The 576,716-nt window shown below is 39.1% G+C and overlaps 4 protein-coding genes across 7 annotated transcripts in view; 2 read left to right on the top strand and 2 right to left on the bottom strand.

Moving 5' to 3' along the window:
* cadpsa (Ca2+-dependent activator protein for secretion a) overlaps positions 1-79,521 on the top strand; it is a 174,366-nt gene extending 94,845 nt beyond the window's left edge. The window contains exons 12-29 of one of the 3 annotated variants that reach the window (XM_026344704.1): positions 11,510-11,646; positions 11,970-12,157; positions 21,204-21,305; positions 21,395-21,458; positions 21,637-21,760; positions 26,680-26,748; positions 30,183-30,289; positions 32,411-32,419; positions 34,426-34,582; positions 41,328-41,469; positions 45,343-45,498; positions 46,374-46,521; positions 48,219-48,293; positions 48,914-48,997; positions 49,640-49,672; positions 55,708-55,815; positions 77,190-77,294; positions 78,513-79,521. In XM_026344704.1, coding sequence (XP_026200489.1) covers positions 11,510-11,646; positions 11,970-12,157; positions 21,204-21,305; positions 21,395-21,458; positions 21,637-21,760; positions 26,680-26,748; positions 30,183-30,289; positions 32,411-32,419; positions 34,426-34,582; positions 41,328-41,469; positions 45,343-45,498; positions 46,374-46,521; positions 48,219-48,293; positions 48,914-48,997; positions 49,640-49,672; positions 55,708-55,815; positions 77,190-77,294; positions 78,513-78,686 — 1,982 coding nt within the window. In that variant the 3' untranslated portion in view covers positions 78,687-79,521. The remainder of the gene's footprint in view (positions 1-11,509; positions 11,647-11,969; positions 12,158-21,203; positions 21,306-21,394; positions 21,459-21,636; positions 21,761-26,679; positions 26,749-30,182; positions 30,290-32,410; positions 32,420-34,425; positions 34,583-41,327; positions 41,470-45,342; positions 45,499-46,373; positions 46,522-48,218; positions 48,294-48,913; positions 48,998-49,639; positions 49,673-55,707; positions 55,816-77,189; positions 77,295-78,512) is intronic. The other 2 variants (XM_026344706.1, XM_026344705.1) reach the window with 2 other exon arrangements.
* A 14,890-nt stretch (positions 79,522-94,411) lies between these two features.
* On the top strand, positions 94,412-98,895 carry fezf2 (FEZ family zinc finger 2). 2 transcript variants are annotated; one of them, XM_026344553.2, is made up of 5 exons: positions 94,412-94,578; positions 94,747-95,616; positions 95,862-95,996; positions 96,128-96,260; positions 98,118-98,895. In XM_026344553.2, exons 2-5 carry the CDS (start codon positions 94,852-94,854, stop codon positions 98,366-98,368), a joined length of 1,284 nt encoding a protein of 427 aa, XP_026200338.1. In that variant the 5' UTR covers positions 94,412-94,578; positions 94,747-94,851; the 3' UTR covers positions 98,369-98,895. The 2 variants fall into 2 exon arrangements, with proteins under 2 accessions (XP_026200338.1, XP_026200339.1); XM_026344554.1 differs by lacking the exons at positions 94,412-94,578; positions 98,118-98,895 and adding an exon at positions 96,557-96,695 and having other exon boundaries at positions 94,590-95,616.
* Positions 98,896-109,001: 10,106 nt separating this feature from the next.
* Positions 109,002-113,609, bottom strand: c5h3orf14 (chromosome 5 C3orf14 homolog). Its single transcript, XM_026344590.2, has 4 exons — positions 113,473-113,609; positions 111,016-111,139; positions 110,548-110,616; positions 109,002-110,037 (listed from the first exon to the last, which is right to left on the bottom strand). Exons 1-4 carry the CDS (start codon positions 113,607-113,609, stop codon positions 109,888-109,890), a joined length of 480 nt encoding a protein of 159 aa, XP_026200375.1. The 3' UTR covers positions 109,002-109,887.
* An 8,428-nt stretch (positions 113,610-122,037) lies between these two features.
* On the bottom strand, positions 122,038-475,479 carry LOC113151697 (receptor-type tyrosine-protein phosphatase gamma-like). Its single transcript, XM_033325969.1, has 29 exons — positions 474,969-475,479; positions 390,530-390,646; positions 273,918-274,100; positions 266,411-266,559; positions 235,803-235,898; positions 207,358-207,424; positions 189,211-189,368; positions 178,789-178,981; positions 168,930-169,114; positions 160,424-160,532; positions 159,964-160,013; positions 158,449-159,211; positions 152,339-152,492; positions 151,002-151,093; positions 147,648-147,739; positions 136,533-136,629; positions 135,780-135,862; positions 135,463-135,597; positions 135,125-135,259; positions 134,705-134,880; positions 133,642-133,798; positions 133,240-133,386; positions 132,059-132,152; positions 131,682-131,758; positions 130,970-131,098; positions 128,570-128,716; positions 125,105-125,247; positions 123,247-123,382; positions 122,038-122,990 (listed from the first exon to the last, which is right to left on the bottom strand). The coding sequence occupies exons 1-29, from the start codon at positions 475,060-475,062 to the stop codon at positions 122,841-122,843; spliced, it is 4,308 nt and encodes a 1,435-aa protein (XP_033181860.1). The 5' UTR covers positions 475,063-475,479; the 3' UTR covers positions 122,038-122,840.
* Between the last annotated feature and the right edge of the window lie 101,237 nt (positions 475,480-576,716).

The raw sequence follows: 576,716 nt of genomic DNA, 5'->3' as shown, positions 1-576,716 counted from the left end.
AGAAGAAAGTAACAATACTAAAGAATACCCTAAGATTTTTACCGGCCCCATCTGGACACCCCTATGAAAATTTTATGGGGGCGCCCACTGGGGGCCACTGTTGAATGGAGTGTTGTGTTTGATGACAAGCAAACTCTACATTCCTGCATATGAACGGTTTCCCATCTGCGAAACATGGTAGTAGCAGGATCTGTCTTTGTGCTTTGCTGTCTCTGGACTAGGATAGCTTGCTGAATCTGTCCATTAACTCAAACTTAACAGGTATATCAGACAGCAAGACAATGACAATTCACAAATTGTTCTACTAAAGAATGGATAAACGTCAGGTCATACAAATTTCTGAAGGTTCACATCAGACATACACTGGAACCATGAACATATGTAGACATAACCCAGGTGAGCTGCATGTGAGAACAGTGTATAAGTCCCAGACGTTACCCAGGTCGGTGTGTTCTCTTCTGTTTCATGTCATGCCTCTAGCACGCTGTTCACAGGCATCATTTTCATGGGTAGATGATTCTTTTCATCCATTTGTATTCAATACAAACCAATTTTAATATTACACAAAGTTACCCCAAGTTAATATTAAAGGCAGTTTAATAGAACGATTAGTTCTATAAATTTCACTTTTCATGCTTAGATCTGATTACTGCCAACCTGTTGAATCAAGAAATTACTTATATAGAAGCTAACTGACAAAGTGAAGCACACTAAAAGATCTCAGAAACACATCATGCTAAATAAATGTGAGAATTGATACGTATCAATCTGGATAGGTTACAAAGCTATTTCTAAGGCTCTAGTAAACCACAGTGAGAGCCATTATCCACAAATGGAGAAAACAACAATGGTGAACCTTCTCAGAAGTAGCTGGCCTACCAAAATTACTCAACACACAATGAAGACTCATTCAGTAAATCATAAAAGAACCCAGCACAACATCTGGCGATATTCTGGCAGCAAAACCCAGAATTTGTTATAGAGGTGGCCTGCTACTGTTGGGCACCTCACTCCAGCTTTACCAAACCCCAAGAAGAAACTAAGCCTGGTAACTTCAGTCCTGTTCAGCCCCTCTCTGCAGTTAACCCAAGACATTCTGCCACTTATTCTCCCCTTGGTGCTAGTCTTGGCTCCATTAATTGCTGTTCTCCTTCCCCTGAGCCTGAAGACCATCCAGAGACTCTCTTAGCCCTGAAGAAGCCCAAGAGATTTGGGTCTAACTAAAGGCCTAGTCAGAATTGCCACTGACTGAACCTGCGCCTCTGGCTCACCACTCCTCTCACACCCCCTTAGGGCCCAGTCTCCGCCTGTCAGCCCAGAATTTCCTGTTCCCAGGTCCTTAACACCCCCGTTAACTGAACAACCCCAAACGCTCTCCTTACCTGGGGACACGCCTTGCTCTGAAGAGACCAGCTCCAGCAAATGCCAACGTCCTGGTCGAAGACATAAAGCTCCCCAGGAAGGGATGCAGTCTCACCGGCTCCTGTCATGGCTGCGGTTCAAGCAGGAGTTCTTGCTCCAGTTGCGGCAGCAGTTCCCGCCTCACCAGATCCAGTCTCTGCTGTCACCGCAGCGACCCCTCACTTTGGTTTTTTTTTTGGCTCAGTCACATTTTGTGTCTAGTTTAGTTACTTAGTTTTTTCTTCCCTGAATAGTCAGCATTTCCCTCTACACACAATATTTTTGCAATAAACTTTTTTGTAATTTATTTGTTCCTGGCATTTTCATTGGATCCATTACTATCATAATCCTTCATGCATACCTGGGCTTCTGAGTGAAAACTGCACTGCATAGGAACAGTCCTGCGAGTCTAGTTGGATACCCAGTTTCCATGTGTTTAAATACTTATGAGTGGCTATTTATTAATTATACAAGGCAAGACAACACCCAATAAGTAAATAAATAACTGCTTCCTGTGTGCATTTCTGTAAGTGAATTTTCCTGAGTGAGGTTTTGACACAACCACTGGAGTCCCACTGAGTCCCAGCAGCTGGTAATTACGAAGATAAAAGTGCCAGGCCATGAATAATACAGTGTGGTTGCGGCACAATTAAATCAGGCAGCAATCAGCCAATGTTACCAAATAACTACTTTCCAGTTCACACCTGGATCAGCGCAATGAATAATATAACATCATGTCACCCAACCTGCCACCCCCTAACACTTCCACATACACACATACCTGACTCTCATAAAAATACATTAAATATTGTAGAAAGACAGAATGACAAATTTTGGTTTTAAGGAGCAGAGGGCTGAAATTGGTCTTCACAGTTTACTCTGCTTTCTTGTTATATTGTCAATTTGTTTGTATATGTTTTAGAGTTATAAAACAAGGCTGCAAATTTAACTACATTAAAATTTTTGTTCTGTATCTTTTCTATTTACAAATGTCCACATTGACGGATGTGAATTAATGCAATTATGAAATGGAACAGTTAGCTTCACACTTATTTTGGTAATGTAGAAGACAAGTTCAGGTTCACTTTTACTGCCATTCAAAAGCATATATGTTGAAGGGGAGATTGGCAGAATTAAATTAACTTTACTACCACATACCTACTAATTGTTTTCATATACAGTTTACTTGCCCTAGGTAATATGTGTCAGAGAAGCTCTAATGATAGCTGATTAAATGTATTTAACTAATGGCATGTTTCCACTTAAACTCATATTCAACGTTTTGACCTGTAGATCCTCAGAGTGAAGCACAGGAACCATACTAGAAAATCAAAAAAATTAAACTGCATCTGGCTCAGGATGGGTTCTGTTGTGAAATACAATGTGCTTGTTGTGTTCAAGTTGAGTTAGGACATAAATATGTGGCCCATTCAGTACATTAGACGTTTAAACCCACTACAATTGTGTTGAGTTTGAGCTGTATCATGTATGTAGAATCAGAAAATGTATCTCTGTGTATCTACCTACTGGTTTCTAGGTGAGAAACTGGGTATTTTCACACATGTAGTGAAAGATATCCCATAGTTGTTTTTGTCCATCCACAAAAACAAGCCATGTGCTCAACAGCTCTAAATGCTTTTGACCATCAAACCCAGGGCCAGCAGTGTGTCCATTGCCTCCTGGTACCTCTCCTTTGGATCTATAAATGGATAGCAGCCATCAATCATTGTCAGGGCAGTCCTTCCCCAGCCCCAACTGATGGGGGTGACTAATGTCACTGCATGTTACTGTCCAGTCCTCCCGCCTCTTCTCCCACTCACTCACATCAAACAGACCTGACAGGCCACAAGCTACAGACCAAAGGGGCACCACAATGTCACCTTTTTAGATTTTTGGGGGAGGGTGGGACTTGTTGAGGGGACACAATCAGCTCCCAGCATACCGCTCTTTGTTTTGTTTGTTGATTGACAGCTGGGGTGCCTTCATTGGGCAGTGTAGAGGATGTTGGCTGACAAATCTCTTGATTGCTGTGGAGCTCTATATAACCTTTGTTCGCATCTGTCCCAGGTTTGTCTTGAGTGATGAGACAGACTGGGTCCACCCTATCTAGTTAGTAGCAAAGTTAAAATGATGATAATCTCTATTGAAAAATAAAACCTTGTGGAGTGTTTTTTTTCATCATTGTCCGTATATTACCTGTATACTACCTAGGCCACACTCTTTATGTTGCTACTACTTTACTTCGAGAGGATGTTGGAAACAATGTATAAGGGTATTCATCAAGAGGAGGAGCTCTTAAATGAGAAAGTGTGAAAAAATGTAATGCGGTTAATAGAATACGGGCATATCCTGCTGATTTAAGGCCTTTTCTATGTTCTTTATGCCATTTAACATATTAAATGTGTGAATGTGTGAGAACACTTTTTTGCATTTACATCTCCACTCCTTTTCTGAGTATTATCACTGACCATCTTGGCAAGGCTTTATGATTGTTTCCCAGTAAGATACTAAGTTTAATTTATGTGATACATACATTATATTACATTTTGAATACTTGTACCACAAACACACATAATGCTGGATTTCTTGCAGCCATGTTTGGTTCCTGCTTGTTGTGGGCACATTTGACTTCAGTAATTACAATGCATGTTAAACTAGATTCAGGTCTGATCATTGTCTTGGCTATTGCATAACTTTCCACTTTTTTATGTCAAAGAATGAAATAGTGATTCCGGGGTCAACAAACTGCCCTAAAAACCATGAGAAAAAACTGTGACGAGTGGCTGTCTCTGGGATTAAAAAACCCTTTACAACTCTGTAAATTCCTATAGGCAGAAAGGACAAGAATCAACCTGCACCAGAATAACAGGAAGAAAATAGTTTGGAGAAAGAAAGGATGGTATAATGTGGGCTGTAGTGCTGCTAAAAGGTATTTGATGTGACTGTGATTAAAGCAGCAGGATGACTTCTCAAGTGGAAGATCTGGCTAACTAGTCAAGCTTTATTGTCATTCCAACCACATATAGCTGAAGCAGTACATAGTGAATGAGACAACGTTTCTCCAGAACCATGGTGCTACATAAGACAGTAACAAGACAGAACATGGGGCTGAGGACTGCTAAGTAGTCCTAGCCACATAAAGTGCATCCTGTGCAACCTTGTGCAAACAGTGCAAGAACACAAAGAAAAAGTGCAGACAGACATCTGAAGACAGTGCAAAAACAGTGCACAAAACACAAAACAGCAGCGACCAGTAACGGAAATGTACAATTTACATCTGAGGTACTATAAAAACTATGGTGAAAATTATGTGCAAGAACAGCAAAGTCAAATGATTTGTGCAAAATGGAAATATGTCAAATCTAGTGTGTGTGTGTGTGTGTGTGTGTGTGTGTGTCTGTGTGTGTCTGTGTGTGTGTGCTCATATCAGTTTGTTGTGTGTGTGTTGAGGAGCCTGATGGCTTGGGGGAAGAAACTGTTCAAAAGTCTGGTTGTGAGGGCCGTAATGTTCCGGAACCTCTTCCCTGATGGCAGAAGTGTGAAGATTGGGTGTGAGGGGTGGGTGGGGTCGTCCACAATGCAGCTAGCCTTGCGGATGCAGCGTGTGTTGTAAATGTCCGTGATGGAGGGGAGAGAGATTCCAATGATCTTCTCAGCTGTCATCACTATCCGCTGTAGGGCCATGCGATCTGAAACGGTGCAGTTCCCAAACCAGGCAGTGATGCAGCCGCTCAGGATGCTCTCAATGGCCCTTCTGTAAAATGTAGTCAGGATGGGGGGCGGCAGATGGGCTTTCCTCAGCTTCCTCATGAAGTAGAGACGCTGCTGGGCCTTTTTGCTGATGGAGCGGGTGTTGAGTGACCAGGTGAGGTTCTCCTCCAGATGAACACCAAGGAATTTGGTGCTCTTGACGATCTCTAGTGACGCTCCATCGATGATCAGTGGAGAGTGGTCACTCTTTGCTCTTCTAAAGTCAACAACCATCTCTTTAGTTTTCCCAATGTTCAGAGACAGGTTGTTGGCCGTGCACCATGTTGAGAGCTGATGTACCTCCTCTTTGTATCCTGACACGTCGTTCTTGCTGATGAGACCCACCACAGTCGTGTCATCAGCGAACTTGATGATCTGATTCAAGCTGTGCAGTCGTGAGTCAGCAGAGTGAACAGCAGTGGACTGAGCACACAGCCCTGAGGGGCCCCCGTGCTCAGCATGGTGGTGCTGGAGACGCTGTTCCCGATCCGGACTGACTGGGGTCTCCCAGTCAGGAAGTCCAGGATCCAGTTGCAGAGGGAGGTGCTCAGCTTCCCAGTCAGCTGCTGGGGAATGATGGTGTTGAATGCTGAGCTTAAGTCTATGAACAGCATTCGAACATATGTGTCTTTGTTGTCCAGATGGCTGAGGGCCAGGTGGAGAGTAGTGGTGATGGCATCGTCCGTTGAACAATTTGGACAATATGCAAACTGCAGAGGGTCCAGTGAGGGTAGAAGCTGAGACTTGATGTGCCTCATGACCAGCCTCTCTCTGCATCACTTCATGATGATGGATGTGAGTGCAACAGGGCGGTAGTCATTGAGGCAGGAGACAGTAGACGTCTTCGCCACCGGCACGATGGTCGTTGACTTAAGGCATGTAGGAACAACGGCGCTGCTCAGGGAGATGTTGAAGATGTCCACGAGCTGTTCTGGACATTCCCTGAGGACCCTGCCAGGAACGTTGTCTGGGCCAGCAGCCTTCCGTGGGTTGATTATGCGTAGAGTCATCCTCACGTCGGCTGTGGAGAGACAGAGCACCTGATCATTTGAGGGAGGGGTGGATTTCTTAGCTACTGTGTTATTCTTTACCTGTACCTCAAATTGGGCGTAGAAGTCGTTCAGCACGTTCGCCTGTCTGATGGCTCGGGACAGTTCAGCCCTTGCTGTTCTTAAGGCCGTCTTGTCTCCTGCTCTGAAGGCGGAGTCCCTCGACTTCAGCAGCGCATGCACCTTAGCAGTCATCCACGGTTTCTGGGTGGAGCGTGTAGTGATGGTCTTGGAGATAGTCACATCATCAACACACTTGCTGATGTAGCTGGTCTCTGATGATGTGTACTCCTCCAAGTTGTTCAGCCTCCCTGAACATGTCCCAGTCGGTGCACTCAAAGCAGTCCTGAAGAGCAGAGATGGCTCCTGCTGGCCAGGTCTTTACCTGCTTCTGAACTGGTTTGGAGCGTCGGACAAGTGGTCTGTATGCTAGAATTTGCATAACAGACATGTCCCAATTGCTAGATTCCTTGTCCAGGGATTCGGTCTTGGCCTCGGCGGACATCGGCAGCTGTTTCTCGGAGGTCTCGACTCAACGCTCGATAGTCCAGGAATGGAACAAATCTGCCTGCAATTAACTAACTGGACTCCACATTAACTTAAAGACATTAACTATTATATTGGACTGCCTGCTGCCTACATAGCATGTAATCATCCATATGAGGATGTGTTCCCTGTTGAGTCTGGTTCCTCTCAAGGTTTCTTCCTGTTGCCTTCTCAGGGAGTTTTTCCTTGCCACCGTCCCCAGGCCTGGCTCCAGGGTGGGGCCCCAGTGACGCCAATCCGGGCGACGTACCCGACCTTGATTTTTTACTCGTCATAAGGGGTTTATGAACTGCTCTTAGTCTGGCCCGTCGCCTAGGACCTGTTTGCCTTGGGAGACCCTACCAGGGGCTTAAGCCCCCGGCAACATAGCTCCTAGGGTCATTCGGGCACGCAAACCCCTCCACCACAGTAAGGTGGCAGTTCAGTGTCTTGGACACTCGGGTGAAGAGAGGGGCTGAGCTGTCAACTGATAACCACCTGGTGGTGAGTTGGATCCGGTGGCGGAAGAGGAAGCTGGATAGACTTGGCAGACCCAAACGTATTGTGAGGGTCTGTTGGGAACGTCTGGTGGAACCCTCTGTCAGAGAGGTCTTCAACTCCCACCTCCGGGAGAGCTATAACCAGGTCCCGAGGGAGCCTGGAGACATTGAGTCTGAGTGGACTATGTTTTCCACCTCCATTGTCAATGCGGCTGTTCGGAGCTGTGGCCATAGGGTCTCTGGTGCCTGTCGCGGCGGCAATCCCCGAACTCGGTGGTGGACACCGGAAGTAAGGGAAGCCGTCAAACTGAGGAAGGAGTCTTATCAGGCATGGTTGGCCTGTGGGACTCCTGACACAGCTGATGGGCATCGGCAGGCCAAACGTGCCGCAGCCCGCGCGGTCACAGAGGCAAAAACTCGGGCCTGGGAGAAGTTCGGCGAGGCCATGGAGGACTGGGGACATTGTAGGACGGTGGAAGGAATACTTTGAGGATCTCCTCAACCCCGTCGATATGCCTTCTGTTGAGGAAGCAGAGCCTGGGAACTCAGAGGCTGACTCGTCCATTTCCCTGGTCGAAGTCACAGAGGTAGTAGCACCAGGGGTGGATGAAATTCGCCCTGAGTACCTTAAGTCTCTGGATGTTGTAAGGCTGTCTTGGTTGACACGCCTTTGCAGCATTGCGTGGAGATCAGGGATAGTACCTCTGGACTGGCAGACCGGGGTGGTGGTTCCTCTTTTTAAAAAGGGGGACCGGAGGGTGTGTTCCAACTATAGGGGGATCACACTCCTGAGCCTTTCTGGGAAAGTCTATGCCAGAGTGCTGGAGAGGAGAATTAGGCCGCTAGTCGAACCTTGGATCCAGGAGGAACAATGCGGTTTTCGTCCTGGCCGTGGAACACTGGACCAGCTCCATACTCTTACCAGGGTGCTCGAGGGTTCATGGGAGTTCGCCCATCCAGTGTTTTGTGGACTTCGAGAAGGCGTTTGACCGTGTCCCTCGTGGCATCCTGTGAGAGGTACTTCGGGAATACGGGATTCGGGGCCCTTTGTTAAGGGCCGTTCGGTCCTTGTATGACCGGAGTAGGAGCTTGGTTAGCATTGCCGGCAGTAAGTCAGACTTGTTCCCAGTGCACGTTGGACTCCGACAGGGCTGCCCTTTGTCACCGATCCTGTTCATTTCTTTTATGGACAGAATTTCTAGGCGCAGCCAGGGGCCGGAGGGAATCTGATTTGGGGACCACAGGATCTCATCTCTGCTTTTTGCAGATGATGTTGTCCTGTTGGCCTCATCAAACCGGGAACTCCAGCAGGCACTGGGGCGGTTTGCAGCCGAGTGTGAAAGGGCTGGGATGAGAATCAGCACCTCCAAGTCCGAGGCCATGGTTCTCAACCGGACAAAGGTGGCTTGTACCCTCCAGGTTGGGGGGGAGATCCTCCCTCAAGTGGAGGAGTTTAAGTATCTTGGGGTGTTGTTCACGAGTGAGGGAAAAAGGGAGCGTGAGATTGACAGACGGATTGGTGCATCGGCAGCATTAATGCGGTCGGTGTACCGGTCCGTCGTGGTGAAAAAGGAGCTGAGCCGAAAGGCAAAGCTCTCGATTTACCGGTCAGTCTACGTTCCTACCCTCACCTATGGTCATGAGCTTTGGGTCATGAACGAAAGGACAAGGTCGCGGATACAAGCGGCCGAAATGAGTTTCCTCCGCAGAGTGGCTGGGCGCCCTATCACCCTTAGTGATAGGGCGAGGAGCTCAGTCACCCGGGAGGAGCTCGGAGTAGAGCCGCTGCTCCTCTGCATCAAGAGGGGCCAGTTGAGGTGGCTTGGGCATCTGTTTCGGATGCCCCGGGGACACCTCGCAGGGGAGGTTTTCCGGTCCTGTCCCACCGGGCGGAGGCCCCGGGGAAGACCCAGGACACGTTGGAGAGACTATGTCTCTCGGCTGGCCTGGGAACGCCTCAGTGTCCCCCCGGAAGAGCTGGAGGAGGTGTCTAGGGTGAGGGAAGTCTGGGCATCTCTGCTTAAGCTGCTCCCCCCGCGACCCGGCCCCGGATAAGCGGTGGAAAATGGATGGATGCATGGAGCATAACAGAGATGTGGTCTGAGTATCCGAGGTGGGGGCGGGGCTCCGCTCGGTATGCACCGGGGATGTTGGTGTAAACAAGATCCAGCGTGTTCTCCCCCCTCGTTGCAAAGTCCATATGGATGGAGTGATGCTGATGGAGTTTAGGGAGCACTATCTTGAGATTTACATGGTTGAAATCATGCAATCAGCAATGATGACCAGTCCGTCAGGTTGGGCGTTCTGCACGTCGCTGATAGCCCCATGTAGTTCACCCAACGCCTCTTTGGCATTAACGCCAGGAGGGATGTAACTCCAAAAATGAAAACAGTGGTGAATTCCCTCGGTAAATAAAAAGGTCTGCACCGAACAGTAACAAACTCCACAAGTGGTGAACAGTAGTTGGAAATCAGCACAGAGTCCTTGCTCCAATCTGTGTTAATAAAAACACACTCACACAACCGCCGTGACTCTTACCGCACAGAGCTGGGTTTCTGTCGGCTCAAAACGCGGCTAGGCCGTGTGGTAGCGATGTTTCGGTTTTGAACAATTTGTTCAATATGAACGAATCTTTTCTATGACTTGGGAGAGATTAGTTCTCTCAGTGAGTGATTCGTTCATTTCCAGTTCATTGCAGTACCTTCTCTCGCCACATGGCAGCAGCTGCATAAGCTCAGTCAGCAGGACAGGAAACAGAAATGATTCGTTCACGACTCACTCAACTGTGCGTCTATACTCAGGTGCTCGTTCTTTTGTCACGTGACAGTCAGGCCGCTCAGGCTCTGTGGCAGCAGGCACTACAGTTCTTTAATGAGTCGTTCATACGTATCATTACGGATCCTTCTTTCGTTCATTTGTCAGGTGACAGCTGTAGCTCCGCTACAGAGCTGTGGACTGAGAAACAAGGAAATGAATGATGTCTGATATCTGACGGTCATTTATTTGTCAACTGACGCCCGACAGACATCATTTATTCATGGAATCATAATTAATTAGTGGTCTTTGATTCTTGTAGATGTGTGTAGTGATTTTGTGTAAATAATGTAAATTATGTTTGTACATAAATACTTTCGAAAATTATAAACATGTTAATTGTGCTATTCTCTTCCATAAAATAATAAAATGTAACATTATTATTAACAACGACAATAACATCAATAATAATAATAATAATGATAATGTCGCGTTTTGGACACAATAAATGCACCATGTAAATATTTTCGGGAACTTGTCACTTGTTGCTTTAAAAGTCTCACTCATTATCCAAATAAGTTTAACTTTCACTCATCCTCTACCAGCCGTCACAGCTCAGGCTGTAGCAGCAGTACACTCGCTCTTGTTCATCGTTCACCGTTCATCGTTCTCGTTCACAGCTCAGTACACTCGCTCATCGTTCACCGTTCATCGTTCATCGTTCTCGTTCACAGCTCAGTACACTCTGACACACTGAGTCAGTAGCTTGATGGCGGCGTCCGGGACTCTGTCGCTGAGCCACGTCTCTGTGAAGACAAAGACGCAGCAGTCTCTGTACTCACGCCGCATAGTTCGCTGAAGTCGGAAGGCAAAACTGAAGGCATAATCATCTTTGCTTCTTTACAAATTACTTAGGTGCATACCTAGGCAGCTGGCAACAGTAAATGTTGTGATTGAACGGCAAGCTCAGTGTTTGTTCAAGGTTTTCAGAACTCTTATTTTGTGATCTTGTGCTGTGTCGCCACTGGTCATGCATAGAAGCAGCATTCCTGCAAGCCATAAAAATAGAACCTAAAAGCTATGAATACAGCTAGACCTGAATGTATGAATATGTATAAACACAACATAAACATGATCCCCAAGATACCAGATACTAACCCCAGATACTAACTTTAAATGTCAGCTCAGACCTGAAGGCCTATAAACTCTCCTGTCAACTTTACCCTACCTCAAATCAAAACTGTCAGTCCTAATGAAAACCCCACATTGGAGTCAATGCTAAACACACAACAAATTAACTTATTAACTTAATGTGTAATGTGTTAATCCTGAAGAATAATGTAAAGCATTGCTTTATCATTTGCACTTTATCAGATAATACGTTTAGATTAAATCTTTGTTATACGTTATAATTTAATTCAGTAATGAGGTGAATGTACTGTAAATATTGATTTCCTATCATGCTCTCACATTTACCCTTTGTTTCCTTCTGTCTGTTTCCTCATTGGATGGATAAATGGATGTTCACAGATGCTGATCGAGCACAAAAGCATGGCATGGACGATTTTATATCAGCCAATCCCTGTAACTTTGATCATGCCTCGCTGTTTGAGCTAGTACAGCGCCTCACCCTGGACCACAGGCTCAACGACTCTTACTCCTGCCTGGTAAGAAATAACTTGCTCCAAGCATAACCTTAATCTTCCCTTGTGGGCTTCAAACCAACTCCATTGCAAACAAATTATGGCCATCAACTATACATAGTTTGTAAACATTAGACGCTGACTACAAAAACTGTCCAGTTGCCATATTCGAATGGCAAACTTTCACTTTCTGTTCTCAGCACATTCATAACAACTTTAGTCACATTTAAAGATAAAAGATGAGTGAAACAGACTGCTTGTATTGTAGTTGTGTATGGCATTTGTAATTGTGTTTTAATATATGTTAATATACTTGACCCAACTACGTTTGTGTGTGTTGCCCACAGGGCTGGTTCAGTCCCGGCCAGGTGTTTGTCTTGGATGAGTATTGTGCTCGATATGGTGTTCGAGGCTGCCATCGGCATTTATGTTACCTGAGTGATCTGCTGGAGAGGGCGGAGAATGGAGCCATGATCGACCCCACCTTGCTTCACTACAGTTTCGCCTTCTGTGCCTCTCATGTCCATGGAAACAGGTATAAATTAAACTGGTATTGTTGTTTGTGTAATTTAGTGTTTGATTTATTGGATTTGGTTTCTATAGTCAACATCTTGAAGAACACCTTTGTGTATGACTGGGTGCTGGCTGCGTTTTATCATTTGTCTCAGCTCTTTATATGGATTCATTTAGATCATAGATCCATTTCTTCCGACGACATCAGATGACAGAGGTTGGTCCTCAATATAAATAGCTTCTTATTGACGATAGAACAACAGGTTGAGCAGCTAAAACAACCTTTGAACAAGAGATTGATACAACGTAAAAAAATGTTTTACTTGTTGAATAAGACTTTGAATTAAGTCAGGGTTGTGTCCATTCATTCATTTTTTATCTTATTGTTCTTCTTTTAGTATTTAATGAAAAATGTAAAACATTCATTCATTCAATACTGGGTTGAGCCATTAAGAAAAAAGTCTGTTAACAATGCAACAGACAAAGTTTATTGCTGCCATTTCATGTGCACTTTCCTCACAGGTAAAAAAATACAAATATTGCTGCATGCTTATGATACATGTAACCCTAACAACTTATGATTTTATGCTTTGAACTGTTTCCTCTTACATGTCTTTGATTTTTTATTTGCATGTTGTTGGCATGCTCACTTTTCCTTTTTCTTTTCTCTTTTTCCATGTCTTGTTTTAACATATTTACCCTGTTGGCTTTCACAACATGACCTCTCCTTCCTCCACTTCCACATAAACACACCTAGTCAGCGTGTGTCTGAGTTGTTAAACTGGCCAGTATCTGAGGCCGAACTCAAACAAGCTCTTTTCCCCTCTGCCCCTGAACTACCTGCCCAGACTGCTAAGAGAGAACTCAAAATCATTGATTTCATGAAGAAAATGGACTTCCGGTCCACAAATTCCATAGGAGCTAGGAGGTAAGTCATCTCATAGTCTCTGGGGTGCAGTACAACTAAGGAAGAAGATAGAAACATCTATTGGCCATGGTTTTATGGTTTTAGGGCCCTGTATGCACAACTACAAGGCAGGGTAATGGCTTTGACCTGTGCTTTTAACAAAACTATAGGCTTCTCTCTGACCTGCCTGCCTGTGCCCTCCCTTTCTGGCACAATGTTTCTTTCTTAATGTAAAGCCCACACACAAAGGCAAGTCATAGGATGACTTTATATAGTTGTCATTATATAATTTTGTAACTAACTCTTGAGAAGTATAATATTCTTAAACTTGGTTTTAGAGGATCAGTTTTCAGTCAGAGCTCAAATGGTCTCATTTCCTAATGGTGCTGTGGTATGTCATCTGTCTTTTATTCCAGTATTTACCCTGTTATCTAAGTTGCAGTTTTTACCTCTTGTCTAATGTGCTGTGATGTGATCAGACATCAAATCTGTCAACATCACAGTCAGCCGTCTGTGGATGAAGTATAACAAAGATAGACGAGGGCCACTCCAATGCTAAGGGCAAAGGTCAGGAAGGGCTGTCTGTCAGTGCCCACCACCCGCCTTCCCCCATCCATCCATCCATCCATCCATCCATCCATCCATCCATCCATCCCCCTGCGTTGCTGACAAACAATGACTGAGGACTGAGGCCTTTTCTGATCATTATGGACAGATGGACAGCAGTCGCTCCAAGAGAAAGAGAAAAAAGAAACAGGGACAAATTGAAGAAAAATATGATGAGAAAAGGACGTTTATTAAAATCTATGGAGAGAGAAATGTGGATACTTCTTTTTTATTCTAAGAAACGGTAGGTATCCATTGAGTAGTGTGGTTTGGTTTACACTCAGATATTAGGAAGTTATTTCTAGCAGTCAGAGGACAGTGTTTTGAACATTATATTATTAATATTTATAATAAATATACTTGTGTAAATTCACATCTCAATGTAGATTTTTATTTTTTTAAAAATCCAAAAATAATGAGCCCAACATATCTATGCATCCACATTCGCAGTGACCTGGTCTGCCAGTGCAGCCGTTATGCCTGGAGGTAGAGTCATGACAGGTTGACAGGTTGTCATGTGTGACAGCAGAATGTCTCCACTACCAACACTGCTGTGTGTGCCCCTATGCACACACCTCATCCAGACTACTCCATCCCTCACTCAAACAAACAAGCACAAACACTCCACCTCCAACCTTTCCTCCTAATAGCCTGCTGGCCTGGAGTTGTCAGTCCACCAAGTTGAACTCAGTTACCCCATTGCGTTCCTAAGTGTCAGGATTTGACTTGTGTCCAGCTGAATTTTGATTCCTTTTCAATTGCTGTTTCTTTTGAAATGGCTTTAAAATAAATAAAATTAGTTAATTTTATACCAAAGAAATCATAGTTAAAAGTAACATACCTATCTAGGTTTCAGCACAAGATTTATTGCATAACCAAAACCCACCAAATACTTTATTTATCTATTTTTGGAAAATAACTTTTCAAGTAAGTAAGATTTTTAAGCTGATTCAGGAACTTTTTTTAAGGCAACAAGGAACAAAGCATATAGTTATATTTAACTAATGTATATATCATGCTTATTTAAAGCAATAATTATTGAAACATGCGTCACATGATAAGGCCTATACGATGTTATGTGATTAAAAGATTATTAAATGAAGAGTATTAATTCAACATTACTTTATACATTCATTGATAGGCCGCCATATTGGCAATAGAAAGATAAACTACACAATAATGACTGCATCATGTAAAAATTTGTCCATATACAGACAAAAAATATTACATAAGAATATTAAGTTTATCAATTATCAAAATAGTTGATTAATTTTCTGACTGTCGACTGATAAATTATAACTTGTGTCAAAGTAAAATTCTGGAGATTTTACCTTGCATTGTAATCTACCTTAAAGCCTTGGTGTTGTTATTTGCTGTGTAAAAAGGGTATGTGAAAGTGTTCCTGGCTTATGGTCTGGCTAATGGTCTGTCACTGATGGCTCATTTGCTTGTTGTCGTCATTGAAGCTGTGAGGTCATCAGGTCACACAAACATGAGGATGCTGCCAAGAAACAATGTGTGGCTGGAAGGGGGCAAGAAAAGAGCCCTGCAGGACTTGATTAGTGTAAAATTTTCCTCTTTCAAATTTTGTCACAATATTGAAGTTGAAATGGCTTTTATCATGATTTTTTGTCATGATGCTACCACAAGATTTGTGCTAATGAATGATTCACAAGAACCCTAACCCTAACCCACAACAGTCTACAGTAAATTAGTAAACTTAAGCCTCAAACTCTAGTCAACACAAGGACCTCCTTCAGTATTATTCTTACAACAACCTGGTACAATTTTAAGTAAAAATAAGTATTTCTTGTTACCATTGTTACCATTTTAGTAACCTTTAATCATCTTGTTAGTACTGTTACTTATACAAATAAAAACAAATGTTGTGATTAATCAATTGTGTTTCTGACAATGCTGATGAGTAGCAATCAGATTAAGAAAATCTGAACTCTAAATAGATATGTCCCCCTCAACATAATGAATTTCAGACCTACAGGTAGCTGTGATATGCTAAACAATCTGGTTGAAACAACTGCTGATGCTAAGCAAACTGCTACCATTCAAAATCCAAGACAGCACTCATAGAGAAGTGCAGCAAGTATGCCCACACATACACACATCCACTGACACACACACACACACAAAGAGTTTCTCACTGTCCGCTGAAATGACATGTCAAATTGGGGGGTAGTGCAAGAGAGAGAGTGTCATGTCTCGTGCATCTCATCATGCTTTCATGGCCACTAGTCCAGCACCTCTTCTGTCACATGCAGTCTGCTCACACTCCACCCAGATCCAACCATATCACACTCAATAAAAACACATCTGATACACACCAACATGCCTGCATATAAAGCAATTTATTTACACTAAGTCCAAACTTATCTACTGAGGAAAATATTTAGCACGTCTGTGTATCATAACTTTTATATTTCTATTTTAATATGTTAGAGATGTGTGAGTTATAAACCAGAGAGTCTCATACTCTGCAAGTCAATATGTTTGTGCCTCCTGGTATGAGCATTCTGTGTAATTTATGCTGATCTGAGGTAAGGTATTTATCCCCTTGGATGTTTCCTTTTTTATTGACATTATAAATCAATCATGGTCAGTAAAAGTTGGAAACTTTGACAAAAAAAAAACAAAAAACAGAAAAATACCTCATTGTTTAAGCGAAAAACGTTTTCTACAAAGTAATGTCAATTAAATAAAATATGTAAGGTGAAATCAGTGTTTGCATTAATATTCACCCCCCCTTTTAAAATAATCCAACAGAGGTCCAGATATTTGGTGCTAGTAGTCCCTCAATTAGTGAAATAGGAATCACCTGGGTGCAGTGAATGTGTCTCATTTGCAGATTGCAGTATAAAGACACTTGTGTCTGGAAAGGTCCAGTAACTGAATTAATCAGTATTCCTGGCTATCATTACACCATGAGAACAAAAGAACACTCCCAGCAACTTAGAGAACAGGTCATCGAAAAGCATAAGTCAGGGAATGGGTATAAAAAAATCTCCAAGGCACTGAACATCACCCGGAGTTCTGTGAAATCCATCATCGAGAAATGGAAGGAATATGGCACATGTCTAAATGTCCACACAAACTGAGTGACTGGGAGAGGGATAGGAGAGACTGTACAGACAACAACTGTTGCACGGGTTCTTCACAAGTCAACTTTATGGGAGAGTGGCAAGGAGAAAGCCACTGTTGAAGAAAACTCATGTTAAATCACGACTTGAGTTCCCCAATAGGCATGTAAAAGGGTCCATGGTCAAGTGGAAGAGGGTTCTTTGCTCTGGTGACACCAAAATTTTGGCCATCACATACGACACTATGTTTGGCGCATAACACTGCACATGACCACAAACACACACATCCCCACTGTGAAACACAGTGGCGGCAGCATCATGCCGTGGGGATGCTTCTCAGCAGCCAGCCCTGGAAGACTCATTAAGGTAGAGGGTAAGTGGATGAATGTGGCAAAATATAGGACAATCCTGGAGGACAATTTTATTCAGTCGGCAAGAAAACTACACCTTCAGAGAAAATTTGTTTTACAGCAAGATAATGACCCAAAGCATACAGAAAAACTACACAGAAATGGTTTACTGACAAAAAGGTGAATGTTCTGGAGTGGCCGAGTCAAAGCTCAGACCTCAATCCAATAGAGAATTTATGGATGGACTTTAAAAGGGCGGTTTACACCAGATCTCCACGCAACATGACAGAGCTTGAGCAGTTTTGCAAAGTAGAATGGCATAAAATTCCAGTTTCCAGATGTGCAAGCTTAATTGAGGCCTATTCACACATACTCCATGCTGTGATTGAAGCCAAAGGTGCATCTACCAAATACTGCAGACCTGAAGTGGGTGAATATTAATGCAAATACTGATTTCACTTTACCTATTTTTATTTAAATGATATTACTATTTAGAAACCTGTTTTCATTTTGACATTAATGAAGTATTTTTCTGATTTTTTTTTTTTTTGTCAGAGTCGCTTTTATTGACCATGGTTGATTTATAATATCAATAAATTGATGAAACATCCAAGGCGGTGAATACCTTTTATATGTACTGTACATGATGGTTCTACGACAGGGTTTTGTTGTCTTGTCTAAGGACACCTTGACATGTGTCCAGGAAGAACCGGGAGTCAAACTACCTGTATGGTTTAAGTCAGAGTTGTACATGGAACTCTAGCTATCCCAAAATTCCTATAATATATTCTTAGTATAAAAAGCAACAAATGTACAGTATCATCTCCAGGACTAAAGCAAAATAGAGAGGCTGGAATTGTTTTTTGTCTGTGGAATGCTGATTATTGATGTTTATAAAGATTTGCATTATAAACATTTAAACAGTTTCAGGTCTGTGCCTTTCACACACCTGTACAGAGAAAACAGTAGGAAGAATTCAGTGCACCAATTTTAGTTTGAGCTTTACAAGATAACCGCTGATAAACAATCAAAAGTTTTTTTTCTGATTTATTCCTTTGTTATTGCTATGCCTGGGGGAGGGGGTGGCAGGGTGGGGGGGTAATTCTCAGTGTGAATTTTAAGCGAATGAGAGTGAAATTAGGGCACAGCATTAAAGGAACATTAAAGGAAAGATTTGGATATTCTGTAATGCTAATGTAGGACCAGTGGTAGGCCACAGTAGAGAGTGCAATCTTTTAGCCTAACAGTTACAAAACGCGTTACAAGGCACAAGTTACAAAACCGGTGTCACATGTTTTTTCTCTGTTCTGGCCTACAAAAGCTAGAATCTTAGGTGGGGATGAACAAGAGAAAACAAAAAATACAGTTTTTCATCATCAGTGTGACTTTCTAATTTGTTTTGATAGAAATTTTCATTAACTGTAATTTTGACAAACAAGCAAAAAATTGAGAATGATGTTCAGTACTGTGCATTCTTGTATGTAGCATTACTATTCTTTTTTACTGAAACATCAGTAAGACATATTATATTTCACACAGGGATGGTTGACATCTTAAGGATGCTAGTAATGATGTTAAAATATGCCCTTATCCAGTTCTGTATACCAAGATTCAAGATTCAAAAAACTTTATTACTTTATTTATTGTTTTGCCTCATTACCATTGTTCTCAAAACAGACAGAAAGAAAAGGAACCACAACCAGGAAAGATCCAACACCAACATAAATACACAAACATAAATACACAATAACATACCGAAAAACTCAATATATATACAGAATATGTAAATAGATCAATTAAATTGGTTCAATATATTCACAGCAAGTATATGACAGTTTCACTTCCCCCACCCCTTACAGAGGGGGAAGGAATTGTACAGATTGATTGCTCAGGTAGAAAGGATCTCCTGTGGCGCTCTGTGGAGCATTTAATGTTAATAAGTCTTTGGCTGAATGTGCTCCTCTGTCCAGCTAACACATTGTGCAGTGGGTGGGAGGGATTGTCCAAGATTGAGAGGAGTTTGGACAGCATCCTCCTTTCAGCCACAACATGTAGATCGTGCTGATCCTCATCCAAAAAAGGAATGATGAGAGAAAAGTCAGTTTGTCTTTGTCGTTTTATTCGTCACCCGGGGAGAGCTGTACACATAACGTGTGGTACATGACAACTCTGAATCTCTATGTCCACATGCTTCTTTTCTATATGTGCTTGAAGGCGTAAACAGACTTTCCTCCAATCAGATTTACTCATTTTACGCTTACTCACCCTCATCAGGAAAAGATCAACACATCATCTTAACAAGACAATGAGGTATTGTTCTCAAGTGATGCTGTCAACACTTATTTGGGTTCACTGAGCATCCTAAGTTTTCTGAACACAGTTGCATAGATAAAGAAACACATGTTTTAGAGTTCAGCTGAGCCAGCCCTAATACATCCTACAACTGCAGAGTCATCAGAGAACGTCTGAAGATGACAGGACTCTGAGTTGTACCTGAAGTCTGAGGTGTACAGGGTGAAGAGGAATGGAGACAGAACTGTCCCCTGTTGAGCACCTGTCCTACAGATCACAGTGTCAGACACACAGTTCTGCAGGCGGACATACTGTGGGCGGTTAGTGAGGTAGTCCATGATCCAGGAAATCAGGGGAGTGTTGTCCTGCATGTTTTTTAATTTTTCTCCCAGCAGTGCAGGCCAGATGGTGTTGAATGCACTGGAGAAATCAAAAAACATGATCCTCACTAAGCCCCCAGGCTTGTCCAGGTGGGTGTAGGTGCGATGGAGAAGGTGTATGATGGCGTCATCCACTCCAATATGGGGTTGATAAGCAAACTGGAGGGGATCAAGTGAGGGTTTGACCAGAGGTCGGAGGGACTCCAGGATCAGCCTCTGAAAAGCCTTCATGATGTGTGATGTCAGAGCCACTGGTCTGAAGTCATTGAGGACTCTCGGACGTGGCGTCTTATTCACAAGGCACGACTTTTTCCACCCTAGAGGAACTCTCTCCAGGTGCAGGCTGAGATTGAAGATGTGCTGGAGAACAACACATAGCTGAGGAGCACAGGCTTTCAGCACCCTTGGGCTGACTCCATCAGGGCCTGCAGCCTTTGTGGGGTGAAGCCTGTTGAGCTCTCTTCTTACCTGCTCAGCTGAGATTGTTAGGGTGGTGGCTGAGTCGTGTGGGGGAGGGACTGAGGAGCAGGTAGTGAACTGAAGTGGGCTCTGTGGCTCAGCCTGGAATCGATTGAAAAAATTATTCAATTCATTGGCTCAGTCCACAGTCCCCACATTCTCCTGGCTGCTGGACTTGTAGCCAGTGATGGTCCTCATGCCCCTCCAAACCTCCCTGGTGTTGTTCTGTTGAAGGCTATGTTCCAGTTTTCTCCTGTAAGTCTCCTTCCCCTCCCTGATCTTAACAGACCTCTTTGCTGCCTCCCTGTCTCCTGATCTGAATGCCTTGTTTTTGTTATTCAGGATGGCTTTGATGTCCTGAGTGACCCAGGGTTTATTGTTTGGGAAGCAGCAAATGGTTTTTGTGGGTACGTGGGTGTCCACACAGAAATGAATGTAGTCAGAGAGGCAGTCCGTCAGTCCATCGTAACCTACTGTGGATTAAACTTGGTGAAAGCACCATGACATATGTGCTAAATACTACCAAAGGACTCACATTATGCAATTCTAAACATGGTCTAAGCTACCATGCTTTGCTCTGTTGTTTTCCCAGAACTAGAGATTCATAGACGATTTTGTTTGTGAATATGTACAGTTGCAAGAAAAAGTATGTGAACCCTTTGGGATTACATGGAGTTTTGCATGAATTGGTCATAAAATGTGCTCTGATCTTCATCTAAGTCACAACAATCAAAAAACACAGTCTGTTTGAAATAATAGTACAAAATTATTATATGTTTTCATGTTTTTATTAAACCTAACATGTAAACATTCACAGTCCAGGGTGAATGTATATGAAACACTCACATCAAAACATATTCACCAATTTCTACTTGTATTTTGAAAGTCTCTGTTCTGTCAGTTGACATAGTATCACAGCACAGAAACAGACTGCCTGAAGAGTATACCTGTGCCATAGGTAAGCCATACTTCTGTCTTTCAGGCCTGATGGTATAGGGACGGTAACTGTAGAAGAGAAGGAGCGTTTTGAAGAGATCAAGGAGAGGCTCCGGGTGCTTCTGGAAAACCAGATCACACACTTCAGGTAGGAACCATGTACAGCAACAGCCATGTGTTGAACTCTCACTGGACTGCTGAGGGTTTAGATGAAAAACCATTCTGTCGCCTCCAAAGGTACTGCTTTCCATTTGGACGGCCAGAGGGAGCACTTAAAGCAACTTTGTCCTTACTTGAAAGGGTAAGACATTTTAACTCCTGTATAGATGTATACAATAATTTTTATTTTAACTTATGGGTTACGGCCCAGCTACACTACAATAATTATGTTGATAACATATTCACATTTCTCGATATTTGTATTGGTATCATGTATTCTGTTGTGTACTGGACTTTATCACTAGATCTTTTCTTTTTAGGTTCTGATGAAAGATATTGTTACACCAGTTCCACAAGAAGAAGTCAAGGCCGTAATATGTAAGTGTCTAGAGCAGGCAGCTGTGGTCAACTACCAACGTCTGTCAGAGTACGCCAAACTGGAAGGTGAGCTCCTTCCTTGCTGCTGCTCCTTTGTGTTTAAAGTACTATGGTAAACATGCAGCATCTGTCTTGATATGAATTAATATACCCACTCAAAATAAATTAAAATTCTACTCAATGCATTTTACTCACGTAGTGCCAAATCACATCAGAAATCATCTCAAGGCACCCAACAAATCTCACTTTAGCAAGCCATTGGAAACACTAGAGGAAAACTCTAAAGAAATGATGTATTGTGCAATTTGGATGAGGTAGTTCCACAAGTCTGACTTTTGCATTTTTCTTCACGGCTGAATAAAATGAGCTTCATGGTATGATATTTGTTTATTTTGCCTTATCCTCAGGCTATTTAACTAGTAAATGTACATCAAGTTAAATTGCATTCGGTCTATATGCTGACTTTGTCCACCATTCCTCAGCTTCTCTTTCAGCCAAATGCTATTCTGCCTCTGTCTCCCTCTTCCCTGGTACAGTAGGTGATGTGATACTTTCCCCTTTTCGCTCCCTTTCTTGCTCTTTAATGACTTCCATAGTCACTTGTCTCTTTTTCTTGTCTATTGGTTTTCCCTGCAGTGCCAAAGATATCTTTCTATAATTTATCAATTAAAACTGTGACATACCAAGAAGGTAGTCGGCCATTGACGTTGACTATAGCTAGCTTTTGCATTGTGTTCAAGTTCCATGTTCCACTTTCTGGCCAAAATAAAGTCCAAGTAAGAATAAGTGCTGGCATCGGCAGTTCTTGTACGTACTTGTGCAGATTTGTAAGGGTTTGTAGTCCTAGACAGTCTCAAGTTTCATATATATATAGATAAAAGAAAAGATCTTTGCACAGTTAATAGGCTAAACATGTACAGTAGGTACACTATACTGTACTACTGAATGCATATAGCTAAAACTAATATAACTTTTCTCTGGGTAATTCATTCATGCATGGAAAACATGTCACACTTGTTGTTTTTATTACTGTAGACTGCTGTCTTTCAGGTTAATCCCAGAAACATTTCATTTAGTTATAGAAATCCAAAGACATTAAAAAGAAGAGAGATGCAGAGATTTGTTAGAGAATTGTTTTTTTTTCTGTGTAGGCCACGTGGATTCTCTATTCTTCTATTTCTTCTCACTAAATTAAAATAGGAACATTTGAACAGTGTTGGAATAGGAAGTAAGGTCCCCTACTGGAGGTAGGCCACAGCTGGGATTCACCACTCACTTTCTCTCTCCGGCATCTTTAGGACATACTTTAGGGAAACCTGCCCACTCGCTCTTTCCTTGGAGCGATCTTATTCCTTCAAGCTCGGGTCCTCTACCAAAGGCCTGGGAGCTTGAGGGTCTTGTGCAGTATCTTAGCTTTACCTAGGACTGCACTATTCTGGACAGAGATCTCAGATGTTGTTCCTGGGATCTTCTGGAGCCACTCTCCCAGTTTGGGAGTTACAGCCCCCAGTGTTCCTATTACCTCTCTCTGTCTCTTGCCTACAGAGTGGTCTACTCCACAGCTCCATCTTATATCAGTTCAATCATTCAGGTCTACATCCCCTCCCGTCCACTGCGCTCAATCGGTGAACGAAGTCTGGTGGTACCAGCACCAAACAGTTGAGACCAAGGAAAACTCTTCAGCTCAGTTATCCCGCGATGGTGGAATGAGCTGCCTATCTCTGCACACTCAGCCACCTCACTTGCAATCTTTAAAAAACTGCTGAAAACAGAACTCTTCCGCATCTTCCTTTGCACACACACACACACACACACACAAAACTTTTCTACTCTCTTGTACTTACATCTCTTGAAACAGAAACACTTTTTTGATAGCACTTTGCTTTGATGTCTTTTTCTCCTTGACTTAGATTTTGTTTGCTTGCCTTGTTCCTCACTTGTAAGTCGCTTTGGATAAAAGCGTCTGCTAAATGACTAAATGTAAATGTAAATGTAAACTACCACCGGTACTACTTGGGCCTTCATTTTCCACATGTTTTCCATCTCTTCTTTCTGCCCTTGGTACTTCTTTGCACAGCCTGCACCTGGGGTCCTGCCTTCTACCTGGTATGGTAGATTCCAGCCTCTATCGATCTTGAACTCAGAGCCTGCTTCTGTGCTGCTAGGATCAGTGCTTCTGTGCTGTCTTTCAGTCCAGCCTTATCCAGCCACTGGTAGGATTTGTTGACATCAGCCACTTCTTCTATCTGCCGGTGGTACATACAATGCAGGGGTTTGTCCTTCCATGAGGGTTCCTCCTCTTCCTTCCCTTGCTCCTCTGGAGCCTGCTGCCTGAGGTATTCGCTAAGCACGCCATTAGTTTCCACTTTCCCATTGAGTTCTGGATAAAGGTTCTTAGAGTCCTGTTGATCTTGTACAGTTCCAAGCATTCCATGATTGATGTGTGAGGCATTGAGTCATAGGTTTTCTTGTAGTCAATCCAGGCAGTGCACAGGTTGGTATGTCTGGTCTTATAGTCTCTGGTGACTGCTTTGTCTACCAGTAGCTGGTGCTTTGCTCCCCTGGTGTTACTACCAATTCCTTTCTGGGCACTGCTCATGTATTGATCCATGTGCCTGCTCATCTTGGCTGCTATGATGCCTGACAGGAGCTTCCATATATATATACACCGACCACTTTTTACACCTAATAAAGTACATCTGAAAGTTGAGTCATGGCAACTGGACTTCCTTTAGTTAGTTGAAACGTTTTGCTTCTCATCCAAGTAGCTTCTTCAGTCTGAAGATAGTTGGTTGGAGGCCACAAATTTATGCTCCAAGACTGGTTTCACTCCACCCCTTGCCCTGAATAGGCTCGTTAGGTGAAACAAAAGATGGGGGAGATGTGAAGGATGTAATGGTCACGCCTCTGCCCACCCCCTCTTAACACCTAAATGGGTCGTTAAGTGTGTCCAACCTGGTGCAGGTGTGAACTGGTTCTGGCCTTTTTCGGGATAGATGAAAGGGCAGCATGATAAATAGAAGACAGGTTGTGTCTAAGTCCTCCACCTCTGTTAAGAGAGGGAGTGTTGATTTGCACATGCAAGGCTTCCCTCCCCCCTCTCTCAAACCACTTATCTTCTTTGTCCAATATTTGAACATCACAGTCCTTAAATGAGTGTCCTTTGTCCTTAAGATGAAGGTACACAGCTGATTCAGGACCTGAGGTGTTACTCCTCCTGTGCTGTGCCATCCTCCTGTGTAGCGGGTAGCGGCTGTTTAGTTTCTCCAATGTACAGTTCAGAACATTCTTCACTGCATTGGACCGCATACACTATATTGTTCATCTTGTATTTTGGAGTCCGGTCTTTGGGATGTACAAGTTTCTGTCTAAGTGTGTTAGTGGGTTTGAAGTAGACAGGTATGTTGTGTTTTCTGAAAATCCTAAATCCTTTATTAGGTACACCTTATTAGTACCGGGTTGGACCCCCTTTTGCCTTCAGAACTGCCTTAATCCTTTGTGGCATAGATTCAACAACGTACTGGAAACATTCCACAGAGACTTTGGTCCATATTGACATGATAGCATCCAAAGCTGGGTTAGGGTTAGCAACGCTGGTTGCTGCAGATTTGTCGGCTGCACATCCATGATGCGAATCTCCCATTCCACCAAATCCCAAAGGTGCTCTACTGGACTGAGATTTTCTCTGACCTCTGGCATCAACAAGGCAGTTGCGCCCACAGAACTGCCGCTCACTGGATATTTTCTCTTTTTTGGACCATTCTCTGGAAACCCTAGACATGGTTGTGCATAAAAATCCCAGTAGATCAGCAGTTTCTGAAATACTCAGACCAGTCTGTCTGGCATCAACAACCATGCCACGTTCAAAGTCACTTAAACCACCTTTCTTCCCCATTCTGATGCTCGGTTTGAACTGCAGCAGATCGTCTTGACCAGGTCTACGTGCCTAAATGCGTTGAGTTGCTGCCATGTGATTGGCGGATTAGAAATTGGCGTTAATGAGCAGTTGGACAGGTGTACCTAATAAAGTGGTCGGTGAGTGTGTGTGTGTATATATATATATATATATATATATATACATACATATATGTATATATATATATATATATATATATATATATATATATGCATAATACACCATCTTATCCAGGATTAGTCATTTGATCATGGATCTGTTTAGCAACAAACAGGGCTCTGGATAGCCATATGTATATGTTGCTCCAAAACATGTATATATCATTAAGCTATGACTTCAGCAATAACCATGCAGATGTACAAGTAAAATGTTGGGCTTTGAACTGATCTAACTGATCAAACCAGACAGTCTCATTCGTCTTTATGCTGTAGAATGTGGCGCCCATAAAAATAAATTCACATTTTGATTTGTTAGACCAAAGGACAGTTTTCTACTTCTCCTGAGTTTGTTTTAAACAAGCTCATGCCTAGACAATTAAAAAACAAACAAACAAATGAAGCTGTGAATCTCTCAATAAACACCAATAAAGTTTCAAGCTGAGTCAGATTATGAAGGAAGTAAAAGGTCCACTGTACAATAGGTTATATATAGGTTCGTTCACAGCATTTGTTCCAGGTCATTGATAGATCTATTAATTTGCTAAAAATACCTTTGAATTTCAATATGATACATAGTGGCCTTCGAGACAACAGATCACCCACTAATAGGGAACGTGAGCTGGGATTAGACTGTTGTGAGCGAGGTTAGTTTTACCCTACTGATGATGTGTTGTTGCAATAGTATTCCTATTGCAACAAATAGGGCTTGCAATAGTAATGCTATTGCAACATAGGATTCACCATAATAGGTAAATGCATCTATTTATGGTGTAAAATTGGTAAAATTGAACAATGTGAAATAGCAACACAGAAAGGGCAGGTAGGGAAAGCTTCATATCACAGTGACCTGTATACTCATTCTCTGACCCTGGCTTCTTGCATGCCTCGGTATCCTCCCTCTTTCTCTGTAGGGAAAAAGAGAGAGATGTATGAGCATCCTGTCTTCTGCTTGGCGTCGCAAGTGATGGATTTAACCATTCGTGAGTACCCTCCTGTGCACGCCAACTACTACAAGTAACCTCACAGTTCTGTCGTCCCTGATGTCTTTTGGTTTGTGTGTATTTATCTTTTTAGTCTCTACAGTTCACATCTTACAGTTTTTTTTATATGTTTCAAGCTCAGTTTGTATCTTAGTGATCCAAACACTAACACTTGGTGTCTATCCTGTTCTTTTTCTGTCTGTGACTTGAATGCATTTTTACTTTTACTTTGGACCCAGATTAAAGGTCACATTGTAAACTGATACATTCCAGTTCTTTTAACAGGTTCATCATTTTGATTCATTTTGTATTTTATGTCAGAGAGAACATGCTTTTGTGTTTGTTTTCTGTGTTTTTCTTTGTTTTTCTAGAGTCTCCTACAATATATCACAAAAATCCGTTTAAGAAGGAAGGGCCTCATTCACCAAGCATTCTTAAACCCACACACAGTTTACACCCAGATGTTCACCAGTTTTCTTGTTTGGGATTTATTGTTATATCAGAACAGAAGACACTCATGGAAAATAATTGATTGTTGCATTTTAATCAATTCTAAAGTTGTTATTTATATTATTATTGTTTCTCTGATTCAAGATTAGAAGTTTTTTCACTTCATTGTTCGTGCCAAGTTTTTGTCTGTTTGTTTACATCCACCACTGATGCTACTAAATATGAAGCTCATATAAACTCCAGAAGTTTTCCACACAGCCCTGCAGTCTCATGGCCTTTTATGGGTGGTGGTGGGGCGTTGATTTATGCTAAATAGTAACTAACTAGAATACGCTTTCAACTTACACAGTAGGATTTGTCAATATAATAGCAAAACTACGAGGAAATCTTTAGTTTGACAATACATGATGAATCTGATGTAGATTTTTACGGAATCTTCTAAGAACAAGCATCACTATTTAAGAAAAAAATGTATTGATGAATGAACTGCAAGAACTGCTGATATATGCTGAATGCATAGCTTTTGAATAGTCAGTCTAATCTTTACTCCTGTCTTCCATTGCTTCTGTTTTACTGCCTGTACTGAATTATGTCTCTCTCTCTCACCCTCTAACTGCCACTTTCCCACTTCTCTCTACCTTCTCTCCATCCATGACACCTGTTCTTTTTATCTTTTTATAATGTAACTCTTATTTAGTGGAAAAATCTCAGAAAAAACTGAAGGATCCAGGTGATGTTGTACTTTATGTGTAGCATCTGCTGTTAGTTCATTTCTGACCAGAAAACACCCAGCCTACCCTAAACCATACCACCATAAACCCAGTCACAAACTTCCTGACTCATTGCTCAGCAAAAACACAGAAACTTTGCTACTACAATGTTTCAGGAACATTGTGAGAGCATTAGTGTTTTCCCTACATGTGATGTTTTTCATTGCTTTGAATCTCAGGAAGATGAGACCATTGTTGAGAATGACAGTAATTAAACAAAGAAGTGAGAATTAACACAAATTCTACTCAGAAAGTGTAGTGAAACAAGGACAAGAGATATTGCATTTATTTGACTGGGCTGCAATGATGTCCATGCTTCAAAAGCAAAGGAATGTCAAAACAAAAGGTTAGCAGGAATTAATTAATGGTTGGCTAATTAATTTTTTTTTTTTATCTTGCCAGTAAAAAGCATTTTTGTTAAGTAACCCAAAGAGACAGGGTTAAGCATCAAGAAAACACTGGAAAAAACACAGTTTACATGCAGTTAAAAGAGTATATTAATTAAAGAAGTTCTTTTTAAAAACAACGTAAAAGAGATATCCATGTGTTACAGGCAACTGTGCCGAACGTGTTTATAGAGAAATTAAAGATTCTGAGTGGCTTACAGAAAAGATAAAATAAAAATAAAATTCAGCTCAACTTCTTCACAACATTAGCTAGTTCTTGTAGCTACTTCACAGAAACCTGGGATGTTAATTATCTAATAAATAATAATAATAACAAACTTTATTCATCACCTTGGGGAAATAGTTGTTGAACAGTAGATGTCATCGCTATTACAGGATTTCTGTGTCTTGTCCAAGAACACCTCAAAATGTAGCCAGGAGAATCAAACCACTGACACTGGGGTTTGTAGACGACTGCTCTACCACCTGAGCTACTGTCGCCCAATACTACACAGTAGTGAGCCCTCAAAATAGTTGTATCTGAACCTAACAACCAAGAGATGTTTGTCCTGTTTAGAGAAGACCTCCAAACTTGCAGCATATTAAATAACAAATCTGTATTGTTAATAAAATGCTGGATACATCAGTGTTCGGTAATCATCATCAAAACATGACAAGCTGTGAAGTCTCAAAGGATAAAAATATAATGAAGATGTTCACTTACTGGCCTATTAATTTGACAGCTGTCAATTATATAAAGGTAAATGTTATCTAATGTATGATACAAAAATATTCTACATTAAAAAAAAACTAAATTTCTTCATTCTAATGCCACAACTTTAAGTAAACAGACATTAAAGTCCCATTGTGTGGCTGCTGTAAGCTATGTTGGCATGAACTAAACCCCACCAGGCATCACCCATCATCCAGCTGTGCTGTCCACACTGAGCATCAAGAACTTCAGAACACAATCATTCTTTAGACTTTTCACCAGAGATCATGAGGACTTGGTTCAATAGCATATCAATCAATCAATGAATCAATCAGGCATAGCCTGGGACTAAGCAACTTCACCACCTAGAACAAGTGTATACTGCAGTAGACACTGTGGAGATCAGCACAACATAACCACTACATTACTGCATGATAAGTGTTCACACCCCTCATCACTCCTGTATTTTCTCTGGATGACGTCATCCAGCTTTCCTGTCACAGTGACAGAGATGTGACTCATTCACAATATACCACAGGCCATCAATACTTCAGCCACCCAACGCTATGCTCATTAGAATAGAGTTTATATTAGATATGCCTTTATAGTATGTAGTATACCTAGAATTACACTATAACTAGGGCTGGGCACAGCCCTATGTGTTAAATGTATGAATAAATATATTATACTGTAATTATAGCTAAAGGTTATAGTAATTTACGTCAGACACTGTGCTTCTGTGCTTAAGCTACAAATACAATTAAGTCTCTAGTCAAAAAGTATTAAGGTCTGATACCCAGCCCTAATTATAACAAGTTGATATTTTATGCTTATAAAGTATCTCAATATGACCATGAGATTGTCCCAGTGATTCAGGCTGAGGCTATAGACTGGACTAAGGATCAACAGCTATATCCAAAATTTGTGAGTGAATTTGTGAATTCTTTAGTTCCAGTGTTTGGAGGCAGGATAACATGCATGTTGTTTATTAGTGTACAATCTAAATATAAGAGCAGGAATATTCTTGTACTCTTTATGTTGCATGCATACATTATCAAGAGTCAGTGTGTGTGAGAAAGAATAGATACTGATCAGACTTTGACTTCTGTGCTCCAGAGAATGTAGGGCGATTAGTCACACCTGCCAAAAAACTGGAGGACACCATTCGCCTGGCTGAGCTGGTAATTGAAGTTCTGCAGCAGAATGAGGAACACCATTCGGAGGTCAGTGTGCTGGTATATCATGCACTGTCACTGTCTAAAAATGCAGTTTGTTGTTTTCTAACAGAAAGTGTGTTATATTATTCTTAGTTTTGTTATACATGAAATCATTGTATCATACGGACTTACTGTCAGTCTGTTGACGAACCCACTGTTACCATTAATACCAGTTTACCACTGTAAAACTACAGTCCACATTCTGGATATTCCCACAACATGACTGCATGCACACTATTAATGAGTTTATTAATTGGATTTTAACAGCTACATATTGATCAGGTCATAAATAACTAGTACAGTACACTTTGAAGCACGTGTACTTTACTTGCAGCCACTGTCAGTACATGAAATGGGTCTCTGTTTGGTTTTACACTAAATCTCTATAGTGACTTTCTGACTTTGACCTTATTGTTTTAATTATTTACTAGAAAATGTATTTAGCATTTTTTTCTTCTTTGAAGTTTTGATTGCAGATTTTCTTCTTTTAAAAAAAAATGTTTCACTGGTGTGTCAGCAACATTTGCTCCAAAGAAATATAATTCATGTTGAGTAAATTCAAAGTGAAACTAAAATTATATCATTGGTTCCTCCTTGAATTTAAGCATGAATTAAAATCTTATTTCTGAGTCACAACTTGAACAAATGTGGACTAGATTTTTTAATGTTGCCATTCATGTTATCAACAGCATCAAGTTCAATTCTGTTTTAAATACTTTGATTTCTTAGTGCAGTACTTTTTATTACTTAAAGTACAGTAAGCATGTCCTTGGTACTTGAGCTTGCGTAAGTAAAGGGGTAAAAGGGGTACCCTTTAGGACTTTTTAGGACTTGGACTTTAACTTGAGTATTGAGTTTGAATACTTTTACTGCCAGTGTGATGTTGATGCAAACCATTATTTCCTAATTTCTAATATTTAGTTGGACCACCTTTAGCTTTTATTACGGCAGGCATTCACCAGGTCATCGTTTCAATAAACCTCTGCAGTGTCACAACATTTATTCTCGTTCAGTGTTGCATTACTCTTTCACCAAGAACTTGCATTGATAATGGGAGAGTCAGACCACTGCACAAAGTCTTCTCCACCACATTGCAAAGATTCTCACTCTGGATTCTATGGTGGCCAATCCATCAATCACACTAATTGATAATTACATTATAATAATATCTGTGTTAGCTGGAAGGTACATTTTTGTTAGAGAGATGTGTAAGTTAACGTCTATTTACAATAACATTTAGATTTATTCATTTGGCAGACGTTTTTATCCAAAGCAATTTACAGTGAGGTACAAGGGCAGGGTAGGCATTAGGATAATCCACAGGTGAAATTCGAACCCCAGTCTCTCACATGGAAGGCAGCGATCTTACTACTATGCTATGCAGCTGCTATTTAATATGGAATATACTGTAAGCCACAGGGAGTGTGTTCAGGTGTTTCATAAGTTGTTGCATTAGATCTGTCTTTCAGATAAGTTTGGCGTTTGTTTGGGAAATTGACTCACTTCAGAATTCCCATTTGCAGACTTGCCACTGAATGTGTTTACTTTTTTCTCCATCAGAGTTTTTAAAATCATCTGAATCCCTACAGGGGAGTTCGAGATTATGTTCAAAAGATAAATTGAACAAGTTGTTTTGTATTCTGTCAGCCTTGGGGTCCCAAAATTTCATGTATATTCTGATTCCAGATAGTAAGTAGTTCAGCAGTGACCACCTGCTACTTTGAATCATTGTACTGTGTCTGATCTGCACAGTGGCCCACACCTGACATGAAGTACATACTCAAAATGTAGGCAAGGTTGTATCAGCAGTGGACAAATACCAGCTCGATCCTTAAATCACAACAGAGCAGTTTCTCAGTTTGCCTCGTAAACTGTAAGTTGAAAATAATAAGACCAAAAGTCATGATGGGAAAGGGGAAAGAAACACAGTAGAGAAGAAAACATGAATTTTGAGCATTTGTTTTAAAGTCAAGCTTCCTTAATATAGCCAATCTTTCTCCGCTTTTGCTGTGAATGCTGTGCAATTTACTTACATTACTGTAAATCACATTTTATCACTTTAATATTTAACCAAAACACTTATTTCCTCTCTGAATTTATTTTGTTTGCGGGGAAATGTGTGAACAGGGAAAAGAGGTATGTGATTGTCTTAGTGCCATATAGTACGCCCCCATCTCCTGCCCTCCCCTGTGCATGTGAATAATGACATGGCTATTGTTTTAAAGGATCATTATTGTTTCCCAAAATCCCTTTCAGCTTGTGATCACTGCTAATCAAGTGCTTGTGGAATGCTTGTTAGCTTAGTTTTTCCTTTGGTGATGAGAAACACAGGAAAGCACTTATAATCATAATCTCACTCTGAGACAACAAAATGCAGAGTAGTGACTTTTGATGCTGAAACATTTTTTTTCACTCTGCACCTTGTTTTCTGTGAGTCTACTCCAAATCATCTCTCACAATGCTAACCTGTCTTCTGTGTTCAGCCATGTGTCACTTATTGTAGCAAGTCCAGTAAGAAAACTAGCTGAATTGTAGTAATATATATTACATGTATGTAGGTCTAAATTAATGAGCAAGAAACCTCCATGAAATTATGCAAGCCAATTGTTGTCTGCTTGTGATGCTGCTTATTGAAGTTTAATGGAAAATGTTTTTAGTTGTCTTGCTTTGTGTGAAAATTTACTGTCGAGGTCAGTTTTCGAGCAAGAAGTTCTGCCTTTAAAGAGCGATTAAGAGCAGACGACATGAACTTATGATTGTGTCTTCACCACTATCAAACATTCTGCCAGGTGGTGAGGCTCACCAACCAACACTTAATATGCAGTGTTTCTGTACAGAATTTATGCCATGATTTTTTTCCTTATTTTCACATCAGAATTTTGGTACAGACCTAACTGTCCACTAAATTCACAGAGGTATAAAAAGCAAGCGATTGTTTGTGATTGTAATGTTTGTTCAGTTCAGATCATAAAAATGAAAAGTAGAAAGTCCTGAAATAACTTTACCTACTGTTAAGGTGCATGGATGAGGGACAGTAAACTTGCAACACTTGCAGGTTATTGATCACCTTTATGAGATAGGTAGATAGGTAGATGAGATGAGGTAGATAAAGGCCACAGGTTAACAATATGGTTGTTCAGTAATCTGAAAGTGTTGCCACTTATGAAACTAGCTCTAATTTGTACACCAAGACAGGTCAGGAAAGTCTCTAGTCATGTTTTTATAATACATTGTATGGTTTAAGAAGTACTTTTTGAAGAACTATGTTGTAGTTTTACTTCTTTTTATTTTTGGCTTATATGTGTGACTTCTCAGTCTCAAATGTAAGAATAATGATTACATGAGTGGCACTGACTGCATCTATTTTCTTGCCAACTATCCCATACCAACTATCCAATGCTTAGAGCTCCCACAGCAAGTGCATGACCCCCTTTCCCTCAGCAGTAGCACAACCAACACCACTGTGGGCCCATGGGTACATTCACATTACAGTGTTGACAGCTTGATGTGAATGAGCAAACACCATGGATCCTCAGGGGTCCCTCTTAAGAGGCCCGGCAAGAGTGGGTGTGCATGAGGAAAGCAAGTGTTTTTGATGTGCATGAAAGTAGCTCGGTCCCCAACAGTCACTCCACTGTGTCTATTTGATGGGGAGAGTGTGGCACAACTCGCTAGCTCCCTTCTTTCTGATTGACTTGCTGTAGGAGCTGCGGGTAAGTGTTTAAGTAGCTCTCTGCCATGCCGGAGCCACTTCTGTTTCCACTGTGGGCCAGAACAGAAAAGTGTGTTATTTTCCATACCCCAAGCATTTTTTATTGCTTCAACTTGTGAAGAATCCTTTTCTTGAGGTAATGCAGAAAAGTCATTGAAGCAACAACTTGATTTCATATGGTAAAAAGTAAAAGAGAGAGAGCCAAGAGCCTTTGCAAAAGATCAGTGGAGTTACATTATGTCTTTAGTGTTTATGGTAAATCCAAAATCAAACTGTAAATTCTTAAAGAAAAGCCGATTGGGTAGCACTTTTATGTAGCCTCTCTTTTTCTAATTTGTCTCCTCTCTTTCACTCTCAACATCTTGGTTTTCCTCTACTCCTTGTATTCTGTCTCCCTTCTTTCTCTGTCTTTCTTCCTGTCCATCTTAAGGCCTTTGCATGGTGGTCAGACCTGATGGTGGAGCATGCCGAGACTTTCCTTTGTCTATACTCAGCGGACATGGATGCAGCACTTGAAGTTCAGCCACCTGACAGTTGGGACAGCTTCCCCCTCTTCCAGCTGCTCAATGACTTCCTGAGGACGGACTGTAAGTGAGGAATTCTTACTGTATGAAACAGTCAGTATGGGGACTGAAGTAGCTGAACATGCCCAGGCAGGTTAGTTTAGGGGGCTTGATCCATATACAAGGGATCATAAGAGCAATAACACACAAAGCCCACATTAAAAAAACACACTATGACCACCTAGCACATACACTCTGCACCTGTGAGAAAGGAAAAAACTGGTAGTGTATTAATTATTCAAAAAGGAAAATATATTTACAAACCAGAATAAAAAGAAGTGTTCGCACACCAGGTTCAAACAACTCTAGTTCCCCACTGACACTTTATAATTACTTCTAATGGAGAATATGTCTAATAAGGTAGCCTCTCTCACGGGCAGGTCCATCTCCCAATCGGTCGAAAAGTCACTGATGGGGGCTAAACACGACAAAAACTATAGCGACAGACTGGCTGTAAGGATCCTAATTGGTAAAATAGAATGCAGTTATATCCTTGCTAACAAAATACACTGCTCAAAAAAATCTATAGAATCAAGTCAATTCAACCTTCTGGATATTGAAGTAGCAGAGGGGGTTGTTAATTGTAGCCCTCTATGGATCCTCATTTGGATAACACTAAGCCTGCTGCAAAAGGTCTTTGTGTTTGGTTTGATAGCAAACTACTACGCAATGTCACTGAGGTTGCTCAGACATATTTTTTATCTCTAAAATCTCTAAAATACATTTAATTCAATCATTTATTGATACAGAGGTGATTTTACGTGACCTCTGGTAGAGTTATTCTGTGTTTCCCTGATTTTAGAATAAAAAGCAGAGGCGAGCTTTTGCAGTTAGAGTCTCCAAGCTCTAGAAAGACTTACCTGAGGATATATCAGCAAACTCAGTAACATTTTAAATCTCTCCTTCAAACATACTTCTACCAGCGAGCCTTTAAAAAAAACTCTAATAACAGTTGTTATTAGAGTTGTCCCAATTGTTGTTATACTTGTTTATTGTTTATTGTTAGTTTTACTTGTCTTTCCCTTATATATTCCCCTCCTCCCAACCGGTCAAGGCAGATGGCCAGCTAACTTGAGTTTGGTTCTGCTGGAGGTTTCTTCCTCTATATCGTAACCTCGTGCTTGCTCAAGTAGGATTTGTTGGGTTTTCTTCTTTTCTACTCTCTATTTGCATTTTCTGTTGTCTATGCGAAGCACTCTGTAACACATAAAAGTGCTAAATGAATACATTCATTATTATTATTATTATTATTATTATTATTATTATTATTATTATTATTATTATTATTATTATTATTATTATTATTATTAATCAGTTTCAGCTGCTTTAGCAGTGATGAAAAAACAAGTGAACTAGATGGGCAACAATGAGGTGACCACAAAAACAGGAATGGTTTTACAAGTGGAGGCCATTGACATTTTCCTGTTCCCTTATTTCTATTTTTTTTTACTAGTTTTCCATTTGGCCAGGGTCAGTGTGACTCCTACTAGCATGAGGTGACACTACAGAGGTTGCACGGGTAGTCCACCTCTGCCAGAATATGTGCCATTGCCAGAAGGTTTGGTGTGTCCCCTAACACTGTCAAGAGCATGGGGGAGATTCCCGGAAACAGGCATTTGCTCTAGGAGAGCTAAACAGGGCAGTAGAAGGTCCCTAACCCACCATCTCCATTGTGCATGAGAAACAGGATTAGCACTGCCAGAGCCCTACAAAATGACCTTCAGCAGGCCACTGGTGGGGATGTCTCTGGCCTAACAATCAGAAACAGACTGCATGAGGGTGGCCTGTGGGCCCAACATTCTCTAGTGGGCCCTGTGCTTACTGCATGGCACAATGGAGCTCACTTAGCATTTGCCATAGAACACCATATTCTGATAGTATTGCTTGTGTCATGCAATAGATCCCTGTTGGCTGTGCCCACAGAGAGTGGGTTCACCCTCAGCTATGGCTGCTGAGTAGCAAGTATCACTGTAACTTAGCGAGATGTTATCTATTATGACCTGTTTAATCAGCCTCAACAGTGCCGCTTATAGGCTCTGCTAACTGTGTTCATCTTGCTACAGTGACGTAATATGTCCAAATCAGGTTATGTATTAGTATAAGTTTAATTTACTGTGTACTGCTGTTACATAACAATGGATATAATAGGTGAGAAAACAGACATAATGTTACGAGATGCATTTATTGCTAATAGGTGCTTGGCCACTCTGCAAATAGAGTTCTAGCAGGTACAGTCAGATGCATAAACAACTGAAGCACAGACATGGCTGTAATTCCATTTCAGATCTGAGACCTACAGTGACATGCAGGCTGTACAACGCTTTCATCCAGGGACAACTGGGATCAGTTCCAGCTGTATGTGTTATTCACTATAGCTGAAGGTGATCTGCCACTGTGTACAATTCTACTGAGTGGTTCATATAGTGTTTAGGGTCGACAGTGTATTGTTACCATTGCTGCGTTTCCTGCAGGAGATCGGGGTTCAGATCCCAGCTATGGCCAAGGGGTCATTAGGCACGACCTCTTTACACTTAGCCTGCGTTTGCCTTGTCCCTTGTAAGATGCTTTAGGTAAGTTTAGTTTATTCATACTGACCAAATACAATAATAACAACCAGAGCACAGACACAGCTACAGTCACTATCACCAGCGACATTCCAACCATAATCCCAGTTATAGTTTGTCTCAATCAACCTTGCTAGTGCTGTTTTATCCTCCTTTAACTGTCTCCATTTGCTGAGTTACAGTTATACAGCTGAGGGTGAACCCTCTGAGGCCACAGCCAGCAGGGGTCTACTGCATGATATAAGCTATCACAATGAATTGCTATAGACCAGAGATAACAGAAAGACTATTGCGAAAGAATGCAAAAACTATTAACTATTAAGTGGAGGGAAAGATTTAAATTCATAGAAAGGTTCGGAAGAGTTCAGTTTTTAGCAAGTTTTTGAATTGAGAGTGAGGCTGAGTGTGCAGAGGTGGGTTGGTTGCTCCACCATCATGGAACCACTGGGCTGAAAATCTTTGCTCGGGATCTTTTGAGGTGGGGTGATGGGAAGACAAACATCGTTTGCTTGCAGTGTAAAGTAGGCGGGAGGGATTCCCAGTGGATGAAGTAATTGACTGGCCCCAACTAGCCCTGACTCTCGCCTAAATCCAATAGAACACCTCTGGTACATTATGTTTTGTTCCATCCGACAACAATGTTGCACCTAAGGCTACTTGGGAGCTCAGTGATGCCCTGATCCAGATCTAGGAGTACATACCCCAGGACACCATCTGTAGTCTTATTAGGAGCATGGCTTGACATTAATCATGTATATAAGCATGTGGCTGAGATACAAACTACTGAGTTGCTGTCTTTCTATTTAGCCCAGGTTAATAATTCTTATTTACATCAAACCATCTGGCATCTTTTCATTCTAAACACATTACCCAGTCCATATTACTTTAAATGTTCAGCCTTATCTTTTCCCCATTCAGCTCTCATATAAATGCTAAATGCTTTTTTACCTAACTTTGTTCTCAAAGTAATTTTACACTGCGTCTCATTCAACAATTCGTACACAGAAATGCACAGACATGGCAGAGCTGCCATGTAGCTGTCCTGACTCACCAGGGGCAACTTGGCTTCAGTATCTTGCACAAGGACACTTCAACATGTGAGAGGAGTAGCTGGAAATCGAATCACCACCCCAAATGATGTGACAGGGCTGAGAGAACCATTCAAACCTATTTTCCAGAGTTCCAGGCGAAAGTACACAGGGAGAACATGCAAACTCCCCACAGAAAGGCACCCAGCCAACTGCTAATTCTCTGTTTTTTTAACTGCATTACTAAAATGCATTTTAATCTCAGCAGCACAAATCTTGATAGGCCTTTACAGCCTGTGAATTCATATCTCAGATCTCATGGTTAGCGGCACCAGATCTTTTTACATAAAAAGAAAACAGCATGTGATGTGAGTGAAAAATTGTATCTGCAACATTTGTCCTACATGGTTAAGTTAGTTTTAACACCAAAAGATTTTGATCAATATCTGAAATGTAGCTTCTGAGAAATAATGTCTCCTTGTCTCAAATTAATCCTTTTCTAAGCTTTGCAAGAGTCTAGACTTTTTTCTTAAACCTTTTGTCTGTAAGATGCCAACTGAAAACTGATCAAACTTTGACTTTTAAAGTTATTTGTTTTCTGATTTTGAGCTTCACAATGTTTGTAAAACATTGTAAAAAGTGACAGTAAGATCTCGGCTCAATGTCTGTGTTTAACAACTGTGAAAAATAATGTGAACTTTTGGAAATGTTCTTTGATCGCACTAAATTCTGTTGAACATTTTAGTTTTATGCACTGGCATCATGCAGAAATTAGGATGATTTATGTCAATATTTCAGTGTAAATCACCTGTCCATCTGTGTCAGTAACCAGGCCAGTCCATTCATCATCATCATCATTCAGTCATTTACCTAATCTCTAATACAAAAAACCCTGTGTCTACACGGGTGACACTGCATAAACAGTGCATTAGCCGCATTAACAAGAACAGCTGCACACATCCATGTGTTCAGGCACACCGGTGAGTGTAGGCCATGCACATTTCAGCAACATACAGGGCCCAGCACAAGACTCTGTATATTGTACTCTGTATAACAAGAAAAAAATAGGTTAAAAAAGTCTATGTTTATGTTCGTTTATATTATACAGTATGTTTATAATGTGAGCTGTAATGTGGCCCACGTAAAGGTAAAGATTAAAATGTAATGAGAAAAAAACTGAATAAAGTTTAAGGATTATTATCTGAAGGACAGATGAATTCATTCGTTTGTGTGTGTGTGTGTGTGTGTGTGTGTGTGTGTGTGTGTGTGTGTGTGTGTGTGTGTGTGTGTGTGTGTGTGTGTGTGTGTGTGTGTGAAAAGAGTCAGGACTGTGTGACTGAAGAAAATAATCAGGTCTTGATGCTGGTTGCTCCAGGGCAGTCATCTCTCTAATGAACTGCATGCACTTGCCTGCAGGAACATTGTGGAGCTGTCCATGGTCCTGTAAAGGATATACTACACTGTTCAAAGTGTAGATAATCTACAGGGTGCTAATTGTCCCTGGGGAATGCTTCCCCTTTTCAGTGTGTCAGCTGGGAGTCAAGGAGAAGGCAAAGTGTGGTCCACTCATTTAGCTGAACAGAGAGAACTGCAAATAGCTTGTTATGCTCACTTTGAGTCATCAAATTTGCCACCGTCTCATTTGCTACATGCCGTGAGTTGTTTAACAAAGGCAGTAGAAGTGCATAGCGGTGGCCATAGCTACACCAATCAGCAGTTGACAGCAGAAAGGAAATAGTACAGTGGTGTCAGTAATACAGTGAGACCTACTACAAATTCAAATTATTCTGGAATAATACACTGGAATCTTTGCAACATAGACTATTTACTTACAAATTTTTCTGTAAGTAATTTGACTGATATGAAAGATATGTTATTCAGATTTGTAATACAGTTAGACTGTATTGTGACATAGCCTCTCACATACCAGCAAAGTTCCTAATTTTTTCAACTTCAACCCTGAGTATGTAACATTATTGAGTAAGTGCTGAGTAATGGAGTTTGTGTTGCATACAAACAAAACCTTACGAAACCTTACTCTTCTTTTTTGAGATGAAGCCACTTAAAATAGCTGATGCTCCAGTTTACCTAGGTACATGCAGTTTCCTGATTGTGTAGCAGAGTTCCATCAGAGGGCCACAAAAAAAAAAAAAAAAAAAAACAGCTTTAGTGCCAATGTAAGAGCAGTTTAGACAGAAGGTCATCTGCTCTGTTGCCCCACAGCGGTGCACTTACTGTATGTAGCAGTAAATAGCCTTAGCACTAGGCAGGCGCCAAAGTCGGGTTGCCATTCGAGGAGTTAATGAGGTCTAAAGCAGTGGTAGCTGGGACACAGCGAGCCCTGTGAACACACTCCTGGACACAACACATCGAAGTGGACAGCAGCCGCTCAAGTGGCTAATTGGGAGAGTGGCAATCAGGGAACACAACAAACATTGCACCTACTGTGTATCATCGACCTTGACTCCAGTGCCAACACACACAAACACACACATGCTCAGAGGGGGAGTGAAAAACAAAGAGGGAAGGGAGAGGAAAAGCAGACACACTGCATGGAGCCGTGAGGCATCACATTAGCACACACTGGCCTCCATTTTATCTCCTGTGGTCTTTGTCAGTGTTGCCTTTTTCCCAGTTGGGAGCCGGCGGAGTCTGGGTGAAATGTGTGTGACGGGTTGGATTTAGAAATACACAGACACTCCACACCTTTTGTTCAGAGAGATTGAAAACGGGATGTGTTGTGTCATACCTGCTAATGATAGAACTTGCAAATCAACAAGCAACAAAGATGACCTAGTAATACAACCAGATCTTTACTCTATGTGGTACCTAGTGTACATAGAGTCTGCTTGCTTCTGCAACCTGATCCTACAAAACTATACAATGACATCTTTGCAGCTGGGCCTGCAAATGCCTGACACATGCCTCTTGAGTAATGAAACTCTGCCTCCCACTCTGCCTCTTGGTCATTTAGTCAGGCCACTCCAAACGAGCCAACCACTTTCCTTTCAACCTCGACCAAAACAAAAAAGCAAGAAGAACTCAGGACGGTCAGAAAGAGTTTTGCAGCAACCCTTATGTGTGCTGATGTCCAAGGTCCACAACATCCACTACAGTGTTGGAGACCATCACTTTATGTGTCACCTCTTCCGTTTCTCACCTCTACCCCTCCCTCAGACAACCTGTGCAATGGGAAGTTCCACAAACACCTGCAAGACCTGTATGCCCCTCTGGTGGTGCGATATGTGGACCTGATGGAGTCCTCCATTGCTCAGTCCATTCACAGAGGCTTTGAAAGGGAATCCTGGGAACCCGTCAAGTAAGGATGCTTACATTTACCTTCCCTTACCTTATTTGTATGTATATATATACAGTGGCAAAAAAAAACTTTGTGAACCTTTTGGAATTTCATGGTTTTCTGCATTAATTTGTCATAAAATGTGCTCTGATCTTCATATAACTCACAACAATACAAAAACACAGTCTGCTTAAAATAATAGTAAACAAACATTATATGTTTTCATGTTTTTATTGAACATAACATGTAAACATTCACAGTGAAGGGTGGAAAAAGTAAAAATCACAGTTAGGAAGAACCTACAGACATAAGGATGTGAAGATCTGGAGGACAAAAAGAGATTTATCTCTTTTTGTCCTCCAGACAGTGCCTGTCCTCCAGGCTGCAAAAAGAGATTTGCAGCTTAAACTTTCAGTTTAAGCTGCAAATCTCTTTTTCTCCTCCAGATCTTCACATCCTTATGTCTGTAGGTTCTTCCTAACTGTGCAACTAGTAACTAGTATTCACTAGTTGCTTTCAACATATATTTTCTTTGTTTATCCATTATACGGATTATTGTTGCATTGTACCCAGTTATATACACAAATGTCAAAATGTGCAGTTTGCCTCTGTGCCTCTGTTTCTTTCAGACTTTCACTAGTAAATCTATAATTGTTGATACAGTAAACTTTGTACCATGTTGGCCTATGGTGCTGACTGACCTTTTCCTCCTGTTCCTAATGTGGGGTGTGCCTTCTTTGGTGTGCAAGAGTAAGACCATCTCTTACCTGTAGCACTTTTTTATACAGAAACCACATTGTATTGGTGAGAAAGTGGCTCCTTTGCCTGTTTACACTGAACAAAAGCCACAAGCTCAATGTATCCTGCTTTTCCGAACACTACTAGAGGACTGAGTCTGGTACATATGCACATATAAGACATCACTTGTACTTAGACACAGTTGATGTGTGACAAATACAACATGAGCATAAAGGACTATGGTCTGTGATTATGCTCACAGATTTAGTTTCCTGCAGCAAAGTGTTGGCGATGAGAAGCTGCAGGACAAACTGAGACTCTGGTTCACACTACTAGATTTAAAGAATTTATATGAGTTCACAGCTGTGCTGTTGAACCCATGAGAGAAATGCCTTTTAAGCAGCGGTGAATCTCCCAGTATTGGATAACAATTACTTCTGCTACCTTCATCTCATCACTGTTGCTCAAAAAAAGCTGAATGTAACAGTTGTCATAACATACTGAACACAGTGTGTGTCAACTGTACCGGTACTTAAGTTCAAATCATGTCGTAAATGCTATTTGTTCTTCTTCTCCTCTTTCTCTTCTTGTGAAAGAGTCTACAGTTTTTTGCTTTTCACAGCTCATTTGCATCACCTTTGACAGAATCTGCCTTTTGTTTTCTGCTATTTTTTTCTGTCCACAGGACTATAACAAGCTCTCTGCCCAATGTCAACCTGCAAATGCCCAAAGTACCAAATCTAACAGTGCCAAGTGTTAACCTCCCACAAATGCCCAGCTTTTCTCCACCCAAATGGATGACATCAATTGATGATTCAGATTCAAAGTGTGTATCTAAATTGCGCAGCCTGAGACATGGACATGTGCACTTGATGTGAATTTGGCATTTAAATCATATGACCCCAAAACAGGACACATTCCAAATTACAACCCAATTACAAAAAAATGTGACACTGTGTAAAATCTACATAAACAAAGCAGAGTGCAATGATTGGTAAATATCATAAACTAACATAAATTAGAGAACATAGAAAACATTTTTCAACATCTATCTCTATCTATCTATCTCTATCTATCAATCTATCTATCTCTATTAAAGATAATGTACAAATTTAATATTATAAATATCTTTATGTTCAAGTATTCACTATTCTATTTATGCAAAATACAAAATTTCTTATACTTTATATCAGGAGCATTCGTTTTAAATTTATACTGTGCCTTTTTGTAATAGTTTTGATTATGATTTTTACATAGAGAAAAACTTCAGTTTATGGAGCCAATATTATGGACTAAGCTAACTTTATACAGCACTTTCTAACACAACAACATACACAAAAAGGGGAGGTGCAAAATCCCAAAAAGGGAATACACAATTATTATTTGGGAAATGTTAATATAATAAAATAAAATAATAAATAATAATACATTTACATTTTAACAGGCTTTTCATAATCTGCAAAGTCTTTTTGAGATTGGAAGACTGTTGATCAACCACAGCGCCCACAGTCATTTTCACAGCATTCGTGAAATCATACACCATTTTCATCTAGTATAAGCAATTAATATTATTTATTTATTTGAACAATGTGTAATAGCCTCCGATTTTAGTCAGGGTTTTCTATTAATATGTATGTGATCATGTGAGTGTTATCATTAAAGGCTCTCTGCATATCTCAATATACACCTGACACATCACACTTTAAGAACTTAAGCGAAACGTTGTCTGCACCAACAACGGGGATCAAAGGTGTAAAAGCTCCTTGTTCGCTGCAGCATCCTGCAGAGTGTGACGCTGTCACCACACCACATCATTCCTATTCCCTTATCTGGGTTTTGGATACACATTCAAAAATACCAGCTCTGAAGTTATCATTGTAAAAATAATAATGAGAAGGGTATTTTTACCTTCTATGTATCTTTACAAACTAATTCACTTACCAAAGATGCCCACCACGCCTATCAGATGTGTTTGCCTAGTGTAATAAATTCTAGACTGGGTATCCAGGTGTAACATGTAGAGGGCATGAATTAATATCAGAACAAACATAAAATGCAGATGTGCTTATCTGTTGTCAGTTTGGGGTTTCATACAGGTTCTAAGCCACGTTCATACCAACATCATGGCATGGTCCATGTGGAAGGATGGTAGAGGCAGTGATTTGAAAATGGAATCCTAACATTTTCACTCACACATACAGTATATCTTTACATGGACTGGAAAGATGCAAAAACATAACAAGGAGGCAGACTACAGACTAAAGAATTTACATCTATCTATCTATCTATCTATCTGTAATTCCATACCACTTTCTGTACCAGGTACAGAAAGCTCCATGCTTTCTCTATTGTAGTTGTGAATGTTCATCACTTACTTGATCAGGTCATTTATAGCCATCTACAAAAATATTTCCTCCTTTACTATGGTACTTCTTCAAAAAACAGAGACATGACCTCAGTGGTGGCTACTTATTGTCCTTGTTATGAACTTGCATCTTTCATATGTTTCCTTTGCAAAGCCTTTCCTCCTGTTCCTAATGTTGTCCTGTCTTGGCTCTGGCTCCATTCTCCCACTTTCCTCTAAAGATGTAGATGGTTAAGGAGAGGCCCTTTGTGTGTGAATTATTCCCTGCACTCCTGGTCCTAGCAGTCACCCAAACATGTAACCAATTTTCCCAGTGGGTTCCCACACATAGTGGAAAATCTGATGTTGTTGTCTTGAGAAATAGACACAAAGTGTCAATAATTTTCACAGAAATAGGACTGTTTTTACCAATATGCGGCTTAGATTTGAAAATATATCTTTTTTGTGATGTATTCTTCTATACTCCTTCCGTTTTGCTTTGTGTTGGGTTGTGTTTCATCTTTAGTCACAGGGTAGCATATATAAAAATTTGATCATGGCTCATACCTGCAGACTATGCTGAGGTACACACTATCTACATACTGTGCATGATGAACAAAGGTTCATTTGAGCAGAGTATTAGTAAAACATGATGTTTCAAAAATGAGATATGAGTTTATTATATTAATTAAATTTCTGGAATGTGAAATAATACATGGGATAATATGCTATTTAATCTACACCAAGACCAGAGTAGTTCAACACCTTTTTTTAAAGTGGTTGTCTTCAAATTGCTAAATTCTAACCTGCAGTAATGGCTCTGGAACATCGGAGGATCTTTTCTGGAAGCTGGATGCTCTGCAGACCTTCATCAAAGATCTCCACTGGCCCGAGGAGGAGTTTGGCAAACACCTGGAGACGCGGCTGAAGCTGATGTCCAGTGACATGATCGAGTCCTGTATAAAACGGTAAGACGATGTTGAAATGTATTGTAGCAACAGGAGTATTTCTATACTGTATGTTATAAATGTTAAATTACTTTTTTGTACACTGGGTTTCAAAGCATCAACAGTGAACTGGAAAGAAAGGCAGGATGCACCCAGCAGGAAAATAAGGTTAACAATAATGTAAAAATATGTTGTTTTAAGGAAATAATAAATGCAAATACTGGAGAAGTATTGATCAAATGTGTGGTATGTTTTTCATTGCTGACTAATAAATCAAATCACTTTCTGGATATTTTATAGTGTATTCTGAACCAACATTTTTGCCTGATTATGATGTTTTTGGCTGCCTGTCTTCAATAGCAGCTCTCCTGGATGGTGGCTGCACTAAAAAAGCACATTTTTATATGTGTCCTAATGTCTTAAAATCACCTATGTTCATCAGTACTTGATCAAGACCTTTAATGACTGATCCCTAACAAGAAACTGGAGAAACTTAATTGTCCTTAATGTTAACCCTTAGTGTCAATATCACCAAACCACGATGAAGTGGAAGAGCTTGAGTTATAGTAACCTGATCAAATGTTTTGGAGGATAATGCAATACTTGTGAACTGAGGCGTCATATAAGGCATAACACAATACATTTAGTTTAGAGAGCGTAGCCCTTATCTATTTAATCCTATTTAAATTTAATTTGGTTTGACAGATTATGGTTTCAGTGTTTGATTCCTTTAAAGGTTGTTTATAGCTTTGGGTGCTGAGACAGTTTTTAAAAGCAAAGAAAAATGAACATGTTGTATGTTAATTTCACGGCGCTGCTGGGAGTCTAGAAGTTGTTCCCTGTATGTTGTTTAAATCCAGGCTATGGTCTTATGCATTCCTTTTTCTTGTCTGAAGGACAAGGGCTGCGTTTGAGGCTAAGCTTCAGAAGAGCAGCCGTGGCACAGACTTCCGTGTGCCCCAATCTATCTGTACCATGTTCAACGTCATGGTGGATGCCAAGGCTCAGTCAGCCAAGTTGTGTGCCATGGACCTGGGACAGGAGGTAGGAGACATGGGAAATGTTATATTTACTTCATCTCAAATGTAAATGTAACCCATTGTCTTAAAATTGATGATTGAAATAATTTAAGGTCACTCAGTTTTGGTGAAGTGAAGTAAAAGAAAATTAATTGGTTGTCTTTCAGTTTGAATGGCATTAGTAGGGGTGAAAGTGTTACTTTTTGTTCTGTTATTCAAATTCATTTTCTTTATTTTTTATGTATTTATTTATTTATTTGTATTTTTTTTTTTTTTTTTTTGCCGTCTTCACATAATTTTACATGTGCCATGTCACCTCTTTCTTTCTCCTTTTCGGCTGCTTTTTTCCCCTCTTCTCTGTCTTGTGAAAGTTTGTTAGAGACTGGGTAAGTGTGGCTACGAATTCAATTGAAATCTCACCCTCCAATTCCCAAATGTATAATTAGTCATCAGTTTCCCTATCCGTCTTCCTCCACTTGAATTGTTTGGATTTTATTAGCATATGTGTAGATAGTATTGAATATACATGGGGTAGAAGTGAGAGATCTCATATTTTGCAGAATCCAAAGACTGATACCAATTACTGACAATGAATTAATTATTGCAAAGTCCTTTGCTGTTCTGTTGGTAATACAAGGCTAAACAAAAGAATTCCTCCCAGTGACACTGAGTGCCTCTGAGTTTCCATGACAGCAATTCTTGGGGCTGATAATTCCTCACTGGGCACTGATTTATAAAATATCCTCAGGGTCTTGAAAACAGCTATAAAGCCCTTAATTATTAGCAAGTAACTAAACACACAAAGAAAATTAACAATGAAAAGACTGAATAAATTAATCATGTACATTATGTAAAGTTTTGAAGATAATCTTTAGACAAAATTTTTATCACTTTAAGCCCTGTCATGTGTTACTGAAAATGTATTTAAGCAGGTCTTCCCTGAAACATGAATGAATTGGGGTATGTCCCTTCTTTATCACAAGCTACCTTTGTGTTATTTTTAGTTTTGCTTGTCAACACCCTGTCACAGTGATTTTATCATAGGATTATGAAAAAATGTTTGTTTGTTAGTTTGTTTGTTTTTGTTGATTTCGTTTTTTGTTTTTTTTTTGGTTTATGAATCAATGAGCAATTGTCATAGGACTGCATATCATGTTTTGTTCCACTGTCACAAGTTTTTATAAATCATCAATGCCTCCAGATGACACAAACAGTCACAGGTCTACTGTATCTGTAGCCTAAAACGCAAACTAAAACATATATCCTTGCATTAATTTGCACATACATGAACACACACGCCATGTCAGGAATAAGTGTATGTACAAAGTACAGGGTACTGAATTTATCAATAAACTGTGCCCTGGTGGGGTTTTCCCCAACAAAATATCTGATCTTCCAGTAAAACATCCAGTTTTGTGAAATTAAGTGTTACTAAGCTTTATATAAGATTGACACGATACCATCTTTATTATACCTTAACTTTAAACACAACCACAATATTTCTCTGAACTTAATCAAAGGGTTTTTCTTGCCTAAATCTAAGCACACATAGGACTCTAGAGGCCACTACCAGCACTGCACACTGTACACCCTCCACCTCCTTCCAATTCACTGGCTTTTATTAAATTTAGCATTTCATTCCTCAGTGTTTCCTTGAATGTGTGGTTACATGATGGTGAAGTTACTATATGAAGAGTGAGATGTTTTTTTCTTCCTCTGCAGAGACAATATCATTCCCAAATAGACAATCTAATTGAGGAGACTGTGAAGGAGATGACAACTCTGCTTGTAGCCAAGGTACAAATTTGTACAAGATGTTTATGTGCCCCCATCTTTCCTCAGTCACAGGCCCCAGGGGCCACAAATAGATGTAAAATGACCAAAACAACCCATCAACTAATTCACTTGACACTACCTACTTTAGTCAGATTTTTACTGTACTACATTCCATGTAAAATTGTTTTACTCTCAGTTACACTACGTTTCTGATAGAGTTGAAGTTATGCTGACTTGGCAAATTCAACTTTTTTAAGCTTACTTGGAGAATCGCATTACATACATAACTATTGGATAAAAATGTTGATTCTCCAAAATACAAACTTCTCAGGAATGCTAAAACTCTAAAAGCAGCCTTTTTCAGATAGGAGATTCAGTGCAATGCAGTCATTGCCTAATGAGAAAATTCTCCAGTATCTATATCCCTGTGACACCCATTAGGTAAAGGAGCCAGTAATCATTCATCTGCTCTGAGAGGATGAAAATCACACAAACACACTGATATAACACTTGTCACTAATTAAAATGTCAGATTTTTACTATTAGTACTTCTACTGTGAAGTACCATGTGCTACAACATGCTTACTTTTACCAAATGCTTATAACAGACTGTCTTTCATTTCTCCTCTACTTTTTTACAGTTTGTGGTCATTCTAGAGAGTGTGTTAGCCAAGCTCTCCAGATATGATGAGGGAACACTCTTCTCCTCCTTCTTATCTTTCACAGTAAGTAGCACACACTGTAAGGATTCAAATTTTACTCAGCTTTCCAAAAAAAAATGTTTATTCACGATTTAGCAAGGTGCTCAGTTACTTTTTCACATAGAGCCAGGCAGGATTTAGATTTAGTTTCTAATTTATCAAGATTCAAGATTTAAAAAAAAAAATTATTAATCCCAGACGGAAATGTTTTGCCTTATTACAGCCGTTCCCAACACAAACAGAAAGAAAGGAAACCACAACCAGAAAAGATCCACACCAAACAAATACACAATAACATCAATACAGAGAATATGTAAAATGAATGAAAAATAGGTCAATATTTATAGTCCAGGGTGGAATAACAGCAATTATATTTTTTCCATGTTATTGTCCTGTGTTAAATGTATTACACTTTATTACACCTTTTTCTAGTCCTAGGTCCTTAACACCAAATAGCTTAACAACTCAGCTGGTTTCCTGCTACAAAAGCCACGTTATTGAATTTGGGAGTGCAATTTTGCAGTTGAAATCACAAGTCACTGTTGCCACTTCAGCAGGCACTAAACTACAGGCTTTACAGTTTCACCACAGCAGTTTTTGTTCTGAAAAGTGGAGCCACAGCTCGTGTCTGGACAATTTTTTCACCCACTTCTCTCTCTTTTCAAGATGAAAGCTGCCTCCAAGTATGTGGATGTACCTGTAAGTGAGACTTATATTTTATGTTTTCTTTGTTTTAAGTATTTATACTATGGAGCAAATATCTATTTGTGTCTTAATAACCTTTTTAATCAACCCTCTTTTTTTTTTTCCAAGTCATTTGCTTTGTCAAAAACAAACCCCATATCCGAAGAAGTCAGATTTTTTCTAAAATGCAGTAATAACTAATATTTGTGATTTATTTATTCACATAAACATTTATTCATCTGAAAATAACACATAGTAGTATTTTAATAGTTTTCATTGAACATCTTTAGAGTTTGATCCTGCAATGCACTCAAAATAAAAAAAGAAAAAGGTTTGGACACATCATATTTACCACTGTGTTACCATTTTTTGCTTTTAATGACTCTTTTTTATTGTTTGGGAACTGACATGACACTGACATGCATGTTGCATGTAGAATATTTGCCTATTCTTGCTGGATACAAAAATTTTCTTTGTGACAGCCTATATGTCAGTAAAAGCCTAGTATACACCTGATACCATCACACATATGCAAGTCATCCAGGACACGAAACGTGGACGACTGAAGACAATTGTGATGTCTTTCATCTCACATGAAGGGTTTTAGTACAGAATTGATGTATGGCTTCCTCCTTGTGTAACAGAGTTGCAGGTTGCATTTCTGGTTTCATAAAAACTCCCCAATATGGCAATGTTCATCTTTGTAGTATGGCGGTTTCTCATTCAGTGCTGCCTGAGGGCTTAGAAATCACACACAATTAACAGTGATTAATTGGTGTGTGTGAGTTCCCTGAAGTCTCTGAATCTTTTCACAACATGGAGAAACATCTAAACTCTTTGCTACCTTGTGCTGGGAAATATTCTTTTTGAACTAACTGACAATTCTGCCACAAAGTTTTGTGTGGATGAGCCTTGGTGGATGTTCCTTTCATTACCCAGTCACGATATCCTCATCTGTTACCAGTTAAAAAGCAAATTTAGGAATCATGAATATTGGGCCTTATTCATAAATATTTTTTTAGTTGTTTTTTTTTTATTAGATTTGTTTAAGATAATTAATGAATTCCAGAATTTAAAAGTCCCACCTTTCTGTTAATGGTGTCTGTAAAACAATGATTTGATGGTTTGGCACACAGTGCACAAAGAAGTTCATGTATTTTATCTGTTAAAATTGATTTCCAGTGAGTAGGAATTAACTATGAATCTAATTGTGACAATGATACTGAACTCTCAAAGACTGCCAAACCTACCTGGAGGTGGCCTGGTCTACACTCTATACTCCTGGTCTACCGTCCACAAACATTAAGGCATTTATTTCCCTGGTGATGCATATTGTGCTTGTTTGTGTGTGTCTTGTACATGTAAAAATATTTGGCCATGCTTTCACATGTAGAACCACAGTTCAGATGGTCCTGCTTGCCGCATTTCCGCATTTAATCTCCCTGTGTTTACTTCCCTGAAATGTCCATTCATATGCATGGGGCCAGATACCGACATCTCTGTAACTGAATGCATTGTGAGGCCATGTTGTACAACACATGTCCATTCTGCTGTCAGGATGGTGTGCGTGCAAGTGTGTGTGCATCAGATTTGTATTAGCTGCCAACACTTCAGCCATATTAACATGGCACATTTCAAATTAATGCCTTGTCAGGAAATGTGACATAGCACTGTGTAGGCTGGCAGAGGTCGCAGTTTCTAGCCCAGCATGATAATTGTGTGCTTAATGTACAAAATTAGAGTTTCACTGGAAAAAAGACATTCATTTACACATTTGTAAGCATCATTGTCAATGTGTTAACTAACTTTAGTACCAATTGTAGTTTTCTGGTGCAAGTTAGAATCAGAGTAAGTTAGAAAAAAGAGAGAAACTAAGACTAAAAGGTTAAGAGCGTATTATCTTAAAACGGTAGGATGTGTTAATGTAAGAAAGAAGACCAAGGTGCTGTGAGGACAAATGCAGTGTCATCACTGAATATTTTAAATGTCAGCAAGCTTTCTAACAATCTGCTCACCCCGTCAAACCCAACCGAGTGTCTCCAGTGCCCCTGTTCATTTTGCACATGCCCAGCCTGAGAGGGTCGATTCCCAGCCAAGCTTGACTCAAAGAGAGCTGACTGAAAAACATGACTGCCCCGAAGCCCCAACTCTACATCCTTGCAAATGAAACACCTCTTTAGAAATGCAAATGTTCCTTTTCTCCAAATGATAGCTGAGGATGTTAGAAATCTATGTCAGTTTAAAAAAGATATATATAATTAATTTCCTTTAAAATTTGATTAAAGACATTTGCCATTTACAAATACTCTTAAAAGATGAAAGAACTAATGGCATGATGATGGTGGTAGGAAAAGTGAAAAGATCGATTAAATTCAATTTCAGTTCAATTCAGTTCAACCTCAGAACAATTCTTATATGTTATGAAAATGAGCAGCATTTTGTTCATTGTGTCTGACATCCATATCAATTAAAGCATGTAATGGTAGCCTCTAAGAGATACTAACAGCTTTGGAACTTTAGTCTTGTTATATACTGTGCATGGCACTGACATCTGATTTCTAATAACAAAACTTTAAAACTATATGCTGAACCTTTTAATTCAATTCAATTCAATTCATATAACAAATAACAACAGAAGTCATCTCAAGGCAATTTACAATGTAAGACCTTACAAAATATAATTGTATAAAAAATATATAGAAAACCTAACAATCCAATGTAAGCAAGCATTAGGCAACAGCGGAGTAGAAATAGTCCCTTTAGAGGGAGAAACCTCCAGCAGAACCAGGTTCAGGGTTAGGGTTAGTGGCTATCTGCCTCGACTAGTTGGGGTGAGTGGAAAGAGCAAAAAGAAAAGAAAAGCAGGTGACAAAAAACAACGACAAGCAGCAAAAACACTGGGCAGGTCAACTGGACTCTGGAGATATACAGCTCCAAGGATACCTGCCGAAATGTTTAGAGAGAGAGAGACAGAGAGGAGGAAGCACAGCTACGGGAGAAAAGAAGACACAAAGTTAATGACGTGATGGTACCATTCAATAGGTAGTGGAGAGGAGAGGATCTCAGTGTATCAGTAGAGGCCCCCCAGCAGACTAACCTACCAAAACTAAGAGATGGTTCAGAGTCCAGAGCCATCTCTAACTATAAACTTTATAAAAAAGGTAAGTTTTAAGTCTGGTCCTACATGTAGAGAGGGTGTCTGCCTCCCAAACCTGAACTGGGAGCTGGTTTTACAGGAGAGGAGCTTGATAGCTAAAGGCTCTGCCTCCCATTCTACATTTGGAAACTCTGGGAGCCACAAGTAAATGTGCACTCTGAGAATGGAGGATTCTACTGGGAAAATATGGAACTATGAGGTCTTTAAGCTAAGATGGAGCCTGATTATTAAATGTTTTATATGTGAGAAGAAGGATTTTAAATGAACTATTCTGAATTGTATAGGAAGCCAATGGAGAGAAGCTAACATAGAAAAAATATCTCTTTTGATAATTCCAGAACTCTGGCTTTAGCATTTTGGATTAACTGGAGGCTTTTTGAGCATTAATTGTAACATCCTATCAATAGTGAATTACAATACTCCAGTCTGGAAGTAACAAATGCATGGACTAGTTTTTCAGCATCACTTTGGGACAGGATGCTCATAATTTTAGCAATATTCCTTAGGTGGAAAAGTTCTATGGCAGAGGCAGTTCTAGATATATATAACTTTGTGATTTCTCACAGTGTTAAGTCATCTGTTAGTGCTAAGTCATCTAGGGTAGAAATGTGATTAGACATAGTGTCTCTGAGATTTTTAGGACCAAACAATAGAAGGAAATTGGAGGACATCCAGGCCTTTATGTCATGCTTGAAGTCTGATTAATTGATTAGTTATTCTGGTTTCATAGATAAATATAGCTGGGTATCATCTGCATAGCAATGGAAATTAAAAAAAAAAAAAAAATCTTAATAATATTGCCTAAGGGGGACATATATACTGTGGAATAAAAAGAATAGGTCCAAGCATAGAACCCTGTGGAACTCCGTAACTAACTTTTGTGTGCATGGAAGACTCATCATTAACATGCAAAAACTAGATCTAAATCTATCTGATATATATGATAAAATTATGATTAAACCAGCTTGGTGCTGTTCCTTTAACCTCAATGACATGTTCTACTCTGTATAATAAAATGTTTTGATCTCTAGTGTCGAATGCAGTACTAAGATCTAACAAGTGAGTATAGAGTGATGTACTCTGTGCAGGTCAAAGGTCACACAATTGCTTTAAAACTACCTTTTCAAGAATTTTCTGAATAAAGGACAGATTGGATCCATGGGCCATAATTTACTAAATGTTACTCCAGAGTAGGCTTTTTGAGTAGAGGTTTCACTACAGCAAACTTAAAAGCCTGTGGCACATAGCCTGTTTGTAAAGATAGATTGATCTGATCTAATATGGATGGGCTAATCAAAGGTAAGACATCTTTGAGCAGTATTGTTCGGGATGGGGTCTAAGAGACATGTTGATGGTTTAGATGAATTAATTACTGAAATTAAGGCTGCAGTATTATCAACTTGTACTGGAGTAAAGTTACCATGACTGCCCTCCTCAGTTTTTCATTGCTGTTTAAAATGACATGAATTACTTAACATCCAGTAAAGTATACTTTGGAAAAACATTCTGTACAAGCTAATTCCAGCTCTTATCTTGAATCTATATGGTTTTAACATTGAGTGAAATCTTCAAGTGCACTGACGGAACTGTTAATAATTACCCCCTTTGTGTCAGTATTTAGTAGATGCACTTTTGACTGCAATCACAGCATGTAGTCTGTGTGGATAGGTTTCAAATAGGCTTGCACATCTGGACACTGGAATTATATGCCATTCTTTGTTGTAAAACTGCTCAAGCTGTGTCAGGTTGCATTGGGATCAGGTGTGAACAGCAAATTCTCTATTCAATAGAGATATTTGACTTAGCCACTCCAGAACATTCACCTTGTTGTTGGTAAACCACTTCTCTTCTCTTTTGCTGTATGCTTCAGGTCATTGTTATGATGGAAAACAAATCACTCCCCAAATCGTAGTTGTCTTGCCGACTGAATAAGGTTGTCTTCCAGGATTGTCCTATATTTTGCCGCATTCATCTTACCCTTTATCTTAACAAGCCGTCTCATCAGATCAAAAAACCTTCTTCCACTTAACCATGGGGTCTTTCATATGCATATAGGGAAACTCAAGTCGTGATTTAACATGAGTTGTCTTCCACAGTGGCTTTCCCCTTGCCACTCTCACATAAAGCTTTAACTGGTGAAGAACACAGGCAACAGTTATATATACAGTCTGTCCTGTCTCAGTTAATGACGCTTGTATTGGTGTGTTAGTGACCTCTCTAACTAGTCTTCTTCTTGCATGGTCACTCAGTTTGTGTGGATGACCTGTTCTAGGCAGATTTAGACATGCTATTTTCCTTCCATTTCTTGATGATTGATTTCACTCAACTTCGCTGTTCAGTGCTTTGAAGATTCTTTTTATATCCATCCCCTGACTTCATTGCTTCTCAATGACCTGTTCTCTGAGTTGCTGGGAGTGTTCTTTTGTCTTCATGGTGTACTGGTAGCTAGAAATACTGATTAACCAGTTATTAGACTTTCCATATACACAAGTGTCTTTTTACTGCAATCATTTTAAAGAGGGTGAATATTACACTTTTTCAAAAATTTCACCTTACATATTTTTATTTAACTACCATTTCTTTGTATAAGTCTGTTTTCACTTTTAATTTTTTTGACTTTGTTTTCACCAACTTTTGTTGACAATGATTGATTTATAATGTCAATAAAAGGATGAAACATCCAAATGGGTGAATACCTTTTATAACCATGTAGCTAAAATGAATAAAACATTTGTAACTCTGAAGATGTTCGATTACAATCAAACTTTAGTTCATTGTGTATTAACAGTTTCATGTATGTAGCAAACATCATTTTATTGGCACTAGATTAAATCATATTTTTACATTTCATCAGTTGGCTGAGCTGCTACTTCTCTTTCTCTGTCCCTTGCAGAAGCCAGGGATGGATGTGGCTGACGGTTATGTAACCTTTGTTCGTCATTCCCAGGACATGCTGCGGGAGAAGGTGAATGAGGAGGTGTACATAGAGAGATTATTTGATGTAAGTAATATAATATATGATTTAAAGTAAAACTAAACAAAAATAAGCCACAAAGGCTATGTAACATAATTTTTAATACAAAATATGTTAGATTTTGTCCTAGAGTTTTTTCCTTCACTGTCTATGTTGTTTTTGTAACTAAGGTTTAGATTGCCAGCGTTAGCATTTTTTGGCTTCATGGAAGTTGCATCACAGTTGTAAAATTTAAAAAAAGTTGCCAAAAAAGGCATTGTTTGTTTTTTTGCTAGTTGATACCAACCTTATTGGTTGGTTATAGTGGATCTGAAAGGGAGGCTGGTAGATTCTGAACCTACCAATGCCAGTAATACATTACTGCTGTAACTCATGTCTGTCATTCTACAATCATCTCATTCATGCCTTTTTGGGTGTTTACGACTCACTTTGTGAAGCTGACTGTACTGACACACAAGTGTCCATCTCCACAGCTGATGCTATTATCAACGCAAACTGTAATCAACTTACAAAACAGCCATGACAATTTGTCTCTATTACAGGATATGAGATCAAGTGCAACCAAAGAATTTTGTAAATCTCTAAGCCCCTCAGTGGAGACCCCTTTCAGGTCAAGCTGGAAAATTTCTTCTCAAAATATGCTAAAACAATCCCCACAGCTCGATGAGTGGCATTCTGAGCCACAGCTCAGTGTGGATCCATCTCTGCTTCTCTTTTCAGTCCAGCTCTTGTATTTGTGTGCAACTGTTCTCTCTGCTTCTTGCCACCTGCACCTTTGTCGCATAGTGTTTGTGGACAGTGTGTGCTGATCTTGAGGACAGATTATCCTCAGAGGCACTCCCTCTGTCTAAGTAAGCAAACAATAGTTAATAAACTGACAAAAGAGGCACAAAAGATCACTTTGTAAGATGGCTTAGCTCCATGTTTACAGGCAGTCACCCACAACATTTTCTTTTTTGAGCTTTTTTAGAGCGACAGGAGGAAATGTGAGAAACTCTTAAATCAGTATCTTATATTTAACTAATCTTAAATATAGATTATTTTTTGTAGAGGTTGGACATAGGAGGTGTGCACAAGAAGGCCACATTGTGCCTTGCCTCATTGATATATTGGTATATTGGCTCTGGTTAGGTTTGCAGCTGGTTGGCAGCTGGTCAGACAGAATTGAGCAACAGCACACAAACATGTAATCAGATCTGTAATCCACAACAACTCCTGCTATCACTATGTCAGTGTTTTGTTTAAGTCCAGTGTTTCCTGCAGTTTGTAGATTGTCGTCTATTAATTAAATTGATCACAAGGGAGGAGGTTTCACGATCTGCCTGGATAAACCCCTGAATAAATTTCTGTTGGATACCCTATTATGTAGAAAGAATACTGTCTTTACAGTAATCTGGAACCAAAGATTACTGGGCTTAATCTTTGATCTCTACAAACATGTTTTCTCCTAACCAGAGGCCCAAATTAATTTCTTTCTAAACTGGAAAGCTCTTGAAATATGCACTTATCTCTTTTGGAATTTGTTCATCCAAGACCCAGACAGAAGTCTTTCTTTCAGATAATCCAAAACATTTCACAGTTACTGTGCTGTTTTTTTCTTGATCTATTCTTATGTTCTGTCATTCTATTGAATCTTACTTTTCAATCTATTTCAGTACATGTAATAAGGTACTTGCTAACTCGAATGCCTATATCTGGGACAGGTGGTTTGGATAAAGTCAATCCATTTTGTTACTGTTATCAGTTATTATTATCATTATTATTATTATTACTATTATTATTATCCTCCCCTCATAAACATAGGCAGCCTCTAGTAGCCACATTACTGTAATTGTGAGAAGTACTTTACATTTTTCCCACTTCAAATACTTACCAAAGTTGAGCTGTCCTGTAACATTTCAGGTGATCTCACCTTCAGTTTGACCTCCAGATAGTGTTTTAGTAGCTATTAATATGTATAAGCAGTTGGCTTCTTTACAACTTGCCTGGTCACAGACTACAGGCCAGTGTTGATAGCGACTGATTAGCTCTGTGAGTCAATATGAGCAATATCAACAAACATGGTGGTTCAAACTACAAAAAATAAACATCATCCAGATTGTGTAATATTAGACAACTGATGTGCTATTACCTCTTCATCTTGACTGTTTGTACATGTTCATGGTCTCTGCAGACTGAACAGTCTAGACGGGTATACAGTTGAATGTATCTGTCCGTGCCATTGTGTTGAATGGAGGCCTTGAGGTCTAATCTGTCTCCTCTCCTCTTCCTCTGTGTTCTCCCTGACAGAGGGTGACAGAGAGGTGTCCGGTGGTGGATGTTTGCTCTTTGTTGCTGCATCTTGACCCATTGCTTTGTCATGTATCCTCTTTTCCTACACAAAGGCATTTCTGCTGGGATTTGTCACACCCTGACTTCTCTTTGTTGTCATTCTGTATCATTTCTCCCTCTGGTGTTGCTGAGGTCGATGAAGGTGTCTCTGGCTGCTCTCTGCAGCTCTGTTGTGCTTTTCTTGTCAGTCTACTCTTTTCAATCTATGTCTCATCTTTTTCTATCTGTTAAAGTTGGTCATAGAAAAGATGGAGCAGTTGTGCATGACTCTAAATTCTGATTTTTATCATTTATCCAAAACCATTGTAGTTGCATCCCTTTAGTACTGCAGTTTGTCATCTCCAGTTTATAAAACAACATAATGCATAAAAGATACGGTACACAGTGAGTTTCACAGCTGAGAGGCACTGACCACTAAGGCCCAGTTGTTTAGTGACAAGTACACATTTTAGAACCCTAAGAATAGCTCTATCAAAGGACAGAATTGGCAAATCACCGATTGCGGTTTCAAAAGTATTACATTTTTAAATTGATTCTAAAATTAACAACTAATCTGTAAAGGTAAGCAGGAGCAGTGAGGGAATTATGGGTCTGAATTATTGGGCTACAATGGAAATTTAGAGCCTTTGTAACCATTGTGCAAGGTCACAATTTCTGTTCACACAGATAATAAACTGGTTAATGATTGTAAATCACAATTCCTAATTCTGGTCACAGTCCAAAAAAATAACTAGTTATTGTTCATTTCTCAGACACCCCTAAAAAATCTAAAAGTCACCTTCTGTGGTTGATACAGACCATTTGGCTTTAGAGCTTCCAAAATGCTTCTGACCTGCATTCTGTGTACCTCACACAAACATCAAGGGAACCAAAGACTGTCCATTACCATTATACATTTCTCAGAAATGTGACAACTCATGGAACTATGGTGGCCAAATACATTCCATTTGGAGAGGGTTAGAAAAGACCTACGCTCAATCAGATCTATCTGTTGTAGGTGTGGAAATATTCAAATAAAATGTAAAAATAAACTGCCATCAAAAGCAGATGTATTTTTGTTCTTTTATCAAGTTGTTGAATGTAGGTTATCAATAATCAGTTTACAATGAGTAAAGACATAAATAAAAACATAAACTGTAGATATGTTACACCACTGTATGTTGAAAGAAAAGTGTGTGTTGTAGGTTTGGGGGGTGTCATCCTCTTGAAATAAGGTCAGAAAGGACTCTTAATCTTTCCTTTGTTAAGTTGCCCCTGCTCTTCTTTGGTGGGCTGCAGATTTCATTTATATGTCAGTTTTGTCTGTATCCCCCAGTGTGGATTACATCCTATGACCCATACATGCTCACAAAAAGCTGGCTTTTGCATAGAAATTATGCTTTATTGGCTTTATTTGGATCTTTTCTTAAAATTGCAATTCATTACAGTGTTGGTTTAGGCATGTTTTCAGAACATTTGCAGCTAAGGATAAAAATAACAATGTTGTAGAATAAAATTTTATAATTAAGAAAAAATGAAAAAAATAAAATAAAATAAAATAAAAATAATAAACATTAATGACAACAGAGAGCTTGGAAAACAATTTTCACTTGCCTTTATGTAATCCATTTTGTTTTTGCAAGACTTTTTATGACCCATTGGGGCACATTTTTATGCTGGTTGACAAGATTAAAGTCTTTAAATTTTTGAGTGTGAGTTTAAATCTTGAGTGTTTAGAATGAGAGAACTCTACAATCACCTACTATGCCAATTGGATACTTGATAAAGAGATTACAATTCAAATCACATCAACACATCATTTAAGCATGTTTTATTTTACACAAACCTGACAAATGTGAAGATGGCCAGCAAAGTCTGTTCTGTCTGGTCACAGTGGCTTACCAGAGTAAAACATGAACTTGTCCTTATATATTTAAAGGATATAGAAAGTAAATGAAAAAACATTTTTAGTGAAGAAACACGCATGTCTTTCAAAATCATTTGATAGGAACTCTTTCCAAAGTCAATATGCCTAATGTTCTATGACATTTTATTAGATTTAATTCAATTTGATTTTATTTGTACAACGCCAAATCACAACAGAAGTAATCTCAAGGCATTTTACAGTGTAAGGTTTAACCTTACAGAGTGTAATTACATAAAAATTTACATATTAAAAAAAACAACAATCCTATTTGAGCAAGCTTTAGGCAACAGTGAAGAGGAAAAACTCCCTTCAGAGGAAAAAAAACCTCAAGCAGAACCAGGCTCATGGTGGGCAGCAATCTGCCTCGACCGGTTGGGGTGAGTGGAAAGAGGAGAGAGAAAAGAACAGCAGGCAACTAAATTCTGGAGATATTCAGCTCCAAAGCCGAGGATACCTATAGAAAATTACAGAGAGAGCAGGAGAGAGAGAGGAAGAAGCACAACTAAAGTGGTGTCTGCCTCCTGAACCTGAACTGGGAGCTGGTTCCATAGTAGATAGTAGCTTGATAGCTAAAGGCTCTGCCTCCCATTCTACATTCTAAACTCTAGGAACCACAAATAAACCTGCACTCTGAGAATGGAGAGTTCTGCTGGGAAATATGGAACAATGAGGTCTCTAAGATAAGATGGAGCTTGATTATTAAGTCATTTATATGTGAGGACAAGAATTTTAAATTCATTTCTGGATTTTACAGGAAGCCAAAGGAGAGATGCTAACGTAGGAAAAATATGATCTATCTTGTTAATTCCAGTCAGAACTCTGGCTGCAGCATTTTTCATTAACTGAAAGCTTTTTAGACAGTTATTTGGACATTCTATCAGTAGTGAATTACAATACTCCAGTCTGGAAGTAACGAATGCATCGACTTCTTCTTTTCAGCACCGCTTTGGGACTACTTTTAGCAGTATTCCTTAGGTGGAAAAAGGCAGTTCTCAAGATTTATTTTATGTATGAAGTAAAGGAGATATCCTGGTCAAAGATAACTCTGAGATTTCTCACAGTGTTACTTGAGGCCAATACTAAGTCATCTAGGGTAAGAATGTGATTAGACATAGTGTCTCTGAGATTGAGATGTATTTAAGCATGCTTGAAGTTTGATTAATTGATTAGTTATTTTGGTTTCATAGATAATTATAGCTGGGTATCATCTACATAGCAATGGAAATGTATAGTGTTTCCTAATAATATTGCATATGGAGGACATTTTAGAGTAAAAAGAATCGGTCCAAGCACAGAACTCTGTGGAACTCTGTAACTAATTTTTGTGTGCATGGAAGACTCATTAACAACATACACAAACTGGAATCTATCTGATACATATGATTTAAACCAACCTAGTTTATTTTAACCCCATGACATGTTCCAGTCTGTGTGATAAAATGTTGTGATCTATAGTGTCGAATGCAGCACTAAGATCTAACAAAATGAGTATAGAGAGAAGTCCATTGTCTGATGCTAATAGGAGATCATTAGTGACCCTTACCAGTGCCATTTCTGTACTATGATGTACTCTAAATCCTGAGACTAGAAATCTTCATACAAGTTATTCCTGTGCAGGTGGTTACATAATTGCTTAGAAACTACCTCTTCAAAAATGTTTGAGATAAGAGCCAGATCGGATATTTGTCTATAATTTACTAAAACCCCTGAGTCCAGAGTAGGCTTTTTGAGTAGAGCTTTGACTACAGCAACCTTAAAAGCCTGTGCTATGTAGCCTGTTTGTAAAGATAGATTGATCTGATTTAATATGGACGGGCTGATCAAAGGTAAGACATCCTTGAGGAGTCTAGTCGGGATGGGGTCTAAGAGACATGTTGAAGGTTAGATTAATTAATTACTAAAATTAATTCAGAATGATCTGTGGGAAGGAAGCAGTCTAAGTACGAGTGTGGTCTTACAAATAAATCTGGAGCTGTTGTACAATACGAGTCTATCCATGCTGTATGGAGGGAGAATCTGTTCAATGTTTTCTTTAATAGTTCTGATTTTATTTGTAAAAAATTTTACTTAGATTGATGATAACTAAACTTAAGTAAAAAATCTAACCTGAAAGGTAATGGCATCTAACCTGAGTCTCAATCACAGTAGCTTGTGTTTGGTACCACTTGCAGTGTTTCCAAAATATTTTTATTCACAGCACATTTTATAATGCACATACAGTAAGTTGTCAAATTTAAAGATATGTTTTGCATTTGCTTGGGTTTTTTTGAAATTGCTAGTGTTTCATTATTTTTCAGAGCACCACTGTCTGTCTAGGTAAAAGTAATAGGAGAAATTTATTTAGTCACCCTACATCCTTTCTCCCCGCCTTCCCTTACTGGTTTAGTTATCGAAAGAGTGGCTGAAGAGAGATTAAAACAGATGTGATTAAATAATACTGAAGGGGGGAGGGCTTAGTGTAACCCACCCTTGGGATCATTGATTAAAAAAAGTCATGTCTTTAGCCTGAGCCAAGTTCAACCCTGCACTGACACGCCAAACCATCCTGTCTCTTGACACTCCGCCTTAACCCAAAACAAGCAAGAAACATGCCAGCCAGGTGGGAGAAAGCAGAAAAAAAGAGAGCAGGAAGGAAGCCAGAGATGGTGCTGTAGAGCCCTTGCCATCCTGACAATCCTCTCACTCCCCCACCTCCAGGACTGCAGTTGCAAATACAGGGATTACACAGGTCAATTATACACTTAATCTGCCTTTGCCTGGAAGGGATTAGGGGTGCAGCTCATTGATTGATTTGAAGTATTTCCGTTGACCCTGGGTAGTTATCAGATTCACAGGCGTGGCAAAATTGCACTTCTGTGTGACGAAAGTTAAAGAGCTTTTTAAACCACTGTTGCTCCTCCCATCTTGCTCTACTTACCTACAGCTGGATGGATGGGCTGTGACAGAGTGGAGTAAGGGCAGGGGATTTAAGATTGTTGTCATCTCCGTTGATGTACTTTGGTCACAGAGGGTTTGTGGATGGGTGTGGTGTGGTGGTGATAGAGAATGTGAACTAGTGGGTGATGGAGGTTCCATTTGGCTGCCTGCGGATGCTTCACCACTTTGCGATCTCTGGTCACGAACTCCCAGCCATACACCCATGCCAAGTGAACAATTTAATCAAGCTTAGGCAACAGACTCCCTCAGTCTGTCAGATATGCTATTGCTTGCTTTTGTTTGATGTTGGAACAATAAATAAGTTACGTATTTTTATTTGAAGTTAAAAAAGTAAAAAGTTGAGAACTTGACATACAATTACCATACCTTCAGCATTAAGCATGTATAAAGGTTGGTGACATGGTTGAAAATGTGATATCTTTAAATTTTTGTTTTAAGTAATATTTGAAGCTAATGTAAAACAAAAACCTATTTCCCAAATTTTTGATTAGAATTTGATTTGACATACATTTTTTAAAGTTGATTTATTTTGATCTAAATAAAGAAGGTACAGTTTCAATGAAACACAGTCAGTGGTTAATAAATTAATATTAACCTGCAACAGTAAGACTATGAACCATTATAACAACAACAGCAGGATTGAGTCTTTCAGATCAGTTTAGTGTGTCTGTGAGAAACTGACTAGATGTTTGCAGTTTGACTACAAGACTGCATTGACATTTCCTTGTTCTTCATGGCAGAAATCCATTTTAGGGTGACATGAAATAACTGCAAAAGGATTACACAACAATATGAATGAAAATAATGGTTGCAAAAATAAAAAAGACCAGTCAAGCAGGATAGTTTAGATTGACTCTGTGTGACTGTCAAAACATGCTCTGAAAAGGTTTCACTTCCTTTTAATGAAGTCTGTAAGCAGCTTAGAGTTTCCCTGCCTTGTTTATTTCAGCTCTAAATCCTCTGTGAGCATTCCCATCGCCATGTTGCCAGTAGAAAACAGCTAAGGACACTAAAGCCATGATCATTCCCAGAGGAGAGAAATGTAAGTTTAATGGAGAATTCTCCATTGTCAGTCCCCGCTGGTTTATTGATGAGGGCCACCAGGATAAATTGATCAAGGACACACATGTAATCTCTCGGGTCTGTAACACCCTTTTACAGCCCCTTTCCATCGCTGTTTCCCTCCTCCTTGTTAAAAAAGGGAGGTACGGTGGCATTTGTTTGATTAACTTGTCCAACAAAAGTGACAGCTGCTCACGGGCGTATGTGGATGAGTGGCCCAGCGCCGCTCTGTCTTTGTACATCTGTCAGAGCCAGAGCAGGGCAAGCAGGGTGAAAAGAGACAAATTGGACCCAAAAAGAAGGCCATTCACCTTCCCCATACCCCCCTCTGGTGCTCCACCCCTCTATCCTATTCAGGTGCTCGGTGGGACCCTCAAGTGCTTGCTGGCTTATTCCATTTTCACTCCCCCTATAGAGTTCCTGAGCCCACAAGTGTTTTAGCCCTCTTTTTCCTTCCCTCAACCCACCCCTAAGCGACTCTTTGTAAGTAGAATGGCTCACTTTTCTCAGGGCCTGAAGCTGGCGGCTTTTTTTCTCTTTTTATTGTCCACCACAGAGCTTTTTTGGTCGCTCATTGTATGTTTACTCAATGACTGGTTGCTGACCGTAATTCCAACTGTTTAGTTCCTCACAACATGACCCCCCATCCCCATGCACCCACCGCCCCAAATATACACCCAACTGTTCTCCAAACCACTGTGTTTTTATTAAGTTGCTTCTTATTTAATCTCACTTGTACGTTGAACTGACACTTGTGGGTAGAAGGAGATGGGCATTTCATAAAAGACCAGATTGTAGGACTTGAAAAAAAACCTGGAAAGGAGATAAACATTTACCGTTCTCCTGTAATGCTTGGTTTGAGGCTGGCCGGCATCCTGTTTCTCAACACTCTTTCCTTAACCAGCTGCCTGGCTGAAATGCCCACTGAGCCCATTTTGTTGCTATCCCAGCTGTGCCCATACTGTGGTCAATGGTTTGCTGCAGTTCCCTTTTGTGTCACCAACACAATCAAAACAGTTTGAGACCTGTGAGCTTGGTGAGCCAAAAACTTTACTTTAGCCCTACTTCTAGAGCCCCTCTGCTCCTTCCTCCTCTTAACATACCCACTTCCTTGAATCAAAAGAGAGGAACACAGAAAGAGAGAGAGTCAGAGGATGACAATATCCAGTACAAGATGCTGAGCCCCATTCAGCTTCTGTGAAAAGCCCCTTTCTTGTCTGTCCACACTGAGGTAGATACATTTGACAACATGTTCATATGTCAAATGAACACTTGTGTTGCATTTAACAAAGAAAATGGTTAAAGATAATTATTTTTTTGCATACTTATCCTAATATGATATGCCCATACAGTGTGTGCATCCACGCCCTTCCTGCCTCATACACATTGCTTGTTGTTAGTTAGGCAAGCAAGCACTTATGATGTCACATGAAAATGTTCAGAGCAAAGCCTTCTTACCAATCAATGAATCATAAGGTTGTAAATTTTATAACAAATACCAGGGCTTGCTGGGTCTAGTATTTTGCTACCAGCAGTTGCATGCAGTATTAAAAAATTGATGCAACAAGCATCTGTGCAAATAAAAAGGTAAAAGTTATGGGATACACAGAATATTTGTAAATTCAATGTTGTAGCTGTTGTTGATTTGATGAATACTACATTTGGATATTATATATCCTTATATGCCTGAAAATAACTTAATTTACCCTTTTCCATCATGCAGCATGCCAGTAATCATCCACAATTCAACAACAGATATTTGTTTGTTTTTAAAAGTATACACCATGAAGTGGTATTTGTAAAAAGCTGTGGTTTTCACAGGAAATAAGATTAGAAAAAAAAGATGCATTTTCAGAATTTGCCAAATTGGTGTGGACATGGCTTCAGGAATGACATCATCTACTACAAGTTATTGAGTCCCATTAGCCTCTTGTGGAAAAAAAAAACTCAATTTGTTCTTTGAGGGTCAAGCTTAGTCCTGCTGCCAAGGTGAGCGTGGAACTGTTGATGTTGGGGGGGTCCTGACCTACTGTGTAAGTTACTATGGTAATTGAGTGTTGTCATCAATGGGCCCTGTCTGCTGAGCTAGGGAGCAAGACTAGAATAGGCCAGCGGTGGGCTCTGAAAAGCAGAGCAGGTAGGATTAGACAAGCTCTTTGTCCAAAGTGCATAATGTCTTGCAGCCAGATTTAAATCCACCCCAGCCCCACTACCCATATACTTATTTGTTTCCTTGTCTGTGTGACTGTGCATATATAGGGTATGTGTGTACACGAGTGTAAAGATGTGTTTGAAAGAAAGAGTTGTGTTGCTTTATAACACTGTGTGGCTTTCCTTCTCCTTCACAAGCAAGCCTGTCACTTGGCATTAGTGTTGCCGCACCAGCAATCATCATTCCATGCCTCCTGCTAATTGCAGACACAGCTGGGTCTCAGCAGGACATGCTCTCTCTCTCTCCATCTCTCTCACACACACACAGCTTGCATACATGGTCTTAGTGTAGCAATGACAATACAGACTTTTAATCTCCTCTGTGTAGAGTAGTAGGTTTCCCTGATTATGTGACTCTATGCAGCCTGCACAATGAAAGACGTGTGGGGGAGATGTAGCCATTTAACACATTCTGCTCAAATTGCAAGGGTTTAAAGGTAATTGGCCAGCTTCAAGTGAAACAAAATCATCATATTTAAAATGCAGAGGAAAAACTGCCTGAAGTTTCTGACTCATGTACAAGAGCACATACTTGGATTTGAATTTGCTGGTGATGTTCAACCAAGCGTCTATTGCATTACCCTGCTAGTTTCAGATTACCCTGCTACTGTCAGGTCTCACTGCATTAAGTCTGGTATTTAGTAGGCTAAGCAGATTGCAGCTTATTAGAATTACAGGTAACTGACTGGACCAGCCAAGGATTTTCTCCTTCTTCAATCTGAACAAATATTTTGGTTGCATTGATCTTATGTCTAGAATTGTGCTACTGATGGATGAAATGTTCTTAAATAAGTTTTGCATTTGGCTGAATCTGAATCATCCTGTTGTTTTTGTAACGATAAATAAATTCCAGTGAACTAGTTCTATTTGGCAACCATACATGTCTAAGCCATGTCAGAACTACTACCAAGTTTTACTGATGGTGTGGTACTCTGGGCCGTGAGCTGTTCTGTACTTGTGTGAAATGTTTTTTTTTTGTTTGTTTGTTTGTTTTTTATAGAAGCTGATTTGTGTTTTTACAGTTTTAGTGGAATCTGACTTCCATTGTGATGTTGCTATTTCAGGCCATACTTCTATAACTCAAGGAGGAATAGAGATGTTCTGGTTATATAACAGAGAGCTGTTGTGAAAACAGCTGTATGCATTTATCCTTATCATTAAGGGCATGGATTTTGGCTGATTCCTCTATTTACAGTAAAGTTAAGGATTAGCCAGGGTCCACTGTAAATTCAGTCATTAGCATACCAATAGGTAGTTCATTAACCCTTACCACAGAGATTTGGTCAGCAGCATCAGGGAAACAACAACACTGTACTTCCACTTCTATATTTTAAATGGCCGAGCCAAACCACAAGCATGACCCCACTTCAAAATTTCACTCAGCATAATAATCATTAACTGCAGGTAAGTTTATTATTCTCCTGTATGTACTCAACAGGTATAATAGCAACTTACCCAGTGCTCAAATTTAAATTTACACATAGGAGCAGCAGCAGAGGCAGAAAGAGGCAGAGTCCCAGGTTGCTTGTAATCCCTGTGTACCCCCTGTGGTGAGGCCCCTACTCAGCTCAACATTCCTGGCTCACAGCAGCACAAAGACTCCTGAGCGGCCTCACAAAGGAGGGCCTCTGACCCAACAAATCAGTGGGCTTTTTTGGGGATGTTGTGTGTGTGTGAGAGTGTCTGTGTGTGTGTGTGTGTGTGTGTGTGTGTGTGTGTGTGTGTGTGTGTGTGTGTGTGTGTAAACATACATGTCTTATTACCCTTTCACTGACATTTTGTGGCTGTGTGTTTGGCTTTATCCTAGCTTGTGGAAGTACCCATGAGTATAAAAAATGCAAATTTGTTATTCTTCTCTCTACCAAACTCTGCTCCCACATTCAAATTTAACTGCTAGGGAGTCCTGGCTTTTTAAGTTGTCCAGTTGTTGGTTTATTTAAATTAAAAAACAGCACATTCTTACATGAATTTGTCATATTTTCGCTGTATTAACCACCACCATGTTGTCACACAAAGTGGATGACATAAAGATATTAAATGGCAGAGCCCAAGTAAATAACCATCAAGCAAAGCAAACCCCCATTCCAAAAAAGTTGGGACACTGCAAAATCTACATAAAAACTAAATGCAATGATCTGCAAATCAGATAATCCCACACTTTATTCACAATAGACCACAGAAAACATTGAAACTAATAAAAATTACCATTTTTTAAAATAAAGGTAATTTTGAAATTCATGGCAGCAAGTATCTCTTGGAACAGGGACATATATAACACAGTATAGCATCCCTTCTTCATTTAACATCAATCTGTAAATGTCGGGGAACTAAGGAGGCCAGTTGCTGGAATTTTCAGAGGGAAGGTTGTCCCATTCTTGCCTGAAACAGCTTTCTAACCTCTCAACAGTCCTGGCTCCTATTTGTTATATATTGTATTTCAAGATCAATTAGCACCAATTATTTTAAGTTGGTGAAATGGCCAGATCAGCACCCAGACCCTTTAGCGCAGAGAAGGCAATGTCTCTGGATCATGTTTATATATTGCTTCTTCTTTGTAATGTTCTTACACTTTTGGATGGCATGCTGAACTGTGTTCATAGACACACATTTTTGGAAGTAAGTTAATGCAGTGATGTACGTCTTAGAATTATGGCTGTCTTTAATGCAGTGCTATCTGAGGGACTGAAGAACGCTGACCAATATTGCTTTTCGGCCCTGTCCCTTGCACAAAAGTTGTTGCAAAATGTTTTTTCAGCTCTTCTTTGTTAGGACCACTTATTTTTACATCCTTTTGTTACTTCTGTTCCACTTTTTGAGACATGTTACCTTTCTCTTAAAATTGTACTTGTTCAGATTTAAACTTTTGATACATTTTCTATGTTCTATTGAGAATAAAATATGAGTTTATGAGTTTTGCAAATTGCATTTGTTTTAATGTAAATTTTGCACAATATCCCAACATTTTTGTCATTGTGGTTCTAGTTTTGTGTATTCTGATACACATTTCTGCTCATCATTCATTCTTCAGCATGCTCGCAGAGTGAAAGTGAGAGTTGTACTGACACTGCCACATTGCTGATCTAAAGCCACAAGCGTTATCTGTTGTTTTGCCCCTTCAGATCTGACAAGGGGAGTTCCTTTTCATGACACTACACAAATATATGCAGAAGGGTCATGAGAGAGGTAAGTTGGTGGATGGGGTTGGGGAGAAAGAGAGGTGTGCAATTTTTTCCATCAATTCCTGCTGGTGGCAGCCCCCCCCTGCCAAGTGCCATGTGAAGATTCGGGTGTGAACGCTGGCTTCAAGGCGAGTTTCACGTATGAGTCGTGGTGGGTAGGGGGCTATGGTGGGATGGTGTCAGATGGGGGCAGGAGGTCGCTCTGTCTCCTAGCTCTCGCACGATGGGGGGATGGACTGGCAAATGTATATGTGTACATATGGGGCTGTGTGTGAATTGTTGGGTCTGCACTTTGCTTGTGTATAGGTAGTTTCATCAGTATGTCTTGAAGTAACAAAACCCACACAATTCCACACACAGCGATAACCCGGTTGAAGGAATGGAGACTTCAGATGGAACTCGTTACAACATCACAGATTTGATCCCTGTCGGGTTATAGCATAATGTATTCAGAGCCATGTTACGCTTGTTTTGGCTGTGAGCAAGTGCTAGCCCCCTGCTGATCCTCATGCAGCCTAAAAAAAGAAAACTTGGGTGTATTCATCTGTTCTGATGATTTTATTTTGTTAGTTCCTGCCAAGAGGAACAAAGCAAGAGGGGCCATCACTGTTTACTTGATAAGCTCATCAAGTGTCTTTCAACTTTATTAAGAGGAAGATGCCAGAGTCTCTTAGCCTGCCTTAAAGCACTGTCAACTTGTCTGAGGGTTTAAAGCGAAACAGCAGATTTTACAGCTCAGATAGTTACATGTCAGAAAAGGTGAAAGAAATTGCTTTTAACCATTTAGAGAGGAAGATATATAAAGTCAGCACAAGTCAGCAAAGAAACAACCAGTCTTCTTGTGTGGAATAAGAGCAGTCAAACAAACTTTTTGTAAGAACCCAATACGCACTCGGGGATTCAAGAGCAGGAGCCAAACAGTATAAGCAATGCCATATGAAATTTATTAACAATAACCAAAGCAAATTGCAATTCAAGTAAACAGCAGACAGGCAAAGGAAACAAAACAATGGAAAACGCTCAGTGCTGAAGGCAGGAGGAATAACTAGTAATAGAAGGAGTAGAGTTCGATCCCCGTACAGGCCACAGTTGTTTCTTGGGGCGGCAGTAGCTCAGGTGGTAGAGCAGTTGTCTACAAACCCCAGGGTGAGTGGTTCGTATTCCCGGTTCCTTGCTGAGGTGTCCTTGGATAAGACACCTAAACCCCATAGTAGCGCCGACACTGTCTAGCAGCTGTCCAACTGCAATTTCCCCAAGGGGATCAATAAAGTATACATTATTATTATTATAACTGGACCCACCCACCTTCTCGTGTTAGCTGACACGGGCTAGCCTATGTGGGCTTTGGTAAGAATATCAGCCTTTGCAGTAACACTTGAACCAGCCACAGCACTAGCATTAGCTGCTCCGGAGAAACACTGACTTCTGCACAAACACCCAAACCAGCATCAATTGCACCCCTCAAGACTGCCACAGCAGCTCTATCACTAGCCAGCAGCACTAGCATTATCTTTTTTTCAGCTAACTTGGTGCTACAAGGCCGACGCTGTTTGCCCAGTTCAAATACAGACTGTAATGTCTACTGTTCCGGTTGCCTTTCACAAGGTGTCCAATCACAATAGCAGTGGGGTGGGGAAAGAGCTCAAATTAGCTATTTCTGTCTCTAAGCCAGAGAAGCAGTTGCATAAAATGATATAAAGTTAAAAAAAAGTAAAAAATCAGTGCAGCCCCAGAATAAAATCAAGATAAAAATAAAAATAAAACCAAGTTAAGTATAATGTGGTCACTTTAAGCAAGCACATTTCCACTTTACTGTTAAGTATCTAGGCACTTTTTGTATCTGTTGTATCTGTATCTGATATCTGCAAGGCCTTTATGAATCAGTTTGGATATAGACAGTGGTGGCATATTGGTGAGAGAAAGAACTGTAGTTTATAATCCAATTGAGCTGGCCACAGGTCAGGCTGTGGTTGTACTGGGCAGCTTCAAGAAATGTCTGTACATTTTTAGAATTTGATCAGGCCATTCCTGCAAATGAGCAACTCTCCTAAGCAAATAAAAGAAAAAAAGTTGTATAAAAGAAGCATGTTGGTATCCACAGTCTACATTGATCCAAGGGTAGCCTGAATAGCCTTAATTTGGGTGGCTGGTTAGTGTAGTGGTATGATCAAATCCTAGATGTGGCCTACCTCCAGTAGGGGTCCTTAGGCTAAGACCTTTTTACACTTACCCTGCCTACCCTTGTAAGTTGCTTTGGATAAAAGCATCTACCAAATGACTAAATGTAAAGTCAACAGGACATATAGTAGATTAATGTGACAATGAATTTTAGTAACATACTCTGCTGAACCACAAGGCAAACTACAGTTCGGTTTTTATTATCTTACCCACCATGAATTACCATCAGGGATGTAACTGTAATTTTATTATGTAATGTGACGGTAACCTCAAACATACAGTCAGAATAATGAAACCAAAGGAGTCCTGTCAGAGATGGAATGACCGTTATCTTGGTATCAGCAGTCAGTCTGGGATAACATGTAGCGACCAAAGTCACGGAGAACTGTGACACTGTGAAGATAATTGATAAATAAAACTATCTATGGCCTTAAAGACACAATTACATTTCTAATACATAAATTAGACATTCTAATATAATTTTCTAATTTCAAATAACATAATAATAATTTTTGTATTTGACTGCCCAAGACAGCAACAGACACAGATGTGGTCTACTTAACATTTGAGCTAGTGCGTTCTAAATGTAATCCCACTTTGAAAGTCAGGATAGTGAAACATCCATCCTTGCTTGATCACTTGTTATTCCTCTTTATAAAATCAGTTTCTTCTCCCAACTTAGTGGAAGTGCAATATTAAATTGCTAGAGTACTAAAATAGCTTCTAACATTGTCTACTAAAAGCAGGGTCAAAACAGCAGACTGTTTGGAAACCTCTTTTGCCCCTATAGTTTATCAGCCAGAATTTTTATTCTAGCCTCTAACTTTGACCTCTTCATTTGAGACTGCATACAAGCTGCCCGTCATGATCATCATCCACAACCATCCATTGGTTGCCTAGTGGCACTAAAAAACTATGTGAACCTTTTGGAATTTCGTGGTTTTCTGCAATAATTTGTCAGAAAAATGTAAAATCTGAGCTAAGTCAAAAGTATTAACAAATATGATGTCCCTAAAATAATAACACACACACAAAAAGATCTTTTATTGAGAACAACCATAAAAACCTCATAGTGCTAGTGGAAAACATATGTGAATCCCTGGAATAATGACCTCCAAAAAGCTAATTTGAGTCAGGCATTAGCATACCTGGAAGAAAATTATTTTGAGGGTGTGGACTAGAGCTATTTTGACTGACAAAAACCACAAAAACTTTTCGAGGTTGCTCCACACAAGAAGAAAATGCTTATGTAAGCAAGAAAGAATCTTTCTGAGGATCTATGATCAAGAATTGTTGATTTACATAAAGCTGAAAAGGGTTAAAAAGTGATGCCAAAAACTATAGAAATTCACTAGTCTACAGTTAGGCAAACAATTTATAAAATGAAGACACTTGAGACTGTGCTACACCACCATAATTAAATCTGGACTTTGACTAGGCCACTCCAAAACCTTTATTTTTTATTTATTTATTTTAGAAGTGAAATCCCATGTTTTTCAAATCATGGCTATGCTCAATAATGCATGTGTGCTTGAGCTTGAGGTTACAAACTGATCGCACATTCTCATTTAGCATTTTCTGGTAGGGCGCAGAATTTATTAATCTGTTCAGTTATGGCAAGCAAGCAGCTGTCAAGCAATTAAAACAGACACAAACCATCACACTACTGAAAAGCTGTGTAGTTTTATGTTGGATGTAACAGGACATACACCTTCCAAAAAGTTCAACTTTTGTCTCATCTGTTGACATAATATTTGTCCAGCAGCCCTTGGGATAATCAAGATGTTTTTTGACAAACATTCTATGCCTTTGTGTTCTCTCCCATGGATGCCATTTTTGCCTAGTCTCTTTCTTGTTGTATCATGAACACTGACCTTAACAGATGCAAATGAGGCCTGCAGTTTTTTAGATGTTGTTCTTGGTTCTTTTATGTATGACCTCCTGTCCTCATCTCTTGGAGTAATTTTGGTAGGCCGGCCACTCTCCATTTGTGGAGAAAACGAGTGGAATGTTGCATTTTGCTTTCTTTGCTTTCTTTGCCTTAAAAATTTAGTAGACTTCCACAAATGGCACCAGTGTCGTCCTGATGTTCAAATCTTTCTGGTTTCTAGTTCATCCCGCGAACCAGAATTATGTATTCTCAACCAACCAGAACTTTCACAAACAATAAGCAAACTGGTCCTTCTACCATCTGCATAAAAGCATCTTCATGATTATTTTGATGGATTATTATTATGAACACAAATCACACATTTGTATAAAACTGTTTTACAACCCGTAGCACACAACATCCTCTATCCCAGAAGACTTGCTTTAGTTAATTGTTTTTCAGTTTTAGATGTCTGGTGAGAATGTATATCAGTCATGCACATACCATCTGATGGATTTACAATCACTTAAGTTTTAGATGTTAAAACTGGTATGACTTTCAAACTGGCATTAAAAAGATCTTAAAGCTGATGAAAATCACAGGCCTTACGTGTATGCCTAAGATGTCCCTGACAGACCTCCAAAATGCCATTTGTGGCAGCAAGAAAACTTGTGACCTAACTGTCAGTCTATTTTGTATATAAAATGAGACTAAAACACAACACAACACAAAATGGCTGCTGCAAAAATGGCTGTAGATATGAGCTGTGTGGCATGGTGCAAAGTCTAAAGAAAAGGGAGACGTGAAGAAGGGAGTGAATGATGGAAAAAGGGAGACTAGTCATTCAGTGGATCAGTCACTCCAGGCCTGGCCTCCCGGCAGGGGGTTATGCTCGGGGCGAGATCACAGGCCTGCTGCCACACTGAAGCCTTCACAGGCACACAGCGACAGATAGGAAGCTGCTGGCACCAGGTCGCCTCACTGATTCACCCCAGTACTGCCTTAGCACAGCCATCTTCTCTTTCAAGCGTGTTCCACTGACTGAGCTTGACCTACATGTATCTGCTCTGTTCTGCTTCTTATTGCCTTAGTAGGTCTGAAATAAAAGTGGGTGTATACTGAGCAGGTTTTAACCTCTGCAGTTTGGTTTGGCAATTCAAATATAAAAGAAAAAAATTAGGTGATTAATTGTTAGTGCAGATACATAAACTAATACAAATACTAATCAAAGATCTGTCATTGTAGCACTACAGAATCAGTCAAACTTGAAGCAGATTTGTTGATTAATCTGAAATTTCTCCTTCAGTAATAAAACCTTTTCCTAGTCTAATAGACATCTTTGTAAATCTAAGTACCAACAAACCCCACCACACAAACATAGGAATCTATTTGGTATCTATAAAGTATCTTATTTTCTTTCGTATACTGTATAACAAGGATCAGTGTGTTGCCGAATCTAACGTCCTCTCATAGCCCCATCCAGATTGAGTAAACACAATTCTAATTGTTGGAATTAATTAAATGTTTGAGATTTGATTTAAGATTTCAGCCTGAAAAGACAATGAAAGCAAATACTATTCTACAGTTTTTATTTTAAATAAATATTTAGCATTTTTGCTATAGGAGGCAGACAGTTTTCACCTTAAAATGTGTTTTAGATATGAAAAATTTATTCAGCAGCTACTATGAAGTATGTAACATTGCTTGTTATTTTGTGCTGAGAAGCCTCGTACGAAATTTCACATCAGAATACACACACTGCAACACCCTTCTTCCTTATTTCCTTTTCCATTATTTTCCAGCTCTCTGTATATTCGGCTTTGACCATTACTGTTTAAAGTCAGTCAGCTTCCATTAGTATCAACCCGTGCTCATTATTATACATCAATTAGAATGGCAACTGCCAGGGCCCACAGAGAAACATCTGCAGCCTTTCGGCTCTGTTTCTGTTTGGTCGTTGTGCTCTGAGCTCACTGTGCCCTGAAGTGGTGGCTGCTAACAGAAGGCTTGTCTAAATAGTAGTATGTGAACTTGAAGTTTGGTTTCTCTAACACTTTTGTAAATGATAGAAATAGTAACAGTCTTATTCTTGGTTTTGTGTAGGATAGTTATTTCTTCTCTCAGCTCTTCTGGAGAAATCTGTCCGGTCTCCAGTGTCTTACCAAGGTATCTGATTGATTAGGAGGAGGAAATTATTTCAGTTCACGGAACCCTTTTTCCAAAATTCCTCACTTTTCTGTCATAAAAACATCAATGACAGAAAGACAGCGACTGTAACAGTGAAAGGTACCCTGGAACATAATGCTAAACTAACATTTGAAAGGTCTAATGAATGAATAAGAGCTGTCTCAGAGCATATTGCTGTGTGCCAAAAGTGTCAAAAGTCCTTTTTTCATAACAAATGAATCTATCTACCAGAATCTATCCCCCAGACTTAAATGCCTCTTATACCTGTAAATGTGATTGGCCTTGACATAACAAGAGTATGAACTATTATCTAGGACAGAGTCTGTCAAAAAATGCCATAGAACAACAGTCTGCATTATAATTTATATTTGCATTTACATTTAGGTATTTGGCAGACACTTTTTATCCAAAATATCTAAGCCAAGGAGAAGAACCAAAAAATAAAGTGCTCTAGGAAGAGCTGCTTTGCATAAAACTGCAATGTGAAAGTTTTTGTTAGGGTTTTAAGTGCAGAGAAAAGTTCGAAAGAGTTCTGTTTTCAGCAAGTTTTTGAAAATTGAGAGTGAGGCAGCTGAGCATGCAGAGATGGGTAGGTCATTCCACCATTGTGGAACCACAGCGCTGAAACGTTTTGCCAGGGATCTTTTGAGGTAATGTGAGGGGACCACAAGACGTCATTCGCTTGCAGTTCAGCTAAGCCAGTGCTGTTGAGCTGACCACTTTGTAGACAAGGATCAGAGCTTTGAACTTGATGTGGGCCGCTACATTAAGCCAGTGCAGATACCTAAAAAGTGAGACGTGCCGCTGCATTTTGGATCATCTGTAGGGGTTTGATTGTGCATGCTGGTAACCCCATCTGTATGATATTGCAGTAGTGAAGATGAAATATAACCAGAGGCAAGGCATGCAGAGATGTGTAGTGAGACAGTGTAATCATCCAATGGAAAGGAAAGGAAGGGCTGTTTGTCATCAGCATAGCAATGACAGAATAAAGCCATGTGACTGGATAATGGAACCTAAGGATGTAGTATAAATAGAAAGGAGTAGAAGAAGTCAGCCCTGCGGTACGCCAGTGGAGAGGCAGTAAGACTTAGAAACCTGCCCCTGCCAAAATACCTTAAAGTTACAACCAGATGTTTCTGCAGAGTGACCAATCTTGAAGACGGATCGTTTGACATCAGAGAGGCCGTTCCCAAAAAGGAAGTCAGTCATTTGATTAAAGAACGTTCATTCAAAGGTCTTGGCCAGAAATGGAAGTTTTATGAGGCAGTGTGATCAACACAACTTGAACATCTTCATTTAACTTGACTACTGCTGAGGATTTTTCAACTTTCACCTGACACTGCAACAATGACAATGATGACTTTCTCATACACCACAAGCATGTTGCTGGATTATAGATATCAAATCCTAGGACTGAGTATTCTATGCTTTGAATGTTCAAATTGTGCTCTTTTATTTGTGTGTTCTGAAGATGAAAGGTTTTGCGTGACAGAGCGTCAATATATGACACATATTGTGTGTTTTGTGTCTGTTACAGCAATGGTACACCAGCACTATGAACCTCATAGGAACATGGCTGACGGACCGCATGGACCTCCAGCTCCATGTTTATCAGCTGAAAATTCTCATCAGGATTGTCAAGGTGAGAAACAGTTTCCTTAAAGAGCCTATATAACCCCCCCGTTTGGGGCTTAATAAACAAGTCCACAGCAGCAGGGAGTTTACATTCAACAACTTTACCCAGTAAACAAACAGTGAAAATGTCTTAGTCAAAAACAAATAAATACACAGTTTGTTCAGATCTAGAGAGGATGGGAGGAAAAGAGAGACTTCTGTGTTTGTCCATGTATCGGACAAATAAGCACTGTCCATGGCTTGTGTGCTGATGCTATCATTTGGCTGTTTTCAGAGTCAGTCTGTTGTAGTAAGAACAATGGCAGACCTCAAGTTTTCAGAGTCTCGGGAGGAGGAGTGGGAAAGAAAGCTATGTCCAATATTATTCCTTGAAACTTTAAACAGTTTTCATCAATTTTCTCTGTTGTACAGTCTTCACCAATTCTACCACTTTCTAAATATTTTGGTTTGTTTCTGGTTGTCTAACTAGACCCAACCAATCAATGATCACATTTATTGCCAAATATTACAAAAATCTAATTAATGCTAATAGTATTTCATTTATAAAAATAAATAATGTTTTTTTTCAACATGACAAAATTTGGTTGAGGACCACATGAAGCACAAAACAAATATTAGTAGGCTAGGAAGAGGCTGTTACAATTTAAAGTATATCAAGTGATTCAACACTTTCAACACTTTTATAGTATAGACCATCAAAAGTGTTGAAATTGGAATTTTGAGTGTTTTTCAGTCATTACTATTTCATGCAGTCATGTGTCGTCTACAAAAATATGGCTGTGGTGTTTAGCTTGGTATAGTCTTGGTAGACCAAATACCTAGCAATATAGTTCAGCGTCAGTGTAACTGGCCAACATGGGGATCTGATGCCTATTTTGTTTGTCACAGCAAGGAGAAAAATGTTGTAGAGGGTAAAGGCAGTAAATGAAAGACCGCTAAAAAAATCTGGAGAGTTTTGGAAAAAAATTAAGTTTGTTTAGTGATGCTTCTCAGCAAGCAAAGTGTTTTCACATCATATTTTGGTATTACCAAAGTACCAGATATTATTTACAACTTTTGCCTGATGGAAAACCAAGAAAAGCAAGTAGCGTGAGCCAATACCAAGTGGGAGAAAAGGACTGGCATGCCTGCTATATGACGACATAAGCTGCAGTACATCTTTTTTTACAATCCTGTAAAGTAATAACTTGAATGTCTTTGCCAACTGTTCTTTTGTTTGTGATAGAAAAAGTACCGTGACTTTCGCCTTCAAGGAGTACTGGACTCCACATTAAACAGTAAGATGTATGAAACTGTGCGAAACCGTCTGACCTTGGAAGAAGCTACTGCCTCAGTGAGAGAAGGAGGGATGCAAGGCATTTCCATGAAGGACAGTGATGAAGAGGACAACGATAACTAGATGACAGACAACAATCTAGCTTTTCATCGCACTGCCTGGGAACTCATGCAGCCTTTCCATGTGGGTAAAGCAGCCTGAACAAACATTCTAACTGGTTTCCTCCATTATTCACTTTGTCAGGTTTTCATCCCTGTAAAGGTTCCATGTTTCTGTCACAATACAACAAGTAAGTTTTGTGACTCTCACTTTCATGATGGCATAATTCTGATCTATCAGTACTCATCAAGCTTTAAATTAACATTTCTAGCACTACCTTAAATTAAACATTGAATGTGACCAAGTACAGTATGTTTTCAATAGCAGCACAAAGCACAAATGTGACTGGAAACACTCACCATGAAAAGTAGCCTTATAAATAAGAGAGGCAGGTTATTGCATTTGATTGATTTGTAATTCTTATAAGGCATGACAAATGATAATGTACTTATATTATGCATTTCAAAATGCCTAAAGTCTGTAAATGGGCTTTGCTGTTGTTTGTTGCTAAGATTTCACATTTTGCAAACATACAGAGCACTGTTTTTCTTAAGGCATTTGTGCTGGAAAAGAACCAGTGACACACAACAGTGAGTCAGGCCACTATACCGTGATTTCAAATGAGACACATACAGATGTCTTTTTTTAAGTGTTCCATAAAATGCCTTGTCGTCTTCTCACTGTCAGAGTCATATTGCAGTTGAACTAAATGGCACTATAACAGATGGTTTCTCTTTGGTTAAGACTGACCAGTCATAATCAACTTAGAAAATTCTAATTAAAACATAGTCAGATAGTCAAACAAGATATTTCTAAATTTATTCTCCAATGTTCTTAAGCAATATGGATTACCAATTTGTTCCCAAGCTTGTGAACGTCATACTTTATAAGTGATATGAATATGTCTTTACATTATGCTATACAAATGTGCAGTGAGTGCCGCTGTTACATTGTTGTAAAGAGTCTTTGTAATGAAGCAAACAATAAAATCTTAACACTTTTTGAAATTTTGCGTTGTGATATAATGTGACAGTGTCAGGTCTATATTCAAAACGTGCCTGATGCTTCTCTAAAAAGGTCACAAGAATACTCACAAAGCAATTTGAAATCCAATATAATATTAAGAAATTTGATTGATGACGAAATGTAGCAATTTTTGTAAGATATTACTAATAACTACTAAAACTCTCAAATGTTTACATATAAAGGGAAACTCAAATTTTGAGAAGCCCCATTGTTAGCCCCCTTACCTGGTGATCACATTCACATGTGGCTTACTTGGTAATTAAGTGAGCCAAATAGACTAATAAAAATTCAATCTAAATAGGTCTAAGCATACATCATTCATCAATTCTAAAATATCAGCGCTAGAATAGTCTTCTATGAAATACAGTAAAGTCATAACAGCACAGGCAAAAAGTGAGAGACCAGGCTCTAGTCTGTGTGTGTGGATATTTTTTATACAAAGTTGGTTGCATCTCCAGAAACACATGGAACTTGCTAAGGGCAGTAACTTTAAGTGTATCTACCACTAAAAATAAGCAGGTTCCTCTCCCACAGAGCATTTAAACAACCACTAACTGTAGGCTCATTTAGATTCAGCTTAGGTCTATGAAAAGCTGTCTTAGTTACTGATTATGATCTTCTACTTTGACTCTGTGTAAGATGACAAATAAACACTTATCAAACTGTTAAAATGTCTTAACAGTGCCTCTAACCTCCATATGGCCACGTTTTAGTTCTTTAACTTGTGCAGTGCAACTTTCTGTTGTGTATTTGCAAAACATTGTCCCAGGTACCCTATGTCACATGAATATTTCATAGATTGAAACATGTAATGAAATAAGTGCAAACTGACACACCCCTTTCTATTTTTTATTTAAGGTTTTAACAAAAGCTACTCTATATGTTTTAAATTTGGCCTGAGAATTGCAAAGCAGCAGAAATTGGTAGATAATGGGTAGATATAGTCAGCTGATATATATTTAAACCCTGAGCATGGTTTTCCTGGTTTCTTCCATAAAGGGAGTTTTTATTCCCTTACAGTTATATTTTGTAAGATCCTAAACCTTAAACACTGTAACAGTGCCTGGATATGACGTTTGTTGTGATTTGGCGCTATATAAATAACATTGAATTTAATTGAATTGAACACAGTTTTCATCTTTTTGTCTCTGTAAGCCACAACAGTCACAACAGTGGGTTTGAAATAAGACAACCTCCATGTGCTTATACTAAACAATTTGGACAAAATCATGAACTAAATTGTCAGTCAAACCCATCACCAGATGTGATGTAATGCTCTGCCAGGCCTGTACTGCATCTGTGGTGATGTCCTGCTCTTTCTTGTTGCAGTTGCCTTCGGCTGTGGTTTGATGAATTTAGCTGAAGCTGAGTATAGACTAAAAACTTCAGAAGTCATTCTACTGCTTTTGTCAGCTTTTATCGCCTGATTAAAAATACATGGAAAATAGTTCTTTTGGCAGTGATACAGCCCACACTCAATGATGACAAAGATGAGGTGGTATTCTCATTCTTATACAGCTGTGACAAGAGGTTACAAATTTGAAAAATTAACAAATTCAAACATTTATTTTATAAACCTTTACGCTCAACAAGATTATTTGCATGAGACATGAAATGGTGTACAAACTATAATAATAAAATGAATGCAAAATGTATCCAAAATGAAAAACAAATCTGTGTGTTATGGTGGTATGTGTTATGTGCAGTGATATTGCAGGACATGATCTTTAAAGAGGATGTTTTCAATTAATGTCTTCAACTAGAAAGAGCTGCAGTGATGCTGTATCACTAATTTGAGAACGGCCTACAGATAAATCAGTAATTGAGTTCAATATCAACTTAAAAACTCTAATGATTTTCTGTTTTTCTTTTAGTGAATAGTGAAAGTGAAAAAGATAGTAGATATATAGATACTTTTATCACAGTGATAACCCAGTTTTTCCACTTTTATTTCACTTTTAAAACAAATATTCTATTTTAGTCAGAGTTTAGTTTTAGTTTAGTATATTATTTAAATAAGAGTTTATTTGTCATCTATTATCTGTGTTCTTGTATGTGCCCTGTACTGGATTTCAGAATGTATGATGGGGCAAATCCACATTTTTATAATGCATGCTGGGAAGTGAAGTTTGCCTCTACATTACCTCTGTCAACTGTGCACAAAATACTGAATTGTTAGAGCTCTGTTGTCCTGTTTGCAAAGACTGCATGTCCCTAGTATTCATTCCCAGAGGTGTCTTTTCTCCACATGTGAAGTTACTGGTGGGTTCACTATGCTTCTGCCTTCTAGAACCCACTAACATCAAGAATTTAGTTTAAATAAAAGTGAATGGCAAAATATGTTTTGTGTATCAATTGGTTTTTGAAAAACATCTGCTCATTTTGACTTTTGCTTATCCGGGGCTGGGTCATCAGGGCAGCCGTCTAAGCAGAAAATAAGAAAACAGAAAATTACAAAATAAGTAATTTGTTTTAGGACATAGTGGAATGTGTTATTTTTATACTATCCAATCTAATATAACTTTTTAATTATTTGCGAATCATAGTGTGATGAATATCCATTTATTATTGACATTTTAGACAGGGTCACAGCAGTTTAGAATAGTAACACATACACACAGAGAGAGAGAGAGAGAGAGAGAGAGAGAGAGAGACAGCATTGTTTTCTTAAGAAAGATAGTCTGAGATTAATGCTATGGATTAAAGCATCAGTTATCTTGGGAGCTGATATTCATGTCCAGAAGGAGATTTAAAGAATTCATTCAATCAAATCAAAAGCCCAAGATGGAAGCTAAGACTATAATCGGGAGGATTACATATAATATAGAACTAAATTAAAGAAGACAGAATATCTTTTAATTATTTTATAGAGGGAGAGTTCAAATCCTGCTTAGAAGAATAGAGACAAACAAGGCTTTAGGTGAGGGAAAAAAGTCCAGGATTTAATTTAGCTCTAAGACTGGAAGCAGGAGGAAATGCTTGCCTAATTTCATAACAAGTGAAACCATATGCCTTTTAACAATTGCAAAGTATATGCTATTTATTCTGATTTGTTGTGCTAAACACATAGACTTACCACTGTACTTTTGTCAGACAAAAAAAAATGTTTGGATAAACTAAAAACTGCTAAATGTAAGCAGTTAAAATGTTATTGCTAAATTTTTGTAGTAAGTGTAATCATTTTACGATTATGCTGCAGTGCATAGTGTTTTGAATAAATAATACACATTTATTTACAGAGAGTCACTAGGAGGTGGTTGGAGGGGATGAAGAGTTTATAATGTGCAGGACTGATAAACCACAGACCCAAATAACAAACTCTGCTGCCAGGGTACGTTTATTGATTTGTCATTAACTTGATATTTATGTTAATAGTGAACATATTTTCATTATGTTTATAGAAAATGTAATCTGGTTTCAATTATTTCCCCCATAAAAATGTATTTGTAATTGCAGTTTAGATGTATAGAAACAACTTTTAAGAGACTGGGTTGCAAAAGTTACATTAATCGTCTGATTAAACTCTTCAAGAGACAAATGACAAGAGAACATGCCAATCCTTCCTTGCCCTAAAAGCTAGAATTGTATATCACAAAAATGGAACAAATATACAATACACAAATGCACAAATTTGCATTATATCTACAATATCGATATCTACAATATAATATAATAGAAAGTTGGAATTTGGTCTTGGAAGACTGGTTTATACTATGAAAACATATGGCATTAGTTGTTCAAAGGTATGAAGCGGAATAGAAGAGAGAAGGATAAATCAAACATGCTCCTGATTTTAATTATCTGTGCAGGGGCTCCTTTATATCATATGCATATAATAATAATCAGCAGCAAACATACAAAGCAGCCCTCCCATTTTAACATCCAATCTGCAGTGTTGGTACACTGCCTTGGAATAGCATTCATTTAATTTCCCTACGAATACACAGACTAGATTGGGTAGTTCTGTGCAAGAGGCAACACCAGGGCAGGATTAATGGGCCTGGAGATTTATGCTGACACGATTTGAGCTGCTTTGGCTTTTAAGCTCCAATCAAGTGGGGAAATGGGAAATGATAACTGTATCAAAATAAAAAGAATCTCCAACTGACCATCACAGCAAGAACTGGCCCCGAGTCTTAGCACTGACAGGCCACTGCTGTACTGTGGGGAGTCGTGCAGTAATATGAATGTGAGAACAAGCCGTACCGACACATTCAGTCCATCAAGTCGTCTCCGACATGATACGTGTGGCTAATGACAACAGGAAAATGAGAAAGTGAAGGGAGAAATCAGCCCATGTGTAGAAATTCAAGCTGTCAAATGAAATGGTCTGTGATTTGTTATAAAGAGGCAATTTATTTACAGTGCTTTTCATGGTGTCTTTTAAGGTAAACAGGATCAAAGCAGACCTAGTATAGCCCAGTAGACGTGGTTATTTTGGTACTTCTGCTTTGCGTGCCAGAAGTGTCAAAATTGCCTACCATTTGAAAGGGCAGGTAGATGTCAGATCCTTTTAATAAAAGCGGCCCCCAAATCCTCTTATGTTTGCCTCCCCATGCTCCAAAACCTTATTATCATGGTCTTAAGAGGGGACGACAATTCCCATGATTAATTTTAGATCTTTTCCATGAAAAAAGTAGCTTACAGTTTATAGGAATCCCACCCAACATTCAGGCAAGACATGGGGCCAGATTGTGTTTCAGCTCAGGGATGAATATGCAAAGGACTGTTTGTTCTGTTTCACGGTCATATACAGTAAAATCCCGTATGGGAATCAACAATATCACAGTCTTAAACTGGGACTGCTTAGGACACTGTTATCATTAGATGGATGTTGGTAGTAAATCCTTCCCCTTGCAGACTTCTTTTATTGTGCACACCACTTTATACCAGATATTTTTGCCACTCAAATGCTGTTTTACACCTTACAACTTTAAATTTAACTGTAGGCCTATTCAAGACAATGGAAACTATTTTGGAACCATTTTATCTTCCATGTTCCGATGTGCATTTACTTGCTTCTCAGAGACAAAATGCCTACAACTTTCTGATTTTACTTTTTTGTTTGTCAGATACAATTAATTATTAGGTCCTTGGACTGTTAGTCAATCAAAACAACCAAATGGAAGAAACTACTGTGGCCTTAGCAATGCTATATAAGACTAATAAGACTACTAATAGCAGCGATAATAGGATAATTTAATTAGTGGTAGCCCTACTGTCAGTAGCATACACATAACACAGGATAACAGGGATTTTCTTTCAAAATGCATTGGCAGTGTTAATTACAGTTCCCAGGTGTGCATCAAAAAAGTAAAAAAAAAAAAATATTTTTATATTATTTTATTGGATTCTCTATAAAGAAACATGCAAATGTTTCATACAAATTAAACTGGTGAACAATCTTCTGCACTGGCAATTTACAGTGAAGTCAATGTCAGAATTTAGTAATACAGTATAAGGTTTATACAGAGCAGCATAATCAAAGAATCTCATTAATACTGGCATCCAGGTGTGTTTATGATTTACATCTATGATTTATGATTTACATAAACACACCCCAAAACCAATTAGTCCTGTTGCACACAGTGAGTGTGGATTTCTCATTAATGTTCGTGGCTTCTGATGCCCACTGTGTGTTGTAGGTATTGTCATGTGACATTAGATAGGAGATAGTGATTAGCTGGGAGAAATGGCTGTGTGCTTTCTACACACAGAATTCAGGGCATTCTATTCTGTCATACACAACATACACTCTCCTTAGAAAATATGTCTATGTCTATGGATAACTGAACTGGACCCAACTGGAATCATTGGTATCTGTGGATTTCGACAGAAATTTAGAAATCATGTTCCAGTCAGTTTTAGTCACGTATGTCAAACAGGCATAACTTGTAGGCTCAATGTTTCACTTGTAGATATTTTGAAAATAGAATTAGATGAATATATGGTTGATGGAAAATGAAATACAGTACACATGTGCACTGTACACCACAACACTTTTGGACAGAAAGAATTAGTCACTTGCTAGAAAAAGTTTAACAAAAAGAAAGCACAACAAAAAGCTGCTGACAAACTGAATATATGACTGTTTACAAAGCTAAAGTATATAGTGGGCGTATGACAATGAATTTACATAAAAAATATAATTCCACTTATAGAGCTCCAAAAAGGCCTGAGCATGTCCTATCAATGGCATTTTAACATGAGTTAATGAATTTGAACAAGTTCATCATGTCTGCCCCATAACTCCTGAAGAAGGTTTCACCTGACTTACCACACAGCCACACACACACACATACACACACACACAAGCCTATGTGTGCTTGTTGGAATTGTATCATGTAAATGTAAAATAATAATAATAATAATAATAATAACACAAAATAATTCAGATTTATTATGTTTTTACTGAGAACAACCATAACCTAACTGAAAAAGTATGTGAACCCTTGTAATAATGACCTCCAAAAAGCTAATTGAAGTCAGGCATTAGCATACCTGAATAAAAAAAAATTTAAGGCATGTGGACTAGAGCTACCTTTACTGACAGAACACACTGAAACGTTTTGAGTTTGCTCTGCACAAAAAGAACATGCTTATGTGAGCCATACCTCACCAAAAGTAGCTGTCAGAGGATCTACGATCAAGAAATAATGATTTACATAAAGCTTACAAGGGTTACAAAGTGATTTTAAAGATTTTAGAAATTCACCAGTCTGCAGTTAGGCAAACAATCTACAAATGGAGACACTTTCGGATTGTGGCTACTCTATCAAGAAGTAGGAGGTCAGTCAGAATGACCCCAAGAGCACAACAAACATTTATTAATAAGGTAAAGAAGCAACCCTGAGTGACAGTCAAAGATTTGAAGGCATTATTGGAACACATCCTCGTTCATGAGTCTACAGTATGTAAAACATTGAACTAGCAGGATGTCTATAGCAGATGAAAGAAGCTGCTGCTTACCAAAAAGAACATTGACACTCCACAGCAGGATTGGCAAAATGTTTTGACCTCAAACCAATAGAGATTCTATGGAACGAAGGAAGAGAGCCATACACTAGATGTCCAAAGAATATGATCGAGCTAGCAGTTCTACCAGGAAGAATGGGCTGCATTCATTCATAAATAAATGATGTGCAGGTCTGTTCCACAGCTACAGGAAGCACCTTAACCAGGTGTAGTAGTTGTAGGTGGTTAAAGTAGGTGGTTAATGTCATCTGTGTGTCATCTTTATCTACATTTATGTAGATTAAGATGAGATACAGTTTGCATTTTTTTGTTTTCCAACAACTCCAACAATACTTTGAGTATTGAGTATTGAGTATTGAGTACTTTTGAACACCATTTTTATGGCAAAATTTTAGTTCTTCATTTTGTAATTTTCCACTGAAAAAAAACTGAACTGGTTTGTCTTTTTCTGAAGTGTAACATCATTCAGCCTTGAGTATTCAAGTTAATACAAGCATGAATTCCTGTTCAATTACATTTTCAGGATTTTTGCTGTTAAAGATAAAACACTTACCAGCGTGCACACAATTGAGCTGAGTACTGGCATCTAATAAGGTTTTAATACATGTTTTTTTTCCAACTGGACTTCCTGGATTGTATATAATTGGTCCATGAGTACATGGAATGACACACCCCCACTTACACAGCCTTTACATCAATTTAATGTAGAAAAATGTCTGTGAATGCTCCTAAAGGTACTTTCATAACAAGGACTTTCTCATTATAAATTTGACATCAGCACTTAGAGACTTAGAGGTCCCGATCCCATTTACACAAACAATGTATGAAAGAAAAATAATAATTTCCTGCCATAAAGTTAAGGTTAGAGTGAAGAAACTGATCTTGACAAATACACTAAAACAAAGTGTGTGTGTTTGTGTGTGTGGAAGGAGAAGGGAGGCAATGTGACAGGCCACATGGCAGCTGAAGGGTGGGGGTGCTGTTCAGGAGGCCAGGTGAAGACAAGACAGGCTGAAAAAAACCTCCACAGCGCTCCAGGACGGAAACCCAGGCTGACAAAAAGACTCACGCAGGAATCCAGTCAAATAGTCAAACAGTCAGTTCTGCTTCTCAGCACAAACACGCCACATTGCCTTGACATACCAGGCTTTCCTCTTTGTTTGCACTCTTGCAAAAAACTTTTCTTGTTTCTTTTTAATCCAACGAAAAAGAACGCAGACACAGACTGCTGGACATGAAGCTAGAACACATTTTGTGCTGCCACAGAACCACAATTCTGACTTGCCAATGTAATGTAATCCCTGAAAGTCTGAAAAGATAACAGTATGATAAATATAATGTAAAATTATTAAATTGCAGTAAATATTAAACCAACTGATAAATTGATCTGTTGCCAGTCCTGTTTTCACCAATTGCCCCTAAAGTTCAGAATGAGCACCTCTGTGTTCAAAGTGTAGACTTTTAGCTTTACTTATTTTAGCTTTACTTATTTACCACCATTACCAAGAATTACAGGTTAAGCAAAGTTCCTTAATTCTTTAGGGGCTCAAAACTATTTGGACAAAGTGACATAATTTTAAATATAAGCATAATTTTGCTTCACAGAGGTTTATGTGAATGAAAATGGTTAGGTTTAGTAAAAATGTTGAGATTTACTTTTCAATTGGCTTTCTTACTGTGATGCAACGCCACATATGTCACATCATTGTACTTATAATAGAAACTATAAATATTTGTTTCACACTAGGGTCAAACTCTGGTCTCATGTGGAAAAGTCCCCTTGCTTATTGACTGTCCACCTTGCCTGTCCGCAAGGTTTGTACTGTTTTTTTTACATCTCATGTTTATACATGCTAACAGATATCTATTGGTCATTTTCTGCCACTTTTACATACAAATTCTACAGTTGTATTTTACAGGAGGGCTATGCTGAGCCCCCCCCCCCTCCAAAACAAGTGAATAACCAAAGCTGAAATTATTGAAGCTGATGGCCATCCCATAATTGTGTTGTGTAATGAAAATATATAATATAAGTATTATGGTAATTTAACTTTTCAGTGTTTTCCCGTTAAAAGTTTAAAGATAAATTTGACAATAAGAAACCACAGTACTATTTGTCTGAATCATGATTTGGTTCTCCAGTTGAAATGTCAAAGCTGAAAGCATGTTATACTGCAGTAGCTAGTTTTACAGTGCAGTCATGAGGCGGCTGGAACTGTTGTTATTAAATCATGCAAAGAGATTAATTCATATAAAAGTGTGTGGTATGCTTGGACTGAAAAGACAAGTATATTTCACATGGGAAAGTCTGACAGGCTCTAGAGGTGAGACTTTCAAATGGGTCATTTGAATATAATAGAAATAACTTGTCCTATGTGAGATGATTGTTTTTTGATTGTTTAGTATAAAGCAGCTATGGTATAAGATTGAGCAAACTTTTTTTTCAGTTTCCCTTAAAGACACTGTGTTCCAGAACATTTAACTGAAATCATATGTAACACTGGTGAGATTAAATGAGCACTTTCCGTGGGAGAATTCCCTCCCTAGTCACACATTACCGTCTCATTTCCTCGGGTTTAACGTCAGTGAAAGTTGTCACCACGGGTGAAAAGTGTGAGGACAACTGTCTGTGATTTCCTGTACTGAGATGTGTGAGGCTACAGTTGGGCACATTATCAGCATGTTATTTCATCAGTGGTAGCTTGACATGGAACCCTGTTGTACTCATTGAGGAATATATGGAGATACAACGGCTAGAAAAAGTATGTGAGCCTTTCAGAATTTCATGGTTTTCCGCATTAATTTGTCATAAAATGTAACCTGATCTTCATCTAACTTGAGAGTTTTAACAAATAAAATGTGCATAAAATAATAACACAAAAGAAATTGTGATTGTTCATCAACAACCATAGAACAACCATAAAAACCTCATAGTGTTTTGAGTTTGCTCTGAGTTTGCTCTGCACAATAAGAACATGCTTATGTGAGCGATACCTCACCAAAAGAAGCTTTCAGAGGATCTATAATCAAGAAATGTTGATTAACATAAAGCTTACAAGGGTTACAAAGTGATTTTAAAGATTTTAGAAATGCACCAATCTGCAGTTAGGAAAACAATCTACAAATGGAGACACTTTGGAACTGTGGCTATCCTACCAAGAAGTAGGCGGCCAGTCAAAATGACCCCAAGAGAACAACAGCTCATCAACAGCTCATCAGTGAGGTTAAGAAACAACCCTGAGTGACAGCCAAAGATCTGTAGGCATCATTGGAACTGGCTAACATCTGTGTTCATGAGTCTAAAGTCCGTAAAACACTGTACAAGCAGGGTGTCTATGGCAGGACACCACAAAGAAAGCCGCAAAAACAAAAACATTGCTGACTGCCTGAAGTTTGCGGAAGAACAAATTGACATTCCACAGCGGTATTGGCAAAATGTTTTGTGGACTGACGAAACTAAGACTGAACTATTTCGAAAGAACCCACAACACTACATCTGGCATAAAAAGGGCACTGCATTTGACATAATTGACTACAGAGCCTTTTAGTAAAGTTGGATTGATCTGACCTAATATGGACGTCCTAATTAAAGGTAAAACATCTTTGAGCAGTCAAGTCTGAATAGGCTATAAGAGACGTGTTGATGGTTTAGATGAATTAATTATTAAAATTAACTCAGCATGATCTACGGGAATTAAACAGTCTAAGCACTAGTGAAGTCTTGCAAATTAATCTAATGCTGTTATAAATGCAAGTCTGTCCATGCCAGATGCAGGGAGGATCTGATCAATTTTCTCTCTAATAGTTATGATTTTATTTATAAGAAATTCAGGTAGTAATTCCTACTGACAGTTAAGGGGATACTAGGCTCACAGAGCTATGACTCTGTGTCAGCCAGGTTACAGTGCTAAAAAGAAGCCTGAGACAGATGTGAGGTCACAATGACCTTGACCTTCGACCACCAAAAGTAAATCTGTTTATCCTTTACGTTTGGATTTCTTTGCAAGTATGTGTATTTTTCAGTACATTTGAATGTGATTCCTTCAAGACAAAACTGAGAGATTGTGTTCACAAGAATGGAACAGACAAATCAAGTCAAGTCAAGTCAAGAAGCTTTATTGTCATTCCAACCACATATAGAGCAAGCTTTAGGCAACAGTGGAGTTTTTCCTCTCCACTGTTGCCTAAAGCTTGCTCAAATGGGATTGTTGGGTTTTCTCTATAATTTTTTGTATAAATATTTTCTGTAATGTCTTAAACCTTACACTGTAAAGTGCCTTGAGATAACTTCTGTTGTAAATTGGCGCTATACAAATAAAATTTAATTGAATTGAATTGAATATAGCTGAAGCAGTACATAGTGAAATGAGACAATGATTCTCCAGAACCATGGTGCTACATAACACGGTAACAAGACAGAACATGGGGCTGAGGACTGCTAAGTAGTCCTAGCCACATAAAGTGCATCCTGTGCACCCTAGTGCAAACAGTGCAAGAATACAAAAAAGTGCAGACAGAAATCTGAAGACAGTGCAAAAACAGAAACACAAAATACAAAACAGCAGCGACCAGTAGCAAAAATGTACAATTTACATCTGAGGTACTATAAAAACTATGGTGAAAATTATGTGCAAGAACAGCAAAGTCAAATGATTTGTGCAAAATGGAAACATGTCAAACCTAGTGAGTGTGTGTGTGCTCAGTTCAGTTTGTTGTGTGTGTGTTGAGGAGCCCTATGGCTTGGGGGAAGAAACTGTTCAAAAGTCTGGTTGTGAGGGCCCGATGCAGCTATCCTTGCGGATGCAACCCAAAAACATAACATTTAAATGAACGTAGGAGATGTTCATGCCCACACAGTCCTACACACGTCTGGTCAAGCTGTGAGTACGGCGATTTTCAAACGTAACATAAAACATTTTCCTGTGGGACATTTAGGACAAACATATTAGTATAAAACACTGTTGTCTCTGTTGCTATTCCTGTTTTCAGAATGTAATGTGATTTTATTATGTTATTTACAACTCTTGTGCTTGCATTAGATGACTGTGTGTTGCTGACTGATATTAAAAAAAGGATCTTAATCTTGACCTGTGATTTCCATGTGATTTATTTAACTAGTGTATAACGGAAATTTGAAGGGAAACTATAAAGAGACACTTTTTAATTCTGTGGTAATATGTCAATGTTTATAAACACTGACAAAAACTATACTATGGTTAATTCTGTCTGGTGAGTATTGAATATGATTAAAAAGCTAAATCACAGGGAAACACTAAACTCTAGTCAGTGGTAGTGCTAGTACATGAAGTGGGGGAATGTTGATATAGAGCAGTGAGGCATATGCTAGCATCTGAAAACACTCCCTATTTCCTATCTAGTCCACCATATTTACGCTGTGACATTATGTTCGCTTTTTCCACGCATGCATTATAATGTATATAACATGGAGCAAAATACAGTAGTGCATTATTTTGAATAGATTTAGTCTAGTTTACATGAGCTAGTTTTGTATTTCTGTAGCCTATTAGATTTAAATCCATGTTTAAGGTCATTCTCCTGATACATTATCCAACTTATACTAAGCTTCGCTTGTTTTTACTTTTTATTTCTACTTTCTACTCTAAAATTGTCATTACTCATTATTATTCACAAATGTTATTGTAAACATGGAAAAGAAAGCACCGAAAAAGAAGAAAAAGAAAGGTTTGCCACATCCAGCCAGTATTTGGTAGCTTCACATGCCTGCAGGCAAGAAGCAAGAGTTCCTTAAATCAATGCTTGAGCTAATTGCTGTCGCAGCTGAATAGAGGAACCTGGGTTACAGCAATAGGATCAATGTTTATTGTGTTGATGAGCTGGCAATTGTGCCTGAATAAACTTAAATTAGAGTATTTTTGCCCTATTTGCATATGAGTAGCACCAGGACAATAGTCATTAATCCTTCCACACTGACATGCAGGTGTAAAACAAAACTGAGTAGGGATGTTTTCTAAGGTTATTAACAGGAAAACGAGTGTTGTAGGATGGCAACATACAATGCACAGCCACAGCGCTTGAGGTACATCATCATATTTCTTCATCTATAACATGAGTAGTGGTTAGAAACAGAGGTGGATGCATTCAGTTGAGCAGTCAAAACTTATCAGTTTCAGTACAAAAATGACACATTTTTCAATGACTCTTTGACAAAAACGGTGTAAAACACTCAGCTCTACTGTAAAAGTACATTTACGAAATAATTGAATAAACTGTAATTTCCTATAATGCCTTAAAGCTAGCTTCCACATGTTTTGCTGTGAGTATGTTTGAACCCCTGAGGAAACAGTTCAAACAGTCCATCAGTGTCATTTGATGGAGAGCTACAGTCACCACAAACTTAGGTCTTGGCATCAAGGGATAAGTTAACACATTTTAAAGTTTGTTTTTAACAGTCTCTCAAACACCATGAGACATTGTGATTTATAGTGAATGGTAAATGGTCTGCCCTTATATAGTGCTTTTCTACCTATCTGGTACTCGAAGCGCTTTTAAACTGCGTCTCATTCACCCATTCGCACACACAAGCACACACACACTCGTACATCGATAGCAGGTTCTCCTCCTGATGGCTCATATTCTGTAAAACATAGATGTATTAATGAACCTAGTAGTTACTCATCTTAGAGCCTATATATTCTGTATAAATGTTTTTATTGTTTTCTCACAGAGGATTGGCTGGTTTAAATCAGGGAAGCCTTATAGAATTTACAGAATGACATCTGGATGTACAGTATACTGTATATTTCTTTTATTTTCATCTATTCAAAGACTCATAAATAAATACATAATACAATGTGACATTTAATGACAGATGTGAATAGATTATTATATAACCCCTATACCCCTATACTCGCCCTTCCCACCCCACCTTCGGTCATGCTCGGCGGCTGTTGGAGGAGCTGTGCCCCCCCCCCCCCCCCCCCTCCCTCAGGTAAAATGGCCCGCAAACGCATGAACTGAAAGCAAAGAGAGGCTGCTGCTCATTGTAACTCCCACACAACACGGTGGATTCCAGCAAACTTCCTATGTGCCTCCTTAGAAAAGAAAGAAAAAAAGCTTCTTTTTTCATTTGTCCTTGTAAACCTCTGACCAAGCTAAGTCTTTTCTTTTTCCTCTTTAATCCGTCCCTCTATTTCAGGAAAAAAAAACACAAAACCAGGTTCACGCAGTGCTTTAGTGGCTATAAGTGAAAGAGCTTGTGTTTTCACTCCTTGCGCTGAGTTGAGCCTTGAATCGCTCTGGAAAATTGATTCCTTTGAATAGAGGAAAGGAGGAGCAACGTTTAATAGGATCCAAAAAAGGAGCGTCTGCACTTAAACAGGTGGAACGTCCTGTTGGCCCAATTTATATAAATAGTAAGTAAAGCGAGTCCGCGTGAAAAAGCGGGGACCCAATTTCTAAGGATCAGCAGCTTTCTCTTGTGTTAAACGAATGAAAGCAGGGGACTTAAACAACTACTCCAAAACAATCATCTTAATATTTTCTCCTCTCTCCTTGAGGCTTTTTATATTTATGGAGAAGATGGCACAGGGTAGCCTTTGGAACCCGTGCCCCCCTGCTCCCTCATCTCTCCCTCCCTTTCTCCTCCATTTTATTTTCTTTTTATTCTGAGGGCGTGCAGGTTGATGAGGGCGTCTCCCTGTCACCCAGTTAAGAGTTTGGGTGCCCACTAATTTCAGGCGACAGTGATCCGCGCTGAGGAGGGGCGGGCGCTGCCAACATGTGACAGAGAGCAGTCTGCTGGTTTCTACATACCCATCTGACCATTAAACCCTCTAACACCGACTCCACTTGATGCTCTTGCTTTTTCCAGGAGCTCCGACTACAACGTTTTTGTCTTTTTTATCGCCCTCTCTTCTTCTACCTAACGAGCTCTGTAATGTCCTGTTAATTTTGTGTGCACTAGTTAATGAGCATTAATCCATTACACCTGGGTGCTATTGTTGCAGGGGAAATGGCCATTTGAATGCAAATACGTGGCACTGTGACAGCGAGGTGCTTATTAAACTGATGTGTCCTTCTGTCTTTTCTGCTGGGAGCTCAGGAGAGTGAAAAGAGGCTCGGACTTTACCAGGAGTTGCTTACACCAAGTTCTGCTGTGCTGCAAACAAAACGAAACAATAACATCATCATCATTAACAACCGCAAAATGGCAAGTTCTGCATCGCTGGAAACGGTGATGTCCTGCGGTAGGACCGGACCGTCCGCAACTCCAAAGACCCTGGCCTTTTCCATAGACCGAATCATGTCCAAGAGCTCGGAGTCGAAGGGGAGCGCGGAGGAGCGGTCAGAAGGGAAGAAGCTGCTAGGGCTCTGCTCCCCGATCCCTTGCATGATCCCGTTGCAGCCCTTAAGCTACGATCTCCAAGCCAAGGCGCTGATGAACTACTCTGAGCTGTGGAGAGCCAGTTTTAGGGGGACTTTTTGCGGTTCCGTAGCCACTCCATGTAAAGGGAACTGCGCCGTGTGCGGTAAAGCGGAGTCAAGCTTGAAGCAGCCGCTGCTGACATCGGGGAGCAGGGTGGTGAAACCGCAGGTCATTCACCAGGCCGTGTCTGTACCTAGCGGCGGCTCGCTTTACTATGTCAACTACCTGGACTCTGCGTACCAGCAGTCTGAGCTGCTGGCCGGACACTGGTTCTCTAGTCCGCAGGCACAGGCCTCCCTGTCGGCGCACCACCGGCTCTTGCTCCTGGAGAACGCAAAGCTTGCAGGGCTGGGGGGCGATAAGCTACCCACACCTCAGTATCCGCACAAGGAACATCTGCCGGGGCAGCTGGACCAGATAGTCAAGGAGAATCACGGCCTGAGCGCAGAGAAGAACGGTGTCAAGACGCACAGCAAACTGAGCGGCAGCGGTAGTGGCGCTGCGGACGGAAAACCTAAAAACTTCACGTGTGAAGTGTGTGGAAAGGTAAATTAAAGCGCGTACCATGGCTAAATATTTACTATATGTATTGGTCTAAGTTTAAAATAAATTCAGGACTTAGGTAAATACTAGCATCTTCACGAAAAGAAGAGAAAATAGAAGAAAAGGAGAAAAACACCCAAATGAATTTTCCAATGATCTGAATGATCCTATTTTTTACTAATAATTTCTGACTTTAACTGTCAGAATATTTCTAAATAATATCCTGTGTGTTGTGACATCCTCCGCAGGTTTTTAACGCCCATTACAACCTGACCAGACACATGCCGGTGCACACTGGGGCTCGGCCTTTCGTGTGTAAAGTTTGCGGGAAAGGATTTCGTCAGGCCAGCACGCTATGCAGACACAAGATCATCCACACGCAGGTGAGCTGCGGTCCGCACACACAGTTTCCATCACTTCACGCCGTTTGTCACTTAGAAGAAACGGCCTTTAAGGTTTCATGTATTTTTCTTTTTGTATTTCTAAGTAGTTTCTCTGTTCTTTTTCCGTAAAGGAAAAGCCTCATAAATGCAACCAGTGTGGGAAAGCGTTCAACAGAAGCTCAACGCTCAACACTCACGTCCGAATCCACGCCGGGTACAAACCTTTTGTCTGTGAGTTCTGCGGGAAAGGTTTCCACCAGAAAGGTAAACGTTTCACGTTTTCTGCCATCCTTAAACAGTTCTGCACAGGCACAGTTGGCATCTTACTTATTACACTAAACTCTTTTATGGTTTATGCTTTTCTCTTTTATTAAAATATATTTCGAAAACATGTCCAAATTATACAAAAAATAAAATAGATTTTTTTTCAAAATGCGCCTATTTATGTCGCCAAAATAGCATAGCTCCGTATTCACCATAACGAATCTAACTCCTGTGTTTTTTTTTTTTGTTTGTTTGTTTTTTTTTTGTTTTTTTTTTTTGTGCTTCTTTTTTCTCAGCTGTACTGGGGACTTTAGACAAATACAAATGTTAATAATAACAATTATTTTGGTATGCGGAAATATAATTTATTTTTCCAAGCACGGTTTTTGTGGTGATGCAATGCATCTAGTTTAGCTGAAACTCTGTGGATGGGAGATCCGTGTTTGTTGTCTGTGGAGGAATCCTCAGCTGCTGCTAGAAATATTAGCAAGGTAAAACCATCACCATATGCTGCTTCTCTCACTTATCAGTGAGAGCAATAAATGGGGTAATAATTGCAGGCAAACCAATGAGCATGAAGCGATCAGAGGAAATAGGACATGGCACTTTACACGGACTAATTCTCCCTTCAAGACGGCAGCATTTGCTCCGGGTCAGCCGTTAGACCTCGGCCAATTCGGCCAAAGAATCAGAGCTTTTTTTGTTAAGTTTCCGCTGCGCTTGATTTTGACAAAGTTTGACAACTTCTTGACTTGGCGCACAAAACCCTGATTAATGAAGGCTGGGCAGAGCGGAGGACAGAGGACCAGAGGAGCGTGAGCTTCACACTGAACTGCTGACCCTGGAGGGGGAAAATAAAAGAAGAAAAAAGACCTGTTTGATTGGCGTTACGTTGTAATATTGCAATATACAGCACAGTGTCTCACTGTCTCATCAATCTCTCCCGGCTGTGATCTCGCAGTGGAAACGGGAGATTATTTCATTCAAACCCGATGCGCGAATCAAGCAGAATGCTTCACTTTATTTCGAAATGGTTTAGTAAAAAAGTATAAAACACAATATAGGTGCAGTTAACCCGAAATATTTCAAAAAAAATTTTGAAGTATAATACGATCGTAATATATTGTGCTTCCGCATTATACAGATATATGTATTTCTGAGGACTGATCTGTTGTCTTTTTTATTAGCCCTGCTGTTTTTCAGTGCTCAGCATGTAGCCTACTGTTATTCATCCACATAAAGACATTTATTCCACTCTGTCTTGAAGAGAAAAGTAACTTCAAATTCAGTCCAGGAACATGTTCCTTTTTGGCTTTTTCACAAAATATTTTTTTTGTACTGAATTTGTTTTTCCATTTTTGCACATTTTGAAAAGTGTTAGTGCCATTATAAACTATGAGTTCAAATTTGTCTTCAAAATTCCAAGTCCAAATTCTGAGGGGGGAAAATGTTAGAATTCCAACAAAGAAGCTAGAATTCTCAGACTTATTTCTCAGGATTCAGGTGTGTCAACATTGAAGTAGAATTCTATGTAAGTCACAATTCTGAAAACAAAAAAAACAAACAAAAAAAGGCTGAATTCAAAGGGTTCTTGTTCTTGTGTTTTATAATGGCTCCAATCGTCTTCAGTAGAACCCTTTTGGGCACTGCTGCTCAGAATAAAAGGTGGAAACAAGACTTTTCCTTCAAGGAAGTCATGATAACAATGTGTTTTTTCATCTTATTGTATGAATAAAACAATCAGTGTATAATAAAAATAACTGTTACGCATGGGTGCTATTTGTAGTTCCAGTTGCATTCAAAGACATTTATGCACTTTGTGTTTCTTTTCTTCCTTTTTATTTATTTTTTTTCCAGGAAACTACAAAAACCACAAGCTGACACACAGTGGTGAGAAGCAGTACAAGTGCTCGATCTGCAACAAGGCCTTCCACCAGATCTACAACCTGACCTTCCATATGCACACGCACAATGACAAGAAGCCCTTCACCTGCACCACCTGCGGCAAGGGCTTCTGCCGCAACTTTGATCTAAAGAAACACATCAGAAAGCTGCACGACAACAGCTTCTCTGCAGCCACAGAGGCCTCCAGAGAGCTGCAGAGCTGAGCCATGGTGGCTAATTTCTCGCAGTATGTTTTAAAACTCCACCTCAGACTGGTAGGCCTCAAAAAGACTGGCTTATTCGCACTTGTAGCCATGTCGAACAGTTTTTAAAAACCTGGGCAAGAGAAGGTGGGGTACTGCAAGATCCCTTAAAAAGAACTGTGTTACACTGAAGAATCAAGTGTCAATAAAGAGCAGAGATAAGGTGCAACAAGATTCACTTAACACTGGCTCCCAAACTGAAGGAGTATTTAATCCAGGTAAAATTTATTCCTGCATCACCAGTAACAAGCACCACCTAAGGGGAGAAGTCGCCTGCCTCAACAGGGCAGGACTGTGGAGGCAGTGTAAATAATAGGTTATGGAAATTTAAAAAGAAGTTATTTAAAATGTGAACCATCTGTGGAGTCACATCGGAGTATTGTGTGTTCCACAGAAAACAATGTTAATGTGAATAAATAAGTTATAAGTTATCTTTAAAACTGAATGTTTGAGCTGTGCTGTTTCCATTTTTGAAGGCATTTGAAAATAAACCTGAATGATGAAAGTTGTATTTCATTATTAATATTTAAGTGGAAAAGGCTTGTCATACTACAACAAGAAAAAAAAAAAAAAAAAAAAAACACATGAAAACGTTTAAAAAACCCACCACATTTTTTAACAAAACAAAGAACAACAAGTTATGGCCAATGACTGAGCTTTTAGATGACGATGATGGAGATTATTTGTTTAGATTGTATGTTATCAGCTATCATGAATAGACTGTAAACTGTAGAGGTATCAGTTTTGTGGGTGTTTTATTTTTGTGTGTTGTTGGAAAATCCACATATAGACCCTACTGTATGCTCTGTAGCCACTTTGCTTTAGCTTTTATTGACAGACACGATCTTAATAATGCACCATTTACACTTGACTCCGGGGTAATGATCAGAGATAACACTGGCCCTTGAAAGCGAATTACATTAACCAGCTAAACGGCCTCGGGAGGCTTGATTGTGGAGGAGGTGGGGGTGTAGGGGTAGTCGCATCCGGAGCCGCTCATCAGAACAGGAGATAATGGAGCACTCAGGCCGCAGCTCCTCATCTGGGCCTCCGCGTTAATAGAGCACAAGTTATTCTCCGCACGGCTCCTGGAACAATATTATCCCTGCACACATTCTGTCAAGAGCCAGATCCGTGCTCCCAAATGGCGCTCTTTCTATTAACAGCCAATTAGCGCTCAGCCGGGCCGACCAGGCCTGCAGCAGCCTGGCAAGGCTCATATTGCCAGATGAATGTCTCCCTCAACTATGTCATCAGTCTACACCAGAGACACGGGCGCGGACATGTGGAAGGAAAATCTACCACAGTGGAAACTTTAATAAAATAAAGGGGGAGGTTAAAATAAAGAGAATATGTTGAGCATTAAAATAATATGTTGTTCTCTGTGTTAACAAAAAGGCCGCCGCCTGTTGTTGTAACATTGTACATTTGGGAACTCAAACGGTAATGAGATGCACGCGCTGCTGTTTGAGCTCAATTATTTATTCTGTTATTATTTATTCTCAGACACATAAACACATTTACTCAAGTACCGCATTTAAGTATAATTTTGATGTTCTTTTACTTTATCAAAGTATTACAACCAATTTATACTTTTACTCCACTACAATTCAGAGGAAGGTTTTGTAAGCTGATTTTTACTCTACTATATTTAACACCTTTAGTTACTATTTCCTTTTTGCAGCTGTCAATTGTTAGAAATATAATCAACTAATAAATTATCATAGATAAAGCAAATGTCAGCTGCCACAGTAACACACATTACAAATAATCTTATTAATTGTCATTAATAAATCAATTCACATACTTTTCACTTTTGAAGGGTTGCTGAACAAATCTGAACTGATTGAGATGTTCATGTTATCAACAGCATCAACTTCCGTGTTAAAAATCTAGTGTGTTTTTCAACGTCTAGTGAAGTTTTCTTTTTTTTCAGAATAAACCTACTCTTTTACTTGCAGTATTGAGTTTTTGTGCTGTATGCACTACCACCTGTGCATGCGTCAGGTCTCCACACGGAAACTAGAAATATCACATTTATTTCTTTTTGAAAGCCTTTTTCATGGAGCTGTTTTTCAGAAATTTTCCTGTGTGTCATCTATGCCAAAGTTAGACGCCGATTTCACTTTTATCCGAGGCAGTATGTGTGTGTGTGAACACGCATGCACCAACATGAGCCCCGGCCTGCGGGCTGCGGTAGGCGAACAACGACGCAGGAGCAGCAAAAGAGATAAAGCCAGCCAGGCAGGTTGCCCTTTTCTCTGCACTTTTTTCCCGGCCGCCCCTCCCCAGCAGCTGAGCAACCGTGTCAACATCCACAAACACGTTAATTGACGAACCGGAGCTTTAATTAAGGTGCGCGCGGACGGGGAGATTAGAGGAGAGGGTGGGGTGGGGTGTGTGGGAGCGCGAGCTGCTAGAGCGCGCGCTAATCAGCTGTCAACGACATGAGGACATCTTTCTTTGGCTCCCTGTGCCACCGGGGGATCATCGAGGATTCAGGCAATTTTCGGGCCACAAAGGCGCTCGTTTGAGACATGAAAAGAAGAAAAGCGAAAAGCGGACTTTTTGTCTGGACGATTGAATTGATTGTAAATGGGAGATTAGCGGGTGCCCGGTCGAGGAGGACGGAGAGAAAAGGACCAATTATGTCTACCAAATGTTAACTTCCATCAGTTTCCCCTCAATTTAGCCCACATAAAATTCCAATTTAAGCGTCTCTGCGCTCACAGCTTTTCTCTTCACGAGAGGATGGAGGGGTGACAGATTGTGTCACTACAACAGCCAACGTTAAACATCTTCTAACGTTACCTACAGGCTGCGCGAATGGCCATTTGGATAGCAAAAGAAACATTTCAGAGCACGATTAAAGCCTGTGCAGATTACGTCAGTGTGACCATATGACTAATACATCTGGGCTGTTAACCCATAGCTGTATTAGAAAATAGGGATTTAACAGATATGTACAAAAAAGGAAGAGGAAAAAAAAAAACAAAAAAACAAAACAAAACAAAACAAAACAAAACAAAAGAAAAGACAGGTAGAATGAATTTAGCTTCGTCGTCTAGAATCCATATAAAGAAATCCCACAGCTGCAAAACTAAAAGTAAATCAAGCTTTGGAGCTTATAATACAGTAAAAACAACAGAAATATTGGTTGACAATAATAGTTATGCCTTTTATCTTCCACACAACATAAAACAATATTTGACAGTATTTGAAATTAACAGTCTTTGGCTTTTCATGATAACGAGAGAGCCAATATAATCCAAAGATTTGGATTATATTGGCCATGGGGCATTATATATTAATTTTAACACAAGGGTGCATACATGGATTTGCTCAAAAAATAATACTTGAACATTTTGAGTGCAGAATGTTTTCAGCATGCAGTGTTTAATGTCAATGCCTGGGCCACACTTAATTTCTTTTAACTGTTACATTTTGATTAAATCTTATTCTAAATGTTCTTGCAGCAACAGCGTAAGAGTGTTGAGAGGATGTGTCCAGAGCCCAAATGTATAGATGTCCCAGCAAAAGGAGGATGCTCCAATCTGTTCATGCAGTCTTTTATTAGGAAAAAGTCCTGCTTAGAAACCTTAAAGATTTGGACTGGCCCTGATGTTAGAGAACAGAACCCTCCAATAGCCCCCACTCCACCCTACAATCACCCTGGCCATCATTAGGGCAGTACTGGTCCTTTGGCACAATGAGCCTCTGGGATCCATTGTAAAGTACTGAGGGGTTAATGAGCAGTCGCTTCTCTTCACTCTTTGCTGCTTTAAATGAGAAGCAGTTGAAAAGGATTGAGGAGGAGACACACCACAATGGAATTTAGAAACGCTGAGATCCTATGTTTAAAAACACATTTACGTTACATGTCTTATAAAGAGCCGACTGATAAAGAAAATGCTGTTATCAACCTTGGTTTGGCTTAGAAACATAACAAGGAAGCCCTGAATGTGTTGGGCTGGGCACTGAGGAATCCAGGGTGTGATGCATAGAAATGAGCCTCTCAAGACACAGCCGAACACACAGATTAAAATGAAACAGCCGCAGCATTCACTCGCACCTCATTTAGATTCTTTTACAAAGTCAACGCCAAGCCTTTCACCACCAAAACCTCATCAGAATGTCTTAAAGACACCAGCGAGCAGCTTGTCCCTGAGATGTGCCTGCCTTGGCATGTCAAGGGCACTGGTAGCCCAGGAGAAGATCCTTTGTGGCTGGGAGGAAAGTGCTGGGCTGCTGGGAACTGAGCAGGGTGGGAGCTCTCACCACCGGTCTGTTGTCGGACTCCTCTCTCTGACGTCTATCCATCTATCTATCCATCCCTACTTTTATTCCGTCTGTAGCTTCAGGGTAAGAAGCAATATTACTTAGGTGGAGAAGAAGAATAACCCAAACCTCACCCTGCCAGGTTTTGATGTTTTGAAGTAAATTTAACAAAACTGATAATGGAGTTTTTGTTGTTGTTGTTGTTGTTGTTTTATCTCAGGACCAGGAGGACCATGACATACTGTTATGCACTTCAGTGTAAGAATTATCCAGATAGAAACCTAATAATGAGATAAGAGTTTTGATGTCTTATTGATAAGCCATAATTTATTAATCACATAAGCCAAGCATTTAACAGTTTTCTCTTGCATGTGTCCTTTTTTGGACTGTCAGTCAAGCAAAATAAGCTGATTCCCTAAGAGTCTGGTAAACTTGTTAATTAGTGTTTTTCCCCAACGTTTACATTTTTAAAGATAAATAACCAATAAATAAAAAACCTGGCACAACAGACATGTATTAAACATGAAAACACCAATACATTAATGAAAACTGAAACTCGTTTTCCTAAAATTTAACTTTTTATTTTCACATAAGATATAATTTCGGTGTACATTATATGCCATTTCATTTTAAATTCCTTCAAATTTTCTTTTAAATTTTTTTTGCAATAAGTAATTTACAAATAAATATATGTATTATTATGCGTATAAGTAAACAGCCCTGTGTAATACTGTTAGAGTTCTGTAAAATTACAACTATATGTAATTATAGACCAATCTTTGAAAAAGCAGTTCCAAAAAAGTTGTGACCACATGCAGAATAACCGACATGAAGATTTCTAGTCAGGATTTAGAGTACATCATAGTACAGAAGGCACTCACGAAAGTCACCAGTTGTCTTTTGTTAGTACCAGATAACATCACAATATTTTATTAAAGAAAGTGAAACATTGAAAAACAACAGATTTTACATTGTTCGTGTTAATGATGAGTCCAAGTGAGTTTTGGAGTTCCACAGGGTATTGTGCTTGGACTAATAACTTCCCTTTGAATATGTTTTAGGCAATATCATTTAGAAACACCCATTCATTGCACAGTCTCACTGCTACCCAGATGACAACTAGCTATAAACAAAACAACAATTAGTAAAAGCTTGTAAGACATCAAGGCCTGAATGTCCTGAATTTTCTATTTCTGAATTCAGAAAAAATTTTTTATTGTGTTTGGGCCAAAAAAACTCAAACATTTTACCTTGTCATATTGTTAGATCTTCCTGACACAGCAATGGCCCCAAGTACTATTGTGAAGAATCCTGAAGATTTTAGGCCAAGATATCTCCTTTATCTCACATATAAAAAGGAATTGAGGAATATTGCTAAAATTAGGAGCCGTCTCAGGGATGCTGAAAAATAAGTCCACAGGTTTGTTTCTTCTAGACTGAGATACTGTAATTCGCTGCTAATAAGCTCCTTGTGAAGACCAGAATATAATTTCTACTCCTTATATACAAAGCACATAACAATGCAATCAAGCTCCATCATATCTCAAAGCTCTCCTAACACCCTATTATCCCAAGAAAGCAGTGCTTCCTAGAGTTTCCAAATGTAGAATGGGAGGCAGATCTATCAGGCTGCTCTCCTTTGGAACCAGCTCCTAGTTCAGGTTTGCAAGGCAGACACCATCTCTACTTTTAAGACTAGAATATAACATTTGGAAACTCAAGAAGACCTGCATTCTGAGTGTTCTACTGGGGAAATATGGAACTATGAAGTCTTTATGATTTTGGATCTTGATTATTAAGTGCTTTATATGTGAGGAGGAGGATTTTAAATTCTATTCTGGATTTTACAGGAAGCCAATGGAGAGAAGCTAATGTAGGAAAAAAAAAGAAGTAAATGTAGGAGAAAGAGTTCTACAGTCGGTTGAAGCTAGGACCTACGGGCATAATCTTTCCCAAGGTAAGCTGAACAGTTTGATACCCTGATAATTTGAGCACATCCTTCAGTCCAGGTTAATAGTTAAAATTATCCCACACATACATAACAAAATATTTCCAAATATGTAAATCTTTGTTCAGCAAATTAATGTGATCCCCTAATGTTGCAAAATGCTTTAGGTGCACTCAGCTCCTTTCTAGTTGCATTAAATCAGTGTGTGATCGTTTGGGAGAATCAGTTGATTCAGAGATGTCCGGTGCTACAGCTAATCCTTTTGACCTGACCTGGCCCTGCTGGGAAATGTCCCCTTCTCATTCACTTTAGGCCACTGTGTTATTGATGAACCATTCTTCTGGCACACACTATTAAAAGACCCCCTCTCACTGAATGAAAGTCTACATGGTGCTACACAATAAGCTGGAAAAAGTATAGGATAATCACTATCTGAAACAAATAACAACTGATTTTCTCTTGAAAATAGACAATTAATTAATGGGAAGCACAAAAAAGGAACATGACCGAAGTCCTACAACTCATTTATTTATTATTATTATTATTTAAGTTTAATTTTGGCGTGAATATGAGTTCTTGTAAGTCTTTTACCTAGTTTAATCTTACTTTTTGCTAGTGCAGTGAAGTTCAGTTTCATCTCATCTTTAAATTTACAAATTAACCACTTGACCTATAATGTTCAGATAACAGATAATGAAGAAGAACATGAAGCAGTTCTGTAAGGAAGTAATTTATGAAGGACATGAAGTTCCTCCTGACCATTGTGCAGGTCTAATCCACAGCTACAGGGAGGGCTTGCTTGAGGTTACCGTTTACAAAGATGACCTATCTGATTTACTTTTTTTATGATCACTAATGTTTTCAATAAAGACATGAAAGATCATGACTGCGTTTTATTAGCTTAGAAATGTTGTATTTGTTGATATTTGTGACTTTAGTGAAAAAAAGACCACATTTCTTGACCAATTTATTCAGAATAGTGCAAATAGTTCACTGTCCACCCAGTGACAGGTGGGCTGGATCCTTCTCAACCTCCAGAGAACAAACAAATGTCATCTAACTTCTAATTTGGCTTGACAGACAGTCCAGATACTTAGGTATTCAGTTTGAAAGTACATAGGAAAGCTGTGAATCATCACAATTGTGAAGCTGGAAGCAGATTGTCTATATTTACACAATAATACACCTATCGCCATTTTTTAACCCCATCTCCATTTTTAATGCTCAAGAAAATTTTTTTCTTAAGGTATCTGTGCATGGCAGAGAAGAAATCTCAGTGTTATAAACAACACTTTACAGTTGTGTGCTACATGCCAACCAACTACCCTCACTATAACTTTTTCTTTGATATACTACTTCTTGAAATGTCTGTTGAATCTTGGCCTAGGCTATTGTTGATATGCCATGGCATTAATACTAGTCTACAAGATTTTTCCACCAGATAAAACATAGTAGAGATATATTTTTTAATGGTGCACTTCTGCAGCAGAAAATCTCAGATGGGAGAATTATTACTTGTGTGTTTTTTTCTGAGTAAGAACCCAAAAGTATTTGCTTGGACTGGTGTGTGTAATAGTAAACTGATTACAGTGTGATAAAGGACTTCATTAAGAATAAAACAACATGCTGGTGCCATGTGTGGATCCATGCCAAAGAAGAATCAATATCAACAAAAGGCACAAGTACACAGACCCAAAATTAATACGTGTTCTTTCAGCTGCCCACTTAATCCGTCAGTCGATACGAATAGCACCGTGCATTCTGACTTTACCAGGCAATGGCAGAAAGACATCCATGGAAGCACAATCAATACAGTGACTGAAGTGGAATTCAGCAAGCACGACCCACCCTATGATCCCATACGGTGGGTCATGCTTGCTGAATTCTCTAAGAATAATGATGCTGCTCAAGTAGGGTGGATTCAGTGTTCAGAAACATAACTGTTCTGGACTGTTTTCTGTTGTAGATTTAATTTTAAGTGGATAAATGTGCAGTATTTGACCACCAAAAACTGAAATGCAATCATTTACAAACTGTTACAATGACACAATGACACAATGCAGTTTGACTGCATTGTCAATCTAAGGAAGTGTGCTGGTGGTTTAAATGTCCTCAATTTCACAATTAGGCCACTGGAAGGGATTTTATATCTTTACCCTGATCTATAGCTCCCCCACATTTTCATTAGAGAGGACAGAGTTCTTTAAACTTCAGGATTGCTTTTTATTCTGAGATGCAGTGTGAAATGTGGGCCATTACATACACACGTGTCTTTCTGAACTGTGTTGGTTCAGTTTGGAGTGGGAGGGTATCAATTCAGCTCTAAACCCATCATAAGCAAAATTAAAGTAAACAGGATGAACCTGACCACTATTTGGATAGGAATTGGATAAGTAAATTAAACATTTTGGTTTCTGATTAAAAAAAATATATAAAAAAAATATATCTAAAAACATGTTTTTCATTTGTCATTATGCATTATTAAGTGCAGCCTGATGGTGTGCACGTGAAGAGGCCTAGAGACCTGAAATTACTATATTCAAGTCTAGCTAGGGAAGTATTTTCACAACCTCAGGTTCAGAAAACAAGTTCTAGCTTTTTTATAGGAAAAAAAAACAGGAGGAAAGAGTAGTTGTATTGTGTCACTACATAACTCTTGTATAGTCACTATACAAGAGTTGTATAGTGACACCAGCGAAGTGAGAAGCTGTTAAAGAGGAACTGTTCCTGAGCCTGTGCAGTCATAGGGGAGCTGTACCACCTTAAGGCCAGTGTTAGTTCCTCTTAGTATACAACATCAAGCTTCTATTGAATGTGAGACAACATGACAACAATCAAGGCCTCTTTGAAGAAACAGACAAAGAGGTGGAAGCCTGGTGACAGGTGACATGCAATGATCAAAGGAGAAACTCAAGACTTACAAGCTTACATAGGGTCAAAGGGAAGCCTGAAACAGTGCCACCAGACACAGCATTCAGTCGCTGCTTTAATCTGTGAAATTTGAATTCAGAAACTGAGAGAAAAAAAAAACAAAAACAACAACAAGTAACCGTTAAACAATAAAATGATGTAATTTGCAATTTAAATAGCATTGGCAGTTGATACAAATCCGTGATCTCTCCAGGCTTGACATACAAACAAATGCAACAGACTCAAAGTGTGAAATAACAGGCTGCAAAAACACAGCACGCCAAAATATTTTCTCTCCCCTTCACATACCCCTGCTATACCCCCGCAGTATATCACTGAATGAAATGCAGTGTGCAATTATCCATGATCCAATCAACTGGAGTCGACACTTAACCATTTACTCAGCTTTGGGCTTAGCCAATTATCTGTCAGGGCTCTCAATGGGCTTTGAACAGCCGAACCACGTTGCATAATCTCATGGCTCCAGATTCATGCCATGCCACCAGACACTGAGGAGGGCTGGAGGAGAGCCGGGCTCCTGTCTGTGGAGTCGTTACTGCTGTCTGAGGCTGGCAGGGTGAATCGAGGTCTGGTCACTGACAGCAGTGGTGACTCAGTCTGCAGCACCCCAGGGCCTCCGCGATTAGAATACATAATGTAGGACTAGTCATTTGGAAGAACTCCAGATCGTGCTCTTCAAAATCCTTTTAGATAATTTGCTACATCACATCTTTATCAACCCCCCTTTCTTCCCCAACCATTACCTTATCCTGTCACCCATGACCACACATATCCCTAGTGCCTCCCCCATCTCTTTCTTCTTTAAATCCTGCCCTTGACCTCACAGCACCAACCACCTAACCTGCTGTTACCAAACCAGCAATCCACACCACCCCAACCCTATCAGTCCCAACTTGTCCAGGCAGTGAGCCAGTGGAGGCCAGTGGCTAGCTGAACCCCTGAGGCCTTGAGCGCTGGGTCCCAGCTGAGGAGCCAGGACAGCTGCCAACCACCGGCCACTTCAACCTTGGCTGTCCGGATGATTGCGTTTGTCAAGCTGCCACTCCGTGTCAGTGCGGCACAGGTCTGATCACTACAATTAGGGGCTAAAGCAAGCAAGGGGGGGTGCCGTCCCTGCTAGTGCAGAGAGGAGAAGAAAAAGTGAGGGGATGTGGGGGGTTCTTTTTCTATCCCAGCAGTGGAGAAGCAGTTGTCTTTTTTTGTCATTTGGTAAGGGTCTTCTTATTACTCCACTATCTGCAGCCTTTGTGCACTCTGATAAAAAAGCTGTCATAGTGCAGAGCCTCACGTGGTAAAGTCAAGGCCTTCAACAGAGGTTAGCACTTAGCTGGAGCCCCACACATCATGAAAAACTAGTGTGCTTAACCTCAATACAGCAGTTCCAGTAAAAGACATTATTATTATTATTTGTATTTAAAAAAAAATTAACCAAGCATCTTCAATGTGTCAGAGTTTAATGTCTTTAAAAAAGCAGCACAATAACAATGTAACACATAAAAATAGACTCATTAATAATGGAATCATACTGCGAAATCATTATACTGTCACTAAGTTCACTTTAAACATAATTTTGATGTTTTGCAAATATTTGAAACTGTGTTACAGTATCTAAAATATTATATAATATATATAATATGTTTATTCATAATCACAATAATAATTTCAACCTTGACAGCCCCTGTCACAGTTTATTAAACTCTGTAAAAACACTACAGGTTAGAATGTAATGTAGTTTTACATATGCAGTTCCAACTGTGTAGGCAACAGCTTTTTTTTTTTTAATATTCATATCACGGTGGCACTGAACTTTTAAGATACAGCTGTGGTGGCTGCCCCCTATATACACACACTAACCTAACTACTAAACTACCTCCTAAATCTCATTAACACATTTATTTAAATTAAAGCTGACACACAGCACTTTAAACACATCTCGATTGTTTCCTTTCAAATCCACTATGGTCGGTTTCAGAGCAAATATTATGAAGAATCTCCAAATAACTATGGGCCTGAATGTTTTTTGTTATAGGACACTGGCTCTCTCTAGTGGTTGTTATACAACATTGCAAATACACTTAAGTATGAAAAGAATGACGGCTCAGTAAAAGATCATTTTAAGTAGTACTGGAGATCAGGATGGACATGCTATCCTATATGATGTATGACTATTTTTCGTAAGTCAGTTAAATCACATTAAAATGTTGGTTAAGCTGAAGTATTTTTAACCATGAGAGAAACACCTGTTGATTGAGGCTGTGCAGCATCTCATGCTCATGAAGGTATTGATCAGTCGGCCACGGTCAGTACCATCAGCACATCTCACTTATTTGGCAGTCCTGAGTTTTGGCCGAGGAGGGAGGCCCTGATCTTTAGCTGTGCTGGGTGTATGACCTGGAGTTGGGTGTGGGGCTTTACCCAAGAGGAATTGCTCCCAAGCTGGGATGGAATCTTCCACAGATGCCCAGTATCTTGTCTGAAAGAAAGAAAAAATATAAGCCTCAGTGATGGGTCACCAAAAGTGAACATGGCTGACTACCCTGAAGGCTATTCCATCAAGTCTGAATGTGTGAATCTGTGAACACTGTAATCGCACCAAAACAACCGCACCGAGACCCCCAAAGTGAGGTGGTATTCACTAAGTAATTCTGATCACTTAGCGAAGGCCACCTAACTTGCTAACTCTGGTGCGGCCCTCCTGGTGAGAACGTGTACCGAACCAAAATGGGACCAAGCGTTTGGCTTTGGGTAGTGTGTAGACTTTGCCTCTTTGTGCTTGTACACTACTTCTTTTCACACAAAGAAAAATCCAAGTATACCACACTGCGTCAATTCAAACTCTGCAAGGACATCCTCTCTGCTTATTGGTCACCTACTCACAACTCCATGTTTCTCAGCATGTTTTGAGAGTACAATCCAAATAAATTATTATTAAATTAAAGACCAAGTCAGAAACATGACGCAGCTATGTTTAGCAAAATGTTACCTCCAGAGCCAAAAGGGTTGGGTGTGGCAGCTGTCTTCCTCTTAGCCGGTCCTCTATCTTTTGTAAATCCTGCAGTAACACAAAACAGTGGCAATTCCATCATCCCGTTAATTTTGTCCATCAAAAACACACTGCACTCTGTAATGCAAGTGAGATGACATTTCCTGTCTTAACTTAATTGACTGAACTGGACTGTTTTGAAACTGACCAGTCTATGAGATTTTGGGGAAAAATGTACATTCAGAATTGAGGTGACTGAGGTTTTTACAGTTGAAAACTCCGGATATGCTTTTCAAGGTACGCGGAGAGTTAACACTGTGACTTAAACATAATATAATTTCTGAGATTTGCAAGCTGAGGCTAGTCCACACCCACACTCCTCAACCAAACTCAAAACAGCAGTGTGCACCAAACAAAAGATGCCTCAACACAGTCAGACCTTGGGATAATGCAGCATCAGCCCTGTACCTGCAGCATTACAGCGTTCCTGTGGCGAGTAGCCTCCTGATCCTTCACCTGCTGCTTCTTAATCATTTTCAGCTGCTCCCTGCGACTCTCCATCTGCTCCAGTAGCTCTGCTCTCTGTTCTAAACTGAAAGAAAACAACCTTTAAAAACAGCCTTTAATTGGAAATTAATCAGTAGCTTTTTGATACCATGTCAATAATCTTATCATCTTAAGTAGCATTGTAAAATAATATATATATATATATATATATACATATACACACATATACAAACCCTGACCCCTCAAACATGTTTATTTCCTAAATGGCTTTAACGAAATCTTCGTCATTTTGATTTCACGTTTTTTTCCCCAATTAAACTGTCTTGCAAAAAAGGTTTTAGTCATCTAAATTTGACATACTGTATCAGTCATAATATTTTGGTTATATTCAAATTAAATGGGAAATATAAACTTATCTTACATTCAGTTAGTACTTTATTATCATCTCTACTGTACACAGGACTGTTTTTTGGAATCCAGCACGACACTATTAAGTGATACACCAACAAAGTGTCTACACAGTTGGGGGAATGTACCACACACCATGAGGCATTTTCTAACCATCACTAGTAATCACTATAAAGCTTACGTTTTAGGACATTTTTAAGGATCGTTTTTATTACATGTTTGGTCAGAAAGGTATGTCTCATCAGTGTTTGGGTTAGGAGTTAAGACGTCCATAATTAATATACAATTTTTTAAAAGGTTCAGTAGATGTTTCGGAACTGCTGGACATATGTTGTTAAATTCTCTAAAAGAACAGTTCACACTGCATTTGAGCATTGAACTCAATCTTGAAGCTCTTTCCACAAGATTTTCTATCGGACTAAGGCTTCACACTGACAAGGCCGCTCCAAGACTTAATGCTTTTCGAGCTCATCATGTGTTGCCTTGGCCGGTTGTTTGGCTCATTGTCATCGCGGAGACCCAACCACGACCCTTTCAAGTCCCTGCCTGAGGGGTGAGCGGTCTAACCAAGGGGATTTTGAGGGATTTGGTACTGTGTCGGTTATTATTATTTTTTGTTTCTCCACCAAAAGCATGCTGTCTGATTAATCGAGGACAAACATGGAGACGTGAGGAGGTGAAGTGTCTCACAGACACCAGGTCTGATGACTGAAGTAACATAAAGAACATTCAACGAGAAGACCAATCCGCGTTAACATTCATAGTGAAATCATCTCCCTACTGTCACACAAACATACAGTAGTCCAAAATACTTTACCTTCTTCCTGTATTTACTTCTTCTATTCCCGCGGCAGACACATCTGACCAATAAGCGGAGAGGACGTTCTCGCGTAGTTTGAAATGACGTGTTTTGGTTTGCTTGGATTTTTCAAACTCATCAACTAATTCGGACCATTCGAAGATCACTCAGAAAAACAACACCCTTTTCATACTAATGATAGTAAAACAGTGTTAGATATAGCAGGATATAGATTATGCAATAATATAATCTTCCAATAGTAAAGCGCTTGTTTATAGAACTTTAAGTTTAAGAGGGATTTTAAATTCACATTTCATAAAACAAATTCCCCTTTCTGTTTGGTAGTAATATGAAACCACATGGAGAATTGTTTGGTTAAGGAGGCTCCTATCAATTTAGCTTAAAGGTTCCCATTAGTACATCGAATTCTACTGTTTGTAGACCACTCTTTCAATCAATTAATTAGCTAGGATCTTTTGATGTAGTGGCATTTATTCTTCCACATAAAACTGACAAACAAAATTGGCAGCTCATGGCAGATAAACAGACTGACATGGATAAATCAGCACCGATATACCTTCCGTTTTGGACACTATAACACGACTAAAGATGGATCAATCTCTTAACAACAAATGACTTGGATTTCTTTTGATGTCTGCGGAGAAGACAAAGATGAATGTGAGCAGAACTGATTCATCTCGAACGAGTCTTACGTCTTCTGATCTGCAGCTTCCAATGCAGAAATTAAGGTGAAACGTAACTACTTGTGCAGTATCGGTGGTTCCCGAATTGGATTTGGATTGAACGCACCTGACAAGCAGAGCAGGGTGCCTGAGGACCGAGTTTGGTAACCATATGCTGTTTTCCCTGGTTATTTCCCCTGAAAGGTCAGTCCTCACTGTCTGTCTAATTCCAGCTCTTCTGAAGCTTATGTTTAATGCACATTAACAATAGCCAATCTGTGCGCAGACATGACGTAAAAGTTAAAAAAGTGGTATTTGACGGCAGTTGTGCTAACTACTGTTAGCCCACACCAGTGCAGTGTGGGGGTCCAACTTGTTGCTTTGTAAAATCTGACGCTAAGCTATGCCAGCTAACGTTAACTCTGTGAAGACGAGTGTCGCGCTTTACAGAAGAATTAAAGATGCCACTGACTCTATTATCAACTAAACGGTATAAATACTAGTTCACACTAAAAGCGACGGACTCACATTTCCTCGTGTTTGTCCATTAGCTCAGTTTCTTCCGATAAAAAGCAGACCTTGCTAAAACCCACAGCAGTTTCTCTGATCCTACGAAGTGGAGCGTTAGCATCAAACTGCTTAAATTTAGTACACACACAGGTCATCACAACAGGAAGTGGAGAAGTTTGAACTTCAAAATAGAAGCAAAGATTAATTGCTTTTATGGTATAATAATTAAGCGGCGTTCAAATTAAGAGTGTTCGTAAATAAACTACTCGTATGTTTTCAGTATTAGACAGTGTGCCTGGATTGACTGGTTTAAATTGGTCTTGAACTTTTGTACAAGCAATATGTCCTTAGGTAGGGTCGCCAGCTGGGTCATGATCAAGATATATTATGGTCATTTATATATATGATCTTTTAGACAGAAGAAAAATATTTAAAATAATCAATTGATGGAATGGTAACATGTGCTTTCTCGGACCACATTTGCTTGATTGCTTGATTCTGTTGTTAGAAGACAACTTAAAAAGATGGATTTTTTTGCTTGGCCCACTTCTAAGTTGCTTTGGGAAAAAAGCGTAAATAATGCCCGTTTATGTTCCTTCTAAGTATGTTGTTGTATGGCATATAAAGAAATCTTTGGCACTTAATTAGCTACATTTACTTTTTTTTCACAGCTACTGCTAAATTAACGTTTTTAATTTTTTTTGTCTTTTGGGTTTTTGCAGAAAACACAAAACTGGATGATACATAGTTATTAACATTTTATTATAATAATATATGTGCAATATATTGGTTTAATGTTATTCTTTTTTTATTTATTTTTGAAAATCCAGCCTTTTAAAATTGTCTTAAGAACCTATGAAATGTGAAAAGTTGTTTACGGAAGTTCTGATGCTAAATTTGGAACACTTAACAACGGCTCATTCTTTCTTTTAGTAACCATGGCAATTGTGCTGCCGCCTGCTGGTTCCATTGTAGAACGCAGTTGATGATCCATATTTCAACCGATAACAGAACAGTAAGAAACAAAATAGTTTTATTGTGGCAGTTTCACGTTTATTTTCATGTTTAAGTTAAATTTAAGTTTCTGAGGCCAAAGCCTAATGTAAAAAGGGTTACATGGAAATACAGAGTAAAAGGAAAAGTATACAAACTCAATAGTCAATATCAAATTCTTCACTCAAGTTGAAGTCCAGGTCTCTTTGACAAACCTGTTGTTGATTTTAACTGCTTACTGACAGCTGCCTAATTCATGATAACATATCACCTTTTTTCATTAAGAATTAAGATCTACATCTGCAACAAGTAACTGGTAACCAAAGCTGTAAAGTGAATGTATTTTAGTAGAAGTACAATATTTCCCTCTCTTGAAAAAGTTAAATTAACATGAAATGGAGCCCTTCCAGTAAAGTACAAGTTCCTCAAAATTATATTTGAGTATTAAGTAAATGTATTAATAGTAATAATGTCGTAATGTAAAGTAATCTTTCCTTCTGTTTTTGTCTGACTCAAGTAAGCTTTTTCAACAAGGCAATAATTACTTAAGCCTTTACCACAACAGCTTGTAAAAGGTTTACAATGTAAGAATAATCATTTAGAGTGTATGGGGAAAAAACACACGCAAGGCATCACCACACACCGTAACACCCTGATGCAGTATGAGCCTCTAACAGAGTGAAGTATGTGCAGTGTTCGTTTCTGCTCACTTTAAATGTCTGTTCAATGTCTGACATATCAGCAGATCACCAGGGGATGATCTACTGATCATTCAGAACATCACAACCAGACTTTAGAAGCCAGTGTGCAAGTCTGACTTAAAACAAAGTGCATTTGCGGATTTATAGAGAAAGAATGACTGATGTTTTCACCTCGTTTTATGAAATTGTATGTCAGTGTATGAAGTTGTACATTACATGTTTGTATTGTTTTAAGTTAATATGTTTTGTGGAAAAGATATTCAACATTAAGCAGAAACTATTTATAGGCAAAGCCTATTGTAATTCATTTATGCCTCAAAGCTGTTATATGGTGTTTTACATATAGTAGTCTTTGGTCAGTTACTTAGTATTCCCTCAATTATTTACCAAAGTAGCCATGTGATATGTTTTGTATTTGCCTGAAGCTTGATTGAAGGATTGTACATGTAACTATTAGCCCGTGAGTCTGTGTAACTGAGACAGTTGACAGTATAGGCAGTCTAGGTCGTATTGCTTATATTCACGTATCACATGCTGTTTCTGTTTTGTTTTTGTTTTTTGTTTTTTTCTTTTTTATGCTCACAACCTACAGGCAGTCATACAGAGGGATGATATCAGATTTAATTGTCCTCCTTGAGTCTTTGACTGATTGGTCTCTGGAATTCTGTTTTTGTCTGTTTTGAGCTGTGGCATATGCAGTTTGCCTTTCAGCAAGGTGCCCCGTCCTTGGAGTGTACCAGCAGCAATCAAGGGTTACTTTGTCACTTTGGGAATATTTACACTCTTGCCAAGAAAACGCTGCATAAGAAGATTGAAACCACTCTTGTATCTGTCACAGTCTGAGGCAACTATCAGCACACATACTGGGTCTCATGAATGTAAAGGAGAATTATGTAATATATTTAGTATACTAAATAGTAAAATGACCACTAAAGGTCATGAGACAAAGAAACATACTAAGTTGAACTATTAGCTTCTTAGACAACAATGCTAAAACCTGTAAATTATCTTCTCTTCATTCTGGGAATGAACGTCTGTTACTGTTTAGACCTGTGTGATGCTGCTCACCGTGCATTTGACCAGTAAAACAGGTCCATTCACAGAGTGCCAGACATGAAACTGCTACAGTTTAGTATTAAGCTTCAGCTAAGGTTAGCTAAGAAAGTACATGCTAGCCGACTGTTAGCTGTAGTCTTTTCATTGTGTTCAAGTGCAAATGCCAAATGAGGCAACGTTACAGTTGCTCTTCAATGCATGTTCCATTGCTACTGTACATACGTCGTGTATACGTCGTGGGTAAGCCTGGAATTCTGTGAATCTTCAGAGAAATCTAGCATCAAGAAAAATTATTTTAAAATGGTTTAGTTACTCTTACTCTTACTCTTACACAGTGCAGAGGGACAATCAGAGGTTAACTACTGTACAGTTTCATGCACATTAGTTAATTATAGTTCTCTCTCATCTCTCTTCAAGACACCAGCTCTGAGATCTGTTCAGAGCTTACTGCAGCAACACAAGAGTCTTTACAAGCTAAAAAAATATATCACACAAACTATTTCATAAAATTCCATCAAAACCCATGTTTTATTTTATGTATAGCAATACAATTTACATATTAAATAACACTATAATAGAGTGCTTTGATATAGATTTTAATGAAACAAACAAAAAAAAAATCCACCTTTTTGTTTTATTTTATGTTACAAAAGAGGAACAGCCGTCTTATGAGAGCATGTCAAAGGAGAGGAACCAATCTACTGACATATAATTCCATTGTACATATCTGATAACAGAATCATAAGTTATAGAGGATAAAAAACAAAATAAATCAAATGATAACACTGTGATATCACAATCACTGCCTCAATGTTTATGGGTTGTGCGAAGTTGAAATGTGAAATTGGATTATGGTTATGCCTTCCACAGAATCCACCACCAACAGAGACACTATGAGAGAGATCACATGAGAAAAATTGAAAATATTTGCAATTATACTTAATATTACAGAGTTGAGAGAGTTTTGTCACACATGTGAAGTCAAGACAAAAAAAAAAAAAAGTTTAGGTTATAAGATCATCGGGAATGAATATGTGGATGATGCCATTTCAAATTCTGGCATGACACATTTCCTCTGACACAGTCAATACATACACAGTTTCTTGAGAAGGGCTGAGAATCAAATGTATGTAAATTTTGACTGTATTGACAGTGTAGCTGAATGTGCACTTCCAAGGCAACACAAAATACATTGCTTATGGGAGGAACTGTTTTCAGATCCAGAGAGGTAAGAATGGAGAAAGAGAGAAAAAGAGAGACAGCAACAGTATTTCATTTCTTCAAACTGACCATTTTTACTTGTTGGTATTGACTGGTAAGGCCATGATACACCAAGCCGACATCAAAAAACTAGAGGAGACTGAGACCGACTGCAATGTCACCTCATGCACCTTCGAAGAAGAAGCACTATAAAGCACCTGCTTCACCACCTGCTTTGGCGGCAGTTTGTATATGTCATTAAAAAACGAAGAAGTCTTATGAATGTAGATCAGGGGTCTCAAACTCAATTTACCTGGGGGCCGCGGGAAGCAGAGTCTGGTTGAGGCAGGGCCGCATCAGGTTTTCCACAAGAAAAGTTTTGTTTAAAAATAAATCCTTTATCTTTATTTTTAATTTTTAATACAAAATAAATAAAAACATAAAACATTTATAAGAAAATAAACCAGTAATAAATAAATTAAATAATAATAATGAAAATAATAATAATTTGATTCCTCTAGTCGGTGACTATATGTGGTTTCTTCAGTCTTTTATCTGCTGTATTCAGATTCAAATGTCTGTATTAACAGTTCTTTAACCTTCTTCTGAACATGAATTGAACATTGAAGAACATCAACTGTTCTTCTGAACATGGCTTCTCTTGCCTACTCCTTGCTGCTAGAGACCTGGCAGCGCTTCCTCTCCCATTGTTGAGCCACATTTGGCTCGAGGGAGTAAGCAGCCCTCAGTATGGCTTAAAGACTATCATCAAGTCTGGACTTGGATTTATTGAAGTTCAGCTCAGGGAAGTTGGGGGTCAATTCTTTTAAAAACTGCAAATAGCGCGATGCAAATAAAAAACAATAACCCACAAATAACGGTGCGACCCTATAATTGGTCCGGGTTACCGAGGACTGTTATTGCCGATGGACAGGTGTCGCTATGTAACTGCAGACTAGGCTGCAACCCGTCGCAAACGCATCACTCTGCTTGGATTAAGCTCGGCCGATGTCCCGTCCCCGAGACCCATATACCCCCCCGTGATTGGTTGGTTCATTCAGCTCTGCACCAACACTGTAAAGTGTCAAACATATCAAACTCGCGGGCCGCACTTACATTATACTTTCATATTAAGGCGGGGGCCACAAATTATCGTCCCGCGGGCCGCGAGTTTGAGACCCCTGATGTAGATATACAAACAGTGAACAAAGCATGACTTGGTGGCATTTGCTTACTAATTTCACACCACTCCCGTTTAACATAGATGGTTTATAGCTACTTTTATTAAGAGTTTTTTTTCTTGCGCAGCGATTCGCCAAGCTAAATTGCGAATTGTCTCTCTCACCGACGAATCTGCTGGCTATTCAATCTGTTGAATTGGCTGAGAAGTCACAGACTAGCTCCAATAGTGTGGACGCATCTCAATAACTAGCTTGCGAGTTGCTCATCAATGGCCCAACAGCTGACTGTCAGCTTGGTGTTTCATGGCCTGTGGTCATTTAGTTTGGCTTCTTCAAGCACTTTATCAGGTTGATAGAATGTTAAAAGGCTTACAAATTTGACAAGGACACATACATGAATTTTGCAAAACTAAAAAAGCAGGAGAGAAAAAAGTGTCCCCAGTTTTTACATCTTCAATGCTCTTCTCTCTGTGAGCTTATGTTTTAATACATCTTTGACGTGTACCAATACTGATGCAAAGTGAGTGTGAAATGGGACTAAATCAAATAAGGACATAAGGAAACAAATGTAAATATAGTGTGTATTGGGCCGGGACTGACCAGGGTGGGAGAAATCAGCAAAATACAGAGAAAAGCTTGCCCAATGCTGCTAGAAAGTCTTTGGTAAAATTAAATACATTTGCTCCCCTTATCATTCATAACATGATCTGAGAGTGGGAAAAAAAATCACAAATTCACATTTTCAACAAGTGTTTCATTTCACACCACTGATCACAAAGGGTACACAATATCATGTGTGGTTAAATTCAAACATCCTCATGTCAATGAAATGTGAAGGTGTGTGTGAGAGGTTACTGCAGCTGAAGCACAAATTATTCTTGACTCAGGTTGTTGCCTTCAGGCCACAAAATCACTAAAAATATATTTCTGGATTGAAGCAAGTGAGTGGAAGGAAACTATGTACACAAGGCTTTGGGAGGTTGGAGCGAACGATTACATCTCTGACAACAAGCACAGATCTCGAATGGATCTCCACCTGTTCTGTTTACTCCAAAATGCAGCTAGTCTAGTCTCTTGAGTAATGCAAACACAAATTGTTAGCGAGTGCATGTTCTTCAGTTTTAGGAATGCATCACAGGACACAGGTCTGATGGTCAGAGCCCTGGGTTTTGATGACATGGTGTATGCTTCTGTGTAAATTAAAGATACCTGGATCAGGTAAGATTGATTATATTCATGGTTTGCTGTGTTTATGGTTGTTTTAATTAGAGAGGAACTGCTTGTCAGGCTACCTGATCAATGTATAACTAGGTGAAAGTTGCCAATATTTTCTGATTCAGAGGATACAACTGATATAAACTTGTAACTTGAAACAATCAAATCCAACAATGCACTGAAGCTACTATAGTAATATTAGTAAGTATTGTCTATGTCCCCAAAACATTTTCTTACAGTTAGTTCAAAACAACATGCCAAATTCTAAGTAGGAAAAGTGACTAATTTAAATAAAGAATTTCAAATTCTCTTAACACACCCTTAATTTTGTCTTGCACCTCAATGATTGATGTTCCCTTGTAGTGTACCACAGATAATTTTGGTCATGTCTTCATTGTAGTTAATAGTAGTTAAAGATTCTGTTTAATGTGCACTAATTGACCTGCATAATCTGTAATATTGTTGTAATATTTTCATCATTATATGGTTCTGTGAATGTTTGTGTTTTATTTTTTGGTGTTTGTGGGATTTAGTTTTGGAGTGGAATTTGTGACATTTTTCAGATTTTTGGAGAAGTCAATTATAAAACTGCAGAACTATTTCATACTGAAGAAAGCATGGTTAAAAACACCTGCCTTTCACCCTCTGTGCTTACCTGTATTTACCAGAAATAAATACAAAAACATTTAATTTGGTGGACAAACTAGTTAGCTTTCTTCCATGTTTCCAAAATCTATCTGTGGAGATTCTCAGTCATCCAGGTCATGATTATTCCAAAGGTGCCATTTAGTGGCAACTTGACTGACTTCTTGAAAACATTCCGCCTCTCAACTGAAGGGCTGGCTGGGAGTCCCAGGCTCTTAAACTCAAACCCTAGTCATTAAGGCGTTAACACCTTAGTGAATGCCAAAACCACCAGTGGGTTGTTGTTCCACCTGGGCATAACATAATGAAGTATTAATATGAAGAAGATTCCATCACAAGAGAGTTGCAGTGGGTGGTGGGTCGATTGAGGAGATGTGTGTGTTACAGTTTCAGTCTTGGTTTTAGATGGGTTACATCTTTAGTTATTTAGAGAACAAATACTCTTTAAACTTGACCACAACATGATAGAACTGATGAAGCCTTTTGTATGAGAGATGATGCATCTTCAACAATTTCAAGCAGGTCCAGTTGCCACCGGACAAACCTACTTTAGGGAATTATAGACTAAAATTACAACTATCACTATGAGTAGAAAGTACTGGGAGATAGATGAACCCGTGGTTTCGAAAACCACCCTTCATGTCTGAGAGTAGTAAAGCTGGGCAATTTACGTCTGGGAGGCAAAGTCAAACGCAAATCCATTTTCCATATTTGAGTATTAAGAGAAACCAAAAACATGTTAGAACAAAAACGACCTTTAGGTTTGGTGTACTTTACACTTTTTATTAACTTGTGGGGGACACACTAGTGTTAGCTAACTGGGGACATAATCACAATTTCATATCATCATATGTAACAAAGTACTGCAAAAATATTAATGTAACTGTGATGAGATGACAGGTTCCTGTATCCTGTATTAATGCTACTACATTCTGTGAAAGTTATAACCACTACCTTTTTAATGAAAAAAGGTAGTGGTAAGTAATTCAGTATTGGGTTTTGGGCTGAAAAAAACAACTGTAATGGGACTACTTAGATCGGGGCTAGACTGTTTAAAACCCTGTTTTAGATTTCTAATACATAACCAACTTGTTGCATAGAGATAGTTGTTGAGTCTGCTGTTCCCCTGCAGATAATAAATCATTGGAATGACACATGCAGGTGCTTTTAATTAAATAAAGGCTCCACATCCAGGCCTCTGAGTTCTCAATTAATGCCAGCCCAATCAAAAAAGGAAAAAGAAAATAGGGCATAAGCTTGCATCAGCTGTTATACTTTCAATCAAATGTTTTAGATGTAAAATCTCTAGTGTGCGCATCTGTGTGTGTGTTTTAGTGAGATGACATAGCAGCATACAAGACCGTAGAGGACTGAGGCAGTCCACTTCAGAATGGCTGTGAATCAGCTGTGAGGACTGCAGTGTTAAACTATTAAACACCTTGGAAATGAACTGGCCTGCAGCAGGAGGCCACAAAGAACATGTACAAAAAAAATCACAAAGTTATTATGATAAGAGTATATTTATATATGTATACATACAGCATTTCCATAAAAAAGCATAATATGAATTATACTAGGAAATAATAATAAAAGTTCACAGTAGCAGTTATTACACCACCTCTTTTCTAACATGAGTGTCACTCACTATAATACGAGGGAGAGTGACAGAAAAACAAGAAAAAAATAAAAGAAAAAGAGAGAAGAAGGTGAGTAATAAATTCATTAAAAAAAACAATAAATAAGCAAGTGCAATGTGTCTGTGGCAACAGGTTCCAAGATCTTGGTTCTTGTGTTAAATGAGTGGTAATGAGTACTACAGAAGAGCAGAGTGGAGGAGGTTACACTGAGCTGAATTAAAACAGCATTTTTCTTACTGAGGCTGAGAGTTCCTGCCTTCCTCCATCCACTGCTTCAAATTAACTGGTAGGTGGCAGGCAGAACAATGTCCTTCACAGAAGCAGCTGCTTTATTAGGGTCAAAGCTGTGGAATGTCAAAAAGAAATCCGAGCTTGAGTGGAGGAAAGCTGAGTGAGTCAGCTTTAGTATAGGCAGTAACACTGACATTATATAGTGCAAACAAGAAAAGACAAAAGTGTTTCTCGTTGCCTACTGACGCTGTTGTTGAAACTCAAAAACGTAGGTGCAAATCCTTCAGTAGGAGAACATTAAGACAAAAAATGGCAAAAAAAATAAATATCAAAAACTTTTTATCAGAGTAAAAAAGTAATCAGGTTATTCATTTTAACCAAGAGTCTGGCAAAAAAGGCCTCAAAAAGTTCTGTTCACGATAGTTCCATTTTACAAAGTGCCTCCCTTATGGGTTCAGGGACTTTGTAGAGTGTTTGGACCCGCAGGATGCCCTCAGATAATCTCTGGGGCCCCCGAAGGGCCTTTCTCAGACCAGTGACTCCACGTTCTCTGCCTGGTCAGACTGGTCAGACACAGACACGATGGTCCCGTTAATGTCCCTGGCCAGAAGACTCAAGCTATTCTCCTTGGTGCTAATGAGACTGAGCACAGCTTCGTATAGGTAATAGTACTGGTCCTGTGGACCAATCAGAGAGAGACAGAAACAAAGACAGAACGGGAGAGAATATCAGATAAGAACAAAGCATGATCATCATGACATGACACTGTCTTACCAATCATTACTTTGCTTTTCATTAGAACATGATTTCCTTAAGCACATTCTAAACTAGAAGCCCACATCTATAACCAGGGATGGTGAAGGAGGACAATATACATTGTAATCAGTGGGTGTCACCCAAGTTGCAATTTTCAGTTGCAATTTTCAGTCTCACTATGTCTGCGAAGACTCCGGGCCTCAGGAGGTTGATCATTTTAGCCACTTGGTAGATGTCCACAGCACCTTCGCTCTCCAGCTGCTGAGACAGGGTGGTGAGGGAGCACAGCATGCCAGCTGTCACTGCTCCCAACCTGACAACCATAGACATAGACACACACAGTCAGGGTCTGTTAGCATGATTCTCCACAATAATATCAGAAAAGTCTCAACTAGTTTTTATAGTGTATTTCTCCTCTAGTTACTAATTATGCCATTGATTTACAAAGCTGTTTTTACAGGTGGAGTAGGAATGGATAAAATCTTCCTGATTGTTCTTGTTACTAGAAGAAAGTGAAAATGGAAAACGACAGACCCACATCCACTGAAAATTACTCTGTGTACGGTAGGCACATTTCCGTGCTATTTATTATGTGTGCTAATCTTTCTTCTAAAGCTTCTAAAGGCCATTTTAAACTTCTGTAACAAATCTATGTCATTGGTACAGAGTAGCTGGGTACCCTAAGCAGTAGGCTCTTTCAGTTGCTCTACCACCTGAGCTACTGCCACCCCAAGAAAAAAAACATGCAAGCTCCACAAGGAAAGGCACCTGGACAACCCCTTGATTCAAATCAGGATCCTTTTTGCTGTGAGGCGACAGTCCTAACCACTACACCACCGTGCCGCCCATAATGGCAGCTTAATTAATGTTTAGGATCTGCAGCTACACACTGAGAATGAGATCAGATTAATTAATTTATTAAGTCATTCTCAAAGATTTGTTTGTGACAAAGATGTTCAGTACACACAGTCAAAATAAATACTAATAATAACTCTAAACTCTGGATACAATCTAAACTCAGCACTTTTAACTGCTGAAACTGATGTGTGATCAGCTGATGCTTATACTAGAATAGATGCTCATCAATAAAGATCAGTGAGCCTGGTCCAGAGGCAGCCATTCAAGCCCAAGCAATAACTCTACCTTCACCATGCACCATCAGTCCATCTTAAGTACAGAGCAAAAACAAAAAAAAACAATAATTTAAATCCTCTAGGTGCATGTGAAATTGCCTTTGCAGCAGCTCAGCCAACAAGTGAAGACCCTCACAGATCAAGAATGTCACCTCTGAGATTAAAGACTTATTAGCAAGTGCATCCACCTGAGGATGAAAGCTCAACCCAGGTTGCCTTCACATTGTAAAGGGTCCCCTCTACCATTAGAAACCCTGTCAGGATAGCATCCAAAACTATTGCTAACAACCCATGCATGGCTGAATAATGAGCACACAGACAATTAGTATGAGCCTCTAACTGATCTGTCGGGTACTGCTAATAATAAACATAAGCAGAGCTGCTGGGTTAGTGTGTTGTTCAAAAACACTAATGTCTGTCAATACTAAAAACACTTTCATTAAATTTAATTGGGCAGACTGGTGAAGTACCAGTTTGGAGGGGAGCCAACGCGTTGAAGGGACTGTCTATTGTTGAAATAAAGACAGCTGTTTAGAGGTAAACTATGTGCCTATGTGCCTTTTCTCACCTATTGGATAGTTATGCTGCCTGTAAATGCTTTTGTTCACACTGATTCACATACAGCAACACACTACATTCAAATCATCAGCATCACACATCACTTAACAGATTCAGCATCAAAAGAGTGAATGCTGGATGTTCTGCATTATAAATGATTTATCAATTGAACACTCGTGAGAATGGCAAATGGAAAGCGGGTGAATAAATTTGCTCCAACAAATCCAACACTGTTTAAATGTAAATAACATTAGCCAGATAACCAGTTAAAGAACATGAAGAAAAACATGAATTCTTGGTGTGATGTGGTGACAGAAGAAGGAAAAGCAAAATGTCACACTGACTCGTCATGGACAATGGCTGGTCCTTCACGGCTGGCCACATCCTCTTTAATGATGTTGATGAGCTCAAAGGTGCTGTTGATAGGTGCGTCGGGGTTCGGCCACTTGGGACACTGAAAGTGATGAACCTCTAACACATAGTCATCCTGTTTGTCAGACAAAGGGTGAGACAGGCAGACAGACAGTGAAAGAGAAAGGTAGAATTGAGCCGAAGAATGTTTGACTGAGAACGATTCAATTCTACTTAAGAGACCAACTCTTGAGGTCATGTTGTACTGCAAATGTGTTAACAGTGGTTCTTCTGTTTGCGAAAGAGGAGATAAAAGATAAGATACCATTAACAATTTTTTAAGTTAAAGGTTAATGTTTATGCACCTAAAGAAATGAGGCAAAATTAGAAATATGAATGGCTCATGAAAGGAACAATTTTAATGACCTGCAGATGAATGTACATGAACCGATGCTGAGCACTGGAGAATGACATGACATGTTTCAAAGTTCATGTTTTATAGGCTCCAACACTGGGAAGTAGCCTGGTGGTTATGATGCTAAGGTGCTGCATTCAGGTCCAACATGAAGACGCTTACTCTGCTCTCAAGTAAAATGTACACACAATGGATTGCTAATTTTGAAGTAGAATGTGGACTTCTAACCTATTTCTTTTACAGGCTTCAAACATCTATCTCACTTAGCATTTTTTAAAAGTCAAGGAATGGGAAGTTGGTCAGTTAATAGTTTTTCCCCAAAACCCTCTTTTATCTGACCATTTCTTAATTACATTTGAATTTACACTACAAAACGTTACTAAACCGAAAGATTCACTACAGTAGATGTTTCTGTGAAAATGCTGTTGACAAATGTAAGGAACTGATTTCATCTTTTATTTCAGAGCCATGTACCAACACAGAGGAAGGCAGTTATTTCAACGTTACTCCAGCACAAGTGGACTATCTTGTTAGTAGTACTGGTGCTTCACTCGGAACAATATTTGATACTGTTGCTCCTCTGAAAAAGAAGCTAGTGAATCAGAGGAAGTTAGCTCCATGATACCATTCACAAATCTGTAGCTTAAAGCAGAAATCACGTAAGCTGGAAAGGAGGTGGCGTTCCACCAATTTAGATGAATATTGCCTAGCCTGGAAAGATAGTTTAATAATGTATAAAAAAGCCCTCCGTAAAGCTAGGACCTCATATTACTCCTCATTAATAGAGGCAAATAAGAACAACCCTAGGTTTCTTTTCAGCACTGTAGCCAGGCTGACAAAGAGTCATAGCTCTGTTGAGCCTAGTATTCCGTCAACTCACAGCAGCAATGATTTTATGAATTTCTTTACAAATAAAGTTATAACTATTAGAGAAAAAATGGATCAGATCCTCCCTGCATACAGCATGGACTGTACAACAACTCTAGATTCATCTGCAAGACCATGCTCGTACTTAGACTACTTCCTCCCTGTAGATCATTCTGAATTAATTTCAGTAATTAATTCCTCTAAACCATCAACATGTCACTTAGATCCCATCCCGACTAGACTCCTCAAGGATGTCTTACCTTTGATCAGCACGTCCATATTAGATCAGATCAATCTATCTTTACAAATAGGCTACGTACCACAGGGTTTTAAGGTTTCTGTAGTCAAGCCCCTACTCAAAAAGCCTACTCTGGACTCAGGGGTCTTAGCGAATTATAGACCAATATCCAATCTGCCCTTTATCTCTAAAATTCTTGAAAAGGTAGTTTCTAAGCAATTGTACGACCACCTGCGTAGCAATAACTTGTATGAAGATTTCCAGTCAGGATTTAGAGTACATCATAGCACAGAAACAGCACTGGTAAAGGTCACTAATGATCTTCTATTAGTTTCAGACAATGGACTACTCTCTATAATCGTCATGTTAGATCCTAGTGCTGCATTCGACACTATAGATCACACAGACTGGAACATGTCATTGGGATTAAAGGAACAGCACTAGAGTGGTTTAAAGCGTATCTATCAGATAGATTTCAGTTTGTACATGTTAATGATGAATCTTCCATGCACAGCAAAGTTAGCTATGGAGTTCCACAAGGATCTATGCTTGGACCGATTCTTTTCACTTTATATATGTCCCCCTTAGGTCTCACCCTTGATGACTTAGTATTGGCCTCAAGTAATACTGTAAGAAATCTCTGAGTTACTTTATACATCAAAGATATCTCTAGAACTGCCTTTTTCACCTGAGAAACATTGCTAAAATTAGGAGCATCCTGTCCCAAAGTGATGCTGAAAAACTAGTCCATGCATTTGTTACTTCCAGACTGGACTACTGTAGTTCTTTATTAATAGGATGTCCCAATAACTCATTAAAAAGCCTCCAGTTAATCCAAAATGGTGCAGCCAGAGTTCTGACTGGAATTAGCAAGAGAGATCATATTTCTCCTACGTTAGCTTCCCTTCATTGGCTCTCTGTAAATTCCATAATTGAATTTAAAATTCTTCTCCTCACTTATAAATCCCTTAATAATCAGGCTCCATTTTATCTTAAAGACCTTATAGTTCCATATCTTCCAAGCAGAACTCTACGTTCTCAGACTGCAGGTTTACTTGTGGTTCCTAGAGTTTCCAAATGTAGAATGGGAGGCAGAGCCTTTAGCTATCAAGCCCCTCTCCTGTGGAACCAGCTCCAAGTTCAGGTTCGGGAGGCAGACACCCTCTCCACATTTAAGACTAGACTTAAAACTTTCCTTTTTTATAAAGCTTATAGTTAGAGATGGATCAGGTGACTCTGAACCATCTCTTAGTTATGCTGATATAGCTTAGTCTGCGGGGGGACCTCTACTGATAAACTGAGCTCCTCTCCTCTCTCCTTTCTCCTGTATCAATGCAAATGCCACCATTGCATGTCATTAACTTTGTGTCTTCTCTTTCCTGTAGTTGTGTTTCCACCACTCTGTCTTCCTCTCCCTGTACTTTTCTGCAGGTATCCTCGGCCTGGAGCTGTACATCTCCAGAATCCAGTTGACCTGCCCAATGTTCTTGCTGTTTGTTGTTGTCTTATTGCCTGCTGTTCTTTTCTCTCTTCTCTCTCCACCCACCCCAACTGGTGTTTCCTCATAGCCAAGATATTTGTATGTATAAAAAAAAGCCCTGAATCTGCAATAGCAGAGAAACAATGCAATTTTAGTAATATTATTAATAGCAGCCGTCACCATTGCTGCTCACTGGAGTTTGTTGATTTTTTACACACAGCAGATGTATACAGACATCTCAAGCAGAAAGTTCCACATCCAACACTGGCCAGGATGTGTGTGTGTGTGTGTATTGCATTGTTCATTTAGAATGCAATTTCAGCTTCATTTTACTGACATGCAGAATTCAGGCGTAAACGGATTTGAATGCCACAGCTACCCCAAGCATCCCCATGTCAGTGTGCTCATCCCTCACCTGGTACATCCCTTATCCCCTTACTCAAACCATAAACATAAACCTGAGTGGCTTCCAGGATAAGGTCATGGATACTAATCTGCTCCTCGTTGGACAAACAGAGCCTGTCCTTTCTGATGAGGGTGACAGTGAAAGCCTCACAGTTCATGGCCTCCTCTCGATTAGGCCAGTACACAAACTCATCCTCTGCCTATAGAAGAACACACACACACACAATTAATTAGGTTAAATCCCCAGGTCCCTGTATTGTAAAACAGATGTCTTGCTTTATTTCTTCACTGGTGCTTAGAACCTCTGAGTCTGCAGGTGGATGATTAATGCAGAATCAGTGATGAAGATCAATTTTAAGAATGCATTAAGAAACTTGTTACAGAGTGACCTGTAACATCTGTGATTGTCAGTCCTGAATCAGCACTGAATCAAACCACTGACACCTTTGTATGTTACACATGTGTGTACATGTCCTCATAAGCATTGCCGGCTCTTAGAGGCATATGCTGCAGCCTAGGGCCTTGCCAGCAGGGGGCCGCAGTGAGCCTTATAGATGTTTTTTATATTTACATTTTAAAAATGTATATTTCATCTGTGACTACATAAAAATGTAGTCACACAAAATGTATTTTAAAAATAGCTATCAAGTAGACTACACTCCTCTGTGACACCGTCACTAATCTGTGGTGGGACACAGAAATGCAAAAACTGGTTGATTAAGATAATTAAGATAATTAAGATAATTAAGGACATTGCAAAGAACTAGCGTTACTGATGACAATAACAATTAATTACCTCAAGGATCAACACCCTCGGGAGGTACAGCTAGACTCTTTGCTAACAGCAGCACAGCCCTAGTGGTTGATGCAAAATCAGCTAACATTAGCAGCACCTGCACTGCAAAAGAGAATACTGCAGAATACAAAAAGTTGCGCTAGTGGTGATAAGAAGCCAACATTAATCATCACTGCCACCAGCAACACTGAGGGGCCCACAGAGGACAGCAGGGATGATGATAAGACGATCACAGACACAGATCCTGGAATTAAAGTCACTTGTGACTTTAAATGTACATCAACAGATGTAGGTCTTTGGGCAGCTGTGACAGATGAATCATGGTCTTTATGGGTGAGCAAGGGATCAAGGGTGCTACTACTGTGTCAAAATGAAAGCCTATTAATCTCCTTTGTACACATTTACAAAAATCGACACACAACTCAAAGAACAGTGCATAGAGGAGGAAAATTATTGGCAAGAAGTTCTGAAGGGCATTGTGTCAGTTATACAGTTACTGGCATAAGGAGGTCTACCGTTTTGAGGGGATACTAAAAAATGAGAGCTTCTGAGCAAGTTTGATTTATTTGTTGCAGAACATATGAAAAAGTATGGAAACAAAGGCAGGGGAACACCATCTTATCTCTCTGCCTCATCTACCTTATCTCTAGATGCTCATTGCTCAGATGGGCCCAAAAGTACAAAAGGCCTGTCTTTTATGTATCACAGGATGGACAGATTTTTTGAATGTTTCTTAAAGTTTCTGCCCATTTTTAGCCACACAGGAGGGTCTGTTAAAATTTGTCACAGATCTTAATGATTTGAATCTGAACATTTATAACTGTAGAGGACGTAACGCCAGCAATATAGACTGGGAATGCACATTCAAGGCGTTAACCCTCTTTCTGAGTGGATTCCACGTGCTGCTCACTCACTCAATCTTGCCCGGAGTGTGTAGCGTTAATTGCTGCAGAGGTGGAAATACATTTTTTGCTCCTTTTACTGTTCAACGTTTGTTCCAGTTCTACTAAAAACTGGAAAATTGTTGAAGATGGGCTTGACCTAAACAAAAATAAACACATTAAAACTCTAAAATGCTTGTCTGTTATCAGATGGTGAGCTCATGCCCAGGCTACTAAGGCCATTTACCCGACCACAAATATTTAAAGCTGTCTAAATAAAAGAGCAGAGGAGGAAACACAGAGTACAGTAATAAGAGACGAAGTGTGCACATTGGCTAAGAAAATCAAGCAACTTGAATGTGCTTTTCTGTGTGTCTTTTGGAATACAGCCTTGCAAAGATTTGACTCAGTCAGCAAATCCCTGCAGAAAGCGGACTTAGATGTGGTTACAGCAATAGATTTATTAAGTTCCCTGAAAGATTTTGTTATTGATATCTGTGATAGGTTTGAGGAACTTGAGGTAAGGGCAAATGCAATTTCAGCAGCTAAAGAATACAGCTCTGAAATAACATGCCTTGGAAAACATCGCAACACTAGATTCCTTAACCTGGCATTGCTCATAACTCATAAAGGATATGTCAGATGCACAAGCATCTCTTTGCATCATTTATGATGATAACCGCAATGCATGTGTAACTCATAAAGGTGTGAGAGTGTGCCTCTGTGTATGATTCATAACATTTTAGCACAGTATTGTGTGTATGTGTGTTTCCTACCAGTCCATGGCTGGCAGGCAGCATAACAATAATTTGTGCATTGTGATCCCAGATCATTCTCCAGAAGTCTTTTATTGTGTGAGGCAGAGGATGCTGGGTAATGATGAATTCATTAATTCGATAGTAACCCTGTAGGGAAAAAAAAGACAATAGGAGGAGGTTAATAGGAGAATTAGACCACACCATTTACACCACTTAATTCAACTTAGTTGTCCATGTCACTTTGGAGTAAAACTGTTTGAATGCATTGAAGCCACTAGTGTAGGGATTTAAAAGTGTAGGTTGCATGATGATAAATGTGGGATCTGTTGTTTCTAAAGCTTCACCTGTGCTAATGACTGAAATTAATTCTGCTGCTTCAAGCATTTTTTTTTTTTTCATTTGTTTTTAATTTCCACAACTTCATAGAACTGTCGTGAACACTACACTGCTGCCATAGATCATTAAGAAGTTAAAGCCACTGATTTTGTTCGGGCAGTTAATAACCAAATTCCTTCTACTTAACTACTGAGTATAGTGAAAAGTGGAAATGAGCTGAGCTGAGTCAAAATATTAGTACTTACACATACACATACTCGTGTATGGAGTATTGCAACAAAATCTGAAATCACTGATGCTAACGGACAGGGTTTTACTTGACATAATCTGCTCTGAATAAAACATCAAAGAAAGAGTGGAATGAGTGATTGACAGAAGAAGTAGAACTGCTGACCATGATGTAAGAGGCGTTAATGTAATCTGTGCCTTTGATGCCATGCAAAAGTGCAAGGCCGACCCTCACTCGCTCCGCTGCTCACAGAGAGACATAAGGTGGAGGTGTAGAGAGAAAAAGAACAGCCACTTATTAGGTTAATTAAACAGACCAATCACACTTAAAAGGCACTGTGTATGCATTCATTTACTCTCTGACTGTTACTGGTTGACAGCAAACAGTTCTTCTTTGTTCTTGCCGGGTAAACTGTGGAACAGTCAATGACTACATTTTCCTTAAAATTCCAAATGTCAGCTTCTAGTAGCAGCTGTTTTTGCTGGGTGTTATTTTGAGTCATTAGAATCTGAATACGATTTTTATGTGACTCTAACACTTACATGGTACCACGGAGGAATTTCGGTTTTTTTCTTTGTTGTACTCTTTTTGAGCATTGAAGCATTCCATGAATCTGGTGTTGCATTGTGTTACCAGCTGGAACACAAAAGAAGAGAGGAGCAGTGGGGGTGGACATTAAAAAGGCGAACAAACTTATCGAATGTGGGAGGTTTTATAATTTGCCATGAATAATCTGGGATTTTCAAGTGCATGTTTTTTTAAAAACTACATAACCCAAGTTCAAGTCTTATCTGTGGTTAGGTTTAGGCAATGCACTTTCAGAAAGGTCAGTAAATAACTTTTGTCTTTGCGGATTAATAAAGCAATGTGTCTGAAGTAATTGTAGAAGTTTTTCTCTATTAGCCAGACCACAACCTTTCTCTAACCTTAGCCAGTTGCTGTGAGTGGTTTAACCTAACCATAAAAAGTAACCACAAAAACTGGATGGTATTCTGCAAGATCTGGACAACTGATATGTTCAGTATCAACACAGATAGATAGAAAAGTAATTATTTTATGATACATAACAGAAACATAGAAGTGTGCAAAATACATATGTACAGAATGGAAAGGACGTATTGGTATAATAGACTTATGCTAGCTGTTCCTCTTACATTAAAGATATATGGAATTAATTTCTTATAATCTACACACATTCTCGTTCATACACAGACTTTTACTAGATAAGAAACCTTCCCAAAATACTGTAAAAGACTTCAGTGTATGCCCCTTTAGTTGAGGATAGAAAGACAGCAATTAGTACATTAGTTTATTCAACAGTATCAGTCAACATACTGGTATCAGATTTGTCGGAAGTTTTAAGCAATGTCAGAAGAGTTCTATTAAAATGCTTGAATAGAAAGTAGCTCATGACAGAAAATCCTCAGATAAATCCATAAGCACACAGCAACCCAAACTGGCTTCAAGAAGATGGGAAACAACCGAAAAAACTGTGGAATAACCAAACGCCTACAAGCAGTGACTAAATTTAGCAGTTATAAACCTGTCACACAGCATTACAATAACAGTCCTTTGAATTGTTGCAAACATAATTCTGATTTAACTATTCTTCAAATCTATTTAAATGAAGAACCTACAAAAGGTAAATGTGGTTTCTAATAATTTATTTTAATGTATTTGAAACTTGTAAAGGTAATACCAGGTGAAAAATTAATTTGCACACCTTGAACTGTTTCTCCAGATGTGTCCAACCATTGTGTTCTGTTGTTGTGATGCTGTTGAAGTAGCTATGAAGCTGGCTGGCTGGTACTTCTGTCTCCTTTACCAAAATGGCTTCCATCAAGGCATCATGGATGAAGATGTACTGTTCCTGGATCACCCAAAAAGCAAAACTTGTGGTTTTCAGCAAAGAGGTTAATGTACCAATGTTCCTACTGTATACACAGTACAGACCACAACCATGCATTTGCACTGCAGCTGGAATTTTGCAATAAAGTGTATGTTATAGTTCATGTTAAGATTTGATGTAAACATATTCAGTTGTTATCCAGGTGAGGGAGTTACTTTACCCAACAACAGTCTCACAAAAATTTTGTTCATATTCCTACACGTAGCACATACAAACCTCAGTCTGGACTAGATAGTTGCGCTGGGTGCGCATGTGTTTGAGAAAGCCGAGAAAATTCACTGTGCTCTTGTCTTTGATCTGCTGTAGCATGCTGTCAATGATGATGTATGTCCCTGTCCGACCCACTCCAGCACGGCAACACAACACAGGAATACTGAGGATGAAGAGGACAAACCAAAGAACATCATGATATCTGAGACATAATGTATTCAGTCAGAAATCAGAAATGGAACACCTATATTTGATCCCATAACTATTGGAGTATATGCATTTGATTGGACTGAAATAGGGAAAAGAATTGTGTTTACTTTTGAAACAAAATTATATACATTTATTTCAAAAGCGTATCACTTCTCTAAACATTAATCAGTTTGCAGATGTTGTTTCATATAATTTCCCCAAGGGTCAAGAAAGTTCAATGCTGAATGGACAAGGGACAAGTGCTGAGGGCCTACATTGTGATTATGTCATGTTGTTAGCTGAAAGCTAAACTTATTTTTAATAGGTGATGTAGTTTTAGTCAATAAATGTCTGGCCACAGTTGGTCATCAATGAGTTAGTGTTTACCATATACCATTACCGCATATTTCTGTAAGTCTTAACCTTACAATGTAATGATTGTCGTGATTTGATAAATTTAATTAAAAGCAAATGATTTAAAAATTAATAAAAGCTTTTCACAACAAACTAATGATGTAATTATTGTTTCTATGTCACAGCAGGCTAAAGGAACATTTAGTCTTTTCTTCAGACTATCCAAAGATGTGCAACTAGGTCAGATGATGACTGTAAATTGTCTATAGCTGTAAATGTTAGTCTGTCTCTATATGTCAGCCCTGTCATAGACTGGTAACCTGTCCAGGGTGTACCCTGCTTATTACTCAGTGGCAGCTGGGAATGACACACTCTCAACCCAGCAACAGTATCAGCAATATAGATAATGGCTGGATGACCACAACAGATCAGTATGAACGGGGATTTGTCAGTTAGAAAATATTCTCTTTCAAGGAAGTTCAAGGAAGAAATTTAGGTTGACGTGAAAATCATTTAGAAATTTTACCTGTAGTGAACAAGCATGGGTCCCATATCTGGCATCTGGGCAGCTGAGGACCTGCGGACAAAGGTGAGAACAGGCAGGGTGTATTCTGGGACACCCATATCTGGCCATTGAGTATAATGATACTGGAACACCATGTGTTCACTCTGGGCACGTGCTTTATGGTTCCCCTTACCACCCTAGATGGAAGCAAGACATGTAGAAAGAATAACATGAGAGGAAAAAGAAGTTTACATTAAATGCTACAACCAGTGAGTTTCTATATTTTTTGTTATTGTCAACAAATGCCACTAGGAGGCTATCACTGAATTGGGTATATCATAATAGCTGTGAATTTAAATAGCTCCTTCGTCATCACATTTTGAAGCTAGAACGTAACCCTGCTTTAGACAGGACACCACACTCCTTGCGTCTTCTTCTCACCCTTTTGACTTTAGTGTTGCGCAGTGTGAAGTGGCGAACAGTGTAGCAGGCATGAACTTTGATGCTTCTCAGTGTGACAACCATATTGCTGTACTCTTCACTGTTCTCTGTTGGCCAGTACTGGTCACATTTTTTCTGTAGAACAAACATGAGCACACAAAACAGTGAATGTCAACTAATTATGGAGGGTATAAGAAGTGTCACTTTTAAGTATGAATTGAACCAGTTGTTATTTTTTTGTAGTAGATATGTAGCTAATAATATTTTCTATAATAATTTCCATAAGCAGTAGTGATTCACTACTATATTAGTGAATTTGTGTAAGTGTGAAGGCATACCCGGCCTTTCTCTACTAAGTTGGTGATCATGACGATGATGCTAGTATTTTGCTTCCACACCATCTGCCAGAAGTTCTCAAAGGTGGATTTGAGAGGTCCCCAGGCTGCGATGTATGCTTTAAGCTTATTATAACCCTAATGGATGAATGACAGAGATAGATAATTAGTGGCACGTTTACTACTGCAATCACAACTACTTAAAAGCTTATGAAAAATATATAAAATAATAACTATGGATTTGTATTTTGTGCATTTCTTCCTGCAGTCATCCTCATACACTAATCAGGCTTTGAAGACTTCTCAGTTTAAGCACTCACATCCGCATAGTTGGCATTGATGTAGTCGATGTGTTTGGAATCCTTCCCAGCCAGCGGCCTCAGCTTCACCCTGTTGTGGTCATCTGAGGAATGAGGCACAGAGCAGTAAAACAGTGAGAGAAACCACCACAGGACTTAATCTTAACCTTCACCTAACACAATACTGTCTATGTAATGTTGTCACCTTGCTGCTATGCCATGGCACCTACTCCCAACCAGGAAGCACATTAACCTTTGGGAGTGAAACAGTGGCCAAAGTGGATTGTGTAACTTTCAAAAGACAGCTAAACAGCACGGCACCTGCCCTTTCCCTTCAGCACTTTAGTCAACACAACACTGAGTTGCTTATAACCAACCAAGCTGTATGAGACGTAAAATATTCATAACAGGCTCAGAGCCTGTGTGTGATGCTTTAGTGGGCTTGTTGTATGTTTTTGCTTTAGTGGTGCTCTGTTGCTTGGTTTATGTAACCAGTAACACATGCCTGTCAGTCTATACCCAGTAACTAATAATTGCCAAGTAAAAACAAACTATAAAAAATTCTGTAAATTAAACAAATAGAAGAAATATCTCATTTACATAAAAATTCAGATCCTATGCTCGCACTACACATAATGTTCATGTTCATCGTTTTTTATAATTTTTCTTGTGATGAGTCTAGAACTTGACTAGAGTCAAAAACTGAGTGTTGATGTATGTAAGAACATAGTACAGAATTTTGGCACTATGGTGTACCATGAAGTGTGTACTCACAGGCCACTATGTTGATATATCTGTTCTTGTGCTTGTTGTCTGTGTGGTTCGAGTGCTCTGACGTGATCTTCATATCAGCAGTCCACAGCTTGACCACCTGAAGAAGAATAAGCACACACACCTCTATGCCATTCAGATGTATCTGCATTCTTTGCTTTATAAGTTGAGTGGACACTGGAAAGCACTTTATGGAAGTGCACATGAAATTTCCAGGATATTTATTGTATATGTCTGTAATCCCAAGAGGATGAATCCTTTCTAGTGACCCCATTGGATGTTTTATCCTTTTATTGACATTATAAATCAGACCTGGTCAATAAAAGTTGGCGACTTTGACAAAATAAAATCAGTGTTTGCATTAATAATCACACCCTTTAAAATGACTGACCTAATTCAATTTTGGTGCTAGTAGTCCCGCAATTAGTGAAATGGGGATCATGTGAGTGCAGTGAATGCATCTCAAGTGATTGCAGTATAAAGACACTTGTGTCTGGAAGGTCCAGTCCCTGGTTATTCAGTATTCCTGGCTACCATTACACCATGATAACAAAAGAACACTCCCAGCAACTCAGAAAACAAGTCATTGAAAAGCATAAGTCAGGGTATGGATACAAAACAATCTCCAAGGTATTCAACATCCCCTTGGAGTTCAGTGAAATCCATCATCAAGAAATGGAAGGAATTTGTCTATGTCTAAATCTGCCTAGAGCAGGCCGTCCACACTGTGACCATGCAAGAAGGAAGCTTCAGCAACTGAGATTGGAGAGACTGTACATACAACAACTGTTGCTTGGGTTCTTCACCAGTCAAAGCTTTATGGGAGAGTGGCAAGGAGAAAGTCAATGTTGAAAAAAGCTCATGTTAAATCATGACTTGAGTTCGCCAATAGGCATGTGAAAGACCCCATGGTCAAGTGGAAGAAGGTGCTTCCGTCTGATGAGACCAAAATGGTGTTTTTTGGCCAACAGACAAGACACTATGTTCTTCTAGACCCACACCACATCACCTCAAACACACCATCCCCACTGGGTACACAGTGGTAGCAGCATCATGCTGTGGGGATGCTTTTTGGCAGCTGGCCTTGGAAGGCTTGTTAAGATAGAGAGTAAGATGAATGCGGCAAAATATAGGACAATCCTGGAGGATAATCTTCTTCAGTCAGCAAGACAACTACGACTTGGGAGAAGATTTGTTTCCCAGCAAGACAATAATCCAAAGCATACAGCAAAAGCTACACAGAAATGGTTTACTGACAACAAAGTGAATGTTCTGGAGTGGCTGAGTTAAAGCCCAGACCTCAATCCAATAGAGAATTTGTGGATGGACTCGAAAAGGGCTGTTTACACCCGATCCCCACACAACCTCACAGAGCTTGAGCTGATTTGGCAAAGAAGAATATAATTCCAGTGTCCAAATTTGCAAGCCTAACTGAGACCTATACACAAAGACTCCATGCTGTGATTGCAGCCAAAGGTGCATCTACTAAATACTGACCTGAAAGGGGTGAATATTATTGCAAACACTGATTTCACCTCAGATATTTTATTTAATTGACATTGCTTTGTAGAAACCTGTTTTCACTTTGACGTTAATAGGGTATTTTTCTGAAGATTTTTTGTCAAAGTCGCCAACTTTTATTGACCATGATTGATTTATAATGTCAATAAAAGGATTAAACATCAAAGGGGGTAAAGACTTTTTAGAGGCACTGTATATGCAAGACATATCTTGACCATTTGCTGACTATGACTAAGTATGGTTTTCACTTTACACACCTTAAGTTAGAGACATTATAAGCTTTGTAGCACTGCCCTCAAGGCACAGTGTCAACTAAGTGCATGTCTCAATCTAATGCCAGACAAGAAGAAATTGTACCTTGTACATCACTTCTAAGTCACCTTGGATAAAAGCGTCTGATCAAATGTAAATGTAAATGTAAGTTTCCTCAATATATTTATGCTCTGCAGAGAGGTAATGACCCCATTTCCTACCTCTAGTGACACCTTTGTAAAATGTGATGTAGTGAATGCATTAACTCTACTTCCTGAAAACAGAACTCTTCCCATTCTTTCTCTGCATTTAAATCTTTGTCTGCACTTTACCTTTGTGCTTTATAATTCAATAACAAAAAAAAAAAATTAGTTTGTCATGTCACTGTTATTGATATCTTTTTTTTAGCACTGATCCCTGTGTGATTTTACAGTTATTTTTCAATTTTGAAATACTTTATTAGACATTGAACCTAAAAAGCATAGAAAAAGTACACTCACCGGCCACTTTATTAGGTACACCTGTCCAACTGCTCATTAACGCAACTCAATGCATTTAGGCATGTAGACATGATAAAGACGATCTGCTGCAGTTCAAACCGAGCATCAGAATGGGGAAGAAAGGTGATTTAAGTGACTTTGCACGTGGCATGGTTGTTGGTGCCAGACGGGCCGCTCTGAGTATTTTAGAAACTGCTGATCTACTGAGATTTTCACGCACAACCATCTCTAGGGTTTACAAAGAATGGTCCAAAAAAAAAAAAAGAAAATATCCAGTGAGCAGCAGTTCTGTGGGCGCAAATGCTTTGTTTATGCCAGAGGTCAGAGGAGAATGGCCAGACTGGTTCGAGCTGATAGAAATGGTTGGTATATTCTCATAATAGCATCTCTGAATGCACAACACGTCTAACCTTCAGGCAAATGGGCTACAGCAGCAAAAGACCACACCGGGTGCCACTTCTGTTAGCTAAGAACAGGAAACTGAGGCTAAAATTCACATAGGCTCACCAAAATTGGCCAATAGAAGATTGGAAAAACGTTGCCTGGTCTGATGAGTCTCGATTTCTTCTGTGACATTCGGATGGTAGGGTCAGAATTTGGTGTCAACAACATGAAAGCATGGATCTATCCTGCCTTGGATCAACGGTTCAGGCTGGTGGTGGTGGTGTAATGGTGTGGGGGATATTTTCTTGGCACACTTTGGGCCCATTAGTACCAATTGGCCACAGCCTACCTGAGTATTGTTGCCCACAGTGTACCCATCTTCTGATGGCTACTTCCAGCAGGGTAACAGGCCATGTCATAAAGCGCGAATCATCTCAGACTGGTTTCTTGAACATGACAGTGAGTTCACTGTAGTCAAATGGCCTCCACAGTCACCAGATCTCAATCCAATACAGCACCTTTGGGATGTGGTGGAACGGGAGATTCGCATCACGGATGTGCAGCCGACAAATCTGCAGCAACTGTGTGATGCTATCATGTCAATATGGACCAGAATCTCTGAAGAATGCTTCCAGTACCTTGTTGAATCTATGCCACGAAGGATTAAGGCAGTTCTGAAGGCAAAAGGGGGTCCAACCCAGTACTAGTGAGGTATACCTAATAAAGTGGCCAGTGAGTGTATATCTTGTTTAATTTGAAAACCACAAACATGTTGAATGTTTTTTATCGTTTCTTTTCTAAATGACAGAGATACACAGAGAAATACATTACTGGATACATACTATTTATTGCTATTTAATAGATGTGAGAAAGATTTATCATAACCCTACTTTTAGTTCATCTGTCAACACCATTTTGTAGATACAGAAAGTCTAAACTATTGACACAAATTGAAGTTGAGGTGATACCTCACTTGTAAGTCGCTAGGAAACACTCAAATAAATTTCCATTGCTATGCAGATGATGCCCAGCTATATTTATCTATTAAACTAGAAGAAATAAACAAACAAACAAACTAAAAAAAACGTTATGCATGCTTAAAAGACATAAAGGCCTGGATGTCCTCTAATTTTCTACCCCTAAAAACAGAGAAGACAGATATAAATAAATAAATAATACTGTGAGGAATTTATGAGTTATCTTTGACCAGGTTATCTCAATTACATCATACATAAAAGACAACTCTAGAACTGCCTTCTTTTACTTGAGGAATATTGCTAAAATTAGGAGCAACCTGTCTCACAGTGATGCTAAAAAACTAGTCCATGCATTTGTTACTTGCAGACTGGACTATTGTAATTCACTATTAATGGGATATCCCAACAACTCCTTAAAAATGCTGCAGCCAGAGTTTTGAGTGGAATTAGCTCGACTGATCATATTTCTCCCACGTTAGCTGCTCTCCACTGGCTTCCTGTAAAAAACAGAATAGAATTTCAAATCCTTCTCCTCACATATACAGTTGGAACGGCTCATTTTCGCTGATTTCAGTCGACTGTCAGTCAACTTTCAGGTGCTGATCAGTCACTTGGGGGTGGCTGTGGCTCAATAGGTAGAGCAGTTGACTGCCAATCATAGGATTGGTGGTTCGATTCCCGGCTGCCACGTCACATGCCAAAGTGTCCTTGGGCAAGACACTGAACCCCTAGTTGCCCCCGGTGAGTCAGGTCAGCTGCATAGCAGCTCTGCCATCGGTGTGTGAATGTGTGTGCTTGTGCGTGTGAATGGGTGAATGAGATGCAGTGTAAAGCGCTTTGAGTACCAGCTAGGTAGAAAATCGCTATATAAGTGCGGACCATTTACCATTTACTTATCAGTCGCCTGTCAGGCAATTGTCAGGCGCCCCCCTCCTTGTGCTCTGTAGACAAGGTGTGAGAAATGCTAATGTGCCCACTCCTATTTTTGATACCAATGATGCAGTTCCAGGGTCCAACCTAAAGGTGGAGCTTTGATCAAAAAATCTGACCTTAAAGTCAATGTCAAATACTAAGTATAGACACAGTTCTGAGAACAGAATTTAAAATTGATAATGTCATTATCACACACTGTTTGGTAAGACAGACAGACAGAGACAGACAGACAGACTGTCAGATAGACTGACAATAGTCACATGACCGCTTCAACTGAGAAAACTTTGTAAAACTTGAATTCATGTCAGCATTGAATATTGTACCAACTTTGTTTATTATAAATAAGCATAAGAATAGCAGCTCACACTGCCACAGCTGCCATGCTACCTTCTAGAGGTTTATCAGTTTCTGGGTGTGTTAGGCTGCCTTGGACTTCACAAATGTACCTAATAAAATTCACCAATTCTCATTGCATTTGGATGTAGTGTGTCTCAGTCTGCCTGTTTCAGGAGCTGTTTATCTTTAGAAAGGACTTTGAATCTTCTAATCAAGCTTAGATAAACATAACAATAGGAACCTCCATTCAGACAGAACGACCAACCATCAGCACTTGTTACAATGGTCTTACACCACCCTGCTTCTCCCTAAATTCCTGCAGTGTTGTCGCCTGATTTGATGTCACCTGAAATGTTGTTGAGAAATGTTTCTGGTCTAGAAAGCAACAACTTCACCTGAGTCAGGAGGACCAGATATATTTGAGATCCATCACCTCAAACAGCCTATTGGTTAAAGCACACACCTTCCCACCCAACTAACAAAACCTCTTTTGTTAGTTGGTGGTTTACTATAAGGAACTTATATACAGTATATTCAGAAGACATAAACGTACAGCTTTCAAGCCTAACCAAGCACAGGTGGATTATAATTACAAATTTTATAAACATCCAGTTCCGTTTGATCATTTTCTAAACCAGGTTGTCTGAAAGTTGGGTCATTGTAACTACATTCTTTTAGAGCAGAAATTCTACATGCTTCATGGGGGACTTGTTATATGGTCTTCACACCAACTCGCAGTCCTTTGTTCAACTGATGAGCCAGTTCTTTACAGGTGTTAAGTGAAGCCTATTGTAAATGGAGGATGTGTGACCTTACTCAGACTGAAGATTTCTGCACTTTTGGTAGTGTTTCTACTCTAACTATATGTAATAGCTAGGCTAATAAAATACTCAGTTACCCAGAATAAAATCACAACAGAATACATCCATTCATTGTAGAACGATTTCACCGCTCCTAGACATGAGGCAAAGAGTGCCAGTGCCTCAGCTCTGGACAAACACCAAAGCAAGGAGACCAGAATATGTGCTGTCACCTCGTCCAGTAATAAACGAAACACACGGCTGATTACATATATATGTGTTAGTGGAGTTCTGTCAGCTGATATTCTTTCGGTTCTGTTTCAGGAAACACAACTTATATTTTAACAACAAGGTAACCCTAAACAAGACGCAGCTAAAATCTGTATTTTGTTTCACTTAAAGTGGCGTTAACATCAAAGCTATAGGTTGGTTGGGTCTGAAAATTGTATGGAGGCAAACTGCATTTACATTGCTATGCATGTAAGGATAGCTGAATGAGACTTTTCAACAATGTAAAAGTTGAATTCAAGTCAGAGTTGAGTACTTGTAATTGTAACTTGAGTCATGTCAACGGATTCTATCTGGAGCAGAAACGGTAGCTTCTACAGTTTGTGTCCTTCTTGGGGGATGGTCTTCACACCTACTCAGTCTTTTGTCCACCTAACAACCCGGTTCTTTGCATTTGTGAAGTGAAGCTAAACTGGAAGATAATGTGAAGGTGAAATGTCAAAGTTATTCCCGGGTGGTTAAAAAAATGCCAGTAAATTTAGTGCTAATCAATATAAGTACAGTAGTAAGCAAGTAGTATAATTAGCACAAATTAAATATCCATGTTTACCATTTACCATGTAGGCATTTTATTCAAAACTGCTATAATTTTCTGTAACTTTGTTCTGCTGTTACAATCCATAAATATATTGCAGGTAAAGAACAAAACTCGTCAGTGTCTAAAATCTGAAGTAGTTTACAGATGGATTTAAAGTTATAAATATCCTGCAGGAGAGCATCATGCTTTATTTTAATATATAACTTAAATATAACTGGATTAAGCATCACTGCTCCACCTGGTGCATGAATGACATTGCAACTCATTCCTCAGGAAAATTTTAGGGGGCGTTAACAAGACAGTTAGGCATTAAGTACATCACAGTGGGGGGTCATGACTGGTGGAGCGTTGGTGTTTGAGTCATGCAAATGTCATGCAGGGATCAGGCAGGATTCCTGCAGGAACGAGGCAGGCTTGCACTGATATAGTGCTTTTCTACCTAGCTGGTACTCAAAGCACTTTACACTGCATCTCATTCACCCATTCACTCACTGATGGCAGAGCTGCTATGCAGATGATGTTACTCATCAGGGGCAACTTGGGGTTCAGTATCTTGTCCAAGGACACTTGGCATGTGACATGGCAGTCGGGAATTAACCCACTGATTCTACGATTGTCAGACAACTGCTCTACCTATTGAGCCACAGCCACCCCTTAAATAAAGCACTTAATAATCAAGCTCTATCTTATCTTAAAGACCTCATTGTTCCATATTTTCCCAGCAGACACTCCCGCTACATCCAAGAGGCTTAAAACTTTCCTTTTTTTATAAAGCTTATAGTTAGAGAAAGATCAGGTGACTCTCATCTCTTAGTTATGCTGCTATAGATTAGTCTGGGGGACCTCTACTCATTTTCTCTCCTTTCTCTCGTTTCTTCTAGCCATTCCAATGCCACTGCTGCATGTCATTATCTTTGTGTTTTCTCTCCTTTGTAGTTGTGCTTCCTTGTCTCTGTACTCCTCTACAGGATTCCTTGGCTGTTCTGATCAAGTGGGGTTGTTGGGTTTTTCTATATAATTTTGTGTACAGTAATATTTTGTAAGGTCTTAAACCTTGGAAACACTGTAAATTGCCCTTGAGATGACATCCATTGTGATTTGGCGCTATACAAACAAAATCGAATTGAATTCAATGTCTTGTGCTTGAAAACACCACATCACTTGCCTGGCCCATTCATGTATTTTCTTGATGGCATAACACAATATGTTAAAGAGTAACAGCTACAACGAAAAGACTACTGCTTGAGGTATTTATTCTCCTATGTGGATACTACCTTATGATTATTACTTACAGTCCTAAACATTACAGTAAATTATTATGGACTTAGCAGAATCTAAATATGTACAGTATATGTCAGTGTTTAATGTTGAGTTTCTGCCAAGCAAACAGCTGTTCAGCATAGCCAACAGGAAAGGTAGGTGCTAGATTTGGCTCTGACCCCCTAGTCTAATTTCTTCTGGAGCTTTGTAGGGTGATCTCCTTGTTTTAGCACTATTACACATGGATTCATCATACTAATTGGGGTGGGAATTTAAAGTACCGGTATTTCGAGTGTAGCAGGCTTTGCATGTCTCTGGATCAGGTTGCAGGTTGGGAAGAGATGTCATACAGGCAGGTGTTTTAATCATCAGATGTTGCACATATGTATATACGGTACAGTACAGACACTTAAACTTAGTCACATGCACAAGCGCTGATATTTGCACTGATTTTCCCTGTACACACACAGCCATTCACATAACCCTATCTCACTTGTTCCGCTATCTTTGAAAATAAGGGGTTGCATGATGTTCCTTCTACTGTGGTTGTGAATGTATGTACATAACTTGGGAGCTGGCTTGCAGTTCACTGTGGTACAGACACTGCACGTTCTCCAGTTTGAGGCTGACACAGTAGTGCAACAGTATCACATGTTAAGCGACTGAGCCTCAGGATCAGACAGGTTGCAATTTGACTATGACACTGCATGAATTTGGTTTTAAAGTACCGGTACTTTTGTTTATTTTGCCAAATAAAGAAAAGCAATGCCATTGTAATGTAGATGCTTGTAAATATTGATGAAATTTGCCCTCAGCCTCCCTGGCTCCAACTGCTCAAAATAGAACAAACTGGCAGCAGAAATGTTGAGGAGTGAGTAGCATTTCTTTATTTGACAAGGGGTGCCCTTCTTAAACCACTTTCCATTGTCAGCACAGAAGAGGTGGGAATACCCTAGTAGGGTGTAAGGGGCTCTGTTTTTCAAGTTAAGTGATGGATTTAGGGGGCCCTGCTCAGTCTACATAGAGCAATAAACAAGGAATGCAGGCACACTGGTGTAAAACAGGGAGACAACTTTGATGCAATTAAACAATTAAGAAAATGTTGTAACTACACTAAATTATCCCTCCCCCAAACTTCCCTTTTGTGTATGTTAACCACAATTATCCAATGTGGATCCTTTTTATATTCATTATCTCTTACTACATATGCTTTCAATACAGTATTATTTTATTTAGTGTTGGAGAATATTTAGTAAGTAGAAAGCCTGTAATTGCTTTCACTGCAAGATGAAAAACATACAGTATTTTTATTGACCAATTGCATATCAGCTTTATGAGTCAATAATGTTGTACTGTGAATTATATTAGTAGTAGTAAGTAGTAGTACTTTAAAATTTAGAGGGGGTTAAGGACAATGTTATACACTACCTGAGTTGATACAATCAAACCCGGTGAGTCAGGTCAGCTGCATAGCAGCTCTGCCATCGGTGTGTGAATGTGTGTGTGCTTGTGTGTGTGAATGGGTGAATGAGATGCAGTGTAAAGCGCTTTGAGTACCAGCTAGGTAGAAAAGCGCTATATAAGTGCAGACCATTTACCATTTACCATTTACAATAAACTGTGCCAGAATGTGGTAGCAAGCTGCTTCTGGACATTATTTTATGGGTTAATCATAACCTGGGTGTGTGTTCACATGCATGTGTTTCCAGTATATGTCTACATCAGGTCAAAGTATATGCTCATGCAAAAATATTGAGCTGTATCTTGCTAGTAGCTGGCTTTTGGTGAAGGGAGCCTGTTCTAAGCTCCTGTTCCACATTTTAACATCTAGTTTTATGTCTTAAGGCCATGATACAGCAAGCCAACATTAAAGAGGTAACTCAGACCAAGTGAGGAGAAGAGTTCTTGGGCAAGACACCTCAGACACTGAACCCAAAGTTGCTCCCCATGTGTAAAGTGTGTTATCAGGTAAACACATCATATACTGTACACCTACCTTCTCTCATAAGACTTAATACTGTTAGAATATTGAGACTATCCTTTAAAAAACTCTGTTGTAGGTCATTTATAACAACAGCAAAATACGATCAATCCATTGATCGTGACCATTTTCCCATAGGGGATGTCTGGTGGCAGCAGTGAATATTACATGAGGGTCAACTATTAATACTATTATATTATAATATTATATTATTAATAACATAATATTAAAGTTTGCCTGGATATAGTTGGGGACACAACAAAAAACAGGACTTTCACACGACTGGAGTTCAAGTCCAATACAAGACAATATTGTAATAATGCTCTTGTTACCAGTAATGTGACAAACATGACCAGTTGGAATGTCATGTGGCGCTAAGGACACAGTCATTTTTGATAAAGTTTATTTAGTGTCTAAACCTAACCCAGATGTCTTTAGGCCTAATCCCAACCAAATCACTATGTTTGCACGGTTGTAGTCCAGTCATGTGACGGCCTTTGAGGAAAACTTACATTTTTACTAAGCCTAACCATGTTTATTTAGTACCTAACCCAGATGTTTCATGCCTAATCTCCAACTATTTGCTTCGTTTGCACAGTTGTGCAGCTTTATTGACTGTTTTGGGTGAAAAGATGTTTCCCCCCTAATTCATCCGCGCTGTTCCTCTCTGTTTCTAGGGTTAGATAGGTTTAGGAAAATAACACAGATGTCATAACAGCCAAAGTTAGAAAGCAATTTACTTCTTAGGATAGAAAAAGAAAGATAACTGTGAACAGCATAGTTTTGTGGGTTAGCATGTTACATTAAAAAAACAGATACCAAACAGATACAATTTTCACATACCTCAAGAAATGCAAGAAAATGACAAAAAACATTACCTACCAGTAAAATGTGAAAGGGATCACTTAGCAATAAAACTCATCCTCAATTATCAGCTGAATCCACAGCTCCCCTTGTATTTATGGAGATTGCAGTGATTCTTAGATCAGTGTTAAGTGCCTGTGCAATAACTATAGTGTTTTGACCTAAAATGTTACTCTCTAGTACCTGCTCAGCAGCAAACAGCGGATAGTTACATAGATAACAACTAGTAACATTGTGGAGAAATTAGAAGCTAAAAACCCCCCTCAGTAGTTAGAGGAATCCAAACACAGAACTAGAAGAACGTTAATATAGGAGTAATTGTAAGCTAATGATGCTCTGTAACTGTTGAATGTGTGAATGAGCAATTGTTTGTTATCATGCCAACTTTAAAGGTGTGTTCACAGCTTATTTCTTTAAGTACCCTAACCTAGTTACATTATCCTGTTTGGTATGCAAAGACTTCCGACAAGACTTTATTACTTACCTCAAAATCTTCAGAGAATCCCTGTTGATTATTTGTGTACATTTCAGAGACGTGTTTAATAAACTGTTGGACTGGAATGGCTTCTATGTCATCTGCAGGTAAAAGAAAAGACCAGGGTTAAACCAGCTTCAGGGAAACAGCAGCATCCACATGAGTGAAGTCACAAACCATCGCTCAGGAGCTGGTGCAGTATAACTTTAACAGTAAACCACTGTAATTCAAACAAAGGGAGATACAAAGGGAGAAACAAAGGGAGATACAAAGGTCTGTGACTATTGCATGCCAAATCATAGACATTGTTTTGTCAAATCAATTCATCCCTTACTGAACAGTGTTCGGTTCCTGCAATATTTCCATAAACTACAACTCACAACCTCAGCTTTCACAACAAGATTCGGGTAGTGGAGAACTGACTGATCACATGTACAAACCTTGTGAGCAATTATTTAAGCTAAGGGATTTAACCAGCAGCATCAGTGTCCTATGTCACCGCAGATATATTTTGGTGATTTAGAGAAACGTAATATTTACTGAACAATACAATAGCATTCCAGTTGGAAAGTACAATTAAGGAACAATGACAGCCTAGTAAGTAGGTTGCATCAGATGTACTTTAAGGAGGCTTGAGCTAGCTAAAGTATATAATTTCTTGCAGACAGAACAATGTCAGCACTACTGTAGCAGCAGTTCCAGAGCTTTCCATTTTTTCCTTGGCAGAGCTCTAGAATAGCTATAAATCACATGTAATACATTCAAACATCTATTTTTCAAGTTGTCAACCCTAGAAACAACAGTTATAAAGATAATATCAGTGTTGTACATTTAGAAGCTAACTGTGGTGTCTTGTGTTAATTGTGCAGTTATAAATACTGATGCAGATCATTTTTATGAAAAGCAGTCTAAGGCAAGATTAGACTTTTTCTGTTAATTACACTAGACATTGTATGAATACTGTATAAAAATAGCAATGAGTAATAATGCTACACCTGGAGGAAAATGGAATCGTGTGGTAGTGGTAAATCCATTCCCTTTAATGGTCTTTGCCAAAAATAATTTAAAATTAGCAACATTTCAGTACTACTGCATTTCCACAGAGGAGCAGGCAGCAAAACTAAACTAAAAAAGAAAAAAATTGTTTGCTGTTGTGATGTTTTGTTGCTTGTGGGGGCTTTTATTGAGATGACAGGAATGAAGGGCAGGTGGACCATTTATACAGTTGTAAAGAGGAAGTCATTTTTCAGCTGCTGAAAGCATAAAGAGTAGAACCCAGATGACTTGAACCGGTTCAGTGAAAAGGACGCAGAAAACATTACATGCAGCTAAACTCTCTTGCGGCTCCCTTCAGTTTAGTCTTTATCAAATATTAACAAGTGAATATACTCACTTGTTCTCACTGTGTTTCTTATGAGACATACATTAGCAAATCTTTAAAATTAATTCCTGTGTCAGTAAACACATCAGGAAGTGTGAGGCAGGTCTAGAAAAAACTATTATTGTGGAGAACTAATTAAACCTCATTTTATTGCTTTTACATATTTTACAGACAGTAAAACCCTGGCATGAGCTGTATTATATATATTTTGGTGAAACAAAACCGTATTAGACTTTATTATACCACGGATTCTCATATTAAAATTCTGTTATAATAATTGGACACATACCAAATATAAATGTTTCATTATTTTTGTAATAACAACATGATGAGGCAAAGTGATATTTTTTTATGTACACACAATTATGCACAAAATTGACATGCTCAATAATTGTGCCGTATCTAAGCTATATGATTCACTTTGGTGCAACACTGCCATTATTTAGAGCCATATTAATGTAATGTCAGTGTTTTACTATATATTTGAAAAATACAATTAGAATTACAATATCAAGTTAACTTTTGTCTTCTCAAACTGTTCTACAAATGTTTTTTTTCTAGGGCTTATGTAAAGAGATTTCTAAACATGCTGTCCTCCAGAGCAGCTCTGGAGCTCCACTGTCTGTAAAGTCACACAGCTCATGCTAAATACACATTTTTATTCAGCATGAAACACTCTTAACTCCTGTTAATGTTTCAAGGTTCACAAAGTGATGTGATCAGTTTTGCCTTTGCTCTCACTCTCTGTCTTGACTCACTAAATGCAAACGTCACTTCAAGTTGTACAGCTCAATTAATTCGTACATTTGAGTTTTTAGGAGAATTTTTGGTTATAGATTTAAGGCCAAGGTCACTGCAGTGCTTGCATGCATCACATTCTTGACAAAGCCATAACTTAGAAAGTTTTGGAGGAAGTTTAATTATATATGGCACAAATATTCACTTGAATTTATTCAAGAGCTGATTAGAATATTTTAGAACAGACATACGTGTATGTTGTAAGTGGCTGCTGCCTGTAGGTTTTAAATCAAGCAGAATGTGTTGAACAGAATTATGGGATGTGCCAGTCTCTGTCAGAATTTTTAAGACAATTAACACTACCAACATAAAGTCAAACACCACTGTCTGCTGCAGTGGACTCTGATGGCCACAGAGTGCAGTTCTCTCTAAGTAAAATCTGTACATTTTTTGACTGCACAATGACATCCCAGCAGTCACCTAAAAAGAAACATATCAGAGAAGTGAAATGAATAGTACATTTAAAACTGGAGCCACAGTCTGCTTCTTCTAGGAGGATGGGGCAGACACTCAGTGGCAGACCCTTTTTTTATGCTAGACACACTGGCCCTGGTGTAAATGGGGGCCTTTGAACTGAGCCAAACCCATTGTAAAGTGGCCCCAAAAGCTTTTATTTGATTTGATAGGTTTGGATCCAAATCATGGAGCTGAGGACTAGAGCTGGAGCAACCACACAGCTTTTTCAAGCCCTGCAGAGGTTTAATGTGTGTTTTGTAATTGGTGATATGGACATGGTCTGTTTCTGCCTCTCACTTTCTCTCTCTCTCTCTCTCTCTCACACACAAACAGACACACACACACATACACACTGAGCCTATTGAGACTCACACAAATACAATTGTGTGTGGTGTTATGCAATCAAGTGTTCAGGCCAGTTGTGATTAATGTCGTGTCTACCGGCTGTTTGGCCACTGGAAGGTGAGACCAGTAGGCTTGCTTGTGACTTTAGACCTCAGAGTGAAGAAACACTCTTAACACTGTGCACTGAACACTGCACCTAAATACAGTGGAGTAACTGAAATGAGGTTACACAATTCAGAATTCATACTATTGCTGAGGGTTTAGTGGTTTGGTCAGGCCTTATCAACAGCAAATTTAAACAGAAAGTATCAGTAAGTAAACAAAAGGACAACTAGACCAGCAGTTTAGCATAGCAATTATATGTATGGGGTATGGGTTGTTACCTAGGATGGGGGTGACAGGGATAGTCTCATTGGGCACCACCCTGGATGAATTTCTGTCTTCCACATAGAAATGGGCTGTCTGGAAACAGCGTCTGACAGAGAGAGGGAGAGAGAGAGAGAGACAGAGATTATATTCCTGTGACTAAGTCATGCTCTGGCACTGTTGTAGAAAACACTGACTAGACAGCCAAAACATGAATATACAGTACTGTGCAAAAGTTGTAGGCAGGTGTGAAAAAATGCTGTAAACAAAGAATGCTCTCAGAAATTGAAGTGTAAAACATTTATTTTTTTTTCATAAAAGAACTAAATGCAGTGAATGAACAAAAGAGAACTCTAAATCCAATCACTATTTGGTGTGACCATCCTTTGCCTTCAAAACAGCAGCAATTCTTCACTTGCACACAGTTTTTGAAGGAACTTGGCTGGTAGATTGCTCCAAACATCTTGGAGAACTAACCACAGATCTTCTGTGGATGTAGGCTTTCTCACATCCTTCGTCCAATTGTTCAAGGAACCTTCACCATGCTTCACTGTTTCCTGCAGATACTCATTATTGTACCGCTCTTCAGCCCTTCGGCGAACAAACTGCCTTCTGCTACAGCCAAATATTTCAAATTTGGACTCATCGGGCCAGAGCACCTGCTGCCTGCACCCCAATTCGTATGTTTTGTGCATACTTGAGTCGCTTGGCCTTATTCCCACGTCGGAGGTATGGCTTTTTGGCTGCAACTCTTCCATGAATACCACTTCTCTCCAGACTTCTGTCTTTCATCTGCTGCACTAAGTTTCCTTACGACCACTGCGTCTACGATCCTCAACGTTGCCTGTTTCTTTGTGCTTCTGCAAAAGAGCTTGAACTCTCTGGCAGAGACCTTGTTTATGCAGTATAACTACCTTGTGTCTTGTTGCTGTGCTCAATCTTGCCATGACATGAAACTGTCTTTCACAACCTCACTTTGGTAGCAGAGTTTGGCTGTTCCTCACCCAATTTTAAGCCTCCTACATAGCTGTTTCTGTTTCAGTTCATGCTATACAAGTGAGTATAACAAGCGACCACTGAAAAATTATTCTATATTATATCACAGTAGATCACTTTTAAATCCCAGTTGAATCTAGCCAACCTCCTTATTTCGGTCAATCCTCTCACTAGGAAATGTGAGAGCTCTGAATTTACCCTGTCTTCCAGAATAAAGCTTTTATGTCCAGTGGACTTTTTGCATTGTAAGTAAAAGCTGCATCAAACACATAGCCAGTCGTGCACCTGCTATTCCTAGGTAGGATACCATCAACTCAAAGGTAGTTGACAATTGTTTGTATTTTTATACTGTACCTACCTCCAGTAGATGAGCACAGCCAGCAGGATGACGAGACAGAGGAAGGTCAGACCTGAGACCACCACTAGAGGTACCAGCCACTCCACATGGCCTAGCCCTGCCACAGACATTGGCCTTGTCTGGTGGGTCACGTTGGTCACTGCATTTGGGCGATCTAAAAAAAAGGCAGAGAAATCAATGAGGAATGCACTCCACAGGTATTCTGTGTTGACGGAGATGTGACTGGGTAGGAGGCAAAAATCACCCGCAATTCTTAGTCTATGTTGACATCAGGATGGATTAGAATGAGAGCAACTAAGCATGCAATAGCATGAAACATTGAGAAAGCTGACCCCATATGTTTAACTGGCAATTCAACAAAGTTCTAGCTCAGTATGTTTATATAAAATTGTCATATTTACAATACAAAATGTTAATGTTGAAAAACCTGCAAAAAATATGTTTTTCAAAGATTTCAGATATCATATGCATACTGACATTTTTACTTGCATTTAGGAAATGATGAGGAACACACACCGGTGGAAAACAAACAAATAGTTGTGAGATCTTAAAAGAAAAAGGTTTGAGAGCTTTGCCTTCTCTGCTCCGCTTTCTTCTATTTTTAGATTCCAAATTTTATCTTGGCCACCATGATTCAAAGTTTAATTTTTTGACATTTGTTGAAACAATTCTTGACATGTCAAGTTTATTAGAATGTATGTATAGTGTGGATTTGGGACACAGTTTATTTGCTAAGCTAGCACAGACACACGCCTCATGCTTCATCTAACTGAAAAACATAAGATGCTGCAAAAACCATCAAGCGAATCAAAATAAATCAGATCAACATAGCCTGTCAAGCCAGTTCCTGGCCGCTGTCCTCGCTGTCCTGAGCTCTGCACGCTAAGCACACTGCTTAAGGAATTGCATCCAGATAACTTAATCAAAACAGCAAACAGTTTTGCATAACTTGAATCATTTGTTAAATTCTGTAAAATGCTTTTCAGTCCCTTAATAATCACCACCACCTACCCAGTTCAGCTGCTGTAGCCGTGATGTTGCTGGAGCTGACGGTGGCCCCCATGGCCTTCAATCTGCAGCTCTACCTGGAGCCGAATGCTACATCAGGCTGGGCCCCTGCGCTTCACCACAGCTGGCTTGCATTGCCATGCAAAGGCTTGCATTGCCACCTCCCCATCTCCTCCCTTTCATCCACATGCACACAGACATGCACACAGAGAGACCCAGAGATGCTGCCTGCCTCAGTTCCCTTCCCTTCGCCTTCTGCCTTTCTCTTACGTTTACGGCACTCTGCCAAAAATAAATAAATAAACACTGTGTATGCAAGCAGTACACAAAACCATAACATGCACTCGCAGCCAGTCACTAATGTGTAGTGAGATACAAACAGGCACAAACATACCTAACACACACATACACATCTAAATGGAGCAGAGGCTTTTTCTCCCCTACAGTCTAGCCTCCAAGCTTCATCGCCTTTTGCCATGTCTGAAAGTAGGCCAGTACTCAGATCACAGAAAGAAGAGAAAGGGGGTGGGGTGTGGGGCGGTAGAGGACAAAGAGGAAGGGATGGAGTGGTGAGAATAAGAAAAGAGAGGCCTGAAAGAAAAGATGGAAAGAGAAAAGTAGAAAATGAAAAGTAAGGATAACAAAGGGCAAAGTTTGAACAGCTCAGAAATGGAGGGATAAAGGAGCAGGAGAGAAAAGAGGACAGAACGTGTGGAGGTAAAAACAAGAGTCCAAGCTTTCCTGTTTTAAATTTCTAATTGTATTACTGTAGTTTGACAACCCACTATAACTAGCGGCTGAAACCCGGCCTGTGGCTGTCTTCTACACTACAGTTGAAATGTTTAGAATTGACTAGACACCCACAATCGAGGCAGACAAAGCTGTTAGATACTTAGTTTTAATCCCTGGGTGAAATGGGATTTGTAGTTGTTTGTAGTTTATATATAATAATGTCTAGTCTTAGACTGTGTTTCAAAGCACTTGAAATTGTATTCATATCCCATAGTGTTTGCTTGGCTAATGCAGTGCCCTGCTGAATGTCTTGGCCAGGGGATGACGAGGAGAGGGAGGAAGAGGAGGAGAAAAGCATTAGGTCTGCTTTTATGTAATGCTAGAATTCTGGTAACACTTTATTTTACATCACTGCAATTCATCACCTCTTATTACATTAAGACCTTTGGATATAAAGGACTTTATGCAAACGTCTAGAACCTCTCTCTACTTTGCAAACAACACCCTGAACTCTATAATCAAACTACAATTAGTTTAAAGCAAGGTGAAAAAGCTTTTTTACTATTCTACACAGATAAACTATGATACTGTTGACTTTTGATGATAAATGTCATGGTTATTTAATTTACCACTGATGATTAATCCACCCCATACAAAACCCATAATGTTCTCGGTAAGTAGTCAGTGGAGTAGTCTGTCACTCTCTTACTGTTGCTTCAAAATATTGTATTAATAGTTAATTTGAGCTTATTTTCAGTTTAGAAAAAGAAAGTTGAACCTTATGATGCTATAATTAAACAAAGTGCTATTTAGTTTTCCAGAATCAGCTGATACATTAGATTCTTTCATTATCACTATCTGTAGAACAATTGATGTCACATGTCTAGGAGATAATAGTGGAGATAATTAAATTATAACCAAAGCAGGCAGTCTTTTCTGTAATCTTCCAATAGAATGAAATAAACAGGCAGGTAGATCAAAACACAAATAAAGAGATCTGTTACTCTCTGTCACATCAATATTATTGATAGACAACTGATTCCCTGATTCCTAACCACATGCTGAAGTGTCCCTGAACAAGATACGGAACCCCTAATGTTCGTCCCTCAATAAAGCAGTCTGTCAACAAAGAATTACCCCAAGGGGATAATAAAAGCATCAATTATATATAGTTATGGTGACTTGGAGATACTTCGAGAATCTATGTCCTACCACACTGCAGTTTATAAAGGTCTATTGATAATTTTAATACATCTCAGAAATATTAGATGGACTATATATATATATATATATATATATATATATATATATATATATATATATATATATATATATATATGTGTGTGTGTGTCAAATATACTTGTTTAAAACTTGTTTATATATATATAAATATACCAAAATGACCAAAAAGTGTTTCTGTATAATATTGGCACTTCTTAATGGCAAATATACTTGTTTATATATATATAGATTTTCAAGATTAAAGATTCAAAAAAATGCAGTAATTATATGACTGAAATTGTCAGTTCCCCCACCCCTTACAGAGTGGTGTGGAATTGTAAAGATTGATGGCCACAGGTTGAAAGGACCTCCCGTGATGCTCTGTGCACTTGATGTTAATCAGTATTTGGCTGAACGTGCTCCTCGGTTCAGCCAACACACTGTGTAGTGGGTGGGAGGGATTGTCCAGGATTGAGAGGAATTTGGATCCTTCTTAGCAACCTCTAGCTCCATCCCCAGAACAGAGCCTCCTTCCCCTCCCTGATCCTGACTGACAGCAGTCTCTGGACCCTCCTAGCTGCCTCCCTGTCTCCTGACCTAAACGCCTTCTTTTTTTGATACTGATGAAACCATAGTATCCTTTGATGTCACTTCCCTCTTTGGACAAAGAGGACAAGTGGTTACAGAGAGGGGTGATTTGCCTTGCATGTGCAAATCAACACCCCCTCTCTCAACAGAGGTGAAGGACTTGTCTTCTATTTATCATGTTTATGACCCATTTTAGGTGTTAAGAGGGGTTGGCAGAGGTGTGACTATTACATCTTTCACATCCTCCCCTTCCCTTATTTCACCTAACGAGTCTATTCAGGCCAAGGGGTGGAGTGAAACCAAACCTGGAGTACAGATTTGTGGGCTCCAACCAACTATCTTCAGACTGATGAAGCTGCTTGGATGACAAGCAAAACGTTTCAACCTAGCAAGAAGAAAGTCCAGTTGCCATGACTCAACTACCAGATTTTCTTTTATATGACTCTAGGGCACATGTAGACACAGACCAAGTATAATAGAAGTGTACTGTAAATGGGGTGGCTGTGGCTCAATAGGTAGAGCAGTTGACTGCCAATCACAGGATTGGTGGTTTGATTCCCGGTTGCCACGTCACATGCCAAAGTGTCCTTGGGCAAGATGCTGAACCCCTAGTTGCCCCTGGTGAGTCAGGTCAGCTGCATAGCAGCTTTGCCATCGGTGTGTGAATGGGTGAATGAGATGCAGTGTAAAGCGCTTTGAGTACCAGCTAGGTAGAAAAGCGCTATATAAGTGCAGACCATTTACTCAGTCCTTTTTTTAAATTTAAATTTTCTGGTTTTGTAGAAACCAGTCCCCAAGAGGTCCATTCAAAGTTTGTTGATTCTCAGGGACCCAATTCCTGTTCAGGCTCAGTCCAAACACCATGACAATTTCAACTAAACACTTGAAGTCCGACTTTGGTTTTCTCGGAAAAGCAGACTCACTTTGAAAACAGCGGCAGCAGAGTGCAAAGAACAACCACTGCTCTTTTGAATTTATGGACATACTCAGAAGTTTTTCTTCTTCCTCCATCCTCCTATGATCTGAATAAACTCTGGATTTATTTATTTTTGACTGAGCGGTCCAGTCAAATGTATGCTAAGTTCCAACCAGTTTGTGGATGCTGGATTTATTTCAGCAAAACTGGTCGTCGAGGGTCTGTTCACACACATTTTTAATCTTACTGTTACTATAATTCTACTTTTCAGCATTACAGTGTACATGCACATTTTGGGGACTTCAAGGACCAGTTTCTAAAGCCCAAAAGGGACACTTTAAAATACATAAAGGCCAGGATGGAATTTCTAGTTAATATCAGACAAAACACCCAAAATGCCCAAACACAGAATGCCATCTGACCATATCTTCACTCTAGATCAGAGGTGTCAAACTCAGGCCCGTTGTTGAGCGCAGCAACTCCAAGCTGTTTATTTTTCACAGGAACGTTATTGTCGGCTCTGTACATGGGTCACAACAGTCACACCCGTGTAATTATATTTGGTCCGCGAGATCATATCAAATGTTTAAAATGTGTATTAGAGCTGACACAGTTGTCATCTTTCCTCCCCAACACTCTGACCCACCTCCGTGCCGAAGATTTCAGGATTTCCTCAGCTCAGAGCCTAACCCCAGACGTTGATATACTTGCATCTAAGAAGAGATGCCAGGTATCTCACTTGAACCAATGTGCATAAGAGTAATTCGGAGTGTAGCAAACTGAGCTTGAATGAATGCTGTCTTTATGCTCTTCTTCTACTCCATGGCATGGACTGTTAATAGTTGAATGTTTCCTTTTTTATTGAAGTAAATTAGTATTATTTTTGTAGTTGTTTTGTGGCTGGCCTGTGAGAAAAGGCTTTTTATTAAAAAGGAACTCGAAAGACTACAGATAGAGACATAATAATTTATTTTAATTCATTTAAATAAGAAACAAATACCACAGATTTTTTTGACTGTTTTATTTCAAATTTCTCATTTGTTTATAATATTAAGCTTTGCTTGCTCCAGATTCAATGTTTATGCAAATCTAAAGCTTGTTTCTTTCTATGAAAAGGTTCAACACTACATATCTGGAGAGATGGGAAAATATCCACAATTGCAGTTAATTTTTCAAAAAAGATTGAGTTTGGCCCATAACTTTGTTCCAGTTCTTAATTTTGCTCCCCAGCATGCAGGTCTACTTTTGGTTGCCTGAATTTTCAAAAATAGAATGGGAGGTAGAACTTTTAGTTATTGAGATTGTCTCTTGTGAAAATTGCTTCTACTTCGAATTGAGGAGGCAGAAACCCTCTCTACATTACTGGACAAAACTTAAAACTTTTCTTTTTGAAAAAGTTTACAGTCACATTGTTTTGTATGTGCTTCTCTTCACTCTTATCTTTCCACTCACCCCAGCTGGTCGAGGCAGATGGCCGCCAACCCTTAGCCTGGTTTTGCTTACTTAAGGAGGATTTGTTGGGTCATTCTCTATAGAGTTGTCTTTTGGTTGTCTTGACCATACTGTGTAAAGTTCTTTGAAATTATTGACAGAGTATAAATAAATTACGTTAACATGAGGTACATCAGTACATCAGTTAACTCACCAGTATGGATGGGGAAAAGCCAGTGCTTCTTGTCTTTTCCTGGGCTTGGCCTGTGTGTTTCTGTGGGGCCCTTTATAGCAGGGAATGTTGCAGTTTTATTAGCTTCCTCGGTAGTGACAGTGGCATTAGCATTAAGTGGGTTGCTTGTGTACACCACCAGATGATCTGCACCAGGTGGTATGTGAGTGGGATCTGGTTCAGTGTGTTTTTTCTCCTTTGCAGTGGATTCCGTTGTCTTGCTGCGTTGCTCATTCACCAATGTACTGTTGTCTTTTATCCATGCTTTGCCCATATTTCCTGATTCTTTCTTCTCTTTCTTCTCCTCCTCTTTTTTTTCTTCCTCCTCCTCGTCTTTTTCCTCTCCTTCCTTCTCTCCATCATCTCCTTGGCCCTTGTTGGCTTCCCTTTCTTCACCCACAGCTTCATGGTTATCTATGGCTGCAGCTGTCATCACAGCAGAGGCAGAGGTGGTGGCTTCTTTAGTGGGTTCAGTGGTCTGGCGTGTGGTGGTGGGATTATGGGTCGGTGCTCTGCCTGGCCAAATGGAGCTGGGGAAGGACGAGATGACACCGCCACTGAAGCCTAGTCCAGCTAGTAAAGTGCTGGTCACCACAGATGCCACTGTTGCCTGACTACCACTGGAGGATGGGCCAATGCCTGTCGCCATGGACACAAAGGAGAAGGGGATGCCTGAGGAGGTCCAGGTTGAGGAGCCAGAGGATATAGGAGCCATGTCAGCTGAAGAGGCTGGAGAGACTGTAGGCTAAAAGCAAAACAATTTACTGATTAGACTTTAAAATTATTTATCTCTTTTCCTCAGTAAGGACCAACATTATTGACTAAGCTGCTTAACATCTTAATGCATGTTTAAAGGATCACTTTACTCAGTTTGCATGAAGTAATGTTACATACTACATACATAAATAAAGACAGATGTGATTAAGTAATGGATATGAGTGCACCGATGATTAAACATTTAAAATGTAAAACCATACAATACATTATTGTCTCTGACTTCAGCTTGCATCCCAAAAAAAAAACTAAATAATTGGGCCTTTTTGTGAATTCTCAAACACTTTTTGTTTTTGTTGGAAAAACTGTTTCAATTCATATCTGTAGAGTCAGAGTGAGTGAAGTAGATACAGACATGGCAAAAATATTGTTGGTATCCCTCTGTTATGAAACAAAAACCCACAAAGATCAATTAAATAAAACTGCCAAAAGTTTTTTAATTGTCCTTGGGCATTTTTAATTAAAAAAATTTAAGGAGCGGGCATGATAGCTAAACTACACATTAATTGCATACCTTCCCTGTTGAAATGCCAGAACTGGGTCACATTATACCAAACATTCAGACCAATTTTTATCAGTCTGTCTTCCAACATGGAATGAGATATAAAGCAAATGGATTTGAATGCTAATAGACCAAATACAAATGTGAGGCAATATAGACACTGCTCTCTGCTGGATAAAATGTAAAAGACAATGATAGTAATTTATCTCTGCTTCGCTTACCATTCCAGTTTTCACAATTCTCGTCCCTTCAAAGATCCTAGTGGTGTTTGCTGAAGCACAGAGAAGAAAAAAGGCATAAATCATAGTGAAATATAAGAGAGACAATCAGGCAACAATTCACTTGAAGGGGGTGACTGTAAGCACATTATTCACAACATCACACATCATACAATATATGCAAATGTTGGAATACTTAATGGGGCAGCCAATAAACTGATTGCATTTTAGTCTGCTCTTGCTTTATTTCTTTCCTTTAGGCTGCAGCTATTGATAAGGCTCACCTAAATAACTTGGATATTAAGGATTTTGTAATGTTATGATCAAAAGCACTGCACTGTCAGATTATACTATTACATTGTGCATAACCAGAGGGAGCTGTGTACATTACAGAGTCTTGTAATAATGCTCATGTTGATAACATAATGATGGCATCAGTTATGTATGTTGGTGTCTGCATTACCTCTGAATAGCATGCTCTGACTGAAGTCACTGCGCATGTCGTGCATGCATACAGCCTGGACTCTAAACAGGTACAGCACATCAGTGGAGACCGGAGAAATGATGGCTTCCTGGACAACAAATACAAAACACATGCTGCTTTAAACGCACAGGTGAACTAATCGATCATATGAAGGAACAGAATGATATTGGGGAATCATAATCTTCTTGTTATGTGACAATATGAGTTGAAAAGTCCAAATTTGAACTGCAGCTCAGCTTCTTCCTTGGCAGATGGGGGTGGCTGATCGTGGTTATGTGACCGCTGACAGAGCAGTCACATTAGAATATATATATTTTTTTTTTGTCTCTGCTGTCCTATGCATGGTTATATTGCCCGTCATCATCATCCAGTGTCTTTTTTCTTAGAAGTTAGCAGTTTAATCAAATTTCAAAGGAATGAGCCTGGATCCACCTGGATTCACCTCCAGGTCATAGGTGTCAAACTCACAGCCCGGGCCACATCCAGCCCGGCGTACAATTATATCTGGTGCTCGAGATTATATAGATATATTATTATTATTATTAATGGCCCGGCGATATGAAGCGATGATAACACACAAAATATAGATTCCATAATGCAGCGCAACAGCTGCCAAACGATAGGTTACCTGAGAACACTCCCGTGTCAATCAAGTCAAGCATCTGTTGCTGTAAACAACCCCTAACAATGTCGAGAAGCTACAGTACAAGTAGAAGAGTTAAAGAAGAATCGGACCACTCAGTAGACATTCTTCACCAGAGCGAAATCACAAGTACTGACATGACAGATACTGCACAGCTATCCATCTTCATCCTTGGAGTGGACTCCAATTTGTGCGTTACAGAGGAAATATTAGACATTAAATCGATGCACGGGACAACGATAGGAAAATACATTTTTGAAAACGTATGCCAAAGTGGAACCGACATGAAACTACCTTGGGACAAACCCATTCCACTTACAACAGATGGCGCACCAGCGATGTGCAGTGAAAAGGTGGGCTAGTGGGGAGGATGCAGGAAAAATTGCACAAGGAGAACTGTACTGGTGTGTTGTCATCAGGAAACGCTGTGTAGTGAAGCCTTAAAAATTGAACATTTAATGAGCACTGTGCCGCAAACCGTAAACATTATCCGAGCTAAAGGTTTAAATCACTCTATGTTTTTATTAATATTCATGTTCAAAAAACATTTAGTTTTAGCGTGTTCAGTACATATTTATCCTGTTCGGCCCGCAACTTAAAGTGTGCTTTGAGTTTTGGCCCTCTGTGCAATTGAGTTTGACACCTCTGCTTTAGACGCACACCACATAACCTCAAACACATCACCTCCACTAGAAAAACACAGTGGTGACAGCATCATGCTGTGGGGATGCTTTTTGGCAGCCAGCCATGAAAGGCTTGTTAAGGTAGAGGGTAAGATGAATGCGGCAAAATATAGGACAATCCTGGAGGACAATCTTATTCAGTTGGCAAGACAACTACGGCTTGGAATTAGTTTTCCAGCAAGACAATGACCCAAAGCATACAGCGAGTGCTACACAGAAATGTTTTACTGAAAAGTTAGGTAAATGGGTAGGTAAAAGTAGGTAAATGGTCTGGAGTGGCCGAGTCAAAGCCCCCTGAAGGGGGTGAATATTCTTGCAAACACTGATTTCACTTTACATATTTTTATTGAATTGACATTACGTTGTAGAAACCTGTTTCACTTTGACATTAATTAGGTATTTTTCTGAAATTGTATTGTCAGAGTCACCAACTTTTATTGACCATGACTGATTTCTAATGTCAATCAAAAGAAGAAACATCCAAGGGGGTGAATACTTTTTTATTGGCACTGTATATACAGTATACAATTTTTTAGGCCTATCAAACCTGTTATTTGGACAGGACTGAGGATGCTGCATGCAATCACCGTCCCATAATTATTATCAATAAGAGACTGTTTGGTTCTACAGGAGACTCGAAGGAGCCCAGTAACATCTTAAAATTGCCAGGTAAATTCTGGAATCTTGGTTTCTATGTTTTCTATATAAAGGATCCCCTTACCCCACTATCCTTTTTTATATACTGTACTGTTGTACACTTTTGTATCAATACTTTTATACATTGTGCCCTGTAGAATTCAGTTAAAAATATATTTCCCTTATTTGCTCCACATTCTTTATAAATGGTATGGGCCTGTAAAATAGTCTGCAAGTGAATTATTACATGGGGATTTGCCATTGATTGTGATGAGGAAACATCTGAGGGGGACTTGAAGGTGATGTAAGTCCCGCTTGTGACATAGGTAGAGGCATCAAGGGAGGATATGAGGAATATGAGCAGAATCACAGGGCTGACACAAAGAATGAGGGAAAAAGCAGGTGTGGGAAGGGGAATTTGCAGGCCCCATCCTTTTAGATTCTGAAAGTGGGCGCTACTTTCACAGCCAGGGGGCGCTCTGAGCCCTTTGTTGCAGCTTATCCTGATTTCCCACAGAGCAACTGGCCCAAGGTCATGCCTTTTTGCACAGGCTGACAGTCCTGCATCCCCTCCAGCTTAGCATTAGTATTCTGCTAGTCGACTGACAGACCACAATGTAAGGGAGTGAAACCTCCTGTCTGCTCCACAGCTCATTTTGGCTCCTGATGAGACCATTTGTAATGAAATTGATAGAGGATACTGCTTTGTGCGTCCATATTGGTTCAGCATGTGTATGTATGTTTGTGTTTAAAAAGATTTGTCCCCATACAAATTCATAACTACTTTATTAAAAACCTCCACTGACCCATTTTTCCAAATATTTTGCCAAACCTGTATGTGTACCTTAGTTAAACAAAAAGTTATTTTTATTAATGCAGTCAGTGCTGATTGGATCATTAAATTTTGTTCCAAAACAAGTTGTTTGTGTTTGTTTAATTTTTCAACAAGTTTGCTGCTATATTTCTGATGATGTAAAACCTTTTGTATGTTTGATTTAACGCTGTCCATAATATATATTTATATATGTCCCTGTATAGAGCATCAAGAAAGTTCACCTGGACGACTAAGAATCTTCACCGACATTAAGAAAGTATTTACAAACTTTTTCTCTATTTTGTTGTTACAGTCTAATTCCAAAATGAATAAAATTCATTATTTTAAAATAAAAAATGAAAAAATCACATGTACATAAGTATTCACAGCCTTTGACGTGACACTCAAATTTGTGCTCTGGTGCATTTTGTTTCAACTGATCATCCTTGAGATGTTTCTACAATGAATTTGGAGTCCAACTGTGGTCAATTCAGTCAGTAAACTTCACTTGGAAAGGCATACATTTTTCTGTATATGGTCACACAGTTAACAGTGCATATCACAGCACAAACCAAGCCATGAAGTCCAAGGAAATGTCTGTAGACCTCTGAGATAAGATGTATAGAGGCACAGATCTGGGGGCAGATAGTTTTCTGTAACATTAAAGGTTCTAATGAGCACAATTGCCTCCATCATCTGTAAATGGAATACAGACTATAAACTATGACCAGGGCTGTGCATGAAAGATTATAAAAAAGGAAGAAAGCAAAGACAGAAAGGAGTCAAGGATAGAAGACAGAAAAGAATTAAAAGAGAACCTGAAGGTCAATAAGAAAAAAGTAGCTCAGCTATTTAACTGAGCCAGGGGTTATGAGAGAAATGGTCTATATTTAGAATTGCCCCCTTTTATTTGTTTGAAGCAGCTTTGATTTGATACTGTGCTGTGAAAAAAATATTGGAGCCCAAAGTGATTGTTTTTTGTGTTTTTCAGAATTAACTGTTTCAGATCAGTATAAAAATTTAGCATACAACAAAGACAACCTCAGCAAACATTAAATCCAAGTTTATAATCATCATTGTAGCATTCAGGTCCAGACTTTGACTGGGCTGCTTCAAAATGTATTTTATTCCCTTTGAGTCATTCAGAGGTCGACTTTCTCTAATGTTTGCGATCATTATCTTGCTGCATAACCTAGTTGTGATTTAGCTTCAACTTACAGGAAGAAACCAGTGCAGTAGTAACTCTATATAAATGTATTTATGAAAAAAGACAGATATTTAACAACCTGTACTAAGAGCAACTATTGCCATCTCAGTTTAGTGACAAAGCGGTATGAGACATGCTTTTAAAAACGTTCTATTAATAACAGCAGCAATATGTCAGGGAGCTGTTTTATTATAAATAATTTGTTGTTAGCAACAGAAATCACCAAATCAACAGAAGACAAAACAAAAGAATTAAAACAAACTAGAATTTAAAAAGATTTGGACAGAAAGTGTTAAACCAAGACAGTGGTAAGGATAATATTGGTCTCATATGATAGCACATAAATACATTAAATTTAAGTATTGTTATGCCTCTCTTTGCAATGGTTTGGTTTAATAGAGATCAGCTGCTAAATTATTTCCTACACATTTTACAAAATTGACAAATTTAAGGACGTTTTTTTTTTCGTCAAAAAGTGTCCAAAAGTCAAAATCAAGCACTTCTTTCACAGGAACTCCGTCACTCCTTCACTCCACTTCACTATCCACATTGCATTTATTATTCAGCCGTGGTGGCTTCTGCTTAATTTCAGTGTTAAAAAGTCTGTACTCTGACATAGCTGAACTAAAAAAAGAAAAACGCCAAACACTGAAACTAACTTCACACACAGAATTCCTTACATAGCCTAAAACACATCGCTGTGATAAGGTACACACAGCTGTGGACATAAAGATCAATTGAAAGTGTTCATTGTTCTCTTGTATCTTTGTGGAATACTTGGTAGTACAAACATAGCTACTGACAGCTACGAGTCAGAAACTTCTGAAAGAGATTTTTTTTGCTTAAAAAAACAAGCCAAAAAAGCACATCAGAAAAAGTGTGTAAGCAACAGTAAAAGAAGGATTTTAAGCCCTAGACTTGAATTGGATGATTCATCCTTTTATTGACATTATAAATCAATCCTGATCAATAAAAGTTGGCGACTTTGACAAAGAAAATTCAGAAAAGTACCTCATTAATGTCAAAGTGAAAACAGGTTTCTACAAAGTTATGTCAATTAAATAAAAATATGTAAGGTAAAATCAGTGTTTCCATTATTTTCACCCACTTCATGTCAGTATTCAGTAAATACACATTTGGCTGCAATCACAGCATGGAGTCTGTGTGTATAGGTCTCAGTTAGGCTTGCAAATTTGGACACTGGAATTTTATGCCATTCTTCTTTGCAAAACTGCTCAAGCTCTGTGAGGTTGTGTGGGGATCGGGTGTGAACAGCCCTTTTCAAGTCCATCCACAAATTCTCTATTGGACTGAGGTCTGGGCTTTGACTTGGCCAGAACATTCACTTTGTTGTTGGTAAACCATTTCTATGTATGCTTGGGTCATTGTCTTGCTGGAAAACAAATCTTTTTCCATGTCGTAGTTGTCTTGCTAACTGAATAAGATTGTCCACCAGGATTGTCCTATAATTTGCCGCATTCATCTTACCCTCTACCTTAACAAGACTTCCAGCGCTGGCTGCTGAGAAGCATCTCCACAGCATGATGCTGCCACCTCTGTGTTTCACAATGGGGATGGTGTGTCTGTGGTGATGTGCAGTGTTATGCGCCAAACATAGCACCTAGTCATATTTTTTTGTATCCATTCCCTGACTTATGCTTTTCAATGGCCTGTTCTCTGAATTGCTGGGAGTGTTCTTTTGTCTTTGTGGTGTAATGGTAGCCAGGAATACTGATTAACCAGTAACTGGACCGTCCAGACACAAGTGTCTTTATACTGCAATCACTTGAGACACATTCACTGCACTCACGTGATCCCCAGACTACTAGCACCAAATATCTGGACCTCTGTTGGATTAGGTCAGTTTATTATTTATTGGCTTATTCATTCTATTGTGAATATAAATGTGTTAATCAATTGCGGTAGATGCAGACATGTTTTGGACACTGTGTGTAGATTACTGAACTGTTTGCTTGGCAAGAGGGATTCAAGCTCTGCCTTTCATTCGCAGTGCATATTATTCACAGATGTAAATTTTTGTTCCTTATTTCTCCTAGTAAATATGTGTTTATTCCACTAATTTGACTTGACATTTAATAGCTGTCTGGATTATAATTAAATTACTATATGGCACAGAAACGACTGTGAGAAAGTCAGTGCATAAGAATGGATGGATGAGGTCAATTTATCTCGTGTTTGGGTTAGTCATGGATTAATTAGTAAATGTATTTACTAATTTTAAAAGAGAAAATAATTGACAAAGATGTAATATAGTCTCTCATTTATTTACTCAATTTGTGGTTGAAATGTTTTAATGTGAATTTTTATCATAACAAAGCAACAAAGCCAAACTCAAATATCCAAGTTCTTTAATATCAGTATATGTCGGTACTGAGTTGGGGTAGCATGCTAAATTTTTAAATTTCTTGTGTTCTGAGGTCTGTTAACTCATCTGTTAGCCAGACACTTGCCCAAGGTTCACAATGACCAGGTTCATGTTTCAAACTGATTTTTCCTACTTATTGACAAACCAGCTAAGAAACCCACTCTGATAATTGGACCCCCTCCCAATCTAACCAGTGACAACATGATTAGCCGCATGTCGTCATTTAATCGCTGTCTGTCTAAGTGGTGTCCTGCAAACAATGTGGGCTACATAGACTATTGGAAAACCTTTTGGAGAAAACCTGGGCTGATTAGAAGAGGCGGCATCCATCCCACTTTAGGTGGTGTGTTTATACTATCTAGAAATGTGGCTGAGTTTTTAGATTACTTAAACCCTGACATCTTAGAGTGGGGCCCAGTATGCAGAGACACAGTCTTATACACGTCTCTGCAGTTTCCTTACAGCCGTCACCACCCCCAAAACTACCAGAACCCTATACAGTGTCTGCTCCTCGAAGACCTAAATTATTTATATCAAAAACCAACCCAAGAGGAGTGATTCATAAGAACCTAATGAAAATAAAGACTCTCAGAACAAAATAAAAAAGAAAACAATCAATAAAAATAAATATGAGATCTCTCTCGTCTAAATCCCTGCTAGTGAATGATTTGATAAGTGACTATCAAATAGACTTATTTTGTCTTACTGAAACCTGGCTGCAGCACAATAAATATGTCTGTCTGAATGAGAATGAAAATCTCTTACTTGAGTTTTTAACTAAATTCTCAGACTTCATATCTGATTTAGTTCTTAGTGCAGTTAAAGTCTTTATAGTGGGTGACTTTAATATCCATGTAGATGTTGATAATAACTGCCTCAACACCGCATTTAATTCACTATTAGACTCCATTGGTTTTACCCAAAATGTAAATAAACCCACTCACTGTTTTAAACACACCCTTGAACTAATTTTGACATACCATCTTGAAATTGATCATTTAATAGTCCCCCCCCCCCCAAACCCTCTTTTATCTGACCATTTTTAAATAACATTTGAATTTACAGGGCCAAACTTTACTTCACCTAAGAATAAGATGTACTACAGTAGATGTTTATCTGCAAATGCTGTTAACAAATTTAAGGAATTGATTCCATCTTTTATTTCATTCCCATGTACCAACACAGAGGAGGGCATCCTCGAGCACAAGTTGACTATCTTGTTGATAATACTGCAGTCTCACTCCAAACCATATTCGATACAACAATACTATTTCTCCTCTGAAATAGAAGCTAGTAAATCAAAGGAAGCTAGCTCCATGGTACAATTCACAAATCTGTAACTTAAAGCAGACATCACATAAGCTGGAAAGGAAGTGGCATTTCACAAATATAGATGAATCTTGCCTAGTCTGGAAAGATAGTTTAATAAAAAAAGGCCTCCATAAAGCTAGAACCACATATTACTCCTCATTATTAGAGGCAAATAAGAACAACCCCAAGTTTCTTTTCAGCACAATAGCGAGGCTGTAAAAGACTCATAGCTCTGTTGAGCCAAGTATTCCCTTAACTCTCAGCAGCAATAATTTCATGAATTTCTATTGATCAGATCCTCCCTGCATACGACATGGATAGTCTTGTATGTACAGTTGCTCTAGATTCATTTGTAAGACCACACATTTCTTCCTCTAAAGGGAATTTTTCCTCTCCACTGTTACCTAAAGCTTGCTCAAATGGGATTGTTGGGTTTTCTATACCATTATACAATTATACTCTGTAAGGTCTTAAACCTTACACTGTAAAGTGTCTTGAGATGACTTCTGTTTTGATTTGGTGCTATACAAATAAAACAGAAATTTGAATTGATTACGGACTGCAATAGTCAGCACTTGCTAAAAATGGCAAGCTAGCTGAAAACAATTGTCACTGTCTATGTCTGAACCCAGAGCCACTCAGTAGTGCCAAATAAATAAGAGTAGCACTGCAACACAAGCAGGCTAAAATGGACAAGTATATATTTAAATATTAAAATAAAAATAAATATTATAATAATAAATAATAAATTTGTTAATTGATAATCACATGTCGTGTGAAAATACCCCTCCCAGACCAGGCTCACCAATTTGTGTTTGGCGTCAGTGAGGTGCGTCTCTTCATAGCTGTCATCATGGGTTGTCCAGCTGTATGACACCAAGAAGTGGAGGATGGGCGGGTGGTAGGTGACCTCTGGATGCGCCCAGGTGACCACCAGAGTGCTGCCATTCACATGCTGTACCTTCATGTTAATTGGAGCACTGCTGCACACTGGAAAAAGGAGGAAGGGAGAAACAACACGTCTCCATTTTTGTCCTCAATTAATCAGACAGCATGTTTTTGGTGGACAAACGAAAGAAATGGATCTTAACACTACCCAAAGCCCTCATAGCGTTTGGTCCCGTTTTGGTTCGGTTCGGTTTCTCCCTAGGAGGACCGCACCAGAGTTCGCCAAGTGATTCAGATCACCTCATTTTGGGGTCTCTCGGTGTGGTTGTTTTGTTGCGTACTCGAGTGCAATTACCGTGTTAGCACCAGACAAAACGAACCGCACCGAGACGGAAAATTAACTTAAGTCAAATTTAATCAAACTAAATCCTGTAGGTGTGAAAGCAACCTGAGTCATTCAGTTACACACACACGCACACATTACACAACACAATCTAATCTGCACAAGACTGTGTAATGACTGGACTTTCCTATTTTACACACAAACACTGGCTTTGTCTATAGGTTCCAGCAACACACACATTCATATGGAGTTGCCGACAGGTAAAATGTAGCCAACCTACTGTGAAAGTGGAAGATGTCAAGACAGACACCTAAACAGTGTATTTGTATTGTATATTTCTGTAACTCACCATTCATTCTAATTGAACCACTGCACTGACTACTGCTGACCACTAAATAATAATAATAATAATAATAATAATAATAATAATAATAATAATACATTTATTTATAGACCACCTTTCTAAACATAAGTTACAAAGTGTTTCACAAAAGAGACAAAAAAAAAAACAAAAAAAAAAACATGTAGCCAAACAAGATCAACTTGAGCAAGCACTGGGCTAACAGTGGAGAGGAAAAACTCCCCTTAGGGCAGAAACCTCCAGCAGAACCAGGCTCAAGTTAAATGGCCATCTGCCTCGACCGGTTGGGGTGCAGGAAACAGTAATACAACAAAACAATAATACAAACACAACTCACAACACTGCCGCATCAGTCCTTGGGAACTCCAACGTAAAGACATAGTAATCTAATGGAGAGTCTTCCCAAGGACAGATATTTTAATTTACAGGCTCGCTTGTAGAGTTATGTGTTATGTATGTTACTGAATCAGCTAATCTTATTTCCTCGGGTAAGCTGTTCCAGAGTTTAGGGGCTCTAACTGAAAAGGCTCTGTCACCTCTAGTAATCATTCTGACATCAGGGACATAAAGATTTCTACCAGAGGATCTCAGGCTACGTGCAGGCTCATAAGGCTTTAAAAGCTGGGATAAATAGCTGGGGGAAAGACCATGCAGAGCTTTAAAAGTTATTAATAAAATCTTAAAACCTATCCTAAAACATACTGGCAGCCAGTGCAAGGAAGCTAAGACAGGAGTGACGTGATCGTATTTTCTTTTTCTAGTTAAGAGTCTTGCAGCTGAATTCTGAACATACTGGAGCCGATTAATAGATTTCTGGCTGAGACAGTTGAACAGACTGTTGCAATAGTCAAGGCGTGAGGAAATAAATGCATGTAGGATTACTTCAGTGTCATGAAATGATAGAATTGAACGTATTTTGGAGATATTTCTAGGATGATAAAAACATGCCTGAACAAGCTTTGTGACATGATGCTGAAGTTGAGTTTACTATCAAACCAATCACCAAGACTTTTTGCAGTGGGCTTAGAAATATCTAAGAGAGAATCTGTGCAGGGCAAAATGTGTTTGGTTATATGTTGTGGACTGATAACCACTATTTCTGTTTTGTCAGAATTTAGCTGCAGGACATCCAGCTTTTTATCTCATTTATACACTCATGTAAGGAAATCAGTCCCCTGTGGTCTGATATCTTAAAGGGACAGTACAGCTGATTGTCATCAGCATAGCAATGAAAAGAAACACCATGTTTGCGAATAATTTAATTAATAATAATAATTTCCCAAAGGAAGCATATATAAAGAGAACAAGATTGGCCCCAGCACTGAACCTTGTGGGACTCCGTACTTTACAGGAGAAAAAGACGACTTGTAGTTATTAACGGTAACACAAAACGATCTTTTGGACAGGTAAGAATAGAACCAGTCCAGTGCAGTGCCTTCTATTCCAGCCCAGTGCTTTAGCCGGTCTAACAAAATTTGGTGGTCTACTGTATCAAAAGCAGCACTAAGATCAAGGAGGACAAGAATAGAGCTGTGCTGTGGTGTTTGCGAAAACCACATTGCAATTCGTCAAAAATGTTAGAGTTGTCTGCAGCTAGAAATAAGTGTTTAGACACGTACTTTTCTAAATGAATGGGATGAGGGATCTAGACCAGGTTTTTTCAAAAGAGCTTGCACACATGCAATTTTAAAATAATCTGGCATGATTCCAGTGGACAGAGAACTATTGAAGATAATCAGGAGAGAGGGAGCAAGCAAATCAATGATCGAGACTAAGAACTTAGTTGGGATGAGATCAACTGGGCTGGAAGATGGTTTCATTGTAGATATAGTTTGTAGTAGCTCAACTAAGGTCATGGGAGGAAACTGGCTTAAAGTGCATTCTCTAAATGGGTGTGAAACTATGACTAGTGAGGAGTTGGGGATAACAGAAGCCCTGATTGATTCTATTTTATCATTAAAATAGGTTAAGAACTTCTCACACTCTGCATCACTTTCAGCTGAGATGCTAGCTTCATAATGCACTTGAAGTCCAGTTTTCTTCCATATCCGCTCAGCTTTCCTAGACTCAGCTTTACAACTACGAATGTCGACATCTATCCAAGGCTGTTTGTTGGTGTCTTTACGGGACACATTTGCAGTTTTTAAGGAAGCAGCAGCCTCTAGCACAGAGGCACAAATATTATTGAAAAGGCGGACTGTATAGTCAACATGTGATGGGGGGGGACGATGAGTAGCAGGCGGTTCCACCGACTCTGAGCTCGGGAGTCCTCCGGAGCATCTGAGCACGGCCTCCTTCAGGACCCTCCGGCGTGCAGACCTTGTCGAAGCCCGCGAGCGTGCCAACCAAGTGCTGGTGGCGTTCCGGGGCCCGCAGTCGTTACAGTCGGCGGGCGGTAAAAGTACATTTTTGACATCAAAAGTCTTTAAGCTGCTTAAACATCATCAGGTCTTTCTCAGTGCTGGCCACCCTTCAGCATGGGATTATCAGACATTGTTTGAATATACATTTTTATGAGAAGTTACAGTATTGGGTATAATAGTAGTAGTCTGGTTATGTTTTTCTCAAGTGTGTTTAGACTTCCTGTCATGTTTTTGGACAAACATTCTTTGATTTTTTCCTATTGACATCTAAGCAGAAACATGGGTGAAATATTTTGTGTCCACATACTTTGGCCAGCATATCTGTAGTTTAACTGCATTAAGCAGCAATTTGTTACACAATTTACTGTTAAGAAAAGGAGAGTAAAATATTACTATCTAACAATGCCCGTAATGATTATTCCAAACACTGTATCATATTAGGCAAATGCGTAAGGTAATTCGTTAATGAACATGGGTTGTCTGAGAATTCAGCTCATGTGCCTAGTGAAACCAAATTAATTAGCTCGCTCATAAAGATCTGCAGGGTAGTTTTTCTATCCATAACCAGTTGAGCCCTGTGTGGCTTAGTATTGTTAAAGCCATTAGTCACACACTCTCACACAGAGAGAGAGAGAGAGAGAGAGCACACGTTTATAAAACAGAACACACACATGCACCTACAGAGACATGATTTTAAAGTCTCTAAGCAGAAAAGGTGTATTTAACTGATTTTATTAACCTGGGCCCAGTCATCCATGCCCCTGTGTATGCATGTGAGGACTACTATAATTTACTGTAGCATGTTAATACAAGTATAGCTGCAGCACTAAAGGCATGAACATGCACAATGCACAAGAAAGTATGAACTTAGAGGAGTATACAGTAACCTGTATATATAAATATTAAAATACATCAGACTATGTGATGACCTGTATCATTTAAAGCAGAATGCCACTGCTCCACATTGTTGCTAAAGTGTGTCTCACTGTCAACATATCAATCGCCCCAGTCCTTAAAATAAAGCAAAATTACACAATTGAATAAATTGTTGTTGCTGTTGCTGAAGTAAATGTACTGTGTGTGTGTCTTGTCCAAAGACACCTTGACATGTAACCAGGGGGAACTAGGAGTCGAACCACTGACCCGGGGGTTCATAGATGAGCAATTGAGGGTTTCTTTGACATATTGGTATCAGTAATCTACCTGAAGGCATAATTGAGCTAATCTCACATCAACTGCACCGTCTCCATCAGCATACCTGTGAGCTGATATTGTCCACAGTCTGAGACAAAGTTGGTGTTGCCCACATGGCTCATTCAAGTCCTTCTAAAGAGCAAGCAAAAACAAGTATTTATGTGTGTGTATGTGTGTGTTTTCCCCTGTGTGGGACACATCTAAAAGGGTTTTGTAGCTCTGTGTGTCTGTCTGGATGATGAAGCGATCCTCCTAAAGGTTTCACATACACACACTCTCTCACAGGGAAGAGGTCTGGATGGCAGTGAGTGATGGAGAACAGGCCATTTGCACAGAATAGAACATGGAGGAGGGGGTTGCAGGTAAAGCCCTGCGGACAACCCACTCTCTTACTCTGTCATAACTGTCTGGGAGACCGTTTGGAGGAGGAAATGATAATGACATTCAAAGAAGAAGCTGGGCTTCAAACTGCGTGTAACAGTGTTGTTGCCTCTCAAAGTGTTAACAGTATCACAAGAAAAATGTCATTATAAACAACAGGACTAAGAGCAAAGCTATGAAAAAAGAACTAGACTAAAGAAAGATCCATCTAACCTTTAAGAATGAGTTGTGTCCAGAGTAAGTGATTAGTGATGCGCACACTGAACGCGACATTTACAGTACATTACTGCTGACATTTACAGTAGTTGACATGTCAACTTTCTTGAGTATGACCACCATGGAATTGTATGATAATGGCATGAGTTTTTATACTGATTTCAACTTGTATGTGGCATGAAAATGGCATTTGTTAATGGGAAAAATGTCAGTGCAGCTCTGTGCAAAATATATTTTTATTTGCCGTTTAGCTCTCCGCAGCATAGCTCATCTCTTAACATCTGCTGTACGACACTGTGCGTCACTGTTTTATAACAGGCAAGTACTTAGTGGTGTGAAGGACAGTAAATTGAGTAGCACTTAGACTGGCACTTGCTTGTTTAGGTCAAGCAATTCAAATCTAAATTAATTATTTGAAAAGAATTCTGTATATGTGATCCAGAACAACAATCAAACCAGACATATCCTCAATGAATCTTCTGGCCAGGTCCAACAAGTTATCCAACCTAAATGAAATTATGTTGTAGCTCGTTTGTCCCTTCCTCATATGACCCACAGAAGAAACTGTTGTGTGTCCCGATGGCAGCAGACATCTGTTGCAAATGCACCCCTTTTGCACCAGGCTAAATGGTGGCTGGCATTAGAACCTTTTCATGCATTACGACATAGTTAACATAGTGATTTTGTTGGAATGCTGAAAATGTATTAATATTTTGGCTACTTGTTTCATGACATGAAGCATACTTCAGAATTAAAATCTCAAATGGAGTTTATCACTAAGTAGGTTTTCACGTATAAAGACATCATTTGTCTTAGTGGGTTGGTGCAGAAAAAATTGAACTTTCATTAGTGAGAGTTGGATGAGGGCAAACAAAGTGTAAAACTACATTTTGTGAACTAGTAGAATGTGAAGTGCACTGTGGCTCAATAGGTAGAGCAATTGTCTGCCAATTATAGGATTGGTGGTTTAATTCCCGGCTGCCATGTCACATGCCAAAGTGTCCTTGGGCAAGATGCTGAACCCCAAATTGCAGCTCTGCCATCGGTGTGTGTGCGCGAATGGGTGAATGAGATACGCGTTGAGTACCAGTTAAGTAGAAAAGAGCTATATAAGTGCAGACCATTTACCATTTTACTGAGATATTTTGTTTTACTTCAGATCAGCAGATTAGTTTCCAGACCTTCTGCTATAAAAACTAGCTGCTGGCTTCAACTTCATATTTAAAAGAAGGCATATTTCTGAAACTGACAAAATATTCCTTTATTAATTCCATGATTTAATCCATTCAAATGCTACCATTGCATGTTATTAACTTTGTGTCTTCTCTCTCCTTTAGTTGTACCTCCTCTCTGTCTCTCACTCTCTCTGTACTTTTCGGCAGGTGTCCTTGGCCTTGGAGCTGTATATCTCCAGAACCCAGTTGGGGTGGCTGTGGCTCAATAGGTAGAGCAGTTGTCTACCAATCACAGGATTGGTTGTTCAATTACTGGGTGCTACGTCACATGCCAAAGTGTCCTTGTGCAAGATACTGAACCCCAAGTTGCCCCTGGTAAGTCAGGTCAGCTGCATAGCAGCTCTGCCATCTGTGTGTGAATGGGTGAATGAGATGCAGTGTAAGGTAGAAAAGCGCTATATAAGTGCAGACCATTTACCTGCCCAATGTTTTTACTGCTTGTTGTTGTTTTTTGTTGCCTGCTGTTATTTTCTCTCTTCTCTTTCACTCACCCAACCTGTTGAGGCACATGGCCGCCCACCATGAGCCTGGTTCTGCTGGAGGCTTCTTCCTCTAAAGAGAGTTTTTCCTCTCCACTACTTCCTAAAGTATGCTCAAATGGGATTGTTGAGTTTTCTATGTAATTATTTGTAAAATTAGGTCTTAAACCTTACACTGTAAAGTGCCTTAAGATGACTTCTGTTGTAATTTGGCACTATACAAATAAAACTAAATTGAATTAATGCAGAATATCTATTTATTATATTATATATCTAGTATTCATACAAAACTGAAGAAAAAACACATGCTATTTTGAATGAAATCTGTTTTGTTTTAACAAGCAGTGGGGGCTTATTTGCAGTCCAGAATAAAGGTTCAGCAATAAACACAATACGTTTTTTTGATATAACAATATGTATTCCAATAAGCCATGTTTCCATATGGATGCATGGAATCTCTTTGACCCCATAGATACAATAGAGTAGAATAGCATATGCCATATAACCATATACTCACAGTGCATCACTGTATAAGCCCACAGGCTTCAGACTGAATCTGTATGGTTTTACGATCATGGTGGGAACACATAATGCTTATTGATGCATTATATCACTACTCATAAACTGTATAAATCTGTGCTATAAAATGTAAGTGTAACCATAATATGAGGTTAAACTCATAATAATATGAAGTATTTGCAGTGTTACTTGACATGTTACCTAAGATCAATAAACATAACTTGTGCCCTCATCTTACTTTTGGCTCCATTAGAGGTTGTGTAATGTCATTACATAATTTATGATGATGTATAACTTATTTATTTCACTTATTTCACACAGCTTACTTAACTAACTTGTCACTTTGACACCAGCACCTAAGATACTTGAAAAATGGAAACAGGCCTGTAGATTGCTTCTTAATATTGCTTTTCTTATAATCTCTAATAGCCATAAACATTATTAGATTGGTTTTGTACTAATATATGATTAAATGCACATGCTCATGTTGCCCATGTGGCCTTACAATGCATTATAGCTATCTATTGCATCACAACCAAACATCTGTGTTTTGTTTTTTTCATGTTTTGTGTTCTCCCTGCTTGTAGTATGTACCAGAAAATGTATATCATAGATCAGATAGCCAGCAGGAACTCGAGAAGAGGCAGAGTTAATCTCGGCTTAACTTTTCCAATCTATTCATCTGCTTGCAAAAAGGATTCTTTAAAAAATCAAATGTACTCCAATACTCTTTGTGACTAAAAGTTTAAAAGCCCAGAACCTGGAAGAAATTCATTGCTTCCTTTTTCTGCCATTGCGTTTGGCTTGGTTAGTTTCAACTAATTGTTTTAAATGAGAAATGAATCCCATTACTGCTGACATTGAATGTGTTTTCTGTCCGAGTGGTGCATGCACGTCCTTGATTATTTGTTAATACTGTAAAAGTGTTTTCTGTTAACTGGACACATGAATTGGTCTATTGTACCACCTTTGTCTGATAAAAAGAAATGATGAATGCAGCATAAAACAACATAAACTGCACATTTCACATTAGCATTAAAATTTTCTTTTGTGATTATCAGCTTTTTCGTAATGTTGCCTTTGAATTTGATTGTTATTTTTTATTATTATTTAAAAACAGATTGCCATTGTGTATGAAAAATTAATACCCAAATTTAACAAAGTATCCTACAGGATAATGTCAGGGTGGCTGCCTGCAAGCTGAAGCTAATACGTTGGGTGATGTAGTAGAACAATGACCCTAAATAACTACTACGTATATCTAAATACATGCATCTATTTGTCATTTAAGTTCACTAAAAATGAGGCTGCCAGTCATTCAGGGACTCAACAGTAAATGAACCATCATGGTATGATGGTAAACAGTCACTAGCAGGAGGAAGGTGTTAAGGCTGAGCCACAGTAAAATGGAAAAACTTAGCAAAGGGAGGGGGGAACTGGTAGGAAAATGATTTATGTAATACAGCAAAGCTTTTATTTTCAGGAGTTCACTCTAAAACACCACCTGAGTGTTGCATTTTGCTGTGAAGTGGGAAAGTGGAGAGGGGTTATAGGCCACATGAATGCGCACATACATACAGTAAAAGAAGTACTGTCCATTCTTAAACCACTTAGCTGCAGCTAGAGTAACATATTGCAGAGGATGTGTAGGAGGCCTCTGTATATCTTTTACGTCTGTCTGTTGTTTTTCAGCTCTAATTCTCCTTTTTGCCTTTTTCCCTGCTTTTCTCCTCCTCCTCATTTGCATTTCCTCTGCCAGCCTTAGAGATGTGCTTACAGCACACATGTCCCACTGCTGTGCTCAAGGACATACTGCATGAGATTGCAGCACCCTGTGCCAGGTCAACACACACACATATACGGTACATGTGTATGAGTGATTTGTGTATGTGTGTGTGTACATCTAGGTGATGCACCTCTCTCTTTGCCGTCCATATGGAAATGTGCATGAAGGAAAGGGGGCGGACCAACCCCTGCTAGGACAGTTGACACAGCACAGATGCTGGGCCACACATGAGCATTTGCAAATGGACTGTGATACATGTGCCCATACACACAGAGAGGCATAATCACAGACACATACACACACATTGCACAATGTGTAGTGTTGTTTGAGTGGTCATGAAGCAGGAATGGGAGGACTGGTGGTGTGCCTCCCACTGCCTTATGCTAGGGGAGTTTCCCAGCTCGCTAATGAAATGACAGAGACTAGCCCAAACCACACACACACTAATTTTCTTCTCGGCATTTCAACAACACTCATTTATTAACATTAGGAAATGTCACCATCCTAGAATAATGTGAAAATAGTTTATGGACTGGAGAAAAGAAAATGCAATGATGTGATACAGTAGAACAGTGGATATAAAACACTCTCCTAGGGCTTTAAATACTGTAAGACAGGAATAAAATGGCAAGATGAAAAACTAAGTAGTAAGTGAAGGAAAAATTAGTTATTTGGAATATTTTTGACATAACAGAAAATACTCTTCCTTTCTTTAGAGCCTCCTTCATAATACTAAATACAGATGCATTTCATATTAAGAACAATTATTTAGCCATTTATCAATTTAACTACCCAATTGTGAATAATTGAGTTTTGCTGCAGTTTGAAAGCTATTTCAAAGGTGTTCCATACAGACTGTCTGGCATATTCATGATGATATAGGAAATGTATACGTCTACCTTTGGAAGCATCAGTACCAGATGGCCCACTGCTACTGTCAGTCAGGTCGGGCAGCCAGGCATCTTTGATTGCTGATTTGAAAACATGGCGGTTATCCAAGCTCTGGATGGGCCTGAAGTTGCTGCGCAGATACTCCACCGACTTAACATGGTCCTGCTGCTCCGTGGTGAAGATTGAGTAGAATGCCTCCAACTAGTTCCGGCACGGACAGCAAGCATGGTGGAGACAAAGATTAAAGACGAGAGGTCAGTGCCAGACAACTCTCATATCCAGCTGTAATCTTCATACAGCAGTAGGAAGTCACTTTCACTCTCTCCAAAAATACACAATAAAAATTAAACATAGACATCTGGACTAATTGAAATACAAATTAAGAAAATTTTATTGATGCCCCTGAGGAAACTGGGTCAGTCCTGCAGCAAAACAAAGTTTTCACATAAGCAGACTAGAAAACTGCAAATATAGTGCAGTGAAGGGATTGGATATTTTTCCCCAATGCCAACACAGTCAGCATATCTTTTGACTGTTAAAAAGGATTTTATTGCGCTTTTTCTTTTTTTACTTATTTTATTTCAGTTTGGCTCTGTATAGCCACCTTTACCTTCTTTATACATGACGGTAACAGGATTTAAAAAGCAAACATATCAATTACTCATGATGCTGAGGTAAACACAATCCCAGAGGTTTTAGGGTAGGTGATAAGTGTTATTAGATGGTGCCCTCTATTTTTGTGCTAAGCACCAAGCCACTAATGAGACGTTTTAACAGAAACAGACACAGAAACAGACACTGCTTTACTGCTAATGTGAGAAACAATATGTTCAAAGTTAAAAGCAACGAGTGTGTTCTCTTTATGTGGGAGTGGCAGCGCGGTTTTATTTTGTAACCAGAGACTGTACTAATCTTTTATTTTTATAATGTCTTCGTTTTAGATTATTGGAGATTGGATAGATAAATTAAAGCACAACACAAGCATGTTCATTCTGCTGCTTGCATCTAAAAAGATTACATACAGTCCAATGAATTTGAGGTAGTGGAAACCATTGTGTTAAAGAGATGTTGTAATGTCCATTGGTATAGTTTTGTTACAGTGTGCATTGAAACCATGAACAGAAAAGGAAAAAAGCCAAGTAAATTTTCCTCTTTTTATAGTTATTTTGTGTTGTTTTATAATCATTCTGTCTATCTTTGATGACATTTTGCATCTCAAGCATTTGTGGTTGTTTTGCATTGTTGGTTTCTCTTTGAGACTTTACATATTATCTTTGTAGATGTTCTGTGGTTGGTTTGCATCTTTTGAGGTTATGTAAATGTTTTAAAAACAAGTAATATCACAAGAAAGACATGCTTGACTTCAGTGATATTACCAAACAAATGAACTAATAAAAGATATATATATATTTGTGTATTTGTATTTGTATGTTTTCTATGTTCTATTGTGAATAAATTATGAGTTTTTGAGATTGGGGTTGTAAAAATGGTCAAGAAATGTAGCAAACTATAAAATAGTATAGTGGAGTAAATTTATAACATCATTAGATTTATAATATCATAAAAATATCATAAGTAAAAGCCAATATACAGTATGCTCAAGTAGATAACAGTACATGCACCTCAAAATGTTTGCTGTTAAGCTTCAATGTTACTTTCCTATCTATGTTTCTTCCATAGCAACAATCCAGACATGTAGTAATGAGGGGTTTTTAATCTAAAAGGTCTCTCATCAGAGGAGATATTTGAGGCTTTCAACTGCCAACCCCTGCCCATCTCTTATCCTCAGACCTGTAGGAATAGTTTCTTCAAAATCTGCAATGTGTGAGGGTCCTTGTGGCCAGTATATCTGAAGTTTTGTCCCTGAGGACACATTAAGTGCAGTTTTGGAGTTCTGCTTGCATATTCATGTTGTATCTGAGAAAAAGCCACTATAAACACACTAGAAACAGTAGAGTTGGCCAAGTCAGTGTTGCAATGAATAAAGTAATGTCACGTTATTTGCATAAACTCCACCTGAAAAAGCCTGTGCTAAGACCAGAAAGGCTGAACCCACTAGCCACAAGTCACATAATAAATAATGAATTATCCAGAGGTTTGATTCTGAGGGCCAACTGTGGCTCAACTACGTCAAGTGCTGCTAAAAAGGATTGGCTCTCAGATGAAATTGGCCCCAATATGCAAGCTCCTAATGTAGCAGGCATGAAGACTCTGGGTCTTGTCTTGGGCTTGGAAAACTAGGAGGCACTTCTGGAAGTTTGGAGGTGCCATCCATACCATTAGTCTGAGGTGCTATTATCGCTAAAACTAAACGTATCACTTATTTACACTGTGCTCTAGTTAGACTTTAACTGCTATGCAATCAAGCTGTAAACAACTTGCACTGCTTTGCCTTGATGTTGAAGTTGTTCTCTTCCTTCATGTTGCCATTTGTCAAACCAGTACCGGATGGCAAGACGTGCAACCAGACATGGATTTGCACTGTGCGAATGAAGTGTCATCTTTCTGTCTGTGCTGGCAGATGGATACTCTGTACAGTGCTTTTGGAAGCAATGCACACAGACAAACAGCTTGTGTGCAAGTGAGTGTTGAAAAAAAAGAGAAAGGGGGTGGGGGGTTGTGAGAGGCAGATTTATTATCATGAAGATAAAGTGAGGAAATGTCTGAGGACACCAAATCTTCATGTGACTGTAAACTACAGCAAAACAAGGTGTCTATCTGGAAGTCTGACTATAAATTACAGTGAAGCGATTGTCCTTAACATATTATTGTGAGAAAATTCTTATTATTATTAGTATACACATGCATGCGCATAAGTGTAAAAACTGTGTTAGTAATGCTGGTTTTAATATGTTTTTTTTTATATTCTAATTAATGAATTTAAGGGATAAACGCATTTGGTGAGAAACACTTAATTACTTAAACATTACTGTTTACAGCCCTGGGGAAGAAGCTATCCCTCTGTTTGGAGGTTCAAGTTCTTATGGACCCGAACCTCCTTCCTGAGGGCAGAGACACAAAGAATTTGTTTCCCGGGTGGGTTGGATCTGCAGCTATGCTGGAGGCTCTTTTCTGGCTACGTCCAGCAAAAACAGAGTCCAAATCTGGTAAAGGACAATCAAGGACAATCCCAGTGCTGTTTTAACCACCAAGGACAGGTTCCTCCTGTCTTGTGTTTTGCAGCTGCCGTAACAGACGAACATATTGAGACTAAGAATGCTCTCTATGATGGTTCTGTATATGTTTGTTAGCAGCAGAGAGTGAAGTCTAGCCTAGTCTAGTCCCAAGTTGTGGAGCTTCCAAATCAGTTTGTAAGGAATTACTGTAGTGAATGCCAAGCTGGAATCAATAAATAGCATCCTAGTGTATGTTTTGGGATTGGGATGCTCCAAGTGGGACAGGGCTGAGTGGAGTGCAGTTAGCGTGGAAGAAATGTGCATTAAATATTAAATATTTTTAAATTTAAAGTATTTATACATTTATACTAAATGACATTGTTTGATTCCCTGTTTGATTCCCAGTTTCTCCTGGTTACATGTCAAGTTGTCCTCAGACAAGACCCCTAAAGCCTGTTATAGTGAAGACATGTGACAGTCTGGCAGCTGTCCAACAATGATTTTCCTAAGCGGGTCAATAAGGTATCAAACATTTTCAATTGCAGACTGTAAGCACAAAAGCACAAATCCCAAGCCCCCCTACTGTATCTGTTGCATGACAAACGTCCATAAAACATCAGCCTGTCAGCTTTAGGAGTGACTTTCTGGAATGATTAAAGTCAAATGTGACTGTAAATTAAGCCTTTAGAGGTCTGTGCATGACTCCATGGATATGCCTCAGATCATCACTGGCCCACCACTCAACCAGTTCTGAATAACATTAAAGGCAGCATACTATTCTTCACAGCTTCTCTGGACCCTTTCACATCTGTGCTCAGTGTGAACCTGCTCTCATCTGTGAAAACCAGAGTGCCAGAGGCAGACTAGCAATTCTAGTGTTCTATGGCAAATGCCAATGACGTTGGGTCCTCAGGTCACCCTCATGAAATCTGTTTCTGATTGTTTGGTCAAAGACATTTACACCGGTGGCCTGTTGGGCTCTGGGAGTACTCATCTGGTTCTTCCTTGCACAACAGAGCAGATTCCGGTCCTGCTAATGGGTTGAGGACCATCTTCAGCCCTGTCGAGCTCTTATAGAGTAACTGCCTGTCTCCTGGAATCTCCTCCATGCTTTTTGAGACTGTGCTGGAAGACACAGCAAACGTTCTGGCAATGAAATGTATTGATGTGCAATCTTGGAGAGACTGTTTTGGGGGTTGTTGCATCCTTTCCTAGTCCACCTGTTGTTACTTTCACTAACACCAAGCAGCTGGAATTGATTAACAACCCCTCTGCTGCTTAACTGACCAGATCAAGATCTGAGAAGTTTAATTGACTTAATATTTGGGGCAGTACAAATAAAATAAATAGCTTGTGTTTTGTTTGTTTTCCTTCCAGAACCAAACACATACTGAACTCACACAATTTAGATATGGACTAAATGGTGGATTTTGTATGTAAGTATAGTTACACACCATTTTATGTTAATGATCTCCAGTGTTATAATAGCAATCCAATGGCTAAATCTATGTGTAATAGTAGGATATGCTACATATTAAAATAATCAAATTGCTCAACATTTCATTGTATCCTAGACTATAAAACTCCTTTCTACCTAAATCTTTTAAGACTACAAAGAGAAAAATACACTCATATGGCAGCATTTAGGTTTCTTTTTGTAAATTTTGGCAAACTTGCACACAATCCCAGGTGGGAAAATATAAAAGACTCCAACATTCTCACTTGGAATTGCTACTAGGAGACTGATCTCTGAACAGTACTTCCCAGTTGGCAGCTTATATTTGGAGTGACTGTGATGTGAGACAATCATGGCATATGACCATCAAAGATGGGCAACACCTGAGACACAGGTTCCCTATTTCCCATGGACTAACGTAGGCAGAAAAGTACATGAGTAGCAAGTCCACATAATGCTTGAAATGTAAGCATTTTAGGTGAGTTGTTGTGTAAAAACCTGAGCATTGATCCACATTAAAAGCAGGCCCAAATCAGTGGCTGTCACTCCCGTTGGCCTACTTCAACAACATCATCCAAAACAAAAGACAAAGAGGCAGATAGATACGTGGATTCATGCATCCCACTGTAAACCTTTTCCACATGATGCCTTCACTACAACGATGGCTGGGGACTGAGAGAAGAATATGCTGGACGTGTCATCGGAATGATAATAACCGGTTATTATGTAAAGCAGACAACAAAATCATCAAGGACAGAACAGCAGATACTACACATCTGCATCCATTGTCACAGCAAGGGACGAGACCATGAAATCAGAGGGAAGACAATATATCACCATCTCACAAAGGAGAAGTCTATTAGACAGAAAAAACAACTATTTGATAACACTGACTGGGAATCATGGGTCAAGATATTCCTGTATGTAAAAATACTAATTAGAGATAACTCAAGTAGAGCTGGATGATATTTCAGAATGGGCCCCTGAAAACCCTTACAGTGAAAGTTACTAAAATGAATGAATTATTTTGTGTGACACTTGGTGTCAAAGGGGGAGAATGTAGTAAAAACGTTTTCTTAGATACTATAGATTAGGTCAAGAGACAAGAAAGAAACTCACCTAAGGAAAGAAAAGTTACAGAAAGGACACTCTTTGATCAAGTATCCTCAAAAAGCCATCTGTGTGTTCATGACCCTAAAGAATATAAGGGATGATCAGGGACCTGGGACACCAGGTCTTCAGGACATTTGGTAAGAATCTGTATTTGTGTGGGGGTTTTCCTTTGTGCCTATAAAAGTGGAACTGTGGAAGACAGAGTCAGCGAACACTGGCGATGTCTTCTCTCCATGCTGCATGCTGCTTTCACACCTACAGCCTTTAGTTTGATTAAATCGATCAAGTCTGCTGTAAATTAAAATAAAATTAAAAAACAACACAGAGTTTCCTGTAGATATCTAAGTAAGTCACTTTTCACTCTGCATTTCTTTAATTTAGACTAGGGGTGGGCAATTATTTTTTTCATGGGGCCACACGAGAAACAAAAAATATTGTGGAGGGCTGGACCAAAAGGCTGAACTCAATTCTGCATAATAATAATTGTATTTCTTTATGAAAAGTGGCAAATGACATTGTTCTGACAAACTGGTAAGCTTGGTAAAAGTAGATGTTATGATTAAGTAAAGAAAAGGTTAAGTCTCACTTCCATCAGTGAGAGAGGATCTATACCTGGACTTCATCACCGAGTAGTAGGTTGAGCCTAACTTCTGATTATGTCTTCTCATGTTTGGAAAGTTCTCTTCTTTTAGAGAAGAGTAAAAATCCAGCAGTGATCCTGACTTAAAGTGCTCTGCCAGTATAGCATCAGACTGCAGGTCAGTTAGTTCCAGCTGAACATCACTGGGTGCATTATCCACACTGCAGGTAAAAGGAGAGGAATGCATCTCATCCTCGATTTTTCTGAGATCTTCAAATCGCCTTGAAAACTCACCATGCAGTGCTGTTAAAATGGATGAGTACCTGCGGAGATGATCAGCTGATGGTGTGATTTCTTTCAGGGTTTGCATGTGAGTGAGAGTGTGGCTCTCAAGTTGGCTTGAAAGAAACTGCAACTTTCTCATGAAAGCCTTCACCAGAGTGTGCATTTCATGAACAAAAAGGCCCTTGCCTTGCAGTTTGGTGTTCAGTTCATTCATCAGTGTAGTCACATCAACAGCAAATGCAAAATCTTCCATCCAATCTCTGGGATGCCTTTGTCTTTCTTCTCGCAAAACTCTCGAATCAGTGCATTCAGATCTCAAACTCTTTTTAGCACTTTGATCAGGCTTAGCCATCTAACAGCTGTGTGGTAGCCAATGCCACTATATTCAGTCTAATGCTCCTCCAAAAGTGCAACAAACTGTTTGTGATTAAATGCTTGTGTTCTGATGATGGTACCTATTTCAGTCACATCATCAATAACATGGTTAATTTTTAGCACTGACTTGCACAACACATGCTGATGTATAATACAATGCAAAATTACTAATTTCTGATCTGCGTCAATTTCAGTCTCTTCATCTTGTATACATTTTAAAAGTCTGAGGAGGTGACTGACAGCGCTGTCAGAGACAGACACAGCGACAGCTCTCACAGAGCTCTGTCTGTCTGAATTAAAGGAATGCATAGTGAAAACATAATTATTTAGATGTCTACAAAAAACTGTTATTTTAATTTCTGGTGGACTTGATTTAAAAACAAGATCGCGTCGCTCCATACAATGATGCTAACTGTGAGCTGCCTTTGTTAGGCACATGCGCTTTTGCAGAAAGACAACTGTAACCTGGTTATTTGAGTGCATGTAAACGTACCGATTCAGAAGGAGTAATGTTAACGTTATTTTTATTCTGTTCGTCAAGAGCCTCAGCAGCCCTGTGCTACTGATTTCGCCATTCTCCCGATCCACTAAACGCGCAAAAATATTCTTCTGATTGGCTGGTGGTTGTTACCCTCATTGGTTTTCAAATGTGTTTGTGATATTTGTGAACCATGAATGAGGTTAGGAAAAAAAACAGAGCCATGAGTTACAAAGACACACCATTCACTGCCATAAAAATAGTTATCCATGTTTTGGGCACTGTTGCTACTTTTTTTCTGTTTTCATGGCGAGTCTGCTGTAGCCAGGTAAAATGTTGGACTTGGAATGGGAAGTGGATCCCCACAGTAATTTTTAGCACAAACTTGGAATAGACAATTTAATGAACAGAAAACAGAAAATGTTGGCTTTACTCTCTGTGTACAGAACAACAAGCCATGCAGACTTACTTTAACTCTTCTGAGACTGAGCATGTGCAACACATCTACAGAACACCTTTTTGTGAAAACTGAGAAATTGCGAGCTCCACTCCTCAACATGCTTGTCAGCAGGAAGTTTTAAAATGGACAACAGAAAGATGGAAGCAGTCCGGGCCTAGCCATCCCCTGAGAATTCGCAACTTCTATCAAGGCTTTATTCAAGGCTACAAGTCCATCGCCACTCTTCTACAACAACTCACTGACTGCAAACAGCGGTTCCAGTAGACTGAATTAATCAAAAAGGCTTTCAATTCATTGAAAGACCACTACACTTGGCTGTCTGACTCCAGCAGAAATTTTGCTTCATGACATCACAGAGTTTGTGTCAGACTTAGTTATGCTTCAAATAGACTGCCTAGCTGCACTCCTGCAGCATGTCAGTAGGTTGAACAGAAGGTGTGGCCGTCCACTGTTCCACTGCCATCCTTCCCCTCCCCTTTGTTAAAAATAAAAAAAGCATCTTTCCAGTCTCTTTCTGGGTTCCTAAAAAAAAAAAAAATCCCGGCCCGTAATTATGAACATGTCATGTCCATAATTAAATCACGGCTGTTTTTCTGTTTTTTTATTTAAATCAGTCAGTCATATATAGTTTTATGTCCCACCACCATTTAAGAAATCCAAAGATTGCCACAAGCAGATTTGCACATCAGATTTGTGCCAAGCCTTCATGTAAGATTTAATTTTTGGCGAACTTGATGTGCAAATTTGCAGTGTTGACCCACAGCACACCCTCTTACCAGTGTTAAACCCTAAGTGAACATTGAGAACCACACAGTCTAGAACAAAAGAAGTTATATTAGTAGTTGGACACCATATAATATAAAATTCTCCTGTGCATGGATACCAACTCATGAGTTAATCTTATTTTTTGTAAGTTTGAGATTTCCTGCGCTTACACCTTACAACAGCAATAAAAAATACCAGAGAATGTTAATGAGAATCTGCTGCTGCCAACTCCTAGAACAAAACTAATTACCTAGTCAAAACAAACAAGTCAGACAAACTTAGATATCTACACATTTAACACAACATTAAATAGGTGCAGTGATAGACAGCTTTGTTAACAGTGATTTAAACATAGGAAAGACAATTGCCTGAAGTCAGCTGGAAGTAAGTGCATACTGATCTGTCAGCCAATGTAGTATGTTGGGTCATCACAAAAAAAAATAAACCTAAATATTTCTCATAGCTATTTAGAGTTTGAGTAAATTCTCACTCCAAGGGCATCAGATACTGACACTTTGTCACATCAACTGGGTTTTATGTTAAGACTAACAGTACGCTTAGCATTGGTATAATATGCATGTGAATGTCAATTAGTAAATGGACATTCACATGCATAGGTGTGAATGTCTGTGTCTATGTGTGAGACATGTGACACATGGTAGTTGTAACAAAACAGTTCCAGGAAGTACTCACTTTGTCTTTTAAGTTAATCCTGGTTTAACCCTGTTCTCAGTCATTTATGATTGCTGTCATCAAGAGAGTTCTGAAAGGCAGCTGCCATCATTCCAATGGCATAAAGGAATGATGCAAGCAGTGTGTCAAATAGTGACTTAAAAAGGTACAATTTGCATTGGTATGAGATGCCAATTGGGATTCATCATTGTGTGATGCTTTGCAAAGAGATTGTGTTGGTCTTGATCTACAGTATATGTGTCTTGGCTAACCATAGTCAGCTTTGGTGGATTCTGCATATTCAATCCCCATATCAACACTAGCAACACAAAACAGCACTGCACTACTGTATTTACAGTCCATCTTTTTCTACAGTCTGCAGTAGCAAAAACACTTCAAAATGCATGAACTGTGCATGATTCATCCCTCTTCAAAAAGAGCTCTCATGCAGTTCAAGCTGTGAGGGCAAAGTTTCAACCTAGTGCTTCTCAGATTAACACAGGGTTTAGGGAGAACACATAGCTTGGATGCACAAAGCACACAGGATGACAGTCTGCTTTGTGACAATGTCAATTGTAAAAAGTGCTCTGCAAATAAAATTGAATTGAATTGAACATAGTAGGTGTTTGTTTAAGAGTCATTAAATGCTTAAAAAATAGTCTGATGTGAAAAAGAAAACAAAGAACACAGAACTCCATTTATTTTTTACTTACTGTGAAAATAAAGCTTTTTTATGTAGCTTTTGTAATTGTAGGTAGTCAGTGTGAATAAAATTTGGAATGACTACAGAAGCAGAGACAATTTGTCATCATTATTTTGAGATAAGTTTTAATCATCTGATAACAATAAACTGTGCTTTCCTTAGGGCAAATCCATGATCTCATAAATTCTAAATAATGTCAAGCAATGGTTTTGCTCTTAGAAAATTAAATATGAACACCTGTGACCCTGAAAAAAAAACTTTAATCTCAAGATAATTAGAAATGTTTGGTAACAAGATAACAGGGTAACAGTTACAATCTTAAGATAATGATCAAAGGGCATTATTGTGCAGTGCTGAAGTTAAATGATTTTTTTATTAATACAGCCAATACATGTTGTTTTTATGTTACAGTATGAGTGTTTTTCACCTGTTTGTATGACACGTAGATAGGTCTGCTGAAGATGATCCACTCCACCACCTTACTGCAGGGTGGAGTGGTCAGAGAGCCGGTGTAGCGATAGTAACTTCCTAATGAGGATGGCAGCAAGTCCTTCAGCACAAATGACTCCAGGAAAGTCTCCTTTTCTGTATTAGAGACACATAGTGTTCAGATCAATACATCATTTACAAACACCGCTTATTCCACCACAAACTAAAGTGACCAGGCTTACTGGAACAGATCCAAGTGTTACTGTTTTAAATGGTCTAAGTTTAAGTTATTGATTTCATTTACATTATGTTTGCCTCATTCAGTGCCACACTATTGACAGACATAATTGCACTGAACACCTATAATTATACTTGTCTTGTACTCACCAATTTAATCAGTGTTGCAACTTCTCATCTCAAAGGCCAAATGTTGACACAATGATGTTTATTTCGTAGACTAATGGTGTGTACTCCTACCAAAAATGAAACGCTGTGGTTTGGAACAAAAAAATAAAAAAGAGGTTTCAAGCAGGAAACCCTGTTTATTAAATACTTTTATCTTTAAGATATTGGTAGAGAACAGGTTTGGGCTTACACTAAATGTGGTTATATTGTAGTTGTTGCCAAGCATTTGACAATAACATTATTTAGATACCCAGAAAACTGAAAAAAAAAGATAAATAAATAAACAAAAAAAACCTACAGTAAGACTAGAGGGGATGTTCATCATAACAGATGTGTTAACAAATGTGTTAATTAAAATGTAATGGTAATAAAATGGTGGTGCTAGGACATCAACTTCAAACCTGCATTTCATTTTTGTTCAGGTAATAAAGCTGAAATAATGTGAAGTCATGTTTCTATCCAAGAGAGAAATAAAGTAATCACTCATGATCCATAGTTCCCAGTGTGACCAATGACGACATGTTTAGCCGCATGTCGTCATTTTAAAAACTTGGAAAACTTTTTGGAGAAAACCTGGGCTAATTAGAAGAGACAGCATCCATCCCACTTTAGATGGTGGGTCTCTACTATATAGAAATATGTTTATTAGGCAACTTCAGCTTCCTTATAGCTGTCACTCCCCCCAAAACTACCAATCCCGCATAGAGACAGTGTCTGCTCCCCGACTGCTCTCTCTCTCATCTAAATCCCTGTAAGTAAATGATTTTAAGTGACTATCAAATAGACTTATTTTGTCTTACTGAAACCTGGCTGCAGCAGGATATGTCCGTCTGAATGAGTCACCCCCCCAAGTCATGTTAATTAGTGTGTTCCTAGAAGCAAAAATCTGGGGGGCGGAGTAGCAGCAATCTTCCACTTAAGTTTATTAATCAACCCCAGACCTAAACATGGTTTTAATTCATTTGAGTGTCTCAATTTTAGCCTCTGTGATCGAAACTGGAAAAGTCAAAAACCTGTCCCTCACTTTTTAGTGAGGGTAGTTAGACAGGTAGTTTTTAATTGAATTCTCAGACTTCATATCTGATTTAGTTTGTATTGAAAATAAAGTAATTATAGTGGGTGGCTTTAACATCCATGTAGATGTTGATGATAACTGCCTCAACACTGCATTTAATTCACTATTAGACTCCATAGGTTTTACCCAAAATGTAAATAAACCCACTCACTGTTTTAATCACACCCTTGATCTTGTTCTGACATACGGTGTTGAAATTGATTATTTAATAGTTTTTCCCCAAAACTCTCTTTTATCTGACCATTTTAATAACATTTGAATTTACAGTACCAAACTTTACTTCACTTAAGAAAAAAAATCACTATCTGAAATTGCTGTTGACAAATTTAAGGAACTGATTCCATCTTTTATTTCAGAGCCATGTACCAACACAGAGGTGGGCAGTCATCCTAACATTACTCCAGGACAAGTTGATTATCTTGTTGATAATACTGCAGTCTCACTTTGAACAATACTTGATACTGTTGCTCCTCTGAAAAAAAGGTAGTGATTCAGTGGAAGCTAGCTCCATGGTACAATTCACAAATCCGTAAATTAAAGCAGACATCAGGTAAGCTGGAAAGAAGGTGGCGCTCCACTAATTTAGATAAATCAGATCAATCTATCTTTACAAACAGGCTATGTACCACAGGCTTGTAATGTTGCTGTAAGCAAACCCCTAGTTAAAAAGCCTACTCTGAGTCAGAGGAAGTTAACTCCATGGTACAATTCACAAATCCGTAGCTTAAAGCAGAAATCACGTAAGTTGGAAAGGAGGTGGCGTTCCACCAATTTAGATGAATATTGCCTAGCCTGGAAAGATAGTTTAATAATATATAAAAAAGCCCTGCGTAAAGCTAGAACTTCATATTACTCCTCATTAATAGAGGCAAATAAGAACAACCCTAGGTTTCTTTTCAGCACTGTAGCCAGGCTGATAAAGAGTCGTAGCTCGGTAGAGCCTAGTATTCCCTCAACTCTCAGCAGCAATGACTTCATGAATTTCTTTACAAATAAAATCATAACTAGTAGAGAAAAAATTTATCAGATTGTCCCTGCATATAGCATGGATTGTACAACAACTCTAGATCCACGCTCGTACTTAGACTGCTTCCTCCCCGTAGATCATTCTGAATTAATTTCAGTAATTAATTCCTCTAAACCATCAACATGTCTCTTAGATCCCATCCCGACTAGACTCCTCAAGGATGTCTTACCTTTGATCAGCACGTCCATATTAGATCAGATCAATCTGTCTTTACAAATAGGCTATGTACCACAGGCTTTTAAGGTTGCTGTAGTCAAGCCCCTACTCAAAAAGCCTACTCTGGACTCAGGGGTCTTACACAACATTTTATTACACAGACTGGAACATGTCATTGGAATCAAAGGAACAGCACTAGAGTGGTTTAAATCGTATCTATCGGATAGATTTCAGTTTGTACACGTTAATGATGAGTCTTCCATGCACAGCAAAGTCAGCTATGGAGTTCCACAGGGATCTGTGCTTCGACCGATTCTTTTCACTTTATATATGTCCCCTTTAGGCAATATTATTAGGAAACACTCTATAAATTTCCATTGTTATGCAGATGATACCCAGCTATATTTATCTATGAAACCAGGAGAAACTAATCAATTAGTCAAACTTCAAGAATGCTTAAAAGACTTAAAGACCTGGTTGTCCTCCAATTTCCTTCTCCTAAATCCAGACAAGACAGAGGTTATACTGTTTGGGCCTAAAAATCTCAGAGACACTATGTCTAAACACATTCTCACCATTGCTGACTTAGTTCTGGCCTCAAGTAATACTGTACGAAATCTCGGAGTTATCTTTGATCAGGATATCTCCTTCACTTCATACATCAAAGAAATCTCTAGAACTGCCTTTTTTCACCTAAGAAACATTGCTAAAATTAGGAGCATCCTGTCCCAAAGTGATGCTGAAAAACTAGTCCATGCATTTGTTACTTCCAGACTGGACTATTGTAATTCATTATTAATGGGATGTCCCAATAACTCATTAAAGAGCCTCCAGTTAATCCAAAAGGCTGCAGACAGAGTTCTGACTGGAATTAGCAAGAGAGATCATATTTCTCCAACGTTAGCTTCTCTCCATTGGCTCCCTGTCAAATCCAGAATTGAATTTAAAATTCTTCTCCTCACTTATAAATCCCTTAATAATCAGGCTCCATCTTATCTTAAAGACCTCATAGTTCCATATCTTCCAAGCAGAACTCTCCGTTCTCAGACTGCAGGTTTACTTGTGGTTCCTAGAGTTTCCAAATGTAGAATGGGAGGCAGAGCCTTTAGCTACCAAGCCCCTCTCCTGTGGAACCGGCTCCCAGTTCAGGTTCGGGAGGCAGACAAGCTCTCTACATTTAAGACTAGACTTAAAACTTTCCTTTTTTATAAAGCTTATAGTTAGAGATGGATCAGGTGACTCTGAACCATCTCTTAGTTATGCTGATATAGCTTAGTCAGCTGGGGGACCTCTACTGATAAACTGAGCTCCTCTCCTCTCTCCTTTCTCTTGTATCAATGCAAATGCCACCATTGCATGTCATTAACTTTGTGTCTTCTCTCTCTTTTAGTTGTGTTTCTTCCTCTCTGTCTCCCTCTCTCTGTACTTTTCTGCAGGTATCCTCGGCCTGGAGCTGCACATCTCCAGAATCCATTTCATCTGCCCAATGTTCTTGATGCTTGTTGTTGTCTTTATTGCCTGCTGTTCTTTTCTCTCTTCTCTTTCCACTCACCCCAACCGGTCGAGGCAGATGGCCGCCCACTATGAGCCTGGTTCTGCTGGAGGTTTCTTCCTCTAAAGGGAGTTTTTCCTCTCGACTGTTGCCTAAAGCTTGCTCAAATGGGATTGTTGGGTTTTCTCTATAATTTTTTGTATAAATATTTTCTGTAAGGTCTTAAACCTTACACTGTAAAGTGCCTTGAGATAACTTCAGTTGTAAATTGGCGCTATACAAATAAATTTAATTGAATTGAACTCTGGACTCCAATCTGCCCTTTATCTCTAAAATACTTGAAAAGGCAGTTTCTAAGCAATTATGTAACCACCTGCACAGAAATAACTTATATGAAGATTTCTAGTCAGGTTTTATGGTACATCACAGTAAAGAAACACCACCAGTAAAGGCCACTAACAATCTTCTATTAGCATCAGACGATAGACTCGAATTTACTTCAATGAAAATGCAATCTTTCAACTTTTACCAGTCCATGCCTTGGAGTAGAAAAAGTGCATAAAGACAGCATTCCTTCAAGCTCGGTTTGCTACACTCTGATTTACTCTGATGCACATTGGTTCAAGCCAGATACATGGCATCTCTTCTTTGATGCAAGTGCAACAATGTCTATGGTTAGGCTCTGAGCTGAGAATATCCTCAAAATTGAGTGAAGGTGTTTATCAGTGAGAGGACTCCTGAGTGGTGTTTTGTTCATCTTCATCAACATAAATGTGTCGTGCTGAACATAGAGAGCATTTTAGCAGCTTGGGCATGGAGGTAGGGCAGCGTGTCAGGGAAGAAACATGGAAACTGTGCAGCACCCACAGAGTCATACTTTGACTCCAGCGTGTCACTGGAGTTCAGTCAGCTCCCTTTTGGTTGGTTGGTGTACTTTCCATGTCAATCTTTAAAACAGGGTTACTGAGCAGTTCAAATCTGCATTTCTGGGTTTCAAAGTCGGCAACTTGCTGGGTAAACTGGGAAAACGTTGTACACAGCCCTTTTTATCAAACTGTGCACTTGGCGTCTTTCATTTGGCCATTTTTGGGGAGGGGTGGATTAAGTTTGTCCCAGGTGACTTGTTGCATGGATGCTAATGATTGTGAAAAGAAAAGGAGGAAGTTTTTCTTCTCCACTGTTGCCTAAAGCTTGCTCAAATGGGATTGTTGGGTTTTCTATATCATTTTTTATACAATTATACTATGTAAGGTCTTAAACCTTACACTGTGAAGTGCCTTGAGATGGCTTCTGTTATGATCTGGCGCTATACAAATAAAACTGAATGATTCATTTTTTCCAGCTCTTTAGCATGTAAATGTTCTACTGTGGTAACCAAGCTTGTGTCCTGCTTTGTTGCTTAGTGCTCAGCATACAGTCAGTCCTAACAAGGTGGGGTGCCAGTTATATTTAGTATTTTTCACTCCTGTAATTGAGACTTGCAAATGATACTTTGCATTCCACAATGTAATGACCAGTACACAAAAAAGGGTGCAAACAATAGAACACAACAAATGAAAATTATATTATACAACCACTGCACTAAGCAATCACCCAGCTCAAAGTCCTCCTCAGAGTTCCTTTATCAGTCAACTATGATATTCTTATAACCAGTTGGAAATAATGTCTAGACAAGTAAATCTGTCAGAATAATCTAGATTTACGTACTTTACTTTACCAGTCATAAGCAACAACATGCTTGTGTTGTGTAACTTTTTATAATGTGGTCACATTTAAAATTTCCAACAAGTTCAGTTTTCAGAAAATGGGTAGTGCAATAACTCTGCAGAATCCTATAATTATATGGAAAGAAGATAATATATAGTTCATATGCCTTGAAACACTGGCAGTGGAAAAAAAGGCTTAAATAAGGAGAGATGGATGAAGAGAAAAAGGAAAATGTGTGACAACATAGGATGTAAATCGTGAAGCACATAGAGTGGTGGGAATCGAGATGCTGAAATAAAGTAACAAACCAGTACTAAAACGATAGTAAGAGATGAGAGGAAGGGGAGGAGGAGAAGATGTTCAATCCACTGCTCCAATGAAAACATGTGAGAAGAGAGGTTGACATGAATGGGAATAAAAGGTGAGTGAGTCTACACAGCAGTCTGCATATAGTGGGGTCACCTGACAGGGATGGCGACGGGTGGAGTGGGAGATGCCTTTATTGGTTCTTCCAGCAACTCCCCCACCTTCCTTTCTTCCTCTTTCTCTTCAACCTCCTACTGACAAGCCCCATGTCCCACTGTCACACTAATGGCAAATTCTAAGATGTATTTTCCACTCTGTTGAATTCATTCAAAAGAGTCATCCAGAGACAGAAGAAGAGTTGAAGATAGGCAGGGGAAAAGGGTATTGTACTGAATGGAAACTGAACAAACACGCCCTCTGAATTGAATCTGGTGTAACATTAGCTGGAGCAGCATTAGACTGTTATCACACAGTGAGTATTTTAAACTCTAACCCTCCTGAGAAGCATCAGAACAGCTGTCCTCTCAGCTAGTTGCTCATCAGCAGCCGCAGTTAGTCACATAAGTTTTAATATTTCATTGCACAGCCATTTTTAAATCTCACACACTTAGCATTAAGTCATTTTTGGGAGACAAGAACTGAGTGTGCATTGCTGAGTTTGATCTAACACTGTGGTATGATACTATTCCAGCCAACTGTGAAACATCTGTGAAAAAACTTTTTAGATGAATATAAAGCCAACTCCCAAATTTAACGAGGAACACCATTTTCCCTGAACACATATAGTTTGGTCCATAAACTGAACTTAGATAAGATAAGGTTTATTAATTGCCAATGGAAATTTAGGTAGTCTTGTAGATTGAATGACAGTAAAAGTAGTGGGTAATCATCTGTCATTGACGGCTAGGGTGTTGTAGAGCCTGATGGCAGTGGGGATGAAGGATCTCTTATACCTTTTGAACTCACACTTTCAAAAATGTACTACCATCTCCTTGGTTTCAGAGGTGTTCAGTAGTAGGCAGTTTTTGTGACTCCTGAAGGATTTTATTAGGCCTCTGCTAAAATAAAATAATAATAAACCCTTTTTTTGTAGGATCATAAATAATGGAACAAATGTCTTACAAGCAGTTGCATGGCCAAGTGTGGCCTGTTCCCTCCTTATTCAATGGCTGTTTAAGCAGTTAAAAGGCTTAGAAGTTGTTCTACGTGTTGTATTTGGTTAGCAGCTCTCTGGAACCCCCCAAGATAAGGTCGAAAGAGATGTCTATGTAAGTGAAGTTGGCCACGATTTTGGCACAATAAAACCATCAGAGTGGTAGCAAAATACCTTGCGAGTGGCCAATACAATAGTTTTTACATTCTTGAGAAGGTATGTGTGTCATTGTCAAACTATGTAACTGTATGTCCTTAACCAATCAGTGTTATGAAATGGGCATGTATGGCTGTAAATGGACCTGGCCCACTGGTGTTCACTGCTTTTTCCTGCTGTTTCCTACTGTACACACTGCAAGCTATCCAAGAAATTCTCAAGGCAAATAAATTCCATATTCTTCGCTGGCCAAATCAGTCACCTGATCTCAATCCAGTAGAGCATGCTTTTCACTTACTTCAGACAAGACTGAAGACAGAAAGGCTTACACACAAGCAGCAGCTGAAGGCACCTACAGTAAAGGGCTGGTAAAGGATCTTGAGGGAGGGAACTCAGCATTTTCCATGGATTCCAGACTTCAGGCAGTCACTGAGTGGATTTTTGCAAAGTATTGAAGGCAGTCCTTATGTTTGTAATTATGTAAGTTTTACTCAAGCAAGTGGACTTTAAGTTGATATTGCAACTGAAGTCACCAAAGTAAACTTTCATGCTATAAGGTAAGGAATAACATTATGCAAAGCCCCCAATTTTAAAAACATTGAGAGGAATAACTATTGCTTTTACTCTGTAACGCTGTAAAACATATACATACCAACTACTGACCTCAAAACAGCTGTTATATCTTAGATATAGTAATATTTAGTGAAGTACAGCTATCACAACAAGGGTGTGTAGTGAGTTGTGTGCAGTTATTTTGATGTGCATGATCAATCATGTGCCCTAAAAAGTTTAGTAACACTGGATTTAAAAAAACTGGATGTTTAAAAATTACTATTTTGAAATTACAAAAGTGAATCAGCACCTACTTCAACATCCCTTTTTTGTATAATCCTTTTATTTTTACACATATTTTATTTAGCATTTCTAAAAATGATTGCTGTTTCAGAGAGCACTGTTCAATGTGCAAGCACCACATATAGCCTATATATATATATATATATATATATATATATATATATATATATATATATATATATATATATATAGCATATATGTAAGAGGGCACCCAAAGACCAGCATTTAGCTTGAGATTTGCATTTTCATTTCACAGGTTCATAAAATCGAAAACACACAGCACATGGGCCTAGGTGCCAATGTCTGTACTGTGTGTCTGAGTGAAAACACTTGATGTGCAGAGTGGGAAAATGACAGTAAATATGATGTTGATAAATTTAAAGGCACTTAAGAGGGTTAAGCAGATGGAAGTTAAAAGGCTAGAATCTGTTTCCAAAGCTCCTTTAATACAAGGAAACTGAATTGGCAGACTGCTGAAGAAGAGCAGATTGGTTTTGAAAACACATACAGATGTAGTTAGTAAGTAGCCAACCTGATGGTTTGCTTTTCCTGCAGAAAAAGAATAAATGAATGACCAGTTTTATTAAATCATTTTTTAAATCTTGTGCCTAAGCATGGTTTGACAGCTTGAGATGAAGGAAAATAAACACTGAGGTTACCAACAGGGTTGGAGACTTGCCTGAAAGGCTAAAAAAAAACCCTTAGCCAGACCTTTCTGAAACACTTTTAAAAGGTTTAACAAGACTGATATATTCTTAGTCTGATGAGTCATGATTCATGATACCAGTGACTGATCTGATGATATAAGCAACTGTGCAGTCCAGCAACAACAACATGCAGCACCACTGCAAAAATTATTTTGACTCATAAATGCTTACAGTAAGGAGTATGGTGGTTATTTATAGGAGGTTCTTCTTCTGTGGCCAAATGATGTGCCTCTTCAAGCTCTGTGGATTCATCAACCTTTTTCCCAAATATCAATTATAATTAAAACAGAATGTGTGTGTCTCATTCCACGGCTCAATATTTAGCCCTGGAAGAAGCAAGCCAAATATTGGACCTCAATATAATATCATAAAACTACTCAGCTTAAAAATACACTGTTGTTGTAATGTCCGCATTCAATGAATACAATATGATGGAGTGATTGTTGTGTCATTGTTGTAGTTTGAACATGTTCTATCACTATCCTTAGAGGCAGGCATAAAAAGAGAGAATGGTGTGTTTTGAATTTGATTTTAAGTACAGCTTCTCTCTTTAATTTATTGGATACCATAAAGGAGAGAATGGCGTGTTTTGAATTTGATTTTAATTACAGCTTCTCTCTTTAATTTATTGGATACCTGAGACATTTTGGCATGCTAGTCATACAGTTCAGCATCATTTCAATCAAGCAGGTAGGTTACTACTTTACAAGCTTGGATTGGCTCTTGGAGTAGCTAGATAGCTAATAGATAGCCCAGTAGCTAGAATTCTTGTACAGGGTTTGGGTTGCCGAGGCATCCTCCCACAACTGCCACCCAATCCACATTGCACCAGCCCCTTATGCTCCTTCCTGCAGGTGGTGGGCCTATGAGAAGGCAGGCCCCAGCCCCGGGTGGCTCCAGTGTGGGGCCTCAGTGACGGCAATTTGCTTTTCTTCTTTTCATAAGGGGCTTGTAAGCAGCTCACTGGAAAGAGGTGAGGGTCTTGTTTACGAGAGAGGGAATGATGGAGTGTGAGATTGACATACAAATCTGTGCATGTACGGGTCTGTCATGGTCAAGAAGGAGCTGAGCTGAAAGGCGTAGCTCTGTTTTTGCCAGTCAATCTACTTTTCTACCCTCACCTATAGGCATGGGGAGCTGTTCCAGACATGTCTCTCCGGGAGAGGTGTTTCCTCGGAAGAGCTGGATGAGGTAACTGGGGTGATGGATGGATGGAAGCCACTATTCTCATTGGAGCATTCAATGATGCCAAACCTTTTCTGCACCCTTCCCCAGATCTATTGCTCAATACGCTCCTGTCTCAGAGGTCTACACACAATTCCTCTGCTTCATGGCTTGGTTTGTGCTCTGAAATACCCTGTTGACTGTGGGACCTTATATAGACAGGTGTATGCAATTCAAAATTGTGTCCAGTCAACTGAATTTTAGTAGAATTAGAATATTGAGCATCATGGTAAAGACTGTGACCACTACAAATTACAAAATGTGGAAAAATTTAAGTGCTGTAAATACCTTCTGGATGCACTATAATCACAAGGATAGAACAGGCATACCGTCACAGTGGTCTTGACGTTCGGCCACCAAAGCCTGATCATTTCATCCAAGAGGAAATTTAAACCAATTTTGAATACATTTCCTGGAGATATTGCTTTCATGAGAATGAGACAGATGAACATAACTGCAGACAGACAACCTGAAAGTACAGAGTCTAATGAAGTCTGCTGCCAGCATTAACCCTCCGGTTGTGTTCATCTCCCCCTTACTTTAGTGTTCCCGATCAAAATTGACCGGTCTGTTTTAACTGCTCTTAAATTTGCACAAAAAACATTTTTCGCCCCCAAGTTTTAGTCAACATTCTTTAGCTGTGAACAATGTCTAAAAGTAGTGTTTAACATGAATTTATAGAATTAGACATAAAATAACTGCAGTGAAAATACAAATAGGCACCGAAAATGTATTACAAAATAAAAATGTAATGTAAAAAATAAATGGAAAACCAGAGACCAAACTCAACAAGCATGCTCGACAGGATGACATTTCTATTCTTCTTGGGAACATTTGACACAAGAGTGTGTGTGTCAGTGAAAGCAAATTTTGATGATGAGTCCCTCTCTTCTTCTGGTCGATACCAGTGCAGGGGGAAGTTCAGGCTTGTTCTTCCTTACTGTCCTTACCATGTTGAGCTTTCTTTTCAGCAGCTCCTGACTAAGAGCATATGATGTTAAGAAGTTGTCACATGTTATATCATGCCCTTGGAGACCGGTTGTCACGTCCAGCACAACATACATGCCCTGGTTTTTTTCTGCCCTTCCAGTACTGGTTTTCCCCATGCATACCTGCATATTCCAGGCATAGCTGCTCCTGGCGTCATGTTGCCCAGATCTTTATTCCATATTTCCCTGGTTTGCTTGGAATGTACACCTTGAAGGAATAGCAACCTCTGAAAGGAACCAGGCACTTATCATGAAACTGTTGTAAAGACATGGTTGCCCGGAATATAGACCTGCCAGACTCTGCATCCCACAAACCTTTTGTAGCCTCATTGTTTGAGTGATATACTCTTGCTAAAATCAACAGACCTATGTAGGCTTGGAGGTCTAGCAGCTCGATTTCCCTCCAGGTGTCCCCAAACACACGCTTCCTCTCCAGGTTTGTCATCTCCAGTATAATTCCCTCAATGGACTCTGGTAAAAAGAGTTGGAAGCTGGACTTGATGTCATCCACACGAGATGTCGCATACCATGTTGGCCCTGGCGTCATCTTTATGATGTTTTCCACTCTTGCTCTGCTTCCTCTGTCCTGGGGGGATTAAGACCAGAGCAAGTGTCCACTCTTGGACTGGAATGTCTCCTCAGGTGCCTGTTCTTCAGGTGCCTCTCCCTCTCCATCTGTTGACTGGTCAGTCTCCTCAACTTCTAGATCAAAATCTGTGTTGTCTTCCACTTCCGAGACATCCTCCTCTATCTCTGGTTCAATTTCAGTGCCCTCTTCATCATGTCCAAAAATCTGGACCAGAACCTCTTCGTCAGAGAACTACTTGGTCAGTTGCCTACTTATTGGGCTCAGAGTAAAAGGAGTGCAAGTCAAACATCAAGCTATATATATGGGGTCTGTGTGAAGATGAGTGAGTAAGTGAGTTGTTTTCTGTCTGGTGGATGAGTATAGTCTGGTTACCCATTCATTTCCTATGGCGGTCACTTTTGACCGGGAACACCACAGGTGTAACAAGGTTGATTAAAACACTCAAAATTTGATTAAAGAGGTGATCATCACTTTTATATGTTCAAGTGCATAGTGTGGAGGATATCACAAGGCCTTGAGGCAATCAGATGTAAAACACAATATTTGTGAGTGTTTCAAGTTGTCATCGGTCAGATTTGACCCGAACACAACAGGAGGGTTAAGGCACAATAAAAAAAATCACATCACACATAATTAATATTTTAACAATTAAAATTGTGCCGAAAAGAAGCAAATACAGTAGTTATTGTAATTACTAATAATATATATTTTTATTATCACATCAATACAATAAAGTTTGCAGAAAGTCTGCTTCTTTGAACTTGATAAATTGGAAATTTAAACAGCTTCCAGACTACCTGGGAATGTGGCTGTTAAATCAGAAAGTGCAGTAAAGTCTGGACATTTGGATTCAGCGTGAGAGTATTCTAGCATGCTGACATTATCATTTACCTCAACGCACCACTGTGCCTAAATACAACCTCATATGTAAGGAAAAAGTAATTATTCACTACTCACTAGGTGTAGAAAATTATTAGTGGCCATGTGAGAGAGGGTACTGTAAATATTGTGCATTTAAATCATGTTAAATGCCCAATCTTTGACACCTGAAGTTCTTTCTGACCTTGTACAAGAGGGAAGGACAGTCTGACTGTTTCTTACCAAGACATCTGTCTTGGTAAAAAAGTAAAGCTGAAATTGTCTGTGATTCTGTTTTACTTGTTTCAGTGAACTAGAGAAGAGAAACACTAGCATGCAGAGAATAACAAAGCCTGTTGCAGATTTTATAGGATTATCGGCTACAAAGTCTGCAGATGTTTAGAGGATGTCCAGAAATTTGCATAGTGCATCAAGGCACATAAATTGGGGCTATTGATTTGTTGCAATTGTCTTGGCCCCACATATACTGTAGCTGTATATTTACCCAGCCCTCTGCATAAGCACTGTGTTTTGCCCTTTTTATCTACTCAAGTGTCTGTGCTCCTGCTGCTCTCATGTCACAGTGCTGAAATGAAGCCTTTCCTCTTTGTCAGCACATATTACAAGTCAATTAACTATCTCACTCACTGCATGGATTCTCTGCTGACTCGGCGCTCTGCAACCTTGATTGGCAATTAATTTTTAAAGTGCGTTCATGGGTTATGGTGATTTCCTCAATTTTGAGGTACCATGTCGACCTGTGACTGTAACTGTGTGTTCATTTTCTTTCTTTCTCCCATTGTCTGTGCTACTGTAAAATTGTGTCTAGTATTATTTGCCTAATGGGGGTTTAATCCCTAAGTGGTCTCTTTCACATCCAATCTGATGTGGCTCCACAGTGCTTGCATGTTAAGCTTCTTTTTCACCCCCTCCTCAGTAGGATTTCTAGACAAAAAAGGCAGACACAACTATTTATCAGTCTTCCTTTTTTCTTATAGTATGTTTTGAATGATTTTATTTACAGCTTCTCTCTTTAATTTATTGGATACCTGAGCCATTTTGGCATGCTAGTCATATAGTTCAAACACCATCATTTCAATCCAGCATGTAGGTACTCAATTACAAGCTTGGATTTGGTCACCAGGTTTCCCTCAGCCTTTCTGGTGCACTGCATCTAAAACACACTTCTCTCCATCTCAAGCTGTATCTCGTTCACTCTTAGAACAGACTTCTTTCTTAAAAAGAATCTTCTTCAAATATAAGATGGATAGTGAATTACTATAGTCCAGTCTAGAAACAAATGCATTAAGTAGCGTCTAGCATCACTTTGAGACAGGATGCTCCTAATTTTAGCAATAGTCCTCAGGAGTAAGAAGGCAGTTCTAGAGATGTCTTTTATGTATGATGTAAAGGAGATATCGTGTTCAAAGATGATGATGAGATTCCTCACAGTATTACTTGAGGCCAATGCTAGGGCATCTAAAATAAAAATATGATTAAACATCCGGTCTCTGGGGTTTTTAGGACTAAACATAATAACCTCTGTCTTGTCTGAATTTAAGAATATAAAATAAGAGGACATCCAGGTCTTTATGTCTTTTAAGCATGCTTGAGGTTTAACTGTTTGATTAGTTTCTTATTGTTTCATAGATAAATATTGCTAAGCATCATTTACATAGCAATGGAAATTTATATTCCCTAATAATATTGGCACCGCAGTAGCTCAGGTGGTAGAGCAGTCAAGTGAGGCACCGCAAGAGAGGTAAGCGCTCAGGTTTGCTGGTGCGTCTCCGCCGGCGCGGATTACGCACTGCGCTTCCCGGAATATTCCTCTCCAACGTGCGCTCACAAATTGACGAAATGACACTGCTGCTGAACATAAATAGGGACTTTTCCACGTTCTGTGTCCTGTGCTTTACGGAAACTTGGCTGTGTGACCTCATACCGGACTCTGCGCTCCAGCTGAGTGGATTTCAACTTCACAGAGCGGATAGGCACACGGAGCTTTCAGGTAAACGAAAGGAGGTGGAATCTGCTTTTACATCAACAGCGGCTGGTGCAACGACATCACCGTGCTGTCTCAGCACTGTTCCCCCGACCTAGAGGCTTTCATCATCATCTGCAAACCCTTCTACTCACCCCGTGAGTTCTCCTCATTCATTCTTGTCGGTGTTTACATCCCGCGTGCGTGAGGCGCAGCTGGCTGACATAATTCTGAATGTGGAACGAACAAACCCGGACGCCTTGGTTATTGTCTTAGGTGACTTTAACAAAGGTAACCTCTCCCACAACCTCCCCAAATTCAAACAGTTTATTAAGTGCCCGACCAGAGAAGAGAATGTGCTGGACCACTGCTACGCACTGCACTGGGGCAGTCAGACCACATCATGGTCCACTTGATTCCGGCATACAGGCGAAATTAAAACTCTGCAAACCTGCTGTGAAGACAACGAAGAAGTGGACCAGTGATGCTGTGGAGGAACCACGGCAGTGTTTTGACTGTACCGACTGGGACGTTTTCAGAACTGCCACTAACAGTCTGGACGAATACACGGATGCTGTGACGTCATACGTCAACTTCTGTGAGGATAGCATCATCCCATCACGCACCAGGGTGAGTTACAACAATGACAAACCCTGGTTTGGAGTGCAGCCTCTTTGGCTCTCCGATGGAGATGAGTCAGCCTACAGGAGCGAGATGGACCGTCTGGTGTCATGGTGCAGCTTGAACAACCTGAACGCTCAACGCTCTCAAGACAGTGGAGATGATAGTGGATTTCAGAAGAGACCCAGCCCCCCTCCAGCCTGTCATCCTCTGTAACACCCCGGTCACCTCTGTTGAGTCCTTCCGTTTCTTGGGCACCACCATCACCCAGGAGCTCAAGCGGGAGCAGAACATCAGCTCCCTCACCAAGAAGGCTCAGCAGAGGCTATACTTCTTGCGGCAGCTGAAGAAGTACAACCTCCCAAAGCAGATGTTGACCAACTTCTACACTGCCATTATCGAATCCATCTTCACCTCCTCCATCACAGTCTGGTTTGCTGCAGCCACTGCCAGGGACAAGGCCAGGCTGCAGAGAATCATACGCTCTGCCGAGAAGGTGATTGGCTGCAGCCTTCCATCACTCCGGGACCTGTACGTCTCCAGGACCCAGAGATGTGCATCCAAGATTGTAGCTGATCCCTCTCACCCTGGCCATGCACTATTTCAACCTCTCCCCTCTGGCAAGAGACTCCGGTCCATCAGGACCAGGACCTCGCGCCACAAGAACAGTTTCTTCCCTGCTGCTGTCAGCCTGCTGAACAGTTCCCCAATTCCCCCCAGATAACCTCTGCACAAATCCCACCCTCCCAACCGACTGTGAATATACGTATTTATGTCTTTCATCTTTACGCAGTGAGCTGTCGTGAGGCGTGAGCGGTGTTGGTTTCTAACGTAGTTCATGATGGAGAATAGCTGCTCACATACGTATGTGGAGCCGAAGATCGACAGGACTTAAAATGCAGATTTCTTCGTGTTTATGTAGGTGTCGGGGATGAATTCCATGTTTCAAACACGAGTTTTTCGGTCTTGTAAGGTTCTCAGTATCACGCTATTTGTGATTCTGTATTAGATTAAATACTTATAATTTATTTTCCCAAGCCACGCGGAGCCGCAATATAAGGATGAAAGAACCGCATGCGGCTCCGGAGCCGCAGGTTGCAGACCCCTGGCCAAAGCCTTTCATGAATCCACTATGTAAATCAGACTTAGCCTTTCTACCATGCTGTTTTCACAGGGATTGTGTGGAACCGTTCACTGGCCAGCTAGCCAGAAGGCATTTGTTCCGGCGAAGTTTCATGAAAAAATGCAACAAGGCATGAGGTACAAAGACAGAGGAGTGAGATCTGTGGTGCATGTCTGCCAGACAAGCCTGGCAACAAGAAAAGAGAGCACTGTGAAAAATTTAACCACCCGCTGCTCCACAGAGTAGCACTGGTAGAGACAGAGCAAATTAGCCAACCATCTTGCCTGTGGGAGAGATGGGAGCACGGCCTTGATTGAACTTGAGTGGTCTTTGTGTTAGATGAATTATGGAAACAGACTAGTTTTTTCGAAAACTGCCGAGCAGGAGATGAAGTGCAAGTATCATGCAGTGGGGTTATATCAAAGTTTTATTTGTGAATGCGGAAGCCCTCAAAATTCACTCTGAAGTTGTTCTGCTGTAGCAAGGGGAGCAGGGCCTTTGGGTGGGACAAGACAGAACACTGCTTTAGGATACATGTTTTGATCATAACAGGGATGCACTTCAGGGCTGTGTACAGGAGACAGCAGTTTTTGACTGAGGGCAAACAGTGCCAACAAAAAACAATTTAAAACCCTTAAATTTATTATGTGAAGACACAGAATCATCCCAGAACTTTATAATTTACTGTTTGAGTATACTGTGTGTGAGGCACTAAGTGATGCAAAAAGCTAAGACTTTTTGATGGGGAATGCTATCAAAGCTTGAGTACCCTACAGTTAAAGTTAGATAAAATATTATACATCAGTATGTTTATCCCATTAGGGTCCCACTTACATTTCCTTTGTGTCCAGCCCATACAGTGTATAGTTTAATAGATACAACTTTACTGTCATCGTGCAGTGTGCAAAAAAGATGTCAATAAAATGCAATTAGCGTCTAACCAAAAGAGAAAAATGTCATGTTTGACATGGAGAACAGCTATATAAAAGACTCTATGGCTGGTGTTGGTTAGTGCCTCCTGGATGAGAGAGTGTGGGAGCTGTACTTGTCATTAGCAATCATTTGAAACTAAAAACAAAACAAAAAGTAAATAAATAATTGAAAAAAATTGTGTCCCCACACTTTTGCATTTTACTGCAACTCAGGGTGATAAGACTTTACGTAGCAGGGCTAATTGATCATGCTAAATCCACACCCCTCCTAAGTACAGTGACAAAATGAGCTAAGCAATGTTACAGCTCAGGACAGGTATATTGATCTGTCATTATAGCGTGGAGCCAGATGCATCTGCAAATTACATGAGCTAAACTCAGTCAACATGAAGTTAATCACATACACAGGACTGGAACCTGTCCTACGGCAGCAGTTCCTCAGATGTACAGAAAATGAAGTGAACCTGTTTAGTCTAAGCTCTCCAGGCCACTGTGCCAGTTTGTAATTCAACACAGAATGTAAATTTATCTGGTGACAAATTTAATGAGCAGCTGTTTGACTGAAATGCCAAACTGAAGGGAAATGTGAATCAGGTATGATAGTCCAGGATTAAAAAAGGTCTGGAATGGAACTGAAAGTTACAGTGTAACAGTAATGTACAAAACAAAACAATTAACTCATAGAGGTTCCTCTCATGGTTAATGTATCTGTATATTCAGAAAATCTAACCACCTGCAGTCCAGCCTTTCTCATCAGTCAGTAGTTACAGTGACACTCCCACTTACCATGATGGACCACACCTTTCAGACCATGGATGATAGGGTCAACAGCAGGATTGTCCTTTCCTCCCACCTGACAAAAACACAAAGAAAGATCTAAATTTACATATTTATAAAATTGTCAATACTTGAAATTGAACTTCTACTAAATTAATTTGCATTTAATTTTTGTATATAGTATAGTATATAATTAACAAAATATATATTCACATGGATAATCAAACATTACTTTTGATAACACTGTGTGTGGTGCATATATAAATGAATAAATATGCTTATAAATGTGTATTTATGATCTAAAAATGAAAAAGTAGTTAAAGTCTGCAGTTAAAATCATGTCTTACAGAAGTTGTTACTTCACTCTTGTAACTTTGCTAACCTGGTAAATTACATCCTACTAATTACATGATAGTTATCCGGTAACTGTTCCACATTTGCAACCATTCAGTGCAAAACAGGTTTCACACTTTGAAGAAATACCTGGTAATGTTGCCAAAAAGTTACTGTTATTGAGGTAAAAAAAAAAGTCTGAAATTTTAATTATTTAAGGTAGATTTTCTGTGTCTTCTATCTCTATCTTGATATTAGTAACTTCATAAAATTATTCTCTTAATAAAACATGGTATAATGAAAGTTATGGTTAATTATTAGTAAATCATTTACCATAATAGCAATATTTTCTAGTTTAGTAATTTAGTGAACTTTGTGTCTAATCACACCCTGGATCTTATTGACATGTGGTGGACATATGGTGTTGAAATTGATCATTTAATAGTTTTTCCCCAAAACCCTCTTTTATCTAACCATTTTTAAATAACATTCGAATGTACTGTACTGAACTTTACTTCACCTAAGAAAACATTTCACTACAGTAGATGTTTATCTGAAAATGCTGTTGAAATTTAAATTTAGGGAACTGATTCCATTTTTTTTTTTTAGAGCCATGTACCAACACAGAGGAGGCAGTCATCTTAACTTTACTCCAGTACAAGTTGATTATCTTGTTGATAATACTGCAGCCTCACTCCGAACAATTGCACCAGCATTGTATCAGCAAGGATGGCTGTCAATAGAACATTATATAGAAATAAGTATAAAAAAATAATATTTAAAATGGCAAAACACAAGAGTCAAAAAACAGTCCAAAACACCAAACCACCCCTCAATAATTATTAATTTGAGTGTTTTCTGATTTGCTTAAACGTCTGCTAAAAAGCTAAAAACCACAAGTTTTATTATATAGGAATGTAGACGCGGTTTGCCAAAGTAAGTCAAATGACATGCTCTGTATAAAGAACTCTGCCTTTTTGCACGAGAATAGCTTTCTATTTAAATATATGTAAGAAAGGGAACTGGGTATGTTTGAATGGCATGTTGTTAAAATGACAGAAAATCACTGTCATTAAGTACATTGAAGGATGACAAGCAAGATTGGCAGCACAGACAGAAGCTGTATTATTGTCCACTTGCTTATTATGCTAAACTCATATAAAAAAAAATGAAGAAAGAAAAAAAAAAAAGAGTAATTTTGAATATAGAGATACATGTGGGTGTGTTGGCCCCACAATAGAGGATTTTCAGGTGGAGTTTGGGTCTGACAATTGGGGTGGTGTTCCCAGTTAGAGAAAGGTCTGAACTTGTTTTCTGGCCAAATAACCATATAGTGCAAGAGATTTGCAGACAAAATCTTAATGCTACTGGCTGGCTCAGATTCTCCCTGATTTCAAAATGACTTGGAATCCTGCAGGGTGAAAAGAATTGTGATGAGCTTTTTTCCTCCTTTTTTGTTTATCTGTGCAAAACAGCACACACAAGCACTACTGCCAACAATGATCCACCCTCTTGTTTGATTTGCTCTGCAGACTGTGGTGTTCCACATTTTTAAAATTGGTTAAGATTTTTTTTTTTATTCTCTAGTGTGCAACAGGCTTTTAGGAGAACAGCTAAGAACGGCACAGTGACCTTCTCTTTCAAGGAGGCAAATAATTCATGCTGAAGGATGGTGACATGTTCCATGTAAGTTTAAATCATTAAAATTCACCACCAGTATTACAAGAAATACTGCTGCAGCTTTAATACAACCTGCCATTTGTAAATAAGATGCTGCATTGTCACCCATGGTGACTCTGCAGCAATATAGTTAATATAGGGCAATATACTTAAGGTTTTTATTCATTCATAACATGCAGTTTGGCACATTTCAACCGCTTCTTTTTCTTTGGGGCCATAAAAAAACCCCAGCATTTGGAGAACCCAAAAATTTCCTAGACTTAGACATAGACATTTTACACTGTCTTTCAGTCCAACTTGAAAAAAAAAAACTTGAGCTGAGGCCCAGAGAATGTAGTAGTGTTTCTGTGTATAATTGATGTGTGACTTTCTCTTTGTCTAATAAAGTTCCAGGTTGCGTTCCTGGTTGCAGTAGTGGACTGTGTTAAGTGTCAGTGGTTTTCCAAAGAAGTCCTGAACCTGAATTTAAGAAATAAGGAAGTAACTTAAGGGAAGTATAAAATTGTTATTTGTGACAATCTTACAGTCTCTAACTTAGCCGTAACACATACACATTGTGTAATCATTTGAAAAATCAGAAGTTGGTAATAACTGAAACGGCAAGAAAGACCATATTCGACACAGAAAGTGAGTGAATGTGTGAGTAAAGCTAGAGAAATCAAGAGAAAGAAAGACAGCTATGGAGACGCAGATAATGAATGACAGAGAGACAACGAGGAAGAGAAAAAGAAAGAATAGAGGGAATTAGCGTTTCATCATTAATGTTTATCTCTGAAACCACACAGGCTTGTCCCCCGAGATCCTCAGCCACCAGGGTTCTCTCTATATTCTCTCTCCCTCTTTAAATTCTCCATCTCTTGTTCTTTCTCCTCATTCTTTCCACAGATCTATCTTCCTCTTTCTCTCCAGGGACAGACTGCTGCAGTGACAAATCAGATAAAAAAGAAACTGTGCTTTGATGTGACATGCCCTTATATTTCTCTCTTCTACCAGTTTTCTCTCATCACCTGTCCCTTCCCCCCTGTCATTCATCCTACATGCCTCACTATCTAGCCCCCTCCTTTAACTTTCTACACCTCCTTCTGTGTCTTGATGATGACCCATCTCTTCCCCTCACCTTTGTCAGTGCTAACTGCAGATGAATCAGTGACATAATAAATGTAATGGTTGGACTCAGACAAGACACAGTGGAGTGCAGTTAATAATTGCTGGAGAAAACAAATGAACAAATTGTGAACTCAACTCAACTCAACTCAACTCAACTTTATTTATAAAGCCCTTTCAAAACAGCCTTGGCTGACCAAAGTGCTGTACACAGCTAGTCAAAAGAAAAACAAGCTGTAAAGACAATATTTAAAAACAATGAATAATAATAAGATAACAATAAAAACAAAAGAATAAAACAAAGGAACAAACACAGAGTCTTCATGCTGAATTAAAAGCCACGGAATAAAAATCTTCAAGTCTAAGTCTTTAAGTAAGTTTTAAAAATGGACAATGAAGGTGCCTGCCTAATGTACAGTAATAGGTCATTCCATAATTTGGGTGCTGCAACGGCAAAAGCTCTGTCCCCTCTAGGCTTCCTCCTTGACTTCGGTACTGTCAGGAGAAGCTGGTCAGCTGACCTGAGAGACCAAGAAGGAGCATAGGGGAGCTCAGCATGATAAGTGGGGGCAAGACCGTGTAAAGATTTAAAAACAAATAAAAGCATTTTAAAATGAATTCTAAAATGCACAGGCAACCAGTGGAGAGGTGCCAGGATGGGAGTTATGTGCTCCCTTTTTCGTGCCCCAACCATGAGATGAGCAACTGCAGTTTGGACCAGTTGAAGACGTGCAAGGGAATATTGATTTACACCAAATTAGAGTGCATTACAGTAATCCAGCCAAGATTTACTGTAATAAAGGCATGGATTACTGTTTCAAAGTGCTGCCGTGTAACGAAAGGCTTTACCTTAGCCAGCTGTCTAAGGTGGAAAAAAAAAACAGACTTTACAACTGCACTAATTTGACAATCCAATTTAAGATCACAGTCCATCTTAAAACCTAAGTTTGACACAATCTGCTTCTCAAACTGTGCCAAAGGGCCAAGGTCAACCAGGGAGGGTTTACCGAAGCCATTTGGACCGATCAACATCACCTCGTTTTTTTTATCATTAAACTTTAAAAAACTTAGGGCCATCCACTCCTTAATGTCATTAATGCAAGACAGAAGTGATTTAATGCAGAGGTCATCACTTTTCTTCAGTGGCATGTAGATTTGACTGTCATCAGCATAACGAAGATGATTCAGAACCAGCAAGGTTCACACTTTTGGCTCTGTCCGCCAGATAGGACCTAAACTATTCCAAGGCAGTACCATGAATGCCCACCAGATGCTGCAGCCATGATAGTAAAATATTATGGTCCACAGTATCAAAAGCAGCAGTTAGATCCAGCAAAACAAGGATCACAAAATCACCAGCATCAATTGCCAGGAGAATGTCATTAAAAACCTTTAGCAATGCTGACTCTGTGCTATGCAGGGTTTTAAAACCAGATTGAAAATCCTCTAAAAGATTTTGCCCAACTAAAAAAGATTTCAACTGTGCATAAACAATTTTCTCTAGGATTTTAGAGATAAAAGGCAGCTTGGAGATGGGCCTGAAATTAACCAACTCAGTGTGGTCGTGCCCTGGTTTCTTAAGCAGGGGTTGTATCACTGCATGTTTGAAATTTGCCGGGACAAAACCTGAAGTCAGGCTGCCTTTTATAATGGACAAAACCAACTGCCCTATACTGGGGAAAACCTCTTTAAGAAAATGAGGAGGGAGAGCATTTTTGAAAGGTATTCTTTTTTTTAGCATCTTTAGCAGTATTTTGATACTGATGCCAACAACCCTTTAGAATTTGAAAGGAGACCTGCAGACCATCCTCCTTCCACCTGTGCTCAGCTTGTCAACACTTTTGCCGAACTTCACGAGTCCTGCTGCTGAGCCAAGGCTCAGATTTAGCTTTAGGCAACACAGTTTTTAATGGGGCCACAGTGTCCAGTAGGGCGCAACAGGAGGAGTGAAACCAGGAGCTGAGTTCCTCTGTTGTAACGTCAACAGTCGTGCCAGAAGGAGGATATAGCTGGTTAAAGGCATAAGAGAACTGTCCAGCAGTGGAAGAATTAAAAATCCGACACAGGTGAGCAAGAGCAGGCGATTTAACTGCTGCACAGGAAAAGTCAGCATCAAATAAAATGGACAGGTGATCAGAAAACACATTAATGCAGGTCTTTAAGCTTGACAGAGACAAGCCATGGGAGAGAACCAGATCTAATGTATGTCCCTGATTGTGTGTGGGACCAGCCACGCATTGTACCAGATTAAAAGAGTCAATAATGGCTAAAAAGTCTCTCACCAGCGGTTTGTCAATGCAACACACGTATATTAAAATCACCAACAATGAGGACACGATCATAGTTTGGCATAATTTCAGCCAAGAATTCAGAAAATTTAAAAAAATCCTTGCTGTATCTGGGAGGTCGGTAGATGACAGCGAACATTACTGGATCAGAGCGACCCACCTCAAATAGAGTCGCCTCAAAGCTGGAAAGTGAAGTAGACAAAACACGCTGTTTACATCTAAAATCTTTTTTAAAAACAGTCGCTGTTCCACCTCCACGGCCCGACGTCCGCGGGGTGTTGAAGTAGGAACATCCAGTCGGTAAAAGTTCGACAAGAGCGCTGCATTCACGAGCACCGACCCAAGTCTCTGTCACACAGAGGAAGTCCAATCCATGGGAGCAGAAGAAATCCTTCAGGATAAAAGTTTTGTTAGTCAGCGATCTGGCGTTCACCAGGCCGATTCTGACTGGGCTTTGTGGTTTAGGGCAGGAGAGCCGAGGAAGCGCCCTCGGGTTACGGGGGTTTACTCCGCGCTGGCGGGGCCGAGGAGGCTGGAAGATCTCATCACTACCTGCAACAGGTGTCAGGGAGGCTCCGATGGGGTCCAGGAAACGCCAGGTTACAACGAAGGGAGGGTGCAATCCGTGTCCCGCTCGGGAGGAACAAGGGAAGCGAGCCAGGCAGGTCTTCAGCTTCACCAGCTGACCACTGCGTTTACTGCGGCGATGTTTTCGCCGAGAGAGAAGAGCTGAGGCCTGTAACAGGTGAGTTGGAATTCCCAACAGGAGCGGCGGCAGAGTTTTTTGTCCACAATGATTCATATATACGGAGATCCTTAACATTTTGTTGGAGATTCAGAAGGAACTGACGATTATAAACCAGCAGAGACTCAGTCTGTAGAGATCCAAAAGCCAGAAAATAGATTAATACCAATATTAATGCGAACATGGGACGAGCAGCCACAAACACCGGCGACATCTTTAAATGCCCAAACCTTCCGTGAAGGAAGACGTGGAGAAAGTAGATATCGAAAAAATAAGTGCTGTTCTTTACCTTATAGTTTTATATTTAACAAAGGAATATATTGTCTTAATGTCATTCTGACAGTCAAGGATGATGAAATGTCATCTCAAGGCACTTTACAGTGTTCAAGGTTTGGCCTTACAAAATATTACTACATACAGAATTATATAGAAAACAACAATACAAACATACACTCCAAAAAATTAAACACACACTTAATCAACACTGAATTATTTTTTTATTTTGTCATCATGTTCCAGATTTGTATTATTTTACCTGAAAGCAAACATTTTAGGCTTCCCTTTCTATAATTTTGTATTATAATAACATACCTTTGTTAATTAAACTAATGAACAGAAGATATTTAAGGTTAACTACCTCAATTAAATAATATTATATTGACTTGTAATAGTATAATTACAGACTAATGTGTTAAAGTACATATGTAGAAAACAACATGTGATTACTATTTAGGTTAACTAATGTTTAGTTTGTCAGCAGGTTCCACACAAATGACTTCAGTAGACCTAACACATTTTTTTTTTCATTTTCTTTATTTACCAGCCTTACAGTGATTCAATGAACATTTTAGTGTCACTTGGTCTAGAAATGCTAAACATAAACATTTATAGCAACATATAAGAATTACAAGCATATCAGACTTTACTTTTAGATGGAAACAAGATCTAACAATGCAAAGTTTTATCAGCTATGAACAGTAATAATTAAATAACTCAATTGAGTTTCTTTTTCTGTTGTGACATGGTCTTTGCAGTTTAAACATAATGGCTATTACTTAAGTTTTAGAATGTTCCCCTCCAAGACAACCAGTGTTTGTGAGGGATCACAAATGCTGTTGCAGAATGGTTTGCAGTTGAGTTAAGAAGTTAAGATCCAAAATAATTTTGCCTGTTCTACTACATATTAGACATCTGACACAATAAAGAAATGTTACTGGAATATAGCAGGATAGCATAGCTGCTTATTTATAAAGGTCGTAAGCATCTGTACCTTAGTCATTAATTGAGCTTCCTACAGAAAGATCTTCTAAAGCAGTTCAATGAGGGCTTTCAGTTCCTGAGGACTAGTAACTGACCTGCAGTGCTTATGTTAACGTCTGACATGGACAGGCAATATCTACCAAGTCACAGAGCACATCGACACTCTTGATTACTAGTCCAACAATATCTGAAGTGGTGGCATCACCTCCTGAAAACTGCACAAACCAAGGACAGAGACGCTGTGCCATCTTGGTCATTTACACAGAGAAAATAAAGGAGGACAAAACCAAACAATGAAATTCCCAACAGATTATAACATTCCAAAGGTAAAATTGTGCATTGCAGAAAAACTGCAATACACGCTCTGAAATTAACACAATAAAGAAGTTCTGGGTGGTACTGTAATATTCTAGGAATATAATTGTATGGTATGGCCACACTGTACAGTTTTAATTGTATTCGGTTTAATGCAGATTACAATTTCTTAGATACTGAATAAAATATTAGATGCACATATTACATGTTATGATATGCATTTGTGTCAGGACAAGAGTAAGTAAGTCAACAGCAACAGCAACGTCAGCTTTTATTTGCCTCTACTGTGCAACAGTTCTGTGAGTAAAATACTAACGTGCTCACAATTATGTTACTGTGGAATTTTATCATGCTAACATGTTTTTAATAAAAAGTATGCATATAGTGCTGTTAATGCTAATGGCAATATCTTTAGTTTTGCAGATATTTGATCCCAAACCAAAACATTGGACAAATTAAAATGTTGGCCTGAATATGGCTCAGAGTATCAAGGTTACATGAGAATGTGGCAGGATTGTCCTTTGAATTTCAATCAATACAAAAACCAACCATCAACCAATAAATAATTAACCAGTATTTAACACTTTATGGTATGGGCACAAATCACATAGTTTACAGTTTAACTTGTGCATAACTTTTGAGTTCAGACATCAATCAGTGTAAGATGTGTTGTGCATTTTGCTCACCATTAACAAATGATCAAGTCACTGTGGCCTTATATGATCAGTTAATAGTCACCATCATCATTTTTAATATTGCAGAGATATTAAGCACACATACTGTATGATTTGTTCAGACCTTTCACTCAAAAAAACTGCAACAACTACTAAGATTACATTTACATTTTACATTTAGTCATTGGCAGACAATTTTATCCAAAGTGACTTACAAGTGAGGCTCAAGGCAAGATTACCCACCTGGCCTTGCTCAAAGAGAACGCTTGGGTCTTAATTCAGGCAGAAAATATGACTCAGTTCTGTTGACTGTTTCATAAAAAAGAAAAAATACACAGTTTCTGTTCATCATAAAAACTTTGCCTTTTAGAGTTTTATGATTTTCTGCATTAATTTGTCATAAAATGTTAACTGATCTTCATCTAAATATGACGTGGCTTAAATAATAATTGTTCTTGTCTTTATTGAGAACAACCATAAAAACCTTATAGTAATGGTGGTGTGATGATGTGAATGACGAACCCTCAGAATTAATTACTGCACATGGTTCGGGAGGAATTTTAGACCATTCTTCCTGCCAGAACTGCTTTAGCTCTGTCATATTCTTCGGATGTCTCGTGTGTGGCTTTCTTCAAGCCAGGATGATGTTTTCATGATGATATACAGTGCCCTTTTTATGCTAGATGTAGTGTTGTGGGTTCTTTCCAAATAGTTCAATATAGTTCCATCAGTCCACAAAACATTTTTGCCAATACTGCTGTGGAGTATCAATGTGTTGTTTTGCAAACTTCAGGCATTCAGCATGTTCTTTTTAGTAAGCAGCGGCTTCCTTCTTGGTGTCCTGCCATAGACACCCTGCTAGTTCAATGTTTTACCTACTGTAGACTCATGAACACAGATGTTAGCAAGTTCCAATGATTAACTCTTTGGCTGTCACTCTGGGCTGTTTCCTTACCTTATTGAGTGTTTGTTGTGCTTGGGATCATTTTGACTGGCTTGCCAACAAGTTTAGTAGCACAGTCCCAAGTGTCTCCATTTGTAGACTGAACTGTAGACTGGTGAATTTCTATAGTCTCTGACATCTCTCACTTTTATGTAAGTCAACAATTCTTCATCGTAGATCCTCTGAAAGGTTCTTATGGCAAAGCATGGCTAACATAAGCATGTTCTTATTGGGTGGAGCAAACTCAAAATGTGTTCCACAGGTTGACATACTTTTTGTCACCGTTTTTGTACATTCTGTTGTCTGCCATTTTGGTCTGTACTCATCTATGGTCCCCTTTCTCATTTCAGATACCACACATCCTCTGCATGTTCCTGCTCCTCAACCTCCATGCACCTTGTTTGTCAGGAGTTTAGTAGGACCAATAAGAAGGCCGAAGCAATCCACTCAGTTCAGTGAGTTTATTGTGACACACAAACAAAAACAACAGAGAAACCATCAGCTGAGCCGTGAACACAGTCTTTTCTTGGATTAAACACAAAAAGGAGTCCATAGGAATACCTGGAGTAATCAACGTCCTTGAAACATACAGAGTCCAAACATGAAGCTCCAATAGGAAATCCACACATAATCCAAAGCAACAATCCATAAAACAAAGTCCACATCCATCGAGTACCTTAAGTCCTGCACACAAGGCTGTAATGAGAGGCAAAAGCAGAGTCTGTTTCTTGTCTCAATTCCACAAACGATCTGCCAACAAGTCTGTGGAACACTGCAGGTAAAAAACCCTCCCGTGCACAACAGGTGCAATCAATCAGCTTAACGAATGACAAGCTGCAGCACGAACACCACACCGCCCGGAAATGGGACCTTCAAAATAAGAGGCCAGACTGAAAGGTAGGCGGCGGATCCTCACATTGTTAGCCATCATCTGGTTCACCTGTGTCATTGTCTCCACCTCATCACTACATAAGCCACTCCACAAACTCTGCTCCCCTGTCAGTTCGTCATCTTCTCTAGGGAGACTGCATCTGTTTGTCTGAACCCGTTAATCCTGGACTGTACGTATCTGTCTTCCTGCCTGCTAGAGCAGTCGATTTCAGAGAGTTGCAGGCACAGGCACAGGCAAAGGCAATCAGGTGTCATGAGCAACAGCTGGAAGGCCTTTCTCTGCAGCTTCAGTATCTTTCACTCCAGCAAAGATCGGATACCTCACCATCGGCGGCTGCCGCCCGTGAGCCACATCTTCCTCCACCTGAACGGTTTTCTGGTGATCCAGAGGCATGTGCATCGTTCATCACCCAGTGCACTCTGATATTCGCTCTGCAGCCGTCCTCATTTCCATCGGAGGACTCACGGATCGCCTATATCATCTCACTGCTGTCAGGACCGGCTCGACAGTGGGGAACGGCGGAATGGGACCGGCGTTCTCCTATTTGCTCCTCAGTCCAAGCATTCACGGAGGCCATGAGGAAAGTCTTCAACTGCGCAGCGCCTTCCAAAGATGCCTCACGCCGGCTGCTGCGTATAGCTCAAGGGGCTCGGACCGTGAACGATTACGCCGTGGATTTCCGCACGGTGGCAGCACGAAGTAAGTGGAATGAGGACGCACTGTTTGATGTATTTTATCAGAGCTTGTCTCCGACAATCAAGGATAAACTGGCTACCACAGACTTACCGGACACGTTAGACGATCTGGTGGACCTCGCTACCCGGGTGGATCTCCGACTGCGGGAACGGATGGAAGAGCAACAGCAGGAGAGCGCAGTTCGCCGTCTTCCTCTCCCAGCTCCTTTCTCCTCTACTCCTCCACCCTGTCTCCACAAACCGGCAGCCGATCCAGATGCATGCCCGGCCCCGGCGGGTGATGCCCCAGAACCTATGCAGCTGGGCCGGTCCCGTCTGCCTCCCGAGGAGCAGCAGCGTCGCATTAAAGGTAACCTGTGTCTATACTGTGGTTCTGCGGGACATTACTTGAACAGGTGCCCAGCAAAAGACGGGCCTCATCAGGGACAGTGAGGGTCCTGGTGAGCCGAACCTACAGACTGTCTTCTCCCTCACGTCCGACCATGCATGCCTTGATATGTGGGGATTTCTAGTCTGTCCGTCTCCCAGTGTTTATTGATTCAGGGTCTGACGCCAACTTTTTGGATGAGGATGTCGGTAAACAGCTGGGGGTGGAACTGGTGTGCCTTTCTGAACCGCTACAAGTCAAAGCCATTGATGGCCGACTTCTTCCTACAATCACACACCGGACCCAGCCTGTGTCCAGCACAGTTTCAGGTTACCATAAAACCAACATCACTTTCCTTATTACTAAATGTCCACAGAATCCTGTGATCTTGGGCCACCCCTGGCTTTGTAAACATCGCCCCCACATTGACTGGGCCACAGGTGCCATCCTGGGGTGGCACCCCAGGTGTGCATCATCATGTCTGTCGTCGGCCTCCAATGCGGTTTCCAGAGGTGATTCCTCCTCTGATTCATATCCCCGCTTGAACTCCGTTCCCTCTGAATACCTGGACCTGAAGGAGGTCTTCAGTAAGCCCCAAGCTACTGCTCTGCCACCACACAAACCATATGACTGCACCATAGAGCTTCTTCCAGGGTCGATCCCACCCAGAGGTCGTCTTTTTTCCCTTTCATCCCAGGAACGGCTGGCTATGGAGAAATATATGGCAGAATCTCTTGCAGCCGGAATCATTAGACCCTCTTCCCCACCAGCGGGTGCAGGATTCTTCTTTGTTGGTAAGAAGGACGGAGGGCTTCGTCCCTGCATTGACTATAGAGGCCTCAATGACATCACAATAAAAATCAAATATCCACTCCCGCTCATCTCCTCTGCCTTTGAGCTCCTTCAGGGAGCCACGATCTTCACCAACTAGGCCTGCAGAACGCAAACCACAGGGTGAGGATCAAGGAAGGGGACGAATGGAAGACCCCCTTCAACACCCTGAATGGGCATTATGAATACCTGGTGATGCCATTCGGGCTTACTAATGCTCCAGCTGTATTCCAGGCCCTAGTCAACGACGTGCTCCGAGACATGGTCAATAACTTTGTGTTTGTGTACCTTGATGATATCCTCATCTTTTCTAAGGACCTGCAGGAGCATGTAAAGCACGTTCACATGGTCCCAGAAAGACTCTTAGCTAATGGACTTTTTGTGAAAGCGGAGAAATGTGCTTTTCATGTGTCATCCACGACCTTCCTCGGATACATGATCTCACCTGATCACATTGAAATGGATCCAGGAAAAACAAAGGCTGTCCTCGAGTGTCCCACTCCCACCTCCCGGAAACAGCTACAACGCTTTCTGGGGTTTGCAAACTTTAACAGGCGATTTATTCGCAATTATAGCTCAGTTGCCTCACCACTCCACCAACTGTCCTCCAACCAGTCCTAGTTCATCTGGACCACCGAGGCTGACAAAGTCTTCCGTGACCTCAAACACCGCTTCACCTCAGCTCCTATCCTCACTATCCCTGACCCCAATTTGTGGTTGAGGTGGATGCCTCAAGTTCCTCAAGTGGGAGCAGTCCTTTCTCAAAGGTCAGTGTTAGACAATAAGTTACACCCCTGTGCCTTCTTTTCCAGAAAGCTGCTTCCTGCAGAATGTAACTACGATGTGGGCAAGAAAGAATTGCTGGCCATCAAGTTGGCACTGGAAGAGTGGCGCCACTGGCTGGAGGGGAGTGAGCAACCTTTTGTGGTCTGGACCGGCCACAAAAACCTGGCATATCTCCGTTCTGCCAAGAGGCTTAACGCACGGCAGGCTCGGTGGGCACTGTCTTTCACCCAGTTAAATTTCTCCATCGCCTACTGGCCAGGGTCCAAGAATATCAAAGCTGATGCCCTGTCCCGCCAGTTCCCCGACACTGAGGATTCTGAGCGAGCGGATCTCATCATTCCTTCGTCCTGCTTTGTCAGTGCTGCACGCTGGCCCATAGAGAAACAGGTAGCTGATGCAGCCGCCAATCTCCCTGTTCCACCTGACTGTCCTTCCCACTGTCTGTTTGTTCCTGATGCTCTCAGGTCGAAGGTCCTGCAGTGGTCCCATTCTTCTCATCTCGCCAGTCATCCTGGGTCTGATAGAACTCTAGCCATGATCAAACAACGGTTCTGGTGGCCAACTCTCTACGCGGATGTCAGGGACTTTGTTGCTCCAACAGAGTTCCTGCTGGGCTCCTGCACCCACTGCCGATTCCTCGCCATCCTTGGTCACACCTCTCTCTGGATTTCATAACAGGCCTTCCTCCATCTAAAGGTAACACAACTATACTCAATGTTGTTGATAGATTTTCTAAAGCTGCACACTTTGTTCCCCTTCCTAAGCTGCCCTCTGCCAAGGAGACAGCTGAGGTCATGCTGTCACAGGTTTTCCGGCTGCATGGTCTTCCATCCGACATTGTCTCTGACAGAGGCCCCCAGTTTGTGGCGAGGTTTTGGAAATACTTTTGCCGACTCCTGGGGGCTACGGCCAGCCTCAGTTCTGGGTTTCATCCCCAATCAAACGGTCAAACCGAAAGGATGAACCAGGAATTGGAAAGGACCCTCTGCTGTCTCTGCTCGAAAGAACCCTCCACTTGGTCAAAATCCCTTCTCTGGGCAAAATATGCTCACAATTACCTTCCCTCCTCAGCAACTGGATTCTCACCATTCCAAGCAGCCTATGGTTATCAACCTCCGCTTTTCTCATCCCAGGAGCAAGACTCGGACATACCCTCTGTTCAGGCCTTCAGCCCCCCAGTACACCCCAGGATAACGTGTGTGGATGTCCACTCGTGGTCTGCTGCTGAGGGTGGATTCAAGGAAGCTGGCTCTCCGCTTTGTGGGTCCTTTTCCTGTCTCCAAGATTGTCAATCCGGTGGCTGTGACACTCAGGCTCCCTAGGACCCTCTCTCACCTCAAGCCTGTTCGGACCAGTCCTCTGGCTCCCGCCTCCGTGCCCCCTCCGCCCGCCCGGCTCATTGGTGGTGCGCCGGCCCTCACTGTCCGCCGTCTGCTCCGTTCACGGCGGGCGGGGGCGGGGTCTTCAGTATCTGGTTGACTGGGAGGGGTACAGTCCTGAAGAGCGTTCCTGGGTTCCTGCTCGGTCCATCCTGGATCCTGCTCTGGTGCGGTCCTTCCATCATGCCCATCCTGAGCAGCCTGGTGGGCCGTCCGGTGGCAGTCATTGAGAGGGGGGTTCTGTCACCGTTTTTGCACATTTTGCGCTGTACTTATATATGGTCCTTTCTCATTTCAGATACCACACATCCTCTGCATGTTCCTGCTCCTCAACCTCCATGCACCTTGTTAGCCATCATCTTCTCTAGGAAGACTAGAGAAGATGTCTGAACCCGTTAATCCTGGACTGTACGTATCTGTCTTCCTGCCTGCTAGAGCAGTCAATTTCAGTTATTACCCTGTGTTGATGGACTTTCTTGCCTGTTAGTGCAGCGCCCTTAGTGTACACCGTTTCTTTGTTTATATATACTGCCTGCTGAATAAAGAAATAAAATAGCAGGTTTTTTGTGTTATTACTTTAGGCACATTATATTTGTTAATACTCTTGATTAAGATGAAGATACAATCATATTTTATTACATTTATGAAATTAATGCAGAAAACCATAAAATTCCAAAAGGTTCATAGCAGTAGTCTGTTTGTGCCTAACTGATAAATTCAAGTCCAATATTCCCTCTCTTTTAGTCTTTTTAGTCTGGTTTTTGGTCTCCACCAATAAACCAGGATCAAAGTACGGGTGCTGGTCATATAATTAGAATATCTTCCAAAAGTACATGTATTTCACTAATTCCATGAAGAACTAAAAGAAGAACTAAACTAATGAAGAAGAACTAAAACTTGTATAATGTATAAATTCATTCCACATAGACTGATATATTTAAAGTGTTTATTTCTTGTAATTTTGATGATTAGAACTGACAACTAATGAAAACCCCAAATTCAGTATCTCAGAAAATTAGAATATTACTTAAGACCAATACAAAGAAAGGATTTTTCCACACTCTAATCAGCTAATTAACTCAAAACACCTAACAACAGTCTAGTTCTTTAGGCTACACAATCATGGTCAAGACTGCTGATTTGACAGTTGTCCAAAGGCATTGACAACTTGCACAAGGAGGGCAAGACACAAAAGGTCATTGCAAAAGAGGCTGGCTGTTCACAGAGCTCTGTGTCCAAGCACATTAATAGAGAGGCGAAGGGAAGGAAAATATGTGGTAGAAAAAAGTGTTCAAGCGATAGGAATAACCGCACCCTGGAGAGAATTGTGAAACAAAACCCATTTAAAAATGTGGGGGAAATTCGCAAAGAGGGGACTGCAGCTGGAGTCAGTGCATCAAGAACCACTACGCACAGACATATGCAAGACATGGGTTTCAGCTGTTGCATTCCTTGTGTCAAGCCACTCTTCAACAACAGACAGCGTCTGAAGCACCTCGCCTGGGCTAAAGACAAAAAAGGACTGGACTGCTGCTGAGTGGTCCAAAGTTATGTTCTTTGATGAAAGCAAATTTTGCATTTCCTTATATCAGGGTTCCAGAGTCTGGAGGAAGAGCGGGGAGGCACAGAATCGACATCGCTTGAGGTCCAGTGTAAAGTCTCCACAGTCAGTGATAGTTTGGGGTGCCATGTCATCTGCTGGTGCTGCTCCACTGTATTTTCTGAGGTCCAAGGTCAACACAGGTGTATGTGGACGTTTTAGAGCACTTCATGCTCAGAAAATTTGAATATTACCTAATTGCTGCTGACCAACTTTATGGAGATGCAGATTTATGGAAATGCAGATTTCATTTTCCAACAGGACTTGGCACCTGCACACAGTGCCAAATCTACCAATACCTGGTTTAAGGACCATGCTATCCCTGTTCTTAATTGGCCAGCTGGTCTGACCTTAACCCCATAGAAAATATGGGGGTATTGTGAAGAGGAAGATGCGACAACAATGCAGTACTTAGCTCAATAAGTATTGGCCAAGATTTCTAAAAATCCTCTGATCCTTCTGAGATACTTGAATTTGGGGTTTTCATTAGTTGCCAGTTCCAATCATCAAAATTAAAAAAGAGCTAAACATTTGAAATATATCAGTCTGTGTGGAATGAATGAATATATTATACAAGTTTCACTTCTTGAATGGAATTAGTGAAATACATCAACTTTTTGATGATATTCTAATTATATGATCAGCACCTGTATACTATAGCATTTCATTACATGCATGGCATTTACTCTCACCACACACTGTCACAAAAAATGTGGCACCCTTGAAGAAAACACGATATCGACACAAAACTGCTACTTCATTGGTTATGTACTTACATATGTATGTAGCCAATCAAGCGCTCAAAATACAAGGTTCTTTAGTAGTTTTAAGTTGTCTTCACCTGCAAAAGGGAGATGGTGTGATTAACTGATGAAATCAGAACTATTTTTTTTAAATTAGTTCTGGGGATTGATTGATTGATTTATTGATTTGTTAGACACATTTTGTCTTTGCAATTACTATACCTGGTCATTATAAAGGTCTCTCAATGGTTAGTTCATGATAATAATAAGCTTTTATTGTATTGTATCTTTTATTACTTTAATTACTGTAATATTTATTTATTATTGCAACAGAAAAGAAAGTATAAGCAGTAACATCACCAGCTTTGCAGAAGCAGCAGTACTACAGTGTCAGTATGGTTTGCAGTGAGAAAGGTCCATAGACTGTATATTACATTATGAGATATTTTTTCAGTATGTGTAACAAGCTTGGCTGGACTTGGAATTACTTAATGTCGACCAACCAGATCATTTAGCTAAAATGGCTTTTAGCTGAAATTAATGTTAGCAAACTAACATGAGTAAGATCCACCTGCTCTCTAAACCTGCACAAATATGCCAAAAAAATTATATTTTGAATAATAAAAAAAAAAAAAAAAAAAAAAGCTGGTAAAATAATTCTCTTCTTACCTCTTCTAATTCAGATATTGTAACAGTTCAGTCCGCGTCTTGCCGAAACTAAATTTGAAATGTCCATGTACAATGCGCATGCCCAGTTGCTCTTTTTTCTTCTTCTTCTTCTGTGAGCTGATCAAGAAGCTGTAATTAATTACTGTCACCTTCTGGATACCAGGAGAATTTAACTTCTAATTTGTCTAAATGGTTTGTGGGTAGTCTTCATAGTACATGTTGGTAGAAGTAAAATTACACATATTTACATGGACTTTATTAGAAAAAAGTATTTTTAATCAAAAAACATGTTACATTTAAATTAACTGAAAATAAAATATACATATACACATACAAGTGCACAAGCCCGCTAGTGAATTTTTTTGAGTGTACTTCATTCTTAGACCTACACTAAAGGACGCTTTCAGTCATTCTGAAAGGACATTAAAGGAAATTATACCTACTGGTTACATTGTGATATGGTAGATTGTGCAGATTTACACAATGTAAAGATTAACAGGACTAAAAGTCAAGTCACTACTAGTTCCATAATTTAACTAGATTAACTCTGGGTACAAGACTGGTGACCTGTCCAGGGTGTACCTCGCCCAATAACAGCTCACATTGGTTCCAGCACTTCTGCAACTTAAAAAAAAAGCAGTTTGGATAATGGATGGCTGAATAGACCGGACAGCACGGTGGACAAGAAAGACCCCGGTTCGATTCCACCCAACTAGTGGAATCAAACCAGGATCTTTCTTGTCCAGGGTGCCCGTTCTGTGTGGAGTTTGTATGTTCTCCTTGTGTCTGTGTGGGTTCTGGCTTCCTCCCACCTCCAAAGACATGCATGTTAGGTTAACTGGAGACTCTAAATTGCCCATAGGTGTGAATGGTTGTCTGCCCTGCAATGGGCTGTCCAGGGTGTGCCCTGCCTCTCAGCTCAAGCACTCCTGTGACCTTGAGTGGACAAACATAAAAATGGATGGATGGATGAACAGATGGACTTTGGGTACATTCCACATTTTCCTTGCATCTACTGCTTGTAACTTAGTCCTTTTGACAAATGATAAAAGACAAAACAAGACATCTCCTTTTAGAAAATAACATTAAAATAACATACTTTCCTCTGAACCCTCATCTGCAGATGTCTGTTATGATGCTAACAACCCAACTGGATCAGCTGTCAGTCAGATGTCTGAGTCATGTGTAGGCATTTGTTGGTTTAGTAATTAAGTTATTATTTGCCTATATATGCATTGTCCAAATAACCCTTAAGACAGAACAATGAGACATTTTGAAAAGACAGATCATATATATGATATATATAGCATATATATTTGTACTTTTTCAGTATTCTGTTATTATTCAGTAGCCTCATCTAATTTATGTTTAAAATGTGTTATATAATTTCGTAGAAATTGTTTATTAGCCCAAATGTTTTAGGCTAAAGTAAATATATCAAACCATACCTTATTTCTACCATACACACAAGTCTAAAAAGGACAATAGATAATTAAAATGTGTTAAAGTGTGATGGCACACCTGAAACTAAATATAAAAAATAATCTAGAGAGAGTAAATTGTTTTTTATATACTTTGGTATAAAACTGCACAATCACTAACAGGTTCTCAATAAAGAGATGTGTCTGATCTGTAAAAGGCAGGTCTCCTATATTGTTTCTCCTCTTTCCTCAAAGATCCCTCCTCGCTCCTCAGAGCAGAAATAACAGCTCTGAGACATTCATTATCTGGTCTGGTATGACTTCCAGGTCAAGTTAAGGGTCAAGAAATTATTAGTTAAAAGATCTAATTGTCATTCTTGGAGCTAGACTATAGGGTATTTGAAAATATTTCCAATGAATTTACCTGTCCAAAGAGTTTGGGACGTCGAGTCATTTAAACAGGAGGGGTTGACTAGTAGAAGTAGAATAAAAAACACAGAGCATTTTCTAGAGTAGATTCATAATACTGTAGAGGGATCAAATCTTAATGTATATTCTGAGATATAGACTTAATGAGACTGGACCATCTGCTGATCCTTAGACCTAAGGCTAACACCATGTTGAACCATCCTTTTTAACACCACTGTGTCAATCAGTGAATCATATCTTTCTCTCAGTAAATACCATGTATTCACATTCCTCTATGACAGATAAGCTAGCTGATAATAAAATTAATAAATACATATATTTTTTAGGTTATTTCAGTGCTTTTTATCCAGTCATTTCAAATAACAGATGTAGAAGCACTTGAAAGGATAAGTATCAAAGGGCAAAACTATTCTTCCTGTCAGCTTTACAGATACATTTACTCTTCCAAAGCTGGTTCTAAAAATATAACTCCTGTATGGATAATTCTTATACAGTGATCAATAAAATTACTTAAAATGTCACTTTATTATTAAATTATTAAAACCACAGCTCCATCCGCTGTTTTTATTAAATCGATCGATGCCAAGAGAATGAGGATGTTTAAAAATCGCATCTTAGGTTGTTATTTTCTTCCTTCCTGCTCTCTGTCATTGTCTACTTAGGTTGTTTTGTCAGTAAGCAAGAGTGCGAATGAAGATATGGAGTTTACAGTCTGAGAAAGTTCTTCTTCCATTCTCTTTGTTCTTTTTTTTACTTGCCTCTCATTCCACCCTATAATATCAAAGAAGGTGCTGATGGCCTAAAATCACATGAAATGAGACCCAGTGGGATTCTTGTGTTAACTGAAGGAACAAAGAGTAAAAAGTTGAATGGATGTTCAGTGTGATTTGCATCCCTCGGGCCTCGGTTTTGCTTCTAGCTGAGGCTGTGGCAAACAGTGGAGGCATGCAATGCTGTAAATAAGCAAATAAAAAGGCAGTAATAGCTGTTTACAGCTACCATCTATTTCAGTAAGCGACTATATGTTTAATGCATGACACAGAAGCAACAATGTAGTCTGTAATAGAGAAATACTTAAGAATGATAGAACTGTAGGTCCACAATCTTGTCCCTGACATCTTTGGAAAGCTCTTTGGTCTTGGTCATAGTGAAGAGTTTGGAATCTGGATTGATTGATTGCTTCTGTGGACAGGTCTCTTTACAGGTAACGAGCTGAGAGGGCTGCCAATGTCAGCTCGTTACCTGTATAAGATCCACCTGGGAGCTAGAGATCTTGCTGACGGATAGGGGATCAAATACTTATTTCCTTCATGGAAAAGCAAATTAATTTATAACTCTTTTTGGATATATATATATATATATATATATATATATATATATATATATATATATATATATATATATATTTATACAAATATACTCTATAAGGTCTTAAACCTTATAGTGTAAAGTGCCTTAAGATGACTGATTTGGTGCTGAATAAAAAAAAAAAAAAAAAATTGGACAACCATTGAATATATTAACAACAAATATTTTTTAATAACTTTTCCTTTAATTTTTTTTTTGTTGCTGTAAAAATTGGAAACATTACCTTTGTAGGAAAAATATAAATATTACAGCATTTGTAAGCTTTCATTTTTATAATGATATAAAAGAACAAAATCAAATGACAATATTACATGCTCCTTAAGGTTTGGGTACCTAAGAGTCAATAATTATCATTAGTAGAAAATAACATATGTACTGCAATTGAGTAGGATTTTGAGGTATTTCTACTTTAGAGCATTTCCATTTTCCATGTTACTATACTTCAAACTTTAGTTCCACTACATTACAGAGGCACATGTTTTTTTGCAGTATTTATTGACTGTAGTTGCATGTTATTTTGTTTTTCAGATGCTGAATTATTTAACAATGTGCACTATAATCAAAAAATAAGTAAGTAATTCCTGACGTGACATTCACAAACCATGAAACCAGAAACCAGAAAAATGTAAATCAATTTCAGTTATAAGAGTATAAGAGATCTGCTTCATTGTTCGCAGCTGCAGCATTAAAGCTATAAACAAATGCATCAGTTATGATAATATATAATACACAAATGGTAATGGTAAATGATCTGCACTTATAAAGCGCTTTTCTACCGAGCTGGTACTCAAAGCGCTTTACACTGCATCTCATTCACCCATTCACACACACAAGCACACACACTCACACACCAATGGCAGAGCTGCCATGCAGCTGACCTGGCTCACCAATCGAACCACCAATCCTGTGATTGGCAGACAACTGCTCTACCTATTGAGCCACAGCCACCCCAACCCTACACTGCTTGAAAAAATTTAAAGAGCACTTTAAAAACACATCAGATCTCAGTGGGGACTAAAACATGCTGGATATTTAAATTTTGTAATTTTCAAGACGCTTTTATCAAAACTAACTTACAAGTGAGGTACAAGGCACAAGGTAAAGGGAAAGAGATCTTGCCTAAGGACCACTACTGGAGATACTTATATATGAACCAAGGACTCCTCCATGGAGGCCGATGGCGAGCTTACCACTACACTATCCAGCTGCTACATATTAGTATATTTATACTGATATGGACGGGGGTATGTGTTTGGAACAAAAGGATGAAAAGAGAGGGCTGCATTCAAAGACACAATGCAGTAGGTTAATCCATTTTGCTAAAATGTTATTGCACCAGCACAGGATCTGACAGTGGGTCCAGGAATTTTAATTCTAATACCTAATTACACTCAGGGTGTCATTGCCTAGCCTGTAGAGGTCTGTGGTTCTTCCATGGAAATGCCTCCCCAGGTCAGCACTGAACCACCACAAAACCAGTCATGCTGAAGAATGTTACAGGCAGCATAATCGTCTCCTTGGCTTTCCAGATCCTTTCACGTATGTCACGTGGGTCAGAGTGAACCTGCTCTCACCTGTGAAAAGCACAGGGCGCCAGTGGCAGACCTTCCAATTCTGGTGTTCTATGGCAAATGTCAATAAGGATGCCCATCTTTGTGCACATGATGTTTTATTTAGGATTTTGTTTCAATTATTTATAATGTAAAAAGTATCTCATATTTTCTGCAAACATTGTTTCATGTTTTATATCCTAGAGAGACTGTGCCTCCAACTTTCTAACTAAAAATGTGCTTTTGTGAACTATACTATGACATAGCAGAATAAAACAATACAGAGAGTGAAACAGATAAGCAGGGGCGTATATAATGTATAGCTAAGCAGATTCAAAGCTTGAGGGCATAGTAGTGAAAAGGAGACAGATACAGTTATATGGCAAATGAGACTGGATTGAGAGGAGGAAATATTAGCTAGTTAATGGCCCAACTTAATGCTCACTTAGGTAATCGATGGCTTCAAACAAACTTTTTATTTCTGCAAATTAAGAGTGATAGAGCCAACAGTGATCCAAGTCCCACAGGTCCACTCAGCAGAATAGAGGAAGAGATAGGACTTCACTGGTGGCTGGACTTTCTGTGTTGCGTGTTGTGAGTGGGAAGCTGAAAAAGCTAAATAAGCAAAAATATACAAGCTCTGAGCAGCTCACTGATAAAGTTACTCAACAGCATTAACTGGATGATTTTATAAAGTAATTTATACACTTTGACTTTTCAAACTACTAATCTGGTTTTAGCAATGTCTGTTGACCTGTCTGACCAAACAAAAAAAAAATTGCAGCTGTATGTTTAAGTCGATCTAAGTTGATTTATGTATTGTTTTCAGTTAATCGCAATTTAAACTTGTAGGTATAGCTAATCTTGGTGTAGTCACAGTATATCATATCCTCACTTCTTGACAGTGGAGCCTCCACAAATTTTTACAAAATGAGTTTACTTACATTTGAAAAACCTTAGCAGATTGAGGTATTTACCAAGCTCTAGATTCACCTTCTGGTGTCCAGCATTAGCCCCTTTTACACTGCTTCTTCAACAGGGCCAATATGCTACCTCGCTGTGCTATTTAAATAGTACACCAGTGTGTTGGGTCCAAGAAGACCCTCCTTAAAGCCCCCTCGAGAGGTGTCCGAGGCGAAGCAAGTTTGCCCCACCAGCTGTGTGAAAGAGCCAAGATGGCGTCGGGTGTACAAAAGAAAGGGGTGTGAAATCTTGGTGACGTTTTATTGTGAGACCAGATGCTATGGTTGTTTCATTGCTGAAGAAACATGATTTGAACTCAAACAGTGATGTTATACATCGTCTTCAGTATATTAATGATTACTGTTACACCTGGCTTTGTTTACGCAAAATGTTAAGCCATCGAAAGCTGGCAGAGAATTGGGGAGATGCAAGGTACAGCTCTGTAATGTGCAGATAGTTGGATGAAGGCAGCAGAAAACCATGGGAGATGGTATTGTTATGGAAGTTTAACAAACTTTAAACTAAATTCATAGTGTTTGTGAAAAGCACTACTGGCGTAAGAGTTATAACATACACCAGTGTTGCTTAAGGACCATTCATAATACTGTGTTGTTGTGTCTTCTCCCTCTTCTTCTTCTCTCTGTTCTCCTCCTGCTCTCTCTTGCTCAGTTAGTCATATGTTTAGTTTCTCCTCGGCCTCCTTTAGTGAGAAGGGAATTTGTAATAAATGTAGTGTATTTACAGCTTTGGATGCGAGGCTGAGTGATTTGGAGACTCAGCTCCGCACCGTGAAAAACTCTGGGGCCAGAGCGGGCGACGTCGAGTCTTATTTAAAACTCATATATATAGTATATGTAAAATATAGTATATAGTAAAATTATAATTCACACAGGAGTTAAAATTAACGTTGAATCGTGTGTAACTTTGCCAAAACTATGTCGGACTCCGTAGTTTTCTCTGGGCCCCTTCCCAATCTGACCAGCGACGACATGTTTAGCCGCATGACATCATTTAACCCCTGGCTGTCTAAGTGGTGTCCCACTAACAACGTGGGCTACATAGACAATTGAAAGACTTTTTGGAGAAAACCTGGGCTGATTAGAAAAGACGGCATCCATCCCACTATAGATGATGCGTCTCAACTCTCTAGAAATATGGCAGAGTTTATTAGACGACCTAAACCCTGACATCTCAGAGTGGAGCCCAGGATGCAGAGACGCAGTCTTACACACCTCTCTGCAGCTTCCTGCACCCCCCCCAAAACTACTGTAACCCCATAGAGACAGTGTCTTCTCCCCGACTACCTAAATTATTTATATCAAAAACTAACACAAGAGGAGTTATTCATAAAAACCTAATAAAATTAAAAATGACTCCTCTCTCAGAACACAATAACAAGACAACAATCAAATGTGGACTTTTAAATATTAGATCTCTCCTGTCTAAATCCCTGTTAGTGAATTATTTGATAATTGACCATCAAATAGACTTATTCTGTCTTACTGAAACCTGGCTGCAGCAGGATGAATATGTCTCTCTAAATAAGTCAACCCCCTCAAGTCATATTAATTATCATGTTCCTAGAAACACAGGTCGGGGTGGACGAGTAGCAGCAGTCATCCACTAAAGTTTGTTAATCAACCCCAGACCTAAACATAGTTTTAATTCATTTGAGAGCCTCACTCTTAGCCTCTCTGATCCTAACTGGAAATATCAAAACCAGTCCTGTTTGTTATTGTGTACCGTCCTCCTGTCCCTTACTCTGAGTTTTTAACTGAATTCTAAGATTTTCTTATTTAGTTCTTAGTGCAGATAAAGTCATTATAGTGGGTGACTTTAATATCTATGTGGATGATAACTGTCTCAACACTACATTTAATTCACTATTAGACTCCATTGGTTTTATCCAAAATGTAAATAAGCCCACTCACTGTTTTAACCACACCCTTGATCTTATTCTGACATATGGTGTGGAAGTTGATCAGTTAATAGTTTTTCCCCAAAACCCTCTTTTATCTGACCGTTTGTTAATTACATTTGAATTTACACTACCAAACTTTACTAAACCTACAGATAAGATTCACTACAGTAGATGTTTATGTGAAAATGCTGTTGACAAATTTAAGGAACTGATTCCATCTTTTATTTCAGAGCCATGTACCAACACAGAGGAAGGCAGTTATTTCAACGTTACTCCAGCACAAGTGGACTATCTTGTTAATAGTAATGCTGCTTCACTCGGAACAATACTTGATACTGTTGCTCCTACTGTTGCTAGTCAGTCAGAGAAAGTTAGCTCCATGGTACAATTCACAAATCCGTAGCTTAAAGCAGAAATCACGTAAGCTGGAAAGGAGGTGGCGTTCCACCAATTTAGATGAATATTGCCTAGCCTGGAAAGATAGTTTAATAATGTATAAAAAAGCCCTCCGTAAAGCTAGAACCTCATATTACTCCTCATTAATAGAGGCAAATAAGAACAACCCTAGGTTTCTTTTCAGCACTGTAGCCAGGCTGACAAAGAGTCATAGCTCTGTTGAGCCTAGTATTCCACCAACTCTCAACAGCAATGATTTTATGATTGGTATGATTTCTTTACAAATAAAATCACAACTATTAGAGAAAAAATTTATCAGATCCTCCCTGCATACAGCATGGACTGTACAACAACTTTAGATTCATCTGCAAGACAATGCTCGTACTTAGACTGCTTCCTCCCCATAGATCATTCTGAATTAATTTCAGTAATTAATTCCTCTAAACCAGGGGTCAGCAACCTTTAACACCCAAAGAGCCATTTGGACCCGGTTTCCACGGAAAAGAAAACACTGGGAGCCGCAAATACTATTTGACATCTCAAATGAAGATAATGTTTGTTTGTTTGTTTTTTTAACCTTTACGTTTGGTATCCACAACTTTAGTGTGTTTCTTGTGGCATGTATTTTAGTGCTACAGAGAAAATTAAATTAAATTTATATAATAAACACGTTTTAAACAAAAAATATTGGAAAAAAAAGAAACAAAAAAGAAAAACAAAAAACAAACGCCGAGTTGAAGGTCTCTTTCAAATGTATCAAAAGCTGAACTTAAATTATCCACGTAGTAAACAGAAAATGCCCTGAGCCGTCATCCTTATATCGCCTTTGGACTGTCGGAGCTTGTAGCGGAGCCTTGACATGAATTTAAAAAGTTAATCGGAAAAAAAGCACATTTATTTTATCTGCTCCTGAACCTCTGCGCACAGAGCTGTACGAAGTCACTTTCATCTTTACGCAGGACTGTAAACAGTCGTCTGTGAGCGGTGTTTGTTTTTAACGTAGTTCATGATGGAGAATAGCTGCTCACATACATATGTCGAGCCGAAGATCGACAGGGCTCCAAATAAAATATTTCTTCATGTTTATGTAGGTGTCGGGGATAAATTCCATGTTTCAAACATGAGTTTTCGGTCTTATTTGTGATTCTGTATTAAATAAAATTAAGTTAAGGTCACTAATGATCTTCTATTAGCATCAGACAATGGTCTACTCTCTATACTCGTCTTGTTAGATCTTAGTGCTGCATTCAACACTATAGATTACAACATTTTATTACACAGATTGGAACATATCATTGGGATCAAAGGAACAGCACTAGAGTGGTTTAAATCGTATCTATCAGATAGATTTCAGTTTGTACATGTTAATGATGAATCTTCCATGCACAGCAAAGTTAGATATGGAGTTCCACGGGGATCTGTGCTTGGACCGATTCTTTTCACATTATATATGTCCCCCTTAGGCAATATTATTAGGAAACACTCTATACATTTCCATTGTTATGCAGATGATACCCAGCTATACTTATCTATGAAACCAGGAGAAACTTATCAATTAGTCAAAATTCAAGCATGCTTAAAAGACATAAAGGCCTGGGTGTCCTCCAATTTCCTTCTCCTAAATCCAGACAAGACTGAGGTTATACTGTTTGGGACTAAAAATCTCAGAGACACTATGTCTAATCACGTTCTCACCCTTGATGACTTAGTATTGGCTTCAAGTAATACTGTAAGAAATCTTTGATCAGCATATCTCCTTCACTTCATACATCAAAGATATCACTAGAACTATCTTTTTTTCACCTTAGAAACATTGCTAAAATTAGGAGCATCCTGTCCCAAAGTGTTGCTGAAAAACTAGTCCATGCATTTGTTACTTCCAGACTGGACTATTGTAATTCCTTATTAATAGGATGTCCCAATGACTCTTTAAAAAGCCTCCAGTTAATCGAAAATGCTGCAGCCAGAGTTCTGACTGGAATTAGCAAGAGAGATCATATTTCTCCTACGTTAGCTTCTCGCCATTGGCTCACTGTAAAATCCAGAATTGAATTTAAAATTCTTCTCCTCACTTATAAATCCCTTAATAATCAGGCTTCATCTTATCTTAAAAGACCTTATAATTCCATATCTTCCAATGAGAACTCTACGTTCTCAGACTGCAGGTTTACTTGTGGTTCCTAGAGTTTCCAAATGTAGAATGGGAGGCAGAGCCTTTAGCTACCAAGCCCCTCTCCTGTGGAACAAGCTCCCAGTTCAGGTTCGGTAGGCAGACACCCTCTGCACATTTAAGACTAGACTTAAAACTTTCCTTTTTTATAAAGCTTATAGTTAGAGATGGACCAGGTGACTCTGAACCATCTCTTAGTTATGCTGATATAGCTTAGTCTGCTGGGGGACCTCTACTGATAAACTGAGCTCCTCTCCTCTGTCCTTTCTCATCTATCCATTCAAATGCTACCATTGCATGTAATTAACTTTGTGTCTTCTCTCTCCTGTAGTTGTGTTTCCTCCTCTCTGTCTCCCTCTCTCTGTACTTTTCTGCAGGTATCCTAGGCCTGGAGCTGTACATCTCCAGAATCCAGTTGGCCTGCCCAGTGTTCTTGCTGCTTGCTGTTGTCTTATTGCCTGCTGTTCTTTTCTCTCTTCTCTTTCCACTCACCCCAACCAGTCAAGGCAGATGGCCGCCCACTATGAGCCTGGTTCTGCTGGAGGTTTCTTTCTCTAAAAGGAGATTTTCCTCTCCACTGTTGCCTAAAGCTTGCTCAAATGGGATTGTTGGGTTTTCTCTATAATTTTTTGTATAAATATTTTCTGTGAGGTCTTAAACCTTATACTGTAAAGTGCCTTGAGATAACTTCTGTTGTAGATTGGCGCTATACAAATAAATCATACATTGCATTAAACTCACACAGCTAAAGCCAGTTGTCAGTTACGTGTGTAAAATGTACAATGGAGCATCTTTACAGTGGTGTTTTAAAGTACAGCAATTTTTCTGTGTAAAAAGGGCTAATGACAGTGATTCAATAACCATAAAAGATAAGTCCTAGTAAAACCTTTACCTTCTTCCTTCACAAACAAGCTTGGGATAAAAAAAAGTACCTGAAAAAAAACAGCCATTGCTGCAATGATCCTCTTCTCCTTGAGTGCTGCACTGAGGCTGTCAAAGTCATCTGAATTGTACATGTAGATCTGCATCTGTGAGACACAGAAGTAATGAATAGTTATGCTGGGAGACACAAAGACATCAAATCACATCAGCTATAATGACTGCAATTCTAAAGTTGCTAATGTCACCAGGCACCATCTCTTTTTGGAATTTATATCTGAAACAAAATATGTGGGTGTGTATGTGAATAAAATATTTACCCACAGTACATATATAAATAAACCTTTTTTCTATTAAGTGTACTTCATATAATTATAAGCTGGACTTAACTTTGATAGAAGGCATCAACCTTGCACTAAGTTTTGATTTAGATTTAGAGCTAATATTACCATCATAATATGACCAATGAGAACAAACACACACACCCATACAAAATTGGTCACTCAGGTATCTGTTGTTATGATGATAGAATGACATGACACATTAAGGCAAATACAGTACATGTGTGTGCAGTGTGCAAGCAGCAGTGATAGACAATTGTGCTTGAATGTGTGTGCATGTACACAGAAACCATATTCATGCATGTGTGTACATAATCGGTAGCACTAGTACACACATTTCTGCATGCCAAAAGCAATTCTAGAGGATTTTTTCTAGCCAAAATCAACACTGTCAATATCACTAGTGTAGCGCTTTCTCCAGCTTGCTAATCCTCGCATAAAGAGCCCTGTGCATCGCTTTTTGATCTATTTGCAGAGTTAACTTTTGTCAAGCAGCCTGATATAGAGTCTGTTTGGTGAATTTATAGCAGAGACAGCTCAACTGGAACAACAAATTCTCACTGACTGGTATTAATTAAATTCAAATGGGAGATTGTGAATTTGAATGTAGCAGTGAGTAAGCAGCTCAATGATTAGAAACACAACAGTTTTTGCCCTGATGATGGTTATTTGTCCTTCTGCCTGTACTGACATAGGACACTAAGGTGACTGTAGGAATGATTATGATGAGGCAAGCGTAATACCAGGAAAATATTTATATTTTAGCATTTTAGCATAGCTACAACCTATTAAAGATATATGGGATCTGTATTTTTTGAAAGCTAGCATAATGAGTACAGTGTCAAAAAATACTGGATTTATATTACCAATATGCAACTTGACGTCTTTGGTTATTCCTTTGCTGCCTGGTAACAATACTGCACTTATAATTTGTACCACAGGTTTACTTCTCAGGCAGAGCCAAAGAGGCCAAGAAGCCAGAACAACTGTGTTCATAGGTTATTATTTTTTACCTTAAATTGCTAAGAAAGAATATAACTACTGATTATATGATATATACTTAATAACCAATTCTGAACATATTTTGTTATTTTACTGTTACAAAATAATTGTGGCTTTAATTAAATATTTATACAGACATAGAAAAGATCATGTTTTTTATAAATTAAATTTTAAATTATATACATAATTTTCAGAGCTATGTATCAACACAGAGGAGAGCAGTCATCTTAACTTTACTCCAGCACAAGTCAATTATCTTGTAGATAATATTGGAGCCTCACTCCAAACAATACTCAATACTATTGCCCCTCAGAAAAAGAAGGAAGTGAATAAGAGGGGACTAGCTCCATGGTGCAGTTCACAAATCCATAGATTAAAACAGACATTACATAGACCGGAAAGGAGGTGGCATAATTTAGATGAATCTTCCCTAGCATGGAACCACAGTTTAATAATATATAAAAAAGTCAGCTGTAAAGCAGCTCTGTCTTTTTGTGTTCTTTTCTTTGCGTATTTAATGTTTTCTTCCACCTTTTTTGTGTTTTTTATATAAATCCATATTGGGTCCTGCGACAAGGGACACAAACTTCATTACTTTTGCACTTTGTTTTATTATCTTTTTTCTACTTTTTGAGCTGGCCTCGGGGGACCCGTTAGGATGCGATTCCATTGTTAGCTTTTAGACAAGCCGAGTTTCTCCACGCTGAAAAGCCAGAGATTCCAGCCGAGATACGGAGAAAACGACGTCTCACAGTGAACAAGCAAATGAATATAGCTTGTTTTCTTCTTGACTTTGTTGAAAATACCATATTTGCACAGCAGCAGGATACAAGCTTTGCCAAACTAAAAGAGGAATCGAATGCAAATTATGCACAGCATTCAGCATTGCACTGGTACTTTTTGGTGTAGTGTAAGTGTATGTTCCTAAGAATGTAAAGTATCTGGAAGTTGAGTCATGGCAACTGGACTTCATTTAGTTAGTTGAAACGTTTCGCTACTCATCCAAGTAGCTTCTTCAGTCTGAAGATAGTTGGATGGAGGCCGCAAGATGAAGGCATTGGACCGCATACACTATATACTATAGTGTATGCGGTCCAATGCAGTGAGGAATGTCCTGAACTGTACATTGGAGAAACCAAACAGCCGCTACAAAGGAGGATGGCACAGCACAGGAGGAGTAACACCTCAGGTCCCGAATCAGCGGTGTACCTTCATCTTAAGGATAATGGACACTCATTTAAGGACTGTGACGTTAAAATATTGGACAAAGAGGACAATAAACCCCTTATGATGAAAATGAAATCAAGGACTGTTACGTCGCCCGGATCGGCGTCACCGGGGCCCCACCCTGGAGCCAGGCCCGGGGTTGGGGCACGTAGGCGAGCGCTTGGTGGCCGGGATCTTTCTCACAGGACCCGGCCGGGCTTAGCCCGAAGGAGCGACGTGGGACCGACTTCCTGTAGGCCCACCACCCGCAGGAAGGAGCATAGGGGGCCGGTGCAGTGTGGATTGGGTGGCAGCCGTGGGGAGGTGCCTCGACGACCCAATCCCTGGACAAGGAACCTGGCGATTGGGACATGGAATGTCACCTCACTGGGTGGAAAGGAGCCTGAACTTGTGTTGGACGTTGAGCGGTACCGGCTAGAGATAGTCGGGCTCACTTCCACACACAGTCTGGGCTCTGGAACACAACTCCTCGAGAGAGGTTGGACTCTCTTCTACTCTGGAGTTGCCCATGGTGAGAGGCGGCGGGCAGGTGTGGGCTTGCTTATAGCCCCCCAGCTCAGCTGCCATGTGTTGGAGTTTTCCCCGGTGGACGAGAGAGTTGTTTCCCTGCGCCTTTGGGTAGGGGATAGGTCTCTCACTGTTGTTTGTGCCTACGGGCCAAATAGCGGTGTAGAGTACCCGGCTTTCATAGGGTCTCTGGAAGGGGTACTGGAAGGTGCTCCGACTGGGGACTCTGTCGTCCTACTGGGGGATTTCAACGCCCACGTGGGCAATGACAGTGACACCTGGAGGGGCGTGATTGGGAGGAACGGCCTCCCTGATCTGAACCCGAGTGGTGTTTTGTTATTGGACTTCTGTGCTAGTCACAGTTTGTCCATAACGAACACCATGTTCAAGCATAAGGTTGTCCATCAGTTCACGTGGCACCAGGACACCCTAGGTCGGAGGTCTATGATCGACTTTGTGGTTGTGTCATCTGACCTCCGACCATATGTCTTGGACACTCGGGTGAAGAGAGGGGCTGAGCTGTCAACTGATCACCACCTGGTGGTGAGTTGGATCCGGTGGGGGAGGAAGCTGGATAGACTTGGCAGACCCAAACGTATTGTGAGGGTCTGTTGGGAACGTCTGGTGGAATCCTCTGTCAGAGAGGTCTTCAACTCCCACCTCCGGGAGAGCTACATCAGGTCCCGAGGGAGCCTGGAGACATTGAGTCAGAGTGGACCATGTTTTCCACCTCCATTGTCAATGCGGCTGTTCGGAGCTGTGACCGTAGGGTCTCTGGTGCCTGTCGTGGCGGCAATCCCCGAACCCGGTGGTGGACACCGGAAGTAAGGGAAGCTGTCAAGCTGAAGAAGGAGTCTTATCAGGCCTGGTTGGCCTGTGGGACTCCTGATGCAGCTGATGGGTATCGGCAGGCCAAACGTGCCGCAGCCCGCGCAGTCGCAGAGGCAAAAACTCGGACCTGGGAAAAGTTCGGCGAGGCCATGGAGGAGGACTATCGGTCTGCCTCAAGGAAATTCTGGCAAACCGTCCGGCGCCTCAGAAGGGGAAAGCAGTTTCCTGCCAACACTGTTTACAGTGGAGGTGGGGAGTTGCTGACTTCGACTGGGGAGGTTGTAGGACGGTGGAAGGAATACTTTGAGGATCTCCTCAACCCCGTCGACACGCCTTCTGTTGAGGAAGCAGAGGCTGGGGACTCGGAGGTTGATTCGTCCATTTCCCTGGTCGAAGTCACAGAGGTAGTCAGTAAGCTCCTCGGTGGCAAGGCACCAGGGGTGGATGAAATTCGCCCCGAGTACCTTAAGTTACTGGATGTTGTAGGGCTGTCTTGGTTGACACGCCTTTGCAGCATCGCGTGGAGATCGGGGACAGTACCTCTGGACTGGCAGACCGGGGTGGTGGTTCCTCTTTTTAAAAAGGGGGACCGGAGGGTGTGTTCCAACTATAGGGGGATCACACTCCTCAGCCTCCCTGGGAAAGTCTATTCCAGAGTGCTGGAGAGGAGAGTTAGGCCGCTAGTCGAACCTCAGATCCAGGAGGAACAATGCGGTTTTCGTCCTGGCCGTGGAACACTGGACCAGCTCCATACTCTTGCTAGGGTGCTCGAGGGTTCATGGGAGTTCGCCCATCCAGTCTACATGTGTTTTGTGGACTTGGAGAAGGCGTTTGACCGTGTCCCTCGTGGCATCCTGTGGGGGGTACTCCGGGAATACGGGATTCGGGGCCCTTTGTTAAGGGCCATTCGGTCCTTGTATGACCGGAGTAGGAGCTTGGTTTCGCATTGCCGGTAGTAAGTCAGACTTGTTCCCGGTGCATGTTGGACTCCGACAGGGCTGCCCTTTGTCACCGATCCTGTTCATTACTTTTATGGACAGGATTTCTAGGCGCAGCCAGGGGTCGGAGCTCTCGATTTACCAGTCAGTCTACGTTCCTACCCTCACCTATGGTCATGAGCTTTGGGTCATGACCGAAAGGACAAGGTCGCGGATACAAGCGGCCGAAATGAGTTTCCTCCGTAGAGTGGCTGGGCGCACCCTTAGAGATAGGGTGAGGAGCTCAGTCACCCGGGAGGAGCTCGGAGTAGAGCCGCTCTGCATCGAGAGGGGCCAGTTGAGGTGGCTTGGGCATCTGTTTCGGATGCCCCCGGGACGCCTCGTAGGGGAGGTTTTCCGGTCCTGTCCCACCGGGAGGAGGCCCCGGGGAAGACCCAGGACACGTTGGAGGGACTATGTCTCTCAGCTGGCCTGGGAACGCCTCGGTGTCCCCCCGGAAGAGCTGGAGGAGGTGTCTAGGGAGAGGGAAGTCTGGGCATCTCTGCTTAAGCTGCTCCCCCCGCGACCCGGCCCCGGATAAGCGGATGAGAATGGGATGGGATGGGATGGGATGGGATGGGATGAGAGGACAAGTTGTTTGAGAGAGGGGTGAGGGAAGCCCTGCATGTGCAAATCAACACTCCCTCTCTCAACAGAGGTGGAGGACTTAGACACAACCTGTCTTCTATTTATCATGCTGCCCTTTCATCTATCCCCAAAAAGGCCAGAACCAGTTCATACCTGCACCAGGTTGGACAAACTTAACGACCCATTTAGGTGTTAAGAGGGGGTGGCCAGAGGTTTGATCATTACATCCTTCACATCCCCCCCATCCTTTGTTTCACCTAACGAGCCTATTCAGGGCAAGGGGTGGAGTGAAACCAGTCTTGGAGCATAAATTTGCGGCCTCCAACCAACTATCTTCAGACTGAAGAAGCTACTTGGATGAGTAGCGAAACGTTTCAACTAACTAAATGAAGTCCAGTTGCCATGACTCAACTTCCAGATAACTTCACCTGGACGACTGAGAATCTTCACCGACATAAAAATGTAAAGAGATTACATGAAGGTATGCAACGCACTATATGTAATATGTTTCAGATTTTGGTGATAATCACACTATGGTTCAATCGTTCCAATCTCTGCTGATGGTACAAAACATCACACTCTGGATAAACAAATGATTAAATAATATGACAATATCTATATACATGATGACAATGTACAAATGAAGCTTCCTTTAGTCCAAAACATAATTAACTTGGCAAAGATGCAACAACAAAATTGCGTGAGATTCCATGTAGTCTAAAAGCTTTATTTCGGTTTAGCTCAGGAGCAAACTGACAGTTTCAGTATTAAGCTAGGACAGTTTACTTTAGTAAGTTCCAGGGTGTTGTGCTGAGAACAACAAGCAGTAAAGGACCAGTTTTGTATGTCTAATCATTGGTAACAACGATCAAGCTGGAACTTTGGAACATAATTTTATATTTTAAATTATGAAATCTTTGCCAAAAATAGTGAAACGTATAAATCTTCTGGTCCCCAAGACTCTCAAGTGTCTTGGTCAGTCTGGTCATGTCCCAATTATTTTATTTTATTAAATATTATTTAATTTTATTTAAATTTTATTTGTGAAGTAAAATACAGATATTGTTTGGGAAAATGTAACACTAAGCTTGCAGCATTCAATATTTTAAGTCCAATTCTTTGCTCACTTGGGGTTAAAATGTCAATACATTCTAATCATCTTACACAAACATTATATTATGCATCTTATAAAGCTGATAGCCATCACCATACATTACTTTATTGTCCAGTTACACCTCCAGTGAAGCACTTGCTCAATTGTGGCATGCCAACACAAACCTGTGTGTGTCACTAGTCATTTAGTGTCTGGCCTGTTGTACCACACTCTCCATATTTATACAGAGAGGGAAGCTACCAGCATACAAACAAGACATGAGGACAAGCAATCCAGTCAGATGATTCACTGAGCAACAGCCTCATCACGTTTGTTGGTCTATAGCTGCTTAATCATGCCTAGCTGGTACCAACTGTGTACATTTAGGACATACAACTGCTACATGGTGTTCAGACTTTAAGTAAGGAAGGAATAAGGAATGATCATGCCCATGTACAAACAAAAAAGGGACAGTTTTTTTTTTTTTTTTTTATCTATGCATAGTTGTGATTATATGTTGATAATTGCCAATTTTAGGGCTTACAACACAGTAAATTAGTTGTTGTAACACCATGTCCACTTATATTTCTGTACTTTTATATGTTTGTCTATAAAGAATTGATTTATCTTGTTCAGTGCAGAAGAACTTGCCTGGCTTGACCTCAGCCTCTTCTGAAATTGCTATGACAAAGTGGAACACTGAATGTTGGGTCAGACCTTATCACCCAATATCAGCGTGACATCACTATTGCTGTTGTTGCACAATCCCTGTAGCTAGGTTCAAACATTTTGTGGCAAGTCTGAAACCACCAGAATAGAGGCTGGTTTAAGGATAAGGCTGCAGTCATAGTACTACTGATTTAACATATAAGCAAAAGTATTGGACTGACAGGTTTGTTTTTTCCGAAAACACTTCGGAAAAGAGCAGGGAAGCATCAGCGCTTGTTTTCAGCCCTCTTTGTGTGAAGACTGACTTGTGTAAAGACCAGGGGGTCTACCTGTGCGAGTCCTTGTTTAGTTTTGAGGCACTAGCCGCGGATGCTAACGCACAAGCGAAGTTTACCAAACGAAGAGAGAAAGCATTCTTCATGTTAGTGCTGAACGTGAGTACACCCCAGCTGTACCTGGTAACAAGCTGCCAGACTCCCAAAGAAGCGTGGACTACGCTTAAAGGCGTTTGAGAGAGATACATTGGCAAATAAACAGTTCCTTAAGAAAAAATATTTTCGATGTGAAATGAAGGAAGGATGTCAATTAACTGAGCATCTGAAGCAAATGAAGGAACTGACTGATCAGCTATCAGCTATAGGAGCTGTAATGAAAGAAGAAGATCAAATCGTAACACTTTTGGGTAGTTTGCCACCTAGGTTTGCTACCATTGTCACTGCATTAGAAAATAAGATCGACAATCTGACGCTGCAGTTTGTTCAACAAGCTTTAATAAATGAAGAGCAAAAGTGAGTAAATGCAAATGACAGTTACAGCTGTGCTACTTCAGGTGGTGCATCAGCTATGTCATCTCAGCGTGTCGGGGGGGGCTTGCGTTCGGGGGGGTGCGCGAACGTTTAGTTCTTCCTGGGGGGGGGGGTAACAGAAAACAATTGAGAAGCACTGGTGTAGGGGAACTGTACCGGACAACTCCAGGACAGTAGGAGCAGAAAGACCAACCACGTGGCGGTGTTATAAATGTGGAAAAGAAGGTCATATTAAACGTGAGTGTCCGTTTGAAGTATAAAGCCAAAAGGAAAACTCACAAGGCTAAAAGCATGATCTGTGATGATGCAGAAGGTGGAAGTGCCTTTGTAACCAAAGAGGCAAATTCAACTGACACGGCACAACAGGTTGAATGGTTGATAGATTCAGGAGCATCAAAGCACATGACGTGATAACAACATTCTTCAAAATTACAAGAGGTCATGGAAGCACAGTCTGTAAAGCTCGGTGACGTGCCACAATGTATGATGTGTTGTATGTTCCAAAGCTCTCGGGGAATTTATTTTCAGTGGGAGCAGCTATCAAGAAAGGCAACACAGTGCAGTTCAGGAAATCTCCCTGTTACATATGTGGAAAAAATGGAACCCTTCAAGGAATGGGAACACAAAGAGCTGATGTACTTTATCAGCTGGATCAAAAGAAGGACTTGCCTGTTTGTCATAGTGAATCAGTAGCAATCAGCTTATGGCACCAGCGGTTGGGTCACACTACTAAGCTAAAAGAACTGAAAGATCTGGTGAACGGAGTGGATTTCTCCACAGAAACAGGTTTCTTTCTGTGAGGCATGTGTGGAAGGTAAACTGTCTAAACAGCCTTACAAGTCAATTTGGAGGGATTCGTTCCAAACATAGAATGCAGCTGATTCATAGTGATGCTTGTGGTCCCAAGAACAAGAATGAGGTTTTAAACAAATTTGAAGAATTTGAAAGAACATTCACATGCTGTTAAAAGATTCAGAACAGACAATGGGGGCGAGTACACATCAAGAGAGTTTCAAGAATGTTTGAAAGCTCAAGGCATCCAACATGAAGTGACTATACCTCACTCACCACAACAAAATGGTGTTGCAGATAGAAAAAACAGGACATTAGTTGAAGCAGCTGGAAGTATGCTGTCACATGCTAAGTTGCCAAAAATTTACTGGGCAGAAGCTGTAGCCACAGCAGCTTACATTCAGAACAGGTTGCCTACATCTGTACTGAAGCAAGAGACACCCTATGAGAGATGGTGTGAAAAAAAAAAAAATCTGACATGAGTCACGTGAGGGTTTTTGAATGCATTGCTTATGCATTGGTTATTCTGTCTCTTATTCCAGGTGAGAAGAGACAGAAACTGGACAAGAAGGCTATAAAGCTTCATTTGTAGGCTATGCAAGCAACGCTAAGGGGTTATCGCCTATATGATGAAGAGAAAAGGAGGATTTTAATCCGTCGGGATGTCATTTTCAATTAAACAAACTCTCACTGGAAACAGGACGCAGAAGAGCCCCGTCTTGAGAATGAGGTAACTGGACACAAATGAGAATGAAACACATGAATTCACTGCTGATGACACTGTCGGAAGAAGTGACAGAATCAGAGAGGCTCCAAAGCAATTTGGATACAACGAGTTTGCTGAAACAGTCATCGTTGATCATTATGAAAATGTGTTGTGTGATGGAGCCACTCACAACGAAAGAAGCTCTGATGAGTCCTAATGCAAAGGAATGGCAGGACACAGCTGATCTGGAATATGAGTCGCTGCTGGAAAATGAGATATGGGTGGATTTAACAAAAGATAGAAAAGCTGTAGGTTCAAGGTGGGTGTTCAAAGTTAAGCATCATAGTGATGGACAAGTGAAGAGATACAAGTGTAGACTTGTCGCCAAAGGCTACTGACAGTTGTATGGTGCTGACTATGATGAGACATTTTCACCAGTGGTGCGTTTCAGCTCTATTCGTGCACTACTATCTTTTGCAAATCAAAACAATCTACATGTACATCAGATGGATGTTTTAACTGCATTTCTAAATGGACACCTGGAAGAAGAAATCTATATGGAGCAACCAGAAGGATACATCAAACCAGGACATGAAAACCTGGTGTGCAAACTACAAAAAAAAAAAAAAATAATAATAATAAATAAAAAAACAAAATACAATCTATGGACTGAAGCAATATCCTCATTGCTGGAGCAAAGCCTTCACAGAGTTTATGATGGAACTTGGTTTTAAACAGAGCACATCAGATCCATGTGTATTTGTGAGATCAAGACAAGAGCTTGAGATACTTGCAGTTTACGTGGATGATCTCATTCTGATGACAGAGTCAACTGAGAGAATGAACGAGCTGAAAGCAACTCTTGTCACGAGCTGGAGGAAGGGCTCCATGGCCAGAGATAATACAAGTTACAGGAGAAAGTTTTCAGGGGTTTTATTAATAACAAAGGTACAGAGGAATCAGTCAAATGAGTTCTTGAAGGGAATTTGTCAGTGCAGGGTGACGTCGCGACCAAGATGGCCGACCAACGGGGAGCACATGGAACAAAATGGAGGACAATGGAGATGGTGAATGGTGGCAACTGACAAACGGTGGGGAGTGTCCAGGAATGTAACCAATAAACCAATATCACAGAGTATCACAGAAGCACAATGACAAATAGTCACAGAATGTGACAGAGTCCAAATGTCCAAAAACATTGTTGGAAAACAGTCTAAGGTGATGAACAAGGCAGTCCAAACGGTAAATCCACAAGGCCAAACTCGGAGGTCAGGGGTAATCCAGGTCATACACAGTATGACAGTTCAGGGACAAGTCCGGAAGGCAAAATCTACAACAGAACAGACAGTCCAGGTCGAAAACACTAGGAGGTCCACACACATTAGGGAAAAACACTCACACAAAGGCAGGTTCAGGTCTGATGAGGGGAATCACACAAACAGGTCCGAAGGGGTGCAGGTCCAGGAGGGGGAATCAGGGAGATACAGGTCCAGGTCTGGTACTGTGAGCGGGGGGAATAAGCAGAACCCACAGCACCAGGGGGGATCAGTAGTGATGGGCAAATGATACCGAGGCTTCGGAGATTGTGTCACTCTTCCTGAAGCGCAGTGATTTCGAATCACTGTATCGGAGCTTGTATCGAAACACCAGAGTCACGTGACAGATGACGTTCGAAGTTTCGAACGTCATCGCTGTTTCGTTTCGCGCTTCATTCCTTCAAAATGGTTCGAAGCTCTTTATTGGCTCAGAGTCTTTCAGTGTGTTTCATTGGCTCATTGTGTTTCAACGCATTCTGAGCCAGTAACACCTTGACAGGTTTTACAGATTTTAGTGTTTGGTGCCAAACCAGCTATTTAAGATGCATCATTATGCTTCAAATGAGGTTGTAAGGGGATAGAGATTTGGAGAGTGAGAGTATTTAGCCAAATTTCATGGCGAGTACCACTAATAAGAGATGTTCTAAAGTTTGGGATCATTTTGACACTGTCACACTTGCGTGTCAGGCGTGAGCCGACTGAAGCCTGCAACAGTAGAAAAAAAATTATATTCCTCAATAAAAACCTGTGAAGACAACTAACTTGTCTGCTTTTGTAAATAATCATTTTAAATCAACCATACAAGTCCTTAACTGACAAACTATTATCTCTAAAGGTTTTCTATAAAAACACACAAAAAAAAAAATAAACAATGTTTCTGAATTCAAACACTGATTATTTGCAGAGTAGGAAGGATCTCTGATCCTGTTAGGGATAATAAACCCTAATAAACCCTTAACCAACATTTAATCCATGTTATAATTTGCATTGATTCTTTGGGTTAATGTGTTTTAGAGTATGGGAGAGAGCATCTGCATACTTTATTGTAATGACTATATGATCATTATTGGGTATGAATTAACAAAACACTTGAATGACCACACAGACTTTTCTGAACTTTTATTGCTGTCATGGGATTGAAACAGTTCCAGTGCTTCAGTCGTGCCCTTTAGAGGTTGCTATGGCTTCTGTTGTCCACCAGACGTCACCATCACTGAGGCCTTGAAGCTTTGAACCTTTTTCAACACAATTGTTAGGAAAGCTTCAGTGCTTCATGAGGCTTCATTTGCCCACCACTAGGGATCAGGCAAGAGACAGGGTCCAGGGCAGGCAGAGTCCAAAAAATCCAAAAGTTAGTCCAAACGCTGGATAGTGTCCGAGAGTAAAGAACAGACTATCTGGCAGGGGAGACAGGTGAGCAGACCGGTATTTATAGTGTGGGGGAGACCAGGTGTAGGCAATTAGGTAAGTAAAGGCAATCAGACTGGGAAGAGGAAACAGGAAGTCGCCAAAATAAGAGCATGGGGGAAAGAAAGGCAGCAACGAGGCCGGAATCATGACAGCTCTCAAGAAGCGCTACAAGATGAAAGACATGGGTGAGCTGTCCTACATCCTGGGCATCTCTGTGGTCCAAGACAAAGAGTCTTTCTACATCAGAAGAACTATATTGAAGCCATAATTAAGAAATACAGGATGGGAAATGCTAATCATGTAGCAACTCCTGCTGAGACCAACGTAAAACTGAAAAAAAATTATGCCTTTAGTAAACCAGTACACCAACACAACAATCAGTCAATGGTGGGAAGTCTGCTGTATGCTTCAATAGCCACACGACCAGACATAGCTCAAGCTGTAAATGCTGTGTCAAAGTTCAACGCAGATCCCAATCCTGCTTATCTGACTGCTGTGAAGAGGATATTTCGATACTTTAAAGGGACAGTGAATCTTGCCCTGAAATATAAGCAGTCAGACTCTGGATGTTTAATTGGATTTTCAGATGCTGATTGGGCTGGTGACCAAGATGGCCAACGCTCAACAACAGGCAACATGTTTCAACTGAGTGGAGGAGCGGTGAGCTGGCTCAGCAAAAAACAGGGAACAGTTGCACTCTGAACGGCAGAAGCTGAGTATCAGAGAATCCAGAAGACCCTCTGAGAACAGCATTTATGTCCATATTGGACTCACTAGGAGTAGATCAGTGTGTAGTAGGACCCACTCATAAAGCGGGTCACACCTTAGATTTAAAAATATCCTTCGGTTTAAGTATAAGAAATTTACTTAGGCTCCCACTGTCTGAAGTTATCTCAGACCACTATCTTGTTTCAACTACAGTGTGTCATATTAATAATGTATACTCAGCGCAATGTAATGTATACTCTGGTCTAGTGACCAGGCGACTGGTCTAGTGACCAGGTGACTGAATATCTAGAGTCATCATTACGTTATACCTTAGATAATGTAGCTCCAGTTAAAAGAAAAGTCATTACAGATAAGAAACTTGCTTCCTGGTTTAACAATGACACGCGTGCCTTAAAATAGACTGCTCGAAAGTTAGAACGTAAATGGCGCCAAACGAAATTGTTAGTATTTCAGATAGCATGGAAGGAGAGCATCCTGAACTATAAAAAAGCTCTTAGTGCAGCTAGATCAACGTATCCACTCTTATAGAAAACAACAAAAATAACCCTAGATTTTTATTTAATACAGTAGCCAAATTAACTAGAAAGAAGACCACTGCAGATATCTCCGCAACAACGTTGTGCAGTAGTGAGGACTTCATGAACTTTTTCAATAACAAAATTGTAAATATAAGGCATAAAATTCAAGCTTTGAAACCAGACAATTTAGTTGACGCAGGTGACGAGCTAACCCCAGCAGATCAGTACCTAGATTACTTTACTCCTCTTGAAGAGAATGAACTAATTTCACTCATCTCTTCTGCAAAATCTTCAACCTGTACATTAGACCCTATACCGACACACTTGCCAGAAATAATAGAACCCCTGCTGACAATCATAAATTCCTCACTCAGCTGTGGGTATGTCCCAAAGTGTTTTAAATTAGCAGTTATTAAACCGCTAATCAAGAAACCTGATCTCGACCCTTGTCAGCTGTCCAATTACAGGTCGATATCAAACCTCCCCTTTATCTCAAAGATTCTTGAAAAGATAGTAGCTGGGCAGCTATCCTCATATCTTCATAGAAATAACATACTCAAACTCTATCAGTCAGGATTTAGGCCTCATCACAGCACAGAGACGGCACTTGTTAAAGTAGTAAATGGCCTCTGATCAGGGTAGCGTCACTATGCTTGTGCTACTCGACCTCAGTGCAGTTCCACAGGGTTCAGTTTTAGGCCCACTGCTTTTTTCCCCTCTACATGCTTCCTCTGGGCAACATTATCCGTAAGCATGGTATTAACTTTCATTGTTATTCTGACGACACACAGTTATATGTTTCATCAAAACCAGATGAGATCAAACAGCTTAATAAAGTTGAGCAATGTGTAAAGGATATATGAGACTGGATGCTAATTAACTTCCTTCTGCTGAATCCTGATAAGACAGAAGTACTAGTTATAGGATCATCTGCAGCTGGAAGCAAGATTTTAGATCACACCGTAACTCTGGATGGCCTTTCTCTTACATCTAGTGCAACAGTAAAATACCTTGGTGTGATTCTAGATTCCAGTCTTTCATTTGAAGCTCATGTAGATAATATCACCAGGACAGCTTTCTTTCACCTCAGAAATACTGCCAAGATAAGAAATATTTTGTCACTAAAATTCCAAATAGCGTTCGGGACTCAGACACAGTCTCAGACTAGGCTGAAAACCTATATATTTAGTCAAGCATTTTTGTAAATAGATTTGGGAAGGACTCATGGACGTAGAGCATTATGGTGAACTGGTATGTTTAGATGCCGTCTTCCCAACTCTCACTGATCACTCAGGTTTGTTGATGGTGAAGTGTTCGGTCGCTCTACATCCCAGGGAGCCCTCATGTCTGTGTTTCCTTCTGGCCCACCCTTAGGCTGTCATAATTAGTCCTGCCGGAGTCCCTGCTGCACTATTCAAAATATACATTTACCTCAAACTTTATCTGACTGTGAATACAACTAACTGCCATCTCTCTCTTTCTCTACCTCTCTATTTCCCTCTTCGTCTCTCTGTCGAGCTACACGTCATTCCACCCTCTGCTCTCTGGACCTGTCTGACTCGTCCTGATGCCCAACTTCTGGCTGGAGATCTCGCTGCCTGGATCCACCGTTTGCCCTATGGGATGCGTTTGGAGACTGGAGTTGGTCATACACTACTATGAAGTCGGTCTTGGCCTCGGCGGACGTCAGCAGCTGTTTCTTGGAGGTCTCGACTCAACGCTCGATAGTCCAGGAATGGAACAAGTCTGCCTGCAATTAACTAACTGGACTCCACATTAACTTAAAGACATTAACTGTTATACCGCACTGCCTGCTGCCTACACAGCATGTAATCACCCATATGAGGATGGGTTCCCTGTTGAGTCTGGTTCCTCTCAAGATTTCTTCCTGTTGCCTTCTCAGGGAGTTTTTTCTTGCCACCGTCGCCCTCGGCTTGCTCATCAGGGACAATCTGATTTCATGATTCATACACATTCACTGTTCATGTACTGTTCTTTGGTTGTGTAAAGCTGCTTTGTGACAATGTCAATTGTAAAAAGCGCTCTACAAATAAAATTGAATTGAATTGAATTGAATTGAATTGTTGCACTTGGTCAAGCTGCTCAAGAAGGAGTTTGGCTAAGGCGTTTACTATGTGATCTTGGAATGGAGGATACACCCACAGTTATTTGCACACAACCAAAACAACAACCAAAGTGCCATTGCAATTGCAAAAAATTCAGTGGATCACTCGGGGACTAAACACATAGACATTCGATATCACTACATCCGTGAATGTGTGCAAAATAGACAAATAAAACTACAGCACTGTCCAACAAAGGATATGAAAGCAGACATTCTGACCAAGCCGTTGACCAAAAAGTTTTGAAAGTCTCAGAGGAGAGATTGGACTTTGTTTCATGTGAGAATTAAGAAATATCGTTGACAGGTGAATGCTGAATGCAAACTGATCATATAAAGATGGTCTTTTTGTTCAGTAAAATCAATATATGGATAAGAATGTTAAAGAAAGGAAATAATTAAGTTTCTCAAGGTTACTGAATACAAATAAGCAAGTTTAAAGACAGATATCTGGAATTTAAGTTGTTTTGTCTTTTAAAGGGACAGTAGCCAACTGACTGTTGAAATACTGTAATTTCACCAATAGGTGGCAGTATGAGCTGTAACGTTGTTGTCTTGTTTAACGAAGTAGTAATAAAGAGAACGGTGAGACTCGTGTTGAAATTCATCACCTTGTGGAGAACTACAGACCGGTCTCTCTTCTCCCATTTCTGGCCCAGACCCCGGAACGTGCAGTCTTCAATCAACTCTTTTTTTAGTTTGCTTGCCTTGTTCCTCACTTGTAAGTCGCTTTAAAGAAAAGCGTCTGCTAAATGACAAAATGTAAATGTAAACGTAAACTCTCAGACTTTCTTTCCTGGAACAACTTCCACAATGTCAATCAGTGTAACTTCAAGAGTGGTCACTCCACAAAGATGGCACTTCTGACTCTTGTGGAGTCCCTATGGGCTGCAAAAGCTGCGGGTAACTCTTCTGTCTTAATACTATTCGACCTATCTGCAGCCTTTGACACTGTGAACCATCAGATCCTTATGACTGCACTCTCTGACCTAGCCTGGTTTCGGCCTTTCTTGTCTGGACGAAACTTCAAGGTATCCTGGCAGGGGCATGATTCTGACTCTCAAAGCTCTCCACCTGTGTACTGCAGGGCTCAGTCCTTGGTCCTCTTCTTTTTTCAATCTATACTTCTTCTCTGGGCTCTGTCATCCATTTACATGGCTTTTTCTATCACTGCTATGTGGATTTCATTCATTTCTGCCAGATGACTCTACTGTCTTGTCAGGCATCTCGGCTTGTATCTCTGACATCTTCAGCTTAACCCATCTCCAACATCTCCAAGACTGAAGTTCTTGTTCTCCCTCCCAGACACAACACAACATCAGTGTCAACATTGGATCTGCGGTGACTGTCCCCACTAAGTCGGCCAGAAATCTGGGGGTCATCATGGATGACCAACTGACCTTCATGGAACACATCGCCTCAGTTTCTAGGTTGTATAGATTCGCCCTCCACAAAATCAGAAAGATCAGATCCTACCTCGGAGTACACGACCCAACTAATTGTACAGGCGTTGATCATATCTAGTCTCGATTACTGCAATGCACTGCAGCTGGGGTTACCGGCATCCGCGACCATACCCCTGCAGATGATCCAAAATGCAGCAGCACTCCTCATTTTCAATCAGCCAGAAAGGTTTCATGTCACACCCCTCTTCAGATCTCTGCATTGGCGTCCTGTTGCTGCAAGGATTAAGTTCAAAGCTCTGTCTCTTGCCTACAGAGTGTCAACTCTACAGCTCCAACTTACCTCAACTCAGTCGTTCAGGTCTACAACCCCTCCCATCCACTGTGTTCGGCCAGTGAACTATGTCTGGTGGTCCCAGCTCCACACAGTAGACACCAAGGAAAACTCTTCAGCTCAGTGATCCCATGATGGTGAAATGACCTGCCAAACTCTGCATGGTCTGTGACCTCTTCTTCTTTTGCACAAAAAAAAAAAAAAAATCCCCTCTCTGTTGTACTTGCATCTCATGAAACAGAAATACTTCTTTGATCCTTGACTTAGATTTTAGTTTGCCTTGTTACTCAATTGTAAGTCACTTTGGATAAAAGTGTCTGCCAAATGTGTAAATGTAAATGTAACCCCCTGTCACTCCTTAGGAGTCCACTCTCTTGCTTTTACATCCTCTCATAGGTAGTTTGGAGGGCCACTATAGGCTAAGCTGAAACTTCTAATCATAATTGGAGGAAAGCTAATGTGTGGGTCAAGGTCTTCATTAAAAAATACCTAAACAGGAACACATTGAGTGTCATGGCTTAAATAGCATCCCGCATAACCAGATAATTACAACACCATCAAACATATTTAAGAAACAAAAAACAAACAAACAAACGAATCTATCTTAATGTAGACATACGTTTTTTCTTCTTTTGCAATTAACTGCATAATAATTTGATTTGTATTTCTGCAATGAAAAGTCCAAAGACTATATTATCATTTTGTCAGTGACTAGTTTACCAGTCAGTGGAGTGTCACAATTATTAGGATTCATTATCTAAGAACATTGAAATGTGTGGACTGAGAGGTTGTGCCGACTAATATATATGAATGCATATCACTTCCTAAGTGATAATTTTGAGGCACTGGGATTTATCATGCGAGAATGTAAAACTTTTATGGCAATCCATTAAATAATGAGTCATAATGCTTCCTTTTCGGGCAAAATTGGTGACCAATCAAAGTGTGCAGTAATTCAAATAGATCTCCGGTCTGACTTCCTGCCTTAACCATATTTGGCATAGTTACAGCTCTCTGTCTGTGCCTCTCGCTCTGGATATCAGACTGTACTGCCTAGACTAATTGTGCTGTTGAATATGACCCAATTACGGATTGACTACTGTGTTTGGATGTCCCTTGTGTTACCTGCCCTGGCTCCTCCTCAGTCTCTTTTCTGCAGTTCAGTCATGATAATGAGGGGTTTGGATCCTGTGGTATGGCCTCTGTACTGTACTGTGCTGTTGAGGTCTTGTTTAAATGTTGGATTGAAATACTTTCACCCCTGCTCTGTGGAGGTTGTTGTTGTTGTCACTGACTATTGTGTTGGATTTTTTTCTTCAAAGGTCTCACAATCCTTCTGCTGTTACTTGACTGACTGATTATATGTGTGTATTGCTGAGTTCCCAAGTGGTTTATTTATTTGTCAAGACAATTGCAATTGTTGTATCGGCTATGCCCAATATGCATTGGCTCTGATTGTTTTCCCCTCTTTTCCCTGATACAAACATCTTGCTTTTCTCCCATAGACAGCTCTCTCAATTTGTATGTTGATTTATCCTTTCAAACAACAAATACACATCTTTACAGGTAAAACCCAAAGCCAAAATCAAGAGTAGTTCTATAGAGCTATTTAATAACAAAAAATAATTGTAAGTCACATTTAACAATAGTTTTGCTCACTCAAAAGTGGGGTCATCAGATACAAAAGGAACTATCTTCTGCATTGTTTTTTATATTAAGTATAATTGAATATTCTACAGTATATCATTCCATTGTTAAGCCTAAAGCCAAATGTCAATTCTCAACACTTTCAGAAGGAACTGTATGGCTCAAGGTGTAATCATGTTTTTCCCTATGTACACATAAAGGTCCACACCCAACCAAGTTAGGTTGAAGAGGTTCCCTATAATGTGCAAATCTAAGAGAGGCAGGATTGACATAGAACACATTAAAATGTGTTCTTTTGCTGAGAAGAGAGGTGGCTGATAAAACTTGACAGAATTCCTCCAGTTTTACAATTTTTTGGACAAGAATAAAAGTCTTCCTGTTCTAGCAGCTTGTTACATATTTAAAGGAAAATGCCATCAACATGTCAGAAGGTGACAGTTACAGTGTAAGTGTATGTATGTGTGTCTCCTTGTGGTAACCACCAGTTGAATGTTGCTTTAAGAGTTAAGTGTCACACGTAAGGAGGGGGACGAGGCAGGAATGGGATGAAAACAGGATTTATTACTGAAAACTACAAAATCAAGGGAAACTAAGGAGGGTGTCAACGGACACTACAAAACCGGCAGGAAAACAGGGATACAAAGTGACAACGTAAAACTAACGGAATGGCCGAAAACAAAGTAACAACTCAGGATCTCAAAATACAAAACCAAACCACTGCTTAAAGGCAGGAAAACACTCACGCGGAACACAGGTAATAATGTCCAGAATTCAGAGGGGGGAACAAAGTCCAGGGAATCCAGAGGCAGACAGGGCTGAGGAGGACGGGCAGGAACAGGCATGGAAAACAGGCTAGAAACAGGTTGGGAGCAATGACGAACTGACAGAGGGGAAAAGGGCTGAGGAGAGTTTTGTAGGGGAAAGTGGGCACAGGTGAGTCCAATGTTCAGCTGATTGCTGTGAGCAGAGGGAAAAAATGGGCTGGTGGGCGGAGTCCAGAGGGAGAGTGAGGTGGAGAAGTGAGGGGAAGCTTCAGCTTGGCCTGATGCCAGGCCGAAACGGTGACATTAAGTGCAGAATGCAATTAGACATAAGCTTGAGGTTAGACATCTCATTGTGGTAGCTGAGGTTATGACAAATGGCTGGAGAATGCATTATGATAGTGTCTCCAAAAAGATGGAAGGTAAATATGTGTATGTTTATAATCACAGGTGTGATGTAATGTAATGTATTCAATGAAGCATTAATATGTAGGAAGGTAAGCACAGGAGACAAAGTCTCACTGTGAACAGCCTGCTGTGATGAATCAGCCAGCCTGCACTGCTGACACCTTAATGCATCATTTGTATAGATGTTCTAAGTGGTTTCTGAGGGAGGGGTGATAAGCTGATTTAAAGTTAACAACCCACCTGAAAACTAAATGTACATGCATTCATTCTATGCTTATACAAGATTCTATTATTTATCACTCAGAACTTAGAGAACAAAGCTTCAACTTTATCTTCACAAACCCACTTAAAAATGTAAATTCTTGTCATGTAGGAAAGTGAAATTTAAATATATTTTGGAAGTTCAAAATATCAAATGTATTTTCAAAGATACACTTTGATATGTATCTTAAATATCCATAAATATCAAGAGACCTGGTCAAATTAGCAGTTTAAAGTTTTCAGTACAGTACATTATAACACGAAACATTAAACCCCAATTTCAAAAATGTTGGGACATGCAACAAACTATATTTTAGTTTTTAGTCTTTTAAAAACTTGCGGGAGGGTCATTCAGTCAAGTATAATCCATTGATGAAATGTCTGGACTGCAGGCAGGCCAGCTTAGCACCCAGATTTTTCTACTGCAAAGTCGCTATATTGCCTTGCTTTATTTTAGGCTTTATCTTATCACTCAAGATGTTGAGGTCAAGAAATGTTTGCATTCAGCTGTGGGTGTTTGGATTTGACAAAGACTGTGAGGTTAATAGATAGTATGACTAGGGTTGCTTTCACACCTTAATGTGTTTACTTTGGTCCGAATCAGTTGACAAGTTTGTAACATTGTATCAATTTCTCCTGGATTTGGTTTTGTTTCACACTGAGAAGAATCCAAACGAAAGAAAACACCTTACTTCAAACTACGTGAGAACGTCCTCTCGGCTTATTGGTCAGATGTTTCTGCCCCGGGAACAGAAAAGAAATACAGGAAGAAGGTGAAGTGCTGTGGACTACTGTACGTTTGTGTGACAGGAGAGAGATGAGTTCACTATGAATGTTAACGTAGATTGGTCATTCCGTTGATTATTATTTTTTACGTTACATCTCTTGCAGAGTCATCAGACCTGGTATCTGTGAGACACTTCACCTCCTCACGTCACGTTTGTCCTCCATTAATCAGGCAGCATGTTTTTGGTGGACAAACAAAAAAGATGAAAATCTACACACTACCCAAAGCTCTCAAATCATGCGAATCATAGCAATTGGTCCCGTTTTGGTTCGGTGCGTGTTCTCAGGAGAACTGTTCAAAATGTTATTCACTAAACTATATGTTAATTTTATGCTCAATAATTAAACTTATTCTCGACATGTCATCTTTATTATTACAATTCAAAATATTGGGTATGCCTAATATTCAGTCATACATAAATATCTTTCTTAGAAAACAAAAAAAAAAAATCTTCAGAGCCATTTTCATTTTTAGTATGCTTTTAACGTACTGTTTTCTTCAATACTGTTGTGTAACTAACTATACAAAAATGTTTTTTGTACTGAACCACACTAATTCATTTTCCACAAATAGTCTAATACTTTAATAAACAAATTATTTCAGCAACCCTAAATTGTTTAGATCTTTAAATCAGAGGAGCCACTGAAAGTTTACACTGTAACCACAACATGCCAATATCCCACCTGACTAAGTTTAATTAAAAATAGATGCTTCCATCATCATTGTGATTTATTAATAAACTGTGTAACCCTCTCCCATTGTACAGTTTCACTTTATCATTTTCTACTCTCCACATGCTTAGAATTCTTGTGTCAGCAGCAGCATTACAGCAGGCATGTTATAGGTAATAGGTATAGGTAATATTTTACAGGTTTAGCAGTGACAGATAATACAGTAGCAGAGCACAGATTTTGGAACATTCCTGAGGCAGATCTATTCCCCCTGGAAATGTCCTGTATATTTCTCCTCTGTTAGGACCTCTGTTAAAAAATGTGCCCTGACGTACATCTTTGACAACTCCTGTTTATCCTTCTATCCACCTTTGAAGTGACTCCATGGACATTTCTGTTGCCTCAAAATGTAAAACTGTGGGTAATCTGGAGCTGCCGATGCTACTATGACCCCGCTGAGAATGCTGCAAGACTGGGCACTGTAGACTGTAAGGGCCCCCTCCCGAGGGACTGACAGATATGAGGCGACATGAGCAAGGCTTTGTGTGAAAACAGAATGCACCACATGGAGTGCACGTCCTTGCTGATAGGAGAGGGTGAGGACATCAAGATGAAGGTTTGATGCAGTCTCTCTCTTGATCTGAGCTATGCTATGGGGAATATGCTATTCCCCGGAGCTGGAGAAAGGGCTTCCATTGAAGAAGGTCATGCAATGTAGCATTTGCTGGCCAATAATATAGCACCTACTGCATTTAATCTTGCTCACAAACTTCAGCACTACAAAACAGATCGGACATGCTGAGACAGGGCCGTACATTCTGGGTAATGAGATATGTGTAGAGCATGCTGGGACCAATTGAAATGCATTACGTGAGAAATGGTCCTTGGAGGCAGCTATGGCTTTTTCAATTTCATGAGTGTTACCTTTTCATAAAATGCAAGTGGAGGGGTGTGGAGGGGAAGGGGAAGGAAAAAAAAAGGTGGTGGCCCCTGGTCCTATCAGCAATTTAGATTATTAAAAATAGTATGGAACAGGCAAGGCAACTGGTCCAGCAACTATTTACCCTTTAGGTAGGATTGGACTTTTAATGAAGGACTGTTTTGTTAGTGTAAGTATAGCCACCTGGAAATATCACATAAGACATAAAGCATGAATAAAAGAGAACATTTCAAGAAAATGTGCAGCCTAGCAGTCATCAGTTATCTTTGATGGCTTAATGGAATGTGGCTTGTTGAGAGAGAAAAAGAACAAAAAGCAGAGAGAGAATAAGAAAGAAGAGGCAATAAATGAGCAGAGCACAAACGACAGAAAGGCAAATAGGCTGAATATAACAATAAGACAAAAAGAAACAAACAAACAAACAAAAAAAACACTAAGGATACTATTGCCAATAACATCAACAACATGGAAATACAGCCCACATCACTATAATGTGGTTATCTACAGAACACCTCCACATGTGAGCCTGCAACATCCAGTTACACTGATTTACCTACTACTGTTCTGCTGCAAGAGAATAGAACAAATGCAGTTTTTCATCTGCTGTCTCCATCTGTATAGCAGCACAGTCCCTCTGCAATCGTTCATTGAATATTCCATCCCTCCTGACACAGACGAGCTGCTGCATCGCCCCAGACAGTTGACAGCTCACCTCTCTTTTTATACACAAATGCATCTACTGCAATCAGTAATGCTTACAGACACTCCATTCAGAAACATACACAATTTAGGCACACAAATTCCTGCCCCAGCTGTGCTTAGCCCCACTCTCTGTCTTATTCGTGTAATTATCAGCTTTTACACTGGAGAGTTTTGCATTGGTTATTATGTTACAGTCACAAAAATACAACCCACACACTCAAAAGCAAAAAAGACCAAATACCAAAAAAAACTCTGCAGTTTTTTCTTCTATAAAACACACTTTTGGAAACATGTCTGCTTATAAACTGTCCTCTGTAGAAATACAGCATCATCAGTTTTTTGGTGAAACACTAAAAACTAGAGCCTAAGCAATGTTGGGCTGATGTTATCAGTTGTTGTCACAGACATGCTGTATTGGCTGAAAGATTTTCTGGCCTGCCAGAGAGTCATATCTGCATATTATACTTGGATATACAGTCTGTGCCTTTGTTGCTCTGATGTCATTCAAGCTGATGTAATGCACAGCTATATGCACGGCACTGTCATGGCGGTTGTAAAAACCTCAGACAGTGCCAGCTCACTGAGGTGTTTTGATTGTTTGACAAGTATATGCCAAATGAAAGTTTATGGTGTCAGTTTACAAATCTAAATGAGTGATGGTGTTCATGCCGCTCACAGTGATGCCACTACTGTTTACCTCACAATTCACAGTCAGGAAAAGGATGCCAGAAATGACAAGGAAACAAATGGTAAAAAGAGAAATATGAATTGAGCTTGGCTATTATCATGTGTCAGAGAGCTGTTGTATTTTTCATATTGTACATAAAAGAAGGGAATGTACCTTTACATTTTCTACTAATTTTGCCTGTGTGTTGGTGCCGGGTGAATTAGGAGCTCTCCGCCCTCTGGTGTGATTAAACAAGGTACAAACAAGAGTCTAAACAGCTGCACCGCAGTTTGTAAAAGCTCAGCTCATTTTTCGCTGTGATTTAAACCCACACACACACATACACACTATGGGTGCTCATAGAAACAAACAGTTTGCATACGGAACTTTGCAGACAAATAGTGCAAAGAAATGAAAACTGCAACCCGGTGTTATCATTATTCATCTTATGATTTAGGGAGCTTTCCATTTTCCACACAGCAAAGGTTGATGGGAAATAAAATCCCATTCATCAGTGACAAATCTTTATCTGTGATACCCGCGGCAAAGCACAGAGAGGAAGTGTGTGATCCGTTAGTGTGTGTGTGAATGAGTGCACACCCCCAATGCTCACTCTACACACACACTGCCTGTGCTTTCAGCCCCCCTATCGTGTGTTAATTTACAGTGCCTCTCTTATCTAGGCAGGTGGGTAAAAGCTTGCAAGTTCTGGAGCCACACACACACTCTGCCCTCCACTCCCTTCATCTTTTCATCCTCAGCTTCTCTCGTTTATCACGTCTGTGAGGCTTGGAAAGAGACTAGAGATAAAAACGAGCCTTGGCAATAGGCAGTCTGATAGAATGGATAGGCTTAGGTCCTTGGCCAGCTAGCTGGGGGATTCTGCGCTGAGATGGTGTGGACATGGGAACCAAAACATTAAGCTGAAAGCACTAAAATGCAACAAGATGGATGATGATTCTCAGTTTTTGTGATGAGAAAGAAAATTAACAACAGATTTAAATTTTGCACTCAGATGTCAAGTGAAATCACCATTGTTAATAATGGTGTTTTGTGCACAGCTTAAAGCATGTGTTTAAAAGTGACATACTCTACTCATCACTTTATGGCTGCTCAGTGCTACAGTAAATCCCAACCTTCCAAAATTAAATTCTACCAAGAGAGTAACATAGATATAAAGACGATTAAAAAAGGTCTTTTTTTCATCTCTTTACAGTGATTGTTCAGCAAATTAGTAAGAAACTCAAGCCTAGCCTTGTTTACACTGTGATGCAGCTATTAAGTTAACTATTGACAAGTTGTACAATCTGCATTCTTCTCAAAATAATTACTGATCTCAAAAGCAAAGCAAACTGTTTCTCTGCCATGCATACAGGAACTGTGATAAATCTAATTAGAATCTATCAGCGCAGTGTTGTTGTTTTTGTTGCCAAATATCATAAAGGTTTTGGTGTGAAATTGCTGCTGTTGAATAAAACCTTCACAGCTAAGCTTCCAAATGAGATATGTTTTTGTTTGTTTGTTTGTTTGTTTGTTTTTGTTTAAAACCATACAGTAAGTTTAATTTGAAATTTGAATGTGACTTTCTACAGGATCAACAAATCCAATTGAGATTTTAAGATCATTTGTCAATAATAAATAACTCATAAAACAATGGAACTCTGAGGATGTTTCAGCAAATAATTCCATACTTATCCAACAAACCTGTCAGAAATGTACTTTAATAATCTAGGATGCCACAAACCTTTACATCAAAACAACGTGTTTTTGCCCTAATGCTGACTATGTAATCAGCATTGTGACATTAGGCACTCTTATGGAATATTGAAGTTAATTTAACTTTGTCCTGACAAGAAATAATTTAAGGCATGCAGAGAGAAACATCAATCAGTTTCAAGAGCCAGCCTTTTCCAATTTGAAAACAAATTTGCATTGTTGCATTCCTGTCTATACTTAGAAGAGAAGATTCACACCATTCTCATGGGCATAAGATTTATGTGAAGCACTAGCAAGCAACATTCTGCCTAGCTTAGCATAACACCTTGAAACAGTCTATGTCCACAACAAAGGTTGTTGAGAGCTAAGTACAGTTACTCAAGAACTTTTACTCAAGTACTTTTGTACAGTTTTGAGGAATTTGTAATAACAATGACATACTTGAGGAAATTGTTGAATTTACTGAACAATTTAAATTTTTTAGGTACTTTTGCTTCTCACTTATACTACACTACATTTAGCTGACATTTTTTTTTACCAATAGTTAGCTTAAATTTGATACATATATTTTTTATTTAATAATAATAACAATACAATTAACCTTTACATGTTACTATTTCAAGTGTACTTCAATGGGTACTATATCTGTTGTGAATTCACAACACAGTTGCATCACACTAAAGTGAGCAGTACAAAACAGCCTGCAGGAAACACCATATGCAGAGAATTTGCTCTTAAGGCTGACTGAATCTATTTACTTGTGACTCTCAAACAAAGAAAACCCTAAGTGCATGTGTAAGTTTGTTTTGTTCCACTCTCAGTTGACCTTGGGCTTTACTTGGCAATTCAGAATTGACCACACTGACTCCTGGTTGGGAATACCAGCGGGTAAATTCATACATTTGACTTTTAACGCAAAGCAAACAACAGTGGAATGAGAATGTACAAAACGAAGAGGCATGTGCGCACACACACACACACACACACACACACACACAAAGAAAGTGCTGGGTGACATGCTACAACTGAAGATGCGTGCCTTGCTGGCTCGCAGTGCTGTGTCTGGCATATTAACCACAGCATTACTGTTAAAACCAGCAGGTAGGGGAGCAGCGGGTCCCTACTTCATCATGCAATTCAAGGGCCCTATTAGGCTACAATTACTAAATGGCAAGGCTTGTAAATCATACATCTTTCATGTGGAGCACTTGGAGAAAGCACAAGAACACTTCTCTTCACCACTTCCAAATACAGCACAGTGAGCTGCTAAGAGTTACAGGGTGGAGAGGTAATAAAAGGAACTGGACATAATTGTATGAAAGAACTGAATGTAAAGAAAAGCAAATGAATAAATAAATAGAAATAAATAGAAAGAAAGGTATGATTTAGCAAAAACTATCAAAACTGAAACTAATCACCAAGACTGGATTCTGTGTAATCTGCTGTGGATGTTTAGAAGAGAAACTGTGTTATTTATCGCAAGATGAACACGAGCCTCCTTCTAATTTTACACTAAAGACTAACATGTACCACACAAGACATCTTACAATCAATAATATAAAAGGGCTGTTAACAGTAATTTTACAACTTCTCCATCTTAGTATTACAACCATGATGACCTTTGTGTTAGACTGTTGATACTCCTGCACCGCTGTGACCCCTATCAGGACAGTAGTTAGATGATGGATGGATTAATATCCAGAAAAGTTAAGACTTCTTCTAAAATACAACAGCCAGTTTAACACGGAGAATGTGATGTCTGTAAAAAAGCTAATACTGTATGTGGACTTCTGTTCTGACCAGAGAATAAGCTTTGGTCCATTTACCTTAACTTGATTTCAGTCCCAAAAAACTCTCTTTCTGCACAAAATTGATGTGTGGAATATTTAGGCAGAGGTTTAATGTTATATTAATATCCACACCAAGATAACAACCCTGCAGTAGAAGAGCAAATTTCAGCTTTCAACTTTCACAATAGACATTTAGTAAAACTGTCTTAATTGTTGTAAAGTTCAGTTGAACAGCTTCCAATGTCTGGATATACTGCCCTCTTTGTTGGAACCTTATGTGTCATGATTTAACACTACACAACAATAATTTTAGCTTCAATCGAATCAGGTGGGAAAAGAATCTCACATTAAAAACAAACTGAATTCAGGTCAGTTGAAGGGAGATCATGCTACTACTAGTTTAATAACTGGGCTCAAGTTTTAAATCTGTTTACAGTACAATGAATTTGGCAACAACCAAACAACCAAAATGATTACATACTGTATATGTATTTTCTGTGTATTAATAGCCCTTTAAATCTCACCTGAACAGAAATTATTGCAAGTTGATTCTCTATATTTCTCTTTTTCTCTTCATCTCTGCTTTATAAATACATCTTTATGCAAGTACAAGTCAAATGCTTGTTTATTTTAAAGTCTAGTACAGATTTGAAAATTCCACAAATAATAAATCTCACAGTCAATCAATTAGGGAAGAATAAATATGGAGAAAATATGGATAAAGTGATGTGAATATGTCAATGTACTGCCTTTCAATTTGACAAAACAGGGCATCTGCTATGTGTATGCCACATGTTTAAAAAAAGATAATTAGTAAGAGAGATACTGTCAGTGGAGAGATTTGACAATAAAATGACTTTCTTTCTTATATTCCAAAGCCATAAATAGGTAATGTCACACCATATCTACAATGGCCATGTGACAAACTCAGCTGTAGTCACAGTGCTGTATGTAAAAAAAGCCCACCAATCCATAGCTAGTGTTGGTAATGTCTGCTTTCGGGGTTTTAATACCATGGGTATATGTGCTTTTATGTCCTGTGTTGATAAGCATTATAATCAGATTCCTCATAATTTAAGTCACCTGGACACCTGCTTGTAAAGACCATGTAGATATTTAAGCTAGTTCTAGCATGAGACTTAAAATTAACCCACTATGCCATACCCAGCCCCCTCTCTCCTCCCTGTGCTCTGCCATGTTCTGCATAGCCCTTTAGATATTAGTCAGTATGAAATTCCAATAAACAAAATACTGTAAAATGTACTAATCAAGCATGAATTACTGAAATTATCTAATTAGTTGTTGTAAGTGAATATGTCTGTTTTTAGCTTTAACATTTGTACTTACACATGTACTATAAGGAGACACTGAAGTAATTTTAGCTGTTGATTGTTGATTTGTAGCTGTTGCTGATAAATAATTACCTGTGGACTATTGGTTAGATAATATTAACAGTGTTAGATGTTGCTCTACCTTGTAAAGGACAGTTAACTTTTAACTGATATTTTATGAGCTTTAAATTATTAATACACAATTATAAATCTTGATGATTTCAAAAGCTAAAATAGTCAAAAGCTAAAAGGTGAAGCATGTTGTCATGCTACTTGGGGCAATATAGCAAGAAGCTAGTGAAGTTTAGTGAAGAGATTAGATTTGCAAATGACTCTGTCCTACTTCAGAGAAGTAGAGATTGTTTTCAGGGTTTAGGGCTACTCAGGTCATACTTTTGTGAGAAACAAACATCTCATCCAGTGCATTAATGTATTAATTCCTTACCGTTTGTGGGCAACATCTGAGCTCTACAGCATTATCTCAGCTGTAGAGCATCCATCCATTATCCTAACTGCTTTTCCTCTTAAGGGTTGAGGTGGCTGGAGCCAATCTCAGCTCTCACAGGTTGAGAGGCAGGGTACAACCTGGACATGTTGCCAGTTAATCACAGGGCTGGAATATAAAGACAGTTAACTATTCACACCTAATGGTGGTTTAGAGCCACCACTTAACCTAACTGCATGTCTTGGCATGAATGTTGGGAGGAAGCCAGAGTACCCAAAGAAAACCCATGACATGGGCACAGGCAGATAAGCCTAATTAGGTTAAAGATTGACATACATTACACTGAGAAGAGACAAATCATGGTTGGTTTTAGTCTCTGTATGGTGTGCGCTATATGTTAAAAATAGCCAGAAAAAAAAACAAAAAACGCAATAAATATTTTTGATGAATGCAAGCTTTAATGAGGGTTAAGTAACAATCATGTCAATGTAAATTATCTTAATAATTATGTCAACAGTACTGAGCCACATCAGCTACAAATATTCTGCCCTAAACAAAAATGGCAACAAAACTAAAGAAGAACCTACTTCATAGAAGTTAATTATTATTATTTTTTATTTATAAGTATTTTTTCACAGACACAGACTATGTAATATAGCCCTACTAATGTGTTATTAAGTGTGTTTGATAACTGAATTGGCACTGAGTGCTGCAACTAAATGTAAAACAGTTTTACATACACATGAGAGATAGAGTGGGCCTGGCTGGACCCATGCCACCTGACTTTGTGCCATCATGTTGAAAGATGTTTGAATTAATAAAATGCATAAATGAAATGAAGTGATAGTGCTGAGGGTGCACTCAGCCAGTGGGCAACAACAGATCTTATCAAATCAAACTTGCAGAGGAAAGTTATAGATATAGATATGTATCCATCCTATCACAGCTCTGCTCAGACTTGCCCTAACTGTCCAAATGCATAAATTCTATAAATAGAATAGAGGAGACGTAAAAGATAAATAAATACTACACTTCCAAAGTTTCTTTTAGAAGCCTAATAATGAGGTCTCTATCCATTTCAGCACCATTGTCATAAAATGTAACTACTATCTCACAGATAGTAGTTCATTCCTGATATGTCAAGATGTTTTAGATTGAGCATACCTCCACAGGGTAATGCCGGCCATTGATGCTATGTTCTGAGCCCTCGGATCCATTGCTGGGACCCCAATGAAACTCCACTTTTTCTGCCTTAAATCTCCCTGGTAGGCCAGCTCCCCGAACAAAGTAATCATCCTTCAACATAATGGCCACTGAAAGAAAGACAGACGAACAGAGAAAATCAGAGCCAGTGCAAGAAAGATTGAATGACATACAGAACGCTGCAATGATCATATATCATTGAACATCTATGCCATACATATTAATCACGTATCACGTAATCAGAAACAAACAATGGAAAATGTGTGACTCTTGTTGACGTCAAGTAAAATTTCAAAGATAGCTGAAACACAAATCAAAACATGTGTGTGAGGACATGCACAGTGTGAAACCTTTTTAAGGTTAAGGCTTTGTTATTCTATCGCTTCTTGCTGAAATATAGTGAAGATGGGGCAGCTGCCTTCTTCCTAGTCATTTATCATGTCAATATCTCGACAGTACATTTCTGGTTTCTTCTGCCATCATGGCCCACTGTCCTGCTTGTTTTCCAATTATCACTGCCCTGAGGTATGTTCAGTCAATTAGAAGCTGGTAGATATCAATTCACTTTGTCTTTCCCAACTTAGATTTCATCTGAGATGGTATCTTCCAGCTTCTAACACACCAAGTAAGCAGCAGTGGGGAGGCCAGGGCTCTTTTTGACCAGGGCTATCCTATAGTATCAGCTCCACACAGTTACTTCCATTGTAGGATCTATGTGGATCACGGGGGAAGGTTTTGAGTCAGTTGACCAGCAAGCCAAGTTGCCAATGTGGTTCTAAGAATGCACAAACATTTAGGAGTGGAAAAGAAACAATATTAACACACTCCCCCTTGAGAAGTATTAACATAGCACATGCTACAGTAACACCATGCTTAACATTTAGAAGATTTATTTTAAACTTCACAACACACTTCAACCTGTTACCCCTGAACTCCTCCAGATGACATTTGAACTGAAAAACCATTGAACTGAACTTGTACTAAAAGATCAAATGTCTTAAATTTGAGATATTCTCCACATGACATGACTAAAATCATGTCATGTGGAGAAGTGTTTCAGCTAAAAGCAAATGTTTTAATATATGATGAATATCATTTTAATATCATTCATATAAATTTACACAAAGTAAACTGAAACTAAAATCAGTTGCACTTTAATAACAAAGTATTATTCTATTATTCATTCTATGTCATTACAATCAACTTGAGCTGTGAAGAAAACATTCTGTAGCATCTCCACTAGGTGATCCCTGATAAAATGCTCATCTCTCATTTAGAACCAGTGCAGAATATATACATAATTCATGGCAAAAGCACAGGGACATGTGACTTATTAGCACTGCATTATGTAGCAGAGGAGGGCAGAAGCAGCACACCATTTTGTTTCGCAGCTGTTGTTGGTGTTAGCATTTTTAACACGACTCTCTCCATGCTGTGGCACCGTAAATCCTTTTAAATTATATTCTGCTGTGTTTCTTACTTTGCAGGTAGCCATCATCTCTTTTTTTCTTTGTGAGATGTTCTGATGGCCTTAAGGAGATGGCTTTAGATGCTTAAGGCCTAGGGACACTCTGCGTCAAACGTGTTGGGGAATTTTTCATCTCGACTGTGCTGGTGATCCTCCAACTGAAGGTCACATGTCCGCTTTACTCCCACAGGGAATGCCAGCACGCCATGTGTCCGCCACACTTGATTGAGCCACCTGCACTTAAAGAAACAGATGTCTCACATCTCTGTGACACACTGGGGCATGCTAACGATGCAGTGACAGGGTGGTGGACAGGACATTTACTCATTGTCTTTGACCTTTTCACCTTAATCAGTCACTGAAAATTGGAAACAGAGCACCACAGCTGCAGAGAGAATTTGAAGCATTGAGAGATGCTTTGTAGCTCTTCCTTGGCTAGGATCCGCTACTACTGGTAGCTTGAGGCAATACCTGAACCCTACATAAGTTGCACAGGCAGTCAAACTCCTCCACAACTGCACATCAATAAGTGCCATTGCCAGAAGGTTTGCTGTGTCTCCCAGCACAGTCTCAAGAGATTTCAAGAGACAGCTTCTAGGATCTAGATCTGGGAAAACATATCCTTTGAGGGACACAAAGACCTCTACAGGCTACAATGACACCCTGAGTGTCATAGCGTGTCAGAATGAAATCCTTGGACCCATTGTCAGACCCTATGCTGTTGCAGTGGGTCCTGGGTTTCTCCTGGTGCATGACAATGTCCAGCATTAGGTGTCGAGAGTATGCAGACAGTTCCTGGAGAAAGAAGGAATCCTTGCAGACCTACTGTAAATAGTGTCAGTGCTTAGTTTCAACTTACTGTTAGAGGAGTAACACAGGTAACAGGTCATTAAAGAGCAAAACAACAAAACTATTTAGATTTATGCTGACCTCTTCTAGCCTGCTTTTTGCCAGCTTTTTTCATAGCAGCTAATGATAGCAAAACCATAATTTTTTGTCCCAATTAACACATTTATTGTATATATGTATGTATAAATATTGGGGCTGGTGTGCTAACTGTTGTGTAAACTGGTGTGTTAATATAATGGCAATAGGGGGACACAACACTAGTTCAATATAAAATTGAACTGCAGGGGAGCTACAGCTGAAATACCACATGTTGCATATTTAAGAAGCACTAGCACATTTTGTCACGTTTTCTGCCTGGGCCAACCTTGGATTTTCCTCTCTCACTCTCCCTCTGGACTCCGCCCACCAGCCACTTCTCTCCCTCTGCTCCCAGCAATCAGCTGCAACTTGGACTCACCTTTGTCCCCGTCAGGCTACAAAAACTCTCCTCAGTCCTTCTCCCCCTGTCAGATCGTCTTCATTCCCCAACCTGTTTCCAGCCTGTGTTCCCAGCCTGTGTTCCCTGCTTGTTACTGAACCTGCCTGCTCAACCCTGCCTGCTCAACCCTGCCTGCCTTGATATCCCAGAAGTGTGATGGGCGGACTTGGAATGATTGTATGTTCCCTCAATTTTTTTTGAGCAATGTATTTGATTTTCTTCAATTCAAATTACAAATGTCCATCATTCAAATACATGTATCCACACCAGAAACTTTACAGAAATTCAACAAAACCTCAAAACAAGGCAGACAAATAGTAAATCATACTGAGTGGATCATAAACAGTCTGAGCAATTGCCACAAGACTTTACACAAAATAATAATAGCAATAATATGGAATCTCCTACAAAACAATCTACAAACTGGACAGAAAGGGTTGGAGAGAACAATTAACACATTATGATCCTGCAATATTTAGAGCCCTAGCTCAGCTCCGCAAATATCCAGGAAATTAGCCTGTTTCAATATGGAGAATCTAGTGTGTAGATAGAAATGCTGGTGCCAAAAGATAGACCCTGGTTTCACCAAAATCCAAACATAACCCCCTTTGTTAGTTAGCTAGTTCTTTCCTCCATTCTTTATTTTGTATACACATTACTTCTCCTTAAAAAAGTCTTAAAATTACACTGTCACAGCATACAACTCCCTACTTATTAGTATCCACAGTCTTGCACAGCTCATACTGCTTGTACAAGAATTGTTTTTTGTGCTAGCCTTAGGGCTGGTTCTCATGTTCTATATTACACTCATGACTCATTTCATTTACCACTTGGCTATTATAAACAGATCATAGTATATTGTTCCATGCACCACTGGCTGAATAAACTGCATGTGATTGTTTAATTTGTTTGAAACTGTTTTCCCAGGAAAATGCTAGTTTTTTTTTTTTGAGCACCAAAGCAGGAAGCAGTGTGGTGTTGTTGCCAAACAAGGCTGCAGTGCAGAGTAGGGCCTGGCTGTTCTTGTTCCCTCATAATACTTTGGGGTGCTAGGGAGAGGACAGGAAGGATGGCCAAACAACATGCATGACTTACACACTGGAAACAGTAGTTCAGGCCCAATGCGAGATCTACAAACTAAATTTGAACACTTATTCTTTCTGTTGTCTCAGAATTGTCAAAACATATGTCCATGTACAAATCTGTCATTTTTTTACATAAACTATTATTAGTTTAGAAGTGAGTTTTTTAAAAGCACCATATAATTTCATGCACACCAGTTGCATTTGAAAAATTTAATTTTTTACAAAACAAACATTGGTTAAATGAAGCTACGGTAAACCTATTTTCAAATAATTTAAATGTAATTTAAATACAGTATGTTTCATGATGATACATTTTGTATGACTCACACACCCTTCAGAGAAATAATGGGATGTAAAACATCACTTTGGTAAAAACACAGCTGTGCTACTTCTACCTTGTCTACTGCAATGCCAACCACCTGTGGCCTGTGCCTCTTGAAAGCATTTCAACTCAATTTCACCACTGAGGGGAAGTGATCATCCATCTTAGTGACAACCTGAAATTGTAAAAAATACCTGTGGCTGACAAGAAGGGTCTTGAAGATGCCAAGAGGAAGCAGAATGCAGGCAGCCAGGTGTTGAATCCTACAGGCAATGGCACCTGCCATGGCACTTGCTCTAATATGGTTTACAGCATGTCTGAATGAAAATGGGCTCTGTAATCTTTATATAAATGACTTGCTGAATATTGCACCTGTCTTGTGGTATAATCATGTATAGAGAAGTTATGCAAGACACATTTGATATGGACATACCTACCAATAAGAGTTTAATTTACTGGTGGTGTCACACTCTCTTCAACCTACCTGTCACAACAATATTTTGTTATAAACATTGGATCATACACACATGGACAAAATTGTTGGTACACCTCTGTTAATAATAATAAAAAAAACACAATAATCATGGAAATAACTTGAAACTGAAGTAATAATAAATCAAAATCACACATTGCTTTTGAATTGTGGTTCAACAGAAGCTTTTTAAAAACTAATGAAATGGACAATAAAAATATTACCCCTAGAAAAGTAATTTGACCACAGGGACATGTTAAACTAATGTGTTGTGTTGTGTTGTGTTGTCTTGTAATCAGTCACTCTGTCTATTTAAAAAGTGAAAAGTGGTCACTGTGCTGTTTATGGTGTGCACCACACTCAACATGAACCACAGAAAGCTAAGGAGAGTTTTACAAGGATATTAGAAATAAAGATGATAGACAAACATGTTAAAGGTAAATGCTGTAAGGCCATCTCCAAGCAGCTTGATGTTCCTGTGACTACAGTTGAACCTATTATTCAGAAGTTTAAGATCCATGGGACTGTAGCCAACCTCCTAGTACATGGCCATAAGAGGAAAATTGATGACAAATAGAAGAGACAGGAAAGAAAATACAAATGTTCACTAAGGAGCCCAGAATAACTTCCATAGAGATTAGAGGTAAAATCCAAGGTCAAGGTACATCAGAGTTAGATCACAACATCAGTCACTGTTTAAGCCAAAGTGGATTTAATAGAAGATGACCAAGGAGGACTACACTAAAGCAAATCATAAAAAAACCCCCACAAAACTTCTGATCTTTGTCTTATCTGAAAGTATTTCATACAGATAAGACAAAACTGGAACTTTTTGTCAAGTCATATCAGCTCTATGTTCACAGATGCAAAAATAAAGCACACAAAGTTAAGTACACTGTACCTACTGTGAAACACGAAAGGAGGTTTGGTTATGTTCTGGGGCGGTTTTGCTCCATCTGGCACAGGGTGTCTTAAATCTGTGCAGGGTGCAATGAAATCTCAAGACTTAATGCAATTTGGAGCAAAATATGCTGCCCAGTGTCAGAACGCTTGGTCTTTGTCACAGATCATAGTGCTCCAAGAAGATAATGCCCTAAAAAACAACTAAAACCATCCAAGAATAGCTAAGAACAAATCATTGGGCTACTCTTAAGTGGCCTTCTATGAGCCCTGATCTAAATTAAATTGAACATCTCTGAAAAGAGCTAAAACATAAAGTCTGGAGAAGGTACCGTTCAAACCTGAGACAGCTGGAGCAGTTTGCTTGTGAGGAGGTGCTCTTTTTGAGAGTTACAGAAAACGCTTGCTTGCAGTGATTGCCTCAAAAGGTTGTGCAACTAAATTTTAAGTTAAGTGGACCATAATTTTTGTCCAGGCCGCATTCATTAGATTGTTTTTAAAAAAGAACCAGAACTCAAAGCAATGTCTGATTTTCATGAGTTAATTTTTTGTAAATAAATTTTTATAATATATATTTATTATTACTTTTGTCAGTTTTAAGTTATTTCAGTGACCTTTGTGGGTATTTCTTTCTTTAATGGAAGGGTACCAACAATTTTGTCCATGTGTGTAAATTACTGGCAGCATTTCTTTGAGCAACGTAACACTGTGGCTGTTTATTACTATCATATTACACAATATGATGGTTAAAATAAAATAAAACATATGAAAAGATTATTTTGTTCTTCCTTTAATAGTTCTGTCATTTTTAATTGCTGATTAATTAATTGCACCATCAAATTGCTACAGTGATAAAACTAAAAAAATTGTAGTTTTAGGAATGCTGCCTGTTTCCAGATCTCTGATCAGCTCTGCCTCTCAAAACATCAATTTTTTAAAGTTCAAGATTCAAATTCTTTTTCCATAAAAATGAATATTTTCCCATGAAAATATTTGCGGATGACAATTTTTTTGTAACAGATTTTACTAAAAGTAAATTTGTGTATTTTGAAAATAAGAACTATATGTAGTGTAACAATGATTAGCAATTTTCAGTATTTGTAACTTGCCTCGGCTGCCGCTCACCACTCTAGCCTAACCTGCCGCAGCTGCCACTTAACTCTCTAGCCACCCTGCCCACACCAGCTGCCCTCTTCTCTCAAGATTAACCTCCTTGCCAACCTCCAGGTTTTTGGCTCTATTATTAACAATACCGTGATCACCTGCTTCCAGTCCGATACATCCCTTTATCTCCCTCATTTTCCTTCTAGCCTTTTAAAATAAATCTGTAAAACCAGTCATATCCTGTCATTTCCTATTGTGCCTGATAGTGGTCTGAATCCTTACACTGAGGTGAAGAGGAAAACGGTCCTGTGGTCTGACAAGTCAAAATGCCTAATTTCTGTTGGAAATTATGGATGCTGTGGCCTCCCCAATGACCATCTGATTTATCAACAACCAGTTCTAAAGCAAACATCTGTGATGGTTTTGTGGGTGCATTAGTAAATAGAAGGGGTGAGACCACATTAATGCTGAATGATACAGTACATAGAGGATGTCAGCTGGCTACCATCCAGACAATAACAAACTACATTTTGCGCATATTACAGCAGCATGGCTCAGTAGTAGTCTGGGTGCTAAACTAGCCTGTCTGCAGTCCAGATGTGTCACACACTGAATGATCATTTGGTGCATTAGGAACTCAAAAAATGTACCTATTTTGTACATAAAAATGGGGTTCTTGCCTTAAGCATTTGAGGCAATATATGTGCAGATAAAAGTGCATACAAATGTAAATTGTATAAACTAAAGCCAAATTAACCAGCAAGTGGAGCCTTTTTTCATGTCACTGTACCTGTTTTGCCAGTGTTCTTCATAGATGTCTTATTAGAGGATTCAGTGTCAAAGCCCTCCAGTGTCAGTTCCTGAAATTCTGCAGATACTTTGGTATCCTGGTCCACAATATTAATTGGCGACTGATTTCTCTCTCTGCATTCTGGGTAGCTAGATGCCCATCCCTCGTCAGGGCCATAAACGCCTGAGGAAGACAAAAGAAAAACAACATGGTCTCTGCATTAGGAGACAGTATGAAATTAAGAATACTATAACACGGAAAAATTACATTTCACAACCATCTCATGTCCTCTGAAAACAGCTGACAGTGTGTAGTCATTTGAATTCCAATTAAACATGCTCACAGAATAAATATAACTAGCCCAAAACCAGAAGCATCTGCTGAAAATACTGCTCATTCATGTGGTAAATGTAAATTTTCCAAATGTCATTATTCTGAGGCCATGGCTTGTCCCAGGCTGCCTTCTTGAGCGTGATATGTATAAAATAAATTATATATCGGGTTTGACATGATTGACCTCTTTCTCATCTTCTCCTCAGTCAACTTCCCTCTAGTCACTGTCAGTCATGTCGTTACTGAGCTGATAGGGAACCCTAAAACCTACAGGAGTTGTAAGGAAGCTGATGTGTGTGTGTGTGTGTGTGTGTGTGTGTGTGTGTGTGTGTGTGTGTGTGTGTGTGTGTGTGTGTGTGTGTGTGAGTGTGAAGAGACATCTTCTGACAGTAAATGTCCACAGAGTTAAAGACTTAGTCCAGAGGAGTCACTTTTTGCAGAGGCTGTGAGAGAAAGATAGTCAGACAGAAAGCCAGGAATAAAATGTCACAGGTACCAGCATTTACTCATAAGGGTGTTTTTATGTATAACCACACACAACAGTTATACCATATTCCTGTCTGCATCTTATCATTCTCTTCTTCTTTGTTTTCTTGTGACTGCATACTGATGCCTATCTCAGAGTTGAGTTTCTATGTGATAGACAAACCTGGATAAAAGGCCACATGACCCTAAACAATTGTTCCACATTCAGCCCTACATTTTTTGCTTTGTGTCAGGCTCTGAGCTGCTTTGCTTCTGTGCCATTCCCATTCAAGCAGTTTGTGAACAGCACAGACCTATAATTATCCTGTCAGCAGAAACTAGTTGAGCTCTCTAGTGGACAATGAGACATGGGCGGTTAAAAGCAGTTTTTATTGAGACATGACTAAAAGGCAAGGTGTATTGCTTTTGAATTAAAGGGTGTACATACAATATAAAACATACACACACAGATACAAAAAAGATGTTTTCAATAGGGGATTTTGACAGGCTGTTTTATAGTGTGCTTATACTGTGGGCCACTGCAAATGCATTCCAAATGTAGTTAGAAAGGTGAACTTTGTTTCCATACTGTTTCTATACAGACTCCTGTATAGGATCACGAGGATTACTGTGCACGCTGGGTTTGTATGTGATTATCTTTTGATAATTTTTTTTTTTTTTTTTTGGTTTGTTTAAATCTACAGTTGCTTCATGATACTTTTTTTTTCTTTTTTTAGTAGAACTACTGTAGGTCCCAATTTATCTTGGAAAAGGTGCTGTCGACAGTGAATTAAGACTCACAGTAGAGTCTGGCAGTGATGCAAGGTACAGCAAGTATTTTTGCTTGATTTGTAAGTTTCACATCTTCTTATTTACTGTCACCGTTTCGGCCTGGCACCCAGCCAGCTGTGGATTTTCTACAGTTCTTCCTCTCCCTCTCCCTCCGGTCTCCACCCACCAGCCACTTCTCTCCCTCTGCTCCCAGTAATTAATTGCACATTGGCTCCACCTGTGTCACCCTCTCCCTACAAAAACTCTCCTCAGTCCTCTCACTGCTGTCAGATTGTCGTCGTTCACCTGCCTGCTACCAACCATCATTCCTTAAACAGTTTCCAGCCTGCTATCAACCTGTAACCAATGCTGCTCCTGCTATTAGCCCTGCTCCTAGCCATCCTCCTCAGCCCTGTTCTCTTCCCCCCTGGATCCTCTGGACTTTGCCCCCCTGAACATTTGGACTTTAGCTACCAGTTTCAGTGAGTTGTCTGCCTGCCATGTGGCAGTGGTTTTCTTTTGTACTTTGGTTTCTTGTTTGTTACTTTGTTCTCTGCCATATTGGTAGTTTTATGTTGTTACTTTGTCCTCGTGTTTTGGCAGTGTCCGTTGACACCCCCCTTAGTTCCCTGTTTTGTGTGGTTTACCCTAAATAAATCTAGTTTTTCACTCATGCCTGCCTTGTCCCTTTCCCCTAAATTGTGACAATTTACTGTAATTTAGTACTAGTAACATACTAGCACTAGGTTAAGTTACACTTTGTAGCTTAAAGTGAGCTGTCTTTCTGTCTGTCTGTCTGTCTACACTGTGTTTTCTTCTTACTGTTTCCAGGGCACTGACCTTCCATCTGCTTGTGTATATCTATTGTCGGAATTTTCTTGTTTATCATTTTACTATTTTTCTATTGCACTTTCTCTATAACACTAAGTGATTATCCACAGCTGTATTTCATTATATTCAATTTAAAAAAGAAGAAAAGTTTCAGAAAAAAAAGTGTGCTCATATAATCATTAAGATCCATGGGAATGAAACCATCTACTTGTCATCAGACATACATATTCACTTGGACTCATATTCTTCATGTCTCAGTGTGAGCATCACAGTGAATGGAAAGTAAGAGAAGATTCATGCATGTATTCCTGTAACAACGCAATCAAAACAAGAGCACCCTCAGAGAGCCACAGACCTCCACCAACACTGGACAATTCTTCAGCAGTGCTTTTGTTTATCAGTAAATGAAAGAATTACTGAGGCTGGTGGTTTGCTAGTTATTTCTGAGTTCTTGTAAAAATCATGTTTATCATATTTTCCAACAAAATACCAATTGAATCTCAAATGCCCAACTCATCCATCAGGCTTTAGAACACTACTACTACTGTGGCCCACAAAACACTGGTGTATCTATAATGATTGAGAGACCAGATATGTGATGTATCAATCTATTTATTTAAAGGGTAGTAGTTGCTATGACATATGAGGTTCGACCCTCTTGAGAAATCCCAACCACTATACAATTTGTTCATATCTCAGTCTCTTAATATGTTGTTAGTGTGTTAATCTTGTTATGAGTTAGATACTGCTTTAAAACCAGTCATAATGAAAGAATCACCTGCATTACAACTGGAGTGAATATTGGACTATTCATGTCACTCAGGTGAACAAATAAATACTAATGTTGTTCTATGTCTGCTGAAAGTCGACATATCCAGCTGTTATCTATAAAATTCACAACAGTCATCACACAGCAAAATACCAGACCAAACTTCCAGCTTCAAAAGATCCCTTTAGAAATCCATGAGACCATTTATCAGTCTACAGAAATATAAATGTTTTTATTAGCAAAGTAGTGTTGTCTGTTAAATTTGTTAAAAGAAAAAAAAAAATATTGTAGCTATTTATGCTTTAGATAAGTTGCACTTGATACAGCAAATGCATCCATAAGAACAAAATGAAGACATTTATACTCCATGAATTGTAAGTCATCCACTGCCACAGCATCTGCACAGACATTATGTCTGTAGCGCACAGTGTCTTGTTTTTTTGTTTTTTTCCAAACTTTCCTTAGCTAACAACATTATTTTTTATAAAAAATACAGTGAAGTAGTTGTTTATCTACTGTGTTAAGATAATTGTGAATGTTTTCTTTAATGGCAGAAAAAAAATTAAATGTAACACTAAGCAGTCACATTTTCTATATGTGGGGTTTAATCTGCTCTATTAGCTCTGGAAATGTTTTGTTGGTGACAAAAAAGTAGTCAAAGTAAAAGAAATCCATCAGCTCCTTAGTGTTTGCCTTTCTTTTATGGTCTTTCAGGTTTCAACAGCACTGTTCGCAGTTTTGGATTGAAATCTTTCTTCCATATTTTATTTAATTTACTATTTAGCCAGTGCACCATTAGTACAATCTCACAATGTCCTTATTTATCAGTCACTGAAAAACAAAACTTCACGGTTGTAATGATAATCAATAATAGTAACAAATAAAGTATGGATGGATGATCATCAACATTTCATAGGGTTAAGTGAGGCATTTCACCAACTAAACCAGTTGTGCAGTATGTCTGAATATGACCTCGACTACAAATTTGCAGTGTCAAAAGTATCTGATCCGAGCTCTGTCTGAACCTCTCCTTCTCTATGTCTCCTCCTTCTCATACTGACTCACACTAGCTCCCACTATATGCACCCCACTCGCAGTAATCGCTGCCCCTAATTGAAAGCAATACTGGGCTCCTGGGCTCTAAAATGAATTTGTCTATGATTACTCATGCCCAGGCACGTTGCGAGCAGCGGGTAATGTCTATTTTATTGAATTAGGCGGCATCCTGTTCTCCTTTTTCTCTCCTCCATCTCTGTCCTTTCCTAGGGGCTATTGATTAAGGTGGTCTGGCTTTCATATAAGGCTAGCATTATCTATAGATCCAGACACCCACAGCCTGGCCAACAAATACAGTGGAGGGGAAGACTTGATGTGATTAGCCACTCCTTTTAATAGAGCTAATTTCTGCTGAATGCAGCAATTTGAAGGAGTGCAAAGGTAAAGGAGGAAAGGGAAGAGGAAACTAGCATGGCTTCTAAAGCACTATCCTCAATAGATCGAATAGATGGACTCACAAAACGCTGCTGAACCCTTAAAAATATCTTCGCTCTTTTCATTATGCGTTAGCACTGGCTGCATGTGTGAAGAAGGAGTTTACATCAAGCAAGTGTGATCTAAAAACAAAACACAGAAAAACTCAAAATATATCCCTTAAAATACTTCCAAACATTCAAACATTTTTCAGTGATGTGCTCTCTGTCACATCAGGGGACAGTTATAATATTAATAATAATTTTACAATAAATGAGCTAGTCCATAACCAGCTTTCTTTGGCACAAACAAAGACCCCACAGTGTTTTGTGCACTGTTACCTTGCTCCAGACAGCAAATGTGAATAAATTGTCATTCTCCAACCTGCAATACTTTCCCTCCAGATTAACTTGTGTTCATCTACAATACCTAATACCCCTGGACTGGTTATTCTCCAAATTCAAGCTTCTTCCAAATCCTCGACATAGAGGCCAACTCCCAAGAGCATTGATTTCTGACATTTTCTGACTAATCCTGATGGAATCAGTGTTGGGAGAGGAGATCTCTTAGTGCCTGCTGGGAGGACCCTACTTGCCAAATTGAGAAAAGACACACCACTCAAAGCTCTCTGTCTCTTTCATTCTTGTTATTTCCACACTTGAGGAAACCTTTTATGATGTGAGTTTTTAATTGTAATAGATGGACATATGGCAAGGATGAGTCATTTTTCCTGGACATAACATAAATCAGCATTAAAGATTACTCTGTGTTTTCTTCCCTCTTCCCCCAGCCTCCCTCCTGTCCTTTTTCTCATAAGGCACATCTTGATTTCACTGTTCTTCTCGAGTTTTTCCGATTTTCTTTCTGACAGCAAATTTCTGCCAAAGGTGTTTTTCTTTTTTTTTGGCTTTGTGTATAAGATAGCTTTTGTCTTCAGATGCTTGCAGTTATAATTGTGGTTTGTTTATGCTGCAAATTGGAATGGTGGCAGGTTTTTCAGTGGAAAGTGAACAAGGTCGCCAGCACAGCATCTGCTTCAAAAGTGTTTTTTAATTGACTGAAAAGCCTCAAACTCTCTCAAAGGTCAGAAGAGGCAGCCAGGTGTATTTACAAAGTAAATAACTGACAGCGATTAAGAGCAGGCTCTCTTATCTGAGAGCTGCTGACAATCTGAAATGGAAGTTGCATCAAAGCAACACGATTTCTTCCCCTCCACTCCAGCTTCACTGTGTTTACCTGAATGACAGTTAATCTTGGCTAATGTTAGCTTTCCTCTGTGTGGTAGCACTTCCTCTACCGCCTGCCTCTCATTATGTTCAGTGTGAATGCCATCTCTTCCTTTTGGAGAGGTATCAGCACTCAATCCTCACTGCATTGAGTTCAATCTCAAACAAGGATTGTAATGCTTAATTTTCACCTTCATTACATAATTAGACACATTAACAGATTCACTATTATTAGCTTAGTGTATGCTTACTATCATTGAATAAAGCCCATTAAAAGGTAATGGTTCCTTTCACCTTGCTGAATTCAGCATAAAACACATAAAGGCTTTATTTCCTGCAGTCAAAACACACCTCAAACTCTTCAGGTGAAGGTTTGTGGTTGTGTCCTTTTTCAATTTTCGTGACCACTGCTGTACGTTTTACAAGGCAGAGCCAGGTATAACCAGGCGCAATGTGGAAGACCTGCAAAATAAATTTTTACTAGGAGGAATGCTTTATGAGCAGGTGGAGTTGAGGTATTTTCATTAATGGCCAATCACTTAAATTCCTTTCCTCCCCTTTAAAAGTGAGGAAAAGAGACAGAGGCCTGGAAAGAAAGTTAGTTTCTGTGAACAATGGGAAATTTGACAAGAATACACATCACCACAATTACTAATATAAATTCAGTTAAACATACTATTAAAGGTAGAATTAACATGAATGGATGTACTGTATATTGGTACAGCAGCTGTTGCAGTAACTGCAGGATGGTCAGACTATACTATACATAGTGAAATCTGTTAAGTTAAAAATAAATAAATTAGTACAACAAGTATAAAAAAATAAACTAAAACTATCAGTCCCTATTTATAGATTGAATATTTAAAACATGGTATATCTTCTACTTCTCTTTCGGCTTTTCCCATCAGGGGTCGCCACAGTGAATCATCCTTTTCCACCTAACTCTATCATAAGCATCTTCTACCCTAACACCAGCCAACCTCATGTCCTCTGTTAACACGATTTAAAACATGGTATATACTTTTTATATATTTAAACTAAACCTAACTACACCTGCTGTGTGTGCAAAGCCAGCAGTTTGTGAAGTCAGTAGGAATTTGAGAAGGTTCCATGAGTTGATTCTGTCCAGAAGGAGAAAAAGTCAACATAATTCACAGAAATTTTGAAGTTTATGTGTGCCTCTGTATGCTCTATCAGCAAGTTTTTTATTTGTTAATATCATTTAATATCATTACCACGGTGCATCCTCACTGTTGCCTGCACACTTTACCATTGACTTTCCAACAGCAGCTCTGAGACTATATTTAGTTATGGGTTATGGTCATGTGTACCTTCACTTTGTTCCCCTTCTGTCTGGGCCTGCTGTTAGAGTGTGTGTGTGTGTGTGTGTGTGTGTGTGTGTGTGTGTGTGTGTGTGTGTGTGTGTGTGTGTGTGTGTGTGTGTGTGTGTGTGTGTGTGTGCGTGCGTGTGTGTGTGTGTTTGTGTATTTGAGAGAGTGTGAGTTTTCCAGCACATTTTACCCTCTGTCTTGCGAGAAACAGTCTTAATCTACTCATACTCTATCCAAAATAGTAATAGTAATAGTAACAGTAAAGGGCAAATATTTATCATATATGGCGTTTATATTGCTTGAAGTAAACATCTCTTATTGTAGGACGTTGTTTTCATTATCCAAAACCTGGTACATCTCCTTCCACAGTACTCACCTTTGGCTCAGAGCCAGCCTGCCACTGTTAAAACGGTAAAAAGGTGGACAGCCCTGCAGGCATGCTTTGAAGATACAGTCTGGAAGACCCTCTGTGAACCTCATACTGAACTGACAGACTGCATCACTGATTACATTATTTTTTGTGTGGACACCCACATACCCACGAAAACTATTTGCTGCTTTCCCAACAACTAGCCCTGGGTCACCAAGGACATACAAATCATCCTGAATGACAAAATGAAGGCATTTAGGTCAGGTGACAGGGAGGGTCCAGAGACTGCTGTCTGTCAGGATCAGATAGGGAAAGGAGGCTTACAGGAGGAAACTGGCACGAAGCCTTCAGCATAACAACACCACCTGGTTGCTGGCTACAAGTCCAGCAATCAGGTGACTGAGGGGAAGGTAGACTGGGAAAACAATTTTTTTCAATAGATTCCAGGCTGAGCCTCAGAAACCCATGCACTTAACTACAGGCTCCTCAGTACCTCCCCAACACAAGTCAGCCACCACCCACTTGAAGTCCATCTCAGCAGATCAGGTGAGTAGAGAGTTGAACAGGCTTCACCCCACAAAGGCTGCAGGGCCAGATGGAATCAGTTTAAGGGTACTGAAAGCCTGTGGTCCTTAGCTATGTGGCATTCTCCAACATATCTTCAACCTCAGCCTGCATCTGGAGAGAGTTCCTCTTGGGTGGAAAAAGTATCGGAGTACAAATACTTGGGAGTGTACTTGGACAACAAACTGGGCTGGATAAAGAACCTATCAGCACTGTAAAAAAAAAAAGGCTCAGAGCAGGATGTACTTTCTGAGGAGGCTCAGGTTCTTCAACATCTGCAGCACCATGCTGTGGATGTTCTGTGGATGAGTCTATGGCGGCAAGTGTCATATTCTATGCTGTGGTCTGCTGGGGCAGCAACATGAAGGTGGCAGACACTAGCAGGCTGAACTAACTAATCAGGAGGGCTGACTCTGTTTTGGGGCTTGAGCTGGACCCTCTATATGTTGTAGCTGAGAGGAGGATGCTGTCCAAACTCCTCTCAATCCTGGACAGAGGGGCATGTTCAAGCCATAGACTGATCAACATTAAGAGCTCCACAGAACGCCACAGAGATCCTTTCTGCCTGTGGCCATGAATTTACAATTCCTCCCCGCTCTGTAAGGGGAGGAGGAACTGACAATTTCTGAATGTATAAGACAGGTCTCACCTGAGTGGCTGCACCTGGTTTCCCCCGAACTATATATACAGACCTATTTGCCTTTCTCCCTTGCCAGATAGTCTATTCTCAACCCCTGGATACCATCCAGCGTTTCTCTTGGACTGCTATTTTGGATATTTTGGACTCTGCCTGTCCTGGACCCTGTCTCTTGCCTGACCCTCGTGTAATGTGAGTTCTGCTTGCTCCCTGTCATTCCCCCTGCTCACAGTACTGGACTTGTATCGGTGTGATTTCCCCTTCCTGGACCTGAACCCTTTCGACCCTGTCTCTGTTTGATTCCCCTAACCAGACCTACCTGACCTGACCCTGCTTCCTGTCTACCCCTCTGTTACTTGAGTGTTTTCCCCCGATCTGTTCTCTACCTTGTTGTTCCTTTCCCTGCTTTGACTCTGTGTGGACCTCCTTGTGTTTTGACCTAGACTGTCTCATCTGTTGTAAATTTTGCCTGCCGGACTTCTCTTTGAACTTTCTCAATGTGTATAACCTGGATTGCCCCTGAACACAGATTATAGCCTGCTGGATTTTTTGTTGTTCTGCCCCTGTACATATCCCCGGACTTTATTAGCACACTGTGTATTGGACTTTGGTTTCCGTCATCATCATCTGTGTTAAGATTTGGACTGTCTGTCATTGTACTTTTGCTCTCCTGGACTCATTCCATTATTGCCAGCCGCCATTCCCGGCTTTCACTGTCTCCATCTGCTCCATGTGCTCTCCGGTTGGCCATATTGGCCGTGACACATACCACCTCTTCCTGTCAGCAACCACTTCCGGTTCACACCCTGACATCCACATTCACCCCACACCATCTCCTCCTGTAGTGTTCTCTGCAGTACTCATTTGACTTGTTCCCTTGTTTGCTGGTTATTAATAAAACATTTAAAAGACTTTCCTGAACCCTGTGTGTCTCTGGCAATGGAGTCCTTGACCTGACCAAGATATTATATATTTTTTTAAACCTAACTAGGCTGTTTTTAGTATCTATACCTAGCACGTACTTGCGATGGTGCTGTTAAAATATAATGGCCATTGAATAGTGTGGTAACATCTGGATTAGGTGGTGTCATTGAGCTCATGTGTGACATTATTCAAATCCCACAGTTCACTACATACTCAAACACATGTATTCCACTCCTTCCTAAAGTAGTCCATTCTTTTTTTTTGTTGCGCAGACGAAAACAACTATGAATAATCACCAACCTACATCTCTATTAAACAAAAAAACTGAAATTTATGATTTAGCATATATATTTTTTTGCATATGAAGTGACTTGTGTATCAAATGTAACTAATCCAGTGCTTAAACCTGACAGGAGCAATAGACATATATCTTTCTGGTAAATGTTTTTCCATGCGGAGTTGTTGCCCAGTCTGCAATAATCAGAAACAATAATCTGCACACTGAACTCAATCACTAAACAAATCACAGCTCACAGCTCTTCAGTTACACTGCAAACTGAAAACAAAGTAAATGAGGAGGAGACAGCTCTGCCAAATGGAGAGCACAGCAGCAGATGATGTAATGCACTGTGTGGATGTGCAGGTGCATTAAGATCCCAGAACAAGGTTACCCAGTGTTATCCCATTACATTACATTATTACAGGACATATGTTTGAATGCTTTGTTGCAGAATCCATTAAGCCCCAAGACCATTTGGGCATACGGCAAAACAATTTGACACCATAAAAAACAGATGTTTTCTTCTACAGTACACAATTCTTACTGATGCCTTAGTGCTCAGCTCTGGTATGCCTTTGGAATCCTGAAAACCTAGATGAGTAAATACACCCAGAATTCACCAAAAGTCACTCACTGTTTTTAATCATAAATCAGTTGGTGAATATTTTTATTAATGAATAAGCAATCTGGAATACAGTAATAAATGTAACTAATGAGTTGCCTGGTGCAGTGGTTAATTGTGTTAATTTCTCAGAGTGCCTGTTAGCATTATGCTAAAAATGGCTGCCTCATTATCTTCTCAGAGAAATTGGTTGTCACTCAGAATCACCAATTATTGCACTCAATCATCAACATATGAGGGAGGAGCTGAGGGAAATGTACCCACTGCCTATAATAAGGAATAACCAGTACCACAAGAGTGATGCAAAAGTAACAATACACCCCCTGCAAGGCTAAATAAAATGGGGATCAGTCTCTAGTTCCACATGTGCACATCAGAAACTCTCCATTAAACTTAATTGGTAACTGGGATTTTTTTTTTTAGGCCTTTCGATGACATACTAGGAGAAAACTGGATGTTGTGGTTAGATACAAAGAAACAAAGAAAACCTTGATAAACAAAAAAATTTTTTAAAGAATAAATAAAACATAACTGACAATTGTAGTTTAAGAACAAAGCAGAAATAAATAAATGAAGTCTGGAAATCTAGCAAAATTAAATAAAGAAAATATGTCAAGAGTGAATATGTAAAAATAAAGCTCAGAAAAAGCAAACAGCATTTTAAGGAGGTGGGTGTTGCATATAGACCCTCATGGGTGCTAACTCCTGTCACCTTGAACAGAAAAGCCATCCATTCTGCTTGGTAAGTGATGGGAAGGAGCTGGCCAGTGTGAGTGCACACGGGGCTGGAAAAATTCAGAATGCAGAATCAGAAATGGCTCTCAGGCTTAATTAAATAAAGTAAAGCTAAACTCTGTCATGTGCATGTGTTAATTTGTGTGTGTGTGTGTGTGTGTATGGCTATCATTGTGAGGACCAACATGAATTTCTAACAATTAGACTGAGGACATTTTTTACAAAGTGAAGACATTTTAGTTGGTCCTTACAAAGAGAAGGGTAACCTCTTAAGACCTAAGCTCTAATTTGATATGCATTTTTTATTTCTCTTTGCTATTTGGGCTTATTGGAACCTAAAGTAGTATAAAAGTAGAAGTATAAAAATTAAGCATCATCTTTTTACAAACTGTTTCAGGAAGACATCATATGCCTATAACAACAAATTATAACACATTCAAAACATTTTGCATTAAAAAGTAGCAATGCCCTTTTCTTTATACACCTATTTGTGAAAACTGTGTAACAGTTGCGATCAGCTTGCACGCAAATGAACCCAACATGTGAGTGAGCAATTTTGGGGTTAAGACTAGGTTTTAGGGTTAGAATTTGGTTTTGGTTAGGGTAAAGTTTAGGGTGAGGCAGATGGTTGTGATGATTTGGGTAAAGCAGTACACAAAATGAATTAAAAAACTAAGAAGATTTCCATGGCCTACGCAACGATAGGTTTCTAGAGAATGCATTATGTCAATGAGTGCCCTCATACTGACTGCCATACAAAAATATGTGTGTGTGTGACAGAGAGGTACAACATGACAGAGACAGAGAGGGAAGAAGAGGTGTGTGTTGACAGAAGGCCACTGGGGTTTTTGGGTTGCCATGGGCAGTCAGGATCAGGGAGTAAGTCTGGTTGCAGGCACTGTCACAGTCTATTTCACAGCTGTCCAGTGTCACACACATACACACATGCCCACACAAACAGATACACACATTTCAAACCCCATCCCATTTTTTTATAGTTAATATTTATCTGAGGCTGGTGTTACGATCCCTCAGTTGTCTTGTCCCTGTTAGTTTATTTTTCTGCCCCTGCTCTCCCTCTCATTATCACCTTATTAGTTTCACCTGTGCACCTGATAAGGCTCCTTTAATGTTCACTCAACACCACTTGCCAGTTTGCTGCTTCCTGTTCGTTAGTAGCCATTCTCTACTCTAGTTAATTTGTAGCTGTTAGCTTAACCTTATTTGTCCTCTCTTGAACCTTGGAAATACCCCTTAGACCATGGACTTTAAGTTTATCCTGTGAGTTTTGTGCCGAAACTTAAGAAGTGATTATATGGTGTTAATTAGTTTTTTCATCTCTGGTTTTTGTGGTTACTTTGTCTTTTGTCACTCTTGTTTGCTACTTGTTTGTATTCAAACCCTTTTTTATCCGAATCTCGCAATTTGTGTCCCCTTGGTATAACCCCCACTATTCACAATAATATTAAGCTCACATTGTTGGCCGAAAGCTTTGTGGTAAAATCTCCTTTGAGAGAATTGTGATTTGCATTTTCCCATCAGAAGAACTACAGTACCAAAATTTAATTGAACTAAATTTATACCCTGATTTGTTTAGTAGAAATAAAAGTAGTCGAATTAAGTTCACAACAGGTCTCTGGTGCCTTGAACCCTTCCAGATTAAGAAGCACATGCATATAGGTAAAGTTGTTGTTTTTTTTTTTTTTTTTACCATTAGCACAAATGTATCAGTTCCTGTGTAGCAGTGTAGCTGTAGGTTTACTCTACCAGAGATCAGAACAGGAAAGTTTCATTACATTCTGAAAGAGTCAGCAACAAAACAGAATATTTATAACTGACAATGAAATTGGCTGACCTGTGGTGATATGGAACAGGTCGACTGACAGTACAGCGACCTGACTGCCCTATGCTATATTGTAGTTACAAGTTAAGTTGTAACTACAATAAAACAATAAAACAATAAAAAGTAAGAGGAAACTATAGAAAATTGTAGAAAAATTAAAAACTATCCACAATTATAATTAGGCTGCTAATCAAGCCTAAAGGCAGCTCTCTGAGCTCTCTGTCATTGCTGCCAACCATTAATCCCATTTGACTGTCAAACTGAGCGTGAAGAGACTGAACAACAAAATGCTTCCATGCACTACAGCAGGTTTCACCTCCCGCCTTTGGACTTCCATTGAGGTAATGTCCACCGAGGCAATGTCATTTCCACCACACCCAGCTCCTTTCACCTTTATCATCTCTCCACATGACACGTTATGAAGGACGGAGAGGACAAACACTAATCCACATATCAATGACAATACCTATTTCTTCACTTCAAGATTGTCCTAAATGTAAGTCAAACCCAAAAGCTAGTTTGTTTAATATTAATCAAAAGAGTCATTAAATTAGCCTCATATAAGAAAACGTCAGTGACTGTGTAGGTTGTGTTGTAGTCATGGGTCCAAAATGGTCTCTGGTGACCACGCCCAGCTGTGTGTTAGGTGTTGTGTTACAACAGGTAGAAAAAATGCAGCCACTGATTAGCCAGGCATAATGTTTTATTTTATTGATAAGTCACTTCAGTTCCGAGTTTAAAGTTTACAACATAAAGCACATAACTCCTCATGACCTGAAGCAATATCTGCCAATTTTAGTAGGATGCATGAACTCATTTTACCAACATTTGTGTATGCTTGGTGGCCAAACAATGTGACCACTACTGATTCCCTGAAAAGCTTGTTTTTGGTAAAGATACAAACTTATCTCTCAACAGCTGTAGTGCAGTATGTTGTCTCCATCTGTAAAACTGACACATGAATAGCTTTAATTGCATATCTGGATTTGTTCTTCTATCTGTACAGCTGCTACTGATGCTCACTTACTTGCAGAACTGCTACAAACCCGTAACTGTGTCAGTGATGTTGTTTTGGTGATTTAATCACTTTGTCGTTGATACCATTTTGAGTGAACCACTGGAGATTTTCTTGCCTGCACAATCCTCTTCTGTATACTCAAATGGGGTACTCGAGTTGTAAAAAGCTAAGAAGTTCAAGGGTTTGCTCAGAAATGTGGTGTGTAGAATAATTCTGTTCTGACCTGATTTTTATTCCAGTGAAAAGCAAGTATGTGTAAAACTCTACAGTACAAGTTTTTGCCTCAATTTTCATCACAATTACTGAAGTTGTTTTACTGGATCCAGTGTCTTAGAAAAAATTAGGTATTCTTTCAGGCTGCAGTTGTGTGTGCACACATCTGGGCAGTACAGTAGAGTTCCAAAAATGTAAAAGTCCATGCAAAGTCAAAACTTGGTTTGAGAAATGAAGAGGACAGGTGTCCTCATCCCAATTAGAAATTACAGTGGCAAGGAAAAGTATGGGCGCCCTTTGGGATTACGTGGAGTTTTGCATGAACTGGTCAAAAAATGTAGTACACAAACGTTATATGTTTTCATGTTTTTATTGAACATAACATGTAAACATTCACAGTGCAGGGTGGAAAAAGTATGTGAACTTTTGGACTTAATAACTGGTTGACCCTCCTTTGGCAGCAATTACCTCAATCAAACGTTTCCTGTAGTTGCAGATAAGGCCTGCACAACGATCTGGAGAAATTTTGGACTCCTCTTCACAAAACTGTTTCAATGTAGCAATATTCTTGGGATGTCTGGTGTGAATGGCTATCTTCAGGTCATGCCACAGCATTTCAATCGGGTTGAGGTCAGGACTCTGACTGGGCCACTCCAGAAGGTGTATTTTGTGCTGTTGAAGCTATTCTTTTGTTGAATTACTTGTATGCTTTGGATCATTTTCCTGTTGCATCACCCATCCTCTGTGGAGCTTCAGTTGGCGGACAGATGGTCTTACGTTTTCCTGCAAAATGTCTTGATAAACTCTGGAATTCATTTTTCCATCAATGACAACAATCCATCCAGGCCCTGAGGCAGCAAAGCAGCCACAAACCATGATGCTCCCTTACAGTGGGGATGAGGTCTTGATATTGGTGTGCTGTGCCACAGCACACCAAAACATTCAACAAAAATGTTAGCATGTGCCAGAGATTTCTGTAAGTCTTTAGCTTTTTCATCACACAGTGTTGTGTGTTTTTTCCAAACAACTCAATTTTGGTTTCATCTGTCCACAGAATATTTTGCCAGTAGTGCTGTGGAACATCCAGGTGTTCTTTTGCAAACTTCAAATGTGCTGCAATATTTTTTTTGGACAGCAATGGCTTCCTCCGTGGTGTCTTCCCATATACTCCATTCTTGTTTAATGTTTTCCTCATTGTAGATGTGTCAACAAAAATGTTAGTATGTGCCAGAGATTTCTGTAAGTCTTTAGCTGACACTCTAGGATTCTTCTTTACCTCATTCAGCATTCTGCGCTGTGCTCTTGCAGTCATCTTTACAGGATGACCACACCTGGGAGTGCAGCAACAGTGCTGAACTTTCTCCATTTGTAGACAATCTGTCTTACCATGGACACATGAACATCAATGCTTTTGGAGATACTTTTGTAACCCTTTCCAGCTTAATGCAACAATTCTTGATCATAGGTTTTCTAAGAGCTCTTTTCTGCGAGGCATGGTTCACATCAGGCAGTGCTTCTTGAAATCAGTAAACCCGAGACTGGTGTGTGTTTTTAAAGGGCAGGACAGCTTTCAGCATCACATCCAATATCATTACACTGATTGGACTCAAGGTTGGCTCCATTTAGCTCTTGGAGAAGTAATTAGGCTAGAGGTTCACATACTTTTTCCACACTGCAATGTGAATATTAACATGTTATGTTCAATAAAAACATGAATATTATTTTAAGCAGACTGTGTTTTTGTATTGTTGTGACTTTGATGAAGATTGGAGCACATTTTATGATAAATTCATGCAAAACTCCACATAATCCCAAAGGGTGCCTATGCTATTTCTTGCCACTGTTTGCCCTTGTATCTCATTGAGAACCCACCTTTGCAGGTGTGAGGACCTAATTTCTTAATGTAACTATAAATGAATAATTATTATATTATATAATTATTTAACAATGGTCTTCTTTTAACTAAATTATTTTCTGAGCAAGAAAAAGGAAGCCAGAGCAAAAGCAAAAACTGTCATTGTCCTACATCATGAAATGGACAGAATGCAGCTGGATAAATAATAATGGTAACACAGACACTACTAATGTTGACACTTCTAAATATCATGTGTTGAGAAAGAAAAAAAAAGAGAGATTCTTTTGAAAATACAAAAATATGGCATGCAAAAGCATTTATATTGCAAATCTAAATTATAAACTCTAAGCTTGTACATCATAGACATATTAACAATGTATGGCGGACTAGAATTCAAGGCAGAGTACGAGATGGCCTAAACCTAAATCCATTATCACTATGATCTCACCTCACTCTCCCCTTATCTGAACTTGAATCAATACTGAGGCACTGATGTCTTCAATCAGGTGAGCTGGTTACAAAAACACAGATGGCTCTGGTTGTGTAACATTAGAGCTGAATTTGAAAGCTATGGAAATAAAAAAACAAAGTGCAGAACACATATCTCTAGTCCCCAGCAGTCAAGCTATTATAAATGCATGCTGGCTTCCTCACTAGATGAATTCATGGCTGCTGTGGAGCTGCACCCACGCCACCATGCGCTTCCCTGTTGTTGCCTCTCACCTCAACACAACACACTGCAAATGAGTGTAGGATGAGTTTTGTTGGAAAAGTTTGTGATAAACTGCTGCGTGGGTAGCGTCTGAGGCGCATTAAGTTGAACAATCATCCTTGGAGTAAATGCTCTGGTCTGACTGACAGAGGCCAGCCTGTTTTTGGCTTAAGGCTCTCTACTCTAAATAGCTTCTACGTGCTTCCTTCTTAAGGTGAAAAAGCAAACTTAAAATGAAGGCAGCACCGTGTCAGAGAAATGAATATATCCACTGTTTAACTGGTTCAGCTACAATTCTGTGACCTGTTGTTTTGCAAGTACAGGTTGATTAATTTTCTTGTCCGTCTATATTAAGCTCATTCTGCAATTTCTTTATCTGCAGCAGATTTTTTTAGTTTAAATACTGTATATTGAGCAGTACATTTACTTAGTTGTTAATGGTCATTGGTCTGCTGCTTTGCTTAACTCCAACTGCTCTTCAGATGGCAGACAGTCACCCTGACATTATCCTGGAAGGAACCCCTATAAAGTAAAATACATTTTCTTATCGATTATTGCACAGTGGCCAGACTCAGATCTACTCGTCTTCTGAATAGTAAACTCCAAATGTTTAAAGAGGCCTTTATATCAACGCATGTTTTGAAATAACTTCCCATATAGCAACTGCACCTCCACCAATACTGTAAAAAACTTTACCTCATTTAGTCATTTTACATTTACATTTAGTAATTTAGCAGCCGCTTTTATGCAAAGCGACTTACAAGTGAGGAACAAGGCAAGCAAACAAAATCCAAGTCAAGGAGAAAAAAACATCAAAGCAAAGTGCTATCAAAAAAGTGTATCTGTTTCAAGAGATGTGAGTACAAAAGAGCAGAAAAGTGTTTTTCAAAAGAAGATACAGAAGAGTTCTGTTTTCAGCAGTTTTTTAAATATTGCAAGTGAGGTGGCTGAGCGTGCAGAGTTTGGCAGCTCATTCCACCATCGCGGTATCACTGAGCTGAAGAGCTTTCCTTGGTGTCAACTGTGTGGTGATTGCACCACCAGATGTCGTTCACTGGTCGAGTGCAGTGGACGGGCGGGGATGTAGACCTGAATGATTGAATTGAGATAAGATGGAGCTGTAGAGTTACCTCACTAATTTAAAAAAAATAATGCTGTAATGCCACAAGTGACAGAAAACCCACAATACACCACAGTGTGCTGCATATCATTAAAACCAACAGGTGGATTTAACATTACGGCTGCTCAGTGTATGTTACTGTTGGCTTTAATGACGGCTGACAACATATGGGTTCATATTTTGAACACAGGCAGTCCAACAGAAACTACTGTGACCACTGTACCGCTAAAGCTGGGCAGCTTATAGCCAAGACAAATAAAATGAATTTGATCATCATATTTGTTTGAAGAAATGAATTCATAATATGAGGGCATTGTTTAATAATACTAGGCCATTCATAATTAATTTGAGGAAGGAATTTAGTAGCTTGCGCAAATAACACAGAGGTTACAAATTAATTATTTGTGCTCCAAAATTATCGAACATTTCACACCTGGCAGGTTTCACATGATATACACATATGATATGATATTATAACTTATGATGAAATGATTATAACTTATAACTTATTATTTTGTTATCCAACATATTTCACAGATGCAAAAACAAGTAAGGAACACAGAGAGATAGCAAAGCAAAAACTGTTTTTCTCCTATTTTCCGGTTATAAACACATTTTTGTGTTATCTTTCAGGCTTCCAAACCTGCTAGACTGACTTCTTTCCAAGATGATATTATGTGGAACTAGATTGTGTATAACACCTCCAACTTCCCAGTTTAATTAAACAGCTTTTTAGAGACTGACATAACAGACAGCTCATTACTGTACTGTTTTGTACATTCTGCAGGTAGTTCTCTTGACCGTCTGCAAACATGCTCTGCTGAGATATCAACTCAGAGACATTAATATGCTAAGTCGTATAATTCTCAACAATTTTGTTGATATCACACTTGACAAAATGACATTCTTCCTTTAATAGGTTATTACAATGAACACTGTCTATTGCAAAATGCATGTTGTCAGTGTTTGAAATCATTCTGAAGTTGATAGTCCTGCTACATTAATAAGTTTCTAGTAAGCTTCAGGTGCTGTCTGTAGAATAACTTGATAGGAATTTATTTAGCCTTTCTTGATGGCTAGCTGCCTGCTCCCTGATGCACACTGTAGTGGTCATAAGAGAGATTCCCAAGAGAACTAACCCAGTATAATCCTGCCTTGAACACAGTCTAATATGAAGCCTTCAACAGTGAAAATTGGTACAAAAACTCTAATCTGTGTACTGGGCTTGTTTTGTCATGGTTTGCCTGAATGCATTTCATGTGCATGTGGGTGAATCTATGCATGTGTGTGTGTGCGTCCATATGATGGGGGGTTTTACAAGCCGAGGCAAACAGCACTGATCCGGGTTGTGGAAATAAAAACATTTCATTTTCATGGCCCTGAATCCCTTTGACCTTGCTTTGTTCAAATCCTCCTCTGCTGTGTTGTTCCTGGATTGTTTCACTAATATTATTGTTGTTGTTTCCTTTTCTTTTGCTGCGTATAAATAAAACATAATAATAGTCTCATGGGCAAAGGAAGGTGGCATTTAATTCAAGCAGAGATTTAAGAGAGATTTATTTTGTGTGTGTGTGTGTGTGTGTGTGTGTGTGTGTGTGTGTCTGACTGTGGTGGAGTTTGGAAATAAGAGAAAAGAATTAATGACTAAGATGAAAATCAATTATGTGGCACAATAGTTTTTCTAAAACTAAAGTGAGACTGGGAGTGAATTTGTAAGGTGATCAAGGCTGTAAGATGACAAAGAGAAGGCTGTCACACTGAGCACATTTGGAAATGGTTCATAACAATTTAGTCAATATGTGACAGGCCAAATATAGTAAAAGGTTTCCCTTTATAGAATTTCAATTTAATTTAATCAGCATGATCTCATAAGAACATTTAGAGTGAAATCCAAAATTACATAGAATATTCTATTTTAGGTTTATAGAGAATAGGCTTAAAGGACTACTTGACTAGACAGCTTTCACTCAATACACAAGGCCAATAAGGCTGCTAAAATTAAACCCTTAGTGTAAACGATGAAATAAAACAGAATCAAATTTAGTGGATGGCTCATTCAGATTTATTACAACTTACTTAATTTGCTGTTCCACTGAGAATTAAACTATGCCATTAGGAAGGTAGACACACCCCTAATCACCCCTCACCAGAAATTTAATTTTTACCCACATTAAGTTCTGCTTTCCCAGACATCATGTTGACCATCTAAGAGTTAATGTAGATTAATTGTGGGTAAAATGCCTCTCAATTCACTTCAGGTTTACCACAACCGACAACAACTGGCAACTGCCCACTATACTTTTTAGAGACTGTATCAGCCCCTGTAAGAAGACTGTGACAGACCACAGTAACTATAGAGCCTCACAGACTTTTCACACATTTCCTTTCACCTCCTCTTAATTTGCCTCATCTTCAAAGTTCTGGGTGTTAGGTGAAAAAGCAAGTATGTGCATTTGTGGTTCACATGGCTCCCTAATATTTCAGTTTTTTTAGATTTAGTTACTGTATTATATTTGAACTTTAGTTCATTTCACTGTCATATGCAGAACTGCTGCATATTTAGCAACATCTATGCACAGGTTCAGTGATAATTGTTTACATTATATTGTCCCACTCAGGTATCATTATGATTTATATAAACATTGGTTTCAACATTGCACATTAAAAACTCAACCATAACCTTGAGCTGTACCCAGAAGAAAATTTGTTATTCACTGAGTTATTCTGATTTTTATTATAGGTCAAGAAATAATATTTTACACCATTAAAGCTAGGTTGGAAACATCATTCAAGTTTTGAGGCAATAAAACACAAAAGTGAAATTCATCAGGATGTTTATGTTTGCTATTTTCCTCATATATTTGCTCTAATTTAATTAATAAGTTAGTTTGTTAGACAAACAAACATGAATAAAATTTACCTGCTGTAAAACCTGGTAGTAATTTATTCCCATTGTCTTTCTTGTATTAAAACAATGATCACACAGATGACAAGAAATACGTTTCACTTTTGGGCATTTGTGCTTTATACTACACCTTCATTGTTTTTGCATAACAAATTATGTGCTACTCATTATTAATTGAGCCAATTATTTCACTGATTACTGCATACCCATCACACCCATGGTACAAATATGATATGTTTGTGATGACGCTACATTCTATTTATTTTTGAGTACTACAAGCATTTAATCTAGCATTTTCAGCAAAACAGAGGATGTTTGCATGTGTATGCTGTAATAAAGAAAAACATATGTAAATTTTATAACATTTCCTACATTAAACAACGATATATAATTGCATGATTTTTAGTTTAGAGTCTCAGGTAAATGCAAAATAAAAGCTTTTATTGTTGTAAATATTTATCTAACCAGTGGGCTATAGTATTGGTTTCATATTCACGTTGGTAGATATGAAACAGACATCTATACCAGGAAGACTCAATTTAATTAAATTCTGTTTCAATTGAATTTTATTAGTATAGGTGGTAAATGAAATGTAATTTTCTCTGTAGCACTTCATAAATGTCATATAAAAACACAATTTAGTTGTTTATACAAAGCATAAAGGTAAAATAAAAAAAACTTCATTTTAGATGTCAAAAAGTATTTGCAGCTCCCAGTGGGTTTTTTTCCATGGAAACCGGGCCCAAATGGCTCTTTGGGTGTTAAAGGTTGCTGACCCCTGCTCTAAACAATCAACATGTCTCTTAGATCCCATCCCGACTAGACTCCTCAAGGATGTCTTACCTTTGATCAGCACGTCCATATTAGATCAGATCAATCTATCTTTACAAATAGGCTACGTACCACAGGCTTTTAAGGTTGCTGTAGTCAAACCCCTACTCAAAAAGCCTACTCTGGACTCCGGGGGTCTTAGCGAATTATAGACCAATATCCATTCTGCCCTTTATCTCTAAAATTCTTGAAAAGGTAGTGTCTAAGCAATTGTACGACCACCTGCGTAGCAATAACTTGTATGAAGATTTCCAGTCAGATTAGATCTTAGTGCTGCATTCAACACTATAGATTGCAACATTTTATTACACGGACTGGAACATGTCATTGGGATCAAAGGAACAGAGTGGTTTAAATCGTATCTATCAGATAGATTTCAGTTTGTACATAGCGTTAGCTTTTCTCCATTGGCTCCCTGTAAAATCCAGAATTGAATTTAAATTTCTTATTCTCACATATAAATCCCTTAATAATCAGGCTCCATCTTATCTTAAAGAACTCATAGTTCCATATCTTCCAAGCAGAACTCTACGTTCTCAGACTGCAAGTTTACTTGTGGTTCCTAGAGTTTCCAAATGTAGAATGGGAGGCAGAGCCTTCAGCTATCAACTCCTCCCCTGTGGAACCAGCTCGCAGTTCAGGTTCGGGAGGCAGACACCCTCTCCACATTTAAGACTAGACTTAAAACTTTCCTTTTTTATAAAGCTCATAGTTAGAGATGGATCAGTGACTCTGAACCATCTCTTAGTTATGCTGATATAGCTTAGTCTGCTGGGGGACCTCTATTGATAAATTGAGCTCCTCTCCTGTCTCCTTTATCAATGCAAATGCCACTATTGCATGCCATTAACTTTGTGTCTTCTGTCTCCTGTAGTTGTGTTTCCTCCTCTCTGTCTCCCTCTCTCTGTACTTTTCTGTATCCTCGGCCTGGGGCTGTACATCTCCAGAATCCATTTGACCTGCCCAATGTTCTTGCTGCTTGTTGTTGTCTTATTGCATGCTGTTCTTTTCTCTCTTCTCTTTCCACTCACCATAACCGGTCGAGGCAGATGGCCACCCACTATGAGCCTGGTTCTGCTGGAGGTTTCTTCCTCTAAAAGGAGATTTTCCTCTCCACTGTTGCCTAAAGCCTGCTCAAATGGGATTGTTGGGTTTTCTCTATAATGTTTTGTGTAAATATTTTCTGTAAGGTCTTAAACCTTACACTGTAAAGTGCCTTGAGATAACGTTTGTTGTAAATTAGCGCTATACAAATAAAACTGAATTGAATTGAATTGAATTTAGTGCGCAGCTTGGATATTGGGTAAGCATTTAATTGAAAAACAGTAGCATCTTGTATTTACAATGATTAATAAATGACTCATGGTATTCACATGACCACAGAAGATGTTTCTGAATGTTGAAAAGGTTACCAAGTGCATTGTGTATTATTTGAGAAAGGAAGGCTTATAAATATTATTATTATTATTATTATTAGTAGTAGTACGGTACTAGTAGTAGTAGTAGTAGTATAAATAATAAGTAATGACCTAAAGTGACCTTTTTCACCAGTTCTGCTCCATTCAGAACTTTGCCAAACCCTAAGTTGAGTGTCCATATAAGAAAGAACACACACACACACACACAAAATTCAGGCAGAACACTATAACCATGCTGAGAGGTCCCTGTGAGAATTGTTGTCCAGTAAGGTGGCAGATTGTTAGGTGATGAATGAGAGCAGGGAGTCAGGCCCTTCAAATAGCTCTAAGCTGCCTGCATTGATTTTTAGTTCTCCATGAACATTCTCTGGGGAAAACACAGCTATCGCCTACACAGACTGATGTACAGCACAATCTTCCGGCTCTCCTACTGCATATACACTGGGCTACACATGTGAACTGACTGATATTGTTGGGAACACAATAGTCAGCATTTTGTGAAGGAACAAAAACTCCCTCGTTAGAGGGAAGAATGGCACTGACGGAAGTATATAGAAATGTATTCCTTTATGAGAAATATGTGTGGTATCTTCTTCTTCTTCTTTTTTTTTACATATGTTTAACAAAATCTCTGTATGTTTTTATTATATTTTCTTCACATATACAGATATAGATATATACTATGGAGTTTAATTTGAGTCGATTCAGGCTTTAGTAAAAGTTCTACATCTGAGAAATCATTTGGTGAACATTTGGTGGCAGTTCTGCTTGGGCAGCTGAAATGCGGCCTGACATATTGCCATTTGGACATTGCCAATTTGTCCAGATGGAGATGCTACTCAGCTTGTCCAACTGTGGTCTGATACACTCTGGAGCCACTTGTAAACAGTTTATGGAAGGTTTGGATTGGTTAACTGTGAGCGTTTAGGAAAGATTGTCCTCTGCTATCAAAACCCAATGGTTAAGTAGCACACTTCTCTGAAAAGTTTAAATGTGTGTAAAAAAGAATAATTAGGGTGCTGTGGAGAAATGTGAAAATTAGCTTTTGGGTGGCCAGAAGGGTTAAGTGCTGCATAACCAATGTGTTTTATCCAACCTATTCTCACCCTGAGAGTCCTTGGAGTGTCAAACTGATATTGAAGGTACATCTTTGTATAATTATGAGACACACTGGGATGACAGTGAACTACAATAATAGCCCACAATCACTGTGAAAAGTGAAGCTGTGACATTTTTAAAAGCAAAGGTCCATGTAGAGAGCATGCTTGGTGTGCTTGGATGGGTCAACAACACGCAGGACTTTACCACAGAAGACAGAAATTCCAGCTAATTATTGTTGATCCATCACTGTAGTCAGTGTTTCTTGCATAGTTGATCTACTGTGAATTATATATTTCTTGTCTACTTATTATATTTATGCCTTTTTGCTCATGTATTAGTGCAGATCTTACATCCGCATCCTGTTCACATCATATTGAAAAATGAAGGGGCAGCTCAGGTTTTAGTCAAATTAGACTTAATACATGGTAAGATATTCCAAGATTTTCCATATATAAATCTTAAGCAAATCAATAGTAAAGAACACAAAAGTGTCTTTGTACTTTTTTCTAACACAGGACTAAAAGTTTGAAAAACCTAAAGCAAGTTCAGATTTCTTCTGTTTTAAAATGAATAGCAAATAACAGCTTCAGCTAACAAGGCATGCTCTTGCTGCTGCTGAGAGTCCTGCTAGAAGGACCCTCCACCACAAAACAGAAACTAAAAAAACTGTAACTGCAGATAATATCAAAGGGCTTACTTACTTTTTTACCACTGCAGATACCAGTTACCAGTTAGTTAACTCTCCACTAGAGAATGTCCCCATTTTTATAAGTGAGTCTCAAGAACACAAATGAGTACTTTCTGAAGCTGCAGTATATGATGGAAATGACTGCACAGAGCATAACTTTGTCCCAGGGCACCTCTACTCAGCACACTGAATATTTTATCACCAGCAGATGGTGGATCCTTATAGAGGAAATGACTTACACAGCGGCTAACCTGAACTGGGTTAGGATTCAAAGACAATAGAATCCACCAGCTGGTTAACACACTGGAGACTCCACTAACAAGGTTTGTGTGCTAGCAGAGATTTCTAATTGATTTGTTGTTTCTTCAGACACCAGCTGCTAGTGCAACATTAGCTAAACTGAGTGTCAGCCTCTATCTGAGGTAGGCTCTCTGGATTACACAGTTAGCTCTCCAGATCAACACAAGGGGAGACTGTAATTCAGCCATCGGCATTACAGACTAAATGCAGATGAAAATAACATTGCACTGGTACGGGTTTTTTTTTTTTTTTTTTTTTTTGCATAGGAGCATCATTTTTAGAAGACAAGCTTGAATTTAGGGTGATGCTTCATTAGGTTGTAGCAAAAGATCTGTGTTTTTTTTTTTTTTTTTTCAGAAAACCCTGTGTTTTATTAAAACTATCCTCCTGTAAAAGACTAGTCCTTGTGTCATCTGTGCCAGGAAGTTACTGCAACTTACAGCAACCTGTTATTTAGACAGTTAGCAGGTGTAGTACTGTAATTTGAACACAGGCAAAGGAGGAGGGAGGGTGATATTGTGTATTAAGCAGTAAAAACCCATGTTAGGAGGTTTATGTGGCTGGATGGTTTAGCTTGCTGTGTATGAAGTGATCAGTCTCTGTGAGCATTATCCTGCTTTAGACATTGCTGCTTTAAAATCTGACAAATCAAATCTCATCTCAAACTATTGTTTGGAACAATTTCTACGTTCTAAGTCACTTTTATGTGAGAACCTACAGGGTAAGTTTTTATATTAATTATTTTTCAGTTAATTCTACTCACTACCTCTACTGTAGGGCACTTTAACACTGTATCTACCAAATTTTAAAATCCCACAAATGTAGTGGCTTCACCTACGCATTTTGGAAACAAGCTCTTGGAATGAAACAGTATTAAGATTTAAAAGCAGAACAAAGTGTTTTAACAGGTCCGTTCATTATCCAATAAAGCACACATTTCTCAACCTTCTGGCAACTGCCAGATTGAGTGAGAATTGAATTTTTTTTCTGAAGCTGGTACCAGGCAAAGCCCAGAACGTTGAAATGAGACCAGTTTTCACTTACTCTTCCACTGTATGTACATTTGACCCAGGTCTGTATTCTGTACACTAGATCTAGGTCTTCAGACTCTAATGACTACTTCCTACCACTTTCAAAATGAGGTGAATAAACAACTAATGTGCTCTTAAACTTCTCTCTCTTCTCTTCACTGTACCGAAGTTAAAACCCCATCAACACACTATGCAGCTTCCTTCCCCAATGTGCCCACCTTTGGCCCTCTACACGATATGTACCATAAATCAACACTGGCAACAAATAACATTACAATCATTCAGTAATGGATTGCACCTCTCACTGGGGGAATGCATGATCCATTAAAATTCAATTTAGCCCCCACACTTATTTCTTCAAACAAGTAAAAGTGCCAGTCATCATTTTGTGATGCAGGGAGAGACTCAGGCACTTCTGGGCTGGAGAGATTGATGAGAAGAGAGATTAACACTTCATTTTCAACGCCACTGGAGATAGCCAGACCATAATGAGATAAATGGACTGAAAAGAGAGTTCGAAGTAAAGAGCAGAGAGCACAGAGTGAGAAAGTACAAAAATTCAGCAGATGAGTGAACAGTGTTTGAACATGAGGCTGATGTCTGACAGGGTTTCAGCCTCAGGGCATTAGGTGCTGGTAAAGGTCAGGTGAGAATGTGTGAGGCAGGACATAGATGCTACATCTATTACAAGACAACCAGGCTGACATTTAGCTGACCACTTTCAAGGCCAGTGCTTACACTGACACTCTTCTGACTGGCAAAGCCACCCATATCTGGCAAGATTGGTTTTGACTCAGGTTTAAGATTTCAATCTGATGACCTTTGCAAATTGCCTAGAACTCTTAAATCAATTATTGTACAGTCTAATCCAATCCTTCAGGCACCCCTTCTTGTTTTCTGACTAGGGCAGAGGTTCTTGAGGACCAGGGTTAGGAAAACCTGGTCTATTCCAAAGGATGCCTTTCCTGAACCTGCGTGAATTACAAAAGGATCAAAACTATCAGAGCAAAATTATTCCTGACCCATGCAACAGAATAGTCACAGCATTGTGCCATTGGGATGCCACTTCACAGGAAGTTTGTGACTGTAATGAACTTGAGAAAACAATGCACAGGGAGCAAGAATTAGAGGTGGGAAGGCAGATACAACAGAATCATTTTCATTCAGTGTAACAATATGTGAAAAAAAAATACAGTATTGTTCATGCACAGTGCATCACGTCAGAGAATTTTCAGATTTAATTTTAACAAGTTGTGATGGACCATTTTCCTCCTGTGTCTACAAGCTGCACATTCAAATGTATCACAACCCACACCCATCATAGCCAGCGCATAGTTCTGTCTCCATTTAAAAGCATTTACAGAACTTTCTGGTCTTTAACTTAATACATTCCTTTTGAGCTTACTTTTTAGTGTTTTGTATGCTCCCTGAATTACTTAGTTGTTCTCCTATCTATCTACATCTCACCCACCCACTTAGCCATATCAGCAGTCAGTGTCTTGAAATTCCTCTGCTGGATTCTGTACACGATTTTCTTACTCCTGATTGTATTTGTTAGACACACTTCTTCCCCTGATACTGTATATAGTCAAAAGAAATTGACTTGCGTTCTCTGACCTTGAAACATTCAAACTGCATGTATGTGTATTTACTTTGTACAAATAACTAAAATTATTTTCCAGCTGCGTGCTTTTGATGCTTGGTAAAGCAGTCCTCTAGTGCATTAAAGCATACTCATAGTTGTTTTAGTGATGTACACAGAACTGCACGCTCAGCTCACATCTCAAATTATAAAGCTATTAGCCAAAGAGTGCCTTATGTTTATAACCTCATTACGTGTGTCATGAGGTGTGTGTTGTTCTTTGTTGTTTAACGTGTAACCTTTTATATGCTGCTGTTTTGGCCTGCAAAACTGAGCTGTTCATCACAGTACAGTAAGTAAAAGTCAAATATAAACACAAAAGTTCAAATTAGGCCTTTTAAGCGTTATGATTTAGAAGGTTGGGGATTAAGGTGTCATTACTCATATACCCCTCTTCTGTGTGAATACAGCAGTAAATAGAGATTACAGTCTAAATAGAGTTTTCTTTTTCGTCCCCATTTCCCCCTAATTAATACGGCTGCATGCTGTTTATTCCACTTCATTATTTACCACTGGATTACAAACATATCTAGGTATCTATCCCAGTTAAAGATATGCTGCACATATCTTCTACTATGGGTTCAACGAGCCCCAGCTGGTGTCTATCATTTATTACGTACATACAGTACATGGTGACTAGTGATGTCAGTCTATACCTCCTGATATTCTGTAATGCTGTACATGGAAATCAACTCCACAGAGACATTTTAACAATATTCACACAAATCCAACTTTGGTGAGGATTCAGAAAATACCTTCAAAATGTGGAGTATTATCCCCACAGAGTTTGAAATTGATTCCATGTACTGCTTTATGGTGTGTCTAGAGACATACAGTGACATCGCTAGAATGAGCGGTTTTAAATGAAAGTCAATGCATCTAAAATGTTCTTTATAGTCATCACTGTTGTCACATAACACACAGCAGAGGGTCAAAAATACACATTTACAACAGTGGGCATTCTACGCTACTTCATCTTAATTCTAATTTAAACAAAGCACATACACTGCAGCATGTCTGGACCCTAGTTTCATACAAACAGACACCCCCTGTGATTACAAACTGTATATATGTTTATGAGTCCCCACAGGAGGTACAGAATACATGATGTTGTATATTAAATAGTCCTTAGCACAAATGATATGTTGTTTTATTAGTTTGCCAGGCTTAACCACATTCTTGAACATTTTTTGCTTTTGTGCTTTCACACGAGATGCACACAGGGATGGCAATGTTCACATCAGACCTGTTAGCAGGAGGTTGATGGTGTACATATGTCTATTCCTCCAGGGATACCTTTGGCCTTTAGCACATATTTTCCTGTGTTGTGAATGTCAAAAAAAGTAAAGTTTAAGAATTATGCTTTAAATCCTTGTCCTTTATCATCTGTCAGGCTAATCTACAAGCCTTCACTCCTCCAACACACTTCATACTGTATGTCAGGGGTTGAGAGGCAACAACACAAACGTCAATTGTGAAGCTCCTCTCAATACTTGATGCACAAGTATTTCTCTGGAGGAGGTTACATTCACCGCACTTGCATGATATTCTTTCTTATCTTTCATATAATCATTGGGACAGACTGTTCTTTATATATTTATCTGTCTTTAGACTGTGGCTTCAGATATATATTATGGTTAATTAAAACCTGATAATCTTATGCAGGATTGAACATATTTCTTTCCATGTGAACTAATAATAATAATAATAATGTATACTTTATTGATCCACTTGGGGAAATTCGTTTTGGACTACGGGGTTTCGGTTTCTTGTCCAAGGACACCTCAGCTAGTAGCCAGGAGGAACCAGGAATCTAACCACTCACCCTGGAGTTCGTGGGGAACCTGCTCTCCCACCTGAGCTACTGCCGCCCCAACTAAAGAACTAAAAGGGTTTAGTAGGGTTTCTTTCATTATGCCTCAGATCTTTCATGTGAATACAGGTAATATATGCATTTAAAAACTGCTTTGTGTGACGCAAGTACAATTCACGTTGCATTATGTGTCTCTTAAATGGATTATCCAAGTTCATCCATGAGGACTTCTCTCTCTACCTTCTCTGAGGTAGAAAGCAAACAAACATACTTTCCAAAATTTCAGAATGTTCCTTTAACATGGCCTCTCTTTCCCCGATTGAACATGAGGTCCATGTTCCATTCTTTGGCCCATAACCCCTGCCTGCTTGAGTTAGAGCAGTGTTAAACGGGTCGCTTGCTGTGATGGGTCAACCCTGGCTAGAGATCCCATTGAAAGAGTCCTACTCTGCTAACTGAACAGCAGATACCTTCATTATGCTGCTGTCAGGAGCCCACAGACTGGGATCAGCCTCAGCTGGCCATACAAACAGACAAACACACGTCTTTCTACAGTTGTTACACAATGCTGCATTATTCTGCACAGTATGTCTATAGTTGTGAGTATACCTGCTAACATAATTTTCTAATTGCTTACCTCACCCTTAGCCTCAAACATCACAACTCAATTTCAAAAATCTGCTCCTTACTCCTAATGCTAAATCTAACCTACAGTAAGACACATTCTCAACTGAATTCCAAAATCTAATCTTTAGTTAAATTAGCTGACACAAGAGATTACTGCACTACAAATGAGAACAAACCACTGTATTTACTTACATACAAGAAACCAGGAAACTAAGAGAAATTAGGTTAAAGAAGCAATCTCTAGACACTCTGTGTAGTGACTGTGTGCTCCTTTAACGCTGTCATTTTTAGTAACAAAATTAGAAAACATTTTACATAAAGACTCAATCTGTCCAGTTGTAAAATGTTGACGGAGGTGTCAGTACTAACAATTTATTTCACTTGTTTTTCATAACATTGGTATCCATGTTCAGGTCCAGCTTTATTGTCAGTTCCACACAAATGCATGACAGGTGACAAATCTATGTTAAGTGTCTTAGTAAAGGGTTGGTCCACCACATGCTATCACCACCAGATGTTTTTTGCTTAAATTACATTAAAGAAGTCAACTGACTGCAATGATCCAACAATAACCTCCACATAAAGGCACTGAATGTAGTTGCAGAGAGTAGTAGAGTAGTTAAAAAATTCCTACAAGGCATTGATTTATGTTTTTACATTTTTTAATAATCTCACCACACAGCAACATGCTTTTAGATGTGTTAGAGAAAACAAGATTTCAGAACGTAATGCTGTAGCCTTCATCTGCATCTGCCTTTTTTATCAATAAATGTTGTAAATAAAATGTGTTGAATTTTCAGGTGAGACATCTCACATCTGCACAGTGAAATACACAGTAACAGTGTCACATAAATGAATTCTCGTTCACCACACTGTGAGACAGTCTCATTAGCATTTCAGAGCTGCAACCACATTCAACTGTCATTTTCCTTTTTTTTTTACACACTTTTCAGGAGGGGGCAGAATTAATCATTCATTTCACAACAAAGGGGAGTATTGGTTTGTGAAGGGTTAACATTAGTTTCTGCTTCCTTCATCTGGAAAAGCAGTGGAAGTGAGAAGAACATTTAAACTTCATGATTCCTATGAATGTTGACGGCCTAGGCTTGTCTCGTCAATGCCATGCTGGGAGGGAGACTTCACAGACTTTGTGCGTTTGTTGGCTATATGAGATTTAAAGGGTTAGGAAGGGAGGGTGGTGTTGAGATGGTGGCAGAGGTGAGCTGGATGAGAATTGGCAGGCGAATTATAGATGTGGCACTTGGGGTCCTGCACCGATGGTGGGCGGCCTGTCCACCTCCGAAGCTGTTCATAGTCTCGCCCGAGACTCAAGTGTTGTAAAACGAGCTGAGACATAGCAAATTACATTGTTAAAAACAGGAAAATCCTCTAGACATCATTCTTCTCCCCTTTTAAAGTCAACTTCAATTACCAAAATCAAACATCTGGGCCTATAGACATCTATGTCTTGAATATGTCCTGAATTGCTGATGGAAGGAGTATACAACTGTGATGTCATAAATAGTTTTCTATTCACCAATTCTTTCTTTAATTCCCTTCTTTTCTATTTCCAATGCTCATCTCATTGCATACATTTACTTAAGGGAGTCCTAACCTCCGTTTGGCAGGTAACCAATTTTAGTGGTCTACAGTGAAAATAAACATCTTACATGTAGCACGGTCTGCTGCAGAAAAAAAAGGCAAGGGAGCATGTCAAAACCTAGTGCCAGAATGGTTTGTTTATACAGGTTATATCTCTTTTGTCTTGTTTTCCTCTTTTTGTCATACTTCTGGCCATTCCCTTTAATTTTCAGACCAGGTTACTGACACCTGATAAATTCAAAATAAAAAACACTGCTTGTATCTTTTTAGTAAGAATTATACAAGTAAATAATGCAAGTGCATTTCTGACATGCAGCAAAAAGACAAACTGAGGCTCCACTCATAATAACAAGCACATTGTGTTGTCATATTTGTAGTACAGTCATCTTCATTTCTCAAGGGCCTTATTCCAGAGCCTGTGTAAAATCTACAGTGCTTGTGAAGCATACAAGCTTTGGCACACTGGATCAAAGGGCAAGCAGGAATTGATTTGGATGCATGTTTGGTGCCTGAAAATAAAAGACATTGTAATGAAGTGTGTTTACTGCCAGAGCCCTGTGCAAATATCCCCTAGGAACTATGTAATGTACAGTATAGAAATGTCAGGGGGTGGAGTTTATTGTGACATGCTGCCCACCCATAATAGCTGCTTGAGTCTGACATTGTAGCATTGTTTCCACATAGCCTACTTCAGATTCAGCTCACAAAAAGAGAGGCATCATATGAAGACAGAACTGTCAGGATTATTCCAGAGCAAGTGCAATACAGCTCTCTGTAGCTCTGTTGAGACATCCTTGTGGTACGGATAGAAGGAGAAGGAAAAATATTTAGTAATGTGATGTTAGTGACTGCAGCTAAACACATGACAGTTTTATCTTTGTTTGTCTAATGGTGTGATGATAGCAGAATCTATTCACCTACATGTCCACGACCTCGATCATAACAATGGTAAGGTTCTAATAAAAAATAGCTACCAGATTTCTATGAAATGGAATGAATTGTGTTTATTGTATCTACAGCATGAACTCAAATTCATTTTGGTGAGTATACTTGCACTATAAGGCAAAGTCTTTCATACATAATAAACATTATCTAATTGATGCTTCAATATTTTACCATTTTAAATTTTGGACTTTGGACCATTCACAATCATACATTGTAAACTGTGTAAAAGAATTCACTATGTTACAGATTTCTACTCTTTACATCACATTACATCAAATTCTCAGGTTATTGACAACATACAGTGCAGAATAACTGCAGCCTTGTGTAACAACTGTCTTCTTGCTCACTTGCTGCTTTGAGAAAAAAAGTACTAACTTGGGAATTTTACCAGAGGATGAATGTCTCAGCCCAGACACTATCATGGCCAATTAGGCCAGCTGATAGTGTGACCTAATTAACCATGCTAAAGAGCTCAACTGGAAGAAGAGAAAAAAATATATATATATTTACTATCATTTACTATATTAATCCTCCAAACAGATTACCAATTTGTGTTTGGGCTTTGCTGTCAGACACTTGACACAGACACCACCAATTAGGCTATTGGTTATGAACACATGCATACAGATGACTGTAGAGAAAGATACTAACTAGTGGCAGATGTTCGGAATAACCTGGAAAATCTAAAAGACTGTAACTTTCCATCTACAAGGTGAAATCAACATTCACTCCCTAAATAACTAAACTCAAGTCAAACTAATCCCCATAAGCATTTGCAAATACTGGCATTATCTGAAACCCCACACATTGCATTTATTCAAGTTGTTAGCCTTAGTCCCCTGGAGCCTGCTTCCGATCGGTGGATGCACACCCTCACTGAGGATAGGGTATTGACTAAAATCAATTAGAGGCCCATTTACTTAATGAGCTTGATCAACGTCTGTGTCGGTGTGGCCACCATGTGCTACGCTTGATCGGTCAGCTTCTGACGATAGCTGAGGCCTACACTGATGGTAATGGGACACAGAAACCTCGGAGCTGCCATCTATTGTGCTCTGTTTGTAGAGCAATATCTGGTCTCAGTTTTCTCATTACTGAGGCTTGTAACACAGCAGGCAACTTCATAGATATCACACAATACCTGATGGGTATTCTGAGATTTATTAGGTTGAGTCAAAAAGGCAACACAAACTGGCAACAATGGCAGTACTATCCCATACTGCTTAAATTAATGTGGGGAATCCATCACCATTAGAATACACTATTAATTGACAGTTGTATTGCACGAACTGGTATTTTACTAATACATTTACTAAGGATGGGCATATGGTTAAGTTTCACTCCTTTACCCGCACCCTTTGGTAACAGGCTGCTGTAGTGTTTTTTGCTGTTCTGGTCCCCTTGGGCATTTGCATTTAATGGTAAATGGTAAATGGTCTGCACTAATATAGTGCTTTTCTACCTAGCTGGTGATCAAAGCGCTTTACACTGCGTCTCATTCACCCACACACACATTTACATACCGATGGCAGAGCTGCTGTGCAGCTGATCTGACTCACCAGGAGCAACTTGGGGTTCAGTATCTTGCCCAAGGAGATTTTGGCATGTGACATGGCAGCCAGAAATCAAACCACCAATCCTATGATTGGCAGTCAACTGCTCTACCTATTGAGCCACAGCCACCCCACAAAAGAAGGAAGCTATGAACACAGCATTAGCAGGAAGCTATGAACACAGCATTAAAACACAGCAAGGCAAATTTCTGCAGGCTAAATACTTAAAGTAACAAAATACTCTCATGCTGAGGGCTAATGAACATGATTCATATCATCCAGTGGTAAGGAGAAGTAGTAGTTTAAATTAACTATTTAAAGTAACTTCCAGTGCAACTAAAATGATGATTGAGAATAAATTTGAAGCAAGCTAAAAAATGAAGAGCAAGGTGAGGAAAAGGTGAGAGACAGATAAAAAGAGGATGGAGAGAAACAGAGAGACAGAACGAAGGACTGACAAAGTGCGAAATGGTGTGAATAATTGAGTTGGAGGTGGCAGATTAATAAGGTGAGCAAGAGAGTGATCACGAATGGCCAAGAATCCCAGTGTACCCCTCCCAGCAGGAGTGGCTAACACTGCCTGGCACATGCTAACGATGAGAGAATTCACATGTGCACAAGCACAGAGAAAGTGCTACAAACACTGGAAGGAAGAGTGTTCTCAAACTAATGCTTAAAATAAGTAACTGTCACATTAATTTAACAAAAAAAGGTGCATTTACACAATAAGAAAAAATCCTGTGTGAGTGTGCTGTACGTCTTTAAAGCACCGACTCTACCCTGAAGAACGAATATCTACATACTTAAAATCAACAAATAGAAATAAGATGGAAAAGGAATGTGAAAACCTTAGCCCATTTGTAATTGTGAATCAGTGACTGTATACTGTATTTTGTGTTGCTTTTAAGTACTTTGGAAGCCTGGGCTGCCTGTAGTTCTCAGTACAAGAGAACAGTTAGTTAAACTCTTACCTAACATAAACAAAAATATTATATCACTATAATAATATTGATATTTGATAATAACATTGAAAGTCAATAAAATGTCTGCTTTTAGTTATTCTACATACTACTCCAAATACATTGCTATCCTACTATATGCATTATTAGAGGTTACAGATTACATACAGAGGTTACTGTATCCTTATGCAAAACACGTTTAGTTTGATCATCAAAGATGATGCCGCTTAATTTGGGAACATGTGGATGTAAAGTGTTTAAATGTGCAATCCAAAGTTATTGAGTAATTAATTAAATTAATTAATTATTTGGCATAATAACACTAATGAGTGTGTGGGTATAGAATAAGCTGATTCAAACCTTGAGTGCTAAAGCTTCACTATCCACAAACATAACACATCTGTTACAAGAGACATACTGTCCACCATTATAGATTTCAAGGCTGTTTCAAGTCTTGGCAAGTTGGTTTTCACGACATAGTAATATGACATAAAATCAATGCAAGCCTTAAGTGTAGAACTCACTTATTAAAAAATGCCATTTTCTACTCCATTACAAAATGGCTCAATGACAACTTTGATATGAGATCTTGGGCATCCAGGACCTCTTTTCAGTTCTGAATCATTCAAGGTTTACCTCCACAGCTGCACTGACAGGCCTGCAGACCCACATACAGCAAACATGCAATAAAATGGGTATAGTTCTTTAACGTTATTGGCAGACTACTAAAGGAGAGGATGAAAGAGGGAGGCGTTGTGCTCTATTTAGTAAAAGAGTTAAATATCAGGCTGACAAAGACACTTATTTGACATTAAAAGCTAACTGGCTACTTGGGTTTTGCAGCTTCAGATGTTCATGCTAGAAATTGTGTGGTCCGGAGGTGCAGACCAGAACTAAAAGTCAAGATAATGGTGCATGGAATTAGAAATGTGTAATGATACTGGGTATATAGTGCATGTGTGTGGAAGGAGTAAAACTACTTTATTGAAACATAATGAAAAACAAATTACCATGCCAAAGAGTAACTAGGAGTCTTTTGTTTGGGCTATGACATATTATTGTCATGCCTTGGAGCCCTTTGGAAAAGTCGACTTTATTACATCATGGCCTCTTGAAAGAAGAGCTAAAAGTCATGTCAAGTTCTGTCAGTTTTGTTGTTGTCAATTTGCTTATGAAGAACACTAGGAAAATGTGGCAATGTGGTTTTATATTTTGACAAACTACTGTACAAGATCCAATGAGCAACCCTATTTGTCAGCGTAGAGTGATGCTCTTCAGATGCCACATGTATTCGTCATGCTTTGTGATGTGATCACCTCTGAAATTTTAGTTTTTACTAGTCACCTACTGTTTTAAAACCTAAGCAAGCCAATTTTTTAAGCTGTGACACCAAAGGCTATATTGTAATTTAGCTCTATCTGCAATTGTTCTGATCTAAAACACTTTGCCTTTCATCCAGTGACAACTGAGATGAACTCTAAACCACTTACAGGCTGAGAGGTTGCCAGTTTTTCTCCAAGCTGACATACAGAGACAGACAATCACAGACAATAATTTTGACTCAACAATGAACTCAACTGCATGTGTTTGGATTGTGGGAAGAAGCCTACACAAGCATAGGAAGAATATGCACTCCACAAATATGAACTCCACAAAGAAAAGCCCCTACAGGATGGTCTGGATTTAAATTCTTGACGCTCTAGCTGTGATGTGGCAGTGCTAACCTCTCTGTCAAGATGCTTCCCCAGATTGGTGAACATTATATTGAAACTAAAGAATGAAGCTGGCATTATTTTATATTTTTATGTTTTCAGAACACTCTATTAGAACAATATAGCATAGTACAGTATATCTTAAATTGCACTTTTAAACACCTGGTTAATTGTTGTATATATGAATTGATTTATGGGGAAATTAAATCATTATTATTAATGATAATGCTGCTATGGACATATATGGACATGTATAGATTCTGTGTGTTGAAAAGGGTTACATAGGTTTTTTCCTTTGCTTTTCCTATTTGGTTAAGGTTTTTCACCTCTCTTGTTGACCTACAATAAAACAAAGAGCTAATCTTTTTATAATAAAAGAAAATAGAAAGAATAAAAGACGTTGTGGGTTAAAATAAGAAAAATAACTTGACATGGCTTGCAGTGAGAGAACCAGAAAATTATCATCCAAATCTGCAATCCAAACCTTTGTTAATATTTCAATATTTTACCAACAAACATTTCTCTCATCCCACACCAAGCTGCAGAAGTTGTTCTATTAGAATAATGTTTAAATGCCAAAGCTGCCTGGCACCAAACAGCAGACAAAGGTAACAACTCTGGTGACATGGTGAATAGAATGAGATATTCTTATCAGTAGTTGGTGAAGACACAACTAAATGGCAAGTGAGCACTGGACTTACATCCAATAAGCAATCCTAATGAATGCTTATGTTACTTTATACTGTAACTGCAGGATGTATTTTCAGCAAGGCAAATTATTTTTAGCTCATTTTGCTATCCCCAAGTGACATAACTATATGAGGCTTTGAACAGAAACACAAGATTTGTTAGTAAGATATATTCAGTGTTGTTTACAGCATATTTCCAGTCTACACACTAGCTAGTCATGTGATATTACAGCAATGTATGTGATATATGTGTACTGTTCCCCTCAGCACATTCAGTCACACACACATTTTTCTGATCAAATGTGTGCTTGAAACAGGAGACATATCCAAAGAGCAGTTGTTCCACAGCTTGCAGACCCACCTTGTAAAATAAGTTATGAAGAATGAGAGAGGTGTTGGATAATAGATATTAAAAAGCTACATACTAATGCTGAGAACATGAATATTTTCTTTTGTATTTTCTTCCTTGTCAGCAGTGGGGCTAGTTCATTCATTTCAGTCATTCAAAATACAAGGTTAATGACAGCATGGTGTGTTATCAATGTATCTTGTACCTCATCTGATAATCAACAGCATTTATCACTTCTTTAACATTATGCTATTTCTGCTGCATAGTTTTTTGACATGTGGCTTTGTTACAGAACCATCAAAGAGCGGTATAAGGAAAAAGCAGATCAGACTTAGTAAAGCACGAAAAAACCTTTTGCTGTGCTAGTATCAGAACACAGGTTTTTACTTTTCAACATGATCACTGTGTCAGATTAGCTGATTCTAGAGTTAAAGATCCTTCATCGTCCATCCTTCAAAATTGCTTCAATGAACATTTTATTTCTCTCATCTGTGAGATCCTTGAGCAATATAATACTGTTGATACCATGGATCGCTGATTACAAATACAAACAAATTGCTGGAGAAGAACATTCTGTTTTATCAGTAAGGATCCAAAGCTTCATTGAATTAAATTAGGTTAGATAAGTATAGGGTAGAGGAAGGACAGTGTGATAATGGCGGCATTGTTAGCACTGGGGATGGGGGAGGTTGGAAAAAAAAATCACTTTCATTCACAGTATGGAGGAGAGGCCTTTACAGAGAGAGGCATAGGGAACAGGTAATTAATGGTAGTCAGGCCAGTCTAGGTGGGAGATAAGCTGAGTCTCTCTTATTTCACACTTTCCCCAGGCCTTCCCATTACCTGAACCATAATAATGACTTTCTGAGCACCTAAACACAAAGCTTACCCTCCACTACTGCACTCATCCTACCTCTCTCTTCTTCTGTATCTCTGGTGTAATGGTGTAAGAGAAGTGGATGAGAAACCAAAAAACTAAATGACCACCGTTACCACTGAAAAACATTTCAGTGCTGTCTGGTGGTGCTAATTATTTCCATATCATGTTTGTACCCTCTCACAACGGAAACCTTAATTATTAATAAATTAGGTAATTACAGGTGGGAGCAGCAGGGAGGAAATGACTAAATAAATATATATATAATAAATATATTTTCTTTTATCTTATAGGTAAGATTTCATGATTTAATTACATTTTATTTACTGGAAAAAGACCAAGTGGATTACATTTTTTTGTTACATTAGGATATGTGTTTGTAACATAAACAGTATTGCTTCCAAAGCCTGTTGAAATCCCCATGTAGCATGGAAGACCTCAGTCTATTAGAGAGAGTGAATTTGACTCTGCAGACATATCTAAAGTAGCAGTGAGGCTTTGCCAGGCTTGGAATAAATATCTTGCCCATTCAGAGTAGGGAAAAGGTGCACTGCATGTTTAGAGTATGCTTGAGTTTGTGTCTGCCCGAGGTGTTCCTGTATCCATGTTTCCATGCATCCAAGATTTTTTCCAAAGGACTGAAAGATTTAATTTTAGTTATCTTTTCATTTCTCATTTTGTTACCAAATATTTGTGTAGGTACAGCTATTTGACAGAAGGGCAGTGGAAATAACAGAAATAGCTAGCTGGGGGCTTTGTTACATAAGATTATTAAAGCTCTAAATTATCTTGTCCTCATATGATTATTTGTCATATACTATTCTTTCAGTTTTCTCCATCTTTTCTTTTGGGTACACCTAAATGCTGTTTACAAGCCTCTCAAAGGTTTCCTCCACAGTTTCCTCAGAGCGGTTTGATGTTAACACCTTAACACAAACTGGGCTCTGTCTAAATGTTTCTGTTAGAGATACCAGGATTGCTCGTTTTGGTCTCTACTGGAACACAGTAACTCAGGTGTGAGAAAAACATTGAACAGGACCAGTTCCATGGGACTGACAGAATTGAGAGGATAAAAAACATCATCTTCCAATCTGTCAAATAACAGGATAAAATATCAGCCTTATGTGATGGTCAATTGTATTTTTTTAGAATCTGTGTCATTTTAACTATCCACTTCATAAGACAAGTGTCAGACAATGCCAGTTAAACATCAGATGTTTTTTGCTGCCAACAAATACTTAACAAATGAGCCTAAATTTCCAAGAGCACAGCTGACTCCATCAGCCATGAAATGGTTTTCCTTGTTACGTGTGGTCTACACATAATTACATTTCATTTAATTAGTTAAGTGTATTTGACCCAATGAGAGTGGGTTTCACACTGTGTCATAGCATCTCATACCAATGTCAAACGCACCTTTGGGCATTACTAAGGACGTCATGAGAATGATGGTGACTGCGTGTGGGACCTGTCATCATGACAACAATCATAAATACTGTAATATGTTCATGTTAGACACTGAAGATCAGGGTTTGGTTACGTTTAAAGATGCAAAAAAGAAAAAACACAGTGGAACCACCACTAGATGGCACCAATCAATGATACTGGCCTAACAATCCTCTACTTTATTGTTCCCCTTGGGGAAATTGTTATAGACAGACAGTAGATGATGGTGCTTCTACGGGGTTTCAGCATATAGCTTGGATGACTCAGCAGTTGAAGCACTCACACTGGGGTTCATAGATGATTGCAACTGGTATTGGACATCCTACTGAACCATAACTATGGTTATATAATAAAAGATAACTGACCATTGCAAAGCATCATAGCAGTAAAATTGGCTGAACTTTTCCTGAGCATAAAGCATTTTTGTGACTGGTTTTATTCATCCTAAATACCAGACCATGCATATCAAAGTGCTTTAGAGATGACCAAAACAAAAAGAGGCTAATACAAATAAGCAAACAAACTCTTTACTCTTTAGGTTTCCTTTATACAATCTTTTGTGCTCTTTGTTTTCTGCCTTAATTTTACAGTTGTTTAGTTTTAGCTTGTTCTTGTCACATCCTCCTTAAAATGAAAGAGGAGTGTTTTTGTTGCTACTTGACACTTGTTTATTGCACAAAACACTTGAATAAAAAAGTCTATAAAAAGACAGTGTTTTTGTCCCCTGGTGTCTGTGTATGTCGCACATCCATGCTCGTGTGGGTGTGCCAGAATATGACTGCAGCTCTGGGTTTTGGGCTCACAATAAATGCGCTCACATCCCCTGTGATGTGTGTATTTTAGAGATTTGATTTTCTGTGTGTGTGTCTGTGTAGGTGTGTGAGGGGGTGGCTGGCTAAGAGAAAATGGGTCATGGGTGGAACAATAACAATTTAGAGAGGAAAGCAATGAATGAGACTATGACAGTTGAGGAAAATACATGGCTTTGCTTTTAACCCCCCCCCCCCCCCCCCCCCCCCCAAAAAAAAAAAAAAAAAAAAAAAAAAAAAAAAAACAACAACAACAAAAGAACACAAAACTGGGAAAAAAATAAAGAGTGCCATGGAGGTGGGGTTCATCATGACTCACTGCAAAAGTGAGGGCAGGTTAATAACTTCATAAAGCTAATGTTTGCACAGATATAAATTAAACTCTCTTTACCTTGAATATATGAAATCTGCTTTTAAACATTATCATGATTTGATGACATGTTTCGAACATACACTGCAGAAACATTATGTATTAGTTATGTTTGTATGGTTTGCAATGTGTGATCAGGTGAACTTTGATTACAAACATGTTTTTGTACTCTTGTGTCTATAATTGCAACTAGATAACATTTTCTCTTCACATGAAGTTGTCACAAAAACATTGTGTCAATATGTAAGTCTAATTTATTCTTCTGCCAAAATATGCAATGTGCAATATCCAAGTTTTTATGACTTTTACAGTTATATTCACACCAACACATTGAACAGCCTGCAGCTGTGCAGGCATATCTGCTTCTAATGGTCTAATGGTAAAGTATTTGTGCTTGACTAGTTTTGTAGCACCCCTATTTACTGCAACTTCATACAGACTAATACCTGAAGGACTGGATGTTCTAGAATTCTTCCTAAAATTTGCATATTTTACCTTAGACAAAGAAACTGTGACTTTAAACAAACTTTAACCTTTTTTTTTTAAACAAAACCCCATTCTTTGTGTAGCCATAACAAAAGTTTTTTTTTCTTTCTTTGTTTTTTTTTTTTTGCTTAAACTTAACAACAAATCGGACTCTGGAGTTAAACGTGGCTCTCTACTGTAACAGGTTGTGTGTCTGCCATCCACCCCAGTCACCTTTTACTTGTTTAAACTTCAAAATAAATTTGCCTTTTTGTTGTTTAGGTCCTTGGTGACTGGTGCTTCATGACCTGTTTTACCCAGCACTAGCTTCATAAATAAATCTTTTAGACCTTCACAATTTCAACTTTATTTATACACATCTTCCCTGTTGTTCAGCTTTATCTGGGGCATGGGAACATCTGTGATTCAACTAGTGTTGTAAGATAATGAACAAATCAATATATTCCACTAGTGTTTATGCAAGTTTGGTACTGATAATTTAGTGATTTAGTAAAGGTTCACACTGCTATATTGTGCTGCCAGGAAATAGCTGTATGTTCATACTCTGAAGTTGGACAGCAACAAAAGCTTTAATGTTTTCCTACCTTCTCACCTTTCTAACAATTAACATTATAAATTAAAGTATTTGAGTCATAAAAAGTGTTGAAAACTTACTTGAATAAGTTAGTGTGTAACAAAGTTTAGCTTTAAGCAGTGCAGTGGGATTCTGACTAACACGTTATGCTACTTTTACAGACTCAACACTACTCGCACATGCTGAACTGTAGACTACATGTCAAAAAAATGCAAACCAGGTTATCACCTTCAGGTTTTTTTGTATATCAACTATTGTCAGTACAACACGTACACACATTTAGTATTTTTTTTGTTCTGTAAGAAGCTTCAACACAAGAAACTACATCATTGTCACTAGGCTCAGCTTCACCTGAACATCTGAACAACAGGAGGAGCCAACCCTGTAAACAATGGAAACCATGCTGTAGCTCCTAAGCCACCAGAGTCAGACCTCTTCATGTCTATTTTAACATCTCTTTTAAACAGCTCAGTATGTTTACCAACTGGTGAGGAGCAGCTTATAATGGATATTGTCTTGACAGATATAATTGGTTACTCCGGTTGGTCTCAGCAGACTGTGGCTGTGTTCTGTCTCCTCTGACTGTCTAAGATTATGAAATGCAGGTGTTGCCTGCGACATTTCACTGTATCTCAACAACAGCACCAAGTATAAAATATTGCTTATATTCACTTGGATGAAAAGAAGACCAGGAGGCGACATGCTTAAGTGCTCAGCTGTGTCTGTGTAAGGGTCATGCAGCTAGCTTTTCCCAAAACCCCTACCTGTGTGTTTTCTATAGACTTCATTCTATTGTCTTTTCAATTCAATTCATTCAGTATTTCCTCCTGAAATTCTGGGTTACCTAAGTTGAAGTGTATATTGAGAAGAAAAATGGTGGTGACAAAAATGGTACAACAGAACTAGTTTTCTGTAATTTAAAATACCAGGACTTGTTTTTGAAGTCCAAAAGAGGCATAATATGGGCACTGATTACTATGAATATTATAATTGCCTGTGTTTTTTAATTATCTCTATCAAGGTACACACTGTATCTATTAAAAAACAAATTAATTAGGCAGTTTCTTCTGTAATAATAAGACACTAAATGTGAAACTATGATGTTTTGCTTTTATTCATTAAACATAATCTTTTACAGCCCTTTAACCCTTTCATGCATGAATTTATTGTTTTTATTCTTCTCTAGGCATGAAAAAAAAACAATGCAATTTTTTCATAAACCTATTTTAGTAAAAACACTTGACATGGGTTTGACTTTAATAAACATGTATTTAACAAACTAATAGCAGAAAATGATATAAAATTACATTATGTGTAGAAGCTATGTAAAAAAAAATGCTAATCTCTTTAACATATTCTAATACTTTTCAAAAATTTTGAACCTAGCTGCTGAACGATGAACTGCAGAGTTTCTAGGATTTTCTACAAAAAGACAAAGAAATATTTTCTATGGCTCTACTAACCCTAACCCATGCATATACTGTACAAGAGAACAGCTTTTGAATAGCTGTCCACTGTTGTGACCACTATGCATGTTTTTGTTAACAACACCTGTCTTTCCAACAGGAATGACACAAGAAAGGTAATTTCTTCAACACAATTTGCAGAATTCTTCAGAAATATGTTAAATATAGATTTCTAGCTGAGTTTACTCATGCTATCCACTGTTCAGTTTTCAGTCGTCATGGACATACAGTAGCTGTGGTTCAGTAAGCCCCCACTACCTACTAGTTGACCAGTAGGTTTATTATCATTGAAACATCTGGTAGTCTGGTGAGATGTAGCAGCTATAATACATTTGAGAGAAATTATAGATGGTGGGGTAATTTCAAAGCAACAAAATGTGCACGAGGTGGAGAATGGGATGGATGGGTGGACTTTGAAATGAGAGACATCAGTTAATTTCCTGTTGCAATTTTATTCCAACCCAAATTACAAATCTTTACCCTGACCTTTGTTACCATAAGCCTAACCAATTAGTTTTTGTGCATTAATTTAACAAAGTTGCTCTGTGTTTAGTATTGTAACAATGCCAACAAAGGTCTGGAAAATGATAAGCACTACTGTGTCTACTGGCAGATACAGTACCTACTACAACAGTACAGTACCTAAATGAAAACATCCAAATTGGGTAGTTTCTTTGTTGTTTCACAAGTGAAAATCATTTAGTTTGAGCTTTTTAATAGAAGGTTTGTGATCTTCTGTGTTACAGGCCCCTGCATAATTTCAGCTAGCACGTTCATAACTAACGACTGACTTGCAGTATTTGGCATTCTGTAACTATAAGTTACAAACTAGAATGTTTAACGCACGTACAGAATCTAATTGGTCCCTTGATTGATTGATGATTATGAACTTCCAAGCCTATCTCACAGTCACATTTCAGGAAGGAAGCGATGACACACATAAACAAAATACTCATAAATAGCTCGATTTGGAAGTTTTGGGCAGCTAATCAAAACAGAGAACTAGACAGCTGGTTGTCCTGTGTTAAAAGGTGGTGCTCACAGAACTGTAATGATTAAAAAGTGTATGCTGAGAGGGCGGATTTATGTGTAAAATATTGTTTGATTTGCAGCCAATTTGGCATTTGTTTTGTTTTCTAGTACTGGCTGTACATAATGCTTTATACTGCTTATTTCTTGCTTTGTTCAGTTGTGAAATGAATGGAAAAACCAACTATTTCATTACAGAATGGAAAAATGTTTAAAGTTTACAGTAGCAGCAACATTTCCATGTGTCCTGCTGTGTGTAAGTCCATGCTTTTAGACCACAAATCAGGCAGCTGCTGCCCAGTATGGTTCTGATACTGTCGCTTTCCCTCTCCACTGTCTTCCTTCATGACTCTGAAAACATTGTGAAGGCAGAGCTCTGACTCAATTGTCTCATTGCTTCCAAGAAGTGCCGCAACTTCACCTCATTGATTTCTTTATTATTGCTCTTCTCCTGATGACATTTCCCATTTTGTCAGTTCAGCTTTTTTTCCTCCCCTTGATTTCAGTTGCTGATTATTCCACAACAACTGACTCTGATCTAATAAGAGAGTCCACAAAGTTATTGCTTCCCTCATTCACACTTATTGCTCTCTGATCACCCCCAGCCAGCCCAGCTCAGGTTCAGGCGGCACGCATAGCAGCAAATAATATCAACAGAGGAGGTGACCGACATTTCTTTGAGTCAGCAGAATGTTGTGACTGACAGACTTACTGTATAACTCACAGAATCATGACCCATGCACACACTCCCACTGTGCAATGTACATCATATACGTTTATTATGTTTCTATACTGACACTGTAGCATGCAATACTTCTGTTCAGCCACATCCGCCCCAGCTACAATTATATCCGGCCCACAAGATCATTGTATATAGATCTATTATTATTATTATTAATAATGGCCCAGCAATATGAAGTGCTGATAACACACAAACTACAGATCCTATAATGAATGATAGGTTACCTGAGAACATTCCCACATCAATCAAGTCAAGCGTCTGTTGCTCTAAACCATCTCTTGCTTATGCTGCTATAGGTTAGTCTGCTGGGGAACCTCCTCTACTGATACACTGAGCTCCTCTCCTCTCTCCTTTCTCCTCTATCCATTCAAATGCCACTATTGCATGTCATAACTTTGTGTCTTCTCTCTCCCGTAGTTGTGCTTCGTCCTCTTTGTACTCCTCTGCATGTATCCTCGGCCTTGGAGCTGTAAATCTCCAGAATCCAGTTAACCTGCCCAATGTTTATTCTGCTTGTTGTTGTATAACTGTATATAGAATTTTAAAGAAAACCCAACAACCCTAATTGAGCAGCACAAGGAGACATGGAGAGGAAGAAATCTCCAGGCTGAGGGTGGGCAACCATCTGCCACACCTGTTGGAGATAAGTGAAAATAGGAGAGAAAAAACAACAAGCAGGAAAAACACTGGACAGGTAGGTAGGACCAGTAACTGCACTCTGGAAATATATAGCTCCAAGGCCAAGGATAACTGCAGAAAAGTACAGAGAGAAGGAGAGTGAGAGGAGGAAACACAACTACAGGAGTGAGGCAACACAAAGTTAATGAAATGCAACTGTTGCATTTGAATGGATAGAGAAGAGGAGACGAGAAGAGCTCCCCCAGCAGACTAATCTACTAAGAGACAATCCAGCCACTGATGTGTTGTGCTGTATATAAAGCTGGATTTGATTAACTTAGACATTAGACATTTCTGCACTGTGGAAAAGGAACAAAAGTACCTTAACACGGACCAATATCTCCTTCTGACTGTTTGTTAACGTTTATGGCTGATGTTATGCTGTGTACTATTAAGAGGGCTCTAAGAGTAGCGAGTTATGTGTAATATTATGATATTCTCTGTGTAGTAGCTTAGTATCTATCAATAATAATTAAAATTGATAAATGCCAAAGGAACGTGAGGGGCTGGATGGATCATTAATTGTTACATACTCAATGCTGGGCTGTAAGTAATTTTTGATTTAAGAAATAGCAGGGGTTCTGCCTAACAATCACTGTGTTTTCATGCACTTAAATAAGCGGGTTACAATCTGAGGTAAACGGGAAACCTGGTTACCATAATTGGAGTAAGGGTTGAGAAAAACATAATTTCCCATCGTAAATTTCTCCCAGAGAACTTTGATTACTCTGCCATGTATACACAGAACCGGGTTTCTAATTAGCTTTTTACAAAAGCACATGTGTGTAAAGGCTGCGGACACTCAACACTCTATTAACTAACTATTGGCTGAGAAGTGTGGCTAGACGAAAGTAGAAATGATTACACAGAGCAATGCTGCCTTATTTTTAAATCAAGACAACAACATAAAGTGCTCTGTAGATGTATAAATCTGTCACTGTGTATTTCTTTAGTCAAGACAGTTTGCACTGTAAAACTGTCTGTCTTTCTCTCTCACAGCGCTGTCAGTCATCTCCCCCTCACATGTATCAAAAAAAGGGCTTGACCTTTTCTGTCTCCATTATAAATCAAACGTGGTCAATAAAAGTTGGCAAATTTTAGAAAAATACCTCATTAATGTCAAAGTGAAAACAGGTTTCTACAAAGTAATGTTAATTAAATAAAAATTTGTCAGGTGAAATTAATGTTTGCAATAATATTTCCCCCCTTCATGTCAGTATTTAGCTGATGCACCTTTGGCTGCAAGCACAGCATAGAGTCTGTGTAGATGGAATGAAATGGAATTTTATGCAATTCTTTTTTGCTGCTTAAGCTCTGTCAGGGTGTGGGGATCGGGTGTGAACAGCCCCATCCACAAATTCTCTCAAAGTCTGGGCTTTGCTTAAGCTTGCTCAAATGGGATTGTTGGGTTTTCTCTATATTTTTTTGTATAAATATTTTCTATAAGGTCTTAAACCTTACACACTGTGTAGTGCCTTGAGATTACTTCTGTTGTAAATTGGCGCTATACAAATAAAACTGAATTGAACTGAATTGAATTTGACTCTGCCCCTCCAGAACATTCACCTTGTTGTCGGTAAACCATTTCTGTATAGCTTTCGCTGTATGCTTCGGGTCATTGTCTTGCTGTAAAACAAGTATAATATACTATATGAATAAGGATCTCATTATCCTCCAGGATTTTCCTATAATTTGCCGCATTCATCTTACCCTCTACCTTAACATCCTTCCAGGGCTGGCTGCTGCGAAGCATTTCCACAGCATGATGCTGCCACCGACGTGTTTCACAGTGGGAATGGTGTGTTTGTGATGATGTGCAGAGATTGGTGTGCACCAAACATAGTATCTTGTCTGATGGCCAAAAAAGCACCAATTTGGTGTCATAAAAAAAAAAAAACTTTTCTACTTAACCATGGAGTCTTTGGCAAACTCAAGTCGTGATTTAACATTAGTTTTCTGGTGAAGAATCCGAGCAACAGTTATGGTATATACAGTTTGTCCTATCTCACTTACTGAAGCTTGCTCCCTCAGAGTAGTCATCGGTATGCTAGTGTCCTCTCTCACTAGCCCCTCTGTGTGGACGGCCTGTTCTAAGCAGATTTAGACATGTGCCATATTCCTTTCATTTCTTGATGATGGATTTCACTGAATACGGGGGACGCCAGTGGCTTGGACTTTTTTTTTTTATCCATTGCCAGTGGCTGGGACTTTTTTTGTTATCCATACTGCAACTTGACAACACATTCACTGCACTCAGGTGATCCCCATTTTACTAATTGTGGGACTACTAGCACTAAATATCTGGACCTCTTGAATTAGTTCAAGTTGTCTTGAATTAGTTCAGACATTTTAAAGGGGGTGCATATTAATGCAAACACTGATTTAACCTTACATATTTTTATTTAATTGACATTACTTTGTAGAAACCTGTTTTCACTTTGACATTAATAAGGTATTTTTCAGTAATTTCTGTGTCAAAGTTAAGAACTTTAATTAACCATGATTGATTTATAATGTCAATAAAAGGATGAAACATCTAAGGGGGTGAATACTTTTTATAGGCATTGTACATGCAGCAAACATCTTAATATAACCTTTGTACAGCAAAATACCACTAAAAACGTTTACTAGAATACCAAGAATTTGATCATAACCTTACAGAGCTTGATAAAAATCATCTAACATTTGTTAAAAAAACTACCTTCTCATATGAGCTACTCATTGTGAACATTGTGATGAAGAGGTGTACAAGGTTTTCTTGTCAGCATCTGTGATGTGTAACGCAGAATACAAGTGCAAACCTCCTGATGAACAGGTGTGAGGTACATTGCTAAAAACTTTTACCAGCAGTGAAGTGTTTAAGAGAAATCTCTTTTATGTCTTTATCCATACCTCTAAAATACACTGAGACACAAACACACATACAAAACGTATCTCCTTTGCAATTCAGGTGCCAAGTCTGCAGGGTGTGGAACAGGAAGGGTAGGGTCTATTGTGTACTGAATCAGTGTATCCACATCCTTGCTATAATCCATTTTGCTTGATTCCGACATGGACCTGCTGGGAAGAGCTGAGAATCAGTAGAGTGCAGCAATGGGGCAGACTGCATGGAGTATACCTCTAACGGGATTCTTCTTCTCTGTGTCCACATATTGTAGATAAACAGCACAATGCCGCAGCACTTCATGCTAACAGTTAGACAGTTTGACTCAATTATCAGGACTAATAAAACTAGATAAAGGGAGCAAAATTTCATATGTTAATAATGGAAAATGTGTACATATTTGTCTGCTGGAAAATAATTTGAAGCCCAATTCATCTGAAAGGGATATATGAGTAAAGTGTTCCAGTTAATGGGATAATAATGAGGTGTGAGTCTGGGAGGTTCTGACTTATTATTTGATTATTTGCTATCAAAGTCTGATCTTCTCAACACACATTTATAGTGTCACTGTAGGATTTACTGGAAGAGGGCTTATACCTCAATTATGACTAGTGTCACAGGCCCTGAAGAATCAATGTATTCTTGTTTCATCACCATCAAATATGGTGTTATTTTTGGGGAATTCTAAGTATGCTTATAGACTGGGTTTCCTTGTTGTTGTACTGTGCCAGGGAGAGACTTGAAACTTTCTCAGCAATGTTAATGAGATAAAGTATATCTGATGTGTAGATAAAAAACTAAAGCACACATGACAGCAGACACAGTCCTTTAACTTGTCCTGCCTTATAAACACGTTATCCATTGTGCAGAGAACCTGAGCATTCTGAGGGCAGACTAATTATTAGCATTAAATGGAGAAAGTAAACCTCTAGTTATGGTTAATGCACTTTAATGCTCTTATGGGCTTGGGTTTTTCAGGCATTATGGGTTTCCTGAATAACATCCTGTTGGCCTCCTTCCTCTTAGTTTCTCTCATCAGACCGGGTGAGAAACGACTTGACTCTACGGCTCATTTCACATAAGCCTCGGCAGCTCAGCAGGACCGATTAATAGGACGGGTGATGCCGGCACCCTGGGTGTAAACACTGTATTAATCACAACAGGCATTTCTGTTAAACTGCCTCACTCCCCTCTTCATGTTTTTTTCACCTCTGCCTTTATAACACACACAGCAAGTATGTTCACCTAAACAATCACACACATACAGTGTACTCATGTCTGACCACTCCCTGCTATTTCATGCTTTGTGCACATGCCTATTGAAGGCTTGTGCTTTGGGAATAGGATATGTGTGTGTGAGTGTGTCAAGAGGGAAAGTAGGGCAGCATCAGGACCTGAGGGCACTGGGGTGGGCCTGAGGGATGTACAGCACAGACAGCATAGTGTCTGAGGAGGGACTGTGTTAAAAATTGTGTGTGTGTGTGTGTGTTGTTGCCTGCCCTGTACTTTAATGTGTGTTTTTGTGTTTCTTTGTGTATTTATAGAGGAAAAGAAAAATCTTTCTGTGTGCTGCCAAAATGTAGATATACCTACATTTACATTTAGTGCAAAGGAAGATGCGGAAGAGAGTTCTGTTTTCAGCAGTTTTTTAAATATTGCAAGTGAGGTGGCTGAGCGTGCAGAGTTAGGCAGCCCCTTCCACCATCGTGGGATCACTGAGCTGAAGAGTTGATGTAATTGCACTGCCCTGCTTTGTTGGACAAGTGGAGAGGAAAAACTCCCTTTAAAGGGAGAAATCTCCAGCCTCAGGGAGGGCGGCCATCTGCCTCTTCTGGTTGGGATAAGTGGAAAGAGGAGTGAGAAAACAACAGCAGGCAAAAAAAAAAAAAAAAAAACAACAAGCAGGAAAAACACTAGACAGGCAAGACCAGTAACTGCACTTTGGAAATATACAGCTCCAAGGCTGGAAATAGCTGCAGAAGAGTACAGAGAGAAGGAGAGCAGGAGGAGGAAACACAACTATGGGAGTGAGGAGACACAAAGTCAATGACATGCAACGGTTGCATTTGATTGGACAGAGAAGAGGAGAGGAGAAGAGCTCAGTGCATCAGTACAGGTACCCCAGCAGCAGCAGCATAACTAAGAGACAATGCTCTGTTTTGTTGGACAATTATTTCATTGTGAAAGAGCTCCAACAGTGACAGTTAGTTCACTACAGTTATGAGGGCATTAGAGTGACTTAACTGGCTGATATTACATTTACATTTAGTCATTTGGCAGATGCTTTTAAACTTTAAACGCTTTTAAAACTGCTACAGCTCACATTTAGCATCAATATTGATCATATTAGTTAGTTATGCATCAAATATATTGAATTGAGAATCAGGTATATATAGTAATTTCCGTTTAATGTGACAGTGTATACAGATTGGGAACTTTCTTTATGTACACATGCTTACATTGTTAGTTTCTTATTGAAAAAGTCATTAATTTAGAAGACAGTTGCTCAGCTTTTGCATTGATGATTTAACTACTTTTGTGCTTGTCCAATCATTGGAACAATCAATATACAGTGGCTATAAAAAGTATTAACCCCCTTTTAAATGGAGTAAGTTTCAAATAAAAAGGACACAATTTTTTTTTATTTCCAGTAAAAATCTGTGAACCAGCCCAAGATAGAGGAGAAATCAGACTGCCGCATGTATACTCAGATTTCCGGTAGTAGGTTAAAGGTACAAGCTTGATGCCTATAGTAATACAAATACAATGTATTTATAGAAAATGTATATTAATGATAATACCTGCCAGTACCTTGTCTGCACATCCATAGATTAACAGAAGCATATTTAGATACTGTGCCTATCAAAAGTATTCACCCTCTTAGATATTTCATCCTTTTAGTGACATTATAAATCAGTCATGGTCAATAAATGTTGGAAACTTTGATAAAACATTTTTTGAAAAATACCTCACTAATGTAAAAGTGAAAACAGGTTTCTACAAAGTAATTAAATAATAACATGTAAGGTGAAATTAGTGTCAGTTTAATTGATGCACTACATGCTGCAATCACAGCATGGGGTCTGTGTGGATACGACTCAAATAGACACATTTGGACACTGGAATTTTCTTTTTCTTTCTTCTTTTCTTTCTTTTTTGCAAAACTGCTCAAGCTGTGTCAGGTTGTGTGGGGATCAGGTGTGAACAACCCTTTTTCAAGTCCATCTACAAATTTTCTATTGGATTATCCTGTAGTTATCTTTGACCAGGGTATTTCCTCTACTTCATACATAAAAGAAATCTCTAAAACTGCCTTTTTCCACCTGAGAAACATTGCTAAAATTAGGACCATCCTGACCCAAAGCGATGCTGAAAAACTAGTCAATGCCCTCATTACTTCCAGAATGAACTTTTGTAATTCACTACTGATAAGTGGCCCTAATAACCTCCAGTTAATCCAAAATGCTGCAGCCAGAGGTATGACTGGAATTAGCAAGCAATTTCTCCTACGTTAGCTTCTCTACATTGGCTCCCTGTAAAGTTAATTTAAATTTCTTCTTCTCACATATAAAGGACTTAATAATCTAGCTCCATCTTATGTTAAAGACCTCATTGTTCCATATTTTCTCAGCAGAACAATCCATTCTCAGAATGTAGATTTACTTGTGGTTCCTAGAGTTTCTAAATGTAGAATGGAAGATGGGGCCTTCAGCTATCAAGCTCCTCCCCTGTGGAACCAGCTCCCAGTTCAGGTTCAGGAGGCAGACACCCTCTTTACATTTAAAACTAGACATAAAAACGTACCTTTTTTATAAAGCTTACAGTTATAGATGGCTTGGATGACTCTGAACCATCTCTTAGTTATCCTGCTATATGTTAGTCTGCTGGGGGACCTCTACTGATACACTGAACTCCTCTCTCCTTTCTCCACCTTCCATTCAAATACCACCATTGCATGTCATTAACTTTGTGTCTCTTCTCTCCCATAGTTGTGCTTCCTCCTCTCCATATCCAGTTTGACTTTGACTTTTTGCTCCGCACAAGAATGTGCTTATGTAAGCCATTCCTCACCAAAAGTAGCTTTCAGAGGACCTACGATCAAGAATTCTTGATTTCTACGAAGCTGGAAAGGGTGATGTCAGACTATACAAATTCACCAGTCTACAGTTAGGCAAACAATCTACAAATGGATACATTTTGGGACTGTGGCTACAATGTGGGCAGCCAGTCAACATGACCCCAAGAGCACAACAAACAATCAGTGAGGTAGCAACCCAGAGTGACAGCCAAAGATTTGAAGGCATTATTGGAACTGGCTAACATCCGTGTTCAATAGTCTACAGTACATAAAACATTGAACAAGCAGGGTGTCTATGGCAGGACACCATGAAGGAAGTTCCTCCTTAATAAAAAGAACATCGCTGCACACCTGAAGTTTGCTAAAGGGCACATTGACACTTCACAGCAGTATTGGCAAAATATTTTGTGGAGTAATGAAACTATATTAAACTATTTGGAAAGAACACACGGCACTACATCTGGCATAAAAAGGGCACAGTGTTACAAACAGACTAACAAGTGGACCCAGGTGCAGAAATACAACAGGCATAGATTACGATTTCTCACAAAGAAATATTAATAGATTTTCAGTGCAAAAAAACAGAACAGAGGAAATGCAATGCTACTAACAGGGTGATAACAAAAAAAACCTCAAAAGGAGGAAAAAACAAGCAGGCAAACTAAGGACTACCTGAACTTGGCGTACAAACAAAAGAAAACACAGCATAAGCTGGTACTGACTAAAATAAACAATTCACAGCAAAAGCTGGAACTAACTAACATTATGAGCTAGAACTAGAATACGATTAAATAAACAAGCTGACTATACTGTGAAGACAATTCGTGATGAAGCAAGCTAGAGGTCGGGAAAAGGGTGAGCAGCAAGAACAGCGAACAAACGGGGCAGACAGGTGACATACTAGTTAAATAACTGACAGATAGACACAAACTTAAATACAGACACAGAGCCACACATGAGACATCCAAAGAATATGACAGAGCTGAAGTGGTTCTGCCTCGAAGAATAGGCTAAAATTCCTTCTGAACAATGTGCAGGTCTGATCCACAGCTACAGAAAGCGCCTGATTGAGGTTATTGCTGCCAAGGGGGGGTGAACCAGTTTTTGCCATTTTAAGGGTTCACATACTTTTTCCACTATGAGGTTTTTATGGTTGTTTTAAAAAAAGACATATCAGATCAGAATTTATTTTGTGTTATTATGTTAGGCACATAATATTTTTTAATACTCTTTCCTTGAATGAAGTTCAGATCACGCTGATATCAACAACATTCCATAAGGTTCACATACTTTTTCTTGCCACTAAGCCTAAACCTAGCCATAGTTTAGAAAGCCATAGACCGGTGTATATAATTATCAGGACATAATCCAAGCCCATGATCTCTCCACGATAACATTTTGTGGTGAGACAAATATAAGAACATGGATCTAAAGCTCCAAGTATAATGTAATGGAGGTTGAGAGAACCTGAGAATTACTGTTTGTAATTACTAATGTACTAAATTAATGGGCTAATCAGAGATAAGGGGTAATGAAAAATATATTTTCTATTTACTGAGAGAGCTAATCTGATGGTTCTAAGCTAGACTTAGATTCTATACAGGTTGCCTATTTGTAAAATGTCTATGCTAGGTGAACTACTACTCATTCTGGATACAACACACCTCTAATACACACAGGGAAAACTTAGCAGGCTATTTATTACCCCTCCAATGCTGGAGTTCAAGTGTTGCATAAGGTGTTTGGCTAAGATATGAAATTTTTAGGTCAATCTGAAAAAAATACAATAAAACCTTTCCGAACACCGCTAATACCGCAAATCCCAGAATGTTTTTAGTGCATTGGTACGTCAGTTGAGACCACCAAGCGCTGCCCCCCAGCTTTTTCTCCCTCACACACTGCCCCAACTCCGTGCCCAAGCTGCTCAAATGCTCTCTATGTTCAGCAGCAGATATCTATGTTGATGAAGATGAATAAACACCACTCAGGAGTCGTCTCACTGTTAAACACCTTCACTCAATCTTGAGGATTTATGCAAAACTAAAGCTTGTTTCCATATGAAAAAGTTTAACGTTACATATCTGGGGAAATGGGAAAACATGCACAATTGCAGTAAAATTTTCAATATATATTGAGTTTGGTCGGTGACTTCGTCCCAGTTTTTAATTTTGGACCACTGAGAATTTGAGTTTGACACTGTAACACCATACTACTAGCTTTCATTTAACCAGGGTTTACAGTAAATAGCAGTACAGAGCAAAGGGACCTTGAGGCTCTATCCGAGTGACCCCCACCTCATTCTTCCTGCAGCTACCTTAAGGCTGTATATACATCACGCATGCACCCCCCCACACACATACAGTAAAGTCTGGGTAATTAAAATATGCAATGACTACAAAGCATACCTCCTGCCATCCTTATAGGGTTTCAGTTTGTTCTGTTATGTAATGTAAGGTAGCATGTGGGAGCAATAAGATCATCTTTGGACTCTAATGATGTGTGTCCTTTTTCTTCCTAATTGGAGAAAACTGGCTACAGAAATTGAATGAAAAAAGAGCCGAATGCTTAGGCACTGTAACCAAACAATAATGTTTTAACGGAATTAGAGGTGATTGCGGTAATAGAATTTTATGAGACCTTAATTAAATAGCGTGTTCGATTAATCAAATCACAGTTCCAGTCTACTGGGGGTGTATATCAATAGGAAACGAGGATGACATTGATGCTTCAGTTGACCTGACTTAGTACCCACCTTGTATCAATCACAGGAATTAATTTTTTCACTTTTTACGTTTTAAAATTGATGGATTGCTCTTACAGATTATTGTGCTTCACTTCACACCGAGGTTTTTATGGTTATTCTCAATAAAGACATGAAAGATCAGATTTTTTTTGTGTGTTACTTTAATGATACATATATTCTACATATATTTGTCTCATTTGTCGGCCTTAACCGCCTCCTGATGCTGTAAGATTTATAAGCAGCAACAAGAAGTTCAGTTAGAAGCATTTAATCAAACTGCTCTAACCGTTAAAGCAGATATGCAAAAGAAGAAGCAATATGAGGATGATAATAATGTAGGAAAGATGAAAAAAACACCAGACTGCCCTGCTTTCTCATGTGAGTTCCTGTGATAGACATGGATTTAAAATTAATTTGTGATCATTTCTGCTCTATCACTGCTCAATTTCAAGAAATAACAATGTTGAGCAAGGGTTCCCAGGCTCACTGTCCTGCTTGTTTTTTAAATCTTCCTACCCTACCCACAGCTGATTACCTGGATCAAGTCTGTTCAGCAATCCAACACTGGAATACACCAGTTTACTTGTACAGCATTTGGTGTAATTACTCTTTGCTCCTTCCTTATAACCTGGTATTTAGCCTTAGAAATGTTCCTTTATATTCCATGATTCCTGTTTTACAAAATTTAACTTCCAACTTTGCCTTCCCATCTAATCATATAGACATACATTATTACATAAATAAATAATTCTTCTGAGGGGTTATTCCATAATAAACAAAACATCTACTGTAAATAGAGGTCTTCCTCTATATCCTCTATAAATATACAGTATATATTCTGTAATGGTATTATGAGATTCTTTATTTTACATTGCCACTGTGATCATTTAGCCGCACAGAACAATGTCAAGCAGTGGATTTATCAAGAAAAAAGAATTTAAAAAATATTTCATGCAGGAGATTACATTGTTATATTGATTAAATGTCTATATTGTAATACTGCGGAGAAATATTTTTTATGCAATTCAAACAAGCACATTAGAAAATTTTATTTTTAAGGTTAAAAAAGCAATTCAAACTTTGTAAATGCTGGCTGTCTGCCAATAAAATCTTATTTATTTAGCATTATTAGTCAGTTATTCCACCAAATTCCGGATCTCAGTGCGTGTTTAGAAAAGCTGTGATACTGATACAAATTGTTCTGTTAGCGTTAAAAAATGTTTGACAACATGTCATGGGATTATAGTATATTTGTATTCATGTGAATACTTCAATCAGTTGTAAATTCAAAGGCAGCACAATAAGGACACAATATGTGATTTTGTCTCTTTTCTTGGTCGTTAAAAATCTGTCTGCTGCAGTTTTTTTGGACCAGCTGTAACTCTTGTGAGTGCAGAGGCCTGTCTCAGCAGACACAGAAAAGATAATTCAAACTTTTATTTTTTCCGATGTACACAAGAGGCCTCTGCCCTTCCATTTACAGTTACACTTAGTCCACAATGTTTTGAGCGCTGCCAAAACACAACTAATCTACACTCAATACACTGTTTGAACACATCCTGTATGGACACAGATGGAAGACAGAAGCTGGTGCTGGTGCTGTAGAAATTTGGAGCTTATGAAGAAGGTAGTGGTGAGAGTCAGTAGCACAAATGCCACTGTCAAAGTTTCCAGTACAACCCAGCCAACGTCATGTCTGACTCAGATGAAGAGCCACTCACATTCCTGCTTCCACTCTAAGGCTGCTGCAAAGGTCAGTGGGATAATTAGGGCCATGTGAGGCTGGCTTGTACTTCTGTTTGTCGGAAACGTCACCTCTCCTGCTCCGTTCTTCACTTAGACTGACTTAGTTTGACTTTAGTTTTGGAGCTTGGCCAGATTGAAACAAGGGAGATGTTATTTGAGCGAAAGCTAGACAGTGTTGTTGGGTTTGGAGATCCCATAAGTAGCTTCAGCATTAAGACATTTCATTTTAGCAGGGGTGCTAACCTAATTAGCCCTGCTACCACACCACACATATCTGCAATCTAATAAGTAATTAGCATCTGGCGCAGCTTCTGCTCGGCATGTGGCGAGCAAAACAGAGAGGGAGAGGCAGATAATAGGAAAAAGAAGAAGAGAGCGGGTGTGTAAAAGAGCCTCTGGCTATTTCTCCTGCCTTCCTTGCTATCCTTTCCCTCTATTCACCACATCTTTCATTTCCACCACTGCCTCTTCAGGTCCCTCGTGTTCTCTCCCTAATCCACCCCCCCCCACCCATGAGGAGGATGTGGGGGAGGCTGGGCTCATTTTTCTTTCATGTACCACAGGGTCCTGAGAAGCCAAAAGTTCCAAGAAATCAGGAGCTGATTGAGAGCCAGAGAACAAGAGAGTGTTCTTTCAGTTATATACTTATGAGCTCCTCTCCTGCCAGACATGAAGTGAGTGAACACGTTTTGGCTGTGCTCCCCTCAACAAGCCCTCAAAATTAGAATCAAGACCAAATTTTTAATGAAATTTGACTTGTGCAAAAACATAAACCTAAATAATGTGCGTGTGTGTATTTGAAATTCTAAAATTCCCACCTCTATGATGAGTGGTTTAGAATCTGTGTCTGCTGTGATGTTGCACTCTAATGGCAAATGAATGAGCATCCCTGGTCAGCAAAGTGTTTTCATGGCTTCACTGCATTGCTTTTATGATGACTAAACCTGGATGTTGGGAATCAAATACAAAGTTTCAATCAGTAATAAACATTGCTCCTTTTCTTTTCATACTCATCCTAAAGAATATAGTTGTGCTGGTTTGTCTCAGACTATATTTGCATGAATGTTCCACACGCCTTAGTCAAAATCCTACCATTCAGAAACATGCTGCTGAATTCTTAACAGTAGGTTCTTTCCTTTTAACATTCAGGACCAGACTTCATACAGTAGATAGTCACGCTATAACTATCACTAACTATATAGCTGCTGTCTTATAGCTGCAGTCATTACTGGAGGTATATGAGTGGCATAAGATTTTTTGCATTATTCATTACGTAGCTTTGTGATTGGCTGGGGTGAACTTAGGGGTCACATCTCCAGCCAATCTTAGTAGGTGGAAATGAATAATGTATAATATATGTAAATTGCTGTAGAAGCTAAAGGCCAGACAAAGGACAGAGATAGATGATTTTAGAGGAATCTATACAGCTTTTGGTGACTTAAATATTACAGATATATTTAAATACTTGTTAAAATCTGAATTTATAAAAATGAATAAAGGGATAGAAGGGCTAATATACAGGATGTCCTGAATGTTCAGCTATAGATAATGCTACTCAGTGCTTGATGGTTGTGTGAAAGATGGGTGTGCATAAGTCTGATAGTGTGAGTGAGTGACAGAGAGAGGATGAAACTCAAAATGGAGCAAATAAATTCAATTTACATTGATACAGCAAGATGAAAGAATGCCATGCCTGCCTCGCACTGGTGCAGCATGGCTGTTTTGTTATGATTCATTTTTTAAATCGACCGCAATTACTGACTCAAATGGAGAAAGTAGAAAGGCATGTGGCAGATGAGCCTCGTCACATCCCAATCATAACACTACTGTGGGTGCACACACACTCTTCAGACTTGTTTTCAATTGGTTCTTTAAAAAGATTAGGTCTATCATCTCTGTTATCACTAACCTGTCCTCCCTCGTGGAACTCAAAAACACAGCAACGCTTAAACTGTGTCCCCAGATGTATTTATTCACTTTAGCACACAAAAAGGATATAAAGCACAGTCTCCATGGGTTTATTTCATGTAATGATAATGATGATAACAATGAAATACTTATTCATCCCCTTGGGGAAATCGTTGTTTGGACACCTGCAGTAGATGACAGCGCTACTGTGGGGTGCCTGTGTCTTGTCCAAGGACACCTCAACATATAACCAGGAGAAACCAGAAATCAAACCTGTAACCCTGGGTAACCCTAGTCTCTATTAACTGAGCTAACTGCCACTTCAAATGTAATGTGGAGTTACACCATAAAGGACGAGAGAATAACAATTGCACACACCTTCCTCATACAGATTTACTGTACGCTGGGAGTTTTCCTAAATCTAGTCTTAGAATGGCCAATCAAGATGGGTCAAAAACAGAACTATTCTACTGACCTCGTACACAATTATCACTACAAGTTTTTGGGAAATAACCTCATTAACTTCCACTTATCACTACAGGTTTTTGGGAAATAACCTCATTAACTTCCTTAACAAAAGTTAGATGATAAGACAGATATTGTATGACTCCCTTGCTAAGCTAACCCAGTGCAAGCAGTAGCTCCATCTTTACCGTACAGACACAACTATAAATGGGGAAACAATTAGCATGGCTAATCCATAAAAATATGAAAGTATCAGAACAGCACATTGTGGTTTATTGGTGTTTTTTGTGACTGTGATGGTACATTGTGATTTATGGTGTAGCAATTTAGATCATAATCCTTCAGATTTCAGCTCTACAGCAGCTACCTGTTCAGAGAAACAAAAGAGCAGCATGTGCTACAGTCATGATGACATGTTTGCATGGGATTTTTTGTTTTGAATTCAAATAAACTATTTAACTTTTTTCAGTTTGACTGTAAGTTCCTAAAAATATTTTAAATAAACAATCTAATGGCATGTTATTAGGAATCATACATTAGAAGCATGTAAAACATGGGTGCTTACTGTTTGAGCAAGCACCATTGCAAACATTTTTGTGTGCATGAGACAGGTAGCATGAATTTGCACATCCAAAGTCTAATTTCATAGACTCCAGAAAAGCAGCTATTTACCATATACTCAGTCTGGATTTGCACAATTCAGGTACTGCAACTCTACAGATTCCTCTGTCTCTATGGCATGTGTGCTACAAAATGCAAATAGCAGCCATGAAGGGACCCAAAAAAAGAGTTGCCATGAAATAGCTACTGAACAAATTCTACTGTACAAAATTAAGGAGAGTCGTCTTTTATTTGACAAATGGGACATTTTCCTAGTGTTGTTGTGGGAATAAACACCAAGCAGCAAGGATGAACTTTTAAGTTTACTCAGGATGTTTGGTTAAACAGCATTGCCCAACCCTAAAAATTACAATCACACAATTACCTTCGAAGGGAATAGAGATGTAATGTATTACAAAGTGAGACTGAAACCATGTCTCATGTTGTGCCTACAGAAGCCAGATATGACAAGATATGAACTGAGCTATGGTCTGGACCAGTGCTGGATTTAGAATTGTTACACCCAGGGAAGGTAATGTAGTAAGTTGTGCAGTGTTTACATGCAACATATTTTTGAATTACATTTATTAACAGAAACAAAGTTGCATGCAGGTGGTCTGGGTGAACAGTGTACAACTGTCACACAACAGGACTCGAGTCGTGCACTGTATGTGGCATGTTATACTGAAAGATTCATTTTCTTTAAAATATAAATATTGCAAAAATATAGTTTGAAACACATTTTCAATATGAATGCATTTTTAAATGGCCATTTATATTTAACGCTAATATAATTACATTCCATAAAAAAACATATGTAGTCATGGCTGCAATTTAGTTTTATAGAAACTTATTTTAGACAGAGTTACAAAGCCACTTCTCCTCCTCTTTCTCTAGTTGTACAGAGATGGTATGAGACAATTCTCTTAAGTACATGTAACTTGCATTAGACACAACATGCAGCAAAGGTAGGAATCTGCACTTAATGCACGCATACCTCCAAAAGTGTTGTTAAACATCTCCACTTTAAAAAGTAGCAAACCTGGTTATGGTGAGGCACTTGGGTGGGGATAGCAATGGATGACACTCTTAAAGGTTTCTGTGGTTCTCTCTAGGATTCTGAACATCTCTAACTGAAGCTTTCTAATGACTCTACCCACATGTACTGTACCCTGGGCAACCTGGTAAAATAAGCACAGTATGAGCCTGATTAGGGCTTACACAATCCACTCTCCTGCACAAAACCGCCTAGACCAAACATGCACCACTTGACACACAGCGACACATGAATAAAATAAAGGCCTCACAGCAGCATCTCATAAATAATCCATCACTTGTGTGGCCCATTTCAGATATCACAGCATTTAAATAAATTCTTTACTGGTTCTGTTTCCTTGCCACTTTTTGTGATGTGAGATCTGTCGACAAAGTGCTTTACTCATAGTCAAAATGCCAAAAGAGACAAGGTTTTGTGATCAGAGATTCTGACTTCTTGTCTAGCTGCTGTTGCCCTGAGCCCATGTCCCCATGAATTTGCTTTCCTGTCAGGCCTTGCAGCTCATCAGCCCTTTTGATTGTGTTCAAGCAGATCTGATGCTTTTCATCCATCACTGCTACAGTAGACTTCAATAGCACAAGCAAAAGTCGTTGTTTCTGCTGACTATCTCTCCTATGATCAAATAGACACCTAAATGTTTGGGCTTTGGGTTGGAGAATGTAGAGGAAAGATTTGATATGCAAATAGAAGTGTAAACTTGACATGACTGGTAAGGCTGATGTTTAGATGGCATGAAAGGCATTTAGCTGAAGTGCAATCCAGTTCATTATCAGAGAATGGAAAAGTAATAAATGTGGAAAACCATTCAAGTCAAGAGAAAAAAAATGTTGTGACAAAAACACACAATATATAACATCATGCCCTAGCAAGTCAAGCATGTCTAAACTGTTGCATTTAATATCCCTATTTGGTGGAAAACAAGATCTGAAGAACAAGTTGTCTAGATGATTACAAATGCAACTGTACAGTTGACCCTAAAAAAGGGGGAAGAAGAAGAAGCATCACACAGCATCAGAAATTTTCAGGAGAGTGATACCAACTCAATTTATGTTCTGGAAGAAATGTTGTAAAGCAGCACTAGCTCTCACACTTAGCTGTGACAACCCATCATCTGTGATACACGAACTGCTACTTTTAGGGACTGTGAATGATATCAAGGCAATCTAGCCAATCGGCTTATCTAGCCATGAAGGCAGAGTAGGGAACTGCAGCAGCACAACCTGCTGAAAGGAGATTGGCTGGAAACTGGATGGGCAACCTGGTTCAATTGTCCCACAAACATAAATTCTCATATGATAAATATACTGTGTGTGTTTGTATAATCACTTTTAAACAAAGTGATGCCCACTTTTAAACAAAGTGATTATAGAATAGATCACCATGAAGGGTGTGGTCCTTGCTTGTGAACAACTACTACTACCACCAATCCTACTACAATCACTACAGGTACTTATTGTGCTTGTAATACTACTTTCCACCATGTGATTTACACTAATTTGCCTTAGTACTGCCTACTACCTGGTGTTTCTGCTACATCTCATATAGAGTACTATACAATACAGTAGTTCCTGTTTAGCTTGAAAGAGTCAGCCCTCCTCCTCCAAAACTTAGTTTATGACAACATCCATACACAACTCTTTACCATGTCCAAATCCCTCCAAACTATCACACCCTCCAAACTAATACTTTACAGACCTGATTGATCTAAAAGCTCTAGTAAATGCTCTATTGTGTGCCAGGTGTTGTACTTTATTGGGTTTCACATTTTTATAGCTGAACTGTTGGTTAACGGCTGAATCCTTCAAAGAGGCAGCAACAAAACAGTGACTTGAACAACTGAATTATTCAGTGCAATACAGGCAACTCAGCATGCACTGTAATCTGTCATATTAAACATATAAACAGCTCGTAGGGACATGATATAATCACATTACTTTTTTCCCACAAATGTCTAGCTCATGTATTATTTTCAAGATTGAGATTTTTTTATATTATTGCTTGAATTTAAAGCAGCTTGCTAACACCATTGTCTATGTGTCTGACATAATGCAGAACACAGTAGCATGTCTAAAATGTTAGGATGGATGGATGGCTATAAAAATGGGTATAGCATCTGGGTGTAATAGGATCCCTCACTCCATCACTGTGCAGAACTACAATGTTAATAGGGCTGGGGAGAACTGCTGATATGGATCTATAGGACTCACAACTTATATGCTTGTGAAGACTAACTACATCTATTCATTCTTACACAGTTCTCTAGCTGGCTCTCCTGTCTCCTAGTTCCCCGTGTCCAGATTGTCCACCCGAGGCCCTCCTCTCTCCCGGTTTGCCGCCTGCGGGCCGTCCGCCCGAGGTTCTCCTATCTCCTGGTTCGCCATATCCGGCTTACCTGTCCCCTGGTCTGACGCATATTTTTGCCCGAGTTACTGCAGTGTTTTCAGTTGGTACTTTGTATGTCTGGTTTATGGTTTTGTTTGTATTTTCCACTGTGTTTCGGGTCTCTTTTGGTTGTTACATTGTTAGTGTTTGTTTGTTAGATCTCTTTTCTTGTTAGTTCCCCGTGTCCCCTGTATTTGGGCCGATTGATTAATAAACCCTTCTTTGTATGTACTTGTTTGTCTACAGGTGTACCGTTACACCTGTAGATTGTGTGACTTGTGAATTAAGTGTTGAGGTGTCATTCAGTTGCATGGTTTACAAACCACTGTACATCAGCAAACATTAGTACTGTCTAATGAAAGTTTGTCCATTTAGAAGAACTGATCATATCAACTACCACCACCATCAATTCTCTGAGGCCTAATTTAGACTTCCACCTTAAGCCAGCTATTTGAATGCATCACAATAATCTGAGAATTTTACTATTCCAAGCAACCTGCATGCCTGCAGGCCTCAGATTAGTGAGGTGCTACTGTATTTTTTTAGTGCAGTAAAAACTCCCCATAGCACAGACTGGATTACAGTCCAGATGTGGAGTGCATAATTAGAAGAGACACTTTAACTGTGGTGAGGTGACAGCAGTTCACAGCAATAATTAACACAAAACAAACAACAGCAAAAACTCTCACTGGTAATAATGATAATGATAGTAAATACGCAGATGAGGTTAACTTTGTTTACTGCCTTGTGTGGATTTAATGGGATATGATGTTTATGACGATAGCCGAGTGCCAGCACATTGGTCAATTAAACTTTCACACAGTCTGCCTTTTAGCAGTATATTTTCCAGTCCTTGGCCACCTCACTCCTCCAATTTACTCATGCAAATATACAAACACACTAAAGGCTTTATGAAATATACATTGAAGCATGCTACAGGGAAAGGTGTGGCGAGCCACTGTGATTGGTCCTACTGCAGAACAGGCCCAGAGGCTGGGGAAGAGAAAATCAAACAGGGCTGAGTGACATAAAAGAACAAATAGTATATTGTTCTCAATCACCGTCTTCTGAGACACGTGACCTTTTTCTCTTTTCAGGGAGCAGCCACTAGCCCATCATCCTCGTTAGTCTGCAGAATTAAGCAGAAGGTACCTGTTCCCGAGCTGGAAAGTTTATGACCAATGACTGGATGTGAGTATTTCAAGAATCCAATTATCAGGGGTTTCTTCTTTGTGTGGAATATGACACCAAATGTAAAGTTCACAAAATAAATCCATTATGTAGTGTTCGTGCATCCAGTTTCTCTTCCATAGGTCCACAAGTCAACAGAGTTGTGCATGGTGTACTGACAAATAAGACAAAATACTGACAAAATAAGCTGTTCTATGAAAGAAATTAAAACATAGATATTTAGTGTCCTTTTATGCATTTTGCATTGTCTTTCTGTTTCTCTAAGATTTCATGTTTTTGTAACAGAATGTGCTTGTTGCTTTTACTTCGATTTGGCCAGTACTCTTTCTAAGAAGTAATTAGTACACAAAGAGAAACTTCCTGTGTTGATTTGGTTTATGCACTGCAAAGCCCTGATGCATCACTACTACTATACTACTGAATTTGTACTTCCCACCATGCAGCACAATCCAGCTTTTTCCTTCATTTTTTCAGGTTTTAAGCAGGCTAATTTGCCTCTTTGTAAGACCAATGTCAGTACTTTCTACACTGCACAACCACAACGCTTCCCACTATAACAGAGATATCTGTCTTTAGATCGTGCTTCAGGACCTTAAATGTTAATGTAATTGTCGCTGCATTCAAACACAAATGTATGCTGATGATACTGTTCTGTATGTTAATTTTTTATGCATTTGTATAGAGTATAGAGCTGCAGTATAGAGCTGAAGCTAAAGCACTCTTTATGACTAAGATAAAGTCCAAATAACTAAGTGCTAGTTGCTCAGGTTTTTCTGTATCTCTGTTACACACACACATACACACACAACAAAAAAGCACTGCCTCCTATTAGAAGGCTTTAACAGAGTGCTCTTGATGAGACCCATGTGGTAAAGAGAGAACCAAAGGAATTGGATACGGCCCACAGCACCTCACAGACACAGGCTGAGACTCCCAGCAGGAACAAAGCCTTTAACCTTGCAGCTCATTGAAGGATGAGTGTCAAAAGCTTGTTAGTCTGAAGCCAGTTACAATCTACTGAAAGTCAACACTGTGTTTTCCAGTTTAAGCTTATTGATAACAATATTTCTGCTTAAGATCATTTTGGAGAATTTTGTTCCATTAAGACTTTGATACTGTGTTTATGATCTTAATTTTGAAAAATTGAGTATTATTTAAAATACAATATAAATAATATATTTTCTGTAACTGTAAATTTAGAACTAAGGTGTCTTATCGGGGTGGAGGGGTAGCAGCATCTTCCACTCAAGCTTTTTAATCAACTCCAGACCTAAACATAGTTTAATTTATTAGAGAGCCTCACTCTTAGCCTCTCTGATCCAAACTGGAAAAGTCAAAAATCAGTCCTGTTTGTTATTGTGTACTGTCCTACTGTCCACTACTCTGAGTTTTTAATTGAATTCTCAGACTTTCTATCTGATTTAGTTCTTGCAGATAAAGTGTATAGTAGTACTATAAGTATTTTAGTGGGTGACTTTAATATCCATGTAGACGTTGATGATAACTGCCTCAACATTGCATTTAATTCAATATTAGACTCAACTGGAATGTAAATAAACCCATTCACTGTTTTAATCATACCTTTGATCTTGTTTTGACATATGGTGTTGAAATTGATTATTTAATAGTTTCCCCAAAACCCTCTTTTATCTGACCTTTTTTCATTAACGTTTGAATTTACAGTACCAAACTTAAGACTAACTAAGATTCACTACAGTAGATGTTTATCTGAAAATGCTATTGACAAATTTAAGGAACTGATTCCATCTTTTATTTCACAGCCATGTACCAACACAGAGGAGGGCAGTCATCCCGACGTTACTCCAGCACAAGTCAACTATCTTGTTGATAATACTGCAGCCTCACTCTGAACAATCCTCTATTCTATTGGTCTTCTGAAAAAGAAGTTAGTGATTTAGAATAAGTGAGCTTGGCCATGGTACAATTCACAAATTTGTAGCTTAAAGCAGACATCACGCTGGAAAGGAGGTGGCATTCCACCAATTTAGATGAATCTTGCCTAGCTTGGAAAGATAGTTAATAATACCAATAGCTAGAACCACATATTACTCCTCATTAATAGAGGCACATAAGAACAATCCCAGGTTTCTTTTCAGCACTGCAGCAAGAGTGACAGAGTCATAGGTCTGTTGAGCCTAGTATCCCCTTAACTCTCGCAATGATTTCATGAATTTCTTTACAAATAAAATCATAACTATAAATAAAGTAAAATAAAAATTTGGAGACTTGGTATTGGCCTCAAGTAACACTGTGAGAAATCTTGGAGTTATCTTTGACCAGGATATCTCCTTTACTTCATACATCAAAGAAATCTCTAGGTCTGCCTTTTCCCACTTGAGAAATATTGCTAAAATTAGGAGCATCCTGTCCCAGAGTGATGTTGAAAAAAAAAAACTAGTCCATGCATTTGTTACTTCTAGACTGGAGTATTGTATTTCATTATTAATAGGATGTCCCAAAACCTGCTTAAAAAGCCTATAGTTAATCCAAAATGCTGCAAGCAGAGTTCTGACTGGAATTAGCACATTAGCTTCTCTCCATTGGTTCCCTGTAAAATTCAGAATTTTATTTAAAATTCTTCTCCTTACATATAAGGCACTTAATAATCAAGCTCTATCTTATCTTAAAGACCTCATAGGTCCATATTTTCCCAGCAGAACTCGTAGGTTTACTTGTGGGTTACTAGAGTTTCCAAATGAGAATGGGAGGCAGAGCCTTCAGCTATCAAACTCCTCTCCTGTGGAACCATCTCCGAGTTCAGGTTTGAGAGGCAGACACCCCCTCTATATTTAAGACTAGACTTAAAACTTACTTTTTTTTTTTTATAAAGCTTACAGTTAGAGATGGCTCAGATGACTCTAAACCATCTCTTAGTTATGCTGCTATAGGTTAGTCTACTGGGGGACCTCTACTGATACATTGAGCTCCTATTCTCTCTCCTTTCTCCTCCTTCCATTCAAATACCACCATTGCATGTCATTAACTTTGTGTCTTCTCTCTCTCGTAGTTTTGCTTCCACCTCTCTGTATCCCACTTTCTCTGTACTTTTCTTCAGATATCCTCAAGCTTTATATCTCCAGAATTAAGTTTACCTGCCCAATGTTCTTCCAGCTTGTTGTTGTTTTTTGTTGCCTGGTGTTCTTTTCTCTGTCCTCTTTCCACTCACCCGAAACTAGTCGAAGCAGATGGCCACCCACCATGAGCCTTGTTCTGCTGGAGGTTTCTTGCTCTAAAGGGAGTTTTTCCTCTCCACTGTGGCCTAAAGCTTGGTCAAATGGAATTGTTCGGTTTTCTATGTAATTTTCTATACAATTATACTCTGTAAGGTCTTAACCCTTACACTGAGACAACAGAGTAATCCAAGCTGCTGAAAAACACCCAGCAAATAACATCAAAATGAGCTGCATATGCAGAAATATCTACAGACACTTATTTAGATTTACTGCACTGCATTATGAAGGCTGTTCAGTTCAAATGGGTACATTGTTCCAGTAAATGTTTTTGTGTGTCTTAAAGTGTTCTGTTAAGACCACTCAAGATCAATAAAATCCATATGGAGTGTCTTGTAAAAGACAAACGGTGGCAGCTAATGGCTTGGCAAAAACGACCAGAGTTAATACCCATAATTGACCTATTGTTGAAATCAAAGGTTCAAAAAGTTTTGTATGCACAGAGAGGAAGCAACCTTTCAAGCCCTAAAGTAAGCAAAATGTTGGCCATTTAGACTAATGAAGATGATGTGAAAAGTCCTATAAAAATTGTATGTTTTTTTTTTTTTATTATTGTTATCTGACCTCTGGAGCACTACGTCCTTAAGGCAAATAAAGCCTCTGTGACCAATTAAGCCAAATTGAATGTTGTTGACAAATGAATGTTGCTGAAAGTTTATTTATTTACGGCCTGGAAAGTGTCTGCACCTAATAGATCTTAATTTGTTTTCTGCTTGCTGTAGCATTTGGTAGTTTCATGTTCTTGTGTTTGCCCTGGAGACAGATATCCTGCTGTTGCAGGCCACTGTTTCTGCTTAAAAGTTGAGCTGGAGATTTTTCAGACCGCTTGAAGGCTAAATGCAATCCAAGCCCCTCGGGGTGTTGCATCAGAGGAACTGTAATATCAAAGTAATATATGTGAACAGCTGCTGGAGTCCTCAGTGCCCATGATTTGCAGCTTCATTGCTCAGGTACACGTCCTCCAGGCCTTGCACGGAAACCTGGGAGCTCGGGGACTTCTGTCCCTTAGGGTAACATATACTTTTTATGTGCAAGAATGCATGTACACTATATGTGTATGATGATTAAAAACTAACACCTTGAATGTCAAGGTTAGATTCCAATGCCAAAAGCGAATCCTGCCAGGAAGAAAGGCAATATCCCACCAGTTGTATTACATAAAATCATGTCATTATGATGTACCATGCCCATAAAGAAGACTTTTACAGTTTCATAAATCTGAAACAAACTATGAGAGTAGAGATGTGCTTCTTTATTTCCAATTTTTCAAGTCAGATAAAAAAAATCTGTGTATTAACTTTAAACCATTATGCTTTCAAATGAATTTCCTTTTGTTCGATTCTTATAATAATTGCAAAAGTCTCTTAATAGGAGTTAATACCATCACTCTGAAATGGCTATATTAGTTATTCAATAAGGCAGGGGTCCATGGAATTAACACTAAATAAAGGTGATGATTAATATTGCACTAACCTTGAAAGTTCATTTAAACTACTAAATAGTTGAGATGGCAAATTATAAAACTTCAATCTAGAAGTTAAGACAGGATCTAATGTATAATAATGAGTAGATGCTGAAGTGCACATTCTACCAAAAAAGTTTGAAGTTAGACTCTGGATACATGTGTGAAGCTGTCATTGTTGTAATAATCAATCTTGTCTCCTAAAAATTCCCATACTGAAATTATATTTTTGTAGCAAATAGAATCATATTATGACTATGTTCTTTATGCACCATACTTTTCGAATGAATGATACATTTATTAAAGGAAATCAAATTGCAAGAGGTAGCTAAGAGTTAAGACAGTACCATTTTTATATAATTATACTAAAGTTATACTCATTATTATTAAATTATACTAATTGCATTGAATTGAATTCGCATTGATGTGGATGACGATGTTTTTATGGGGTGAAAGGAAATGTAAGCAAAGTTCTGTTTCCTTGACGACTCATAAATAAAGACATCCACAACAAAGTCACTACCCAGGAATATCCTAGTAATAAGCTAGTCCAAAGCCCACACCTAAACCTTTCATCACGTTACAAGGTCAGCATTGTCAAACTTTAACTTTGACAATACCAGATACTATGACAGTGTTAGGTAAACGAGGGGAATGGGAAAGACACAGTAGAATTATCCCTACTTCCAGAAAGTTATTATACTGAAACGTGAAACATGAAAAGAAGAATTAGAAGAAGTTGAATTAAACGTGTCAGTATTTAGCTATTTTTATGCTAAGTTAAATGTTAAGATAAAAGGTATGGTCGATGCAAGTATCCAAGTACTGCACTTTTCTGTAACGTTGTAAGGTTTTCCTCCACAAATTGAGCATATTTAGTGTCCATCAAAATATGCTACCAAAAGCCACCATGTTCATAGTACATACAGTAGTATAGTAAACCACTACATTAACAGAAACTAATTTTAATATATTTAAGAGGCATTTGCTCACTTTCAAAGCAAAACAACTCCAGCAGCAATAGTACTTCAAAGGGTCCTCTGTCTGTTTTTCTTTCTATTATGTCCTGTAAATCCACACAGTGCAGTGACAATGGATCTGTAGGCTGTTTATTAATTTCAATCCTGAGAAGACTTAGAAAGACCAAGACCAAGATCAAATCTAATACTGATGATTGAAGGGGCAGGAAGTAGCTGAGCATGAACTTGGCTAAACGTTTCACAGTGCTAAATGGTTAGAGATGTTGCGGCTAAAATGAATCTGAGTAAAACCTCTAAATGAACGTTTAAAAAAGCATTAAGTTATCTGGGAAATGCTTGCAAGTTAAATTTATTTAACTTTTTTCCCTGGGCACCGAGACACAGGACCATTAAATCATGCACATATTATTTTTGGTTTAGACATCAACTGAAACCTGTTTCAGATAATTCAGAAAGAATAGAATAAAATACAGAGATGCAAGATGCATGTAAAGCACATTTCAATTTACAGTAGACCTTAACCAGTAATAAAAATCACACACAAAATTTGATGTTAAAACTTTCAGTAAGTAGTAGGCCACCAGAAGTAGCTCCTGATCTAAGATGGAAATTGATTGTCTAGTTATTGTCGATCTATTGTCTAAGTCTAACGTCTTTTTGGACAACTAGTAATTAAATTGCTCTCTTTTGGTCTAGGTTGAAAACACTATATGGTAAGCTACAGGGAGCAAAAAAAAAAAAGAAAAATTACTCTCACACAGAGCAAAAGTTCAAATACATGAGATGACAATTAGGATCCTTAATGCATTTATTTTTATGTATACATATTGAAACTGATGATGCTGAGAGGAGTGAGTTCTGCAGCCTTGCTGCATTTAGTTAAAGGGCTATGGGCCTGTAAATGCTACCTGAAAAGCACAATTTTAGGCAAATGATTCATCATTAAAGTTTTGGTGTGAATGAATCATATGAATAAATATTAACTTTAGAAACCTAGCTGTGGCACTGTATAGACTCCTACTTTGAAATGACTAGACAAACACCTTTTAAAAACCAGTACCTAAAAGTATGGGAACATACAGTCAGGTGATTAGGATTCATTAGCTATTAAAGCAGTTAATGTAATACTGATCAATCAGGCTAAAGTTAACATGAAGAACACATGAAGGTTAATGGTTTTAGGCCAGCCCCTGAAGTGTGTGACATATGGTGGTGCAGGTTCTTGAGCAATGTTGGGACATGTGGATGGTAAAAAATAGCAGGTGGCGACATGGACCACAGCAGTTACAGAGAAAAGGCACAGACATTGTGTGACACACCACCCATCTATCTTGTGGCAAAACAAAGTGCCCAAGGTTAAAAATTTTTAGAATGATTTTTACATTTAGCTCTGACCTCTCATGTAATGTATTCAGAGGATCTTCATTTTATCCATCTATTATACATATACTTTACATATCAATATCCAATCTGGACTAATGAAAATATTTTTGGGGGGGAACATTATTGTTTGACAGCACATAGAAGATGGCACTAAAGGGTGTGTGGCCCAAGGACATCTCAGAATGAGGCCAGAGAGAACCAAAAATCAAACCATAATGAATAATTACACCAAGTTGGTGTAATTGCTGATATATGTGAAATGCCACAAAAAAGCTAGAACACTGACTCCACTGTAAAAAACAGAAATGCTTTCTGTTGGTGCTATTAGCCATGAAGCAGTCCCAGTCCTGATACACACAATTCCACAATGGCAGTAAAATAGGTGGCAATGAGTACCTACATTAACAAATATGGGTCAGCTGCTCTCCAATATTATGATTTATTTTGCTTTTGTGAGCCTGAGGTCCTAATTTATCTGCCACTGGCAGCTCCAGAGGGAAAGCTGTGCTGCCTAACTCAAACCTCCCCTAACACAATGTGCTTTTGAATGTGTTCTTGCAAACACAGACATTACTGCATGCTGAGCCATAATTGGCCCAGGTCATTTGCATTTGAATGGGGGAAGCCATGCATGGGAGACCTCGACAAGAGAAATATCTACAGTATATGTCTGAATGTAGCAAAGAACACTGGACTGGGGAGAAAAAAGAGGAGAGCGCGTCAGTAGCTTAGGTGGTAGCACAATCATCTTTGAACCCCAGGGTGAGTGGTTTGATTCCTGGTTCCTCCTGGCTACTTTCTGAGGTGTCCTTGGACAAGACCCTGAAACCCTGTAGTAGTGCTGACATGTACTGTCTGGCAGCTGTCTAACCACAATTTCCCTAAGGGGATCAATAAAGTATTTCATTATTATAGGTTTGGTTTGGTTTCACTCCACCACTAGCCTAAATAGGCTTGTTAGGTGCAGCATGGAAGGGGAGGATGTGAAGGATCTAATAGTCACAACTCTGCCAACGCCTCATCAGTGTGTGTGTCTAATTCCCAGGTGGGATCTTTCTGGGGATGGATTAAAAGGCAGCATGATAAACAGCTTGTGTCTAAGACCTCCCCCTCTGTCCAATATGGGAATGTCACTCGAATGAGTGTCCTTTGTCCTTATGATAAAGGTATACAGTTGATTCAGGTCCTGAGGTGTTACTCCTCCTGTGCTTTGCCATCCTCCTGTGTAGCAGCTGTTTGGTTTCTCCAATGTACATCTCAGAGCATTCTTCACTGCACTGGACCCGCATACACTATATTGCTCATCTTGTGTTTTGGAGTCCGGTCTTTGGGGTGGACGAGTCTCTGCCTGAGTGTGTTGGAGGGTTTGAAATAGATGCTGTGTATGATGTGTTTTCCAAAAATCCATTTCAGCTTCTCTGAAACCCCAGCCTTGTAAGAAATGACCAGGTTTTTGCATTGGAACTGGGACTCTGGCTGTTCCATTGTTCTTTTTCTGGAGCAGGATTCTGCCTATTTGATTCTATGTGAATTCAACAAAAGGTACTGGTTAGTGTGGGTGGGTTTCCAGTAAATCTCTGTTTCCACTCTGCTGTCATGTTCCAGCCTCATTGCTGCCTGGCTTTTCCCCATGCCCTTATTTTGACAACTTCCTGTTTCCTCCTCTCAGTCTGATTACCTGCACTCACCACATTGATTGCACCTGGTTTCCCCCACACTATATATACAGACCTGCTCACCTTCCTCCCCTGCCAGATAGTCAAACCCCAATCCCTGGGCACTATCCAGCGTTTCATTTGGACTGACTTATTTTGGATTTTTTTGACTGCCCTGGACCCTGTCTCTTGCCTGACCCCCTGGTGCTGTGAGTTCTGCTTACTCCCCCTGCTCACAGTACCAGACCTGTACTTGTATCTGCCTGATTCCCCTTCTCTGACCTGCACCCCTTATACTCTGTCTCTACCTGATCCCCCTCACTGGACCAGCCTGACCTGACCCTGTGTTTTCCTCTGATCTGTTTTCTCCCTCATTGTTCCCTTTCCTGCTCAGACTGTTTGGACCTCTTTAGTGTTCTGACCTGGATTGTCTTTCTGTTGTGGATTTTGCCTGCCAGACTTGTCTCTGAACCGCTTACCCTGCCTACCCTTGTAAGTTGCTTTGGATAAAATCGTCTGCCAAATGACTAAATGTAATGTAAGTGTAAATGTAAATTTTAAAACAAAAGTAAATAAATAAATGGCACAAAACATCTGAAAAGCTTTATTGGAAAATGTCTGTAATGTGTCAGCTATCAGTTATTTTTTAAACAGATCTTGAAACTTGTACAAAATCATTGACAGTGCTTTTGCCATAGAGATATAGAATGTGTCAGTGGATAGGGCTGAAACAGAGGCCAGTGACAACAGGAAAGAGAAAATAATGTCACAACTCAGGAAGGAAGGAACGGTATGGAAGAAAGTAACAGACATTACAACACATGCAACACAGCACTCATTACTCACTCATACTGACACACATACAAGTAACTCCCATGATACCGGTGGCCAGCTGTTTAAAAGGTGTCCTCAGAGAGCTTGTCCTATCCCCCACCACAGTCACCACCAGCATCACCTGGCTCTGTCGCAACCAATCAGAATGGCCATTAATCACACCTCATGCAAACACTGTCACCCTGCTGTGGCTCCAGCTCTTTTCGTCTCACCTCCAGCCAGGCTCCCTCACTCTACCTTTCCCACCTGAGTCACCAGGCATACCCTGAAATCAGGAAATGTCTTTTCCCCCCACCTGTTACTGTTGACATTCCTTTCTGATGGCTCCCAAACTACCGTGCTTAAATTAAAATATTAGTACAGCTTCAAGCGGCTTCGTAGAGCTCCTCTGACTCTGAGATTTACTTAAGCTTTCGAACAATGCAAATCGGTTTCAATAGAGGAGCCCATGACTGAGTGATGATAATATTGAACCTCCTGGGATGTGTCAAACAGCTGTTAGATATTAGATGACGCTACGACATGGTTTCAGTGTCTTGTCCAAGAACACAGACAAACCACTGACTGTTAGGGTTCTTTTTGCCTGCCATTTGAAGTGGCTTTTTGTTGATACTTTGTATTGTTTGGTTTGTATGTTTGTTAGCGTTTTTCTGCCTTCGCAGTGATTTTGTTTGTTACTTTGTATTTCTTATTGGTGAGTTTGTAATTGGTACCTTTGCCTGCATTACGGCAGTGTTTTTCGGTTGTTACTTTGTATTTCTGTTTGCATTTTTCTACCTTGTTGTTTTGGGTCTCTTTATGTTGTTACTTTGTCAGTGTTTGCTAGTTCCTCGTGTCCCTTGCCCTTTTGTTAATAAAAATACCCTTTTGTACTTACCCGTTTGTCCCGTCAGTCAATTCCTTACACTGACCCTCTACTAACTGTTCTGCTCCTGCAAGTGCTGACTTTAAACTTTAAACTCAGATAGTTTATTTTCATCCAGTAGATTCAGATGCTTATTGATATGATAGTGAAGTAGTAATGAAGGTGATATGTTTGTCTTTTTTTTTTGCCACTTTATATGTTTGAGTTAGAAATGCACATTTCAAAATTATCACTAATCTGTGAATTTTCCTGTCAAGCAAGTAGACTTGTGATGCTGTCTGGTCATCAGAATGTCTTTGTTCATCAAATTGTGCAGCTCTACAATTTGATGGATTTATAGCTGGGTAATAGTTCCTTCAAATCCCATACTACAGGCTCAGGAGAGTCTGACAGTTATTATTGAATTACATGATAAAAAAGCACTTCACACGTCACATCACTGGTCTTATCACTGCTCCGCCACCTCAACAAATTTTCAATGTCACTTTAGTTGATTCTACTAAATCTCACCAGCATTACCTTAATTACACTCTGAAGGACATTTTCAAGGACAACAGATACTCTAAGAACCTAACATAACTTATATATTCATAGATTAATACAGACAGATATACAGATGTCCATTCATTAAACAAATTCAATGTCAATTTTGATGACTTTAATACTTTATTGTAAAAGTATCTATTGATAGGTGAGTGCTAAATATAGTAAATAAATTAAATTCATCTGAGTTTTAATTGGGCAAGAGTCAGAGCACACCTTGGACAGGTTATCAGTTTACTAGCCCTCTGGTCGTGTTCGCCTCCTGCTCCTTACTTTAGTGTTCCCGGTCAAAATTGACCGGTCTGCTTTAACTGCTCTTAAATTAGCACCAAGACCATTTTTCACCTCCAAATTTTTAGTCAACATTTTTAAGATCCGAACAATGTCACAAAGCAGTGTTTAACATGAATTTATAGAATTAGACATAAAATAACTGCAGTGAAAATAAAAGTAGGCACCGAAAATGTATTAAAAATGATCATGTAATGTAAAAAATTAATTGAAAACCAAAGACCAAACTCAACCAGGATGCTTATCAGGATGACATTTCCATTCTTCTTGGGAACATATGACAGAAGAGTGTGTGTGTGTGTCATTCAGTCATGTCATTGAAAGCAAATTTTGATGAGAGTCCCACTTCTTCTGGTTGATACCAGCGCAGGGGGAAGTTCAGGCTTGTTCTTCCTCACTGTCCCTACCATGGTGAGCTTTCTTTTTAGCAGCTCTTGACCAAGAGCATATGATGTGAAGAACTTGTCACATGTTATATTATGCCCTTGGAGATCGGTTTTCATGTTCAGCACAACACGCATGCCCTTTCCCGAAACTTCTTGTAGCCTCATTGTTTGAGTGATACACTCCTGCTAAAATCAACAGACCTGTGTATGCTTGGAGGTCAACCAGGTCCATTTCCCTCCAGGTATCCCTAAACACATGGTTCCCCTTCAGGTTAGTTTTCTCTAGTATAATTCCCTCAATGCACAATGGTAAAAAGAGTTGGAAGCTGGACTTGATGTCATCCACACGAGATGTCTCATAACGTGTTGGCCCTAGCATCATATTTATGACGTTTTCCACACTTTACTTCCTCTGTCCTGGGGGGATGAAGACCAGAGCAAGTGTCCACTCTTGGACTGGAACCTCAGGTGCCTGTTTTTTTTTTTTTTTTTAGAAGTTGTACCAATTTCCAACTTTTGTTTTCATTAAAAGTGGTTCAGCTTTTTTTAATAATTAGTTTCATCCCTAATTTTAAGGTGAGTTTTCACCTCATGCATACCCCTGTTTTAATATTCACTTTCACAGCCATCACTTTTCACTTGCTTCACGATAGATTGAAAATCATTTTTTAAGGCCTTGAAGCCTGCTCCATGAGGTAATCCATCACAGTCGACATTGTGTCAGCTTTTATTCTTGTCAGTGTTAAATTATGGTGGGTGGTATCACAACTGAAAGTGCTGATTGGTTTAAAAAAGTCTGTACTGTAGTACTGCACAGCTCTAACTATAATTCAAATAAAAGAAGACTTCATTGTGAAGGGTTACTGAAGTTAAACTAGTTACATTTCTTGATTTCTGCACTGTAGTGAAATGAGTGAAAAGTGTTGCCAGTCGGCAAGCTAACTAACACATGTAGCTTTGTCAGAAGTGCTCAGACACTTGTGTAGAATATGTAATAATCAAGAAAAATTATGTAATGTTATGTATACTTATGTATACTCATGTATACTACTTAAGGCTTATTTTACCTGCTTACTTGCTCTGGGCTGTGCAGACTTTGGATGCTTCTCACCAAAATTGTACATAGAAGTTAGCTTTTCTTTTTAGGTTGTTATGTCCACAGGGTTGTACTTTCATCTTTTAATCAAATAGCCAGATATTTTGTAACACAGGTGTTAACCAGCAAGTCCATTCTAGCCTAGTCATCTCTCATTTAGCAGTGATTGTTTACTTCAAAAACCCTTGATATCTTAACACCTTACAACTCAACTTATGTCTTTTTTTTTGTTCCTTTGTTATTTGTCTGCGCATTTCACACACAGTGGTGTAGTGGATTGTTTTAACATGAAGTCGGACATACATCCTTCCCACACTAATGAAGGTTAATATGAAAACTATAAACTAACCCCTGAATGACACCTTGTGGGCATGACAGTATTTTATATGCCAGTCTCTACCATACAAGCACTTTAAATTGTTGTGTAAAGTGTTTTTCCCACTGCATTTCTATAATATTTGATACACAAATTTCTGAGACCTCTAAGTCAATATGATCGATACGTTCCTGAATAACCTGGTGAATGCAACTTGACATGCCATCTGCCCTTTGGTCAATTATCTGTGTACTACATGCAGTGCTGATGCTGTACTTAAATGGATGGCAAGTAGACACACCACTTGACATTAAGGATTATAGAGTTTTGAAAAACACTATCAAAAATTAGGCATATTGGCAAGACTGAAACCTGGGCATTTAGCTTTGATTATGACATGCATTCGCTGTGACATCATTTCTATAAGCATCTGCAATGTCACAACAATTATTCCCATCCAGAGTTGCAAATATTTTTTGCCAAGATCTTGCATTGATGATGTGAGAGTTGGACCTCTGCGCAAAGTCTTCTCTAGCACATCCCATAGATTCTCAATGTGGTTAATGTCTGTACTCTGTGGCGGCCAATCCATGTATGAAAATGATGTATCATTCTCCCTGAGCTACTCTTTCACAGTTTGACTCTGATGAATCCTATCATTGACATCTTGGAATATGCCTGTGCCATCAGGGAAGACAAAAATCCATTGATGGAATAACCTGGCCATTCAGTATATTCAGGTAGTCAGCTGACCTAATTCTTTGGGCGCATAATGTTGCTGAACCTAAACCTGACCAACTGCAGCATCATGGCACTGCCCCCACAGGCTTGTATCTTAGGCACTAGGAACGATGGGTGCATCACTTCACCCGCCTCTCTTCTTACCCTGATGATCCCATCACTCTGAAACAGGGTAAATCTGGACTCATCAGACCACATTTTTCTCTCTCATTTTTCTAGAGTTCAAACTTTATGCTCCCTAGCAAATTGAAGCCTTTTTTCCTGATTAACTTCACTGTAACATATTAACATATTTTTCACAACCACAGGATGTGTCTTCCGACATGGTTGTGTAAGAAATGAGAAGCTACTCACTGCATCAGTTAGTGTTAAATAACTTGTTGCCAACTGAAAATAGCCATTCATGCAATAATTATCCAATGGGAGGCTCTTAGCTATTTGCATAGTTAAATCTAGGTTTGTTACTTTTTTTGACAGGCAGTGTATGTAGCCTTTTCTTTTTTTTTTTTTTTGGGCAAAGATTTTCCTGCCAAAAACTTTTAAATCATTATGTGAAGGCAGCCATTTTGAATTTAGCATTCAAAGCTTCTCTCTGCATGCAGTGCACAAATAATTAACCACTGGGCAGACGGCATGACAAATTGCATTCACTTGTTTTTTTTAGCAACGTAACAATAAGGTTGACTTAATAATGTAAAGTGCTTGTATGCCAGAGACTGGCATACAAGACACTGGCATGCCCACCAGGTGTCATGTGGCAGAAGGATCAAAAACTGCAGTTGACCTGAAAGCCACAAAGGTCCACATAACAGTAGGTCAATCTAGTACTACTTCTTAATATGCACATATACATTTACATGCACAGCAATATGAAAGGCTTCTCCCAAAGAGCAGATGTACTGAGGAGGACAGTGGAAATATAATAAATAATTGTTCCTTACCTGGATGTGAAAAGATGTCCAGCAGTATCAGAGTAGATGGAAAACAAAAGAACAAAAATAAAAAACAAGTCTCCCAGCACCCACATATTGTTGTTGCCATTTACCCCGCTTTACAACTATGGTGAAGCCTTTAGGCAGATTAAAGTCTTTCAATATAAAATGTGATTATAGAATAAAAACAAGGCTGTTTGTTCTATTTGCTAAAAAACATTTTTGCACATGTGACAGCTTAATACATCTAATGCTTATAGACACACACATATGCATGCACAAAAACAAATCAGTCTGATAGATGTATAGGCACATTTATGCTCTTCCAAAAGAAAAGTGCTACCACAGCCACAATTTGTGCTGATAGCTGTTAGCAAGATGTTCCTGTTCTTAAATGTGACAAGGTATAACAGAGTTGGAAAGACAATAGTTAACATCCACCGTCGTTTTATGCAGTGGTTCTACTTCATGCAGCAGTGTAAATGTCAGCAGACTTCTGGAAACCTTCAGTAATAAACATCCTTCTGCATGACTGGATAACATTGACATTACATAGAAACTGCCAGGTATTTAATCAAATAAATTAAAGGTAACATGCTCTGATATTACACATAAAGGTGAGTTTATTAGACAAAGGGGAGTACTGTGGAATCAGTACTCTCTGAGGAGTTTTATTTAAAAGTCTGAGAATGTAACCACGATTATGTCATCATCAATAAACTGTCTAATGAGCATAGCCTCCAAATTTTAACATAGTTCAGTTTGTTAACTGTATTACTGCACTTGTTGTTGTTGCTGTACATTTTTGTCCTACTGTTATTTTTTGCTTCAATACATTTATATGACAGCCACAACTTCACTGTGGCAGGATTGCTGTCTGGATTGCAAACAGCAACAGCACTGACTGCAACAGTTAGTGGAGTCAACAAAGAGAATAATTAGGGGCTCCCTCCCATCCATCACAGACATCCCGAACTGATATTGCAACCTCATACAACCACCAGATACTTCCCACTCCTGCAATGGTCTATAAACCCTCCTGCTGCTCTGTCTGGCAAAAGGTACCACAGCATTGGGGCTACCACTGCCAAACTGCCACGGAATCTCTCTCCACCCAATTTCTGAATTTTTTTACCCTCCAGGGACATGGTGACAGCAGAAGCATCATTGAGACAGAATCACCTCCTGCACCTTGATGCTATCTGGGCCACAGAGCAAAATAGAGCAAGGCATACTTACAGATAGCATACCACAGACTGTGGCAGTGATTTTCTGGGATCAGTTTGACCAAAGGATGGAGCATTGCTTTCAAATCAGTGCAGACACACACAGAGAGGAACCCACACACAACTCATGTCATCAGGAACGTTGCACTTGTATTTTCTGTATTTTGCTGTTTCGTTGCAACTTCCATCAGCAGGAAGAAGACATCCTACAGTAACACCTTAGTGAGCTCATTAGATTTACAAAATGTTCACGATGCTGAGCTCACACTTGTGTGAAATTCTCTGTAGTCTCACCTACTATAAACTCCATGTGGTTTGTCTTGTGTGCAGAACTGTGCACACAAGATTTTAAAAACTCCATATGGGTGGATAATCATGGCCAGGGGCTCAAATTTACAAAAAAACCCTACCAACACATGCTGCACACTGTCTCCCAGCACATGGGGCTTAAGTACACACTAGAATAGGGCCAAGTAATAAACTCACATCACATATTATAGGTTACTGTACAGTATATATTGTTATTTTTTTTCCGTAGCTACAAAGAAAGTATAGAGTGGCAAGAAAAAGTATATCAACCTTTTGGATTTTCATGGTTTTCAGCATTAATTTGTCAAATAATGGTGATCTGATCTTCATCTAAGTCAGGGATATTAACAAAACACAAAGAAAATCTGATCTTTCATGTCTTTTGATATAAAACAAAAGCTAATTAGATTGAGGTGTTATGATAAGTTAACTCTAACTTTTTGAGTTTACCATGCACAGGAAGAATACAATTATGTGAGCAATACCTAGCCAAAATAAGCTTTCAGAGGATTTATGATCAAGAATTGTTGATTTACATAAAGCTGTAAAGGGTTACTAAGTGATGTTAGAAATTCACCTGTCTAAAGTAAGGCAAACAACCTAGAAATCGACACAATTTGGGACTGTGGCTAATCTACCAAGTAGTGGGCAGCCAGTCAACATGACCCGAAGAGCACAACAAATACTCATCAGTGAGGGTGTCTATGGGAGGACACCACAAAGGAAGCCGCTGCTTTCTAAAAAGAACATAGCTGCATGGCTTAAGTTTGCCAAAAAGCACATTGACACTCCACAGCAGTATTGGCAAAATCTTTTGTGAACTGATGAAACTATATTGAACTATTTGGAAGGAACACTGCACTACATTTGCCGCAAAAAGGGCAAAGCATATCATCAAGAAAACATCATCCCAGCTGTAAAGTATGGTAGAGGAAGCATAATGATTTGGGCCTGCTTTGATGCATCAGGCCAGCTTGCAGTGATTGAGGGGAAGATGAATTCCAAGTGTATCAAAAAAAAAATTCAGATTAATGTGAGAATGTACTTCAGCTGAAACTCTGTAGAAGTTGAGCGATGCAACAGGACAATGACTCAAACCATTTACTTTTAGCAGACGCTTTTATCCAAAGTGACTTACATATATCAGTACAATGGTAGGCAGGGTGAGCGTGAGGAGGTCTTGCCTAAGGACCCCTACTGGAGGCAGGTCACTGCTGGGATTGAACCCTGTTCTCATACATGGGAGGTGGCAGTGTTACCACTACACTAACCACACAACAGCATGGCTTTAGAAAAACAAAATCCACTTTTTGGAGTGAGCCCAGACCTCAACTCAGTAGAGATGCTATGGAACACCTTTAAGAGAATCACACACAAGACGTGACAAAGCTAAGCAGTTTTGCAGTAAGAATTGGCTAAAATTCCTTCTGAACAATGTGCAGGTCGGAACCACAGCTACAGGAAGCACCTGATTGAGGTTATTGCTGCTATTAGTAATTAATTCACACAAGTGTTCACATACACATTTTCCCACTTTATCTAGGAGGTTTTTTATGGTTGTCCTCAATGAAGACATGAAAATATATTTTTTTGTGTTAAGACTATAGCTGGCTAGTGTAATAGAAAATTATTCATAATGTGTTAAAAATGGGAAAGAGGTTCAATAAATAGTATTGTGGTTACATATTACTTTTGAATTATTTCATGTAAAAATGCAAGTATTTACTTAACAGTGAAATAAACAAATTCCCAATTGGGAACCAAAAAGTTCATGAAAGTTGTTTTGATAAACTAAAGGTCCTATAGAGGTGCCAAAGTCAGGGGGTCACTAAAATATAAAGCTTTTTGCCGCAGGGTCCAGTAGTGAACAGTGTAAAGTATAGGGACAGGATTATGACCAATAATACTACCAATGATATGCAACATAATTTCAATTAGGTTGCATAGCTGTTGTTATTAGATTTGATACGTGTGTGTATTTCTGTTTTGTATTGTTTTTTGTTAGTTTTTCCTTATTCTTGTGGATAAGTTGTACAATTCTTCAGACTTTTGAAACAAAGCAAATACAGCTTCCTCAAAAAGAAAAAGACTCACAAATTGCTACCTTCCTTAAATAACTAGGATTATGATTTCTGACCTTGCCAGAGATTAAACCCCACACTTCATCCTCCAAGTATATTAAGTTACAATAATTTTAAGAATTTTTTTTTTAGAATTTACCTTTAAAAAAAGTATTAACCAGTGCTAATACAGCAAATCCTCTTTTGCATATTTCTTTATTTCAAATGTGTCTTATTATGTCTTTTTTTGTGTTGTTGTTGTTGTCTTATGATGCAGGAGACACACACACAGTTTTGACACTACATCCACAAAACATGTTGTATTCAAAGAAAAGGCCATGGCACCAGTACCGCTGCTCTCACTGCTCTGTCCACCTACACATATAGTATGAACCTCAGCTGTACACAACCACTTCATGTTTCTTCCTACCTTTGGTGCAAACTCATCAAATGGACATCAAATGGATGGAAAAATGGACAGAGAATTGCTAACAGAAACAGACATTACTACAGGAACAAAGATGCAGAGACATCTGATGAGAAAAAAGCTAAACAGAAAAAAAAAATATTGTAAGAGTTGACTTAATGCTGGATGCTCATATACATGAATACTGAGTCAAGCATCAAGCAGAATATTTTAGGGTCTTTGGTTGCTAAGCACTTATGAATTGATCTGTTAGGTGTGGTGGGGGCTGTAAGGTGTGTCAGGTGTGTTCTGCTGTGATTTGTCTGAAGTTTGCCTGATGAAAAGGTACTCATAAACAAGTTTAGACTTCTCCAAAGAACTGGATTCTTTTTTTTTTTTTAATTCCTACTTTCTATCCTCTTCTCATCTCCTGGTACTATTGTGTTCTTGAGCAATGCATTGATCAGTCATAGGTTTGTCTGATGAGGTTAAATAAATACACTGAATGGACAAACACTGCATATGCATTTGTATGTGTATCTTAACCAGGTGCCATTGTATAATGTACATAATGTGTACACTGTACTCAGATGAACCATAAACTTTGTTGGCTGTAGCCTTCAGGAAGCTGTGGGATGTTTCCAGAAGATAAGGTCAAATTCTAAAGTGTGACGTCATCTCCCTTGGCAGGGTCTGACCCCTGACCACCCCGTCCAAAGTGCAATTACAGTGTTTATTTAGAGCCTAGACCATTTAACAACTGAGTAGTTTTCCATCGGCATCTACTCAATTATACAGCAGTGTGTCCATGCCTGCCTGTGTGAGGGGGTGCAAGAGGTAGAAAATTAATGTATATGCATTTGAACGCACGTATACCTGTGAAAATGTGTGGAAAGCTGCATAACAATGACAAATACTTGTGTGTGTGTTTTATTGCCAGTGCAAAGGGCTATACAGGGAGCAGAGGAAACAAGTTTGTTAGCTACCAGACACTAATACCGATTAAGTGCACAGGCAGAGGCAGCTGGCCTTCAGTGGATCCACACTGGATCACAGAGGCCTGTATGCAGTATCCTCTGAACATTCACACAAACACACACAGATACTACTGTAGAGTTCAAGCTACTGCACTGTTGTGATTTTTTTTTCAATATAAATGACAAGAACTAGCTATAAAGACAAAAAGAAGAAGAAAGGCAAATGAGAAAATGTGAATAAATGTGGTGAAACAGTTGAGAAGTGTAGTCTGTGTAATTTGTGTTATAGATTTAAAACATAAATGTATATTGAATTATTTCACTTTGCAATAGCAATAGATAGCAATTGTGCCAAGGGGTGGCCAGGGAAGCCAGTGAAGTCCACTATCCCTGAAATACCTCTAGTCAATGCAGTGGCTACAGCAACTCTGACCTTGAGCTGGTCATTAGTAATCTTACTGCAGCTTCAAACCTAACTTTCATTAGCAGGTTAATGGCAAATTCTATTATCCCATTATGTGTTAGATTCAAGCTAATAGAGTAGTCAGTAGTAAATTGTCACTTGTGCTATATCAGTGTCAGTATAATGAATACCAAAACACAGATTAACAATTTGTTGACAGAAATAAGTTTATTAGTGATTCTTTTGATTATTTGTGTGGTTTTAAGAATTTCTTTACTAATGTGGGTTCTTCTCCCTTTACCCTTTAAAACATTGTCCCTATAAGGTATAACTTGATATATGAAAATTAATGAAGTTATTATTACAAAATGATAATGCCACCGCCACCCAGTGAAATTGCAATTTTTGTACATGTCTGTCCACACCCGCATTTTCCAGTGTAATGAATCAGGCAATTTTAAGATATAAAACTAGTGATGGAATATACATTAAGTAACAGTAACCTCTGAGAATCAGCTCATCATTTACTGGACAGTTGTACCAAAATTTGATGAAATTCCCTTTAAGCATTCTTCACATATCATATTCAGTATGGGCCACAGTTGGATCTCTTTGGCCATAAGAATGTAATCTTATTCATTGATGAGTCCAAGCTGACAGTTGCAACACTGTGGCTTTGAACATGCAGTCAGTGTGACGTTGACCTTTGGCCACCAAAATCTAATCAGTTCATTGTTCAATCCATTCAGGATGAGACCAAGTACACATCTGTCCAAGAAGATGAGTGTCCTCCTCAAGAATCACATGCCTCACTGTTCCTGAACTGGAAACATCATTAAATAAAACAAGAGAGAAACCATTGTGCATAGACATTGTACGTAGAAGACAGCTGGCTTCATAGGAATGATTGTCAATTTTCACAGTGACATCCCAAACATTGGACTGGAACTGTGCAATGTTTGCGTATGCACATGCCAAGCATGTGGTGTCTGTATCCAAGTAAAAAAAAAGAAGAAATGGTAGAGCTCAGACATACCTTTTGTGAAAAGATAATAGATGCCAGCCCAACACCACCAGTGTAGCATGGAAGCGGAAACATGATGATCTGGGATGATAATCGTTGAAGTGGATATTACATAATCACAACATCCAGATTTCAATTCCTGAGTAGTACGTGCGGTATGTACTACTCTCGCTCACAAAGCAACTTTGCTTGAATTCCATTTTAAAAATACTTGTTTCATGAATGTGAGAGAATGGAGATTTATGTTTTTCCTCCTCTGTCAGAGTGTTTATCACCGGGAAGTTTCAGTGATGAAAAGTGGCCCATTGCTCTCACGTGAAGAAAGCAGTGTGCACTTGGACAGAGAGAGACAGCTGACATTGTGATTTTCCACAGAGGCCTTTCCTGCCCTGGGGCACAAACCAGAGTAAATGTCACCATTTTCATCTCCCTCTGCATTGATCTCACACTCTGCTGTTCAAACAGCTACCGGAGCCCTTTATGCCCTTTGTGAAATCAATTCCAACCTCATAAAAGTCCAACCAATGGAAAAAAGCAGAAGGGAACTCTCTCTCTCTCTCTCTCTCTCTCTCTCTCACACACACACACACACACACACACACACACAAACACACAGATTGTAGCTGACTTTTCCAGACATTTTTATGTGGACCATTATCTTAATTAATTTGTCAGGCTATTTGATGACCCAAGAGCTGCAAGCTGCAATGAACTCCTCCTCACCTGACCTTTCACTACACCACTTACCTTGCTCCCTTCTCTCGTCTGTGTTGACTATTCTTTTTTAATGTCTCTCCTTCTCTCCTTCCCTTTAAAAAAAAAAGCAAAAAGCCTGAAAACACATTTTTCAGGTCAATGTTTTTACAGGATATTCTTATGACGGGAAAGCTATAACAAAGAATCACAGATTGTATAAAAGATAAGGTGACCAACTCTATGATGTCTAAGCATGTATTATGGGCTTAAAACACTGAGTGTGATGTCTTCAGTGTTTCCATTGCATCATAATTTGTTCAGTATGAATAAGTGCAAACATGCATGAATAGATTGACTTAATCTGTGTCTAGGATGTGTGAGCAAGAGTCCAGTCCTGCTGATGTGTGGCTAGAGCTATGGAAAAGTGACACAATGGCTCTCACACAGCCTTCTTCTATTGTGCATGTGTGAGTGTGTGTATGTGTACTCAGTGTTTGCAAAAGTGTGCAACTCTGGGGTCACCTATAGGTCATGGTGAGGAAGAGTACTAGTGCTCTTGTAGTGATTTATGGCTATAGCAGCGCTGTTAGGCCGGCACTATTTTCCCAGAGGTCCTTGCAACAGGAGCCAAAATAACACTCTTTTTTCTGCCTCTTTTCTGCCAGCCAGCCAACCACTTCCCCACCCACCCAACCCAATCCCCATACCTCTCTGCAGCTACTCATTATTTTGCTCCGGTTACTCTTTTCCACTTTTGAATTGTGGGATGCAGTGATGGGTAAACCTCTCAAAACTCAGTTCATTTACCTTCCTTTTTCTGGAAAGAATTTTATCTGGACTGCTTTATGTTTCACATCATCTTAAAACATGTGAAAGTGAAGAAAATTAGATAATTTCCTGTTTTGATTTTGTGTTGAGGGTGCAATTATATTATATATCTTATATAAGTAAGATTTGATGGCTCTCAATAAAAGTAATTCTATGATTCTATAATTCTATCCTAGCTTATGTTACACACTCTATGTCACCCACATTCTTTAGGGTACTGGCACATGGTAGAATAAACCAAAGATAGGGTTCACAGCCTCTGACCAAATGGATTAGATGGAGGCTAACACTTAATAATTTTCCTGCCTTCCTGTGAATGCCAATACAAATTAGCATCTACCCTTGACCCACCTGTGACTGCATGTGCTCCAGAGCCACATCCACCTTCACACTATGAATCTATGTACATACATCTATGTACCTGTGAAAACATAATTTATTTTTAAATAACACTACATTATTCTGCTTTATCTTTGTCTGCCTTTTTTCTTTTTTTCCTGTTCATGTAGGTATTTCTTAGAACATGTAACTCTTTAAGGATCATTCTTATCAGAACATCATTAAAAAGCTCTTGACTCTGCAGCCTGGCATTACCTGTTGTCAGGATTCAGGCCTCAGGCCTCTGCCCCTGTCTGTTTGTTATGTTTTTGTTTTTGTTCATTGCTCCCTCTCCTGCCACACCCATGTATGGACTTCTTCCACTCTCCACTCCACTCACCAGACTGCTGGTTTGTTGTCATTCACTCATGCTGCACACTTCCCACGGATCCACGCCACTCGTTCGTCAGTTTGTCACTCGGCTTTTTTGGATCACCCTGGACTACACTTCAGTTTGTTGGACATTGTTTTCATTCGTGAGTTCATGTTTGTGAGTGTGTAAGTTGCCTGCCTTTTACAGTGTGTTTTAGTTGTTACTTTGTCCTGTTAGTTTTGTGTATTTGTATCCGTCCATCCTGCCTTCTGCAGTGATTTTGGTTTGTTACTTTGTACATCTACTTTGTCAGTTTTGTCTACATTAGTGCGTAGTTTTTCGTTGTTACTTTGTATGTCAGGTTATGGTTTTGTTTGTGTTTTATCCACCGTGTTTTCGGGTTCCTTTCAGTTGATACTTCGTTAGGTTGTGTTAGTTCCCTGTGTCCCCTGCTCTTTTTGTCAATAAATATCCTTTTGTTCTTACCTGTTTGGTCTCTGTCAATGCCATTCCCTCACACCTGTTGCAATCATCTCATTTAGTTTCAGCAGCAGGTTCCTCCAAGACAAATCAATATGGGAGGAGGACTGCAGCCATATGAAGAACATGAGTGGCAGGGTTTATAAAAAAATAAGATGTTTGTAAGTGTAAGAAAGATTATCTAGGCAAATCAATTAAAAGGCCCATATCCAAAACCTAATAATCACTCAGACAGACAAAAACAAAGTCTCCCATCACTGACTCTCACTGCTGTTGCCCTCATTGTGCTCTCCTTGACTAACTTAAGCTGTATTAATTATCTCCTCTGAAAACGCATGCAACTCTGCATTCAAGCGGTGATCAATTGTGATAGACGGAACCTGGGGCCTGTTAGTGGAAGGAGAGTTTAGAGTCTGATGATGGATGCCCAGAGAACTCAGTATCAGTGGTCATGCTATATTAGATGACTTTTTCTCTCTAGACATGTAGCACTTGATGAAAATTAATTAATTTACTTGTTGTTTCCTAATTAAGAGCACAATTAACCGTTGGATTAAAAGTTATTTTTTTCCTTTTCACAAGCTGAAAACTAACTGAATAATTGTATAAATGTTACAATTGTAGCGTGCATGAATATATAATTGGTTTTTAAAGACGCTTGGGGAAACTTGATTGTCACATGGCATGTTACTATCATGAACATTTTTTAGACACCAGTGGTCTTAAGGTTTGCAAAGCAAGCTCTTGACTGGAGGGCAAAAGGATACAATTTGGGTTGGAAAAACTAAAGCAGAGCTTTTCTATTCCTTCATCAACAACAGCTTAAGCAAGGCCTTTAACCCCTGCTGTGCTCAGTGGCCACAGCTAAGGTTGCAATTGTACTGGGCAGCTTCCATCTGTGTGTTCGTGTGTAACTGTGAATATCATCAAGGTGTTCCTGAAAGAGAAAGATGACCTCATAGCAAACGTTCCCTGAAAAAAAAAAAAGCAAGCCCTGGAAACTACAATACATGATAACCTAAATGAGCTAAAAAGAAAAGAGAAAGCAATGTATAGCTTCTGAATTTTCAGTTGGGACACTTGTTTCCTGAGAGTTCAAGCATCAGAACAGTCAATTAAATGATTTCAGTTTAAACTGATGGCAATTACCATGGTCTGTCGCACATTACTGAGATGGCACTGTGGAGGCACATAAAAATGACCACAGGACTGTATATAAATATCTGAAGCCCATTAGGTAATTGTGGTTGGTGGTTGGGGAATTCTAGTGACATTGCTGTTCTAGATGGGATAAGATTCGTGGAGGTGCTCAGGTAATAATTACAACCATTCAGCCTCCCCAGTGATAGTAAAGCCATCCAGACTATCTCAGATGATGGAGGACACATACATCACTTTAGAGCCCACATAGAGGCATTCCCTTTTTTATTGCTTGGTTGACAAAGTGTGTATATACATGCAACAGTTAAATTAAATAGAGTAATTGAAAATATATATGAAACAATACCATAATTGACAGAGGTTCTTGGTTGAATTGTAATTAAAAATCCTTCGCTATATAAATATGGTCTACATTCAGAAGCTAACAAAGTATCAAGTGTTGGTTAAAATTTGATTAACCAGGGACAGTTATGGGATTATGAGGGGTCATCTGTTCTGACTTAATAGCCATCTTGGGGAGGCTTTAATTTTCTACACCAGTAGAAGTCAACAGGAAAAGTAGCAACCCTAGAACAGCGTGGGGCTAATTTTACTGCCAGAAGAAGTGATGAGTTCCCACAATGGACAGTCAGGGGCCTTATTACCTTAACACCCCTCAGTAATGAAGCATGAAACTCATTCAGCACACTCATACACACATACCTGATACAGAGCAGTAATTATTGTCTCTTGCCCCTGCTCTCCCATGCTATTAGAATGCATTAGGAGTCACTGTAAATATTCAGCAGATGCAGATGAGACGCATGGCATAATTCTGAGGCCCTGGCCCTGGCATTACACTTTAATGGACTAACTAAAGCCTTAGTTTGACAATGACGTCTTTTCATTCACTCTACCATTTCCTGCATATTTTTTTTCTGATTTTCTTCTAGCTCTTCCCTCTTATTTCCCACAGACATAAAGCCACTGACCCCAGACAGCCAAGGTGATCTTGACTGAAGCCAATTAACCTCCCCTCCTTGCTCAAACTGAGACTCACAATGGAAATGCTTAGGGAGAAAAGCAATAGGTTTACTCTCTAAACATGCCTGGCATAGGGACAGAAATCAATAGGTACTTGTGTAATTCACTTTGCAGCAGATATCTAGGATGGTGGAGGGGGATTAATGAGTTTCTGACCAATGAGACAGGGAGAATAAAAACACTTACTGTCTGAGTCCCATCAGTGCTTTACCAATGCTCCATTGCAAGCAGAAACAGTGCTAAAAAAAGTAGGAACATAGGACTGAACAGAATTGTCATTTGTCTGATGCTACTGGACAGGGATTATTCTAAATTAAGTTATGATAATCTTTAACTGATCTAAAGAACTGGACAAGGGCTGTGTAAATAACATAAGCACATTGAATTGCTGACTGAAGTGAAAGTGAATGAATATTTGCATTATTTTATTGGAATGTAGAAGTAAATGTCTTTCAATGTCTTCAGCACCAAAAATTAAGTTATCTTAGTATCTCTGGGTTGGATACTTGATAGCATAGCAGCTGGTCTACCATTTTCTCACACATTGTGGTGTAAACCTCTGACCTGCTCAGTCCAATGATATACCATAACTTGATTGTCAGAGTTATCCCCTCCTCCTGTGTACTCTACCACTTAGGAGATTAAGAGCCAAACTGAATCAGCTGCTCTATACCTTCAGAAATTCTGTTGGATCTTCATAGGAAGCTGCTCAATTTTTTCTTCAGAAAGCAAGAGGGACATTGCATCGCCCCTTAACACTTTCGTCTGCCGTTTTTCACTGATGCTGAATCAATGTCTGCACTGCCTGGATTGATCATTTTTACCTGCATGGCGATCAATCGCCTCAGTATTCCACTGACCAATAAGCTGACAAAAAATGAGAACCCCAGCTCCAACCCTGACTCCCTTACCTACAGACGCCTCATTTTGAATTATGCACTGATAAACACATGAAGCAGCAAAGCAGCAGCAAAGCAGCTGAATCAATCACAAGCCAGCGTAGAGATAAAGCTGATAACACAGCTGCAGCTGATATCCCACACATGTATGTGTGCCTTTTCTTTCTCTCACAAATAAAGTCTCATAGGCAGACCCATCCATCTATTCCTTGTCTCTATCTGTCTTATACTGAAAATTCAAAATAAGCTATTAAAGTTCTGTCAACATCCTTCAATATTTATGTGATTAACTTTAACATCATCACACAGAGAACCTGAATACTCACTGTTTAAGCAGTCACAGCGTATGCTTTTAACTAGTTTTGTGTTAATAAATGCAGTGTTTTCCTTTATTCCAAAAATAAATAAATAAATATAAATAAATGTTACTCCATCCATACAGTATGTAACCTCCAATAAGATTTATCAATTTCTGTGTTGTGGCCTTCCCTTCCCCTGTTCTTATTTTCTATTGTCTGATGGGCAAATAATGGTTTAAAAGTCACCAGATTGGAAGTTAACACAAATTATATTTGCTGCAATATTACACTTCTTCAAATGTTAGTGTGTCCAAGCCTTTTCCATCACAAGTCTTAGTCAAAATAATCTAGATCACTTCACTTGGGCTCCTAACCTGACAAACTGATTGAAATCAAGTCGTTCTGTGATTGAAAAAAAACAAAAAACACATATAAATATAAAAACATAATTATTTGCTTTCTTACTGAGCTCATCATTTATGAAACATTTCAAAACAAGGTGTGATAAAATCCAAATGTCAACACTGGACCAAATCCTTATCAACACATGGCCACCTTTACAGCACCAGCTGTCTAAGTAGGCAGCTTCACAACAACATAAAAATATTTCTACATTTTAATAACAGGGTCACTATTAGAGCAGGCAAAAACATTTTGTAGTCTATTTGTAATTTCGTTTACCCATATGTCAGATATTTAGTAGAACAGTTATCATTAGCTTTACCAACCACTCTCAGAAGACCATGACTTTGTCACACAGCAACCTTTCAATTATCTTTCTTCTTAACTTATATTCTACACTGTTTTTTTTTAAGTGTAGGAAAAGGCCTGTCTGACTCAATTCCTTGTCAATCTGTGCATAAAATTGAATAATATTGAACATTTGTGAGGGATTGCGTGTTCTAGGTTTTAAGTTGCTCAGAAAAATCAAAAGCAAAATCCTTTCACTTTGGTTTCACCTCTGCTAGAACCTCTTGGTTAATACTGACGGAAAACTCTGTTGAATCTCATCTACACCAAACCCATTCCTTACCAAATGAAAACAGGTTCAGCTGCCTGTCTGCTCCACAAGTGTGATGTTTTTATGATGTTTCAATCTAACTGATCCCATTGTGGTAAGTGGGATCAATTTAAGACAGACACTAGCAAAGAGCTTTAGATTGACTTTGATCACAGGAAACCCTGAGCCCTGAGCAAAACCAATCCACTCCATCTGATGCAATGAAATCAAATGCACTGAAGGGGAGTGTGGCGTAGAGCACATCACAGCATTAACTGGTCATATTGGTTTCCATGCTCTGAATTAAAAAGGGCTGAAATCAAATGCTTTAGCCTAGAAGAGAAAAAAGTTTAAAAAGTGAGACTATTGTTTGAATTATGGGCCACTAACATCACCATCTTCAGGTAATCATAGAAATGAACATGCATGTCGGTAAGTCAGTGTACCAATAACAGCATCACAGGGATGCCTCGTTGGCTTCACCACTGTGCAGGATTCAGTGTAGATGAGAAGGTTTAATCCTAACTCCATGGTGGATTAGCAATGTAGGGATGAACTTGCTCTGCATGCAGAGAAGCTTTTGTGAGCAATGGATAATCCTATCCTCCTGTTACAGCATCTGGGGTCATCTGTGGGAGTAAATGTGCTTTGTTGATAGCCAGAGAAAGTAAAACACACACACACACACACACACACACACACACACACACACACACATCCACTCACTGAGGTGTGTTTGAACAAGTGCATGTGCATGACAGCAACCCCCTCGCCCGGTCATTGCATTGCTGTGTAACTGCAGCCCTTAAAGATGAAGGATCACTCACTATTAATTACTTCATAGTGAACAAACAGGAGTATGTAAAGCACATGCAAGAAACTGGTACATTTCCAGAATACAATGCATCCATTTTCAGAAGGTATAGAAACAAAAATCATTGTGTGATGTTCAGCAGTGTGTATTTCTGGACCAGGAGCAGACTGTTAAAATGGGATCATTCTGTCAGCTGCCACCTTTATCTTTGTGTGTGTGAACTAATTTTAGTAAAGTATTTTAGTAGATCTTTACAAATACAAAGGGCTGTCTCATGATTAAGGTTAGTGTTAGAGGGTAGAGATTACATCATTTCTGTGGAAGTAATAATATATTAGAAAAATTAAAAAGAATATATTCCAGCCTACACCAATTTCTACTGAAACCTGGATTATAGTTCCTAGTATATGATATTTATATTTGTGTTACTGCTTTGGTTGGCATGTCATTTGTTCACTTATTGTTTAGGATAGGTACCATATACTTTAGATGACATACAATCTATATTATGAAATAACAGTAGAAAATATATACTAAAATACATATGATTATCTATACAATATTTGCAAGTAATAAAATATATACTATAAAGTTTTAAAGTGTAAAGTATTTAACTGTATTTAAAAGTCTGTACTCAAATATTTAGGGTTAGTTTAGATGTCTAGATTTTTTTCATTTTCTTGTGAGGACCTAAGAAATTTGGTTTTAGGTTTTTTTCTTCAAATTGCATTTAAAAAAATTAATTATTGAACTCAAAGCTTTGCTACCAGTCACAGTAGGACTGTTTTCTTATAATCGAAAAACAACATTCAGGGCACACATGAACACTCATACTCAAAGTTTTGACATAGGGTACATCAATGGTCCTTGATATTCGCTCATCAGACCCTCCTTAATAACAACTTCTTTGATTTCGTGATGTAGCAAAAGGAGGCGCAGCCGTCCACATGCTCACGCAGTCACACTGTGCTTCGAGGAGCTAAACCTAATGAACTTTATTTGGGTCAAAACTATCTAGTGATCACATAGAAATTCCACAAAAAAAAATCAATTAAGTTGATTTTTGACAGCATGCAGGGACATTTTAATGAGAGTAGAATGACATTAGAGACGCTAAGAGGGCGAAGTGTGATCAGTGTTTTCAGCCTCTAGAGTAACTGGGTCTCTAGGTTTGAATGAGTAGAAAGCCTTAATTTGCTTTGTAGCAAAAAAGCTTGATGTTATTTTTGGCAGTTTGTATTGCTCCAGTGAAAATTCTGAGAGAAAGTGCTGTGGATCTATCTGAGAATGAAGCATTATTCTGTTACTGCCCCTTCAACACTTCAAGTGAGCTCAGCGTTAAGGACATCAGCTGTAGTCATGCAAAGGTTGACTGAAGTCAATAAGAAGGTTTCTTTTTGAAGTATAGTTTATAAGTAGAGTTTAGAAACACAAATTTACAATTAGTGTTAAAGCCTGGGCGCACATAGGCCAAAAAAAAAAAAATAGACAGCTAAAATACTGTATATGCTGAGTTGAAATATGTCGAAATATTGCTAAATCCTACAGAATTAATCTACCATTTCCAGGTTTCTATGACGGGTGTAACAGTTTTCAGAAACCCCAAATATTGTTGAAATTGAATTGTAATACTTCTTATTGGCCTGGTGGCTCAATGGGAAGAGCATTTGCCTGTGATGCATAACGTTCCTGGTTTGAACAGTGTCACTGTCACCAGGTGTTTCCTTAAGCAAGACACTCCACTCTAGCTACCCAGGTGCTGTATGTGGCTGCCTACTGCTCCCCCCAGGGGGATAGGTTAAATGCAGCGACAAGTTTCATTGTAACATGTACATGTGACATATGGCAAATAAAGGCTTCTTCCTCTAAGTCCCTCAGATTTAAAAAAAATTAATTAATTATTAATTATTATTTTAACACAGCTTTCTCATTTAAGGCTGAATGTAAAAAAATAAAATATAAATATAGAGTATTACAACCACACACAGTATGTGCAGATCCAGTAGATACCAGTTCTGTAGTTCTGTAAACTGGATGTAATGTTGCAGGGGAAAAAATCGAATTCCAGTGATTTCCCAAAACGGTAAAACACATTGTATACAGTATGGTTGCCATGGGAGCCTGGCACACTGTAAGTTAAGAAAATACGTGCAAATAGACAAAAAATTATGCAAATTAAGAAACCAGTATCAATCTGTATTAATATTAGAACTGTATGATCAGAAGGTTTAAGAAAAGAAGAAAGAAAAAAAAAAAAACAAGTGTTGTCATTCCCCAATGCCACTCAGTGATAGTCATCTTCAGTAATAAATCACCATGGCAACAACAAGTATGTTCCAGCTAATCACTTGTCAGTGTCCACTGGGAAGCTTTCTGTTATTGCCTGTGCTACATTCTGCAGTTCTGGAATTGGTTATCTTTTATGCACTTGCAGAATCTTTCAATATTTGGTCATGTTTCCTCACTTTATTTCTAAATGCCTTGCAACATATTCAGACATTGCCTTGTGTTGAGCTCTTAAAGTGACATATTCCCAGTGTTGAACTGTAGATTGTTTTGAATGTATTTAGCCTGTGCTGAATATTGAATTTAGTTAAAAAACATCACCAACAAAATACCTTAGGAAAGAAAGCAGCAGTGGTGCTGTGTGTGGTGGCCAACACTAATGACACTCTGTAGCAGGACACATCTAAACATAGAAGTGATAAACATAGAGTGTTTGTGTGTCTGTGTGTGTGTGTGTGTGTGTGTGTGTGTGTGTGTGTGTGTGTGTGTGTGTGTGTGTGTGTGTGTGTGTGTGTGTGTGTGTGTGAACATGTGTACCAAATAGATGTTGTTCCCAGCAGCTGCCTTTTAAAAGAGGAACGCTGCATTAAATGTGATTTGTGTGTCTAGCAGTTGTAGAATGTGGAGGAGGGGAAGCCTTTGTTGTCGTTTCAAGAAATTCTGTTCCAGGATATTATCAGTGACCTACACACTAATAGGTTTTTCTGGCACCGGGTGCATTTTAGTTCATTGCTCCAAGCCTGTTCAGAGACAGATTAAGATAGATGGAATGACAGCAGATGTAAATGTAGAATTACATCTGATTAACACAATGGGCTGCTGTGAAATGAAATGTGGTGGAAAACAAAAAACAGACTTCAGTTGAATTCAAATGTTCACTCTGTGGACTTGCAGACTGGACCCTCAAAGAACTGTTTTGATGTATGCATAATTTCAAGACTGCAAGAGTGGTGAGAGGGGGTAAAAGTGGTGAGATTTTGAGAAATTAGTCAAGCTAAGAATAAGGACAATCTGGTAATATCAAGCCTCACCATTCTAAAAAAATATAAAAAAAGGATTTGGAGCAAATTCAAAACAGTCGGTCGTTTTCTAGGAATTCTTGAGATCTGGAAAGGTAGTGCTTTTCTAGGGGAAAATCTAAAACCAAGCACACGCAGAGAAAAACACTTATTGAAAGATGCGCATAGGCTCAAGTACATTATCAAACACACACACACACACACACACACACACACACACACACACACACATTTTAAAGCCAGCTGGAAGCAAAGATGCTTTTTGGCAGCAATACAGTTGTCATCCATCAATGCTAAAACAAAACCTTCAGTCCCTGTCGATATATTATTTATCCTGGCCATTGGTGGTATATACTAATTATTTACATTGCTGATACACTGATGTATATTGTTGTTTGTTTTTTGTTTCCCTTTTCAACTGAAACAGGTTGATGGATGGCTGAACCAGTGAAAGGGGGTGATTTGGTGATTTAAGGCCCAATTCTGGGTGCTAAAATTGGTTCCTGCCAGAGTAATACATCAAAGGGAATTAAAAGGTGATTGTATTGTGTGTGTGTGTGTTTGTGTGTGTGTACCTTGGCTTGATGGAGCCATGGCAACACACACACACAGAGCAGATGGATTAGGATGTAGACAGAAAAAACAATTGGAGGAAAGGAATGGGGAAGACGTGGAAAAAACTGCTTCAAAGTCCCATTGACCTCAGCCTGATTCAGGTTACCCTAACACACACACTTGCACGCACCTTCATTCACGCATCTCCTCTATGTCTCACTACATGATGAGTGATGGGGCACTTGTCTCTTCATCATGGCTGTCATGTCACACTCACAGAATAAATGATATCCAGGAGAGCAGGCCAGATTGGCTGAAGTGCGGAAGAGACCGAGCTCCCCCTGAGCTCTAGTCAGCACGTACTAAAGACTGAAATAAACTAGAACAAAAACTTAATGTGACAGTTTTTATTATGTAATACTTCACAAGCCAATCCTGTTCTGAAATTTACAACATGTAAAATCTAAATCCTCTACAATATTAATTGAAATATTTATTCCAGAGAAATAAAAAAATGTATTATAATACTGTGGTCAACATAGGGCATTGTGCAGATCTACATCTACAGTACCAGACACTATTAAATATAATACTGGAAAGTATTAAGAAATTAGAAACGTAAATCAACATATGTGACAAAAGCTATAGACTAGAGTTTAAGACAAAAAAAACAGACCTGAGATCAGTGACTTTGATCTTGGATCTCCAAACTGTAAGTCAGTTTATCCTTGACTTCATCTTACACTTGAAACTTTCCTGAAATATCATGTTAAAAAGAAATGTAACATATTAACAAACAATCAAAAAATGCATAAAGATTGGAAATTACCCTCAAAAGAAAGAAAAAAAAATGGGCAAAAGCTAAATAATAATAATAATAATAATAATAATAATAAAAAAAAACAGTAATATTTTGTAAGACCGCCTTTAGCTTTGATTATGGCACATATTTGCCAACGCATCCTTTCTATAAGCTTCTGTAACATCGCAGAGTAGCATAAATTTTTTGATTTTTTATTTTAGCTCATTCTTCCAGGCAAAACTGCTTTTGCTCTGTAATATTCTTTGGATGTCTTGTGTGTGGCTCTCTTCACGTCATTCCATAGCATCACTATTGGGTTGAGGTCTGAGCTCTGAAATGGCCACTCCAAAAGGCCCATTTTACACCACATGCAGTGCTGTGTGTTCTTTCTAAATAGTTCAATCTCAGTTTCATCAGTTCACAAAACATTTTGCCAACACTGCTGTGGAGTGTCAATGTGCTCATTGGCAAACTTCTGGCATGCAGCTATATTCTTTTTAGAAAGCAGCGGCTTTCTTTGTGGTGACCTGCCATAAACAACTGGCTTGTTCAATGTTTTACCTACTGTAGACTCATGAAAACAGATGTTAGCCAGTTCCAATGATGCCTTGAAATCTTTGGCTGTCACCTGGGGTCATTTCTTTACCTCACTGGTCATGTTGACCGGCCACCCACATCTTGGTAGATTAGCCACAGTCCCAAAGTGTCTCCATTTGTAGATTGTTTGCCTAACTGTAGACTGGTGAATTTCTCAAGTCTTTCAAATCAATTTGTAAGCCTTTCCAGCTTTTTGTAATTAAACAATTCTTGATTGTAGATCCTCTGAAATCTCTTTTTAACGAGGCATGGCTCACATAATCGTTCTTGTGTGGATAAAAACTCAAGTTGAGGGTTTTATGGTTGTTTTCAAAAAAAGACATGAAAGGTCAGACTTTTGTGTTATTACTTTAGGCACATTATATATGTTAATACTCTTGACTTAGATAAAGATCACGTTTTATGACAAATAATAATAACTTTTTCTTGACACTGTATACTATCTCATGGCTCTTTTGTTGCTATGGACAGAAGATTTGCTCTAATCTGTTTGTGGATCTTAGGCTCTACTAAAGACAAATATATACAGAAAAACATAGAAGTATACAGTTTTCAATTCCAGAGTCAATTCCAAAATTGCAAACAACTCTAAGGAAAGTTTTTCATTCATTCACATGAATTTGTTTTCCAGCAAGACCTGAAGCATACAGTGAAAGCTAGACAGAAATGGTTTACAGACAACAAGGTGAATCTTCTGGTGTGGCCGAGTCAAAGCCCAGGCCAAAATCCAATAGAGAATTTGTAGTGGGACTTAAAAAGGGCTGTTCACACCCAATCTGCACTCAACCTGACAGAGCTTGAGCAGTTTTGCAAAGATATATGGCATAACATTTTCAGTGTCCAAGCCTGATTGAGACCTATCCACACAGACACCATGCTGTGATTGCAGCTGAAGTTGTATCTACTAAATATTGACCTGAATGGGGTGAATATTAATGCAAAAACTGATTTCACCTTACATATTTTAATTTAATTGACATCACTTTTAAGCAACCTGTTTTCACTTTGACATTAGTGAGCTATTTTTCTGAAATATTTTTGTCAAAGTCCCCAACTTTTATTGACCATTTTTTATTTTTAATGTCAATAAAAGGATAAAACATGCAAGAGGGTGAATACCTTTTTATAGGCACTGTACATTAATGGATTGTGAGAATCTATACTCAAAAACTGAATTATAGAATTTAAACTCAGTCTATAACACTTTGGGAATGATGATAATGTTTATGATATGAGGCAATAGGAGCTTCAGTATGTCAGTAATGATCAGGACATAATCAACTCCTATATAACCAGGTCAATTAAGCATTCATATTGTGCAGCCTACTTACAGCCACATTCACATCAGTGAATAGAAAGCAAGATGAAGCATGAGCTTCATTATGAGAACTTCATAAACCAAATTATATTCTGTTTATTAATGTGTTTTAAATTCTGTTTATTTTTGAATGACACAAAGATGAGAGGATAAGACAATGCACTAGCGTATGTAGTCAGCTGTAGGAGAAAACTATGCAATGGTGAGAAACAATACTAGTACTAGTGAAACATGAGGTTAAGAAAATAAGCGCTGTCAGCAGTATCACCAGAGCTGCTTCAACCGAAATAACCAAGTGATTTAATGGCATATATATATTAAAAAATCTTTCTGAAGAAAGTGGTTCATGACTAATATAAGATCTGGTCACAGAGCCACTGAAAACTTAGACAGATGTAACTATACCCTACAGCACCTGACGTCACTCAGTCAGATGCAACAGTAGATGATTCTGGACAAAGACCTGCAGAAAACCCCAGATGCAGCTGTCACAATAAATTTTCTATTGCAGAGTACTACAGTACAGGTCAAAATGAACAAACTAATTTCTAATACATGTATATCTGGTATGTGTTGTGTCTTGAGACAGAAAGCAGATTCTGTTACACATGCATACACACATACACACATCTTCTGACTCCCAGCACACACACACCTTGTGTTTACAAGGATATAACACCCTACCTCTCACTTCTGCAATGTTGTCACAGCCTCGTCAGATGATGTATGACAAGTCTCGAAAAGCTGAGATGATCTGGGCCAAATGAATTAATAATTCATGTTTGATGGAGTCTTTTTTAATATTTCAGGCATAATTAATAAGCAGAGGCATCATTTCCCCTCAGCAGAGGAAATCACACTTGACATCAACCGCAGATAAATGAGACACAGCGTCCTGCCCCAGCCTGCTATCTCACACATATACACACATGCCTAGGGCATAGCCTGGCTCACTATAAGTCAAAGATTGAAGAATAATCATACAGAGTCTCTCACACACACACACACACAAACAAACTTTGTGACTGATGTGTGGCAATATGGATGTGGAATAAAGAGAGACAGGGAGGAGGAGTGTACATCTAAGTCCCTATTAAGTTCAAATCTGACTCTTAGCTCATAGGAAATTAATTCACAACTGGTAGAGAGCAATGCTCAATCCCAATACACAGTAGCACTGAATCTTTTCGGGCCGACATGCACACACGCAGCACTGCAGGGAGAGGCATGAGATGGAGTCCAACACATGCAGTCCCTTGAGTGTATAGCTGTGTGTGGTGACTGGATATTATCAGCCACAGTGATGAAGAATGGCCCTGGAGTACATGCCGTCTGCTCTAAATAAACCATAATCAGTTTCAGTTTCAGAAACCTCTTTAGTCAATCCATCCACCTCTGCCTGAGGCCGGAAGGTGCAACTGCCGAATACAATGGAGGAAGAGCTAAGAAGGTACCGAAGCAGAAGGACATGAGTGTACCTTCCTTTACAGCCACAAAAAAAGAGCCAATGTAATTCAATAGCAATGTGGCAGCAACTCAATCAGAAGAGAGGAAAGTGAGGAAGTTCAATTATAATCACTGACCCAAAAACAGAGTCTATACCAGTCCATCACTGTGGTGTCTGAAAGTTAGTGAAACTATTAATTAATTTGTCATAAAATGTGATCTCAGTAATTCAGCAAAAACATATCTGACTTGGAGGAACCACATAGTAATGTAAAATACTGTAAAACATCAATGTCCAAAAGCCTACTCTTGACTCAGGGGCTTTAGCCAATTTTAGACCAACATTCAATCTGCCCTTTATCGCTATAATCAGTCAGGATTTTGGGTACATCTACAGACACAGAACTGGTAAGGCACTGGTGAAGGTCACTTGCAATCTTCTATTAGCATAAGACAATGGAATTCTTTTTTTATTTGTTTTGTTAGACCTTAGTGCTGTTTTCGACACCAATTGACACTAGATCATTTTATTACACAGACTGCAACATGCCATTGGGGTTAAAGGAACAGCACTAGGCTGGTTTAAATCATATCTATCAGATTCCAGTTTGTGCATATTAATGATAAGTCTTCCATGCACACAAAAGTTAGTTACGGAGTTCCACAGGGTTCTGTGCTTGGATCGATTCTTTTTTCTTTATATTTGTTTCCCTTAGGAAATATTATTAGGAAAATCTCTATAAATTTTAATTGCTATGCAGATAATAACCAGCTATATTTATCTATGAAACCACAAGAAACTAATCAATTAATCACTCCATGCATACTTAAAATGCTTAAAACCCAATTTCCTTTTCCTAAATTCACACTAGACAGAGGTTATTTTGTTTGGTCCTAAAAATCTCAGAGACATTATGTCTAATCACATTCTTACCCTAGATGACTTGAGTAAGAGTATTGGCCTCAAGAAACCCTGTAAAGAATCTCCTTTACTTCATACATTATAGAAATATCTAGAACTGCCTTCTTCCACCTAATGAATATTGGTAAAATTATAATCCTGTCCCAAAATGATGTTGAAAAACTAGTCCATGCATTTGTTACATCCAGACTGGACTATAATAATTCACTATTAACAGGATGTCCCAATAACTCCTTTAATACCTCCAGTTAATCCAAAATGTTACAGCCAGAGTTCTGACTGAAATTAGCAAAAGCGAGATCATATTTATCCTACATTAGCTTCTCTCCATTGGCTCTATTAGGCTCCTCTGCTGTGGAACCACTTCTAGTTCAGGAGGCAGACACCCTCTGACCTTTCCTATCCCCCTCAACCTTACAACCTTACGCTTTACAGTGTAAGGTTGTAAGGTTGTATAAGGTTTTGAAAATAAGGAAATTGAAATGTGACAAATTTAGAGGACTTACCATACATAAGGACAGTGGACATATGAATGGTTTGCTGTATAAACTTCACATAATGACAGATTGTTACATTGAGGTATTGCTACATACATGTAGGCAAGAGATTATTCCATCACTGACATAAATAACTTTTTTTTAGATAAGATTTTTGCGTGTTCTGCTTTTAAAAAATGCAGTAAAGTCTGTTAAAGATGGTACCTGGCTCTACTGAGTGACCACAGTGGCCCTGTGCTTTATGGAAAAGTAGCAGTAGGCATGAAGATTTTGCTTTGGTTAAACTCTAACAATCACCATTATAACATAAGCAGTATAGAGAGAATGGTAGAAGCTGCCAGTCTCCACATTAGTAGCCTCTTTTGTTCACACTCATTAGACTAATGTGTGAAAATTAATGTGCTAATGATTTATTCATGCTAAAATGCTAGCACCTTTAGCTGTGAGGATCAAATTAGCAGCCAATATTTCCAGGAAATCACATTTAAATATGAACATCTTTGTGTTTACATCCTGTATGTATGGGACACTAAGGCCAGTGATGGCTATATTGAACACTTCACTCACAAAGCATCATGATATCTGCATTGATGATCATGATTTTGACTATGTTTATCTAAACTGGCACAGACTGTGAAATTATTAATTTTTCATTGTCCAACAATTACATCATTTACTTTATGTAGCCTAGGGCACTACATTGCTATTCAAAATGTTTAGCATTATCTATGTACTTTTATTACTGATTCTGTGAAATTATGTAAATCTGTTTACACAGTCACATTGTGGGAACAAAGAAAGCCCCCCTAATGTGAATGAATCATTTTTGAGATGAAGACTTGATTTAAGGTAAAGTGTGTGCAGCACAGGTCAGCTAAATAAAGAAATACATTTAATGCCAGACAAGGAAGGAGCAATCATGAAAGATAAAATCCAGTTCCCTCTGCCCTCACAGTATGGTTGGACTGCTATTAAAAATCAGCCCTGGACGTTTTTGTGCAGGCAGACTATGAATGTTGTATTATATTGTTTGTTCCTTCGCTCCAACAGAAACATGTAAAATCTAGCTTTTAATACTAATACTATCCATTCATACATTATTGTATGATGAGATGATGATGATGGAGATTGTTAAAAAAGTTCCTGTCGTTCCCTAAGACAAGTCAGAGCCAGGCCTTTTCTTGAATAAATCACGTGATGCTGTGAGTCCTGTTTACCCATGTCCCTTGAATAGAACAAAGGGAACTGTTGTAACTTTATGTAAAATTATGTTGTTGTAACCAAAAACCACAACCAAGTACTAAAATTATAGAACTCTGAAGTGCTTTCAATTAGCTTGTGTTCTTTGGATTTGTCCCAGCGCTGATACAACCGCTTCTCTGTCCCCCTCTCTCTAATGGTTGTGTAGCAGAGCAATAATGTCAAAAACTAAGATCTCATTGCCAGAAGCCCAGCAGCTCAATGTGACCTACATGCTTTATCTACACAAGATGTCTTTTACTCACCTCTTACTCTCACCTCTATCTCTCCCTCTCTCCACTGTAAAGTGCAGAATAAAACAAAGAGATTTCTCAAACAGGACAAAGTCATATTTAATTACGGCACAGGGATATTGGCTGTACAGTAAATTGAACAATTATGTGGCAGGGCTACAGTGGCAGATGTGCATTGGATCCCATTTTAGTGGCATGTGCGGTCAGCAATGCTGGGTCATTCCATTACAGCTGTAGACCAAGAGGGAGGCCGTTGTAGAATACTTTTTAAACTATGCACAAACACATTTATCTACCCACCTCCACAAATGCTGTGATATTTACTTTATGTTCCCTTTCATTAATGTTAATTATTTTTTAATAGAAAAGATCCATGTATTCAGAAGGAAAATTCAGTGATTCCATACAACCTGAAAATAAAACTGCCTTTATGTGAAAACCATACTCCCTTTATGCTTAACTTTTGATATTTTATGTATTTTTGTTGCTAATACTGTATTTGTATTTAAAGTTTAATAATTACTAATAGCAATGCATATTTAGCAATGAATTTCTCTGCACTGCAGCCAGGCTGATCTGTGAGGCTTCAAAACCATCTTTTCCCATATGGTTTTATACATATTTATAGTACAATGTATTCAAGAACATATTGTAGCTTTAAGTAGTTTTCAATTAAGTAATTTTATTTGTAGTTATATTTCTAAACTGTGGAACTCATAATTTTACCTCATGTCTGAATACTTGCACTTACTATAATAATAAGTCAGCAGGCCTTCAGTGGACAAGTATGATAAGTCTTTCCATATTATCTGTTAGTAGCACTGTAAATTGTACATGAAATAAATGCTTAAGAATCTCCATTACTAAACCTATAAACAATCAAACATAAGAAGAAAGCCATTATTTGTCATATGTCACATGTACATGAAATTTGTCCCCTGCATTTAATCCATCCAGAGGTGAGTAAAAGACATCTTGTGTAGATAAACCATGCAGCTGGTTAGTGTAGTGGTAATATCACTGCCATTACACCATCCCACTGCCCTCCAGTAGCGGACCTTCGGTAAGACCTCCTTACGCTTACCCTGCCTACCCTTGTAAGTCGCTTTGGTCGGAAATGACTAAATGTAAATGTAAATCCCCCTGTGGGGAGCAGTGGAAAGTAACTTGTAGTGTCTTGCTTAAGGACACACCCAATGAGCCACCAGGTTGCCCATGTTAACTTATTTAGATTTTGTTTCAAAGGTCCTGTTACTTTTAATTTTAGAGTCTTTCAGTCTTTAAATGACCCATCAGAGATACAGTAAACCCAGCTTGACTGTCTTGACAGCCTTACAAAACTGGTACAAAGTTGAATCATTTGACAAAAACAAAAATACGGTGGAGAAACAAACACCATGGTTAAAGTTGATGCTGGCTTCACACACTCTGTTAACCCATCCATTTAATTCTGACCTCCTGGTGGCTGCGAGGACTCAAGTTCGATCCGATTTTAAACTACAATGACAAAATTGTTAGTAAGAAAGTCAATACTGAAATGGCACATGGCAGTAGTTAAAAATCAGCTACAGCAGCATGGAGGCCGTGCTACTACATTACAGGAGCAAACTGAGATTCCCAACACAAAGTAGTGGTCTCAGAGAATAGTAAAATTAAAATCTATAAACCATTTTACAGATAAAAATAGCCTATGAAGTAGGTGGCTGGCTTTGTGTACTGAGAAGGTAAATCAGCTGCTCTTTACTTCTGTGTGAAGATCAGTGAAAAGAGAATGAACACTTGTGCATTTCAGCACACAGTATGTTTGTGTTGCAAAATGTAAAAATCTACTTCAGTGACAGAATAGAAATATCGGTCAGAATTAAAAGTCAGTCTCAATTAAACACAGCGCAATCAATTAAAAGATTCACACTTGTTGTCCATCTGTCCTCACCCCCTTCATTCTTATTTTCACTTTCTCTTATTGGTGTTCACCCCCTGTCAGCCCTTCTCCCACATGTTCACACCTAATGTTTCACTGTGGCACGCTGTCAGTGAATTTGTTAGCACACATGGAGGAAACAAAGAAGAAACGGAAGGTGGGACCATTTATATCCATGGGAGATATAAATACATCTGGTGCTGGTGAAGTTATAACCTACAAAACTGGGCTTTCCAGATTAAGACAGACAATGTAATGTCACTGTTCTTTGCCTGATTTCACTGGAATTAGTATGTGAGTCTGGTAATTTTAGAATTCGACCACCACAGAAAAAGTAAAAATTAAAGTGAACTAGAGATGCAACAACTGGTCAACTAATTAGAATGAAATCAGCAATCAGATTAGTTGCCGTCAATAATTGTTAACTAGTTGGTGATGTGATTTTGTGTTTTTTAAGAATCAATCTGCAGTCGTCTTAATCCCAACAAGATGTCTGTTATGCAACCAATCTGGAGGTTGCAAGACTGGAGATGTTGACTTTCCTCAATTTCACTACAAATTATACAGTAATTCACATAGCCTAATGTAGCAGATTGTGGCACAGGATACCATTTTCTATCTTCAATCTCCTGTTAAAAAAAGGTAAGCAGTAAAATCTAAAAACAGAACACACCAAGCTTGAGCCACCAACACAACACGAATACCTGATTGTATATTACAAAAGTGGAAAAGTATGAGGTGGGACAGGATCTCAGCATGGTCTTATTTAAAACTTTCTGAGTGTCTATTGGCTGTTTGTTTTACTGTCACTGGGGACAATTTTTTACATTTTTTTTTTTGCATATAATACTAAAGCATGACACCATTCTAAAGGCCTTGACATAATTATATGACAAAACAAAACATAAAACCAAACAATCGCAAAGAGTTTGAAAGGTAATGTCTAATTAAACAATAAGAAGCAATTTGCAGCAGCTAAGACAAACAAGTTCACTTCACCCCTGGTGACACAGAATCTTTACTGGCAGCTAGTGTTTGCCCAGTTGACATTATTGTAAACGTTCACATTTCCAGATGAAACTAACTTTATTTTCTAAGCCTGAGAATAAACTTTGAAGATAATGATCATATTGTGGAATAATAAACTCTAGAGCAGCTTCTACTATAAGTTGTTCAACCAATCAAAATACTGCAATTCTGTGTGTGTGTTTGCTGTTTGTAATGTCATTACAACAATGTGTTAATTAGGTGGAAGTTGTATTTCGACCACAATATGTCATGTTATCCAAACTACTAAAGAAAATGTAACTGCAGCTCTCTTGCTGGAGAATATTATATGCTTGCCCCACCAGCACCTCAAAATTTCTATATATAAAACTCCTCTAGAGCCAAACTGTTAAATTTGTTCTTCAATCATCTGATCACAGCATTCACTCAAGTCAACTATTCCCTTCTCTCCACACACCTGCAGGGGCTCAGTGTGCTAATTATTCTTCTCATTCCATACATATTAATGAGCAGCCTTGTTTTTATCTCCATTCATAGAAGCTCCATTTATAAAACCTTATTTATCAGTTGAGCCCAATTTTTTTAAATCTTTCAGTCCTCTCCCTCTTAGTTTCCCTCCCTCCCTCTGTGCCTCCCTTCAAGCCAAAATACATTTCTGCACTTCATTTCCATCCGTCTCACTGGTTTTCCCATCAGCGCTGAATTATGTCTCCCATCAACGAAAACAATGTGCATCAAAATACTTCACACAGGATAAAAACTCAGCCGGTTCTGCTTTTGCACACGACATCCTGGAGATGCCTGGAGGTGCAAAGCGGGCCAACACACTTCGGAGTACATTATGGGAAATTACTGTCAAAACTGATGTCCCGATACACTTTTAAAAATCCTCTTATACAAAGCAGCAAGTTTTATATGTGTGTCACCAAAGAAGATAGCAGAAGAGCAAAACTTTCCATAAATTTTGAGTATTCATCTCACAAAAAATCTTTAAAAGCCTTTATTGTAGCAGCTAATGACCTTCCATGAGGCACCACTAAAATTATAGCTTTTTATAATATTTTATCCATCTCTGTTTTATATATTGATTCCCCAATCTCCAATAGCTAAAGCAGCATTTCCCCTCTGTGCCTCTGGGTAATAGAGATTGCTGTGATTTGAGCTGGTACCATTGTCCTTGAATGCTTGCAGCTCTGGGCAATTAATTCCCCTTTGTTTATTACTTTAAACTCTGTTTTTACTTTTCTTGTACTTGACTAGAAGTTTTAGTATCTGCAAACTCAACTAAACTTTTTTTTAACAGCACATTTTTTATAGACATTAGTATTTATAGGTGCTTCCTGACTGCAAAGCCCGTACAGAGCAAGTTGGTTTGAACTTCCATTAGACACGCAGCCAATGACGCAATCACAGAGAGTACTCATACAATGCATCATCCCTTACAATTTACACAGCTTAATTGGTTGCTGCCATTTATTTAATCATCATGCACACACAGAAGTAGACACTTTAGTGTCTCTCATCGCATTTTTAAATCCACATCTAAATTACACAAATTATTCCCCACAGTTCAAATATAATAAAGATGATGTTGATCTGAATAATATTTTAAGGAGCTGTTAAACATCTGTTTCTGGAAGTGTTAGTCTGAGAAAAAGAAAGTAAAGTTGATGTTGAGTTAATGTTCTGTGTAGGCAAATCTTAGCAAACGGAAAAGGAAGCAAAATAACAACAAACAATAACAAAACGATACTTCTTCCAGTTTTCAGTGTACTTCCATAAAGTTCTGCTTATATATAGTATTAGACACAAATATTATATATATATTATACAAAAATAGTTTTGTTCCTGTTTCTTAACTGTCTTCTGTTGGCCCTGATTGCCACTGCACTTTGTGTTTCACTTTAACACGCGCTTTAAGGCATTTGTTAAATGACTTTTAAATGTGAATATCATTAAGTTGATTTCCTCCCCTTCCAGAGCTGCCTGGTCGTCAAATCCATGCAGTCTTTGTGTGCAAGATGACAAACACAGACCCATTCGTAATTTAAATGAGTGACTATCATACAGCCTGAGAAGCTTCAAAAACTATAAATATTATAACCTACTTACTGAAACTGTATAAAATGTTGGTGCAACTTTATTAAGACAATATTGTCTGTACCCTCATTTTAGGGCATTTCAGGAATATAAAGAGACAGAATATATATATGTTTACATACTTTTTCTTGTCACTGTATATATACACATGTATGTATGTATATATATATATAGACACAGGCAAATTATACTTATACTAAGCTTAAACAACCCAGTCTCAACTTTTAACGACCAAAATCTACTACATCCTGTTTTCCACAAAAATATAAAATCTTGCAGTGCAATATCCAGTTGTCTGACATAAATGGTATTACCTTTTTAAATGGTTGGGTTCAGGCACTTATATCATTGGGTTAAGGTCAGAAAATGATTCAATAACCATATCCCAAGTGCTGTTTTGCCTAAATCTGACCTTACATGGACCTGTGGACTCAAACCCATGTCTTGGGTTTGTCAGCCCTACACAGTATCTGCCCGACATCTACTCCGACAACTTCCTTGTGACTTGCTTTCCTTTGATAAATGTAGAACTTCATTCATGCAAAAAATATGCAATGTGACTACAGGGATTACATTTATAGTTACAGTGTAGTTGCAAACACTATAACTGTAAGGTAACAAAATCAATATTCTTTCATCTTAGTATGTAATGATAATGATAATAACAATGACAATGATAATGACATGTTCAAAATAATGCTGGATTCATGTGGCCCTCTCCCTAGTAGAAACAGAGGTAAGAGGTCACAGTTAGCTACAGAACAGAGCCAGAATTAATAAGGATTCAGTGCATTTCAGTCATCTAGATGTGGGACAGTACTATATTGTATTTTCCTCCTTAAACTAGAGCCTCAATACAAAGCATAAAGCAGCACAGTGGAAAAAAAACTTAATTATTTAGCTGTAGGTGTAACTGAAAATGTCTGCAAGGTTGATTGTGTTGACAGAAAAAACACTGTTTGAGAAAAGCATTTCTTCTTCATTTAAGTTTAAAATGGTCACAATAACAATCAGTAGGAAATTTCTAAACTCTCATGTGAAAGAGTCAAGACAAGATTTAACAGCTCAAAATGTTTTTTTATATAGCTGTCTAACCTAACACATAAAGCAATGATTCAAGCCATCAGGGGAAGGGTGAAACCTGATCCTCTTATTAAATATATTCTTGTTTTCCTGCACAGTACCTCTAAAAGAACTGTAGCATACTGCAGAAAAGCTTTTCCTTCTCATTCTCAACTCTCTTACAGACATCTTCAGCAATCCCTTTACTTTGTCAGTAAGTGTCAAAAAGATACATTACACAGTACATTGGCTAGATGTCTATATATGAGAGAAATGTTAAAGACAGTGCAGAGTTACCAGCTATACAATTCCACTCAAGTCTGTCTTATTCACAGTTTGTACAGGACTGTGCAAAATTCTTAGAATACCATTAGTTGGAAATGCTTTTAGGCATTGGTTAAGATAAGGCAGTTATTTTGTTTGGGAATGTTCATTTGGTTGCTTTTGTGAGATTGTGAGACGAGATTGCAGTGGCTTATTTTTGTAGTTTATATCAATTGTAAAGTTGTACGGTTCTACTTTGTTTAGTATCACTGTTTCTTTTTTATGTTGAGAAGGTAACTAAGCCTCATCTGCTTTGTAAAGGCTTTACAGGTCAAAGATGGCCCTTGCTTGAGATAAGCTCACAGAAATACTTAACTAATAAGAAGTAAATGGTCATTAATGAAATCATTGTGATTTAAAGTTGGAATACATTATAAAGCATTTATCAACACACAGAAACAGGCTGTCTAAACAATTAAATGCCTAAAACTACATTTTGATTGATGGTTTATTAACGCAAATGATCTGAACCACTTACACCCCCTAAATAACTGGTATTTATGTAATGTATGTTACTTATGTTTAAAATGATAAAGTGATCATTAATACAGAAAGTAAATCCAATTATTGAACAGAATATAGATTTGCTAATAAATTAAAAAGAAAGATTTTGACAGATCTACCACTTGTGTTTCTATCCTTGACCTCTCCATGTTCATCTACAGAGGTCACACTCAATATTTGGCATGTTAGCCTGCAAAAGCAATTTATGTCTAAGAGTTTATGATTTTTAATACTGTGTACAAGTTCCCTATATTTATTATATTGTATTTTAGTGGTATTATAATTCAAATTTGTACATGTTGTCATAATAGCCAAATAACCCATCTAATGTTGTCCTTTGCACCTTGTTTCTTTTATGCACTCAGACATGAAAATTAGCTTGTCTAAGCTTGATTAAGTTTAGACAAATTTTGTCGTCTGGATAAATAAAAAATAAAATAAAATACATCAGTGACATGGGATGAGACGAACATCTTTAAGCATATGCAACACTCTGCTGTCACACTCAGGTCTGTGGTGTGACACTTGTGTATTCCCACATCCTTCCACAACTACTTCTGGAAGGATTAAAAAGCATGTTTGCCATAGAGTATCACTGCAATAAGAGCTTTTAGAAAATAGTAAATATGTTACTTTAGAATATTATCCATCCATGTTTAAATGTGAATAAAATATGGGTTAGTGAGATTTGCAAATAATTACATTCTGTTTTATATATGGATTTTACACCACCATTTTTGGAATTGGGGTTGTAAATAATTTTTGTTTGAGAATTTGGTATGAAGCTTATGTTACATATGTATAAACAGTACAATGAATCCATGTATACTTTCCTGATGTAGAATACAAAAGAAGTAAAGGACAGTGTCTTGTCCCTCTTGTATATCTAAACAGCAAATCTACACATTTAATGCTCTATTACGAAAGCATTTAAATTTTTAGCGTAAAAAAAAGAAAGAAAGAAAATAAAACACCACTTCCTATCCGGCTAATAAAACTGCTTTCACTTGTGAGTTAAATTTCTGTACGTAGCATGTCATCAATTTCCATTATCATTTACCCATTTCAAGGCTGCAGCACAAAAGCCTTAGAGCTCTCTGATGGTAAATGGTAGTGAATTGTAAAACGGCTGGACAAGGAGCGCGCAAATTAGATTCACCTCTTCTGTCGATAGCGAGCCTTGACATTGTTCAGATCTAAAAAATTAATTTCCTGTCAAGTGTGTGTGTGTGTGTGTGTGTGTGTGTGTGTGTGTGTGTGTGTATAGAAATGGTGGAAGATGGGGGGGTATGTAATTATCAATATCAACACGCAGGTCATATTATGAATAGAAATAAAAAGTCTTTCAAATGAGCCATTCTAGAATTTATCCAGCCAGCAAGGAGCGAGAGCCAATCAGTTTGACCTTAAAATGGCACACTCAGCCCCTACAGAAAAGGTGGCCACTTAAACTTATATGACAAAGCACCCATAATTATTTGGAATGGAAAACATATATCATGATAAGGTTTTATAACATTTGTACATTACTTTTATGGGGTTAGAAAATTCTATAGTCATAGTGATCATCTTTGATTCATTGATTACTTGATTCACTTCATTGCACCATCACATCATAACACTGGTAAATGGTCAATGACAGTACAGATTAGTAGAAATAAACTAGAATATGAGTGAGTAATTTGTTTAAGATGTCTGTCCAGATTTGTTCATTGGGCAGAGCCGAGCACTTTTTTGAATTTCACCCATGAAGATGAAGAAAAGGTAAATATTTCTAAGCACCATCTCCAGTACAATTCAGCAATAGTATAACTATGTATCGGCACAGGTTTTAATATTTTCAGGATATTATTCCGATTTTTTATCTTTCAGTCAGAGATGCAGCAAATTCCATGTTGTTGCAATAAGTAACAAAGTGACCTGTTATAGTGACCAAATTCATCCAAAGTTGACGCAGAATACAAATGTGATGCTAAGAAACTGATTTTAATTGCAGAATTAAGTTAAATAAATAAATACGAAAAAGAATACTCCCTACTTTATCTTTTTTTATTTAGTTTATTTACATTAACAGTGCTATAATAATTTCCTGAAGAACTAAAAAAAGACTCCACTTGGGAAATGAGGCATGCATACTGTACATCACAGATTAATTGTGATCCTGCTCTGATATTGTTGTACAGGGTGAATCTTTTACCATCTCTTGTTAGGGTGGTATACTGTAGGACTGTCGCCAGCTAATTCTTGATTTGTCAGCACTGTGCCTGGTTTTAATCAGATCATTCTGATCAGGCAGAGGGCAGAACAGTCATGTCCCACTGAGGTCCTGATTGGAGGATCCAGACCTCTGGAGGACACAATTGGAACACGCTAATTAAGACAGATTGAACTTGGGTTATCCATTTATTATGAAACTATTGTGGAGTATACCAATTTTCATATATAATAATATGTATAACATATCTTTAAAGCTCTAAAGTCAAAATTGCTGCCAGTCAAGTTCATGTCAAGTCACAAGTCATCTCAGTGATTTTATATATACTGGTTGTTTTCAGGTGGACTAATTGGGCTCCAACAACTAATCTATTTCTAGGACCCCCTTGTAGGTTAATTTGGCAATGCTTTTGATTGTTCAGTTTAGGATGAACTTCAAAACTTCTAGCAGACAGCACTGAGAAGCCCAGTCTTGTACTAGTATTACATAACATTGGTAAATATGATCTAGGTTTTATAAGACAAATAATGAAATAAAAATAATTATTTCTTACTAGGTGGTTTGTACTATGGCATAAAAATAAAATACCCACTAGTATTTTAGTGTCTCTCTATTGTTTTTCTCTCTTGCCTGGATCCTGCCCACCATTACATCAGCATCTTATGTAAGACCTCTGATCAAACATGTGCAAGAGACAGCAGGAGTGCATCGGCAGATCTTAGCATCAGCAGCAGCAACACTAACTGAAACTGTCACCGGCTCTGTTTTTACCCACAAGCTCCTGCGCTTTCGCAGGCACAACGGGCAACCAATTAGGGTTAGACGAGCAAGCGGAAATATTGAAATAAATAAACTAAAAGATCATTTGTAGCCCGGGGCTCGCATCACTTGCATGGTGAAAGATTAATGGTGCCCCTCTGAAAAACTAAAGGCTCTAAAGGGACAGTGGAAGTGTCTTTTTTTTCCCTCTCTTCTGAAGCACTAGTAAAATGAAAAAAGGGCCTGGAGACACCTTCAGGCCAGATGAGCACTGAGGAGACATGAGGAGGAGAGTAGCTGAGAGAGGAAGACAAAGATAGAGCAAGAAACAAGAAGACAAACGCATTGCATTGACAGTGGCACATACAGTAACTCAACATACACACCCACACACAGCATGCTATGAACCACATAACTAGGCCTAAAGCTGTGCTCGAGATCTCTAACATCCTAAACTCTAAATTAACTGAGTTGCACAAGTCTTTAAACCTTTGGTATATTTTAAAAGCCAGTTTTTAATGATACTATAATAATAGTCTAGATAGTCTATTTAGATATTACAATCTGTTGTTATCAGTCATACAGTATGCATGACCTAATAGGTCCCTGCTTTACCTGCCAGTATGCACAGCAGGGAGTTCTATAGATACTCCATTATGTGCCATGGTTACAATACTAAACATTTGTTACATTTATGTCAGTGAAACGCTGTGGTTAGGGTAAAAATAACCCTATTGAGAAAAGCACTGGTGTCTCTTATTAGAGAATATTTTCTTAAGGACCCTTTCGTTTGGACTTACTTACCTAAGGCATCCCAGTTTGGAAAGAAGTCTTTATTTCTCAAAATAAGTAACTTGTCATTTCTAAATGATCTAAATTTTCTGACAACTTGCCTCACCACAGTTTTCTTTACTGCAAACATTCAGTCACAGAGAAGGAAGTGCACAAGCACACATGCAGACACACACCTGAGTAGGCCCAATAGGTCTCTTCGGTGGTGGCTCTCCGGAGTCGTCTCCCGCTGGCCGTGGCCCTGCGAAAGCCTTGGATAGGGGCCTGAGACTCGACTTGGCTTCCTGTCAGTGCTGTGGGGTTGAAGAACACAGGGAAGGGTGGGTTAGCATAAACAGCAGCAGAGCTTTAGCAGCACTTTGCAGCCCTGCCTAGATACCTGCTGGGCAGGATGACAGCGAACTGTGTCCTCAGCTGCTTTACCACACAAGCTGCCTCATAGCATGCACAGTAGGAACAAAGGTCAACAACAAAGAATAACAACTTTACTCTCTAGAAAACAGACCAAGCTACCTTGCATACATTTCAGAACAGCACCAGTCCCCAGCTCCAGTTCATGCAAAACAACATTAGAAGTGAGACCAAAAATAACTAAGTAGCATCAAAGAAATGCTTTACATGTGCTGTAAATGCTGTATAAATAATAGGAAAGAAAAACCATGAGGGGGAAATAAACTGAGAACTGATGCTGAGGACCTATTCAGTTTTTTATACACAGAGGGTTTGAGTACTAGGGTAATGATATATTCAATGTCTAATTTCTATAAATATGAACATCTAAAAGTAAATAGAATATCCATGGTTAAAACAATAGTATGCAACAGGTTAATCTGAATATGGTCACAGGATGACTATTTATCATTGTAATAGTAATTTTGTCAGATACTGGTAAAAATATTCCCTTCTCACAGACATATTGCGCCAAAGTCAAATTTTGTAGAATTTAACTTCTCATGGATTTAGAATGTTCAGAAGTAAAAAATTAAATTATCATTCTGCTGGTTTCATGTGTGAAACGTTAAATCACCTCCTTTCAGCCTGAGAGACCTTCTTGATCCCTGCTAAAGGAAGGCAGAGATGGAACTCCTAGCTTTTTTAAAGTGGAGGACAGTATTTCTGACAGCTGCTTTCATAATGGCTCTGCTTTACTGTGTGATTTTTAAAGACCTTTCACAGGAGAAAAATCACACTATAAGGATATAGAAGGTAATAATGCCACCATTGTCAATTTTTGCCACTAAATTTGAAATTATTGAAATTATTTCAGAACTGTGGCCAAAAGATGGATAAAACCAAGTTTTATGAAAGCAGCATTTACCTGTTATTCACTCTTAAAGGGAAAGTCACATGCTACCACCTTCATTTATTAAAGTGGGCAACTGCCAAGTCCTGTCGAGTCCTTCCTATCATTCTAATAATCTAAATCTATTATTCATCTATTAAAACTCATGTTTTGTTGCAGTATGCAGCAGTAACAGTAAACAGAGCTACTGTTGCAGCTGCTGGTGCTGCTGCTGGGATCACTGGGATTTTTCATTGTCATATATATTATCTTGCTTGAATATGTGCCATTGGGTTACAGTGGTGAATCACCTTAGTGCACTATAAATACTGTACAATGTGGCAGCATCAAGAGGTGGAACTGCCATTTCACATCTCACCCTAAATTGACCAGCCATGTTTACACAAGTGAACACAATAGGTGTGTGTGTGTATGTGTGTGTGTGTGTGTGAGTTTGTGTGTGAGAGAGAGAGAAAGAGACGTATCTAAGCATCAGGGAGACAGACTGAGCTGTCTCCACACGAGCACCAGACAAAAATGAAAATGTCTGTCACGTTGTAATGGAAACTCAAAGTCTCCAGCTTTTTGCAAGGTATTGTGGGAGAGTTTAAAGGCTAAGGATGAACAAAGGGCGTGTCTTTGTTTCAATGACAGACAGACACTGCTGACCCACTTCCCCACCCCACACTTTGTGTTTTTAATCTTTAGGATGTAAGCATGGCTCGTGTCTGTGAATGTCAATGGGAGGCAGCTCTATGGCTTTTCTATGAATTACATTATTGATTCCCAATACTGCTCAGAACAGAAAATGTAATTATGCACAGACCCCACCCTAACCCCCTTCATCTCCTCCTTTCCCTCCTTTCATTTCTTTCTTGTATTTTACTTGGTGGCTTTACATCAATTTGTCTTTTGCTTCTGCCTTTAGATTCTTGCCTCCCCCATGCCTTCCCCCCGCCCTCAATTGACCTCTCTAAAACCTTTGACTGCGTTGTCCTTCAATCATGTCATGATGGCAAAGGCTTTCCTGAACAGCAGCATCGGCAGTATCACTATCTGCACACACATACTGCAAAAATCTCCAACTTGGAACATTAGTAGTGTTATGGAGACTAACACAAGCCAGTTAGAAATTAACCAGAACTGGTTCTTCTTCTAAGTAATAATGCTTGATGCATCTAATAAATGAATATCTACCTATGAGTGAAAATAGTAATCACCTTACATTTCTAAAATCTCATCATTATTCATGACATTCCATTAATTAGCCGGGAGTACTGGACTTCTCTCATCTTGACTAAAATAATGGAGCTGTTCAAGAACTGCCAGTTTTAATGACGTACAATAGACATTGGCACTAGAGCTCAGTAATTAGCCTTTTGCACATTACGTCTTCAAGATGCATAATTTTTCCATGATGCTGTTCAGTGTAATGGATGGTACACCAGCATGGGGGTTGCTATGGACCCTCCTTATACAGGCAACAGAGTTAGTAATTTTGCCACATTGGTCTGTGGATGGGTGTCAGTGATTGATAATATTTCTCTTTCCACTCTTCCATGTACTCTGGAAACAGCAGTTAGGATGTGATTCACACTCAACCAGTAGTTACACACAGCATGTTAATCATTATTTAAATACATATACAGTGAAAAATGTGGCCCTCAGATTAAAAAAAAAATGCACATTGAAGGATTAATCAGTTAAGGTGGCTGGTAGTTTAGCTCAACTGCTTGTGAGTTCTAATACTTAACCTGGCCCACTGTACACAAACCCTTATCAGTAACCTTTCCAGCCACTCTGATTTACTGCTTAGTCCAGTCCATACTGTTCTCAGTGCACAACAACTTTGATATTTTTGTAAATGTGCAAAACTACCAGCCCAGCCATACTTGGTTCATCTGCCATTTGTGTTCTGAAAGCGATAGACAATGTATTTCTAAAGTGTCTGTTACACATGGCTGTGGAGGTCATGCAAGCTTGATGTAGGCTTCCTGTGGCTGCAAGGATCAAGTTCAAAACTCTGTCTCTTGCCTACAGAGTGGTTAACTCCACAGCTCCATCTTATCTCAATTCAATCATTCAGGTCTACATCCCATCCCGTCCACTGCGCTCAACCAGGGAACGTCGTCTGGTGGTACCAGCACCACACAGTCGACACCAAGAAAAACTGTTCAGCTCTGTGATCCCACAATGGTGGAATGAGCTGCCTATCTCTGCACGCTCAGCCACCTCACTTGCAATCTTTAAAAAACTGCTGAAAACAGAACTCTTCCACATCTTCCTTTGCACTTAAAAAAAAAAAAAACTTTTCTACCCTTTCGTTCTCACATCTCTAGAAACAGAAACATTTTTTAGATAGCACTTTGCTTTGATGTTGTTTCTTCTTGACTTGACTTGACTTGACTTGATTTTGTTTGCTTGCCTTGTTCCTCACTTGTAAGTCGCTTTGGATAAAAGCATCTGCTAAATGACTAAATGTAAAATGTAAATGTAAGCATCATGTCTATAATACTGGGATGTCAGCAGGTGTAAAACGATTACTTGGGTGACACTGAACACTGATGAAGAAGTGATATCAAAACATCTGTCATCAGCAATCTTCAAACTTTTTTTGACAATAACCATTACCTCATCATAATGAAAGCACAAAAGGCGCAGCATCACTGGAAGGGCCAGTCTGTGCTTTGGATGTCATTTTACAGAAGAATAGTTTCATTAGCTACATGTTTTAATAGAAAGGGGCTCACTCAAGTGTTAAAGTTGTTGATGTGCAACATTTTTTTGATTTTATCACATTGTCTCTGAAGTCATATACTTCAGACTCAAGTCACGGTTATGTGACTTGAGACTGAGCCACACACTGCATATACTAAGCAATAACAACCAGCTCAATGCTGGTGACTACAGGGTTCACACATCATCCAGCTCAAACAAGATACAAGCAATTGGATTTAGCAGAAACAACAGCGGGTTCAGCTTCATCTCTTAGCTCCTGTGTCTAGTTTGCCAGTCTGTTAACACACATAAACTAAACAGATGTCAGCTATCCATCAAACACCTAGTAAAAGAACTTACAAGTGTGAAAGTAACGAAACATTGCTAAGATTAGCAATTCTAACAATTTAGTGTTAACCGGTTAAACTACATTCAAGATATTGATTTATTGTAAAGTTCCACCATATTCATCTAATAAATCTACAAAAAAAATCAGAAAATTTACTACATGAAGAAATGGGTCCAGTCGAGCTCCATTTATATGAAGGAAATCTCAGAGACTAAAACTCAGGGGTAAACGCTTGGATTAAGTGAGATGTTTTGCATTATAATTTGACTCTTTAAAAAACAAGCTGATTTTAATTGACTGAACAAATTTGACCTAATTTGACCTCATGAGCATGGAATAAGGATGATGAGATGGGGCTAAAAGCAGAGAGATCAGGTTGAGCAAAGCTAGAGGGGGGTGAAGGAGAAGTCAGCACAAGAGGAATATGGAGTGAAGAGAGCACATGAATAACAGAGGAATTAAGCACGAAGGATGAAATTACACTGCTCTCCTAGCAACAGTTACTGAGACACTGCTGGACAGCTTGCTGCACGGCAACCAGTCAGTGGCAGAGGAGGAGAGATGAGCAGAAACCAACTGTTGAGCTGAGAGGAAAGAATAAACCAGAAGGAGAGGGGATCTGGTGGTGTCAAGGGGAAATTTCTCATGAGGACATAACAACTCTTTACGGTATAACATTATGACAGCAAGGTTTGAACATTGAAAGCACACACATGATAAGGACAAGCTTTGATCTCCTCCTAAACCCTGTCTCCTCCTAAACTGAGACAGAGATCAGCAATAGCTGTACAGTCATCATGGACAAACAATGTCCTCTTCAATGTCACCTTGTCTAACCAAAGCAGGAAAAAAAGAGCTTCAGAGGAGACAAAAATCCTACTTAGTGTCTGCAAGCTAAAAGCACTCCTATCTTCAAGACTTCACCGCAGCAACAACTGTGTTTAGCAGTGTTTAGCCTATAAGGAATCAAGACTTGCCCATTTCCGCAGCAATGGTGATACTGCTTTTACTGCTCTGTTTTTTTTTTTTTTTGTTGGAAGCCATGTCAGTGAGAATACATGACAGCTCGACTGGATATAAGAAACTAATGAACATGGTGGACGTGAAGATGATTATTTTCTATGGGCTATCAGCAGGAATAATGGCTCATACAGTCTATTGTTACACACACAGGAGAGGTCTTTTAAATAATCTTTTTTTTTTAATTTCTATTCTAGAATTTTAAACATGGAGTAAACCCTAAACTGTGGAAACTCCACAGTCAGGGGAAGACTGTATGAGAGTCACTGCTAAAAAAAAAAAATTGATGGTGCATCTTCAACAAGCGTCTCCGTTGTTTTACAAAATCATAAAAAAAAATGGGATAAAGGATGAGACAAAAAATATGAGATTAAATAAACTTGGATTAAATCAAAAAGTTTGTGATTCAATATTCAGTACCAAGTATGTGACTCTCTATAGACAGTAATAAAAGCCCCAATTTGCTCACACACATGCACAGCCCACATTTTATTTTCCTTCATCAGACATATTAAAATGCTCTTCCTCTAACACCTCTGCTGAGGCTTTTTGAGATGTGCGGCCTCCCAGTTCAGTGCAAATGTTCTGGGGTTATTGGTCCTACTACTAAGTCCACAGGTGACACTTTCTCCCTGCAACTATCTGCTCACAGAAAAAAAAAAAAATCAATGAATATTTACAACAAAGCTGTTTCTTCAAAGGAATCCAGTATTGAGAAAAATATTGTATTTTTTACTCCACTGCATTTTACAGTTACTTGCAGGTAAAAAAATACAATTCCACAACAAATGTAGTATTTACTGCAATGTTTCTGTTCTTTGTAATTATAAGCCATGTCCTATGACCATTCCAGGTGACCTTGAATTCTAAAAAATATGTTTCTACACAACTGTAAACGCAAATATGTTTATAGAGAACATAATTCTTCTGTAAGCTAAAACAAATCTGTCCTTGGGAAGACTCTCCATTAGATTACAATGTCTTTACGTTGGAACTGGTCTCCCCAAGGTCCGATGTGGTAGTTGCTTGTATTATTGTTTTGTTTGTATAGCTGTTTCCTGCTCCCCAACCGGTCGAGGCAGATGGCCGTTTAACTTGAGCCTGGTTCTGCTGGAGGTTTCTTCCCCTAGGGGGAGTTTTTCCTCTCCACTGTTTGCCTAGTGCTTGCTCAAGTTAATCTTGTTGGGCTACATGTGTTTCTTGTCTGTCTTGTGAAGCACTTTGTAACATATGTTTAGAAAAGTGCTCTATAAATAAATTTATTATTATTATTATTATTATAATTGCAAGTGGTTTTCTATTAACATAACACAACATTAACATATTGAGGATATTTTGATAATTCATATAAATGAAAAGTCTTATGCTGACACTGAACATCTCAATAAAATAACAGACAACAGAGTTAACTAAGGGCTGTGAGCGTCTAAAGTCAAAGTGCCATTAATTCAAAAATAATCAGATTAGTTGTTGATGTGCAACATTTTTATGATTTTATCACATTGTCTCTGAAGTCATATACTTCAGACTCAAGTCACAGTTATGTGACTTGAGTCACGGTTGAGTCACGGTTATGTGACTTGAGACCGAGCCACACACTGCATATACTAACACACTTTTAGAGCATGCACTTTAAGCCAGTTTCCTCCCATGACCTTATTTGACTAAAACTCAGGGGTAAACGCTTGGTTTAAGTGAGATGTTTTGCATTATAATTTGACTCTTTAAAAAACAAGCTGATTTTAATTGACTGAACAAATTTGACCTCATTTGACCTCATGAGCATGGAATAAGGATGATGAGATGGGGCTAAAAGCAGAGAGATCAAGTTGAGCAAAGCTAGAGGGGGGTCAATTCAAAAATAATCAGATTGCTTTTGCATGGGTTTTTTCCACAATTTCCCGAGTCCACCTAACAGATCTGGTGGCTTTGGAAAGTTTGAAAGTTCTTGTGTTGTGAAAAAAAGCGTCCATATACAGTACCGTGCTAAAGTCTTAGGCACCATTTGCTCTGTTCTTTTATGAATGATGACCAGTATGTATTCCTCTCCTTTGTTTTTTTCATTAGAAACACAAAAAGTGGTTTCTTGGCTTTTGCCTTTACACAAAAACATTTCTGGTCAAGGCTCTTTACGCTACGGAAGGACCAACTTGGCATCCACATGAAGCTGCCAGATGCTGAACCAGGTCCTTGCTGGACTTCTGATCTTTCAAAGGAGAAACTCTGGGAAACTTCTTGCCAGATCTTACACTTCTGTTTTTGTCCATGACCTTTCCAGATTCGTCTACAAAGGTTATACTTATTGTTTGTCACTTTAGCCAACATAATGTTAAAATAAACTGTTTATTCTGATATGTTTGTGTTTTTTATCACTGCAAACATATTTCCTATGTACACTACCTCTATTCTAATCAAGTGACTACAAGTTACTAAATAACTATTTATAATATACAGAGGCAAGAAAAACTTTGTGAACCTTTTAGAATTTCATGGTTTTCTGCATTAATAGGTCATAAAATGTGCTCTGATCTTCATCTAACTCACAACAATAGACAACACAGTCTGCTTAAAATAATACTACACAAACATTATTTGTTTTCATCTTTTTATTGAACATAACATGTAAACATTCACAGTGCAGGGTGGAAAAAGTATGTTAGGACCTAATAACTGATTGACCCTCCTTTGGCAGCAATAACCTCAATCAAATGTTTCCTGTAGTTGCAGATAAGACCTGCACAACGATCTTGAGTAATTTTGGACCACTCCTCTTCACAAAACTGTTTCAGTGTAGCAATATTCTTGTGATGTCTGGTGTGAATGGCTCTCTTAAGGTCATGCCACAGCATTTCAATCGGGTTGAGGTCAGGACTCTGAAGGCGTATTTTGTTCTCTTGAAGCCATTCTTTTGTTGAATTACTTGTATGCTTTGGGTCATTGTCCTGTTGCATCACCCATCCTCTGTGGAGCTTCAGTTGGTCGGACAGATGGTCTTACGTTTTTCTGCAAAATGTCTTGATAAACTCTGGATTTCATTTTTCCATCAATGACAACAATCCGTCCAGGCCCTGAGGCAGCAGAGCAGCCCCAAACCATGATGCTCTCTCCACCATGTTTTACAGTGGGGATGAGGTTTTGATGTTGGTGTGCTGTGCCTTTTTTCCTCCACACATAGTGTTGTGTGTTTTTTCCAAACAACTCAATTTTGGTTTAATCTTTCCACACAATATTTTGCCAGTAGTGCTGTGGAACATTCAGGTGTTTTTTTGCAAATTTCAAACGTGCTGCAATATTTTTTTTCGACAGCAATGGCTTCCTCCGTGGTGTCCTCCCATGCACTCCATTCTTGTTTATTCTTTTCCTTATTGTAGATGTGTCAACAAAAATGTTAGCATGTGCCAGAGATTTCTGTAAGCCTTTAGCTGACCGTCTAGGATTCTTCTTTACCTTATTTAGGATTCTGCGCTGTGCTGTTGCAGTCATTTTTACAGGTGACTACCAGTAGGGAGAGTGGCAACAGTGCTGAACTTTCTCCATTTGTAGACAGTCTGTCTTACTGTGGACACATGAACAGCAAGGCTTTTGGAGATACTTTTGTAACCCTTTCCAGCTTCATGCAAGTCAACAATTCTTCATCGTAGGTCTTCTGAGAGCTCTTTTCTGTGAGGCATGGTTCACATCAGGCAGTGCTTCCTGAAACCAGTAAACCCAAAACTAGTGTGTGTTTGTATAGGGAAGGACAGCTTTCAGCAACACATCCAATATCATCACACTGATTGGACTCAAGGTTGGCTCACTCCTGGCTCCAATTAGCTCTTGGCGAAGTCATTAGGCTAGGGCTTCACATACTTTTTCCACCCTGCACTGTGAATGTTTACATGTTATGTTCAATAAAAACATGAAAACATATAATGTTTGTGTAGTATTATTTTAAGCAGACTGTGTTTTTCTATTGTTGTGAGTTAGATGAAGATCGGAGCACATTTTATGACAAATTAATGCAGAAAACCATGAAATTCCAAAAGGTTCACAAAGTGTTTTCTTTCCACTGTAGTTATAATAGCACTGCCAAACCAAAGAAAAATGTAATGGTGCCTAAGACTTTTGCACAGTACTGTATATATATATATATGTGTGTGTACTGTGTTGGTGATTCTTGTTATTAAAGCAGTGCAAACACACACACAGTCACAGAAACTCACATATACACACAGAAAAGTGCATAATCACGAGATGTGACCAAGGAAGAAGTCAATAAAGCTTAAAAGAGCAGGGACTGTGACTGGCCTGGCCTTTTGTGTGCAAACACATGACTGCTCACACAGAAGTTTCTCTTGAGAAGAAAAATAGACAACACTGGTTCCTGTCATCCATCAATGAGGAACATTTAGGGGAATTGCAGAGTGTTTGCTCAAGCCTTAATTAAAATGCACAGCCCATCACTGTATTCCTGTACTTAACCTTGGCTTGTTCACTTCTGACTTGTTCTCTCTTCAAAGTGAACATCAGGGTGTTAAAATGCACACACACACACACACATACAAACAGATACAGTGTATGTATGCCAGAGTTGGCCAAGCCAGTCCTTAGTCTGAGGATTCACTTCATTAGCATTCTTTACATCTCCCTCCAATGCTCTTAGTGCTGAAGGACATTTACTGAGAAAACACACACACACTGAGGCAAAGCTAGTTTTAACTCCACCTCCACTGTGGAGCTGCTATCTGGACGATGTTTGATGCTTTATCACAGCAGTTGTCGTGCTGTCGAAGGCTAGTTAGTGTAGTGGTAACATCACCGCCTCCCATGTGGGAGACTTGGGTTCAAATCCTTAGGCCCTTAGGTCCTTAGACCTCCTCACGCTGCCCTGCCTACCCTTGTACCTTGTAATGCGCTTTGGATAAAAGCGTCTGCTAAATGACTAAATGTAAATGTAAGGCTGGCAGGGTGGCAGCTGGGGGTAATGGTTGTCCTGCAGGCTGTCACTGGCTGACCAGATACCTTGACAGAGGAATCTCATATGCAAAGTCTAATACATAAATGTAACCAAAACATGCACATACAGATCACAACACTCTATGTAGCATCTATTATTAAACCCTCCTCATTCCCAGTACATAAACTAGTGATGCTTTATTAAGTCCTTTAGTGTCTCATACTGAAACAAAAGTCTGTATGAGGTACACATGGATTTCAGCTCCCTGACAGAAGAAACCCAGCCACATCAATATTTGATGCCCTGGGCAAAGACTTAGTAGATTAAATTAAACATCCACTTAGGGAGGAGGACAGGTTGGCTGAATATGTCAACAACATGCAGGACTTTTACACAGGAGACAGACAATATCTCACAAATGCAGTGCGAGATACTGTTTTAACATTGACATTAACATTGTGCCAGAGTTACCTGTTGTCACTCCCATGGCATCGATTAGTGACATCAAAGCATACCAGTATAAACATGAGACCAAAAAGCAGACAAAATGTCACTATTCTACACCCTGGAAATGCAACAGGTTGCTCTTATTTATTTATTTGTCATAAAGCAAAATTAGATCATAACAAAGAGGAGGCATGCTTCTTTACTGCTAATAATAATTATATGTGATATAACATGTGACAACTTCTTTACATCATATGCTCTTGGCCAGGAGCTGCTGAAAAGAAAGCTCACCATGTTAGGGACAGTGAGGAAGAACAAGCCTGAACTTCCCTCTGTACTGGTATCAACCAGAAGAAGAGAGGGACTCTCATCAAAATTTGCTTTTACTGACACATACTCTTGTGTCATATATTCCCAAGAAGAATAGAAATGTCATCCTGATGAGCATGCTTGTTGAGTTTGGTCTTTGGTTATTTTTAACATTACATGTTCATTTTGTAATACATTTTCGGTGCCTATTTGGATTTTCACTGCAGTTATGTCTAATTCTATAAATTCATGTTAAACACTACTTTGTGACATTGTTCACAGCTAAAGAATGTTGAATAAATATTTGGAGGTAAAAAATGGTTTTTGGGCTAATTTAAGAGCAGTTAAGACAGACTGGTCAATTTTGACCGGGAACACTAAAGTAGCGGCAAGAGATGAACACGACCGGAGGGTTAAAGAGCTGCACATTGAGTCTCCTGGGAGACACAACCATGGTTGTGGATCACAGAAATTGTCACGATTCCTGCCTGATCCTGGCCCAGTTGCTCTTGTTTGGTCCCACTCCTATTGCTCTGCTCCCCAGCCACTTCCTGCCATGCCCATATCTTTCTTAATTACCCAGTCTTTTCCACTTCACCCTTCATTTATTAGCTCCGCTCAGCTCTCAGTTCCCAGCCAGATTGTTCGTCATATTTCAGACTCTCCATTTCAGCCATTTCCCAGCCTTTTCCAGCCCTCTCACAGCTCTGGCTCCTGCCACTGTCACAGTTCTTGCTCCTGCCCCTCTCGCAACTCTGGCTCCTGCTCCTGTCGCATCTGCTGTTCTTGCGCCTGCTCCTGTCGCAGTTGCCGCTCCTGCTCCTGCCCCTGTCACAGCTGCTGGTGCTGGTACTGCTCCTGCCCTTCTCGCGACTCCGGCTCCTGCCCCTGTCACAGCTGCTGTTCCTGCTTCTGTTGCAGCTTCTGTTTTTGTGCCGGCTCCTGTCGCAGCTGCTGCTCCTGCTCCTGCCTGTGTCACAGCTGCTGGTACTGCTCCTGCCCCTCTTGCAGCTCCAGCTCCTGCCCCTGTCACAGCTACTGCTCCTGCCCCTCTCGCAGCTACTATTCGTGCTCCTGTTGCAGCTGCAGCTCCTCCGCCTGCTCCTGTCGCAGCTGCTGCTCCTGCTCCTGCCTTTGTCACAGCTGCTGGTACACCTCATGCCCCTCTTGCAGCTCCAGCTCCTGCCCCAGTCGCAGCTACTGTTCCTTCTTTTGTTGCAGCCTCTGTTCTTGTGCCAGCTCCTGTCCCAGCTGCTGCTCCTGCTCCTGTAACAGCTGCTTCTCGGCCTCCTGTCGCAGTTGCTGCTCCAGCTCCTGCCGCAGCTGCTGCTCCCACTCTTGCTCCGGCTGCAGCTGCTGCTCCCACTCTTGCTCCTGTTGCAGCTGCTGTTCCTACTTTGGCTCCTGTCACACCTGCTGCCCCTGCTGTTGCCATCACAGTAGCTCCTGTCTCATCTCCAGGCAGGTGTTTAACACTAGGACTACTGACTTTTCTGGTCATACCTAGGAGCCCAGCAAGGTGGTCAAATGACAACCTGGCCCCCTGTGGACAGCTGCTTTTATTATGTGAAGACGGTCGTTACCGGCACACGTCGGGGTGGGGGCAGATGGGGGGGGGGGGGGGGGGGGGGGGGGCTCTGCCTCACCAAGACATCTTATGGAGACATCCAAACACATCTTCTTCTTCCTTCTCCAAAGCGGGATGACAAGTCGTCTTTGGTGTTTTATCCATTCGTCACATAACACATACATAGAACTAACGAACGCATCCACACAGTGTGACACGGAGCGGGACCGGACACCGTAACACGCCGTCGAAGCAGTTCTCCAAAGCGGGACGACAAGTTGTCTTTGTCTCTAAACTGGGTGCACTTCTCAAGTTAAAAAATATTATATTATATTTAAAGAAGCGACTCACAAGTAGGGTACAATGAGTAGGACCCCTACTGTTGGCAGACCACAGCTGGGATTTGAACCCCAATCTCCCACATGGGAGGTGGTGATGTTATCACTACACTAACCAGCCGAATACTGACATTATAACAAAGCTAAGAACAGAACCTTTAGTGTTCTGCAGGTAGCTACTGTTATAGTGTTACGTTGCAAAAATACGATAATTTAGATAAAACAACACAGTAAGTAAGGAGTAATAAGGAGGTGTTCTTGTTAGAAATAGTTCAACGGGGGGGGCTTACCAGAGGTAGAGTTGTATATGTGAATTTCTCACTCTAATATTTTTTCTAAAACCACGCAAATCACACATGTGCAAAAAAGAAAGTAACAAATAAAAAATCGCAATGGCAGAAGTGACACATCCAGGGCTTCTGATTGATAAACTGTCCACATGTGAACCTACAGCAACCAGCACATCTCTTGGTCTGAGGTTCACAGTGCAGCAACGCTTCACCTGGCACACGGCTCTTTTTCCAGGACTAGGTGTGGGGGGGGTTGATTTCGAAGCTCTTGCTCCTTCGTTGCCTTTTTTCCTGTGCAGCTCTTGAATGAAAGTGGGCGGGCCTTCCATGCCCTGCGCCCCCAGCCCCCACACGTACCTGTGGGGGCTCGAAGTCAGGACTCCAGAGCCAGGACAGAACCCAGAGTCATTCAGTTGTATGTCTGACAGCTGCTTACTTGTAATAACGGGACGAAACAAATGCATGTGTCACTGAGACAAATACGTTGTGACACATTTACAATGTGAGGTAGGGGGTGTAGGTTTTTATAAAAAGAGTGTGACACGGAAACTGGGTGCTTTATTTGTTGGTCACATAACACATACATGTTTCTGAATAATAACAGTAATAACAATAATAATAACAGTGGGACACGGAGCGGGACTGGACACCATAACACGCCGTCGAAGCAGTTCTCCAAAGCGGGAAGACAAGTTGTCTTTGTCTCTAAACTGGGTTCTTTATTTGTTGGTCTGTTTCTATGGGTCTTTTGGTGGTCACATCTACAGACATGGAAATCAGGTGGGCCACTGACCCATTGGTTGAATGGCACACCTGGTGGCCCAAATCAGGCCAGTCACCATTCAGAAGTGGGAAATGTGCAACAGTTCTCCATGAAAGAATGTCCTCAATGTAACATTGGCATCATAACACTGCACTGGAGAACTGCACCCAGTTTAGAGACAAAGACAACTTGTCGTCCCGCTTTGGAGAACTGCTTCGACAGCGTGTTACGGTGTCCGGTCCCGCTCCGTGTCACACTGTGTAGATGCGTTCGTTAGTTCTATGTATGTGTTATGTGACGAACGGATAAAGCACCAAAGACGACTTGTCATCCCACTTTGGAGAAGGAAGAAGAAGATGTGTGTGGATGTCTCAATAAGATGTCTTGGTGAGGCAGAGCTCACCAAGTCAAACCCCCAAGTCATATTAATTATCATGTTCCTAGAAGCATAGGTTGGGGTGGAGGAGTAGCAGCAATCTTTCATTCAAGCTTATTAATAAATGCCAGACCCAAACATAGTTCAATTCAATTCAATTCAGTTCTTTTTGTATAGCGACAATTTACAACAGAAGTTCTCAAGGCACTTTACAGTGAAAGGTTTAAGACCTTACAGAAAATATTTATACAAAAGATTATAGAGAAAACCTAGCAATCCCATTTGAGCAAGCTTTAGGCAACAGTGGAGAGGAAAAACTCCCTTTAGAGGAAGAAACCTCCAGCAGAATCAGGCTCATAGTGGGTGGCCATCTGCCTCGACCGGTTGGGGTGAGTAGCAGTTGTAATTCATTTGAGAGCCTCACTCTTAGCCTCTCTGGTCCAAACTGGAAAGGTCAAAAACCAGTTATGTTTGTTATTTTGTACCGTCCCGCCCTGTGCCTTATTTAGACTTTCTATGTGATTTAGTTCTTGCGTGATAATAACTGCCTTAACACTGCATTTAATTCACTATTGGACTCAAAATGAAAATAAACCCACTCACTGTTTTAATCACACCCTTGATCTTGATCTGACATATGGTGTATGTGAAATGTATGGTTTAATAGTTTTTCCCAAAAACCCTCATTTATCTGGCCATTTTTAATAACATTTGAATTCACTGTACTAAACTTTATTTCAACTAATAAAAAATACCACTACAGTAAATGTTTGTTGACAAATTTAAGGAACTGATTCTATCTTTTATTTCATTGCCATGTATTAACACAGAGGTGGGCAGTCATCCTAACGTTACTCCAGCACAAGTCGACTATCTTGTTGATAATACTGCAGCTCCACTCCAAACAATACTTAATACTGTTGCCCAGAGGCAGCAAGCTCCATGGTACAATTCACAAATCCATAGCTTAAAGCAAAGGTTACCTAAGCTGGAAAGGATCTGGCATTCTACTAATTTAGATTAATCTTGCCTAGCCTGGAAACAAAGTTTAATAATATATATATTAAAAAAAAGCTCTCAGTAAAGGTAAAGCCACATATTAATCATCATTAATAGAAGCAAATAAGAACAAACCCAGGTTTCTTATTAGCACTCTAGACAGACTGACAAAGATTCCCTTAACTCTTTATCTAAACCATCAACATGTCACTCAGATCCCATCACAACTAGACTGCTCAAATATGTTTTACCTTTGATCAGCAAGTCTATATTGGATCAGATTATGCATACAGAAGTTAGTTACGGAGTTCCACAGGGTTCTGTGCTTGGGCCGATTCTTTTTACTCTAGATATGTTATATATTAGGCAATATTATTAGGAAACACATACATTTCCATTGCAATGCAGATGATACCCAGCTGTATTTATCTATGAAACGTGAACGAGAATGAATTTGTGATGTGGAATATTACGATGTGAACACATGGTTAAGTGATCTCTATCCTTACATTGGTTAAATTAAAGTCTTTCTTCTGTTCAGAGTTTACAAACTTTAAGATTTCCCTAAACCCACTGCATCCTCTTGCAGTACCATCTTGAATAGAAGAACCTGGCAAAGTAATTGCACCAACTATCAACATCAGGTAACTGACAGGTCAAACTCCCTGCAGTTAGTGAAGTAGAAAATAAATTAAAGAGGCTGGCCTTTACAGCAGAACAGAGATCCAATATAACCCAATTCAGCCACACACCAAGCACAGAAACTCGTGAAATTAAAAGTTCAGTACAGCTCTCTAATTACTAAATAATTACTTAGTAATTGTTCCACAATTTAAATGAAATAACTGCATTTACTCTAAAACTAGTTTGAAATTGTAATATAATTGAAGTTGAATTTAGTACGTTTAGCATGAATTTTTTTTAAAAATTTTATAGTAACTACCTAGAAATGTGTGTAGTGTTCTAACATTATTTCAAATAATTTACTTTGTCAAAATATCCAAAATGAGAAAACAAGCACTTTTACTAGTAATTACCCAATAATTAGCAACTGAGTAAGGGTAAGAAATTTACCTAAAATGATTAGTAACATAAGTGGGCTTATTAATTAAATCCATCCATTTTCTTAACCGCTTGTCCACTCAATGGTCACAGGAGTGCTGGAGCCTATCCCAGCTGTCATATAGCGAGAGGCAGCGTACACCCTGGACAGGGCACCAGTCCATCGCAGGGCTTACATATAGAGAAAGCCTTCATTTTAGAATCACCAGGGTCCTTCTTGCTGTGAGGTGACAGTGCTAACAACTACACCACCGTGCCACTCTGGCTTATGAAATATGAAATTTTATTCTTTTGGGTTTATATTCCAAAGTATATGGTTGCTAAACATTTATATTTCAATCTGAGACCTGCTGAGATTTCTGTTTTGTTTCCAACAATTACAAAAGTATGTAATACTGTGAAATAAAAAAACTGAAGGCCCATGAAATGATGCACAGCATTTTATTAGCGTATCCATACATCACATTATCCATCACAATTTCTCACAAACTACAATTTTTCTAACACTAAATACATACTCATCATGGCAGTGACCTTACAATTACTCAGCAATTTACACCAAACATGTGCAGAACACAAATTCTTATATAGCTGTAAGTACATTACAATAGGCAAAATATGTGCTGCAAAATGGTCAAGTGCTTCTTACCTCTATACTTTGGAATATAAACCCAAAAGGTAAATTTCTAACCCTTACTTGGTTCCTAATTAATAGGTAATTACTAGTAAATGTGATTGTTAAAGTAAATTAGTTGAAATAATATATTTAGGTAATACTACACACATTTATAGGTAATTACATTAAAATTTCAAATGTTTTCATACTAAATGTCTGTAAATTAACTACTGATAATTATATTGAAATCTTAAAATAATTTAACACTAATTGCACTAATTTTATTTAAACTGTGAAACAATTACTATGGAATTATTTAGTAATTAGAGACCTGTAATTTACTAGGTTACTACCAGGAAACAATTTGAAATTTGGCCATGGGTACCCACATCTTACAGCTTGCCTGGTTCATCCCTGTCATATCTTATACAGATTTCTCCACAAATCTTGTTTTTATTTTGTCTATGAGGAAAAATGAGATTATGTAGCTGGTGGTGTAGGATATGAATACCTCAGTGGAGAACTTCCTCTCCCACACTCCTACTGCTACAGTACCCTGAAATTAAATTAATTTAAAATCAATCCATCCTGACTATTGTTTGGCTACAAAGCAAATGTAAAGAAGTAACATCCATAATGTAAAATAAAAAACAGAAACAGAAACAGAAATCAAACAACATGACAATGGCCTTCTGTTTAAATTCATTTAATAAAAAAACTTTTTAGGTTTTTGATCAAAATTTGTGCTTTATTCTGAAGTTTTATTTGTAGCTGGATGCATCACTGCAAGAGTAACTTTCATTACACAGTCTGCTTCCAAGCTCAAAAAACACAAGGGTTTAGGTAAAGAAAATAAAGAGCGAGAAAACAGAAAGTTTGAGGTTATGATGAATGTGTTAGGATTATAAAGTGGAAGAAAGGAAGGTGAAAGTGAAGGTCAAAGGAGGAGATGAAGGGGGGATAGAGGTACAGAGCAGTGGAAAGGGATGGCAGCCTTTTGTGGCTGCCTGGATGTCGATCAGAGCAAAGCAGAGAGAAATCACTCGCTTATGGTGTCCGCTCAGCATGATTTAATGTTTTCTGGAACCACTGTCAAGGGCAGAGGAAGACACACACACACACACACACACAGAGGAATTGTGAAACCCAACAAGGCACATCATCATCATCTATGAAGCAGAAACAGTGGGAGGCAACGTTGTGTGAGAAGGTTAGAGGAGATAGAGCAAGCGTGACCATAACATATAGCTCAATGAGCTCTTTAATGTCAGCGACAGTGTCCTCACAGACACAATTCACCTCCAAAGCACCTTCAGCCCTTACTTCTCACCTTCCTCCAGTTCATTGATCGTATTAATACAGGCAGGTAGGCAGGCTGGGAACAGATGCCACTCACCATCCTCCCCTCCAACCACCCACCTATTACCCATCACCCACCTTCTCCCCCTAAAGCAGGACACACACTTGGCTAATTAATAGCCTGTGTTCAATGAGACAAGGTCATGCTGCCAGGGGGCTAAACACAATGCCACAAAGCTGACACCTCTGCTGTGACACAACACAGAAGCTGTTAATGCACTCCTCTATTGTTCTGTCCCAGTGGAAGTTTTTTCCGTAGTCCCCATCCACACCTACCTTTGTGAGCATACACTGCTGTGATATCAGGAAGTGATTCCTTTTTTTACAGTGAAGGTCACATCTGTCCCACCTCAGATCCAAGTGGGCGTAACCCTGTGTTGCCTGCATGTCTTTTGTCTGTTTGATTATCCCCCACCTCCGCTGTCTGTATATTCCCACTACAAGTGTCTGCAGGCTCAGGTCTGCCAAAAGCTCTTTATGTTGGGCCTAATAGTAGGTACTCTACACTGCATAGATTACTAGTCTGCATTAGCAATTACATTTTGGAGGGAAATTAAATGTAACACACTTTGCTGTTCGTAAGGTTTTTCTGGAATCATCAGAATGCTCACAAGGCAGCTGTATTACAGTAATGGTGAGCATGTAAAACATTTATCAAACAGCAAGTTTTATACACATTACAATTACAGCATAACATAAAATTGTTTCCTAAAATGGTACATTTTCTCAGTTATAACAGTAAGGGGTATAAACGGTGAATAAAATATGGGTTTCGAGATTTATAAAAGATTACATTCTGTTTTTATATTTAGATTTGACATGGTGTCCCAACTTTTTTGGAATTAGGGTTGTATATATGCCATGTAGTAATCTTACGTACAGTTTACAACATAAAAGTCAAGACCTCTACCAAAATAAATAAAGAGAATCAGCTCAGAATTGAAATCTAAAAATCATCTGTACTAAGCTCTATCAAAATCTCCCTCCTTTTTTATGTTTATTACTATTTGCATTACCTTAAGCTTACTGAAATACTATTTCTAATGCATAATGCATTACCAGATTACTTTCAGATTACTTGAAGGGTTGTTTGTGTCTTATTTTGTCTTTTGACTGTCTCTGATTATTTATTCTGTTTTTTGTTTGTTTTTTATTCCTTTTCATTCTATATATATATGGCACAGACTGGTTGGCACCTTAATCTCGTTGTACGATGTTGCAATGACAATAAAGTTTATCTTTATCTTTATCTTTAAATGATTAAATAGAGTGAAACAAATTTCAGATATAGAGCAAGACGACCTTAAGCCTTTGTCAAAAGTAACAAATATGCCTGATGTTACATAAACTAATGTTACAGCATGTATTTATTACATAAGCAATTAAATCAGTCAGTCAGTCACAGCACAGTATACCATACAAATGTTTATAATCTATTGCATGACAATGAGTCAGAGTTAATCTAAAAGTGAAAGCACTGAGTTGGAGTTGCCCACACAGCACTCTTTAAACAGTGATACAGGCGGTAAATGATGTAGTGTGCACTCAGTGAAATGTTTTTCACCCATCTCTGCTTTCAGTACATGATGTTCCACTGAGTGCCACTGAAAAGGCTTCTAGCTTTAGCTGTGACTTAAATGACATCCTGATGGAGTACAGCACCAGCCTGCTGAACTTTCCCCATAAGGCACTAGTTCTTCCCATAAATATTCAGAGCAAGGAACTGTGGGTGATCTTTAGTAATGTTCCAGCTGATTGGTGTAGGATGGCAGGGGTGATTTGTTGGCATCACCTTCCCACAAAAAAAAGGGAAAGGAAAAATCCTTCAGCACATTTTGTGCATTTACCAAGAATGAAAGGCAAGGAAAGTGAAATGAGAAATTGTCTACTACTTCTTCATCACTTTCCTTCTATTTTCTAAGTAGGCTTGAAGGTCACCGCATACTAAACAATCCATAACAAATGTCGTTTGCGGAGTCTGAGAGGAGACAAAAGACATCTGCTGCCTTGTTGTGCTCTCACTGAAATGGCCCTTTGCTCTTAATTAGTGACTTTACTGATACATGCCTGTCCTGCAGGCCCTGTATTGTCTAGCAACCGCCTGGGCAAAATGTCAGTGCATTGGTGGACTGACATGTGTGTAGCCCATAGCACTGCCTTGCCCTCTTTTTTGAATGTAGACATTGTGTGCTCCCTATGGCTTTTAGGATAAGATAAACATACTGTACTGAGTCACCAGTGAAAACTCTGATTATTTGAGTGGGCTATTTTGCTAAGGTATCATTCTAAAAAGCAATAGCTAGGATCATGTGAGAACAACATTACTTCCTTTTTAGCGTCAACATGCCATGCTGAAGGGGGGTAAAGGGGAAGGTATATCAGGCACGGTAACATTACAGCACATCCAAGAGGAGGGGCTGAATGAGAAATGTTTAATTCTGCCACTTTCAACAACAGAAACACAGCAAAGCAAGCAAATGGGAGGAAGTTAGAAGTTAAATATTTAAAAAAGAAAAAGTTGCCAAAAAGACAGAAATTTGTTGATAGGCATGAGGATCATCATTACACACTGTAAACAGATATTCAGCTATCTTGTTTGTTATAGCAGCTGGAAACAAAATGATGTTGCAGTTTGGCATATAGCAGCAACATCTATAGTTAGCCAACTCCACTTATATGATTGCATTTCTTTGCTAAAATAAAGGTCAGACCCCCCTTAAGTCAGTAAAACCCCAATTTTTCAGACAAAATACAACAGACGTGTCCTCAATGCAAGCTATAGCCCTGGGCAGTTGGCATTTGAACTTAAGTGTAATGCCAAATGTGCGTTATGTTTGTGGAGGATGGGGGTGGATTTGGGTGGGCTGGTGTTAGGATGTATGTATTTCAAACATTGAAATGATAAAAAAAAACAAAAACGAAGTCTGGCATCGTGTTGTCCATTTTCCCATTGCTGGGGCAGGTGTCTGTATGAAACCTTTCTGTGTAGAAAAGCTGAAAGAGCTAATGCACACTGGGCTACCTAGAAATAGGTAAAAAATATGGCAGATGTTATAGAAAGCTCAGGCTATTCAGACCACCGAATGTGCCCTATTAGCAGTAGCGCTTGTTAGTTTCAAACACTATTGTGCAGTCATTCAGTAGACAGTGTTAAGTCAAACAACTCTGTTAAGCCTTGCACAAAGTACAAATGTGGCTTAATTGGGAGTTAAAAGTCTAACTGTCTAGTTTTCAAATCTAATCAGTATGCCTTTGAAAGGGCAATCTGCTCGCAGCCAACTCTAATGTAATGCAATGTCTCTGCTTAACACCTGTTAGATCTACAAGGCTGTTTTGGTTTGTTTCGGTTCAGTGGTGGTGCTGCAGTTGATTGTATAGGAAAGAAGTACTACATAAAGAGATGTTATGATTTTGATTTACTTACATCATGCAGAAATGCTCTAAGTGAAGAGATGATGACATAAGTAGACAGAAAATGCAAATTAAAACTAATATAATGCATTATTTAAAAAAAACTCAGGAGAAAGCTAAAGGAGCAGCCATACATGTGCATATTCTAAGTCTAATTGTTTTTAATACAGGTATTCAGGGTTGAGATCTAAAAGACTAAGTCAAGGACAAAATGCTCAAACAGGTATATGGAAAAGAATGTAAAGAATGCTTTTCTGTATTACTGTATCAACACATAGAAAAGAGCAGCAGCCTCTGCACTGAAATGATAAAAAAAAAGTAAACAGATCTGAAATGTATTAGTTAATCAAAGAAGAAAAAAACAGTTTTGCAATAATACATACAGAAAATCCACACCTTTAATCTTGAGGAACTTTATTGGAATCCACTGGAGTCATATCTGTCTTGGCCATCTTTTCCTAGAGACATCCTTACCATATGTACATAATGTTCTTAATGGTTACAGACTAGTACTAACAAAAAGTTTCAACACCAAATTAATACTGAAGACATTAAAACTATGAAATCACCCAAATAGAATTATGTAGTAAGCATAAGCATTCTTTACTAGAAAACTACGAGTGCTAGTTTCTTCAAAGCATGTGATTGTTTTTGCAACAACACTTTAAGAAGCTGTCAACATTCTAGAAATTTTACTAATTAACCTTTTTATATACCTTCTCAATTCTCTTTAGTGCATGATTTATTGGCAAATTATAGATTACAGCAGTGGAATAGGGCAATTTGCTGCATACCAATACAACTGATGGCGTCAACACATTAAGAAGGCGAGCAAGCACAAGTGTTTTATTCAATCAATACTAAAAACCACACCACAGCCACATGAAGGCATCTGCATTCAAGTATAAAACAAAAAAATCTAGATCAAACCACACTCACTTGCTTTGTCCTTACATCAGCTGGATTAACACCTATTGCATCAAGCTAAAACCACTTTGGCCGGCAATTATCATCGTTCAAATGAAGGATAGGAGTGAAATCTAGCCATAGGGGTTGCAAGCCAGTGACTTCTGTGCCGGTCCCAAGCCCGGATAAATAGAGAGGGTTGCGTCAGGAAGGGCATCCGGCGTAAAAATTGCCAAAATAACCATGCGAATCATTCACAAGACTTTCATACCGGATCGGTCGAGGCCCGGGTTAACAACGACCGCCACTGATGCTGTTAACCTACAGGGTGCCGGTGGAAATTTGACTACTGTTGGTCGAAGAAAGAGGGGAGGCAGAAGAGTTCGTGGTCAGAGAGAGAAGGGAAAAGGCAGGAACATAGATTTGAGAATAGGGACTCTTAACGTTGGTACAATGACTGGGAAAGGCAGAGAGCTGGCAGACATGATGGAGAGAAGAAAGGTAGATGTTCTGTGTGTGCAGGAGACAAGGTGGAAGGGCAGCAAGGCACGTAGTATCGGAGGAGGATACAAACTGTTCTACCATGGTGTTGATAGGAAGAGAAACGGGGTAGGAGTGATCTTGAAGGGGGAGTTTGTGAACAATGTCACTTCCGGCGGCCATCTTTGTTTGGAACGCATAGAATCATTTCAATCATCAAGTGCAGCCATTAATATTTTCACCTTTCTGGACAGAGGAGGCTCCTGTGATTCTGCGAATATACTCGGAACCGCGCCATACCGTTTCCGCTTCTCGGAGGACGCCCGTGTGTTTTTTCGTCTGAGAACAACAGCGGGATTTTTAAACTCTACACAACATTTCTTCTACATTTCTCCAACTCAGGTACGTTTAAGATGAGTAATATTCAGCTTGTTCAGTGTGTGGAGTGCAGGATGTTTAGACCGTCTTCCTCCGTCGTTAGCGATAATTTTACCTGTGACAGGTGTGTGTTAGTTAGCACTCTGACGGAGAAGATATCAGCGTTAGAGGAGCGCATCCAGACTTTAGAGAGGGTTAGAGACAGTGAGAGTAGTGTTATTTCTTTAGAAGACAGTCTGGGTGCCGCGGGCGGAGATAGCCAGTCCCCGACTCCGGCATTAGAGCCCTCACAGCGGGGCGAGTGGGTGACGACTCGGCGGCATACTCGATCAGCCAAAGCTAAGGCTAAGGCTAAAGCTAGCCCACCGGAGCACACCACCCCCGCGCTTCACGTGTCCAACAGGTTTGCCCCCCTCAGTGATCCACCCGCTGAGAAACCTGGAAGAACTCTGGTCATAGGAGACTCGATCATGAGACACGTGAAACTAGCCAGACCTTTAGGGGCTCCAGCGGCTGTGGTCAGGTGTATCCCGGGGGCCAGGGTACCGGACATTGAAGGCAATCTTAGGGCCTTAGGACAGCATAGCTTTTCAAAGGTAGTGATACATGCCGGAGCTAACGATATACGCCTTCGTCAGTCTGAGGTTACCAAGAATAACTTTAAAGAGGTGTTTAAATTAGCGAAGGCGATGTCCGAAGTGGTAATCTTCTCTGGCCCCCTCCCAATGAGACGAGGTGACATAACCTACAGCAGGTTATGGTCGCTGAACCGCTGGATGTCCAGGTGGTGCTCCGAAAACAACGTGGGCTTCATAGATAATTGGAGTACCTTTGAGGGCAAACCTGGTCTGTTAGGGCGGGACGGTGTCCATCCCACTCGGGAAGGTGCTGCTCTCATTTCTTGCAGTATAGCTCATAGTCTAAGATCAGGCCTAGCTAGTCGCTGACTACCCAGAGTCCAGGCCAGGGAGCAGACAAACAGGCTAAACCAAGTGTCTGCTAGCTGCACAGAGTCGTCACTCAGGGTTCAACATATTGAGACTGTGTCTGTTCCTCGAGCTAAACAAAAAGCTAGAAAAACCCAGAAAGTATGTTTTAATAATTTAATTAACATACAAACCTCAAATTCAGAGCACACTGATTGTGCAGCCAGCACCTCTGATCTGAAGTTAGGACTGTTAAATATTAGATCTCTTACATCTAAAGCTCTTACTGTTAATGAAACTATCACAGATCAGGAGTTTGATATACTCTGCTTAACAGAAACCTGGATTAAACAGGACGAGTATGTAGCTTTAAATGAAGCAACTCCTCCTGGATACAGCTACATTCACCAGCCTCGTCTGACTGGTAGAGGAGGAGGTGTCGCAGTTATTTATAATGATAAACTGACTATCGTACAAAAGCATGTACACAAATTTAAAGCTTTTGAATGTCTTTATAGTAACATAACAAGTATAGATACAAATATAAAGTCTGCTCAGCCGATCCCGCTAATTATCATTTACAGACCCCCAGGGCCCTACTCTGAATTTCTTTGTGAATTTGCAGATTTCCTTTCTAACCTAGTTGTTTCTGTAGACAAAGCGTTAATTGCTGGAGATTTTAATATTCACTTTGAGAATCCAGAAGACCCTCTGAGAACAGCATTTATGTCCATATTGGACTCGCTAGGAGTAGATCAGTGTGTAGTAGGACCCACTCATAAAGCGGGTCACACCTTAGATTTAATAATATCATTCGGTTTAAGTATAAGAAATTTACTTACGCTCCCACTGTCTGAAGTTATCTCAGACCACTATCTTGTTTCAACTACAGTGTGTCATATTAACAATGTATACTCAGCGCCGCGCTATCGCATTAAACGTACATTTACATCAACTACCGCACAGAGCTTTATTAGTAATCTTCCAGAGTTATCAACTTTGATTGGATCACCGTCTGACACCACAGAACTAGACCAGGCGACTGAATATCTCGAGTCGTCATTACGTTATACCTTAGATAAAGTAGCTCCAGTTAAAAGAAAAGTCATCAGAGATAAGAAACTTGCTCCTTGGTATAACGATGACACGCGCGTCTTAAAACAGACTACTCGAAAGTTAGAACGTAAATGGCGCCAAACTAAACTGTTAGTATTCCAGATAGCGTGGAAGGAGAGCATCCTGAACTATAAAAAAGCTCTTAGTGCAGCTAGATCAACGTATCTCTCCACTCTCATAGAAAACAACAAAAACAACCCTAGATTTTTATTTAATACAGTAGCCAAATTAACTAGAAAGAAAACTACTGCAGATATCTCCACAACAACGTTGTGCAGTAGTGAGGACTTCATGAACTTTTTCAATAACAAAATTGTAAATATAAGGCAGAAAATTCAAGCTTTAAAACCAGACAATTTAGTTGACGCAGGTGACGAGCTAACCTCAGCAGATCAGTACCTAGATTACTTTACTCCTCTTGAAGAGAATGAACTAATTTCACTCATCTCTTCTGCAAAATCTTCAACCTGTACATTAGACCCTATACCGACACACTTTCTAAAACAGATAGTGCCAGAAATAATAGAACCCCTGCTGACAATCATAAATTCCTCACTCAGCTGTGGGTATGTCCCAAAGTGTTTTAAATTAGCAGTTATTAAACCGCTAATCAAGAAACCTGATCTCGACCCTTGTCAGCTGTCAAATTACAGGCCGATATCAAACCTCCCCTTTATCTCAAAGATTCTCGAAAAGATAGTAGCTGGGCAGCTATCCTCGTATCTTCATAGAAATAACATACATGAACTCTATCAGTCAGGATTTAGGCCTCATCACAGCACAGAGACGGCCCTTGTTAAAGTAGTAAATGACCTCCTATTGGCCTCTGATCAGGGTAGTGTCTCTATGCTTGTGCTACTCGATCTCAGTGCAGCTTTCGACACCATTGACCATAGTATTCTCCTTCACAGACTAGAAAATGTTGTTGGAATTAGGGGAACGGCCCTCTCCTGGCTTAGGTCCTATTTGACTGATCGTTATCAGTATGTAGATCTAAATGGCGATTACTCCACATGCTCTCCAGTGGAGTTTGGTGTTCCACAGGGTTCAGTTTTAGGCCCCCTGCTTTTTTCCCTCTACATGCTTCCTCTGGGCAACATTATCCGTAAACATGGTATTAACTTTCATTGTTATGCTGACGACACACAGTTATATGTTTCATCAAAACCAGATGAGATCAAACTGCTTAATAAAGTTGAGCAATGTGTAAAGGATATACGAGACTGGATGCTAATTAACTTCCTTCTGCTAAATCCTGATAAGACAGAAGTACTAGTTATAGGATCATCTGCAGCTAGAAGCAAGATGTTAGACCACACCGTAACTCTAGATGGCCTTTCCGTTACATCTAGTGCAACAGTCAAAGACCTTGGTGTAATTCTAGATTCCAGTCTTTCATTTGAAGCTCATGTAGATAATGTCACCAGGACAGCTTTCTTTCACCTCAGAAATATTGCCAAGATAAGGAATATTTTGTCACTAAATGATGCAGAAAAATTAGTCCATGCTTTCATCACCTCTAGGTTGGACTACTGTAATGCCTTACTGTCTGGCTGTTCAGCCAGGTGCATAAACAAGCTTCAGTTAGTTCAGAATGCAGCAGCGAGAGTCCTCACTCGAACCAGAAGATACGATCACATCACGCCTATCTTATCTACACTTCATTGGCTCCCCGTGAAATTTCGCATTGATTTTAAAATACTACTTTTGACATTTAAAGCATTAAATGGTCTTGCGCCGCATTATCTAAGTGAACTGCTAGTGTCTTATGATCCACCACGCCTACTTCGCTCAAAGGATGCTGGCTGCCTGTCAGTACCTCGTATCCTAAAAACTACAGCTGGGGGCAGAGCTTTTTCTTACAAAGCCCCAAAGTTATGGAATAGCCTTCCAAATAGCGTTCGGGACTCAGACACAGTCTCAGTGTTTAAGTCTAGGCTGAAAACCTACCTATTTAGTCAAGCATTTGAGTAAATAGATCTGGGAAGGACTCATGGACGTAGAGCATTATGGTGAACTGGTATGTTTAGATGCTGTCTTCCCAACTCTCACTGATCACTCGGGTTTGTTGATGGTGAAGTGTTTGGTTGCTCTACATCCCAGTGCGCCCTCATGTCTGTGTTTTCTTCTGAACCCACCCTTTTAGTTAGGCTGTCATAATTAGTCCTGCCGGAGTCCCTGCTGCACTACACTAAATATACATTCACCTCAAACTTTATCTGACTGTGAATACAACTAACTGCAATCTCTCCTCTTCTCTCTCTTTCCCTCTCCCTCTCTCTTTTCCCTCTTCCTGTCTCTCTGTCGAGCTACACGTCATTCCACCCTTTGCCCTCTGGACCTGTCTGACTCGTCCTGATGCCCAACTTCTGGCTGGAGATCTCGTCGCCTGGATCCACCGTTTGCCCTTTGGGATGCGTTTGGAGACTGGATTGGTCACAAGCTACTATGATGTCGGTCCCGGCCTCGGCGGACGTCGGAAGCTGTTTCTTGGAGGTCTCGACTCAACGCTCGATAGTCAAGGAATGGAACTAGTCTGCCTGCAATAACTAACTGGACTCCATATTAACTTAAAAGACTTTAACTGTTATACTGGACTGCTGCCTACACAGCATGTAATCACCCATATGAGGATGGGTTCCCTGTTGAGTCTGGTTCCTCTCAAGGTTTCTTCCTGTTGCCTTCTCAGGGAGTTTTCCCTTGCCACTGTCGCCCTCGGCTTGCTCATCAGGGACAATCACATTATTATGACTCATACACATACACTGTTCATGTACTGTTCTTTGGTTGTGTAAAGCTGCTTTGTGACAATGTCAATTGTAAAAAGCGCTCTACAAATAAAATTGAATTGAATTGAATTGAATGTTCTAGAGGTGAAAAGAGTCTCAGACAGGGTGATGAGCCTAAAGCTAGAAATTGAAGGGGTGATGGTGAATGTAGTCAGTGGGTATGCGCCACAGGTTGGCTGTGAGTTAGAAGAGAAGGAGAGATTCTGGAGTGAGTTTGATGAGGTCATAGAGAGTATCCCCAGAGGAGAGAGAGTTGTTGTTGGAGCAGACTTCAATGGGCATGTTGGTGAGGGCAACAGAGGTGATGAGGAGGTGATGGGCAGGTTTGGTGTGAAGGAAAGGAATCTGGAAGGACAGATGGTGGTGGACTTTGCTAAGAGGATGGAAATGGCTGTAGTCAACACTTACTTCCAGAAGCGAGAGGAACATAGAGTGACATACAGAAGTGGAGGTAGGAGTACGCAGGTGGACTACATCCTATGTAGACGAGGTCATTTGAGAGAGGTTAGTGACTGCAAAGTGGTGGTAGGAGAGAGTGTAGCCAGACAGCACCGCATGGTGGTGTGTAAGATGACTCTGGTGGTCAGGAAGAAGAAGAGAGGGAAGACAGAGAAGAAGACCAAGTGGTGGAAGCTAAAGAATGAAGAAACTTGTGAGGAATTCAGGCAGAAGTTGAGACAGGTTCTGGGTGGTCAGGATGAGCTTCCAGATGACTGGGAAACCACAGCAGAAGTTTTCAGGGAAACAGGTAGGAAGGTGCTAGGTGTGTCATCTGGAAAGAGGAAAGAAGGTAAAGACACTTGGTGGTGGAATGAGGAAGTACAGGAATGCATCCAGAGGAAGAGGTTAGCTAGAAGGAAGTGGGATGTAGAAAGGACTGAGGAAAGTAGACAGGAGTACAAGGAAGCGCAGCGTAGAGTGAAGAGGGAGGTGGCAAAGGCCAAACGATTACGCTTACGATGAGCTGTATGACAGGTTAGACACAAAGGAAGGAGAGAAGGACTTGTACAGGCTAGCCAGACAGAGAGATAGAGATGGGAAGGATGTGCAACAGGTAAGGGTGATTAAGGACAGAGATGGAAAGGTGCTAACAACCCAGGAGAGTGTGCAGAAAAGATGGAAGGAGTATTTTGAGGATCTGATGAATGAGGAAAATGACAGGGAAAGAAGGGAGGAAGATGTGGATGTTGTGGAGCAGGAAATAGCAGAGATTGGAAAGGATGAGGTTAGGAAGGCTCTGAAAAGGATGAAGAGTGGAAAGGCTGTTGGTCCTGATGACATACCTGTGGAGGTGTGGAAGTGCTTAGGAGAGGCAGCAGTGGAGTTTCTAACCAGTTTGTTCAATAGGATTCTAGAGAGTGAGAAGATGCCTGAGGAATGGAGGAGAAGTGTTCTAGTTCCGATCTTTAAGAACAAGGGTGACACGCAGAACTGCAGCAACTATAGAGGAATAAAGTTGATGAGCCACACAATGAAGCTGTGGGAAAGAGTAGTGGAAGCCAGGCTTAGGAAGAAGGTGGAGATTTGTGAGCAGCAGTATGGTTTCATGCCCCGTAAAAGCACCACTGATGCCATTTTTGCTTTGAGAATGTTGATGGAAAAGTACAGAGATGGTCAGAAGGAGCTGCATTGTGTCTTTGTAGATTTAGAGAAGGCGTATGACAGGGTGCCGAGGGAGGAGCTGTGGTACTGTATGAGGTCGTCGGGAGTGGCAGAGAAGTACGTCAGAGTAGTTCAGGACATGTATGAGAGAAGTATGACGGTGGTGAGATGTGCTGTAGGTCAGACAGAGGAGTTCAAGGTGGAGGTGGGACTACACCAAGGATCAGCTTTGAGTCCCTTCTTGTTTGCTATGCTGATGGACAGGCTGACAGATGAGGTCAGACAGGACAATGATGTTTGCGGATGACATTGTAATTTGCAGTTAGAGTAGAGAGCAGGTAGAGGAACAGCTGGAGAGGTGGAGGTTTGCTCTGGAAAGAAGAGGCATGAAGGTCAGTCGTAGTAAGACAGAATACATGTGTCTGAACGAGAGAGATCAGGGTAGAAGCGTTAGGTTACAGGGGGCTGAGGTGAAGAAGGTACAGGAGTTTAAGTACTTGGGGTCAACAGTTCAGTGTGATGGAGAGTGTGGAAAAGAGGTGAAGAGGAGAGTGCAGGCAGGTTGGAGCGGGTGGAGGAAAGTGTCAGGAGTGTTGTGTGACAGAAGAGTGTCAGCAAGACTCAAAGGAAAGGTGTACAAGACAGTGGTGAGACCAGCTCTGCTCTATGGGTTAGAGACGGTAGCAGTGAGAAAGAGACAAGAGGCTGAGATGGAGGTAGCAGAGATGAAGATGTTGAGGTTCTCCTTAGGAGTGACCAGGTTAGACAGAATAAGGAATGAGTACATCAGAGGGACGGCTCACGTTGCCTGTGTTAGCGACAAAGTCAGAGAGGCCAGACTGAGATGGTTCGGACATGTTCAGAGGAGGGATAGTGAGTATATTGGTAGAAGGATGTTGGAGATGGAGCTGCCAGGCAGGAGGACAAGAGGACGACCAAAGAGGAGATATATGGATGTCTTAACAGAGGACATGAGGTTGGCTAGTGTTAGGGTAGAAGATGCCCATGATAGAGTTAGGTGGAGAAGGATGTTTCGTTTTGGCGACCCCTGATGGGAAAAGCCGAAAGAGAAGAAGAAGAAATGAAGGATAGGAGTGAATATGAAATTAAGCAGTGTATTTATATGCAGATGCAAGCCATGCAGTAGCCTGCTGTAGTTGGTGTCTTCATTGTGATGTGTTTTCCCTAAATTAATTTTCTTTTCTCTAATTTTTGTCATGTACATAAGGAAATTAAGTTATACCCTATAGAGTTTTAGCTCTGTTCTTACTTTTCCCAGGGGATTAATAAAGTTTTTTGAGTCTTCATCAGTTTTACTAGTTTAAAAAATTAAATTGTCAGCCTGCTATAAAGAGGAGAGCCATATAGCTTTACCTAGACATTATTGTACAAGAGAACAGAAGACCCTTTGTCTTAGAATCTAAATTGTGAGTTATTAGATAAGTTTAAAAAAGCAATGCAATAAAACTGTGTCTGGAGCCAAACAGGAGGGAATAAAGACAAAAAGTGAGGGAAGAGACAAAAGGGAGAAAAAAATCAAATGCGTACTTGAGCTGGTGTCAGAGTGGAAGATAAAGAAGGCCAAGCAGATGAGTGATTGTGAATCGATAGCCTCTGGGCACACTTCTCTCCTCTCCCTCGCCAAAGAGTTAACCTTGCGGGTCAGTGCTGATTCAATACGCCTCCTCTACCAATATGCCTTTAAGTCAAGAGACACACAAACCCCTTCATTAGGAGCCCGGTATTAGTGAATCATTGCTTTCAGTCTTATCAGACTTTCAGTCTATATTAGACTTTGTGCGGCATTTTCCTTTAACCCCACACATATTCACACTGGATTTCCCAATCTCCTCCCTTTCTCATGATGCTTTTCCTATGCTCTAAAGAGAGAGTGAATATATTTCATTTTTGTCTTTGAAAGTGTAAAACAATCCAGCATGGTTCAAGCTGTGGGCTGAAGTCATTATTATCTTATTCCATTTTCGCTGTTAAAGTTGAATATTTTTCAACCTTTTCTTTTCAGGCTTGTGGTCTGTCTTTAGACCCTAAACTTTTTACAGCAATCTCAGTGTGCCAAGTGGTCAGACTCAAAGAAACCATGTAAAACTAGAGTTTCTCCCTTGTGTAAATCTTAAAAATAACATATCAGCAAAATAACTAAAAATAACTGAGTGAAATAAAAGGAAAACAGTTTTTTAAGTTAAGTTAATGGGAAAATAGTGGTGTCATTTCACGAAAACACACAAAGAAAAGAAAACAAAAAAGGTTATTGATAATGACAAGTATTTGACATTGCCATTGAACCAAATCCCAAGTCCCATGAGGTCTGTAATTTTCCTGGTGCTGGTCTGTTGTCTGTTCGCCATTTCACAGTCTGCCACTGTAATTGTGAAGTTAAGACAAAATTGAATTGATGGTTTAGATGCATAAAAAATTGACCCTTGCTGTAGAACAAAAATAAAATGTCAAGAAACAAGGCCTTGAGTTTGCCACTATGTGACAAAACAGAACCCTATTTATTTATTTATTTCTGTCACACCACAGTGTTGGTTTCAGCAGGAACAGATTATTATTTGTGACATTATTTTTCCATTATTTTATTTTAATGTTTTAAAATGCCCACTTTGCTTTTACATTCGACAGTCAACATTAACTTTCATCCCATGGTTATTGTTGTGACCAGGATAACAGAGGTCACCACGATCTTCCTCTAAACCTAACTTGGAAGGCACAGAAAATTATTTCCATCTCATAAAAGCTAACAATACTGTCATATAGTTGTTCTAACACAAACATTCTGGTTGTTCTTCCCTGCCCTGCTGCTGGATTGCAGGAGTGAAGCCTCACATCTGAGTCTACCTGTATTTCTCTGTTATGTTTTTTTCTCCCCTTCCTCCACTATCTAACTCTGATAACCTCACCTACCCCTAACAAATATGACTGTGGTGAAAGGAAGCGGAAAAATAAAGATCTGACCAATCCGGGATGCATGCCTCGTGACAAGATTAAGACACCTGAAAGGATAAGAAGCAGCATGCTATGATGAGGCGGCTCTCCTCGCTGCAGCAGAGGCTTTTAAAGGTGAACTGAAATTGCCTCGGTGAGCTGATAAACAGAGTTTTTGGCAGGCAATGAGAGTTTGTGGGGCATAATCTCTCAGCAGTGGGGATGCGCTTGAGTGCTGGACAGCGAGAAATTCGATTAACGCCTCCTCTGGGGTCTTCCTCTTTTCCCCACTCCCACCTTACAGCCCCCTATCCCCCTATCCTGGGTATGGACCCGCAACTGGCTAATGACAAAGCTGCTGCTACCTGGATGGAAAATCATCTGCTGGCATGGTTGACGGTTAAAAAGCTGAATGTCTAGTTGCTGTGGGTAGATGTGTTTTTGTCTATTCATCTGTTCACAAATATGTGTTTTTAAAGCACTTCACATTTGACAATAACTTGCATCCTGGGTAATCAGTTTGCAGTCAGGGGAAAAAATGATTAATCTAAGTATTAATAAAAGCAAGACACATGAACAAGCTAATCATCCAAACCATTTTCTAAAGGTAAGCAAGGGTACTATTTACCACCAGCGAGTGAATGCAACATGTTTACAGTTTATATCTATTAGGTACACAAACACACATGACCTTGTATGCACAAATCCTGCCAGGGACTCTGCAAGTTCACCACTCAAGCTACAAACAAATTCATGGTATCAAATATTTAATTGTAATTACATGTTGGAGAAAGCAGAAAAAAACACAATTTATAGCATCATGCGATGTATATAGATGCTTTTATGTAAGAGAGACAAATCTGTTGTTGAGAGGTTATTGATGATCTAATTTTAAAGGTTTATATTCCTTTCTGGGATAAATCAGTCTCTCCAAGGTCTCTAAAATTAACACTAATTTAACCAAACCCTGTGAATTCTGTGTGATCTTTCTATTTTGATCAATCAACTACCTCAAATTTGAGCTTTTTACTGTCTTTGAATCCCTCATGCCAGAGCTGCTAAGTGCTTACTAAGCTTAGATGCTGTGAGTGAAATTTCCAGAATATTGTATTTAATTCAAAAGCACAGGAAGATCCTGGAGGTGGGATGACTACAAAAATGACTGCTAAAGACTATGTGGAGCAATTTCCTGAGGTTTGCGCAAAAGTAGTGTCAGTTGTTTTGCATTATGTTCAACTTTGTGAAGACACTCTACTGCAAAACACACCTAGAGAATGGCTGAAATACAGGAATAAATTTGTAATTGTAAGATTGTGTAAGACCTTACAAAATATAACTATATATAGAGTTATATAGAGAACTCAACAATCCCATTTGAGCAGCACTAGGCACCAGTGGAGATGAAAAGTTAAGGTTAATGTAGTATAAATCACAAATAGATGGTAAAGCCAAGCTTGCCTGATTGTATAAGAAACTCAGTGTGCATTCCTTTCCAAAAGAAAATAAACATCTAAAAACATTAGAAAATAAAGCGCAATGTTTGAGAAAAGGGGCCACAGAATCAAGCATTTTAGCCTGCATCAACCAAAAACAGTCTGTGGCATCCTGGCATAACACAAAACCCTACTTTTTACTCTCACTTAAAACATTTAAACAGCAAAAAGACGAAGATGATTTGTCTTTTAAAAATAAAGAAATAAATGACACAAATGTATCTACATGAAAACATTTGCAACAATTTGCAGATCTTAATGCCTCTTATGGATGAATACCTCAATACACACAAACACAGGCACTTCTCCACAGTAATTTCTGAAGGATCATAAATCATCAATTACAAGCTTTCACACATAGGATCAACATATTAAGCTGAAATAATGTAGGAAATCAATACGTACTCAGTTTAAGGAGATTCTGTAATGATTTAGGTGTTTTTCTGGCAAGTTAATTACCTTTAATATACAAGTAACAACCCTTGTGATTATCTAGATTTTCCAGCTTTAGTTTTAATGTTATTAGATCTCTCTGAAGTATATTTCCAAGACACACTGAAAATGTTTAAAGATTTTGTGGGGGAAAGAATCATCTAAAACATCTTGGCACCTGAACTAAGGCAATATATAATGCAAAACCAAATTGTCCTGCCACGACACAGCTTTTGGACAAGTCATCTGCCCCTCACAGCCAGACTGACTGATAGAAATGCATAAATATTCTGTCAATTAGACGTTTAGTGTTAACCTGCTCCCAGCAATTTGTGATAAGGTGTGGGAGTGGTGAGGTGAATCCAGCTAATAAATGACTAGAGCCACTGGAGCCACTCCTTGGAACGACAGATAAAAAAGTGAAATAAATAAATAAATGCAAATGTCTTTCCTTTGGGAGCAACCCAATCTAATTATGGAGGGAGATGAGGGGTGGAGGTGGCAATGAAGGTGCTGAGGAGGTGGGGCAGGTTGTGTGTGTAAGCACCGGTGTTGCTGTGCCACCATTTGTGAATCATAGGCTCAAATAGCCATATGTCTCTTCCTTCAACTTGCATGATAGTGTTAAAAAGCTTTTTTGAGAATAACACAGTAAAAGCCCAAAGCCATGCAAGAGATAGCCACAATACACGCTATAAATATGTGTAAATGAAAAAAAGCTAAGGACAAAAGACTACTGTACTCAAAAGAAAGAAAAAAAATGGCCTTATGTCTTAAAAACATGTCATGTTTACACTATAAGTGTCATGAAAACAATCCCATATGAAAATTGTGCAGACCCCTGTTCTAAACCTCAAAAAATAACAATATGTGTTACTATATTTTTCATTTAATCATCAAAATGTGGTTAAATTACTTTATAGCTTATATATGTACATTGTTACTCTCCAACAGCGTTTGGCACTGTGGACCAGCAGCCTCCTATGTGCTGGTAAATATTTGCACACCCATGTTTTCTGAGTTGTTTTTACATTCTATGTGTTATTATTGTTCAAGAATAATTTAAACTAACTGGGCTATTGGTGCCAGTTAACATTTCAATATCACTGGTAGCAGTAGAAATGTAATTTCAGTTGACAATCTTTTCCAATTGTGTGATGAAAGGGGATTTGTTTAGCCAGGGGGAAAACTGTCATTGCATTTCCTGGCATTTTTCCTGAGGCTGAGGCACACTTTCAGATCCACAAATCTGAAAATATTTAACTATTCCCATGAATACAAACCAGACCCATGTCAGAAGCCACCCATACAGAGACTGCCACAGAAAGCAATGTTATCATGGGTAAAATAGATCAAATGTAGGACTATGGTTGGATTTCACTAAATTTAGAATGTAGCTCTTGTGAAACAATTCTGCCTCAAAGGCATCATTATTCAGTAAAGTGTTGGTAGCTCGACAGAATGACAAAGAGTGGCTTTACTGAATTCAGGTAATGGATAAAACAACTGTTGTTTAAAAAAAGAGCAGAGATCAAAGCAGCCTTGCCTGTCACCATGTGAGAAACTAGAATTCTGTGTTTCCAGTTTGATGATAGAACTGTTTTGTCAGTGATGAAATCCCACCTATCAGTCAGCCCACCGAGGAAGTCGCTCCTCTGCTGCGTGTGTATGTGTGTGTGCATGTATTTCTGTCTGTTGGAATAAAACACCTCACATCTCACACGTAATGCTGGTGAGGAGACTGATTAGAGGCTAATATCATACACAGCACATCTGTGTATGAAAGGAGAACTGATGGAGGCTTAAAATACACAGTCCCCAAAACAGCACTGTGAAATCACATAGGACAAAGATGACTATTAAAAGGCAACAATACCGCACGTTTTATTCTAAGAAAAGTGAGCATATTTCAAAATTAGCGTAGTCGTTCTGGTTTAAATATTTTAACCTCAAAGTGTGTTAACATTAAAAATCTGTTTCACTCAATGAGCAACAGCAACAGATCTCCAATACGTCACTGTTGCTAGACAAATAAATAGATAAATAACAAGTACTGTTTATTGGAATCTGCACTCCAGTAACTTCTTTCTGCTACCATAATGCTATATGACAGTATTTACAGTACACATATCAGGGTTGTCCAATCCTTGTTTCCAAGCATTCCCACACCTGATCCAGATTAATGAGGAGTGGATAAAGCAGGCATAGCTGGAAAACAAGCAAGATAGTGGTCCTAGGTTGGACTAGGATTGTCCATTTAATGTTACTATCATCATGCTTTTAATGTATAAAGAACATATCGAACATAATGAATTTATGAATAATATGCTGCATTAAATACTGAGATTATTTTAACTACGTAAAAACAAATTATGATAAATTCATGCTGTTTCTTGCAAAGCTAACAGTTGTGCTGCCTTTATTGAAACACTCTTTATTTCATTTAAGAGGCAGCACACTCAACATGGTTGAAGAAAAGACCTTGGTGTTTTACTGTACCATTTGTATGGGATGAGTTTAATGCATTTAGCATAAAAAAAGGTAACTGATAATACAAATTAATTAATTTCTTAGGCAATGATTCCTAGATTAATGTGCTTCATGTAGCTTGATAAAGGGCTTTTCTCAGTCTACATGCTATAAGTCATAATGACAAAGTAAAATCATTGTTTGTTGTGTTCTTGAGGTCATTTTGACTGGCTGCCCACTTCTTGGTAGTGTAGCCACAGTTCCAAAATGTATCCATTTGTAGATTGTTTGCCTAACTGTTGACTGGAGAATTTCTATAGTCTTTGACATCACTTTATAACCCTTTCCAGCCTTATGTAAATCAACAATTCTCGATTGTAGATCCTCCGAAAGCTGTACACCCTTTAAGTCACTGCATAATTCGAACCCTGGGGTCAGCCAAAGTACATAAGAAGGATCTCTCAAAAAGAATCAAATAAACTGCCTAAATCCAGGTGTGAGATACTTGTAGAGACATTACTCAAGGAGATTTGAAGCTGTAAGGGCTTCTCCATGGTACTGAATGCTTCTACAAAAATTAGAAATCGTGTAAATTTTTCTATTCTAGGTTAGAGAGTATATATTAACGGCAACAATGCAATAATCATTATTTAGTATTTTATTTACAACACTTACAAGTTAGCAAAAGGTGAAGAGTTCTATGCTGCTGTTCTTTTTGCACTGTATTGGATTCAAGTGTTATACCCCAAATCTTTGTCATTATTTAATCATTCAGCAAATGTATACAGCTCCAAAATCAAATTAGGTTGCCTGTTGGTTGCCTGTTAAAGAAGGACTCTCAGGTGTAAGCAGATTCCTATCAAAGGCTGATCTTGTATTGTGTTCAAACGACAGTGACTACACATACTGAGATAATAATAACGGTAATATACCAGAGGCAGACAGAAGGAAAATCATTTAATCACATCAAAGAGCCCTCATAGGAGAAAGAACAATTGTCAACAAGTAGAGAGGTTTTACAAGTCTCAAAGTCTCAAATTGTCAAATACACATAAAAAAATATTTGATTTTGGTGGACAACTCTGTAGGGTTTTTGGGATAGGGTGACCTATACCACACTCAACTGTGATGACTGCATTGAGGACTGGGCTAATGATACCAGCCAGAGCAGAACATGCCGGTATGACTTATATAGGAAAAATATGACAAAGAACCAGTTTAGTCTGTCATAGTAAATTGATAGTAAACAGTAAATGCATGACCTTAGAAGCTTTTCAAGCTTGCATTCACTGACTTCAACAGTGGGCCACAAAAAATAAACATAAGCTACAATATACTACTATATATATATTTGGCAGTACAGTTGTATGATGACTTTGTGTTGTATGTTTTGTAGCATGTACCATCCATCAATGTGAGGAGAAGATGATGACAGATGTTAGACCAACTACAGTCACAAACAGTAAGTGGTTCTCCCTATGATGAAAGAAGTAAACACTGGAACGTACCGACGGAGGAGTGGCACAAAGCCAAACACATGATACCAAGCCAAACTGTTGTCTAGGAGAGAATCAGGAGAATGATAACAACAGGTCTCTATATACACCACATGTCCAAAAAAAATTAAAATAATAATAAAATAAAAATTAAATCAACACTTTTACCTAAGCAAATAAGTAAGAGCCTCCAATTGGATAATTATTGCATTGATGATTATTTTTCAGCTAGCAAAAAGTTATTTAACCCTGACTGATGTGGTGAGTGGCTTCTCATTTATCAAACAACTATGTAAGAAGACACATCCTGTTGTTGTGGAAAAGATGTTAATCTGCTTCAGAAGGGTCAAATTATTGGCATGCATCAAGCAAAGAAAACATTTAAGGATATTGATGATTGAGATTTTCCTCCCTGATGGCACAGGCATATTCCAAGATGAAAATGCGGTCAGCCACAGTATTGTTTATGTAATGGAGAAATGACAGTCCAGAAGCTTTGCTCTGGTCTACAATCTACCATAACAAAGGCAACAATTGCAAAAAAAAAAAAGCTGCAGCATTTGCATAAAGTTGAAAAGGGCCACAGGCTGTGAAGGAGGAGGCCAAATATTTTATGAAGGGCACATTTTGACTTTATTTGAATACCAATAGACTAAACTCTATTTTCTATCTTCGCTTGCCTCCTTGCACTTTTCCCCTTCAGCTATATGCAGGACATGTATAAATGCCTCATGCCCAGACACCTATCAGCTGTGATATTTCAATCTGTCTGTCTGTGGTACATAGAGCATAGAGAAAAGAGAATGACATCTCATTCCTGATTAGGTCAGACTGACAAGAGGGCCGTATTTCACTACAGGAACCATCCACACACACACACAAATACATGTGTCATGTGCACAAATGTGCACGCATACCTCTACTCCTTGAGGCTCACGTTAAAGGAGACAAAGAAATGAGGAGATGATGAATTTACTGGAAAAGTACTTTCTCCCCTATTCTGTTCCCATCACTGTTGACTGAACGCAGGACAGGATGATAGATGTCGAACCCCTCCTAACCCCCCATACCCAATTCCACAATCCTGCCAAAGCTTAATGGTGCATTCCAATAAACCTACCTTCAATCTACACATTACTGGTATGGCTCCCACTTATTGACCTGCTCGGTTATTACTTTCTAATAGAGTCAGTGCCAATCTGAAAGTTGAATTTGAGATGGAATCAATACGCGTAGAATGAATGGCTTGGTGAGTAAATTATATGCTTAACCCCATACACTCTGGCTTTTGACACTAAAAGCAGACACAAGGAACAGAGCAACAGATTTGAGGCACAAATATGATTCCAGTCAAAGGCATTAGCACTGAACTGGTTCTATTTTTCCCATCATACACTGGGATTATTAGGATTTATCTCTGCATTATGACAGCATAGGCTGAGTGCAATTCTTCTTCCATCCAAACATGTAATCGAACTCTTTGTTGGAGCGCCGTCAAGGCAAATGTAAATAGCCATTACCCAGGCAGCAGTGGAGACATATATCCAAAACAGCTTAGTCTAATTGCTAACACTAAGAAATGCTCTGCAAATACAGATAAGTATGGGCCCCACTTTTCTCCTTCTAGAGCAAGGGCTTGTGTGAAACTGGCTGTTACATCACCTTTTACTATGTCTGGTCAGTTTTTTGATTCTCTTCATTATGTGGTCATACTGTACAGACGTTGTTTGCACTTAGATGTTGCTGGGCCAATCTGATCATGTTTTCTTTGCAGCATTTTCACGAGCATTACTAGCATGTGTTTGAGATAAGATAAGAAGTATAAAATATTAGATTTTTTTTCATTTATTGAGTGCTGCACATACTCTCTTTACTCACACTATTGCATATAGTACCTGACTAAATAATGATGATGTAAATTACCAAACCTGTTCAATGTACATTTTTTATTTTGTAAGAAGAATGTCACAGTTCACATTTCACACGCAGAATATGAGATGAATCACACAGGATTCTCCTCACATAGTTAAGTACACATTGTACACAGTGAAGGCTGTGATAATTTTTCTGAACAGTCATTTTCATTGCAATTTGTACAATAGTTAATAAATAAAATATCACAGACACAAACACAGACCACATGTGTAAATTTAGTAAGTTTAGTATCTACATTAAACCTAGTAAAACTGAAATAATTCATTACAACAAACAAGCATAACCAACAGTAAAACTAAATTGTAACACTAATTGTAAAAAAATAAAGAAAATAAAGAAAAATATATAGAAATAAGTGGGACAAACAAGTAAGGGGAGAGGGAATGAAAAGGCAAATTTGAATAGAGAAAGTGGGAGAGCTAGAGGAGGGGGCTGTGGAGAAACTGCCAAATACATAAAACCCATCTTCCGAGGCTGCTAAATGCAAATAAACAAAGTCTGGTTACAGCATGATTGATGAACACATCAGGCTGCTGCCTCACATGCACATGCACACACACACACACACGCGCTAAGATTCACAGATTTATGGACTAACACACAGCTCGCTCTAACTGAGCACCTACCTTTGTAGGCAAATGGGCTGGTGTGACCAGATTTTGTTGTGTTTGTGTGTGTGTGTGGCTATCATTGTGAAGACCAGCATGAAGTGTTAACCATTAAACTGAGGACATTTTTGCAAACTGAGGACACTGTAGCCGGTCCTCACAATGAGAAGGGTGTTTAAAGAGCAATGTTGGGGTTAAGAGGTTTTAGGCTAAGGGTAAGGTTTAGGGTGAGGCAGTTGGTTTAGGGTAAGGTTGTACACTTGATAAATGAAAAATATAAACAGAGTAGATTAGCTTTGCCTACGTGACGATGACTATAACAGATAAGAGATGAAAACAAACTCACAGGAAACCCATGGTGCTGGGGTTTCGATTACTGCAACCTGGCAATGCATACATAAAAAAAAAAAATAACACACAAACATGAACACACACAGACACACACAAACACATTCTCCAATTTCAATATGCAAATCAGCAATGAGTCAGAGAATAAAAGGGATGAACTTCAAGGGCACAGAAAGCCTTTAGCTTCAAAGCAAGTGAAGGAGACAAATAACGAGCCAACAAACATGCAGCCGAAAGGAGAAGTTAAAGCAAATCCTTCTCCTCCAGACCTCTAACCCCCATCCTTCAGCCCGTACAGAGCTGTGTGGGTTAGCTACAACTGAAAGAAAATCTCTGAAGGAACTATACAAAGCCCAAAGCTGCAACATTCAGCTTCACCTATTTTTTAGTTCTCCTGTAGTGGCCGCTGTTGACTAGTTTATAGTGGCACACAACCCTTGAATATAGTCCTGAGGGGAATTACATTCAAAGAAGGATGGTAACCTAGTAAATTACTGCTCTCTAAATACTAAATAAGTACTTAATAATTGTTTTACAATTTAAATGTTCTTGCTGCTTGTTGTTGTCTTATTATCTGCTGTTCTTTTCTCTCTTCTCTTTACACTCACCCCAACCGGTCGACGCAGATGGCCGCCCACTATGAGCCTGGTTCTGCTGGAGGTTTCTTCCACTAAAGGGAGTTTTTCCTCTCCACTGTTGCCTAAGCTTGCTCAAATGGGATTGTTGGGTTTTCTCTTTTGTATTGTGGTTTGTATAAATATTTTCTGTAAGGTCTTAAACCTTACACTGTAAAGTGCCTTGAGATAACTTGTTGTAAATTGGAGCTATAAAAAAAAAACTGAATTGAATTGAAATGAAATAAATAATTTGCCCAAAGTTGCCTTTATTTTGCCTATGGTAATGTACTTACAGCCGTATTAGAAATTTTGTACTAATTATGTGTGTATCTAAATTGCTGTGTAATTGTATGATTAGTGTAGAACTGGTACGGTGTATTTGAAGTTTGTGAGAAATTAATTTTGTGATGCATATTGTGATATATGTATATGTCAATAAAATGTTGTGCATCTTCACATGGGCCAGGGGTCGGCAACCCCATAGGCGATATAGGGATGACAGTTCAGGGCATTTTCTGTTTGCTACATGGATAATTTAAGTTCAGCTTTTTAATTCATTTGAAAGACACCTTCAATTCAGGGTGTTTTTTTTTTGTTGTTGTAATTTTTTTTAAGACTTCAAAACCTTTTCATTACATATATAAAATGTAATTTTCTCTGTAGCACTTCATGGATTTCATAAGCAACACAATATAGTTGTTATACAAAGCATAAAGGTAAAAAAAACTATATATACATTGTTAGTTTGTAATTCAATTTCAATTTTGGGTTAATTACTTGATAATTATATAAAAAAATTTAAACTATTGTTGCACCAATTGCACTTAGTTTATTTAAACTGTAAAACAATTAATAAGTAATTATTTCTCAATTACAGAGCTGTAACCTACTATTCAAAAAGTAGTGATGTCCTAGCATTCTTGTTATTTCTCTCCCTACTTCTTCACACACACACACTCCATTTATTAGGCCTCTGTAGATGTGGTTCACAGTAGTGTGTGATGCCAGATGTTCTTTGGGTGGGTTAGAATCTATATGTAGCTTGGTGAAGGTGGTCTCCGTAGACACTTTTTTTCATTTAGTGTTAAGGTGAGCAGCATTTCAAGTAGAGCCAAGAAAGAGTAATTATATGGACAAAAACAAGGTCCATGACACCACTTAAAAACAATAAAAGCTTTTAAACATTCCACTGTCAAAATTTAAGAGTATCTTGGGGAGAGTGTCAAGCAAATAAGAGAAAATAGTCTGGAATCAAAATAATTTTTTAAAAATTGCATCATCTAACAGGGAAACACAGCATGCAAAAAGGAAGACAAATCCTCCGACTGAGGTAAAGTTTTATCTATGTTCCTTTTATTCTCAATGGTGAACTATCTGAATAAGAAAAATGAGGGAACAGAAAAAAATTTCTAGCCTCAGTCTGAAAGAGATCCGTCTTAGCTTATCTTCAAGAATTGTTCCTTTGCTTTAGATTTGCTCATTTTCCAAAGCCGGGTTTAAATGTTCAGACACGGTCGAAATGACTGCAAACACCAAATAAGAAATAAGAAAAACAACACAATTTTATGTTAACGTGACTACCAACACAGTCAAAGCTAAACCTCGATTAGGAACAGATTCTCACAAGCTTTGTAATCAAACTTTCATATGTCAGGTCAGAAAGTGATCATTGATGTCCATTATTGTCTAGTTAGTAATAGATATTTTTAAATCTGTGAATATTTTTTTATCCAAACCAAATACTTCTATTGACTGCCACATAAACTGCATGGATAATTATGTTTCAGCTGGCAACAAGTTATTTATCCCTGACTGATGCAGTGAGTAGCTTCTCATTTCTCAAACAACCATGTAACAACCTGTGGTCGTGGAAAAGATGTTAATCTGTTTCAGAAGGGTCAAATTATTGGCATGCATCAAGCAAAGAAAACATCTAAGGAGATTGCTGAAACTACTAAGATTTGTACAATGGAAGAAGGTCATGTGGTCTGATGACTCCACATTTACCCTGTTCCAGGGTTATAGCTGCATCAGGGTGGAAGGGCAGTTAAAGTGATGCCTAGTGCGTACCTTACAAGCCTGGGGAACCATTGCTATGATCTGGGGTTGCTGCAGCTGGTCATGTTCAGCAACTTTATGTGCCGAAAGAATGAGGTCAGCTGGCTACCTGAACAAACTGAATGACCAGGTTATTCCATCAATGTTTTTTTTCTTCCCTGATGGCACAGGCATATTCAAAGATGGCAATGCCAGGATTCATCGGACTCAAACTGTAAAAAACGTGGTTCAGGGACACATTATTTTTAGACATGGATTGGCCCCACAGAGTCCAGACCTTAGCCCCATTAAGAATTTTTGGGATGTGCTGGAGAAGGCTTTGTGCAGCAGTCCAACTCTCCTATCATCAATACAAGATCTTGGCAAATAGTTAATGCAACTCCTAATGGGAATAAATGTTGTGACGTTGCAGAGGCTTATCAAAACAATGCCACGGCATCTGCATGCCATAATCAAAGCTAAAGGCGGTCCAACTAAATATAAGAATGTGTGACTTTTTTTTGGACAGGCAGTTTATTATGCAAATGATAAATGCAAATGGTCATTAAAACACCAGAGTAAGCCTATGCTGGGTGCTGTGCCACATTGTGCCAAGGGCGCTTTCATGTTTAATCAAAAAGGAAAAGCCAAGTTACTATCAGTGATTTCAAAGGCCTCTTCTGAAACACAATATAATCTTATATCTATCCCAATTATGCTGCCCTTTTGCTCCTCTTTCATAATAAAAACAACTGGGAGCCTGCTTCAAAGAAAAAGACACACAAAGGAGCATCAGCACTCCAACACACACAAACAAAAATAGCACAGTGTACACACAGTTCAGAGTACAAGCACTGTACTATTCCTCCACTTCAGAACCTCACTCAGTGGCACTTTGGGATAAAAGTTATAGTGACTGATTCTAATGTCACTAACGCCAAGTGTACACGCTGACACCGACTTTTCCTCTCAATGCCTCTTTCACCTTGGCCATGAATCTATAGAGATAACATACTGGAAACATCAGGAACAGTGTCTTGTGTTCGCTATCAGTGCATTGAGAAGGCCTCTTGTTAAATAAGTGGCTCTTTGCATTGGACACAAAAACCACATCAACTAATGTCAGAAATGTTGATAGAACACAAGAGTCACTTTCACACAGAAAACATCATCTGGGATGGTACGCCGTAGTCTGAAATACAGCATCCCAGAAATATAACTATGTCATTGTGACACAGACTACAACTGTGACTACAACTGACTAATTTGGTACAGTCCCTGTTTTCTGATCTTTCTTTTTTGCAGTAAACTCAATAAAAGTAACAGTTGCTCAATATCCATTAGCTTCAATGCTAATACATCATTGTAGAACACCAGACACATCACCACAGTAATGATGTCACCAACCGGTGTTTTGGCAGTGCAGCTACTCCCAAACACACCTGTATAAATACTTATAAAAGTGCTACTTGCATAGTAGGCCTGCAGAGTAGTCTCTATTTGTTCTCAATGTTTGAGAATCACACCACTTGTCAAACATGGATAGAAGTCATACCAACAGCCAGTGGGATTTTAGCAAGGGGAAGAAAAACTAAATTTTCCTGTAGATTTGCTGTATTTGTTAATTCCCAATGACTCCCACAGATCTTTTCTCTGCCAACTCCCTCTGCTGGCCTGAGGAGGCTGGGCAAAGACCGCCATGTGTGTCCTCAAAAACACATGGCGCCACCAGCTGCTTCATTTCCACTGACAGCCTGGGCAACCTAGTTCGTTAAAGTTTTAGGACAGAAGGGCACTGGCCTATGGTTACTGGCAGTAAGTGTCTGGCCACCAAATTGTACCGGAAACTTCCAGCAATGCCATTGATAGAGGAGTAATTTTTTCTGTACAACTCCTTTTGGATTTAGCAAGACTGCAAGTCCAAGACTACAGTCTATTAAGAGTCTTCAAATACATAGAATTGTTTACAGCCTTACAGTTAATAGTATTGCTCTAGGAAATGTCAGAAAGGCTGCAGTGGTTGCACACGGGGCTTTCCACAGCTTAAACATGAATTTAGACTGGAGCATCAGATGCGTTTTTTGTTTCTAGGTGGTGGGTTTTATAGTGCCCTACCCTGATTATGTGAGCTTTCCTTCTTTTTTATTGATTCTGTCATGTATTTCAATTATTTGGATTTCAATTTGTTTTTAGTATCTATAGTAGCTGTAGTAGATCTGGTTTGGTTTTACAAGCTGTATTGAATATAGACTATGTAAAAGTATGTACAGTGCCTTTAAGAAATATTTACCCCCTTGGATGCTTCATCCTTTTATTGACATTATAAATCAATCATGGTCAATAAAAGGTGACAAATTTGACAACAACAAAATAAATCTGAAAAATACCTCATTGATGTCAAAGTTAAAAACACGTTTTTACAGAGTAATGTCAATTAAATAAAAATATGTAAGGTGAAATCAGTGTTTGCATTAATATTCACCCCCTTTAAAATGACTGACCTAATACAACAGAGGTTCAGATATTTGGTGCTAGTAGTCCCATAAAAGAAATGGGGATTACCTGAGTGAAGTGAATAATAATAATAATATTTTATTTTACCCCTTGGCAATATTATAGTCGGACAGCTACCAGATGGTATGTCAGCACTACTACAGGGTTTCGGTGTCTTGTCCAAGGACACCTCAGCAAATAACCAGGAGGAACCAGGAATTGAACCACACACCCTGGTGTTTATAGGCAACTGCTCTACCACCTGAGCTACTGCTGCCCCAAATGTCAACTATTAAGATAAAAGAACACTCCCAACAACTCAAGACAACAGGTCATTGAAAAGCATAAGTCAGGGGATGGATACAAAAAAATCTCCAAGGATATCCCCTGAATATCCCCCAGAGTTAAGTGAAATCCATCATCAAGAAATGGAAGGAATATGGCACGTCTAAATCTGCCTAGAACAGGCCATCCACACAAACTGAGTGACCGTGCAAGAAGGAGACTAGTGAGAGGGACCACTAACACACCAATGACTACTCTGAGGGAGTTACAAGCTACAGTAACTGAGATAGGAGACTGTACATAAAACAACTGTTTTTCGGGTTCTTCACCAGTCACCAGTTATGTAAGAGTGGCAAGGGAAAAGCCACTGTTGAAGAAAACTCATGTTATATGATTTGAGTTTGCTAATAGGCATGAAAGACACGATGGTCAAGTGGATTATTGTCTGATTCCAGGGACCAACATGGTGCTTTTTGGCCATCTGACAAGACGCTATGTTTGGTGCTCATCAAGCACTGCACATCACCACAAACACACCATCCACTGTGAAAGAAAGCGGTGGCAGCAGCATGCTGTGGGGATGCTTCTTGGCACCTAGCCCTGGAAGGCTTGTTAAGGTAGAGAGTAAGATGAATGCAGCAAATATAGGACAATTGCGGAGGAGAAGACAAGGCAAGACAACTACAGCTTGGGAGAGGATTTGTTTTCCAGCAAGACAATTCAAGATTCAAGATTCAATGACCTGAAGCATACAGTGAAAGCTACACAGAAATGGTTTAACGACAACAAGGTGAATGCTCTGGAGTGGCCAAGTCAAAGCACAGACTTCAATCCAAAAGAGAATGTGTAGATGGAAAAGGGCTGTTCACACCTGATCCCTACACAACCTGATAGAGCTTGAGCAGTTTTGCAAAGAAGCAAGCCGAATTCAGACCTATCCATGCAGACTCCATGCTGTGATTGCAGCCAAAGGTGCATCTACTAAATACTGACCTGAAGTGGGTGAATATTAATGCAAACACTAATTTTACCTTACATATTTTATTTAATTGATATTACTTTGTAGAAACATGTTTTCACTTAATGAGGTATTTGTTTGTCAAAGTTCGCAACTTTTATTGACCATGTATGATTTAAAATATCAATGATGAAACATCTAAGGGGGTGATTACTTTTTATAGACACTGTATACGTACACCCTAAATGTAAATGTAAATGAATATACAGCTCCATGAGACTAGAGGACCTATTTGTCATACTTTTATGGCTCACATAACTCTTGCTCTGTGACACTGAAGTACCCCACTTCAGTGTCAGTTGTGAATTAATGTAAATGGTAACTTGCAAAATGTATTAAATGAAAACATAATCATATCATTGCATTCCCTTAAAAATTGCATTTGCTGTTTAGTCCACAGTACACACAACACCTCTAATGATTGATAGTACTTTAGTATACTTGCATTATAAAGCTCAAACATGGGACTGAAATGTTTCTTTTTCACGTCACAATGCAGTTTCCTCCAGGCTATTTCTCTCCATCATCTTCTTTGATTTTATAGTTTACCTTTTGCTGTGCATTTTGTTCACAGTTTGCACAGTGTGTGTAGGGATTAGAGCACTGTGTGTGTACACACATACAGCAGTGTTTGTTCATTGTCAGCAGTGTGAATCCAAACAAAGCACTTGAGTCCTCGAGGGCCTTTGAGCACTGATCTCAGTTGATCAACACAAGAAACATGATGTGGAACCACATAAAACATGCCATCAATTAATAATAAATATGTTCAGTCTTTTGTTATAGATGTACCTGTCTGTACTGTCCAATGCTGGAAAAAAAATCTTGCAAAATATAGAGAGCAAAAGCATGGTAAAATAACTCTTTGTATCTTTGTATCAACCCTATTACAGTCCCTAATAAGAGTTTGAGCCATAGTTTGAGGTGTATTTCAAGGTCTGCAATAGGTCATTGTCAAAAATCTGCAGATATTGAATATAATACACTTTTTTTTACAGTGCTTAATGCACTTGCTGCCACACAACCCCCTAAAATATACAGTATTTATACCCTCTAATATAATAATATAATATAAGGTGTTGGAATGCTTGTTTGTGATGAGGTTGCAGTTGAGTTTTCCTTCTGATGACCCTCCAACATAGGCTCTGTCTGTGCACCAACTGCAAGGTGGAACGGTGCGTCACAGCTCCTGTGTCAACATTTTGGCAGCTTGCATGGGAGAGTTTTGCATTGCTTTCCTGTGTAGAAGAAATTTAAAATTGTGACTGTTTAATGTTGTGACTGTTTAATGTTTTGTGCTGACTCAGCTGAACTCTAAAACATGTGTTTCTTTATCTATGCAACTGTGTTCAGAAAACTTAGGATGCTCAGTGAACCCAGATAAGTGTTGACAGCATCACTTGAGAACAATACCTCATTGTCTTGTTAAGATGATGTGTTGATCTTTTCCTGATGAGGTCTGAGTAAGCGTCAAATGAGTAAATCCGATTGGAGGAAAGTCTGTTTACGCATTCAAGCATACATAGAAAATAAGCATGTGGTCATAGAGATTCAGAGTTGTCATGTACCACGCGTTATGTGGACAGCTCTCCCCGGGTGACGAATAAAACGACAAAGACAAACTGACTTTTCTCTCATCATTCCTTTTTTGGATGAAGATCAGCACGAATTTCAAAATTTCCTCCACACCTGTTCAGCAGATTTAACATGCTCTGTAACTAACATTAGCTTACTATTAGTAAAAAAATCTTGGCAATTGAAGCAAAACATGTAGAATATCAGATGACGCAACACTCCAGATCCTGCTTTAGCACTTCTTTGTAATGGTGAATCATTTATTTAATAATTAAAAGCAAGTAAAAGCAAGTTACTCTACTGAAATTGTGTTTTGGTGCTTTATTGGACCAGCTTAACTGCCAACTTGCAGACATTATGCATAGGGATGAGCTAGAAATGAAGAGGACGGACAGCGAGAGACAAATGAGACTATAGAAAAGAGGGGATGAGAAGCAGCTGATGGGCTGTGGGTAATGAAGGGGAACAAGTCAACTCTAACTGGTGCAGAGTCGGGAGTGTGTAGTATGTGTGAGAGAGACCAGTCTCTCCCTATTGATTTCACTGTGCCATGGCACCTCTACTGCAACTGTAGGTGAAGCAATTTTCCAGATTTGAAACATGTCAACCAATAGTGCAATGGGCTGGTAGCTATTGAGTACACAAACTCAGTTCTCAAGTACTTGTCCAAAGTCTCCTCCACAACAAATTCAAATACCATTTTAAATTGTTTCACCGAAGTAAACGTAAGTATTTGGCCTAAAATGTAGTGTATAAAGTATAAGTATAAAGGTACATGGGCTTTACATTCAAGCAGCCATGTGTGAGGGTTAAACATGCAATTCTAAATGAATAACAAAATTCTGATTTGAAAGCCCACTTTTCTGGGCAGACGTTCCACCAGATTTTAGAACCTGGCTGCAGGGATTTGCTTACATTCAGTCATATAACTATTATAAATAGATAATACTTGGCAGGATGTGAGGCTTGTGTGGGTTTTGAAGTGACTTTGGATAAATCTGAAGTTGTTAGGAAACACACACACACATAAACGCACAGTACATTTCCCCTTGACTCAAGTGAAGCTGTAATTGTTTCCCTCTTTGCCCACTGTTGTGAAATGAGCTCAGCAGAGTGAAAGATCCTCTCTGATCTTGAAGTACAGAAAGGGAGGGGTGAGGAGGACAGAGGGAGGGATGGAGGCAGCACAAAAGTCAGCATTGGAGCACAGATGGCACGAGAAGGGGAGGAACAACAGAGAGAAAGAAAATGGGTGATCTGTAGCTTTTAACACTTCCTAGAGCCAACTGGATTTGGAAAAAAATCATTTAAAAAAGTCATTGCAATTAGTGAAGCATTTATGCTGGGCCAAACTGTACCAGAATTAACTATCCACAGTGACAAGAAAAATATGTGATCCTTTTGGAATTTCATGGTTTTCTGCATTAATTAAACATAAAATGTCATCTGATTTTCACCTAACTCAAGAGTATTAACAACTATAATGTGCCTAAAATAATAACACAAAAGAAATTCTGATGATAGGTGTTTTTATTGAAAACAACAAAAACAATCTCATAGTGCGAGTGGAACAAGTATGTGAACCCTTGGAATAATAACCTCCACAAAGCAAATTCAAGTCAGGTGCTAGCATACCTGGAAGAAAAATATTTCGAGAGTGTGGACTAGAGCTACTTTTACTCACAAAAACCACTCAAACCTTTTGAGTTTGCTCTATTCAAAAAGAATACGCTTGAGTGAGCCATGCATTAACTTAAAGAAATCAACTGTTATACTTAACTGCCTGCTGCCCAACACATAGAATGTGATCATACATATGAGGGTGGGTTCCCTGTGTTTCCCTTTTGGGGAAAAAGGCCACTGCATATCATCATGATATGATGAAACAAAACATCATCCCGATTGTATGGTGCAGGAAATCATGATTTGCATTATCATGAATTCTTCAGGATAATGTTAGAATGCCTGTACATCAGTTGAAAATGTTACACTTCCTCCCTCTGCCCCTGTCTGGGGGTTTGGTTTTGTGGTGTTCTGTGTCTCACCCTCCTGTCTCACCCATATATGGACTTCCTCCACTCTCCACTCACTGTCGGACTAATTACAGACTCAGTCCACCTGTGCATCCCTCCATTTTATAAGCACCCATCAGTCCTAAGTTTGTTGCTGGTTTGTTGACTTCATTCATGCTTTGTTTGTTCGTCAGTTGGTCTTCTGTTCATCATTCTTTTTGGATAACCCTGGACTCTCTGTTTGTTTCAACCCGGACAGCACTTCATTTGTTTGACCCTGGTTTTGTTTGTGAGTTTGCCTGCCTGTTTGCAGCGTATTTTTTGTTGTTACTTTGTCCTGTTAGCTCTGTTTGTTTGTTCCCATCTGGCCTGCCTTCTGCAGTGGTTTTTGTTTGTTACTTTGTACATCTAGTTTGTCAGTTGTTGTTTTTTGTCCACTGTAGTACGTTGTTTTTCGTTGCTACTTTATATTTCTTGTTCGTGAGTTCGTTTGTGTTCATATCTTGTTTTGTGGTAGTGTGTTGGTTTCTAGTTTGTCTTTTGCCTGTGTTTCCACAGTGTTTTCAGTTGTTACTTTGTGAGTCAGGTTATGGTTTTTGTTTGTGCTTTACCACCGTGTTTTGGGTCTCTTTTAGTTGACACTTTGTTTGTGTTTGTTAGTTCCCTGTGTCACTTGCCCTTTTTGTAATATCCTTTTGTTCTTATCTGTTTGGTCCCTTTCGGTCCCTGGTTGAAACGGAAAATCTGTAGAAGCTGGGTGGTGCAACAGGACAGTGAATGAAAACACAGAAGTAAGTCCACAACAGAATGGCTTCAGAAAAACAAAATCCACCTTTTGGAGTGGCCAAGTCGAGCCCAGACTACTAAGAGATGCTATGGAACTACTTGAAGAGAACCACACCCATAAGATGTCCAAGAACATGACAGAGCTAAAGCCTGGAAGAATGGGCTGTATGGACAGTTATTAGTTCCAAGGGTTCACATGCTTTTTCCACTATCACAATGAGGTTTTTATGGTTGTTCTCATTAAAGACATGAAAGATCACAATTGTTTGTGTTACTATTATAGGCACATATTTGTCAATACTCTTGACTAAGATTATCAGACTTTGAGACAAATTAATGCAGAAAACCATGAAATTGCAAAGGGTTGACATACATTTATTTGTATATCCAGGAAAAATATGCAGTTGGTTTATCCCAAGCCATCCATTTTTTTACCACATGTCCGTAGCAGGGTCACAGTAGCAGCAGGTTCAGCAGAATCCTCATTTCCCCATCACTTTCCGAGTCCTATTGGGAGATTTCTAGGCTTTCCCAGCCCAGACGAGATATTCTTTGGAATCTGTCCAGTGTGTTGTGGATCTACAGAAAGGCCTGCTTGAAAATCTCCATCCATCCTAGCTCACACTCTAAATGTCTGGTCTTTGATCTCCAAGGCTGAGCCTTGTTTTGGTTGCTTGCAGTCATGGTTTCATTCTTTCAGCCTTTTTTTGAAGCTCATGACCATAGCAAGGATTGGAATGTAAACTGACTAGTAAATTGAAAGTTTTGCTTTGTGGCTCAGCTCGTTTTTCACCACAGTTGTCCACATTAGGCTAATACTGCAACAACCACCTGTCAATTTATTGCTGCATTTTAGCATCTCTCATAAACAAGACCCTGAGATGATTCAACTCCTTCACTTATAGGGCAGCAACTCACTCACAACCCAAAGAACCAAAGAAAGCAATGAATTTGCAGATCACCATGGCCTTTGTCATGAAGGTGCTGACTTTATTCTTTGCACTCAGCTGTATGTCTGAATATTATTGAAATTTAGAAATTATGGGAATGATTTATTGTTGCAAAAAAGAGATGAGCAACAGTATGACCCATGTAGCACACCAGCTTATTTCACTGAATATCTTCTATCCATAACCAAATGACTGAAGCAAGCTTCTCAGTGTCTTTATACAGCAATCCTCACCTCTGATTGACCAATGACTCAAATAAGTCCTTTGCAGGGTTTGCTGCACAGATGTGTAATTTTATTCAATTTGTTTTATGTATGACACGTTGACACATTTTAACCCAATAAAAGACTTAAGACAATGACACAAACCAATTGTGTCCAGATGTCTTATTAATCTTCCCTGTACTGTTGTACGTTTGCTATACAGGAACACGATATAACTCAGTGATGCGTGTTGTAAAGAAGCCAGCAGAAATAAGCACTTTGCCATCTGTACATGCTTGTAGCCACTGAACTGTCATAAATATTCATATATTTAGACCCCTTATACGGGCAGAGAATTGCTCATTTACACACTCCCAAGAACTACACCGTCAGAACCTGCATCGTTAACACATCTGTAATATTTTATGATTCTGTGCAGTCCTCAAACTCTGATATGAAGGGTATCAATGCAAATAATGTTCCAAAAAGCACTCCCTGCTCAATTTAACCCTTCCTCCAACCTACTATTTGTTAACCTAAAAGCTAAAACCACCTGCATTAGCTTATAAAAGTTACATCCAGTAAATATGTGTGCATTTTCTATGTCAGATGCTTTTTCACAAATCAATATTTTATTAGATTAAGTAAGTAAAAAGTTAAAACGTTTTTTTTTTTTTGTCTATTGTATTTGCTGACAAAAAGACATTCAGAGGTGAGCACAGGAAATGAGAAATCTTGTTATTTAAGAAAGTGTCTGAGGTGGAAATATGATAACTTCACCAAAAGGAATAAATTGGAAAGGTGTGTGCAAATAAAATGTAAAGACAATATTTTATCTAAGATGAGTGAAATTATTAGACTAAAGAATTAGCTATGGAGACAATTAGGAAAACCATCAGTAGACTTGGTGAAGTGATATATTTTTTTCTCATTGTGTCATGGTATCTGGTAAAGACAGTTGAATGTATTATTTTTAAAATTACCAGGTGCTGACAGAGTTACAGAACATGGTAATGATCTTCACAGGGTCCAGAATTCTAGACAGAACCTGCAGCTAACTTCTTGTATTTGTGGGGGCTTGTGTTATTTAAAAGCAGCAAGAGACAACTAGACTGAAAAAAGAAAAACTACCACCCATAAATCTCACCACCAGAATTTAAATGAAAAGGCACAACTGCTGGTCTGTTTTTTTGATTGACAAATGATCTCAGGGAGGTGTGGTACAGAAACACTAAAGCAATTAGCACTCAGCACCGCAGATGAGGGAGTATATAAACAACAATTTATATTCTAGTCCAGGACCTGTCAGAGCATCAAATGTTTGCAGCTCTTGACAAATGAGGTCCAGCGAGTTTAGCTGAGGATATGAAGTGAATCTAACTGAATCATGACAGACAGCCGCCAGCAGGGAAAGTCCCAAGGATCTGGACCCAGTTCTTATTAGACTACTAATGAAGCTGCTAATACTGGAAACAGATGTACTGGTGATCCAACACACACACATTGTTTGCATAACAAGCTGCTGGCAGAGTTTCAATCTTAATGTGAACAGAGAAAAAATGGGTGCCATCAGTACCAAACTCACTGAGTTCTCATCAGGGTCGGAAATACAGAATGGAAATAAGACGATACTGGAGAATCAATAAGAATCAATAAGATCAGTCATAATAAGGTCAACTTGTCTTTTGTCAACAGAACATGCCACACACCTACTCTCCATAGAATCCACAGATAATTCAACTGTTATCTTTTTCTATGTTCAAGCCTTTAAATGTTAAGTATCCTTGGCTGAGGGCACAATGGTGCTTTTCAATCGCATATACACACACACACACACACACACACACACACACACACACACACACACACACACACACACACATATCTATACATCTGTGTATACACACACACACACTACTTCTTAAAGATTCAGGGGATTACTCACATATTGTATTGTTTTCAAAGAGTCAGGTAGACTGTGATCCTCCAACTTTGCTTTCATCAAAAAAAAAAAAAAAATACACTAATAATAACTAATAATAATATGGATGAAAATGGATAAAATTGTTAATGAATTGCATGAAAATGTGTTTTCCTTAAAATATTATAAATATTAAAACAAAAATTATATATATATATATATATATATATATATATATATATATCAGCCATTACTGCTGCAGCAGCCTCTGACTAGATCACTGATAGACTAGTTGGCTGGCTTGCCAAGGCGTGGGAGGATATGAAGGGGAGAATCACTAAAGATGAAGCAGCCATACCCAAATTAAATAAAAGTTCATACATGTTTCCTCCTAATGACGCACAGCCCACCTCTCAGACCAATTACTTATAAGCAATAAACGCAGGCTGGCAGTCTACATTCAGCACATCGTCTTTCATTAACCCTTGCCTGTGCGTTTCTCCTAAAATGCCCTGTTACATGCAGAATGCCTGCAGAGCATTTAAGGCCATTTGTCGAAGAGGATTAGGGTCTTTATTTACAGCTCTGTGTCCTGAGCAAGCGAGATGCCGCGGAATTTTGAGTAACATGCAGTAAGTGGCTCTATCAGTGATTTATATATTTTGGGGGACCAAAAAGGAGGTGTGAAATTAAAGGGGATGCTGCTCACATCGCAAGCCCACCAAAGCTATTAAAAGAGATATGGCATGAACACGAACTCTCATTCAATCTCAGTTATTGATTCTGGATCATTTTTTGGTGTATTTCATGGATGAGATAGAGGTGGAGTCGATGGTTAGGTGACATCTGTGATGGATTAAAGCAGGCAGACAAGTTAAGAACAAGACAGAAGCACAGAGAGGATGTAAGTAGAGCTAAATAAAATGGAAAGGCTGAAGGTTGTGTAAACGTTAACTGGACTAAATTACTGCTAAAGCAATTGTTGCACCAAGGACAAGAAACACAAGAAAAATGCAGATATGCAGATCATTCAGTTTTTATAGAATTCAACAGATCACAGTATGTTTTCTACCAGCTGTAGCAGCTCAGTAGTAATAAAACAAATACAGTTGTGCTGTTACTGGCAGTGACCAGCTTTGCGTGTTGCCTCTGGTGGGTGACCCTGTCATCTTCTTTTGTTTCTCCTCCCTCCCCTCCTCTTCAGGCATTGACACCTAACTTCTCCCACTTGCTTTACACTGTTCAATCAATATGCCCCCTAAGTGCTGTCTGACTGAAGGCATATTTCACATTTAAGTTTACTTCACACAGCAGTGGCTGTAACTCAATCTCCACTTTATACCACTCCTTGATAATGCGTGGTGTCATTTTTCTTTTCGATTCTTTTCTGTCTATCTAATGCGGGCTAATGTCTCTTTGTCTGTGTGCTGCAGTTTAATCCAGAGGCAGAAGTTTATTTTCTTGTACACATAAAAATCAGCAGGTTTAATGTCTATAATTTTCACTTCAACACCAACAACCATAAAGTAAACGGTAACACGTTTTACCTTTTGCCAACCACTATTTGTTATGAATGGGAAAATATAAGCTAAATTAAATTTGGCCGCCATTTGGGATGTCTCCGACAGAAACTAGAAATGACTTAAAAACTACAGTTGACCTTGAGATGAGTTACAGCCACTACCTTTCAGGTTTTTCTTTCATGCTATGAAAACGAGATTATTGCCCACACAGCCATATTTACCCTTTCCATTGTTTGGTTTGTTGTCCTGATTTTATAATCTGCGCTTAATTTATACAGTCCTGAAAAATCAGTCGGATGGATCCAAAGCTGGTTTATACAATGAATAAACAGATTAATAAGAATGCGGAATTTGTCTCACAAAGCCAACAATAGTAATGATTCGCAATTTTGTATTAAAAGGTACTTCCCTTACTGAGACACATAATGGCATACCAGCACCATCTACACTATCTATCAACTATGTCGATTCAAATGCATACTTACGAATGCCATACCTTTCTGGAAGTGCCTTGCTTAAAGGCACCTAACTTTAAAATGATGGGAGTTAAGAGCAAATTTTAATGCCCACTCCTACTCTATTCCTACTGGTTCAACAATTAACCCACTTAACTTTCTGCCACATTTCCACATTCTTCTTAAAGCTTTGGGCCATGCCAAGTATGAATCATAAACAACGAGACATGATCATGAATAATCAATCAGTCCAACTTCTAAAACTACTGCTGAATAGTCAAAAAGAAGATGATCTTCTACCTTTTGGCCACATTTTAAAGTCAGCACTCAAACATCTCAAATCTTTAAACAGTCATATTCAAAACACCAACTACAAAAAGTACAAGCTCTGGCTGATCGCTGCTGTCCATACAATCCTCCCTCTAGCTGGTTCTGATTTCCTCCTCTTCCTAACCCCTTACGTCTTAAGTCAGTCAGCTGGCCACTTTGATGTTATTTTGGGATCAATATGTTCTGGAAGCCAGTGAGCCTCTCACATGCTACTGCAGGAAGGGAGGGAGAGAGGGAAGCATGAACCAGATTTCGTTGAACGACAACACTTGAGGAAGCATTGCATCACTGTCTTCCTCAGGCCACTTCATGCTGTCTGTTGCCCTTTCTCATTATGTCCCATGGTGTACAGCAGATATAGAGAATATATTCTGGGTGTTAAGTAGATGCTAAGGTAGTGAGTGTTTGTATGCTGGATTATAGACTGGAGATTTAGATGAGTAAACTCTCATATGTACACAATATGACGGACACTATATTGATTATATTTTGCAATTCTGTTAAGTGAAATCTCCAAATCTTTCATCTTTCATATATTTTTTTGTAACCTTACTTTACATAAAACCCAAAATGCACTTACTAATCCACACATAAACAAACACATTCCTGCATGCTGTTACCTCAAGCCAAAATCCCTCAGCCACATTTCAATCTGCATACATATAAGTGTCAGAGCAGACAAGCTGCTTGCAAGCTCGAGGAATAGCCATTACCAATCCATTTGGACTGGGTTATCACCAACTGGCACTATCCCCAAATCCCATTTTACCCCTTCTACAAGCTCTAACTCTGTCCCACAGTGTCCCATACATGATATGACATGATATGTTATTGGCAAAAATCATCATATGGCATCATCTATACTGCTTCAACAGATCAGATCATGCTGTTGATCTCTACACTTGATGAAGGCCATTTAGCAAATATAAATAACAATTTTGTATTTGATGTGTAGAAAAACTAAATTTAGATAGTGTATTTTACAAAAAATGCTGAAGCTGAGTGCACACACAACATGTCTTCCTTGCTCTGTATCAGTCCATCCATCCATCTCTCTGGCTGTCTTCCGTACTCTGGAAGCAGAGCTTAGGTTTGCTGCTTGCCAGTTGCATAATAAATACTGCCTGCTTGGCTTGCATGGGATCACAAGCCTTTGCATTAGCATTCCTCACACATGCACACACACATACACAAGCATGGCTGACAGCAGTGACATCACCAGACTTGTCAACCTAAGCACACTCTCAGCCTTTATACACAGAGCCAGCTCCAAACATCTTGTTGCTTTCAGTTGTCTCTATTCACCTTGTCTGTAGATTCCTTACTGACGGCTCGACCAAATAGAATACGCATATGGTAGAGCCATTACACACAATGCAGAGATGTAAAGGAGTAATTCCATTCACATTACTAATGTTAGGAGAAGTGTAACATAACATCACAAATTGAGGCTATTAAAGTCAGTATTGAGTTGTGTTAATCTACTCTTCAATTGTTGCTGCAGTGTTTTCTTGTTCAGAATTAACTATTATTTCCATGCATGATGAACAACCACACACCTCAAACTGTGCATTACATCTCCCTTCTGAAATCTGGAATGGATATGGAGAGAGGGAGGAGGAGAGGGAGGAGGAGAGGAGAGGAGAGGAGGCGCTGACTAGCACCAATGAGGCCTAATTAGAGAGATTAGAAGTGGAGGGAGTGACTCACACTACAATAGCAGCTCAAACTTAACTGCTAATGTTCTCCACCCAGTGCATTTAATCCAATTCACATCCATTATCTTTAGCATCTTTGTGCACGCTACTGCATCTTGTCACTTACTGTTGAATGTCATCCTTTTTGTTTTTTCTCACATGCTTGTATAAAGAATAGAATCCGTTATTTTTTAGATGGTTGTATTATTTTTGTTGGATTTTTTTTTTTTTTTTTTTTTTTTTTTTTGCATAAGTAGGTCTAAATTTAGATCTCCTTTTTGAGTTTTGGAAGATCTAGGGTGGAGCAGCCCTCAGTATTAAATGGCTGCCAGCTCATTTCATGGAGGGGAGGTTGCAAAGGCTGCTGCCAAGACCTGCTGCTATTTTGTAGCCTGTTATTGTTGTTGTTGTTGTTTTGTTTGTGTGTTTAGTTTGTTAGGTATGTTTGAACTTTGTGTGGGTGAGAATAAACACGTGGTTGGTTTGTTGGTTGGTTGGTCTGCATCTCATCCCTGCACTAACTCAGCCTCCTGTTTATTCCAGCTGCTAATGGCCATCCTAACAATGCTATACAAATAAATTTAACTTAATTGTTCTGAAAATGTGTATGTGTAAATTAGTATGTGATATGCACCTAAATAGGGCGTTCACACTATCAAGGACAAATCACTGTCTCTGACTCTACGCTGCAGTTTTAGGGTTGTGTTGTGTTGAACATGTTTATTTACTGTACATGCTAAGTTGTCACTACATGGATGTTTCCACCACCAGCAGACACACTGACAATGTCTGTTGCTTTTTTTTCTGTTCCAGTTACTTATGTTACATAATGTGTTAAATGCATGTAGTAAATATTTATGAAACAGACACAACAGAATCAAGATTTCCTCTGTTTTGTCAGGTAGTGAATTGACTCTGCTTCTGATACACTGGAATCAAGATGATTCTAATGCTAAAAGCATGCTGAGCCTTTCTCAACTGTCCCATTACATCACTGGGGTCCTTTTGTCTTTGTTTGGCACAGTGAAGTATAGTGAGTAACTACACCAACTTTCCAAAGACAATCATGGGCAGGTGTCACTCGGCAAGAAATCTTTTGTGTGGTTGTGAATGCCCAGCATCTGCTGCAATTTCCACACTTGTTTCTATGTTTTACAGAGGTTTTAGATTTTGTAAGATGGTCTCTTTTTAAATGGTGAAGCTGGTGAACTGAGCTGTCGAGGTTTTATTAGGTAGGTATTAATTTGTCCAACCCATTTATTTCATGAGCCTAGGCAAAATAACAGAAATGTAAATGGTCTGCACTTATATAGTGCTTTTCTACCTAGCTGGTACTCAAAGCACTTTAAACTGCATCTTATTCACACAAACACACACACATTCACACACCGATGGCAGAGCTGCTATGCAGCTGACCTGACACACCAGGGGGCAACTTGGGGTTCAGTATCTTGCCCAAGGACACTATGGCATGTGACGTGACAGCCGGGAATCGAACCACCAATCCTATGATTGCTCTACCTATTGAGCCACTGTCAAAACCTGAAGATTATTGCAGGACTGTTGGATCAGACTGACCTATCTTAGTCTACCTAATAAACTGCCAACAGAGTGTACAGTATATAAAAAATAAAAAAAAAGGTCTATTGATATCATGTGTTGGAGGAAAAAATTGTGTCAAATAAAAATAAAGGTAAGTATTGCATAGGAGTGAAAACGTTTCTGGGTTAGGTTTTGACTTTAACTCTCCAGTGCAGGTCTTTCAAACATGAGAGAAATTGAGTATCAGCAGTCACCAGTCTGCTCTATCATCAACAGCTCAGACTAGATTCAGTCCCTCTTCAAAAAGAACCCTTTAATTTTCCTCCAAAGGCTCAAGCGTGCAGTCGGGTGAACCTGATAAGGTTTGTTCAGGATCTCTCCCTGGCTGAGCTGAGAGGCAAGACTGGGCTGTGGAGGAAAAAAAACGCATTTGATTTGCTGCAATAGCCCAACTCCAATGATCAAATTACTCATTTCATGGAAACAAATGTGAGCACAAAGTACATGCAATGTGGAACACACAAAAATCTCTAAATACTGTTTCTCATGACCTCTGAAAGTGAACAGTCTACCCTGTGTTGCACTTTTAAAGCCTACAATCAGACACACCATTAGGCTCACAGCATAAAGATGACATTTCGTTTGACAAGCACGTTAGCTGCTGTAGATGGATTACACTTACAAATCATCCTGGCAAAAGCAAATAAATAAATAATAAATGAATAAATAAATGCACTTGTCCATCAAATCCAACAATCTAGAATTTATGATTATCTGCAATGTGCACTGATGATAGCTTGCTAATGGTAAGGCTACAATTGCCAGTGTTGGTGTTAATGTAAAATGTACTCATGTTATTTGCAAAAGGTTGCTTAACATCTGCTTTAGGGAGTCATCCACTAAGTTGTTGTTGTTGATAAGATATAGGAATGCAATGACTATGCTTAGACACCAACACACAAAACTCACTATAGTAAATACTTCAGATGAAGTCTGATCATTCTGAGGTTGGATTGTCTCAAGGTGTTTTGTCGGAAAACTCTTGTGCAGCAGTGGTACTGTTTTGATAATGTTAGGGCAGTTCAGTTTTAGAATGCACATTTTATCAGATCTCACAATCACACAGTTTTGACAATCACATTCAGACTTTTTGGAATAAAGATATATTTTTAGCATGATCCCGCTGCTCCTCCCATGGCAGGTGTTCCGTTAGCCATGGCTGCTTTTCCTTCTTCTTCTCCTGCTCCCACCTGCTCAGTGCTCACCTCTTTTAGTGAGAAGGGGATTTGTAACAAATGTAGTTTATCTGCAGCATTGGAGGGGAGGCTGACTGATTTGGACACATGGGTCTGCAGGGTGGAAAATAAGCCAGCTATTCAGGTCCCAGTAGCCGGTGCGGAGCCAGCTGGCCTAGCTCCTGTGAGCTGTCCTCTGGATTATAAAATTATAATCCAGAGGTAATGTCGCCCAATTACGCAAATCGGAAGTCACTAAAATTAACATGTCGGACTCCATAGTTTTCTCTGGACCCCTTCCCAATCTGACCAGTGTTGACATGTTTAGCCACATGTTGTCATTTAACCGCTGGCTGTCGAAGTGGTGTCCCGCAAACAACATGGGCTACATAGATAATTGGAAAAAGCCTTGGAGAAAATGTGGGCTGATTAGAAGAGATGGCATCCATCCCACTTTAGATGGTGCGTCTTTACTATCCAGAAATATTGCAGAGTTTATTACACAACCTAAACTCTGACATCTCAGAGTGGAGGCCAGGACGCAGAGACACAGTCTTGCACATCGCTCAGCAGCATCCTTACAGCCGTCACCCCCCCAAAACTACCATAACCCCATTGAGACAGTGTCTGCTACCTGACCACTTAAACTATATATACCAAAAACCATCCCAAGAGGAGTGATTCATAAGAACTTAATATAAATATAAAGACGACTCCTCTCACAGAACAAAATAAAAAGAAAACAATCAAATGTGGACTGTTAAATATCAGATCTCTCTCGTCTAAATCCCTGTTTGTGAATGATTTGATAAGTGACCATCAAATAGACTTATTTTGTCTTACTGAAACCTGGCTGCAGCAGGATAAATATGTCTGTCTGAATGAGTCAACCCTCCCCCGCCCCCAACCCCAAGTCTTAGCCATGCTGATCCTAACTGGAAAAGTCAAAAGCCAGTCCTGTTTGTTATTGTGTATCGTCCTCCTGTCCCTTACTCAGAGCTTTTAACTGAATTCTCAGACTTTATATCTGATTTAGTTCTTAGTGTAGATAAAGTCATTATACAGTAGTGGGTGACTTTAATATCCATGTAGATAATGATGATAACTGCCTCAACACTGCATTTATTTCACTACTGGACGCCATTGGTTTTACACAAAATATAAATAAACCCACTCAATGTTTTAATCACACCCTTGATCTTGTTTTGACATATGGTGTTTAAATTGATCATTTAATAGTTTTTCCCCAAAACCCTCTATTACCATTTTTTAATACCATTTGAATTTACAGTACCAAACCTTACTTAACCTAAGAATAAGATTCACTACAGTAGATGTTAATGTGAAAATGCTGTTGACAAATTTAAGGAACTGATTCCACCTTCCAAGTCAGAGGCCTGTAACAACACAGAAGAGGGCAGTCATTCTAACGTTACTCCAGCACAAGTGGACTATCTTATAATAATACTGCAGCCTCACTCCAAATAACACTCGATACTGTTGCTCCTCTGAAAAAGAAGGTAGTGAATCAGAGGAAGCTAGCCCCGTGGTACAATTCACAAATACGTAGCTTAAAGCAGACATCACGTAAGCTGGAAAGGAGGTGGCATTCTACCAATTTAGATGAATATTGCCTAGCCTGGAAAGATAGTTTAATAATATATAAAAACATCCCTCCATAAAGCTTAGACCACATATTACTCCTCATTAATAAAAGCAAACAACCCCTGGTTTCTTTTCAGCACTGTAGCCAGGCTGACAAAGAGTCATAGCTCTATCAAGCCTAGTATCCCCTTAACTCTTAGCAGCAAATGATTTCATGAATTTCTTTACAAATAAAATCATAACTATTAGAGTAAAAATTGATCAGATCCTCCCTGAATGCATCATAGATGTACAACAGCTCTAGATTAATTTGTAAGACCACACTCGTACTATAACTACTTCCTCCCCATAGATCATTCTGAATTAATTTCAGTAATTAATTCATATAAACCAAAGGTGTCAAACTCTAGCCCGAAAGATCATATCAAGTGTGTATTAGAGCTGGCCCTCCAGTAAATAGTGCATACACCCCTAATACTACAAATCCCAGAATGTTTTGTTAGTGCGTCAGTCGAGACCACCAAGCACCTTCCTCCTTTTCTGTTGACAATCATTAGTATCCATGCACCCAGTCACATGGGACAAACTAAATCCACCCCTCCCCAAAAATGGCCAAATGAAAGAGGCCAAGTGCACAGTTCATACCGAGTTTACCCGGCGACAGGCTGCCCCAACTCCGTGCCCAAGCTTTCAGGATTTCCTCAGCTCAGAGCCTGACTCCAGACGTTGATGCACTTGCATCTAAGAAGAGATGCCAGGTATCTGGCTTGAACCAGTGCAGATAAGAGTGTAGCAAACTGAGCTTGAATGAATGCTGTCTTTATGCACTTTTTCTACTCTAAGACGTGGACTGTTAATAGTTAAAAGATACCTTTTTTATTGAAGTAATTTTTGTTGTTGTTGTTGTTGTTGTTGTTGTTGGCTTGTGAGAAAAGATTTTTATTAAAAAGGATTACAGATAGAGACATAATAATTTATTTTATTCATGTAAATAAGAAGTTAATACCACTGATGTGTTTTCTTTGAAATTTAATTTCTCATTTGTTTATAATATTAAGCTTTGCTTGCTCCAGATTCAATGTTTACACAAAACTAAAGTTTGTTTCCACATGAAAAGGTTCAACATTACATATCTGGAGAGATGGGAAAACATGCACAATTGCAGTTAATTTTTCAATAAAAGATTGAGTTTGGCCCGCGACTTTGTCCAAGTTTTTAATTTTTGCCCACTGCAAATTTGAGTTTGACATCCCTGATCTAAACCATCAACATTTCTCTTAGACTCCATCCCTATTAGACTGCTCAAAGATGTCTTACCTTTGATCAGCGCGTCCATATTAGATCAGATTAATATTATCCATACAAACAGGCTATGTACCACAGGCTTTTAAGGTTGCTGTAGTCAAACCCCTACTCAAAAAGTCTACTCTGGACTTAGGGGTTTTAGTAAATTATAGCCCAATATCCAATCTGCCCTTTATCTCTAAAATTCTAGAAAAGGTAGTTTCGAAATTATGTGATTACCTGCCCAGCAATAACTTTATCCAGTCAGGATTTTGAGTACATCATAGTACAGAACCAGCACTGGTAAAGGTCACTAACGATCTTCTATTAGCATCAGACCATGGACTACTCTCTACGCTCATCTTGTTAGATCTTAGTGATGCATTTGACACGGTAGATCACAACACAGACTGGAACATGTTATTGGGATTAAAGGAACAGCACTAGGGTGGTTTAAATCGTATCTATCAGATAGATTACACTTTGTACATGTTAACAATGAGTCTTCCATGCACAGCAAAGTTAGCTACGGAGTTCCACAGGGTTCTGTGCTTGGACCAGTTCTTTTGACTTTATATGTCCCCCTTAGGCAATATTATTAGGAAACACAAATTTCCATTGCTATGCAGATGATACCCAGCTATACTTATTTATGAAACCAGAAAAAAATAACCAATTAGTCAGACTTCAAGCATGCTTAAAAGACATAAAGGTCTGGATGTCCTCCAATTTCCTTCTCCTAAATTCAGACAAGACAGAGGTTATTTTGCTTGGTCCTAAAAATCTCAGAGACACTTTGTCTAATCACATTCTCACTGTGGATGACTTAGTATTGGCCTTAAGTAATACTGTAAGAAATCTCAGAGTTATCTTTGACCAGGATATTTCCTTTACTTCATACATAAAAGAAATCTCGAGAACTGCCTTTTTCCACCTGAGAAACACTGTTAAAATTAGGAGCATCCTGTCCCAAAGTGATGCTGAAAAACTAGTCCATGTATTTGTTACTTCCAGACTGGACTATTGTAATTCATTATTAATAGGATGTCCCAATAACTCTTTAAAAAGCCTCCAGTTAAGCTAAAATGCTGGAGTTCTGACTGGAAATAGCAAGATAAATCATATTTCTCCTAGGTTAGCTTCTCTCCATTGGCTCCCTGTTAAATCCAGAATTGAATTTAAAATTCTTCTCCTCACTCTGTCCTAGAGATTCCAAATTTAGAATGGGAGGCAGAGCCTTTAGCTATCAAGCTCTTCTACTGTGAAACCAGCAGGTGGTGGTTGCAGTTTAGTTGCATAGGAAAATAATTTTCAGGAGACAGGGTTGAAACAGAGTCAGTACTAATTTGGCAGAAGAAAAATATATTGTCTGGGACCATTTTACTGATTTGTTCAATATCAGCATATTTGCAGCTAGCCATCAACAGTACTGGTTGACTATAATTAAGTTCTACTAACACATTTCTACAAAGGGTCATCATCAGGGTAATAGTGAAGGCCTACACTGAAACATATTTCTTGAAAAATGCATTATTTACATTTAACAAGCCACAAGTTGTATGAGGTTTGAGAAAACAAACACTGATAAAGCAGCTAATTAACACAGTTAAAGGTTTCAAACTGAGGTAGGGTTTAAAGCTATAGTACAGTGCCTATAAAAAGTATTCACCCCCTTATGTGTTTCATCCTTTTATTGACATTATAAATCAATCATGGTCAATAAAAGATGGTGACCCTGACAAAAAAAAAATCAGAAAATGCCTCATTAATGTCAATTGGAAACCGGTTTCTACAAAGTAATGTCAATTAAATAAAAATATGTAAGGTGAAATCAGTGTTTGCATTTATATTAACCCCCTTTAAAATGACTGACCTAATCCAACAGAGGTCCAGATATTTGGTGCTAGTAGTCTAGTGCTAGTAGTGCAAGTGCTAGTGTCTCAAGTAAAGTCTGGAAGGTCCAGTCACTGGTAATAATCAGTATTCCTGGCTACTATTACACCATGAAGACAAAAGAACATTCCTAGCAACTCAGAGAACAAGTCATTGAAAAGCATAAGTCAGAGAATGGAAATCTCCAAGGCACTAAACATTCCCTGGAGTTAAGTGAAATCCATCATCAAGAAAGGGAAGGAATATGACACATGTCTAAATCTGCCTAGAATAGGCCATCCTCACAAACAGAGTGACCGTGCATGAATGAGACTAGTGAGAGAGGCCACTAACACACCGATGACTACTCTGAGAGAGTTACAAGTTTCAGCAACTGAGATAAGAGAGACTGTACATAACACAACTGTTGCCTGGGTTCTTCACCAATCAAAGCTTAATGGGAGAGTGGCAAGGAGAAAGCCACTGTAGAAGAAAACACATGTTAAATCATAAGTTGAGTTCGCCAATAGGCATGTGAAAGACTCAATAGTCAAGTCTATCCAAGAGAACTATCCACATAAACTGTATGCTGTGATTGCAGCCAAATGTGCATCTCCTAACTACTGACCTGAAGGGGGTGAATATTAATGCAAATATTCATTTCACCTTACATATTTTTATTTATTTGACATTAGTTTTTAGAAACCTGTTTTTACTTTGACATTAATGAAGTATCTTTTCTGACATTTTCTTGTCAAAGTCTGCAATTCTTTTTGGTCAGGATTGATTTATAAGGTCAATTAAATAATGAAACATCAAAGAGGGTAAATACTATTTATAGGAACTGTATATCCACAAGCTGGTACTGTTATGAATGCAGGACAACAAACCAAGCAGATCGAGGTAGAGGACACAGTGTCTTTAAGTGGTGTGTGCCAGCAGCATTTATGGCCTTGACTTAAGAGTCCAGCTAGTCTCCCCCTTTCTGTAGGCAATGTTTCTACTATTACACTGCTTTCCATTGCACGAGCCAAAAAACCCTGCCTGTACCAGACAAAATACAAAATGTACGCTCCCCTCTATAAGTATTGAAAAAAAGAGGCCAGTTCCTTTCTTTTGCTATAGTGTTACAATTTCTCTATTCGCCCCTGTCACGTTGGTTTTGTTTTTGTTTTTGTCGCCTGGTCCCACTCACTCCCCATTTCCTGTATGCTCCTATATGGACTTCCTCTTCCTCCACTCACCAGCTTGTTAATTATGGATTTGTTTCAACTGTTTGTCCCCATCCCTTCATAAGCTCAGTCTTCCTCATTGCTAGTTTGTTGGACTTTTTCACACATTCAACCTTGCCACTAGTTTGTTTGTTAGTTCGTTCGTTCATTGGACTTCTTCGCTTTCGTTTGTTGGATCACCCTGGACATCACCTCACGTTTTGTTTGTTCGTTTTTTGGATTTCTCTGGACTCATTTCATAGGATTACTCGCCTATTCACCTCCACACCTGGTTTGTTTGTTTGTTAGTTGTTGTTGTTCCCTCTGGAGTTTCCCTTTTGTTTGTTGGACTTGTTTTTTAGTTTGTAAGTTGGTTGAGTATTTTGTTAGTTACTTTGTATTTTGTGTTACTTAGCATTGGTATAGCGCTTTACGTTGATACTTTTTATGTTGAGTCGATATGTTAGTTTGTAGTTTGTATGTAGTAGTATAGAGTTTTCCGAGTTTTGATACTCTTGTACGTCTAGTTTACATGTTAGGTTGCATTTTTGCCTGCGTTACTGCGGCGTTTTCTGTTACTTTCTATGTTCGGTCTGCATGTTAGTTAGTATAGCTTCCCTGCGTTATTGCAGTGGTTTTTTGTTGTAACTTTGTTCACACTTTGTTTGTTACTTTGTGTTCCACCATGCCTTCGGGTCTCTTTTCATTGTTACTTTGTTTCACTTTAGTCGTGCCTGTTAGGTCTTTTCATAGAGTGAAGTTGTGAAGCTGAGAGAAAATTTATCAGACCCATTGCACATATATTGGCCATAGCCACTCAAAGTGGATAAGTTCTAAACTGGTGTACAAAGTAACAGACATCGAACAGGGAAGGGGTGAAGGTATCACAATCTACTGCATAAGGCTTCAGCCTCAAAGTAAAGAGCCTACACCAGAAGATGCAAACCACTCATTAGCAAAAAGTATTGGAAGGCCAGGCAGGAATTTCTAATTCTAAGACAAAGTTTTAAAGACTGATGAGACAAAGATGAACCCTTACCAAAGTGATGGAAATGCTAAAGTTTGGAGAAAGAAAGGATCTGCTCATAACCCTAAACATACAAGCTCATCTCTGAAACACAGTGGAGGTAATGTCATGGCTTGGGCTTCATGGCTTCATTTGGGACAGGCTCAATAAGCTTTAGGCTTCATTGATGATGTAACATGTGATAGCAGCAGCAAAATGAATTCAGAAGTCTACAGAAACATTTTGTCTGCCAATTTGAAGAAAGATGCAATAGAACTGACTGGGAGATCATGCAACAAGATAATGACCCAAAACACACTGCCAAAACAATGAAGGAGTTCATCTTGGGCAAGAAGTGGAATATTTCAGAATGGCCAAGTCACTTTTCACACTTTTCACCTGCTAAAGAGCCGTTTACTGTATGTCTAAGTGCCCCATGTCATGTATGTGTACAAAAATCACCAAAAAGTGGATTTTTTATAATATGGGCTCTTTAAACTATTATTTGCTTCATAATCACTGGCTAACTGGTTGATAACAAGTGTAGATAGTGACTCATGTTTCCAACCTAACAGCTGGTGTGTTGAAAATGTTAAATTGGTCTGTGCATATTAAACTCTTCAACCTGCCAATGAGTCATTTTTTAAAAGGATTATGGAGACTGTGAGATATTGCAACATTTAAAACAAGAGGGAGGTAATTTATGATTGCCGGTAAACACTATTCACCCTGAACACTAAAGCTATCCATTGTCTTCCCTAGATAATAAAGCTGTCTTCTGGTCTGCATGCTGCAAAGTTCAAAGCCTTGTTTTATCTCTGAGCTGCCAGCACAAGTGGCAAGAGGAACATGATGATATTATGTTAACAGGCATCTGCAGTGCAGCTTAAAACACTTAGCCTGCAACCCAAAACGCCTGTGTGTGCACGCATCCCTGCTTTTATTTTGTGGTCTCTTCTGAGTAGAACATGTAATGAATAATCCTCACCCACCCACCACACAGCTCGAAACAAGGGGGGATCAAAGCACAACACATATATTGATGTGAATAAAATAAATGTGAATACTTGAAACCCCCATCAAGATGAGGCAACATGCACTCCCTGCACCAAAGATTTAAATTTTCACCCCTCAAAGTTTAAACAAATTGAGGAGTGTGAAAGGAAGACTTGTGACAAGGAGAGGGACATGTGTGACTGTGAGGCTGTGAGTAAAAGAAAATATCAGATTGTTTGTGCGCCAATTTTGGTTAATAGGCCTGGAAGTAATGTTCCCGGCTAAAGCCTGACTCCCTGGTTTAATGGTAATTAAATTAAGCTTTTGGTTGGCTCACCTGTCAACATCATATCACAGCAGTGGTCTTTGGAATGCCACCACCTGTGAGGGATTTCTTCTCTGGCCAAAGCCCAGGTGCAGGCATGAAGGCACAATGACTTACAGAGAGCAACAAGACACACAACTACAAAGATACAAAAGATGCAAAATGTACACTTTACTCATTCATTATGTTTGGAGTTGTAGGCAAGTTGACAAACCTAGTTGTATATGAAGTGCTGGTAACACAATAAACTACAGATCCCATAATGCAGCGCTTCAGCTGCCTTGCCGAACACATTCCACGTTAATCAAGTTTAGCTTATGATGCTGCAAGTTATTATGAAGCTAGTCCTCACGATGCCAAGTAATGTTGAACCATATCGTTACAACAAGAAAATAATTTAGAGTTGCTTCGCAACCCATTTACCGTCTATGTGGAAACTTCACCTGTGCAGATTCAGATGGAGCTGATTGAGCTGCAGTGTAATGACTGAAGGTAAAGTAGGACACTGCAGGACCCGCACAGTTTATTCACTCCATTCCCATAGAAATGTCCCAGCTCTGTCCACATGCGGCTCGAACCTTGTTTATGTTTGGTAGAACAAATCTTAGTGAGAAGCTCTTCTCAGTGATGAAGACTAACAAAACAGCACACAGGAGTCGTCTCACTGGTGAGAACCTGCAGTCCATCCTGAGAATCTCCACAACACAGAACCTCACACCAAATATAAACGAACCTGTTGACAAAAAAAGATGCAGCTCTGATAAAATGACATAAGAGCAAAGACAACTGAATGATTTGTTTTGTTATTGCTGAAAAGCACAAATTTTATTTATATTCCCAGGTTTTGTTATGCAGCATGTTCATATTTTGAATTTGTATAATTTTGACAGGATATATTTTTATGGAGAGCAAAATCTTGTGGGATATTTAAGATTTAAGCTATTTTTTAATATAAAATGACACAAGATTAAAGAAATTTGAATGTTTGTACTTTTAATGTTTACTTTATTTCTAACTTGTATAATTTAGACATGATATATTTTTATGCAGAGCAAAATAAGTTTTAGTGTGTTAATGATAAATGTTTATCCTGTTCGGCCCGCGACCTAAAGTGTATTTTGGATTTTGGCCCGCTGTGCAATTGAGTTTGACACCCCTGCATTAGGAGGTACAGAAATTGCTTGATTGCAGTGATTGCCTCTAAAGGTTGAGCAATAAAATATTAAGTTAAGGGTACCACAATTTTTTCCCAGGCCAGTTTCATTAAGTTTGTTTAAAAAAAAAAAACATCTGTTGAACTTAAAAGTAATGTATGATTTTCAGGAGTTAATTCTTTATAATTTTTTTATTTATTGTTACTTTTTTCAGTATAAAGTTATTTCAGTGACCTTTGTGGGCTTTTCTTTGTGGGTACCAACAATTTTTGCCACGCCTGTAATTATTAGATGCGCAATGTGATCATCATAACAGTGTATAAGGTTGTTAAGAAAAAAGGAACATGATGTAAATGTTCCAGGACTAGGCATTATATTTTAGTTTTTTGAAAGATGTAACTCAATACAACATTGCTGAAATCACACTTGCTTTGAGTCCTCTAATATGACAGTTAAATTTTGTTATAGTTTCATGTGATGATTTCTGACAACAGGAACATGAGCTGTTGATTTTAGCTGTATTGATTATGTTAATGATTACATTTCAGGAGCAAGCAGCTCTCATGAACAGGTGGTATTTTTCAGAATGAAGCAAACGATTTATGATACATGTGTGCAGTTAATTGGGAAAGCTGAGAGTCAGTGTCTTGTGAACTTTCTGACACTCATGAGTCAATGAGCAGCAATTTCAGAGCAGCTTGTGATAATGATATTAGTTTACACCAGAGCTGATTTACCGTATTCTAGTTCCCTAGATTTAAAATGTATGTGCCACGGTACAGAAGAAGAAACATACTGTAAATATTTAGGTTACCTTTGCTAATAATGTATTGATTACTCACATGATCAATGTGTTATAGGTTATGGAAAAAAGACTATCATGGCACTATGCTGCTATAAGTTACAAATTTCAAAGGGATCATGTCAAACTACAGTAACAAACCATCAAGGTCATACAACCATCTAGTTCACCCAGGGAACAAAACCCATATTAACAGAGAAGCAGGATTCAAACAGGGTGCATCTTTGAACTGTTGGTCAGACACAGTGAGCTAGTGAGACAATAGTTTGGCCTCTGATAAACTGTGATCTTGGTCATTGTTTTCTTCAATACTTAAAAAAAGAATTGTTTTAAATAAACACAAGTCTTTAATTGCAGCTCTGAATCAAACTCAGAGATGACATACATGAGACCAGCTGACCGAAAAATGCTTACCAACAGTCTCGCTACAGCAAGTAAGAATGAATCTTTGGCCAAAAAACAGATTACAACATGCATTGACTTAGCAGCAGTGTTTTTCCCTGACCACACATTCACAGTTTTAAACACACACTGAATTGCTTTGCTATTCTATGCTCTCTGTCAACGTGCTAAAAAGTACTTGTACAGAAAGAAGTTCAGGCTTGGCTGGTTTCCATTTGATTTCCCCTGCAGGTCATCCATCGGCCTGGGGATGTGGTGCGCCAGAGCAACAAACTCAGAGGTGATTAACGGAAGAAAGATGGCTGCAGTTCGCAGTGTAAATCTAAAGGCATTGCAGGTGGAACACAGGCGCTTGTCTAGCAGTGAGAAATGGGGGAAGGCTTCACCCAATCTAGCAGCAAACACCACTCTCTCTTTGTTCTTACACCAGTAGAAAAGACATGAAAATGAAGAGAGAAGGATTTTTAAAAGAAGACCAAAAATGGAAGGTAATGAAAGGCAAAAGGAAACACTCAGATAAATGACTGAGGAAAGAGTGACCTAGACTGAGAGAGTAGAGTAGAAACCTGTGCACCCTGGGGTGATATTAGTGAACCCCATCTGTTGAACATCTGGCACAAGGATCTCAGTACCTCAAGCGGCCTGAACAGGAAATCTTAAATTTAGCAGCTATGCACTCAGAAAGGGCAAGACAAGGCTGGATCCTGCTGAGACTGATGGAGACGACAGCCAGGTAAACTCTCTATTCATCACCCACCTAACATGTTCTCCCGAGCATATTTCTAACCTGATTAATGGTTACTTAACTATCTATTAATTTTTTAAAATAATTTCACCTTCACAAAAGCAGAAAAGCTGGCAAAAGTCAACCTCAAAGTCACAGATCCCAAAATAAGCTTTTTTTTCAGACTGAGCAAACTTTATAAGTGATCAAAATTATCACTGTAATAACAAAGAGGCAGCTTATTATAGAAACATTATAACATGAACAGTGCAATTGTTGAATTAACTGTTAGGGTCTGATGTGTCTGTTCATATGCATCTGATGAAGGGACAGGTGTGAGTGATAAGAGGGAGTGAGAAATCCCTGATAACTGGACCGTGACTGGGTTTGCTAAGACCTTCAAACACATTCATTAGTATAACCCTTGGTAAGCCCATTGAACTAACAGGGTTGATATATGTCTTCAGTTGTCTGTTCCACTATGCACAGTATCTCATCTGTCACAGATGAGATAGGTTGAGGTTTGGGCTCTGACTTGGCCAAAAGGCAGATTTTGTTTTCCTGAAGCCATTCTGTCATGGACTTGCTTTGGTGTTCTGGGTCGTTGTCCTGTAGCATCTTCCAGCTTCTACAGAGTTTTCAGCTGATTTACAGACATCCTGAAGAATTTTTTGATACACTTGGAAATTTATCTTCACCCCAATCACTGCTAGCTGGCCAGGGCCTGATGCAGCAAAGCAGGCCCAAATCATGATATTTCCTTCACCTTACTTTACAATTGGGACAGTGTTTTCATGATGATATGACATTTTAATGAACAGATGCGGTGCTGTGTGTTCATTCCAAACAGTTAAATCTTAGTTTTATCAGTCCACACAACATTTTACCAATACCACTGTGCAGTGTTAATGGGCTCTTTGGCAAACTTCAGGCATGTAGCAATGTTCTTTTTAGTAAGCAGCAACTTCTTTCATGTCATGTCATAGACCTTGCTTGTTAACTGTTTTACCTACTGTAGACACATGAACACAAATGTTTTTGTCAGTCAAATTAGCTCTAATCCAAACCACCAAACTAATTGTCTTGATAAGACTGAGGTTTTGTGGTTGTTCTTAATACAGATATGAAAGACCTGTTTTTTTGTGTGTGTGTGTTTTCAATAAGACTCTTGACTTAGATGAAGATTAGATAACGTTTTTTGACAAATAAATGCAGAAAACCAAATAATTCCAAAAGGTTCAAATACTTTTTATTGCCACTGTATATAGCAACATTAGCTTAAGGACATAACACAGTTTACCTATGGCTGTGAAATACTAGCATTGCCTTGATTTAAAATTACATGCATCACAACTTCCTAACAGTGATTCTTCTGCTGTCAGATGTTTGTATGCAAAGTTTTAATATAACAAAATGCTCCATTTTGCTTATTTGACTCAATATTGGCTCAGTGGGAGAGCACAAACACAAAACGTGAAGTCAAATGATGTAGCCAGAAGAGGACAAAGCACCAAAGAGCAAAACAGAAACAAAAGATAAAGAGTGGAGAGGTCACTAGAGATTAAGGAAGACGAGAGGGCATTGCTGTTTAAACCACCTCCCCCTGGAACTAAGACAAATTGGACTACACACTTGTCTTGGTGGCCCTCAAGTCCCTATCACTCTCTGAGGAGGAAGCCAGTGTCTCCCAAGCATTAAAGTGGAAAAACCAATGCCACTGCAAGAATTTAATGAGGAGGGTTCTACACTGTTCCCCACTCAGTGTGTGACAACACTTCTTGGCATGTAGTGATTTTCTCTTTTTCTCTCTTCTTTATTCACTCCTTTTATTTCCATTCCATTCCTCCTGTGCCAAGGACTGGGGTGGGTATCTAAGCCTGAAACCAGCCTAAGCCCACTCAATGTCAAGATGCTTCCCTTGAGCACACTTCTTGAAATAATGGATGGATGTGTAAAATACTGAGCATTCTACCAACAGATCAAAATTTTTACTTGAGAGTAATTAATAAAAATGTCCGTAAACATCTAGTAGATGATGGAATTCATATTCATCACTTGACAATTTAGCTTTAGCCTCAACTAAAACTATGTAACTTTCATGGAAACGACGTTGATGTGACCACATGTGAAACAGCAAATATGTCTTGAGGGAAGCTTAATAGCTGACTAGGTTTGGTTTTGAAAAAATGAAGCTTGTAGTTTTGACAAATGGCTGGGTATTCAAGGCAGTTTTTAACTTTAGCTAAAATTAACTAACTATCTAACTATCTATCAAGTAATGGTCTAACATGTTGTCATCCCTCAGTGTCAAATACTGACCTGCCTGAACTGCCTCATACCGATGCTAAAATATTTTTGAGTGACACTATTTTATATGATAGGACTAATGGCGGCTGCTTGATACTGTGTATTACCACACTAGGCTCTAGGAGTCTAGGCTTTTACTGTAACAGACTCACATCCACATGTGTATCATACATACACAAAGGTATGATTTTATCTGATGCCCTGGCAAGGTCAACAGGCTGACTTGTCATACCAGACCAAGTTATTTGTGAGTTCATAATTAATAATTGCCAGAGTTTGGTTTCCTCTCAGTCTCTATGTCTAAGCCAATAGTGACCTTTTGTCTTTATAAAATGATAATATCATATTTATTTCCTCATCAACAGTGGAGAGGAGATTTTAAAAGGTGTCCTTAGGTGTCCTTTGCATGTTGATGTCGACTTTGAGATTCATCCTGAATCTTAATTTTCATCACTTAAATCATTAATGACTTTTACTGCAAGTGTTACTTTGTGAGCACTTAATAACTGTAACACACCATTCTTCCATTCTGGTGAAAAATGGGATAGATGGAATTAAACTTCATGGCCATCAGTTTGGGCTGCAGCTTTAATATGTTGAGAATATTTATCCATGGTTACAGAAGCATGTTAATGTGATCAGATGAGAGAAACCATTCACATACTGCTGTATGACTCCAAAAAAAAGATGAAGTCAAAAAAATTCACAAAAAAAATAAATAAAATGCAGAACAAGGGACAGAAAGGTGAGAAAGGAAGTAGGAGAAAGAACAAAATAATAAGAACCTGGAAGAAAATGAGAGAAAAAGGATAAAACATGATTGAGTTGATGAGAAATTAGTAGGGAGAAAAAAAAATGGTTATGAAGAAGGCAAATGAAAAAGGTTGTAAATAGAATTACAAAAATATGTAAATAGATGAAAAAGAAAAGAAAAGAAAAAAACAAAATAAAAAATATATAAATAGTATAACATTTTAAAAATATTTGTATAATATCTAAATCATATAAAGTGATTAGTAGGAGCAGGAGAGTAATATCAAACCAAATCCAAACAACCTGGGAAGAATGGATGAATAAACAGTGGAAAAGAACAGGAAAGAGGAGGAAGAAAACAAGTACTGATGCCAAAGCTAAGAGGAAGTGAGAGAAAAGCTTGCTGACTGTTGTCTGACTGACACACCAATATCATAGTAAGATGGTGACATTTCTTTCACCTTACTAAGGGAGAAAGCAGCTGCTTCCATTCTCCTGTCAGCACGGATGATGGATGGAAGTCGAGTGAAGTGACTTTCACCATTCAAAATAAGAAAAGTGTTTCGGGAAATGGCAAGAACACCCATCCACACCTTTCATAGATGTATCGAAGAGCTGTCACAGCACAAGAGTGAATGGCCACCTATCATGCCTGACAAAAGAACACAAAGTGTCTTAAAGTCCTGACTTGTGCCAAGGTGGTGGCAGAGGGTGGGGGCAAGGGGGAGCCTGTGGCTAGATGAACCACCACCTGGCAACCATCAGCCACCTCCCCTGTCAGGAATATCCCATCAAATTGCCTCTTATAGCTTCTGATACTTTTGGCAGTGTCAGGAGCGTTAATCCAGGGGGCAGGTGGATTCTTTCTTTGGCTTTCGTCGCTTCAATTTGTTTTCCTCTCTTTCATCCCCTTCTCCCTTCACCTCGTACTATTTGTTTGGTGTCAGTATCGGTTAGGCCCATCAGTCTCCATACTGGCCGACAGCCTGTCAGTCTGAGCTCCTTTCAACACTTAGCCTTGCACAGTGACAAAAGCTACCCCTGGCATCATGCTTAGCAAAAAGGGAAAAAAGGGGGCTTCTCTACATACACCTCTCTGCTCTCATCAACATCTTGTGCTTTCTCTACGTCTTTTTCTTTTGTTTTTCCCCTCTTTGTCTTGTGCATCCTCCTGCACACAACCACAATCTGACAGGGTGTGCAGGTCTTGCAGCATTTATTAGTTTGTCAAAAAAGGAATAAGGACAAACAGAGAGAAGTGAGTTAAATACAGTACATTGAACTAATCATTCACTGATTAGAGGTCTGCTTTCTTTTTTAGAGCCTTACTGTATTTGGGGGTGGGGGGTGGGGGGGGGGGGGTAGTGTGCTTGATCAACAAAGCAGCTGCATAGTGTAGTGGTAAGATTGCTGCCCTCCATATGGATGACTGGGATTTTAATGCCAGGTATGGCCTACCTGCAATAGAAGTCCTTAAGCTTTCTCTGCCTTGTACCTTATAAGTCGCTTAGCATAAAAGCATCTGCCAAATGATTAAATGTAAATGTAAGAAATGATCAATAGACAGGTCCTGTGGTGCTATGTCATAACACTGAAATTAAATGAACAACCTTCTGATCATAGAGATAAAACAAGATTATGATTGTACGCATATATTTAATACAAGCTTTTGATACTCAAGGGTTTTCACATCTCATTGTTTTGAACACATTTTACTTGTTTCCAATAACGTTTTACAGTTTGATACTTCCAACAAAGCAGCTAACATAGTGTAGTGGTAAGATTGCTGCCCTCCATATGGATGACTGGGATTTTAATGCCAGGTATGGCCTACCTGCAATAGAAGTCCTTAAGCTTTCTCTGCCTTGTACCTTATAAGTCGCTTAGCATAAAAGCATCTGCCAAATGATTAAATGTAAATGTAAGAAATGATCAATAGACAGGTCCTGTGGTGCTATGTCATAACCCTGAAATTAAATGAACAACCTTCTGATCATAGAGATAAAACAAGATTATGATTGTACGCATATATTTAATACAAGCTTTTGATACTCAAGGGTTTTCACATCTCATTGTTTTGAACACATTTTACTTGTTTCCAATAACGTTTTACAGTTTGATACTTAGCCCTTTTTTGCCTAGCTGAGAGAAACTTCAAACTCAATGATGGGTACAAATCTTCACACTGGCATAGCAGTGTTTTCTGCTACAGTTTCTCTGTAAAGACAATGCAACTAGAGCTGCAGTGGAAGGAGGCTGGTTCAAAAGTATGTTTGATGCTGGATCTAAGCTTTTTACAACAGCCTTAGTGGGACATATGAATGAAATGACATGTCTGCTTTAGAAGCACAATGTTGATAATGGCAGGGGGACACAGAACATATGGCATGTAACATGAAACCCTGCCAGAAACAAATAAGACTTAGCAAAGCAGAATGTGAGTGAGAAAATAGGGTAGAGAGGAGAGGGGTCGATGATGCTGTTGGAAAGTGGCTCTTACAGGCCTCACTGAGCTCAAATATGGGAAGCACCTTCCAGAAAATTATAGGGGAACACCCCTGCCTCTTTTCTATATATTAATGCAGTATACTTCATTAAAACAATGAAGTGGAACAAAGAGAAAGAGAGGAAAAAGAAAAAGTTAGGGTGGTTGGAGGTTGAAGCCTGATTTGCAGCAGTAGCAGGCAAGACAGGACAAGACAGCTCCATCCTTGCTAGTATTCTCCACTCCATTTCCCGACAACCCTGTGAGGCTGCAGCCTTATGGGATGCAAAAAAAGAAAAAGAAATAACTGATGAGAAACAGATTAAAAACCCTACAGACATGCTCAGCTGAGCGGAAATGCTGATGGAACAACACAAAAATGAAGATATGCCACACTCAGCTCCTCTCATCTTATTCTTGAGAAATCATTAACGCATCAGCACGTAATATCATCATTACTATTGTTATCATTATCAGACCTATTAATCTTTAGTTTTCTCCTTTGTGCTGCAAAACAGCATCATTTCCTGCAACAAATCTATAGCACAATAGAAAGGCTTTTTAAAATTATTTTAAGCCCATTTACTCTGAATCTTCTCCCCCCGTAGCTCCTAATGATAAGGCGTCTGCTACTGAAGCAGCAACCAACATGGATAACTGCCTTACATCACCGCTCGCACCCACTGGAGCATCTTCCATACAAACACATACACAAACAGTATATTTTAATAAGTTTGTTAAGGAAAGCCATGGTGGCATCGACAGGCTCAAGAACATGGGCTCACAGGTTACTTATCAATCAGCACAACTGATAAGTAACCTGTGAGCCCATGTTCTTGAATTTTATTCTTGCCTCAGAGGAGATAATAACTCAGTGAGGACTGAGATGATGACGATGATAGTGTTGGCATCCAAGGGCCACAAAGCATATCCAATCATTCCCTAAATGTCAACCCGCTCCCTGTATGTCTGCAACAAAAGGCTCAGATAAAAAGGATTGTTAGAATAGTTAACACACCTGCATTTGAAATCTCATTTATCCATGAATTCAAAAGAAGCAGAGAAGGTGCAAATGCTTGCGCACACACACACTTACAGCAGAGGAAAAAAATTGTAGTAATCAAAGAGACAGAGATAGATGTAAGGCAGGAAGGGGAGGGGTTTTGTGGGGGTGAAAAGATGTGTTAGCTCAGACACTTGTGAGATCACAATGACTGTTCTGTTTTTCCTCCTAGGAGCGACAGGGCCCATTCATTTTTTTTTTACTGCAGAAAGCGACAGACTGAAGGCCGAACATCTCTTTCTTTCCCTGTCTCTTCTGTCGCCTTCCTTTTCTTTCTTTCTCCATTTGTCTTGTGCGTTTGGTTAACCCAGGGCTGAAGTACGCCGCGGTGACAGGGGCGTGATGGCTCAAAGCTGCTGACACCGCATGCAGACAGAAAAAAGAAAAGTGATGCCTTTTGTCAGCTAGCAGACACCCCACGGTGATGTTCACTGCTCTCTATTCCCCTTCAAAAAACACATGTTTGCGTGGTTGCAAACTGGCCATTATGTGAGTGACCAGGGGCGTGTTGGCAGCAGTCAGGTCACTCATGCAAACACAATGGAACTTCACAAACTTCCTGTCTTTCTAATGCCACTTGGCTTAATCATTGTGGGTTTTGCTCTGCACTGAGGTATGACAATATCGAGCAGGATTCCAGAGTAAACAATGCACTCTAGTCTAAAGCTCAGATGATAAAGCGCATACCCAGGCTCTTCACGCACTGCAAGTTGGAGCTGAGATGAGCTAATTGTGGGCGTCATAACCTTCCAGCTGAGAAAATCGCATGGAGCCATTATAAAGATGAGCTGAATGCTTTCTAAGTAAGCAGACAACCACTTATTTATGATGTGAATTATGGTAGAGAGAGACACAGATACACTGTACTTTAACAATTCAAATGTCATATCTTTATTGTTGCTCTTTATAACAAACAGAAGTAAAAATAAAAATGATGCCATTCCCTTTTAGTCGTCGATTTATATTTTACGATAAGATGATGATGTCACATAATTTATTAATCTAAATCTTATCTCTAATCTTCATTTTTTAATCTATCATGGAGCCTTTCTCTCTTTTGTCTGTTGCAATACTGACTCATGTCTAGAATTTTCCTGTATAAAGCTGATTTGACTTAAATTGAGGAATAAAGAATGGATCCAGTCAAAGAAGACAAATAGGTGTTATGTTGTGTATTTTTTTTATATAAAATAATAATGTAAAATAATATAAGTGTGGATATTTTCACAATCTATCCCACTATCACATATTCTTCACACTAAAAGATGGTCCACTCCACTCCAGATGTATGTGGAAAGTCGATCTTGCCTTTCCCCGTGTCTTTTCAACCAAATCTCCCAGCTAAGAGCCTTATTAATAGAAAAGAGGAGCGCTGCTGGAGGTAAGAAGAGCAGTGCTGAGAGCCTGCGGATCATGATACCCGGTAGGAAAGAACAACACTCATCTCTGTTTCTACATCATCTGCCAGTCGTTCAACATGAACCAGTCACCTTAGGCTTGCCTGAAACTTTTATCATTACAGCATGAAAGTAGGATTGAAAGAGGGGGCCAAGTACAAGAGGTACATGAGAGGTTATCAGTGTGTCCCAAGCCATGGACTTGTCTCTTTGTGACGAAGTCCACTTCCCCTGCAATTCATCATGTCACTAAAGCATCACTAACCGGCAATTGAATATTCATCTAACCATTCATCCTTTTTTTATTGAAATTGATGGTCTCCAACCTAACAAGATGTTTCCTAGATTTTTAAACCAATTTGGTGTTTTTTAAAAGACAAAGTAACATATTTTGATGTGTGCCAGTTTGTTGTGGAAGAAAGGGTTAGGGTTAGGCTTAGGGTTAGTTAGGGTTAGAAGAAATCCCACCCACCTAATTGTCAAACCTTCTCCGGAGCAGGCAACATTTTTTATTTTACTTTTAACTTTTTACATCTCCTCAGCCTTCATTTATCTATTTTATTTCAAGCTTGATTCAGTGTAGTGATGAACACAAGAACCAGACATATTTGTATTTTGTGGTATCATCTTCAGTGTCTGTGTGTGTTTAATTTTACAATAATGTTCTAATTTGTCAAGCTTTCATGATCCACCGCAAATAAATTCACAATACATGGGTCAAAGTATCCTAGATGCCTACATCCATCTATCTCTCACAGCAACTGTCTCTTTTTCACTTGTCTCCTTGCTTGACTCTCCAGATTTGTGATTAGGTCTAACAAGAGCTTCATCTGCCTAACACATAGTGTTAAAAGTATGTGAATACTGATGTAAATTCGTTAAAGCAGTGGCTCTGTGCAGTATTAGAAATTGCTCTGACTCCCATCACGTTTCGTGAGATCTCTAAAGACTTAAGACGTATAAAGAGCTAATCACAGTGAGCCGAAAAGTAGGCTAATACTGTCTGACAAACTGAGTCAGTGAGAAAGTCTCATTTCTGTAGATGATATTCAGCATAGGCTCAATGAATTTTAACTCTACAACAGCCATTTGGGTCAAGGGCTGGAGGCCAACACAAGGCCACAATGTAAGAGTCCAATACAATAACTGATGCCCTCCTCAGATTATTCTAAAGACAGATAAAAAAATATGTGAAACCAAATAGGTATGCAATATCTGTGTGATTATAATAATATCCAGTTCAGGACATGAAACATGTCAGGGATTTTCTCTTATGTGAGTGATGAGTTTCATTTTAAATTTGCCATTCACGCTGAAATACATTTCCAAGGCTGAGAGAAACATGCAGTGAAAACCACTACACATTAAAGACACATCCTGCTCTTTAAATCTTTTTGCTGGTGTAAATATCTTCTGATAACATCCTGTAATACATATATTTATGCATTAGACCATATTTTTATAAATGTAATTTATGCTTTGTTAAATATGATCTAATTCTGCCAGTTAGGACTGTTTCACTATGTGAAATATATTATAATGTGAGACATTATAATATATAAGCACTATGTGAAATAGTGCTGTCTCATTTAGATGAGAGTAAACACAGAGTATGTCATACAGTACGTGTCAACATGACAACTCCAGAACTGAACTCTAAACCCTTAGACTTCTTATAGTTATATATATTATTATATATATAGAGAGAGAGAGAGAGTTGGATGGTCTGTAAAATTGTTGGAGATCTACGTCAGAATTGGGGCTATAATTTATGTAGACACTTCGGTCAAGGTCAAATTTGATCTGTTAGATTCTTCAATTTTCCAACAAATTTCTCCTCCGTACAGTCTTAGAGTAAAATCACACATCCCATGGTAATGGACTAGCGATTTAAATATTCTGGACCTCACAAACTGAGATACAGGGCCCATCGGTCTTTGATTTAGATGTAATTAGAGCAAAGGGTTCCCTGAAAATGAATGTGGGAAATAGTTCAGTTGTATTATATAACAACTGGAGATTAGCCCAATTAGAGAAAGTAAGCAAGCCGAGCAGTGTTCTGTCACTACCCAAATGCAGGAACAGCCAGAGTGACAGAACTTTGTCGGATCCTACCGACAGACCTATATATATGTGGACCCTCTCTTTGGGTCAGCATAACAACCTTAAACACAGATTAGAGGTCTGCTTTCTTTTTTAGAGCCTTACTGTATTTGGGGGTGGGGGGGGGGGGGGGGGGGGTAGTGTGCTTGTGTGTGTGAAGCTGTTTCACAGCCCTGCTGTTCCTTCAGGCAGCGAGATAACGGCATACATGCCGTCGGCTGACAAGGCATCACATCTACCTCATTTCATCTACCCATATCGCTGACCTAACTATCATCCTACCGTGCCTTTTCCTCCTGGAGTGACATTCCACTTGGCTGGATATTTTCTCCAAACAGAGAGAACTGATTTACCCCAGAGAAATTAAAGGAGAGGAAATTCGCCCCTATGATGACAGCTGTGCTTCGACTGGGTTTGAAAATCCGCTCACTGTCTGCCTTTTGCGTCCCCGACAGTTCAGCCAACGTGCCTGTGCCCGGAATGCGCGTCAAGCCAAACGGCACCAATATTCCCAGCATGTGACCCGTTACAAGATATTCACTGAGGAAACTTGACTTTGCCCTGTCAGTCAGTCTGCTGAAGATAGATTTGATCCTGACACTGCCACAGTGCTAACCGCATTCCACCATTCACATAAACAACAAAAAACCCAGTGTGTGACTAGTAGACGATGAAACTTACCAGGATGACACTCGGCCCAAAGGAGCACGAAGGCTGGCAAAATAAGAGGCACAATCCACCAGGAGCGACAACACGATTGCAGTAGCCTCCACATGTTAGTGATATGCAGGTCGACATGCAAACAATAAGCAGCAGCAACTGTTGAGTTTCTCCCTTTTGTGGTCAAATCAGCCACGTCTTGGCTGCGTAAAAAGCAGATTCGGAAAGGCAGAGCAGACAGAGACTGGGCACAGTGAAGGGGTGGGCGGAGAAATGTAGTTAGAGGTCCAGTAAAGAGTCCTTCAATTCCAGAATTCCACCTATATTCCAGGATATGCACATAACACCCGGACACTGATGGTTCTGAAGGGCCGTGAATGTGCAGCAAGGGAAAAGCGGCTTAAAGGAGACAAGCAGTGAAGGTCCACACAGCGCGTCGTCGCTCCTGCCGCAGCGGCGGTGGAGGCAGTACTCGTCGGGCACACAATAAGAAGAGACTCAGTGTTGTTGGTGGTGGAGAGGTGCTGGAAGCTTTCCATTCCTCCATCCACCCAGGAAGTAACGTGTGAGCCCAAGTCTAGCAAAGACTTTAAAACAGTCTTGAGGAGAGAGAGAGAGAGAGAGAGAGAGAGAGAGAGAGAGAGAGAGAGAAAGCGTGTGAGAAAAAGGTGAGAGAATGGCTGTTCCTCTGGATCCTAGCGCCGGGAAGAGAATGTACAATCCCACAATGTAACACATGCACATGATACTTGATCATCATCCTAGATCTGCGCTCTCCAGCGGTTCCTCCCTCTTTTCGTTCATTATACTGGCCCCAAAATATATCCACCCCGTTTGTCCTAGAACCAGTTTGTCCTATTCTGGACTGTGCATAATTATTGATTTACATTTTTTTTTATGATTTACATGCAATTCATAATCAGTGCAAGGTGTTGAAATCAACACTTAAACTAAAATATAGCTAATGCAGTGGCTATGCATTCCTAGCATTACAAAGAGAAAGTGCTGTGGAAAAGTATTTGCCCCTTTCTGATATTGTTTTTATATACACACACATACTACATCTGATGCCTTGCACAATTTTGTTTGAAAATCTGAGCTGGGAGCAGTATCAATATTATATCATTATTGTGGCAGCATAAAGATGCTAGCAAAATGACTATATTACAGAAAGTGTTAAGTTCAAAATCATCATTGACATATATTACCAGTTAAAATTACTTAACCTACTTAGAGCCGAGCTAACTTTAGGTTTCACTACTTAGTTAGTTACATAAACCTGTTACAACTGTTCATAAGCGTCCTGTTCTGTCAAAATGTTTTTACATTGGTGCAAACATAATTTAGAGATGTTATGTTTTACTACTTTGTTACTATAGTGTAGCTGCAAAATGGCCACCAATGTTTAGCATTAGCCACATGCTACACTAAACACAGTTAGTTACACAAACTTGTTTACTGACCTTTCAGAACAATCCATGTATCATTCATCCATTGGTTTTTCAATTTAAAAAGAAACATTTAAAGAATTTAAAAAACACTTTTTTTTCCACGTTTTTTTTTTTATTTGTAAAAACCAAAATATCAGAAACAATTGAGGACTGCTTTGAAGCATTTCAGATAACATTGGGTTCCTCAGAGATCCATGTACTTTGTGATATTTTAAGTTTCAGTTAAGTTTAAGTTTTTAAGTTGGCCGCAAAAGGATGCCAATCAAAAACAACTTATCCATCTATAAAGACGTTTTCAGGTAATGCTACGTTTTGAACAATTACAGACTTTAATGGTGTTTAGTTGGACAATGAATTGTCAAATATAATTTCAGATCCCAATATGACTTCTTAATATTAGTTCTGTACCTATTTAACCAACACATAACATTTACAATGACATGAAATTGTTTCTGGTGCCATGGTGTTTGGATGACAATAATATAAAAAATATTGACATAATGACATGAAATTTCAAAGGATTCAGATAACTCACATTGATTGCACAGTGAAACTGTGGTCATTTATGACTGGAACACACCTCTTGGGAATCTTTCAAAAGTGTACTGTTCTGATATAGTGTACATCTACAAAGCCTGAGCATTGAAGTGATATAGTGCAACAAATTTAAGCCATTCTGGGAAGGAATGTGTTCTTATTACTACTACTACTAACTACTGTTTTTTTTTTTATTATTATTATTATTTCTTTTCATTGTATATTTGGCAAAGACTGGTTGGCACCTTAATCTCGTTGTACGATGTTGCAATGACAATAAAGTTTATCTTTATCTTTATCTTTAAAATCAATCCATATAAATGGATAAAGGTTTTACTGGATAATAATTATAAAACTAAAAGAATACAGTCAAACAAAAAGTAAATTAATTTGTCATCAACCAGGCCTGCAGTGATCACCTATGGTATGTGGGACCAGGTGTGAGTTGACCATGAGAAGGAATTTTACCTGAAACTGTTCATGCAGGAGATGCTGTCACATCATCGCTTCAATCAGGAGAGGCCACCTTATTTACAGACGTCATCCGCAAGAGTAAAATTTCAGTACTATGAACAAAAGAACTGAAACTATTATACTACTACATACATGATTTTAATACATTTAGGACATTGCTTTTGATAACTCACAACCACACAGTTGAAAGGCTTTAGCCTGAGATCCAAAAACCAAGTCAACTACCCGCTGAAAACAGCCCTACTCCAGCTGATGGACCAGGAGGAGATGGATATGGAGGACAACCTTGTAAGATACTGTGTGTCCAACCTCACCTGCCAGCTGTGCCACATTGGTCTTGCAAGTATGGCAGAATCATGGAATGCTCACAGAATTAAAATAAAAAAAATCTGATTACAACCCTGATAACAATGTTTTAATTTTAATACTATCACCCGCTCTCGTTTTAACAGAAAAAGGCATACCAAATCACTTTGCAGAACCTGGGTGTAAAAGAAGAATTTCTCCAGAGCTCTTGTCGAAGCTGCAGACCTTTACAGACAGCATTTGGGATCTGCACTTACACCATAATAAACTTTTGGAGCTGATCCTTCCACAACAGAACAGGACAACTACATACAAACTAAACTAAATACAGAGAATGATTTTGCTGAAATATATGCTGACATTTCACATTTGTTTTTCAGGGCTGTAACAGCTGGAAGACTTGAGATGCCATCCCCAGCTCTTCTATTTTGTCACTGACTTTTCCCAAGCCAGTGGTGTCATCATCTTTATGGCTGCTACACACACAAACAGGGGAAATAAACTAAAGTCTGACTTAAAATTACTTAAAATGTGTACTGCTATTATGATACAAAAATCTCATTAGTTCATCTGTAGTGCTGTGCACCTTATAACATGTACATTTCTATTTAATACATACCTCAGTCTTTTCCTCTTTGTTCCCTGGAGGCTATGAAAGTGCATTTTGTTTCCAGTATTGTGACCCTGTGGATGAAAAACAGAACCAAACAAAACTGTTAGATTAAGATAAAGCTATATTAAAACAAGCTAATGTCCTAAAATTTAAAATTATGCATCTGGCATAAGGTGTATTACACTATCTCTCAATAGGATATTTTTAAGTGTAATACTGTGGCTCACCTGTTGTGCATTCTCACTCCAGAATTACATTGCCCTGTGCATCTGTCAAAATTATGGGGTTGTAATTGCCAATGGCATCTTGCACTTTTCCTACTATCCCCTAAAGAGTAGCCTCACACTCTAGAAATGGTACAACCACCATTCTGTTGGGGATCAACCATCCACCAACCACCTCTGCAAGGTACACTGATCTGTAAAAATAAAACATAATTTTGTCAGAGGCTTTATGATCCTTTACATTTGAACTATTTTGTAGTCTATAACAAATAAATGTGCAAGAGAACAGACACACTACACACTACACACTACATTTGAAATGTTTTAGATGTCACAGGGGGACTTGAAGTTGCCTGCTGTGACCGTGGCACTGGAGCTCGCAAAATGTGAAACGCTGGCTGGTGGAACTTGATGCTGGGGTGGACTCCATGTCCTCACCGTGAACCTCAAAGTGACCTTGAGGTGTAAGGCCTAATGCGCTGAAAACATCAGAGGCTCCTCCATGGAACAGGGACACGTTTAAGTCATCAGTGATATACAGAGTATGTGCTGACACCTGTTTACGAAAAACACTGTACAGCTTATCATGCTAACATTACTCTGCTAGCACTAATTACACTGGTGTGTACTGTGGGCACTAGTAACGTTAACTAATTAGCTAGCTAGTAACTAATAGCCAATGAGTCAGTGATAAACTAATTACTGTACTCACTCACACAATCCTAGCACTAAAAATAAAATACATAAAAACATTGCTCCACAATGTTGCCATAAATTGCTTCAAAGTACTTCCAGTTTTACAGAACGAAAATGCGTCTGTTAATGTGTTTGCGAGGATAGCTAATTTCATATTTAAGTCACAAACACAAAAATTAAAAATGTGTGAGTTCTCATATTTGACTATATTAATTACATTTCAAAATCAAATATTCCTGTAAGTAATTTTTTTTGTTTCTGTTTCTAAAAAGAAACTTAAAATACCAAAAAGTACACAGCCCCTGTGATCTGTTCTTGTTCTTCTCTTTGTTCTTGTTATCTGTTTTTCCATAGTAATAGTCAGAGGAACCCAATGTCATCTAAAATGCTTTAAAGCAATCCTCAGTAGCAACTGTGTTGTGTTTAAACCTATGTTATCATGAATCCAGTCTATTTAAAGACACCACATTCTTCTTGTCTTGTTATTTGTTTTTTTCTGTTTTTGATTTGAGCACAAAATCAGAAAACGAACAGTTATCCATTTTTTTCATTTTGGTTTTAGAAACAAAAATAAACATTTTAGTTTTAAATTGAAAAAGGAATGAACAAATTATACACAGATTCAGAACATCCTGATGAAAAGGTTTGTACGTCATCATGGACCTCTGCTGAAAACTGTTTCCATGAAACTAGTGAAGTCTGATTCTAGCTGAACTAGTCGATCTTGTAGCTCAATCAGACTGAATCCAGTGTACAGTATTTCGGCAACTTCCCTTTTACCGCTACATCATATGTCTTTCTGCGAAGAGGTGTGGGGATCACATCTCATTTCCATACTAAGTGACACACCCCAAAAACAGCTCGCCCTGTCAGAGGGCTTGAGGCACACATTTTCAGGCATGCTAGTGAAGTTGATACTCACAGATTTTTAGCATGTAAATTTGCAGACATATTCTTGGGACATACAGGTCCAATACTATTTTGCCTAAAAGCATAATAGGTGACCTTTATGGGAAAAAGCTGCCCAAGCAAAGGCTTTTAAAAAAGCTAATTGGGCAGTTGTTAGCATAAGATAACAAAATTAGTTTGGAGGTGGGGAGCTACTTTGACTGATAAAAAACACTCAAACTCTTAAGTTTGCTTCACACAAGAAGAATACATATATGGTAGCTATGCCTCGCCGAAAGAAGCTTTCAGAGGATCTATGGTCATGACTTGTTGATTTACATAAAGCTGGAAAGAGTTACAAAGTGATTTTAAAGACTTCTGTCTGTATTTCTGCCCTGCGATAGACAGGCAACCGGTCCAGGATGTACCCCGCCTTTATCTAAATCTAAATTCACATCTGTATTTTTTCCTGCATTAAGTCACTAGTTCAAGTACTAATTTTCATTTACACATTGGTGGAGCTCATCCTGGCCTCAATGACAATGACAGGGCTTTAAAATGACTACTGAATAAGCATTTTATTTAAAGTTGTTGCAAGAAAGTGTTAAGAAAAATGTCAGAACTCACATCTAGCTTATTTCTGCGTCCTGGTGCCTTTTCCTGATTGTTTCCTGGCCAGTGGAGAAAAAAGAAGTTGACCCTCAGATATTCAAATTGGCATGAAAGCTGAAGGATCTTGATCATGTGGATTCCAATGTGTGGCCCTGTGCCACTGGGCACAGTGCTGTCCTACTGGTGTCCCCCTGAACATGTGGCAAACTATTAAATTCAAATACACAAATTGCATATGCAGTATGCAGTTGGAATTTTATGGTTTTCTGCATTAATTTGTCATAAAATGTGATCTAAACTTCATCTAAGTCAAGAGTATTAACAAATATAATATACCTAGTAAGTAAAAGCAATCTGATCTTTCATGTCTTTATTGAGAACAACCATAAAAACCTCACAGTGCGAGTGGAAAAAGTATGTAAACCCACAGAATAATGACTTGAAAAACACTAATTAAAGTCAGTTGTTAGCATAAGATTAAAAAAAATTTGTTTGGAGGTGTGGACATCCCAAAGTGATGCTGAAAAACTAGTTCATGCATTTGTTACTTCCAGACTGGACTATTGCAATTCATTATTAATAGAATGTCCCAATAACTCCTAAATGCTGCAGCCAGAGTTCTGACTTGAATTAACAAGAGAGATTATATTTCTGCAATACCTTGCACTTACATGTTATGTTCAATAAAAACATGAAAACATATAATGTTTGTGTAGTTCTATTTTCGGCAGACTGTGTTTTTCTATTGTTGTGATCAGAGCACATTTTATGACAAATTAATGCAGAAAACCATGAAATTCCAAAAGGTTCACAGTTTCAAGGTTTTCCTGTTATTTGCTCCATGAAATAACTACTCTACTACAACAGTGAGGGTATTGACTCTGGTAACATCTGGTGAGAAGTGCACATTTAAAGACAAGCTCCAAGAAAACTGTTTAAAATGAATTTGAAGCAGGCAAATAAGAAGGGATGGATTAATGACTTCAAAAATAATATTAGAAAACAGAATTCAGCAACAAATAACTTGAATGGATAAAGTAAATCAGGTTATAATGACTTTCAGTTATATCATTAATGCATTCACAATCTTGGCATGTGTTACATTTACATTTTACATTGAGTCATTTTGGAGACTCTTTTAACCAAAGCGACTTACAAGGGTAGGCAGGGTAAGCGTAAGGAAGTCTTGCCTAAGGACCCCTACTGGAGGTAGGCCACAGCTGGGATTCGGACCTCAGTCTCCCACATGGAAGGCGGAGATCTTACTACTACACTAACCAGCCACTGTTACGAACTAATTAATGAGACAATAGAGTAACAAACAAAAAGGATTTATTTTGTCTTAAAAACAGAGAACACTACACTAATACAAACAAAACACAAACCAGCTTACTAATCAGAAATACAAAGTGACAAACAAAAAACACTACAAAAGGCAGGCAAACCAATTCAACAGAGGCAAGGTCCAAGGTGAAACAAAAGGTGGGGAATCCATCTTATAGTAGTGTAACAATCCAACGGCAAACATAATTAGGGCACAGGAGAGTGGAGGGTGAGGAAGTCCAAGTATGGGCATGTTAGGAAGTGGCTTGAGAGCAGAGCCACAGAAGACTAGGTGAAAAAAAAATGGGATGCAGTGGATGGGAGGTGTCCACCCCTCCCCAAAAATGGCCCAGTGAAAGATGCAAAGTGCACAGTTCGCAAAAAAACTTTGCTAACAGTTTGAACTGCTCAGTTATTCGTTTGTGGTTGACGTGGAAAGCGCAACAACCAACCTCCAAATGGAGCTGATTGAACTCCAGTGTAGTAACACGCTCAAGTCAAAGTAGGACTCTACTAGTAGGACTGGGTGCTGCACAGTTTCCATGTTTCCTCCCCAACACGCTGCCCCAACTCCGTGCCCAAGCTTTAAATTAAATTACATCTGTAAGTACAGGTTTAACTCGTTGGCCAAGCCCTGATCTTCATCAGCTATTCCTGTGCCTCTGTGGCCAGAGATGATTTTTTTCTTCTCACATCTCGAACATTGTTCTGCTCTAACCGCTCCTCCAGCTTTTTCTTGTAGCTGTCCTTGGCCTGCCTGATTTTGTATTTGAGTTCATGCTGTACTCTCCTCTGCTCCTCTCTGTCCCCTGAAATAAAAGCCCTCCTCTTCTTATCTAGTAGGGCCTTAAGCTCAGGGGTCACCCAGGGCTTGTTGTTAGAGAAACATTGCACCCTTTGGGTCAGCACAGTGTTCTCCACACGGAAGTTGATGTAGTCTGTGATGGAGTGGGTCAGGCTGTTGATGTCTTCTCCATGACAGCTGCAGAGTGTCTCCCAGTCTGTGCCTGTGCCTCTATGCCTGAACAACCACTAATGTGCATGTGTTTGTCTGAGTAAACCTCTTCTTCTTTGTTGTTGTTAAAGATAAATACATATTCAGCATTTATTATTCAAATGTTTGGATCTTCTCAGTCTGTACAATTCTAGATATTAAAGGATTTGAAATTAGAGGTATTTTTATATGCGTATTAAAGTGATGATGGGTAATATGTGATGATAAAGAGTCTTTGACAGCACAGGGTACAAAGGCCGAATAGCAACAGAATGGCAAGGCCGAATAGCAACAGAATGGCAACAAGCAGCACAATATTGTGGTGTGTGTGAGTCAGAGACACTACATCCTGTCCCATTTTCACTTGATCATCAGACAATGTGTAAAACCGAAATTATTGGAGATTTAACTTCTGCCATCACCACATATTGGTTACTTTGCTTTATGACTTAACAGATGCACAACCTTCCCAATAGCCTTGCAGTTAGGTTGTATTTCTATTTTGTTACATAAATGTCCCTACCAAATATTATGGCAAGTAATTGTCAATCAGGTCTTGGGATTGCAGGCCTCTACAAGCTGACAGACTGACATCACTGCTGACCCACATCACCTGTAGCAAGGTCTTGAAGTAGAGCTTTTTATCAGTTGAAAGATAAAAATATGACCCCTTTAAAGCATCTGAGGTGTTAACATCTTTTGTTAGATCGGACTAATGATGCTCCATCAGATAGAGTGCTGTGAGATGGAGATTACACCAGAGGATCATGATTCTTTCAGCGGGGAGATGCTTTAACAGTGTGTCAGTATCCTAGAGCAGATGCTGGATCGTTCCAGCCTGACTTGTCCTCTCTCACATCTGGGTGATAATTCATCAATGCATCTATATCCTGCTCTCAGAATGAGGCTGATAAATTGATACTTATATGACAGAAGTCTCTTATTGGGGTTTGTCTGATAATGAAAGGCTCTTTTTCACTTTAATGGCAATTCATTTGTAACGGATATTAAAAGCTTCATAAACTTTGCAGCTGCTCATGTAAAGTGCTGTCTTTTACCCATTTAGGCAGATCCAAAATCACCCATGTTTAATTCTTTTTAAATTAATAGGGCTGTCATGTGCAACTCTGCATGGACTGATATTTATTGGTTTGTTATTTTTCTATCGTACTAGTTCAAGATGGCCTGCTCTACATTGTATGTCATTTTGGCCTGGTGCAGCTGTGATATGAATAATTAATTGATAATTGAGTATCCTCCTGAGACCATGAATATGCACACAGAGTGTCACAGAAATATTATCAGTACAATAATACAATGTACAAATACACATTGTTACCCTAGATGACATAGCATTGGCCTTTCCTCTGCTCTGTCCATCCATATACAACCATTGCATGCCATTTGTCATGGTTTCGGCCTGGCATCAGGCCAAGCTGAGGATTTCCCTCACTGCTCCACCTCACTCTCCCTCTGGACTCCGCCCACCAGCCAGTTCTCTCCCTCTGCTCTTGCCAATCAGCGGCATATTGGACTCACCTGTGTTCCCCTCACACTACATAAGCTCTCCTCAGACCTTCCTCCCCTGTCAGATCGTCGTCATTCCCCCCTCTTGTTTCCAGCGTCGTTTTCCCCAACCTGTCTCCAGCCTGTGGTTCCTTGCCTGTGTTCCTGCCTGTTGCTTTCCCTGACTGTTGCCCAACCTTGCCTGCTCCTGCTCACTCCTCCTCAGCCCTGTCTGCCTCCCCCCCTGGACTCTGGATTTTGGACTCTCTAGACTTGTTTTCCCCTCCTGAATCTTTGGACTTTGTTACCCTGTTTCAGTGAGTGTTTTCCTGCCATCGTGCAGTGGTTTTTGGTTTTGTACTTTGGAGTCTTGTTTTGTTACTTTGTTCCCAGTCGCACTGATGGTTTTCTGTTGTTACTTTGTCCTCGTGTTTTCCCTGTTTTTGTATTTTTTCAGTAATAAATCCTGTTTAAGTTAATTCCTGCCTCGTCCCCCTCCCTTAACTTGTGACACCATTAACTTTGTGTTTCCCCCTCTCTGTCTCCCTCTCTGTAATTTTCTGCAGGTATCCCCAGCATCTGAGCTGTATATTTCCAGAGTGCAATTAATGGCCCTACTGACCTGCCCAGTGTTTTTTTTTTTTTTTTTTTTTTTTTTTTTTTTTTTTTTTTTTTCTGCTTGTTGTTGTTTTTTCTTACCTGTTCTTTTCTCTCTTCTCTTTCTACTCACTCTAACTGGCCGCCCACCCTGGACAAAGTGACTATTTAACATCACACTGATTCATTGTGGAAGCTGTCCATTCACTTCCTGTTAGTCCCAACGGGTCACTGTAATGCAAAGAAGGAAACGGCAGACATACACTATGTATATAATATGCTTTTGACACCCAAAACTATTTGAGGTCAGTATGTCCTTAATTTAGTTTATATTACTGAAAAAAATATATAATAATTTTCTAATTATTCTGTATTGTCTTTATTATTGTCATATTCATAAATTAAAGTTATTAAAATACAATATTTAATAACATTTGTAATATATAATAATATTATATTGGGAAATGTATTATTATTTATGTGTTTTGTATTATAGTTTTCTTTGTACATATTTTAAAGGGAGAGGCAACAGAAATTTTGTAGTATTTGTGCAATTATAAATAAACCGATTCACCCATTTATTCATATTGTATTTGTCTTGCTCTGTGCATTAGTGCACTGCATTGTAACACACACAGTGAAGTCCACCTTTACTATATTGTCAGGGTCCTCTAGCAGACTGAAGAAACTGTGTCTCTGCTCTTTAAATATATCTAAATCCATTGAATATCTGTTGAGATCATTTTAACTTTTTACCTGTTTACGTATGTTTTCTTCACTTGTGAAATGACAGCTTACAATTATTTTTTTAATTCCATTTGATTTGATAATTGTAAACTAATTATGCTAGCCAGTGTGCTAATTGTGTAGCGCTCACGGTACACTTACATTGGGCATGTCTAAATTACTCCTATCTTCCTTAAACGCAATACTAGCGCATGCATTCTTTCCACTGTGGGACTTTCTGCCAACTGTGCATACATAAGACTACACTTCCCATAATGTAATTGTGATTCTGTCACACAGAGGGTGACTTTAATGTTATACTTCCATGAGTTGTTGTGTGATTGTTAAATGTTGTGTTGTCTGTGTCACACTGTTTAATTCAGTTATTAAAACCGCTGTGGCTGGGTTGTTTGTCATGTTACTGTAGCTACGGAGTAACATGGACGCCCGGTTATAGCTGCTGCACGTGAAGCAACACATCCGCATGACAGTCCCTTTAAAGCGGTCACCATGGTTAACTGTGATAGTCCGTGGTGGAGACACTGGTTAAACTATTGAACAGCCAGGTCGTGTGTCTGTTTGAATGTGTCAGTCTATTTTGGCCAACGTAAACAGCTGCTGTGCTCCTGTGGGTTCATGTTAGTCCTCACTCTGCATGTTAACACAGTTCCAGTTTAACCGCAGAGGTGAAGAGACTCGGTAACACATGAGCTGTTTCTTTAACTCTGAAGGATTCCCTTAATTCCTAATTGCACATTGAGGCGTATTATCTGTCAGCACTGAGTACTGAACACTGTCCGTAGCTGATACTGTTTTGTGCAACTTCACTTCATTTATGAGCTGAATTGTCTCTCTGTTAACAAAGATGTAGACCAGGCCACAGCAAACGAGCATTTGTTGGAACAAGAGCTGTGTACTTACATCATCACACAGATGCTCACATACTTTGTTCAGAAACTGATTATGTGAAAATATGTGTTTATACCATAGTATAGTTTTATAGAAAATTACTTAGAAACCCAACAATCCCATTTGAGCAAGCTTTAGGTAATAGTGGAGAGGAAAAAACTCTGATTAGAGGAAGAAACCTCCAGCAGAACCAGGTTCATGGTGGACATCCTCCTCCTGCCTCGACTGGTTGGGGTGAGTGGAAAGAGGAGCGAGAACAGCAGGCAACAAAAAAAAAACAACAGCAAAAACATTGGGCAGGTCAACTGGATTCTGGAGATATACAGCACAACTACGGGAGAGGAGAGGAGCTCAGTAGAGGCCCCCCAGCAGACTAACATATAGCAGCATAACTAAGAGATGGTTCAGAGTCATCTGAGCCATCTCTAACTGTAAGTTCTTAAAAAAGGTAAGTTTAGTCTTAAATATGGAGAGGCTGTCTGCCTCCCAAATCACAGAAGAGGAGCTTGATAAGTAAAGGCTCTGCCTCCCATTTTACATTTGGAAACTCTAGAAACCACAAGTAAACCTGCACTCTGAGAACTGAGAGTTCTGCTGGGAGAATATTGTACTATGAGGTCTTTAACATAAGATGGAGCCTGATTAGTAAGTGCTTTATATGTGAGGAGAAGAATTTTAAATTCAATTCTGGATTTTACAGGGAGCCAATGGAGAGAAGCTAATGTTGGATTACTGGAGGCTTTTTAAGGAGTTTTCGGGCACTATCAGTAGTGAGTTACAATAGTCCAGTCTGGAAGTAACTAGTAATGTACGGACTAGTTTTTCAGCACTACTTTGGGACAGGATGCTCCTAATTTTAGCAATATTTGCCAGGTGAAAAAGGCAGTTCTCGAGATTTATTTTATGTATGAAGTAAAGGAAATAATCTGGTCAAAGATAACTCTGAGATTTCTCACAGTGTTACTTGAGGCCAATACTAAGTCATCTAGGGTAAGAATGTGATTAGACATAGTGTCTCTGAGATTTTTAGGACCAAACTAAATTATTTCTGACTGAATTTAGGAGAAGGAAATTGGAGGACATCCAGTACTTTATGTCTTTTTAAGCATGCTTGAAGTTTGATTAAGTGATTAGTTTCTTCTGCTTTCATAGTTAAATATAGCTGTATCACCTGCATAGCAATTGAATTTAATGTTTGTCAACAGTGTTTTCACATAAACATCTACTGTAGTGAATCTTATTCTTAGGTGAAATAAAGTTTGGTACTGTAAATCCAAATGTTATTAAAAAATAGTCAGATAAAAGAGGGATTTGGGGAATAACTATTAAATTATCAATTTCAACGCTGTATGTCAGAACAAGATCAAGGGTGCGATTAAAACAGTGGGTTTATTTATATTTTGGGTAAAACCATTTAACAGTGAATTAAATGCAGTGTTGAGGCAGTTATTATCAACATCTACATCGATATTAAAGTAACCCACTATAATGACTTTATCTGCACTAAGAACTAAATCAAATATAAAGACTGAGAATTCAGTTAAAAACTCAAGAGTAAGGGACAGGAGGACGGTACACAATAACAATCAGGACTGGTTTTGACTTTTCCAGTTAGGATCAAGCTCTCAAATGAATTTCACTATGTTTAGGTCTGGGGTTGATTAATATGTTGGAGTGGAACATTGGTGCTACTCCTGCACCCTGACCTGTGCTTCTAGGAACATGATTAATATGGGTTGCTGCAGTCAGGTTTCAGCAAGACAAAATAAGTCTATTTAATAGTCACTTATAAAATCATTCACTAACAGGGATTTAGATAATAGATCTTTAACTGTTCACATTTGATTTTACTTTTTATTTTGCTCTGTGAGAGGAGTCGTCTTTATTTTAGTTCTTATGAATCACTCCTCTTGGGTTGGTTTTTGCCTCAAAAGCTTAAAATATTAACTTATGGGTACCATAATTTTTGTCAAGGCCAGTTTTATTAGTTAGTTTTTTAAAATGCAATGCCTGATTTTCTTGAGTAAATTTCTAGTACATTTTTATTTATAATTACTTTTGTAGTATTTACTTGTGTTTTCAGTTTCAACTTATTTCAGTGACCATTGTGGGTTTTTTCTTTCTTTAAGAATAGGGTACCACCAATGTTTTCCACATCTGTATATAAAAATGAACAGACAGCAGCTAATATGAACAGGACTGTCTTACAATGAAAGCATGGGCCAGTTGTAATGCTTTGTAAATGAGTGCAAAGCTCAATATTTGAAGGCTACTAGGTGATTTTCACACAATTTAAAAATTAAATAGAAGGTGATCCTCTTTTTTTTATTATTATTTTCAAATATCGACCATTTTCTGGAAACCCCCGTTCCTATTTTGGTACTGGCCAGAGTCATAAATCCTACCTCAGGTGCTGAACTACACTACCGTTTTGAGGTCACTTCTCCCTCTAACATAGAGCTGTGCAAACATCATTGAAAAGTGTTCTTTTAATGATCAGTTTTCAGGTCACTTTTTAAATTGAAATCATTAAATCATTAGAACATAGTTCTTGCGTAGTCATTCACAACATTAACAATGTCTAAACTGTATTTCTGATCACATTCAAAAACAAACATATTGTTTCCAAACCTTCGAACGTTAGTGTTTGTCTGTCTGTGTCTTAATATTGTTGTGTTTGTTAATCTAGACCAGGTTTTTCAACCACTGTGCACTAGGTACACTAGTATGTCGTGAGACATCATCAGGTGTACTGTGAAAAATTATTCATTTTCCCTTAATTGGTCTAAAAAACATCTTTTGAAAACTAATTAATTATTGTCTGCAAATAATATGCCATTGTCAAGTGTCTGTGCTGTCTAATCATGTAATACTCCAAAATAATACTTCCATATCTGTAGGTGACAGCTGGTAGCTAATTTCCTTGTACTTTGAGACAAGAGAATTAGTGATGCATACATGCGACAGGTGGCAGTGACAGTGGTATTGTGGCTAGCAAGACTACAGTGACAGTGATGGGGATTTTTTTACAAGAGGAAAAATGTAAACACCAAACTGGGCCCTGGACAAAATTCAGGCCCAGATGAAGGCCCTAGTATGCATGGAGATCAAAAGAAAGCAAAGACGGTGACTTTGAGCAAAGTCTCGAGGCAATACAGCGAAAGCTATATTTATTTTGGATTTGCTTTCACCAGGGATACAATGACACCGACTCCGTTGTGCTTAGTGTCTGATGAAAATCTAGCTCACAGTGCTATGGTCCTAAGTAAGCTTAGATGCCATCTCCACAGGAAACATCCTTTGCTGCAAAACAGGAATGCGGTATATTTTGTTTGCCTGTGTGAAAACATGGAGAAACGGGCAACTTTTATGAGAAGAACCACAAAGGTAAATGAGAGAGCCCTTAAAGCTAGCTACCACGTTGCTGAACTTGTAGCTAAATCAACAAAGTCATTAATACTTACCGCCTGCAAAGCCATTGTAATTGAAATGCTCGGACCTGAAGCGTTTAAAGAAATAGCCAAAGTCCCCCTCCCAGATAACACAATTTCCAGACGTATTGATGAGATGTCTGCAGACATCGAAAGTGTGGTTTTGTAAAAGCTCTATATCCATAGGAAATTTGCTTTGCAACTTGATGAGTCTATTGATATTAGTGGACATACTCAAGTCTTGGCCAATGTGCGTTTTGTGGATGGTGTGCAATCAGAGAAAATTTCCTATTTTGCAAGGCATTGCCAGAAAAACTAACAGCAGAGGAAGTTTTTCAGGTCACATCAGAATAACTTGAAAAAGGAGGACTTAAGTGGGAAAACTGTGTCTGCACTGATGGAGCTGCAGCCATGGTAGGGGGCACCAAAGGCTTTCTAAGGAGAGTGAACAAAAGATCATAAAATGCTTTTTTCTTTGTGTTTATTTGATTCCTATTCAAGAATGACTGTATATTGTTAATATAGGCTACAGAGTTTCATTTTTTAACATTTTTGGTTGGTGGTGTGGTTTGTGATTTAGGTTGAAAAACACTGATGTTGACTCAGTTTGGCTTTTTTTAGAACCTAAGGCACAGTGACGTGTCAGGGGACTGGAGTGAATGTATGAATATTATGAATTTTCTGAATTATTACTTAATTAATAAAAAAAATAAGCATTTAATTAGCCCATTCTCAGTGGTGGTCTTAAGAAACTTCACATGACTCGCTCCTTTAATGGCAGCCATCTGTCCCTGAGGCAAATATAGAAGCATGGTCTTTAAAATAGGATTTTAAGGTGTAAGGGAGCTTGTTTTCTCTGAACTGTCAGTGAAATTGACACAAACACCTGCTCAGTGCTGCAACCATGTACTGTCACAACGAGGCTTGCTAACACCATATGTTACTCATTTGACAGTTTCTCTGTGTTTTTGATATGGCTGATATCACCTTGTTATTGGTAACCGGAAGGGCTCATTAGTGATACATATACACTTCTCTATGGAGATACCCAGAAGAGAGTGTTGTGGCTAACCAAGAGTTTCACAGGAAGTGATGCAAACACCGCCTATATGGTAAAGTATTATGCAGACCTGAGCATCATTTAGATCATTTCACTTATCTTGCAGGGTGTATCAGTAGTAATTTGCATTGATAAATGTAAGCCTGGTGGTGCCAGCAGTGAGTATTTCCATAAAGGTTGGATAGGGTAGTGGCAAGTTCACCACCCTCACCACTTCTTTCCTGTCTAGTCTGTATTCGTCATTAAAAAGGGAAAGCAGATAAAGCCTTAAACAAAGCCTTAAGACATGGCCTATTTTTCTTACTATTTCAACGTTCTCTTACCAAATACAGTTTATAACTACTTCTAATCCAGAATATGTCTGATAAGAAGTTGCAAATTTAACTGGGATCCATTTTTCGTCTCACACAGTTATCCAAAATAAACAGCCAATCAAAGTGGTCAGCGCTAATAATAATAATAAAACATTTATTTATAGAGCACTTTTCTAAACATATGTTACAAAGTACGTATTCACAAAAGAGACAAAAAAACATATGTAGCCTAACAAGACCAACTTAAGCAAGCACTAGGCAAACAGTGGAGAGGAAAAACCCTCCCCCTTAGAGGAAGAAAACTCCAGCAGAACCAGGCTCAGGTTAGATGACCATCTGCCTCGACCGGTTGGGGTGCAGGAAACAATAAACAACAATACAAACAAAACAATAAACAATAATACAAACAAAACTTACAACAACTACAACATCAGTCCTTAAGAAAACTAGTTCCAAAGGGAAGATATTCATCTAAGTTAATTGGAAGTCTTCTTAAATTAAGAATTGTCTCTGTTTAAAGAAGATCAAAAAAGGCTTGTCGGTAGAGGTATGTTTTAAGGAGAAATAAGGAGTCAGCTGATCTTGTTTCCTCAGGTAAGTTGTTTCAGAGTTTGGGGGCTCTAACTGAAAGAGTTCTGTCACCTCTAGTTCTCATTCTAACATCAGGGACATGCAGAAGATTTCTACCAGAGGATCTCAGGCTACGCGCAGGCTAATAAAGCTTTAACAGCTGGGATATATAGCTGGGAGAAAGGCCATGTGGGGCTTTAAAAGTTATTAATATAATCTTAAAATCTATCCGAAAAACATACCGGCAGCCAGTGCAAAAAAAGCTAAGACAGGAGTGGTGTGTTCAAATTTTCCTTTTCTAGTTAGGGGTCTTGCAGCTGAGTTCTGAACAATCTGGGGCCGATTAATAGATTTATGGCTGAGACAGGTGGACTGTTACAATAATCAAGGCGTGAGGAAATAAATGCATGTAAGATGACTTCTGTGTCATGAAATGATAGAATTGAATGTATTTTGGAGATATTTCTGAGTTGATAAAAACATGCCTGAACAAGCTTACAAGTTTAATTTACTATCCAACCAAACACCAAGACTTTTTGCAGTGGGCTTAGAATTATCTAAAAGAGGATCTGTGCAGGGCAAGATGTGTTTGGCTATGTGTTGTGGACTGATACCAACTATTTCTGTTTTGTCAGAATTCAACTGCAAGACAATTTCAGCCATCCCATTTTTTTATCTCGTTTATACATTCATGTACGGAACTCAGTCCTGCATGGTCTGAGATCTTAAAGGGACAGTACAGCTGAGTGTTATCAGCATAGCAATGGAAAGAAATGACGTGTTTACGAATAATATGTCCTATAAGGAGCATGTACAAAAAGAACAAGATTGGCCCCAACACTAAACCTTGAGGGACTCCGTACTTTACATGAGAAAAAGATGACTGACAATTATTAATGGAAACACAAAACCAGTGCAGTACCTTCTATTCTAGCCCAGTGCTTTAGTCGCTCCAACAAAATGTGGTGATCTGCTCTATCGAAAGCAGTACTAAAATCAAGGAGGACAAGAACAGAGCACATACTAGCGTCAGAGGCTAACTAAATATCCTTGATCATTTTTAGTAGGGCGATCTCTATGCTGTAATGTTTGCGAAAACCAGATTGGAATTCATCAAAAATTTAATAGTTATCTGCAGCTAGAAATAAGTGTTTAGACACATACTTTTCTAAAATCATTGATATGATTAAAAAAAAATCTGGCACATATCCAGTGGACAGAGAAGTATTGAAAATATAAGAGAGGGAGCAAGCAAATCAATAATAGAGATTAAGAGCTTAGTTGGAATGACATCAACTGGGCTGTAAAGATGGTTTCATAATTGAGACAGTTTGTAGTAGCTCAGATAAGGACATGGGAGGATTGATTCTATTTTTTTCATTAGAAAATGTTAAGAACTTCTCACACTCTGCATCACTTTCAGCCAGAATGCTGGGAGGGGTTGGGTTTACTAACTTATCAACATTCTGAAAGAAACTTAGAATTGTGTAGGTTAGCAGTGATCAGGTCTGAGAAGTATTTAGCTCTGGCATTCTTTACCGTCGTATTGTAGTGGAGTAGTGAGTCTTTCATAGCTTCATAATGCACTTGAAGTTCAGTTCTCTTCCATCTCTGCTCTGCTTTCCTACACTTAGCTACGAATGCTGACATTTATCCAAGGCTGTTTGTTGGTGGCTTTACGGGACACATTTAGAGTCTTTAAGGGAGCAGCTGCCTCTAGTGCAGAGACACAAATATTATTGACAAGGTGGATGATATCATCAACATGTGATGCGCAAGAAATACCTTTCTTCAACATAGAAAAGGTGCTAGTGAACTTTACTGCTGACTGGCTGTTAAATAGACAGTGTTTAACTGTAATTTTTTTTTTTTTTTTTTAGGTACAGTGGTTGGATGAAGACAAGTATCAAATAAAACATATTTATGATCAGAGATGGAATCCTTTAACTCAATGGAGTTTAGAATCAATCCTAAAGTGAATATCAAGTCAAGGGTATGGCCCTCGTTATGAGTGGGACCTTTGACGTGTTGAACCAGGTTGAAAGATTCAGTTAGACTGATAAAATCATTTGCTAGAGTATTAGTATTATTATCTATATTATTGTTATCTATAAGTCTCCAGCAATAATTACCTTATCATACCTAACAACAATGTCAGCAACATACTCTGAGAATTCTGAAGTTACCATTTGCTTTTGGTGGTGAGGAGCAGCTGGCTCCACTGACCCAGAGTTTGGGAGTCCTCCAGAGCGTCTGAGTACAGACTCCTTCAGGATCCTCTGGTGTATAGACCTTGGCATTCCGGAGCGGGCAGTCAATGCTGGTTGGAGTTCGAGATCCAATGGATACGAGAGAGACGTGAAGGCTCCTGGTCCTGGCTCCTCTTCTTCCCAAGCATTACAACTTCGGCCCAGGATGACCGATGGTTAGGTATCGAGCAGCGGGAAGGTCGCAGACAGCTGGAGGGATCCCACAAAGCCGTGTCCTGGAGGGTTGTGGTGAGTGAGAAAAAAGAAAAAAAAAAGACTGCTCCAAGGCCACATCGATCAACAAGGAGTCCTTCTGTCGAAGTTCATCGGACAGGCGACAGATGTCTTACTTCAGGTCAGCGATCTTCTTGTAGGCTCTCTGAAGCAGAAGGTTGTCCTCACCGGGCGAAGTTGGTGCTGTGACAGCGGCAGCCATGTTGTGTGCTCAGACAAGAGAAATGTTTGTTAGTTGTTAAATACCCATGGAAAAGTGTAAATTGACTAGTTAGAAACACAGTACATTAAATAGATAATGTAAATATGGAGGGATGCGAAAGTGGAAAAAATACAAGGAGATTAACAGTGTTAATAGAGCAGTTTACAAACCCAAGTTCTGCGTGCGTCCAATCTGTAAAGTTTCAAGATGAAGATGGCCCAAGATGAAATTTGTTTCCAAATTAACATACTGAATTGGCTGAAAAGCTGCAAACGGGATGACAGAAAAATGTTATATTAAGCTGTTTTTGCACTGACAGAGAAAGGCTGTATGTTTCACTAAAGAAAAGCACCTGTTGAAACGTTTGATGTAGAATGTGAAGATAGGATTGTAGGGAGTATGTTCCTGGTCCACAGCCAAGGTTAAGCAGAATAATGAGCTGAGGCCAGACACCAAGAATGATAAGAAACAATCCAAGCCTTTTCTAAGATATCTGTGTTGTTGTTTTTTCTTTCTTTCTGTATAAAGACTTTGTAATATTCAAATGAAGTCAGTCGAGCTTGTACAACCCAGTTGTACAACCCAGTATTGGTTTGGCTCCTTGCACAAGTAAAACCTACACAACCGAGACTTGCATCAGACTCTGTCTTATTTGTGTTTTGATAATTTTTCCGACATGGGAAATCAACGAATGCCAAAGTTGCAGGACACACCACAGAACGTGGGCCAATATTACAACAAGTGTTATGGCCCTTAGTGATAGTGATACTAAACCCTGTCACACAGTAGGTGTTTATAGTAGGTTGTACACTATATACATTTGCAAACAGTACTACAGACAGTCTTTGGACATTTGATATACGGCATATGAATAAATGAACATGACTTCATTAGCCCACAGATAATGGAGTTTGTCTTTCTCTTGATACTGCATAAAAATGGAAGCAGCAGAAAGTTAAACTTAGTCTAAATTCCTGAGTTGTTACTCAGTCATCTTTGGGGTGTGTGTGTGTGTGTGTGTGTGTACATGCATACTGCTAGAGGTCAGAGAAGCTGCCAAATCATTTTCACTGCGAGGTCATAAGGTCAACGTCAATGTGTGCATATTGCGGCTCGGCCAGCCCTCAAGCTGAATATCAATCCTCCATCTTTCTCCCCCTGTGATTCTCCCACTTACATCAAAAATCACATCCATCCTGCTTTCTCCTCCCACAGGTGAAGAGAGCAGAGCAGCTGGTACATTCTGTCCCAATCACGAACACCAGCAGTCCACTGCAGCATTGAGTAGTCATCCTTCACAGGTAAAAATTACACAGCTAACACATCACCTAGTGTAGTGATTCCCAAAACCAGTGCTCAGTCTCCCCTGCCCTGTTTGTTCAGGTGTATTCAGTCAATCAGAAGCATGAAGATAGACCTGATCCAGGTAATTAGCAGTGGGTAGGGCGGGAACGCTGGAAAACACGCAGGACAGGGGGACCTCAGGACCAAGCTTGGGAACCACGGGCTGTGTCAGTCAGAATTAAATGTTTATCAGTTATAGATAGATAGATAGATAGATAGATAGATAGATAGATAGATAGATAGATAGATAGATAGATAGATAGATAGATAGATAGATACTTTATTGATCCCCAAGGGGAAATTTTGGTGTACATGTTACAAAGATTTTCAAGATTCATGACAGCCAGTATGTTCTTCAGCTCAACAAAAAAGTCTAAAAAATCTAAAACTAGAAAGTTAGTTTAAGAACATTTGAAAACTGAGCTGATGAACCTAGTGGATTCATAGATGCATCCTTGTGAGCATTCAAAACAGCACTAATGCATTAGTACTCAGCAACATGACTGTCACAACACCTTTAAAAGCCCCTTTTTAAAAACGTTAAGCATTAATATGAAGTTTACATGATTTATCATTAAAAGATGCTAAACCACCAGCATGGTCCTTTGAGCTGAAGTGTTCATCCTTAGAGAAAAAATAAATTTCCATCAGCTGTGGTGCAAACATGGGCTTGTGAAGAGCTGTGTAGAAGCAAAAGGCTCATTTATCAGTATTTGCAAGCTCACGGTGCCTCAGACTGAAGCCCCATGGATCCACTAATTCTGACTCCATTCATTTTGAAAGGCAATGATTTTCTGCACCAAGCTTTGGAACCCTGAGAAAGAAGACTGACAACATTTTCAAATCACGTGATGTACAGATGTCCCAGACTGGTACTACTTTCTGATTATCAATAGTATTATTTTCAAATTAGAAGAAAAGTCAATATCTACACACTTCATGAACTGCTTTGAGACAATAGACATAGATGCTTTAGTCTTTAAGTCTACTCTTTATGTTAAGCTCACTTACCACTTACTGTTAGGTAGAAGTTCAGCTGCATTTGCTTGGAATTCTCTGTTTCTGCATGAATATCACTTAACACATAATTAGATTACTTTTTGCAAAAGTATGAGAACCACTTGGTGTCCCTCATACAGTATGTCATTGGTCAAGAGGTAGGTCGCCAGTCTATCATACAGCCAACATACTGTATAGAGACAGGCAACCATTCACACTCACATTCAAACATTTAGTGTCCTCTTTTCTCAAAAATGTACCTAACATACATGTCTTTCCACTGTGGAAGGAAGCTTAAGTACCCAGAGAGAACTCATGCAGACATGGGGAGAAAATCAAACTCCAGAAAGATAGACACTCAACCGACCTGTGGATTCAAACGCAGGCCCTTCCTGCTGTTACACAATGGTGCTACACCACCGTGTCGGTCCACCTATTTAAATGCTCTTTGGTGGCTTTCTCCTTATTGGACATGGCACGCAATGCTTCCAGTCACATGTGATTATATGGACTTACTGTTTGCAGTGAGAGTTAAAAAATGAGGGGGCATAAGTTAAATTCATTGCCTTTTAGATTTTTCACATGTAGTGAGAAAACACATACTGCAAAAGAATCTTTTGGAATATACAATAACATGCTTATGTTTGATGCCCTTGAGCTCAGCCTATCCTATTAGTGTTGCTGCTGTGGTGGCTCATGTCTTTGGCAGAAGCTCTTGTCAGTGTCAGTGCTTGCAGAATGGGGAAAGAAAAAAAGAGACCACAGCTGCCAGTTTGCAGAGTATCGTTATTTATCCCCACTCAGTAGTTTATGCCATTAATCCAGCTGACAACCAACACCCTCACTCTCAGACTCATTATCTGGTTACCTTTTGCTGAGACCACGCTGTTAAACCATTTTGTATGTGCAAGAAAATGTTAACCAGTGTACGAGTGGAAGTTAACAGTTCAAGTTCAGTGTCTCACTGTCAACCACGATAAGAGAATTTGCAGTTCTATAAAAGCTCTGCATGGGAGAGGTTATGGTTATTTGATTATTATCTTGATTGTGGAAGGGCATTAAATATTTTTGTAGCCTAATTCTTTTGAGCACTAACTGGTATTGATGATTATTTGAAGAAGGTAAATAATATTGAATGACTACCATAGATATTAGAGTGTGAGCATGCCAAACACTGATGGTCATATCTTTACTAGTACTTAGAGTCCATATAAAACATGCTGTTAATTGAAGGTGATGCAAGTGTTGGATGATGCCTGTGTCCAGGAGGCATTGTATTTTCTGTGCTTTGCCCTTGACCCTTCTTCACAATCTATCCTCAAACTGGACTCAGGTAAAATACAAGCATGTGCAAGTAAGTTTAAACATGCTTTGTATCACATTGCCCTCATTGGCAGATCATGTTTGCTCCCTGGATGTTCAGACTTGTCCTTGCTGGCTGAAAGGCTAGCTACGATTTATGTTTGACCTCCAATGCTAAAGATTTAGAAATGTCAGAATCACATAGTATGTTCCACTAGAAATCACTGAAACTCCTTGTAAGCCATAAACGTGGCCTTGCTGAGTCTCAATCTGTAGAGTCTTCAGTAAAAACAGACAGGAGGAAAAAATGCTGAACATCTGTTTAATACTAATTTGAGCTGGGAAACAAATAGTTCAATTTAAAATATGACAATGACAAACAAATTTTATGACACACTCTTATTTACCCGCCACATTCATACACTTCCCGCCAAAAGTACTGAAACATTGAGGCCAATTATTTTATTTTTGCTGTAGACTGAAAACATGTAGGTTTGACATCAAAAGATGAATATGAGACAAAAGATGAACATTTCAGCTTTTATTTCCAGGTGTTTATGTCTAGATCCAATACACAACTTAGAAGATAGCAGCATTTGTTTGAACCCACCCATTATTTATGTGAGCAAAAATATTAGAACATGTGACTGATAGGTCTGTTTTATTGCCCAGGTGTGTCCTACACACATTACATTAGTTATCCAAACTAAAAAATAGCACTTGATGTCTATGATCAGTTTCAGATTTGGGTTTTGCCTTTTGAGACAGCATTTATAGGTGTAACCAACATGAAAACTAGAGAGCTCCCTAATGGCGACAAACATGCAATTGTGAAGCAGTGAGAGGATGGAAAATTAATCAGAGGCATTGCACAAACATTGGCCATAGCCAATACAACCAACTGAAATGTCCTGAAGAAAGAAACCACTGCAACAGCCAGGAGCTCTGCTCTGTGGGATCAAACTGATGGGTGGATGAGTTCTAAAATATTAACAGAATCCAAGTAAATGTTACACAGTGAATTCATATTTAATTCCAGACAGTAAACACTGACCTGGTAAATGAAAGGTCATCAAAATCGTAGCAGCCTTGGATAAAATGTGCACCAATGTGGTTTAAATTATGGATAACAACAGCATGCAAAGACAGTGTTTAGGGTAATGGTTGCTGTTTTGCTTCCAATATACAAGTGGACTACAGTGAACCTTTGTTGTGATTCTCAGTCTATGGCTCCATTTCCATTCAGACTGGTTGTGCCACCATGGTAGACCAGTTTTCATGTATTTGTCTTGTCAAGGTTCTAAGTGTTTTCACATTCACTGTGATGGGTTGTGGTGCGCAAGCAGACTATGTACTGTATTTCCACAACAACGCAGTTGCTGTGAAATTATTACTAAAATGTCACATTTAGTAAGAAAAAATGAAAACCAAATAACTATCTAACAAACTTATATCTGAAAATTTGGGTCCAGCCCTAATGCTGAGTTTGCATAAAAACATAATTTCAACAGCATTTAAATCTGAATGACTCTTTAACAGATACTTTTTCACCCTGATCAAATCAAAAGTGACATGAATCAGTGTATGTATTTCTACATCTTATTTTTTCTTTAAACTCTTTGTATCTTCTTATAGTTTTTGCCCGGCTGAGTCTCCAATCGAATCAGCTGTGCATAAGTTGACTCATTATGTTGTTTAGGTACAATACATCTCTTAAACATTTCATAAATATTTGTTGCATTTTAGTTGACTATAAACTCAGAGAAGATTCTATAGTTTTTGCTGCAGTGTGACAGGAAAGGGTAAGTCTAACACTCACTCGTTCTTATCTTTACCTTGAAAAACTCTCAGTAGAGCACATCTACTTTACTCTTCTACAGCTTTTCTGGGACTTGTGTGATGGTGTCTCCCCTGAGATTCTGCCCCAATTGCAGTGACTGAGAACAAAAAAACTTAACTTGAAGACTGATGTGATGTGATATGTGCTTTAGTGCTTCGGTATATCATCTTCTTTTCTCTCTCTCTTCCTGGCTTGAGATAGATTCTTGTGTTCTCCCCTGGTGTCCTCCTTCCATCACTCTAATCAGCCCTTTTAATTACTCCCACGATCAGCCACCCGACACCTTCCTGTCACATCTGAGAGTCTTTGCCTTCATAAGAAGAGAAATGGTAAGGAAATTTAGGGGCAGTCAAGGGGCTCATCAGGAAGACAATGCGGAGACCAGGGGCTGCTAATATGAGGCCTTTGCAGTCCATCAACAGCACTGCCAAGTCAGACCCCCTCCTGCTGGACAGCTGATGTCATGATAAATAGAGTTTACTTGAACCCATACCAGTTCGGCATCATCCTTAAACAGTGCCACACAGAGCCAGGAAAAAGAGGCTAAAACAAAGTAGGGTTCCAATATTAGGTGTTTACTATGTTAATGTGCTTCAGATTCCAGCATGTTCCTTCATATCAATCTCTATCATGTTAATTGAAATGAAATTATAAAAAAAAAAAAAAAAAAATCTCCAATGCTTAAGATTCACATGCCTGGATATCTTTTTAAATACACCAAGTTGCTACAGATTAAATATTTATTGAAATAAAGCACTGTTAGCTCTTTCAGTTAAACCTCGAATGTAATGATTGTTATGGGATGAGATCGCTTTCTGTAATCAATAGCGCAGTTGTTCAACTTAAGGGCATAATTTAATGATTTTATTTTCAGATATTGTTATGGTTTCTGTCAAAACCAATCCATAATCCATTAAAAATCACCAGCCAATAGAACTAAACCTGGACCTGACCAATCATTGGGGAGGGTCAGAACAAGGACGCTAACAGAAGACGAGATTTGTGCAGACTAACTGTTAGCATGAAGTGTGTATCATTATGATGTTTATCTACAATAGAAAGACAAGAATCTCCCAGCTGCTGTTTTGACCTTCCTGGACTTTTACGACTGGCTTTAAAGAAGTATAAATATAAGTCATCATCTACATGTCAGTCTCTCAACACTGTAATCGCACTCGAGTGCACACCAAAAACAACCGATCCGAGACCGCAACGTAATAAACAATAATCAACGGGAATAATAATCCGTGTTAACATTAATAGTAAACTCATTTCTCTTCTGTCTCACAAACGTACAGTAGTCTACATCACTTCAACAATCTGACCAATAAGCGGAGAGGACGTTCTCACGTAGTTTGAAGTGACGTGTTTTTGGATTTTTACTCGCTGTGAAACGAAACCGAACCGAGGAGAAACTGATACAATGTTAAAAACTCATCAACTGATTCGGACCAAAGCAAACGAATTAATGGCAAGAAAAGTATGTGAACCTTTTGGAATTGCATGTTTTTTTCAAAGTCAAATATATTAACTAATATAATGTGCCTAAAATTATATAAAAAAAAAAAAAAAAAATTTTTTATATCTTTATTGAGAACAACCATAAAACCATATAAAAGAGGTGAAATTAAATGTTTTATGGTCCCTGTTCTACATTTACTCCAGACAGGCATTTTGCTGGCATCGTGTTTGAAAATACCTACTCAAAAACTACCGCCAGAACTGTATATGTGCATTGTTGGATTTTACCTGTGCTCTCTTCAGTTCAACGTATTTCTATGGTCACCATATTTTTACATTATTGTGTATCACTATTACTAACAGTACTTATTCTCCATAATCCTTGCAAATTGTGGTCTGAATATAATTATATATGTAATATTTATAGAATATAATAATAAACAAACTCAAACTCATTAGCAGAGTTTCATTTAGGTTAACATACCTGCTGGGATCTGTCTGGGGCATTTATGCTTCCTTCGTCAATAGTGAAGTGGCTTTCTGCCAGTGTGCTGCTGTCACACAGGCCTCATCCTTAATCAGTCAATGTAACATCCTGGCTCACGACCCCATATGTTTAATCACAATGTGACAGAGAAGTCTAATTAGTCCTCTGAACCCTACAGTAATTAAACTTGTCTTGTTATTTTCTGTCCCCACCCCAGCCTGAGCACCATTCCTGTCCATCCGCTCCTCCATCCTCCCTGTAATTATCAATCTACAAGGCAGTGGGACTCCAGTAAGGTTGAAGGTAAGTGTATTTACTGTATCAGCCCAACAGTTACAGATTTTTCTACTCCATATTCCTGTTTTCCTGTCACTAGTACAGGAGGTAGAGCAATTTCTCCACTAATGACTGGGTCAGTGCTTTGATCCCTTTTTCCTCTGGTCACCATGTCAAAGTGTCCTTGGGCAAGACATTGAATGCCAAGTTGATTCTGCTAATGTATCTTTGCGTGTGTGTATGTGTGTGATTTGTAAATTGCCTTGGATTAAATAATTTGCTAAGTGGCTAAAGGCACTGTTTTTGTCTGGTCTGTTTTTGTGCCTCAATAAGATACAGCAGCTGCCATTCTGCCCCGACACCAACAGGGGTGCAATTTCAACAGGCTCCTGCCTCCATATGCGGGAACGTACTAACAACAAATGCTCATTTGGGTTAAATTAAAGGTTGAAGGATTTGAGGAGTGGCTGTGCCTGTTTTCTGTCTGGGAGTTCCAGTTTCCACCTAAGAAAGTGGATCAAATTGACTGTACCTAGGGTATATTAAATATCAGTACTGTAGAATGAAAATCTACATTTTCTTGGGCAATGCGGGGTGCTGGTTGGAATCAGTTTGTTCAACATTAGAGGCTGTACAACATGGTTGAAAAAAATACCCTTTAGGTATAATTGAATTGTATCTTAAGGGTTGAAGTTGTGTAAGTTTGCAACATCTGCAGCTCGATTCTAGTCTGGGAGTATTAAAAATGCTTAGGATGTTATATAATAAAGGCCTGGGATGTGATAATGCAGCAGTTTGTAAAAAAAATGTTCTGTCATATTTTGTCAGTATAAATAAATAAATAATTTAAAATGGATTAATAGATATTAATACCTGTGAATATATTCAAATATTACATTATTACTTAGTATAATTAGAAATATTTAATTCAATTAAATTATATTTGTATAGCGCCAAATCACAACAGAAGTCATCTCAAGGCACTACAGTGTAAGGTTTAAGACGTTACAAAGTACATTTGTATAAAGAATTATATAGAAATAGGGGTACTGACTAAAATTATCCATTCTAAACATACAGTATTTAAATGCATGGTATGTTGGGAAATGACTTAAGCTCTCAGGAACACTTTGCTCACACTTGGTTCTGCACATTCACAACTGGAAGCAGCCTAATTAAACCACTGCCTGATACTAGAAGCACTGGAGCTCAGTGACCACCCAGCACTCAATGGAAGTGCTGGGTGGGCTTTCAGCAAACAGATTTATCCTGGCCCTCAAGGTTCACTTTTCATCTTAGCTTTCAGCTACTCATGCCCAGTTGGTAGAGTTTTTGTTTTCATGGAGATGCTATTAAGTTAACTTGGGGGTAACAGTGCAGCTCTTGTTGAAATTCAATCATTTTCTTAGGAGAGCAATTTTGTTATGCACTACTGGCGGACTGCTCCTCACACAGCATAGCACTATCCAGTCAGTAGCTGTTTGATTAGAGCTGTCCTCCTCACTGTCTCTGTGCCACGATCCTTTCCTCATTCTGTTTGTGTTGGCTGGTAACGTCACACATCTGGTGTTTTTTTTTTATTATTATTTCACAGTTATATCAGGGCCACCAACCCTCAGCTCAAACAGTATCTGAGCTGTTTTCTCTTTATTATTCATTTCATTCATGATTAGCTGAGAGGCAGAATGAGGCCCTTCAAAACCAAGCCCGCTATTTTGTCAGCACTTAATTGCATGGATACAGTTGGAGGGCAGGCAAAATGTTAAATGCAAGAAGCCGAACAGGTGTAATTACTATTTATTTGATGAGTTGGAAGATGATAACTGCTGCTAATGTGTTAATGTACTTCAGAGGAAGCCAAGTGGCATTAGCATTTTTAGCACAGGCTTCTTTTGCTTCAGTATGACCATCAGTATCACCACCATCATCAACTACAACATTATTATTATGTTGCAATTACCACCACTACCACCACAGTTCATGTATTTAACATGTAAAAGACATAGAAAATGTTTTATGTGGAAAAAGCGTCAGTGGATAATTTAATTATTCAACTTCCATGCTAAATGTATTTTCCAGTAATATATATTTTGGTATTCCATCCAATAATTTAAATAGAGCAATTTACTTTTTTTTCCCAGTAAACTCTATAGTAAATTACAAACCTGTTATAACTCAACTGGGTGAAATGGAGTACACCTCTATTGTTGTCTGTCATTAATCATTATTGAAATGCTGCCTGAAAATGCACTAGTAATATATATTAAACAATATAACATTCTGAAAATAGTGAAAATTTGGTCCATATTGCTGACTATATCCACAATTTAACAAGAGGACTTTGACTTGTAATGAAGACACTGCTGACTGGTAAAACATATGTTAACAGCATTTACAATGCTGTGAAAACGTATTTGCTCGCTTACTGATTCCTGACTTTTTCATCAAAGTTTAATATTACTCAAACATAACCTGAGTAAATACAAAATGCAGTTGAAATGAAATCTTATTTTTTACTTTTACTGTAGGCAAATACTGTTTTTCAGCACTGTGGGTTATTGCAGGCACAGCACACTTACTTGCAGAGGAGCTGACACACCTTTACCCTCTGTAGGACTCTGACTCTCAACTAAGCAGGGAAAAGGAGTCTGGGAGAGGCAAAGTGGTTTGCTTTTGTGGCTTATGCTAGTGCTTGCTTGATTCCACAATCTACAAATTGTAAACAAATCTCATTTGACTCAATCTGTACAGTCTGTGTTGTTTGTATGCTGGTCAACTGAAATGTGTGCTCATTATCCATATCCAACAGCACACACGTACGTGGCATATATTTGGAGGGCTGCACAGACATCCATATCATAGACAATAGTAGTCTGACTGCTGTGAAATCCACAGAGCGATTGTCAGACTTAATCTGGTGCAGTTGGCCCTGGGTTCTTCTTGGTGCAGAACAATACCTGGCCTCATGTGGCCAGAGAGTGTAGGCAGTTCCTGGATGATAAACGCAATGATGCTACTGACTGGCCCTTGTGTTCCCCTGGATAAGACCCTATGGGTATCAGTGCGTCGGATGCCACCAAGAGCCACCAAAGAATGATGCTCTGCTCTAGTTCTCTATTAGTCTCATTATGAGTTGCTGTGAGGAAATTCACAGAACTTGAATGATCTTGTGATTTAAAATTCCATAGGTTGATGATTTTGTTTGCCAATAATTATTATGTTCCAATTATTCAATGTACATTAGGAAAAATGTTTAACTTAATCCAGTGTGATTTAAGTGGTCCCTTAATTCATTTTTCAAAGCAGTGTTGTTAGCCCAGTAAAACCTATTATTAACTTTTGATAACAAGGCCACCAACATAAAGAGCTGTTTCATTACAAATTAGTTACAGCTTGGATTTGTCAGTGAGCTATAAGCATGAGGTCCATAGTACTTGATTGATCATATTTTACAACTTAGTTTCTTGTTTATGTTTATTATATGGTTTGAATAAAAACAAACTTACACAAGGCTCACATGGATAATACAACTGCCCACTCTGGGTATTCCCATGGACTTCCAGTTGAAGACCGTCTCCACTTACATTAAAGAGAATGCTTTTTGTGCCAGAAAGCACTCTGCTCAAGAGCATATAGACATACAGCCCATGTGCTATTTTCTGAAGTCATTGTTTAGTGATTGTTGTATTATCTGTTTCAATTGTTAATTCAGAGTATTAATGAAATAAAAAGGTTTTATGTCTGCCTCTAGGGAATTGTTATCCTACCACTCAGTCCAGGAACCTTGACAACTGCATGGCAGGTAATTTGTATACTCAGAGTGCCATTATGTCAAATGTATCTCTAAAGGCTGAGCTTTTACTTGCGGCTTGTCATTATAAACAGACTTTTCCACTGCTTAAATGCCCCCAGCTATGAAAAAAGTTTAAAATGCTCAGTCATTATGTAAAATGGGGATACATCTTAAAGGTGTTAAAGTGTACTTACTGAAATCACAATTTTTTAAGTTAAAAGGAAAATTGCTCTACTCGAAATGGAGTCAGAGTGCTCATGCTTGAGTAGTGGGTAGCTGCTGCACACAATTCTGAATAAAAAGCTTTCTTCAGCAACAACAGAAATTCAAATGTTATTTATAGTGGGTAGTATAAGACCATCAAATTCACACCTTCTTTGTCTTTTTATTGGATTCAAGATTCAGTGGAAAGTCACATTATAATAAATGTGTTCACATAGTAGTTCAGAGTTGATCTTATTAGTGTTGAAGCCTGGAAATATCTTAACCTTATCAATCTGCATCCCCACTGGTTTTGAGATATTTACCTTCAATGTTTTAACAGTTTGACGAGTAAAATATATCGAGAAGAAAATAAATATTTTAATTGTCAGAGTAACAGAGGTTATGAAACATAGTCAAGACCTTGAATGGCTAGGTTCTTATGGCTGGCTTCTGTGCTATTACTTATATTGGGATCAAACGTATCTTTATATAAGACATTCTGAAGATTACACATTTGACATCTCAATAACACCTCATTTGAGTTTTACAGCTGAAGAGTGGAAGTTTTTCAGAAATGTCATCTGTAAGGAGATGGATGCCTCAAAAGGATCATACTCTGTGCTCTGTGCATGTATCAATGTAATGACATGTTTTGTTTTATCTATTAAACAATGAATGTTATTTTAATAAAATATATCCTTATACCTACATGTTCGATTCCTTCTCATTTATACTCACCGTCAGTGACATCCGCCTGAGTCACTGTTATGGCAAATTGTTATAAAGAATCATGCAACTTGTCTTTGTGTTTTTTCTTGCCCTAGAAAACTGTGATAATGTTAATTTTTATAGATCACTTTTCTAAACGTGTTGCAAAACGGTTCACATACAAAATACATACTCTCAGAGTTTTGTGAGATTATACACATCCTTCACCCTCCTACAGACACCCCCTGGCGTATACGTCTGGTTTTCAAACATTTACAGACACCCCCTCTATATGAGTAAATTCCACCATTGCATATATACATACAGAGAGGTTACATATATTTATACAGCACCATTAAACTTCATAAAGCTATCCTAAGTGTTGATGTGAGTAAAACATTTTAGCATTAAATAACACATTAGCCATGGAAAGAAAGAGAGAGAGAGTAAATATAATTATATAGAACATTTAAACATTGCAAAAAGCTATCCTATCTCCCGATCAGAGTATAGTATAAAAATAATAAAATAATTAAACTGACAGAGGGAGAGAGAGATTATTGTTTTGTTATTATTGGTCAGGTATTACAACGGTTGAATTAGAGGGGTGGCTGTGGGTCAATAGGTAGAGCAGTTGTCTGTCAATCATAGGATTGGTGGTTTGATTCCCAGCTGCTATGTCACATGCCAAAGATACAAGATACTGTAAGATACAAGATACGGCAAGATACTGAACCCCAAGTTGTCCCCCGGTGAGTCAGATCAGCTGCATAGCAGCTCTGCCATTGGTGTGTGAGTGTGTGTGTGAAGTGGTGAATGAGATGCAGTGTGAAGTGCTTTGAGTACCAGTTAGGTAGAAAAGAGCTATACAGTACAGATCATTTACACACAGCAGCAGCAGAATGTACCACTGACTTGGAATAGGCACCATTAAATTTTTCTTTGGTTTGGCAGTGCTATTATAACTATATACCTAGTTATATTGTAGTCACTTGATTAGAATACAGCTAGTGTACATAGGAAATATGTTCACAGTGATAAAAACACAAACATATCAGAATAAACATATTTGTTTTAACATTATGTTGGCTAAAGTGACAACTAATAAGTGTAACCTCTGTAGAAAAATCTGGAAAGGTCAAGGACAAAAACAGAAGTGGAAGATCTAATGAGAAGTTTTCTAGAGTTTCTTCTTTAAGAGATCAGAAGTCCAGCAAAGACCTGGTTCAGCAGCTGGCAGCTTCATGTGGATGCCAAGTTGGACCATCTGCAGCCAAAAGAAGCTTGACCAGAAATGTTTCTAATGTAAAAAAAAAAAGAGAGAAAAATAAATACTGGTCATCGTTCATAAAAGAACAAAGCAAATGGTGCCTAAGACTTTTGCACAGTGCTGTATGTATATATATATATATATATATATATATATATATATATATATATATATATATATATATATATATATATATATATATATATATATATATATATATATATATAATATTTTATAGAGTGCTGAGATCAGAGTTTGATACAGAGGTGGTCGGAGTTTAGGCTTATTTAACACTTTGCTTCACAGAGTAATTTCTTTACATTTCAAATCTTCTGAGGGAGGAGTGTTACGTTGTGCTCGCCTAAATAATGACTTTGAGATGTAAATATGTGAGCAGACTAATTTGTTCTCCCAACTATATATCAGTATGCAACTTGAATGCACAGATGATAAAAAAAAACTTTTTTATCATCAAGCCCCCAACACACATCTCCTGGGAATAATCTCTTGAGTGATGCAGGACATGTCTTGTTTAATGGAAACATATGTGTATTCATAGATTGTGGTTTTACACAGTTAAGTTTAAGCTAAAACCATAATCATGCTAAAGCTTGTGACTTACAGTTTTCAGTATAGTTCTGCAAATAATGAAGAGCACACACTTTACAAGCTATAAAATTGGATTTCCTTTTAATTGTTTGTGCTTGCTAATATTTCACATTTAATATGCAGGTGACATCAAGGCCACTATTAATACAAAAAAAAAAAAAAAAACAATTGTGCCTGTTGTCAAGTGAAGAAGAAAATTATAAGAGGTAAATGTATTTGTTAGTGCAACTGTAGATCTGCAGAATCTAAACTAACTAAACTCCAAACTAAAAGCATTCATAAGCATGTAACATACTATAGCTCATCTATAACAACAGTAATTACAGATGTTTTTTCAGCTCAGTGTCTGGTTTATGCCACTGTTCGAATGCGAACAGATGAGTAACTGTCTATCAGCTTAAGGAAATGTTTAACTAGTTATATTTAATTAGATCAAGTAAAGAAATATTCACAAATTTTAGAATATAAAACATCTGCAAGTCTCATGAGGAAGCAAGGAAAAAGACAGTTCGGGGCACAGAATTAAGAGTCCGGATTGCTTGTCTACTTATGTGTCCTGCTTTGTCAGTAAGGTGCTGTCTTATCTTTTATTCCCAGAACAGTTTCTGGTGGTTATCATTCCTTTAATACAGACCACCAAGCATAATAAGTCCACCTGTCATTGACTGTCATACAAAGGTGATTTATTAATGCCAACAACTAGTCTATATATATATAACTATAGTATGGACACACATTTTTAATGTCCTTTAGCAAGGACTTTCTTATCTGTTCCTTAACATACCAAATCAGTAAGACCTCTGTTTTAGGGAAAAGTCCACAACGAGAGCAACTATGTTTCCATGTAGGTTTTTATAGGAAAACGGTTAAGTTATTAAACAACTGGGTTTACAGTAACATCCACATAGCTTTTATCATGTTGATGCCACCTAGAACAGTGAGGGTATGACCCTGTTACTTGCTTCCCTAGGTTACTGGACTCAGCACCTAAAAATCACAGGTCACTGTAATACACACTGCCAACTGGGGAGTCTAAAAGCTTTGTAATATCAAACACATTATTAGAAAAAATATAAACACAGTGAGTCCTCAAAAGCAGAGTAACTCTACAGAAGCTGTCTCATTTATTTTAGGAATGAGTATAATTTACAAACATTATGCAGCTCTAACTGTAGGTGCTGATTTAGACTGTAGATTATTATGACAATACAATTAATTTACCTGAATGTAAACATAGTCAATCTAAAAGACATACACTAAATGTTGACTGGGTGTCATGGACACTGACAGACTCAAACCTAATATGAGTTTTAGACCTGTAAGTTTTTGGAGCTAAACTAAAAAGTTGCATATTAAAATACAGAATAAATTGAGCCCAGCTCAGATTTGTGCTTGGTGGTCTGTAGCAGTCCCAAAAGCTATGCATACAAGACAGCCAAGAATAAAGTGGTGTTAAAAGCCAAAGGTATCACACAAAACTATAACGTATAAACTAAAGGACATGTGTTTTGAAAGTCTCAGAGGTCTGGTGGAGGGTTATATAAGACATCCAAACGCTGACACACTGTTGACAATTATCATGCTTCAACCTAAGGCATAAAAAAGGGTTTCTGCTCGGCAATTCCTGTCACGATTCTGCCTGTCTGCCCTCCATGTTGTTGGCTCCTCCCCCTTCTTGCTGCTTCACACCGACTGGTCAGCCACCTCACCCGTGCTTCCTCTCTCCCTATTTAAGCAGGTCTGGCCGCTGGCTTCCCTTGCCAGATAGCCTCACGCCTTATTGAAAATAATTCTTTCCAACATTTTCTTGTTCTTGTCTACCTGTTGCTGAATCTGCCTGACGTGACCCTGCCGCTGCCTGTGCCTGTTCTGTGAGTTGTTCTCTCCTTTCTGGTTTTCCCCTTCTGCTCTGTTTCTGTGTGGACCTCCCTGTGTTTTGACCCGGACTGTTTTCTGTTGTGGATATTGGATTCTCCTCGGATTGGCTTGTTGTGTATTACCTGGATTGCATTCTGTTTTGGATTTTGGACTTCCCTCTGAACCGTTTTCTGTGTATGACTTGGACTGTGTTTTGACCTCAGCTGCTCCGCTTTAACCCCTGGTGTACGGCCACTCTGTATATGATCAGGGCTGCCCCTGGACACTTGATTTCTGGCCTGCCCTTGTGATTCTGACCGCCAAGACGGTCATAGTGTTCTGAACTTCTGATGTAGCTCTACTGTTATCTTTGTCCCTCGCCAGTTTGTCTCCTCAGCCTATGCAACGCCACGTGCTCCACCACCGTCCGCCATCTTGGAAGTCGCACCGGAAGTCGTCCACCATCTTGGAGGTTGCACCGGAAGTGCTCTCCGGCTCACACTTCCGGGTCACCCCGCCCATTGGCGTCTGTTATCCCAACATTCAACCAAACTTGTGAGTACTAGCCTCACTATTCAGCAAGACTCTAGCAAGCTGCTGGCTAACGCTGTCTCCTCTCACAGACTGGCAACCCAAAGCTGTTCCCCACCGACGACTGGCTTGTGGGACCCCCATATCTGCCATTACATTGTATTGTTCTAATAAAGCCATTCCTATTTCAACTTGCTTCAAGTCTCATCTCTGGCACTCTGGCAATGGAGTCCGATCCTAGATATGTGACAATTACACATTTCAGAAAAGGGTTAAAGTAATGTATGACAAACAATGCCTCCTGCCTGACTGTAGAAGTTTACCATTTGGTTATTAAAAAAAAAAAAGAATGCAGCAGCAAGAGGGGACAGACTTTGATTTTAGGCTACATTTGCAGCAAAAATACTATTTTATGGATAGCTATAATGATGTGACTGAAGCTGCTCACAGCAGTTTAATATTAGACTTGACACCAACCTGTCCAAGATTGTTTTTAACTCGGGTCCAGTATTTTACTCAACATTTCTTTCTCCACTGTGCCAAACATCCAAGCGCATTCTAAACTTCAAAGGAGATGTCAATACACCCATCCAAAATCCCAACATGACCGTGACACCAGATTCTAAACCTATTCCTTGGGCTTTAGCCACAGAAAACAGCAAAAAGAAGAAGAGAAAAAACTGGAATGTTGTACTGTTGCCTCGTTGGTTAAAGTTTTTTTTTTTTTTTTTTTTAAGAAAAAGAATGTAATCTCAAGACATTTTTTATTTGGGTAAAACACCTAGGAATAAATACTCCTGGTTGTTTACTCCAGTGTGTGGGTACTGAGTATGTTTTAATGTTTTTTTGAAAGGATAGAGGGGCGTCTATGCTGTAGCGTGGCCAAGATATACGTCTGGTGAGACTGACTTTTTTGAAAAATAGGGAGGCTCCTAAAATGTGCAGTCGAAAGCCGGGGTTATTCTCCAACATGAGAAAAATTTCATCTTTGACCCTGATCTGTTTATTCTTAGGTACAAAGGAACACATTTGCAAAACAATATGTCGGTGTAAAGCGTTCCGTAGACTTGAAATTCTCAAGAATCTGTATTAACTCTGCTCCTTTACTGAGCCTGGTGTTATGCACGTCAATTTAAACTGAATCCATAGCCCTTTCTGTAACTTTATAAAAGAGTCGGATCGTGAATTGGCTTTTTAGCACAGCTGGCGAATAGTTGAGTAAAGTTTCATAGCTCTATAGACTTGAGTAGCTGAAGACTGACTGATTAGCCAATTACCCACATTCATATTGCATTGGCTAAAAAAAGGTACTTTATGGGTTATTTATGACTCCTTTGTTGGCATCCCAAGCAATGTGTGACCCGTCCGGGTTGGTAATTTTTAGGTGGAGGTGCAACAACGTGTTGTTAAGATCCAAGTGTTTTTGACTGTCACCATGTACAAAGAATCCAATAGGATACAGGCCTGAGTTCCACGTAACTGCTTTGCTCCACGGATAACTGCGTTACATGCATTTTAGTGCCTTTGCTGGACGTATGAGAGCCATGATGCATTTCTTTAAAAAATATTTTTTTGAACTTTAGACTTGTGTCCTTGACACTTGCCTCGACGTACTGAGGATGTCTTGCCGTCTTGCCTACTTTTTTTTAAGTTTAGATTGAGCCCGTGTGTTGGGGGTTATCTTGCGAGGTTGACATGGCTGAATCATCAACCCCAAACATTTTGATTTGTCCCTTTAGCAGTAGTATTCTTTTTGGTTAGAGCCATGCTGATCACGTCATGTTCTTTACAAAACGGTTGGCCTCTTGCTGAGAAAGTGGAATAACGATCCCCTACCATTTCATATTGTACAATGTCGCTGTACACAAACAGGCTGTACAAACCTGCCTTGATATAGGCGTAGTGTGGCGCTGTTCTCCAGTTGTTTACACTAATCCATGCATCATGCTCAAAACCCAAGATGTAAGCCACAGAGGCAAAAAAAATGTACATTTACTGTCCCCCATCATCATCACTTTCTTTTAAAGACTGTCAAATTTTAAAGTAATATCAACGTTCATCTGTCAGAAATGATGGTTCAACTCTGTCAAAACCTGATCAATGTTAGAATAATACCTGCCCAAGAATTTTTGGCTATAATGTTGTTTACATGCTTTTTTGTTCTCAATTTAAAGTAAGCCTGTGTAGGAGGAATATTATAAAACGTATGAGAAAATTTCGCTAATCCCCATGATCCAAAACCCTTCTAATTCCAAGGTTTTGGCAAGCACTGAAAATTCAGAACTTGCATTATTCACAAAAAGGCTTAAACTAGAGTTGGACAGTAAGGTGTCCACTGTCTTCCATGGCAGCCTACGAAACAAAAGATGTTTATAAACCTTATATATTGAGCAGATCATTTGCAGGGATTCAGGTGTCAAATCAGAAGCATTCTACCCAACCAGAACCCATTTCTTCCTTTAGGATTCTCTCCACATGTTAAGTTTTCCTTTACCTATTTCGACTTTTTGCAACTCTGCCTTCAAAATATACCATGAATGCCCTCACCGTCATAAACCTTAAGTCTATACACAAGCGCTATATGTGGAATGCATTCTGAGACGGTAAACAGTTTGACAATTTGTTTATAACGTTAGCATAACGTTGTCAAATATGCCATATAGTTATGAAATGAAAATAGTTAATTTTTAACTTGCTTTGATGAAAGAGTCTACTGCAGTGTTTTTCAACCACTGTGCCACGGTACGCTAGTGTGCCGTGAGAGATCATCAGGTGTGCCGTGGGAAATTATTAAATTTCACCTAATTGGTCTAAAAAACATTTGAAAATTAATTAATTATTGTCTGCAAATAATATGCCATTGCCAAGTGTTTGTGCTGTCCAGTGATTGGCAGAGTAATCATGTAATACTCTTCCGTATCAGTAGGTGGCAGCAGGTACCTAAGGTAGTATGCCTTATACTTTGAGACGAAATTTGTGATGCATGGATGCGACAGGTGGCAGTGACAGTGGCATTTACTTTCACCAGGGATGCAACGACACCAAATCTGTTGTGGTTGGTGTGTGGTGAAAAGCTAGCCAACAGTGCTATGGTCCCAGGTAAGCTTAAACGCCATCTCCCAACAAAACACCCTTCGCTGCAAAACAAGAATGCAGACTATTTTGTTCGCCTTTTATGAGAAGAAACACAAAGGTAAATGAGAGAGCCCTTAAAGCTAGCTACCATGTTGCCAAACTTGTAGTTAAATCAAACAAGTCCCATACTGCGTCAGAGTGATTAATACTTCCCACCTAAAAAGCCATTTTAAATGAGATGCTCAGACACGAAGCGGTTAAAGAAATAGTTCTCCCTAGAGAACCAGGATCAGAGGGATTATAAAACACCTTTTTCAGGAGGCGTTTCATTTGCTTTCCATCTGCCATCCTGAAGTTAAATGTTTATCTTGTAAGGATGCTGTAGGGTTTTAAGAATTTGATACACAGAAGAAATAAAAGAAAGAAAAAAACATTTTGTATTTATACATGAAACACTTAGGTAAATGCATATGTGTATAAAACAAACAATGTTTTTTCAGCACACGGATAAAATGCAAGAATAGATGTTCAGCATTATTTTCAGTGGTAAATTCATGCACCCCCTTCCACATACAAGGTACGTCCACAGACTGACCATCTTTCATTTTGTACACAATAACATCAACCATCACAGTGTAAATGCAGATGGTGACACGATACATTTGTGATCAGAATCTTGGATTTGTTGACATACTTGAACCATGACTTGAACAAAAGGCTGATCAATGATGCTTGCCTATTGGTTCACATATTAAGTTCATTCGTCCTGAGGCAGCACATTTCATACATGGTTCATGAGATCGTTGAGTCGATTTAACCAGTCATTGTTCAGAATAGGATGAAATGTGTTTAAAGCAAAATAGCTGCAAACCCACAGCATTTTCCAAAAGAGTAATTGCACAAGCAACAATATAGATACAGGCAGTTTGCAACAAGCGTGTGAGGCAGTTACCCATGTTTTCAGTCTTGAATGGTCCAGGAGGTCAGAGCTTCTTTCAAAAGGTCAAAGTCATCAATCACCCTTAACAGAAACTGTCTCCTTATGCTCTCTGACTGGCACTCATGTTCCCCTGACCTAGATCCAATAGGTATCAGATGCCACCAAGTACACACTGTGATCTAGTTCTCTGATAAGTTCTCCGGGACACCATCTGCTGACTCATCAGGAGCATTCTCAGATGTTATCACTGAAAATGTAAGACAAGCATATCTATCAGCTGAAAGTCCAGTTGCCCACTTAGGCTCAAATGTCACACATATATCTCTCTGCACCACGCAGTAGTGTGGACAGTGAAAGGCTTTTCAGTTACTATACCATACTATTACTACTGTATATTGTTGCTAAAAACAGAAACTAGGCTCACAACTGATCATGCAGAGAAGCTTCTTTTTATCAAAAATAACTTTCCTCTCAGTTCTCCAAAAAAAGCTTACTTGACCATCTTACAGTACTAACAACTTGTTACATGTAATACATTAACTCAACTGAGAAGGCACTCCCAAAATGTGAAATCTAAAATTCTGTTTTTGACCATTCAGTATCTACCGTGCATCCAAGTCTACTCCACAGGTAAATCATGGTCTGTTGAAATCGTAGCATCATATGTTAAATAACTGTAGTTGTTGTTTATGTACAGTACAGTATTTGCTGTTACTGCTTGTTTGTTATACCAACACACACGGGTGGAAAATCTATGCACTGTGGTACACAGTCCTTGTCAGTGTCACCGTTTCAAGTCAATTCAATTCCAATTCAATTTTATTTGTAGAGCGCTTTTTACAATTGACATTGTCACAAAGCAGCTTTACACAACCAAAGAACAGTACATGAACAGTGAATGTGTATGAATCATAATAATCAGATTTACCCTGATGAGCAAGCCGAGGGCGACGGTGGCAAGGAAAAACTCCCTGAGAAGGCAACAGGAAGAAACCTTGAGAGAAACCAGAATCAACAGGGAACCCATCCTCATATGGGTGATTACATGCTGTGTAGGCAGCAGGCAGTCGTGTATAACAGTTAATGTCTTTTAAGTTAATGTGGAGTCCAGTTAGTTAATTGCAAGCAGACTTGTTCCATTCTTGGACTATCGAGCATTGAGTCAAGACCTCCTAGAAACGGCTTCCGACGTTTGCCAAGGCCAAGACCGACTTCATAGTAGCACGTGGCCAACTCCAGTCTCCACACGCATCCCATAGGGCAAACGGTGGATCCAAGCGACGAGATCTCCAGCCAGAAGTTGGGCATCAGGATGAGTCAGACACGTCCAGAGGGCAAAGGGTGGAATGACGTGTAGTGCGACAGAGAGACAGGAAGAAGGAAAAGAGAGAGGGAGAGAAAGAGAAGAGGAGAGATGGCAGTTAGTTGTGATCACAGGCAGATAAAGTTTGAGTTGAATGTATATTTAGAATAGTTCAGCAGGGACTCCGGCAGAACTAACTTTGACCGCCTAACTAAAAGGGTGGGCCAGAAGGAAACACAGACAAGAGGGCTCCCTGGGATGTAGAGCAACCAATCTCTTCACCATCAACAAACCTGAGTGATCAGTGAGAGTGGGGAAGATAGCATCTAAACATACCAGTTCACCATAATGCTCTACGTCCATGAGTCCTTCCCAAATATATTTACAAAAAAGCTTGACTTTGAGTCCCGAATGCTATTTGGAAGGCTATTCCATAACTTTGGGGCTTTGTAAGAAAAAGCTCTGCCCCCAGCTGTAGTTTTCATGATACAAGGGACTGACAGGCAGCCAGCATCCTTTGATCGAAGTAGGCGTGGTGGATCATAAGGAACTAGCAGTTCACTTAGATACTGCGGAGCAAGACCATTTAATGCCTTAAATGTCAAAAGTTGTATTTTAAAATCAATGCAAAATTTCACGGGGAGCCAATGAAGTGTAGATAAGATAGGGGTGATGTGCTCATATCTTCTTGTTCTAGTGAGGACTTTGCTGCTGCATTCTGAACTAACTGAAGCTTGTTTACGCATCTGGTTGAACAGCCAGGCATTACAGTAGTCCAACCCAAAGGTGATGAAAGCATGGACTATTTTTTCTGCGTCATTTAGTGACAAAATATTCCTTATCTTAGCAATATTTCTGAGGTGAAAGAAAGCTGTCCTGGTGATATTATCTACATGAGCTTCAAATGCTTCATGAAAGACTGGAATGTAGAATCACACCAAGGTCTTTTACTGTTGCACTAGATGTAACAGAAAGGCCATCTAGAGTTACCATGCTTATGGATTATGTTGCCCAGAGGAAGCATGTAGAGGAAAAAAAGCAGTGGGCCTAAACCTGAACCCTGTGGAACACCAAACTCCACTGGAGAGCATGTAGAGTAATCGCCATTTAGATCTAGATACTGATAATGATCAGTCAAGTAGGACCTACAGTGAGGGAAAAAATTATTTGAACCCCAGCTGATTTTGTAAGTTTGCCCACTAACAAAGAAATGATCAGGCTATAATTTCAATGGTAGGTTAATTTGAACAGTGAGACACAACAATGACAAAAAAAATCCAGAAAAATGCGTTTCAAAAAGAGTTATAAATTAATTAGCATTTCCATGAAGGAAATAAGTATTTGATCCCCTATCCGTCAGCAAGATCTCTAGCTCCCAGGTGGATCTTATACAGGTAACGAGCTGACATTGGCAGCCCTCTCAGCTCGTTACCTGTATAAAAGAGACCTGTCCACAGAAGCAATCAATCAATCCAGATTCCAAACTCTTCACCATGGCCAAGACCAAAGAGCTTTCCAAGGATGTCAGGGACAAGATTGTGGACCTACACAAGGCTGGAATGGGCTACAAGACCATCGCCAAGCAGCTGGGTGAGAAGGTGACAACAGTTGGTGCAATTATTCGCAAATGGAAGAAACATAAATTAACTGCCAATCTCCCTTGGTCTGGAGCTCCATGCAAGATCTCACCTCGTGGAGTTTCAATGATAATGAGAACGGTGAGGAATCAGCCAAGAACCACTCGGGAGGAACTTGTCAATGATCTCAAGGCAGCTGGGACCATAGTCACCAAAAAAACAGTTGGTAACACACTACGCCGTGAAGGACTGAAATCCTGCTGTGCCCGCTCGAGAAAGCCCATCTACAGGCCCGTTTGAAGTTTGCCACTGAACATCTGACTGATTCAGAGGAAGACTGGGTGAAAGTGTTGTGGTCAGATAAGACCAAAATCGAGCTCTTTGGCATCAACTCAACTCGCTGTGTTTGGAGGAGGAGGAAGGCTGCCTATGACTCCAAAAACACCATCCCCACTGTCAAATATGGAGGTGGAAACATTATGCTTTGGGGGTGTTTTTCTGCCAAGGGGACAGGACAATTGCACCGCATCAAAGGGAGGATGGATGGGGCCATGTACCGTCAAATGTTGGGTGAGAACCTCCTTCCCTCAGTCAGGGCATTGAAAAGGGTCGTGGTTGGGTACTCCAGCATGACAATGATCCAAAACACATGGCTAAGGCAACAAATCACTGGCTCAAGAAGAAGCATATTAATGGAGTGGCCTAGTCAGTCTCCAGACCTTAATCCCACAGAAAATCTGTGGAGGGAGCTGAAGGTTCGAGTTGCCAAACATTGGAGAGGATCTGCAAAGAGGAGTGGGCCAAAATCCCCCCTGAGATGTGTGCAAACCTTGTGGCCAACTACAAGAAACGGCTGACCTCTGTGATTGCCAACAAAGGTTTTGCCACCAAGTACTAAAGCACGTTTTTCGAAGGGATCAAATACTTCTTTCCTTCGTGGAAATGCAAATTAATTTATAACTCTTTTTGAAACGCATTTTTCTGGATTTTTTTTGTCATTGTTGTGTCTCACTGTTCAAATACACCTACCATTGAAATTATAGACTGATCATTTCTTTGTTAGTGGGCAAACTTACAAAATCAGCTGGGGTTCAAATAATTTTTTCCCTCACTGTAAGCCAGGAGAGGGCCGTTCCCTTAATTCCAACAACAAAGTTTCAGCCCGGCACTTGCCCATCTGTGGGTTTTCCTCCTCTCTCCCTCTGGTCTCCCCCCACCAGTGGTCCTAGCCACTTCTCTCCCTGCTCTCCCAGTCATTGATTGCACATTGGCTCCACCTGTGTTCCCCTCTCCCTACAAAAACTCTCCTTAGTTCTCTCCCCACTGTCAGATCGACGTCTTTTCCCAACCTGCTACCACCCTTGAATGCTTTAGTAGTGCTACTCTTCCAAGCTCTCTTGCCACCTGGGAGTAGCCCACACCTGTTCTTTTATCTAATAATGTTTCTGGTGGACATCACGAAGAGAGGACGTGAAAGCGTTTGTGGTAGACTGTCCCACCTGTGCTCAGTGTACACCATCTTGACAATGCCCTGCAGGTCTGCTTTTTCTTCTGCCTGTTCCCCATTGCCCTTGGTTCCATTTAGACTTTGTTATTGAACTTTTCCATTCACATGGCCATACCCCTATCCTCACTGTACTCAACCTTTATTTCAAAATGGTCCATTTTATTCCCCTGCTGAAACTGCCTTCCACCAAAGAGGCTGAAGATCTGCTCACGCAACATGTTTTCCATGGTCCATTAAACGTTCTTTTGCTCCTGCATATCGTCCAGGTCAATGTGTATGGCTCTACTCAACGGACAGTCCACTCAGGGTCCCCTGCAGAAAACTCTCTCCTACGTTCATCAGCCCATTTCCCATGACCAAGACAATCAACCCTGTGGCAGCCCGTTTCTGTCTCCCCAGACCACTCTGCATTCACCCAACTATCCATGTCTCTAGGGTGAAGCCAGAAGTTGTGTAGAGTGTTCCCTAATAATATTGCCTAAGGGACAAATGTAGATGCAAGGGTGAAAACAACTGGTTCAAGAACAGAGCCCTTTGCACCCCGTGGTTTCCCATTTATCTTTATGAATAAATAGGAAGCAGTCCGAGATTGAATCCCCTAATGAGCCGGTTTTGACCCGCAGGTCATTAGTTTGGCAACGCTGGTTTACAGCAATCTTAATGCATGTTCTAATATGTTCATGCTGATCGAAGGTAAAATTTCTTTGAGCACTCTAGTTGGGATGGGGTCTAAGACAGCAGTCCCCGACCTTTTTTGCGTCACGGACTGGTTTAATGTCAGTCAATATTTTCACGGACTGGCCTTTGAGTAAAAAAATGAGTAAAAATAAAAATGATACGACCACCATAAAAACTGCGTTTTTTGATCAAAATGAGAATTTTGTCGATCAACATGAAGTAGTGAAGCAGTTTTGAAAGCTTCATTGCCTCATTAGAGAGCCGGTTGCCACAGAGTTGGCTTGGTGTGTGGGAACATCCTGTCACAATAAGTCTGTAAAAGACTGAACGGTTTTAGTTTTGATGCATGTATGATGAATGCTGGCTGAGTCATAGCTCCATGATATAATAAGAGAAGAGAACTTTTGAAAGCAGAGACATGATTTAATACCACATTGTTTCTAGTGCCATTTCATGCTGTTTTCTGATTGGTTATTTGGTAGATGTGGGTGTGCAAATATGTTCTGAAATTTCTGATCATGTAAGAATTCTAACACAGGCATGTATTGCTTGTATTGATTTGATCTGGCTCTTTTCTCTTCTAATGTAAAATTAAAATGCTTTACTAATTTTTAACAGACAAGTTTCAGCATCCCTTAATTGTCTGTGTCATTGAGTTTATCCGAGAACTGTAGAGTGCCTTTGCCCCTGTGGGATAAAGAACATTGTGACTATCATGCAGACATTATGCTGATAATTTAAAACAATCATTTGTGAGACCACAGTATCTCTGTTTTTGGCATTCTCACTGCACAGCAAGAAGGCTGTGCATTCAAATAATGACCTGTCTAGCTTGTTCCTTTAGTATGTATGTAGTATGAGTACACCTTCCTAGATAAAGTGGCAAGAAAAAGTTACCTTTGTGTACCTATGAACCTTTTGGAATTTCATGCATGTTCTGCATGAATTTATCATGCCATGTGATCTTCATCCAAGTCAAGAGTATTAACAAATACAATGTGCCCGAACTAATAACACAAAGCAATCCTGATTCTTTTATATCTTTATTGAGAACAACCATCATGGACTGATGAAACTATATTGAACTACTTGGAAAGAACACACAGCACTACAACTGGTGTAAAAAGGGCACAGCATATCATCATGAAAACATCATCTTAAAGTATGGTGGAGGAAACATCATGATTTGGGCCAGCTTGTAGTGATTGAGGGTACCATAAATTCTCAAGTGTTTTAAAAAATTCTGAAAAATGTGAGAATGTACGTCAGTTGAAACTCTGTGGAGGTTGGGTGATGCAAAAGGACAAGGACCCAAAAGACACAACAGTATGACTTCAGAAAAACAGAAGTCAGAGACCTCAACCCAATAGAAATGCTATGAAATGACTTGAAAAGAGCCACACACAGGACGTCCCAAGTATGTGACAGCGCTAAAGCAGAAAAAAAAACAACACACTATTAAGTCTGATCAAAATATTATGACTTAGCGTTTAAAAGTATTGCTGCAGCTTTTGTCAACAGTTAAGTTTTTCATCATGGCCAAACAACAAAACATTGTAAAATATATGTAGGATTTAGCAGAAATTCTAAGAAATGCTTCTTAGAGCAGAGAGGGCTCCATGATTTTAAAAGTCATAGGGTGGAATTTTTTAATTCTTGTGAAAAATAAAGTGAAAGCATGTAGCGGTCTCTCCCCATGCTAATAGTTAATTGTGGTAATGCCACTGTGGATATAAAAATACAATTGACTCAATATTAGTGCTGTCAGTTGATTACAAAAATGAAATCACAATTTTAAAATAGTAGGATTGCTGTATGTAAATGTGTGGTCTCCATTAAGTGCAATAAAGATTTTCTGCTGACTGCCTTACACCTGTAGACTTTTCAGTGTAGAGCATTAAATGTCCATGCATTCTCTAGTAATGGTTGCCCTTGAAGGTAACTTTGTAAGAAGGGTTAGGGGTTAGGTGAATCTGCGATGTCTTGAAGCCCCCAGCCTGCATCCTGTGATGATCCATTTAGCAATTTCTACTGGTTTCCTTGTCTGCTGTGTTTTGTTGCCATAGTTGCCCCATCTGCAGTCAGAAAGAATTTTGAAGATTGTACTTAGTTCAAACCTGGTGTGCTTCAGTGGAAGGACAGTTCATCACTGCATTATGCGTAGTGATGAACTGTGCAAATGTGCAAATGCTGCATTTAACAAACTTAGTTGACATAATTGAAGTGTCCTGTGACTTCGTGGAACAGATGGGAACAAGCTTGACACAGACTGTCCCTAAGGTGACCTTAGCTTAGCCTGAAATATGAAATTCATGAACAACTAAATGCTATCGCAGGAGGAAGCTGTAGAGATGGAGAGAGTTGACGTAAAGTCCAACATGAATTAAAATGTAGGTCATATGTCCCTGCTGTCTCAGAGAACCCATAGGGGCATCTCCTGAAGTTCAATTCAATTCAATTGTATTTGTATGTCATGAATTATGAGGGGGACAAGGCAGGTATGAACGGAAAACAGGATTTATTTGAGAAAACTACAAAAAACAGGGAAACTAAGGGGGGTGTCAACTGACAATACAAAAACAGGCAGAAACACCAGGACAAAGTAACAACAGAAAACTATCAGTGAGACTGGGAACAAAGTAACAAAACAAGACTCCAAAGTATCAAAGAAAACCGCTGCTCAATGGCAGGAAAGCAACTCACTGAAAGACAGGTAACAATGTCCAGAGTTTAGAGGGGGGAACAACGTCCAGAGAATCCAGGGGGAAGCAGACAGGACTGAGAAGGACAAGCAGGAGCAGGCAGGGTTGAGCAGGCAGATTCAGAAACAGGCAGGGTTGATATCAGGCATGGAACACAGGCTGGAAACAGGTTGGGGAATGATGGCTAGGAACAGGCTAGGATGCTCTGACGGAGGTGTCTGGAGTGTCGGCCAAGGAGCGCAACGACGACTTCCGTGTCGACCCGCCTGGAGACAAGACAGGAGCTGTTGTGGTGGTGGAGGCCGTGGAGGCCGGAACAGGAGCTGTTGCGGTGGTCAGAGCAGCGGTGATCGCAGCAACCAGGGTAGCGGCGACCGTGATGACAGAAACAGGATCGACAACAGGAGCAGGAGTGAGGACAGGAGCCAGGATGACTGCAGCAGTAAGCGCGAGTTCAGGAACCGCTGCGGTGACAGGAGCTGTGGCGGGGGCCGCTGCGGTCACAGGACCTGGAGCCGGGGCCGCTGCGGTGACAGGAGCTAAAGCCGGGAAAAACTTCCTGAGAAGGCAACAGGAAGAAACCTTGAGAGGAACCAGACTCAACAGGGAACCCATCCTCATATGGATGATTACATGCTATGTGTTAAGCAGCAGGCAGTCCAGTAACACCTCTCTGGCAGTCCAGGCCTTTCATCATCATGATTACAAATATAAAGATACAAACTGTACCAGTCACTGTTGCCAAAATTAAAATAATATTTCAGTATGCGGAACACTTGTGTTTTTTTTATTTGAGTACAAAAACAACAGCACATACTGTAACCTTTGTAGGTAAGAACAGTAAACCGTTGAAAAAAACTGAACTGCAGACCCACTTATCCACCCTGACATCTTGTTCAATTCAGATGCATGTTGCATCTACATTGTATATTGCATGCAAGTGAAATACTTACAACCTACAGATGAAATGAATTCTGTTTATTGCTGACTTATGTCAACTTGTACAAGAAATTCTAGTCTTTTTGTTTTAATTCACTAATACTTAGGCATTATATGTGATGCTATGTAACACAGTTGCAACACATAAAACTGAAATTACAATGTGCACTGCAAATGTGAAGGTTTGAAAGAGTGTTATTTGATAGTAGTAATGTTTTTCTTTTTTGTTCTCTTTCACTTTAGCAGTGCAATATGCAGTTGATGGGACACTTAGGATGAAAGTTGAAATTAAACATGATTAAATGTATTTCACATGTTGTTTGCCTATTTTCCAAACCTTCAAACATAGAAGATAGACAGGATTTCAAAACCAAAGCTTCAAAGCCATTGTTTCCTGAATTCTGGTGACCTAAAAAGAAGGGGGAAAAAAACAATGATTGAAGTGAAGTACACGACTTCTGCCATTTGCATGTTTCTCTGATACTAGGTAGAAGTGGTACTTACATGCATTAAGGTGTAATACAGCTGTATTGTTGTCCAGTTGTAAAAAAACAATAATCTTATGATGCACAGTACCAGGAATAGATTGTGATAACGACTTTGGGGAAAGGTGTGAAATTGTATCATAAATCTAGAGAAATATGGTAGAATTCTGATTGCAGGATAAAATGAGGAGAGGGTAGTGAACAATGGGACTTTCCTGGGATCATCGTGAGAATTGGCAAGAACAGTTGTATGCATATTCTTTACTGGTTTGAGTTTGATATCTTGCTAAAGTACTTTAGCAACTAAGTACTATTATCAACTAAGCTTAATGGCTTAAGGGTGTTTATTAATTACTGAGAGGACTGAACTAAGGCTGCAACTAAAGCTTCTTTCTTTTTCTTTTACTGATTAATATATTAATTGTCCTTACATTTGTCTCTCCACTCTGCTTCCATTTAATTGCATGCAAAAACAGGCTGCCAGGCTGACCTGTTATGACTGTAATCTGTTATTTAAGTAAGCGATTACTCTTAGTAAAAGCAATATTGCATGCAGCATTTTTAATAGCATTCAATCACCACATCTATTGTATTGCACATACTGTACATCTAACAATTTGATGTGATCACTTAGGACTTGTGATACAGTAGAACTAAAACTAAACTAAACCAGGCTAAACCAGAACTAAAACAGGCCCCTCCCTGATCTGCCACCTTACTGTGGTGGAGGGGTTTGCGTGCCCGAATGACCCTAGGAGCTATGTTGCCGGGGGCTTAAGCCCCTGGTAGGGTCTCCCAAGGCAAACAGGTCCTAGGCGACGGTCCAGACTAAGAGCAGTTCAGAAACCCCTTATGATGAGTAAAAAATTAAGGTCGGGTACGTCGCCCGGATTGGCATCACCGGGGCCCCACCCTGGAGCCAGGCCTGGGGTTGGGGCACGTAGACGAGCACCTGGTGGCCGGGATCTCTCTCACGGGACCCGGCCGGGCGCAGCCCGAGGGAGCGACGTGGGACCGCCTTCCCGTAGGCCCACCACCCGCAGGAAGGCGCATAGGGGGTCGGTGCAGTGTGGATTGGGTGCTTCGACAACCCAATCCCTGGACAAGGAATCTGGCAATTTGGACATGGAATGTAATCTCACTGGGTGGAAAGGAGCCTGAACTTGTGTTGGAGGTTGAGCGGTACCGGCTAGAGATAGTTGGGCTCACTTCCACAGACAGTCTGGGCTCTGGAACACAACTCCTTGAGAGAGGTTGGACTCTCTTCTACTCTGGAGTTGCCCATGGTGAGAGGCGGCGGGCAGAGGTGGGCTTGCTTATAGCCCCCCAGCTCAGCTGCCATGTGTTGGAGTTTTCCCCGATGGATGAGAGAGTTGTTTCCCTGCGCCTTTGGGTAGGGGATAGGTCTCTCACTGTTGTTTGTGCCTGTGGGCCAAATAGCAGTGTAGAGTACCCGGCTTTCATTGGGTCTCTGGAAGGGGTACTGGAAAGTGCTCCGCCTGGGGACTCTGTCGTCCTACTGGGGGATTTCAACGCCCACGTGGGCAATGACAGTGATACCTGGAGGGGCGTGATTGGATCTGAACCCGAGTGGTGTTTTGTTATTGGACTTCTGTGCTAGTCAGTTTTCTAGTGTTTTCCACCTCCATTGTCAATGCGGCTGTTCGGAGCTGTGGCCGTAGGGTCTCTGGTGCCTGTCGTGGCGGCAATCCCCGAGCTCGGTGGTGGACACAGGAAGTAAGGGAAGCTGTCAAGCTGAAGAAGGAGTCTTATCAGGCCTGGTTGACCTGTGGGACTCCTGACACAGCTGATGGGTATCGGCAGGCCAAACGTGCTGCAGCCCGCGCGGTCACAGAGGCAAAAACTCGGGCCTGGGAGAAGTTCGGCGAGGCCATGGAGGAGGACTATTGGTCTGCCTCAAGGAAATTCTGGCAAACCGTCCGGCGCCTCAGAAGGGGAAAGCAGTTTTCAAAGGAATACTTTGAGGATCTCCTCAACCCCGTCGACACGCCTTCTGTTGAGGAAGCAGAGGCTGGGGACTCAGTGGCTGACTCGTCTATTTCCCTGGTCGAAGTCACTGAGATAGTCAGTAAGCTCCTCGGTGGCAAGGCACCAGGGGTGGATGAAATTCACCCTGAGTACCTTAAGTCTCTGGATGTTGTAAAGCTGTCTTGGTTGACACGCCTTTGCAGCATCGCGTGGAGATTAGGGACAGTACCTCTGGACTGGCAGACCGGGGTGGTGGTTCCTCTTTTTAAAAAGGGGGACCGGAGGGTGTGTTCCAACTATAGGGGGATCACACTCCTTAGCCTCCCTGGGAAAGTCTATGCCAGAGTGCTGGAGAGGAGAATTAGGCCGCTAGTCGAACCTCGGATCCAGGAGGAACAATGCGGTTTTCATCCTGGCCGTGGAAAACTGGACCAGCTCCATACTCTTGCCAGGGTGCTCGAGGGTTCATGGGAGTTCGCCCATCCAGTCTACATGTGTTTTGTGGACTTGGAGAAGGCGTTTGACCGTGTACCTTGTGGCATCCTGTGGGAGGTACTTCGAGAATACGGGATTCGGAGCCCTTTGTTAAGGGAGTAGGAGCTTGGTTCGCATTGCCGGCAGTAAGTCAGACTTGTTCCCGGTGCACGTTGGACTCTGACAGGGCTGCCCTTTGTCACCGATCCTGTTCATTACTTTTATGGACAGGATTTCTAGGCGCAGCCAGGGACCGGAGGGAATCCGGTTTGGGGACCACAGGATCTCATCTCTGCTTTTTGCAGATGATATTGTCCTGTTGGCCTCATCAGACTGGGACCTCCAGCAGGCACTGGGGCGGTTTGCAGCCGAGTGTGAAAGGGCTGGGATGAGAATCAGCACCCCCAAGTCCGAGGCCATGGTTCTCACCCAGAAAAAGGTGGCTTGCACCCTCCAGGTTGGGGGGGAGATCCTCCCTCAAGTGGAGGAGTTTAAGTATCTTGGGGTCTTGTTCAAGAGTGAGGGAAAAAGGGAGCGTGAGATTGACAGACGGATTGGTGCATCAGCAGCAGTAATGCGGTCGGTGTACCAGTCCGTCGTGGTGAAAAAGGAGCTGAGCCTGCCCTCACCTATGGCCATGAGCTTTGGGTCATGACCGAAAGGACAAGGTCGCGGATAGATGCGGCCGAAATGAGTTTCCTCCGCAGAGTGGCTGGGCGCACCCTTAGTGATAGGGTGTTAAGCTGCTCCCCCCGCGACCTGGCCCCGGATAAGCAGTGGAAAATGGATGGATGGATGGAGAACTAAAACTAATAAGTGATGTGGTTACACAATAATTTTTATTCTTATATTATATCATTGTACATGCTCAACACAGAATCAAACACATTATCTGTGGCAAATTCAAGATCTTTCTCTTTTTTGTTCATTTATCTATTGATATAAAATAATAAAAGAAATGAAAATGTATCAATCCATTGGAGGCCTTAGTGGTTACATATCTACAGTACCTTTGGTTTATTTAGCAAGGCTGTGTGTTCTTGATATGGCTGCAGTATCTATATCATGCACATTTCTAAATGTCCTTTAGTGTGTTCTTCCTTTTTTCCTCCCTGTGTCCTATATATTTCTTAAACACTGTCTGCTGTTTGGATGATCTACAGACAAAAGCAGCCTCTCTCAAACAAGCCTTAAGTCATACCGCTGTGCTTTTCTTTCATGTGCAGCCATGCTGTTTATCACTTTGATGTCAGATACGTTCTTTTCTTTTTTGCAAGTGAACACTTTACACTTCACCTGCAAAACTGTCCAGATGGATGGCAGGGAGCATGCGTGTGTTCCCATGCCATCTGCTCATTATCTGCATGGACCCCCTCTCCTAGCTTAAATGGAGCCAGTGCCTGCTATTGGCCCTCTGGGGACTGAGTTGTACAAGACACACATACTGTATGAGGATAGGCATAAATGGCTAGTTGTCTGAGGCTCAATAAAAACAGCCAGCTACAGTTAGGGTTGCATATGATCAGATGTGTTTATGCAAAATCCACCCTAGAACAACTTAAAGAGAAAATGTGTCTTGTTATTAACTCTAGATTAATGTTCTCTGGGGTCCTAGTGGGATTCAGAAATAATGACATGTACTGCTTACAGATCTTTTACTGATTATGGGAGAGTCTGACCTGTGCAAAGTCTTCTATCATCAGGGAAAAGAAAAATCATTGATGGAATAACCTGATTGTTCAGTATATTCATGTAGTCAGCTGACCTCATTCTTTGGCCATATAACATTGCTGAACCTAGACCTAACCAACTACAGCAATCCCAGATCATAGTACTGCCCCTACAGCAGGTGAAGTGATGCACCCATCATGGCTAAACTTTAACAAATGAGGGTCACTTTGCATGTGCAACATACGACACTACTGCATTTCATCACTTTGTGATTCACCAGCTTTAGTTTTTACAACACAAATGACAGATAGTAAACCACAGATTAATGTGTGAGAAAGTCAGCATGAATACCATAAGTGACATAATCACAAAGTGTCATATTAGTTACGGTCCCATGCCCACCTCTCATAATGCTTTTAAAGGACACCGCTCCAACCACTATTGATTTGGCTTTGTGCAACTATGGAAAAGTTTTATATAAGCCTTAGCTGAACCGTGGATTAGATTATTTGCTTCTACCCCTTGATATGGCCAGCAGGAGATAAACTTAAAAATCATTGCTTACGGCATGTGAAGCATATTTGTTTAAGTAGACACTGATGTTTGTAAAAAAAGATAACTGATTTTTTAAACTTAGTACTTCAGTAGTTGACACATTACATAACTTCACATAACTAACTTCAGTTAGTTCAGTTAGGCTTAGGCATCATTTTCATTTCATAGCTTGCTAAAGCTAGGGGTAAAGGGAAGCATCATGCCTTGGGATTAAATAACTATTAGCATTGAAGACATCACTGTGCATCATCACAGTGCTAACATACAGTTGTGATCATGGTTAAAAGAAATTGGATGTTTCAAACCCTTTGGGTTAAAAACCTAGGCTTCTTGTGTTAAATATTTCCTGCTCCAATTTAGCTCCAATATTGCTCACACCATGATCTGGAAAAATGCCCAAGCTTGACCCCAGAATACACCTTTTCACACACACACAACACTTTTCAGTGGTCGTTCAGCTCAAAAACTGAGTTCTTAATGTACTTTAGAAAGCAGACTCAAAGGTCATACAGGTGTCCTGTTCCTGTCAAAATAACATGGTAATCTGGAACAAAAAAGGAAGGTTGATGACATGGTTTACATATAGTCATTTGGCTTTTATTCAAAGCAACTTACAAGTGAGGTACAAAACAAAATGTCTAAGCCAAAGACATTATGTTTTTTTGGACTGAGTGGTTGCAGTACATAATCAGAATTGAGCTGTGACTGTTAATATGTGGAAGTTTTGAACAGGGGAGTGGAGCAGGTGAACACAGAGGAGCAGAAATTCTCACCGCTCCACTCCACTCACATGATCTGATCCTCTTGTGTCTTTGAGTACCTCCTGTCAGAATTCTTCTGTTTTCAGAGGATGGGTCTTAAACCCACTATAGTGATTATTGACATTGCTGCATGATCAGCCACAGTGTGAAGGAAACCAAATTACAATCTTTTAAAAACACTTATACACTTATATGCACATATATGCCATAGGACAGACTTGAGTGAATAGTCATTTTTTAGACATCTATGTAAGTAAGGCACATTATCCATGTACACTTTTCAACACCCGCCACCCTCTCAGGTTAGTAGCCACCACTCTGTTCATGGCTGCTTGAACAGCCATGACAGGATTATGTCTGTTGTGAGGCACCAAATTACCAGAGAGCATTCAAGCTAGTCACAGCTTTTCTCACCGGATCATTTTAGACCTCTGTGCCGATCCGATATCTCAGGAATGCACTAAGGGAATGTCTTGAGATTTGGCACAAATGTCCACTTGGACTCAAAGATGACCTGATTGCATTTTGATGGTCAAAGGTCAAGATCACTGTGACATTGCATCCATACTAATCTTGTGAATTTGATATGTCAGCAAGGCCTTCAGGGAATTCGAGCAAATCTGAAAAAAGAATCCACTTGGAATAAAGTATGAATTGTTCAGATTTTGGTGGTCAAAGGTCAAGGTCATTGTGAACTCATGTCTGTCTTGTGTTTGTCAACACTTTATCTCAGTATACCTTAAAGAAATGTCCTCTTTGACTAATAAATGAAATGATTAGAATAGGAAGACAAGGAAGACATGCATGTGAACTGCAATTTCACTGGTTGGTGGAGGCAACTGTGAGAATGTTATTCTTAGCAAAACTCTATCAGAGCAATGAGACTACAGGCGCGTTTAGTTGAGAGAGTGTATATACAATATATTAGGGGTAGGCGATATAGCCTCAAAATTGTATCACTAAATTTTAAGGAAATGTGTGATATAGAAAAAAATACTGAAGAGTATGTTATTGGTGATTGCAGCCTGAAGACAGCAGGATCCTTCTTTTCCAGGTTTTCTGTTATATAATTTGTGATTTACTTAAGAATAAATTTTCAGGTTTTATTGCATAGCTCTAATTCAACTTTCTTTTGAAATATGACATAGCATAACCAGCACATTACAACATATCAATATGTCACATCAGATAATCTGGGTATGATTGTAGCCAATGTCCTTTTGGAATATAGATATACATATTTGGAATAGTTTTGTCTTGGGTGTGATTTCTGCTTCTCCTCATCTGAAATATGTTCACACAGTGGTGTACACACACGAATGGGCCCTCATGTCAACCTAATACCATGTCAATGAGTGTGAAATTGACCCTGAGCCTCTTATTGATCTTTACCTCCCCATTTCTTGCTACAAGAGTATATGTTGTACAATCTGTCAAACAAGATGCAGATATTTTTCTGTCACTGCCTGCTTCAGCTTTATGTGGTGCACGGCACTTTTCATATATTGTGTACGATAGGCGATATACAGTAATTAGTAGTGACTCACCAAGGTTTCTATAAAACCATGGAAGGGTTATAGAGCAAACTGCGGTGAACGCTGTAGATGAGAGGGTGGCTTAGTGATTTGTCTTAATGTCATCATCCATCTCTCAACATTTTAGTTACTTTCACTATACTAGGAAAGTATGGTAATATAATAAGGTTATGTTGACTATACATTAATACAGAACATATAAATAAAATGTTATGAAAATAAATCAAAACTGTTGTGTAACCCTAACCAAAGTGCTTTTCTTGATTAAATCCAACGGCACACAGGAATCTGGAGTTTAATTCTGTCAGTTGTCAATCCTGCTTATTATACTTGCTCCAAACACTCCAACAACCTCCTTGTGACTTGCTTTTTGTTAGATTTGTTCAGAAAATACAATATGTTGCATTAGAACATAATCATCAATATGATTACATTCTCACTGAATGAAACTAAGAGCATGTTCATTCATGACAACATTTTCCAATCTTTAATCAGGTTTACACAGCTATTTGCCCTGCTGCAACTACAACAGCTGGTGCGGCTGAAAATGCCCACACAGACCATGCAGTTAAAGACACAATTAAACCAGAACCATTACATAAGTTCTAAAAGTCCTCACCTAGTGTGTGTGGAAGTAGAAATAAATAAAGTAAAATACATGTCTTTGTTTTACTTGTTTTACTCAAGTCTAAAGGCCACAGCATTAAAACAAGGCTTTACAAAAGATTGTTATTCTGAGTCACTGGTACAGTAGCTGTGAAATAAATAAAACTCACACTCTTTAAATGACAGATCCTGATCATGGGGATAGTTTTATCAAAACTAACTGAATTTTGTCAACAAAAAAATGTATGATAATTATTCAGTGGCAACGGTTGATTTAATTACTATATTATAAGAACAACCATAATAAAGAAAATAGAACAAAAATTATGACCAGATTACTTTAGCACAGACAAAAGAATAGTTTGTCTTTAGACTATATTGCTCAGTGTCTCAATCTGAAAGCAAGTTTTCTTTTTTAAACAATGATTTGCATTGATCCATCTGAATGTGCTAATCCTCTCTGTGTCCGTACGTCTTTCTCATCTTTTGCTTGTGTACAGCTTTGCAAACTCGCAACCACAAAGCTCAGTACTTGAGCCACACTTATGACAACTCATACCTGTAGTTTATGTTAAATTTAGTTAAACAAAGCCACCAAACTGCCATAATATTACTACTAGCTGGCGGTTTTAATGTTGCGATGTACTGGTGTCTCTGACAGGTCTGCAGGTACACAGCCTAAGACTTGCAGTCAAGTCCAGAGTAACGTGCCAGGTTGGGTTTAGGCAAGAAAAGTGTTTTGGTTAGGGTTGCTTGTTGTTCTGACACCTGTCAATCAGAGCAACAGTAAAATTAAACCACCGGATCAATCATGTTGTCTTACTGTTTTTCGGTGTAATCACAAAATGTCCCAGGTTGTACTGGGACACTGACACTAACACTGTATCACAATGACATTTTTCTTGGTCATAGTCCCCAACTTTTATTGGCCATTATTGATTGATCTATATTGTCAAAAAAAGATCATCCAAGAGGGTAAATACTTTTTAAAGGCACTGTTTGTCTCACAGTCATGTTATTGATAAAGGGCAGCAGCTCTTGTCCTTGACTCATGTTGAAAAATGAAAGAAACACATTTATGTATATGAGTAAATGCTTCTGAGAAGTTCCTGTGCTGAATATTAGACATTATAACATTTAGACTGATGTTATCATTTCTTATTTTCTTTAGTGTCTTTAATTATCATTTTATGTACAGTTCATTTAGATATTTAGATGTCTCGATAGCTGGCTAGGCTCCGTTTTACAGTTGGTGCTGTGTGCGTTGCATTTGCAGTGACAAATATGATACAATATGGCACGTTATGTAAGTCAAGTTCCACTTAACAGCACATTTTGCTTTAGGTTACTCCTAGGCAGTACATTATAAATGGATTCAGTGTTACAATCCAGACTGTGGCCTTGGAGTCCTTTCCAGACATGTAACATCTGAAACCATCAGCCCTAAACATGCACTCCACACTTCTCCCATTACTTCCTGGCAGGAAGTCGTCCCATTGGTCCCTCATTCTGGTTAATGGTGGCTGAGTGGCTCTCAGCCCACTTGTATAATGACCTGTAATGCATAAAACCTAACCTACTGGGTCATTTTCTTCCTCTCTCAATCCTAATGTACATTTGAGAGTCCCTTCCAAGTGTGTCATTCAGTCCAAAATGTGATGTGTGAAAAAAAAAATGAAAAGGAGAAAATCCAGAATAGCGGTGAAATAGATGGTATTATGGTTTATGCAGGGCTGCCGATGATGACTGCTTGTTGTTACAGACAGAATATATTACAGAACAGCAACACATAGAGGCTGTAAACAGAAGAAAAGGAGGAATATCTGAGACCTACAGTATGGGTCTTGTTTCACTCTCCATCCTGGCAGTCTTTGGCCCCATTGATACAGCAGCATTTCATTAATGTAAATAATTTCATAATCATCTAAGCTGTTAGAGCTCTCCCATTGTGTTTATTCCCTAACACAAAACTTAACTCCAACATAATTGCTTTTCTTTTGCTGATGAATTTAAGGAGTCTTTTGGAACAGGTTTCTTTTTCTGAGTAGTACCCAAACACACTAGTAGGAGAATCATCAGATAATGAACTCACATCTTTTGTCTTTTTCTGACACATGCATGCCTGCACACACACACACACACACACACACACACACACACACACACACACACACACACACACACACACACAAACATCTGGTTCTCTCCCTCAGCATACAGAAAACACACAGCTCTCTCTTGGCATCAGTAATGATTGGTGATTGTTTGGTATACAGAATAATTCTCGACATTGCCAGCAGTTACTCTAAGAGTTTTGTAAACAAGTCTATTTGGAAAGACATCAGAGAAGTTTTTGGACAAAAGCTTCTCATATATGATTCATTTCATCTGGCTCTATCCTTGAGATGTTTGATTGTGCTGTGTGAAAGAGCCTTAAGAGACATTATTGAAAGTGCAGGACACAATACATGAGTATTTCTAGGGGGGAATATATTTACCAAATGTATCTATTCTGCTCAATAAAACTGTGCAGGAATGCACATCATCTGTGTCTGAGTTCTTGAAATTAACCTCTCAGATAGATAATATAACAGGGAGTTTTTCCTTGCCACCGTCGCCCTCAGCTTGCTCATCAGGGACAATCTCATTTCATGATTCATACACATTCACTGTTCATGTACTGTTCTTTGGTTGTGTAAAGCTGCTTTGTGACAATGTCAATTGTAAAAAGCGCTCTACAAATAAAATTGAATTGAATTGAATAATCCTAAAATCAATAAAACCCTACAGAGATTCAACAACTCCTCCAGGATGTCACATCAGTAAGTGCCATTGCCAGAAAGTTTGCTGTGTCTCCCAGCACAGTCTCAAGAGCACAGAAAAGATTTCAGGAGACAGGTAGTTACTCTAGGATAGCTGGACAGGGCAGTAGAAGGTCTTTAACCCATCAGCAGGACCAGTATCTGCTCCTTTGTGCATGGAGGAACAAGATGAGCACTGTCAGAGCCCTACAAAATGACCTCCAGCAGGCCACTTCATGAGGCTAGCCTGAGGGCCGACGTCCTCTAATGGGCCCTTTGCTCACTGCCCAGCACATGGAGCTTAATTGGCATTTGCCATAAAAGACTAGAATTGGCAGGTCTGCCACTGGGCCCCTGTGCGTCTCACAGATGAGAGCAGGTTCACCCTGAACACGTGACAGACTGGCTGTGGAAAATGTTATGCTGCCTGTAACATCATTGAGCATGACTGGTTTGGTGGTGGGTCAGTGATGGTCTGAGGAGGCATATTAATGGAGGGACGCACAGACCTCTACAGGCTAGACAACAACATCCTGAGTGCCATTAGGTATCAGGATGAAATCCTTGGACCCACTGTCAGACCCTACACTAGTGCAGTGGGTCTTGGGTTGCTCCTGATGACAACAATGCCCAGCCTCATGTCATGAAAGTATGCTGCAGTTCCTCGAGGATGAAGGAATTGATACTATTGATTGAACCCCACGCTCGCCTGAACTAAATATCGAATAGAATAGAACATCTCTGAGATATTATGTTTTACTCGATCCAATGCCACCAGGTTAGGCCTGCATACAAGCACTTGGAGGCCATAGAAAGTACTGAGTACCATTTTGAGATTGAAATCCCAAGTGTTTCTTTAATTTTTTTGAGCAGTGTATTATGTTCTTTCTCATTTCAAAATGTTTTCCCTCATTTCTGTGAGGAAATATCTTGCTAATAGGACAATATTCTATACATTTTATATAAAAAGTAAAATTACCTCATGATAATTTATAAATAGCTTTGTAATAGCTATTTGTGGCATCAGCATATTGACGCTGCATCTATAAATAGGCAGTTCCAAAACCATTATTTATTGAAAACAGTATTTACATTCTCTTTCATTGCATCTTCTATTTTAGTCACAACCATGAGTCAGCAATAACAAACAAACTTGTGTTTTTCTTTGTGTGAACTAATGAATTCAACTGAAGTCTAAACATAATCCCGTGCACTGTTAGTAATTTTTATGTGACTTCTCATTTTTGAAAGAAGCTCATTATAAATCTGTAGCTTGTAATTAAAAATTGTGCATGTGGGTCTGTCCAATATACGATTTGAGCTGCCTATGAATTTTGGGGGAAACAAGAGGCATATCCTCAGTGAGGATTAACTCTGGTTCAAAAGTGTAACTAATTACTTTCGGCCCTGCAAGTTGAGGCTACACTCCATGTGTATCAATGAATATCATTAGATGAGAGACTGAGTTAACTAAGATGTACTGTTATCACACTATAGCTGAAGATGAGGAGCATGCGCACATGCACATATACAGCACATTCCAAACATATTGAAACAACAAGGCCAATTGATTTGTTTTTGCTGCTGTTTGGGGTTGAAAATCTAAATATAAACATGAGTTTAATGTTCTCAAATCTAGCTTTTATTTGAGTGTATTTGAACAGGTTGCACAGAGATAACTGGGTTAAGCACAAAAATTTTAGTTAAAAAAATTATATAAGTACTTCCTGAAACAGGCTTGCTGCAACACACAATCAGTTGACATCACTGTGCAAATTATATATGTCTATAACTGCCCACTTTATACCGGAAGGCGGCAGTGGTTTTGATGAAGCTCCTTTCACTTAGTTTGGAGATTCCCCCAATAACTTATTAAGGTTTTCTGAAGTAAGCAAAAGTCAACTGAGCTTATGCGTTAACTCACCTTTGTTTGTTGGTTATTCAGGATATTTATTGCTCTGAATCCCTCTTGCTGCCTAATATATCCCAGCACTTTACAGGTGAAATAATCAATATAATTCACTTTAACTGCCACGACTGACTAATGAATATAATGAAAACACTGCAAGGGATCGAAAAGAATAACCAATCAAAGTAAATAAACAAATATAGAGCAAATTCGAAAGTCATAATGTTACAGTTCCTCCCTTCATCCCCATTCAGTTTGGTTTTGGTTTTGTTTTGTCACCTGGTCTTACTTCACTCCCTATAGCCACTTCCTGTTTTCTCTTATTTGGACTTCCCTCCACTCTCCGGCTCCCTAATCACTGATTTGTTATACCTGTTAGTCCTTGTTGCTTTATAAGCTCCCCTCAGTCTTCCATTCATTGCTGGTTTGTTGGACTCCACATGGGATTCCATGTTAGTTTGTAGAACTTCTCCACTCGGTAGTTTGTTCGTTTATTGATTGGACTTCATCACACGTCTGTTTGTTGGATTACCCTGGACTCTCATGACTTGTTTGTTTGTTTGTTTGTTCGTCTACTGCACTACATCTCTGTTTGTTCATCAGTTGGATTACTCTGGACTTACTGTATCACAGTATGGTATGGGAGTTGCACTATGGCAGACAGAGGGAGCCTTCAGAGAGTAGTTAAATCAGCACAAAAGATCATAGGCTGCCCTCTCCCCTTCCTGTCTCCCTGTGTGTTAGTTTGTATTTTGTCTGCCTCAGTACTTTAATTTTGTTGTTACTTGCAGGTTTAGTCTGTATGTTAGTTAGTATATTTGCCTGCGTCGGTGCAGTGTCTTTTGTTGTCACTTTGTTCTTCCTTTGTTTGTTACTTTGCTGTTTGTGTTTTGGATCTCTTTATGTTGTTACTTTGTTTCATTTTAGTCGTGATTGTTTGGTTTTTCCCCAGTTTGGTTGGTTCCCTGAGTTCCCTTCTTTGGACCGGTTTGAAAATAAACCTTTTTATCTTTACTCGTTTGCCCCTGTTTGTCAGTTTGTAATACATAATCAATAAATGAACAAAAAAAGATAATACAGAAGTTGGTTAAGTCATTCAGCGCACCTATAGAGGTTAAGTTTTATTTACAGTAACATATGCTGCATGATAAAATAATATACCAGGCTCTTCTCAGTTATCACAGTTGTCATAAATTACACAGTGTGAGTGATAAACAGAATCATGACATAAAAGCTTAATTGAAATAAACCTGAATTACTCTTCCTGCCTAAACATCTTCCTGACATCTTGGTGAATAATCTTAAAAGGTTTAATGTTATGTGTTATGTTAGAGTTTTAGCAGCAATGGTCGTCATCAGTGTTGGGTTGAAAAGTATGGGTGGAATGGAAGAGATTAATGTGTACACAGAGATACAGTACACACCCACAGCACAAGTGGAATAAAGCAACAGAGTGGGAGTTGGAATGGAAGGACTGAGGTGAAAAAAAGGAAAAGAAAAAAAGAAACGAATGGGTGAAGTGGTATAGAGAAGAGGAATTACATCTCTGTTGCATTGACTGGCCCGTAGCTCTTCGTGCCTTTGCTATCATTGTGTCCTCCTCCCACTGCTCTTCTGATTTTAATTGCCATAGCCTCATGCATATTCACAACAATTGTCAAAGTCCTTAGCTGGTAAAAGATTGAGGTATATGGCCATTTTGCATAGAAATTGTGCATTTGATTTGGTAGGAGCGACAACTGGTAGACAACTGGTAGAGTCACATTCTGGTAGAAATCTTCTGTATGTCCCCGATGTCAGAATGACTACTAGAGGTGACAGAGCCTTTTCAGTTAGAGCCCCTAAACTCTGGAACAGCTTACCCGAGCATATAAGATCAGCTGACTCAGTAACATCTTTTAAAACTCTCCTTAAAACATACCTCTACCGGCGAGCCTTTTGCGATCTTCTGTAAGCTAAAACAAATCTGTCCTTGGGAAGACTCTCCATTAGATTACAATGTCTTTACGTTGGAACTGGTCTCCCCAAGGACCGATGTGGTAGTTGTTTGTATTATTGTTTTGTTTGTATAGCTGTTTCCTGCTCCCCAACCGGTCGAGGCAGATGGCCGTTTAACTTGAGCCTGGTTCTGCTGGAGGTTTCTTCCCCTAGGGGGAGTTTTTCCTCTCCACTGTTTGCCTAGTGCTTGCTCAAGTTGATCTTGTTGGGCTACATGTGTTTCTTGTCTGTCTTGTGAAGCACTTTGTAACATATGTTTAGAAAAGTGCTCTATAAATAAATTTATTATTATTTATTTATTATAACTAGCTCATGCTGCTTCACTTTAGGACCCTAAATCTGGGAAATATGTGGAATTATGCACATGTTCAGAATAGGAGGGGTGATACAGACTGTTACTAGTTCCAAATGTTGTTACTTAATTTGAAGAGATTAAAAAATCAGTTATTAAGACACAATGTGGTTCACATGTCCTGAACCTCAGGATTACAACAATACAGCGTGTACCAGGTTAAGGAACACAAAAATGAACACAATATTTAAAAAACTGTCATAAATTGGTCAATAAACAATTGTTACATTTTGCTACATTTTAGGCATCCTATTCATCTAATCAGTCCTGCAGATCTAATTGCGTTATTCTTGAGTCCAAGTGGATAAAGTGGCAAAAAAAATAAAAAAAATCCCTCAAGGCAAGGTTTTCTTTTTTTTGTTGTTCTTGAAATAATGCATTCGTGAGAATGGGATGAGTAGATGAACATGCTGCAAACGTAATGCCTCTGGTCTCTGGTGCAGTTGCACTGGTGGTTGAAAGTGAATAATCTTCTCCTTTCAGTTATGGACATGTAAGAAGGAGGTTACGCTGCAAATCACCATCTCATCTCATCTAAATCAATTCTCAGGATGAAAGAATAATGAATGATTGCATGGTGGTAGTTTCACATACATCCAGCACTTTGGAGGTGATATCAATAGTAACAATCAATTTTTCACTTTGTATTCTCAGATATCAGCCTTATTTCATCTACACACTGCACGACCAGAGTTGCGTTATCACGTTATCATCTTATTCATCTATCTTATTTATTTATATTTTTTAATAACATTTACAGTATTGTGGTATGGGCACTTTAGAAGGTGGTATTTTGAAATGTCTTGGAAAAAAAAAATACCTTTTTCAAACTGATGTAAACAATATATTACATGATCTGACTGTTATGTGAAAACACCTACTGCTGCTACTACTACTAAGAATAATATCAAATAATGTGTTCTGTTTTTTCAGTAATTGACTCAGTCTTTTTTAACGTGGGGAAAAGTTAAGAGTTCACCTCCCTCGGCCATCATACACAGCTGGCTGACTACTCTCACCAACAGCAGGAGGAGGGGGGGTTGTGTTACTCTACACTAGACACAGCCTTAGTAATACGACACTTTCTGTTTTTTGTCAAGTTCTGTTTTTCAAACCTTGGTATACATTGAAACCAGAAACCAGCCCATGCCTAATGTGCACAACAAGATGTGGACAATCTATGCTATTCGATTAGAGGGCTGGGTTTATGCATAGTAAGCAAGAATTGCATGAGGATGATTTAATCAGTTGATGAATGAGTTGCTTAGATCCAGAGCAGAATCATTGTGGTCTAAACCAGACCACCGGAGCAAAAAGCAACATCCTAAACTTTTATGATGAGCTATACTTTCATCCACTCATTAGTATACAGTACATATACACACAGTGTATGCTTCTAATAGCTTATCTTCACTCTGTTCTCATGTGTTCTCATCAATAATTGCCATGACCTTCCTGCAAAGGCAGTAAAGTGCTCAATATCTACACTGACAAGTGAAAAACTGCATGTGTGTGTACTCCCCATGTACAGACAGCACATTTGTATAGATAGAGATAGAGATTATCTAGGTTCATAACATGCTTTATACCTGTGAATAAGCAATCACCAGCTAGGGTTGTTTTGGGTTGTGCCTATTGATGGCACGTAGTGACCTGCAGTGACTTCCCCACTCAAAAAACATTTATGAATTCTGTGTAATCAATGCATTTGATGTCTCTCACTGAAATATGTATGATTGACATATCAAAGCCAAATATGTATGCTGTGTTCATTCTCATCCTCTGAACTCCTTTGAAATGTGTTAATTAGTTTTAGGTTGTTAATTGCATATTTCTTTGAACACCATTTCATACTAGCAATGTACTAATTTGCTTTACATAAAAATAAATAAACTAAACATGCAATGCTCAATGTCAAATCCCTCATTTGGTTTATCAGGTGGAATATGGGGCTTGTAATGGATTTTATTTGATTGTGTTTGTATTTGCTTTGTGCCAACATGTACAACAGTTTAATTAAAAGAGAGAAAGCCTAAATGCAAATCCAAATGAAGAGGAAATTGAATTATTTTATTTGTTGTGTTGCCCTTTGGGTGTACTCTGGATTTCATTTTACCCAGTCAAAACTCCTGAGAACACAGCTCCCAGGTATGTCACAAAACATTTACATACACTGACATAGAGTCACACACACTATGAACAATGTTAATTTCAATGCATCAGTGACATGCATTTATGAACCCAATCCACCCCTACAGGCATATAAAATTAAAACCTTTCACTTATTAATTTGATACACTGCATTTTAAATAAGTTTATTTTCAGCCACTGTGGTTAGGAGAAATCAATAGAAAGAAAATATTTAGGGAAAGAAATTAAATTAAATTAATTGGCAACTGGTATGCTGATATGAGTAATGCTTGTGTGTGTTTTAGGGTTTTTGTTTTCTCTGTGGTTTGATTTGTCCTAACACAATACAATCTCCACTCCTCATCCCACATTAGCCCCACCATCAAGCCCAATTGCTCAGGAGCAGGGCTGCTAAGCCTAGTGCAAATTAACATAGTGGCAGCAAAAAATGGACACAGCAGAAGTTGATTTAATGCGCTTAATAAAGAACTGACTTGATGTTGACTGTTTAAAGACATTTTCAGAACCTAATGGTACTTGTAGCTCATCTGGGATGTCACATCAATGCGAGCTGTGGCAAGAAGCTTTGCTGTGTCTGTCAGCGTAGTGTCCAGAGCATGGAGGCGCTACCAGGAGACAGGCCAGTACATCTGGAGACGTGGAGGAGGCCGTAGGAGAGCAACCATCCATCAGCAGGACCGCTACCTCCGCCTTTGTGTGCAAGGAGGAACAGGAGGAGCACTGCCAGAGCCCTGCAAAATGACCTCCAGCAGGCCACAAATGTGCATGTGTCTGCTCAAACGGTCAGAAACAGACTCCATGAGGGTGATATGAGGGCCCGACGCCACAGGTGGGGATTGTGCTTACAGTCCAACACCGTGGAGGACGTTTGGCATTTACCAGAGAACACCAGTTTCAGCAGTTCCTGCAAGTCGAAGGCATTGATGCTATGGCTTGGCCCGCCCGTTCCCCAGACCTGAATCCAATTGAGCACATCTGGGACATCATGTCTCGCTCCATCCACCAACGCCACATTGCACCACAGACTGTCCAGGAGTTGGCGGGTGCTTTAGTGCAGGTCTGGGAGGAGATCCCTCAGGAGACCACCGCCACCTCATCAGGAGCATGCCCAGGCGTTGTAAGTGAACACACATCACAGCATGCCTGGTATAGACATGAACCTGAGTCTTGTGAGACTCTATGTGCTGTCTAGGTTAAGCTAGAAACATAACACCAGTTCAGTAAAGTGAGATTAACAGCAGGAAGTAAATTATTAATGTGAGCAATAGAAAGGTTTGGCAATTATAATTTCCAGACGAAGACAGACAGAAGTAGAGGCAGAAAATTGTTTGGACAGTGTCCCAGGACATGAAGGAAGTTATAGAGTTGAGGGGAGGAGGTGAGTTGCGTAATAATGATGAAGGCAGAAAGATAAGAGATGGTCAGGTATGAGAGTGGGGAAAAGTGTGGGACAGTGTGGGAAAATGGAAGGAGAAGAGAGAAGAGAGCTCTTATTGAACTTTTGACTTTTTTTCAATCAATAGCATTGACAACATTCAGGGCTACACACATCCTCACTCTGCTGTCTGTTTCAGTGTAAAAAATATAGATTTTTTTCTCTTTTTCTTAAAATATAGCAATTAAGTTTATGTAAATTATATTTATCTTAAGCCTTTGAAAATGTCAGCTTTAAAACTTGCCCTTTTGTCAGTGGGAAAAAGTTTGATGGCAAGATCTCACATCACACTCTGAAATTCAATCAAGATTAGTGTAAGCCTTCTATAAGCTTCAGTAATTAGTGCTCCTCCAAGCGAAGCAAGCATACCATTCAGCTAAATAAGGGCTGCTCTACCAGGCTTAGAGTAATTGCCTCACTCTATAAATCTTAATTTATCTTACATTTCATGCACTGCATGTAACTGAATAAAGAATTGGCTCTTTATATGTTGGCACCATTTTTTTTTTGTTTGTTTTATTTTTAAATTTTCTGTGCAGCTTTAATCTTATGGTATCATGCCACACAAAGAGGAAATGATTCTGTGTTAATGATGTTGGCTTTGTATGTGATGACAGGGCATGCAGATGTGCAAGCAATGCATAACAATTAGAATTAAATTATTATGTGTCTGTATTCTGTTATACATAATTTACACTAAAACAACACAGTCCTTGCCAAAGATCCTGCAGGAGTGATTGTTTACTGTTTGCATGGTGCCAGCAGATGGCTCTGAAACAATGTTTTGAAGGTGTTGCAAAAAACCCATATGTAGTTAATTAATGATACAAAAGTAATGACAAGAATTAAATATTAACGATTACTATTATTATTTAATATTAACTCCATCCTCTGATGCAGAACCACATGTTTTTATGCAGGCTGCAGATGGATTATATCTGTGTTTCACAAATGAAATGAAATTGAATTAAATATGTTCAATGGCACTGTTGACCTCTATTTAAACAAGACTAAAAATAAAATAACACCTTAATGTCCCCTAGAGGCTGAAGCCTTCATTACACTGCAAATGAAAGATCTGGATCACACTGGAACACAAAATTTACCCTTAAGAATGATACAAATTAAACAAGTTTATTCGGCCACAGAATGGTAAGAGAAAAGGTTGCAGTATCTAATGGGTTCATCCCCTGGAATCTGACATGACAAGACAAGGGTGATGTTGGAGGATATCTAAGTACAGACCCAGCTCATTTGACTGTTATCATGCCATTCGGTGCTAAGTTGTTAGTCATTACCATACGTATCAGAAGGCCAGTAGCTACATTAACATATACTGTGCCTATAAAAAGAATTCATCTCCTTGGATGTTTCATCATTCTATTGACATTATAAATCAATCATAGTCAATAAAGATTAGCGACTTTGACATTAAGGTATTTTTTTTTTGACATTTTTTTGTCAAAGTGAAACTTTGTTTCTACAAAGTAATGTCAATTAAATAAAAACATGTAAGGTGAAATCAGTGTTTGCATTTATATTCACCCCCTTTCAAAAAACTGACCTAATCCAACAGAGGTCCAGATTTTTGATGCTAGTAGTTCCACAATTAGTCAAATGGGGATCACCTGGGTGCAGTGTGTGTCTCAAGTGATTGCAGTATAAAGAAACTTGTGTCCAGTCACTGGTTAATCAGTATTCCTGGCTACCATTACACCATGAAGACAAAATAATACATCCATTCCAAGGCACTGAACATTCCTCAGAGTTCAATGAAGAGAAGAGAAGAGGAGCACTCCTTTGGAAAAGTCAAAAATGATTTGCATGATGAATAAAATCCCTTTCTAACTGCACAGCAAGTCAAGAAAAGGGTGCAGGTATCTATGTTTCTTGGTTAACAATCAAGAGAAAACCAAACCATAATCTCAGAGGATTCACCACAAGAGTCATACTTCTTTTTGGTTTTAAAGCTCAGTGGGATATGTTGCAGTTCACAAAAATGTCCAAAAAGAAAATAATTCTGAAACAAAGTTAAGACTATAAACATAAATCAACATCTATCAGAGAGATAACAAGAGGACAGTGTAGAGAGAGAGAAAAAAAAGGCAAATCTCATGACCCAAAACAGCTGTCAAACATGGTGCCGGTTCTGTTATGGCTCTGACATGTATGGACTAAAACAACAGGATGAAGCAAGTGACACAAAACTTCATATTCAACACATTCAGGATGAAATTCTGCAAAGTTCACAGACTGTGTCTACTTTCTTTCTGCTTGGTATTGTTTTTATTAACATTTGTTCACCAACTCTATGTTTTGATGTTGTTAAAGTTAAATCAACATATAAGCGACTGGCATTGTAAATTTAGTGGGACTACTGCTCCTTCCCTCTGTAACTCTCAAACAACATTTCTCCTGCAAATTCTTTCCATTCCCTCTTGTTGAACTTTCGCTGGTAAAGACAGAAAGAAATATTCAACAGCTACTGATATTTGTGAATTTTTTTTTTAGTAAAAGAAGCAGATGAAAATGTTTTTCTCGATAGTTATTGAGACTAACCCTGTGTATCAGTAGCATGTTTTATTCAGAAAACCCAAGAAGAAGTAAGAAGGTGGCCCATTTGATTATTTACACTGAACATTGCCCGACTGATGCTTCACTGTGCATTTTACACAGGTACTAGCACCCTGGCATTAGCAGCACAACTTTTAACGTGGCGTCTGACATGTCAAAACATTACTAGTGAATTAACTGTGAAGTGCCTTTGCTATGTTTGCATATTTATTTTACAAATGTGACAACATGAGCATAAAGCTAATGGTCACAGATTTAGTTTCCTGCAGCAACATGTGGATGATGAGAAGCTGCAGGAGAAATGCAGAAACTCTCGCACCAATACGAAAGCTCTGGAGTATGGAGGAGTAACTGGATAAAGTTATAGTTGCAGTAAGACTGGAGTTTCTTACACAAGATAACACATGAGTGGTTGAGCCGTGTCACTAAAAAAATTATCACCTTCTTTTGCTACCTTCCTCCAATGATCTGCACATCTTAGAGGTCCTTTGTGAGTCTTTCCAATTTTCCAGTGATGTCTTGTATGATCACTTAAACATGTTGCTCAAATAAAGCCAAATTAATGCAAATCATTAACATACTATACACACTGTATGACAACTGTACTTCAACTACAACTGTTCAAATTATATCTGTAAACGTATGTCTGTCTGTACGTCAGAATCAGGTCTGTTTTATTTCTAGCGAAACAACAGCATCTCGTCTGTGATAATACCTTTCAAGGTAGCTTAAAGGAGGGTCACTATCGACCCCACATGCCAGTTTGGTAGTAGTACAGTGGAAAAAAAAACTTTGTGAACCTTTTGGAATTTGGGTGGAAAAAGTATGTGAACCTTTGGACTTAATAGCAATATTCTTGGGATGTCTGGTGTGAATGGCTCTCTTAAGGTCATGCCACAGCATTTCAATCAAGTTGAGGTCAGGACTCTGACTGGGCCACTCCAGAAGGCATATTTTGTTCTGTTGAAGCTATTCCTTTGTTGAATTACTTGTATGCTTTGGGTCATTGTCCTGTTGCATCACTCATCCTCTGTGGAGCTTCAGTTGGCGGACAGATGGTCTTACGTTTTCCTCCAAAATGTCTTGATAAACTCTGGAATTCATTTTTCCTCCAATTACAACAATCCGTCCAGGCCCTGAGGCAGCAAAGCAACCCCAAATCATGACGCTCCATCCGCCATGTTTTACAGTGGGGATGAGGTTTTGATATTGGTGTGCTGTGCCTTTTTTTCTCCACACATAGTGTTGTGTGTTTTTTCCTCAATTTTGGTTTCATCTGTCCACAGAATATTTTGCCAGTAGTGCTGTGGAATATTCAGGTGCTCTTTTGCAAACTTCCAACGTGCTGCAATATTTTTTTTGGACAGCAATGGCTGTCCTCCCATGTACTCCATCCTTGTTTGATGTTTTCCTTATTGTAGATGTGTCAACAGAAATGTTAGCATGTGCCAGAGATTTCTATAAGTCTTTAGCTGACACTCTAGGATTCTTCTTTACCTCATTCAGCATTCTGCGCTGTGCTCTTGCAGTCATCTTTACAGATGGCCACGCCTAGGGAGAGTAACAACAGTGCTGAACTTTCTCCATTTGTAGACAGTCTGTCTTACCGTAACATAATCTTACTTAACTCAACATTCGGTTGAAAAAGGGCAGCAGAGGTTTTTGTTATTAGTGAACAGACTTCAGTGGGACAGTTCCTGTGCATCATCAATTCATGCTTTTTGCCCTGCCAAAAAAATCCTGACTACAATAATGATGCAAAACAATTTCACAGTCTAACTGTACAATTCAGTACCACATCATTTGCACTTTTCACGTTTTCAGCCACTATTTTCTATGTATAGCATGTCTAGAAACAAATCAATGATTATAGATACAGCATACTTATTTAAGAGTAGCCAGAGTAGCAGAGAAAAACAATCATACATGAGGAAATGAATTGACATTCATTTGTCAGAGCAGAGATGAAGATGAAATGGGTAAAAGTGAATGTCCTCTCTAAATGCTTGAAGCTGTAGTGATTTGCTATTACTGTGGTGGAGGTGAATTGTTGAACTGTCTGTAAATGCTGCAAAAACAAACCCAGACAGCTGAATTCATTTGCTGTTCTGCTGTCTGGATGCCACAAATATTACTCTCTAGCTCTGCCTCTTTATTACTACAGGAGCAGAGTGAAAGCACATTTTGTAATGCCTCACATGTGCTGTTTGGGTTGAAAAAAGATGTGTTAATCCTGTACTTGAAATTACACTATCTAATGAATGAAAAGTTGAACCCATTAGAAATAATCACAACTTTTGTTTAATTCAGCTCAGCCAGCCAGCCTCTCCTTGAGAATGGGCTTTGCCCCATTTGATTAATTGAGTTGCTCTGTGCTTGTTCTCTCTTGCAATGTTAAGAGGAGGACTTTGTAGCAAAAAATCTATAAATACTTTGTAGATGGTAAACTATTTCTATTTATTCATATTTTAATATGATTGAGATGCTTGCTGTTGAGTACAGCTATATATAGTGTTTCTGGCTCCCTAGGACTGTGAGATAGCTTGGTTATCACTAGGAGGAGATAATTTCTGTCTGGCTTTTCAGCAGTTATCCAGTGGGATGGTTGGAGGGCTATTGTCTAAGGGCATGGGGAGAAGACAGCTCCAACATTCAAAACCATGCTGAAAGGCAGGGGGAGGGAAGAGATTAACTGCAGAAGATGGATCAGCAACACAGCAATTTAAAAAAAAAATCATTTGATACCACATTACTTTGTACACAGTGTACTGAAAAGGGAGGTACACTCCCCTCCAAAGGAATTGGAAAAGAGAAGCCAGTTCTTTTATTTTTGTTGTATACTGAAAACATTTGGGTTTGACAATAAAAGATAAATATGAGACAAAGGGATTTACGTCAGGACATGATACACAACTTAGCTCCTTAAGTTGGTACCCACCCATTTTTCATGTGAGCAAAGGTATTGGAACAGATAGACTGACGTTAAAAACACATATTTCACGAATTATTTGCTTGCAATAACTGCATCAAGTCTGTGACCCACTGAAATCACAAAACTGTTGCATTTTTCTTTTGTGATGCTTTTCTAGGCTTTCATTGCAAGCCTATTTCAGCTGCTGTTTGTCACTTATTTCAGTCTCCTCTTTAAGAGGCAAAACACATGCTCTAAAGGGTTATCATCAGTAATGATTTATGAGCCTGTCCCAGAAGAAGCCATGCAGCCAAGCTATGGCATTTCCTCCACTGTGTTTTACATATGAGCTTTTATGTTTATGATCATGAGCAGATCCTTTCTTTCTCCAAACTTGAGCATTTTCATCACTTTGGTAAGGGTTCATCCTTTTCTCATCAGTCCATGAAACCTTGTCCCAGAATTTCTGAGGCTCTTTTCTGTACTTGATGAAAAATTCCAGCCTGGCCTTCTAATTCTTCTAGCTAATGAGTGGTTTGCATGTTCTGGTGTAGCCTCTGTACTTTTGTTCATGAAGTCTTCTGCGACCAGTAGATTGTGATACCTTCAATCCTGCCATTGGGAGGTTGTTGCTGATGTTTTGGAGTTTTTCTTTCCAGCACTCACAATGTTTCTGTCAACTACTGTTGTTTTCCTTAGTCTACCCGTTCAACGTCTGTTACTTAGTACACTAGTGGTTTCTTTTTTCTTCAGAAGATTCCAAGTGGTTGGATGGTTGGTTATGACCAGTATTTGTGCAATGGCTCTGACTGATTTTTCATCTTCTCCCAGCATCACAATTGCTTGTTTTTCACCCCTAGACAGCTCGCCGGTTTTCATGTTAATTACACCTAACTATAAATGCAGTCTAAACAGGCGAAACCCAAATCTGAAACTGAGCGTAGACATGAACACCTTTTACACTGTCTCTTAGGGCAGTAATACGCTGTAAAGGTCCCTCCTATAAGCCACCTCGAGAGATGGTGTCAGAGGTGAGGCGAGTTCACCCCACTGGCTGTAGGAAAGAGCCGTGATGGTGTCTGGTGTTAGGGGAGACAGGTTGTGAAATTTTGGTGATGCCAGTGAGACCAGATACTGTGGTTGTCTTTACTGGAAGATAAACAGAGTTTAGGACATGATTTGAACTTGTCACTTGTTAATCAGTATTCCTGGCTACCATTACACCATGAAAACAAAAGAACTCTCCCAGCAACTCAGATAACAGGTCATTGAAAAGTCAAGGAATGGATACAAAAACATCTCCAATGTCACGGTTTTAAGGGAGGGGGACGAGGCAGGAATGAACTAAACAGGATTTATTAGCAAAAAGTACCAAAACAAGGGAAACTAAGGGGGGTGTCAACAGACACTACAAAAACAGGCAAAACACGAGGACAAAGTAACAACAGAAAACTACCCAGATGGCGGAGAACAAAGTAACAAAACAGGAACCAAAGTACAAAACCAAAAACCACTGCTCAGAGGCAGGAAAACACTCACGGGAACAGGTAACAAAGTCCAAAGATTCAGGAGGGGAAAACAAGTCTAGAGAGTCCATGAGGAGGAAGCACAAAATCCAGAGTCCAGGGGGGGAAGCAGACAGGGCTGAGGAGGAATGAGCAGGAGCAGGCAAGGTTGGGCAACAGTCAGGGAAAGCAACAGGCAAGGAACCACAGGCTGGAGACAGGTTGGGGAAAACGACGCTGGAAACAAGAGTGGGGAATGACGACGATCTGACAGGGGAGGAAGGTCTGAGGAGAGCTTATGTAGTGTGAGGGGAACACAGGTGAGTCCAATATGCCGCTGATTGGCAAGAGCAGAGGGAGAGAACTGGCTGGTGGGCGGAGTGCAGAGGGAGAGTGAGGTGGAGCAGTGAGGGAAATCCTCAGCTTGGCCTGATGCCAGGCCGAAACCATGACATCCAATGCACTGAACATGCCCCCGAGTTGAGTGAAATCCAAGAAATTAAGAAAGGGAAGGAATACGGCACGTCTAAATCTGCCTAGAACATGCCGTCCACACAAGCTGAGTGACCGTTCTTTTGTTGAATTACTTGTATGCTTTGGGTCATTGTCCTGTTGCATCACCAATCCTCTGCGGAGCTTCAGTTGTCGGACAGATGGTCTTCTGTTTTCCTCCAAAATGTCTTTATAAACTCTGGAATTAATTTTTCCTCCAATGACAACAATCCGTCCAGGCCCTGAGGCAGCAAAGCAACCCCAAACCATGATGCTCCCTCCACCATGTTTTACAGTGGGGATGAGGTTTTGATGTTGGTGTGCTGTGCCTTTTTTTCTCCACACATAGTGTTGTGTGTTTTTTCCAAACAACTCAATTTTGGTTTCATCATTCCACAGAATATTTTGCCAGTAGAGCTGTGGAACATTCAGGTTTTTTATTGCAAACTTCAAACGTGCTGCAATATTTTTTTTGGACAGCAATGGCTTTCTCCATGGTGTCCTCCCATGTACTCCATTCTTGTTTAATGTTTTCCTTATTGTAGATGTGTCAACATAAAATATTTGCATGTGCCAGAGATTTCTGTAAGTCTTTAGCTGACACTCTAGGATTCTTCTTTACCTCATTCAGCATTGAGCGCTGTGCTCTTGCAGTCATCTTTACAGGACGACCACGCCTTGGGAGTGGCAACATTGCTGAACTTTCTCCATTTGTACACAGTCTGTCTTACTGTGGACACATGAACATCAAGGCTTTTGGAGGTACTTTTGTAACCCTTTCCCGCTTCATGCAAGTCAACAATTCTTGATCGTAGGTCTTCTGAGAGCTCTTTTCTGCGAGGCATGGTTCACATCAGGCAGGGCGTCTTGAAAGGGCAGGACTGCACTGTGAATGTTTACATGTTATGTTCAATAAAAACATGAAAACATATAATGTTTGTGTACTATTATTCTAAGCAGTGTGTTTTTCTATTGTTGTGACTTAGATGAAGATCAGAGCACATTTTATGACAAAATCAAAACCATGAAATTCCAAAAGGTTCACAAAGTTTTTCTTGCCACTCTATGTAGTACACAAAAACTCTCATCTTTATGGTTCATTTGTACATATTATATCTCATTAAAATCTTGAATCTATGAAACTAAACCATTTTAATTTTATCAGTTTGGTACAGTATGTTGATTTGAAAATACGACTCTATATTTATGAAAGAACATTTATTTATACATTTCACTAAGCTCAGGGAGGACTGAATGTTTTGCCAACTTTAATAAAAAGAACTCCACATTCCTCAGTGAGGGCAGCACAATGGGGCCCCTCAGGCCATGTGTTGCCCTTTTTGAACAGGTTCTTGTGCCCTTGAATCCTGATATACATCCTGATATTTGCAAGGATTGTTGATGTACATTTAATGAGATACAACAGCAAACCATATTGAACGGGGTTCCTTTTTGCTCTGCAAAACAGTGGAGTTTTAATTTGAGCCATGAAAATATGATTCAGGTTTGCCAGGAAATGAACAGGAATGCACCTTTATCTATGTCAGGACTAACTGAACAACATGGTGCATGGGGTAATAACCAGCTTAATTTATGCTGATGTTGTGCTATAAACTATTTATGGAGGCTGTTAGTGATTGTCAGCTTTATATTGCCACCCTGGCAGCTATAAAAAATCTAAAAACCATTTAAGGTGAATGTCAGAAACAAACAGGGACATGTTACAAAGCTCTAGTCCCAAGCCAGCGAAGCAGTGTTTGTCTTGTACCTTGTAAAACAGCACAGGCTCATTTTATTTCCCTTTCTCCTCTAATCGTCATTTCCATAATGGGACCTTGGTGTCCAGATGGCACGTAGTTTGATGACTCTCAGAAGGCTTGTTGGGAGGTTTGTTGGGTCTTTGAACATTTGCCTTCTCCGACGATCACTGTGGCAATGCATTAGAGTCCTGTTGTTCATTTTTTACATGTCTCAGATACTGTCAAATGGCTCACTGTTCACTTTCTTAGATAGAAATCAAGTGACCTTGGAGAGCATTTGCTGTCTTAATGAACATCATCTGTATTCATCCATGGCACAGCTTAACCAGATTGATCTGTAGTGGATTCCCTTGGTTTTTGCTAAGATCCATGCATTTCAACAAGGCCGCTGAATGCAGGAGATGGACTTTGAAGTAAGAAAAAGCAGCTGGAGCATAGTCTTCCCACATGTCCATTACTAGCCCCCTCATCCTCCTTAGCACCATGTCCACCAGGGAGTCTGAGTGCCTGTTAGAAACTGTGAGCTGTGCACTTTCCCGGCCTTTCATGCCCCTCTTTTTTCCTTGCATTCAACTTACATCAGCTTCCATTACAAAGTATCTAAAAGAGTATTACATGCCATTTTTACAAAATATGTAAATATTATATTATATGTAAATATATACCTTCTAAATAATTACATACTTGATTAATCCCCTTGGGGAAATTGTGTTTGACAGCTGCCAGATAGTACATATCGTCACTACTCAGGGTTTTGGTGCATTTTTCCAAGGACATCTTAACAGATAGCCAGGAGGAACCGGGAATCAAACCATTTGCCCTGGGGTTTGAAAACAAATGCTCTAGCTAATAAGCTACTGCTGCCTTAACTTACTATGTTGCAATAAAATTCTACATTATTTATTGTAGTGTGTAACACTTAAAACAGTGAACCATGTTTCAGTATGCACTAGAAAAGGAAAATCAGAATTACAAAAAAGATTTTATTATTGCCTCCTCCCATTTTGTTAAAAGAATTTGTGAAATGTAAATTGCAGATACTATCTAATTACTTTCAAATGTTTTTTTTACTTTTTTACTTCTATTACATGTGATGAAGAAAAAAAACGTACGTTATAGAGATATAAAGTCTTACAGTAGCAACAAAAAGTATGGCATTTCATGGTTTTTCAAAATGTGATCTGATCGTCATCTAAGTCAAGAGTATTAACAAATATAATATACAAACAAATATAATGTGACTAGCAAAAAACTGGTTTCTACAAAATAATGTTGTCAATTGAATAAAAATATGTAAGGGGTAATCAGTGTTTGCATTAATATTCACTCCCTTTAAAATGAGTGACCTAATCGGACCTAGTCCAATCCAATTGCGGCCTGGTGGCTCAATGGATAGATCATTGGGCTTAAAGGTTCAGGGTTCAAACCCTGTCAGAGACACCAGGTGTGTCCTTGAGCAAGACACTCCACGCTAGCTCCCTGGGTGCTGTATGTAGCTGCCCAGGAACAATTTCAATGTGACATATGATGATTAAAGGCCTTCTTCTTCTCCAACAGAGGTCTAGATATTTGGTGCTAGTAGTCCCACATTAGTGAAATGTGGATCACCTTAGTGCAGTGACTGTGATGTCTGGGAGGTCCAGTCACTGGTTGTTCCGTATTCCTGGTTACCATTACACCATGAAGACAAAAGAACACTCCCAGCAACTCAGAGAACAGGTCATTGAAAAGCATAAATCAGGGAATGAATACAAAAAAATCTCCAAGGCACTGAACATCCTCTGCAGTTCAGTGGAATCCATCATCAAGAAATATGGAATTTCTAAATCTGCCTAGAACAGGCATGGGCAAACTAAGGCCTGGGGGCCACATGCGGCCGCCGATCTTGAAATATTAAACAAAACTTGTTTTATTTTCCCTGCAATTTTAATTTGCTCCCTCTAGATGGTGCACTCTATATAAATTGACTTTATTGAGGCTCCGGGTACTCCACGTTTGCTTTTTGCTCCCTCAGCCCTTCTGTAAAGATGAGCGGACCTAAGAAAAGGAAAGAATACAGGGAATGTCGAGTGTTCAATAAGGAGTGGACAACTAACTATTTTTTAACACCGATCGACTGGTGTATACCTGATGTGTCAGGAAACTGTGGCGTTTTTTGAAAGAAAATAATATTAGCCGTCACTTCACCACGAAGCACGCTAATTATGCTAGCAAGCTATCAACAAAAGAACTGGAAGCTACTGCTCAGAAGTTGCCAGCTAATTTACATAGTCAGCAATATTTTTTTTTTCGCAGACAAACTGCCATTCCTGTCACACATGTCTTTTCTGTCAAGGAAAGCGCATACGTGGTGCGCAAATGAACGCACGTTCTCCAAATAAACAATGTTCCATCCTTGCACTGAACGTTGTTGACCTTTGGCACTGGAGACACAAATTGAATAGAAAGAGGAGAATGAGTACATCTGCATCTCTTATTGTTTTTGAAATAAAAACAGTCAGGAGGAGAGTGAGGATGATATCGTGAAGATAACAGAACTTGCAGTGCTTTAAAACAGCAATTGTCAGTAACCTAAAAGTTATTTTTTATTCATTTAATTTTCAGTGTTTTAAGACTAATTAAAAAAAAAAGTTAAATACTGTGGAACTTCAAAGACAGATCTTTTGTTGTAATGCTTTTGTTCATTTTCATTTGAAATTAAAGTTTTCTCCATATCACATGATATATATATTTATTCTCCTATGAGGTGGGGTTGCCAAAACACTCAATCCATCTGCTCCTGGTCCGGCCCCTCTGGTAGAATTTAGAACCCATTGTGGCCCATGAATCAAAACGTTTGCCCACCCCTGGCCTAGAACAAGCCTTCCACACAAACTGAGTGCCCATGCAAGAAGGAGACTAGTGAGAGAGGCCACTAACACTACTCTGAGGGAGTTACAAGCTTCAGTAAGTGAGCTAGGATAGACTGTATATACAATAACTGTTGCCTGGGTTCTTCACCAGAAAACTCATGTTTGGCACACACCAAACACTGCACATCACCACAAACACACCATCCACTATGAAACACGGTGGTGGCAGCATCATGCTGTGGGGATGCCTCTTGGCGGCTAGCACTGAAAGCCTAGTTAAGATAGAGGGTAAGATGAATGTGGCAAAATAATCCTCGAGGATAATCTTATTTAGTTGGCAAGACAACTACGGCTTAGGAGAAGATTTGTTTTCCAGCAAGACAATAACCTGAAGCCTACAGCGAAAGCTACACAGAAATGGTTTACCGACATCAAGGTGAATGTTCTGGAGTGGCCGAGTCAATGCCTAGACCTCAATCCAATAGAGAATTTGTGGATGGACTTGAAAAGGGCTGTTCACACCTGTTCCCCATGCAACCTGACAGATCTTGAGCAGTTTTACAAAGAAGAATGGCATAAAATTCCAGTGTCCACAAGTGCAAGCCTAATTGAGACCTATCCACATAGGTTCCATGCTGTGATTGCAGTCAAAGGTGCATCTACTTACTACTGACTTAATGGGGGTATTAATAATAATATTAATGCAAACACTAATTTCACCTTACATATTTTTATTTTTCTACTTTGTAGAAACCTGTTTTCAATTTGACATTAATGAGGTATTTTTCTGACATTTTTTGTCAAAGTCGCCAACTTATAGGCACTGTATGTCTATATACCTGTTGTAGTTATTTAGACTGAATTACTGAAGAACTAAATGATCTTTCTGGCAGCACCACCATTACAGTCCCAATATAACCATGGCTCAAGGGGACCCATAACATATAAGATGCCAAATTTAATGCTGATGAATAAATTTAAGCTTAAATTTAAACAGAAAATCACTTACTAAATAAGTGCCAAAAGAAACAAAGCAAAGAGGAAACCTTCAACCAAGCCACACAATAGGGTGGGGGATTCCAGCTTCCCCCACTGACCTAAAAATCATCCTGCTAAACAGAATTAAAAAAATGAAAATAATCAGATAATCAGCTAAACATACCACATGACATCCAGAAAGTCACAACACAAAACAGGATCTATGCCGGTGGTAGGAAGGAACCTGACAGCTCCTCTTTTACATCCATTGAAGTCTACTTTGGCAACAAGTAACTAGGAAAAAGAGACAGACAGTGACATCCACCTCTAGTCCTTGTACGCCAATAATTTGTAGACTTCATGGATGGTCTATGGACAGAAGAATAGATTGATTGTAGATTATTTTCATGAGATGAGAGTAGCAGTGGCATTGATAGCAATGGAAACATACTAGTAGCAATTATTTTTCAGTAGCTGGGTGTACTGTGAATTGTTTTTAGACTGATGTTTTGACAAGAAATCAGTGGCAGCTTTTGATGCAGGTTTGTATCTGAACCTTAAAGGGAATTTTTTTAAGAGTTGTTCAGCAGAATCATTTCAACTGTAGGAGCAGAATGCCCATTAAATTCCACATCTTTCACCCTTTAATCAATATGAGCACAGATACATTAGATTTTAGTCATTTGGCAAACACTTTTATACAAAGTGAGTGACTTACAAGCACAGGCAGTGTAAGGACCACAGCTGGGATTTGAACCCCAGTCTCCCACATGGAGGCAGTGATCTTACCACTACACTAACCAGCTGCTTTTATGCCTTCTCCCTTGTGTTTAATAGAACAGAAGGTAGAATCCTCTCTTAAACAGCCAGGATGTTTTGGGAGCTGCCCACCGAAATCTAAAAATCATTACATTCCTTGTCAGTGTGTCACTCCTACTGGATGTAATCATGGATTTACAATTCACTTGACACTTGCTTATTTCTGTGACTGTCGTGTAATCAACTATTATTTAAAGGATGTATTGAATGAAGGTAACATGTAGCAATAGCAAATGTTTCATAATGTTTCCTGTGGCAGCTACCATTACTCAAGCACCTTAATTGACACCTACACCCCACCCCACAAGAAATAACATATTTTATAAGCCAAAATTTCACCTGAGGCCTGTTCACACTTAGTCACTGTACAGATAATTATAAATGGGCTTTGGCCATGACAACTGCTCGGACTTAGATGCTTCTAGTCTGATCAGTCTCTGCTGCGATTTTGGCAGAGAAAACTGTTAGGTGTGTGGTGTGTCAAAGTCTTAAGAACCAGCTGCTGTCAGTCGTTCTCATATTATTTTTTTTACACACTAGTTACAACAACGACATTAGTGACTGATGACATTAGTTTCACCTAAAATGAACTTTGTATTACAAAGTCAACTCACCTCTATTTCCTACTATATAGTACAGTCTGTGTTGTCTATGCCTCTCCATCCAGAACCTCACTCAAACTGTGTGTGTTTATTCAATTTTTTACACTGCTACACATACATATGAGAATGTCTTTTCTCACATGATTTGTGGTCTTATGAGCACCCAGAACATCAAGTTCTTACTGAGCAGTTGTTAAATGTGTTGCCCACCTACTTTTGTGCTGCTGCTTCCAGACTATCAATGTCTATATAATTGCAAACCATTTACCATTTTATACAGTGCATTCAAAAAGTATTCCCAGTGTTTAACCTTTTTCACATTTTATGTAATAGCCTTATTCCAAAATGGATTAAATTTCTCTCATAATTCTACAAACATATCCCATAATGACAACGTGAAAAAAGAAACCAAAAAATCACATGTACATACTGTATTTACAGCCTTAGTGCAATATCTATCACCTATTTTTGGGCAGTTTCTTCCATTCTTCTTTGCAGCATCAAGGTCTATCAGGTTGGATGGTGAGCCCCAGCTAGGAAGGAACGTTCTCACAACTTTTACTAATATTACCAAAAAGTTCTGCAAATATTACAGATAAACATTATTGGAAAACATTATATTAATGTTCTAACAATGTTATGAATGTAAAAAAAAACATTGCTGTAATGTTATATTTAAACCAATGTATAACATTCCAACTGAAACATTCTAAAAATGTTCTTAAAACATTGTAAAAGCAAGCAAAGCAAAAGCAGTTTTCAAGTATTTTGGGGAACATTCCAGCAATGTTGTATATTTAACTAAACTAAAGCATGCTGGCTGCAACATCCTGAGAACCTTCTTAAAACATCTTCAATGTAATGTTTTTTCAATGTAATGTTTAACAGTTAGACAATGTTACATAATACACCAAGGTAGAACTTTCTGACTGCAACATCCTGAGAACCTTCTGAAGATATATCATATATCAATCAAACATTTTTCTTCATCACAATCTAACAATGCTTATAACTGTGCTTAATAACTTGTAATTAGTCATAACTGTAATTACTGATATTACAGACTGTGTGGTTTGTTTTTTGGGTGTACATTTGTTTCACCTGATACAGTAATCACGTTTTGTTGTATAATTACGTATACCTTGGCCCATGCTTATGAGTTAACATTAATCACCTGTTGCTACAGTTTCTCCCTTTGGCTCCTTGTTTGGTTTTGTTTTTGTTTCCCTTTGTGTTTCACCTGCTCTCCTGCCACACCCATATATGGAGTTCCGCTTCCTCCACTCACCGCACTCATAATATAGAAGCTTGTATAGCCAATAACGCAATTTAATAGTTGAAGCTACAAAATGCATCTACTGTATGTCACCAGACAGTCATTTTTGTTCAGTTTGAGTGTGAGGCACTGATGGACTCAAAGAATAGGAGAAAAAGAGATTTCTTACATTTGTCTCTGTTTTCACCAGGCTTGAGAAGACTAACATGTAGTACTGTATTAAATGATAATTCTAAATGTTCTGACCAAATCACCCAGATGTCTTCACCTCAGCAAAAGTGTTAACACAATTGCTGTTTTTTTCCAGATCAAAGAATTACTTTTTTAACAGTAACAGTAACAGTTATATGTACACTGAAATGCAAACAAGCATACAAATTTTGTATAGTGTAAGGTGGATCTGAAACATTTTGGTCTTGTTTTTTTATAAATGAAGATGACAATGAGGAGCTCCTACTGCCAGAGCAACATACAGGCAGTGTTCATGAATCAATGCCCAAACTTCCAAAAAAAACTCGATTTAAGTAAATTTCTGCATGCTGTAATTTCAGTGTCTTGTTATCCTGTTCATGTTACGTTCTTAAACCCAGAGTAAAAACGTTTTAGAAACTTTTAAAAAACTAACCATTCCTAATTCCTAGCTGGGGCGTTGGTACACAGCCATTTGAAGTGATGAACTTCAAATGGCTGTGTTTGAGGTCCAGACTAAAGTCTCCCAGTTCCCCACTGAAAAACATCCCCACAGCATGATGCTGCCACCACCAAGCTTTACTGAAGGGATGGTATTGGCCAGGTGGTGAGCGGTGCCTGGTTTCCTACCAACATGATGCTTGGCATCCAAGCCAAAAAGTTCAATATTTTTTTCATCAGGCTGTCATGTTTCAAGTGGTTTTCGTCTGTCCACTCTATCATACAGGCCTGATTGGTGGAGTGCTGAGATAGTTGTTGATCTGGAAGCTATTCCTTAGACTTCATAGCTTAGTTTGTGCTCTGACATTAACTGTTGACCTTTGTAGACAGGTGTATGCCTTTCCAAATCATGTCCAATGAACTGAATTTACCACAGGAGGACTCTAATTAAGTTGTTGAAACATCCCAAGGTTGATCAGTGGAAAGAGGATGCACCAGACGTCAATTTTGAGTGTCATTTTTAGAATGAATTTAATCAATTTTGGAAAAAGGCTGTAACATAACAAAAATGGTAGAAGTTCACTGTGAATAGTTTCTGGTTGCACTGTAGTAATGTTTATATTCTGGACAGGGAAAACAACTAGTTCAAATGAGATGTGTTTACTACAACCCTTATTAAACAGAAGAGGTGGTTTAAAGCATTCATTTATGACGCTATACAAATAAAATTGAATTGAATTGAATTAAACAAAACGATGCTGCCTTGTTTTTAAATCAAGTCCGCTTGAAATCCAACTAAAACTTAGTGCCCTGTATATGTCTACATGAGTAACCTTTTGCAACTCATGCCATATTTCTTTAATTAAGACAGTTTGCACTATAAAAAGGAGGATTGTGGCTGTGACTGTCGCGAGTGGACAACTGATTTCTGAAGTGAATTTGTTGGAACATGACAACAAGTTAACAATGTTAACTTGACCAATAATTTCCTGAACAAGGTATTTCCAAACAGGTAAAACTCTCCTCCCAACCTACAGGATTTGCTGCTGATGTGTTGATGCCACCTTGTCTTGTGGAGACCATCCCTCAATGGGTCAAAGTTGTTCTGGTGTCAGGGGGAAGTCTACACAATATTAGGGAGATGCATGTGACTTATAAAACTGAAATCTACAGTAGCATTGTATTGAGGAAGACAACTTTGTATGGTGGATGAACTCAGACATGGATCTAGAATCTACCTTTGTGCAAGCAGCCTCTGCTTAGGATTCCCTAATCTCCCCTCTCATCATTGTGTCCTTTCGTCACTGATGCTTTTTGCCCACTGTAATCTCATTTCCACCACTAATGCCTGTTTCCTGGAGATGGTGTGCTGACAAGGCACATTGTGATAATGATTCATGCACACAACCAAATGGGATTTCTTAAAAACCCCTGACTTGGGGAGGGATAGCTTCCCTGATAAGATTTGCTTGCAAGCTTCTTTAGTGATAATAGGTGTAATGCAGGATGTGAGTACTTGTTTAAAGCTGACTGTTACACTGCACACATATTGGAAGTGCACAGAGACTTTATAGTTCCCCTTCACCACTCAACTCACCCTGTGATATAACAGGCAATTTAATTCTGTCTGATGTTGAGTGCAGTACATGTGTTCTATTAGATCAGTGTCAGCATGTCTGTACTCCTGCGATTATCTGTCCACCCAGAACACCATGCTGTTTGATGTGCATAGAATATTTAAAATTTCATATGTGCTTTTATGTGCACTCTGTCTGTGGTTCTAAAATCCATGTCAGAGGGACAGAAGATGTATAAAACATAAAAATGTCTTACTTTAATGTTCTGCCTATGTTTGCCTGCAGCAGCTTTGACTTGATTAATAGAGCTTTTGGTCACTAACTAAAAGCAGAAACAGGCAACTTAATTCCCATTAGCTCACAAACTCAAGTTAATAAAGGAATAATTGCAGTGGCCTTATTACTTGCTCCATTTACTCTACTACTACTTTCTTTCTTTTCTTTCTTTTTTGTATTTCCACAGGACGGAATCTAGTGTATTTCATTCCTGCAATGTTTTTATACAATGTTTTATAAATGTTTTTATAATATGTTATACATAATACATATCAGTGTAGCACCATAATTTCGAGGACATTCGTAAAGGCTGTAATTCAATTCAGTTTAGTTTTATTTGTATAGCGCCAATTCACAACAGAAGTTATCTCAAGGCACTTTGCAGTACAAGGTTTAAGGCCTTACACAGTACAATTATACAAAAAAATGATATAGAAAACCCAGCAATCCCATTTGAGCAAGCTTTAGGCAACAGTGGAGAGGAAAAACTCCCTTTAGAGGAAGAAACCTCCAGCAGAACCAGGCTCATAGTGGGTGGTCATCTGCGTCGACCGGTTGGGGTGAGTGGAAAGAGGAGAGAGCAGTAACAAAAAGAACAACAAGCAGCAAGAACATTGGGCAGGTCAACTGGATTCTGGAGATAACAGCTCTAGGCCAAGGATACCTGCAGAAAAGTACAGAGAGAGGGAGACAGAGAGGAGGAAACACAACAACAGGAGAGAGAAGACACAAAGTTAATGACATGCAATGGTGGCATTTGAATTGATATAGGAGAAAGGAGAGAGGAGCTCAGTGTATCAATAGAGGTCCCCCAGCAGACTAACCTATATCAGCATAGCTAAGAGATAGTTCAAAGTCACCTGACCCATCTCTAACTATAAGCTTTATAAAAAATCTAGTCTTAAATGTGGAGAGGGTCTGCCTCCTGAACCCGAACTGGGAGCTGGTTCCACAGGAGAGGGGCTTGATAGCTAAAGGCTATGCCTCCCATTCTTCATTAAGAAACTCTAGGAACCACAAGTAAACCTGCAGTCTGAGAACAGAGAGTTCTGCTTGAAATATATGGAACTATGAGATCTTTGAGATAAGATGGAGCCTGATTATTAAGTGATTTATGAGTGAGGAGAAGAATTTTAAATTCAATTCTGGATTTTACAGGGAGAGAAGCTAACGTAGGAGAAACATGATCTCTCTTGCTGAATCCAGTCAGAACTCTGGCTGCAGCATTTTGGATTAACTGGAGGCTTTTTAAGGAGTTATTGGGACATCCTATTAATAATGATTTACAATACTCCAGTCTGGAAGTAACAAATGAATGGACTAGTTTTTCAGCATTATTTTGGGACAGGATGCTCCTAATTTAAACAATGTTTCTCAGGTGAAAAAAGGCAGTTCTAGAGATTTCTTTTATGTATGAAGTGAAGGAGATATCCTGGTCAAAGATAACTCAGAGATTTCTTACAGTATTACTTGAGGCCAATACTAAGTCATCAAGGGTGAGAATGTGATTAGACATAGTGTCTCTGACATTTTTAGGCCCAAGATGGTAAAACCATTGCCACCATTGTTTCTGTGACTACAGTTGCACATATTATTCAGATGTTTAAGGTTCATGGGACTGTAGCCAATCTCCCAGGACATGGCCATAAGGGGAAAATTGATGACAAATTGAAGAGACAGAAAATACAAATAGTAACTAAAGAACCCAGAACAACTTCCATAGAGATTAGGTAGGTAGGTAAGATCCAAGGTCAAGGTACATCGGAGTCAGATTACAAGCCTAACTGGACTTATTAGAAGATGAGTGAGGACGCCACTGCTGAAAAAAAAAATCGAAACAAAATCTAAAAAAAAAAAAAAAAAAAAAAATAGAAAATGCATATTGATAAACCACAAAGCTTCTGGAAGAAGCTCCATCTGGCACAGGGTGTCTTAAATCTGTGCAGGGTACAAAGAAATCTCAGGACTTTTAAGGCTTTCTGGAGCAAAACCTGCTGCACAGTATCAGAAAGCTTGGTCTTTGTCACAACAGGATAATGACCCAAAACTCAGCGAAAAACGCCGATAACAGTATAGCTACAGGAAGTGCCTGGTTAAAGTTATTGCTGCCAAGGGGTGTAAACCAGTTATTATTCCAATAATACTTTTTTTTTTGTATTACTATGAGGTTTCTCAATAAGGACATGAAAGATCATAATTTTTTTGTGTTATTATTTTAGGCACATTATATTTGTCAGTATTCTTGACTTAGATTAGGATCAGATTGGATTTTATGACAAAATAATGCTGAAAACCATGGAATTCTAAAGGGTTCACATAATGTTTCTTGCCACTGTATCAGATCATATATTCATTCACCTGACAGTCTCTCTGTTACAATTCCTCCCTTTGCCCCTGTCTGTGGGTTTTTTTTTTGGGTTTGTTGTTTTGTTTTGTGCTCACTTACCAGACTAATTACTCACCTGTGCATCCCTTTGTTTTTAAGCACCCCTCAGTCCTCTGGTTTTTGCTGGTTTGTTGCTCATGCTTTGCTCATGTTCATGTCTTGTTTGCGCCGTATCCTCCACCAATCTGGTCAGTCTGTTTGTTAGTTCGTTTGTCAGTTTTGTTTGTAAGTTTGAATCGTTTTGTCTGCGTTTATGCAGCGTTTTTAGTTGATACTTTGTGCTGTTTGGTTTATCCGTTGTTAATGTTCTCCTGCCTTGGGCAGTGATTTTCGTTTGTTACTTTGTATTTCTAATTTGTGAGTTGTAGTTTGTATTTTGTGCATTGATTTATTAGTTGGTACTTTGTGTGTTTTGTTGGTTTATTAGTTAGTATTTTGCCTGCATCTCTGCAGCGTTTTGTGTTGTTACTTTGTGTAGTTATTCTCCGTGCTTGTTTGAGTTTTCCCCGTTTCCCCCATTTTGGACCAGCAATTGTAATAAACCTTGTTTTTTGTTGGTACTCGTTGGTCTCGTCCGTACGTTTTGTAACACTCTCTCGCTTTCCAACTTTACATACTCCTACTCCACTTGTCGCTTTCTGCCAGAACCTCAGGACTCAATCCTGAGCAGTTTTCTTCCCTGGTCTCTGCTACCCTACCCCGACCACAGGTGTTCTACCCTTGACACAGACACAGCCACTCACAAATTATGCACCACACTTTCAACTTGAGTCGATAGTCTCTGCCCTCTGTCTTCCAGACATGCCTGTTCATCAACTCCTAATTCATGGCTCACTGACCAGATCCGTGAACAACGCACCATACTGAGTGCTGAGAGAAAGTGATACAAGTCTCCATCTGCTCAAGTGGAATATCAGAGCCTGCTGTCGTCATTTTCTCACAATGTCTCACAGGCAAAAACAGAGCAACACCACTGACACCAGGAAGCTTTTTTCCACTTTCAAGTCACTCCTCTACCCCCTCCATCTCTCTCAGTGCTAAAGACTTTTTCACCTTCTTTACCAATAAGGTCGCAGCCATGAAGATGATGCATCCAACCTCCTCCTCACCATACTACCACCTGTTCTATTGATCCTATTCCCTCCACTCTCCTTCAAACGACTGCATGCACACTAATCCCAGTTATTACACAAATCATTAACATATCTCTTAGAAAATGCACTCTGCGGGTCTTAATTCTACTTAATCTATTGGTTCTACTGTCCTGTCTAAAGTCCTACTTGTCTGGACCTACCTTCAAGGTATCATGGTAGGGCCAGGTTTTTTAACTCTCACTACGTTTCCGCTAGCTTGCCAGAGGGCTTAGTTCTTGGTCCGTTACTCTTCAGAGGACCTTCAATACAACACAACATCAGTATCAACATACGGTCTACAGTGATTGCCCCCACTCAGTCTGCCAGAAACCTGGGGGTGACCATTGATGATCAACTAAGCTTTACTGACCACATGTCCTCTGTCTCAAGGGCAGGCAGATTTGCCCTTTTCAACATGACAACATCTCCACATCTTTCTCTGCAACCTTAAAAAAATGAAACTGAAACTGCTATTCCTAGAGCACTTTACTTTCAAGTTCTTCTCCTTGGCTTAGATATTTCACTTGCTTTGTACCTCTCAAGAGGCAAGGTACAGGGCATGCAGCATCCGTATAATCAAAATGGCAGTCCAATTGAAACACTGGATAATTATTCAAGGGTTGAGGACAGACTATCTGGCAGGGGAGGAAGGTGAGCAGGTCTGCTTATAAAGGGAGAGGAAACCAGGTGCAACCAATGAATAGGTGAGGGTAATTAGACCGGGACGATGGAACAGGAAGTTAACCAAATAAGGGGATGAGGGGGAAGACAGGCAGGAGGAGCTGGAATCGTCACCATTAGTCTTATTACATAAAACAATGCACTGTAATTGGTTTGTACAAGGTGTGACAGTGTTCATGTAGTGATGCCTCTATGTTTTTAGTTTATCTATAAATCTTTGCAACTTATGTTTGGGATATAGCCATTTTAAATACAGTTACGTCAGGCTACTTTAGTAAGTTTTGCATATTTATTACAGAATAGAACTGACTTTCAATTGTTTCCACCTGTTTCTACTAATCAGTGCTGTCATGATTTGAGTTTTACCAATAACTACATGTTTTATCATATCACCTTTTACTCTTTCTATTATTCCCCAGCTATCTGCCTATCCCCTTCTCTTCATGTAATACTCATTCAGGCCTAAAGACTTGATAACTGTGCTTGACAGATGTACTCTTCTCCCATCAGAAAATGTAACCTAAATACGGTTTTCTTTTCACCACAAGAATTCAATTTCTGTTGCATATCACACATATGGGCAAGTTGCACTGCAAAGGTCTTGTTGCAAATTTAGTTTTTTTTAATTAAAAAGCAGCGTTATGCTGCTTTCTATCTTTGTGAGTTTTTCTTTTTACCTAGACTATCTTGTTACCTGACTGCTTGATCAGTTATTTCCTTCCCAGAGAAAGGAAGAAATTGCTGATAGGAGGAATATCCTCCTGCTCGGCTAAATCAATTTTACTATGAAGTAGTGCAGATGGGATTAAATTTTGTTTTAATGGCCTAGCACCTAGCAACTTATTACCCAATCAGGCACTCTGCCCCTGATATGGCCAACAGGTGAAATGATGTGGGGTTTATTTATGTTCTGTTAATTGATTTTACATTGACCACAGTTAATAAGTGTGATCTCCTTTTCTAAGCAGACTGGGACAGTTTAACAAGCTCCTATTAGATTGCAATATATTGTTTAATGTATTATCAAGTAGAGCAAACAGATTTTACTGGATGCTGCATGATGGGCCTCTATTTTGAAAACAGCTTTAAATGTCGTTCTTTACTATAGCTAAAAAACAGGTCTGCTTTATCAAACAGGTGCATCAGCCTGAAATTGCAGGGTGAATGTCATCTTGGCAGGATTGTTTTCTATTAGATGAGCTTGCAACAAATCACATATGAAATAAGCCCAGCACTTATGAAAAAAGGACACTTTCTGCAATGGCTGAACCTGTGTTCTGCTCAGATTGTCCAGAATATCTAACAGCTTCCTGGCCCAAGCAGTCAGGAGGAGCAAAATATTTTAGTTTTGTTTATAGCCTAATAAACACATTGCATGTGAAGAAACAATTAAGTTTGTGAGTAGAAAGTCTGATCATAATCTTAAAATTTGCAGGCACTGCTTTATCATTACTCAGATAAAGCAGCTGTTGCTACCCTGAGCCACGTGTTTACTGAAGAGTTAGCATGACTGCATCAAGATAAAATGCACAGAATTAAGGAAACTATGGTTTGAATTTGAAAATACTTTTTAATCAAATAATCCTCAAGCTATGGATGTGTTTAGGATTTGATTTTGATGTGGTTAAAGTAACAATCTGATAATATAAACAGATTTACCACACACTTTTATTATTTACATATTTATGCAAAGTGCTCACAACTGAGCATGTTTCTTAAAAAGATGAACTGCTAGAGTGAAAATAAGGCATAGTTTTTATCAAGGTTATTTATCAAGTGTATTTATCATTTATTAGAAAATGCAACTGACTGATAGCAAAAGGCGATACCATGTTTTTGTTATTTTATTTAACATAACCAATTGGAGCTGCACAATTGTTTTGCATAACTGAACAGAACAGATCTTTCTACATATCCTATTGTATTGTACCTCTTATTTAACTCTTAGTACCCCATCACTACTGATAGTTCTGAGTGAAAGTGTTAACAGCCTGGTACTTAGTTGGGGAGGGGTTGTGGTGGCAGGGGTGATTTGCTATTGCTATGCTCATGTTTGCTAGCTGAGTAGAGGACACCATCTGATTCAAAATTTGAGATATTGTTTCCAGACTGTGGGATTTTTAAAATCTAAATACAAATAAATGTAACAAATAAATACTATATAGCAATAAATAGAGACCCCACTACAACCACCAAATATTTCAGTGTAGAGCAAGCAGATAGACACAAGTTTCAGCCTGTAAAACCCTTTGTAACATACAATAACATCAAGCATGTATATTTTAAACAACAACATTAAGCTGACTAGACTAAGTTGTTGTTCTGAATGTTCTACTGAGTTACTTGTGCTACATGCAACACTAAAATAGGTACATTTTTAAACATTGTTAAGTCATGAAAAGCCTGCACCACTGCCTTAATATTTAACATTGTTGCAAATATATTTGAATAATACCTGTATGGGGTGGTGACATTATTAAAGTTTCAATAATTATGATAAGCTTGCCTAAACACCTAAAAATTACTCTAAAGGGAGCTATGTCTACAGTACATTATTTATATCTACAGATCGTGTCCTGGTTTATGTGTTTAAATGTGTTTTTGTGTACAAAGTACCAAATTAAGGTGGTGCCCTGGAATTGCACGAATAGAGTCTTAAATGGGTGTGGTTACTTTGGAACATATACACCACCAGGAGAAGGGGGTGGCTTAAACATTAAAGAAATTAGCTGAAAACTGGTTGTCAAGCTGCTGAAAGAAGCTCTGAGTTGCTGCATCAGCAGTACAATTACAACGGGCCCTTTGAGAGCAACCATAATGCTGATGTGGCCTAGGATTAATTGATTGAGTTTGACACCCCTGCTTTGGAGCATGCAAAATACAAGACTTGCAGTTCCAGACCACAGCAAGTGCTAGTGGTCCCCCTTAACCAACCAATATGATACCTATGCAACAACAACAGACCATAGTGTCCACTTTTCTTGTAAAATGCCTGGTCAGTTTTATTGCAAGACAATATAACAGTGGAAAATCTCAGATATAAAGACATATATATAATGAGATATTATTCCTGGAGTTTCATGCTGAAAACCTGTGTACATAGTTAGTGGCAAGTCTGAAAATGTATACGGACAGACCTGAAAAACAAACGATTTGAGATGGCACTTCTGCCTCTCTGCCTCTTTGAAGACGCATTGGTGACATTTTGGAACCATGAATGAGGTTTCATACAAAAATAAAAAATAAAAGAAAGGAAAGAAAAAGAAAACACGAACATGCTTTGAGTTCAAAAAACAAAACAAAAAACAGCTAACTTATAATGGTTTCATATAAATATGCTACTTCACCACCATCCAAACCACTACTGCCATAAAAATTATTTTAAAAAAGTTTCTCACAATGTCTCTAGAACATCCTGACTGTCCCACTATGTAATTAGCCTGAAATTTCTTTCTGCTGCAAAACCTGAGTAAAGCTAACGCTAGCCATATTAGCCATGTAGCATTACTGTGCAGCTAATGTGGTTAGACAAGACAATACACTGTCTTTGTAACACTTTAAACTTTGAATGAGATCAAGGTTTAGGTTAAAGATAGTCAGAATCAGTCCATCTTTGAGGTTCAATCTTGAAGTGAGTCCAACAGCCACAAACTGGTTACAAATTCAAATATGCAATCACACACACATGCTGGTTTAATGCTTTTGTGAGGGCCATTCCATCAAAAACAATTAAATCCACAGTTTCTTCAGATCTTGAGAGGATAAGGTGAGGAATTGGTAATCTAATAACAGCTGTATGTAACTCAGTTAGTAGAGCAGTTGTCTATAAACTCCAAGGTAATCTAATAAATAATAGAAAAACAGATATGCTGTAAGACTTGTTTTTTCATTTTGGTTTAGGTTTTGCTGTGTTTTGCTGTTTGGATGGCCATGTGCATGCACAGACTGCAGTATCCATGTACCTGAATGGTGTCAGACCTGTCTGAGGGAGACTGGAAAGGCAATCAATATTTTTAATAAATAGATAAAAGAAATATAATAACACATTTCTCTTAATTATGGAGTTCCGCAGGGTTCTGTGCTTGGGCTGCCTTTTTTTTTTTACATTAAACTGTATATGTTCCCCTTAGGCAATATTATTGCTATATATACAGTGAGGGAAAAAATTATTTGAACCCCAGCTGATTTTGTAAGTTTGCCCACTAACAAAGAAATGATCAGTCTATAATTTCAATGGTAGGTTTTATTTAACAGTGAGAGACAACAATGACAAAAAAAATCCAGAAAAATGCGTTTCAAAAAGAGTTATAAATTAATTTGCATTTCCATGAAGGAAAGAAGTATTTGATCCCCTATCTGTCAGCAAGATCTCTAGCTCCCAGGTGGATCTTATACAGGTAACGAGCTGACATTGGCAGCCCTCTCAGCTCGTTACCTGTATAAAAGAGACCTGTCCACAGAAGCAATCAATCAATCCAGATTCCAAACTCTTCACCATGGACAAGACCAAAGAGCTTTCCAAGGATGTCAGGGACAAGATTGTGGACCTACACAAGGCTGGAATGGGCTACAAGACCATCGCCAAGCAGCTGGGTGAGAAGGTGACCACAGTTGGTGCAATTATTCGCAAATGGAAGAAACATAAATTAACTGCCAATCTCCCTTGGTCTGGAGCTCCATGCAAGATCTCACCTCGTGGAGTTTCAATGATAATGAGAGTGGTGAGGAATCAGCCCAGAACTACTCGGGAGGAACTTGTCAATGATCTCAAGGCAGCTGGGACCATAGTCACCAAAAAAACAGTTGGTAACACACTACGCTGTGAAGGACTGAAATCCTGCTGTGCCTGCAAGGTCCCCCTGCTCAAGAAAGCCCATCTACAGGCCCGTTTGAAGTTTGCCACTGAACATCTGACTGATTCAGAGGAAGACTGGGTGAAAGTGTTGTGGTCAGATGAGACCAAAATCGAGCTCTTTGGCATCAACTCAACTCGCCGTGTTTGGAGGAGGAGGAATGCTGCCTACGACTCCAAAAACACCGTCCCCACCGTCAAATATGGAGGTGGAAACATTATGCTTTGGGGGTGTTTTTCTGCCAAGGGGACAGGACAATTGCACCTGCAAAGGGAGGATGGATGGGGCCATGTACCGTCAAATCTTGGGTGAGAACCTCCTTCCCTCAGTCAGGGCATTGAAAATGGGTCGTGGTTGGGTTTTCCAGCATGACAATGATCCAAAACACATGGCCAAGGCAACAAAGGATCGGCTCAATATGAAACATATTAGGGTCATGGAGTGGCCTAGTCAGTCTCCAGACCTTACTCCCATAGAAAATCTATGGAGGGAGCTTAAGGTTCGAGTTGCCAAACATCAGCCAAGAAACATTAATGACTTGGAGAGGATCTGCAAAGAGGAGTGGGCCAAAATCCCCCCTGAGATGTGTGCAAACCTTGTGGCCAACTACAAGAAACGGCTGACCTCTGTGATTGCCAACAAAGGTTTTGCCACCAAGTACTAAAGCACGTTTTTCAAAGGGATCAAATACTTATTTCCTTCATGGAAATGCAAATTAATTTATAACTCTTTTTGAAAAGCATTTTTCTGGATTTTTTTTTGTCATTGTTGTCTCTCACTGTTCAAATAAACCTACCATTGAAATTATAGACTGATCATTTCTTTGTTAGTATGCAAACTTACAAAATCAGCTGGGGTTCAAATAATTTTTTCCCTCACTGTATAAAGGAAACGCTTTATACATTTTAATTGCTATGTAGATAACACCCAGCTATATTTATCTATGAAACCAGATGGAACAAATCAAATTTCAAGTAAGCTTAAAATACATAAAGGCCTGGATGTCGTCTAATTTTCTACTTCTCAAATCAGACAAGACAGAGGTTATTCTATTTGGTCCTAAAACCTCAGAGACATAGAATTGGCCTCAAGTAAGCCTGTACGTAATCTTGGCATTATTTTTGACCAGGATATTTTCTTTATCTCATAGATAAATGAAATCGCTAGAACTGCCTTCTTCCACCTGAATAATATTGCTAAAATTAGGAGCATCCTGTCTCAAAGTGTAGCTGAAAAACTAGTCCATACATTTGTTACTTCCAGACTGGACTATTGTAATTCACTACTGATAGGATGTGCCGATAACTCCTTAAAAAGCTAAAAATGCTGCAGCCAGACTTGTGACTGGAACTAGCACAATAGATCACATTTTTATTTCATTATATTCTCTCCATTGCCTCCTTCTAAAGTCCAGAATAGAATTTAAAGTCCTTCTTCACACATATTAAGCCGTTAATAACCAAGCCCCATCATATCTTAAAGACCTCATAGTAACATATTTTCCCAGCAGAACACTTTGCTGTGCAGGTGTACTTGTGGTTCCTAGAGTTTCCAGATATAGAATGGGAGACAGAGCATTTAGCTATTAAGCTTTTCTTCTCTCCTGGCTTATGTGACTCTGAACCATTTCTTAGTTATGCTGCTATAGACTTAGTCTGCTGGGGGACCTCCTTTGATACAATGAGGAGCTGCTGTCCTCTGTTCTCCTCCTTTGTTGTTCTTTTTTGCTTCCTGTTCTTTTCTCCCCTTTCCACTCACCCCAACCAGTAGAGGCAGAAGGCTGCCCACTCTGAGCCTGGTTCTTCTGGAGATTTCTTCTGTTAAAGAGATTTTTTTCTCTCCACTGTGAACTAGTACTGCTTAAGTGGGTTTGTTAGGTTTTCTATATAATTCTATACAGTTTGTAAGTGGTAGCATCACTGCCTCCCATGTGGGAGACTGGGCTTCAAATCCCAGCCATGGCCTACCACCAGTAGGGGTACTTAGGCAAGACCTCCTCGTGCTTACCCTGCCTCCCCTTGTAACACTTGGATAAAAGCATCTGCTAAAAGACTAATGTAAATGTAAACCTTACACTGCAAAAAGCCTTGAGATTGCTTTTGTTGTGATTTGGCAATATATAAATAAACTGAATTGAAATAAAAAAAATTACCGCACTGTAAGTCACTTTAGATAAAAACATCTGCTAAATGACTAAATGTAAATGTAAGAAAACCAATTAGGGTTAGGGTTAGCACTATATTAGGATATTTATAAGTTGAGACTGCCTTGTAACAATTGAAGAGGGAATCTGTATCTCGGTAGGAGCAGCACAGGAAATACCTGTGTCATCAGTATAAAGATTAATACTCACATCTTGCACATATACTATACTTTTAGTGCAGGACCATAATAAGTGCAAAGTAGATTTTATAGTAGAGGTGTTTGATTGAACTACTCCCCCTTTAGAATAAGTAAAACCGCTTGCCCTAGTATAGTGCTGAGGCTAAAAAAAAAAAAACAAAAAACAAAAATCAAATATACCCCCAGTGGACCATCATTGATGACTGAGAACAAAAAACAATCTATTTCAAATGTTATCTTTGATGTGGAGAGTGGCAGCAAGGTCCTGTTTGATGTCAGTGAAATGTCAGGTGCTCCTAGGCAGGCATGTGCATGGATTTGTCCAGTAGGATGGATCAGGTGTAGGAGAGAGGGTGCACAGGTATTAGACTGACCTTAGACATTGGTATAATCATTCATACATACAGGATATAAAAAATGCCAATTCACATACATGTCTTTGGATTATAGAAAAATCAGGCAAACTGCATACAGAAAAGGCCCAGTCAGCCCGCGGGTTTGAAGTCAGAAGTGCTAACTACTCTGCTGCTATGTTCATGTAATTACAACCGGTTCTTTGTACATTTGATATGCAGCAAACTGTAAATAGCACTTCAGCTGCAAGGGAAAAAATATAATAATGTGACCTCTGTGTCCTCAGTGGGAGTTGTGCCCTGTGCTGTTAGTGTTCTCTGTAAGAAAGAAATCAGTTCTTTGCTAGCTTTTGTAGCTATAAACGCTGTTGTCATTTACAAATTGAAGGTGATAAAATCTGTGTAAAGTAAACACTAATTGGGTCATCTCTGCATGCAGGGAACTAATTGCAGCTTTCTACTTCTTAATTGTGGAATTGTCAGAGTGTATTTGGAATGTTAATGCATGAGCAGCTGGTGAGAAAGAGTGTGGATGAGTCTTCTGGGATTAAATCCAAATTCACCCATGGCTTGCTCTCTCTTTCTCTCTGGTGGTTGAGCAGTTCAGGTAGGAGAGCAGAGAGCGATTGGAAGGAGGAGGGAGCATGCCTAGTACTGTTATTACCTTCAACTCCAGCCTCCCTGCTCCTCCTCTGTCTCTTCTGCTCTTCCCTGGAGGGAGGGAGCTCACCTGGAGGGAGCCGTGTAAGCACTTAGACATCATTTAACCCCATTATAGTAAGTCACACACTTGTTTCAAAAGGAGAGGAATCTTTATTCCCTCATTTTGAACCCTCACAGTTATTTGATGTAATGAAATTTATCATGGTAACATGCCAAATGATAGCACACCTCCCACTTCTATGCACTTAACTGTTCTTAGTGGATTTAAATTGATTTTAATTGATACATTTCACTTAGAGCTTAAATTCAAAGGTGTAAGAAAAAAGATTTTAAAAAAGAACAAAAACAGAATACAATTAGTTGGAGCATTACATTTTTTATTGACTTTAATAAATTGTGAATATTATTTTAATGATGAAGAGCTTTGATTGTCTATGGTGATAGGCAGGAATTGACAGTTAAACATAAAGCATCTTGTAGTCAGATTCTTCTAATTGAATATGAATTATTTTAAATAAGGCAACAAGTGTAATTTTAATAGTTTGTTTTGTCATTATAATTTATCTATTTATATTGTCACTTTATATTCATAGAAAAGGTGATGCCAAGGTGACCTAGAAAACCTGCTACAATGTGAAATCTGTTGGATTCTCGGAATAAATGCCACGTATCCCATGAATTCAAATACAGAATTTGACCTTTTGTAATGACTTGTAGAACACTGTCAAACTGTTCCTAATGCCCTTTGTTTGCATTGCTGTTTTATGGTAGAAATTTCTCAATTAGTTTTCGTAGTCACAGTCTATAGAAGTTGATGATTATGTTTGACTTGCTATTATAGATCTGGATAAGAGTTTTCAGTTAGGAATTGTCAATTGTCAGTCAAATTTCTCCAGAAGAAATGCAGCAGCACATCAGATTTTTGAGCCAAAAAGGACATATCATACTGAACTTCATAATTCTAGACAAGACAATGATGTTGCAAAATTCACTAGCTTGATTCTACTAATCTTACACTTTTTTCAGCATTTTTTTTTTTCAGGGACCTGCAGTACCCCACGTATACAATGACCTAATCAACTTTTAATTGTCATATTCTCTAGATTCTTTTAAAGTTTACATATGACTGGATGAGTATAAATGTAAACATGGATTTGTGATGAATATTCAGCATGATAATCTACATTCTGTAATTTGTGTCACTTCACCTTAATTAAAATTAGCATAAGTGGTGGGGTGGTGTGTAAAGAGTATGTTATACTTGTGTAAAGCTAGTCTGTACTGTTAAGAGATCTTTGATTTAAGAAGAGTTAACTACAGTGTTGCTGTAGGAATTTAAGGCCCCTGATGTTTTTATGATGATGTTATGATTACCATCATCTGCCCTTTATTTGAATGCAGTCATCAGCTGTATGTTTTCACATTCACAAAGACTGAATGACCATTTGAAGCCATAAGAGGTGGAAGGCAATGATGGAGTTATCTTAAGAGTTCATTGCAGTTGTACAGCCGGAAAACTTTTTTCCCATTTGTCAGCTGTGTTACACAGGGTATGGCACCATCACCATAGAAGAGAGGAATGATTGGTAGAACATGAAAAAACATGCATGTGAAGAATATTTAAGAAGAGTAGAATATCAGCAAAACAAAAACATTAACAACAATGCAATAAAAAAACGGCCTAAAGGCTACTCTGCCCTCCCACTAGCTTTCTCATCCCTGAACCCAACTGAGCAAGCCTAGTTTCACAGGATTTAAAATGTGTACAGAAAATAAAGGGACAGAGAATAAAGTCAGTGGCCCTCTGTGTTATCTGAGAGTATGCAGCATCTTCTGTGCTAAATAGTGTCATGCTACAACTCCAGAAACCCTCACAAATCTTTATCAAGCATGCAAGACATGAGCCTTCAAGAGCCTTTGAATCAGTGGTGTTAACCCAGTGTACAGTGGTACAGCATCTGCCATAGCTTTAAAGGAGTCACAGACATTAGTAAGCTATCTGTGCCCTTGATAAGAAGGAAATGCTTCCCGAAACCTCGTAGCTTCACTTAAGCTTTAACTAACTAACTAACTAATTAAGTATTCAGGAGCATGAACATTTTTGTAGTTATTATTGTGCGCAAATTGAAGAATTCCACTCGGTTTATTACAGTGTTTTATAACATATAAGCTTATGGTCCATGAGATGTATGTGTTTGGCAGTGTTGATGTTAGGCATTAAAACTATCTTAATGATATCTCAAATCATTGTTTGTGTTTTCCGGGTAGAGATGTGAGCATGAGGAGTTGGTGTGAGAAAATAGTGTGAGATGCAGTGTCGCCTTTCACACCTCTCATGTCCCACTAGAAAATGCTGTATTTATGATTTTATCCTACCATTCATTTATATAGGCCTGATCTAAAATATATGTTAACTGCAATTGCTGTGCTTCAGGCTTTAAAGAAAAAAAAGGAGCCATTCTGTAAACGAGGTAGCAAATTTGTTGCGGAAATTTACCTGATTAGCATGGAACCATCAGTCTAAAACACATGATTAGCAAATACAAATGCAGTTATTTGTTACTGACAAACCATATTATGCTTTTAACCTTTGGATTGAGAGAGACAGCACATGTGCCATTTTGAACAAAAACTGGAAGGTGATACACTTTTTTTGAAGGACTTTCTTCTTGCTCCTAAACCTGCAGCAGTATTTGCTAGTCATGATCAACAGTGGTGCTATTGGTATGATCCAGAAGTAGGGAACATGTTGCTCTGTGCAGCAGCTTTTTGTTCAGTTAAAAGGATTAATTCAAACTTGAACTTGAAAAGAATTTCTAACCAGTGGATGTGTCCCTGCTGTAGGTAGGAATCTATACACAAAAGGCCTTCAGAAATTAAACAGTACTGAGCAGACTTGAAAATGAGTTAATGGCCATGCACATGTTCTTTAGTCTGTTCAGAGCAAAATTCCCTGCACCCAATAAAACGTTTTCAAAATTCAAAATTTTGTGGGAAATACAGACATATTGGGCTTTTAAGTGTGTGTATTTGTCTGGAAATTTGAGAAAACAAGTTTATCCAAA

The sequence above is a fragment of the Anabas testudineus genome, chromosome 5 (assembly GCF_900324465.2).
Source record: "Anabas testudineus chromosome 5, fAnaTes1.2, whole genome shotgun sequence".
NCBI classification, from domain to species: domain Eukaryota; kingdom Metazoa; phylum Chordata; class Actinopteri; order Anabantiformes; family Anabantidae; genus Anabas; species Anabas testudineus.
Note: the sequence above shows the minus strand (reverse complement) of the source record. Positions and strands in the feature narration are given on the sequence as shown.

What these genes read in the sequence shown, in the direction of transcription:
- c5h3orf14 (XM_026344590.2), bottom strand. Translation starts at nt 113,609, where the DNA reads ATGACCTGTGTGTGTACTAAATTTAAGCAGTTTGATGCTAACGCTCCA. An exon ending in ATGGACAAACACGAGGAAAT is followed by an intron (nt 111,140 to 113,472) that starts GTGAGTCCGTCG and finishes GTTTTCTTTCAG; the next exon opens with TTTAGAACAGAGAGCAGAGC. An exon ending in CAACCCTTTTGGCTCTGGAG is followed by an intron (nt 110,038 to 110,547) that starts GTAACATTTTGC and finishes TCTTTCTTTCAG; the next exon opens with ACAAGATACTGGGCATCTGT.
- fezf2 (XM_026344553.2), top strand. Translation starts at nt 94,852, where the DNA reads ATGGCAAGTTCTGCATCGCTGGAAACGGTGATGTCCTGCGGTAGGACC. An exon ending in CGTGTGAAGTGTGTGGAAAG is followed by an intron (nt 95,617 to 95,861) that starts GTAAATTAAAGC and finishes CATCCTCCGCAG; the next exon opens with GTTTTTAACGCCCATTACAA. An exon ending in ACAAGATCATCCACACGCAG is followed by an intron (nt 95,997 to 96,127) that starts GTGAGCTGCGGT and finishes TTTTCCGTAAAG; the next exon opens with GAAAAGCCTCATAAATGCAA.
- LOC113151697 (XM_033325969.1), bottom strand. Translation starts at nt 475,062, where the DNA reads ATGTGGAGGCTACTGCAATCGTGTTGTCGCTCCTGGTGGATTGTGCCT. An exon ending in GAAAGGTGTGGTCCATCATG is followed by an intron (nt 189,369 to 207,357) that starts GTAAGTGGGAGT and finishes TCTCTAATACAG; the next exon opens with AAAAGGAGACTTTCCTGGAG. An exon ending in CCCATGCTTGTTCACTACAG is followed by an intron (nt 133,799 to 134,704) that starts GTAAAATTTCTA and finishes CTTCATCCTCAG; the next exon opens with TATTCCTGTGTTGTGTTGCC.